Source organism: Canis lupus, chromosome 34 (genome assembly GCF_048164855.1).
Source record: "Canis lupus baileyi chromosome 34, mCanLup2.hap1, whole genome shotgun sequence".
NCBI classification, from domain to species: Eukaryota; Metazoa; Chordata; class Mammalia; order Carnivora; family Canidae; genus Canis; species Canis lupus.
This window is the reverse complement of record NC_132871.1, coordinates 16,362,343-16,939,058: the sequence shown is the minus strand read 5'-3', so window position 1 is coordinate 16,939,058 and position 576,716 is coordinate 16,362,343. Positions and strand designations below refer to the sequence as shown.

At 38.2% G+C, this 576,716-nt stretch overlaps 10 protein-coding genes, 2 long non-coding RNA genes, 1 other non-coding gene and 3 pseudogenes across 52 annotated transcripts in view; 10 read left to right on the top strand and 6 right to left on the bottom strand.

Annotated features, from left to right (window-relative positions):
- LRP2 (LDL receptor related protein 2) overlaps window positions 1-183,487 on the bottom strand; it is a 196,265-nt gene extending 12,778 nt beyond the window's left edge. Inside the window, exons 1-71 of the mRNA XM_072811537.1 lie at window positions 183,367-183,487; window positions 147,177-147,284; window positions 145,079-145,201; window positions 138,419-138,535; window positions 125,637-125,747; window positions 125,192-125,305; window positions 123,831-123,947; window positions 122,705-122,857; window positions 121,545-121,664; window positions 115,076-115,204; window positions 113,247-113,416; window positions 111,829-112,046; window positions 110,518-110,724; window positions 108,140-108,342; window positions 105,739-105,879; window positions 104,072-104,275; window positions 97,637-97,829; window positions 95,286-95,411; window positions 94,340-94,470; window positions 91,493-91,630; window positions 90,822-91,103; window positions 89,384-89,623; window positions 88,157-88,276; window positions 87,936-88,052; window positions 85,870-86,247; window positions 84,434-84,682; window positions 83,209-83,420; window positions 82,256-82,440; window positions 80,973-81,201; window positions 78,952-79,129; window positions 76,407-76,535; window positions 70,695-70,861; window positions 69,813-69,956; window positions 66,138-66,247; window positions 64,202-64,379; window positions 61,613-61,826; window positions 60,047-60,280; window positions 58,301-58,489; window positions 54,471-55,391; window positions 54,171-54,336; window positions 53,639-53,797; window positions 52,244-52,533; window positions 51,292-51,495; window positions 50,155-50,397; window positions 47,154-47,279; window positions 45,775-45,894; window positions 42,802-42,933; window positions 41,242-41,443; window positions 37,419-37,714; window positions 35,849-36,365; window positions 34,551-34,703; window positions 33,859-34,029; window positions 32,188-32,411; window positions 29,889-30,066; window positions 27,700-27,896; window positions 26,771-27,016; window positions 25,936-26,058; window positions 24,822-24,941; window positions 23,417-23,533; window positions 22,566-22,682; window positions 21,567-21,704; window positions 19,940-20,062; window positions 16,083-16,211; window positions 11,449-11,580; window positions 10,195-10,326; window positions 8,230-8,373; window positions 6,663-6,828; window positions 4,875-5,003; window positions 3,433-3,653; window positions 2,451-2,627; window positions 1-21 (exon numbers count right to left, since the gene is read on the bottom strand). The exon at window positions 1-21 is cut by the window's left edge and continues 99 nt beyond it. Coding sequence (XP_072667638.1) covers window positions 1-21; window positions 2,451-2,627; window positions 3,433-3,653; window positions 4,875-5,003; window positions 6,663-6,828; window positions 8,230-8,373; window positions 10,195-10,326; window positions 11,449-11,580; window positions 16,083-16,211; window positions 19,940-20,062; window positions 21,567-21,704; window positions 22,566-22,682; window positions 23,417-23,533; window positions 24,822-24,941; window positions 25,936-26,058; window positions 26,771-27,016; window positions 27,700-27,896; window positions 29,889-30,066; window positions 32,188-32,411; window positions 33,859-34,029; window positions 34,551-34,703; window positions 35,849-36,365; window positions 37,419-37,714; window positions 41,242-41,443; window positions 42,802-42,933; window positions 45,775-45,894; window positions 47,154-47,279; window positions 50,155-50,397; window positions 51,292-51,495; window positions 52,244-52,533; window positions 53,639-53,797; window positions 54,171-54,336; window positions 54,471-55,391; window positions 58,301-58,489; window positions 60,047-60,280; window positions 61,613-61,826; window positions 64,202-64,379; window positions 66,138-66,247; window positions 69,813-69,956; window positions 70,695-70,861; window positions 76,407-76,535; window positions 78,952-79,129; window positions 80,973-81,201; window positions 82,256-82,440; window positions 83,209-83,420; window positions 84,434-84,682; window positions 85,870-86,247; window positions 87,936-88,052; window positions 88,157-88,276; window positions 89,384-89,623; window positions 90,822-91,103; window positions 91,493-91,630; window positions 94,340-94,470; window positions 95,286-95,411; window positions 97,637-97,829; window positions 104,072-104,275; window positions 105,739-105,879; window positions 108,140-108,342; window positions 110,518-110,724; window positions 111,829-112,046; window positions 113,247-113,416; window positions 115,076-115,204; window positions 121,545-121,664; window positions 122,705-122,857; window positions 123,831-123,947; window positions 125,192-125,305; window positions 125,637-125,747; window positions 138,419-138,535; window positions 145,079-145,201; window positions 147,177-147,284; window positions 183,367-183,445 — 12,991 coding nt within the window. The 5' untranslated portion in view covers window positions 183,446-183,487. The remainder of the gene's footprint in view (window positions 22-2,450; window positions 2,628-3,432; window positions 3,654-4,874; window positions 5,004-6,662; window positions 6,829-8,229; window positions 8,374-10,194; window positions 10,327-11,448; window positions 11,581-16,082; window positions 16,212-19,939; window positions 20,063-21,566; window positions 21,705-22,565; window positions 22,683-23,416; window positions 23,534-24,821; window positions 24,942-25,935; window positions 26,059-26,770; window positions 27,017-27,699; window positions 27,897-29,888; window positions 30,067-32,187; window positions 32,412-33,858; window positions 34,030-34,550; window positions 34,704-35,848; window positions 36,366-37,418; window positions 37,715-41,241; window positions 41,444-42,801; window positions 42,934-45,774; window positions 45,895-47,153; window positions 47,280-50,154; window positions 50,398-51,291; window positions 51,496-52,243; window positions 52,534-53,638; window positions 53,798-54,170; window positions 54,337-54,470; window positions 55,392-58,300; window positions 58,490-60,046; window positions 60,281-61,612; window positions 61,827-64,201; window positions 64,380-66,137; window positions 66,248-69,812; window positions 69,957-70,694; window positions 70,862-76,406; window positions 76,536-78,951; window positions 79,130-80,972; window positions 81,202-82,255; window positions 82,441-83,208; window positions 83,421-84,433; window positions 84,683-85,869; window positions 86,248-87,935; window positions 88,053-88,156; window positions 88,277-89,383; window positions 89,624-90,821; window positions 91,104-91,492; window positions 91,631-94,339; window positions 94,471-95,285; window positions 95,412-97,636; window positions 97,830-104,071; window positions 104,276-105,738; window positions 105,880-108,139; window positions 108,343-110,517; window positions 110,725-111,828; window positions 112,047-113,246; window positions 113,417-115,075; window positions 115,205-121,544; window positions 121,665-122,704; window positions 122,858-123,830; window positions 123,948-125,191; window positions 125,306-125,636; window positions 125,748-138,418; window positions 138,536-145,078; window positions 145,202-147,176; window positions 147,285-183,366) is intronic.
- Window positions 183,488-249,166: 65,679 nt separating this feature from the next.
- LOC140624094 (sal-like protein 4 pseudogene) lies at window positions 249,167-250,447 on the top strand (annotated as a pseudogene).
- A 2,332-nt stretch (window positions 250,448-252,779) lies between these two features.
- Window positions 252,780-253,464, top strand: LOC140624141 (protein PBDC1 pseudogene; annotated as a pseudogene).
- A 26,161-nt stretch (window positions 253,465-279,625) lies between these two features.
- Window positions 279,626-283,535, bottom strand: LOC140624463 (uncharacterized). Its single transcript, XR_012023936.1, has 2 exons — window positions 283,269-283,535; window positions 279,626-280,424 (listed from the first exon to the last, which is right to left on the bottom strand). It is a non-coding gene; the product is annotated as an uncharacterized lncRNA (long non-coding RNA).
- BBS5 (Bardet-Biedl syndrome 5) lies at window positions 283,298-309,852 on the top strand. 3 transcript variants are annotated; one of them, XM_072811342.1, is made up of 12 exons: window positions 283,299-283,455; window positions 286,624-286,706; window positions 290,721-290,786; window positions 291,662-291,711; window positions 291,843-291,970; window positions 295,634-295,769; window positions 298,941-299,036; window positions 302,165-302,227; window positions 303,668-303,802; window positions 307,927-308,010; window positions 308,932-308,955; window positions 309,108-309,852. In XM_072811342.1, the coding sequence occupies exons 1-12, from the start codon at window positions 283,397-283,399 to the stop codon at window positions 309,207-309,209; spliced, it is 1,026 nt and encodes a 341-aa protein (XP_072667443.1). In that variant the 5' UTR covers window positions 283,299-283,396; the 3' UTR covers window positions 309,210-309,852. The 3 variants fall into 3 exon arrangements, with proteins under 3 accessions (XP_072667444.1, XP_072667445.1, XP_072667443.1); XM_072811343.1 differs by lacking the exon at window positions 302,165-302,227 and having other exon boundaries at window positions 283,298-283,455; XM_072811344.1 differs by lacking the exons at window positions 307,927-308,010; window positions 308,932-308,955; window positions 309,108-309,852 and adding an exon at window positions 303,928-304,083 and having other exon boundaries at window positions 283,298-283,455.
- On the bottom strand, window positions 292,858-292,961 carry LOC140624625 (U6 spliceosomal RNA). Its single transcript, XR_012024084.1, has one exon. It is a non-coding gene; the product is annotated as a U6 spliceosomal RNA (small nuclear RNA).
- A 430-nt stretch (window positions 309,853-310,282) lies between the features above and the next one.
- KLHL41 (kelch like family member 41) lies at window positions 310,283-327,719 on the top strand. The gene is made up of 6 exons (XM_072811334.1): window positions 310,283-313,175; window positions 316,775-316,932; window positions 317,052-317,159; window positions 321,508-321,693; window positions 323,908-324,054; window positions 327,060-327,719. The coding sequence occupies exons 1-6, from the start codon at window positions 312,066-312,068 to the stop codon at window positions 327,169-327,171; spliced, it is 1,821 nt and encodes a 606-aa protein (XP_072667435.1). The 5' UTR covers window positions 310,283-312,065; the 3' UTR covers window positions 327,172-327,719.
- On the bottom strand, window positions 327,060-383,219 carry FASTKD1 (FAST kinase domains 1). 12 transcript variants are annotated; one of them, XR_012023932.1, is made up of 18 exons: window positions 375,154-375,284; window positions 371,619-372,134; window positions 369,795-369,863; window positions 355,998-356,123; window positions 353,635-354,033; window positions 350,539-350,649; window positions 349,518-349,649; window positions 344,630-345,116; window positions 343,271-343,385; window positions 341,249-341,368; window positions 340,953-341,081; window positions 340,017-340,148; window positions 339,544-339,657; window positions 334,300-334,438; window positions 333,562-333,676; window positions 332,311-332,517; window positions 330,186-330,266; window positions 327,060-329,028 (listed from the first exon to the last, which is right to left on the bottom strand). XR_012023932.1 is itself a non-coding variant. In XM_072811311.1 (17 exons), exons 3-17 carry the CDS (start codon window positions 371,951-371,953, stop codon window positions 332,422-332,424), a joined length of 2,619 nt encoding a protein of 872 aa, XP_072667412.1. In that variant the 5' UTR covers window positions 371,954-372,134; window positions 375,294-375,467; window positions 383,091-383,192; the 3' UTR covers window positions 332,269-332,421. The 12 variants fall into 12 exon arrangements, 9 of the variants coding, with proteins under 9 accessions (XP_072667412.1, XP_072667413.1, XP_072667410.1 ...); XR_012023931.1 differs by having other exon boundaries at window positions 327,060-330,266; XM_072811311.1 differs by lacking the exons at window positions 327,060-329,028; window positions 330,186-330,266; window positions 375,154-375,284 and adding exons at window positions 375,294-375,467; window positions 383,091-383,192 and having other exon boundaries at window positions 332,269-332,517.
- On the top strand, window positions 382,938-447,114 carry PPIG (peptidylprolyl isomerase G). Of its 15 annotated transcripts, XM_072811319.1 has the most exons (17): window positions 383,176-383,468; window positions 400,196-400,243; window positions 400,741-400,818; window positions 400,910-400,984; window positions 401,760-401,867; window positions 402,284-402,328; window positions 403,387-403,474; window positions 409,252-409,281; window positions 409,372-409,511; window positions 421,792-422,005; window positions 422,810-422,977; window positions 425,457-425,544; window positions 428,307-428,443; window positions 428,662-437,575; window positions 442,174-442,373; window positions 443,845-443,927; window positions 444,264-447,114. In XM_072811319.1, exons 3-14 carry the CDS (start codon window positions 400,758-400,760, stop codon window positions 429,767-429,769), a joined length of 2,262 nt encoding a protein of 753 aa, XP_072667420.1. In that variant the 5' UTR covers window positions 383,176-383,468; window positions 400,196-400,243; window positions 400,741-400,757; the 3' UTR covers window positions 429,770-437,575; window positions 442,174-442,373; window positions 443,845-443,927; window positions 444,264-447,114. The 15 variants fall into 15 exon arrangements, with proteins under 15 accessions (XP_072667429.1, XP_072667420.1, XP_072667419.1 ...); XM_072811322.1 differs by adding an exon at window positions 385,973-386,130 and having other exon boundaries at window positions 383,181-383,468; window positions 442,174-447,114; XM_072811333.1 differs by adding an exon at window positions 385,973-386,130 and having other exon boundaries at window positions 383,207-383,333; window positions 409,191-409,281; window positions 442,174-447,114.
- Window positions 435,903-474,348, bottom strand: CFAP210 (cilia and flagella associated protein 210). Of its 4 annotated transcripts, XM_072811335.1 has the most exons (10): window positions 474,189-474,348; window positions 463,169-463,395; window positions 459,225-459,398; window positions 458,931-459,124; window positions 456,792-456,887; window positions 452,164-452,320; window positions 446,975-447,114; window positions 444,357-444,549; window positions 443,507-443,671; window positions 435,903-436,352 (listed from the first exon to the last, which is right to left on the bottom strand). In XM_072811335.1, the coding sequence occupies exons 1-10, from the start codon at window positions 474,244-474,246 to the stop codon at window positions 436,008-436,010; spliced, it is 1,749 nt and encodes a 582-aa protein (XP_072667436.1). In that variant the 5' UTR covers window positions 474,247-474,348; the 3' UTR covers window positions 435,903-436,007. The 4 variants fall into 4 exon arrangements, with proteins under 4 accessions (XP_072667436.1, XP_072667437.1, XP_072667438.1 ...); XM_072811336.1 differs by lacking the exon at window positions 456,792-456,887; XM_072811337.1 differs by lacking the exon at window positions 463,169-463,395 and having other exon boundaries at window positions 474,189-474,341.
- LOC140624464 (uncharacterized) lies at window positions 452,151-465,921 on the top strand. The gene is made up of 5 exons (XR_012023937.1): window positions 452,151-453,614; window positions 454,738-454,884; window positions 455,518-455,681; window positions 458,841-458,911; window positions 464,654-465,921. It is a non-coding gene; the product is annotated as an uncharacterized lncRNA (long non-coding RNA).
- A 2,856-nt stretch (window positions 474,349-477,204) lies between the features above and the next one.
- PHOSPHO2 (phosphatase, orphan 2) lies at window positions 477,205-480,430 on the top strand. Its single transcript, XM_072811345.1, has 2 exons — window positions 477,205-477,346; window positions 479,668-480,430. The coding sequence occupies exon 2, from the start codon at window positions 479,694-479,696 to the stop codon at window positions 480,417-480,419; it is 726 nt and encodes a 241-aa protein (XP_072667446.1). The 5' UTR covers window positions 477,205-477,346; window positions 479,668-479,693; the 3' UTR covers window positions 480,420-480,430.
- KLHL23 (kelch like family member 23) lies at window positions 477,207-512,402 on the top strand. 3 transcript variants are annotated; one of them, XM_072811340.1, is made up of 4 exons: window positions 477,207-477,346; window positions 498,129-499,343; window positions 503,307-503,459; window positions 510,340-512,402. In XM_072811340.1, the coding sequence occupies exons 2-4, from the start codon at window positions 498,131-498,133 to the stop codon at window positions 510,648-510,650; spliced, it is 1,677 nt and encodes a 558-aa protein (XP_072667441.1). In that variant the 5' UTR covers window positions 477,207-477,346; window positions 498,129-498,130; the 3' UTR covers window positions 510,651-512,402. The 3 variants fall into 3 exon arrangements, with proteins under 3 accessions (XP_072667441.1, XP_072667440.1, XP_072667442.1); XM_072811339.1 differs by lacking the exon at window positions 477,207-477,346 and adding an exon at window positions 497,179-497,372 and having other exon boundaries at window positions 497,998-499,343; XM_072811341.1 differs by lacking the exon at window positions 477,207-477,346 and adding an exon at window positions 497,180-497,372.
- Window positions 512,403-525,848: 13,446 nt separating this feature from the next.
- Window positions 525,849-528,042, top strand: LOC140624612 (RNA-binding protein EWS pseudogene; annotated as a pseudogene).
- Window positions 528,043-543,223: 15,181 nt separating this feature from the next.
- SSB (small RNA binding exonuclease protection factor La) lies at window positions 543,224-556,015 on the top strand. Of its 2 annotated transcripts, none has more exons than XM_072811300.1 (12): window positions 543,224-543,423; window positions 545,295-545,369; window positions 549,222-549,325; window positions 549,526-549,700; window positions 550,570-550,677; window positions 550,762-550,862; window positions 552,057-552,128; window positions 552,650-552,692; window positions 553,102-553,242; window positions 553,612-553,798; window positions 553,913-554,044; window positions 554,373-556,015. In XM_072811300.1, exons 2-12 carry the CDS (start codon window positions 545,304-545,306, stop codon window positions 554,462-554,464), a joined length of 1,221 nt encoding a protein of 406 aa, XP_072667401.1. In that variant the 5' UTR covers window positions 543,224-543,423; window positions 545,295-545,303; the 3' UTR covers window positions 554,465-556,015. The 2 variants fall into 2 exon arrangements, with proteins under 2 accessions (XP_072667401.1, XP_072667402.1); XM_072811301.1 differs by lacking the exon at window positions 543,224-543,423 and adding an exon at window positions 544,036-544,059.
- On the bottom strand, window positions 554,465-561,566 carry METTL5 (methyltransferase 5, N6-adenosine). 7 transcript variants are annotated; one of them, XR_012023930.1, is made up of 9 exons: window positions 561,306-561,566; window positions 561,034-561,184; window positions 558,783-558,897; window positions 558,247-558,428; window positions 557,440-557,522; window positions 556,470-556,521; window positions 556,333-556,380; window positions 554,968-555,017; window positions 554,465-554,567 (listed from the first exon to the last, which is right to left on the bottom strand). XR_012023930.1 is itself a non-coding variant. In XM_072811304.1 (8 exons), exons 2-8 carry the CDS (start codon window positions 561,140-561,142, stop codon window positions 554,529-554,531), a joined length of 630 nt encoding a protein of 209 aa, XP_072667405.1. In that variant the 5' UTR covers window positions 561,143-561,184; window positions 561,306-561,566; the 3' UTR covers window positions 554,465-554,528. The 7 variants fall into 7 exon arrangements, 6 of the variants coding, with proteins under 6 accessions (XP_072667405.1, XP_072667406.1, XP_072667408.1 ...); XM_072811304.1 differs by lacking the exon at window positions 556,333-556,380; XM_072811305.1 differs by lacking the exon at window positions 556,333-556,380 and having other exon boundaries at window positions 561,034-561,205; window positions 561,306-561,487.
- Between the last annotated feature and the right edge of the window lie 15,150 nt (window positions 561,567-576,716).

Below are 576,716 nucleotides of genomic sequence, written 5' to 3'. Positions count from 1 at the left end.
CATTTTTACAGCGGTTGGGCACTGGAAAGCACATGAGAACAGTGGTTAGGGTCTGAGGAGGGAATGAGTATCCCAACCAAGGATATGCCCATCAACTGAGTTGTGGCCCTGCCAGGTGAGATCAGAGCCCAGGCAGTGTCCCAGCCCCTGGAAGCCACATGCCACTCACCTCAGTTACACTGCCATCTCCCGGCCTCCCCACCAAAGTGGCACAGTCCCTCCATCCTAATCCTGTATCACTCACATATTCTATGGCATTACTTATCTCCTCCCTTGTCCTGGCAGGTTTGGAAGGTAGGTGTTTAGTCCACTGCATGACCTCAAAAACTAATTAATGCAAAGCACTTTGAGATAGTTCAAAAGACCAGTAAGACCCTATTATTATACCAAGATTTGTCATTACCATAGATCATAACGTATCCAAATCATATATTAGATATGATTTCCACCCCCCCTTGTAAGAGGACTTTCTTCTGGACTTTGGTTCTCCTACTTGCAGGACAAGGGAATTTAAAGCTGCAATTTCCAGAATCACCTGGGAACGATTCACAACTATTGATGCCTAGTCACAGAAATTCAGATTTAAATTGGTCTAGGATGCAACTCAAGTGTTACCACGAAAAGCTTCTCAGGTAATTCTGGAGTCTTCCGAATTCTACCTTAGCTTATGTTATGATATCTCCAAGGTATAGACGATCTCTAAATTCCTTCTCAGACTAACATTCTGTCAGAATGGTTAATGGGCTGATTCTCTGTCACCCAATATGTAACCACAGACATAGCAAGGCTATAATATAATAAACCATATTCCAAAGTCGCACTCAACATCTGCCCATCTTCTTCAGCAATCTAGAGCAAAACTTTTCAAACTTGAATGTAATACAAATCACCTAGGAAATCTGATTCAGAAAGGGTGGGTAGGGCCTGAATGTCTTGCATTTGCCACCAATTCCCATAAGATACCAGGGCTACCAGTCCATGGCCCACACTTGAGTAGGGCCTTAACCAGTAACATCAGCATCAGTTGGGAAGTTGTTAGAAATGCAAATTTTTAGGCCACTCAGGCATATTAAATCAGAAACTCCTTAGGTGGGGCCCAGCAATATACATTCAACGAGCTCTCTAGATAATTCTGACACATGCTAAAATGTGAAAACTATTGGTCCAGAGTAAAAGCTAATCTGGCACAGCTGGGCTAGGTCTCTGGCCTACACAGTAATCAGTACTCTCTTATGGGGGCCCAGCTGACTCCAGATATTCCTCTAACTCCTAGGTAGCCTTCTCTACAAGGGCCAGAGAGCGGCTCATGATAGGTACTGTGTTCCCCCTCCTGTCTTTAGAACTGCCCAGCACAAGGGACCCAAGAACATGGAAGACATAAGAGCTATTTTATCAGTGGGGTTTCCTGTATGTTAGATGAAAATAAAACCTCTTTATACAGTTTTGCAGATTAATTGAAGTAACAGATGTCTGAGTGAACAGTTGAAGGGAGGATTGGACTTACAGAGCTTAATAAAAGTCTATTTCCTTTCCTCACTTCAAGAATTTCTCTTCCCTTTTACCTGACTCCATTTGATGGTGAAGGATGAATTAGAACACGGAGACCTGATGAAGCGTGACCCGCAACTAAGAAAATGGGACAGTGGGGAGGAGGTAGAAATGCATATAACTGACAGGTTTTTAAAAAATATATTCTTATTTACTCATGAGCGACACAGAGAGAGAGGCAGAGACACAAGCAGGCTCCATGCAGGGAGCCCAATGTGAGACTCGATCCCAGGTCTCCAGGATCAGGCCCTGGGCTGAAGGCGGCGCTAAACCACCAAGCTACCCGGGCTGCGCGTGACTAACAGTTTTAACCTGAGGCTCATGTAGCTCAGGATAACCTGACTAGCCTAGCCTTGGAATTAAAAGAGTATGTAGGGATCCCTGGGTGGCGCAGCGGTTTGGCGCCTGCCTTTGGCCCAGGGCGCGATCCTGGAGACCCGGGATCGAGTCCCACATCGGGCTCCCGGTGCATGGAGCCTGCTTCTCCCTCTGCCTGTGTCTCTGCCTCTCTCTCTCTCTCTGTGACTATCATAAATAAATAAAAATTTAAAAAAAAATAAATAAAAGTGTATGTAACACCGATGATGTGGATGAAACCCGTTGTAACCCACCTACACCTAGCAGGGGGTGGATGCCTACTGGATTCTGTGGTCCAGAAGTATATACCTGTAACTCCAACGAGGACTGAAATATTTTTACTTCATATCTGCTGGTGATGTACATAATTACATCTGACCTCCAATTTTATCTTTCTGTGGTCAAAATGGTTAAAACACACACACCTTTCATGCACCAAGAGATCAGACTATTATAATCCACTACCACTTTCCAATAATACAGCCATTAATTTGAAATAAGGTTTCCAGATAATAAGGAACATCTTATTCCAAGGTTGGGGTTACCTGATCGATCATATCTATGTTGATGGAAGATTCGAACTTGAGTGAGCCATGGGTTCACCATCAGCATTTTCTCTTTCTCATCTTGCCCAAATTTATCTTGCTTCCATACTTCTCCCTTATCCTTAGATATCCAGTAAAACTGGCCTTCAAAGATGTCCAGACTATATGGGTTCATTGCTGCTTAACCACAGAGGGAAACCAAAAAAACAAAAAACAAAAAACAAAACCCAAATTATTGAATAGAAAGTTCCCTACCTCTCTTTTATATCAGGTGTCATTATGCTTGAATTAAACCCTAATACAATGCCTTGATATTCCAGGAACATTCAGGCAGACCTTCTATACATGTGACCACAACAGTGTGCTATTTGGGAGATCAAGATGACAGACATTAAACTAGATTAATGCCTGCTGGTTTATGGCAATTATAGAGAACCTGCTCACTTTCGAGTTGCTGATCTAATTTTATTTCTGGACAATAATTTGAATGGCAGAGATTCTGGGTCTTTTTCTTTGAACATAAGACAGCACTTGTCGGATAAAGCTGATAGATAATGGATTGCTGCAATTCTGCAGAAATCTGGATAAGAAAACAGAATGTTTCTTTCCTTCTAGATGTTTCCAGTTGTACATAATAAACAACTGAGCATAATAAAAACAAATGGGTCTAGAAGTGGTTAGACATGGATTTCCATTGGTACGCATGAAATGCCACTTAGGGCACTCAGGGCAACTTAACAGGAAACTAGGTTATTTCAATTATCTGTTAGTAAGAACACCTTTTAAAAATTATGTTAAAAGGACCAAAGAAACCTTAATTATTGCTAATAGATTCATTTGCATCTAAATCAGCAGCTGCGGGTTGGAGGGAGTGGTATCTAAGAAACTGTATCCAATGAAGATCACATTGCTTCTGGAGAAAATGGGCAGATACTAGAAATATACTTCGTGGTTATATATTAAATTCTAACCCATTTCTAACCTGCATTTGCAACAATTCTCCTATCAGTCCCATCATGTTTTATAGTTTCAATATTGTTCTCCTTGAAGTCACTCCAGTAGATCCGGTCATTGTTCAAATAATCAATGGCAAGGCCAGTTGGCCAACCAAGGTTCTCTTGAACCAGGGTTTTCCGATGCTGTCCATCCATCCAGGCAGACTCGATTTTAGGTTCTCTGCCCCAGTCAGTCCAGTACATAAGCCTGCAACAGAAGGTTTTCTCCTTTTAAGATTTCATCTAGTGAGGCGTCTCCACTGAAGCAGAGCATAAACTTCCAACAGGGAAATCAACTGTTTTTCATAGAGGTCTGGGTGCTAAGTGATGCTGTTTTTACACTTTACTTTTTAGAAGATGGGGTGAGAAGAAGAGGAGCCAGTGCATCTGTGGTCTATCCTTCCTTAAAACTTTCTCAATAGAAATTGCCCAGCCCTGTTCAAGTATATATATTCAGACACTTTAAAATGTATAATTACAAAAACTGTTCATTCTTCATAAAATATTTATTGAATGCCTATGTGTTAGCAGCGCTATCTTGCATTTGAGATGCATCAGTGAATAAAATAAGGATTCCAATTTTAAAATGGATTATTTTGCATCCAATTAATAATTATAGGAGAATTGCATAGGCCAGGGATTACATCACTTCAAATACCCGGAAAGGACCAGGCAGGCAATATAAATGAGCGGAGCACAGCAGTTATGAATATCAAGTGATTGTGAGAGCAAGGCCTTGTCTAAAAGTTCCAGGCAATACTGCATCAAAAAAGGTATCCCTACTGGGGAACCCAAGTGGCTCAGTTGGCTAAGAGTCCAACTATTGACTTAAGCTTAAGTCATAATATCAGGGTTGTGAGATCAAGCCCTGCATCAAGCTCCAAGCTGGGCGTGAAACCTCTCCTTATCCCTTCCCCTCTCCCCACCTCTCTAAAAAAAAAAAAAGAAAGAAAAGAAAAAGAAAGGCATACCTACTTAGTATTATCAGTTCTGATTTTTCAAGCCAAAAATACAGCATATTTTTTAACATTTTTTAATGTTAGTAACTAAGTTTTCAAAACCTTAAAGCTCTGTTTAGTCCAATATAGCCATATTTAGCCTACCAGCCACCACTTTGCAGCCTCTAGTCTACACCAATCATCAGGTAGAGACCAATTCTTCAATTCTATTGAGAAATGCATGGATTTTAGACCAACTGGGCTATGCAAAACGTGTGGCCAGAGGCCTTCCCCTTACACAGTATCAGTCTGAAGCTTGGCTAGTTCTAAATGATCCTTAGGGCATACTATAATTCTTTAAATTAGTCACAGATACCATTCCAAAAAGTCCAAGGACAATTTTAGTACCATTAGGAAAAAAATAAAGACATAAATTTTTAAAAATCCACAGGAAAATATCTAGAACATGAAAGACTCCTTCAAGTACCTACCCTAGTTTGGGATTCACAACCACTGCAGCTGGTTGATCCAGTCCAGTGGAAATCAGCCACTTTCTGTACCTCCCATCAAGTTTAGCCACCTGGATCCTTTTGCTTTTGGCATCTGACCAGTAAATATGCCTAAATTCAAAGGGACAAAGTTAAATATCTATAAAGTGTAGACTGGTCCCTTCTGAGGGACAGGTTTGAAGATGAGAGCATTCAGTTTGGAAGCTGGGGCCAGTAAGACAACTACTTAGATACCAATGAGCAGATGGGAGTCGCCCTCTCTCAGGAATGCCCCAATCTTCAGCCAAGGGTTTTTGTAGTTACAAGTGGAAGAGTAAGGGATAGAGGAGGACTCCTGCCTCATCAGCCATGATCAGTGATGACGGTGTGTCTCACATCTGGCATTGCTATAAGACATGTACTTCCAGGTGGGAAGTCGTAAGGCACTGTTTAGCTGGCCCTTTAATTCCAACTATGAATCTGTTTCTGCTCAGTCAAGAGCCTCACTGGAATCAACTACAATCAGGCATCAGCTCTAAGGATGAGTGGAAATTGCCTTTCCAAAAAAAGAAAAAAAAAAAACTTAGCAAGGCCATCCTGCCTTATTCCACTACTAGGGTGGCGCATCTCAGTCTCTTATGAGAAGGAAGATTTCTATCAGCTTCTTCACTCACTCGTTCATGAAGGCTGAGAAAGGAGTAAAAACTTCAAACATGAAGACAGATCTCCTATTGCCTGGCTAATTTTCAGAAGGCAGTGCTAAAGTCTATAGAGTTTCAAGTTACTGACTCTCCGAGGCCTTGATTCCGGATAGAAAATGCTGAAATGAGTGCCCTGATAGCCTGTGGGCACAGCAGGGACCTAATTAACTTCTTCAGAGATGTTCAAGTCTTCCAGGAGCGCTAGACAAGTTGTTAAAAGGTGAAAATTAATTTATGCTGCTAATGACTCTCCAGTCTCCCAGAGGGCAACAAGCCCCTGAGCCTTCCCTCTCAAACATTTTTTTATTATTCATTCATTTTCAAGGAGATGGGGAATTCTATGAATGTTTGAGCTCTGATCCTAACATAATTGCTTTTCCATAAATGTCACTTACGATGCAAGGCTCTTCCTTGAAGAAGTGGCTTATGAACTTTTCCACATTGGTTTGCATTTCCTGCGTCTACCTGATAATAAACCTACTTAAGGTTCATATTTAGGGATCATACAAAATGTCTGGCTCTGGTCCCTGAGGTTCTAGAAAATCTAAAAGAGCAGAACAAAGCTGACACCACTATTAAACCAAACCCAAAGATTAAACAGGAAAGTCAAATTTCCAATCTGTTCAGACAGTACAGCGTGCTGAAAACACAAGATGTGTATTCCTGCTCCTCCAAATAATTACCATAGAGAAAAATGTTTCATCTCAACTGCCTTGCTGGAAGAATTGGGAAGCTGTTCCATTTCTTCACAAAATGAATAGTGCTACCATACTGAAAGTTATAATTTTGGAATCCAAAACTCTGTTGGATAAGAATGCTTTCCCGCATATAAAATCTTGACCTTGGTGCTTTCCCAAACTTTTTCATGGAATACACAGAACATAGGAAATGAGAAGATTTATATGACACCTCAGGGTAAGCAGAGGTGGTTACTGGGGCTAGAGCAAGCCCAGGCATCACCCAGCTGCACCAGTGCCATGTGCTACCCATAGTTGGACCAGCTTAACTCACATGCCATGGCAAGCAGTAGGGAGGTCTGGCCAGGAAAACAGAATAGACAAGAGGGGAATGAGGCTATGGCTAAACTTACCTTCCAACCCAGTCCACTGCTAATCCATCTGGTTGCATTATGTATTTCAGGTTCAGGTTAACTTTTGACACGAGATTATTAGTACCAGATTCAAAGTTGGGGATGTAGGCACGTTTGATAGCACCAAAATCAGAGCCATGCCCTAGCACAGTATAATATACAACACCTGCAAGGCAAGACACACAGTTGAGTTCCATGTTAAAAACATCAAGTAAGGGTGGAACCAGGGTCTAATTAGGTGAACTACCGTTCATTTATTGACATCTCTACTTCCTATAAGAGTAATAATTCAATTACACTGATTTGATCAAACCTCAAGACATCATACTTGAGCTACTAGCTACAAATACTTTCAACTGATAGCTTATTGATACTGACTTAGCTGTCTCTATTTCAAGGTAACTTGCTAAAATATATTTCAGCCAAGGGGCTACATATTCTCATTAGGATCAAGTTCTAGTTTCCCAAACAAAATGTATAGATAAACCAGGGGCAGGCTATTCAATAACCTGTAGTAAAGGAGCTATGTAGATGAGGAGTCCTATTTTCTGTATAGACTAAAGGAGAGTAGACAGCAAACAACTTAAAAAGCACAGGAAGACTGTGAAGGTCTTTGCCATTCTTGAAGAGTTTATTGTATTGAGTAAGTGTGTAAACACAGCCATAATAAATCTTACATAGCATAGTTACTGATAGTTTGCAAAGCACTTTCACATCTGTTTTCTCATTTCATCTTCAAAGAACTCTCAGAGGTAGGCAGGCAGACAAGATTACTGTCCTTACTTTACAGATAAGAAATGGAGAATGAGATAATTGTTACAATTATTTAAGGTTATAAAGCTTAAGAGATGAGGGTAATAGGCATAGAAGATGAGTTTTCTGATTCCTGCCTCATTACCATCTCCCACACACCCCACAGAGTCATGAAAGACTCAACAATAAACATTTTTCATATTTTCATCCATTGAACTAAATTTCTAAAGCAACCATTGCATACACTGTACTAGATGTTGGGTCAGATGCTAGGCTTGCAGAGTTGAATTAGATTCAATCCTGTCTCCAAAGAGCTCATGGTTAAAATTCAGGGAGAAAATTATGTGGAGAGCTGTAACTCAGTGTAACGTGCTTTAGTAAAAGCACATATAAAACACTATATAGGCTCATGAGTGAGCAATTATGGAACTGTGCCCAGGAAGGATTATAGAAGATGTCAGAGGAGATGACATTTGAACTGAGTCTTTGAAGTTTGAATAGAAATTTTGAAGGGTACAGTGACAGGGAAGAACAGTCCCTGCATGAGCAAAGACAAAGAGATATTAAATAAAGGGATGAGGTGGTCCTAAAAGGATAATCCCCAGAGATGGGAGAAGGTTTGGTTAAAAGTTGAGAAAGCTTTGCTGGAACACATGGCCACACTATGCCCACACTCCAGAGCATGCTGGATTAGGAGGAGCTTCCTCTTCCACTCATGCAATAAAATTCACTCATTAAAAAACAGATTCTCCAAAGACCTTACAATTTAATAATTCAATTAATATCGATGACAGATGCCAAAGGTCATACTCACTGAGACCTATGTCTTCAGGATCCCAATCATAATCAATAGCCTGAATACGTTCTTCGCCTTCAAGATAATCTGAGAACTTCTCAGATGAGAGATTATATTTTCGAATCCGGACATTTTCGGGCAGTAGCAACAAAGGAGGGTTACCTGTAAAAAAAGACAAGGGCTGCTTTATCTGTTTGCATTCTATCTGAATTCTTTTTTATAGAAAGTAGATATAAAATAGCATTTGTTTGGTTTGGTTTTTTATTTAAATTCAATTAATTAACATATAATGTATTATTGGTTTCAGGGGTAGAGATCAGTAATTCGTCAGTCTCATATAAAATCCAGCACTCATTACATCGCATGCCTTCCTTAAGGCACCCAGTTACCCCATAAGTTTTTATAGGAATCTGACTACCTTTGCTAATTAATAGAACTAACTATCCAACTGGGGTGGAAAATCTGTGACTATGGACATTCTTGTCTCCATTTTCAGGTGGAAAGCTAATATTTCTGTTAGGGATGTTGTTCTTTACTCTTTGTCCTCTGTGGGTAAAGGTTTAAAGCAAGACAAGACTGAGACCCCTAGATAGTGTCCTCTTTTCCACTGATGTTTTTCTTTACTCACTGACAATAAAATAGACAAGATTATAGACAATCTCACAGAAGAAATACATGTACAGTCCTACTAAAAGTTTACCAGGATGTCCTCATTCCTTACTCTTTACAGACAGATTTTATGATTTTTTAGCAGGTAATCAGCTCCATGACTCAATTCATCTTCCAGCTAATGACAAAAACAGCTTGTTCTTGTTCTTACCCAAAGCAGCTATTTCAATGGTGACTCATCCTGAGGTGCATTGTCTAGAATTTTTAAATTTAATTTACTTTCATAATGTCAATCGAATCTCATTTGAGTAACTTTTGAAAGTTCACTTTATATATTTCCTCTGTCTTGACATTGTGTTTTATATGACTATGAGCATTTATTTCAGTCATCTCCTTAGTTAAAGACTTAAATAGTTTTTAATTTGCTGCCTAATTACCAGACCAACTGCTCAAATGCCTTTACCCTAGTTTTCATTTAGTGTCAAAAATGTTTGGGGGGTAAAATATTTAAGTATGCTAATCAGATGCATGCTTTAAAAGCCCAATTTGTATGAAGAAATTGAACAGCCATTTTACCCTTAATTTGCAAAGTAAAATGTTATTTCCTTATCAAATTCTTTAAACTCTAGCACAAATTTCAAATTCAAATCTATAAGACTTGTAAAGACCTATAACCCTTGAGGGGATAAGCTGATTTAGATCAGACCCTTGGAAATTTGAACTATATAATACTTCTGCCACACAGTCTTTCTCTTTTGTCCTTTCTATTTAGTACTTATTACTGCTTTCTATGAGGCCCAACTCTCAGATACCAGCATTAACCTAAGATGTAGAACTAACAATTGAAGTTATAAATGAGCCAGACTTTATCTGTGATCGGCAGCCCATGAACAGTAAAGAAGATTTATCAACAGAATGGCCTTGATTTGCCCCAAGTGAATATGACTGTTTTTTGTGATCCATTTTGAATCATAGGGCCTCAGACCTTGATCTTGTAGTGAGAACTGGAGGGCTTCATTAATCTGTCGACCATCATTGGACAACAAAAGCAAGCTTTTGTTGTCTTAATATTCTGGAAGGCAACATCTTATCCAGTTTTTGAAGTTTTACCAAGGTGGACAAGAGGCTCAGCCCAGAATAATAAATAACGCTGACTCCTATTTTAATTCCTATGTATTTGCGTGGGATTGTAGTTATTGTTTTCATCTGGCAAGAGAGAGGAGAGAAGAGGCTGGATGGGCATTGGAAAAGAAGTAGCTGGTGAATTAACAATAAGACTCTGAGAGTGTAAAGTTTATTTTCTGGTATACTGTAATCATCAAAATTTATTTCTCTGAAAGTCAACTGATTAATCCCAACACAAACCCATCATACCATCAGCAGCGCATCGTTTTCCATACTGGTCACTCACAGACCTGAAGCCTTCGGCACAGGAACACTCATAACTTCCTTTGGTGTTCTGGCAGTTCTGGGGACAAACCCCAAACTGCTCACATTCATTGATGTCTGCAGATAAAATAAAAGCAAATATGCAACATCTGCTCCCAAACATTCCTTTGAGGCCTCGTTCCTGTTTAAATCCATAGTCATAAGCAATGAAGCCTGAGGAGGCTGCAGATGAAGATAAGCCATGTTGCCATCATTTGTGGAGCACTTATTAAGCTTCAGATATTGTTTCACATGCTTTTCAAGCTTGTGCCTCATTTAATTCTCCAAAATGACTGCAATATGGACAATTCTTAAACCCAAAGTCCCAAAGAGAGTAGGCAATGAAGACAGGGTTCGACTGCAACAGAGTGACTATGTGAAATAGCAGAACAAAAGTTCCACTTTTGGAGAGCAGCTGTGTGTTGGTGTTGCATGGTACCACCTCCCTTGGCCTAACTAGTTTCAGGAAAGGGACTTGTTCATTTGGTTTCTTCATTGAGTTCTTAAGTTTCAGCTTCCAAAGAACAAAAGAATGGTCTCAATCATCTGAGTATGACATGACACATCATGAGTTAGAAACAGCCAATTCAAATAATGAAAGACACTTAAAATGATACTCATTCCTTACCATCTTGATAAGGTACCTTCCAATTTCATACATTAGATCTCACTTATGTCTAGCATAAGTAGGTGTGTAATAAATATGTGTTGTTGGACTTTGAGGAAGAAAGTAAAACTTGTGTTTATTTATTTTTTTAATTTTGATCTCCCACACTGATACAATAAGCAGTCATCATTTCCAAAGCCTTAGGAAATCTTACCAATTCCACAGACATTACTAAGAATGAGCTATCTGCCTAACCATCTGCTAGGGACTGGCAAGAGAGCATGGAAAAAAAGTAATTGGCATTCCCAAATGTTGTGGATTTTTTGTTCATGACCCAAGAAATTAGTGAGCAAAACCTTAACATTTGTCATCATTGCTTATATACATCATGAAAGTACAGCTTACAGTCTCAATCAGAACTGATCATCACCCTCTAACAGTATAATTATTGGTGCACTTAAGTATTTTAATGAACTAGAACCAAGAGTTTAGTTCTATTAAGGGAATTAAACAGTGGTTAATAAAAGAGAATGAATGGAGAACCTAAAAAGTATGAGGATCTCCTAATGGGAATTGTAGGAAATATACTCTACCGTCACAGGAGTTTCTGTCCAAAATACTGGCTTTGAACCCAGGTCTACAGGAACAGATAAAGCCTCCTTCATTTAACTGTGTACAATTTTGTTCACATAGATTCTCTGCACATGATCTTTCTTTTCCTGTATCTGGAGAAACAATCTTAGCATTACAAATGAAAGACATAAACCTATTTATCCCACCTATCAAACCCACCTGACATGTGTATTATATGACATCTCAAGATAACCTCTTTCTGTAAGTCTTTGTAGAGGACCGAAGGCCTTTGTATTCAGATATCTGGTAATGGACTGGATGTCATTTATACAATTGTATATAATGTTAGATCCTTGAGGCAATCTTCCCTATATTCAGCACTGCTAGGCTTCCCAGGGCATCTAATTCCAGAGTCCAGAACCATGAAGTCAGGGGCTCTTTAAAACTGTAACTATCTGCTCCATAAACATATATATATATATATATAGTATATAATATAAAAATAATACACGTAATATATATCCTATTAGATGTGTAATAAAGGACACTGATACAGTTTAGAACAACATAACAAATAGGAAATTATAAATTTATAAGAAGACCAGTTGAGATATGTGTATACATATATATCAAGTGTTAGGGCACAGTAAAATGCATATAGTTATAAATCATACAACTACTCTAAGAACCATGGGTGGCATACATGGAAAGAAATTTTGCAGTAACATGTATGAACCAAGGACTTTAAAAATATTCATACTCTGTTATCCAGTTATTCCATGTTAATAAATTTTCCTTCAAAAAGAAAAAATGTGCAGTATGATTTATATGTAAGGATTATAAATTGTTGATAAAATTTTGAAAACAATTTGAACAATTATGGTTTACTCTATTTTATCAAATCTAAGTAAGACACCATTAGACTCTATTGATGCACCATTTTATGTAATGCTAAAATAGAAAAACTGTGGGACTTACACTATGGCAAATTATCAATTGAAGAATGATCCTTGTTTCAGAGACATTTAAATGTGAAAATAAACACGCATCTTACAATCAATGAATTATGATTATCTACATGAGGGACTGCTAGGCAATCATTCAAATTCATGATTTCAAATGATACTTTTTTTTTAAGATTTTATTTATTTACTTATGAGAGACACAGAGAGAGAGAGGCAGATATAGGCAGAGGGAGAAGCAGGCTCCCTGCAGGGAACCTGATGAGGGACTCCATCCCAGGACCCTGGGATCACAACCTGAGCCAAAGGCAGACACTCAACCACTGAGCCACCCAGGACCCCTCAAATGATACTTTGACATGGAAAATGTCTATAACAAAAACGGAGGATAAGTCTTTTATGCTAAAGATCGAATATATCTTAAATTTTTTAAATATTAAATGATTTTTGCACATCTATGCACAAAAAAGACAACCAAGGTACATCAAACTTAAGACTAGTTATCTTTTAGTTTATGGGATTCAAGTGATTTTACTTTTAATATTAATATGTTTTCTGGACTTTATAGCTTTCATAATCTAAAAAAAATTCAACAATAGTTGAATATGAATAGTACGAATAACCTTTGTTATCCCTGCTGTTCTGGGGTCCAGATACTCCAGGGCAGACTTTTAACAGCTCAGATTTCATCCTCATACTTGATTGCTCATCAGTGCCCTGAGTCCTTATCTCTGTCAATATCTGTCAAAGCCATGTTTTAGCCCAGGAGACTGTAGTATCTCCTGGTTCAATTCTTCCAAAGCAAAATAGATTTATATCTATCGGTCTCCTACAGTAGGAAATGAGAGTCCCTTAAGGGTATGATGACCACTTAAGTATATGTGGTTTAAACAGACTAAAAACATTGAGTTTCAAAAAAGAAAAATAACCACAAAATTAGCACAATAGCATTCAGTGAAATGCTGCCTCTGGAGTTTATACTTCAAAGCTATATACATGAAAGCCTTAGTTTAGCTCTTAAGAACTACACATTACTAAATAAGTCTATTCAGATTTTTTATTTCTTCCAGGTCAGTTTCATTGTTTTCTGTCTAAGAATTTGACCATTTCACCTAAGTTGTCCAATTTATTGACATAAAGTTTCTCATAGTGTTCCCTTATTATCTTTTAAATTTCTGTAAGGCTGGTAGTGATGTCTCCTCTACAATATTAATAAATGTGACGTGTTTTTATTAATTTGGATAGTCTTAACCAGTTACATAATCTCTTTCAGTCTCGTGTATAATTAGACTCTATAATCTCCTCCTACGTATAAAATCTATAACATGACTAAAAGGTCCAGAAGGTAAACATTTCTGGACCAACTGCTCCCCTGAGTGACTTACACTCTTACGAAGCAAGAGTCCTTCAAACAAGAGCAGAAGCCTTATAACACTTTAAGATTCTTCCTCAAGTGAGGAACTTATAACTTCTTTCAATAATGATCACCATCTTAATCCACAAACAACAGATATATCCAAACATATGACACTCTAAAAATAGTAGTCTCTCCTTTCCTGATCTTAAAATACTCTTTAAAAGCAAACATATGCCCTGAACACTCGATCCTGTTTAAAATGAAAAGAAGAGAAGGGCAAGAAAAGAAGAGAAAAGAAAAGGCAGTGGATTAGTAGCACCCAAGAGCTGGTATTTGACTAATTTGAGAGAAATCAAAAGAGAGCACAAACAGAGCAGAGGGGCAGAAGGAGAGGGAGAAACAGGCTCCCTTCTTGAAGTAGACTCCCAGCTGAGCAGGAAGACTGATGTGAGACTTGATCCTAAAACCCTGGGACTATGACCTGAGCTGAAGGCAGATGTTTAACCAACGGAGCCACCCAAGCACCCAAGAACTGGAATTTTGAATAAGAATTCTAGTCTCAAATTCTTGACCCACAGCAGTAAGACTGATTTGCTATCACATACTCACTTAATACCCAAAAAGAAATGCTCCTTCTATACCTAAATTAATATCTATGCCATTTATTTTCTTTAAATAAACCCAGCTTTTAATCAAATGTCATTTGAATTAAAAGCACTGTAGCCAATTGTAAGCTTTTTAAATATCAACTAAAAAAGGAACTAATATTTGACCCAAGCCCAACTAGAAAATACTCCAAACTCCTGGAACAGTTCACTTATCAGCCTCAGCACCAGAACTCAAATCTAACACCCAGTTTTGCAAACCCTGTCATGTTCATGCTTTTTAAAATATTTAACCAAGTCACATTACTATGTCAAAAATTCTAGGCCCCACTAGGAAAGTGTGTGAAATAAAGGGCAAATCAATGCATTTATGACCAGTTATCTTCCTTTGCAACTCACACAGGAGAAAAGCTGCCAAGAAATCCTTGGAATGTCTCAAGAAATAAGCGATTAAAGCCCAAGAAGTGGAAAATGTGTGAAGCTAACTAAGATGACTAAGTCACGGGCTCCTAGAGTTTGAAGAACTTTTTTATCCTATGAAGAAACTGAGGCCAGGAGAGGTCAGTTGATGCCCAAAAAGGCACAGCTAATGGCAGAGGAAACTAGAGGCCAGCTCTCCTCATCTGGAGTCACAAGACTATTTAAATTCTGCCTCTGCCACTCTGTATGACCTCAAGCAACTTCCTTAAGTTCTCTGAGATGTATTATACAGATAGACATAATAATAGCAACCCAATGGGGTTTGCTTGAGTGACAAATTAGATAATATATGTGCAAGGATTTCATAAGAACTCTGAAAGACTAAAAAGGTGTGAATTATTAACATGTAATTCTGACATTTCCATCATAATATTGAACTAGAAGCACCTCTTGATTGTGTTCATCATTCTTTTCCTACACAAAGTCCTCCTTCTGCTTTAAAAATAAAAATAAATGTTTCTCCCGAGGTACCCTGTGACATCCTCATCTTTATTAATTCCCCTTAGAAGCTTTTCCCCTAAGTGCCAAAGGATACTGCATTTGGCTTAAGGTGAAAAAATATACAGACAAAAACAAAATACATAGCTTTAAGATGCTGGGAGGCACCTAGTTAACTGGGAGGAGGTACTCTGGAGTTAAGTAGATCAGAGTTAAAAAAAAAAAAAAAAGTAGATCAGAGTTCAAATCCTTACTCAGCCTCTGGATGGCAAAAAGACATGCAATTTTTTCACACCTGTAAGACAGTTTCCTTATTAAAAAAGAAACTTAGGGGTCCCGGGGTGGTGCAGTCTGACTCTTGGTTTCAGCTCAGGCCATGATCTCAGGATAATAAGATCGAGCCCCATGTCAGGCTCTGCACTCAGCATGGAGTCTGCTTGGGTTACTCTCTTCCTCTCCCTCTGTCCTTCCTTCTCTGTGTGCTCTCTTTCTCTCTCTAATGAATAAGAAATCTTTTATTTTTTATGAATTAGAAATCTTAAAAAAATTGAGAGAGAAAATAATACCCAGCTCATAGGATTGTTACAAGGATAAAATGAGATGATTCATGCTCAGCACATATTCAGTGGTTAGCACAATGTCTGGTGTAGAGAAAATGCTCAATAACAGGTAGCTATAGGCTTGACTGCAGTTCAGAGCACAAAGTAAATTAAAGAGAAATACATGGTTATCATCTACTTGATGTTATTACATGCTTTTATTAGGTACACCTGAGTTACTACAATGAAATACAAAAATAAATATTTACTTACTGCAACCCGTTTCATCAAAATGGTCACCACAGTCATCGACATCATCGCATACAAGATTCTGTGAAATGCAATGTCCATTGCTACACTTAAATTCATTTTCTGTACAAGGTCTAGAGGTCGAAGCTAAACCTGTAATTTAAGAACAAAAGTTAAAGTCAAAGTCAAAACTTTCTTTTCTGTGGAACAAGATGCTTCCCTCTGTGGCAGACAATTAACTGCTCACAAATAAGCTTGTGCTTTCCCACATTTCCCAGTCTCCTTTGCAGTTTTTTGGGGATCATGTGACTAGTTCTGGCCGATGGGTGATGAGTAGGAAGCCATATATGTCGTCTCTGGACTGAAGCAATTAAAGCCCCTGTGTCTCCCTGCTTTGGCAACTTTGGAACCCATGTGTTTCGGGTGGCCTAGTTATAAGATGGAGAGGCTGGGCAACCTGCACTGGCCTTTACCAGGGTGAGAGTCTTCATTAGGTTCCACCACTGAGAGTTTGAAATGTGATGGGAGCAGAGTTAGTATTATAGTTCTGAAGAGTATAATAGTATACTATTCATTATACTATACTGAATAATTATTCTGAATAGTATATAGTATATATGTAAGGTACTTCCGTAATAAAAACCTAAATTATTTGGCACTGCCTTCACAGTCAGGAGGCAAGCAATGAGGAAAGGCATATTGGAGACAGGAGAGATGGAGACCCATACTATGCAAAGGCAATGCATTAGGTAAAAGTGTCACTTTGGAAAAATTGGAATGCAGACCACACTTGCTTATTGAACACGTCAATAAGGGAAAACAGGTGAGAAAACAGAATGTTAGTAGTGTGCACTGCTTCCCATTACCTGAGTTTGGCAAGGTAGTATAAGACAGAGGAAAACTCAGGGTAGAACCAGTTAATTTATAAGCAGAAATGAAATAAAAGAAAGTCCAGAAATTTGATGTGTGGGAGAAGCTGACTGCATTTAGATGCCAAACAGTAAGATTCTATTTCTGAATTTAGAAGGCTTTGAGATACAAATACCCAGTGAAACCTCTGAGTTGGATGAAATGACTACCCATCTATATTTCTAGGTGGCCTGAATTTAACTGATGATTGGTTGAGATAAAGATGCAAGGAAAACAAAGCAAAGAAATAAAGCAGGTTCAAAAATTGTCACAAAAGAAACACTAGGTGAGGTTATTGACTTTTAGAACTGACTGGAATCAAATGCATGAAAAGTCTGCTCAATTTCAACAGAAACATATGACCAAATGAATCAAAATACTGTGACTAGAATTCTAAAAAAGCCTTGGGCCCCCAACCTTTCATAAGCAGGGACTGGTTGAAAGCTGTGCAGCTCTTAAAAAGGGCTTACTTAAAAAAAATAATAATAATAAAAATAAATAAAAAATTTTTAAAAAGGGCTTAATTCTCCTGCCCTGTCTTCAGTTAAAGAGTAAAAAAAAAGACAAGGAAACACTCCCAAAGGGTGGAGTCAGAGACAAGTAGGGCCAATAGACAGAGTCACTCCTCCAGAACGGAGTCATGACCTCTTCAGTGAATCTCCTCCACTCCCCACTGTAGTGGTCTTCACAATGTCCGCATAAGGTAACCATATAGTTTACTCTCCACCTTGATTTGCTTTTGAGAGTAAAAGGGCACCGGTAATAATTCCACCAGGGCAACAGGCATAAATCAGACCTGTCCGACGCCTGTGGCACCTTTGCCCCTTGGTACCTCAGAACTGCTACAGATTGGTGAATTCCATGAGTCTTTAATTCTTTCTTGCCCAATGGGAATCTTTCTTTTTTTTTTTTAAGATTTTATTTATTTATTCATGAGAGACACACAGAGAGAGGAAGAGACATAGGCAGAGGGAGAAGCAGACTCCCAGCAAGGGACCCAATGTGGGACTTGATCCCAGACCCCAGGATCACGCCCTGAGCCAAAGGCAGATGCTCAATTGCTGAGCCACCCGGGCATCCTGAAATCTTTATTTCCATTATGCTTTCCCCGATCCACCACAATCTATTGGGGGCAGAGGGGCATAAATAAAACTTGTTTATTAGTTTATGTTTCTTCAGACCAAGAGGAACCCAATCTGCAATTGACAGCAGGACTACAGCCTATCATCCAGAGCTCCTGGATTTCAGTTACTGAATGGATCTCAGTCGTGTCCCCTATAGACAGGTTCAGGGTGTTCTATGCATGGAAAGAAAATTGTGAACGGATTTTTAGTGACACAAGGGTAATTGTGGTAGAAACCACTGGTATTCATTAAACATCCATGTACTTCTCTACAGTCTCCCTTGCAGTTAGACTGGGGCCATGTGGCCAGTTCCAACCAAAGGACCACAGGCACAAGCGAGATCTAGCACTTCCATGCCCAGGAAATTAAGAACCTGTGTGCCTCCTTCTGCCTCAGCAACCTCAAAGACTATGTGTTGCAGTTGGCATCATTATAGGACAAAGGAGAATTGCCTCATCCTCAAACTTTAAATCAGCCTCTGCTACCGGGGCGCCTGGGTGGCTCAGATGGTTGGGCATCTAACTCTTGGTTTCAGCTCAGGTCATGACCTCAGGGTTGTGAGATCGAGCCCCACATTGGGCTCTGTGCTGAGCACCGTATCTGCTGGGGTTTCTATCTCCCTCTGCCTCTCTCTGCCTTGTGCTCTCTCTCAAATAAATAAATCTTGAAAAAAAATTCAATCCCTGCTACCTCAAGCCATTTAAATGCTGTGGTTTGTCTGTTGTGAAGGTAAGTAATGATTCCTTTGAGTAGCATCCTACTCTTTGGGAAGAGTAAGTTTATCACCCCTTTTAGCCACTGTCAGATTTGACCACATGCAATAATTGTCTGGCTCCATAAAAAAAATGGCAACAGTAATAAAGGAAATGGAAAGAGAAGGGGAGAAGGGGAAACCTGCTCAAAATTCTAAAAATGTTTTTATTTCTGGGTTTTCATCCTTTTGTGTTATGCCTCAAGTAAACATAGGAACAATGTTATAACCATAGGTTCACCTCTGCCCAAAAACCAAAAAAACCTTAAAACAGTTCCTTCTAGTAGGAGAACTGGTAGTGAGCATTCTAAGGTCACATCAATACAAAGGATAGAAATGAGAAATATTAGCCATTTGTCTAAATTTTCCCAAATAGTATCCTTTTAGAGAATAAAGTAATTGGAGTCAAGGGAAATCATTTTCCTCACGACTTTTCTCTAGGTAAATTACCCAAAAAATTAATCAACTCTCCCCTTCAATGGATAGATCTTAAAACATTCTCACAGTGGGAAAGCACAGGTTTTTTTCAATATCTGAAACATTAAATGCAACCAGTTTGAAACTCCTATCTTAAAATAATCCATTATTTTTCTCTTCTGGGAAATTAATTTCCATTTTAAAGATGCATGTAAGACAAGCTCTGTTAACACCAGTGCTGTCTTATTTAATGTGATCTTTTCAGCTGGGCATTAAGAAGTTCATATGCCTAGATTAACAATTAGTATCTCTAGGCTGAAAAGTGACCAAACCTCGTTTTTGAAAATAAATAAACCATTAATTTGTGAAGCGTGAGGCAACTAGTATTTAGTGTTTGTCCTCAATTTTCTCCAAAAATCCTTTTTGAATACTTAAACAGAGACTAAAAAATTAGGGGACTTGCTCAACTGAAACAGTTTTTCAATAAATAAGCAGGGGAGAGATGCATTGGAGTAACATTGTGTGTTTATGCGGTCTGTAAACAGTTGTCAACAGAGATCTGCCATCATAGATACAGTTCAAGCCTCTACAGAAAAAACTGAAATCCCAGAGGTACATTTTGCAAGCTGCAGACAACTCTGGGGGCCCTTAGTTTTTCCTTCTTTTTCACTTTTGCTTACACTGCTCCTCTTTCTCATCGCTCCCATCTCCACAGTCATCCACATGGTTGCACAGCTCATGCTTATAAATACAGCGATTATTGTCACATCGGAACCGGTTTGGAGACTCACAGGACACATCCACTGAAAGTAAAGATGGAAAAACAAAAGTACAAGTTAAGAGTAGAACATAAGGTATCTAAAATGCTCCCATGCCAGCATTAGGTTGGCTCCATTCATCCATTCATATGTTCATGCAATTAACCAATCGACAAATACATCCTGAGTATCAAGCACACACCACAGCACTGTGCTAGGAACCAGTACAATGCAGAACAAGAAAGGCATAGTCATTGTCCTCATAGAACTTTCATTTTATCAGAGAAACAGACTCTGCAAATTAACTGTTCAATGGCAACTGTGAAAAGAGCCACAAACTGGACCTGCTATGATAGCATCCATTGGGGAGACCGGATATAGATCAAGGGAAGAAGGGATCAGAAAAGGCTTCACTTGGGAAGTGAGTCAGGAAGGAGCATAGCAGGTTTTGGACCTGAATCAAAGTCTCTGTAGCCAGAGCATGGAATGAGAGGGACGATGACAAGCTATGAGACTGGAGAGGCTGGCAGGACCAAACATGAACTCTTATCCTAATAGTAAGGAGGCCACTGTTTGCTCCTCTGACTACAATTGTCACTGACCCTCCAGAGTATGAAGTTTCACACCATGACAGACTTTCCTTCCCGAATTCCCTCACCTCTTACGTTTAAAGTCACTATTTCACAATCAAACCCTGACTCATCTTGTTGTCCAGAGATAAACTTCTAGCTGATGCTTCTGCACCTATGAGGCACCTAAAGGTAGAACCCAGGTCCCTTACTTGTTTGGTACCAGCGCACAGCCCTCTGTGCACATACCAGGAATTGCATGAACTCGACACACATGTGTGTTCTTCCACATGGAAAAGTTTGGCTGCTTGATTTTCCTTCTGCTTTTGCACCATACACAGGAGCAAAAGGAGAAACTTGTGATAAGGTCAATTGAGGGAAAAAAATCAGATCCAAGAGCTGATTCTTAGAAGTATTGTTAATAGAACTGTTGCAAGAATACTTTTCTGTGAAAGATGTGCAACATTATAAACCAGTGCTGGTCACTTTTCATTGTGGCTGTGTCTCTGCCTCCACTTTTCAATGTGGCTGTAGGCACAAACTCCTCCCAAAGAGGCAGCAACTTCCTAAGGACTTCTCTGAACATTACACAGGCTTAAGATATCTTTCAAGACCCGTCAAGCAAAGCAAAACATGGTTAGTTCCTACCAAGAAAAGAAGTGGCTAGAAAAATGTGGAGATACCACTGTGAAAATATAATGTACCCTAATTAATGTTATCTGTAGAGAAGGAAATACTGACACGGGATTTTTGTCAAATCCTTGGGCTAAAAAGGAACAGGGAGGAATGTTTACCTAACAGCCCATGTTCCAAATAGCAAACTGGGGAAGAAGACCAAGTAAAATCACACTGATGATGCTCATACATCCAGTATTCAGAAATTGTCCAACTGCCCGCCGGCATCACATGCTCCATACAAGAAATGTTGAGATTTCGCCAGATGACACCACTCCCATACCCGCCCTTTGTCTCCCTCTTACAGCACAGGTGAAGTTCTTCATCAGAACCGTCGCCACAGTCATCGTCACCATCACATTTCCAAGATGACCTGACACAAACGTGATTTTTACATTCGAACATAGTAGCTGAGCAATATGCACCATTGGGGAAGCGAGTGGCTGTTGGTGGAGAGAAAACATATTCAAATGATTAGAAAAAGCTACTTGTTCTGGAAAGTTAGCCTGCTATTTGTCCGTTAGCTCTTTCCATTCTAGCCTGCCCTTCCTTATTCAAGATGTACTGTTGCCTTACACTGTCTGAAATTATGATGAAATACTTCTTAACAACAGTTGTCCAATCCCAGTTTTCAAAGACATCAGTCATTCCATGGATAGTGCTGGACTTTCTCTTTTTAGGCAAGGGCACTCTTCAGCTGTGTCAGCACTGGCTTTACCCACCATCCATTTATATAATTTCTTCGAAAATAGGTTTTAAGATGTGGCAACCACATCATTAATAACATCCATCATAGATAATAACAGTTAATATTTATTTATTTATTTAGTGATTCATAAAGACTAAAATGTGAATGATCATATTGACCTTCATTTTTAAACTTTTTTTAATGCCATCACACAATTTGGAAAAATGTTAATGCTATAAACTCAGTATGTTCTAATACCCATTTCAAGTTCTTGATACCTCTTTATACATTGCTTGAATATACTTGTTTACCTGTGGGGTTTTTTTTCAATGAATGATTTGTATGATAGGCAATAATATGTAAGTATTTTTGTTAGCACAGATATTTAATATATTCTCTCCTTAAAATATTGAGAATGAAACGCACTTGAATGACTGAGGAACTCTCTGTGTGTGGCAACTCAGACCCAGGGGAACTGATAATTACCAATGAACACTACGTGGAAAATCCCTAGAGCCTTTTCATCTAAAAGGTGGTGGCTGATGGAGAGGTGGGGTCTAAAAGGCCATGTCCACATATTTCAAATAAACAGTACCATGGGTGCCTAGAAACTTACGACAGGTGGCTTCATCGGAGGCATCCAGACAGTCAGCAGTTCCATCACATTTCACTTGCTCAGACACACAGTGTCCACTCTGACACTGAAAATATCCAGGTTGGCAGGTCTTCATCTCTGAAGAGAAAAGACTGTCATTCCAGCAGACCTTCTCATTCTCAGGCCCATGAAATATAGTAAGTACTTCATCACATTTTTATCCACATCCTGTGACTGGCTTACCACAAATGCACAACTTGTGGTTAGCAAATGAGTAAAGTCCCCCCATTCAACACATGGAGATGGAAGTACTTATCTCTCCTCTATTAAATAATCTCCTCTATTAAATAATCTCTATTAAATATTAAAAGAAATAAGCTTTTTCTCAGAAATCTGGATTTCCAGACCGAACCCTTCATGAGTAAAGAGCTATAAAAATCACTTGGGGTTTATGATTTCTATTTTAATGCCCTGACCTCTACACCAGGGAGCCATGGTGATATATCCCTCAGGGCCACTTTCTGGGGAACAGTAGGAAAAATGAATGTTTTTGTTGTTGTTACTTATAAGAACACAGATTAAAGTATGCTCCTAGGAAATATTTAAGTTAAAATGAGATTTTTAAAAATCTCTTGCCATTTTCTTCTATTATTAATCAAGACGGCTATAAGTTAAGAATAAAGCATAGAAACTACAGAGCAGAGGGTACTGTGTCATGCTAAGGTTTATATATTACATAAATGACACAGAAATTGTTTTACTCTTTAAAAAAAAAACATATGAACTCTCACATGAAGTCCTTTCTCCCGTCAAATACGCTGACGCTAGTACTACACCCCACGCTAAGCCTCTAAAGGAGTTCTGACAGTTACCACAGTCCCGCTCATCTGAGTTGTCGCCGCAGTCATTGGTATGGTCACAGACCCATCGAGAGGGAATGCAGCTTTGATCATCACATCGAAACTCACTTTCTGAGCACTCCCGGGGGACTGCAAAGGAAAGCCACAAAGCCATCAGGGGGAACGAGGAATCAGACACAGAAGACAGACTCGTGAGTTGGCCTGAGTACCCTCAGGGTGCCATGCATCCTGTGTCCCAAGTCCTAACAATTTGCTTAGGTGGGCAGACCACCTGTCCTTCAAAACTAGATCTTCTACCTCAATTTTAAGAATGTAATGAATGGCCTTTATTACGAGTTTTGTCCAGAGGTGATTTAATCTTAATATGATTGCTGATTTCATGATAGACTAGATAACCTTCTATAGGATTAAACATGAACTTTCTCAAATCTAAAATTCCACTGGATCACACTTTTGTGTTGTGCCAATTGATATTTGCAGGTGTAATCATCATCCTGAGTCTCTCAATTGCATATGGAAAATGGCAATCACTTCTTACTTCCAAAAAGTGACTAAAGTTAGATTGTGTTCCATATTACAAGGCACCTGGCTGGCCCAGGTGGTACAGCATGAAACTCTTGATCTTGGGGTTGTGAGCTCAAGCTTCACAATGGGTGTGGAGCCTACTTAAAAGAAGAACGTATTCCATATTAGTCTATCAAAAATTGACATATATCAAAATCAATGACATATGCTCAGGGCAGGGTCTCATTAAAGTTGTTTTCAAAATACATCTAGTTATTCAGAACGGAGTATCCAGTTTGACATGATCCAAAACTTTGGTTTCCTTTCCTTGACCTCGCTGTCCAATTCCTTGTAGTCGGCACCTTCACCTTCACTGGGAGAGAGGAACTAAAACCTGACCTGTCATTTAACCACTAGCCCTCCTAAAATAGTCAGCTATTCCAGAGGGAGACGACAATCCTAAATACAAGATCTCTTTCCTCGGCTATTAATACCATTTTGGGGCAAGCACCTAAGAAGCAAGGTCTTTGGGTTAGCACCTTTCCCTCCTCAACTTCTCTTGGTACTAATTTTTTCTTTCTATTCTTTATCTTATTATATTTGTCCTCTATTACAAGTCACCTCAGATCCTTTTTAGAAAAAAAAAGTTAAATATAAACAAATGCGATAAACCAAACATATTCTTGGGTAAACACCCTTCTCCCAAAACTTCATTATAAGCATCGTAAAGGGAGATGCTTCTGTTTTAATCAAAGAAAAGATAGAAATGTGCCAGTCAGCAGAATGCAAGAGTGACCAGGTCCTTGTCATCCTACCCCTGGAGGATGAATGGCACAGACAACTGAATTTTGCACAAATAACAGACATCACAGGTCTGGTAACATGTTAAAGTGGTAGAACCCTGAACACTCACCACAGTTTTCTTCATCTGAGTGATCTCCACAGTCGTTGTGCCCATCACACCTCCAGCGAAGAGGGATGCAGCGGTGATTATTACAGCGAAATTCCCCTGAAGGTTTGCACGTCCTCTCCTCTACAAAGCACAGTCATTGCAAAGACTTCAGAAGCCAGAGGTCAAGAAATGCCAAGGTAGCACTGGCTTTCTCGTGAGACAATTTGAGAATTATGCTACCATATTCTCAAAGCTCCCAGAGAGAGGAATGTCAGGAGCATTTGCTGTCAATCTTCCTCTGTTGGATAACCTGAATCTATTCTAGTTAAACCTTAAACTGCTAGATTCATTCTTTTTTGTAGAAACTGCTCAAAAAATGAATTGACACCTGGCTTCTAATTTGCAACAGAGACCTGGAAAGGAAGATTAAGTGATGCCAACAGCAAATAGAACATTTCCATCCCGTTACCTTTAGCTAATTAAATTCAGTTTTACTAAATTCAGTGTTAAAATAATCCATTATCATCCTTACTCTCTTCCAACTAAACTTAACACATACACTCACAGACCTTCGGGTTTCAAGTTAAAATATATGGCTAATCCTGACAGATTCTATTAATTCATTTAGCCTTTTGTCCCTAAGTTATTTGTATGTTGCCAAAGTAACTTACAGCTTTCTAATAGATGATATAGACAAAGGGACATTCAGAATATGAAAATCTCCAAATACAAAAGATTCTGATTTTGAATTATTCTTTTGAGACATAGATATCAAATCTTTTCTCTGCCCCCTTCCATCAATTTCAATCTATAAAATTTGAGAATTTAAATTTGTCAAGTGGGAATAAGGATTCTACATTTAGGAGAAATTTATTGAGTTCCTAATACCTTAATAACATCTTCCTCAATGACAACATCCTTTGGGAGGGGATTTCATTTAGATGATATAAATTAAACTCCCCCAATAGTCCTCTAAATGCTACAAAAATGTAACACGTTACTAGAAAAATCAATAGTTGATGCTTTTTCAGAGGTCAGCAGAAGAAGGAGAACATGGGAAACACTCTCATCTCCTAGATGGCACCTGCACTTCTGTGTCCTTGCCCCTGCCCCACTCCCCTGCAGCCCTTCCTACCACAGCCTTGCTCATCACTGTTGTCCCTGCAGTCATCAAAACCATTGCACACAGACCACTGTGGGATACAGCGGTAGTTCGTCCTACAGCTGAATTCTGTATGGTTGTCACAGCGGTGGCTCACTGGAAAGAGAGGAAAAAGCAAAGTCAGAACTGAATTCTCAGTCCAAAAGACATCTTCCCTTTGTCGTATTAAGGACATGGTGCTCAAGAGTAACAATTATCACCAATTATCACCATGTTACCAACTGGATTGATTCTGGCAACATGGGTCTGTTTAAAGTCTGATCTATTTATCAAGAGCAGAGAATCTTAAAGTTTCCACCCTATTCAGTATTATGCATTTGTGTTACAGGATGACCATGGTCGGGGGTGGGGCAGGGGAGGAGGAGGACTGGACTGGAACCAAAAAATACCTGGGTGTCAGCTCTACCTCTAAATAGAAATGTGACCAACTACTTAATGTAAGCCTTGGTTTTTTTTAATCTGGAAAATGGGAATTGGTAGCATGGGTAGTAGGGACTGCCCAGTGATTCCCTGAGGCTCAAATGAGAAAGTGTGAGCCATACAAAATACAAGTTCTTATTATCATGTATTTTTGAGAATTGGATATCCAGGGTATTGCGAGGAGGAATCAGCTCCTTTTGAAACAGGGTTGGGTCGAATCTGCAAACCTACACAGCTATTTCTTTGTTTTGTAGTGCCAGACTTAGCAGGGAGAGCCGAGAGGCAGTATGCCATGGGGCTGAAGCAGGGGCTTCCATGTCCTCTCTCAACCCACACAAGTTCTCCCTGTTGCCTTCTGCTCCTGCACGTCCCTCCCATAGGAACTTACTGCATTCGGGCATGGGCTCATCCGAGTAGTCTCCACAGTCATTGTCCACATCACACTTCCAGTCCTGAGGGATGCAGTGGTTATTGGCACACTTAAAATAGCCCGGCTGGCAGATCCTGCTGGCACAGTTGTAAACATCTTCGTCTGAGTTATCACCACAATCGTTCTCCGAGTCACACCGCCAGGCTTCAGGGATGCAACGTTTGTTGGCACACTGCCATTCATTGGACTCGCAGCGGTGATGCTCTGCAAATAGGGGCATTTGGTTGCAAGGTGTTAGGGACAGAAGCTCCTAACACACTCTGATGGATCTTGGAGAGCCTGATCATAATTCCCTTTTAGAGGACTTATGTCCTACTGCACTTATTATCAACCAGTACAACTACATGGTCAGTTATTCTTTTTGACTATTATTGTCTCCTAAATTCTTAAATATCTTTTTCTTGCAGGCAGAATTGGGAGTTAAAGACTGACTCACTGATGGCTTAGTAAATTCACCTTCTCCTGTCCCTATTCTCCCAATGGACAATGTTTTTCAAACTTTGTGTTTGTTGTTAATAATGTGTTGTTTTTGAGTTTAGAGGGTTTTTTCTTGGCTTTTTAAAAATGAAAACACAAATAAATATCACCATGAGAATTCTTAAAATGAGAGTAGGAAGCCCTCATTTAGCCCTCGAAGAGGGCTATGTGTAGCACGTGGTAAAGAATCACCAACACAGACAACATACCTTCTACCTCAACCATTTGACTCATAGAGACCTTAGTATATCTTAAGAATTTTATAAAAATAGGACGGACTATTCACTGTTCTCCTAGGACTTTGGACAAGTTTAAGGGTTATGACATGCAGAAAATCTCCTCAGATTCACACTTGTATACAATCTACTACGGAAGTGGGCAAAAGAAGGTATTAAAGCAATTCAACACACCACAAAGAATCTGGTCTTCATCAGACCCATCAGGGCAATCTTGGTGAGCATTGCACAGGAAGTGTGAGCTGGTGCAGTTGCCATCCTTGCATTGGAATTGGCCTAATCGGCAGTAGCGCTGTGGGCAAAGAACTGGTTCATCAGAGCCATCCGAGCAGTCTCTCTGTCCATCACATTTCCACCAAATAGGAATACACCTGCACACAGAAAATACAGCACTTCTCTTAGCAAAGCACTAGGTGGTAGAGGCTACCTGGAAAGAAGATGTCAAAACTGAATTCCAAGTAATAATAGGCCTAAGTTCCTTTAATGCAGCATATTTTCAGAGAAAACATAACTAGACGAGATGGAACACATTTGTTAAGACTCAAATACATGCTGAAAAAATGCTTTGATCTAATGATTAAATTCCTGCCACAGAAAACAGTGGGAGTGTGTGTTTAGGGCTATGGTTCTGGTAGCAAGAACTGGTTGGGAATATCTGTTGGGGTGACATAACAGACATATGGGTATTGGTTGCAAAGGCAGAGGGCACTTACATTTATTGGCAGCCTAGGTCAAGATAGATATATGCTAGATTCTTCATTGGAGATATTTTATTTAATCATCAAAATAATCTGCCATTGAATCTTAAATGCTATGATTTGTATTAATGTCTCCCCCTGACTTCACTTTCTGACTCACTCCCCCTAGACATCAATGGCCTATGACCATTGCTAGGGAAATCATCTGTGGCCATGTTTTGTAACAGATACAAATAATCAAAAATGGATTTAAATGTGTAATTCCTGGATCCTCTGGCAGAGTTAATTAAGAAGGTAGGTCACCATATGACTGGGAAGGACAAAGAAATTCAACCTTTTTTTTCCTTTTTATTTTTTTTTAATTTTTAATTTAAATTCTAGTTAATTAACATATAGCGTACTATTGGTTTCAGGAGTAGAATTTAGTGATTCATCACTTACATATAACAGACCATGCTCAACACAAGAGCCCTCTTTAATCCCCATCACCCATTAAGCCCATCCCCCACCTCCCACCCCTCCAGCAACCCTCAGTTTGTTCTCTACAGTAAAGAGTCTGTTATGTTTTGTTTCCCTCTCTTTTTTCTCTTCCTATATGTTCATCTGTTTTGCTTTCTTAAATTCCTCATATGAGTGAAATCATACGGTATTTGTCTTTCTCTGACTTATTTTGCTTAGCATGATACCCTCTAGATCCTGCCACATAGTTGCCAATGGCAAAATTTTCATTCTTTTTGATGGCTGAGTAATATTACATTATATATATCAACAATAGCCAGATTAGTGAAAGAGCTCAAATGTCCATTGACTGATGAATAAAGAAAATGTAGCATATATATATGAGCCCCTATTGTTGATAATGCTGCTATAAACATCAGGGTGCATGTGTCCCTTCAAATCAGTATTTTTGTATCTTTTGGGTAAATACCTAGTAGTGTAATTTCTGGGTCAGAAGGTAGTTCTAATTTTAACTTTCTGAAGAACCTCCACACAGTTTTCCACAGTGGCTGCACCAGTTAGCATTCTCACCAACAGTGCAAGAGGATTCCCCTTTCTCTGCATCCTCACCAACATCTGTTATTTCCTGTTGTTGTTAATTTTAGCCATTCTTGACAGGTGTGAGGTGGTATGTCATCATGGCTTTGGTTTGTATTTCCCTGATGATGAGTGATGTTAGGCATCTTTTCATATGTCTATTAGCCATTTGGACGTCTTTATAAAAATGTCTATAAATGTCTTCTGCCCATTTTTTAACTGGATTACTTGTTTTTTGGATATTCAGTTTTATAAATTCTTTATAGATTTTGGATACTGTCCCTTTTTCAGAGAAATTCTACCACTATTGAGGGTTATTTTTCAGTGTACATATATACAGCCTTGGTCCTGACACCTAGGACAATTTATTAGAAACAGAAACACATAGTTTCTAGTTTCTTCTCTACAGAGATAGATAGTTGCATACATTGGTTAATAAATTGTTTCTGTTCATGGAAGAAATTATTTGAGATTGTAGACTGAGAGTCGTGGTGCGCTCCAAATGGACCACATTAATTCCCCAAAATATTAATTTATTAGGAAATTCCCATCCCCTGGACCCTCAAAGTTCAATGTGTGTCTGTCCAAGGGGGTAGAAAGACAGAAGGGTGAGGGAAGAGAGAGCCTTACTTTTCACTGTTGGCACACAGGAATTGGGTGCTGGAGCACCTGGGCAGGCAGATGTTCATGTCACCCATACGGAGGGTATGGAAGTCATCTGGACACTCACAGGTGAATCCATTTCCTCCTGCTTTGATGAGGCAGAGGTGCGAACAGCCACCATTGTTGGTACCACAGGGGTTGTTCACTAGGAAAAGGAAAATACACATTCACTTAGAATACCAAGCACAGGTGAACTCATTGCTCACCTCATTAAATTAGTCACCTCTCAGTAAGAAAAATCAGGGATGCCTGGGTGGTTCAGTGGTTGAGTGCCTGTCTTCAGCTCAGGATATGATCCCAGAGTCCTGGGATCAAGTCCCGCATCAGGCTCCCCCAGGGGAGCCTGCTTCCCTCTCTACCTATGTCTCTGCCTCTTTCTGTGTCTCTCATGAATGAATAAATACAATCTTAAAAAAATCTATCCAAGTTTAATGCTTTTCACAAAAATTCATAAATAGGACAGATGCTAGAACTGTATAAGCAATGCTGTGCTTTGAGAAAACTGATCTATGTGCTACCAGAAGTGAGGTATACCCACTGGTGTTTTGGGCTAGAAAAGGTGTGTTTCTCAAAGTCTTTGGAGGGCAGGTCGGAAACTTATTTTACATTCATGTGCCCAGAACCAGTTTTAATTTCTAGAAGATTCTGTATTCTTTCATTCTAATAAGTATGGACAAGAATAAGATGGACACGTAAACTATGTGGTATCTTTACTAATTTTCTCTGTCACCATTTGGAGGTGAAGATTAATTTGAACTTTTATATATAGATACATATATTTATGTGTGTCTGTATATATATATATATATATATATATCTCTGTGTGTGTGTATTTTTTTAAATTAAGCAAACACTACACCCAACATGGGGCTCAAACTCACGATCCCAAGATCCAAGAGTCACATGCTTTACCAACTGAACCAACCAGGTGCCCCTAACTGGAAATTTTGCTAAAATAATATCACAAATATTAGCTTTCTAGAGGGAAAAAAAACCCTGAATGTCTTTCTTCTGCTAATTCTCATTTTTCTTACTTCCAAGTTTATCATGTTTTTAACAAAACACAACAAAGCAGACCCACAAAATCCATTCTATCCCCAAAGTAAATTCCAGACCTTTGCTAGATTATGTATAAATCATGAAATGGCTTTAACTACATGAAGAGTATAAGTTCACATAAGGAAAAAAACATATTATGAGACATTGTGTTGCTCTTAACATTATTACCTTCCAGATGACAAGTATAACGTATGTTTAACACGCAAAATGTCATATGCAAAGACATTTAACGTGATGTTTTATAATTATTGTAATTTTCTTTTAAACATTTCTTTAAAGCAGTCATTTTAACAGATTGATCTTGGTATTAAGGAATGATTATTAATCTCTTAAGTGTTATAATTTATTGTGGTTACATAGGAAATGTCCTGATTTTCAAAGGTGCTTTCTTAAATATTCAGCGGTGAAATGTCACAGTATTTTTAACCCACTTTATTTTTTTAAAATTCAATTTAATTAACATAGTATATTATTAGTTTCAGAGGTAGAATTTAGTGCTTCATCAGTCATATATAACATCCAGTGCTCATTACATCATGTGCCCTCTTTAATGCCCATCATCCAGTTACCCAATGTTTACAGCAGTAAAGTCCACAATAGCCAAATTATGGAAAGAGCCCAGATGTGCATTGACAGACGAATGGATAAAAAAGCCATCAAGAAGAATGAAACTTTACCATTTGTAATGATGTGGATGGAACTAAAGGGTATTATGCTAAGCGAAACAAGTCAGAGAAAGACATATACCATATGATTTCACTCACATGTGGAATTTAAGAAACATGAAGATAGGGGAAGGGAAGGGAAAATAAAATAAGATGAAAACAGAAAGGGAGGCAAACCACAAGAGACTCTTAACTATAGGAATAAACTGAGGGTCGCTGGAGGGGGATGGGGTAACTGGGTGATGGGCACTTGATGTTATGAGCACTGGGTGTTAAATGCAACTGATGAATAACTAAATTCTACCCCTGAGACTAATAATATACTATATGTTAACTAAATTGAATTCAAATTTTAAAAACAAAGAATAAACCAGGTGTTAAAGGGGGAAAAAGTTATTAGCAGGTTTTCCCATGTTTTGTAGAAAACATTAACAAGTAACAATCATTCTCTTTATAAACCATGGAGTTTATACTTAAAGAAATAAGAATGGCATGCAGAGAACCTAAATCAATTGGGCTAAACTTCTAACTCACATACTCACCAAATGGCTGCCTGTATGGATGATACACATGGATGTCAAATGGTTTATGTGTTGTGTTCACCAGTATAATCCTATCTGATCCATCATATTTGTTTCCCTTTTCAACTGTCCTTGTATTCCAATCTGTCCAATAAATAGTGTCTTCAAAAATGGTAATAGCAAAGGGGTGAGGCAGTGTTCTGTCGTATACCGTGTGCCGATGGCGGCCCTCCAAATCAGAGTACCTGGGATAGAAGGAAGAGTCACTCAATCAAGCTAACTCCTTTCTTCCAATGACTTTAAGGATAGATGAACGGACAAATCAATTTATAAAATTCTACCCTCTAGAGGTAACTGAAGTCAGATCTCCCCCAAACTCCTAGACTCTAATTAAAACAAACACTAAATTTAAAACGTATTTTAACTGAACCATAGTAGCAAAAATTGAAAAAGTCATGCTTAAAAAATAGGAATGGCCACAGGAGTTCAACAATACCTAATTCCTAACCATGACTGCTTTCCTACAGATACAGCTGGTTCAGCTCTTTATAGGCTTATAGCCTCTCACATTAATGTTCTCCATTCCATATCCTTGGGACACCATTTTTGTTTCCTAAGTCATTGCAAAAATCAGAGAATAGCAATATAAAGCTGGAATTTTGCCTCTTCATGAACATTTCTGAGGATAAGCTATTCTTAGGAAATACCTAGATTCTCAGTGTCACCTACTGATATGGTATAGGCCTTCAGGCTTCCCTCTGCTTAACCTGGCAGCACATTTACTATGAACCATGTCCTAGGCACTACTGATGAATACTTTTCCAGACAAATAAAATTCCAGGGGAGGTTTTGTGATTTCAAGATATCACAGAACATCCACAGCCAGATTTCCAGTCCTTCCGGTTCCAATGTCTTGCTCACTCATAACTATGAGTCTATGGCAAAATACTAATATTTTAATATTTTACAATTTTAGAGTAGATCCTAAAACTCAAACAGGAGGCAGAGTGAGTTAGCAGCTACGAAATTTGATGTTAGCCATACAATATTAAAAATACTCTCCAAAATATGACTTATAACTTATAGAAGCCATAGGAAAACTTCAAGACCTTTTTGGCCAATGTTATAGGTCAATTATATCTCAATTTTAAAAATAAAAGTTTTGGGGATCCCTGGGTGGCTCAGTGGTTGAGCATCTGCCTTCGGCTCAGAGCATGATCCCGGGGGTCCTGGGATCGAGTCCCACATCAGGCTCCCTGGAGGGAGCCTGCTTCTCCCTCTGCTTATGTCTCTGCCTTTCTTTCTGTGTCTCTCATGAATAAATAAATAAAATCTTTAAAATAAATAAATAATAAAAACAAAAAGGTTTTAAAAGGGATAAGGAAATTAAGATATCTATATAAGGAGATAGATTACTATCTCTATTTTCTAGATGGAGAAAAAAAAAAAAAGTGAAAGCACCAGGACAAAAGCCTGATATATCTGGCTTCAGTTTTCATACTCTTTCTACTCTACCATAACCACAAAGTTCAGTGGATTGCTTATAGGCAGTTGTAGTTAGAAATGACTTCAGAGTGACTTCTCACACACAGGCCAGTTAGAAGCTACCTGGGAATAACACGCAACAACACAAGGCCTGGTGTTTAGGATAAACAGTTGCCCAGTTTACTTTATCCTGTTTTATGTACGTACTCAATGTAACCCAGGTGGGCATCTGCCCAGTAGAGTAGATCATTGGTGTAATCAATGGTGATGCCATTGGGCCACTCAATCTTGGTAGAGATAATCACAGACTTATTTGTTCCATCCATGCCTATTCTTCCAATGTATGCTTGGTAAGCCCAGTCTGCCCAGTAGACATACCTATTGGAAGCAACACAAAGGGTCAGTCCCTGAAGCCAAAAGAAGTCAGTAGCCAAAAGACATAGCTCTTCTCCAATTAGAGAAATAGAGTCTACAGAGTCTCTTAGAAAGGAAAGAAAACTAACAGAAAATAATCTAAAAAGGGATGACATATAGGAAATGCTCAAGAATGAACATGATTAACTGGGGAGTTCAGTGAATTTGACATGGAGAGTCCAGTATAGGTGGGGTGTTTTGTTGTTTTTTTTTTCTTAACCACAATTTTCTCTGCATGCAGCCAAAATAGGTGACTTGAAAAGTGAAATGGTATGTCATGGCAAAGAAAACAGAACAGCTGATGAATGTCATTTAAGTACGCCATGCTTCTATTCATTATAACTAAACCATTTACCAGTTAGGAAAAGCAGAAGACAAATCCCAGCAAGATATTGGCCTTGAGATAACTATGTGAACAGCCTTTTTGGTGACAGAGGCAGAATATGGGCATGAGAGAAGAGCCCAAGATTACAGGGAGACAATACCCATATCGAGGGTGAAGGGCAATTCCTCTGGGATGATCAAAGCAGAAAGTATTGTTGACATCCACACAGTGCTCAGCCAACTTGCGGCGGTATCGACCATCAAGGTCAGAGACAGAGAGGCAATGCAGGTAGGCATCCAACCAATAGAGCTTTCTGAAATGGAGAGCCACGAGTTACCGATACAGACATTATGCTTATGAAACAGCGACCGAATTTCCTATCCAAGCTACAGTGGAATCACAAAGACAGCTATTAGAAGGCACTTTGCCCCAAGAAATGAGGGGCAAGGGGAAACAGGAAATTGTCCTTCCTGTAATGAGGCAACAGAAGATTCAAGAGCGAGCTATAATTCCCACACCTCGCAGAGATTCTGGTTTTACTTTCTTAATGCAGTATAAGCTTCCCTCCCGGGCAATGGAAAGGCTTAGAGGAACAGGGATGCAGAAGGGAGAGCAATTAGTGTCATGAACTACAGTTTAAATGGTAGAGCCAAGGAAACAGACTTGTCTGAGGGAATTATTGAGAAAAGGAACTCTGAATTGTGACAACCTTAAGATACAGAGAAAACCTTACCCCTCCCTGACCCTGTCTGACTTGACTGGCAACATGAGTTGCTTCTTCTGTGCCATCTTACTTAATCAAACTTAAGAACCTTTAGAAACTTATTAGAATCTTTTGGAAACTTCTACCTTAAGGATATTTCAGTTCTAAATCTACTGCTATTCAATAAAATCTGTCCATTTTCCATAAGGCAGGAATTCTTAATCTGTGGTCCTTAATCTTTCATCACGGTAGGTGAGGCTTTGGGAGAATCTATGAACCCTCTAAAACTGATGAAAAATTGTGTGAGTGTAAACATTCTACATGCTTTTATCCAGCATGGGGTTCATGGCTTTCAGCAGAGTCCCAAAGCAAAGGATTCAACGCCCCTAGAATGAGTGTCATTTAAGATCTGTTAGTCAATTCCACCTAGAAGGAGAGTGATTTCCCTTCTAGAAGGCCTGGGGAGCCCTACTCCAACCAAGCTGGATGTCAGACTATTACAGTGTTGGCACAGCAACATCCTGTTAACGAGGATGAGAGAATGAGTGAGTATGCATAAATCTACAAGCCTTGCCCGTTAATTCACTTGGGTAAATCCTGATGAATGAGACAGTCACAAGCCTGGATTCAAATCTCTATTAAGGTGAAAAAAGGTTATAGTATTTTTTAAAAATCATATTTAAAAAATAGTTTTTAAAATATTTAAAATTTTTAATAATTTTTAGCTTTTAGAAAGCTCCTCTGTGTTTTCTTACCTGGCAACCCAATCTACAGCCAAACTTTCTGCTGCTGGTAGTTTGTGGTTAATGACTGTCTCCCTGTTTGTCTTATTCAGAAACATTCTCTCAATGACTTTATTCTCTGCATCAATCCAATACAATCTCTTTTCTACTCGGTCAAAATCCAGAGCCACAGCATTGCCCAGTCCTTGTAAAATGAGGGAGTAATAATGGCCATCTGTAGTTAGATTCCTCAAATAATAACGGTTGCTAAAAATGAGATAGGGTTCGATGTTACTGTTCTGCCGGCAGCTCTTTCCATCTGGTTCTCGGATGTAGCCTGGGGCACACTTACAGATGTAGGAGCCCATTACATTTTCACACATCTGACTACAGACAAAGGGCGTCTCCTTGCATTCATCAATATCATCACAACTCCGTTTGTCAGACATAAGCTTGTAACCAGGACGACAAGAACAATAAAAACTGGTGAGGGTGTCTGTGCAGTTTTGGTCACAGCTGCTGAGCAAAGGGTCATTGCACTCATTAACACCTGTAAGTAAGTAAAAGACAGGTATTAGAGAAGCTAAAACGTTGTACAACAGACCCACCACAATGGTCCAAAGATCAACCTTCTCACTGGACAGCCTAATTCTTGATCAATCATGTTAAAAGAGGACAGACAATAAGGGTTTTCTGAAGGCCAGAGATATTCAATAGTCACTATTTTTCAATATCCTCCTCAACTTAATCCTTCACCAGTGGTTTCAACAACTAATATAATAAACAAACCTATGTTTGACTTCTAATCCCATACCTGCCAATCTCCTTGTAACCAATAAGTAAAATGACAGAGGAGAGGAGAAAGAAGAGCAAAAGAAAAGAGCCTGGTCAGTGGTGTGCTGATAAAATAGTTCTTGGGGGTGGGGGGAGGATGCTGTGATTCATAGCATCCTCCATTTCAGTGGTGTGACTCTCATACCATGGCCAATTTCAGGACCAGGGTGACATCACCAGACATGGAGCTGGGAAGAGATGCATACATTTGGCTCTCTCAATATAGGATGAGCCTCCCAGCAGTCCACCAGGTGTAATTCTGCTTGGTCCTGTGACACATGGCCAAGCTCACCCAGAAACTGCCTCCACAAGGAAGAGAACATGCTCCTATTAATTCTATATTTTATAAATGCTCAACTGGTTTACCCATGGAGGTCGGAATAAGAGGGAGTTTAAAACTCTCCTCTTCAATCACCTAAGGATGAAAACGAACAAAGGAATCCTAGCAGAGGGACAGCTCAGACAACAAGTCATTTTAAGGGCTCAAAGGGTTTGTCCTGTTTAACAATGGTGTTAGCTACAAATAGTATGAATTTGCTCATCTTCTATTCTCTGTAATGACTGCCTACGTGATGAATTTGCCTAAAAATGTTTATGTACTAACCTTATATACCAAGAAATGCTTACCTTTTGATAGACAAGCTATAGGAATTTTCTGGTAGTAATCTATTTAGAGGACAGACTAGAAAGTCCCAGTGGGTCATAAAGGGTTGAAAATCCACATGAAGTCTCACTGTTTTCCTTTTCCCAAATTTTCTGTTATACTCACCACATCCTTTCTCATCACTGTTGTCTGAACAGTCATCTAGGTGGTTGCAGACTTTTGCCATATCAATGCAGTTCCCATTGTCACACTTGAACTGATGAGGGGGGCATGTGGTTTCTGGAGTGTGGCATAGGTGCTCCAGCTCATCAGACCCATCTCTACAGTCATTTTCCCCATCACAGACATCCTGCTTATAAATGCACAGCCCATTCTGACAGGTAAACTGGTTCTCACTGCAGGTGGAGTAGGAGCAGTTCCTCTCATCACTGTAGTCCCCACAGTCATTGCGCCGGTCACACCTGTATAATGAGACCCAGTACCACTCTTGGAAAGGTTGACAAGCCTCAACTATCACCCATTTGAGCCTTTGCTACTTCCCCTGTCTACCTGAATGTCAGGCCAGCTATTTCAGTAACAAGATCACCCATGTCCTTAGTTCCCTCTCTCCCAGAATCTTTATTTACCTCACCAATCTCCAGCTATAGAAGAATCTAATATTAACATTCCATATGATTTCCCCAGGTACTGGTTGATACCATTAGAAAAAATAACTGCATTCATTTTTAAGCAACTGAAAAATTAATTAAACACAAATTTATAGTTTTGGTGTTTGTTCGAACTATTCATCAGACAATGTGATGACTTATGGGCACAGGCAATATCCTGGGCAGCCATATGATAGACGCGCCCATACCCAAGTGAACATATATCATACATAAGATCATTATGTGTCCTCCACGAACACCTATCTTCCAATTGGAGTAATGTTTGCATTGCCCTGTTCCTTCCATCTTTAATCATAATACCCTGCCACCTAAATGAGATTCAAGTAGTCATAGTGTTGGGAAAGAGGGAAAACTAGTAGAATAGCATGGGCTGTTGGCAAAGGAACAAGACATTTCCTAGTCCTATTTGGGGACCTAACATTCCCAGGCATCACAAGGACAATATAACTCCCTGAAATTCTATAAGCCAGGCTGGTGCTGGTCTTTCTTCTCCACATTATTCCAAAATCCCCTGAAAGTCATGATTACTCAAGGGGTCCTGTTGACAGTAACAAAACATAAGCATATAGGAATCATGGAATTCATAATAAAGGAATTAATAAGTATGAAGGAATCCTGGATAAGGATTCACAAAGCTAATGTTTGACAATTCATGAAAGGATTTACTATGGAGGGCACAGGTGCTGGAGGCACAGCAGTAAAAGATGTTAAGATACCAAAGCTGAATATGGTCAGGTCACTAATCAGCAATGCCATCCACAAACCTAGGGTGCTGGCAAAGTGATTTATAACAAAATGTGTGCATGTAACTGGAAAGAAAGTTGTGATCAGAGCAAGCTGGTTCAGCCCCATTTGGTCTTCTGGGAGCTATTAAACTCATTTCCAAATGATTTGAAACACCAATGCTTTCTTTCCTCTAGATCCAACTCAAAAGGAAAAAAAAAAAAGTCAGTTAGAAAAGCAAATCAGAAGATATCTGGACATAATTGAATGTCAATATTCCAGCAAGCTGCTCAAAACTCAGTCTTATCCAGGTTCTTCAGCTGCATCAGTAATGAGCCAAGAGGAAAAAAGTCAATAGGAAAAATGATCCCCTGTACCACCATACCAAATGGGGGAACATGCAAAAGCAATTCAGAAAGCTCAGTCAAAACAAAACAAAACAAAACCAGAGTGAGAGAAAGGGGTGGGGGGGGAGGAAGGAAGGGAGGAAAGAAGGAACAAAGAAAGGAAAAGATGAAATCAATAAGTCTGGTAGGACAGGGGTAAGTCACAAGTAATCACAAGATCACAAGTAATCACAAGATCACAAGTAATCGCAAGATCACAGTAATAATGGAATCATGAAAAAGGAGCTCAGAAAGTTCAGGAAGGAAGTAGAGGTAACCTAGAATCTGATAAAAATTAAGACCAGATACATATCTCTTCTGTAGATACCAAGGCTGGGTCTCCAGAAAATATCTCAGACTGATGGTACTAAATATTTACAGAATTTAGAAGAACATATAGCAGTACAGCATAATAAAACTCTTTAGCAAGTCGGGAGAAAATACAGATAAGGATTTATTCACTTTCATTACAAAAAATTAAAATCTACAGAACACATCCACATCAGTTAAATATGGACAAAAAATAGTGAAATATGATTTCACTACAAAAGAAGACAGCTCTGTCTTCTGAGTGTCTTCGGGGTCAATACAACCACCGCTCAGCAGTGTCTACTTGGGCTTCATCATTACCATTTTTTGGTCATAATGCCAAGCCCCTGTGCCTTTTGCAGCACTCACAGGACATGACTTGACCTTCTCTGGCCTCCTTAGGACTACCCTCACGAATACACAGCTCTGCACCACACTGGATTTCAAGGCCTGTTGAGGGACTGCCTGCCCCTAAGCCCATGGTTCCAGAAGCTCAGCTGCTCCGACCTTGTGCCAGCTTTTTATGTTTTCCATCTCCTTTCTTAGCAGGTGATGAGCTGACAGTTCTTGTTGCTGACGGCATGCGTGTATGTCCTTTCACCGTCATAGGCACGTGCAATATCTTTCCTTCACTCCAGTTCTATGTGTCCAAATGCCTAATATATATTGTCACCCCAGGAAATCCCACTACATCAAACTCACTATCTACCTGGAGCAAACTCCCTCCTGGGCTCTTCTACTTTTCTTAATGTTCTTACTATTCCCCTAGTCCATCAGGGTTACACATCATTTTTCTTCTCAATTTCCCTATACATCCAAAAATTTGCCAAGTGGGGATAGTGAGAAGGCAGGGCACCAAAGAAAAAGTATAAATCTTTGTAATGGCCCATTTAGAGAAGGTGATAAGAAATCAAGCAACAGGATATTATAGGAGAGGTCCACAAAACTGGCAGGCAGTGCGCTGAAACTATTTTGACCTGTAGTACTCTAAGAATTTTACATTTTGTTTCCAGCATTTAAAATCAGAGTATTTAGGGGCACCTGGATGGCTCAGTCAGTTAACCATTCCACTCTTGATTTCGATCCAGGTCATAACCTCAAAGTCATGAGATCCAGCCTCATATCAGGCTTCCTGCTAAGCATGGAACCTGCTTAAGATTCTTTCTCTCTGCCCATTTCTACACCCTCCCCCACCCTTTCCCCCTCCCCCTCTGCCCCTCCTCCATCTCCCTCAAAAAATAAATAAGTAAAATCAGAGTATTTAATATGAAAATCCAGATTTCCCTTTCTCTCAAAATAGAACAGCACTTCTGTGCAATGCTAAACAGCATTTGTATCTCTTAGCTGGAACGTGCAATCTCAGCTCACCTCACCTGCCTCTTCCCATTGTTTCATTGCCTCTAAGCCTAAGTGCCAAGCTCCATATGATCATGCTTGTACTGTTAGTTTCCTTATAGCAAAGGGAAAAATAAAATATTTCTTGTATCCATGCCTCTACTCCCATGCCTCTACACCAAGTGGAAAACCAAGAGTGTCACCTGCTTCAAGAAAGAATTTTCTTATATCAAGCCCACTTCATTCACCGGCCTGGCCCTCTGGACAAGTTACATTATGCCTTTCATGAACCGTAAGCCCTTTTACCATCATGAGCCCCTTCCTCCATGAACATATTAAAAATTGTATTTAATGGTCACATTGGTATAAAGGCAAATATATTAATATTATGTATTAAAATACTCTCGTTGATCTAAACGTTCTCTTTTTTCTTTTGATTTTAAATTAAATCCAAACATTTTCATAGGCCACTAAAAGTACATTACGGCCATGATGCCTAATGGATAAATTAGCCCTGCCCCTGTGGACATTTGAGGTTACTGGGAAATTTTCTAAGCCCCAATTCACCTGTATGAGTGTGGGACACACAATCCATTACTACAGGTGAAATCATTTCCAGAGCAAGATCTCCTTGTGCAATTCTGATGCTCATCATAGCCATCGGTACAATCCGCATCGCCATCACAGACCCAGGATTTAGGAATGCACTTCCTGGATGGAGGCACATTGTTTGCACAGAGAAACTCAGAACTTGAGCAGTTGTGACTCTCTGAAACCAAAGCACACAAGAAAAAGAAACCACATGAAGATTCATGGTAGTAGTCAAATCCATTCTGAACCATTTTGCTTGCTTTATATTATTTAGTAGTCTGAGGGATGAGGCGAAATTAGAGTAAAACAGGTAGACAAGTCACATTACTATCCTAATAACAGATTATAATAAAAATACCTTTAAATTCCATTTTAACTGCTCTGGACCTTGAATTTTTTTTTCAGAAGTAAGAAATAAACATAATAAAACATCTCATTTAGTTTTCCATAAAATTAATGTAAAATCCTATTTTTCCCTTACAGCTTCAGAAAACTATTCCCATTTGTTATTTGTATAACCAAAAATGACTTATACTTAGTAAAAAAATTTTTGGTTAACAAAGTGTAATCACAAAAACACAAAGTGAGATAGGTATTTTTATGCCAGTTCTACAGATGAAAATTGGAGCTCAAACTAGATGGCTCCAAGTCATAAAACTTTCTAAAGACCTAGGGCTTCAAATATGGTCTTTTTTCTCCAAATTAAGGGTTTTTCCACTACATTACAGTTACCTCCCAAGTAGAATGACGGTATATAGGAGGATAGGAGGAGAATATGTCAATAAGAGTCGTCAGAAACCATGACACTGTTCAGAAAAGGATGAGATGCTAAAATGTAATTTAAAAACCTGGCATTTTATCCAATCTCATTGTGGATGAATGGGAGACATAAGAGGGGGAGGTGGGAAAAGTACATGCTAGTCTATGTTTGTGCAGCTGCCAACTACCCATTTCAATGGATAGAGTACATATAGACAGCCACCAGTCAATGACATATGGGGTTACAATGAAATGCAAACATCAGGGAGCCACTGTACAATGGCTATACAATGGAAAGACACTCTTCTAAGACATCGTAGCTGAGTTCCATGCACTGTTGGTAATGGAAAATGGTGTTTCATGGTCCGTTCCACAAACCACTCAAAAGGAATAATGCTCCTTCCACCCACTCCTTGAAATAACCACAGCAAGGTAATAGATGAAACTGGAGGCACAGTTAATTGCTATACTGTTTAAAGCTGCTAATAAGATTGGCCAATTGAGTTCTCTTTACCTGCTCCAGAAGTATGGGACATTATTTCTGTTAGCTACATGTAAGAGAAAGATAATCAACATTAAAATCATGTTTTTAACATTTTAAAGCATCTAAGTGGATGCTATCAAACAACTTCAGAGTGTAAAAATAAGGGTAACATTTTATCAGCATGCAATCAATTAAAGAGGCATCTGACTGTCATACTCTCCAATGACACAAAAATAAATCTCCCAATTCCAGTTTCCCTTGCATCTCTGCAGAGGAATGAAGGTTTCACTTACCACAGTGGTGTCTTTCATCTTCATCACTCATGTCCCCACAGTCATTATCCCCATCACAGATCCATTCCTCTCGAATGCACCTCCCACTGTCACACTTGAACTCACTACTTAAGCATGTTGCTTCAAGGTACTCTGAGGAAAGATAAAAAAAACACTGTCAGGGAAAAAAGTGGTTTGCAGTCTTAGAAGAAGCCTGCTATCACATGGGCTGTCTAAAAAACCTGACAGAGCATTATCTAGCTATGTACAGCTATGTAGGCCCTCTAAGGAGCCTGGTACCAGTGACCAGTACTCTAAGACTGAAGTAGTCAAATGAGGGTGCAAAGCCTCATTATTTTTTGTTACTAGGATGTGATTTGATATTTCCTTACAGGTATGATAGAGATATAATAGTCTTTTCCCAAGAGACTATAAATTACTATTTCACACATTTCATTTTTAAGTCTACTTTTCATCCCAAAACATTTTGTTTGATCCCAACCATCCTCCCAGCATGCCTGATCCCCATCTTCCGGTGTGCACTCTCTCTTTTTATTTTTTATTATGTATTATTTTATTTATTTATTTATTTATTTATTTATTTATTTATTTATTTATTTATTTTGCTTTTCTCCATAGCACTTGCTACCTTTCAACATGCTATACAATTTACCTGTTTTGTTGCTTGGGTCCCTTCACTAGAACATAAGCACCATGTGGGCAGGGATCTTTGACTTATTCACAGATATAGCCCCAAAGTGCCTAGAACATAAGTGCTCAATAAATATTTGTTGAATTAAACTGATAAGATAACTTTATGCTTTAAATTAGACATCAGTGACTCAAATTCTTTCATCATAACCCCACATATCCTTATCAACTATTTGTCATAGGCCCATACACACAGGGTCCCCTCAAAATTAGTCTAAGGCAAAAGTAAATTAAATTTTAACTATAAAAAATATATCATAATGATAACAGTAAGGAGAAACAGGACCTTTCATAAGCTGCTAAGAAAGGAATGTACATCACCACAGCCTTTTTGAGAGTCAGAGACCCCTTGGCACAAAAAAACACCCCTAGAAATCTAGAAATCTAGCCTATAAGCATCTTTCCATTGTAAGGTCTCTATTTGTGTTTTAAAAATTATATATTAGCATATACAGAAAAGGATAAGGAGAATTCAACACTCACCGGTAGTAGTGATTCTAACTGGAGAGTGAGAAGGCTGAGAAATTGGAAATTTTGCTTTTTTGTATACATCTTATGATTTCTTTAAAACAATACTCCTGCATATTATGAGAATGCATCCATAAATAGGATAGGCAGTTGGTACCACTTACTGACTTTGGTTCCCAGGGAGAAGTTTGGAAATGATACTTACTCTTCTTTGAACCAATCATTCTTATATCTAAGCCAATCTCTAATACTATTCCATTCACCCAATAGTTATGTATTTCCATTATAGATCCTTAAAATTCTACATGTCCTTTCCTTTCTACAAAACTATCAGTGTTGGGGAAAAAGGACTTGGCAAAGAGCTTCAAATACTACTCTCCTGAGAGAATAGAAATGGAAGATAGTCTGATTCAGCTGTAAAACTATGAAAATGGTACCAAGAAAATAATATCAAATAAAAATTTTATATATAATTATTGTATTGCAGATAACTGTATTACAATAGGGGAAAGATAAAAGCCATCTAAATGCTTGGAAACAGTTAATGCAAAGATAATACAACCACTCGATGGAATATTATACTGCCATGAAAAGGAGCATGACGGGCAGCCCTGGTGGCTCAGCAGTTTAGCGCTGCCTTCAGCCCAGGGCCTGATCCTGGAGGCCCAGGATCGAATCCTGTGTCGGGCTCCCTGCATGGAGCCTGCTTCTCCCTCTGCCTATGTCTCTGCCTCTCTTTCTCTCATGAATAAATAAATAAATAAAATCTTAAAAAAAAGGAGCATGAAGACTATGTAAACAAGGGTCAGCAAACTTTCTCATAACCAGGTAGCAAATATTTTAGGCTTAGAACATATGTTCTTTGCCACACCTACCTGACACTGCTATTGTAGCACAATAGCAGCCATAGACAATAAGTTGCTACAATCTAATAAAATTTCATAAAGATAGGCAGCTGGACATGGTCATAGTTTGCAGAGTGATTCATTGACAGATAAAAAAGCAATGACAGTTATGTTAAAAAAAATGGGCATGGACATAGATTAGAACTTGGAAAGGTTAATAGCAGCCTTCAAATACAAATAGGCAAAAGTGCCTCCAGGAATACAACCAAAGGCTCCCAGAACTTCTTAGTAAACTCAGATGGCCATGGGACCTTACCTCATAAGCTGGCACACAGAACAGGAGGAGGATGTGTGTATCTAATATGGCCCTGCCCCGTATATATAATTCCAATCACTCTTGCATCCTCCCACAGCCTTTGGGCCAGAACTCAACCAAACTCCGAAATTCCAATTCACAGTCAATTAAAGTTAGTTGAGCTCTATAAGCCAGGCACAATATTAGGTGCATCACCAACATAATCTCACTTCATGAACATCAGTCAGCAGCCTCCATACCCTGATCAGCTCCCCACATGGCACCCTACACTAACAGGTTTTTTTTATTTTTATTTATTTTTTTTTCAATTTATTTATTTATGATAGTCACAGAGAGAGAGAGAGAGGCAGAGACACAGGCAGAGGGAGAAGCAGGCTCCATGCACCGGGAGCCCGATGTAGGATTCGATCCCAGGTCTCCAGGATCGCGCCCTGGGCCAAAGGCAGGCACCAAACCGCTGCGCCACCCAGGGCTCCCAACAGGTTTTTTTTTTAATGCCTGTCTGCTGAGGCTGAGTGGTTTTATCGTCTTAGCTGAGAGGAGAGGCACAGAATGTAAACATTTGACAGCTGTGATCCTAGTCTGTACTTGGAAGTAATGGAAGAGTTTCTCTAGCTGCATCATAATGCTTGTCTCGCTTGCTTACTCTCTTACCACAAGTGGCAGGTTCATCAGAGCCATCAGGACAATCTCCCTCTTCATCACAGTACCAGTGTTTAGGGATACAACGTCCAGACGTACAGGGAAACTCATCACTGCTGCACGTGTGAGAAGCTGAGGACAGAGGTAAAACCCAGGAGTAAGACACAGGCTTGTTCCCATTAGTCTTAACCATTTGCCCATATATCTGAAATAGGTGCCAGGGAAAGAAGACTGAGGCCTGGGCAGAGTTTTAAATAAGCTTTCGGGGGGTGGGGGAAGGGGAAGGCAGGGAGAGAGAAGGCAAGCAATACTGCTCAACTTTTCTTTCTAGATTCTAGAAACCCAACAGAAAATTGTATTTGTTAGAAACATCAAAGAAATATCTTTTTGATATATGAAACAAGTTACATATAAGGAGACTTGGTTCTATGTTTTCTGCTGTGACCTAAAAGTAAATAACTTCTATGGAGACAATATTAAAAGCAGAAATGACCCTATCTGAGCTCAGCCCACATGGTTTTAAAAAGACAGTTGTATTCTTATTCATCCTTGTTATATGGGATCTTTACTTGCAAAAATGGCTTTACCTATTCTTGTCTTGAGTAATCTTAGGTAGCTCTGGTCAGATGTACTTTCTAAATTGTTTTGTGGGTACAAACTAAAATCAAGTCTTACATTCTTCTGGTCTACAAGGCCCTTTGCTTTGGACCTTGGTATCTGATGATTCACAGGGGTAAAATTGATAAGGAAGCAGGTCTCTGATAGGTCATACTATCTCTAATCTACATGTCCCTCTCTGATGGCTACATCTTGAATTCTGCTTTGTCCTGTTCTTACTGCAACTGACGCCTATTCTATGACTGTACCCTGGTCTGGTGATAATTACTAAATTCTTAAATTATGCATCTATTTATGCTGATAGCCTCAAAGTTATCAAGCTTAAGAAAGGCCTTTTAATTCAATGTATAAATACAGGGAAATGCTTGACTGAACCAAATTGCTAAATACAAAACAAAGGTTTCTGAAATTCAAGCATATTTAAAAGAAAAGTTCTTTCAGTTACTAATGGTAACTTTAATCATATTTAGAGTAAATATAAGAGCTTGACATCCATATTCTGTTGTGGGCAGTGATTCCTGAAAACAAGAGGCCCTGGACTCTGGGAGAAATGGCTCCACAATTGTAAAAGGTCAGGTATCAAAGCAGGACTCTGGAACAAGTATTTGGAGTAGAAATCCATTCAAAGACAACAGAGAGAGAGGTTGCTTATGCTCCTCTAACCATATCCTAAAGTAACTGCCTGAGGTGACAAATAGCCCCAACACTTAGGCTATTATTAGCTCCAGACATGCACCTCTGGAATCACAGAAAGAGCAGCAGGTTTCTCTTACCACAGAAAACAGGGCTTTCATCACTCATGTCTCCACAGTCATTATCTTCATCACACAAGTAAAAATGAGGAATGCAAATGTTGGTCGTCTGACATTTTACATATCCAGGCTGGCAGGTGCGATCAGCTTGGAAAAGACAGCCAGATAAATATTTGGAACAGATTCATCACATAGATATAGCATTAAAAATGTCCATGCTAACTAACAGAGCTACTGGACTCAAAACACCAGAAGAGAGATATGTTTAAACCTCTCACAGAGGCATCAACCATGACAGTTATTTTTCACAATTGCTTCTAGAGTAAAAAGAAATTATTTCCAGCTAATGGGGGTGGGGGGTGAGGAGAGAGCATGGTTAGTTACTTTGTCCTTTAAATCATCTGTTTTAATTATTTAATAGCACCAACAAGAGTCTCAACTCTTAGTTAAATAAACTATGGTATATCCACACAGTGGAGTAATATGTAACTGTAAAAAGGAATGAAAAAGATCTCTGTACATTAATAAAGAATGACAGTACAAATCTCCAGCATACCTTGTTAACAGAAATAAAGCACGATTAAAAGCCAATAATGAATCTCTCCTCTAGCTATCCAAGATATTGAAAGGAAAGAAGGCTAAGGTGAAGAAGGTGGATACCCTTTGGATAGATTGAGAAGATAAGAAGGAAAGACCGCTGTGAATATACCGATCATATAATTTTGACCATGGAACCATGTATATTACTTTGTATAAATAACAATGAAATAAAAATGGAAAAAGGAAACCAATTCTTAAAATTTGGAAATGGTAATAGAAGCAAATGCTACATCAAGTTAATAGCATAATCATTCAGAGAATAAATTATTCAAGTGACTTTAAAACCATTATTCTGTCTACATCGCAGGACATAATCTAAGAACAAAAAGGACCTAAAAATCTTAAATCATGATTAGTAGATTTATTAGTAATAGTATTACTCGTGTGGTTATTTTGAAATTATAGGCATTTCAAAATTATGGTAGAATAAAGCAAATAAGTAAATATCCTAATGTCATCAGAAACCAATATTTTAAGCATAAAAGAGACAGAATTATAAAATCTAAATTAAAAAATTATAATCTTAAATTAAAATAGGAAAGACTAATATACACTTTTTTTCTTAAAAAATTGTATTTCCTACCTCTGTATACTGAAAAGCCCTGAAATGAGAGCCAAATAGGAACCAGCAACTCAACACTGTGGTAATCTCTAAATCAACAGAAGGAATGAGGTCTCTTTCCAGGTCTTAGTTAGGAAATGGACAGGAATGCGCCATGTCAAAATAACAGAGGACCCAACTTAGCAGAGCTCCCACTGGCCTAAGATAGTGAAGTTGAGTGCCAAAAAGACTAAATGACTTTACTGCACTAAAATTCAAATATGTAAAAATCCATTAGTCTAATACTAAAAACAGGACAAAAACTAGTACTCATCGGTCACCAACTCATTACTCCAAAAACTGACGAAGGGAAAGAATCGAGAATTTATCTCGCAGAATTATACTTCAGAGTAACAAAATAGCTGATAAGGAAAATTTCTTCTTTATGGAACTTTACCTAATATATGTAGAAGGAATAACAGAATTTTAAACACTTACTTTGTAACTCTTAAAGAAATAATGGATTTCTAAAATATGTTCATGTATGCTAAAACCACTGGGTAACAGGTTAATGGAAAGTTCTTAAGGGATGATTCAAGCTGACTCCTAAATCCACTAATTAATTTTATCATTACTTAATGTGGAACAACCAAGTATTATGTGTTTCATGATGTGATGCAACAGGAAATATACAGTTCCACCTATGGAGAATTCTTACTCAAAGAATTGAACCTAATGTAATCAGACCTCTAGGTACAAATTCCAGTTAGTAGGAAATCAGGACAAAATAAATGGCTCAATTAAGCAATTAGTCAAATCCAGAATGTGGGAGATCCACAGGATAACTCAATGGCTTTTAAAAAAATAAAGCCACTGCTAAGGTATAAAAGAGATTTAAGAGCCATAATCATCAAAATCCATGTGTAGACCTTGTCTGAATGGTAATATAACAGAGCAACTGCATAAAGACATTTTGGGAATAATGATTACACTCAAATTTGGATTGAGTAGTCAAGAAGTATTGTCAGTTTTGCCAGGCATCATAATGGCCTGGTAGTTGGTTTTCAAAATATCTTCATAAGTGACATGCATGTCTGAGAGTTGCTTTATAACACTCAGGAAAAAAAAAATCAGGGGAAATGGATGAAACAAATAGATCAATTGTTGATAAATGTTGAAGTTGAGTAATGGATGCCTGCATTTTACTATTCTTTCTACTTCGGTACATGTTTGAAATTTTCCATAAGAAGGAGTTCTTTTAAAAGGCATATCCAAATAAATATTGTATGTAACTCTCCCTATAAAAGCAGCAGAGCATGGAGATATATCCAAATTGAAAATGTATTCAAATTTATGCACTGCTCTCTGATTTTCCCTGGATGCTGAGGTGCAAATCCCAGAAATTTCAGAGAAATAAATGAAACAATTTACCAAAAAATGAAAGAAAGAAATCATGACAGTCAACACTACACTGTATAGTTTTGTGCATAACAGACATTAACCACAACACATTTAGGCAATAGTATTTGTCAGTAACTATTGATACTTTTAAAACAAAAAAAATTTTGTCAAGTGAATTTTTAGTGTGGCAGATATGTAAACTAAAGATAAAATATTTGAGGATAAAATACTTAATGGTCATATGGGTCCATAAATTTAGGTGAATAATTCACATTAGAGCTGTTTTTAAAAACCATTTAGCAGAATATATTAAAATGAAATCGATGTTCTAGATACTTTTTTTTTTCAGAAAGCCTTTGTTCCTACATAAAAATGATCTCCCATGAGGGTGAAAGAGACTCAAGAAATCAAAACACACACACACACACACACACAAAAGATTTCAGACCCCAAAGCACAATAAATACTTGTTGAACTTACAGCAATTTTTCTCATCTGAGGTATCATTATCATGGCAGTTGTTAATGCCGTTGCAGACAAACTGAAGAGGAATGCACCTTCTGTTACTGCAAGTAAACTCCACAGTGGCATTACATTCCCTGAACAGGCACCCTGCCTCATCACTATTGTCACCACAGTCATTGTAGTGGTCACAACGGTAATGATACTGGACGCATCGCCCATTGGCGCAGGTGAAGGCTGTCGGCTGGCACGTATGAAATGCTAAGAAGAAGAAAGAATATCAATTAAAGCATCATCCTAGTTCCTAAAAAAAGAAAAAAAAATACAATCAAATGAAAGGGATACTTTGAGTTTACCTTCTAAAGCAAAAATGGCTGCAAAAACGGACTGCGTGCAAAGTGAGATAAACTTTCAATTAGATTAAACAAAATAGGTTGTATACTTTTTTTTGAGCAAATTAGATATTTTAAGCAAATGTCAGAGTTACTTCATTTCTCTCTCATCTCAATTTAAAATTTTATCCCAATCACAGAAAAGCATACAAACACAATTTCCTAGGGGAAAATAAAACTCTTAGCCCCTACACAGTCTATTGGAAAAATGTAGCTAACTTCTAGTATTTTACCCACCCCATCCGGATGGAAGCTGAACACTGATTTCAATAAATTTTTAGGGATCCTTCTGCTATGAAAATTAATAAAATGATAACAATCACCTATTAGAGCTCTTAGTTCCATGCTAAGCCATGCTTAACACGCACCAAGGCCCATGCTATGTTTTTCATATATTTCTCTCACTCCTCACAGAAATTTTAGTAATAGATCCATCTTACAGATGAGGTGTCTGAGGCTCAGATAGGGAACTTTCCAATGACTACACACGTTATAAATGGCATAACAAAGATTTCAATCCAGCATCTTTGCTCTAAACCACTACAGAGGTGCTTCCTAATAAAGCATCATACACTATTCCCTGGCATGTGTATCAGCTTATATGTGATTTAACAGTCTGAATTCTTGGACTAAATGTTTTCAATTCTAACAGGACACATAGATACAAAATTCAAACCTATTCACATACAGCAGGATTCTGTACCAAACACTTGGCATAAAGACAAGTTTACCTCCTAATGAAAGCTCCAAGAGTCCAACTCACCACAGACGCTTTCCAGCTCATCACTGCCATCACCACAGTCATTATCGTTGTCGCATTTCCATTGCTCCAAGATGCAGTGCCCATTGAGGCAGGTGAACTTGGAACTATCACATCGTGTACCATTGTCCACAATGCAGTGTTTTTTGTTGTTGGCCAGATACCAGTGGCCCTCATGTGGACATTGGCACTCAGCACCATTTGGACCTGAATAAAAGTTGGCCCAAAAAGCAAAAATTTGTGTAGCAATCATTCATATTTTCTCTTCCAGAATAGCAGTGGCAATATTTCTATATTAAAGGCACTAGAAGACATACCATAGAAACTCTTCCCATCAGCTTCTCAACTATATTGAGTGTTTTACTCAGAATGAAAAAAAAACCCCACCAATTCTAATAAACATGGCTAAGTCACCCTAATCTTTAACAACTAGCTCTTCCCTACACTGAAACATAGAAATGATTCTCACTCCTTAGCAAAATCTATAAAGCAATAGTATCAAAAGATGCATCTTCCTATGAATCAGTTGCCATCTATAAAATACACAATGAATCATATAATGCCACACTTTAAAATATCATCAGAAATATTTCAAACTATAAATAGTACCTCCTAAGTGGAAGAACTAGATCCTTTCATAAGGGAGGTAAGCTCATTGTTGGGAATTTTTATGAGTCATGAAGTTTGGCAGCCAAAGACCCCATCTTTCATTTTTTTTCCACCAAGCTTGAGTTAAAATTGCCTTCATAAGAGGGCTCCATATCAAATAGAAAAGAAACCTGTTAAAGTCTTCCTCTAAACATATAAACCCCCAAATCTATTTTACGAATTACTCTGAAATCAAGGAGAATCTGGAATTTTTTTGCCCTGTTAGAGCTGAATATCCCTCAGCCTTCCCTACCAAGCATCATCATTATTATTCTACACGATTCATTCTTTGTGGGCAATGCCTTACCTGGTGCACAAATATGACTGCAGCCTCCATTAAACTCGCTGCAAGGATTGCTACATTGCTGCTGTTGGTTCTTCACGACAACACGAATACCATTAGGCCGGAAGGGAAAACTCGTGGTCATTGCCGTCTGACCTGACCCATCATATTTGTTAGCTCGGTAAATTCTTTTTGTGTTCCAGTCAGTCCAATAAATATACTGGCCATAGAGAGTCAAGCTAAAAGGATGAAAGGCTGTGTTGACAATGACCTCACGCTGCGTGCCTGTTAGAGTGCTACGTTCAATCTTCTGCCTAAAATGAAGTAAAAAACAAAATGTTGGAATCCAGAAAGACTAAGTCTTTCAAATGGCAGCCCACTGCCTGGGCCTAACCATTCCTTTACGCAAGACCCCAATTTTCTTTTCAGGAGCAGCGTATGGCAGGAAGAAAAGTTTCATCTGATGATGGGAGTCTTCATTTGCATATCAAACAATGGCCTACAAATTCATTGATTTCCAAATATTAATCTAACCTTTAAGTAATCCTACAAAGGGAGCCAAGCTGAAATTTAAAATAGGAGAAAATTATGAAATAATACATACAATGCATGGAACTCGGTGTTTAGCAATAATAGTCACTCAATAAAATATGAATTACATTTTCCTTCCCACTCCCTTAAGGACTTTCTCGATTTGTCATTTACCTAGTACCCAGAGGTATTTACCTATAATGATCCAAATTTAGACACTAAACATCATTGCTTGCTTCAAATGAGAAGATGAAGAAAAGATGAGATTGTTAGGTGCTTAGTGTCACAGCAGAAGACCAAAATCTTAAGAAAATAAGCAAAGTTAAGATTCCTGACATGTAGACACCAGCAATAATAAAAGAAATCATCTCATCTTTTCAACTATTCCATTAGGATGATTGGAATATGAGTGATTTCAGGGCTACTTGAAGAAGTTACATATAAAATTAGAGTTAGAAAGGAAAACACTATGAAATTGGCTGAGATGACCATAGTTAAAGACTAAAGGAAAATGTTTTTAACTGAAGGCTAAAGCCCAGAGGACACTTAATAACAATGTGCATTTAAAAGATATTCTATTTTATGATAGTTACATGGGGCTTGGAGATTATAAATTGAGTGATTACATTTGTAATTATAATTGAAATTAACTCATCTAGTAATGTATCTTTAGATGCCTTCTAGTTCATAATTATTCAATCTCATGATAGATCAATTTTCACAAGTACATTCACCAAGCTAGAATATGGTTCATAAAACTGTGATTCTACATTTTGGCCATATCTATTTGGCATATTATATTTTCATCGCATTATGCAAATCCCTCCTCTGAAAGTGGAAGCAAGAACTCTTCTTATCAACACCCACAAAAATAATGAAAGAACGTACAGACTGGCATCTGCCCAGTAAAGAAGATCATTTTCGTAGTCCAGAGTGAGCCCATTGGGCCATACCAGGCTGCTGTTCACAATAGGTACCCGGAAATTTCCTCCCAGTGTGGCTCTCTCAATTTTGGCATTAGTACCCCAGTCAGTCCAGTACATGTACCTAGTCATCAAAAAGGAGTCATAATTAGTTGACCACCAGGAACCCCATACCTTTTAGTTAAAAAAAAGAACGGCAGCCTTCTTTAACTGCAAATTTCACATTAATATAGCAAATGAAACCCACTCCATCATCACTCACAAAACTTCCTAAAACTTACTGAGTAAGAGTAGTAATTCCTATTACATAGCCAACCTTTCTAGCAACAACAGGAATTACTTCCCAAAGTTACTCATGTTCTTTCACCCTTGAATATATAGCTACAGAGTTTCAAGTCCATAAAATGTTGGCTGTCTATGAACATAACCTAATTTCAGGCCCCACTCCCTCCAGAAATAAGCATATAGAAAGTATGAAAAATAAGACTGTGGCATACCCTCGGCAAGGATCCAATACAATTGCTCTTGGTTTTGAAACGTGGGCTATCACAGTGCGCTGAGACCCGTCCTCCGCCATGGAGTTAATTGTCTGGTTGGTGTAGTCACTGTAATATATTCTTCTATTGATCCAGTCAAAGGCAATGCCATCAAGATTCCCTTTACCTGGACATACACCAACAAACACACACAAAGGCATTAAGAATCCTGAAAAGCATTTTAGAACCCCTGGGGTCATCCACATGTTTTGATTACATTGCGTCAACTTCCAAGATAAGCTGCTCCTGGAGTGCCCTTACCTGAAATAACAGCAGTGGGTGATCTGGTCCCTGAATTTAGACTGACGTATGAAATCCGACTGTTTCCAGATTCTAACGATTGTGTGAAGTAGATTCTGTTACTTAGGCCATCATAGGCTAGGTCTACAGCAACTCTATCCACACTTATTGCTTGGAAAGGTGGGCTATGAACCTCAGGGTCCAAATGTAAGCTTCTCAAGGTGTTTTCCAAGGCAAAGATGAGGAAATTTTCTGATGGCATGGCACAGCTCTTGCCATTACCTTCTAGAGTTCCAAAAGCACAGCCACATTTTGCAGTGTCCAATCCAGGCAGAGCAAAGCAGAAATGGGTGCATCCACCATTATTTTCCAAGCAAGGGTTGTTGTTGACCTCAGCTGGTGATCGGGGCTGAACACTCTGGTCGAAGATGGTCACATCTCTTAGCCAATTGAGATTGTCCCTTATCACTGTTGGTGGCTCACTGCTATTTGGTTCCTTGCTAGCTTGGAAGATTTTTTTTAAATTCCTGTCTACCCATATGATAGAATTTCCAAAAACAGTGATGGCATAAGGAGTTGGGTAACGACTGCCATAACGAATCACTTCAGTTTCCTCTGCCTCAATACCAATCCTTGCAATTATATCTAAAGAATCATCAACCCAGTAAATGTAGCCATTGCTATGGTCTACTGCCAAGCCCCGTGGTGTGACAATGCCTTCTGATACAAGCACAGTTCGATTGGTACAATCAAGAAAAGAACGTTCAATCTTTGGGCTTTGCCCATAGTCAGCCCAGAAGAGATACCTGTTCTTGGGGTCTACAACAATATCCCTGGGCCTATCTGCTGTGGCTTTAAGGAGAATACGACGGTAAGTGGTATTGATCCGCAGAACTTCTATCAGTGTTTCAGACACGAAAGCATTGGTGAAATAAAGATTTCCTGCAGAAAATGGAAGAACGTGCTGATAAATGCAAAACCAAGAAGGAAAAAGAGGGAATCTTTCCAAATTCAGAACAAAATATATAAGGCTGAGGTTTTGTCAGTAAATGTTATCTTTTACAAGATAATAAATGACTCAGTTTAGACTTGGAAAAATTTCTCTTAGGAACTAAAATTGTTTCGGGCTGCCTGGGTGGCTCGGCTCAGTCGGTTGACTGTCCAACTCTTGGTTTCAGCTCAGGTCATGGTCTCAGGGTCATGAGATTGAGCCCTGCCTCAAGACCCACATGGGTGAATGAGTCTGCTTGAGAGTCTCTCCCTGCCCCCTGCCCTTCCCCTACTCCCACACACTGTCTCTCTCTCAAATAAATAAACCTTTAAAAAAATTTCTCCTTCAAATTTAAAGAGAAAGTGACTATCTTCAGCTTCTAAAGCAGATTAGAATTCATAGGAAGCATCATAACCCACTTTCAACTGAAAATTTTTTTCCCAGAATGTCTTTCCTCGGGCAGCCTAGGTAGCTCAGCAGTTTAGCGCCGTCTTCAGCCCAGACCATGATCCTGGGGACCTGGGATCGAGTCCCACATCAGGCTCCCTGCATGGAGCCTGTTTCTCCCTCTGCCTGTGTCTCTGCCTCCCTCTCTCTCTCTCTCTCTCTCATGAATAAATAAAATCTTTAAAAAATTTTAAAGAACGAATGTCCTTAAAAAAAAAAAAAAAAAGAATATCCTTCCTCTCCCACCTGAATGTTTAACACTTAAATCTCCAGAGATTCTCATACACGTTTTTATGGCATAAATTATACTCCAAACATGATGAAAGGAACAAAGAGGGAAAGCTAGCAGCTTCTCCGCCTATTAGTGGTGTCAAGTGCCTCTGTGCTTAGTATTAACATAAGTTAATAGGCTAGTCTGACTAGTGTAGCTGTTTTCATCATATGAACCCTCTGAGCCACCAAAGCAAAAGCCCATTTGTCTTTGGACATTACACAGTGATGCAAATGCTAGAATAAAAACACAATGGTATGAAGACAATAGAATGAGTAGAGTGATCCCATACTGATTCCACGTAGTCAAAAGCCTATTGTTGAATGGTCAATTCTGCTACCAGGGAACATTTATTTTTGTCTGAGTCAAAATTACTCTGGAGATATCAGGCCAATATGCAATATGCTACTGATCTACCCTTTATATATTCAAATCCTTTCATCCAGGTTTGGCAAACTTTTTCTGTAAAGGGCCAGATAGTAAATATTTTAGGCTTCATAGAGCATATGGTTTCTTTCACAAGTACTCAGGTCTGCCATTGTAAACATGAAAAGCAGCCATAGACAAATAGGCACAGCTGTGTTCTAGTAAAACCTTCCTCACAAAAATAGGCATGGTCCAAAAGTACAAATCTCTAATTATAAAAAAATAAGTACAACATAATGACTATAGTTAACATTGATGGATAGCATATTTGAAAGTGGTTAAGAAAGTAAATCCTAAGAGTTTTCATTACAAGAAAAAAATTTTTTTTCTTTTCTTCTTTCTTTCCTTTCTATTGTATCCATATGAGACAATGGATGTTAGTTGTACCTATTGTGCTAACCATTTAACAATATATGTAAATCAAACCATGATGCTGTATGCCTTAAATTTACACAGTGATATGTGTCAATTATTTCTTAATAAAACTGTTGGTGAAAAAACAGCCAGTGGGCTTCATTTGGTCCATAGGCCATAGACTCCTGCTTTAGCTATATTCTCAGAAGTGATAAAGGAATTTGTAATCAGAAATGGGATTTAGGAATCCAGTTAAAGCCTTATCTAACCATACTATGATATTTATTATTTAGAATAAACCCTTATTATAGTTCCTAGATTTTCATAATATATTAATATTTCTAAGTGATATCTACTTACCAAACCTGATTAACACACAATGATACCTATTTTTATAGAATAGGATCATAACTATAATACATTTACTACATTTGATTCTTAGTGTGTCATTCATAAAACTAATATTACACTGTATGTTAACTAATTGGAATTTAATTAAAAATTTTAAAATATTAAAAACTAAAATTAAAAAACAGCAGGTGATTTTGCTATGCAAGAGTAGGAACATATCAAGCCATATGTGAGGATAATTACCAACCAATTCAATGTCTTTGCACATCAAAGGAGATTCAGGGGTTATAATCACACAGAGTTTGTGGGAGCTTCAACAATGGTTAATGAGGGAATAAGTCAGTGATAGGGGGTCCTGTTACCTCCTGGAGATCATATTTGTATTCCTAGAGTTGTTTAGAATATTAATAAATAGATGCTATGTATGTCATTATTAAAAAATAGAAATAAAATTAACAAAATTAAGTACATGAATCAAAACAACTAAGTTAATGTAATACTGGGTCGGGCATTTCAATACAATTACAATAAAGGAAATGATTAATGATCAAAGAGTTTTTATATATGAACAAGATGAAGCAATTAAGAATTTGTTAACTAAAATTGCTGAGCTTTAAAATAAATGATTGTCATTTCATGGTTCACTTATTGTAATATCCCTTTCTACTTGAAAATTTAGACATTTTTAATTTAGAAATTAGGTGCTACTCTAAATGTGAAAAAAATCAACATAATTTTTCTAGCCATTTTGCCTACTTTTGATTATGTTAACAGAAGGAAATGAATTAGCTATTATGAATCTGTCCACTGAAACACCTGATCATTAACTTAATAGACATACACCTTGGTCTAAAAGCATAATTCAATTTATCTTAATACCAATAATTATCTAGAAAAATAGATTTGTAGTATACATAGTATCAGATTAAACTGATTATACTTTTTTCAAGTATAAAATAAAATGCAAACACAAAAAGACTTTTCAATAAAATCACTATACAGCTTACCCACCTGCTACCCAATCCACTGCAATACCCCGAACTCCATTTTCTCCTATCCCATGTGTAACAATGTTTGTAAAACCAGACCCGTTGGGTTTGATTCTACGGATTGCATTACGAGATGTCATAGAACTGCTAAAATCACACCAATAAATAAAGCCAGAAGATACATCAACATCCACATGCAGCGCATTTCGTCCTGAAACATTTAAGAAAAGATCATTAAACAATGCTCTAACTGGAACTAGAACTTTTTCTTCCCTTCCTCTCATACCATCATCCCCAACCCCTTGCTCTGACCATGCCCTCATTATAAAATAAAACTATTTCTCATTTGCAATGAGCATACCTAGCACCCAGATCTTGGTTTCTAAAAGCCATTTCTCAAAATAAGGAGAACTGGTTCCTGGGAGAAACAGCTGACTATAAGCTTGGGAGGGGAAGGTACAAGGTGCCTAGAAGACCTTCTTATGCCCAGAAGCAAGGAAGCACTCAAACATTAATGGGATCATGTCAAAAAATACAGGTAGTCATTTCAAAAGATTCTATCTGGCCAAAATGAATCCAAAGGAGCGTCAAGAGTGATTGTGGTAAATGTAACACACTGAATTTAAAAAAAATGAATAAAAAGTCCACATTATACTGTACACTTGAAACTAGTAACACTAAATGTATGTATATGTATGTGCAAGTACACACACACACACACTCATACTGAGAGTTCAAATATGTTGAAATATTAACAATTTTTTTATCTAAATGAAGGGTATAAGGATATTCAGTGTACCTTTCTTTCAACTTCTCTGATTTAAAATTTTTGAAAATGAAAAATTGGGAGAAAAATATAATTGATTTTATACCTTTATAAGATGGTAACTTAGATCCATAACTTTTAAGATACAGGAAAACAAAGATGAGTCTTGAGTATTTGTAAATATAATCATTAGTCAGGAGCATGTGTGGTGCCAAACACTCCCTGACTCCTTTCACCATATGTGTTGTCACCTCTTCTGACCATCTCTCTCATTCCTCCATTCCCTTCACCTTTTTTCTTCCCTTTCTTTCTTTTATTTCTATCAATATCCTGTGACATACTCTTTGTGGTGTGAGTAAACACTTGGTTCTCCTTGTGGTAACACACATCTAGAAATCTCTTGGTTCATCTAAGAAGCAAGTGATCATTTTCTATGTTCACAGTATACAAACATAAAACACTGTCAAAAATACAACTGTATTTTCTAAGTATTAGAAATCTAAGGAGATTCTAATACTGCCAACTCATTTATTTCAACTCATCAAATACATATTAAGAAACCAGATTATGGTCTACTTCCTTACTGTTCTAAATAGTATAACCCGGATCCCAAATCTCCATTAGCTGTTACTCTAAAAACATGAACTCCGCATACTACTTGCAAACTCATGTTACATTCTGTCTTGCTCTAGGCCTGTCATTCTCAGTATGGTCCATGAACCAGCAACATCACCATGCCCTGGGAATTTGTTAGGAATGCAAATTCTCTAGCCCTATCCCAGACTACTACATGAGAAAATTTGCAGATGGGACCAAGATCTGGGTTTCCATTCTGGTGTACACTAATGGTTAAGAACAATTCAAGGCAGAACCAGTTTATCTCAAGGGAAAGACAAGCTTCATTACATGCTGAATCCAAATGTGGAGAAATGCTTTATGGAATCGAGAATTCAACATGGCACCAGACAGAGTGAAATCTTACTTCTGTTGGAGTTGACATACCTTGGCCCGCCACTGGCACCATGGCTTCTGAGTGATCTGAAAATTCCAAGCTAAAGCCTCTGATTATGGAGAGCATTGAAACAACAAGAAAAGAGCTATATGGAGAACAGGTCCGATTATCAGGATTCAGTTTCATTCCACTGGCACAGGCACATGAGAATAAGCCTCCTGGTATAGGCAGGCAAAGCTGCTGACAGGCATTCACATTGTTGCTACAGCCATTGGAGGATGCATCTAAATGAAAGCAAAATTAATTTATAACTTTTGACCTCACATACTTGACATGCTCTCTCAAATATCTTATATTGGGTCACCACATAATTCATTATAAAAATCAATAGCAAAATACAATACCTGTGTTAACAACACAAAAACAGCATAGAAGAGAGTATAGCTTCTACAACAACACATAAAGGTACCAGAATTATTATATGGTAGTTAGAGAATGGAACACCAATTGTTTTTCTTCCACAAATCATACAGGAATCGTTTTTAAAAATATTGTATTTATTTATTTGAGAGACAAAGAGGGAGAGAATGCATGAGTAGGAAGAGAGGGAGAGGGAGAGGGAGAAGTAGACTCCCTGTTGAATGAGCAGCCTGATGCAGGGCTCAATCCCGTGGACTCTGGGATCATGATGTTAGCCAAAGACATACACTTAACCCACTGAGCCACCCAGGTGCCCCACAAATCTATATAGGAATTAGAAGAATTAGGGAGGTTAGTATGGAAATTCTAATTTTTCTAACCCTTTTGATTTATGTACTGGCATTTAAAATGTCATAAGTTTAATTATATGATCAACAATGTGATAGGCATTTGACTTAAAATATTAACAAATAATAACATTTAAAGGTTTTTTTCACATGCAATAAAAACAAATGCCAACTAAAAAATCTAGGTTATAGACAGCAAACAAATTGTTTAGTAAGCTTTGGTTAGAGACTAAAAGCTATAAAATATGTCAAAACTCTAAAAAATAATCTCTAAGTCATAATGGTAATTTAAGGGGGAAATCAAAAGTTAGATTATCTATGAAAAAAATGTTGAAGACGGCAAGTATTCCTTTTAAGATTAAAAATTCTATCCTGTTACCATTTTTCCAGCAGATATCCAACAAATGTTTACTGACAACCTTCAATGTGCCAGAAACTCATCTAGTTACTGGATATACAGCAAGAAACAAGATAGACAAAAATGCCTGTCCTTAAGGAGGTTACATTCTCATGAGAAACACAAATAAACTGATAGATAATATATCAGGGACTGCTATGAAGAAAAAGCGAAGTAAGGAATTTTAAATGATGGGGAAAGAATGGGAATAAGCTTACTCTGAAGTCAACCTGGCCTTTCAGATGCCAGATTAGTCTTTGACACTTAAACAAGCTTATGATAGGGTTATCATTTTTAAAATATTTGGCGTAATTTCAATTTGCATGCAGGTGTATACACATGGGTCTGTATGTGGGCATGTGTGTGTGTGTGTATATATATATATAAAGTGTGTAGATGTGTAAATATACATTGTACATTCATGAATGCATGTTTCAGTGACAAATACTTACCATGTCTGTGATAAACTCGAAGACCCCTCAAATTTGGAATATTCTCTCTCAAGACTACTTTGTTGTCCCCAGTGGCCTTGTCAACTCTTTCAATGACCTCATAGTGTTCATCAGTATAATAAAGGAAGGAATCATAGACAGCAATTCCCCAGGGGTGGGAAAGATGGTTTACCAGAATCATTCGATTTGTACCATCCACGTTTCCTCTTTCAATCTAGAAGATCAGAATTCTCATTATTGATTGATTCACGGTGAAATGAGAGAAACATTTAAAACTAACATTCTCTCCCTTTCTTTCTTTCTTTCTTTCTTTCTTTCTTTCTTTCTTTCTTTCTTTCTTTCATTTCTCTTTCTTAATTTAAATTCAATTAGCCAATATATAGTACATCATTAGTTTCAGATGTAGGATTCAGTAATTCATTGGGGGCATATAACACCCAGCACTCATCACATGATATGCCCTTTTTAATGCCAATTACCCAGTTATCCCATGCCCCACCCACCTGTCCTCCAGCAAACTAACATTTTCTTAATAATACATCACATCTATACAGAACTCTATCCTTGAGAGAGATTTTTCATATCTGTTTTCTAATTTGATAATCACAATTATATGTCATTATGCCCATTTCACTGATAATGAAGTTGCACCTCAAGGAAGTCAACCAACTTTCTCAAACGGCATGGTGAAGAAAAGGGAACTAAACCTCTTTAGTCCCTGCATGTGATATTCCTGACAAGGAAACACATTTACTGTCTAACTAAAGACTATTACTGAGGAGCTGACTGACCCTGATTTAACATCCTCACCAACAATTCCTGCAATGGGACTATGAAACATGTTTTAATTCAATGACCAGATACCAAGATTGAATGGAGCAAAAGGTGGTGCTGTTATATTAGAACAGGTAACAAGTCTTAGTCAAAATGACTCTGATTAACTGGATAAAGAACTCACAAAAAAAATGAAGTTCCTAATGGGAAATGACAAGTTTGCTTCTAGATGAAAAATAAGCTATAGACAGAGGTGGTTTGATTTCATTCCAGAAACCTGTATCAAGTGCCTCCTCTGTGCTAGAATCTCAGCTGAGCACTGGTGAGAAAGATAAACGAGATTTGGCTCACCACCTCACCGGACAAGGCAATCCAACAGTTATAAGAGCAGGTTATGCCCTAGAAACGGACAGAAGTTCCAGAAAGCTAGAGCACAGGGAAGATAAGCTTAGGAGGGGGTTTAGAGGTAGTGATCAGGACCAGATTAGCTGGCCAACCTCAGCTTAAGTGTTTGGAGCTATTTCTCTAGGCTGAGCAGTGATCAAACCTATTTTTCATGGATTTATAGAGACAACATGTCTCCATCACATAACTAAGGTTTATTACTGACAGCCATCATCTGATCATGGCTCAAGAGAAGTGGCTTAGTATGGAGGAGGTGGCAGAGAAAGGCTGGACCTGAGAAAAGAGGCACAGGACAGATTGCCAGTATTTTGTGATAATTAAAGAAGGACATGGTTATTAGAGTGAGGGGAAAGATGAGGGTTCTAACCTAGGAGACAAGATGGAGAGTCACACCATCAACAAGCTCACACACATCTGGAAAAGCAGAGCAGATGCAGAAATAGGAAGGGAGAGGAGTGGTGGGCACTGTCTGGGACGTGCTAAGTTGTATACAGAAATCACACCATGTGACAAAGCCCTTTCATCATTGTATACAGGCATCAAAGTGCTTTCACACGTCACTACTTTTTTGATCCTTAAAGTTTGTCACCATTATATGTACGTATTAGGAGTGAAATTAGCACCGTTGAACTGATAACAAACTGAAAAATCAAACCTACTGTGCAATGTTACGGAGAGTATCAATGTGGAAAACATATCTGCAATCACTATTTAAAAAGCAGGGGAGAGACTGGCACACGTTCAGTACAACATCCATTGCAATATTTTAACTGACCAATAGTTATAACTGAGCATCTTCTAATGTGCCTTGTCCCAGTTTAATTGCATAAGCATGGAAGTGATGATCAAACATTATTTCTGTGAATGGATTAAATTCTATAGTTTCTGCTTCTTCTTGCAGAAAATAATGAACTCAACCTTGGAGTTAAAATTACCACTAAAGCGAGTTTTCCCATATGCATCAACCATGTCAAGACCTTAGAGACAGCATGTAGCTAGGACGGGATGCCATGTTCAAATCAAAAGCTTGGTAGTTTCATTTTTTTCCCTTATTCTTTACAACTGGAGAGCCTGGAGAACTTTCCAAGAAAAGCACTGAAAACACTAAAACTTGAATGGTTCTTAAAGGACAAAGAAGAAATGAGAAATGGAAATATTTTATCTTACAGAAAAGCAAAGGATGAGGGAAAAGGCAATGAACATTATTCTATAAGGAACTAGGGATATACTAGAAAAAAGGCACTTCAACTAGGGCAATATTTGCTCTAGGGAAAAAGGTTATTACAAGAAAGGGCAATAAAACACTGGCCCAAGTGGCCAAGTGAGATTGTTCAGGAACCACAGCCAGACAAGGAACAATCAGTATCAGCTACACAAGCTCAGCAGTAAAGACCAACAGGGTGTGCATACCACTCCTGTGCTGGTGACAGCCCAGTAGAGTTTCTGCTCCTTGATATCAAGGGTGATAAACTCCAGGTGTTCAAGGTTCCCAGTGAAGAGAACTTTTGGGAATGTGCCATCCATGTTAGCACTTGCAATCTTGGCAGGAACACCACTGTCTGTTCCTTGGTCCGACCAGTATAGTTTCCTATAACCATGAAAAACACAGGCATTTCATAAAACAGACAGTTTCATTCAATATATAAATGGAAAAAATAAGTGCATTTATCATCCTCAAAATGTGCACAATTCAATGGAGGAAGTCTGAAATGCTAATATCTTGAGACATGCAAAGTGGAGGGAGTATTTAGCTGGCATTCTGTCGATGTCTATATATTTCCTAGCTATTATTGGGGAAGAGGGCATTTAAATGGTATCTAAAATAGGATGCTAGCATCCTACATTAGTGAGGGAAACTTTACCTGGGTTGGATGGGTTGGAAGCTTATGACTAAGAAAAAGCCTACACCAATGGTCAATAATCCCTTTTAAAGAATCACACACTGTGCACTGTGAAGGACAAAGCGGATGTAAGAGTTGTCAAAAGTCCCTCCCTGCTCACCTCTCAGGCCAGTTATTTAATCCTTCTCCAAATTATCATCTAGTACAAGCCCAGCTACTTTCTTTTCTGATTTCTGTGATGAAAATGCAGTATTACCCACAAACCCTAATTGTCACACAGAGTTCCCAAATCCATAATTTGTTAAAACTTCACTAAAATATATGAAGGGTTGTTTTCCATGTCATTTGTGGGCATACCTTCTATATTTGAATCCAAGTGTCCATTCCTTTCTATCTCATCTGCTGCCATAGCCTAGGGAGACAATCCTTTTATCTCTTTTAATCCTCTTTCCCCTGCAAACCCCTTCGTTCCATCCCAGAAATCTCATCTTCAAGTCTAAACTTCCCTGCTTCTCAGTTTTCAAACTCTTGACATTCTCTGCTTTGACCAAACTCTCCCATCTCTTCCCTGCTCCTATTTTATTTCTTCCATTGAGCCTGTTCTTCACTCTTAAAACTCGCCTGCACTTCCAAACCTTCAGTCCCTCTCTGCCTGGACCTAATGCATAACTATTTTAGCAACATCCTTATTTATTTTCTTGATCTCCCATTGTGCTTATCTTGCTAATCTCTGGCCCTGAGTTCCTGTCATAATTTTCTTTCTCCTCTCAAATTCCAGGCTACCAAAAGTTTGCTGGACGAGGTCACAAAACTTCAGAGTTCACTAAAAATTTAAGCTACCTGACATTAGCTGAGAAACCTTCTCCCTAGCTGAACACTTTCTCCTAACTGGTCTCCCTGCCTCTGGCCTCTTCCACTCTGATCCTGACCCATCTTTCTGAAATACAAATTTGATTCTATCATTCCCTTCCTCCAAATTCCCAGATGGCTCCTTATTTCTCAAAAGAACAAAGTGCAACTCCTTAGCATGGTGACTTCAAAGTCCTTCCAGGATTTGTGCCCAGATGCCTTTAGTTTCCATCTTGTCAACCACCCCTAACTTGAACTCTGGTTTCAGACCTCCATGCCCTCATGCGAAACGCTGAAATGCTTCTGCACCTTCACTGCTCACTTGACCTCAAGAAACACTCCCCAATTCCAACCTATTCTCTACTTAGGGGAAGCCTTCTAATCCTTCAAGTTCTTTTTTTTTCTTCAAGTTCTCTTTCAAATGTTATCTAGTCCAGCGTTGCTAATTTAAAGAACATAGAGCAAAACACAAATTACAGCCTTCATGCTAAATATGACTCAGAGCTATTTCTCTTTCTCATCCAGATCTGTATTTTTCAAAAGGTTGGCATATGAAACCAGAAAAGGTCCTAACTTTGAAATCTTCCATTTTATCAGGCATAATATTAACAAGAATGGTGCTGCATGGAAAACATGTGTCATTTATGAACACTCACCCATTAACAGGATCAACAGTTATGCCAACTGGACTACCAACTCCAAGAGCTGTCCCATCATTGGTAATCAGTGTTTTTCTGTATCTGACATCTCCCTGGAGTTTCAAGACCTGTAGCACAAAATCATTCATTAGAACTGAGTTTCATAAGGGGAAACAAAGAAAGCTGAGATGAAGGAGACCTTACACACACAACAAATTCCAAAGCGCGATTAGAAATGAATGGGAGGGTTTGTGTGAGATTCAGATAATCCCTAATTGCATTTCAGGGCTATGAGGAAATCAGCTCAATAGAAAGTGAGTATGAAAAGCAAAATCAGCCCTAAAATTCCTATTTCAATTCACCTCAAGTTTCAGGAGAGGGAATTTATATAGATAAAAGAAGGATTCAAATGAGTAAACATACAGATTCATTGCCTGAGAGAAACCACAAAAATGTCTTCAGAAAAAGATACAGGAAAACACCGGAAAGCAAATGGGAGCCCCACAGCTCTCTGGCATCCCAATGATGGCCATGGCACCCAGTGGCCCATCACTGTAAACACAGTTGACCAAACAGTCCGAATTTACTCAAAGTGAATTCTGTACCAGGTTAACAGCCAGAGTTACAATGCAAGAGTTCAAATCCCTGATCTTCTAGATGTGACTGAGGCAGGAAATTCACTTCTCTGATCTTAGTTTCTTTATTAGTAAGATGTGGATGATAATGGCACATTTTGCACGGAGCTATGAGATAATACATGTAAGGAGCTTAACACAGTGCCCAGTGTTGTGTTTCCTATCTTTTTTTTATTGGGCACTTATCATTATGTAACAGGCATTATATTAAGCATTGTTGGATCAAATCCCCACAATACGTCTGTGAGATAGATGCCCATATTACACAGGATGAAAGAGGCCTGGGGACATTTACTTAAGTTCTCAGGGTTACCTATTTTTAATTATTATTGCTGTACTTGTTTAAACTAATGTTAATAGAAAACTATGGGTTACTAGAATAAAAGCAGGTTTTTATAGGAATAAGGCTATTCTAATATGCACTTAAGAGAGTCTGAGAGGAGAAGCAGCTAGTAAGAAATTATAAGATGTATGTTGATTGCTGATTTGCACGAAGGTTTTTCTATAAAGTTGTTTTTTAGATTATTTGTGCATCAGTGTTTACTTTTCTATCTTTGCCCTCTTTCTGTCTCTATATGTATTTTTTCCTCCCTCCTTCTCTTACACACACACACACACACACACACACACACCTCTTTAATCCGTCACTCTTTTCTCTAAATTTTTGTCTCTCCTGTGTGGTATCTTTCTCTCTTTTTAATTTGCCTCTTTATGTCAAAATTTCTCTCCTTTTCCAGGGCCTAAGGATCTTTTTAGTTCAAAGGAAAGCTCTTTTGCTTGTTTTTTGGAATATATCAAATTCTCTCTCCCACAACATTCTGTACGCCTCTCTTTTCAGCTACAAAATTATATTTAGTGAATGGGCACACAGCTACCCCTAGTGGAAAACAATTTATTCAGTATTTCTTTCATTCTCAAATTTGAATTAAATATGAGTTACTCTTATGCTGGGGGGGGGGGATATTGTTCACGTTAAACAGTAAGTGATCACTCTGTGCCCTCACACAATCTAACATTCACCTGGGTCACCACTGATATCACCAAAGGAGAAAAATCAGTAAAAAACACTAAAAGGGCAATTTACCTTTGCATCGTTATTCTCATAGGTCCTCGGTGACTATTCTAAATATATTGGTGGTTTGAGGAAAACAAGGACTCTATATTGACAGGATTCCTTAGTGTCAAGAAGTACTTTTAGTTACTGACACCCCATTTTACAGATATGAAAGCAGAGGATCAGATAAGATAAGTAAATTGTCCAAGGTCAAATACTTGTGAATGGAGGAAATACTGTGCTGTCCCCAGTCACAAAATGCATTTTTATATCTGAGTCTTTATCAAGTGTTTTTCTCTGTCTGGGAGGCCTATTCTCTACTTCTTCAGTTGGCAGAAATGGTCATCTTCCAGGATGCAGTTCACAAGTAACTGGTTCTCCTGTCATTTCTCCTCTGCCCCTTACCCATATACACATTCGCATGTACACACACAAATTCACACACTCACTCCACAGTTATTCCATTACCCAGTGCCTTTTCATTGTACCTAATACTGATGGAGGAAACATGTTCCCAGCTTTTGGAAAACTATCAATTTAAAAGGGAAGCTCCCCATTTACAAAGCAAGAGACCAAAAAACAAGGGTAGGAACATATTAATTGTCATTCAGAATGAAGATGTACTAAGCAGATGTACACTTGGAATTAAGGGTTTGAAGCAGTCAACTGTGCCAATGTTTTGATGGGAGAGAGATATTTTTACTTGAGGTTATGAAAAAACACCTCTTGTCACTGTCAAGGGGGGTTACAGCAGGCGGGACTCCTGAAGTTCTCATTTATAACAAGGCAAAGTCAGAACACTGCCTGGGAATCAGGGCAGTGAAGCTGACCGTTGAAGCCAATTTCTTGAATTATGTAAAATTCAGGTTCTTATCTGAACAACAAAGGGCTCGAACCAGATGAGCCTCCAAGAGTCTGTTCATGTTAAGAGCTGACGATTCTATCTGGCTTGAGATATTTCAGAGGTTAGCAATTGTAGGGATTGCAAAATGTCCCCCTCGTTGTGAATGTTTACTACCGTTGCCTCCCCTCGGGAATGTTATGAAAATTTAATGAGACCCTGTTTATGGAAAGACCTTTGTAAACTGGAAGCACTGTTCTGACCATCAGAGAAGCACTTCCCCTGTCCAATCTGCTCTAACTCAGCCACTTGACTATATGCGCCTTCCTCACCTTCATTCAGCATCTGTCTTTCTGATTACTCCACAGAGAACCAGTTGAGCAGCAGGTGCCTCTGCCAGAGCAGTGAACTGTCACTCTCCAGAGCCTTGCTAATGAACTGCCCCACTCGCAAGACTACCACCCCCCCATCCTTCTTTAGAAATTTTCACTTTCAAAATTAGGAATTAATAGTCCCTTACATGTTTTAACTTTTTCCTAGAATGGAGCAAACCAATACTAGTTGAGTTACCTCTGATTTACTTCATGTGATTGCATACAGGTACCTCATCTAGAATTTCTTCTGGGAATTGAAGTAAAAAGAACACTTATCGCGACGAGAAAAGTATCAAAGGAATTAGAATCAAGTTTCGACTTTCTGTTTCACTGTTAGAAAAACTGTATGGAGCCATAGAAAGATTTCCATCTTAGAACAGAGGTAACCTATAAACTTGGTTTGGACTGAAATAGCGTTACAGACTTGATGAGGAAAGATAGGAAAAATTTCCTACCTACCATATTCTTCCATACTTAATGCTGAATTCCTTACGAGATTTTTCAATTATCTTTTTATATATTTTTACAGACTTCTAAAGTCCTTTTATATGAACAAGTTAGTATTGATGCCTAGGAGGAAAATAAAATAGAGGAGTACAAAGTTCCAATAATTTATTTCTAAGGTGGATTTACTCCTCTACTTCTAAGACTTACAGTTCATACAGATAGCTCCTCCCATTTGCTTCCTGCAGAAAAATAATTTCAAAATCTAGGAGAGCATATCCTGAGAATAGCTGTTACATGCATCAAAAACCAGTGTTTGTAGGAATAGTATTACGGAATCATTACCTCAATTGATGGAGTTCCAGGATTGGTGTAATAAAAGTTTCTTGATATCCAATCTAAGGCCAGGCTCATGGAAGACCCCAACCTCGATAGAGAAACTAATACTGTCCTGTTGGTGCCATCTGTCTTTACTCTGTGAATTTCACCCTGGAGAGAAAGACAAGGAGAGGTGAGCTATTTCATGGCCACAGCTTCTACATGGAAGCGCTTTCTTCTCTGCCAGCTGCTATGTTTCTCATTTGTAAGAGAGGGATAAATTCTCTTTGCCCCTTCCCCATCCTCACAGCTTTCTCCTCCAAAGGGTGAGCTCCGATAGAAAGGGAACCGAAGGAGTGCTCTCTTTATCCTGGAGGCAAAGATGCTGATGAAGACCCCAGCAGCCACATCAAATGCTTTCCTGGAACTCCCTCAGAGAACTACTGCTTTTTGTCTTGAGTTATGATCATTTTTATGTTCATCCAATATCTTCTACTAGCCTAAAGCTCCTTAAGAGCAAGTTTTGTTACTGCTTCTTCTTGGTATGTATTCTACAGCAGAGGTCATTAATTCAGCGCAGAGCAAATAGTAGGCACTTAATAAATACTTGCTGGCTGAATAAAGAAATAATATTCAATAGCTTAAATGTGCTTATTATCTGATCTTTGCTCTAGGCCAGCCTCTTATATTCACCCTTCACTGAGTCAAAAAAAACTTAGTGGTACTATATGTTAATTAACTGAATTTAAAAATAATTAAATTAAAAAAAAACTTAGTGGTAAATTAATTTATTTCTGGATCATTTCCCTTTTATCCACCCAGCAAAAGTTTGCTTATAAAGAAGGCATTGGTACAGGTAGGTTCTTTTGAAGAACAAGTTATATACTTTGAATGTTACTCAAAACTTACTGGATTCTCAACCCAATAGATGAACTGCTCCGAGTCATCAAATTCAACATCATAACCGTTCATCACCCCTGCTATGGGGACCATAGCATCGTTGCTCTTCACCTCAGGATTAAGGGAGATTCCAAAAATTATACTGTGTCTTACGGTTATTAAGAAAGGTTGATCATCTGTGAAAATAGAAGAATATCAGTCAAAATTATATCCCATTATTCCCAGACATGTAGAGTAATGGAAGGCAGTGGATTGTTATCTCATAGGATGAGATGACCTTGCAGCTTTGCAGCAATAAATATCATAGATGGTACATATTTCGTCAAACAATCTAGGGCCTTGGATCAAGTTTCAGAGGGCTGTCAGGGCATCAGGCCTCCAACTCTACATACAATGTTCCTGGACTTCCTTCTGCTCCCGGCAGACGAGTATTTACCTTATTCTTCGTGAATTCCTTGCTTATGTTAAAAAAGCATCTGTTTGTTAAGCATCACAATTTGCACATAGATAAACCTCACTAGTACCCAATAATTCATGAAAAAGAGACTTGGATTTGGGGGGAAAATGTGAAAGAAAACATATGGACTATTCTTGGTGAATGGAAATTTATTAGTTTTAATATTATCAAGTGGGGCCTAGTGTTTATTACACACTTTAACTACTAAATAAATCCCATTTATAATCTCCCCAATTGTTGTTTGACCAACGGCTATCTTCTGCACTTGATTCTAACTCCCAAAGGGCAGTAACTATGTCTGATTTATTATCATATCCTCAAACCTGACATGTAATAGTTGCCAATAAATATTTGCTAACTAAATGAATGACCACATAAATGAATAAATGGATGCATAAATGAATATGCAAAATTCTCTAAATTCTCTGTCTGTCTTCTAAAATTCTCAAGAGTGGGACGTGTAGGTGGCTTTGGTCAGTTGGGTGTCTACCTTCAGCTTGGGTCATGATCCCAGGGTCCTGGCATTGAGCCCTGCATCGGGCTCCCACCCTCAGCAGAAAGTCTGCTTCTCCCTCTTCTCTCTGTGCTCTCTCACTATCTCTGTTTCCTTCTCTCAAATAAAATTTAAAAAACTAAAGTATATAAACAAACAAAAAGTTCTCAAAAGTATCTCTACCTTGCAACTTAAACATCCTGATAATTTCTTATTCAAACTATCAGTTCACTTAACCTCCTTAACAAGAAATAAGATCCTTTTTCAAAGATAATCTTTATCCTAGCTATAGTCTCTTTATCAAAAAATCTAAATTGATGAAACTCATGAGTGGGGTTTTATTTATACTTATCTCTAAAAAGGAAAACTGGAATGAGAGTTTTGTGGTATGAAGACATCTACATAAAATATATCACAATTAAGCAAAATTAAAATGATTAATCATTGCATAATTTTCATCTGCTAAAAATGATGTTTTCATTACTTTAATAATCTGGAAAGCTTAAGATCTTCAAAGGGATTACTTTGGTTCTTTACTTATTTTAACACCTTATTAGCTTTTCCTTGTTCCTGGTGTTTCTATTACTAAAAATAATTTAGAATTTATTAACCTACTAAACATTTAGAGTAAATATTGCCAACAATTAATGCTGCATATTTTACAAGTCCTACAATATACAGCATTAAGTCTTTTCCAATAAATCTGCAAAGTTGTCTTCTACTGAGGCCAAAGCAGCTTGCAGGGGCTATGTGAGAGTTTAACTCACAAGTCTGTTCTCTCTCAACTGCTCCACATTGTCTCTCTTCTGAACAAATGCAATAGCCATAAATAATCACCCCTATTTATTGTGAATATGTGCCACATAGTATGCACTAAATATTATCTCATTTGATTTATCTCCCTAAAGCTTCATAATCCTGTTTGTTAGGTCATTATCTATCTCCACCCACCAAACTTTCAAATAAGGCACAAAGAAATTAAGCAATTTAACCGAGGTCACAAGGCCAGGTCCTCAGATTCCAAAACTTATGTTCTTTTTTTTTTAAGATTTTATTTATTTAAAATAAATAATAATCAATTATACGAGGATGACTTGGAGAGAGACAGAGAGACAGAGAGAGACAGAGACACAGGCAGAGGGAGAAGTAGGCTCCATGCAGGGTGCCTGACATGGGACTAGATTCCAGGTCTCCAGGATCACACCCTGGGCTGAAGGAGGTGCTAAACCTCTGAGCCACCAGCTGCCCCAAAACTTATGTTCTTAATCACTACTCTGCAAAAAGTGCAGGCCAAGTACCAGTTATCGAATATCAAATTACCGCTCATTCCATTTCATTTAACTGCAGTAATATACTATGAAAACTATTAGGAGTTTGGATGTACCTTGAAATTATATCAATTATATTAAGATATTTAATTATTTATTCATTTTTTATTTTAATTATTTATTTTCCTTTTGCTGAAGTCTCAACCAAAGCTCTGTTTAGGGCCTATAAAACTATATCCATCAAACATGGGCCTTCTGGATTTGTCCAAGAAGCTCTTCTCTCAAGCTCTTTGGCCAGTATTCCTTTGTAAAAGGGCTGTGTCTCGGGCCCTTGATCTGATTACTGCTGGTGTATTTGAGAGGGCTGCCCACTAATGACCATTTATGGGCAATCAACCAGAGGGTGGGGTGTCATTTAGTGCTGTGCTGACAAAAGGTGTGAGAGAGCCAAGGTCAAAAATGATGCCAGGGTAGCGCTATATAAAGCTGACCGTTGAGACAAGTGGCATAAAGGAGGGTACACTTTGTGGGAAACAAAAAAGGAGTGATTTTATGATACTATACAGCAATAAAGGAGCAAATGGCTGAAAAACACAGCACTGAAGATGGAGCAAAAAAGGTTATTGGAGGTATCTTGCAAGAAGTTACTATGGCCGAGTTGGGTGACGGGCACTGGGTGTTATTCTGTATGTTAGTAAATTGAACACCAATAAAAAAAAAAAAAAAGAAAAAAAAAAAAAAGGTTATTGGAGGGCTTGTCATTCACTCAAAAATCACTCCGTGCTACTGCATGCTACAGGCAGTGAACACCTATGAACAAATCAGGTGAAGGTTTAATCTTCAAGGAACTTAGAGTCTACAGAACAAGGCAAAGTATATAGACCCTTAGGATCTCCAATCATAATGGCCTCAAAGGAAGATGCACAGAAGTACCTGGGGTTGGTAGGATTTCAGGAGGAAGTGACTTTTAAGCCATCATAGGACAGCATGGCTCTCACTCTTTTGAAATAAAAATCATTTCTTCATTTTCATTCTTTATGTCATGATCCCATTCAGATTAGTGTTACAGAGCACAAAAGTACAGAGACAGCAGTCAGGAATGGGAAATTGGTGATGTAATTGAAGAGCACCATTTATTACTCCCTAACAAGGTCCTCCGTAATTCAGACCTTGCACTAACTGACCAGTGCCTCAACCTTTCCACCAGTGTGCAAACAATGTTTTCTTCTTTCATTGTCACATAGTCACTGAAACAATTGCCTTGTGTCCCTCAGACAGTTAGAAACCTGTTTTGGATTTCAGGTTGTTTATTGTAGAGGATGCTGGGGAGATGTTTTGGTTTGCTTCTTGTTTATGTATTTGTTTTTTGGCATTGTGGAGAACATATTTTCTAAAGAATAAAAAGCTAGTTCATACAGAGAAAGTTCTGTTTTAAATTTTATAACATGAAATTAGGGAAAAAAATAGCTCATAATTCCATTACCCAACTATAACCACTATTTGTGCTCATATGCATTGTTTTCCAGATCTTTCTATTCTTATTTTTTTTTTTTAAGATTTTACTTACTTATTTAGAGAAAGAAAGAGCGTATGAGGTGGAGGAGGGGCAGAAGGAAAGGGAGAGAGAGAATCTCAAACAGACTTTGTGCTGAGCACAGAGCCCATCTCGGGGCTTCATCCCACGACGCTGAGATCCAGACCTGGGTCGACATCCAAAGTCAGACGCTCAACCCACTGAGCCACCCAGGCACCCCTTTCAGACCTTTTTAATGCATATTTTTCCATGGCCAATACTAAACAGTATCTGCTTTTTCACTTAACCTTATCACATAAGCACTTCCAAAGATATTCCAGACACTTGGTAAACAATATTTTAAAAGCTATTTAACTCGTAAATCAAGTAAAATGTTTTCATCCATAAATGTTAACAAGTCTTTTAAAGCTTCTTATTGAAAAAAATGTGCAACTTTGTTTTTAGTTAACATATATTGGCATTAAGTTACCCAACTGGTACTCAGAAATCAGTTGAGAAATGCTAAGAAAGTTTCACTTCAGTAAAGTCAGCCATGGAAAACCACTAGTGGAATTATTTGAGAAACAACAAAAGCTACTATTTAGATATCAATCACCATCAGATAGTAATATTGATTACACCAATCCTCAATGCACAGTTCAATGATCTTTGTGTGGTGAAAGAATGCTTTGTATCCAAAATGTCTATAGCCCAGTTTAATCTTCTGCTGAAAGACTCAGAGGACACACTAAATTAAACAATGTCAACAAGGATTAGGTGCATAATAAGTCTCTGAAGAAAAACAGCAAATGCCAATCCCTTTGTAAGCATTACCAATAATTAAAATCTTTCATCATGAAAGTATCATTGCAAAATATTATATCTTGGTGGAATTCGATTTTCAGTAAACCTACATCTGCAAAATCTGTAAACACCATTAATTTCCTGGATTCAGCATAAATTTTCCACTTGAAAACTAACTTTCCCTCTAGACTAGGATACAATTTTCTCTTAGCTTAAGAATTTTTATCATTAAATATTTAATTTTAACTTCTCTGCAATCATTTTTGTCAGTACCAAACCACATTCACTCCACTGAGAAATGAAAAGAACTTGTATTTAGAAAAACTTTTCAGATTTTCAAGCAAAAGGTGAATGACTTTTAAAAAGACTTTATTATGTATCTAGTACATACTCTGGCAGAAATATCTTTTGCGGATTAACTGTATCTTTCCCTTTTGTTCTTACTCCCTAAAGTACTTTAGTATAATTCTCTGCATACATTTCTATCAACCTAGTAAAATATCTAGGGTGAGATGAAGATTAAATTGCTCCAATAGTCACTTACATTTTTCACACAAAGAAAACTCATTTTTAAACTACCAGAAGACCTATGCTAGAACATTCATCATTGACTACGATAACAATAAAAACGAGATAAGGAACCTGGAAAATAAAGCCATATACAAGTGTCAAGAAGTTTTACTTCTTAAGTACAGAATTTGGAACTTCCTATTATCATAGCTTGTCTAAGTATAACCAGGTAAGAGAAAATGTGAGGTTAAAGATTATTGAATCAGGGATCCCTGGGTGGCGCAGCCGTTTAGCGCCTGCCTTTGGCCCAGGGCGCGATCCTGGAGACCCGGGATTGAATCCCATGTCAGGCTCCGGGTGCATGGAGCCTGCTTCTCCCTCTGCCTATGTCTCTGCCTCTCTCTCTCTCACTGTGTGCCTATCATAAATAAAAATTAAAAAAAATAAAAAAAAAGATTATTGAATCACATGCACACATAATATGGGCTTCACATACAGAAACTATGTTACAGCTGAGATGTTCACTTCAATCACCGCAGAGAGCATATACTCCAGATACTCGCTGAATCAAAGGGAACACAGCACACATTCCATTAGCAAGTGGCTTGAGATGACACTGCTTTGCTAAACTATGGAGAATTCCACTTTCAGGGCACACATAAAGGACATACTGTACCTTTCAAGCAAGTCACAGAATCATGAGAAAGACTCCATCCCGAAGGACAAGCACAGGAATAAAGGTGTGGCCTCTGTGAGGAAAGTAAGCATAGATGGCTGCAGGAGGAAGAAGCACATGAATTTTCACCTGTAATAGAAAAAGAAAAGAAGAAAACATTAGTGAATGGAAGACTTCCGACATTAAAGTGTACAAAATGATCTGATCAAGAAAATGTGGTATATGCACTATAATATCATTCAGCCATAAAAAAGAAGAATATCTTGCCATTTGCAACAGCATGGATGGACCTTCAAGGCGCTTACACTAAGTGAAATAAGTCAGAAAGAGAAAGACAAATAGTACATGATCTCACTCATATGTGAAATCTAAGAAAAACCAAATTCATGGAGAGAACAAATTGGCAGTTGCCAGATGCATGGAGTAGATGGTAGGCAAAATGGATAAAGGTGGTCAAAAGGTAAAAACTTCCAATTATAAGATAAATTATCCTAGGATGTGATTTACAGTATGATGACTATAGTTAACAATACTGTATTATATATTTTTAAAGTAGTTAAGAGAGTAGATCTTAAAAATTCTCATCATACACAAACTTTGTAACTTCATATAATGGTGGATATTCACTAAACTCATTGTCTTGGTCACTTCATAATATATACATATATATTAAGTCATTATCTTGTATACCTAAAAATACAATGTTATATGTCAAATTTCTCCCAACACAAATAAATAAATAAATTTTTAAATGTGCAGTCATGCTGTTATTGTCCTCCTAAAGACCCCCAGTTGAGACACAAGTACATTAAGGTACCTCTGTTGGTTTGGTTTCTTGTTTTTCCTAAACTGCTCTACTCATCATGCCTTCAACACAAGATTCATAAGAGGAACAAAAGAGAAATGACTTGCCCAAGGTCACAGACCAATCCTGTCTATAACCAGATTATGAACAAATAGCCACTGAGTAACTCGGAGCTTAGTAATAGAAATATGATGCCAAATAATATGTGTCTCCTTGCCTGATCTAAGGGATCTTTTTACAGTAACTGAAATCAATGTGCATATTCCCTTTGTGACCTTGACATTTTACCCACTGTTGTCTAAGTTTTGGACAGTAATCTTTAGGTAGTAATCTTTTATTTTTCTATTGATGACATCTTTGTGTGTCTCTGCTTTTTAAAATAAGGGATCCTAGGATGCCTGGGTGGCTCAGTGGTTGAGTGTCTGCCTTCAGTTCAGGGCATGATCCTGGGGTCCTGGGACTGAATCCTGCATTGGGTTCCCCACAGAGATCCTCCTTTTCCCTCTGCCTATGTCTCTGCCCCTCTTTGTGACTATCATGAATAAGTAAATAAAATCTTTTCTAAAAAAAATAATGTAAGGGGGTAGCCCCGGTGGCACAGAAGCTTAGCGCCACCTACAGCCCAGGGCGTGATCCTAGAATACCAGGGATTGAGTCCCACGTCAGGCTCTCTGCATGGGGCCTGCTTCTCCCTCTGCTTGTGTCTCTGCCCCTCTCTCTCTCTCTCTGTGTCTCTATGAATAAATAAATTTTAAAAAAATAATAATAATATAAGGGAACCTGTGTACATCCCAAGCTCACAGGATGTTCTCTAGATAGATCTTTTATGTTCTTACTACACATGTTGCATTAGATTCATTAATTCATTCATTCACTCAAATAATGTTCACTATGTACCAAACACCATTCTAAGCAGTGACAATACTGTAAACATGGGGCAGATATTCTAAGAAAGGGAGACAGAATTAAACTCATAAATTATGTGATTTTAAGATGTGAAGGTAATGAGCCAAAGAATTACGAGAGGGGTAAGCTATTTTAGATAGGGTAGTCAAGGGCCACCGAAGAACATTTGAGAGAATCCTAAATGACATTGAAGAGGCAACTCAAGCAGAAATCTGGAGGAGGGGTGTTCCAGGTAGTAGAAAGGACTGGTGCAAAAATTCAGAAGTAGGAAGTAGCCTGGTATGCTTCTGGACCAAAATGAAGTCCAGCGTGGCAACAGTAAATGGAGAAGAGACAAAGAAAAAAGGCCATCATTCTGAAGAATGATGAGAAAGCACTGCAGGGGTTGGGGAGAGTAGTTGTTTGTTTTTTAAGAGTGAATATTAAATGAAGATTCATCAACTCATCCCTCTTCCCACCAGAAAGAACACTACCAATGCCAAATTTTTAAATGACTTTGCCACACACACCATACATTTAGGATGACTTGGAGTGGCTGCATCACAGCACCTACAGGGCACTGGTGCCATAATAAATGAGTCCTGAGACTATCACAGAGACAGTAGCCAGTTGCTGAATAAAACGACACAATTTATATCTACTGTTGTTACACACAAGATTTTAGTTTACTGAGGTGAAAAAAAGTAATGGAAATGTTAGGACTGGGGTGGTTGGAAAAGAAAGGAAAGAAAATGTACTGCCCAAACAAATAGGTCTGCAACACTGTACATTCAGCATTCCCAGAACAAGTGTTTTCCAAGCTAATTCCCAGGCAGATGTCTCTGTATTACTTACCATCTGGTTGTTTCACAGGATGAACTGCAACAACCCCAAGGGGCTGAGGAACATTACGAATTATGACTGACTGGTTCCCACCATGCCACTTATTGGCTTGAACAACCTGATAAGTAGAGCGGTCTGTCCAGTACACAGAATCTTCAAAGAGAGTTAGGGCATAGGGATGTCGCAGAATCTGTGAAGCCAAAGAGAACAATGAGACTTTGCCCAGAAATAAAAACCAAAGTGAACAATGTAGGAAAGGACATCTGCCCAAGAAGATGGGTTCCTCTTTAGCATTTAATTATTTAATAAGGACATGGGGAAGTCATTGTTCGAGAGACAAAAAATGCACTGCTTAACCTATATATATATCCCATTATACCACTCTAAATTCTTTCACCTATGTGTGTCATTTAGTCTTTCTTTTTACTCTGGTAATTATACTGGGCGTCCATTTTTCAAATGAAAGCAACATTGAAGTGCAGAAATTAAGGTCACTCATCGGGATCCATTATTTCCAAGCCTTAGTCCCCATCCCATTATCACTACTCTTTATCCAGTGCAATTTCTGCCACTCATAGATTCATATGAACCCTTGAAGGTAGGGAGACCCTGGCAAGTTCCCTTAAAGCCACATAATTATAAACAATGACAATTTTATTATTTTTTAGATTTATTTATTTTAGAGAGAGAGCATGAGCAGGGGGAGGGGCAGGGCCAGAGACAGAGAAGACTCCCTGCTGAGCACAGAGCTCAATGAGGGGCTTGATCTCAGGCCCTGAGCCACCCTGGCACCCCAACAATGACAATTTAATTTTTTTAAGATTTTATTTATTTATTCATGAAAGACACACAGAGAGAGGCAAACACATAGGCAGAGGGAGAAGCAGGATCCGTGTGGGGAGCCTGATGCAGGTCTTGATCCCAGGACCCCAGGATTATGACTTGAGCCAAAGACAGACGCTCAACCACTGAGCCATCCAGGTGCCACAATGACAATTTTAAACTTAAGTCAGTGGGCAGCCCGGGTGGCACAGCAGTTTAGCGCACCCTTCAGCCCAAGGCCCGATCCTGGAGTCCTGGGATCAAGTCCGGTGTCAGGCTCCCTGCATGGAGCCTGCTTCTCCCTCTGCCTGTGTCTCTGCCTCTCTCTCTCTCTTTCTCTCTCCCTCTCCCCCTGTCTCTCATGAATAAATAAATAAAAATATTTTTTTTAAAAAATTAAATAAATAAATAAATAAAGGTCAGTAACAGCTTTTGAGAATACATTATTTTCTGTTTTCCCATTTAACTTGTGAAAATAAATTCACCAGAATTTTCTGCATAAAAATTAACATATAGAATTGTTGAATCAGCTTCTCCCTCTATGTCTCTGCCTCTTTCTGTGTGTCTTTCATGAATAAATAAATAAAATCTTTAAAAAAAGAAAAATTGTTGAATCAACGTTGAATACCTAAAACCAATTAGAGTTGTATATCAATTATACTCCAGGGCAGCCCCGGTGGCGCAGCAGTTTGGCACCGCCTGCAGCCTGGGGTGTGATCCTGGAGACCCGGAATCGAGTCCCACATCGGGCTCCCTGCATGGAGCCTGCTTCTCCCTCTGTCTGTGTCTCTGCCTCTCTCTGTGTGTGTGTCTATGAATAAATAAATAAAATCCAAAAAAATTATACCCCAATAAAAATATGAAATATATAACAAGCTATGATTTAATTGAGAAATCCAAATATAAATTATTAATTTTTGCTCTACACTTTTTTAAGGTGTAGAAGCAACAGAATAGCATCTACAAATCCACTAAATCACACAAACTATTCATCTTTCCTGGACATACACAATCTGACCATGAACTAGATTAAAAATATTTATTTTCTGTTAGTATGAAAAGATGGATTGGCCCTCATTCCTGTTGATATTTCCTAGATTGACCTTGTAATGTCTAAGACACAATAATTTCTTACTTTTCTTGTTACTCCATATGATTTCAACTAAGCCGCTCTTGTGGGCTCAGTTTAGTTTTCCTCAACACTAACTTACCAAATCACTGGCTATCACTTGTCTCCGATGCTGTCCATCATAATCACAATAGTCTATGTAATCAAGATAGGAATCTAAGAAGTAGAGCAGTCTGTTGGGGTAGTCAATAGTAATGCCACTGGGCCAGAAAATCTTGTCCTGAACAATAACAGTGCGCAGACTGCCATCCATGCTGGCTCTCTCAATACGAGGGTGATGGCCCCAGTCAGACCAGAACATCAAATGGTCACTGTGAAAAGAAATTAGTTACCAGTTGGAAAGGATATATTTCAATATGGAAAATAACCACCATTTTAATACAACATCATCTTTATGTTCTGTTTAAAATAAATCATCTCCAGTTCAGAAAATCTGTACAGAGTTTATTTCCTCTGAGTGTCACAAAGTAAAACTGTAATCATAATGCAGTCATAAGCCATCTGGGTGTTTCTAAAATGTTCATAAAACATGCAGTACATTATGACAATGAAATGTCTCAATGTCTATTCATGTTTCTGTACAATCCACGAATACTTGATCTGGAAAAATCCATCTGGCCTTGTTTATCTACCCTGTCATTTTTTAAGATAAGAGTCAATTTATTCATCATCAGAGATTTATCATAAATTTCATAATACTTTACAACATCTAGGAAGTCTACGTTGCATCAAGCATAATTTGCCTAACTCACAATCCTAGAGAAAAGAATCTAAGTTAGAGAATCTTAATTCAAGGAAAGAAACAATCCAAGGTTTTGTCTTAATTCAAGGAAAGAAACAATCCAAGGTTTTGTCTTAATTCAAGGAAAGAAACAATCCAAGGTTTTGAAACACATAGAATGTCTCCTTCCCTTTAGGACCAGCAGGCAAACATTTTTCTTCCCTATATGACATAAAAAGGAACTCTAATAAACAACATGAAACTAGGGCAGACAAATCTTGCTTTTTTGGTTGTTATTTAACCATGATGTATCAAAGCTACAAACTGGCCCATCTACGGAATACTATTGTGTGCATTCATTAGAGGCCTAATGATATAATTCTACAAAAATCAGTTCAATAATTGTATTACCAAGCTAATAAATCAATGTGTTCTTAAAGTGAACAACCAATTGTTCTTATGTACTTTATGAGGAAACAGATAAAGGAAGGATACCAATAACTCCTGGATGGTTACCATTTCTATAGAGATGTTCAAACAAGATTTCATTTAAAATTTTGAGATACGCCTATCAGCACATCATGTTACTGTCATTTTTCCCCTCATAACCATGCCAAGGCAATATCATTTAAAAAAATTCTTACCTAATTCTGGGGTCTAATGCTAGACCCCTTGGATTTGATATATTCTTACTAATCAGCACAGTCCTGTGGCTACCATCCAGTTTTGATACTTCGATTGTTTCCAGTGCATAGTCTGTCCAGTAAAGATTGCGACCTACCCAATCTACCACAATACTTTCCGTCATAGTGACACCACTGTTAAGTATCTAAAGATAAAAGTGAACAAAAAGTGAATTCTAAAGACAGTTAATAAATGCAAATCTTGAAATTATATGAAAATCTAAAATAAGACAACTAAACTTGTCCTATGATTGCTTGTGAGCCTTAGAAAATTTTGTCTTCCATGTAGCTAATCACCAAATCAACAGTGGGGCAATATACTATATTTTGTAGAATTGAATACTCTAGGATACCTCTACTGTTGGGTTCGTGTATAGTTTCATTTGGTATCAAAGTTTTTGCATTTAAACAAAAGTTCCATCCGTTCACTAAATTGACAATTCTGTGAAACTTTATAATGTTCACATGCCAAAATAATATCTTTATTAATTAAATGCCAACAATTACAAAATAAAATCCTAAGGGTCAGAAGAAACAGAAGCATCAAGGGGCAAGAAACTGAAACTGTGGGAGATGGACTGAGATACATAACTAAATTAGAGCTAAGAAAAAGCAATCCTTTAACTCCATTGCATTTTCCTATGCTCTCATCTACTATAGAAAAAAAAATTGTGAAGTCTCGTATCATGTGACCAGGAATTCAGAATCGTGGATCCTTCAGAGGCCACATTCTTATCTAAAACACCCATATATTGGGAGTTATGAATGTCCAGGCCACCTGGGTGCAACATGGCCCAGAGGGGAATACGTGAGCTACCCAGGATGAGGTAGGACCTGCTCTCACTGGTGAGTAAGAGTAACAGACGCAAGACAGGGAGACTAGTCAAGCCAAAGATCAGGAGAAATGTACTTACGACTCTTCTGTCTGTTCCATTTTGAAAAGCACTCCAGATTTTACCCTGACTTCCATCAGACCAAAAGACACGACCACTGATTGAATCAAAATCAAGAGCTACAATGTGAGAACCATTCCGGACAACTGAATAGATATTGTGAACCTGGGAGGTGATATTGTCAGCAACGATCTGGTTCTGACTTGCCACAAGTAGCAAAAGACTTTCAGATGCTGTTCAAGGACAAAATGCAAAAATGTCAATGAATCTGGGAGAAACCACAATTAAGACATCTCTTAAGTATTTGATACAATACTTTTGATAATAGAAGGAAGATGTAACTCCAAGCTCTAGTCATAGGGAAAACAAACAAAAGTCCTTATAAAAATTACTTATTCATTTCATGTTTATCTTAATAGCTGATTTTCATGAGTATTTAAAATGTGCTTTTTCCAAAATATCTTCCTTCTTTGAATTATACTCCAGTGTTTTTGTCAATATCTGGAGCAAAACCACTTCCATATTTCAAGTTACTACCTGTAGTTTTTGTACTTTTGAATTTTGCTTATCTTCCTTCCTAGAATTTTGCTTATCTTGTTTCCTAATAGAAGGAATTAAGTCTTAGATATTTTTGTTTTGTCTGAGGCATGGAGCTGTGGCAGAGACTTCTATTTCTCTATCCATATTTCCCCTTCACTTCCATTTTAGTAATAATTGATGCCAAGCTTTAGCATGGCACACAGCCTTTATCCCCAATTTTATCCCTTGGGCTATCTACCATCCAGACTCTGACTTGATAAAATAAAAAGTTTGTGTTACCTTTCTTTATTTGGTCACTTTGAAGTAGCTAAATCAATATCTTAATGCACAGTATAATCACTTTCACATCATAGAAAACGAATATTGGTTGAATTGAATTGATTAAGCACTATATAAAGATGCTTAAATATGATATAGAAATGATTTTTAAATAAAACACAAACCATTGATATTATTTTCAATAATATAAAATCATTTACCTATTTATGCTTTAACCTCTATTTTCCAAAATATGCCCAGATCTTTATGGGTATTAACCTATTTAATCCACATAATACACTGAGGTTAAGAAGGTTACATAACCCATCCAGGATTCAAGTCCATTTGACTCTAACATTGTCAAATGCTGCATGCAACATTTGATCTTAAACCCTGGTGTGTGCTATTAACACTGGCTGGAGTAGTTCACTTCAAGTTCAGCCATTACCTGTAACTTTGCAAGTCCTTCTGTCAGCATCTAATGTGTATTCTTTATCACACCAGCACCGGAAAGAACCTCTCATATTATAACAATGCTGGCTACAAAAGCCTGGAACATCACATTCATCTATGTCTTCACAGGTCTTAGAATCATTGGCAAGGAGGTATCCTGATGGACACAGGCATTGAGCTCCAAAGGGCCCCTGAACACACTGGTGAGTACAACCACCATTGGAATCTGAGCAGCTATCCTGGTCTAGAAGAAAGAAAACCACAGAGAAGGAAAGTCAAGATCTTTGAGTTTTTGGTTCACTCTGTTATAATAATATTCTCAAACAGTCTAATGCCATCTTCAATGTACTACCCAGGTAAGAGCTAAGAGCAGCATTCACTTGGATGAGCTCCAGGGCCTAGTCATTGTCCGCTCTAATTTGCTTAAGGATTTACTACTGTCCTTCACAATCACTGGACTTAAACCACTTTCTTCACTAAAACCCTCTATTATAACACCATTTAGTGCAGTGAGAGAAACTTGGGGAAATCTTGCCGGCACCAAGACACAATTGTCATTTATAAAGCATGCAAAGAGACCTAAATCACTTCCCACTTGCTTCCCGACATTCTTTTACCTATACAGAAATGGGACATAAGACTTCGACATTCAAGAGCAAGGGCTAGAAGATCTATGAAAGTGAATAAATGGAAAGGGAAAGGCAATTGGAACATTAGAAGGCACAGATCCACCAGCATGCCACCATTCCTTCCTCAGGGCCTCAGTAGCAATACCTGAAGCCACTCAAAGTCCATGCATATGCCTGGGATGCAAATGGCTTCTATTGCCATGTATACTCTTAACTTATTTTTCAGAGTCATGATATGAAATATCTCCAGAGGGGGAAGTAAGTCAAAATGATTAGAATATTTTCAGCCCAAACATAACCCATATAAAATCATAAGAATCTAAAACATTTTGCAATCATACCTGGCTGGGGTTCATCTGAGAGTGAGCATTGATTAAAGAGGAAAGAAAGAAAGGACAGCAATTAGGATTACATGCCAATCACAGGATTTTAATCACAGCAAACATAAATCCCCGGACTTCATTTGTTTTGTGGCAAGTTCTGATTGAAATTAGAAAATATTAAAGTTAGAAAAACTTAGGACCACAATAAAAAAAATTAACTTGATAAGCTAATGGCCTCATTTAGTCTCACTTTTCTAAAAAATAAGCAAATACACAGAACCAAGTGCAAAGGATTTAATGAGAAATATTAAGTGGTGATTTATTTGAATTCCATGATGCTTATCCCTACACAGGTTTTAACTCACAGAGGAACCAAAACCCTTTTTTAAAGCTACATAACTGTGACAATGGTGATGCACAGCAGGCCACTGTGTCTCAGAATGAATTTATGGCCATTAAACTGTGGTCAGGAAACTTACTGCAAAGTGGGGATTCATCTGTCCCATTGGGGCAGTCAGAGATGCCATCACACACTGCACTCAGATTCACACAGATGCTATAGCCGGGGCAAAGCCATTGCCAACTGGGACAGTGAAAGGCCTGAGTAGGGCAGTCCTTCTCATCACTCATATCCCTGCAGTCATTGTCCCCATCACAGAGCCAATCTCTGTAGATGCAGTTTCCATTGTCACATAGGAAGTGAGATGGAGGGCAGGTCCTAGGGGCACAGCCATGATGCTCATCAGATCCCAAGATGCAGTCTTGGTGCCCATCACACTCCCAGCTCTTCGGGATGCAAACACCATCTGCTTGGCACTGAAATTCATCTGGGTGGCACATACCAGGAGGCCTAGTTGCTAAGAGAAATGCATAGAGGAGATGGGCTTGTGAATGCAATTCATAATCCCTTTTATATAATTCCTATATTCAGAGGAAATTATTTTGGATCAAGGTTTATGAGAATGGTTATGACAAATTTAATATGAAATCTAAAATGAGATAGGGTTCTCAGAACATGTGGTAAACAGAAATCTTTATATGTGTCTGATAAGTCTCTGAATCCAAAAAAAATTCTGTTTCCTGTGTTCTTAATGTTCATTTAACTACGGGTTAAATAAAATTTATCTACCTCTTTATGAAATAATTACCAGTGCATTTCAAGAGAGCCAAACAGCCATTAATTTTTACTTTGAAATCATGTGTTTGATATCATATATTTGGATGTTATTAATTTTCCCTCAAGCAAACTATATCCAATGAAACCAGCACACATTAAGTAAACAATTGGTGACAGTATATCCTTTCTTCTTCTATTCATCGAGCAATCCTTGAGAGATAAGAGTTGCTTCCCTATCTCACAAGAGTAAACCCAAGCCTCCTCCCAGGACCTTGTAAGGCAACAGCAAGTCAGTGGCAATTGGCAGTTTAACCATAAATCATCACAGAATTTCATGTTTTCAATGTGAAACAGGAAAATCAGTGATTAAGAATTTCTGGATGTTGTACACATCTAAAAATATTGAGCATTTTATTTAACTTTTCTTTTTATCCATAGATTTAAACACTTTCTGATGGAGGAGGAAAATTAATAAAAACCTACTTATTATGGTCCAAAACACCATTATTCTAACAAATGATCAACTTTCTGACAATTCTTTACAAGTCTAAAATCCATTTAACACAAAAAGTGAGCAATAAGAGATCCTGTCCACTATTGGTCTCCAGCCCATGGAGATCATAGATTCATCAGATTTATATTCCATGAAGTCCTCCTTGAATCCTGTGACTAAAATGAATTTCTTTTCTGTAAACCTCAACTGAATTTTATCTATATCATTTCTAAAGCCCTTGTAACTGTGTTCTTTACTTCAGTTATCTCTTATATAATTTCTCCTACCCTAATTTTAGGCACATCTTAGCAGATATTCAACAAATAGCTAAAAATGAATTCATTCAAGTCAGTATCAAATACCACTTCACACCATATCTATAACATGATTTGATCTATTGAGATTTAAAAGAAACCATTATGATATTTTTATGTATAGGAAACCTCAAAAACTTGAAACCTACTAATTTGGGATGTCCTAGGAAAAATTAATAGTGAAAACAAAAATATCTAAGAAATATTTAACCTACCTAAGGGACAACCACTTGATTTACAAATTATAAGTCATTATTTGGAAATACCTACTTAACATAACTCTATGTTCAATACCTCATTCCTTTGATAATAGTTTGTAATTCAGGCTATCATCCCTCTAGTTGATCTGAATTAGAGAAAACGGTGGTAATGTCAATGCTGGTAAAACTGAAATATGCAGGGGCACCTGGGTGGCACAGTCAGTCATCGGACTCTTGATTTCAGCTCAGGTCAAGGTCTCAGGTTCCTGAGATCCAGCCCCTGCCACAGGCTCCTTGCTCAGTGGGGAGTATGCTTCTCCCTCTGCCCCGCCCACTGCTTGTGCTCTCTCCCTCTCTCTCTCTAAAATAAATAAATAAAACCTTCTAAGAAAAATGAAACATGCAAATATATGGTACTTACAACAGTCTATCTCATCAGATTGATCACTGCAGTCAAAAACACCATCACAATGATATATGCTACTAATACACCGATCCTCACTGGCACATTTGAATTGAGAAGCAGTGCAATTAATTACTAAGAATGAAAAAAAAAGCATTACAAATTAGCTCAAGGAGAAAACTACTAAACACTGAGATTATTTTTAAACACCATCAATAAAAATAAGGCAATCCACTTACCACAACCAGCTTCATCAGATCCATCAACACAGTCCTTGTCCCCATCACAGACAAAAGATAGGTCAATACATCGATGATCAGGACAACGAAATTGACTAGGTAGGCATGTCTCTGTAAATTCTAATATCATTCAAAAATAAAACCAAGTAACAATTTATTTCTTGTTCATTGTGTACAAGAGCCAAACTGCAAAACACTAAGGAGATACACAAGTTATCTCATTTGTACATGCATGCAAAATTCCTTCAAATCAGTCACATTGCCAAAGTCAGCCCAGCAAGAGCACACAAAGCCAGGACAGTTTTTGGAAAGAGGAATAAAAAGATACAGGTCAGAGTCAGAATCTGCGATTATACTTTGAAAACCAGACTACACTTTCAAAGTAAGCATTATGAGCTTGGACTGGACTACACCTCATGAATACTACTGAGTCTGTGACTCAACACCGAAGCCCAGCAATGGAGCCCAACTAGGCAGCATGGTTGGCGTGACCCACATGCCTAGCAGCAGCTATATACAGACAGATCATAACTGCATTTAATCCAAAGTCTCAGCAGAACAATTAATTCTAGAAACCAGGGTCCCACCTTGTTGAAGAAACATAGCCTTAGAGTCAGATGTGCTGGTCGCTCCATCCACAACATGAAGCTGTATTAAATATAGACTCACAGAATGTGAAGGCTAAAGGAGGTCTTAAAGTCCATCTGCTACAGAGGAAAGTGACTTTCCTACTCATGCAACAAAGATGAGACCTTAATCCAGGGAACTCCACCTTAAACTATTATTGCAGACATAGAAACAAACAATAACCTAAAGGAAATCAGAACTAGGAGGATGAAAAGCAGGCAGACAAGACACTACTAGTGAAATTTAAATTTTCTGTGCCTCTGTATTTTATTCCCTTTTCACCTCTATGAAACGAAAAAGAAAAACCAATAGACAAATGCCTGGATCGTTTATATGATTTAGAAAAAAAGGAATTTGCCTTAAATATACGAAAAGCTAGTGGAGGAGACAGTGCTTAAAGAACTCCGTGCTCAAGCAGACTCTAAGCTTCTTACATCTTTGCTCTCACGGCCTATCGATTCAGATATTGACAGATGGAATGGATGTGACTACGATATAACGAAAGTTGTGTGAGCCTTCAAGGAAAGTGTACAAGGCCTACTAATTGTTCAACTCCATTCACTAGGCTGACCAGCCAAGAGAAATCCATTCCAAACTTACGGCAGTTCTTTTCATCAGATCCATCCGCACAATCATTATCTGTGTCGCAGAGCCAGCTCCTTGGGATACACAGATGATTATCACAGGTGAAGAAGGATGCAGGGCAGGAAGTGGGTGCTTGGGAGGGACAGTTCTGCTCATCGCTGCCATCCACACAGTCAGACTGCTTGTCACATTTCCAGTGTGCAGGGATGCACTCTCCGTGGCCACAGGTGAACGCTGAAGGTGCACAGGTATTATCTACAACAGAAATAAACTGGTCATGAAGACAGTTGCTTTTACAGCCTGTTAAATGAGTCCTGACCTTGGGAAGCCCCTGTTCTTCTTTTTCAAGGGAAGCAATATACAAAATAAGAAGAAATGTGCAAGTCATTCTCATTATCACTCTCATCATTACTAGTGGACATTTCTTCAGCAATTATCAGATACCAGGCATTTTTCTAAGTGCTTCACATATTTTTTTCTCAATCCTCACAAGAATATTTTGAAGTATGTAGAATTATCTGCATTTTACAGATGAGGAATCTGAGGCTTTGAGACTTCAGGAATCTGCCCCATATTCAATCTCCAGTTGGTGTGATCTGAGGCCCATTCCTTACTTCTAAGCTACTTCTTTTAATCACAATTTCACACTTAAACAGAAACCTTGAATAATGTGTCATTTGAAAAATGCAAATTGATAAAATATTCAGGCAAAAATGTGTAGTTTAGAAATAGGAAGATAATAGGCAAAGAAAATTTTTTAAATTTCAGAAAAGTACAAGTGGGCACTTTTATTTTCAAATCTGACACTCTTCTTTCTCTCCAAAAAGACAGGTTATTATTACTATTGGTCTCACCTTGATAGAGATTTCTTAGATTTCAATTGTCCTTTACCTATTTTTTCTATGTTAATGGAATCTTTTTGTTTTCTGTAATAGCATTCATTAGGCCCCAGACTTTATAGACTAGATTACCATTGAAAGAAAAATGTAAATATTAAGACCACCATTTCACCCCTATTTTACTCCAAAGTGGGGGAAAGGGATCATAGCAAATGGATTTTCAAATGCAATTATTCCAAGTACCTATCCTGAAATACTATTCTCTCAGATACTAAAGATTATAACCTATTTGACTTTTTTTTTTTTCCTATTTGACTTTTTTGAGGTGCTTGCCAAGAAGTAATGATTGCATTGATGATCAAAATAGCCAATGTCAGGGAAAAAACATTGTTAGTGAATATAGTCCAAATCAATGGTAGAAATCATTTGTAATGTTATCTATTAATGATATTTATTATCTAGCTTCCTAAAGCTTTGGGTTACATATTAAAAATCTGAAATTCTGAAAGAATTTTTCCCATAGAGATAACCCAGCCTTAAAAAAAAAAAAAAAAGGCTTATCTCTCTCTGTTGTACTCATTGCAGAAAGTATCTCCTGTGTATAAGCTACTTACTCATTTTGCCACATAGGTGCTCATCACTGTTATCATGACAGTCATCTACTCCATCACAGCGGTAGTTACTTGGCACACATCTGCCGTTGCTACAAGGAAAAGAAAGGGAGCCACACTGCTCCATGGGTGGTTCATGGGATGGGTCTTCCTGGCATGTCAAGTGATTAGAAGTCAAATTCATTCCATAGGGGCAACCACACACACGCTGGAAATTTGGCACTGGGAAGCAAAAGTGGCTGCAGTCACCGTTTGGATGTGTGGGTCGATTACAGTAGTTAGAACCTGAAAAAGCAATACCCAGAGCTAGTGAGTTATGAACATTTCCACTGGTTTGATCACAGATTTAGTTTGCCAAGGAAAACAAATAGGAAAGAACAATGTTCAGACCCAATGCTACAAAATGGCTTCTTTCTTAAAATCAACATGCTAAATATAACATTCAGTTTAAACACAGAAAAAGTCCTAAGATGTGTTTTTCTCAACCATACTTTTAGGATTAACAGAGTTGAGCAGAGAAAAATATATTAAGTTTTATATTATTTAACTCTCTGGGTTGTAGAAATATATAACAATCAGGAGCTATACTAATCTTAAGTACTAAAGAGAAAAGAAAAGAAGCCACCATGTTAAATAAATATAAACATATGATAGAACGTGTCAATCCCACTTACCAATCTGAGTGTTGGCATCATATGACTTAACATGCATTATATTAGTGATACCACTTCGAATAACCCTCATGTCTCCACCATCCGTTTTCCTGACTCGAACAATAGCACCCAGTCTCCAGTCAGTAAAAAACACATGGTCTAAGAAGAAACACCAGTGATTAGTATTTTCATCATAGTTCACTTGTGAATTACTTTGGGAAATGCGATAGACTTGTAACACTTCTCGCAAATGTGAGAAGACTCTCCCATAAATATCTGTAATACGTTTCTGTAATCATTTTCTGTGACTTGTTACTCTCTAGGAATGACTCTTTACAAGGCTATATATTTAATGATACCAGGGTTCCAGTTCAGGCAGGTGTGTATGGAGGATTGTGATGGTATTTGATAGCAATTACATTTAGACTTCCACAGGTAAAAATAAAATTTTGGATTATTCAATAGAGCATTAGATGTACCTCATATGACTGACTCCTTGTCTCAAAAGGACTAAACTTCTGAGTGCTTACAGGCAAATACTTAACTGTGAGAGGGCTCTTTTTTGGGTAAAATTAAGGAAATAGACTAAATCTTTAAGCTCCCTTCCAGATCAATCATTCTATATATCCTATGTCTTAACTGAGGACACTAATTTTTTTTTAACACTCAACTTTATTTTTTAAAAAGATTTATTTATTTATTCATTCATTCATTCATTCATTCATTCATTCACAAGAAACACAGAGAGAGGCAGAGACACTGGCAGAGGGAGAAGCAGGCTCCCTGCCAGGAGCCGACATGGGACTCGATCCCAGGTCTCCAGGATGACACCCTGGGCTGAAGGCAGTGCTAAATCGCTGAGCCACCAGGGCTGCCCACACTCAACTTTAATAGGAAGCTGTTGAGAAGGGAAAGTACAGATCTAATGCAAGAAGGAATTTTCACTGTAGCTGTGGGAATCAAAAAATCATCCACAGAAGTATGCCTATCCCTACACCTGTAGTTATATTCCATGAAGTTCAAAATAGTAAGATAGAGAGGCATTGTAAGATTCTAAACCTCAAAAACTTAGTCATGCTCACTTTAGCTACTGAAGCAGGGAAGTAAACATACACATTTTAAATAGAATCAGTGAATTTTTCTCTTAAAGGACATTTTAACTAAAATCCTCAGCTAACCAAAAAATGCCTAAAATGCCACAAATTTTATCATTAGACCAGTTTTCCTTATCTGTGACCTAATCAATGACTAATGAGTCACTGACTTACTAAATCTTATCTAGCCTGAGTCCCACCACTCACGAAGGTATCTTACTATACTTAAATAGATAAGAAGTTCAATAAACCTTTCACTCCCATGTGGTGCACAGATAGCCAAGCAGATCTAGTCTTTCATTGAAAAGAATGATGATTTTTATGTTGTTATGCAATCAGAGAATTTTCCATAAGAAATTCACTTTGAGGGGAGTGCTGGGAGAAACTTATTATTTGTGGAACATTGTGTTGCTCTCATGAGTATGCACTAAACTTTTTTTCATACTGACAAAAAAAAAGGTATTGAAACTGCATTTTTATTCAATCTCAAAGCATTTCTTCAAGAAAAGTGAAAATTTAACGTTCTTATAATATTCTGATATAACAGCAAATGGTTGTCTGACATCATTAATGAAAAGGGAGTGAATAAATGGGAAGGCATACAGAGGAAGGGATGAGTATTTATAATTGATTCATCTCATCAAAAATCTTACTCTTTCAAGAGCATTTTTTAAATATTTTTAAATACCATGCACTCCACCATAGATAAACAGACAGCAGGATAGAACATGCATATTTACTAGCTATTCATTCCACACTATATGTGGGGGAGAAAGTCTTTGATTTACCGTCAGTATCTAGTCTTTAAAAGCACCTGGCTTTTAGAAAGTAGAAAGTTTCAGCCAGGGACACAACTGGCATATGGGCAGGGCCTTTGGGGAATCACAAAAATGGCATTTCTCTAACAGGAATAATCATGGTTTGTCAAACAGAACCAGGACAGACTTTGTCTCTCACACCCTCTTGGCCTGGCACTTCTGTGCTATGCACAAGCTACACCATCATTCACAGAAACCTTAATTTCAAGACAAAACTAACCATCTATTTCACAGTGCCAAGCTACATTCTTATTCCCAGCAATTCAACTCAAAATACCACGCCTGCACTCAAGACAGGACCTGATACATGTGATCACTATGGCTGTAGTTTCCCAAAAGTCCATGCCCCCAGCAATGCTACTAATACTAGTAGCATTAAACTATTGGAAAGGCTGATGAAGAAAAACAAGTACATCTTGCTATTTTTCACAAGCCAGATTCTAACATTTCTATATAACAATGTGTCAGTTACCCAACATGTGTCTAAAAAGCTTCAGAGCTATTCAGTGACTATGCAGTTGATAAATATGTGTAATAGCTTTTCCACAAGGATTTTGAGGAGGTTCTTATAGAGAGCAGCAAAACAGTACAACTTACCACGAATGCTCTTGTTGTTTTATTCTTAAAAATGACAAAAGCAGTAGTTTACTATTTCTTTGTGGGATATTTATGTAATAGAGTACTTGGGGAGTTATATTTTATAATACATGTAATCTATAAAATGCTATATCTATAAGTTGTCAATTATTATCAAAGAGCATCTAAAAATTTACTCTAAAAATGAAATGTTCAGTCAAAAAAATTAAATGTTTCATCTATTAGCACCATTTTCCTTTTTTGTATCCTTAAGTAACCAACTTTTCTGGAAGTGTGAGATTGCCAAATGAGGATGAGTCTACTGTTAACAATTTGCGAAGTATAAAAACAACACACACGTTCATTGCTTCAAAGCATACCTTCAAAGACAGTAAGTCCAAATGGATGTGTCATCTGTTGTATATGGCCCAGGTTTCTTCTGTCTAAACCATCAAAGGTGCTGTGCTCAATTTTATCAAAAAAGGCATCTATCCAGTACAACCGTAAAGCCCTAAAATGATAAAACACTTAGTTATCTGTTATCTAGAAACTAGTAATGTACCCTTTACACTGAGAGCATTCATAAATGGTATGTTCATTTGAAACATTTATTGAACAAAATTTTTTAAAATTAAATTATATTCATTGAAAATGTAGTAGTTTTATGTTCACCCCCAAAGATACAGTACTTTCATGAAACGATTTCTAATTAATTATCTTAGAAAACTTAAAATGTTATCTTCAAGTTAGATATTTTATTTTTCTCCTGGTTAAGTCCACAAGTTAAGAAAATCACGTTCAAAAGGCAAAATACACTTCTTTCATCTCTCCTATAAACTGCATTTCACGTCTGTAAGCCTTTTTATCCTATTACTTTTTCTTATGTTCCAAGATAGATCATTAATTTCCTGAGAACTCTATGTTATACACTTTAAAATTCTCCCAGAATGTATATATGCAAATATGCATTTGTTGATTAATTGACACTAAAGATTTCCTATCCTTAAGATGCCCTCTATGAAAATTACACATGACCTGAACTTCATCAAATTCCTATCCTACTTCTAATGGGATTTGGGTCTGCCTTCTACCTCCTCTATCAATTTCCACAGAATATTCATGAATGCATTAGTTTTCATCCAGGCAGAAGTTGGCGAACTATGTTTGTGCTTTTTGTGTTCTTGTATCATTCTATATCTTTCTCCCAGATATAGGGAAATAAAATATCTTAGTGCAAGTAGTACCAGTTTCCTTATTCCATCATAATGTTTCATAAGTGTTCCATAGTAAGCGGGAACTCAGTAATTTGGGATGATTCCTACTTACCCCCAATCAATGGCCAACCCATTGGGCCACCCAAGAGTAGTGTTTACTATAGGCAAAAGGTTAGACCCATCACTCCACGCTCTCATAATTTTAGCAGGACGGAACCAATCAGTGAAGAATATGTACCTAAAAAAAGAAAAAAGAGGTAATAAATCAAACATGTTAACACTAGAACAAATTAGATGACTTGGAGAGATTTAGCACAAACTCAGGTTCTCCAGAGACTTGCTACAACTAATTTCATTTTCTGTATATGTTATTTGGCTTATACAATTACAGATAAAATCTGCTTAATAAGCAGATTGAGAGGGATCCCTGGGTGGCTTAGCAGTTTAGTGCCTGCCTTCGGCCCAGGGCGTGATCCTGGAGTCCCGGGATCGAGTCCCACATTGGGCTCCCTGCATGGAGCCTGCTTCTCCCTCTGCCTGTGTCTCTGCCTCTGTGTGTGTGTGTGTGTGTCTCTCATGAATAAATAAATAAATAAAATCTTTAAAAAAATAAGCAGATTGAGTATACAACTGATCTAACTCTTGTTTTGTTTTATCTAAATTTTAATTAAAAGTTTAGTTATCAACATATAATCAAACGCACAAATACAAATGGCATTAAAATGGGCATCCAGGAGAGAACCACTATCCTAGACTGAGGACCTAAAGCTACTGTCACCAAGTAGATTCTTTAGAAAGGCATAATTCAGGTTTCAAGATTTTATTTCCTAAGTAATACTTATACCCAACATGGGGCTCAAAGCTACAATCCCGAGATCAAGTCACACACTCCACCAACTGACCCAGCCAAGCACCTCTGTGTTACATTTTAAATACTCCAGGGATGCCTGGGTGGCTCAGTGGTTGAGTGTGTGCCTTCAGCTCTAGGTGTGATCACAGGATCTGGGATCAAGTTCCGCATCAGGCTCTCTGCAGGGAGCCTGCCTCTCCCTGCCTATGTCTGTGTGTGTGTGTGTGTGTCTCATGAATAAATAAATAAATCTTTAAAAAAATACTCCAAATACTCCAAAGTTATTCAAATGAAATAATAATAATATACTATGGGCAAGAAAACAGATTTTAATCTCTCTTTCCTCTCTGGATTGAACATCTCAGATACATTAGAAAGTTCTTTAGTCATCTTCCACCAGGAACTGATAAATTTGCAGGAAAGCATTTCATCTCTGATGAAGAAAGCACCCAACTCAACATAACTCTTATACAATCTCTACCCAAGGCAATGTTGTATGGTTTTTTTTGTTTGTTTGTTTTATTCTGAGGAGTGATAAAAAGAAAAAACTAGGGAAAAAAATTTTTTTCTTTCTTGTGAGCCTTAGAAATTAAAATTGGTCTTTTCCAAATCATGACTTTCTGAAACGCGACTTCAATTATTTTAAATGAAAGAGTCAGTAGGAAAGGAATCTTAAGAGCTTTTCAAAACCAAATGCCAATGATTTAGTTTAAGATAAATCCATTAGAAAATCAACTCTCTACAGGGCAGTAATATTTATTAATAGTTATCACCAGTTTTTAAATGTTTCTTACATTATTTCACAGGGAGCAAATTTAAATCCAAATAAACGCTGTCTAGAGGCAGCATACAGTGTTCTTAGACACAAAGCCTTTTAGTCACATAGGCCTGGAATTTGAATCCTAACTGTTGCTTAACAGATATTCTATCTACCTGGCTCGCAGACCAGATTTTGAATTAGACAAGATTATGTAAAGTGTTTACTATGTGCCCTCCATGAATGAGGCTTTCGTGAATTACCACTCATTTTTATTAAAATTCCACTTAAATACAACTTCTCAGCTCAGACTTGTTCCAAACAAACATATTAGCTATTAGTCATATTTAAATAAGAAAGGTAAGAACCTAAAAGGAATAGTATAAACTGTTCTGTCTTTCTTGTCTGACACCACCAATCATGGAATAGTTAAACACGAAACTTAGTCTGTAGTCTGAAAGACTTTTTATTCTGAAAACTACTGAATGATTAAGCAAGTTTTGCTAAGCTTTATATCAATACATTAAAGCAGGGAAAGAATTTGAGCCTTTCCTGATAATTCCCCTGCACATTCAACTCTTTTCTACTGAACCTGTATCACATTGTTGGTCCTCTTCAATTGTGAAAAAAAACCACACTTCAGTGAAGACTGGGAAAGCTGAAACTAAGGCGAAAGTGTTTTCAAGGAGATAAAGTGATTACCTGATCTTATGCTAAAGGGATAAAATTTAAGGTGATTTCAATTTATATAGTTCAATCTTATATTTGCTGAACTTGCCAAATAACCGTAGCATCACTTTTCAGTAACTTTAAAAGACATAGTTTCAAGCTCTTCAGAAAACATGAACACACTTACCCAGCAATAGGATGAACTACAATTGATCGGGGGTTATTTAAATTCTGGATTATTGCACGTCTTGATTTATCAGCTAGCCTCATGACACTGATACTCCGGTAAGAAGCATCTGTCCAATAAAGATTCTTTGAAATCCAGTCGAAAGTCAGACTTTCAACACTTTCCACCCTGTTGGCAGTGAGAATTTCTCTTCCTGTAAGTTGAAATATGGACAAGGTTTAAACTAAGCATACTACTGTATATTTAAATTGTGTCAGAGTTACAGCATATTTCAGTAACCCATATGGAATTCTTAAAAAAAAAAAAAAAAAAAAACACTAAACTGCTGAGCAACAACAGGAGATAAACCTAGAATCTATCCATTCCCAAAAGTTTGGATCTCAAAGAACAGATACGATTCTGATAAACAGAACCAGAAGCGGTATGCCTTGCATTTACTCCCTTGTTCAAGTTTCCAGAAAAAAATTTCTCATTGCAGAACATCTGAAGACAAGATACCTGAGTTCACATATTCACAAACACCACCCATAGACAGCTTTGATAAGCTGACACCACCAGGTACGACTGATGGGGGAATCTCTGCGGCGTGATGGCCCAACCTTCTCAGCAGTCTTTCAAAACTTGAAAGTTGTGACGTTTTGAAAAGACCAGCAAAGATACCAAAAGAAAATCAGAACTGGGTACAGGAGAAAAAAAGACCACTTTCCTCTTTGTGAATTTTTATGTCTTTTTCCCCCTCTCTTTTTTCGCTATAGAAAATCTGAGTCACAGTAAAAAATAACACTTTTCTTAAAGTAGGAAAAACAATATTAGTGCTTCTTCCATTCATTTACTTAGTGAATTATAAAAATAAACTCCTCTGTGTGCTAGACACCATGAGATACTTAGGAAACATAATGTTGCTAATAGTATTAATAATAATAGCTTATATTGAATACTTATTACGAGCCAGAAACTGGTCCAAGAACTTTACATGGATTCACCCATCTTTACGGTAGTTCAATCAAGTGGGTATTATTAATATCCCTATTTTGCATCTGAGGAAATTAAGTCATAGAAAAGTGAAGCATCTTGAAAGAATGTAGACACTACCTTCAAGGGATTTATAATGAAGTGGGAAAGAGGAGGCAATTAGGCCAAGGGGCAAAAGTGAAACAGTAATGGGTGTTATGATAGAGAGATGCACAAAATGGTATAAAACACAGACTCCAAATGAAGCATATGGCAAGGCAGAGGTGAAGAAAAGTTTCTCAAAGAAAGTGGTGAATCGGGTGCTATAGGAAAGCAAAGACTTAGAAGTGAGAGACAGACTGAGAACTCCATGTTTCAGGAGTTAATGAGTTAATGATAGAGGCTAAAAGAAAGGGAGAAGTTTAGGTAACCACCAGATCCTGGGAGGAATTGGGGAAGGGGGAAGGAAGGGAAGGGAGTGTGGTCATGATCTTCACTAAGGCAGGAGGTCTGTGAGAAATAGGGTACAGATATCCACTTAGACCTATTGGTTTTGAGGTAGTTATGGGTTATATGGTGAGATATCCAAAGGCAGTTGGCATTTTGGGTCTGAACCTTTGAGAGCTTGGATGGAGATTTCTGTTATCACCTGAAAAAGCCTTCCCTGATCTTTCCCTCATTCCCCAGGTTAGGAAGAAAATCATTCAGTAAATGTCCTATCATAACTCTCCCTACACTGATTTATAAATCACTACATAAATGGTAATCTAAGACACAGAAGGCACAAAGTTATGCAGAAGATGACAAAGAAGAAGAGAACCAATGTTGAACCAAGAGAACATGGTTGTTTAGGAAACAGGCAAAAGAAGGAAACACCTGTAAAGAAGACCAGAAAGAATAGCAAAGAAAGAGAAGGAAACGAGATTGGAAGTGATCGAGATGAGACAGGTTTCAACTGACAGGAGATTGGGATGGAATGAAGAATAAGTGAGAAGTACAAATGTGGAATTGAGAGCAGGAACATGCAGACCAATCTTTCAAGAAGTCCAATCATGAAATGAGAGATAGAGCTGTAACTAGAGAGAAACGTGGACTGGACGGGGGGTTGTATGTTTAGGAGGAAAGATCTGATCATATCTGAGTTCTCTGAGAGCTTCATTCAGCTGATCTTGACTTTAATCAGATTTCTGATAACTCATTTTCTACATGTGTACCCATGTACACCTATTCCTCTCCCTGGAAAACAGCAATGTATCCCTCACCAAAGCACAGAAAGTTTAACCACTGACTATAGAGTATTTTAAAAGGTAACTTGCTCAACATGTAGACTTGAGATTGGCAAAAAGCATCATGAGCATTCCAGTTTGACAAAGCAGAAGGGGGATGACCTGTATGACGCCTGTAGGAGACTGAGCCTACATGGGGCTCAGAAACCCAAGACTATTTTTTGGTGAGAGTTAATATTGACTGGGGTTCTCCAAGCTCAATGGACTTAACTCTAGTCCCCAGAAAAGTTGCACTCTAGTTCAAAATAGGAGACTGACCACACACGTTTTCTCCTCTTCCTTCCAAAGTCTATCAAAATGACAGTCCAGGGACAATGGATATGAGATTTCCGTGGTTTGGAAGACAAAGTGATTGGACAGGTATTAACTCACTAAGTAGGAGGAGAAAGCTACAAACTCAGTGCCAGCAGAGGGAAGCCCCTCCCCTCAACACACATACAGAAGCCTCAGCATATTGGCTCTCAGAGATGCCAGGCAAAACACAGAGGCAAGGAATTAAGGGGTGGTTAAAGGTTTGTGAACTAAGGGGTGATTAAAGGTTTGTATCAGGAACAATAAATCCACCAGGCCCTTCCCAGATACTAACCATCTATGCCACTCCCCTCCATCTACCTCCTCTAACAGAGATGTTCTTCTCTGGAGGAACTGATGCAGAGACGCTGTGGGCTCAAGGACACCACAATGCACACGGGAAAGCTGGGATGGAACAGAAGTGAATATAGGGGGATTGTGCGACTCAAGAACTGAAGGGTCCTCAGCCCCTATCCTCTGAACTTCTCCTGGAACACAGACAGCAAGCTATCCTCACCACCTCTTACTCCCCAAACCAAGGAGAATGGAGATATCAACTAAGGACAAATGGCTATCTCTAGAAAAAGATTTACTAATATCAATGTTTGGGAGCTCTCCAACAGAAAGGCTGCCTCATCACCTGAAGTTCACTAGTTGATGAGGCTCATACCTATAGACAGACCTTCTGGTAGCTTTTATAGCCTTGCCCTTAATAGTAAACAAGAATCACAGAAATTTGAAGAAAGCTTCCATCATGAAAAAGGTTGAAACAAAAAAGGAAAAAAGAATCCAAAGAAAAGGGAAATGAAAGATGGATTTTTTTTTTATTTTAAATCCAGCATAGTCAACATACAGTGTTGTATTTGTTTCACATGTACAATATAGTGATTCAACAATTTTATTACTCAGTGCTCATCTAGATAAGGGTACTCTTAATCCCTCCACCCATCTCCCCTTTGGTAACCATAAATTTGTTTTCTATACTTAAAGAGTCTCTTTTCTACTTTGTCTCTTTCTTTTTTCCTTTGTTCATTTGTTTCTTAAATTCCACATCAGCAAATCATAAGGTATTTGTCTTTCTCTGACTGGCTTATTTCATCTAGCAGTACACTCTCTAGCTCTAACCATGTTGTTGCAAATCACATGATGCCATTCTTATTTATGGCTGAATATTATTCTACTGTATATATATATATACCACATCATCTTTATCCATTCACTTGGCCTGCTTCCATAATGTGACTATTGTAAATAAGGCTGCAACAAATAGAGGTGCATTTATCTTTTCAAAAAAGTGTTTTCATTTTCTTTAGGCAAAATCAGTAGTGGAATTACTGGATCATACAGTATTTCTATTTTTAACCTTTTGAGGAAATTCAAACTATTTTCCACATTGGCTACACTAATTTACATTCCTACCAATAGAGCATCTAGATTCCCTTTCCTCCACATCCTCATCAACACTTGTTATTTCTTGTCTTTTTTGCTATTAGCCATTCTGACTGGTATCAGGTGATATCTTATTGTAGTTTTGATTTGCATTTCCCTAATGATTAGTGATGTTGAGCATCTTTTCATGCATCTGTAGGTCAATTTGATGTCCTTTTGAGAAAATGTCTATTTGGCTCTTCTGTCCACTTTTTAATTAGATTTTTGTTGTTGTCGTTGTTGTTGCTGTTGAGCTAGACTGAGTTCTTTATATATTTTGGATATTAAACCCCTAATTCAATATGTAGTTTGCAAATATCTTTTCTCATTCTGTAGGTTTTTTCATTTTGTTGTTTATTTTGCTGTGCAGAAGCTTTGGAGTTTGATGTAGTTCCATTTGTTGATTTTTGTTGTTGTTTGTACTTGACCTCATGCACAAAAATTTATTTCTAAGACCAACTTTGATGAACTTTTTCCCAACATTTTTTTCTGGGAGTTTTATGGTATCAGGTATCAGTTTTTAAGTCTTTGCTCTATTTTGGTTCATTTTTTTGTGACTTATGTGAAATAGGGGTCCAATTTCATTTAATTACATGGGTTTCTCCAGTGTTCCCAACACCATTTGTTGAAGAAACTATCCTTTTACGATTGTTTATTCTTGGATCTCCCCTCAAATATTAGTTGACTATATATGCTGGGGTCTATTTTCAGGCTATTTTGTCCCACTGTTCCACAATCTGTCTATTTTTGTGCCCATATCATACTATTATTATTACCCTGGCTTTGTAGTATAGTTTGAAATCTGGAAGTGTGATATCTCTTACCTTGTTCTGTTTCTTCAGGATTGGTTTGGCTATTCAGGGTCTTTTGTGGTTCCATACAAATTTTAGGATTGTTTCTTCTATTTCCATGAGAAATGCCTTTGGTAATTTGATGGGGATTGCACTAAATCTGCAGACAACTTTGGGTAGTATGACCATTTTAACAATATTAATTCTTTCAGTCCATGAACATAGGCTGTATTTCCATTTGTTTGTGTCTTCTTCAATTTCTTTCATCTAAATTTTGTGGTTTTCATTGTACAGATCTTCCACTTCATCGATTAAAGTTATTTCTAAGTATTTTATTGTTTTTGATGCTATTGTGAATGGAATGGTTTTCATCAGTGTAAATGGTTTTTCATCAGTGTAAAAGAAGGCAACTGAATTCTGTATATGTTGATTGTGTCCTGCCACTTTACTGAAATTATTAATTCCAACAGTTTTTGACTGATTCTTTGGGATTTTCTATATATATAGGATCATATCATCAGCAAATAACTACCTTTTTATTTCTTCTTTTCTGATTTGGATGCCTTTTACGTCTTTGTCTTGGTTAATCACTCAAACTAGGACTTCCAATACTATACTGAATAAGAGTGGTGACAAAGGGTTCTTGATCTTAGCGGACTTGCCTTCAATTTCTCTCCATTAAGTATGTTAGCTGTCTGTCGTTTCTACATGGCCTTTTTGTACATGAGATATGTTTCTTCTATACCCACTCCATTAAGACTTTTTATGAAAGTATGTTTTATTTTGTCAAATGCTTTTCCTGCATCTACTGAGATGATCACGTGATTTTATCTTTCATTTTACTGATGTGATGTATTACATTTATTGATTTTCATATATTGAACCACCCTAACATCCCAGGGATAAATCCCACTTGGTCATAGTGTATAATGCTTTTAATGTGTTCTTGAATTCTGTTTGCGATATTTTGGTGAGAATTCTTGCATCAATATTTATCAGAGGCATTGGTGTATAGTTTCCTTTTCTCATGGTATCCTTATCTGGTTTTGGTATCAAAGTACTGTTGGCTACATAGAATGACTTTGGAAGTATTCCTCCCTCCTCAATATTTTGGAAGGGTTTGAAAAGGATGAGTATTAATTCTTCTTTCAATGTTTGGTAGAATTCTCCAGTGAGTTATAAAATGAAAATACTGAGTTATGCCATCATCCAATAAAGTACCCAGCAGTAAAGTGTGACTGGCCGTAATTTATCTTTCTGTGTTGATTATGAAGATTTAACAGAATCCCAATCAACTGAAAACTTATAGTAAATCCATATTTCCATATAATTCATGGTTTTTTTTATTATTATTATTTCAAGCCCAGCCCCCCTCAAGAGAGGTCATCTGGCTGCTTGTATATCAGGAACAGCCTCTAGCCAATCAACCCCTCACTGACTTTCATATACCTGACTTTCCTTTTATGAAATGTCAACTTCTTTTATGTCAACATTTCTCATTGTTAAAAATACACTCTTAAAGAAAGGAAGTGTTTGTTATAACTTAAGTCATGAGAAGAGTAATAGATTTCTTTTCCTGAACTAAAAGCATTTAGTAAGCTAAGTAAGTTCTACTGAGCAAATTATTAGTATTATTAGTAAAAGATGGACAACATGTGCAAAAGAGATCTTTTTTAATGTATTCTCACCTGTGCCATTGATATTTTGTTTAAAGATCATGTCTTTTGATGTATCTGAAAAAAAGATAGTGTTCTCCTTCGCATCAAAATCAATCCCAACAAAGAAAGAAGGATTTCCTGTCACTGGAACTATGACATCTTCCTGGGTAGACAGGTTGAATGGGATGCCACGAACAGCGACTTCAGATGAAAAGATCAGGAATTGCTTAACAGCTGTAGGAAGAAAAACACAGCACCGTTGGCCACAGCCTGGTTCTTGTTCTCTCTCAATTCCAGAGAAACTATTTATACATCCATAAAGCACATTTTATAATTCTGAAATAAACATAAAAAACAGATCTGTGGAAAACATAATTGGAAATAACAAGAAGAGAGGAAAAAAAGATAAGCAGCTATGAGGGTGATACAACTATTAGAATCTTACTTCTCAAGTAATTTATCCTTAAGATTTATTTATATAAAACATGGTCCCTATGCTGAATTCTAAAGTACTATTAACTGAACTGCATAGTAATTCCATCACAGTTCTTGATTTGGATTAACTTTTGTATGGATATCTAACCAAGAATCCCACTGCAGTTTTTAAGGTATTAAGACCAGTGACCAGGTAAATTCTTTAGAAATAAATAAAGGAGGGAAAAATGGGAGGGGAGAGGGAAAACAGAGGAAACAGAAAAAAAAAAGAGTGATTTTAAAATCAAAGGAGACAGTAACAGGACATCAGAAAATTAGAAGAGAGAAATGGACGAGGTATACCGAAGACAAAGATAAAAATTGCAGTAGTTTAAGAGCAATATAGTGTCAATACTATAATAGAAACACATTGTTTTTCAAATGAGGGTGATTTTTACCTGAATTTAGGATTACCTACAAAGTTAACAAATTTGTTTCAGTTAGAATTAGAGAATTTACATACTATGCCCAAAGCAGTACCATCTGGGGAGCCAGAATTTGTCAAAGGCATTAAAAAAGGAGAGTTTTCAAGGGGAAGAAAGAAGAATCAAATATTGCAGGAGTGTGCATTGCCTCATAAGCTGAGGCGTGGCAATAGCCTACTTATAGATTAGGAGGCAGCCAAAGAGGAAGAAAAGTGTTTGAGAGAATCATTGAATCCCAGAGCACAGGGAAATATAAAGAGAAAATCTGAACTGAAAAGTGAAAAGCTAGATGAGGAAATGAGCCACCCCAACAAAGTTTGCTTTGGGACACAGCAATAAAGCCAAGTGGGATGGAGGGACAACCACCCCCCTCAAGGGGCCAAGGCAGCGGTCTAGGACAGGGCAACAGACGTGGTGGAAAGTACTTCCCAATAAAGTTAACATTAACATCTAAAGTGGCAAAGGTATACAGAGCAGAGAAAAGAACTCAAAATTAAATTGTATGGAATTTCAAAAGCATAATTTTATAGAGACAAAAGATTTCAGGAAGAAAAGGGGAAAGGGAACCCAAGGAAACCCTAGATGTGCAATTAAAGGAAAGATCAAAGAACAGAAATTGACACCTTCAAACTCAAGCAGTTCTGTGTGTAAAGGGAGGGGTGCCTACTGAGAAAGATGCTGCATAGCTACCAAATGCTTATTCACCATGGAGGAGGAGGACAGGAAGCTGGCACAGTCCAAAAGCGGCACATACCCCTAAGCTGCCTGCCAGAAAGACATCCCAAAGCAATTTCTTACCAACGCAGTGGCGGTTATCCACATCCAGGCTGAAGCCGAGTGTGCACCTGCAGCGGTAACCCAAACCATCATTATCTGTCCTGTGGCTGAGGACACAGACATGTTCACAGCCCCCATTGTTATCTCTGCATGGATTGCTAACTAGAGGAAAAAATACACAGGGTTAAAGCTCAATTAGAAATATATGATTATCCAAGAATGTGAAACCACTTTGAGCCATCTAAGTGAAACAAAATAATGGGCTTGGAACTCAGAAAAACCACTGCTGGTTGATGCTGTATACACCCACATTTAGCTGCTCTTACTCTCCTACCTACCCTCCAACAGGTAGTGGCAACACAGTATTCCTGCAGCTACATAAATTCTCCCCAAGTTAACTATGTCTGCTAGCCTCAGGGACTATAAAATAACTGCCTCCCCCTAAAAAACTTGAGTGTTTAAAAAAAAAAACTTGAGTGTTTTAGTTAAGTGTTAGTTTATTCATAAGATATAACAGTAACTATAACTCACAGGATGCATGCTTTTTAAGTAAGCCAACTTAGAATCAAGAGCTAATTATTATTATCCCAATTTTATAAAAGAGGAAATCAAGCTCCAGAAGGTTAACTCAACTTGCCCAAGATTATTCAGCAGCTAAACGAGAAGCCAAGCTTGCAGTACAAACCAGACTATACTTCCAAAACCCATTCTCAAAGCTGATACTCAAAACATCACTGTGCACAAGCCTGTCACAGCCAAAAAGGTCATATCTGCTTTGAAAATTATCTTCTTAGCTTTTGAATTATTCTTTAAAATCGTCTCTTTACAAAAAATAAATAAATAAAAAATTGTCTCTTTACCTTCTCAGGGGGATTGATTTGGGGAAACAACAAAAAAAATAATAATTTGGATGATAAAATTGGATATTATTTTCAGTCAAAGGCCAATAGGAAGTTGGTAGCTCATGAATTGATTATTCCAATCAGAGATTTCCAAAATGTTTTCAGATGTAGTACAGATTTTCAGCTTCGGTATATGTTATCCCAGGATGACTACATTGAAGGATATTCATATGAATGTATCAGTTCTAGTGGCTGGTTTTTTGTTTAAAAAAAAAATCGCGGCACCTGGGTGGCTCAGCTGGTTAAGCATCTGCCTTCAGCTCATATCATGATCTCAGGGTCCTGGGATCAAGCCCTGGGTCAGGCTCCCTACTCAGCAGGGAGTCTGCTTCTGCCCTCTCCCTGTATTGCTCCCCCTGTTTGTGCTTTTTCTCTCTCTCAAATAAATAAAATCTTTTTTAAAAATTGAAATAGGGCAGCCCGGGTGGCTCAGCGGTTTAGCGCCGCCTTCAGCCCAGGGCATGATCCTGGAGTCCTGGGATCGAGTCCCACCTCGGGCTCCTACATGGAGCCTGCTTCTCCCTCTGCCTGTGTCTGTGCCCCCCCCCCTCTCTCTTTCTCTCTCTCATTAATTAAAAAATCTTTAAAAAAACAAAAATAAAAACTGAAATATTCTCTCTCCCTCTTCTCCCCACTTGTGCTAGCTCTCTCTCTAAAAATAAATAAATAATCAACCTGATTTTTTTATAGTCTTTCTCCATCCTAAAGTCAGACCCACCACTTAATGTGGGAGTTTAAGTAAAATCTGCTTTTCCTTGAATTACTGTTCACTGATATTAAACTTTCTATCAATACAGTTCATCATATTTCTTTCCTTTTTTCACAAGCAAATACAGAAAGGAGCCATATACAGTCACAATATTCCTGACAATTTAAAACCTTGAAACACAAACACTACTTACTATAATATAACAGAAGACTAAGTGGTGTCTAAGTCAAAATATTTCTTTTCTTTGATAAGTGACCAGCCCATGAGACACCAGACCCCATTGGCCTATGACAGACCCAAAACAAACCAAATAACAGGTGTCATACATGTACAACGGAGAAGAAAAGGAAATTGGCTCTGACACTATCTTAAAATCTCAAGTCAACACTTAGGCATGTTAGTTTCTTCTTCTAGGCCTCAGTTTTCTCAACTTTAATATTAAAGGATTGAATATAAGTTTTCTCTTAGGAGAATGAGGATATATATTTTGGTTTTGTTTGTTTGTGGTTTCTTAATCTCAACATTTAGATAGGATCTGGCACATTGCAGGTGCCATTAAATATATCTGTAACATACATCTCTTAAGTTCCTTGTAGATTTGGCATTTTAACTCTGAAATACATCAATTTTTTCAGAAGGCCCCATGATCCACAGAGCAGTTTCAGAGCATTTAACTCTCTAGATAATCCATCATATATTTGAAACTGCCACCCAAATCTCATGAGATCACAAGTCATTAACTTCCATAGCATTGAGAAAATCTTTCTACCAAGGCCAAACTGAGCAGGGTTTCCATTGTTCTGGGGCATACCATAGGGCTGCCTGAGGGAATGGTAAACAGTCACTCCAAAGGGCCTCAGAGAAGTCTGGTGGTACTCTTGTGGATTGGTCTCTGTGAACTTGTTTGCCTTCATTACAGCCATCTTTGTCCAATCAGTAAAGAATACACGATCTTCAAACAAGCTTATTCCAAAGGGATGAGGAATGAGTGAGCCTCCATGGATTACTGTCTTCCTGTTATAAAAGATGTGTATTAAAATTTTTGTTTGCCTTCATTTTGATTAAAGGTGAAATTAGTTTGAGTAAATGCCTGAAAAGCTAAGTAATTTCTTGTTTACAAAAATGAAATATATAGAAAAACACATTTTAAGATGTGGGTATAATTCGACCTACATTTGATAGAAGGATTTTCATTTGTCTCTTGAGAAAGAACCTTGAAAATAAAATTCCAGTCCCAGCCCCAGTTTGTTCTGGATTTTTTGAAAAATTACTGTTTTCTTACATGCTTCTCAATTCTATTAAGTTTGCCCCATAAAAAAAAAAGGGCTAAGATGTGAAGTACCATTTCATAATGCATAGGTGAAAGAGTGTAACACGGGAATGCAAATATGGTAGCAGATACCTTAAACCTACTTCACACTGCACCATTATCTTTTTCTCAACAATCAGGGAGCAGGATAGTGAGAACAATTCAACCACTAGCAAACATACAGACCTATTTCACTTTGGGAAATCAAAAAGTAGTGCTACCACTACTATACCTCTGCTTCATAAAACTGTCTGCTCATCATACTTGTAAGTGGAGGCACGGGGCGGTCAGAGCTGCTTAAATGGAAGAAAAAGAAGTAAAAGGTGCCAAGCAAGGGAAAGAAATCAACAGTGTCTGCCATAGCTACTTCTACGTAAATGATCATCCACACACGTCACACAAAGAAAGTGAGGTAGAGGAGGAGGGAAAACTCATTTTTTTTTCCTCTTTGCAAAACAGGAAAACTTTAAAGAAAAATCTTAAAAACACTGAAAACTAAAAAGCACAACAGTACTCTAAAAAAAGAACTGAAGATACTAAGGCTGGGAAATACACCAAAAATGGGGGGAAGGGGAAAGAAACCTAAGGTGGCAAGTTAGTGCAAACTTTACACACTCAATAATGACATGGTACATTAAAATTAGAGAATGGTTTTTCTTTTTCAGTTAGCAAATTCCAGAACCTTGAATGCCACCTGCTGGCAAAGCAATAGGAATGACTTTATGATTTCAGCTGTACTCATGAGCTTTTTAATAGCTCTTTGATGTTTCTTCACAGCCTGCAAAGCACTCAAAGATTTCTGAAACTCCATTGATTTTTATGTTTTTATACTTTAATCTTAGCATAAAAATATTTAGACTAATGTAATGTCAAAACACCTATGAAAAAAAATTCAGGCAATTTCTCAATCGTTTTTGAATGACTTATTGGGTTGATTAAGATTTTTTCATTAAAGTAATTCATCATATTCTCATTATGGGAATCAGTATAAATGATGAGAAATTATAGTCTTAATACTTAATCATTTCATTTAACTAAGTAGAGATTGTTCTAAGAATATGAAATCCAGTGGCAAACTGATACTGTCCTTACAAAATCCTCTACAAAATAGGGATAAAGGAGAAAACAAAACTATAATAGTCCTTCATCGAGAAAACAAAGTCAAGTCATTTGGAATAATTAAATCAGCCAGCTTATTTGCTGAATCCACAAAGAGCAGTTTTGACAAATTTAAAACCGTATCTTAACCAATTTTTGAAAACTTCAAAAGCAGAGAAACTAAAATAGTTAACAATTTAACTTAGAGTTAACTGTCATCAGACTAAGAAGATGAAATAAAAAGTATGCCATATTTTATGTTCAAATATTCTGAGTATCTTTGAAATATATCAGGTAAAAATACAAGTCAGAATTTCTCTTTGAAATTTGAACTACATAGAGGTAGAGTGAAGTCCAATTAATTCCCACAAGATAATGTTAAATAAATAATAAAACTTATTTATTCACTGAGGGAAAATTAGTAAGGTAAAAGATAAAGTAATCTTTGGAAACAAACCATAAGGGACCCAGAAAAATAAACAGACTCAAAAATTAATGAAATAATGTGCTTCATCTAGGAGTTGCGGAGCAGTTATAGAGGAGAAATCAAAGAACAAATGCTCTAAGTAATATATAATGAGTATTATCAGGGAATTCAAGAAAAGTTTAAAACAACCCCCTCAAAAAAAAATGTCACTTCACACAAAAATCAACACAAAAGACATTCAAGATGTAATGTCAACCAACAAAGCAGTATTTTAATTCTGGTCCCTCTGAATCCTGCTCCAAAAATTTTATGTACTTTCCCCCGAACTTATGAAGCCATAAAAAACACTTCTTACCTTTGAATTCCATCGTAAGTTACAGTCTCAATGTAATCAAAACGGCAGTCAACCCAGTAAACACGCTTTGATACTATATCCAGAGTTATCCCAGCAGGCCATCCCAGTTTTGTTTTTACCAAGTCTTTACGGTTGGTGCCATCCATGAAAGCCCTTTCCAGCTTCGGTTCCCCAGAAAGGCTCTCCCAATCTGAGAAAAATAAATAACTACAGAAGACAAACAAAAGATGAAAGTCAGTTATTTTACAAGTTTGTCTGGAAAATATATTTTTAGGTTGTGTGTTTGGATCAATGGAAATTTCCTCTAGCTGATTAGAGAAGCACAGGAGTATAAAACAACAAAGAAAAACATCAGAGAATATGAGGGCCAATCGGGAGAGGCAACAACTCCAAATAGCAACTATTAAAATGCACCAATAGGGCAGCCTCAAAATTCATATCCATCTTCTTAACTTTCTTCCCTGATCCCTGGCTCTGCCTTTTACTTCTCTTTTTTACCCTCAGGAAAACTTACAAATACATTTTGAAATAAGCTATCAAACCATTTCCCTCCTTAATTCTCCATTCTAGGGCATAGTCCAGAGAATATATCCATTATTTTCAAGGAAAGACACCAAGATATCATGAAGTAGAAATGAATGATCACCATTCACCAACCCTTCAGCAGCCTAAAGTTCATACAACCATTTTAAGACTCAACTTTGAAAATCTAGGAGAAAGTCAAGTCTCTCATAACTGCACTCAAATGTGGACATGGGGAAAATTTAAATTTACACCTGGAGACAGGTGAGCATTATCAATCTTGGTGGGGTAATTAACACTGAACAACTTGTAAAGAGGTATTAGCATTGTCATCTTAATCCCAGTTTATAACAAATGAGTGCTAAAAAAGGATAGCTCCGATCTTCTTTCCCCTTTTTTTTCTTTTTCTCTTTTTTTTCTTTTCCCTTTTTAAAAAAATTTGCACCTAATTCATGTTAGAATGATAATGGTGAATCAAAAGTAATGTTCAGTTGTAACAACATTATTAGACTGAATCAGAACACAGTGTCCAGTCTCTCAGCCAGGCAAATGTGGCAAACACTAAAAATAAAATTCACACCCCCAAAACTCACATATTCATATAGTACACCAATAGATATATGCTTTAAAGCTTATATGAATGGAGACATAAAATACATAAAATGTTCTAGTGTACAGACCCTATAAGAAATCAGAATGAGCCTTTACTTAACCCAGTGGATGCTTTACCTTTAGGGAGAAATAAAGCTTCAGAAATACTAAAATCAGTATTTTTTTCACATTACTTACCCAACAGTTGGGTCCACAGCAATTCCTCTAGGATGCCCCAAGTTTCCAGTTATAAGGATAATCCGATGGCTTCCATCCAAATTTACCATATCTATGCGGTTGACCTTGGTCTCTACCAAATAAAGTTTATTGTTAATCCAGTCCACAGCTAGATTCTCTGGATCATCAAGAGAAATGACTTCTTGGATGTTGAAACCACTAATGTCAACTGAAAAAACCTGAAAGAAAACCCAAAATTACACTTAAACATAACCGTGGGCACTGTTTTCCTATATTCATTCAGTATATCTATGTTGTAAAAACCAGTCATCAAGATTAAAAAAAGAAAAAACCATAAGATGCCTAGGTGGCTCAGCGGTTAAGTGTCTGCCTTTGGCTCAGGGCATGATCCTGGGGTCCTGAGATCGAGTTCTGCATCAGGCTCCCCGCATGGAGCCTGCTTCTCCTTCTGCCCATGTCTCTGCCTCTTTCTCTCTCTCTCTCTCTCTCTGTCTGTCTTTCATGAATAAATAAATAAAATCTTTAAAAAAAAAGAAAAGAAAAAATGAGACTTGTAAAAAATTCTGGGTTACTGGGGAGAAAAAGGGTTTCTTTAAAAGTATATGTAAGGCAAATATAAAAAGTTGGATTTCTTTAATCTTGCATTTCTAATTCTTGGTAGCTATCAAAAGTTTAATGAATGTAGAATTTTTTTGTGGAGGAGATGGTGATGGTTTGTTTTCATTTTTAGCTGTAATCAAATCAGAATTTTTAATAATCCAAATTCTCAGTTTTTAGAAATTTTATGCAAGTTACCACTTAATTGTATTAAAATTTTGTTAACAGTACATGGAAATGCAAGAAGAAATAAAATTCCATAACTCTTTAGAAGTCTCCAAAATTTATGTTTTGAAAATCTCCGTTGCATCACTCAGAGTTGAAATTAAATCTATCACACTTTCCAAATAAGACAGCATAATGAAATTTTGGCTGTTAAACAAAATGCTGTCAATATTTGTTACCCAATCTTCAATTACAGTTCCATTTAGAAGATGCAGGTAAAATCTGATTTTTATCATCCAAAGAAGCAGAGTACTTTTTACATTTTCAATGATCAAGTTTCAAAAATTACTACCAAATATCTATCCAGTTTTGAAAGAATGTCTACTATTTCTTTTAATTAGGCTTTTGGACTCCATTTCGAATAAAATTAAAAGTTGCTCAAGGCTAATCCATATAATAGACTGCTTTGTTTAATAGGTCACATGTAATAGTATAGCATGGAAAAGGTGCTGATTAACATAAAATATCTCAAGGGCCTTTTTTGTTAGAAAACAAAAGAACTTTCCCTTCCACTCCCCCAAAAATGAAAAACTATCAACACTTTGTGCTTGGGGTTCTATCAGCTCCCAAGCTACACTCCTGAAATTTCTATTTACCTTATCTTGCACGGTGTCAGTCCAAAAGACTCTCTGTAGGTGATAGTGAAAATCCACACCCACAGCCACTCCATGATTTTGAGACTCTACCAGTATCGAAAAGGTCCTTCCATGAATATCACCAATTAGCAAATCCCGACCATTGGAGAAGATAACGGAGGCTTGCTCAGCTAAATGTGAAGAAGGAAGGCATTATCACTCTTTCAAGTGAACAAACATACGCCAATCACCCTTTCAGGCAAACTTACAACTGATTTGCTTCCTGCCTTTCAAATACTTCTTCTATGTTATCTTATTTGATTTTAAAATAAACTTCTGAGGCAGGCATATTGGTGTCGTTCTACTCAGTTTACAGATAAGCAAACTGAGGCACAAAGATGCTTGATGAATTGTCCAAAATCACAGTAAGTTTGGAGCAGAGTCTACCAAGAAGCCGAGTGTTCTGACTGCTAGTCCAATGAACTTTCAGTGACACTGCGAGGAATGCATCAGATATTTTCAAGAATCCTCTATGATATGGGCACCTCACCAAGCAACTGCAGATTGGGTAAAGCACGGAACATATTTTATGGATTACTGGGAAATTCACTCTGAAAAACATGGCAGTGATGGATTTAAATCTGTTTTACCTACATATTCACAAGCATGCAAAATGATACATGAATATCAAGGTTTTCATCACAGTCTTGTTTGCAATAGCAAAGGATAAAAAAAAAATGACATAAAGCCCATGAGTGGGGCATCAGTTAAATAAATAATATGCATCCAAAAATTGATTATTATGCCACCAGAAAAAAACAAAAAGAATGAGGAAGAGGACTCTTTAAAGATACACATTGATAGCAAAATGCAGCTGTACATATAGTTTACTCCCATGATCTGCAAAACCAGAATTAGATACCTATATTTATACATTCTTATTTATGTATTTAACAATCTCTAGAATTAAAATAAACAATAATTATCCATGGGACAGGGAATTGGAGACGGGGCAGAGAGGAACTGACATGGAGAAAGACATTTTTATAATTTAAAATTTTTGAACACATTACTTTATTATCCTTTCAAAAATAAATACAATTGTTAATAATCAGCTGTACCAAAGTTAGTAAACAGCAAATCAGATATTTCTACAAAAAAATAACTTGGAAATGGGCAATTCATCAATTCTACGAGCAGATAAATTTCAGAAGGCCAAAGGAACTTCCAGACTACGTTTGAAAAAAAAAACAATTGGGGAAAAAAAAAAAACAAAGATCTTATTCAGAAATGCATGGTGACAAAATGGAGGGGAGGGGGGCATCATCTTTTAACAGATTTTTCCCAATCTGTACTACAGTACTTAGACTTAGATTGACTCCAACAAAATGCCCAGAATGAGGGCATTCCCCAAAATTCCAATACAAATTTCATAGGTCCATTTTGAATCACTCTTAAATTTTTCATAAACAATGCCAAAATCATTTTTATAGGTACTTGTCACCCACATTTGTGGTAGGTAGATTAAAATTTAAATGTCCAAGTAATCCAAAAAAATACATTCCACAATTAAATGTCGTAGATAACACAAAAGCTCAGACAAAAAGTAAACAAACTGCCAATTTAAAAAAATGACTAATGGTCATAATTAATAAATTTGTCCCTAATAAGCAAAATACAAAATTAATGTGGACCCATTCTTCTGGCAGCAAGGCCGCTCCTAAATTGTGATGATAAAACCCTACTATCCACATAAATTCTGGTATTTCTTATGTCATCTACTATGGAAGGAGGATATTAGCTGTAAGTTTCTAGTTCAGGAATAGAGCAAGTACCCTTAATTTACTTACAGGAAGTATTAGCTTTACAATGCCGCTGATGCTCCAAGACATATCCTTCCGCACAGCGGCACTGATGGTGGCCAATTCGGTCTTCACACATCTGATCACAAACTCCCCATATCTGGCAATCATTAAAATCTGTCACATAGGAAATAAACATTTGTAATCATGTTTACCAGTATTTTTTGAGCACACTCTGACAAAAATCTTGGAACAGCTACACAAGAATGTGGTGATACCTAAATAAGCACTGTCGAGGTAGCATAGATTCTAGGCATACAATAAAAAAATAGGAATTCAAAACAGGCATCTTCATACTATGGAAGATCCAAACGCATTTAATCAGCTTTTTAAAAAATCTACACAAAGAATAATTTTACAGAAGATGCACAGCGCTACTTAGATCCACAGCCCCGTGGTATTGCATTTAATTTATTACTGTTGGTTTACAAAATACCTGAATTTTGGTGTAAATCCTTCCCTTCAAAACTATGCTTTCCGATTTGGAAAGCCACTAGACAACTATGGCTTCTTAAATTTATATTTAGATTAATTAAAATGAAATAAAATTAATAATTCCATTTCTTAGTCTCACCACATTTCAAGTGATCAATAGCTTTATACAGTCGGTGGTTACCATATCAGAAAGTATAGATATAACAGCACATTTCTACCACTGCAGAAAGTTCTACTGGACAGTGCTACATCACAATAAAGTAAGGCCTACCTTGTATCCAACCCCTCAAGAAGACACAGAACTGTTACTGCAAAAAAGTACCTGGAAATATCCATTTACCCAGCTGCCTTTCCTCTGATATCAAAAATTATAACCAAAATTAAATTTAAATTAGTTTTAAATTTTAGTTTAAAATTAGTTTATTTTTCTTAATAACTTATTATTAATTAATAAGTGCTCACTGAAAGTCCATTACACGACAGAGCTGTTCACTGTCACAGAAGTCCTAGTCCTACTGTGTAAAAGGAGATTCAATAAAGTTGACACATAAACAATACAACATGGGAGGAAGGGTACAGGTGGAACAATCCAAGATACAAAGTCTTCTCAAAGACTATACAGCTTAGGGATGGAGAAAATTGTCCCATCTTGGTCGCCTGGTGCCAAATATTTCATTGACCCTCCAAGCTCACATCCACTCTTCACCTTCCCTCACCCTGTGCTCTTCCCTGGGAGGAAAACCATCACAGCCTACACCAAGAGGTTCTCAGTAAATTATAATTTCTGAAAGCGTTTATCCTCGGGTCTAGAATTCTCCACATTTCTAGGATCTGATTACACTTGCAGCAAATGTCAGAGTTGTGAACTCGGTTCTATCTTACCTATTGGATGGCCTACCACCTCACAACCCCCCAATTACAAAGCTTGAGAAAGTCCTGGGATCAAGCTAATGTTTCCAATTTTCCCTCAAGACCAAATAAAACAACATGGGCCTGCATTATCTTTCTTCCCAAGGACTGTGACTAACCAGAGGAAAAAAATTAATCCAACTTGGACATGACAAGGTGAAAGGCGTGTGGGTATAAATGAAAGGCCCTTCGTGATTTATCTCTTCTGTGCCCTCACCTCAGCCCTGAGAAAGCACCACCTGAGGCTTCGCCTCAGTAGAAATGAAAGTACAGAATATGCGCCCTCTAATTCCCAGAATGTCATGACCTCATTTTGAATGCAAGACCGATGAGAATATGCCTAAGGGTCTGGAGTCACCCAGGGAGCAGGAGTTCTGATGTAAAACAGAAGAAAACCAAAGGTGAAGAAGTCATAACTAGGAATTCTTGGGTGCTGGATCCCTGGGTGGCTCGGTGGTTTGGGTCCTGCCTTCGGCTCAGGGCGTGATCCTAGAGACCCGGGATCAAATCCCATGTCAGGGTCCCTGCATGGAGCCTGCTTCTCCCTCTGCCTGTGTCTCTCCCTCTCTGTGTGTGTCTCTCATGAATAAATAAATAAAATCTTTAAAAAAAAAGGAATTCTTGGGTGCAAATGCCCTATCACCTGGGCTACAAGTACTTTAAAGGTTTGAACAAGTGTATAAAATCTCTGTCACTTTTAATGGCTGAATAAGATTATATTCTCCATTATGGAAGAAAATGAAGGCTAATTAATATCCACGATCAGCCAAAGCGGAAACAAAACAAAATGAAAGTAGACTTGAGGCTTTTCATGAGAATAGAAAAGTAGTGAAAACTGTATAAAATTCTAAAACACTACTTTATAATACACCTCCCACCCCATTACCTTTATCTATTTTTCTTTCCTTTTCACTCTTTGTCGCCTCGTACCAACAGATACCGCTTTGAAAATAATTCAAAAACCCCTTTTTAGCCTAGACCTCCTTGGACTCCCTCTGAACCATCTGGCTGTCTGAAATCCCACCATGCTGAATGACCTCCCTGCCCTAACTCTGCGCCACGATGTCATTCCGTCAACAAACAGCATGTCCTGTCAATCAGAAACAATAACCCCGGTAAACTGCTTCAGCACGCCTCAGAGGCTCCACAGCCAGGTCAAGACTACCAGGGGCAGATGAATGGTAGAAGGACACAAGATTTTGTGTCAGGATTACTCAATTTTATTCTTGATTACCACTGAGGCATTCAGTGGGGAGCCATGTCGAAGATGGCAGATGCTGCATAGGTTTCCAACACCTGAAGCCATGCAGAATATTACAGCCATACAGAGTGTTTGTTGAATTGAAATGCTTGAAAGAACAAGCTTGAAAGAACAAACAAAAACAATTTCCCTAAAAGCTCAGCTGAAACAAGTGTAACCGGTTTTATAATGTCACATATTAAAATTAAGGAGTTCTCTTTACAAAGAGAGCAAAGTGTAATCTTCCTTGAGATAAATGTGAAATAAACGTTAACCCAGCTTCAAAACTCAGGGGCAAAGAACACATCCTTGAAAAACAGGGAAGATCACAGAAAAGGTCTCTATAGATGGCAAGGGCCCTAACACAAAAGCCCTCAATTGCAGACTTTTGAGCTTATCTCCAAATGAAGTTATCTGTTCTAAAGTCCCAGGCACATACCACCGAGATTAAAAGATGTCATCATAGAAAGTTAAAACTAGTGCCACAGTATCAGATCACACTAACTTCCAGTATGAACTGGGTGTGTTCCATGAATCCTGAAATTATCTTGTGCCAGAGCATAACATTGGAATTTTCTATAGTACATTCATTGATAGGTGAAATGTAAAAAATCTTGTTATGACCATTTTTCATTTATTTCAGACTACAAAACAGAGAGGCTCAGACCTCTGACACACATGTGGCCCTAGACACTTAGAAATACAACCCAAAGCTCATCATAAACTTAGATATTGGGGGGAAAGTACTGGAAATGTGCTACCTAGACTCAAATGTGCCCCCCAAAAGGTGGGGGGCTGCAGGGGCTAAGAACAAGTGTAGGGCATCACAAGATTAAACTAGGGATTCTGAAAGAGCAATCACTTTTACTGAAAAGACTTCACGGCCTATCAAGTTCCGAATGCAAGGCAGCCCAGCCCCACCATCTCCTCTTTGGGGGTTGAGAAAGGAAAGAAAGAGAAGCTGACGGAATACTGAGAATGTGGCTTCTGGTATTTCTATTGGAATTCCTTTTCTACTAAGAGAAAGGAGAAATGCCTAGAGAACTAAAAGACTGGAAATCAAATTGGCAGCTGGGTGGCAATAAGGGGCGGGGGGTGCAGAGTGGAGGAGCCTGACATTTGCCAAAGACAAAGGAGCAACCTCACACCCACGGATGAGCACCACCCCGGGGGAAAGGGGGTGCTGGCTTCGCAGCAATGCCAGGCAGCACAAGCAGGGGTTCCAAAGTCAGAAAACCACCTAATAATTGAGGTGAAAAATATGAAAATGTGAAAAATATTCATAAATGACTTGAATGCATCTCCAATGTGATGCATTGTGATGGTGATAATGACGATGTTGGTAATAATAAAACACAAAAAAAAAAACCCTGATTTCATTTAATGCCTGCTGCAGATCACAATTTTTTATTTATAAAATGTTTTCAAATGATTAAAAATTTGAGGGCTTAAGTAATTCAGAATTGTCTCTGAGTCTTCAGAATCTCTTAGGGTGATTTGCATAAAGCACAAGTCGTGTCTTATGTTCATGTATTATCTTGTAATATGTTTTATATTCAACAAGAAACTATACTGTAACTTAAAAGGAACAATCAGATCGTGGGCAAACTTTGGAGCATGGTCCAGATACCAGAAACCTAAAATTACCTCCGTTGAACACCAAAAGGACAACTTCACTTGGATTGTTTAACTGGATAGAAAAATCTCATTTTTCTTGGCATATGACACATAAAGAGGCCCATTATTATGGTTCTCAAAAATCCTGGGGAATAGACTTCCTCAAAAGTTCCAAATGTGTAAACCGAAGTTAATTTGTGGCATTAATTTTTTTCTGGCTGTGAGTAGTTATTAAGATCAATCATATTTCATAAAGTATAATCACAAGCTGAGACTAAAGACTGAATATGTTCATCAGGTTTATCCAAATTCAGTATTGTTGACAAAATTATATTATATTTGGAAATTACTTCAGGAGGAGCACTTTTGTAAAAGTATTTATGTATGCTATGTCTGTTTTTATTCAGAAAGAAAGCCCTGAAGAATCTTATATTTTTTTTAAAGATTTCATTTATTTATTTGAGAGAGAGGAGGGAGAGAGAGACAGAGAGAGAAAGAGTGCACAACCAGGGGGAGGAGTAGAGGGAGAAACAGACCCCGCCAAGCAGGGAGGCCAACAGAATCCCAGGATCATGAACTAAGCCAAAAGCAGAGGCACCCAGGTTCCCAAGAATCTCCTATTTCTAAGAACTATAAAAAGAACACAAATATCTTGGGAAGATCTGAATCATCTATCTTTTGGAAATCCATAGATGGCTACCAAACTTATTTTTTTTTTTAAGATTGATTGATTTTAGAAAGAGAAAGCACAAGCAGGGGTGGGGGGAGAGAGAGAATTTCAAGCAGGGGTGGGGGGAGAGAGAGAATTTCAAGTAGACTCCACACTGAGCATGGAGCCAGATACTTGGGGTTTGATCCCATGACCCAGAGATCATGACCTGAGCTGAAACCAAGAGTCCACCACTTACCAAACTACACCACGACAGGCACCCCTACCAAATTTAAGTTTAATGAATAATGATTATACAGTTGCCTTCCAGGTGCCTTTTTACCAATACCAATTAAAAGAAAGATTTTTTTAAAGATTTTATTTATTTATTTGAGTGAGAGAGTGAGTGAGAGAAGGGGTGAGAAGGAAAGGGAGAAGCAGACTCCCCACTGAGAAGGGAGCCTGACGCTGGGCTCAATCCCAGGACCCTGGGATCACGACCTGAGCCAAAGGCAGACGCTGAACCAACTGAGCCACTCAGGAACCCCCCCCTTTTTTTTTTTAAACCCCTTTGGACACTTTCTGTAAAAGGTTTATTGTTTACATATCAAAAATCAGAAAGAAGGAGGGGCACCTGGGTGACTCAGTTGGGTAAGTGTCCGACTTTTGACTTTGGCTCAGGTCATGATCTCAGGGTCGTAAGAGCAAGCCCCATGCTTGCCCTGGACATGAAGCCTGCTTCAGATTCTCTCTTGCTGTCCCTCCCCCACCTTTAAAAAAAGTTAGAAAGAAGGAAAAGAAATCAGAGTATTAAAAATCCATTGTTCAAATCCTAAAAAAATTAAAAACTGATACTTGGCCATAGTAATTCTCCCATCATGAGACCCCCATCCTCATCACAGAAGGATGCAAAGCTAGCTCACATCAGAATCAGAACTTTCCTAGAGGGAGAAATCCTTCTTTAATTCATATAAGAGAGATGCAAGAAATATTTGGTGCACCAGCATCTAGTTTAATGCCAGCCAAATGAAGGGAAATGATAGCATTTGTTCTTGAACAAAGCTTCAAGAAGCTTCAAGAAGAGGTGAAAATCAATTAAATTAACCACCAGCATGGCATGGGTACTGACTGGCCACTGTCGTCAGCATAGCAGCGAGCTGATGATTCACTGCTGTTAAGTGACCACTCTTGTTGCTGGGTCCTGAGGAGATTGGAGTTTCCTGGAGAAGAGGCCAAAGGAGCAGGCAAGGGTACTTGATAGGTTCAGGCAGCAGCTGTTTACCAACCACAGAGATGTATTAATACAACCAATATGGCCATGCCAACCCTGCTTCCAAAGACTTCTTCCTTCATCAGGCTGTAGACCGGTATCCACGTAGCTAGTCAATTCACTCAGAAGAACCACGCTTTTGTCTTGTGCACCTCAAAAAGTTTCTCCAAGTTAAAACTTCACATTGTCCAGGTTTACTATGGAGACTGTGTTACTCTTGGTTATAAAGATCACCACGCCTACCCACAAGCACAAACACCTTGATGTTGGAGATCATAGAAGCCATTGATGCCGCAGCACTGTGACGAAACACTGGACACTCCCATCTGTCACTTACCGACACAGTTGTGGGTATTATTTTGGTCAACGATAAAACCTGGTGGACAATAACACATCCCTCCACTGGGTGACATGTGGCACTGGTACTCACAGCTCAATACAGAACACAAATTCACATCTAAACAGAGAAAAACACTTTGTTAAGTGAATTGTGACCTCTGGGCAAGACTGGGTACTATAAAGTAAACGTTTCTTTTAATGAACCTAAAAACTAAGTAAACATGTAGCAGAGGCACAGAAATTACTAGCATTCAAGCTTTACTACAATATTATGCAATAAAAGTTCAATTCATATTTTTAAAAAATAACTCCTTTTAAAGTTATAACTATGTGCAAGTATACATCATCGTAAGTGTCATTTACAGAAAAATCAGGTCATGAGTCTTTTTTTCTACATAATAGAAAAAGTCAAGAATTCTCAAGTGACTGATTGAGAATAATATTCAACATGTTAACCATGGCGACTTCTAAATTACTACTAGATAATTTATAGAGTACACTATTGTCAAAATAAAAGGTATAAATTGTATTCCCTTACAGGACCATTAATTATCCACACAACTGATGGAGTAATGGTGGGGGGGGATATTCTACAGCCACGGGGGGTGGTGGGGGGTTAGAAAACTAATAATTCAAGATGTATTCCAGGGACCAGAAGCTTCTTTTTTTGAGTATAGCCAAATAAGACTTTTCCATAAGTATAAGCCAGGGAATAAATTCTCCAGAACACCTTTAGAATCACCAAAATTGCCATTAAAATAATTCTGCCTGGGTAAGGAAAAAACACCACATATATTTTGAATCTGGGCTTGGACAAATTATTTGTTTTGGCCAATAACACATTCAGCAAACATGACCTAAGAAAAGTTTAAAAGAGCTTGCATGGTAGGGTTCACCTTTTCTATTACCACAAGGAAAGATACTAGCCTGAGCTTTTATTGCAACATCCTCGACATGTGAGTGAGCTGCTCTAGGCCCCAAGAACTTCCTAGCCAACCCACAGAACTATGAGGAATATTAAATGTTTGTTTGTTTCAGCCAGGAAGTCTTAGGATAGTTACGTAAATAATGATACTCTCTGTATTTGGGGATTTATCTATTACAGAAAACCAGAAACATCTTTATCTGAAAGCTACCCACATAAATTTCCATACTCACCACAATATCGCCCTTTGGTGCTATTGTTTTCGTCTTCTCCTTCTGGACAATCTAAAGTCCCATCACAAACATTTGCAATTGGGATGCATTTTCCAGACTCTGGACAAGCCCATTCACCTGGGTAACATTCATGAATACGGTGTGTACTGCTTTCTGCAGGGGGAGGAATAAAAGAGTCACAGGCCACATTAGAGGTGGAGCCAGCTCTTTTTAATCCATAAGTAAGAGAGAATATACATCAGTGGGCAAAAGAAGTCGACAAGTGCCTAAACTAGTAATTTCTAACTCGACTACTGGTCTTTTATTGGGATTCTAAGAAGTGGCAAATGGAATTATTTGAGTTCTCTTCTTTTTGATTTTTTTCTCTTTAGTGGAATGTCAACAGTGTAAGAAAACCTATGACTAAACTGTAGGAAGACTACTTCTTGGAACACCAAAACCAAAGGATCTTCCCCGTGCATCACTCTTATGATACTTGCTTTATGGTGTGGGTGTTAGTAACTTCTGAACTACTGGAGGTACACCTTGTGAAGGCGGTGAATATCATTGGAATTTCCCTCTCAAAGAATCTTGAAACAATTCTCTGGGTAGTAGCCTTTCCTGCAACTACCACTCCGTAGTGCTTTCTCACGTATTCCCCAGGTGGCCTCTCTTCTACCAGGGGATGTCTGTGACTCATATGGTTAAAAATCTGAATTTGAGAACAAAAAACTGAACTGTTACCAAGGTGCAAAGTCATTTTTAAAGGTTATAAGGTCAAGGAAAATCACATTTCCCTCTCTTTTCCTTCCTTCCCCAAATACAACATGTTGTATTTCTTTTATACAAATATACCTAGTTAAAATAAGCAGTCTCCAAAGGAAAAAGTCAGCATGTTATAGAAGGGGGACAGACTGCCTCATCTATTTTGCTTTAATGATAAGAGGGAAGAGATTATAATTATAAATTATAATGTGAATTCATTGTCTTTTCAAGAAAAGCTAGTGGAGTCTCTCCTTCTTCCCCACCTACTAAGTTACTTAAATCACAGCCAATCCTGAGACTTGCTTGTCACACAGATAGTTTCTAACCAGAGAAGTAAGAATACAAGTGCTGGAAAAACAGTCAGACTCTGTTCTCCTCTTACCACATCCATTTTCATCTCCATTATCTTGACAGTCATTCTCTCCATCACAGACCATATTTTGACTAATGCAGTAGCCGCTGGCACAAGTGAACTGGTTGCCTCTGCAGGTCTCATAGGCTGGAAGGAAACAACAGCTGCACTCCAAAGACACAAATCATTTGGGAAAAATCAAAGAGTTCACCTCACTGCTTAAACTTCTGCCAAGTATCTTGACAAAAAAAAAAAAAAAAAAAAAAATACCGGAAAGAAAAGGAGGAAGAGATAGAAAAAGAAGGGGAAAAAAGGAAGAAAACATTACAGCAGCTTTGGGTCAAGGAAATGAACTCAGGTGCCAGTCTACATTTCTCAAGATTACAAACAAGGCAGAAGGCAGTGTGCTGTAGGCTGACACAGAGCTAAGAATGCAGATTGATAAAGGTGCTACAGGCATAGCGATGTCCACTGTGCCCAGACTTTGTCACAAGCACTGAGACTGCTCTCCAGGACCAGATAATTCTGAGTCACCCATTCCATGTTGTCACATACTGTTTAATACAGTCTCTGAAATAAACCCATGAGCCAAGAGGGAAATCATGTATGACTCCTAAAAGGTTAGTGAATATTGAATAGTGAATATTGAAAATATTTAACAAGGGGTAGGTGCCAACCAGTCAAAACAGGTGTTGTGACAAATCATAACATTCTGGTAAATAAATAACTACAGAAAGGTGCCAACTAATTTTATGAAACTAGTAAAACTCTCTCACAGAGACTTCAGACTACATATTCCAATAAAATGAGTCCAGAGTTGGCAACAATGAGAGGTGGTTTGCATTGCAGGCAGTGACACATGGGGAAAAAAAAAGTAGGGTCAGAGTTAAGAAGCAGAGGGAATGAAAGCCATCTGCACCACACTGCAACTTTCCTATCCTTGCAATTTCAATGTGGTTAAGAATTTCAAAGTAACGAGGAGAGCTAGGACCACTGCTCTTAGGGAACTTCCCTCTCTTCAAAGTCCTTCTCTCATTCTCCTATCAAAGTTATCAAAACCATTGCTGAAGTATGGGTAATTTGAGAGCCAAGTGACATAATTCACCCCACACCCTTGTAGCCTAAGAGAAAAAATGCACACTGTCCATCAGCAATCCTTCAACTCTACACAGATCCTTGGAAGATAAATGAGCCCAGGTCTAGCTACGCTACTGAAGCTTATGCCATGGGCTCTAAATGATATTCTGGCTCCATCTGCCATCAGACATAGTGACCCTTTTGTTTGAAAAGCGTGGTGCATTCGTAAAAACACAAACAAACAAACAAACAGAAAGAGAACAAAGACAACAACACTCCTAGCAACCTGACCCAGCAAAAGGAAATCACCGTACTGCAAGAAAGTTCATCACTGCCGTCTTCGCAATCGAGGTAATGGTCGCAGACGTAGGCACGAGGGATGCACACCCCGCTGTCACACTGGAACTCGTGGTGTGAACAGACCTTAGCTGCGACACAAGGGTAACAAGGGAAAGCAGAAAGGGAAGCTCAGTTCCACTGTAGCCATTTAATTTCACAAGAAGATTCTGTCTCAAGTTTGAAAAGAGATTTTTTATTATGCAGCAGCATGCTGGTAAATGTTTAACAACCAATTCTCCAGGAACAAAAAGGCCCTGACTTGTAGTGTTTGCCAATTTCCATGGTGCAAATACTCCCACCGTGGCTGACTTTAAGCTACCAACATGGATTCACTGAACACATATTCAAGAAGAGATTGTGTAATCGGCCAGTATAAATGAGCCTCAGCATACCACCGCACGTCTTGTACACATTACTTACTGCAATTGTTTTCATCAGAGAAGTCTCTGCAGTCAACTTTCCCATCACATTTCTGACTGCTGTTATAGCAGGCTCCATTGGCACAAGTAAGCTGTTCACACGTTGGGTAGTCTAAAAGAATGGAAATAGCACACAAATCTTAAATTAAGACATTCCCTCTGCAAACACTTCTTAAGTGACCGCTACATGCTAGACATTAAATGCTGAGCATATATTGACCAGGTCTCTTCTGTAAATCACAAACTGGGTTGTATGTTAATGTGGAAAAGACAGAGTTCTGTGGGAATATATTGTAGGGGAAGTCTGGAGCTTAGGGAAGTCTCCCCTAAAGAAGTGACCTCTGAGCTCAAAACTGAAGAATAAGAAGGAATTTAATTTATTTCAAAATGGAACCTTCTTTTACGTAATGCAGATAACAGCCCAGGAAGCCAGTGTACCACAAGTGCTTTGAGAAATGAAGCACTGTATCTTTCGCTAGAGGGCTAGAGAAAAGTCAGGAGGGCTGGGACCTAGGGCACCACTCAGTAGCTATTTACTCTTACTCAAGCTGCTAACCCTCTTGGTTACCACTTCATTATCCCTTCATTTGGATAATTCACTTCACAGGATAGAGGGACCTCAAAAGACCATTTCTACCAAAGCACTATGAAAAGCATAATGTGCTCTACAAGCACAGACAACTGTTACCATGTTATACACATATGCTGTCAATCAGATGCTTAACTCTGGTTCTCCAGGCTGCAGTGGAAAAATCAGGATGCCCCTGCAGGAATAACGGGCTGTGGGTCGCTCCCCTGTGTGCACCCAGACTTGAAATGCGTGTCTTTCATGATCCCCAAAGGTTTCACTCCTTATGTCCTTATGTGGTTGGTTGTTTCCCCCATCCTCTAAGATCTAGGATCCTGTCTTACCCATTTTAGAATCCCCAACCGTTAGTGCAGAGACTGGATCACTACTCAGGATACTCAAGAAATGCTAGGTATTGCTATTAACTTGTCACAGATGAACTTTTTTGTTTAAGAGCTTCCAAAAATATTTTGAATTTCTGTCTTTTATGGTGTTTATTATCTTCCTTTTCATAAATTGATACCTTGGTCTGATTTGTGGGTTTTTGGTTTTTTTTGTTTTTTTGTTTTTTTGTTTTTTTGTTTTTTCAGAAAGATCAGTCTCATAACAAGTCTCATAACAAGATAATAATCTTCAAATTCCTTTTTAACTAAGGAAAAAGTATATCTTAGATAAGATCTCAAAGAGTAGACAGTGGAGTCCCACTTTGAGGCTCAATTTTGCATTGAAGAACCTACTTTGAGGTTTTATAGACATGGACAGAAAATTCCTTAGATAGTCACAAAGTCTCCTCCAAGCAGGAGCAGTGCATAAAATTCTGTGCTGAAACTATATTAAACATACCCTGTCTTAACAGTTCACTTTAATAAAAGATGGACTCTCAAATGATACCTTTCCATTTTTTGTATAGTATACTTTCATCTCTAAGGTTCAAAACTGGACTATAAGTGACTTTAAATACCTAAATTTCCAGTTATGTTTGGCCAATCATATATTAAAACGGAAGGCCTTTTAAAATAGCTGATTCAGATTTTAATTTTTTCTGAATTTTTATTTTTTAAAAGTCCATGAATCAGCTAATACTTAGGGTTATCGCTGTCTTTTCATCACTGAGATAGTATGCATTATAAATTTACCTTCAAAGTGTCACACAACTCTGTTTATTAATTCTCACTTTGAGAGATGCAAGAGGCCAGTTGAGTCTGCCAGCAATTCACCTCCCGCATGAGCCAAATAGCTCCTACAGTCAGTATGTTGTCTAGCCTTTCAAGAGCAGCAGCAAGCAAGAGAGAGATCTCAGAAAACCCTGTCTTTGCAGTAGATAAGATATCTGTTTGGAGGAAAATTTATTTGAGCTTGGATGGTGACTACCTCACTTAGGGTGATTATGGCAGATATGAAGGATCTGGGACAAATATACACTGAGCGGATCACTTGTCCTCCCCATCCTGGTTTTTGAAAGCCAATGCCATAAAATTGAGAAGGAAAGAACCACAACAGTATCCACTGGCAGGGCTCATAGTTTACTGACATGCCTCATTCCCTCCAAAAACAACAAGGCCAGCTTGATGTCTTCAGGGAGAGTATTGTTATGGTCAGAGGTCAGCAGTTAGACACTCAGAATGAGGAACAAACAGCTTTCTTGTCTCCATCCATGCTGATAAAGAATCTCTTCTCAATCAGCAAGGACCCGCCTCAAATCCTACAAGGCTTCTGGTCTCTTCCGTGCATAGTTAACTGAGGTATCTCCCCACAGGAAAGAATCCAAGGAGCAACCGGACTCTATCCACTAAATACTGAAAATATTTGGAAATCTCCAAAGGGAACCCTTGGAGAACCACACAGAGGAAACGGTTCCAAATTGTTCATCATGAGCAAAATAAAAAATGAACAGATTCTACTGCCCTTAAAGATTTCTATTATCAAAAATGTTAATGAGTTTCGATCTATCCCAGGAAATTGGAAGTCACAATACTTTGGGATTGGGAGATATCTAAAATCTTTTACGGTTTATTTGCTAAGCAGGTCAGAGTCTAACCTGGTAAACTTTTTTCCATACAACAAATCCATCATGTAGGTGAAATGTCCTGCAAGATTTTAAGTAAAGAAAAAGTATAAGAATAGATAATACACACCAAAAAAAAAAAAAAAAAAAAAAACAGAAGGACTCACCCTTCTAACTTCTGTCTTAATGGAAAGATTGACAAGTAACTATTAATTAGCCCAGAGCTCTAAAGTTTATCTAACCCAAAAATTCAAGAACACACTTGCTCACACCACATCCTCAATCCCTTCCTTACTTTCTCCACATTCCAAATGTACATGTTTGTTCCCTCAGAATTGGGAACGTCCCCCAAATATACATATAAGATTGGTGCTTTGAAGATTTTTAAAATTTTTTCTCTGCTAAGGACTTTATTTGGAGCAAGAACGTTCTATGCCATACTTTTATTTAGATAATCAAGGATGAAGTGGCTTGAAAATCTCGTGGACCTCAACCTCCCAGAATGGAAATCATTCACAGCACAGCAAGATACAAATATTAACACTACTCTTTATTACCTTGACAGGAAGGCTATAAATACATTCTATTCTCAGAATTTGGCAAAATAGCCAAAAAGGCACATAGAAAAAGAAGACAAACTGACTACAAAGAAAGAGGCATCTTAAAGGTAGATTATGAAACTTAAGCTAAGATTTAAAGGAAGACAAGAAATTACTGATTAAAGTCCTGCCCAAGATACCTGAGACCTTTCAAGGTCCTAGCGTTATCCTTTTAAGTTACTCTGAGTCAAAGGAAGGCTAATCCAATCAAATCCAATGATTTGTCAGAAAAAGTTTACCAGTTTGGCCATCAGCACTTAGTTGTACGTACTACTCACAAAATTAAATAAACAATGACTAGTACAGTCATCAATAACATATATTGCAAACCATGTACCAGAAACTTGTCTAAGTACTCAGTGTGTATGAACTCAATCCCTCTTTATAACCCTATGAGGTAGATACTATTACTCATTTTAAGGATTTTATATATGTGTCTTTCTGAGGCTAAGTAATTTGAAAAAGGTCATACGACCAGTAAATTGGAGAAGTAGAATTCAAATCCAGGCAATCTGGTTCCACAATGCATGTCCCTAGCACTACAATAGATGGAGTTAGTGCTTACAGGCTTCAGAGTAAGTAGTAGGAAGAAGCAAAAAATTACAGAAACAAAATGAAATTGAATGAAAGGAAATGGAAACTCTTAAAAAGGAAGAGAAATAACCTATGAGAAAAACCAAGGTTTCCCTTCTATGCAGTTTCCCATTCCATTTTTGGGAGTCTGAAGAAGTGAAGCCAACTCTAGATTTATGACATATTCTACTAAAGACTTCAATCTGGTATGATCTAGGAATTCCAGAAAACTCTATGCTGGGAAACCAAGCATTCCAGGAGTATACCAGAACAAACAAGAGAATCAGTACCAAAAAAACAACAAAAAACAGACCACAAAATAGCAGAGGATCCACTCTACCCCCCACCCCCACTCCAGTCAAATTCAAGTCCCTAGTCATCATGGACTAGCACCAAGGAGGTACAATACTATACAAGAGAATAAGGGAAAAGCATTTTCTGCCTCTTTTCAAAAATAATTTCAAATGGCTTGTTCAATAAAAGGAAGATTATAAAATGGAAATAGCAATTCAGCATTGAAAAGAAAGCAAAGACAGTCATCTCAAGGGCTAGTAGAACTGGACTAACAAGTGTAAGCTAAGCAGCTTTCAAGAAACTGAAGCCAAAAAGGGAAACACATTAAGTTATCTAGTTTTCCTTACCCTGTTCTCTTTGAACTACTGGGTGGTAAGCCCCAAATCCCTATCTGGTCTCCATCCATGGTGACCTGATCTTACACCTAAATTGGAAATGTGCCTGAGAGGCCCACTGCAAAGATTTTGGATCTACAGTACGCCTTTCTTCCCAACCACAGAACTACCACCCAAATCTGCAAAGGAAATAAAGACTGATGAAGTTCTAAATTCTTAAAAATTAATAAAAGTCTCACATGAGCCCCAATGTAGGAGTGACTAAGCAGCAAGATGGAAAATTGTGTATCAGATGCTCCAAGGGCTAGAGCAAAGAAGTAAGATGGTTTCTCTTGGGTGAACAAAAGTTTATAATGTGCATCAGATTTAGTGGTACTGGCTCTACAAAGGAGTTATGGAGTTATGGGTTTTCATTCAGGGTACACTGCACCTATTTCTTCCTTACGGCTGTCCCCGGTGACTCATCTGGGCAGAACAAACAGGCAAATTTTAAATGAAGAAACTACCTACACCACAGAATCATAAGAGTGGCCACTTTCAAACCATAACTAGAAATGGTGTGGCTCAGGTGTCCTCTGGGAACCTGGCTCCAGATAACTGAGGACTCATCAACCAATCATTGCTGGATGAATGCCATTATGCTAAAAGCCAGTTATTCTACAGAGTGCTAATTTCCTTTTTCGTCAGAATTTCATTCTATCCAACCTATATTTATTGAAGTCTATCTTCCTCAATACTTTGCCAAGAACTGGATAAAGAGATAAAATTACAGGTGAAGTAGAAATTCCCACAGCTGTTTTTGTTTTGTTTTATTTATTTATTTTTTGTTATTGATCAGAGACACAGAGAGAGAGGCAGAGACACAGGCAGAGGGAGAAGCAGGCTCCATGCAGGGAGCCCGACATGGGACTTGATCCCAGGACCCCGGGATCACTATGTGAGCCGAAGGTAGATGCTCAATCACTGAGCCAGGTGTCTCTCCCACAGCTTTTTAAAAATGTTTTACTTAACAAATAAATTAGTGTACAACTATAGGAGTACGAGGTACTAGAGAAGTAACAAATTTCACAAAATCCCTGCTCTCATGGAATTTAAGTTTTCTTTGGAAGAGTGGAAGGACAGACATTAAAGTAAGTGTCCTATGGAGAAAAGTGTTAGGGAAATACAAAATACAGCGGGGCAGAATGATAGGAGTGATGCAGGGGGGCAGGGGGGAGCAGGTCTCTGATAAGGTGGTGATTGAACAGGAACCACCAAGACTCGTTAAAAGAAGGTCATTGGTGGCAATGACAAGAGCACTTTCAGGAGACTGGCAGGGAAGGGCAGTTTTCAGTGAGGTCAAGAAAGAAAAAAGAGAGGGACACCTGGGTGACTCAGTGGTTGAGTGTCTGCCTTTAGCTCAGGTCATGATTTTGAGGTCCTGGGATTGAGTCCCACATCGGGCTCCCCATGGGAAGCATGCTTCTCCCTCTGCCTGTGTCTCTACCTTTCTGCGTCTCTCATGAATAAATAAATAAAATCTTTTTAAAAAAAAGGAGAGTAAATGGAGGCAGGGATATTAAAGACAACTCCATGTAACTTTGTTATGCAAGAAGGCAAAGAAACTGGGCAACAGCTGAGAAGGGTCTCAGGGTCTTTGACTAAATACAATGTGCTTGTATGACAATGATTGAAACAAGAAATTTTTATTTCCCGAAGGTTTCTCAGGGCTCTGAATTCTATCTCAACTGTAAGAACACTAAAAAGGTGTGCAGGGGAAGTGATATGATAGATAAGATGGGGTCAATCTCTCTGTTTCTGTTTTCTTCCCCGGAGTACAGAGAGGACAGTAGGAACAAGGTTTACTGGGCAGCATAAATGTGCAACTGAGTTTGAGGAAAAGCATGTACTTTATGAGCCATCACAGTCCACAGAGAGACTTGAATCAATCTCTTTTTCCCCTCCTTTCCCAGCTGGAGTTTCAACCATTAGATATAGAAAGGAAAATGTTTGAATTCTAAAGAACAGAAAGTCAATAGAAATAAAACTTCATGGACAAAGCAGCCCCAGTTGCAGGCAGACCAAATGCTGCTGATTACGAGCAAGAAAGCCCTCATTGTAACAGGGATTTTATTTACCCTTTCTTTGGCATTCCTAAGTATCAAAAGAGAAGGACTGCAAACCAGTGATAATTAGCAATAGTTTTATTCACACCCAAATCGCTCTAATATGGTACTTGATAAAAGCAAAATAATCTCTTCACCTAACTGGGAAAAACTGTACTATTTTTGAACAACCAAAAGTCATTCCAATATATTAACTGAATGACCCATAATTGCTGCAATGTTCTGATGTTTATCTTAACTCTGCATGAGCGGCTTTTCCTTGATGCTAATCCCATTAGAAGTAAAATGGACTGCAGTTTTGAATCTCTTGTTCCTTGGGGGAAAAAAATTGACAAGCTATTTAATAACAGGTGCCATTTTATAGATGGCCAGACTGAAGAATAAAATAACTTGGGGAAAATGAACTTTGATCTGTTTCACAGCTTTTTATAATATATATGCACACACACACATATACACACACACATATCCAGAAATACTTCTCAAACAGGAGAATAATCAAAAATACCTTATGCATATAGGAACACAGCAGACAAAAAGACCAAACACAATAAGCTTTCATACTACACACAATTTATCTCAAGGATAATCTTTTTAGTGGGAGTGCTTTCCCTCCTCACCATCTCACTCATTCTCCTCCCTCCCTTCCCCCTGCCACTTACACACTCTTCCTTGTTTTGTAAAAGGAATGCCTGGAATAGACACAAGGTGCTCTATGTTGGAGCTCAATGTCTTGATCTTAGAAGCTTGAAAGGGTAGGAACCATAACCTAGCAGCCTAATCTGACAGGCAGGACTATGAACTACAGGGTCAAATTTCCTGATCCTTTCAAATATTTGGGGAAAAGAATTAAGTCCTTCTTTGGAGCTTTTCCAACATCATTACTATATTTAAGTGGTTTCTAGGTACCTAACATACTTAGACTCCTTCCTATAGACAACCTTATTTCTGAGAAATAGAAAAATAAGAGTCACACTCATAGGCTGATCCTGTGTTTGTCCACAAGTAATGATTCCCATGCATCATGACTAGAGAAATAGAATAAAGTGTGATGCTTCACAAAAATGATTTCTGGGCAATACTTGCTTAATCCTTTATCATGTTGTAACATTCCAGTTTAAATAAAACAACTAGTAAACAGTTACTATATATCTGAAATGACATTTAAAATAGCTAAGTATCGGGATCCCTGGGTGGCGCAGCGGTTTGGCGCCTGCCTTTGGCCCAGGGCGCGATCCTGGAGACCCGGGATCGAATCCCACGTCGGGCTCCCGGTGCATGGAGCCTGCTTCTCTCTCTGCCTGTGTCTCTGCCTCTCTCTCTCTCTCTCTCTGTGTGACTATCATAAATAAAAAAAAAATTTTTAATAAAAAAAATAAAAATAATAAATAAATAAAATAAAATAAAATAGCTAAGTATCTCTATGATTAAATGGATCTCACCAACAATCATCAATGGCCTACAGTTAGACATTGTGTGCCTCCCAATGGAAATATATACTTTTACATTCAAAGTATTGTTGCCCCTCCGCACACGCGTACACATACACACACGTCCTTGAATCTCTCAAGGCTCTAGACTAATGTTATTCTTAACTAGAGCAGAGAAGAAATATTTTTTTTAAGATTTGATTTATTTATTCATTAAAGACACACAGAGAGAGGCAGAGACATAAGCAGAGGCAGAAGCAGACTCCCCACAGGGAGCCCGATGGGGGACTCGATTCCAGGGTCCCAGGATCACACCCTAAGCTGAAGGCAGATGCTCAACCACTGAGCCACCCAGGTGTCCCAGAGAAGGAAGATTTTGCTCCCAAAGGGCCCTTAGCATTGTCTGGAGACATTTTTGGTTGTCACAAATGGGAAGTGCTGCTGGTTTCTAGTGGATACGGGCCAGGGATACTGTTAGACATTCTACAATGCATAAGACCGCTCACTTCAATAAAAAATTAACTGTACCAAGGTTGTCATCTGTACCAAGGTTGAGAAAACTTGCTCTAGATCTGGCAACCAATTTCCAAAAGATATAAGGGACAGATGAACATGTTAAAGGACATCAGAGGACGCAATGATCAATGATCAATACCCAGACTCTGGGAAACTCAAAGTCAAGTCATTTGGTTTTTTCCAAGAAATACATTGCAACGGGAAAAAACAGAAATGGAAGGAAAATTTTCAAATCAAAAGACAGTAACTAACTCCAATGTATAAATTTTATTTGGACTTTGATTTAAAGGACACTGTAAAAAGATAATAAGTCATTGGGATAATTTTAAGAACTGATTATTTTAAAGAACAGTTGTTAACTTTTAGGTATGGTCATGATATTGTTATGTTATGCTAGCTTTTAGTCCTTATATTTTAGACACAATTACTGAATCATTTAAAGATAAAATTATATGACTTCTGGGCACCCCAGGTGGCTCAGCGGTTTAGTGCCACCTTCAATCCAGGGCCTGATCCTGGAGACCCGGGATCGAGTCCTGCATCCCTGCATCAGGCTCCCTGCATGGAGCCTGCTTCTCCCTCTGCCTGTGTCTTTGCCTCTCTCTCTCTCTCTCTCTCTCTCTCTCTTTCTGTGTGTGTGTGTGTGCGTGTGTGTGTGCGTCTCATGGATAAATGAATAAAATCTTTAAAAAAATAATATGGCTTCTGAGAAGTGCTTCAAAATAATGGGTAGAAGAATAAAGAGCTATAGGTAAGACAAAATTAACTATGAGTTGGTAACTGATAATTTGAGTGATGAGTACAAAGGAGTTGTACTCCTCCACACTTGATTCTTGACAATCTTTATAATTTCCATAAAGAGGAGATAGTTATCACATCCACCTTGTGGTGTGAATGTAAAAATTGCATAAGATAGTGATCAGTGCCCAGCAAATGGCAGTTCCCTTTCCCACTTTCCACAAGTGTTCCAAACAAAGAGCGAAAACAAAATGAGGCCAATCTGTCTCTCTATATTAGCACTTTCTAAAGACTTTGATCCAGGCCATTCATTTCTTTCTTGTACAAATCTGGCTGTGGCCAGGAGATCAAAGCATAAAGAAATATGAAGATTCTTAATTTCCTTATTTGGATTTTTTATATACTCCTCCATAAATAGCACATGGTAATAAATAAACAAAGCAAAGAGAAATAGGAAAGAATACTTCATTATAAAACCCATTTACGTGTGTCAGATTCATCTTAGAGCCATGAACCCTGAAGAATTCATGACTTGTATGATTCTAGGAGCAATTAACTATCATATAAATCTGGCTCTCTTTCCCTAACAAATCCTTATTTCACCTATTCCTTGTACTTAAAAAATAATAAAAAATAAAAAAAATAAAAGCTGGTTAAAAATTCTGGCTCAGGTATTTTATAAAGCTCACTCACTTCCTTTCCTTCATTCCCTTCTATAAGCAATTAACTATCATATAAATCTGGCTCTCTTTCCCTAACAAATCCTTATTTCACCTATTCCTTGTACTTAAAAAAAATAAAAAATAAAAAAAAAATAAAAGCTTGATTAAAAATTCTGGCTCAGATATTTTATAAAGCTCACTCACTTCCTTTCCTTCATTCCCTTCTGTAACAGTGGCTTGCATGCTCGTACCCTGCCAGCTTTTTTCCGGAAGGTCTATTGGCAAAGTCGTGAGGCAGTTGTACTGGTGACTTTAGAGTTGGCTGCAGGGTGTTCACATGGAATAAATCCAAACAGTCTGTTTCAGCTGCCTTTTATTTTCCCTAAAGTAGCATTTCCCTCATTCCCATTGCATTTCCAATAAAGCACTCATTTTTATCCACTTGTAAATTAGGGATAAAAACAACAGACTGTTGGCTGGTGGCACAGCCTCTAGTTCTCTCTTAAATTTGCACAAGGTAGGACTTTCTCCTTCTGTAAATAAAGTCCTTCATGAAAAGCAATCAACAGACTTGGAACTAGAAGATGGATTTAGCCCTAGCACTGCCACATATTGTACAACCTTGAACAAGCCACTCTACTCTTTGCAGTCTCAGTTTCTTTATTTATGAGAGTATACTACAACCTGCCCTATTCTCATTGAGGAGCCTAATTAAGAATAACAACCAAAATATATATAACACTTAGTAGTTTACAAAATACTATAAAATAAATGACCCATCACTAGTATTAATCAAAAATATTTTCTTCTCTTGCCACAATGAAGGACCTATTATTTGCTTTACAAAGTACTAAGAGACCTTGACTCATAGACTTGCTATTTTGTGGCATGCAGACAGACACTACCATCTGTATAATTGCCAGTACTAAGCCTAAACTTCCAAGTGAAAAGAGACCCAAATTAGAAGCAACATAATCTCTTTCCAAGGGAACATTTAAGTTGGGTTGGAAATTATACGACAACACAACTATACCAGCAATTCTGCTAGGAAATGGAGATACAAAGACAAATAGCATAGCATCCTCTCAAAGAAAAATATACCCAAGGAAAGAAAGCATTGGAGAAGTAGAGGTGTTTTTTTAAAATGCACTGTGTTGGGGCACCTGGGTAACTCAGTTGGTTAAGTGGCTGCCTTCAGCTCAGGTCATGACCCTAGTTGCGGATCATGGAGCCCCATATTGGGCTTCCTGTTCAGTGAGGAGTCTGCTTCTTCCTCTCCCTTTCTCTCTGCCTCTCCCACCACTCACACGTCCATTCTCTCTTTCAAATAAATAAATAAAATCTTTAAAAAATAAAATGCACTGTGTGATGGTGTCGATGCAACATGAATCTGGACCTGTTTAGACCCAGATCTCTCCTTTTCACATATACAAGTATTTCTTCCACGAAGAGTACAATTTGAACGATACAGTGAAATAGGAATAATTTGCTCATAACCAATTCATGTTAGCTCCCACCCAAGGCATATAGTACCATATCGGGAAATGTACCAAAATATACAGAAGATGGTTCACTCATCAAGAAGCATAAGATATACCATTTGAACCAAAGGAAGAAATTTAGAATAGTCCAGATAACTAAATTAAATCAAAATGATCAAACAATGAAGGAGGTGTCCCACAGGAATAGACTAAAACTTAAATGTCAGTTGGAGATATGATAACCAAGAAGTGTATGGTCAAGTGTTCTAGCAAGTTTTCTAAGGTACACAAAATCTATCCACTGACTATTGGAATACTGGAATATTAAAACAACTCCTTATAAAAATGAAGGAAAACAAGAAAAAAATTTTACAAAACCAACTCCCTAAAGTTTGTAGCATAATTTAAGAACAAAAATAAGAAAGTAACTTTACTCAGCTCATAGTAAACTTATGAAATGCAGTCTATCAAGAAATTCAAGGGGGAAAAAAAGCATAAAAATTCAAGGAAGTTCTGAATAAAAACATAAATGATATGCTTACAAGGGCTTTTAAGAGAAACTGGGTATGCCTGAAGATAAAGACACAGATGGACCACAGGACTGACACAGTAGAATAATTCCTATATTCTTGTAATCTAACAATTGCATATAAACCTCAAGAGAGGCAGATTACTCCTTACTTATTTGTAAGAAGTACACGATGCACCATGATTGCACTCTCTTATTCTGGTTAGGGTAATATATTAATATAGAATACTATTATTTCTATGCCTTATCTTCTGGTAATCAGTTACAAGGAACTGATCTGCCATTGGAGAAAGCCATTTTCAAAATGTAACCCTTTTCCAAACTGGAAAATATTGAGTCCATAAGAGCAGAAAAATTAATGAGACATTTGACTAGAAACTTACCATCATAATTCAATAAAACCCAAAATTGACCAAAATGGATTTTGTATTCAATGTATTCAATGACCTTTCAAGATTCTACGTTACTGTTTAAAGCCTTACTTCAGGGGCACCTGAGTGGCTCAGTGTTGGAGTGTCTGCCTTCGGCTCAGGTCATGATCCCAACGTTCTGGGATTGAGTGCCACATCAGGTTCCCTGCAGGGAGCCTGCTTCTCCCTCTGCCTATGTCTCTGCCTCTCTCTGTGTGTTTCTCATGAATAAATAAATAAATAAACTCTTAAAAACAAAAAGGTCCCCTACTTCAAAAAAAAATACAGAAATGTAAGTGGGGGACATACTTAAAAACTTAAAAAGTCCTACTAAAAATAGTCTCATATCAGAATATCACCTCTAATCCATAAAAGAATTTGCCATGAAATTTCAATAGCAAGAGGCATATTGCTATGATTGATTACCCATCAACAAATGGGTCCCTCAACAAATCTAAAACAAATCTAAAAAATTGATTAAAATGCCAAAGGGACAAAGGTGAAAGCAAATACATTGCAAAGACTGAAAGGGACTCACGGCAGTCTTTCTCATCAGTTCCATCTGAGCAGTCTCTGACGCGGTCACACCTGTATTCGTTTGGTATACATTCACCATCAGAGCATGTAATCTGTTGGCTTGAGCATGTTCTCCCAGCTGTGAAGGGGAAAAAGATATTACTTTATAATTACTGCCAATGACAGACCAATCCATTGACATTTACCAAAGATGAGCGAGGAAATTTGAAAGCAAAGGCAAGAGAGTATATTGAACATAGAGCTCATAGGCTCAGAAAGTAGGTTATCCAGCTACACCAAGGTAGACACCTCACAATGCAAAAGCAAAGGTATTATCATCAGGATACTATCAAAATGCTCACAGAATCAGGGCACCTGGGTGGCTCAGTAGGGGAGCATCTAACTCTTGGTTTCTGCCAGGTCATGATCTCAGGCCCTTGAGATTGAGTCCTGCTACCAGGCTCCACACTTAGTGGGGAGTCTGCTTCTCTTCCTCTCCCTCTGCCTCTTCCCCCGACCCCCAACAGCCCCCCACTCAGGTGTGCACATGCTTGCTCTCCTGTCTCTCCCCTAATAAAATCTTTTAAAAATGCTCAAAGAATCATAACAACACTCAAGCATGTTAGTGTAGACAATTATATTATCAACATGTGTTGAGAATACAATATAGATTGAAATCTATATGGTAAAAAGGATGAATGAAATCAAAATTTTGCAGATATAGGTAGTAGCGAGAGATCAGTAAGGTCCCCCTCTTGAAATAATACTTGTTTAAAGATGAGGATATATGTATGCCAAAGGGTTATAACAGTAGTTATTTCTGAGTGATTAAAAAAACGGGTGATTTTTTCTTTAGATTTTTCAATACTATATGACTTTCTATATTGAACGTGTGTCAGTTTTATAAACAATTTAAACTACCTTGTTTTTATCCTATGTTGATTACAGTAGGTAAAAGCAATGCATCCGTAGTTTATCAAATTTGCCTCTGGATAAAACAGATCAAATCAAAGGAATTGATGCTGCAAGCATCATGTGAAAGCTATTCTATAAGCCTAGGGGCAGGAACTATCATGGGATTTTTCAATTGTCCACATAAAAAGAGAAGCATTTGAGGAACGGGGAAAATGTGACCCACTGAAAAAAATTATATCATCAAATGGAAGAAAAAAGTTTTCCCCTGAATTTGCATAGTTTCCTAGACTTCTATATAGTAAAGATACTTAGGTTCAGCAAAATTTGGTTTTCTGATGAAATTTCATCTCTCTTAAGCATTGTGCCATACACCTACACTTAAGAAAAACCTTTTGAAAAGACAAATGGGTAATCAATCGCAGCTTTAGAGTTGACACTTGAAGATTCAAACATATAAAGGTTACCACATGATAAGTAAGACATTAAAAACTATCCATAATTACCACTCTTTTCCATGCTTAATTGATTATAACCTTTCATGTCATCTTGTTACTTCTTTCTAGTAAAATTATTTCATTATGAATGTGTTATGTAATTCTTGAATAGCAAACAAGATTTTTCCAGTCAGTCTACTTCTGACACTTTGACAGTATGATTTCCTATTTTCTCCCAGTACCTTATATTAATAAAATTAGAACAGAACTTGTCTAGAAATCACTTAAATGTCTGAATTCTGCCCAAAGCAGACACAATTTTATCTGAGTAAGGCTAAAAAGGTTAATACTTTCTCATTAAATTCCCCTATAATTTACTTAAGTATATATTGCCAATTTCCACATAAAATTAAAGAACTTTTTTTATTCCCAAAAAGGCAAGTCATGAGTATTCTCAAGCAAAATAGGAAGAAAAACAAAATCAAGTGCCAATATTATTTTAAGTATCTTGGCTTTCTTCCTAATCTGAAGCCCAAAGCAATTCTATATTTTGTGCTTAAGATTTCAAAAGGGTTTATGAGGAAGCAATTAAAAGCTCATTCAAATAGAGAAATGATAAATTCAAATTATATGGATCCATCAACCAGTCTGATGCTAACTTTTTCACTAGTTACACTACTGAGGGCCTAGTCCATGCCACAAAGTATACCAACAATGGGAACATAGTGATGAATGAGGAACAGTCCCCACCCTCAAGGAACTCATGGTTTTCTAGGAAATACTTCAAGAATTAATTAGAAAACAATGATGAAAGTGAATAGTAGGCCCACAAGGAATTATAGAAGCATCAAGGAGGGATGCCTAATTCACTCTGAGGTAAGACTGTGAACAGAGACAGCTTCCTTTAAGAGCCAGCACCCCTGGGGAATCCCTGGATAGCTCAGCAGTTTAGCACCTGCCTTCAGCCCAGGGTGTGATCCTGGGGTCCTGGGATCGGGTCCCATGTCGGGTTCCCTGCATGGAGTCTGCTTCTTCCTCTGCCTGTGTCTCTGCCTCAATCTCTCTCTCTCTCTCTTTCTCTCTCTCTCATGAATAAATAAGTAAAATCTTTAAAAAAGGAAGAAGAAGAAGAAGAAGAAGAAGAAGAAGAAGAAGAAGAAGAAGAAGAAGAAGAAGGAGAAGAAGAAGAGGAGAAGAAGAAGAAGAGGAGGAGCTAGCACCCCATCTGGGTCTTATAGGAGAAGTGGATACGTTAGGTCAAAAGGAAAGGACTGTCTAGCAACATACACTCAGGTAGCATGCACAGAGGTCAAAGAGGGATTTGGCATGATATGCCCAAGGGAACTACAAGCACTGCTGTGGACCCCACATTGAAATTTCAAGGCAGGAATGACAAGTGATAGACATGGAAAAATAAGCACCAGCCGCATCTTAGAAGCCACTATAAACCACTGTTAAGGGGCAGCCCGGGTGGCTCAGCGGTTTAGCACTGCCTTCAGCCCAGAGTGTGATCCTGTGTCTCTGCCTCTCTCTCTCTCTCTCTCTCTCGTTGTCTCTCATGAAAATAAATAAATAAAATCTTTTTAAAAAATGCAATTAAGGAGTTGGAGCTTTCTTCTTAAGGTGATATACACCAAAGGGTTTTCGGGTTTTAGTTAAAGCTTTCTGGTATCAGCATCAGGGAGAATCAGAGAAGACACAGAAGTAGAGGCAGGGAGACCAATCCAGAAACTGTTGAAGTCACCCAGATAGGAGATGCTAGCAGTAATGACATAAATGGGAAAGAGGTGTACTTTAGAGGTGTTAGGACACGGTTGGTGACTAAATGTGGGCAGAAGAGTCAAGAATAATCCCAAATTTCTAGCTTGAGTGCCAAAGGGACTATGATACCCTTTCCATGCTAACTGATTACATCTTTAATGTCACTTACAGCCATCATTATATTTCCTCTAATAGAAGGCCTTCGTTGTGAAATAAATTTCATAACATTCTAGATTAACAAAGAAAATGGCCTCAATCTGCCTATTTCTAATAGCTTGAGACTGACATTATATTTTCTGTTAGTACCTTATAGTGAGTTAATTTTATTTCTATGAAAAGATGATTCATGTAGACCAGCAATTATAGAAGGAAAAATAAGTTCAGGGGAGATTATTAACTCCACTTGGAACATCTTGAATTTGAGGCATCCTGGAGATCTCCAACAGGCAGTTGAATCTACAAGACTGAAGTATGAGCAAGAAATCTGGGTCATAAGTGTAGATTTGGGTATTAGCCTATCCAGGGTTACTGAAATATCATAAAGTTGGTTGAAATTATCCTGGAAAAGTGTAGAGTAATAAGAGGAGTTGCTAAGTGCAGGGCTCTGAGCAACAGCCATACTCACAGGCTGGGCAGAAGGGGAAAACAAAATGGAATGATCAAAGAAGTTCAGAAAAGAATCAGGTCAGTGAGTAGTCATGGCAGCCAAGGCAGTAGCGTCTGGAAGGAGGAGTGATTGCCAGAGTCAACTGCAATAGAAAAGTCCATCCAATGATGAGAAAGGAAAAGAGTCCACTCTACTTGACAATCAGGAGTTCTCTGGCAACCTTAGTAAATATAATGGTGGCATATTCGGTAGCTAAAGGAGGTCTAATAACAAATTTTGTGTCATTAAAAATGCAAGAATTACCTTATGAAGAAATCCATAGTCATTTAAAATGTCATGTAACATTGCTTATATATTACTGCTATAAAGTTTTCTCCAGTCTCTTTTCCTAAGCAGTTGTCCTTAGGAGTTTGCATCCCCTCTGTAATTTATTATTATTAGCAAAGGGTCCTGCACTACATTGTATCACAATCTTCAGCTCAGCTTTCTTCCTACTTTGTGTGGAAAATGGAACCAAAATGATATATCTCAAGCCAAAAGATAACTAAGATAACTAACTAACTCATCATTCATTAATTCATCCAGTACCCATTTATCAAGACTTTACTATCTACTAGACAAAATTACAAGCTCTAGGGATACCAGCAAAATAAAGCATAGTCACTGCTCTCCAGGGATTCGCAATCCAGCCCCATCCTGTTCTGAGTACTCACTGTCTACAGGTCTTCCCTTCCTTCCCCTAATACCTTTGAGGGGTTACCCAGAAAATAGTATTGGTCCAGACAGATTTCCTACAAAAAATTTTTTCCTGCCCTACTATACCTGGCACTTTTAGTTCCTTCCTTCTGAAATTCTGAACTATCACCCCGTCATCTCCCTCTTTCAGATCTGGTCGTCCCCCTTTGCCACTCCACCTCACATCCTAACACACCTCATCTGATGTGCCATGCCCCTGTCTGGCCTTGAATTGCTCCTGTCCATGCCTTCTCCTAGATTGTCATTTATCACCACCACTACCCTCCACAACCTTACATAGTTCACTAGTTTCCCCTTAATCACTTTGTCCCAAATATCACCATCCCTTTGTGGGAAGACCCCATGACCAACACTGACAAGCCCTAACAGGTTGTTTAATCATACAGTCTTCATTTTAGGTTTAAACCAAAGTTGAAGTCATGGGTATTTTAGAATTTCTATTCTCTTCCTCAAAACACCATTGGCCCAAATGAAAAGAGTTTGCTCTCAATGTTATACTCAAGGGATACCTGGGTGGCTCAGGGGTTCAGCATCTGTCTTTGGTTCAAGGCATGATCCCAAAGTCCGGATCAAGTCCCACATAGGGCTCCCTGCATGGAGCCGGTTTCTCCTCCTCCCTCTGCCCATGTCTCTGCCTCTTTCTCTCTGTGTCTCTCATGAATAAATAAGTAAAAAAAAATTTTTTTTAAATGCTGAACTCAAAAGTCCTGGGGTAAATGCCAAGCTTTTATAAATGTATCCAGGACCTACTGTAGGCTGTGGCATCTCCACTGCTAGTCAAACAATGACTAAACAACTTCTCACATGAAGTAGTCATCAAAAACATCTGTTTCTTCTTTGATTTCTGTGGACAATGACTGTAAAAATGCCAACAGGATCTTGGCTGACATCTTAAAATTAACACAAAGTGATGATTTGTGGGATGTGCATTTAATGAAACAGAATGTATATATGGGAGGCTTAAAGGTGAACGCCACACTGTGATCAGAGCTAGACTCTTCTATAAGACAATTGGGGTTAAGAAGCTGAAGTGGTTCCTCACAGTCTGATATCTTCTCTCCAATTTCCACCTCAGTCCAACTTAGACTTCTAAAAGGTCTTCGATTTTTTTATTGGAGGGGGGTTGTTTTTTGGTGGTGGTGGGGGTGTCATAAAAAAAAACACAAGGGAAGGATATTATCTTCTCTCTTCTAGATGTTGAAATTAGACTTATAGGGATATGAAATCCAGGACTTCTACAGCTTTCAAGCAATAGCAAAAAGCCAACATGCTTAAGATGGGAGAGCAGAAAAGTGGGAGAAAATTGGGTGACGTTTGTTACTGAACTGGGAATTAATCAACCCTGGAACATTACATTTAGGCTTCTTATTGTGTAAGATAATAAAGTTCCCTTTTGCTTGCCTTTTTTGAGTTGCGTTTTTCGTTTTTTGCAGCCAAAAACATCCTCATCAATACAGGAATAATTTTAAATTATACAAATATCCCTAATGGATGAAGCAAAAGAATGATACAGATGGCATATCTCTCATATGCTGCCATCTTATATTTAGCCAAGATTATTCTCTCTTCTAAAATTATTTAAGCCCACTAAAAACCCTTTTCCAGTTTGATCCCAAATAAATTATAATTTAAGAGTTTCTTCCAGGTTAGTGTCCTGAATCCCCTCAGGTATGCAGCAGCTGGCAAGGTGCCCCTGATTGCTACCATTTTCCTTCCTGTTGCAACTCATTCTATGCAGGCTGTGCCAGCAGTCACTGGAGCAACAACAACACTTCCCACATCTAATTACTAGCTCCATTTTCACTTAATCAGAAAGAAGATAGTTTACTAATTCTGAGGCAGAAGGGGTAGAGGGTCTGCATAGTGCACTGCAGGAGCAAAAGGACCCATCCAATTGCCAACCACACAAATAAAGACCCCATCGATAGATACCAATAAATGTTTTGTTTCTTTGAGTGTAACACAATCTTAATTAAATACTGGGAACCGATCTTATTTCCAAATAGCTGGGGTATATTTACAATTCTTCAGAGCACATTCAGACTCTCAATATCATCTAATTCTGAGTGAGACTGCCAGCATAGGTTCCCCTGTTGTTTAAGTTCCAACTCAGCATTTATAAAGAACCATCCCATTGTTATTGCATTTGTAACAAATGAGATTTTAGGTGTCCAGGAGGCCAAAACAAAACTCCTCTATAAACACTTACGACAATGCTGATGTTCATCAGAGCCATCCTCACAGTCCCGTTCACCATCACATTCCCAGGAGTTAGGGATGCATTGACCTTCACCATGACACAGGAATTGGTTCACCTTGCAAGAAGGAGGAGCTAAAATAAACCAGAAAAGGACTCATTATGTCAAACATCCACTCTATTATACCATAAGCGATGCTTATTTCAAAAGAATCTATCTCAACTCCTGCTTAATATAATTGATGGCAAATAGTAAACAATCCTATACAAGGGCCTGTGGACTCTAATCAGCATTCAATGCCAAATAATCTCAGCAATGGCCTCACGACAAACTGATGATCCAAAGCAACAGAAAATACAAAGAATAAAACTAATAGCCAAAACACACCCATACAAAGACATGACAAAAAATATTAATTACATTTTAAATCTAAATAAAAATTGACCATGACTTATTGTTAAATTATTCGAATTGTTTTGAAATAACTAATAGTAAAGGGTCATGATGAACTGAAAAAACGAGATTTGGAAAAGAAGACCCAGAATTGAATAATTATTATTTCTACAATTTTCTTGCTTTAGGATCTTTGGCAGGTTCTCTGAGCTTTAATATATGCACCATAAAAATTGGGACTATATTTATCTCATAGTTTGCTATAAAAAAATCCATTAAATAACATATGTGCAAGTACAGTATAATATTAGTTGCTATCTCTATTTTCATTGGTACTCTGCTATATTGTTATAGAACATTATTATTACATTAACAATCTCTAAAGAATTGTTGGTATAACTGTTCATTTATTCCTCTATCCTAGAATATACAATTCTTACTTTTCTGCTCCTAATGTTTAACCTAAAATAAACTCAGGTAGCCCAGAGGAGGTGAATGGATAGCACACAATGGGAGCTTGTTAGAAATGTAGAAGCTCAGGTCCCACTCCAAATATATGAATGCAAAACCTGCACTTTAACAAGCTCCCCAGGTGCTCCATTTGTGCATGAAAGTTTGAGAAGTACCATCTATATAAGACCTATTCCCCATCTTTCTCTCATTTCCAAATGCACCATGATCCAAGCGACACACCAAAATTTGTTCTGTTGTGCCACAGGATGGCCAACAATTCAAAACAAATTAATTTTTCACCTGATTTCTTGGTTTTTGGATGATAACCCTTGTCTTTCACAAATCATAATGAATGAAATTGCAGTAGAGCAACTGATCATATATGACAAGCCAGGAAAGCATTAGATGTTAAGGGTTGGGATTTGTGCAGGAAGGAGGCCTTTCATGGATGATTTAACTTCACTATGCCTGTTTCCTAATCTGAAACCTATCTCAGAATATTGAGAGAACTAAATGAAGAAACATAGGTGAAAATTATTTTATAATTAAAATTTGGGTTTACAATACTACTGTGTTTTTAACTATATTTTTTTAGGTTCTGAATAGTCCAATGGGTTTTATTCTTTTTTTTTATGTAATGTTTTATTCTTTTTTTCATTTACATTCAATTAATATATAGTGTATTATTAGTTTCAGAGGTAGAGTCCAGTGATTCATCTGTTGTATATAACACTCAGTGCTCATTACATTATATGCCTTCCTTAATGCCCATCACCCAGTTACCCCATCCCCACCTCCCCCAGCAACCCTCAGTTTGTTTCCTATGGTTAAGAGAACTATAATCTTTTTAAACATAAAACCATACTAGCCTCTTCTGTGATCTTTTTGTGTAAGTCGCCTAAGTTATACTATGTCTTTTATACAAAACAGATTCCTCCTTGAATTACAAATAACAGTTGGTGCACAAAATTTCCAGAGGGAATAATCTGAAATAGGCTTATAGGCTTCAGAAAACTACTCACAAATTTGTTTCCATATCAAGGTCATGGGATAAGGGTAAGACAGAAAATGATGTGAATTGAACCCCTTCTTCAGAATTATTAATGCCATCAGTTCTCTTCAGCCACAAAGATCTCAAAAGACTTGAGTCCAGTCCCAAATCTATCACTAAAGGCATGGCTCTTTATCTTCGGTACAGCTGAATTCAGCAGGAAGCACTAATGCCACTCACAACAGAGCTTTGCCCAGCCCCTCCTCACTTACGGCAGCCGATTTCATCTGTGTCATCCAAGCAGTCTCTGGTCCCATCACACCTCCAGGATGCAGAGATACATTGCCCATCTTCACAGCGAAAATCCTCACTTCCACATTCTGTAACTCCACAAGCAAAAGAAAACCAGTTTAAAAACCTATCCATAAAAAATAAAATAATAAAATAAAATAAAATAAAGTAAAATAAAATAAAAATAAAAACCTATCCATGCAGATATTTAACCAAAGAAATACAATTTTTTATAAAAATGAAAAATTATGCAGTGAATTAGTAATCAAAGGAGTATGACTTACAAAATTAGGAAAACATTTTTATAATGATTATTGTATTTTCTGTTTCAGGGTATTCAAGAAGAGGTCATTTCTGCACACGGCTGACTAGAGTGTGCCTTGATATAACCAGTCCAGAAAGAAATTTGACAACATGTATTTTGTTTTTTAAAAGTGCTTATTCTTAGTTCTTTTATTTTTAGGTGTTTTTCCCCCCTAAGGAACTAATCAGAGAATTAGACAAAGATTTACATATGGAGATTTTTTTTAATTTATTTTTTATTGGTGTTCAATTTACTAACCTATAGAATAACCCCCAGTGCCCGTCACCCATTCACTCCCACCCCCCGCCCTTCTCCCCTTCCACCACCCCTAGTTCGTTTCCCAGAGTTAGCAGTCTTTACGTTCTGTCTCCCTTTCTGATATTTCCCACACATTTCTTCTCCCTTCCCTTATATTCCCTTTCACTATTACTCATATGGAGATTTTAATCACAATATTACTTACAATAATTTGCAAACTATCTAGATGTTTGATAATAAGAAAAGGATAAAGTTTTCTTATAGCTTTATTTTGACATATTAAGAACTCATTAAAATGGTTATGTAGAACTTCTAAATGATTTAGATAAATATTTATAATATGTAACAAAGATGAGGATGTAAAATTTCACCTATAACAGAGTTATATATGGAGAAATAAAAGTGTAGAAAAAGGCCAGAATATTAATGGTGATTATCTCTGATTGATACCATGAGTAACTTCATTTGCTTGACTGTGCTTTTTTCTTTTTTCAAGTTCCCTGCTCTTTATTTTTTTTAAGTGCCCTTTTATTACCAAATCATAGATAGCAATTTATGGTCCTTCATTCTTAGATTCAGACCAATATTTTGGCTTTTTGTTTAACAACTTTGTAAGATCCCAGCTCTGTCAGTTCATCTTCCCAAACAAAAAATTTTTAAGTCAAAAAAAAGAAAAACCTACCAAAGAAAAATCTCTGCACCCAACCAGAGTGCTCAAATTTGACCCCCAAAGTTACTACATTCCCAAGTGGCAGTGATTTCCTCTAGTAATAGCAGAAAGAGAACATAGCTTAAATACATTTATTTCATTCAACCACTATATCCAGCAATTTTCCCAGGTCTCCCCAGGGGACTAATTTGGCAGTTGGAAACCTTCTGAGTTTCCCCAAATATCCGACCAGTGACTTCCCCACGTATTATGTGCCAAGTAGGAAATTTTTTTAAAGAGATCAGCCAACATCAGCCTAACTTGGTTGGAGTAGACTCAAAATTATTCTTTCACAAGCCCAAAGTGGTAGGAGTAATTTCGAAGTTTGGAAGAATACAACTATTTTCCTCATGTATTTAAGCAATCATGCTAAATTACCTATTTCAGTTATTGGCTAATTAACCCAAAATTAGGTAAATATACAGATCAATTATCTACTCCTAAAATAAATAAACAATCTGCTATCCTGACTTGTGTAAATGCAGGCATATCAACAGCATGACATAAACATAGTTAAGTGATCTATTCCTAGGGGATATAGGCTACTTTGTTCATGGAATGTTCAAATCTGATTGTCTGGTAGTGACATCCTGATTTATAATGTATGCTGCAAATGGTCAGAAACTTCCCTTGGCTAAATGGTGGTACCGAGTGGTACAGGAATACGTACACCCAAATACCTTCTATAGACTAATGCACGATGGTGGTTGGTGGTGCAGGTCTGGGGTTGGTGGTGCAGGTCTCTTATCAACTACCTTTAAAACACAACAACCTCCCTTGCAAAAATGCCCCTAAGGAATGTACAAATTCACTCTGGAATCCCAGAACTTCTCATTGGATTTTGTTCTACAAAGCAATATTTCCATGGGAGATTAGTGGCTTTGGAGGTTTAGCTATTAACACAACATATATTAAATCACTTTTATCAATTAGGTCTATTGTTAGTAATCCAACATAACACATTTGTAAGTTCAGTACATTTGTCTCCTTTAGTATCTAATAATTTCTGGTTGAAAAATTATAGCAATCTAAAGGTCAGTCTACTTACAAAGAGTTTCATATTGCTATGAAAAAAAGAAAAGCATAAACTTAGAAACTGAGTATAGAGAAGAAAATAAATTCTTAAAACAATTTATAGCCTGTTATAAAATACATAATTCTTAAGCAATTTTTATTACAAGTCAGATTTTCTTTTATTTTTGCAAAAATATGAAGTTAAACACATCATTAAAAGGACACAAAATATATACCCAAAAGTCATTTTTAAATTACTTCAAAGCCAGTTACATAAAATATATTAAAAAATGAAATTGATAGGGGAAATTTTGCAATTAACTCTTTTCTAGTCAGTGTTTTTTCACGTTTGATCTCCCAAATACTCAGTTATCTGCAGTAATATATCAAAATCAATTTACTTAATTTACCAACAGATCCATGATAATTCATCTGTCAAGTTCACCTTTTCAATATTACCTTCCTTGCCTGTTACAACTCCCAAATGACTATTGTTTGGAAATACCTCTCCAGAAAAAACAAACTGATCCTTTATCATTGCTGGGTGGCCTCCCAGGGATCAACCAAGATGCTCCACTGGTGTCAGAAGCCTGTCATTCATTTTATTATAAAGGAAGTATGTGCTATTTAAAAGCAAACTACTAGTGAAAAGCTCTGATAACAATTGCAGGTGCCCCTGATTTCAACTGATCTGTAAGCACTGCATTTGTTCTCTTTTGTTTTAAACAAGTAGCCTTTACTCTCCACTCCACCAAAGGTATCTACATCTTATTGTTTAATAATTTAAAGTCCAAAAAAGCAGGGAGAGGGATTTCATACACTGGAGCTAAATATTTGTGGAGAAAAAAAAAATCTAAAAACAGCAAAATTAAATTTTTTTTCAAATAGTCTCTAAACATCCATAACTATTAATCCAGTTTTAACCTAGAGGCAATTTTACAAACAGTAACTTTCATAACTTTAAAATATTTTCCCTCTAATAAGAGCCAAGAAGGTATATTTGATAATCCACACTGAAATAAAAAAATCTTTGTTAAAGGGCTCCTGGGTGGCTCAGTTGGTTAAGTGTCCAACTCTTGATTTCAGCTCAGGTCATGATCTTAGGGTTGTGAGATCGAGCCCTGCATCAAGCTCCTTGCTCTCTCTCTCAATCTCTCTCTAAAAAATAAATGAATAAATAAATAAATAAATAAATAAATAAATAAATAAATAATAACCTTTTGTTAAGAACCAGGCACAGCCATTGACAAGAAGCCATTAGGACTAAATGAACATCCTACTTCCCCAGCACCATCCCTGGCCTTTTCCAATAATCAAAATAGATTGATGCAAAGATGAAAAATACTCGTGTGGCACGTAAATGGCATGCATCATTCTAAACACTTTGCCAACTTCAAGTCATTTAACTTCCATAACAACCCTAAAAGATAGATGTGATTATTATGAACATTTCACAAATAAAGAACTTGAGGCACAGAGCAGTTCAGTAACTTGCCCAAGATCAAACAGCAAGCAAGTGCAAAGCAAAGATTTGGACCTGACAGTTCTAGTTCTGGCATCTGTGCTATATTGACCACTGCTCTGTGTTCCCTTATACCAAAAAAGGAAAAACGGAAAGCAAAAAGGAAAAGAAAAAAGTTATTTCACCAAGCTCAAGAAAGAATGTAAAAATTTGACTTTTTTCCAAAGTTGCTATCCACATTAGCTGAATTCGTGAATTGGGCTAGTGTGGAATCCATACCACACCATATGCTCATATAATTCAGTTGGAGAAGAGTAGTCTATCTGGCAACAAACACTGCACATAAAAATTCTTTGGCTTAGGAAAATTTGCTACAATCAAAAACAAGCCAGGGACATCAAAAAAAGAGGTTCAATCTCTTCAAAAAAAACATTAAATTAGACTAAGGATAAATTTGTTTTCCAATCTTATAAAACCCCAAACTGTAGAAAAACAAGTGATCCTTAAATAACCATATCCCAAGCTTCCCGGGCTAAGTGTTGGACTAAGAAAGTGTTAAGATATTAGAGAAACAGTTAATGCCTCAAGGAAGAAAGAAGTCATTTGTTTTTCAAGTGCAGGGAAAGTACACCACTTCTGTATTCTTTACAGCCTCTAAGCGCAGTGCTAGGCACTTGGGGATAGTCAAGGCATACTTATCAGGTAATGAAAATTCCTCTTCATAAAATTCAGCCTCTTGGTATCATTATATATATAAAGCCATTATATATATATATATAAAACCATCAAGACATACAATAACACTTTATAGGAGTTTGTTTGTTATCTTAAATCCTCAGAAAGGAAAATGAAATCTGGAATAATTTGCAATTCCTTGAAAGAGGAATGCCCAGAAATTTTAAAGAGAAAAATACTGAGTCACATTAAAAGGTTTGATTCTTTTACCCTTGCTTAGTGAGAGTTTCTTTTTTTTTTTCTCATAAATTCTTTTCTCAAAAGAGAAAGGCAAGTCGTAGTCAATGGAACATTGTCCAAAATTAACAGAGTAAGGTAATTTCTATGGCAAATCCTATTTTCCTGTTAGATCCTCTTAACATGTGCTGGGCCTTCCAGACACTTGGGTCTACCTGAGGAGGTGTATGAGCTCTTTTTAAAGATATGTCATGTAAAAGTACATGACAGAGGCTCCTGGGTGGCTCAGTCGGTTAAGCATCTACCTTCAGCTCAGGTCATGATCTCAAGGTCCTGGGATCAAGCCCCATGTCAGGCTCCCTGCTCAGCAGGGAGTCTGCTTCTCCCTCTCCTCCCTACTCCTGCTCTGTCTCTGTCTCTCAAATAAATAAATAAAATCTTTATTTTTTTAAAAAAAGTGTAAGAGGCAATTCCTTAATTCAATCATAATTCTTGCTTCACTTTTCCTGTACTTTTTTATTTTGACATATTTTTGATGTTTATAAATTGGGCAAGAATTCCCTACAACTCTCACACCTTATCCACACCAACAAGGCCTGTTCCCTTCAAAGACTGAGAGTCACTTGTTTATTTCCAAAACTTTACACTGCAGTCATGACAGCCAAGCATAACAAATTATGTGGAAGATCCTACTCTGCCTAATATCAACTGGTGGAATAGTCCATGTTCAACTGATGAACTACTCTCTTCCTGTGCAACATTCTAGCTGCCTGGTTTCCCTAATAGGTTGTCAAATAAGAGGCCGGAGTTCTTTTTGCTTTTTAATCCAGTTTACAAACTACTGAGTCGACTGTTTTTTTCCAAATTATTGTTTCAGAGCCCTGATGGCTGATTACGTCAAAACACCATTAAGAAGACATTTCAAGAATTCAAGGACTTTGAAGCAAAACCCACAAAGCCACTTGATGAGTGATCACGTACACATCTCACTCACGTAAGTGCAGTCAAAAAAAAAAAAAAAAGAACCAGAAGTATATGATATCAGATTCACTAAAGCCACAAAAAAATTTATACCTACTATGTACAAGACATGGCTCTAGGGCTTGTGGAAGAAACAAAGAAAGTTAAAATATGGTCCTTTTTTCAATAGAGCTTATAAATTTATCGGGGACAAGAGTTATATGATATAAATTAGCCATGTATTTTAAGTGTTTTCTGTAGATTATCTCACTTATCATCACAACAATCCCATGAAACAGTATTAATAGTCCCGTTTTATAGATGAGGAGACTGAGGCTTGACCAAATCTCACAACTAACTAGTAAGTAAAGGAACAGGGATTCAGACCTATGTAGTCCAGCTCCAAAGCTGTGTCATATGACTGTAGGTGATTTGGTTCTGAATAAGCAGCACAGACAATAAAAATCAAAGGGTCTCAGGCAGCCCCAGTGGCACAGTGGTTTCACGCCGCCTTCAGCCAGGGTGTGATCCTGGAGACCCGGGATCGAGTCCCACATCAGGCTCCCTACATGGAGCCTGTTTCTCCCTCTGCCTGTGTCTCTGCCTCTCTCTCTCTGTCTCTCTCTCTGTCTCTCATGAATAAATGAATAAAATCTTTAAAAAAAATCAAAGGGTCTCAAGGAGGAAAAAACTAATACCACAAGCTGGAGTAATTAGAGAAGGCTTCATGAAGGAGAGTAAGACTGCATGGGCCATTGTGGATGGGTAGGATTAGCAAAGAGAAGGGACCAGCACTTTGTATAAGGTTCAAACAATTTGAGAGAAGCCCAACATAGGTGAGAGCTTAATGGGGAGGCCTCTGTGAGACAAGTGCAGGGAACCTCTTGTGAGGGCAGGACAAGGTTGGGGAGATGGAGAATAAAGTACCATAAATGTCAAGCAAACAAGTGACCTGACAAATGGGTTGACTGCAGGAAAGTCTAGAGATCATTAGTGCCAGTAACTATGTTAAAACTAAAAGTGGCTCTGCATAGATGTAATCCTGGACAGGGATACAGACTTTGGTCATGAAAAGGGCTCAGGGCTCCACTTCATACCCCAGAAACTGAGCCACAGTGTGAATGAGCTTGGTGAGTAAGCTAGTCAGTGATCCATCAAAAGGCTGCTAGGAGATGGGGCACCTGGGTGACTCAGTTGGTTAAGCCTTTGACTCGATTTTGGTTCCCATCATGATCTCAGGGTTGTGAAATCGAGCCCTTTGTCAAGCCCCATGACTGGCTCCATGCTCAGCAGGGAGTCTGTTTTAGATTCTCTTCCTCTCCTTCTGCCCCTACCCCTGCTCACATGCACTCTCTCTGTGTGTGTCTAAAATAATAAATAAATCTTAAGGAAAAAAAGAGGCTTCTGGCAAAGATGGGTCTTATCTTGCAGCTCCTCCACTTGGCCCAGGCCTGGTCCCCTTGCATGACAAATGACCAGCAGATTCTACAGGTGCACCAAAGGGTAGCTTAGTGTCCTTTCCCTGCTGGCCTCTTGAAGCTGAATGTTTCTCACCATCCAGCCTACAGAATTCAGTCAGCCCTTTGGATAATTGATCTCAAAGATTGCTTAAATATTTGCTTCATAATTTTTTAAAAGTGCCTTTTCAATGACCAAAAAGCCAGCAGGATAATGTGATGCACTATCAACGTAGCCTCTCAATCTGAGAAGTGGGAAATTGTTTCCACTTTTTCTACCTGAGCAATTCCTCATATTCATTTATATGCTAGCTACCTGTCTTCTTCCTCTTCCCCCTAGTCTTTTGCATTCTACTTATATTTCATTGAGCACCCCTTAATCTTGACAACCAGACTATCAACCTGCACTGCAGAGCATTATAAATAAAACCGCACTTCTCAGGGGTTCTGAAGAGGACACAATTGGCATTTGGAGTGGGACAATTATTTAATTGCCTGGGGCAAAGCTGGATATATAGCATCTCTGGGCCTCTTATGTGGAATGCCAGTAGTGCCCTTCCCTGGAATCACTGTGACAACAAAGAACACCCTATACATGTCCAAACATCCCTTGAGAGTGGTGGTACCACCCTCAAAACAACTTAGAATCTGTAAGCAGCTTGTAGATTCAAAGCTCAAAACATCTTAACCCACATGAAAGAGATCTTCTAAGAAAACCCCTATAATAAATTCTTTCCTTCTGAAGATAATAAAATTTCTTAAACAGCAATCCCACTCCCTCCCACCCAGCAATAAGAGAGCCTGGGATTGGGCAATATCATGCTGCAGCTCCTCGTACCAGCAACTTGAAATGAACTCCCCTGGGAGTGTGATAAAGAATCTAAGTTCCAGGGAGGTCTGCTTCACCCTGGAATGTTCCACGGTGCGTCCGCAGGCTTACCCATTCAGGGGTGAGGGGAGTCACAGAAAAAAAAAAAAAAAACAAGCCAGGAATCTGAAATCCTCAAGCAATTCTTCATTAACGTAAAAGGGTCAATATTAGGAAAAATAAAGTCATAGACACACCTGCTTCATGGAACGAACTTTTCCTCCCAGTGTAAGTATCATAACAAAAAATAAGTTCTTCAAATGTCCTCTCCTAATCCCTGACACATACACTTAAAAAAAAAATTTAATAAAATATAAATTGGTAATCACATGCGTGCCTAAAACATTCAAAAGAATCTCCAAATTCTTACCAAGAACACTCAGCAATGAAAACCTTTTGTCAGCCAGTACCAAAACACGGACAGTTTCTGTTAAGTCTTTTCTGCACTCCCCCAAATAATTCATGAAGAACTTTCTCTATCAGCTAAGTCACTGAGCTTCCTGTGGATGGACTCCTCCTCCACTTGAAAGAAGTCTAAGACCCTCATCCCCACTCCCTTCCAAGGGACTAACTGGTTATCTACCTCTTTATTGGCCAAAGAGCTACGCTTACAGAATGCTATAAAGAACACTACCCGGGATCCCTGGGTGGCGCAGAGGTTCGGCGCCTGCCTTTGGCCCAGGGCGCGATCGGGGAGACCCGGGATCGAATCCCACGTCGGGCTCCCGGTGCATGGAGCCTGCTTCTCCCTCTGCCTATGTCTCTACCTCTCTCTCTCTGTGTGACTATCATAAATAAATAAAAATTAAAAAAAAAAGAACACTACCCAAATAGAAGAAAATTTAAAATAGTCACCTGCTTGGGTAAAGAAGGAACTAATGAATCAACCTATATATACGAAAAGAGTAAAACACCCTTCAGCACTTAATAATTTAACAGGCCTTGTACAAAACTTTGAATCACCCTGATTTAAGTGCTGATTTCCAACCCCAATTCCCCAAAGTATTCCTATACGGCTTCATGACTAGCAAATGTAAATTACTGGAAAATGGCTGAATGGAATCAAACATGAAAAAAGAAAATAGGTACTTGTGAGAAATAAGGGACTACATACATCTGCAGTCAGGCAGCTTTTCTGCCTAAGGCTTATATATGATGCAATAGACTCACTCTCAACCCAAACACCACTTTATAGACACCATCACACCAGGGAACCAGGGTTTTTCTGATTCATTAGCCCAAGTGTTGAACCATAAATCAAATTGCTACAGATGTGTTAAAGCTGATAGCATCAATGCTAATTTGATCGTCTTAACACACAGATGAGATCACCAGGTTATCAAATGAACAATGACTTGATACTGAAAATTGTAACAATAGCAGCAGAAGGAGAAATTAATTCCCAATTGGTGGATTTGGTGATTCTCTATAGTCACAGATTGAATCACCTGTGACTGCCACATAGATCTTGAGTGAATCATACAAACACCTTGCTGTATTCCTTCTCCCTTATTCCATGTTATTTAGGAACACCAAGGGGAGGTGTTAAAGTTAGCAATCAGTGTCCAGACACTGAATTTAATAGGACTTAGCATCTTGCATCCTCTTCTCAATTTAGTTCAAAATGGTAACTTATTTAGCTATGGCCCAAACCCAGATTGGACCAGTACATAATTGTTAAGTGGGCTTATAGGTCACAAATCTCATGCTAGGAACTAAATAACCTCTCATTCTAAATGTGTACATTTTCGGAAAGTAGAGATCAATTTATATAAAATTTACTCTGAAGCAACCAATGCCTCCATGTCAATAAGAAAGTGTGATGACAACTCTGGATCAGGAATGTTGATGCTTATTATAGAGCTCATTATCTTGTTATTTACACAAACACTGACTCTTATCATAGTTCACTTGTTAGAAGACCAGTTGGGGTACACACACATATGATTCAACCTTGATGATTTAGCTATGGACTTGTATAGTTTCCGCCAGCAAATAATTTTCTTAAACTCTTAAATATTGTGCAGCAAGAATGTGAAAATAATTCTACCAATAAGTTTAAAAGTCTGTTCTTGGGCAATAAGTACTGATAATCAATCATCTGGTAAACTGAAATCACTGTCTGAAATTAAAATGTATCATCACTCTTTTTTAAAAATTGGTTTTGTTGATGTTTTACACAGTATTTTTGTATTTTTTCCCTTCTAGTGAAAAGTTAGAGCTCACAAAGAATTTTATAGGCAGAAGGTCAAAATTCTCCCATTATGACCTGACAGATGAAAACTAAAGAACAGGAGAAGTAGATGAGATTAAGTGATCAAAAGAAGAGTGATAGCAAGGTGGCAGGATTCGATTAAGAATCCTATCAACAGAGCCCTTATTCTAAACTGAGTTCCTAATGGCAGGAATAAATACCTCTGTAATCCTAGTGCCCAGTGCAGTCCTGCTAGTACCCAGATGATGCTCAATAAATAAACCATATATGATGCATTAGAATACACAGGTAAAGCCAAGATGATTTCCAAAAAACTGATAAAATCTTGAAATCTTGATGATTTGTAGACTTTAATGATGGATCCTGCTGTTTAGAGTCACTGATTCTTCTGATCTAATTAACAAATCAACAATCATCTTCCATACTGACCTGGCATGAGAGATCAGAAAGACTTGAAGAAGTCGACCCCAAATCCTTGGGAGCCTATGTATATGTTCGAGGCATTCTCTGCTTATTCAGTAAAGGATAGGACTCGGTGTTATACAAAACATTATATCCAGGACTCCTCTGGAGTAGACAAAGTACTCTGCACCACAACCCCCTCGCAAAAGGCTGCAAGAATATCTGATTCCACAAATCAAATTTGTAATTTGAATTATAAGTAATTTGCAAACATAACAGAATCATGATTTTATTCTCCCTACACAGAGTCAAAGGTAGGGCCGACATTGTTAACTTGGAAATCTATAAAATAGGATCTCTTATATTTGCAAAGACTTTCATGTTTCAGTGAACTTGAACTAAATTTCCTGTCTATTCTGCTATATTGATCTTAACAGATTGAGCGAAAAGAACTTTAGGACATGCCTCACCAGCAGGTTATCTGTTATACTAGCAGTCCCTTGGCCCTGGTTTGTTATGCCTGGGCTCACAGAGCATTTATAGGTCTCCAAATCACTTCCAGGCTCTATAAATGTCATCACTTTGTGCTATTATCTGATTACGATGACTTGAAACAAAATAGCTTATTGACATAGAATCAACATTATTATATTGTCTCCCACTGATACCTGTACATAATAAAATGGTGTCTGGCTTTCTGACTACAAATGGTGAATTTATAATGTCCTAATATTAAAAGCAGTGTAAATAAAATTATAAGTCCATCTGCAGTGGTTGTCAGAAGCAGGAAAAACAGTGTGGAGTATATTTCCTAAGATTTTACCTAATCTGTACTATAAATATCATAAGTAATGACAGTAAACAACCTACTGTCATTTTTAACTATGCATTAAAATAAAATCTTAGAATTTTAATGCTGGAAAAAAGTAGTAGTTCCAGTAATAAACTAGGTATGTAGAAAGTATATACAATAAAAGTTTTACTAACATACAAGTAATTAAAACCATCACCTATTGGAATTTTGTCTATATTACACTTTTTAAAAAGGCAATCACAAAAAATAAACTGATACTAGGGATTTGATCAAAAACAAGAGTTTTTAGTTGGCTGTTTCAATTCTAGAAACTGGATATGTACGGTTATAGTCCTGTGACAATAAATGAATGAGCCAATATTCAGAATGAGTCCTTAGATACTGTGATAATTTAAAAATATTTCAATTAAATTTGGTAAAAAAATTCAGATTTTACCAAAAAGAACTAAAATAATATCTTAATGGAGAAAATACTAGAGTTAAGAGACAAGAGACATATAAACATTGGGTTCAAGCCTTGTAATAGCACTAGCAGTCCCCACATCATTCTTTTTCTCCTCCCCCACTTCACATCATCCTAAGTTCCGTGAGGGCAGGAACTATGTCTTATTGACTATTGACTCTTCACTCAATAAATATTTGTTGCTTAACTGGCTTAGCTTGGTGGACTTGGATTTAAAATCTCTGCTACACAGGATCCTTACCTGCAAAATTTCTGACCTGCAAATCAGGTTTTGGTGAGGACTAAAGAGTCCTTACAAACCACCAGCATAATGTTAGAAGTACAGCAGTCCTTCCATGAAGGCTGGTTCCCTCACGGGTACTCCTACACATCATCCAACTGGAGCATTCTAACAGTCCAAGCAATAAAATATTCAGAAATCAATACCTCCACCAGATAACAGCTGTTTGTTATGATCAAGAGAGATCTTCCAAACTCTGACCCACCTTGCTTGCTTGAAGCTCAGCGTTGAGAGCAAGGATGGATGGTGGTTGCCTTGCCTCCTACCCAAGAACAAATTATCAATTGACCTAGTCTGGAGTCAAGGACAAGACTGAAAATCAAGATTTATTCTAGGAAACAAAAGTCAAGCTGGACCCAAAACCAAGCCTGCCACTGGTTTTCTTTATGCATTTTTCTATTTTCCTACAGTGAGTTGTTTTTATTATTATTAATAATAATAATAATTAGTAGTAGTAGTATTATTTCTATTTTAAAATCACTGTTTCAGGGGCACATGGGTGGCTCAGTGGTTGAGCAGCTGCCTTTGGCTCAGGTCATGATCCTGGGGTCCTGGGATAGAGTCCTACATCAGGCTCCCTGCAGGGAGCCCTCTCCCTCTGCCTGTGTCTCTGCCTCTGTCTCTCTCTCTGTCTCTCATGGATAAATAAAATCTTTTTTAAAAAAATCACTCTGTTTCAGGTGATCCTCTGGAGCGTGTACGTGGAATACTATTAAGTGTATAATTTCAGCAGGCACACACATACAGACTTGATAATAAATATAAAGGCTTTCCCAGAGTGGACCTTGAATCATTATACTACACATCAAACTACCTTTTTACAGTTGTACAAGCTCTCCTATTGACTTCAGTTTATGCCTCTATCTTTGTACATAAAGAAACAGGGAGAATATAAAGAAATTCAGGATTTTAATCAACTGAAACTAAGCTAAACAAAGCTTTCCATTTAGAAAATTCAGAAATTTTCCAGTTCCTAGTTTCAAAAGAATGATATTTCAAATTCTTCCTAAAAGTATTAACATATTCAGTATCCTAGTTCTCTAAAACTTTCTCCTATATAATAGAAAAATGCTACAAAATGCAAACATACTCTTTGACAGGCATAATTTGTGATCATGCCTTTACAGTACATTCAAAGGAAAGCTTAAGATGATAAAGTTGTTACTTTCAAATCAAATGAAAAAGGTTTTATATAAATCCTTCCAAAAAGAAGAATAAAAACAACATCCCAGTGTCATGACCCCAGCCTTAGGCTTCCCTGGGACCTTACCACCTTCCAAAGTATTCTCCACCTTACAGAACAGAGACTCCAAATTCAATTCAATCTAACAAACATGTTCCTGAATCTCTGGCGGACCATTAATCTGCATGCTCTTAAGGAGGCAAAATAACAACTGTCTGGACACCGTAACGACAAGTCAAACACCAATTTGGCTCTCTGCAAGCAAACCCATACAACCACCCCATCTCCTGCCAGAAACTAAGTGAAGCTGGTTCTTCCCTGAGCTGGTTCTCACTGTTTACTGAGAGCATGCAACACTTCACATTAAGTTCGGGAAGCAAAGTTACAAAGAAGGAAAAGCAACTGAAACCTGAAAGGCTCTGATAGTCCAGGAATGAAGCAATGAGGGCCTTATCTAGCTCAATGGTCCTACTTCTGCTTCATTTCCCAACTCTTGTCTACAAACCCTTTCCTTCTTTGTCCCTTGGATCCCCATAATGGGTCTAGAGTTTTCCATGGGTCTCGACCCTAACCCCCCAAATCTGCTTCCAGTGACTTATCAACAGCAAAGTTTAAGTGATTTTTAAAGCCCTCCTGTGGGTATTTGCACTCTCAGCAGAAAGTAGGAAGCCCTCCAAGGAATGAATGTTCTAATTGTGGCATTTTAAGTATTCTCTAATGTGCAAATGCCTTCCTCACCAGCTTGGTGGAGCAGATTTTTGGAGGATAAATTATCTTATCGGGGCTCCTAATATCGTACCACACAGGTGGTGGTACATGTACAAGGCCATCTTTGCTGGTGCCAAAAATCTCATTTGCACTGAGACAGCATTTTTCCATAAATGCACAGGCCAGTTAAAATACAGTCAAAAGCTTCCCAGGAGAATTTGGTGACATCTCTGCATCAGTGAATGTGTCCTAGACTATTCCAGGCTGAAGAAAAAGGCCTTAAAGAAATATTACAAAGGCAATGACTCCAAAGGCCTAGAGAGGCTCAAATAACAAATGAGCATGATTTATTGAAATACCGTTGTTTGGGTTCTTTTATGAACTGAAACCCCTTACTCTGCTATTTGTAACTCAAAGACCTCCTATTGGAAACATAAGATTTACCAATTCCACCCAATGTGAAATGTATGTGTACATATGTATATACACGTACATACACACAAGGAGGTCCAGTGTTACAAAACTGGCTGATGAAGGAGTCAAATCTAAGAGTGTATATTTCCCTTCTTCCATTCAGCCTGGTGTGTCTAAAAACCAACAGCTTTTCCATAGAAGATTAAGAGGCAAAGTGTAAATAACTAGATGGCTGTGTACTTGATACAGCACTCTAAAAAAGGAGGGAGGTTGGCCCCCTGGGTGGCTCAGTTGGTTAAGTGTCTGTCTTCAGCACAGGTGATGATCTCAGAGTCCTGGGATGGAGCCCCATGTCCAGCTCCCTGCTCAGTGGGGAGTCTGCTTCTCCTTCTCCATCTGACCCTACCCTGCTCATTCTCTCTCTCAATCTCTCTCTCTCTCCCAAATATAAAAATCTGTGCCTCAGTCTCCTCATCTAAAAACAGGATAATAAGAGCTCTTATTCATAAGGTTAATATAATATGAAGATAGAAAAAGGAGTATGAGCCCAGCATGTTACTAAGTATTCAACAAATGTTTGTTATTGTTACTATTTTTAGGCAAGTGTTTTCTGATCTTTTAAATTCTACATATTGTCTCCCTTGGAATTTTATAGTTTCTGCTTCATACACATGCTTATACTCCAGCATTGCCATATTCATAATTGCAACCCAGTTTGAGAATCTTTTTAAACTAGCTCAATTATGATAAATTTTCCCCCCCAAAAAAGCTGATTTAATACAGAAACTTGAATATTATCTTACTAAGTTATCACTTTTATCTTAAATTATTTTTCTTTCTCCTGGGTTGTCTGGGTGGCTTAGTCAGTTCTTAGCTTCGCTGAGATCATGATCTCAGAGTCCTGAGATCACGCCCTGCATCGGGTTTCCCACTGCATGTGAAACCTGCTTAAGATTCTCCTTCTCCCTCTCCCTCTGTCCTCTCACTACGGTGCACTCTCCTTCTCTCTCTCTCTCAAAAAAAAAAAAAATTATACTCTCCCCTTAACTATTTCTTATACAAGAAGAGAAAAACATATCTGTATTCAAAATGAATGTGGCCTAGAGAAACAAAACTTAATTCACAAAGACAGGCAAGTTTTCGGGCACACATCTATTCCATGCACTTTCAAAAATACATGACTACTTAGTGAAAAAAAATTAACTCCCTTCTCTGAAAGCTTATTTATCTGGTGATAATAACTGTTTGAGACATTTCAGCAGCTATATTTTAGGGGTATTTAAAATGTTTGGTAATAATAAAAGAATTCCTGTTTAACTAAATAACATTAATCACCTGCCTAATACAGATATCTCAGTCCAAAGAAGTTGACAGTGACAATATTTCTTGAATTACTGAGTTAGGCGTTATGGAATTACTAAACCCTCATATTGAGTGTCTACAATCTAAGAATTCTGACTTCACCCTACTTATGGGAATCATTTCTGACTCAATGACATTTTGAAAAAAGCCAAGCATGAAGGACACAGAGGTCACATCTAACAAGAGAAAAAGTCCTGAGCTTTTCACAATGTTTATTGCTGACCACCATTACAACCATTAAAAGGGGGAGGGGGATTCTGATGTAAAGAAACCAAAGAACAAGCAATATTTCTAACCTCAAAATGATGCATATACATGGTAATACATCTCTATTACGTAAGGTTGAAGGTTTAGAAAAGACCTTAATGTCAATTCCAACATCCTGTTGGTGCATGCTATGTGCCTACAATTTCCTTGCTATTCCTTAGAATCATTTGAAATAGGTTTATCCTTCTTCCACATAATGGTCCTTCAAATATTTGGAGAGAGCTAGCCATTGTACCTTTGATTCTTCTCCTCTCCAAAAGAAACAGCCTCAGTTTTTCCATTACTCCTCCTATAACACAGCTTCCAGTTCTCTCATCATCCTTGTTTCTCTCCTCTAAATTCAGTTCAAATTGTCTTTGTCCCTCCCAAATTGTGATCTAAAAGCTGAACAAATACTCAGTGTCACCTGACAATCTATGGCCAGTGGCCTACCCCAATATTCATTCCCCCTTCCTTTTCAGAAAGAGAATCGCAATTTTATTCAGGTGAACAAGATCTTTAGCTGAAAGGCTACATTTCCCAGACCTCTGCTAAGTGCAGTCATGGGACTAAGTCTTAATCAATGAGATGAAATGCAAGGAATAGTATTGTACAGGACTTCTGGGAAGTCTCTTTTAACAGAAGGCACAACCTTCCTTTTCCTCCTCCATTTCCACTATCTACCATAGAGTTAGGATGGCTGTGGCTACAGCAGTTGTTTTGGACAATGAGGTGAACTTAGAGATGGATGCCACCACCAGAGGATGGTGGAGCAGGAAGACAGGTACCACAGCAGGAGTACCAAACCAGCCTTCTTCTGCTGGGTAGGCATGAGAGAAACAACTGTTTACCTTGTTCGAGCCAAACAAAATCTTCTTTGCAACAGCAGTCCTATAACCTCCCCTAAGTGATGGAGTTGCTCTACTATGCTCAGTGATTCTTTTAACTTTCCACTAAACCAAAGATTTCTTGAGTTCCTGCTTCCATATGGCTGTGCCAGACACAGGATACCAGAGGGGGCAGACATAACTCAGCATTAGTGGTCCTATTCTATAAGAAGCGTTAAAAAACATACATAAATAATTATAATTCATGGTACGATGATAAGCGCTTTAAGAGAGGTTTTGATAACATTCAGTGGAGACTGAGAAAGGCCCTGTGAAGGAAGGAGCATAGAAGCTACAATATTTGGGTCTGAGGGGAGGGAATGCCTGGCAGATGAAACAAGCTGGAACTGCCACAGAGGCCAGAAAGTGTAAAGCCTGTCCAAGAAAGATACACATTCTTCATCCTATATCACTGACACATGCCTTCATATTGCAAAGATCTTAAGTGCTTGAGAAAGATTCCCTTTTATGTGAAGTAAAAAACGAATTTGCAAGATCATAGCACCCTCTAAACCCACTTAGAGTCAGTTCAATTCACAAGACATCTATTCAGCACCAACTGCTTTGCCATCAAGTAAGAGTTACTCATAGTTTTCTCCTAATCCATAAATGTGATCAAAAATTTTCCATATTTTAAAAAACACTTGGAGGTGATACTTTGCCAGTATTCTAAATTAGATGAAATGTTTCCAAGAGATGCATTCTGAGACTTAATGAACTATAAGTACACAATATATTTCTCCCTTCTTTTATAATTGATTGATTGATTTTACTAAATTGAATATGTGTTCAATAAGTCACAGAATCAAGAGAGTAAAGCATATGGGAATAATAGAGTACTAGAGTTAAGCATGCAGGATCCAGAGCCAATCCTCCTAGTCTGCCTCAGTTTGCTCATTTGTAAAATGGGGATAGAACCTTCTTGGACTGATGTGAGGATTAAACACTATGGCTATGATGACTATGTGACAGGCTATATGACAGACTATATGGTAGGTTTCAGTAAATGTCAGCTATTACTAGTAGTATTACTCCTCCCTTTACTCCTTGTCAACCAAGATGGACCCTCAACACAGACACCATTGGCATTTAGGGCTAGACAGTTCCTAGTCACATGGAACTGTCCTATATATAACAGTTGGTTTACCATCCCTGTCCTCTATCCTCTAAATGCTAACAATGACACTGAGGCATTACGACAAAAATAAAAATAAAAATAAATTTTAAAAAGCCTACACATTTCCATTCCTCCACCCCAACTTGGAATCAATACGCTAAATTAGAAAAGACATCACACATCATACCCAGATGGTCAATAAGCTAGAACTGTTTAAGACAAGGGGATTCAAGAAAATACTATCAAGTAGTTATGAATGTATGTAACATGCATGTACATGGAAAAGACATGTCTAATATTCCCATAGATAAAGCATATCAACTTATAAAAACAAATAATAGGAATTATCAAAAAGAGCCACAAATAAAAGCTTTCTTTATATTCCATGATGGCTCTCTACCCTTCTCATCACCTCTTGGCCCATATGTATATGTTTAGTTCTACCCTCATCATCTGTCCTCTAACTTAACTGGTTGATCTGCTTTCCCTCTTGCAGCAAGCATTATCTTTACAAAACAGAAGTCTGATCATTGCACTTGGCACATTACATTTCTTCAAAAGCACCAAACTTCTTGACATACAAAGTCCTCCACAGTCTCATCAGACTCCACTCTTTCAACTCCATCTCTTGCTGACACACCCTCCTGAAGACCCAGCTCAAATAGTAATCTTCGTGGTCCTCCTTGGCTCTCGGCACCCTCAGGCCTACTTGACTTCATTGCTCCTTTCCTGTGCTCCCAAACTTCTACTATAGCACCTCTCACTGCCATTTAGCACAATTGTTTATTTACATGCTTTCTCCCATCTGTGACTCCACTTCTAGGTCCAATAGGATCTCAATAAATCTGTATAGGACTAAATATATTAATGATAATATTCACTGATTATTAATCAAATCTGAATGGACTAACAGCTTTCTCACTCCCTTGAACTTCTCACTGACCTTGTTCTAGTTTCATGCAGTAAAAACTATTATAAAAGAAATAATACATCATTGATTGTGATCCTTACACATTCTGCCCAAAACATCACGAGCCAAGTGTTCACCTTCAGATATACTCTTCCCCCTAGAAATCCTTCTCCTTGACCAGAGGACACACCTGACTCTACTTAGCCTCTTGGTTCCATCATTTTTATTCTCAAAATAATAAGACCTTATCAGTAAATCCTGCATGAGACCAGGTTTGCAGGAAACATACACAGAACATATGAAATGGAAGTATTGGATTCATTCAGAGTTTGAAATTTTCTGCAATATGACATTTTAGCTTTGTGCTTTCAAGACCTGAGAAGTAAAGAACCAAAGGTTCTTGGGGTAGAGAGGCAGGTTATAGGGCCTATCTTCTAATGCTTCCTTGTTTGATAGTTTCACCCCCTTAAAAAATAAAATAAAATAAAAGCTATATTTTTCCCCAGCAAGTTCTATGGATAGACTATTTGACAAGTGACTCCTTTATTTCAAAAGACCACAGCATGATGGCTGTTCTGCTGCATGACCTAACCAAGAGCTGGTCAACTATGAATGATTTCACACGAGGTTCCCTGTGGGGCCAAATGTTTCCTGAATGCTTACCAAGTGCCAAGACCTTACATGTTAAAAATGTCCTTTAAATATTCTCAGGGGCCTGCAGGGGTAGAAATTACTAACACCCATTTTATAGTCCAAGGAAACTGAAGCTCAGAGAGATCAAATGGCCCAGGGGTACACATCTGGAAAGTAACCGACCTAAATCTCCAAATTCCAACATCAGGCAATGTCCCAGCCCCAGAAAGGATGTGGCCACAAGTTAACAGTGTCCAGCGTTTTTCCTTGAGATCCTTGGGCTGATGGGGAAGGGGTACTGGGGGCATGACCAAAAAGCTTCTATAGTAGTAGGAAAAGCCCAAAGTTTTACTAAGCAGACAGAGATTTAAGTTTATGTCACGGGCTTCAGTTCATTCCCACCATTTAGGCCACATTCTGTACCTTCAAGGAAATTCTAAGAATCTTCTCTTTATAAAATGTGGGTGATTTTAGCACAGAATCTTTGCAAATATGTGCTAATTCCTCAGAAGTTATTCAAGATGCCAAATATTCCTTTTTGAAGCAATCCTAAACAAGCTTAAATCATCTGTCCTACAATGCAAATCCCCAGAATATTCAATGCCTCTCAGAAAATGCAATGGCATATTTAAGGGGTTGGGGGATCATTTTTTAATGTTTCAGCTGTTTCGTTGTCCAAGACAACAAAATCATGTACGTGGAGAAGAGAATTTTCAATTGTAAAGATTCTAAAAACATTCAGTTGTATATTTCTATGATATTTTAGAACTGCAATCAACCTTTACAGACTAGTACAATCAATAAGTACCAAGATTTTTATAAATTTCCTTTAAATAGAGCATAGATATCCGTTATCGGTTCCTTCTAGCTAAAAGCCAAATTCTGTTTCATATTATATCTATCATTTAGTTTTAACTTAGAAAAAGGAAAGAAAGGGACACCAGGGTGGCTCAGTGGTTGAACGTCTGCCTTTGGCTCAGGTCATGATCCCGGAGTCCTGGGATCAAGTCCCACATCGAGCTCGCCACAGGGAGCCTCCTTCTCCTTCTGCCTATGTCTCTTCCTCTCTCTCTCTCTCTCGCTCTCTCTCACTCTCACTCCCTCTCTCTCTGTCTCTCATGAATAAAAAAATAAAATCTTAAAAAAAGAAATAAAGAAAAAGGAAAGAAAATAAAATATTAAGGAACTTAAAAGTAAGAGCTTATCCTAAAGTGAGTTTGATTATTTGCTATTCGCATTCTCCCTTAATGTTATTATGTACACACTTTTTAAGTTCCATTTCCCTAAATGATTCTTTCAAAATCTGCTAAGATGAGGGAGCAAAGGTGTCTGTCCTTCAGTCTGACTTTTCTTTAAAGCTATATATTAAAAGTTACCCTGGTGTGCTCCTCTCAAACTATACTACCTTGAGAGTTCTCATTTGTAAAAGTAAGGTTGGCAGGGAGGAAACAAGATGAAAAGGAGAAAATCTCTAATTTGTCATCAATAAAATAAATCAGGAAATAGCCTTTAATCTCAAGAGCACAATTTACTGATTTAGTCATTTATTTACAAAATTGATGGAAATTGTTAACAAGGAGTTAATTGATTTAAGTCACCTGATTACCACAGTTAATTAACCACACTGACTTAATCTTCTTTGAAAACATCAACTAATCATTTCCCAGGTGTCAAGGGGTAAATTGTTAAATAAAAAATAAACCTCCGTCCCCCTCATCAAGGGAGATTTTTTGAGCATGTTTTCTTTGCAGATTCCAATCTAGCAACAAGCCAAGTTTGTTTTTTTTCCCTTATATAGCTTATACTGAAAGAGCTGCCATCTTTCCAGTTTTTTCCTCTTTTATAATTAAGAAAAAGCAGCCTTGCGACCTTACCATCCATGTCATTTTGAGTTACTTCAAAAATGAACTAGGATCCCTCTTTGAATAAAAATGAACAAATCAAAGGCAATTGAGACTTTCATATGAGAAAGTGAGTTTTCAAAAAGATAACTTCAAAACTTATTTGGAAGGTGTGACTACAAAGAAACAGTGTGAGGGAATGGAGAGGGGGACATGGTACTACTGAGCTGTTCTGATCTTGATTGTGGTGGTGGTTACACAAATACATACATGTATTAAAATTGATTGAACTGTATGCTACACAAAGTCTGTTTCAGCCTTTTTAAGTAACTTAAATGTTACTTAAAATGTTAACTTTTGAAGTAAAATAAAACAAAGCACTTCATAATGCCAATACTCAAGCCCTCTTCTGTGAAATGTGTGAAACCTTACTCCCTTGTTTACAGATAGAAAAAAGATCAGAAAGAAGAAAAAAAGAAAAATTCACATCAACCACTTGCTCCCCCCCACCTCAATAAAAAGGGAGGAGTCTAAGAAAACCAACACTGTTAGAGAAGATTAGAAAAAATACATCCCACACACATGTCTCGTGGCTATCGAGTTCTCAATTAGTTAGATCCATGGCTTCTCTGGGGGGAAAAAAAAGCCAACTGTCTTTGATCTGCCAATGCACTCATAGTGCAAGAGGGCTCTGGGGGGGACCAAAGTCCCAGGTCACTGTGACAAATCACGCATGGCCTTGCTAAAGAAAAAGAGTGTGAGGGCTTTCATAGAACACTGTTCCCCTTCCCTCACTTTCTCATCCCTTCCATCACTGTAAAGTGTTTGAAAAACAAATATGGATCACAGTAGGATTTTGTTGCACATATTCACAATCAGCAACAACTATTAAAGAGCTCTTTGATTTTCCCTTCCAAGGAAGTGAAAGTGCTCAATACAAGATGCACCCTGCTTAGCTCAAGCCCCATGGGTTTCTCTTGTCTGCACTGCTGGGTTTAATTATTTACAGCGAGAATCATCTAACTTTCACTCTCTTCCAGGGGTTACGTTCAATTTTTAAACCATGCATTTTGTTTTTCACTAGGATCTCAGCTTCCAATGATTACTTTGCAAATTCTTTCAACACCTCACTGCACTAAATATTAGGGAAGAGGTAAATGTTTATGGCAGAAGTGAACTAGAAAAAAATTCAGTTTTGGTACATAAAAATTAACCATTTAGCAATTGACTTGAGAAAATATGTGTATTTTACCTTATTCATTTGCCAAATCCTTTTATTAATTACATACCAAGAACAAAACTAGAATTTCCTATCAGTAGTCATCATTATGGTCTAGAAGAAGTATAACTACCATATACATTAGACCCAAAGCCTCCTCTCCATTTTACCCAGCACTGATGAATCCAATGCTGAGAGAATCTTACAGTTTGGTGGCTTTTAGGGTCAACCCCTCCTTTTTTTTCTAACAATCCTACTTCAACTAGAGCTAACTTGAGAAAGGAGAGCCATCATAGGAGGTAAGAAGTTCTATTTTTGAAGTCCATGACAGATTCACAGCAAAAATTGCCCATAAAATCATCCTAAGAAAAGGCACAAGCAAGAATACATTGTTATTCTAGAAAAGCTGATTTAGGCAACCCAATGAAGAGATGAAGTTGACTCCCTTTCAAGACTATCTCTCATCTTCTGGCAGCTTCTTCCCTTCTTTGGTCCCCCCTCAAAACATACCAGCTTTGAGTCTTGTTCTCACTGAACCTTGCTCTAGCAAACTTTTACTGTGCATTGCTATCTCAATTAAGTCCTTTATCATTACAGGAATAAACATTTCTACATTTTAAACAGAGTTTTGGGGAGAAACAATGTCTTACTCTAAAGGACTGGTCCTAATGGTGACAAAGCAGACACCTTGGCCAGGGTGAGAGATGCTTGGGGGCCAAGAGACTTTCAGCACCTCTAGCCCTTCTGCATCTCTACATGAGCAGCCTCCTCAGATATAAAGAGACTCCATTCTCATTGGTTGTTCATTACTTTCTCCGAGGATTTTGAATAAGAGAACTTAGTAAGAATTTTTCCTTACATACTAAAAAATAACTTTTAAAAATCTGTACTTCACTGCCATCCCTAAAAAGAAGTTAGAATAGAACTCTCTAATTGGGTGTCATCTTTTGAGTTAAAAGGCAAGTAATTATAGAGAAGAGAATATTGCCAGATAGGGAATGGTAGCAGAGCAGGAAACCAGCAGGTAAGAATCACTGGGTACCTAAAGAGTATAGAGGGAAAAGTAGGTTAAAATAGAAAAGTACTCTTCTGAACAGTAAGATCCTTTGGACAGGCCTCTCTCATAGGAATCTCTCCATATTTTTTAAGAGAGAAAGAGTGAGCAGGAGGCAGGCGCAGAGGGAGAGAGAGAGCAAGAATCTTAAGCAGGCTGCATGTCCAGTGCAGAGCCCCACATGGGGCTCAGTCTCATGACCCTGAGATCATGACCTAAGCCAAAATCAAGAACCAGACACTTAAGTGACCGAGACACCCAGGTACCCCTCTCTTTCCTTTAATATAACTAATTACATCACACCTGGAGCATAAGGTCTTGATCAGCATGTATTGAATGAATGACTGCCAGAGTAGCAAAGGTACCAGCATCTGAAATGAAGTCATCTTAACATAATATGAATTATTAAATGTGTACAGAGGCACTATCTGCCACTTGCTCCTACTTATCCACAGTGACAATATGTAAGAATAAGGGTTCAAATCTTAGTTCCACCACTTAGTAATTTGATGGTTTTAGGCAAATCATCACACCTGTCTTTGCCTTGGTCTTTTATCCATAAATTCAGATTGTTAATGAAGAAGTAGATAAATTAATGCCTGTAAAAAATTTAGGACAATGTCAGATAGGTAAGCACTCCAAAATATTTATAATTGTTTTTAGCTCATTCCTGCAACTTCACTACCCATTTGCACATGTAACTGAGCCATTCCTCTGCTTCTAACTTATTTGGTCATGGTTGCATGTGGAGTCATCAAAAGAATGGGATCTGGAATGAGAAAGATTGTGCCCACAGGACAAGTAGCCATGGGCATTTTTCAGCAGTCTGAGCCTTCTTTGGTTGAGCCCATTTTTCCTTCATTCATCAGGAACAAGACCCATGAATGTCCTGGCTTGACGTGTGATGTTCTTTCCACCATAGTCCATGCCGCCTCCCTGAGTTGGGAAACCACTCCCCTCTTCAAAGAGGCCCTTTTGTCTGTTTTCACTGTGCTGTGGTCTCAGACAGCTTTCTTTTGTGTTGTTTAAACACAGAATGACAGTCCACTCACATAGTGTCTAAAAACTTTGCCTTATCTTTGTATAAAAGCTACTGTACCAAATCTGTCCTAATAAAATAGCAGAATGACCCATTCTGTAGGTACAGAGGATTCTCACAGGGTTACCAAGTGTCTAAGTTAAAGTCAGAAAAGTTAGAGAGACTGATGCAGAATCAGCTACTCTCAAACGCATTGGGAATCATCAGTAGTTGGGGTCAGCGAGGCGGAGGAAAGGAGAGAGTCAAATGGAAAGAAACAGCGTTGCTAAGCCACTTGTTTTGATAGAGATAGCAATTTTTTTTCTCCATTGGGTCTTTGATGGGGCCCCCAGGGGCCTGGGGTAATTAAGGGCTGGCAATACCAAGGACATGGCAAGGAGCTGAGGATGCCCCTTCTTAGCTTTAGAGTTAGTTCATGATGGCATTTATTCATTTGTTCAACTTATACTTATTTTTTTACTCCTATTCTGGATACTAGGAATAAAGCAATGAACAAGAGATAAAAATCCCTGCCCTCATGAAATTGAGATATTAGAGAAGGGAGGACAGTATTAAATAAATAAATAAATAAATAAATAAATAAATAAATAAATAAATAAATAACATACGTTTTGTCAGATGGTGAGAAGTGCAATGAAGAGAGTTAATCAGGAAAGAATCGGAGAAGGTGACCTATAAGCAAAGACCTTTAGGAGGCAAGGAGCAAGTTATGCACAATTGGAGGCAAGAGCGTTCAGGAAGAGAGAAAGCTAGTAGAGAAGCTGTAAAGTACTCACTATGTGGGGGGTGGGGGGTAGGAGGGAAGCAAGAATTGTCACCATGCCTAGAGCACTGTGAGTGGGAGAGAGGAGAAAGAGGTGAGGTCAATGAAGTGATGTGAAGGCCAGATGGTTAGGGAACTGTAGGCCACTGTAAGGATTTGGACTCTCTTTACGAGATGGAAAAAGATGGTAGACCTAGAACTGGATCATCACATGTCCCCTCCAAGGACTTTTTACATTCACTCAGCTCCTTTGGGGTCCACCTCAGTTATAAAAGGGCACCTTGCCCAAGGTCATGTCCTTTGTGGGGCAGGCCACATTCAGTACGTGCAGAAGGCCATTTCAGCCTGACACAGAACACCCACAGCCAACTCTTGCTCCAGAGAGTCCCCACTAAGTTGACTGAGGCCTTCTCACAGTTGTGTGTTTTTTTAAGATTTTATTTATTTATCTGAGAAAGAGAGAGAGGGCACAAACAGGGTGATAGGCAGAGAGAGAAGCAGACTCCCTGTGGAGCAGGGAGCCCTGAGCTCTGGGATCATGACCTGAGCTGAAGGCAGACACTTAACTGATTGAGCCACCCAGGTGCCCCCTTCTCACAGTTTAACTTCTTCCTCTGCTATTCCTGCTCCTTCCTTTCTCTTCAAAGACAGTGATCTTAATAGACACCTTTCACTCCAAACTCCATCTCAGTGTCCGCTTCTGGACAACCCAACTTGTGTGTGACCGAAGCCACTGGAGCTTTTGAGCAGAGGAGTAACACATTCTGACTGATGTTCTAAACAGGTGCTGAGAGTAGACAGAAGAGGGACAGAAGGGAAGTGAGGTGATCAGTAAGGAAGCTATTGCAATAATCTTAAGAGCTGACTGTGACTTGGACCAGGGTGGTAGCAATAAACATGGTGAAAAGTGGATTTCAGATACAATTTGAAGGTTAAAACAGTGGGATTTTCTGAAGGATAGGATGTGAAGTATAAAAGAAAAAGAGGAGTCAAATCAGAGCCCAAGGTTTGGAATCTGAGCAAGGATGGACCAGCCATTTACAAAGATGGAAAAGTCTAGCAGAAAGCAGGTTTGGGCATTATTGAAGATCAGAGTTCAGTTTTGAACATAAGTCTAAGAGGACTATTAGACAGCCAGACAGGTATGTCAAATAAGCAGTTAGATATACGAGTCTGGAGTTTAGGGTATTGGTCTGGATTAGATTCATAAATTTGGAAGTTGTCAACATAGAGAGCCATGAGACAGGATGAGTTTCCAAAGAAGTAGTATATAGATAGAGATGAAAAGTAGTCTCCAAAGATGGACAGGAACGAGAGGGAGATATCAAAAAGACAGCAAGCAGAGGCCAGCGAGGAAAGATGAAAATCAAGAAAATGAGATTTCTTAAAAGCCAAATTATGTGTTTCATGGAGGAAGGCAGGATACACTGTGTCCGATGCTGTTGCCCAGTTAAATAAAACAACTGAGAATGGATTATTGGATTTAACAGCATGGTGTTACTAGTGACCATGGCAAAAGATGTATCTCTTAAAGGTGGGAGCAAAAATTTGAATGGCACGGATTTGAGAAAAATTGGGGGAAGGAAATTGTAGTGAATGTAGACAAGTCTGGGAAGGAATTTTGCCATAAAGAGGGACAGAGAAATAGGGTGACAGAAAGGAATGTGGGGCAAAGAGAGCAGTTAGTGAGAGATGAGAGAGAAATCAATCTAGAACATGAATGAACTGCTTGAACTTAAGAGCCTGGAAACTTCATTTAAAGTAACAGGAGGGGAGATAAATAGACAGAATAAATGTGGGTGATGATGGCTGAGTTATGGGGGTTTGTGGAGCTCTCTTCTGATTGCTTCTATTTTCACATTTATAAGAAGCAATGTCAGGGCGCCTGGGTGGCTCAGTCGGTTAAGCATCTGCCTTCAGCTCAGGTCATGATCTCAGGGGCCTGAGATGAAGCCAAGCTTCCAGCTCCCTGCTCAGTGGGAAGTTGTGTCTCCCTCCCACTCTCCTGTGCTCACTCTCTGTCTCTTAAACAAATAAATAAAAACTTAAAAGAAGAAGGAGGAGGAGGAGGAGGAGGAGGGGAAGCAATGTCATCTGAGATAAGGGGGTTTTGGCAGTTTGAAAAAAGAGGAGATGTAAGGAAATAGGAAAGCAAATGGCCTAGCCAGGAAGCAGGTCTGAGGTTGAGATTAGTTTCATAATTTTTTTTAAGATTTTTATTTATTCATGAGAGACACGCAGAGAGAGGCAGAGACATAGACAGAGGGAGAAGCAGGCTCCCCATGGGGAGCCTGATTGGGGACTGGATCCCAGGACCCCAGGATCACGCCCTAAGACAAAGGCAGACGTTCAATCACTGAGCCACCCAGGTGTCCCTAGTTTCATAAATGTACAATTAGACCAGGCAACATAGTTTTGTGTGTGTTTTTCTCCTGCCACATTTAATATAATTAAGACACAAACAGTGGCCCTAGGGAGATGCTGTCATGTTGGCCAGGAAAGGAGATGGCCAGGAATGGAGGTAGTACTAGATGTGAAAGAGTAGTTTTCCTTTCCTGTAGCTACTTTGTAATATCCTCACACAAAACAAAGTATGGATTTAACCAAGTATACTTAACTGCCACTGGAAGGGATTTACAGTGGCATGTCAGTATACCTTTAGTTACAAGACTCAAAAATGAGACGGCTATCTAGATCAGTTGTTCCAAAATTGTCTGGCCGTCAGAATCAACTGGAAACTCTGTAAAACCAGATGCCCGTACTCCTGATTTAGTAAGTATGGGTTTTAACCTAAGAATCCACCTGCTTTTAAAGCTCCCTAGGTGATTTTGATGATATACCAAATTGGGAGAGCTGGCTGACTTCTATTTAGGGTCCCTAGAAATTATAGCATTCTGTAAGCCGTGGTGAAATAATGCTTGAGAACATAACCAAAATCTCACAGTTGAATTGCTCCTAGATATGATCAAGAAAACATGTAGCCCCATTTGCTCTGGCAGCTATAATGTAACAATAGGGGAAGCTGGACTGAAAACAAAGCTGAAACCTAGAAGAGAGTAGAGTCAAGAAAAACACAAAGAAAGAGAACTGGAGCCCTGACTGCACCTCACCTGAACCCCACTCTGCCTCAGAATTTTCTACTTACATGAGCCAATAAATACCCCTTATTGTTTAAGTCGGTTTGAGGTGGGTGTTTGGTTTCTGGTTTCTTGCAACAAAAAGTATCCTCCACACCTTTCTCCACATCAAAATTAAACCAGTGTGGAAGCACATGCTGACATTTTCTCCTCTCCGTTAGTGAGATTAAAATGTGTCTAAGACTGACACACTGATTCCAGATTTTAAAAACTTCATTCTTAAATTCAACTTTGAGAATTTTCTTATGAAATAAGTGATTCTGATTTTTCAGCCTTTACTCAGAAAAGCTTCTCCTTGTTAATGAGATAAAAACCAAAAATTGGGACCAAGGTGACAAGCAAACCTGACATGATAAGACAGGATGTTTCAATATGGAAATTCAAGAAAGTCTAACATAACAGAATTGTAGCTACTGTCTTCTTCCCCTTTTCCACATTTCCTTAACACCTGCTGGACCATCAAAAGTAGGTATGTTGTTACTTAATGCCAATCAGTACATCAGTGAGTAAAGGCTTATTGTCAAAGTTACTAAGAAAGAATCTTCGGTGTTATTGACTGATAGGACATAAACTTAAAGGAGACCTCTGGGATTGCTTACAAACTTGCATCTCAAGATCTGGACAATAAACAAGCCATTGTATCCATGGTAACAGTGGCTTAACTTTTCAATGCACAGAATGGTAATTACATTTCCTCCTTTCATTCATTTCTCCCTTTTCCCAATAACCTTGGGGGTCAGGCATGACCTGAGGGCTAATGACTAAAAGCATAGAGCTTTCAACATGAAACTTCACATCGTCTAACCTGACACCTTCTAACCTGACACCTTCTCGGAAAGACTTACTTCCTTGCATTGTGTTTTGGCCCTGTCCTAAGTCAGAAGTACCCATCTTACTTTTGGAATTACAACGTTTCTAGTTTCTCGACACATGCTATCAGAAATCAGACTTAAGGACCAGCAAAATAACCATCGGCATAGAGTGCATATAGTTGGCATTTCTGAATTATTCCAGGCAGGTGTGAAAGACACCTGGTCTACCATTTACAGGAGCAGTCCTTAGGTTAGATGCTAAGGACTCTTGGATTTGCACCAAGATGCACTCTGCCTCCACCGAAGCATTTTAATATGTTTCCAGAGCCTCCTCTCTTTTTTCTTTCCACCCCATTCTCAGATCCAAGGCCTCCTGCCTGGAAAAGGGACAAAGTCGTAAGAATATAAACAAGAGAGCAGAGTTAGTTGGGAAAGGAAATAGAGCCTAGGATTCAAGGAAAAATGAAATCATACAATGGACTCAAGAGCTCCTGTATTCTGCTCTTTCAGCTCATTTTCCAGAACTTTCCTGTTCATCACAAAGGTCTGCTCCAAATAAGAATTTTTTTTTTAAGTTTTTATGTATTTATTCATGAGAGACACAGAGAGAGAGAGAGAGAGGCAGAGACACAGGCAGAGGGAGAAGCAGGCTCCATGCAGGGAGCCTGACGTGGGACTCAATCCCGGGTCTCCAGGATCAGGCCCCAGGCAGAAGGCGGCGGTAAACCGCTGGGCCATCAGGGCTGCCCTAAATAAGAATTTTTTAGGCCACAAGTAAACCTTCTAGAAGTCCTTCTTTCTCCTGTTCTCCTAAACTTAAAGTTGCAACGTGATCACATGAACACAGAGCTTCACGTCTTTTCCCTTAATATTTCCAATACTTTTGCCCCTTCAATTCATTGAGCTATCCCAGGACTGCCTGCTCTTGAGAAATTTCTAATCCTTGTCAGTCTTTCTGCATGTATAAAATAAGATAACATCAGTTGGTTTTACCTGATAAGGTGTCCTAGATACGTGTTGTTTTTGCAGCCCAGCTTCTGACCATCTGGTAGCCCTACCCCAAATTCCCTCTGCAGTCCAACCTTAGTCCATGACTTCAGGGACCAAGCATATGATCCAAGCCTAAGCCATGGGCACACTTCATACTATGGATACAATGATTCGTTCTCCATTTGAGTTTGACCTAGGCAGAGCCCAAGATGCAACTGAGACTTTTCCTGGGAACAATTAAGACAAAAACTCTTGCTCTTTCCCAATGGACATGACATGAAAGGATATGGGCCCAGGAGCCACTGACAGCCATCTTAGAACATTAAAGATAACACTTGAGAACACAGTCATCTCAGAGTCAGGAGATAGAGAAACCATATCATCCTGACATAGGCTGAGCCCCCATTTTATATTAGATTGAGCCAAAAGAAACTGCCAATATTTGGCTGTCTAGAAAAACAGCAATCCCACTTGGTTCAACCTAATAGCTGTATATTTTCAATTGTGTCTTTCAATAAATGTCCTTCATGGTTCCAGACAGTTTAGATTTTGGTCATTTACAAACATAAGAGTCTAGACTAATATATAAAGTTGTAGCCACTAAAATGATATACCAGCATGCATGGATGCAAAAGACCACTTGTGTAAAAAAAAAAAAAAAAAAAAGGAAAAGAAAAGAATGGGACACCTGGGTGGCTCAGTGGTTGAGCATCTGCCTTCAGCTCAGGGTGTGATCCTGGGATTGAGTCCCTCATCGGACTCCCCAGGGGGAGCCTGCTTCTCCCTCTGCCTATGTCTCTGTCTCTCTCTGTGTCTCTCATGAATAAATAAATAAAATCTTGAAGAAAAGGAAATCAAGATAATATAATATCTTCTTCTTGAGTTCAAAAAAAAATTAAGTTCTTGGGGGCACCTGGGTGGCTCAGTGGTTGAGCGTCCACCTTCAGCTCAGGTCGTGATGCCAGGGTTCTGGAATCGAGTCCTGCATCAGGCTCCCCGCAAGGAGTCTCCTTCTGCCTATGTCTCTGCCTCTGTGTGTCTCTCATGAATAAATAAATAAAATCTTTTAAAAAATTAAGTTCTTAAAGAGATTAATAAAGATGGATTGAATTATATGTGAGACCTCACAACCTAGAAAACATTTCACACTCTTCTCATTTAATTGGCATAACTACCCTGTCAAGATTTAAACCCAGATCCTGTAACTCTAAAATTTCACTCTTCCCACTTCATTTCACAATGCTGAGATTATTTAAAAAAAAAAAATCACTTAGGAAACATTTGCATGGACCCCAAGAGAACACATGAAGCATCAAAGAAATGTCTCTGATAATTCAATACAACAACCAATCTGATCATGTTAAAGAAACAGCCCAAAACTCAGACTTATGTCAAATCTTTCTAACATTGCTGAGATTTTAGCCAGGGTTCCTAGAAACTAGGCTCTCAATATCAGTATTTTTAAATGACGATTAAAAATTTTTTTAACTAAACACTTTTTATTTAGTAGAATAAAACCTGTCAGTGTTCTTGGAGTGCCTGCTTAGACAGCATGGACAATGATTAACGATGACCTAGCAATTACTTTGAATTAAGACTAGAAACCTATTCACGTAGCAGTCTGTACTATGAAACCCGGAGACCTTAGGAATGTGCTTTGATGGCCCAAGATTTTGAAAAACAGATCCAGAAGTATGATCTTTGAAAATTGGAGCACTGATATGGCATAAATTCTGGACCAAACTGAAAGCACATGGTACATGGCTGTATTAACCTATCCTCTTAAACTTGAGATTCTTCTTAAACCTGAGACATGTGACCTATCCAATTTTTTAAGAGGATTGGCCAAGGTGATCTTTTCATCATAGTTGGCCTCATATGACAGGTCAGGATCAACAGAAAAACTATCTAGAGGCCTCCTCAACCAACCAGGCTGAGGACATTCTAAGTAAGTGTATCTTAAAATGATCAATTAGAAAGACACAAAGAGGAGATGGGGTTTAGATCTTAGCTCTAACCTCTGGCCACATGACCTTAGGAAAAGGGCTTCACCTCCCCCCTTTCACTCCTTTCAATCCCCTCTCCTCTCCTCCAGGGTTTAGTTGCTTATCTATAAAATAATGCAAGTAGACCAGCTGATAGCTAAGATTGCCTCCATCTGTAAGAGCCTAAGTTTCCATTAAAACAGAATAGGCACAAGATTGAAAGGAGTTTGAGCAAAAGCCCTACAAAAAACTGGCTAGGAAGAACTTCAAGCAGAGAAAAAGAAGCCAACTGCTGTGAAATAAGACCAGCAGGGGCAGTATCAGAGTGTAATAGGACCAAAATGTTGCATGCTTGTTACTGGCCCCATCATCCTTTTTTTTTTTTTTTAAGATTTTATTTATTTATTCATGAGAAACAGAGAGAGAGAGAGAGAGAGAGAGAGAGGCAGAGACACAGGCAGAGGGAGAAGCAGGCTCCATGCAGGGAGCCCGACATGGGACTCAATCCTGGGTTTCCAGGATCACGCCCTGGGCTGAAGGCGGCGCTAAACCACTGAGCCACCCAGGCTGCCCCCCATCATCCTTTTAAATATATAAACTTTACCTGAAGATGTAATTGTCATAAAGCTGACACTACGAAAGGCATAACCAAGCTTCTATTGGAGGACAGACTAGAACTTTGTTTAAATCGATACCATTCTCTCAAAAAAACTTCCAGTCATATTCTGGGATCTGGGAATTCCTCAAAGAAATGTTAGTGAAAAATGCCTAAGACTTCTTTATGTGCACTTAGAAATTAGAAATATGAATAGTAAGCAAAAAAAAAAAAAAAAAACAGTGTTACCTTCAGTGTCGGTCAATGTAATAGTTGCTGCCATTTATGATCACTGTCTAGAGGCCTTACATGTTAAGCACTTTTATCTCTATGTTTTAATAAAATGCCATGGAACAAATTCTCCGGTTATCACATCAATTTTGCAGATAACCAATCTGAGCCATGAAAGTTTAGTGACTTCCCCAGGGTGACACAGCTGGAAAGTGGTAAAGTCATTGCTGGAACCCTGACCGCTTGACTCCAGAGTTCAGGCTCTCCCAATTTTTCTTAAAAGCATTATACAAAATATGAAGAAAATACAAATAATTTTAGCTATGGATATGCTATAATTTTTTTTAAGACTAACCATAAAATACCCAGAGCTCTGTTCCAATTTCTAATGATGCAAACTCTGCAGGAAGATCTTACCTAAAACGTATGCTAAAATAAGGACAGTGTCCTCACACTTTACAACAGGATAAGTCAATACAACAAGAATCTAGAAATCTCCTTAACCTTCCAGGCTGAGGCTATCCAGGGGACAAGTAGGAAGACTGAGAGTGAGGATACTTGGGGTCAGGTGATAGATACTTGGGGTCAGGTGACAGAAACCTGAAAAGAATTTCTGAAAAAAAAAAAAAAAATATCCAGAGTTATGGCCCAGCAGGTAGATTTTTACCTTTTGTGGCAAAGATTGTAAAATGCCACTCAGCTTCTTTAGTAACCTCATGCATGGGTAGTAACCCAGGGAGCGTGACATTTTTAGTACAAAAGAAAAAAGACGGGCAGATAGAGGAGCGAGTCACCTACCAGGGCGGTTAAATTATAGCCTCTGGACTCAGAATCCCTTGGATTAGCCTCCCAGCTTTGCCATTTTCTAGCAGTATGACCCAGGGCACATTACTTCCCATCAGTAAAATGCGGAGAGTAAGAACACTTACCATCAAAGTGGTATTATAAAGACTAGTAAGTATAAAGCACTTAAAACAGCACCTGCCGCAAACAGAAGTGTCTGATAAGCACCTCTTACCGCACATATTATTATTACATATTATTATAGAAGACGGAAGAGTGAGTGCAGTTTATTTGGTGACTAAACCACCAATCCAGGGGAGAAAATGTCAGTTTTCATTCTATGGGGACAATCCAGATGTATCCCAGATGAATGCGGACAAGATTTCCCCTTGCCAGGCACTGACAGGAACATATAGTAAATCCTATGGCTATATTTAGGACGTAGGATGTAGATCACCCGAAGCGCGGCGGCAAAGCCTCCGCAGTAATAATAAATCCTCTCTCTGTGTTACCAACACTGAGAAAAAAAAGGTGTTCAAAGCAAGAATTAACGGTCTCCCCCTGCCTCCCCTCCCTTTCCAAAGATCTTTTTTTTTTTTTTTTTTACAAGACCAGTGGGGTTTGTTGGCGTTTCCAAACTTCTTCCCAGGAAGTCTGAAATGGGTACTGCTAGGAGTTGCTGTATAATTACTTAGTTGATTCCCTCTAAGGAGCTTACGCTAAGAATTGAGGAAAGAAAGCAGATTAACCATCTGAATACAAGCCACGGCCCATCCACAGGCTTTCCCCTCTCTCCGCCGTAGATGGGGGGGTGGGGGGGGCGGGTTCTACAGTCCCCACCCATCAACCCCAATATGTGATCCAGGGAAATCAATTTATTGCTTGGGCTAATCCTACCACAATAGGGGTTTCATTTTCATTGTAGGGCAATTAAGTTGTCGGACGGGAAGGAAGGAGCAGGAGGGGGGACGGGGTGGGGGGAGAGCGCTCCCATCCGCACAGACAGATTAGCCCCCGCGCAGGCAGCGGCGTCCGCTCTGTCTGTCTGGTGGTCGGTCACACGCAGCTCGGGGCCGCTACCTAGCAACGCGAAGCCCGCAGCCAGCTCGCCGCCCCCGCCGCCTCCGCGCGCTTCCCATTCATCCCGGGCCGCCGCCGCCCCCGCCCCCGCCCCCCAGGAGCGCGCCGCCCTGCCGCTCCCGTCCCCTCTCCCGGCTCGCTCCTACTCCTCTTCTCTCTCCCCCTTTACTCCCTTTTACCCCCTCCACGTCTTCCTCCCTTTCTTTGCTCGGCCCGTTCCTGTAGACTCGTAAACCTCTGACAACTTGAGAGGCTTTCTCAAGGGCTTCCTACCAGAAACTTCCTCCATTCGAGCCCTGAAAACTCCGGGCGCGCAGACGCGGCCTCATTCAGCAACACAAAAGCCCCCCCACCCCCGGCCCCCCCACCCCCGGCTGAAAAGGGAAACCCCTCCAGAAAACGCCCCAGCGGCGGTGCGGCTCTCGGCGCCAATCCCGCCTCCCGGCCTCATCTGGGCTCGTAAAGCATCTGTAAGGAGACGCGCTCCCCGGAGGGTGGCCGCGGGACCTCGCCTCGCCTCGCCTCGCCTCGCCGGGGAGGGGGGCTGCTCCCGCGGGGGAGCGCGGCAGGTGGCGGGGGGCGCGCCGGGCAGCGCCGCGGGGGTCGGGACCCCCCGCCCCGCGCCCCCCGCCGGGAGCCTCCGCGCTCGCCCAGCCCACTGCGCGCCGGCCGGGGGGACCCCAGCCCCCGGGCTCCAGCTGCACAGGGGCTCCCGACACGGTCGGGGGCAAAGTCCCGCCGGAACAAAGACGGGGTCCCCGCGGGGTGCGCTGTCACCGAAACCGGCCGGGCTACTTTCTCAGGTTTGCGGCCGCTCGGATGCCGGGCGGGCGGGCGGGCGGAGGAGGGCTGCTCCCGCTGGCCCCGGGCGGAGCAACCTGAGCGCCCCGGCGGGAGCCGCCCGGGGGCCGCCGCCCTGCCCCTGCCCCGGCCCCCGCCCCCGCCCCCGCCCGGCCGCGGTCCCCGCAAGTGCGCTCGCGGACCCGGGCCGCCGCCGCCGCCGCCGCCGCCGCCGCCGGGGTGGTGCCGGGCTGTGCGCGGAACTCGGGCGGGCAGGCGCTTACCTTGGCCACGGGCCGGCGCCAGGCAGGCGGCTAGGGCCAGCAGCAGCGTGCACGCCACGGCCCGCGCCCCGCGCTCCATCCCCGCGCCGTCCGGGCCCGGCCTCGCCGTTCCTTCCCCGGGAGGTGGGCGCGCGGAGCCCGCCGCAGCCGCAGCCGCAGCCGCCGCGCCTCTGCCCGCGAGCGCTCCCGGAGGCCTGCGCCTCGGCCGGCTCCTAGCGGCGGAAAGCCGGGCCCGGCGCCCGGGGCATCCCGTTTTCTACCCGCGCCAGTCCCCACCCTCCGGACCGCGCAGAAAGCCCCGGAGACCCGGCCGCCCCGGAACTAGCATGCGGGAATCCGGCGGGGCAGGCCCCCTGCCGCCCGGCCCGCCCCCTGCGCTTCGCGGCGCCGGCAGCGCGAGGGACTCGAACACACGTGCGCTCACACTCGCACACGTCCTCACACAGCGTCACACACACAGTCGCGCACTCCCCTCACGGTCACGCCACCTGCCAGTCCCTCTCGCACGCCCGCTGGCGTGCCGGCACGCACATTCCGAGGCCACACACACACGCGCGCGCGTGCGCGCATCCCACACTCACACAAACACCGACACGTGCACGCACACTTCAGTTGCGCTCGCAGCGTCTGCACACCCCTCGCAGTCTCACGCTCACGGGCGAGCGGCGCCCCAGCCTCCCCGCGAAGGGGTCCGCGAGGCAGCCCGTAAAAGGAAGAAAAATAAGAGGAGGAGGGGGGGGGGCGGAATTAGAGGGACTAAGAGCCTGCGGGGCGGGGGGGGACTTGTGACCATTCTCTAGCCTGAAATCCCTAGGCTTCGTGGACACCCCGGTCCCCCCCCCATAGAGTGGAGACCCCGAGATGGGGTGTTCACTGTTTCTTACAGAGAGGCGTAAATCGACGTTGGGGGGAGGGTGGGATCCTTGTTTCGTTGTCTTAAGCAGAAGAGACACACGTGTCGCCGCCAGATCGCGTTTCTTACAAATCTCTGGCATTTGGAGCAAAATTGCAAAGAAGGAACGTCTTGCGATCGTACTGGCGCCTCTTTATACGAGGGCGTTGAGAAAGCCCTGCCGCTCCTTCCTAGAAGGCAGCGTTGGACACAGCCCGGGGGCTCCGGCCCCCAAGAGCCCTCGGAGCGAACCTCACCGTCGGAGCCTCGTCCTCGCGCGGGGCGTGACACCAGGGCCGACAGGGGAAAAGGGGGAGGCCACTGACTCCCTGGCCCGGGGATCCCTGTCTGTGGGAAGGGGCCGGGGCGCGCCCCACCCCCCAGTGCTGGGCTCTGCATTAGCCCGGCGGCGGGGCCCCAGGAGCCCGGTCCCTCCACCCGGGGCCCCGCGCTGACTTAGAGACCCGGGCAGGGCGCCGCCGCCTCGCCTCTCCGGGGCCGAGAGCCTGCCGGCGTCAGCCACCCCGGTCCCCGGAGCCCCGGCGTCTGGGCTCTGCTGGCCCCTGGCAGCACGGACCGCGCACCTCCCTGGGCTCCGGCGACTGCTGCACTTTGCAGGGAAGACGGAGGGGGAACCGAGGTGTTACTTTAGAAAGACAAAAAGGGGGACAAACAGACGCGGAGAGAGGAAACCCGGACCGAGGGAGAGCAGGGCTGCGGCAGCCGCTCGCGCTCTCTCTCCGAGATGCCGGGACTGGGCAACCCAGAGGTCCCTGCTCTGCCCCGAGTCACCGGAACGATACTTGGCTCCGCGCCGAGGAGGACGCAGGACTGGGGGCCCGGGGGGCGCGGGGGTCCGGGAGGGGAGGAGGATGCGGCGGGCGGCACTTGGTCTCCGCGGGTGATTTATGCCGGTTCCGGGCGCCCGGGGCGGTGGTACGAGACCGCCGGGGTCAGGCGGCCCCGACGCCCGCCCGGGCCGCGCTGCAGTCCCTGAGCGTCCCCGCACCGCGAGCCACGGAGAGCTGCGGCGGGCGCCAGGGGCTGGGGGCGCCCAGGGCGCGCGTGGGCGTGTGGGGGGCGGGAGGGCGCGCGTGCATGCGAGTGCATGTGTGAGTGTGTGAGTGTGTGTCCTTTCACTGCGGCCGCCAGGGCTCCGAACATTCCTTTCTGCACTGAAGGGTTTTCCCCATTGTTACTGTCTTTGTGCTCCAGTGTTGCCAACTTGCTGGAATTCCTGACGTGGTTGCACAGCAGGGCTCGGGCTGACCGTAGGAGCCAGCTGCGCCTGTGTCTGAGGCCGACCCCGCCGTTAATCCCAGAATAACGCGGGTGGGGGGGGGGGCGCAGAGAATGGAGCGAGAACGCGAGGGAGGGGAGCAGAGAGAGGGCGGGGATGGGAATGCGGGGCCACTGACCGAGCACGGTCCACCAAGTGGATGCAAATTCACACATCCACGCTCTTTTCCACCAGAAGGTCTCATTTTCTCAATGCAACCCCAAACTCATGCAGTTTGGGGGCGGCGGGGGGGGGGAGCATCTTTTGTGCCTCTTTATCTGCAGTATCTATACCTGAGCACACTCGCTTGCTAGATTTGGAGGATTAAATCTAAGCACCCGCATCTGGGAGAGCCCAAGTCAGCACAGTTGTGATTTAAGACAGCCTTGTTTCTATATAATGCAAAAGAGTAATTTCCTTGTCACCTTTCTCTCTGCGTAGATGCGTATAAGACTTTACAGTTAACCAGAGACAAAGAGGATAGTGCTGAAAAGTAGTAATTTATCCTGGTAGATGTATGTTAATTGACCTCCTTGATACATTTCTGACTTGTGTATATTATTTTACTTATGCATCTCAGTAACAAACTACTAAAAATACTTTCAGAGAGTTTATTCCTATCTTGAACCAACTTCTGCTTCCTGCTGTGGGCATGAAGTTGTAAAATCTCCTTGAGTAAAATTCAGCTTCAGTTGACTATTAATCCAACCCAAATTTGCTTCTTAAATGCCACAGAGCCAACTGCCCACTGAACAGCTCCAACCCCAATGTCCTTAATACCTCAAACTCAACACGGGGGGTGGGGGGACGGGGGCTGAACCATAAACCTTCAGTGTTCCTTATCTCAGAAAGGGGTATAACCATCCAGCCCAGATGCCAAGGCCTGAATTGTCACTCTAGACCCCGCTCTCTCTTCTTTACTCCTGCATCCAATCAGTCATGACATTCTGTAACTTCAATTCCTCAATCCACTTTCTTTTCTCTTAAATCCACCCATTTCTCTCTACCTCACTGCCAGTCACCACCTAGACTCTCTCACCTGAATTATGGCATGAGCCTTTACAAAGTTCTTTGTTCTAAGTTTTGCCCCAGCCATCTGTCCATCTCTTTTCCATTCTGCAATCAGATGATCCAAAGTGATATTTGCATTAGACTAGTGCTTTCAAACAAAGTAATTTCAAACAGACTGATTAGAGTGTATGAAATTAATTTAGTAGTTCAGACAAGAATTATTTTCAAATTAAATAAAATAGAACAGAAACTTTCATGTGGAAAGGATATGTACCACTTCACAAAACTCCTGATTCGTGTGTGTGTGTGTGTGTGTGTGTGTGGTGTGTGTGCTGTGTGCTGTGTTATCTTATAGATCTCAGCCAAAAAAGCTTGAAGTATCTCTCCATGAATTACTTCTTACTTAAAAAGAGAAAATAGAGACATGCGGAAACCTAACAGCTATCTTAATAGGTTTTATTATTATTTAGGTATAGTAAGGTCAATATATCAGCAGATGACTGCCATTGGAGAGATAATTTATAATATTTACAGTCCCTGAGAGAGAGAGAATAGAGGTCACACCACTGGGGGGCCACAGAGGGGAACACAAGAGTGAGCACTCCCAGAGAAGAGGGGGAAATGTACACAATCACCTTGTCTATGGTTCCCAGGGAAGGAACAGGCAGACAGGGTAAACAGGCTTAGGATTGGCCAGTTTGTATTTGAAAAGCATTCCCTTGGGCCAACTCTCAGAACAGGGAGGGAATGAGGAAGGCAGGAGAGAGGTCAAGGCAAGGTGAATGGGTCATATTATCGGGTTGTCCAGAACAAGGTGTGTCCAGCATATGCCTACTGGGCAGATGTTAAAGCATTTTAAGATTACAGAAGCTAGAAACACAGTAAATATGGCAGATGCCTCATGGTCTTACTGACAAAAATGTGTAACCTAACCATGAGAAAGCATCAGACAAACCCAAATGGAGGGACATTCTATAAAATAACCAACTTGTATTCTTCAAAAATGGCATGGCCATAAAAGACAAAGAAAGGCTGGGGAACTTTTTAGAGATACGACAATTAAATGCAACACACAGCCTTGGGTTGGACTTGCATTGGGGAGAAATAGCTCTGAAGGACATTATTGGGGAAAGCAGAGGCATTTCAATATGGACTATAGATAGGATAATAGTGTACTGTTACATTAAATTTTCTGACATTGGTTAGGAAAGAGAATGTTCTTGTTCTCAGGAAATGTGTCCTAGAGTATTAAGGGGTGCAGAAACATGATTTTGTAACTTATTCTCAATTCAGGAAAAAATAAATGTGCATATATGCATATGTGTGTTAGGTAAAGAGAGAGAGAGAGCAAATGGGCCAAAGTTATGTGGGACTTTTCTGCACTAATCTTGCAAATTTTGAGTGAGTAACTTTTGTTAAGCTTGAGAAACTGGGAAATCATAAGTTCCACATCAACAGTTCCTCTCTTATCTCCCTGTGTTTATTCCTATTATTCCCTGTGTCTAGAACATTCTTTCCCTCCCAATCCATCCCTCCATCTGATTAATTCCTAATCAACTTTCCAATCTCATCTAAAAGATCTCTTCTTCCATAAAGCCTTCCAAAACCCCTCATAATGACTCAGGAGTCCCTTCTGTATGTCCTCATAGCTCTCTATTTCTCTCAGCTCAGCTCTCGTCACACTTGTATTCCTGTGACTGCCTCAAAGCTTCCCCATCTGCAACCAGAATAATATTTTGCAGACATGCTGATCATATACATCACTTGGTTATAACACTTCGGTCGTTTTCACATTATTCTGGAATAAAATTCAAAATTTCTAGCATAATCTACAAGCCTTTGCATGATCTGGCCGCTGGCAATCTCTTGACTCTCATATGACAGTCTAGACACATTGGCCTCCTCTTGGTTCCTCAAACACATTATCTGCTTTCCCAGCCTTGAGGGTGAGATTAAGAGGCCTAGGAGAGAGATAGGCAGAGGTTCATGGAGCTGCCTACATTCCTGACTCCACTCCAGGTCTAGCTCCTAACCTAGTATATCCTTACAATAATCCTCCTTTTGCTTAAGCAACTTGAGTGGCTGTCTGCCACATGCAAGACAGGGCCAGAGTTTAACCATCAAAAAGTGCCAAAAAGACATCTTAGGGTAGCTCACCTACCAGTATGCTTCTGATGTAATAACAACTGCAATCCAAAAAGGAAGTACACTACGGCCATACCACCCTGAACGTGCCCAATCTCGTCAAAAGGGAAGTACACTGACCCTTCCCCCCACCTTTTTGTAAACAACCTTTGACTTGCCAGCCTCAGGACCAGGTCCTCAGCCATACATCTGCCTATGAGTAGCCAGGGCCAGAAAAGCCACAGCAAGAACTAAAGGGACACCCAGGGGCACCTGGGCGGCTCAGTTGGTTGAGTGTCCGCCTTTGGCTCAGGCCCTGATTCCAGGATCCTGGAATGGAGCCCCACATTCAGCAAGGAGTCTATTTCCCCCCCCTCCCTCTGCATGCTTGCTCTCTCTGTCTCTCTCTCTGTCTCTCTCTCTCTCAAATAAATCTTTAAAAAAATAAATAAGTAAAGGGACAACCAGTGCAGCAGCCATGGCATCCAAAACAAACATGGAGACACCGGATATAATATGACAGAAGAATCCTTCTGATTTGCAAATAGAGCCATACGTAGAGTGTTGGCACAGGTTTAAAGAAACAAGGAATCTAGCAGGTCTCACTGATTAAAAACAGGTTCAATAAAATTAGGACTTTGCTGAAGATTTTAGGTCTTAAAGCCTTGATGGCATGTCACCTGGGAGTCAGGTAAGCCTAAGGCAGGCATAAAAGTTCTGATCAAGCCAGTACTGCAAGCACCAGAGCTAAGAACCTGTGCAGGGGTACTTTATAATGCCTCATGAGGAAGGCTAGGAATACGGTAGCAGGGTCAAAGTGGTTAGCCTCACTGCTTTTAAATTCCTCTCTCTTAGAGGCAATTCCTGCAGGTAAAGGTCAGTGCAAACATCTGCCTGGATAATGACTCTTGAGAGCCAGAAACCCAATACAATTCCATCAGTCCCACAGTCCATCTCTTATCTCAGCGATTGTGAAAGGGCTGGAGGTTGTAGAAAGATACATGATAAGAAGCAGTATATGCATGAAGAAAAGGCCTATATAAAGTTAGGACTCAGTATCACCGTTACATGTAAATCCAGTCTTCAATGTATGGAAGTATGGGGACTGCACCAGAACTCAGCCAGGCTCCCGGTTAAAGGAGCTGGATTTGTATTGCTCACCACCAAATCCCCAGAACCTAGAACCATTGGACCTGATATATCACAGGTCCTCAAAACATGTTTGGTGAATGAATGAATGGAATAAAACAGCATAAATTCTGTATTTGGCTTCTGGAATCTTGTTCAAATGAGACCTTACAAGATGCAACTTATTCTTTAGATCTCATACACTACAGGAAGCGTCCTCAGGGGTTTCAGAGTTTTAACTTCTCCAAACACTTGTCTTTAGAGTGTACAATTAATTTTCGAAATCTGAGGGGTGTTTTTTTTTTTAAAAAAAAAAAAAAGATTTATTTAGGGACGCCTGAGTGGCTCAGTGGTTGAGCATCTGCCTTTGGCTCAGGTTGTGATCCCAGGGTCCTGGGATCGAGTCCCACACCAAGCTCCCTGCATGGAGCCTGCTTCTCCCTCTGCCTATGTCTCTGCCTCTCTGTGTGTCTCTCATGAATAAATAAATAAAATCTTATAGATGTGTGTGAGAGACACTCCACTCCTTTCCCCCAGTTTCATTCTGTACTCTCTAGAAGAAAGTCAATATGCACAGCCCACAGTATAGGAGTGGCGAATTCCATCTCCTCAAGGGCAAAGTGAGGGAATTTCTTCTGCATGGATAGATTTATCCATTCATCCCTAATTATGTATTTATTCAACATTTTATTTATATCAATATAGAATTATGGATATTTTATAGTTTGGGTTATAATTCTAATACTGCACTATTTTATTGCTCTAGTTAATCTAGCTTTGGTCTTTGGGAGCTCTTTCAGTTGACTCATATGTCCCTTTGACATAGTCGCATTATCGTGGGTGTTTTTGCTCTTTATTTTGAGCACTTTCTTACCTTCTGGCAGTACGAGATGCTCCATCTCATCTTGCTTATTCCCTGCCCTAGCCCTAGAACCAGTCAAGATATTTTTAGTCTTTGTTTTATAGAGAATGTAAGTATAATTAAATCTTACTGATGGGGCACCTGAGTGGCACAGTCAGTTAAGCCTTCAATTCTTGGTTTCAGTTCAGGTTGTGATCTCAAGGTTAAGATCTCAGGGTCATGGGGTCAAGCCCCCAGTTTGGCTCTGTGTTCAGCAGGGAGTCTGCTGAAGTTTCTTCCTCTCCCTCTGCCCCCTCCCTAATGCACTTGAGCGCATGCTCCCTCTCTCTAAAATAAATAAATAAATCTTTAAAAAGTAAAAAGAAAATTTACCGAATACTCATTGTGGGCCAGATTTGAGCTGAGAATCTTACCAACATTAAGTAAAACTCCAGATAACTAGTAGGCAACTACTGATACACTTTGTTTTTAACGAATTGCCTGGGGAAATTATTTTTTTTACATTTTATTTTCATAATCTTGGGATGGGAAAGCCTGCCTAAATAAGGCACAGAAGCCTAAATCCAGAATGGAAAGAATTGATAGTTGGTTGACATACAATATTGTTAGTTTCAGGTGTAGACTATAATGATTCAAAATTTACATACAATAGGAAGTGATCGCCACAATAAATCTAGCTACCATCTGTCACCATACAAACTGGTTACAATATTATTAACTATATTCCCTATGTTGTACATTGCATTACTCTGTCTTACTTATTTTATAACCAGAAATTTGTACCTTTTAAGGATTGATAGTTGTCTATATAAAAATCAAATGATTTTATAAGGCAAAAAACACAAACGATTTTGAAAGACAAATTGGAAAATACTTTTTACATCTATGACTTAAAAAACTAATATAGAAAAGTTTTTAGAAACTAAAAAAAGGTTGAGTACCCCACTAGAAAAATTATCTGCCAACAAAAGAATAACTAACATATTTGTAGCGCTTTATTATGTGCTAGATGTAGTACAAAGTGCTTAATGAATATCAACTTATTTTTTTAAGATTGTTTTTATTTGTCTTAGAGAGAGAACGCATTCAAGTACTCTCCAGTAGGGGAGGAGCAGAGGGAGAGGATCTCAAGTAGACTCCACGCTGAGCATAGAACCCAATGTGGGGCTTGATCCCAGGACCCCAAGATCATGACCAGAGCCAAAACCAAGAGTCTGACACCCAACCAGCTGAGCCACCCTGGTGCCCCTCAACTTATTTAATTTTCACAGCAATACTTTGAAATAAGTACTATAATCACTCCTATTTTACAGATATGGAAAGTGAGCCTAGAGAAGTTAAGTGATTTTCCCAAGGTCACACAGCTAGTTAGTAACAGACCTGGAATTTGAACACAGTCTGCTCCAGAGTATCTAAGCTTGTACTTTCCCCAGAAACAGAACCCTGAAATTAAGATTGGAATACATGTAATTTACTAGAGAAATAGCTCCAGGAAGAAATACTGAGGCACCAGATAGAGTGAGATAGGGAAGGAGGAAAAACTATATGGGTGTGCTATATCAATATCACCATTGTGGTATTGGCATTTGGTTCTCCCAGGACCCTCTAAAGAGAATTTAGAATGAGTTTTAGAATTATTCACCTGGATCAACCAAGGGAAGTATTCATCCTTCAGCTCCCATCTTCTGTTGGTTAAGAGTTATGGGCACCTGGGTGGTTCAGTCAGTTAAGTGTCTTACTCTTGATTTCAGCTCAGGTCATGATGTCAGAGTCCTGAGATGGCACTGGGCATGGAGCTAGCTTGAGATTCTCTCTTCCTCTCCCTCTGTCCCTCTCCCCCTATGCATGTGCTCATGTTCTCTCTCTCTCTTTCTCCTGCCCTTTCTCTCTCTCTCAAAAAAAAAAAAAAGAGTTATCATCAGGGGCATTACCATCCCTCTCGCTTGGGGTATGCATGTGCGCTTGCTGAACCCATCAGTGTCTACCACAATGGAGAAGCTCCATGGCAAAAAGTAAAAGACCAAGACACCTGAAACATAATGATTCTAGTATAAGGTAAGATGAAGCCTGTGTAAGGAACCAAGTGACCAAGCAGATGTCATTCCCTAACGTTCTGTGGTACTTTTATTGTGTCCCCTAGTGGAATCATTCTGTCTAGGAATCAGCATCTCCAATCCAGCAGAACCTAAATGGCATTCTTGTCATTTAACAAATTCTTAAGGTGATGATGAGAGGCACGAATCTTCCTTCCACTCCATGGGGACAAAGCATCATATATCTGCCACATACTACATCCTAGAAGATAATATCCCAACCCCACAGTTTTGTCCTTGAGCTGGTAATTTAAATGAAAATGTAATAGGCCATTCTATTGTACTATTAGGGTAGCTTCTTCTGAGTTATGAGGTATACATATCTTCTTCAACTTATCAGGACGTTATGACCTCCTGATAAACACATCAGAAGTTGAAATATCGTAAGTCAAAAATGCATTTAATACACCTTACCTACTGAACATCATAGCTTAGCCTAGCCTACCTTAAACATGCTCAGAACACCTACATTAACCTAGAGTTGGGCAAATCATCTAACACAAAATCCATTTTAAAATAAAGTATTGAGTAATTACTTATGTAACTTATTGAGTACAGTACTGAAAGTGAAAAACAGAATTGTTGTTTGGGTACAGAAAGGTTGTAAGTATATCAGCTGTTTACCCTCAGCATTGTGCGGCTGACTGGGAGCTGAAGCTGCCACTGCCCAGCATCACAAGAGAGAATCATTTCACATACCACTACCTCAGGAAAAAATCAAAATTTGAAATATGGTTTCTTTTTTTAAAGATTTTATTTTATTTATTAATGAGAGACACAGAGAGAGAGAGAGAGAGGCAGAGACACAGGCAGAGGGAGAAGCAGGCTCCATGCAGGGAGCCTGATGTGGGACTCGATTCCAGGTCTCCAGGATCACACCCCAGGATGAGGGTGGCACTAAACCGCTGAGCCACCGGGGCTGCCCTGAAATATGGTTTCTACTGAATGCATTTCTATTTTCTACCATCATAAAATTGAAAAATCATAAGTCAAATCATCCTAAATCAGGGACAATTTACATAATAAAACTAAAGCATTCCAAGGTCAAATACCCAGTGTTAAACCTCCTGCACTTAGAGTTGCTTGTTCTGAAGGCATCACTATTCAAGATTCCATGTTAATAAATCAGCATTTCATAAGCAAATGATGGTGCTGACAGAGGCACTATGAGAAAGAAAGCAAAACCCACTTTCAGGGTACCCCGTGGACTCTAGAAAGAACAAATCATTTCTCCCACCATATATACAGGGTCCACCAAGGGACTGACTTCTCTATTTTTTCTATGTCAGCATAGGCAATTTTGCTTTTCTAGGAATTTTTCCATTTTGTCCATATTTTCAAATACATTGGCATAAATTAGTTTATCATATCCTCTTATCTTTTTGGAATCTGCATGATTTGTAGTATTATCTCTTCCTTTTTATTACTGTATTGTTTCCTTACTTCTCTCTTTCTTCTTTGTTTGTATTGCCAATTTTGTTGCTCTTTTCAAAGAACCAATTTTGAGTTTGTTTTTAAATCAATTACATTTTTGTTTTTATTTTTTTATTTTTATTTTTTTAAAGATTTTATTTATTTATTCATGATAGACACAGAGAGACAGGCAGAGACACAGGCAGAGGGAGAAGCAGGCTCCTTGCAGGGAGCCCGATGTGGGACTCAATCCCAGAACTCCAGGATCACGACCTGGGCGGAAGGCAAGCGCTCAACCCCTGAGCCGCCCAGTCATCCCTATATTTTTGTTTTGAATTTCAACTGATATCTTTGCTTTTCTTTACTATTTCCCTCTTCCTACTAACTTTGGGTTTTATATACTGTTGAACTCATTTATTACATTTTTTATTTCCATTATATTTTCAGTGCCAGAATTTCCATTCAAATCTTTTTTCAATACCCCCATTCTTACATGAAATAGTCCATCTCATCATCTCCAATATATGTATTATATCTTTTGAAATTGTCAATTGTTTATTTTTTTATGTTTTTCAGTCATTTCATCCTAGCTCCTGGTATGCCTAGCAAACTTTAATTGAATACTTTATGTGAGTATAACAAGTTGTGTAAGCTATAGATGATGCTATCTCCCCCAAAGAAAATTTATGTTCCTTCAAGTAGGCATTTAGAATAGGGGTAAATCTTTGATCCAAGTAGAATGAGGTATCTCAAGACTGGATTTCAGTCCTACTACTAGCATGTAGCCCTTTAAATATCTCAATTGAAAATGTGGATCATTTTCCAGAACACTTCTCCTTAGTCGCCAGCATTTATCTCAGCAGCACCATGATACTAAGAGCTCTGATTAAACTCTTAATATGTTAGCATCCACTTTATATTAGACTTTTTAGATCAGTGCAGCTTACAAATTAGAAATGCTGTAAGGAAAAAAGTAGCAGAAAATTGCCAGTTTTCCTAAGTGTTTCCCTTTTTCTTAGATCTTGGTCTCTCAAATACTCAATGTGCTGTTATTCTCCAATGCCTCTAAACAGTTATTTCATATTTTAAATTTTTAAATATATTTTTCATATAACTGTGACTATTTTCTGATACTACACCAAAACTCAACAAGTTGTTCCTAAGAATTAATTACAAAAAGGAGTTTGAAACCATATCAATGAACTTTCCATCCTCAATTATATTAAAACCCATTGGTCTTTAACTTTGAACGGATTTTGTAACATTATGCCCTAGTCATTTGAAAAATATTAGTTCACTGTTATGTAGCTTTTCAAAATGTTGATATATTTCATTATAGGATATGTTTTAAATCACACTGGTTAATATTACCACAAAACTCATCACAAAAAAAAAAAAAGGTGTTTGAGCACAATTAAGCTCTCATGTTCCCAACGGCAGATACAGTTTTCTAAAATTCTAATTTTTCAATTCAAAGCATAAGATGTCTTGCTTAATAATTGCAGTATACCTTGTTCCTGTTTTAACGGGAACCACTTTACTAAGAAATATGTCACAAAAATAAAAATTCACTATATTTGAATATATATTGTCAGACAACATTTGGATGAAGTATCATAAAAGATATAAATAAAAATGTACTTATACTCCAGAATTTGTACATTCTGTCATCATAAAGGTGATAACTTTAAAATAATATTTAGGTCTGGAAATACTTCAAACCGAAAGGAAAATTAGGCTAAGAAAAAAATTTTAAATTATAGTAAAAGTATAGCAATTATATACAGTGTTTTTAAAATCTTATGAAAGGCCATTTACTTTTCCCCATATCCATTATAAATTACACTGTGATTGGTTATATTTGAAGTCCACTTGAATTCTGTGACACAGAAGCAGGTATCTGATGGGAGAAACAAGTTGGAAAGTAATACATTGCAATGAACCTTGTTTACCCATCCTCAAAATCAGCTGAATATCCCTAACTTGAAAATAATAATAATAAAACTAAAACCTACCATTAATAATGCTTGGGAGGGTGAGTGAGTAGCAGAAGGACATTGACCCTGCTATCATCTGATTCCACTGATCTTGGTAATTGTGGGTAAATCAACAGAAAACTTTTTGACTAAATAGCTCCAAGAATTATTGTTTAAAACTGATTTGCTACTTACACGACTATAACAAAAATCCTTACTATTACTCAAATGGGAAAATTGGAAGTGGTTTGTAATGTAGGTTTTAGAAGAGAGAACTACAAATTCTTTTCTTCCAACACATCCCCTTCCAGTGGACAGATAAAGAGAAAGCTATTTTCCATACCTGAGTGCCTTTGCCTCTGCTGCCTCAGAGTTGGCTGGTTTTCATCCAGGATCCTGTCTTCACTCATCAGTCAAGGAAAGGCTTCTCTCTACTGTACCTTTTTTATTTATTTTTAATTTATTTATTTATTTGAGGGAGGGAGGGGCAGAGGGAGAAGGAGAGGAATCCTAAGTAGCCTGCACGCTGAGTGCAAAGTGTTAGCAGGGCCTAATCTCATGACCCTGAGATCATGACCATCATGAAAACAAGAGTCAGACTGAGCCACCTTCTTTTTCATATAATTATTTCAACCAACAATTAGATAATTGCCTCACTTACAACAAAAGAGAAAGGGTATTATAAATAGGACCTTACAAATTAAAATTAATAAAACAAGTTTATTTGCATTTCATAAAACCACTTACTTGTATATTGACTCTAATTAGCATATCATTTCCATTATTAGAAATTTAAAGGATTTGCTTATTTTAAATGTTAAACATTATTTTTATTTTCATAAAAATGTTTAAGAAATCAGTTTGCAGAGTAACCTATTTTGTTAAGCTGCATAGGCTTGTGGAGTACGGGGTGTAGAAAGAATAGAAAGATGCCTGAGATCAAGACCAAGATTGAATTCTACTCTGAAAGAATGATCACTGAAGCAGTACTAGTCTTTAGCTCCAAATGGTGGGATTTGGGATGATCCTTTTTAACTTTTCTATGTTGTTTAAATTATCAATAATGAACACATGTCATCTTTATGAAAAGAGGAAATAAAACAACTTCGATAGAAGCACAAAGGGGTGGGACACCTGGGTGGCTCAGTGGGTGAGCGTCTGCCGTTGGCTCAGGTCACGATCCAGAGGTCCTCAAATAGAGTCTGTATGGGGCTCCCCGCAGGGAGTTTGCTACTCCCTCTGCCTATGTCTCTGCCGCCTCTCTCTGTCTCTCATGAATAAATAAATAAAATCTTAAAAAAAAAAAAAAGAAGCACAAAGAGGGGCACCCAACTCTTCTTAGAGAGAGAAAAATAAAGGTCAGAGAATAAAATTATCTATAATCTGAATATTGAGTGATAAGTAATTCATATAGCTGAAATAAGGAAGAAGGAATATAATAAAACCCTTTAATTGATTCATTATAGTTCCCAACAACCTTATATGACAGGTATTTTTATCCATCCAGGATCTCCTTTCCATTAGTTACATCCAAGTTACTAACTTGGTATGTTTCTGAAGAGCAAAATTATGAATTCCCTCATAAAAATTCTTTCATTGATAAAGTATATACTGGACACTTAACATACCCTAAAAGATTAAGTGCCTTTGAAATTGGTAGCTCAGAAAAAGGGCAATCTAAAAATATCCTAAATATACAGTAGGCTTGTTACTTAGACAAAAACTTATCTATCTGTCTACCTATTCAAGAGATATTAAAACATTATTGAAAAATTTGAAGATTTCTAAAGATTTTATATATCATAGTCATTTTAGTTTCTAGCTGAATTTGTGAGATTTCCTTAGACCTAGAAAAAACAAATTGCAATGAATAAAATGGACAAATTTGAAAGGCACATAAATTATCAAAACTGACTCAAGAAGAAAGAGAAAATCTGAATAGACTTAAAACAAGTAAAGAAATTGAATCAGTAATCAAAAACTTCCCAACAAAGAAAAGCCCAGAACCAGATGACTTCACTTATGAATTCTACCAAATATTTAAAGAAAAATTAACACCAATCATTTTCAAACTCTCCCAAAAATGTTGAATAAGAGGAAACATTTCCTAACTAATTCTATAAGGCTAGAATTACCCTGATACCAAAACCAGACAAAGATACTCTAAGAAAGGAAAATTATAGACCAATATCCATTATAAATATGGATGTAGAAATCCTCAACAAAATACTAGCAAACTAAAGTCAGCAATATAGTAAAAGAATTATACACATGACCAAGTGGGAATTATCCTTAGAATGCAAGGGTGGCTTACAATATAATAATCAATTAATGTAATAGATCACATTAATGAAGGTTAAAAACCACATGATCATTGCAGTTGGTGCAGAAAAAGTGTGGCAAAATCCAACAACTTTTCTTTTTTTTTTTTTAAGATTTTATTTATTTATTCATGAGAGACACACAGAGAGATAGGCAGAGACATAGGTAGAGGGAGAAGCTCCCTCCATCCAGGGAGCCTGATGTGGGACTCGATCCTGGGATTCCAGGATCAGGCCCTGAGCTGAAGGCAGAGACGCTCAACACTGAGCCACCCAGGCGTCCCCAACAACTTTTCATGATAGAAAAAAAGTACTCAATAAACCAGGAGTAGGAGAAAATTTCCTCAACATGATAAAGATCATACATGAAAAATCCACAGCCAATATACTCAGTGGTGAAAAAAGTGAAAGCTTTTCCCCTAAGACCAGGAACAAGACAAAGATGCCCATCCTCACCATTTCTATTTAACATAGTACTGGAAGTTCTAACTAAAACAATTAGGTAAGAAAAAGAAATAAGCATCCAAATTGGAAAAGAAGATGTAAAATTATTTCTTTTCAAAGATGACATCATTTTGTATGTAGAAAATCCTAAAGAAACACACACACACACACACACACACAGAGCTAATCAATGATTTCAACAAAGTTACAGGCTACAAAATCAACACATAAAAATCACTTGTATTTTTATACACTAGCAATAAACAATCAAAAAAAGAAAAAAATGATATTTATAATAGCATCTCAAGAATAAAATACATAAGACTAAACTTAACCAGGAGGGAAAATACATTTGTATGTTGAAAACTACAGGGGTGCCTGGGTGGCTCAGTTGGTTAAATGTCCAACTCTTGATTTCAGTTCAAGTCATGATCTCAGGGTCATGGGTTTGAGCCTCACCTCAGTCTCCGAGCTCAGTCTGCTTGAGATTCTCTCTTTCCCTCTACCCTTGCCACTCCCCCTGCTTTTTTTTTTTATTATAAATAAAAATCTCCAATCTTTTTTTTAAGATTTATTTATTTATTTATTCATGAGAGAGAGGGGCGGGGGCAGACACACAGGCAGAGGGAGAAGCAGGCTCCATGCTGGGAGCCCAACGCAGGACTCGATCCTGGGAACTCCAGGATCACGCCCTGGGCCAAAGGCAGGCGCCAAACCGCTGAGCCACCCAGGGATCCCCAATAAATAAATCTTTACATAAAAAAAAAAAAGGAAGAAAACTTCAAAACACTGCTGAAACAAAATTTGTTTTAAAGATTTAATTTATCTATTTGAGACAGAGAGAGCATGAGTGGTATAGAGGAACAGAGGGAGAGGTAGAAGCAGACTTCCTGCTGAGCAAGGAGTCTGAATGGGGCTCGATTCCAGGACCCTGAGATCATGACGTGAGCCAAAAGCATATGCTTAACCAACTTAACCACCCAGGTGCCCCTGCTGAAACAAATTTTAAAAGCAGGAATAAATGAAAAGACATCCTGTGTTCATGGATTGGAGGACTTAATATTGCTAAAATGGCAACACTCCTCAAAATAATCCTCAGATTCCATGTAATTATACCAAAATCTCATTGACATTTTTTGCAGAAATGGAAAAGTCAACCCAAACGTACATATGGAATTGCAAAGGGATCTCAAATACCAAAGCAATCTTGAAAAAAGTTAGATAACTTAAATCAAATTAGACAACTCCCACTTCATAATTTTAAGACTTACACAAAGCTGGAGGAATGAAAACAATGCATTATTGGCAGAAGTGGAGACATACAGATACATGGAAAAGAACTGACAGTTCAGAAATAAACCCATACATCTATGGTCAATTGGTTTTTGACAAGGGTGCCATAACCTATTCAATGAGGAAAAAAATAGTCTTTTCAACAAGTAGTACTGGGACCACAGTAAATCTAGAGGCAAAAGAATGAAGCTGGATCCCCACCTTGCCCCATAAACAAAAATTGACTCTAAATGGATCAAAAACTTAAGATAAAACTATTAAACTCTTGGGAAAAAAACATAAGGGCGAATGACTTGGATTGGCAATGCTTTCTTTTTTTTAAAATAATTTTACCTTTTTAAAAATTTATTTTAGAATGAGAGAGAAGACGGAGGGGCAGAAGGAGAGGGAAATAAGCAGACTCCCCACTGAGCAAGAAGCCCAATGCAGGGCTCAATCCCAAGACTCTGAGATCATACCTGAGCTAAAATCAAGAGTCAGATGCTCAACCAACTGAGCCACTCAGGCACCCACCCCAGCAATGCTTTCTAAAATATAACACCAAAGTGTCTGGCTGGCTCAGTCAGTAGAGCATGTGACTCTTGATCTTGAGGTCATGAGTTCAAGCCTCATGCTGGGCATAGAGATTGCTTTAAAAAATCTACTACTACTTAATAAAAGTGCTTTACAACCTGGATCTGTAAAAAATAATAAAATAAAATATGACACCAAGAGCACAAGCAACAAAAGAAAAAATAGACAAATTGAACTTCATCTTTCTTCAGTCTCATTGTTAGTGTATAGAAATGCCACTGACTTCTGGGCATTGATTTTGTATCCTGCCACGCTACCGAATTGCTGTATGAGTTCTAGCAATCTTGGGGTGGAGACTTTTGGGTTTTCTATGTAGAGTATCATGTCATCGGCGAAGAGGGAGAGTTTGACTTCTTCTTTGCCAATTTGAATGCCTTTAATGTCTTTTTGTTGTCTGATTGCTGAGGCTAGGACTTCCAGTACTATGTTGAACAGCAGTGGTGAGAGTGGACATCCCTGTCTTGTTCCTGATCTTAGGGGAAAGGCTCCCAGTGCTTCCCCATTGAGAATGATATTTGCTGTGGGCTTTTCATATATGGCTTTTAAGATGTCGAGGAATGTTCCCTCTATCCCTACACTCTGAAGAGTTTTGATCAGGAATGGATGCTGTATTTTGTCAAATGCTTTCTCTGCATCCAATGAGAGGATCATATGGTTCTTGGTTCTTCTCTTGCTGATATGATGAATCACATTGATTGTTTTACGGGTGTTGAACCAGCCTTGTGTCCCAGGGATAAATCCTACTTGGTCATGGTGAATAATTTTTTTAATGTACTGTTGGATCCTATTGGCCAGTATCTTGTTGAGAATTTTTGCATCCATGTTCATCAGGGATATTGGTCTGTAATTCTCCTTTTTGGTGGGGTCTTTCTCTGGTTTTGGAATTAAGGTGATGCTGGCCTCATAGAACGAATTTGGAAGTACTCCATCTCTTTCTATCTTTCCAAACAGCTTTAGGAGAATAGGTATGGTTTCTTCTTTAAACGTTTGATAAAATTCCCCTGGGAAGCCATCTGGCCCTGGACTCTTGTGTCTTGGGAGGTTTTTGATGACTGCCATCAGGGAAATACAAATCAAAACTACAATGAGATACCACCTCACACCAGTGAGAATGGGGAAAATTAACAAGGCAGGAAACAACAAATGTTGGAGAGGATGCGGAGAAAAGGGAACCCTCTTACACTGTTGGTGGGAATGTGAACTGGTGGAGGTTCCTCAAACAGTTAAAAATAGACCTGCCCTACGACCCAGCAATTGCACTGTTGGGGATTTACCCCAAAGATACAAATGCAATGAAACGCCGGGACACCTGCACCCCGATGTTTATAGCAGCAATGGCCACGATAGCCAAACTGTGGAAGGAGCCTCGGTGTCCAACGAAAGATGAATGGATAAAGAAGATGTGGTTTATGTATACAATGGAATATTACTCAGCTATTAGAAATGACAAATACCCACCATTTGCTTCAACGTGGATGGAACTGAAGGGTTTATGCTGAGTGAAGTAAGTCAGTCGGAGAAGGACAAACATTATATGTTCTCATTCATTTGGGGAATATAAATAATAGTGAAAGGGAATAGAAGGGAAGGGAGAAGAAATGTGTGGGAAATATCAGAAAGGGAGACAGAACGTAAAGACTGCTAACTCTGGGAAACGAACTAGGGGTGGTAGAAGGGGAGGAGGGCGGGGGGTGGGAGTGAATGGGTGACGGGCACTGGGTGTTATTCTGTATGTTAGTAAATTGAACACCAATAAAAAATAAATTAAAAATAAAATAAAATAAAACATGAAAAAAAATTGAACTTCATCAAAAATTTTGAAATTTCTTACTTATTTTATAACAGTAAATAGTCATGAGGATCAAAAATACAGAATAGGGAATCTAGTCAATAATATTGTAATAATGCATGGTAACAGATGGTAATTACGCTTATGTGGTGAACATAGAACTGTTTGAATCATTATGTTGTATTCCTGAAACTAATATAACATAGGTCAACTAGCCTTCAATTAAAAAAATTTTTTAACTTATGTACATCAAAGAACACACTCAAAAGAGTAAACAAAACGCAGAACAGGAGAAAGTATTTGCAAATCACATATGTGATAAATATCTAGTACCGAGAATGAATAAAGAACTCCTATGACTCAGGATGTCTGGATGGCCTAGTGGTTGAGAGTCTGCCTTCGGCTCCAGGAGTGATTCTAGTTCCCGGATAAAGTCCTGCATCGGGCTCCCTGTGAGGAGCCTGCTTCTCTCTCTGCCTCTCTCTTTGTGTCTCATGAATAAATAAAGAGAATCAGAAAGGAAAGAAAGAAAGAAAGAAAGAAAGAAAGAAAGAAAGAAAGAAAGAAAGGAAGGAAGGAAGGAAGGAAGGAAGGAAGGAAGGAAGGAAGGAAGGAAGGAAGGAAAGAAAAGAAAAGAAAAGAAAAATGAGGAGAAATCAGAATTTTTGTGCATTGATGGCAAGAATGAGAGACAAAAAAAAAAAAAAAAAAAAAGAATGAGAGACAACATAGGCACCATGGAAAATAGTTTGGTGTTTGTCAAAATGGTAAACATAAAACTATAATACAACCCAGCAATTCTATTACTGGGTATATGACCAAAAACATTGAAAACAGGGACTCAAAGAAATGCTTGCATGCCAATGTTCACCTCTGTATTATTTACAATATCCAAAAGATGGAAATAATCCAAGGGTCCATCAACAGATGAATGAAAAAACAAAATGTGATATATACATATGATAGAATATTATTCAGCCACAAAAAGGAATTTAGTGTGTTTTTTTTTTTAAGATTTATTTATTTGTTTTAGGGGGAAGCAGAGAGAGAGTCTCAAGCAGACTCCAAGCTAAGTGCAGAGCCTGATGTGGGACTTGATCTCATGTCCATGAGATTCACTACCTGAGCTGAATTAAGAGGCCACCTAACCAACTGCATCACCCAGGCACCCCAAAAGGAATGTGGTTTCAATACATGCTACAATATAGATGAACCTTAAAAACATTATGCTTAGTGAAATAAGTCAACACAAAAGGACAAATACTATGTGACTCCACATTTATGAAATATGTACAAACAGTAGTCAGATTCACAGAGGCATAAAACAGAATGGTGGTTATTAGGGTCTGTGCAGAGAGGAAAATGGCAGTTACTGCTTCATAGGTATAGAGTTTCTGTTCGGGTTGATGATAATTTCTAGCAATGGATAGTGGTAATGGTTGTATAACATTGTGAATGTACTTAATGTCACTGAATTTAATGTTGCTTAATGTCATTTAAATTAAATGACATTATTAAAACAGTAAATTTTATATTAAGTATATTTTACTATAATCAGAAAAGAATTTGACAATCAACACAGACTGAATTTTCCATGTTTTTGTCCTTAATTTAATTTTTTTAAGTAACCTCTATGTCTAACATGGGGCTTGAACTCATGACCCCAAGATCAAAAGTCACACACATGCTTTACCAACTAAGCCAGTCACACACTCCTGAGTTTCTGTCCTTCTGAAGGGCCTTACTAAGCATAAGGTTTTCAAGAGCATTTCTTGCTGATACAAGTCCTCCACACCCATTTTTCAAAAGCAAGTGTATAATTTAAAACATTTATACTCTAAATGAACTCAGGGTTGCTTCTTTTTTTAATAAACCTTAGGGTGATTGCCACATTACCCATTGGGATCCTTACGTATTATATTTCAGTGGTTGACTCTGCTTCTGTCAAGTTGCATGAGCAAAATCAATTGCTTTTTTTGTTTCTCCAAATTTCCTTGTAGCTGAGAGAATAAGAAAATAAATGAAATGGTCATAAAACCATTCAAGTTTTCTGATTTTTGTCAATGATGTAGATATGCCTTCTTTTTATCCCACATTAATTCCACAAATAACATAGACTTGGCTATTGAAAGGTTTTGTGGCAGGCGTTGTACGAGATAAAAAGAAAGTTATCTAATGTAGTTCTTGCCTTCCAGGGACTAACAATCTTGAACAAAGTTCAAACTGCAGGCCAAATCTACCAGACACCTATTTTTGTATAGCACAGAAGGAGAGTTTTTACAATTTTCCATGGTTGAAAAAAATCAAAAGGAAAACAGCATTCCATGGTATGTGAAAAGTATGCGAAATTCAAATATCAGTGTTCAAAAATTAAGCTTATTAGAACACTAGTTCATTTACATACTACCTATGACTATTTCTACTCTACAACACCAGAGTTGAATAGCTCTGACAGAGACCACAGAGCACACACAGACTAAAATATTTACTATTTGGCCATTTACAGAAAGAGTTTGTGAACACCTGCTCTAGAAGGTGGCATGAAAGGCATATAAAAATAACAGCAAATTCAGGCAAATTGGGGTAAACACCATGTGAGTGACACCCACCGGGTGCTGGGTGCTGATTGCTGGCAGTTTGCAAAGGAGAGCGGGACGATCAAAGAAGACATCAGGACAGAGACAGCTCTAAAACTGGTCCTTGAAGGATAGCAAGGGTTTCCATAAATGATTATTCAGGAAAGAAAATTCTAAACAAAGGGAAGGGTATGCACAGAGACAGGAGAAGCAAAAGTGTAAGCCAAGAAAGGCTTAGGGGATAAGACACCCCAACTCTATAATCAAAAGGAATTACTGGGAATGAAGAATGTGAACAGCCTAGTGGTTGCTCCCTCTTTATTACATGCTACAAATCACTAGCAATCACAAACATCGAATTTTAAATATAGTAGCCCTTTAACTCTTACTGTAAACTCTTCTCTAGAATTCAGTGTATTGCACGAACTATTAGAGCAAAGTGTACTAAAAATTTGTATATTCTAAGAGATAGGAAGCATTTAGATTGGATTAGTCAATAGCCACAGCACTCGTGATTTGAACAAAATAGACGTGAACTTGCATGATTTTGTTCTTCCAATGTGTCAATGTATACACAGAAATGCCCCAGAATTCTATAACTGTTTTTTAATATGTCAAGTCTACAACTACACATCTGGTGGCTCAAAAGACAGTTAATAAAAATGTGCTAGTCCTTAGAAATCCTGTATGACTGCCAAAGTAGATGATCTATGTCAGTAATCCAAAGGTCCTGAGCCCCCTGGATTGATGGTCACTAAGTAGTCAATTTTTTACCCCTTTGCCAAGGTGTCTGCTTAGTTAAGAATCTTCTCAGAGAATCATCTCTTAGGAAAAAGCAAGGTTCCAACCTTTGGAACTTGAGATGATTAAGGTAACTGTTTTACTTGATAAACAATGGGGGAGGTTAGAGAAAGAAATGTTTAGCTCTTGCTGCTGCCTTCGTACACAGAGTGTAAGGGGCCTCATGGGCAAGCTTTGCTAGGCACTACACTGCCAGCATCCGGGCTGGCAGCACTTCACTTGAAAACCTTGTTGGCATCACAGAAAGACACTATTTTCAGCAAGCTCCCCCAGATCCTCCCAACAACAATGCCGATGAGCCTATCATAGGTGACCATCACAATGAAGAGCTACACTGCCTGGGTTCAAATCCCACCTCTACTCAGTTATGATTAATGACTCTCATATTTGAGTTCTCTATAGAATCAACAAACTCACTCTTTTCTTCCTCTCAAAGAGTCCTCAGTCTTTCCCAGGGTTCATTCTATTGATGGCCCTAAGTTTTTCACCATATAGTATAAACTTCCATTTCTGTGCATTTTCTTTTCTTACCACCATTCCTCAGACTCCACTGAGGTCCTTTATGAGATGTTATCAACATCAGCCTCAGAAAAGGCCTGCCCTTTTAATTTGAAAGAAGGATAAACAGGCTAGGATTGTTATTAGAGGTCTCTATTACTGCATAGTCAAGCTACAGACCATCTGAATTATATTATATTTATAGCTGAGGTTCCATACTTGAGAATAGGGATACCTACCTAAAAATAGGGAATACCTCAGTCTTCCAAGGGTCCCCAAAGATTTGTAAGCCCTTTTTGACTAAAGATATTCATTCCTCTGGCTCAAAAATTAGATTTGTGACTATTAGAATAAGAATCAATGACAAGGGATCCCTGGGTGGCGCAGCGGTTTGGCGCCTGCCTTTGGCCCAGGGCGCGATCCTGGAGACCTGGGATCGAATCCCATGTCGGGCTCCCTGCATGGAGCCTGCTTCTCCCTCTGCCTGTGTCTCTGCCTCTCTCTCTCTCTCTCTCTCTCTATCATGAATAAATAAATAAAATCTTTAAAAAAAATCAATGACAAAGGCCACCAACTTTCAGGGCTTAAGAAACCTCATAAAACTAAGCTAAATGGGGAGGAGAGTGGGGACTGGGAGGGAGGGTGGTTGTTATAGAAGAATTATCTGTGAAAAGTCAGCTTTTCTAAAGAGCTTCATTAAACATTGAAGTAGTGTTATCTTTACTTATCAAAGACCTAATGCAGTGTCTAATTTCAAATATCTTCACCAAGATCTTTTTTTTTTTTTTTTTCCTCATGAAATGTCAAGATTCTTTAGGGTCAACAGATTAATTCTGATGAAAAGAGAAGCACCCAAAAAAGCCGTCTCACTTGTTTTGGAAGTTTTCTAGTACTGCACCAGTGTGAATTATAAATCATTCATTTGTGTCTTTTGGACTGCTATGAATTCATCAACATAAAGAAAAAAAATGCTATTTTCCCTTTTTCTATTCTAGAAACACAGCCGAGTCTTTGTGTTTGAGTTTAGGGTCCTTTGCCCCAGGAGGGATAACAGTGTCTTGTGTGTTTCCTAAGCTTTCTGTTGGGAAAGCTTGGCCCATACAAGGAAATGATACTAAGGCTTCTCTGCTTCCAAGGAAAGGAGAAGGTTTGCTTGGACTCCCAAGTACTTGATCCTTGCAAGACTGGGAGAGGGATTGGGGTTCTATGAGGAAGAGAAACCTTCACCAGCTTCCCCAAAGCACTCTAGCTATTGAAGGAGGCGGATGGGTACAGGGATGCCTGTGGAAGACAAGAGCCTTGGAAATAGCAGTGGGGATGTCCATGGCCAAGTCTGCAGAAATTAGGAACTCAGAAAGATTGTACTGTGGTCTACCTGGAGCCAGTGAAAGACCAGGTTGTGACAGAGGTGTCAGGTAGCAGAAAAGTGGATTTTTTAAAAAGATTTTATTTATTTATTTGAGAAAGAGCATGAGCAGAGAGAAGAAGGAGAAGCAGGCTCTTTGCTGAGTAGGGAGCCCGATGTGGGGCTCCATCCCAAGATTCTGGGACCATGACCTAAGCCAAAGGCAGATGCTTAACGAGCTGAGCCATCCAGGCACCTCAGAAAAAGCAGGCGGATAATGGTGACCACTATAGTCCAAAGACACAGCACTCTCCATCATGTCCATAAGGTCAGAGCTCTTGTGCAAACCAATGGCGGCTGAGTTTTTATCCTGAATTGTTTATTGACCTTGGTAAACAGGAATTCAGAAATAGATTCAATATTATTTTAAATATCAAAACAATGTGATAAGTTGTTATGAAAAAACTGATACCTGTTTTAGGTTCCTTTACTAATTCATAAAGTGGGAATAATAATAACATCCATCTCAGAGATATTTGTTATAACCAAATGAGATATACTATGTAAAGTATGAAGGGCATTTCAAATGTTTTTCATACTATTGTAGATGCTCTCAGCCATGTTTATGATAGACTTGCTGGAGTGTTGACTAACCACTTCCCTTGCTGGAGTGTTGACTAACCACTTGCCCCAATGTCAACTCTCTCTCTTCACCTAAATAAGTGAAGGCTCAGTTCATTGCAGCCAGCAAGAATAATTCTATGAATCTTAGAAATAATAAGTTTCTTTTGTAAAATATGAACCTATGAAAGGGTTTTTTTCTAGGTTAAGTCTATTATTCTAGTCCAGGGAAATTGATTTAACCCTTTTCTGCATGCACACACACAAAAAAATGATCTTAATCTCTCCCTATGGGTTTGTTTGGGGGGGGGGGTTTGTTTTGTTTTGTTTTTAACATTTCTCTTATTATCCATTCTAGGAATGACCTTTGAAGTTACAATGACTTTTAAACATGGCTATTGTGAATGCAGAAATCTAGCCAAACAATGCAGGAAACTATTCAGCCTAAAAGCCATCACTATGACTCTCTGGAAAGAATTATATTGTAGGCAAGGGGAATAGTTTAAAATTCTAACTTGGAGGAGTACCTGGCTGACTCAGTCAATAGAGTATGTGACTTTTGATCTCAGGGTTGTAAGTCTGAGTCCCACAGTGGGTGTAGAGATTAGTTTTTTTAAAAATCTTTTTTAAAAATAAAATAAAATTCTAACTTGGAGACTAAGAGAGATAATCAGATAACAGATAACATTTTGATGAGCGTCTAAAATATGCAAATGTACCACCCTTCTCAGAATTAGTAAATGGTCTGTAAACAATTTTTTAAAAATAACTAGGGGTCGGCAGCCCAGGTGGCTCACCAGGTTTAGCACCGCCTTCAGCCTAGGGCGTGATCCTGGAGACCTGGGATCGAGTCCCACATCCGGCTCCCTGCATGGAGCCTGCTTCTCCCTCTGCCTGTGTCTCTGCCTCTCTCTCTCACTCTGTCTGTCTGTCTGTCTGTCTCTCTCTCATAAATAAATAAATAAAAATTTAAAAAAATAACTAGGGGATTTCTTGATTCGCCAAACTTTTTATCCTGGAAATAATCACTCTCTAATATGCCTCACAAGAACCTTAGGAGGGAGATATTATTTGCTCCATTTGCACAAGAGAAAGGAGCTTAGGAATATTTAAGTAATTTTCTCCAAGTTCTAAGATGTAGGTAATGGCAAGGGTTAGGCCCCAAATCCATTTGAACCACAGTCTAGACTCAGTAGCAAAGCTCTAGGGTCATTCTTGCTTTCTGAACAGCAGCACTAAAAATCCTCTGCACCCTTTAAACTCTTATCTAACCTAACCCAATGCCTCCCTCAAACAGGAGTCTCAAACAAAGTCTACAGGGTCCAGGAAGGTAACACAAATGAGTTAATATGGGTCATATTTAAGAAAAAAGCCACGTTGTTCCACAGTATATAACCTGGCTATTATTCAGCTTCAGTCAATCATTGTCCTGAGAGAAGTTATTCTTAGTATTACCAGCCTCTAATTTTGTAACAGAAGCCAGAAATCTGGATTGTTGTGGAAGACACTCCAATTTTCAAATGTTGCCAATAAATGTATTGTTTTTGAAGAACATGACATGAAGAAATAAAAAAAACTTTTTAATTAAAAAAAACACTTCATGGGACAACATGCACAGGCTAACCTATGTGGACCATTAAACTATGCGCACCATGATTCAGGGGAAAAAAGGAAGACTTGTTCAATTTTCTTACTTTTTTGATTACTGACAGACATTAGTTGACTTAGGTATAAGTAAATTACTTTTTTTTAAAGACTTTATTTATTTACTGGACAGAAAGAGCAAGTGAGCACAAGCAAGGGGAGTGGCGGGGGGAGAGGGAGAAGCAGGCTCCCTGCTGAGCAAGGACGATTTCGGGCTCCATCCCCAGGACATTGGGGTCATGTCCCAAGCCAAAGGCAAACACTTAACCAAACGAGCCACCCAGGTGCCCCAATAAATGACTTTCTAAACAACACAGTAAGAGAAAGGAGTAAGGCCCACAAGTACATGGTAGGAGACAAACAGCTCATTAATTGATGAGGAGTCTCATTTATATACATACCATGAAAATAACCTTTAGTGATCTTAAATCAGATTTTATTCCTTGACAACAGGGTAAACATTAAAAATGTTGTGTACCAATTACTGGAAACATAGAAATTATATTAAATTTATCCATATCTCCTTCAACAACAAATTTACTGGAATAATGTTAAGTCAAATCAAAATCAACTCATTCGTTTATGGCAAAAACTCTTATCTGCAGCCAGCCAAGAAAGTATTATCAGGTTTGGTAGTAGGTTTTTGTTTTCCCCCAGGAATGAAAACTTAAATGAAAAGCTCTCAGGCTGAATTATAACAAAAAAGAGAAAAAAATCCTATTTTCAAAAATCTCTCTTTGACTCTCAGATCTCTGAACTAGAGATAGGGCTGGAATGTGGGATGTAGATGGGAGTAGTAGTTCCAGAATCTTTTCAATGGATGTGCTTCTGAGCACAAAATTGTTTGAAGAAGTTTCCCAATATCATTCAATGGAAAAAAAATTTAATCTCTGGGCCTCAAAATAAGTACTGAGATAATACTTGTGTCACCATTTCATTTACATCAAGCATTCACTATAACTATAATATTTTCATTCGTCTCTTCTGGTTTTCCCCTCTCAACTCACATAATTTTTAAAATAGTGGCTGTGTTTGAAGCTTTGTAATTTAAATTACCATGGATGCATCATTGCATTTGTGAAGACATGGCTTTCAGAAAACATGTACTGAAAGACTAAAATATCAAAACAGTAAAAGTGCAGAACGAAATTGGTTTCAGAGACCCATTTTCTCTTTGGGTTCATATCTAATACAATCACTTCATTCTCAAGTTAAGAAAGAATCACCTCCTTCTATACAAATGCAACTCTGAAAGTCATTATTTTGTGTAATGCCCAACATGGAGCTTGATACATAATGAGTAGACCAGAAATGGAATTGCTGAACTATGGTGCCAACTATATAGCAAGTATTTTGTAAAACCCGAATTTTAAACAGCATTAGGTCAAAATGTTTACTCTTTGAACTTCTGTCTTTTTATTTACTTATAAGTATCTTTGATCTGGCTTGAGACACACAGAGCTGAGACCTTAAAGGAGTTTTAGCACACATTGAATAGGGAGTCAAACAGTATGCTAAGTGAAATAAGCCAGACAGAGAAAGACAAATACCGCATGGAAGCACTTATATGTGGAATCCAAATAAGAGTCAAACTCATTAAAACAGAGCAGAGAAGTGGGTGTCAGGGGTTGGGGTGTAACAGAAGTAGGGAGAAGTTGGTAAAAGATATTTGCATTTTTTAAGATTTTATTTATTTATTCATGAGAGACAGAGAGAGGCAGAGACATAGGCAGAGGGAGAAGCAGGCTCCCTGTGAGGAGACTCCCCATTGAGCAGGGAGCCTGATGTGGGACTCAATCCTACGACCCCGGGATCATGCCCAGAGCCAAAGGCAAATACTCAACCACTGAGCCACCAAGGTGCCCCGAGGTTGGTAAAAGAATATGAACTTTCAGTTATAAGATGAATAAGATCTGAGGATCTAATGATCCAATGTATTACATGATCACTTTAGTTGGTAACACTGTATTGTATAACTGAAATTTGCTGAGACTATAATTTAAATGTTATCATCAAAAAAATTAATATGTGAGGTGAGGAATGTACTAATTAAACCCATGGAGGGAATACTTTCAAAATGTACATGTATATCAAATCATCACATCACAGTTTAAATATCTTACAAATTTACTCATCAGTTATACTGTAATAAAGCTGAAAAAAAAAAATACGGAGCCAAAGGCAGTAAATGATTATATGAATTAAGTCAAAATGTGGATAAGGGTCTTACTATTTCTAAATGCTTCAAACTATGTTAGGAGAACATTTTTCTTTTTCTTTTTCTTTTTTTTTTTTTGAGAACATTTTTCATTGCTAAAATTGGCATATATAATTTTTTAAATTAATGTTTTTCTTATTTTAACCAGAAAAGGGAGAGTGAAATCAAAGGAATTTGCACTTCAAAAGAATTTTTTAGCGACTTTGGAGGCAAAGAAAAAGAGCAGCTTCATATGATGAGTTGTCATATTAAAAAAAGAAATAGTAGCTAATGAATGGGAATACAGAACCTTGGGACAACTATCACTATATTCGTAGAAAGCTGTTAGCTATTTTAAATATAAAATGGCACATGTTTTCTATAATTAATTTAGGGATTTTAAAAACCATAAAATTGCAAGAGCTGTATTGGCTCTGGTGAGCCTATAAGAATGCCGTATTTCCATGGCAAAGCCTTAAATAACACTTCGAAAGGTGAAAATCATGGCAAAAGATCAAAGAATGAGAAATAGGTGGCAGGCTATAGTCAGTTTTACATCAATGGCATTCAGCCGCCTCCTCCTCCTATGTCTTGATAAAAACCCATTAATTCCCACTCCCTTCTGTGCTAACATTCAAGAAAAATATTCTTGGACCTGCCTTGAACAGAGAGGAGCAGAAGTGTAGAAACATGCTGAACATCTGAAATAGCTGTGAACAACTCATAGCTGTGCATCTGTCACCCGCCTCCATCCCTGTACAAGGTCCTTGCAGAGCCCAAAGGAAAAATGATCATCCCCTCTACTGCCTGCGGTGGAAAGAACATCAGATAAGGGCACATAAAAAGGTTATACGGTGACCAAACAGCAGACAGGCATTTCTAACCCTGGGCTCGTGGCAATAATCATAAACCTACAAGCCCCTGTATTTTTCCATATAATTTGGACAATACCCACAGGGTAGATGTTTATCTGTGACATTTCTTAAATAAATTTGCTTATTTTGGAAAAACCAGCAAAGTACGAAAGGACAAAGCTGGAGGATTAAATATGACCATGTAAAAATGTAAACCTCTGCCCTACCACTACCTGTTTCAACTTTTACCTTAATATCCGTAAAACATAGCACTTCAGGGCCTTATATATAGATGGCACCTAGCCAATCGACATCCTTCCAAGTAAACTTTTTAAATTAAAGAGTAAGGGGCACCTGGGAGGCTCAGTGGTTGAGCACCTGCCTTTGGCTCAGGACATGATCCTGGGGTCCTGGGATACAGTTCTGCATCAGGCTCCCAGTGGGGAGCCTGCTTCTGCCTCCGCCTATGTCTCTGCCTCTCTCTGTGTGTCTTCATAAATAAATAAATAAACAAACAAACAAACAAACAAATAAATAATCTTAAATGAAGTAATTAATTAAAGAATAAAATATATACACAAATCACTAAATATACAGTTAGATGAAGAGTCAGAATATTATCAACTTCCCAGAAGCTTCCCTCATGACCCCTTTGGTTACTCTCTTCCCCCAAGGGTAACCACTGTTCTGGTTTCTAATCACATAGGTTTATTTTAAAAAGTATATATTTTAATAAACTTAAATTACATCTTTGAGTACTTGGCTCCAGATATAAACTGCAAATATGTTTTGAGCCAATCTAGCTATCTCAGGCATTCATTGACCACTCAGTTACACTGAATACTATACAGTGAATACCATTTTGGAAGTCCCCAGATTTCATCCCTGCTCTGCCACTAATTATTTGTGAGATCTAAAGGGAGTGACTTTTCCACTTTGGCTTTTAAATTCCTCTTTGTAGGGACACCTGGGTGGCTCAGTGGTTGAGCATCTACCTTTGGCTCAGGTAATGATCCCAGGGTTCTGGGATTGAGTCCCGCATCGGGCTCCGTGCACAGAGTCTGCTTCTCCCTCTGCCTGTGTTTCTGCCTCTCTCTCTGGTCTCTCATGAATAAATAAGATCTTTAAAAAAAAAATCCTCTTTGTAAAGTAACTACATTTAACTAGAAAAGGTACAAGGTCTCTTCTGAAAGAACAGACTCATCAGAATGGAAATATGGATATATACTTTCAACTACACACCACTTTCATATATATATATTCAAATACAACATTCATATCCATTCAATTGAATGTATATTCAATTATACATAACTATATATAAATATGTAATTTAATTCCATTGTACATAATTATATATATAATTTGTAACTTTATAGAGAGATTTATAAAATATTGTGCCTATTTACCTTACTTCAAAGACAAATATTTTTGATGGCACTATGGCAGTATACATGGATAATAAGAGCATAGAAAGGGTCCCTGTTGTCATGCTGTTTCTAGTCTTACTCTAACTTAAGCAAAGAAATTAATGAGTAGGGACGCCTGGGTGGCCTCAGCGGTTGAGCATCTGCCTTTGGGATCCCCAGGTTGTAATCCCGGAGTTCTGGGATTGAGTCCCACATCGGGCTCCCTACAGGGAGCCTGCTTCTCCCTCAGCCTAGGTCTCTGCCTCTCTGTGTGTCTCTCATGAATAAATAAATAAAATCTTTTAAAAAATAAAATCTTAAAATTTAAAAAAAAGAAATTAATGAGTGATTAATAATGTAGAAAAGGAACATGGCACTGAATATATAATGGGTCATTTTTTCCCAAAGAGACACAGAATTCAAAGAAATAAGAGAGCTCTACATAGAACTTCAAGGTAGAGAAAAATTACCTATAGTGCCCCGAGCCTTGATAATCTTTGCTTTTTCCCTATTCAGTGAAAATTTCTCTCCCCCAAAGTGCTCAGTGCCCTTATTTCTCTAACAAAACCTGTTATTAAGATTAATTTATTCTCATTAATGTGTTAATGGTTGCCAAGCCTGAATATTTTTTCTCACAAAAGTGTTTATACTGACCAAGACATTTTGATTTTAAGGAGTGAATTTCTGGTTACAGAATTTCACATATCAGAGAGTCAGGAGGGCAGGACATCTTGTAGACAAGAAACAACTAAAATCACCCTATTCAGGTAGCCACTAAAGCAACCTTCTCTCCTAATATTAGTGGCCACTCTTTATTGAGTGCTTACACTCAGCCAACATTGTACCAAGCTCTTTACATACATCATCTTATTTACTTCCACGGGCACTATTATCATTTTATTTCACAGATGAAAACCCTGTTAGTGTGCTCAGGGGCACACAAGAAATGGTACTAAATCCCACATTTGCCTTTCTGAAAGGCCAGCCTGACCCTGGGTTTGGCAGCAGTTGCCAGCCAAAGGCAAAAGTAAAGGCCAAAGTTCCCTAGAGCAGTACCAGGAAGAGAACTCACTCTTCTGGATCATTGGTGGTGAAGGGCTGAGAGGCAAGAAAATACAGCCACTCTTTTTTGTGCTGCTGGTGGCTCTGGCCTCCCTCCTTTGTACTAGACCCTTTCAGAAGCTGCATTAATGTTTTGAAGGCCCTGATAAGCTAAAGAGCCACAAGATTCTAAAGGTGCATTGAAATACTGTTCCCAAAGGTCTACACAGATCAACCTGCTGGGCAGCCCCAACTTATAAAGTCATTCCCAGCCAACATGCCATAGAAGCTTCTGAGAATAATAGGGCTTCAGCTACAAATCAAGAGCAGCCTCCAAACATCCTTAACAGCGTATAAAACTTCCAACACTCCCCCACTGAACACAAGCACCTGACCGTGTCTCCCAATTCTTAGAAGGAAATACCGCAGACACTCCAAAGAGCCTGTTTTATACTGCTGGTAGAACTGGAAAGCCCTGAGGCTTTTCACAGGGCCATTTACTAAGCAAGGGTTCTAAGTACTATGCTGAGAAAGAGAACATAGCTTGGTAACAAGCAACCCCCAGCACTTAGCACCCAGGCATCTCTAATGCCTAATGATTCCAAAGGATATGAAGGAACATTCTAAAAGTGCTCAAAACCAAATGAATTTGAAGCCTGGGTACAGCTCCCACAGTGCTTGGGATGGGAGGGGATGCTGAACCCTGCAGCAGAATGCAGCAACTCTAAAAAGTTTGGGATCATTGGCTACTCATTGAAGCTGTATCTCAACATGTGATGATTGCACTGGTGTCAGAAAGATTACTGACATTTTGTCCAGAATGGTATCAGTGTCAGTCCAACATAATGGAAGGGTAAATTTGGGGCCACAGAAACCCACAATAATTATACAGATTCATTTGAGGCACTTCTGTTTATAGTATGACAAAATTAAGTCTAAAATTAAATTCAAACAAATGAAAATATGTACATTCCAAGTCAGGAGCTCAGAAATGAATGAAATCAAGCTGCATTGTTTTAATCCAAACGAGGTTTTCAAAATGTTATTCACAAATATCCAGTTTTATCTATTTTATGGTATATTTTATTCTGGGCCATAACATTGCTATGGTTTGCCTTAGGGGCCATGATATGGCTGTGGCTTGGCTTAAGTGAACCACCAGCTTCCAAGGAGATTTATCAGGGAGTGAAAGATAAACAGAAGTCAGTGGTATGTTCAGGGTTGTTGGACAGGTTTTGAAGGAGGAGGAGAAGGGGCATCAAAGACTTGCTCACCATCAGAGGTGAGGACGCCCAACTTCTCTGCGTTCCATTTCCTCTAATCTGGATTGGCATGTCTGACCAAATTCCTGCTTTCAGTGCCACTTTTAAAATCCTAAGAGATGAGAACATCAGCACACTATCTATTATATTTTTAAAGGATGGTCTTAATTAAAAATGAAGCAGATCTATATTGACAGATACAAAGCAACTGCCAAGATACATTATTAAACATTAAAACAATGAAAGTTACAGAATGTCATGTATCCTGTGCCATTTGTGTATTTTTTCTTTAAAGGAAGAGGAAGGTATACATAAACACTTTTGTATGCACACATATGTCTAGATTCTAGAAAGATACATTGGAAAGAGGTATAGATAAGGGAATTGTGGGACTGAGATATCCATCTACACTATATGCCTTTTGTAGTTTTATCTTTTTTCTGGTTGGAAAAGGAAATCATGAAATAAAATGCAACATTTAATTGAGAGCTATATTTTCCAGACTAGTATTCGACCAATAGGATTTTGAAATTTTACACAAAGTACTGTGCAGAAACAAAGTCACCCAATGATGTCTTACATAGCTAATCAAGCTCAGCCCAAGAAGATTTTAAAGGTGCAAATGTCAGGCCATTTTCAATAAACCTGCTTCTTTTGCTTTTTTAGTCTTCATTTTCTCCTTCGATTTTCTAAAGATTAAAATCTTCAAGGTAGTGAAAGAGTAAGCGTGTTATTGTGTTAGTTATTAAATATAATTGTTCCCCTCACTCTCTGGAGAGAAAATTACAAAGAAAATCTGAAGTCATTTAAGATTTATTTCTCTTTCCCTAACTGGTTGTGAATACGGATCAAGATTGACACCCAGTGGCCAAATTTAATCCTTTCTTTTTTTCCACTGAAGTTCTCTTTCTGTGTAATTAGCCATTTTCTTTTTTTTTTTTTTTTTTAATTAGCCATTTTCTAAAAATCTCCCTTTATCTGTTTTCAACTGAAACTGTTATTGAAGGGAGACAAACCCTAAGAGACTCTTAATCCTAGGGTTGCTGGAGGGAAGGGAGGTGGGGGGATGGGGTAACTGGGTGATGGACATTAAGGAGGGCAGGTGATGTGATGAGCACTGGGTGTTATACAAGACTGATAAATCAGTGAACTATACCTTTGAAACTAATAATACACTATATGTTAATTAACTGAATTTAAATAAATATTTTAAATGTTATCAAAATCTACAATCTAGTGTATTGTAGCTTATAAAACCAGATTAAATTAGTCTTATATCACACATAATTAATAGACTTATTTCTGTATCCTCTTTTTTTGTCGTTGAATTTTTTTACCCAACATTAAAAACCAAATGGGGGAGGGATGCCTGGGTGGGCTCAGTGGTGGAGCATCTTTCCGCTCAGGGAGGGATCCAGGGCTCAGGGTGGGATCAAGTCCCACATCCGACTCTCTGTAGGGAGTCTGCTCCTCCCTCTGCCTATGTCTTTGATTCTCTCTGTGTGTCTCTCACGAATAAATAGATCTTTAAAAAAAAAAAAAAAAGAAGAAGAAGAAGAAGCAAATGGGGGCTCAGGTGAAGGGATAAGCAAAATGAGTGAAGGAGAATGGGAAATACACCTTTCCAGTATGAATAAGTCACAGGGATGAAAGGCACAGCATAGGGAACATAGCCAATGGTATTTTAATAGCCTTGTATGGTGATTGGTAGCAACACTTGTGGTGAGCACAGTATAGACTTATCCAATAACTAAATTGTACACCTGAAACCATATAACATTGTGTTTCAACTATACTTCAAATGAAAAAAAAAAAAAAAAAAGCAATTTGCCCTCACTTGACAAAACAATGTATTCAATTTTTAGTAGAAACTAATGGAACAAAATAGAATTATATAGCAAACCTAATTAGAGGACAAGATAATTTATATCCTTAACTTTTCCTGTAACAAATAGCAAAATTACCTATTCTGATTGGTAAATTACTTATAAATAATTAAACATTAGTTATTTTAATTTTGAAATACTGAGGGTGACATAATTGTCCAAAAATATTAGGAAGCCCTATCAGAACTGAATTGTACTTCTATTTAAAGAGGAGAAAAAAACGTATAAGATATATAATTTTGTTGTGTGATCTCTTACATGAGCACTCTGGAAGCTTTGTGATATGGTTAGATAAAATGTGTATTGTAGCATCCATTTTAATTGTTCTAAAAAATAGAAAAAAATCCTTGATTTTTATGAAGTTAATATTTTAGTAAAGACATATGACATGTTCAATACAGATTACCAAACAGGGAAGTTGGGAATTTAAGAATCAGAAAGATCAAAGTCCAAATTCTGGCAAGGCAATCTGGGCAAGTCTCAGCATTTTATTAACTTCAAATCCCTTCTATAAAATAGAGCTATTAATCCTGCCTCACAGAACTGTGGTGAGGATTAAATGAGATACAATTTAAAATGTTTATCATGTTCCTGGCACATAAATATATAACAGTATCTATTATTATTATGAGAATAGCAGAAACAGCAAGATAACTAAAGTCAAATCCACATGAAGTAGATATCTCTTGAATCAATTTTCCATCTACCTGCTTCGATACAGGTGAATAGTGGTCTCAGATAATCTGAAAGTATAAATAATCCAAAAGATCAAATCCAAATAAAATCATTTTCAAGTTGGTTTCTATTATACAATATTTTTATGGCCTATTTATACCTTCATGATCATTTTTTAAATAAAAAATCTAAATTAGATTTAAAAATGGGGGCTCTCCAAACTTTTCTCCTTTCAGGAAAAAGCAAGAATAGTGCATATTCTATAAAGCTCCATATATAATATATGTAAATTACTTATAAATCATAAAGACATACTATTGACTATGTACATTATAAAATATGCCCAAAATAAAAATGTTTAAAGTATGAGATAAATATAAATCAAAGTGGAGACACTCTTTTCTATCTCACAATGGAGTATTTTGCACCCACCTGGGAGGTGGAGGCCTCTGGAGGCCATTACCCTAACAGTTCTCTGACTTCTCACCAATATAAAGTGTACAGAAACTGATTAGTGAGCTGGCACAGTTGAACAAGCGAAGGATTTGAGGACCCCAATCCTTTCCCTCACTGGAGACTGCTCTTCTGTTTAGGTCTGGGGCGGCCTTGGCAAGTCTCTTCATCTCTTTGAGCCTCCGGGCCCTCTTCTATCAAAGAGAGGTGATTATACCCACAAATGATACTATCCATAAAACACAGTGCTTGGAGCAGAGTATCATTATTACCAAGAGGTGAAAGAAGCTTTCAAAGGTCACTTAGGACACTACAGCTAGGATGACACAGTCCACCAGACTTTAAGTCTGGGAGACTTGCCAAAAGCCACACAACTAGCTACAGACAAATCCAGAACCATCCTGTTCTCTTTACTGAGCTCTTAACTACCTCAAAAAGTGTGCTGTCAGGCAAGTTTTCCCTGGGATTAGGAATTTAAATTCTGCCATAAAATCTCCCATAAATTTTACCCATCTGTAATCTACATGGAGGTACAATTAAAGGTACAATTACCAATATACTCATTATATGGCCAAAAAAAAAAAAAAATCCCACAAGTCACAGAGGAAATTGTGCCCTAGTTACAACGCCAAAAGTCCCTTCAAAACATTTTATTTTTGAATCTACACAAGTGGAGGGGCACCTGGATGGCTCAGTGGTTGAGCCTCTGCCTTTGGCTCAGGTTGTTAACCCCAGGGTCCTGGGATTGAGCAGTGAATCAGGCTCCACGAAGGGATCCTGCTTCTCCTGCCTGTGTCTCTGCCTCTCTCTGCATCTCTCATGAATAAATAAATAAAATCTTTTTTAAAAATCTACACAAGGGGAAAAACTCTGGTCTAGAAGAAATGCTACATAGATTCTAGTTCCAATTGTGATGTGAACAAATCACTTGATCACTCTATATTTTCCTAATGTATTAAGCAGAAATGATAATATATTTATGGCAAGGATAGCATACAATAAACAATAATATAGGTTAGTGAAAGGATTCTATGAATAACAATCATTATTGCTAATGCCCTCTCTTCCTGAAACAGTAAAATTGCAACACACACACACATATTTGAGAATTCAGTATCTTCCCAGACCAAAAGAAAGATCTGGTCCCTTTAGAGATATAGACCATAGACTACTCCACTAGGCCACAGGTTTCACCAACAAAAGCATTGGCATTTTTGCCTTCTCTGATCACTCTTTTTGTCCTCTGACCGCTATAGGGGCTGGCCTCTGAGTTAGGCCCATTCTGAGATATTCTTTATCGGCAGCCCCAGGCCTTCCAGCCTGTAACAAGATGTGTGGTTTGCTAGGAATGAGCCTTGGAATCCCACATAGCCAGGTCACAGTATTTCCTACCTGACTTCTCCCTGACCAAGTCATCTCAGTCCTTCAGACTGAGCATCTGCCTTGATTCAACTGTTTGGAGCTCTCATCCTTTACTAGGACCAATGTCTTAACCAATTAAGAATGGATGCCATATTGTGGGTCTACTACTATGCTGGATATTTTACATATAGCATTTCCAATCCTTATAACAATCTGTGAGGTAATGATTATTATTCTACTTTACTGTTATAGAAATTGAGACTCAGAGAGATTAAGAAACTTATTAAAGTCACACAGGTAAGATGGGAAAATGCCCAGAAAATCGTTTCAGTCTGGCTCCAAATCACATGCTCTTTCTAAAATATTTCACATCCTGATTCCCTGCCTAGTTCCTGCCTAATCTATCCTCAGGATCTGGATCCTGTTTATTATAATCTTGTAGGGGTCCTGCCAGGAACTACTGGACTGGCATACACAAAACAATTTTCTGCTTCTGGACTTACCTACTAAGTAGAGCACATATTAGAGCCCGCAGAAGCACTCTCCTAAACATGTATGTACCTCAGTTCACTAACTGCCTGACAAGCTCATATTGCTACACCCTTTAGACACAAAGTGTTGTGTTGCATGGCCTCCCCACCTGTACACTTTCATTTCTGTCTCATCTCAATCCCAGCTTCCTTCTGCTTCAGGCCAGCCCATGTACCTGAGGTTCCAGCATGTTTCACATTTAAGCCTGCCTTAGTTGCATGCAACACACCCAGCACCTTATTCTCTCCCTAAAATAACAACTTAAGGAACTAACAAATTATTCACTACCTTGGAAAATACTATATTTCATTGGGATGGATAATTGTGCATATGCTTTATTTAAAAAAAGGACCTCTATGTCCAACATGGGGCTTGAACTCATGACCCCAAGATCAAGAGTCATATGCTCTACTAAATGAGCCAGCTAAGCACCCTTTGAATGGAGAACTGTGATTCACCATTAAGGGGGGGGGGGGGGGAAGCCCGGCAGATATTTAGGCTATCTTTTTAAACGACGACAAAACAGTCATTTGAATTGAAAACATCTGTATCAAGAAAGCAAAAATCTTTTTAATCTCTATAGATACACAGGGGTCAGAATGGGATGGTGCCCCCTCCCAAGCTTTGTAAAATTCAGAGACACTGAGCCTCAATAGAGGGCAATAATCCACATGAAATTTTAATATGCTTCCTCTAATTCTCCAAGTTCAGAGAAATAAAAAAAGCACCACAATCACATTTTTACAGGCATTTTAAAAAGATATATAGAAAGCATAAATTATGATATTGTAAGAGTTAACCTTGCAGATCTTACAGAATAGGAATCACACCATACATTTGGTACAGGTCACTTTACTGTAGCTTTAAAGACCTGGTTTAAAAGAAACATCTTATACTCTCATGCTCTAGTGAACAAAGCTATCCCCAAAGTTGGATAGCTATGATCCCAACAATATAAATTTAGGAAACAGTTTAACAAAATTCAGACCCATAGCAGAAGGTAAGCACAAGACTCTTGCAAAGTGGCTTCTACTCTTAAATTAAAAAATAAAATGTGAATGTGTTTCATCTGAGGCACTTGTGCAGCAATTATTTATACAACTATTAACGAAGTTAGATGGGAATAACTCTGTTCCCATCACCAAAAAAAAGTGTCCAGAGAAATGTTCCAGCCCCATATGACACCTTTGCTCTAATTAGACTTTATGGTGATCACACATACTTTTTCTGTTCCTGTCTAGTGACTTGACCAAGTATCAAATATCAAAAATGGAGTTTGTCTGAGGCAGGATGATTCTGTGAGACCAGGTAGATGGGGAAAACATACTGCCTTAGAATATGTTTTTACTTCAACAAGTGACAGTGTTTAACTTTGGTTGGCATGGTCTCTTCTGTGTCAGACACTTAGAGTCAAATACGCTACCCTATTTGTGAAGACCAGTAGAACACGCCTCCGGCAGCACTTGTACAGCAGCCAAATTGCTAAGAGAATCTTAAAGGGTAGAGATCAGAACTAATCAGCATCAGGGACCTAGCAAAGCAGCTAGAGTCTACTCAAAACTTCAGACTTCAAAGAAGACAAAAGTTGGTTTCCACACAAGTTCCCATCAATGTTGACAAGGTCATGGTTGTCAACCTGTATCAGGCCTTTTTCATGACTTGCTACTATAATAATATTGTGTGTTTAGAGAAGATTTTCATGCCAAGGAACCACTCTGATTCTTTTTAATTTGCCATCAAAAAACATCAGAAGTCTTCTAGTTAAATATAGAAACTGCCCTTTACATTTTCCTAAGCCTCTAGGAGATGATCTCTATTGACGTTATCAGAAGGGAAGTCATTCTGGATGTCCTGGAGCACAGGGAGTACAGGTGCCCTTGACCTCTTATAATTTGGTGTTGATATTTTCGTTCTTTTATGCTCCTGTTGTCCTCTGGTTCAGTAATGGGAGAGTGAGCAGAGGAAATGTCAAGGGATCCCACAGTAGTTTTGCATTCATAGGAATTCTCTTGCCTTAAACCTGCACATTCTTTGCCCTGTAGCCCATAAATAATAGGCTGCACAGCAGCATCACCGAAGCCACTGATTTTCAAAGACAAATAACCAATAAATTTTGATTAAAAATTCATAGTTCCGTATCAAACCTCTGCTACAATAATCACAGCGTCACATCATTGGTTAGCAACACGTGGATTACCAGATACTAATATTTTGACAATTCACTGTTGAAAGATAATTTTCAAAGAAACGTAAAACCATGACTCTCATACAGATACAAAAATGAATGTGTATTAAGGATTTTATTTAATTCAATGAGGAAACTGAGGTTTTGCAACCAATTCAAAGCAGAAGTCAAAAAATGCCCAAATTTACTTGGAGTAAAGAAATAAGAAATGAATGTGCAAATGAAGGCAAAACTAGCTTCTTCCACAGTGGAGGAGGGTGGTCGGTGGAACCTCTACTAGATAAGACAAAATTTACGTGTCTATAGACAAGAATTTTGTTTACAGGACTATAAGTTATCTACAATTTATAGAATTGTAAAAAGAAGCAGATAACATAAAAGGATGTCCCCTACACAGTGCATAGTTTTTCACTGAAGCACAAAATTGTTCCTACGTCTGCATTTATACCAACTTGAAATTAAGGAAGTGATGGATAAGTAACTGTTGTCCAAATAAACAGCCTGAAAGAATGGCACAAATTATCAAAGATCTTTCAAGGATCCTGATCAATAAGACTTCTCCAGTTTCATACCATTAAAATGTCACTCCGTGTTCAACAATAGTAGTAAATACTATTATGTGATTAATGATACAAATAATTAGTTCCAGAATGCTGGCTAAACCATTGTATTCCATGTTCCTTAAGGAGCTACTGCCCAAAACTGTTGGAGACATTGCTCTATCTGCACCTAAACTTCACTCTTGTTTTTTCTTTTTAACCACAAAAGTAAGATCTGTAGAACTGAATAAAAAAGAGCTCCTGGCTCTTGGAAGCATAACTGAGATAAGGACTCTTATGTACAATGTTCCAAGTTCAAAAGAGTGTTTAGAACTGCCATATCGATTGACAATAAGTTCTTCCTCCAGCATCTCCTCTAGTGCCATTTGGCTTTGGTTTTCCTCACTTTTATCCTATTCTATTCAGTTCCACCAACTAAGATCTCACAACACCACAAAGCGAAGGAAAGAATAATTCCTCTCTAGTCATAATTGCTGACATGGAGTCAGCTGACATTTCTACACTTCTTTGTATAGCTCAGAGACAGCCTTATAAATGTCATGACCTTCCTTGACATTATGAGCCAAATGAAGACCAGTGGAAATATTTGCCGTGCACCTGCCTAACGTTGACAAGTGGCAGGATCATATTTTTAAAATATTAAACGTATCCAGTTTTGGTCTCATAACATTTAGTAATTCCTAGTTTCCCTTAGGCTTCCTACCTATAGCCTAGAACACAGTGGCCAACTGAGTTGCTTCATCAGCTCTCAGAAGACACAAACCACTTCAAAGCAAAAGCAAAGGACTAAGGGGAAGCAACTTCCAGGGTATCTTGGGCAAAGGCACAGCAGGACCACCCTCCCCTCGGGACAGTAGGAGACAGAAACTCTCACACCACTTGCCTGCGGTATGGGCCAGGTCTAGGCCTTCAGGGAGCAGACGAAGACAGCTGCCCTGGAAGCCCGATTCACTGCCCCAGGACCTACTCTGGCTCCTACTCTGGCTCCTACTCCAAGTCCCTGTGGGGTCTCAGCCGTCATTGGGCTACTCCCCAGAGTAGCCACATACCCTTCCCCAGGGTTCTCCAAGGACCTATACCATTTGGCTCAGGGCCTGGTGGAGAAAAAAGAATATGTAATGAGTTGCTTCAAGACCCTTGGGCTGACCTTGAACCAGTATCTGTAGTATTAACCAACAGTACAGCAATACTCAAACATTCACAGACAACAAAGGAAGATACTTTTGTTAACATTTCTGAAATTCGCCTGAAGCTTCATGTGTCAGGAACATCTTGGACACAACTTTTACTTGTGTAATTGAGTTGAACCTTAAGATGGTGACTTTGAATTATTTGGATTTTCTTGGTATTTTTCATCATATCAAGTATTGTTGATATTAGAGAAGACATACGATAGAATAATTTGCAATATTTAGCTCCAGGAATGCCTACCACATTTTAGAAGATTTATAGTTTCCAAATATTTATATAATGGACATTTTTGTCTTTCAGTAGTTTTCCGTTTTAAAATAAAACATTTTGTCTTTCTAGAAAAAATTTAAAAGGAAAAGAAACTAAGTCACAAGTGCTTGATAAGGTACAGTGATGGTTTTGTTTTGAATTGCAATAAGGTTTGACTTGCAAGATATCAACCAAAGCCCAAAAGATTAAGCAAAGAGTTTTATATTAGCCATAGCGACAGTGCCATATAAAAAGTAAGGGCAGATTAGTACCCCTACAAGGAGGATTAAAGATCTAAGTTGGGGAAAGGAGGAAAGTTCAAATGCAAGTGAAAAGTCTGCACTTTGGTTCCTTCCTTTTATCCTGGATGAAATTCAGGCAGTCTCAGACTTTTCTGGTCATTTTCAGATAATAAAAAGCCCAAATGTTTACATCAAGTTGCAAACCAAGTCTCAATTCAGGAAATGAAAGTGTGCAATCTCAAGTAATTACCAATTTTACAGTTCAATTTCTCCCCTCTTTCAACTGAGGTCTTTGTAAGTGGACTCAAAGCATGGAACATGATGCTATTTCCCCACCATAGGCTTCTACGCCATCTTGCTGTCTTGCAAGGTGTGTTTTCTGGCTCATCAAGGGTCAAAGCAGGAGAAAGAGAAAAGGGAAAGGGGAACCAGGAGGGGGAAGAGGAAAGCTAGTATTTGATCAGGACTGTCAATGGTCTTTGCCCTCTGGTCTGACAGATGTCTAAGGCTGGCTCTAATTTATAATCCCTTTTATGAGCCTCTTCAAAAATCTGCACTGGGAATATTCAGTTTTATTTCTAGTCTTGATGGATGCATTTTTCTCTGCCTAGCCACAGTCCATTCTCTCCCTTGGGTTCCCATCAGGTTTAGACAAGATTTAAAAGAGCCATAGGTCTGTTCTTTCTCCCAATGACTATATCTGATGGAGTAAACACACACTTGCATCCTTTGCTCCCACCTTGCATCAGCTATCCAGTCCACATTCCTGCCTTTCACATTTTTCAGTCAGAAGTCACACACCAGTCCACACTGCCACCCTCCTCCTCACAAAACTGCTTGACTCACGTATCAAGATTTCTAAGGAACTCTTCTCACCAGGTTTGAGGTGAGGGAAAACAAGGCAGGAAGAGCTTACAACAGAGCTCTCTTCAAAGACATCCTCTATCCAATCCTCTCTTCCCATTTCCAAAGCTATCCTTTAGAACTTCAATAGGGGAAAGGTTTAGAAATTTCCTTTGAAATTTTACAAATTCTACTCTGTGATCTCACAATCCACTCTGCCATCTGGCATTTGTCATTTTAGGATCCCAGCTTAAACTTCCATTTATAGATCCTATTACAAGTGTTTTCTACTATTAGAGGAAACAAGGATTCATGAACAACCATAGCTTCAGGTATAGAAAAGAAAAAAAAAAGAAAGTTAAATTTTAACACATTTAAGTTATGACTAAAACCTTAATTCTTAGTTACCTTCAGTATAATACATGCATATAATATGAGAGTCCCACAAAACAGGAGTCCACAAAAAAAAAAAAAAACTCAATGGAAACATAAAGCAACTTTCTGGAGAAAAAGCAATAGAATGAAGGGGTAAGCAAGTTGGCAACCATCTGCTAGAAGGTCAGGTGTCCTCTCCCCCATCAACATCGGAATAGTTTATGTACCCATAGTTCTGCAACCCCAGAAAGATGAATGGAGAATAATTATGGAGAATAATAAGTTGATGCCTACTGCTCCATCTGTATCTTCAATGGAAGCAAGAGATAAAAATGTTCACAGCCAAAAAAAAAAAACAAAACCAATAAACAAAAAACAAAAACAAAACAAAACCCAAGACAGCCACGTCAGGAGCAACAGGAAAGAGAAATGATGGTTCAAATGGAGTGAACTTGGTGTGCCTGGCTGGCTCAGTTGGAAGAGCATACGACCCTAGATCTCTAGAGCTCAGACTCGTGAGTTTGAGCCATACATTGGGTGTAGAGATTACTTAAATAAACTTAAAAAAAAAAAAACTTTTAAAAAATGGAGTGAACTTGAAAGAAAATTCTGATTTATAAGATTTATGGTTCGCTGGTCATCTCAGGATATGCTGGGTGACACCAAGGACTGAGTGTGCCTATAAGCTTAAATACCTGCCTTTATTTGGAGTTAAGGGTATTATTTGCAAATTAGACAAGTGAGTTGTGCCGCTTGGAGTCCCATAAATTTTGTGTGAACTTAGACCCCTAATGTTTGATATGGTTCCATTTATTAATCTTCTTAACATAACAGTATTAAAAACACTGTTTCAGGGCACCTGGGTGGCTCAATTGGTGAAGCATCTGCCTTCATCTAGGTCATGAGACCAAGATCCTGGAATCAAGCCCTACATCAGGCTCCCTGCTCATTGGGAAGCCTGCTTTTCCTTATTCCACTCTCCCACTTGTGCGCTCTCGTGCTCTCTCTCTCTCTCATAAATAAATCTTAAAAAAAAAAAAAAAAAAAAAAAAACACTATTTTATATGTCACCAAGGGCACTAGGTAAGGGGACCTATGCCACTCAGCAATATTCCATGAAAGCTGGAGAAGCTCATGAAAAACTGGACAGAATAAGAGAACATTAGTATTCTAATTCTTTTGCATTCTTATGGTTCCTGTTAAAGCAATATACACGGAGGAGAGTTCTCAGAGTGGTATCAGAACGATTAAGAACCACCACACAAAGCCTTGCTCATGGCTTATCTGTGTGTTTAGAAATTTTGCTTCCACTCTGTGGTACTCTCTCAACCCAGCTTTCTTCCCCTGGAATCCAATGAATCTACTCTCTTTGATCCCTTCTATTTTATTTACTCTTGTCACGCAGCAAATTACTCCAAAATTTAGCAATTTAAAACAACCATTTTACTATGCTCATGAATCCCGTGGACCAGGAATTTCAACAGAGCACAGTGAAAGACTTGCCTCCACTTCCATGATATTTGAGATCTCAGATGGGAAGACTCAACAGCTAGGATTGACTCTGGCAGAGGAGAGAAAGAAGTTCTGGAATTAGCTGGAGGTATATTCAGTCATATGTCTGGCTGGTGATGCTGCCTGTCAGACCTTAGCTGGTGCTGAGCACCTACACATGGCCTCTTGTGTGGCCTGGATCTTCTCCCAGCATGGTGGCATAGGAACTTACATGATGGCTCAGGGTTCCAAAAGCTGAATGTACATCACCCTTTTGGCCTAGCTTCAGAAGTTACACAGCATCACTTCTGCTGCATCTATTGGTCAAATGAGTCACAAGCCAGCTGAGATTCAAAGGGAAGGGATACATACCCTCTTGATAGGAGGGGTAGCAAAAAAAAAAAAAAATGCAGCCAATTTTTTAAAATCGCCATACCTTCCTTGTCTGAATACATTCAAGATTATCCCAAGTGCACAATTATTTTTATTTTTGCTATCATTTCCCTATTTTGAGTTATCAGTCAGAGGAAGGTAAGGCTTCTCTAAGATCAAGCACTCTGCTTTCCTCTCCTTTTATCACCTCCACCTAGCCAAGTGGACATACAAGTACATAAACATACATACTTAAACACCAATTTTCAGGGAACTAATTAAGCAAAGGAACATTAAGATTCAGGAAAACTATCAGAGTTGATTTTCTTTTTTTTTTCTTCCTACTGCAAAGGAAAGCAAATCTTAAACTGTTCACCATCAAAAAAATAACCTTTCACATTTTTCATCTTTCAGAAAATCTTAGCAAGCTTTCTATCAACTCTTTTACATTACTTGATTCAATTTTTTAAAACATCATCATTTTCACACGAGCCATTGTTTCATGATACATAATTATACAAACAATGTTTCCAAGGTAAATGTTCACTAGTCCATAACAGAGAAGTTAAGTATTTAATCTATTAGTACTGAAAGCATTCTTATCTTTAAAATATATATAGGGCAGCGCAGCCCCCGTGGCTCAGCGGTTTAGCGCCACCTTCAGTCCAGGGCGTGATCCTGGAGACCCGGGATTGAGTCCCACATCGGGCTTCCTGCATGGAGCCTGCTTCTCCCTCTGCCTGTGTCTACGCCCCTCTCTCTCACTCTCTGTGTCTCTAATAAATAAAATCTTTTTTAAAAAAATAATAAATAAAAAATATATACAAATATATTTTTTATTTCTTATTTAAAAAAAATATATATATATATATTCTTGAGGAACCTGGGTGGTTCAGTCGGTTAAGTGCCTGTCTTCGGCTCAGGTCATAATCCTGGGGTCCTGGGATCCAGCCCTGTGTCGGGCTCCCTGATCAATAGGGAGCCTGCTTCTCCCTCTCCCTCTGTCTCTCCCGCTGCTGGTGCTCACTCTCCCTCTCTCTCTCTCAAATAAATAAAATCTTAAAAAAATAAAAATATATATATATTTTTAATAACCAAGTGAACAATGACTATTGCTTAGGAAGTTAAGACAAATGTATTCATTTTGAAACATTTTTTCTTTAATCAAAACTGTTGCTAGAAAGCACTATATTGCTTAGAAACTCTTCATCATTCTTCAAAGAAACACTTTTTCTGATCATATTTTTGTTTTGAGTTGAGAGGCATGTATTATACACCACAGTTTGATACAAACACGCCAGTTTTTAGCAAGCCCTCTTTTGTGGCTTCTTGGAGTATCATTTGCTGCTCCCTGATTCTTAGCAAACCCAATGACTTAAAGGATAATGACCCTGACCACAGATCAATGAAAATACAAAAAGAAAATACCTATAGCTTCTACTTAGTGAATTTACCAAAGTATTCTATTCTTGGCTTTACCAGATTATGCAAAGATAATCCAGGAATTTCAACCATGTTCCTGAATGGACAGTGATAAACAACACTGACAGCGAAATGGAAGAAACACAAAATGCTCCAGGGTTATCCAGCCTCAGCTGAAGTCTTTACCCCAGGGGATTGAATCCATATCTCATAGGAGAGTTTACATTTATAAGGCTAGTTTAGAGGAAGCTGATGTAAAGCAGAATGTGAATGTCATAGAAGAGATTCAGAGCGCTTTGGGGATTAAAAGGATAAAAACACATAGGTTAGAGGAATCATGAAAGACCTCATAGAAGAAGTGCCCAGCCGACTGCTTAGGGCTTCATCCTTAAATATAATGAATGCTCAAGATTTATCAGATAATTCTGAACAACAACAACATGGAAGAGAGAGACCTAAACAAACAAACAATATGAAAAGACAGGGAGAAAGAAAATGTAAAAATGTTGAGGAGTGGGAAGGAAAGGAGGACACAATACAGAGAAGAGATAAAAACTTTCAAACAAAGAATAGCGTCAGAGAAATAAGAGGTGTATCCTGAAAAAAAGAATAGGTGCAAAGAAAACAGATAATCCAAGAACAGGAAAGAGCTCTTGGAATTTAAAAATCTATACACTAAATTTTTTTTAATTAAATAGAAGGGTTGAAAAATAAAGTCTTCTCAGAGTAGAGAGAGAAAAAAAAAGCAGGGGAATAGAAGAAAAATACAAAAGATAAGAAAATTGGATAATCAACCCTGGCCATGGAACATCCAATAGTTCTGGGTACCAGGAAGAGAAAAAGACAAAATGAAACAGTGAAAATTTAAGAAGTAATTCAAGACAACTAGTAGCACTGAGAACATAAGTCTGTAGCCTGAAAGGACTTGCCAAGTGACCAGCATGATTAATTTCAAAATCTCATTGCAAAGACCACATCACACAATTAGTGACTACTGGGGATAAGCTGAAAATCCCTTAAGTCTTCAGAAGAGAGAAAAAAAGATCATATACAAATGAACAGAAATGAGAATGGCCTTGAACTTTTCAGTAATGCTCCTAAAAGACAGAAGACAAAAGATCAGAAGTCTTAAAATTGTTGAAAAATGACTTTCAACCTAGAACTTCTATGTGGCTAGGCTTTAGAGTGAACACATAAAGGTTAAATAAATGTACTCCCTTTCTTGGAAAATTAATATGTGTCCAGTAAAATAAGTAAAAATCAAGAAAAAAAGAAATCATGGATTCCCAAAAACTAGGGTGTTTAATTCAGGAATGAATCAAAGAAGAGCTGCAGGATCATAGCTGACCTAGAGAACAACCAGTTCAGAGTCGCTGGGAGGAAAGTTCCCAGAAAAACAAAGTTAATAAATTATTTGACTTGCTTAGCATTTGGGAAATTATTGAGAGGAGTTTGACAAATCTTATGGGAAAAATTAAAGATAAATCCTGAAAGGTATATAAGTAAAACAAATGTTACAATCATCAACTCCAGGAAAAACAGCACAAGAACTATAAAAGTAGGGGCACCTGAGTCGCCAGTGGTAGAGTGTCTGCCTTTGGCTAAGGTCATGATCCCAGGGTCCTGGGATGGAGTTCCGCATCGCATCGGGCTCCCTACAGGGAGCCTGCTTCTCCCTCTGCCTATATCTCTGCCTCTCTCTGTGTGTCTCCCATGAATAAATAAATAAAATCTTTTAAAAAACCTGTAAAAGCAAGGAAGTTAAATCATAATACATTCTTTGGTTCAGGAATAAACAATATTCATATGGTATGATGTTATCCATGACTACCTTTGAACCAAAAATTATAAATATATTAAGATAATGGAGTGTTGCTCTTTACCCAATATTCCTTCCCTCCCTGACCCACCTTCTTCCACCTAGGTTTTGTTTAGATAGCTACCATTTTCTGTCTGGCAACATGCTTTAGGAGAGGCTAATCCCAATACCAGCGCCAAAAGGTAAACCTAATTAGTCCCACTCATGATAATCCCATCCATTCCTTCAATTGTGATAATTTTAGGAAGAGGCATAGGTCCAACTCTGTTGAAGGGCTTCTTAAACAGAATTGCAAGGAAGAGTCAATCTCCTCTTCCTTCTGTGGATATATGTCAAAGACAACTAAATTTACTGCCTTCATCCAGCAATCAGGAGGCCAACCTAAAGACAAAGTCAACACCCCAAGGATAGGAAAGCAAAGATCAGAAGTACTCAGGTTTTGATGATGTCACTGAATTATGCAACCTTGAGAGATACTACCTCTAGATTTCTGTTAAATGGAAATAATAAATGTCCTTATTAAGTTAGTAGAGTCAAAGTTTTCTGTAATGCTCACTGGAAGGCATTCTAATTGTTCTGGGTTTTTTTAGCAGGAGGGGGAGGAGGAGGGAGCAGAGGGAGAAGGGTGCAGCCTGATAGAGTACTAAATTTTAAATCCACATCTACCATAACAGGACATATAGAATATACTATCTAAAATTATTAAACCACACCGGGGTGCCTGGGTGGCTCAGTTGAATAAGTATCTGCCTTCAGCTCAGGTCATGATCCTAGAGTCCTGGGATCAAGCCTGCTTCTCCCTCTCCCTCTGCCTGCTGGTCATCCTGTTTGTGTGCTATTTCTCTCTCTCTGTCTCTCTCTATCTCTCTCTCTCTTTCTCTCTCTCTCTCAAATAAAGAAAATCTTTTAAAAAATAAAAGAATAAAATAAAATAAAATAATTAAACCAAGAGTAGAGCAGTATAAATTCCACATTTAGAAACACAGAGGCAAATACTTGGGAAAACAGTTAAAATAGTAGATAGTTTGGGCAGCCTGGGTGGCTCAGTTGGTTAAGTGTCTGATTCTTGATTTCAGCTCAGGTCATGATCTCAGGGTTGTGAGACTGAGTCCTACATCAGGTTTCACACACAGCAAGGAGTCTGCTTGAGATTCCCCCTCTCCCTCTGCACCTCCCCCTGAGCTCGCTCACTTGTTCTCTCTCTCTCTCTCTCAAAATAAATAAATAAATCTTTTTTAAAAAATAAAAAATAGAATAAAATAGTAGATAGTGGGTAGTTTTTAGGAGTAGGAATAAGAGTTGCAGAGATATGAGGTAATACTGTTTAATTATGTGGATGATTACTTTGATAAAAATAAAGTCATCACAATAAATAAATAAATAAATAAATAAATAAATAAATAAATAAATGAATAAAAACACAAATTGTGATTTTCCAAGGTAACTGTACAGAAAGATTGAGCACCTCATTGAACCATCAAAGAAGTTACTGACATCCCCCAAAAGCCAAGCCAGCTGGTCTTGAAGGAGCTAATGTATTAGTCATAACCACATGGATCTCACAGTGCGAGGTACCAATGGCTCATAGTGTGGAGCAACCTGAATCTTTTTAATTACATAATGCAATACTCAGATCATTTCAGACAAGATTAGAACAAGAGTATATAATTACAAGGTGACATGATGAGGGCTAGGTTGAGGTCAACCAATATTCTTTCCCCAAATTACTTGCTGACAGCCAATTTCATTCTTTTTTTTTTCTTTTAAGATTTTATTTATTTATTTGACAGAGAGAGAGAGAGTGGCAGGCAGAGAGAGAGGGAGAAGGGTCCCCCAGAGCAGGGAGCCCAACACAGGACTTGATCCCACAACCCTGGGATCATGACCTGAGCTGAAGGCAGATACTTAACTGACTGAGCCACTCAGGTACCCCCCTTTTTTTAATTAAAAAAAAATGTCTTCCAGCTCTCATTTCTCTATAATTCAGATATGAAATTTTACTCTCAAAGCCTCAACATTTTAAAGGACTATAACTGAAGAAAGATCTTTTCAGCAAACTTCCAAGATCTTACAACTGTTAGGTAACATTAAGGTTAGGTTAAGGTATCTGATTTTTGATAGTCAAAGAAAACAGAAAGGTAAACTTTTGGAGCAAGGACAAACTTGTCATTCTATCAAATAGAACTCAATTTATTTACCTCTTGATCTTTGGCAAATTAACAAATAGGATATTAAAATTGACATATATGTTAAAATAAAATCTTGTCACTGATTTCAGCCACTTGGCCACCAAACGTTTCACCACATCAAATAATGAAAGTGGGTCAGATTTGCTTTCCCATCTTGTTCCCTGAGCACCTCTTGGTGAGGTGGGCCTGAGTCTGCTATAGAAAGGAAATACAGACATTCCCTAAGATCTGGGAGAGTTAGGGAAGTGGGGACCAAGGCACTGAGATGTTGCTATTAGGATCCTGTTAACTCCAGTCGGCCTTCAGGTACCAGTTTACCTCTCCAGGAAGTCTCTTTATCCTCTAAGACTAGAATAGGCCCCCTGTTCCGTCATGCCCTCTTATAACACCTACCCTTATCACAACAGTAATTAAATCATTGTTTCTGTGATGATGAATTGTTTCTTGTCTGCCTCCCCCAGTAGACAGTAAGTTCCATGAATCACAGGTTGTGTGTATTTGGTTCAGTTTTATATTACCTAGTACAATGCATGGCACATTATACATGGTCAATAAACATTTGATGAATAATTGAAAGGGTGAAACAGATGGTTTTTATGCGTATTAAAATACGTTCAGCCTTATTCATAGAAAAAGAAATACTATTCATGAAAACATCGATGAAATACTATTTTCCACTTATCAAATTGAAGAGTTCAAAAAATTGATAATACACTGTTTGTTGGCAAGAGTGAAGTGTGAAAGGTGGCTCCTATTGGGGATGCTACAGGTTGGCAGTCTCTTTGAAAGAAAGTTAGCAAATTATTTCAAAACTTGAATACATATATCCTTTCACCCAACAGTTTCACATCTAAAATTTTATTCTACCATTATGCTCTCATTTCTGTTCAAATTCACCTCTACAAAGATGTACTAAACAGCCGTAAAATAATTATATATTTATATACTGATTAAAAATAATAATCAAGACATGTAAATAAGAAAATAAAGTGCAAAACAATGTTCATATTATATTTCCCTTTATTGTTGTGGTTTTTAAAGGAGATATACATACATATAAGATATACTGGGACTATATGAGAAACTGTAATAGAAGTTGCTTCTGGTGCAAGAAGGCTGGAAAATTGGAATCCAGAACAGAAGAAAGACTTTCTTTTCACTCTGCCTTTTGAACTGTTCGAATTTTTAGCACGTACCTCAATACATTTTTAAATATTACAGCTTGCTTAAAAATCTAATTCTTTTTTTTTTTTTTATTTGACACAGAGAGACAGAGAGAGAAAGCACAAGCAGGGGGAGCCCCTAAAGATTTAATTCTTGAAAGAATATCTTTTAGACCAGATAGTCTTTCCACTTCGATCGTTTAATCAGTTTACAATTATAAATACACAAGATGAAAATAATTAAAATAAATAAATACACAAGATGACTGAATTTTGATTTATATTATTTTGAAGATGCTCTCCTGGGGGCACCTGAGTGGCCCAGTCAGTTAAGTGTCTGCCTTCAGCTCAGGTCATGATCCCAGGGTCCTGGGGTCAAGCCCCACATTGGGCTCCCTGCTCAGCGAGAAACCTGCTTCTCCCTCTCCTGCTCCCCCTCCTTGTGCTCACACTCTCTCTCTCAAATAAATAAATAAAATATTTTTTAAAGTCTCATTTTATATCACTAATGATTTTTTCTAAACAGAGACGTAATAAATATCTGCTAAGGAGAGTCTCTAAAGTAGCTAAAAGCTAATCATCTTCAGTTTAATATAGAATGTACATTTCTTTTTTGAAGTGGGAGCCATATTAATTAATTCATTCATAATAATGATAAATCTAATTTAATTTCTATGGCCATGCATTTTATAAGAATTACACAATTCTTATTTATTTTATGAAGTAATTCCAATGAGTATTAAATGTTATTTAAAATAAATGTAAATTAAATGCTATTAAGAAATCTTATTTATTAACATTAAATGTTAATTAAGAAAAATAAGACTTGGGATGCCTGGGTGGCTCAGCGGTTGAGCGTCTGCCTTTGGCTCAGGGTGTGATCCTGGAGTCCCAGTATCCTGGAGTCCCGGAATCAAGTCCCACGTTGGGCTCCCTGCATGGAGCCCACTTCTCCCTCTATGTCTCTGCCTCTGTGTGTGTATGTGTGTGTGTGTTTCTTGTGAATAAATATTTTTTTTAATCTTTAAAAAAAACAGAAAAAGAAGACTTATCTGAGACAGTTACAACTGTTGGCTAATTGATGCACTATCATAGCTGAAGATATGGTTTTATCATGGAAGAGAATATCTCATATGCCTGGAATCCTAGTGAGAGAACTGCCAAGCGCCATATGCATTCAGCTAAACTCCTGCCAAATTGAATGAGGCTTTCAGAATGTAAGCACACCTGAGCCACAGAACTGTCAAAAGAATATAGAAACTTGTTACCAAAATAACATAATCTGGCATCAATAATTTACTATTGAGAAGAAAATATCAACTCATCAAGACATTTCTAGCTACGTCCACTTAAAGTCTTTAATTTTCTTTTTTTAAAATGATTTTATTTATTCATGAGAGACACAGAGAGAGAGGCAGAAACACAGGCAGAGGGAGAAGCAGGCTCCCTGCGGGGACCTGATGTGGAGCTCTATCCCAGGACCCCAGGATCATGCCCTGAGCTGAAGGGATGCTCAACCACTGAGCCACCCAGATGTCCCAAAGTCATTAACTTTCTAAAAGAAGTTAAAAGGTGAGCAGTCAGCTTAATAAGATCACTAATTTTGCAGGAAGAATGCTCTACTTAGTTTGATTAATGGGTAAGGTACTGTAGCACTTTATTTTTTGGTTGCAATATATCACTTAAATAATCTTAACATTATAGTTTCTATATAAATGGACCTGTTGACCTATTGAAAACTTTATTTTTTTAAGATTTATTTATATATTTATTTTAGAGAGAGAGAGCGTGTGTCAGAGTGAGTGGGATAAGCAGCAGAGTGAAAGAATCCATCAGACTCCGCTCAACCTCACAGCTCACTACCTCACAACTCACGAGATTACGACATGAGCTGAAACCATGAGTCAGAGGCCCAACCGACTGAGCCACCCATGCACCCCATTAATGACAAAATATAGACATTAGTTGTAAAAAAATATTTTTTAACTTTTTTTAAATGTTGAGAAATTAGAAAGTTTTTGACCAGGCTCAAGAGGCACCGAGCAAAGGTTGATTCTGGTATACTATCAGTCTACTCCAAGTCAAGGCAGTAGCCTTGACTTAAAATGCCCTTAGGGAGTAAAGGAATAAGATCAATATTTAAGGGTACAGGCTTGTAATGAATAGTAAATAAGACACATAGAGATCTAATGCACAGTATAATGAATGTAGACAACAACACTGTACTACAATCATCAAACTTGCTGAACGACTGAACGTCATTATCCCATCCACTAAAAGGAAAGGATAATACGTAATCTGACAAAGGTGCTAAATATCACTGCACCAATAATCACATTACAGTATATAAATACATCAAATTAATACGTTGTATGCCTTAAATTTACGTGTTATAAGTCAAATATACTCAATAAGAGCTTTTTTAATGATTCAGAACTTAAAAAAATAAATACAATGCTAGATCATTTCACAATATATACAGACCCATTTTTGAAGTCTTACTATGTCTAAAGTTAACCCACTTTAGACAACAGATTTTTAAATTTATTTTTATTTAAATTCAATTAATTCACATATAATGTATTATTGGTTTCAGAGGTAGAGGTCAGTGATTCATCAGTCTTATATAACACCCAGTGCTCATTACATCATGTGCCCTCCTTAATGTCCATCACCCAGTTACCTTACCCTCCAACCCCCTTCCTCTCCAGTAACCCTCAGTTGGTTTCCTATGATTAAAGTCTCTTTTGGTTTGTCTCCCTCTCTAATTTCATCTTGTTTTATTTTGTCCTCCTTCCCCTATGATCCTCTGTTTTGTTTCTTAAATTCCACATATGAGTGAAATCATATGATAATTCTTTCTCTGATTTACTTATTCGGTTTAGCATATCCTCTAGTTCCATCCACATCATTGCAAATGGCAAGATCTCATTTTTTTATGGCTGATTGGTATTCCATTATATGGAATACACATCTTTGTCCATTCATCTATTGATGGACACCTGGGCTTTTTCAGTAGTCTGGCTATTGTGGACATTGCAGCAATAGACATTGGGTTGGAGGTGCCCCTTTGGCTCACCACATTTGTATCTTGGGGTAAATACTCAATAATGCAATTGCTGGGTCATAAGGTAGCTCTATTTTCAACCTTTTGAGGAACGTCCATACCGTTTTCCAGAATGGCCGCACCAGCTTGCATTTCCACCAACACCATACAAGGGTTCCCCTTTCTCCACATCCTCACCAACATGTCATTTCTTGATTTGTTTATTTTAGCCATTCTGACTGTTGTGAGGTGGTATCTCATTGTGGCTTTGGTTTATATTTCTCTGATGCCAAGTGATGTTGAGCATTTTTTCATATGTCTGTTGGCCATTTGTACAGATAACAGATTTTTTAAGTGGAACTGAAACAACGACATTAATGAGCAAGGGGCACATGCACCCTGATACTAATAGCAGCAATGTCAACAATCGCTGAACTATGGAAAAGGCCCAAATGTCCATTGACTGATGAGTAAATAAAGAAAATGTGGCATGTGTGTGTGTGTACACACATAACAGAATATGACTCAGCCATCAAAAAGAATGAAATCTTTCCACTTGCAATGATGTGGATGGAGCTAGAGGGTATAATGCTAAGCAAAGTCAGTCAGAGAAAGACAAATATCATATGATCTCACTCATATATGGAATTTAAGAGAAAAAACAAATGGTCATTGGGGAAGGGGAATAAAAGAGAGGGAAACAAACCATAAGAGACTCTTAACTATAGAGAAAAAACTGAAGGTTGATTAAAAGGAGGTGGGCAGGGGATGGGCTAGATGGGTAATGAGTATTAAGGAGGATACCTGTTGTGTTGAACACTGGGTGCTATATGTAAGTGATGAATCACCAAATTCTACTCCTGAAACCAATATTACACTGTATGTTAATTGACTAGAATTTAATAAAAATTTAAGAAAAAACTCAGATCAAATGCCATTTTGGCCATGTAATCCCACCATATCCCCATTTCTGAGGATTCCTTTCTTAGTCTGCCACCTGACTACCCCATAGGCCCGGGGTGTCTCCCCAACTCTGCCACTCCCAGGTTTCTCCCTCCAGAAGGGCAGGGTTTGCTGAAGGGGTTAGCAGAACCTCCAGGTCTGCAGGCTGGCCCTGGACCCCCCACTCTAAGGCTAGAGAAAGTTGTTCTGAGGGAAACTATGGAAACCTGGGAAAGTTGGGGGACATCTTCCAGGCCACCATGGCATGGTGAAGCATGGGAGTGTATGGGAGGACTGTAAGAGAAAGCTGGAGGAAACCCAGAGGGAAGGGAAAAAGGCTTTAAGAAAGGAAAGGCAAGGAGAATTTCTCCTAAAAGGAACTGGGGTGCCAGAGGATAGTCCTGAAGCTGGAGGTAGAGACCCTAGGAGATCCCAGCCAAGGTTTCTCAGGTTCCTGGATCCTTATCCCTAGACATCCTTCTGTACCTGCTGGGTCAATGCTAGGGGTTCTAGGCTATGCATGTGGGGCTTTTCTCTCCCAGGAGAAAGTCCTAAGTTCTATGCTTTCTTAATGCACTGAGGAATCCCTCCCTGTTAGCTTTATGTGTGAGGTACAGAATAAATTTGGTTTTCAGGGATGTCTGTAATAGCATTCTCCTTCTCCAGAAAAGTTGCTTATCCTGTCATATATGCTGCAGTGAGCCTTTGAGTCTGGAAAAACTAGGCTATCCTTCTCTTAGCAATGAGTTTATAACCTTTTCAACACTACAAGCCAGTGAGTTGGAATAGATGCTGGGGACTGGTTAGAGAGGGATGTGGCTGCAGGATGGGAGGAAGAGGATCTTTGCAGAGATGGTGTTATACATGAACAGAAACACCAGGGTACAGCTAATGAGAATCCTCATGAGGGCCAAGGGAATGAGTTTACCACAACCTAATATTCTTCCTAGGGTCCAGGAGAATGTCTGCATACTGAGAATCTTATTGAATTCTCAGGGATACAACCATATGAAAGACACTTCCAAACACTAAATCTAATGGGATTATCAGTCAACAAAGTCTGATTAACATGTTAGACATGGAATTCCTTATTTTAAGGTGCATTCCTGTCCAAAATAAATTTGAAGAAATGTGTTTGAATTTAGCAAGAAAGGTGGGTATAGCCATCAACTGACTTTCTTTATGAAAAAACAACTACTAGGGGTACCTAGGTGGCTCAGTTGGTTAAGAGTCTGCCTTTGGCTCAGGTCATGTTCCTGGGGTCCTGGTATCAAGCCCCACATCATGCTTCCTGCTCAACAGAGAGCCAGCTTCTCCTTCTCCCTCTGCCAACCACTCCCCGCCCCTGCTCATGCTCTGTCTCTCACAAATAAAATATTTTTTAAAAAAACAACTACTGACCAAAAGCTAGAGGCTTAGCTTAGTTCAGCAAAAGCTAAATTAGAATCTTGAAATAGAATTGGACAGTAACTTAACAAATTTAAGCAAGTTAAAGTAACTTAACAAACCAGTCAGGAAACCAGAAACCACACCAGTTGTTTCCATAGAAAGAATTTAATATATGGAATTGGTTAAACGGATATCGGAAAACTGAAAAAGCACACAGGGATGTCTGAGGTAATATAGACTGTAACTGTATCAGGAAGCAGCTATCACCCCAAAAGCTGGGTGAAACAAAAGGAGGATGGAGGTATTAAAACTCAAAAACTCAGAGGAGGAACTTCAAGATCTGGCCCTGCCTAGTGGGTGCTAGTATCTTTGAAGCTGGAACCAACTGCTATTCTTGGTATAAAAATTCCAAATAATATACCAGTTATGGTTGGACTGGTCAATTCACCATAAGAAAGGATTCAGAGGCAGTATGTGCAAGTGGACCAACCTTTTTTGCACAAAAGTAAAGCCTGCAAAAATGGCAGAAGACTTAAAACTCAAGAATACAGAGACAACCCAACAACAACAAAAAAGTAACCTAAGGATTAAAATAGATATTCTGGGATCCCTGGGTGGCGCAGCGGTTTGGTGCCTGCCTTTGGCCCAGGGCGCGATCCTGGAGACCTGGGATCAAATCCCACGTCGGGCTCCCAGTGCATGGAGCCTGCTTCTCCCTCTGCCTGTGTCTCTGCTTCTCTCTCTCTCTCTGTGTGTGTGTGTGTGTGACTATAATAAATAAATTTTAAAAATTAAAAAAAATTTTAAAATAGATGTTCTTTGAAAGAAGATATACAAATAGCCAATAAGCAGGTAAAAAAAAGATGCCTAATATCACTGCCATCAAGGAAATACATATATAAACCACAATGACATACTACCATACCCATTAGAATGGCTATAATACAATATTATTTTTTATTTGTTCATGAGAGAGAGAGAGGGAGAGACACAGGCAGAGGGAGAAGCAGGCTCCATGCAGGGAGCCCAAAGTGGGACTCAATCCCGGGACTCCAGGATCACACCCTGAGCAGAAGGCAGGCTCTAAACCGCTGAGCCACCCAGGGATCCCCAAAATATTTTTTAAAGAGAGAGAAAGAACAGTAGCAAGCATTGGTAAAAATGTGGAGGCATTAAAACCTTCATACACCGCCAGCAGAAATGTAAAATAGTGCAGTTGCTGTGAAAAACAGGCAGTTCCTCAATAAGTTAGACACAGAGTTATGACCCAACCATTGTATTCAGAAAATGCTCTGGAATTAGTGTGATCTTTATAAAACTCTGTGAATATACTAAAAGTCACTAAATTGTGTACTTTAAGAGGGTGAATTTTACAATATACTGTGAATTGTATGATGTGAATGATAAAGTTAATTATATCTCAAGTTTTTTTCAATAATAGGAGAGAGGGGGCAGCCTGGGTGGCTAAGCAGTTTAGCGCCGCCTTCCACCCAGGGCCTGATCCTGGAAATCCGGGATCGGGTCCCACGTCGGGCTCCCTGTATGGAGCCTGCTTCTTCCTCTGCCTGTGTCTGTGCCTCTCTCTCTCTCCCTCTGTGTGTGTGTGTGTCTCTCATAAATAAATAAATAAAATATTTTAAAAAGAAATAAAATAAAATAATAGGAGAGGGGACAAAAAAAATAGGGACAGTGTTTTGAATAAGATAATATTAGACCAAGCATATAAATTTCTCTCTTTTTTCTGGAACATCCTATTCAATATCTTCCCACATCAAAGTGCATTTTGACTTTGTTATCTACTATTCAAAATCTGACTGATTAATCAAGCCCTCAAAATACTAAAAAGAGTACATAGAGTGCTTTCATGATTAACGTCTGGTTCACCCATCCAAGAATGCAAGGACAGAAACCTATAAAGCATTGTGTCCCATCATTATCTACTCTTCAGTCCTGGCTCCTGTGATCTGTGGCCCCTGCTGGTTAGGATAGGGTATCCCTATCTTTTTATCAGACTCCTGACCCCCACTTGGCACTTCACCAACCTTGGACTCCTACAAAACTCCCACCAACCCCAGGACAGGCACCAGTAGTAGATGAATTAGTAAGATGACAGACCAGGAAGCCATCTATTCACTACCTTACTTGGTGTCCCCATTTTCCTACCATCACCCCATAGAACTCTCATCACACATCCTCCCTTGGCTAGAAGAGGGCCAGAAACCCAAAGTAGGAACATCTCAGCTATAGACCTGGCATATTTTAACACCAATTACAGGCAGCCCGGGTGGCTCAGTGGCTTAGCGCCACCTTCAGCTCAGGTGGGATCCTGGAGACCCGGAATCAAGTCCCATGTCAGGCGCCCTGCTTGGAGCCTACTTCTCCCTCTGCCGGTGTCTCTGCCTCTCTCTGTGTCTCTCATGAATAAATAAATAAAATCTTTAAAGAAAAAAATTACTCTTGCTCATGCTTTCTTCTCAGGATTTTCTTCCATCCCTTTTCTTTTACCACTGCTTCTTCTTGGTTTATGCCTGCATTGCTATAATCATCTCTAGTTTTCTGCTTACAGTCTCCCCTTTCTCATTATCCTATACACAGATATCAAATAACATTCCTCAAACATTTTGTCTTTTTCATTTCTCTGAAATCCTTCAATGCCTCTTCAGTGTCAGTTGAATGTTAAAATTTAATTTCTGAATCTGGTTTCAGAGCCCTCTATGATCTAGTTTCAACCTCTCTCCAGATTTACACAAACTCTCAATTTGATTACATACAATACTTTATCCCTTACCCCAAGATTGCCTATTTCTGTGCCTTTATATATGTCTTCTTCCCCAGTTCCTAATTGTCTCTTCATCACAGCCTATCAAAACCCTTCCAGAAAAAAAAAATTCTTCCAGGTCTTCAAGACCTATTCTTTAAGGCCTAGATTAAGTTTTTAGCTTTTCCAAGAAGTCGTGATTATCCCAGCTAAGTTTAAACTCTCTCCTTGAAATCATCACTAGTTTCTCTCCCATTTGGCCTTCATCATCTACTACTTGGTAGTGGAATCACTTCTGGCCTCATCAGCTCTCCTCTAAACTCTAGGACAGTGGAGCTTTGGATGTCCTGAAGTGCTAGTCAAATTCAACCTGCAGATCCATTCTGCACAGTGATTTTACAACTTTCAAACAGTTGTCATCAACATTTAAAAGTTGGGAGATCTCTCACAAAAAGCTGGTTTTCTGCTTCTCTGAGAATTTTGTTCACACTGGGCTGAATTCAATTCACACTGGACCTGTACTCTTGCTTAGAAGATGCTAAGAAGACTGAGTAGCGGCCACCTCTTTAAGATGGGGCCTGTGCCTTCCAGTTTACCCAAATTCCCATCTTCATAGTCTTTAAACCTCATTCATGCCCCAAAGGGGTCTCTGCTTCTAATATCTCTACAATGTAAGGGATGGATGGATGGATGGATGGATGGATGGATGGATGGATGATGGATAGATGGATGGAAGGAAAAAAAGGATAAATGAGCAAACTAACCTAGCAGATGGCAAAACTCACTTCCTCCACATGTCTCCTGCTGTCCAGGAAGCTTAACAGCTGAATTCTCTTAACTGCCAGATTCTCCCACTCTATTCTTTACTTGTCCTGAGTCACATCCAGAAAAATTCTGGCCCAAGCTTGAGTGGAGAAAAGACATTTCTTTTTAATAAGCACTTCCCATTTTCCCTCTCAGAACTCTTAATGAGTGTGAGATGACAGTCAAGATTTTTAAAAAATCATTCCTGTGCCTCTGTCTGAAACTGGGAAAGTAAAAACTCAAAAGGGATCCATGCAAGTCACAGCCTTGCTTTGATGTGCCCCCTGATGACCCATACTGAGGCAACACATGGCTGTTGGTTCCCATTGTCAGAGTAAATGTGACCTTTCTTACACAAGGGGATTGTGGTTTTGATCGATTGAAAGGACCCCGTGGGCAGCCAGGGATCAGCATAAAGGGTGAAAAGGTGAATAATAAATATGCCAGTGCATCAACACAATTAGGTTTATAAAAAAGGCACTGAAGCAAAATGGAACATCGAGAGTTTACAAAAGCAGCTGACGGGTTCTGTGTTTTAGAGATGGATTTATGGCTAATTAACTGTCCAGAACCATTCTAACTCCTGTACATAGGAAAACATGAGCTGAGACAAAGAGTGATTGATTTTAGTGGGAAAGTCTTGTATTGTGAAATGAGAGAGAAAGGAAGGACAGTATAAGGCAATTATTTGGAAGTATAGTTTGCATAGCATACATGTGGAATCAGGGTTTTGCAAGAGACTGAGTCATTGCTGCACTGTTGTTTTTATTGCTGTTGTTTGCGTTATTTTAAAGTGTCTTAAGTAAGGTAATAGTTATATCTGTCACAGAAAGGTGGCTGGATCACAAGATTTACCAGCGCCTTTTGAAGTTACTAGCACTGGAATTCAACAATAAGTATTAATCAACTCTCGATGCATGGAAATTATCATGCTATCATTACAAGAGAGGAAAGAGAAGATTTTGGTTTTAATAGTAATGACTCTTTTCATACTTAGAGTTTTATCTGGATTTCAGGGGCACTGAGAAAGTGCCCATAAGAGGAACAGGCACTGCCATACCTAGAAAATATAAATACTTTCTATTTAACTCATTTTGTCCTGAAGTAAATCCTTTCTGCCAACAGTTCCATATGCAACCACTCTCCTAGCCTTGAAACACAGTCAAACCAAGAGAGTGTATATACAACTAATGAATATTGGTCTTGGGATGCCTGGGTGGCTCAGCGGTTAAGCGTCTGCCTTCAGCTCAGGTCATGATCCCAGATCCCAGGATCGAGTCCCACATCGGGCTCCCTGCATGGAGCCTGCTTCTCCCTCTGCCTGTGTCTCTGCCACTCTCTCTGTGTCTCTTATGAATAAATGAATAAAAATCTTAAAAACATTTAAAAAAATGAATATTGGTCTAATACCAAACATCTATATTCAAAGTAAAACCTAAGCACATATAATAGCAATGTGATTCATCTTTGTGGTTCTCTTTCTAAAGATCAATTGCTCTGATTGTGGTTATCCACTTCCTCCCTCTAGAGAAGCTTCCAAGAGAGATAAGTGGGAATATAACCAGAGAAAACGAAGGTAAAGTCTAAAAACAGAGCAGAAATGGACAATAGAAGATAAGAGGGAGGTCTACCAAGACGGAAAATGGGTTGGATACAGTTCAAGTTGGCAGAGAGTAGTTAAAATTAAAGATAAATAGCTTGCCTTTTTGAAAGGGAAAGACTGGATTCTAGATTCTGAGGATTTGCTGGTATCAGGCTTTAGAAAATGTAAAGTGGCTTAAACATAGAGTTGGTTAGCATTTAGAAAAGAAACTAGAGATAACTCAGAGCAATTAACCTCTTTTTCTTTTCTAATAAGATATCTACATTGGTAGAGCAGGATCACTGATATGAGTTAGGGATTTCAGAAAGTCACGACAAAGTTTCTTTCATGATAGCCTGGTAGGCAAAATGTAGCAACCAAAACAAGATGATAGTACAGATAAGACTGACAACTTTATGATGACAGGGACTGTCATTGACTTGTTCAATGCTGTACCTTCTCTATGCATCACAGATCCTGACCCAGGCTCAAAATATTTGTGTTGATTTAGTAAAGTTAGGTGCATTCTGATGACTGAAGAGCAATACCCAAAGTACATTGTTTTCTGGATCTCTGTCAACAGATTTAATTTTATTCGCCTTAATATCCCCAGGAGATTAGAAAATACCTGGCATACAGTAGGCACTTAATAAAATGTGATGAATGAATGAATTAATCTATAGGTCTTTTATAACAGTCTTACAAGGTTTTTTTTCTTACTCTTAATCTAGTCAATGTTTTAATCAGTGGCTTGGTTGAAGATATATTAAAACAAGGGATTATCAGTTACTGCAATTATACACATTGAAATAATGAATAGATTAAATGCAATGGGTGAAAAGGACATATGTCAATATTAATATGGCAAAATTTAATATCACTAAATCTATATTCAAAAAATGCACAAGGCCAAAAAAGAAGCACAAGGCATATGATCCAGCAATTCTACTTCTGGGCACAGGCATATCTCAGAGATACTGCGGATTCAGTTCCAGACCACTGCAATAAAGCAAATATCACGATAAAGCAAGTCAAGTGAATTTTTTTGTTTCCTTATGGATACGAGTTGTTTACACTATGCTACAGTCTATTAAGTGTGAAATAGCATTATGTCTAAAAAAATTAATGTCAGAATCAATTTTAAAATACTTTATTGTGGAGTGCCTGGATGACATCGTTGGTTGGGCAACCAGCTCTTGGTTTCGGCTCAGGTCACTATATTAGAGTTGGGAGATTGAGCCCTGAGTGGGGCTCTACACTCAGCAGGGAGTCTGCCTGAGATTTCTCTCCCTCTCCCTCTATCCTTCCACCCCTTGTATGCACACACTAGCTCTCTCTAACATAAACAAATAATTTTTTTAAGAAGAAGAAGAAAGAACATATACTGGCTCATAAAATTATCTGTATCAAGCATAAAAGAATTTAAATCATACAAAGTTATCTGACCACAAAGGGATTAAGTTAAAAATCAAAAACAGCAAAAAAAAAAAAAAAAAAAAAAAAAAAGCTTCAAACATATGGAAACTTAAAAGCACACTTAAATAATCCATAAATCAAACAGGAATTTTCAAGGGAAGTCAGAAAATACTTTAAACTGAATGAAAATAAAAATATAACATACAAAAAGGTGTGATATGTAGCTAAAGCAGTGTTTATGCAGTAATCATCTCATTACATACTAATATTAGGAAAGAAGACAGTCTCAGATCCATAAGCTAAATTTCCATCTTAAAAAAAGTATAATAAACAAAAATATCACAAAAGGGAAGAATTAGTAAAGATAAAAGCAGAAATCAATGAGATTAAAACTAACTAAATAAAAAAAAAAGAGGGGTGGGGCACAAGAGAAAACAAAACCAAAAGGTGGTTTTTTGAAAAGATCATTAAAATTGAAAACCTCTAGCAAGACCAACAAGAAAATAGGAGAAAAGACACACTTACCAATTATCAGGAAAGAAAGAAGGAATCACTACAAATCTCACAGATGTTAAAAGAATGATAAACGAATACTACTACACAGAATTCAATGCACATAAATAGAACCACTAAGATGAATCAGACCAATTCCTTAAAAACTTTGAAATATTAGGGAAACAAAAGCAAAAATAAACTATCAGGACTTCATCAAAATAAAAAGCTTCTGCACAGTGAAGGAAGGAAACAATCAACAAAACTAAAAGACAACCTATAGAATGGAAGAAGATATTTGCAAATGACATCTGATAAAGGGTAAGTATCTAAAATCTATAAAGATTCAACACCCAGTAAATAAATAATAAATAATCCAGTTTAATAATGGACAGAAAGGGTGGGATCCCTGGGTGGTGCCGCGGTTTGGTGCCTGCCTTTGGCCCAGGGCGCGGTCCTGGAGACCCAAGATCGAATCCCACATCGGGCTCCCGGTGCATGGAGCCTGCTTCTCCCTCTGCCTGTGTCTCTGTCTCTCTCTCTGTCTATCATGAATAAATAAACAAAGTCTTTAAGAAAAAAAAAGAAAGGGTGCCTGGATAGCTCAGTCAATTAAGTGTCTGCCTTTGGCTCAGGTCATAATCTCAGAGTCATGAGATTGAGCCCTACATCAGGCTCCCTGCTCACCGAGGAATCTGCTTTTTCCTCTCTCCCTGCCCCTACCCCCACTCATGTGCTCGCTCTTGCTCTCTCTCTCTCTCTCTCTCCCCCAAATAAATAAATAAATAAAATATTTTTTTTAAATGGGAAGACATGATAGACATCATTCCAAAGAACACATCCAGATGGCTAAGAGACACATGAAAAGATGCTCAACATCACTCATCATCAAAGAAATACAAATCAAAACTATAACGATGTATCACTTCACCAGTAGAATGTCTAAAATTAACAACACAGGGTATGACACTTATTGGCAAGGATACAGAGAAAGGGAACCCTCTTACACTGTTGGTGGGAATGTGAACTGGTGCAGCCACTCTGGAAAACCGTATGGAGGTTCCTCAAAAAGTTGAAAATAGGGAGTGGGCAAATAACCGCGGCTCTCCAGGCGGCCCGATGCTCGCACCGCGTCGAGGCGCAAGCAGGCGAAACCCCAGCACATCAACTCGGAGGAGGACCAGGGCGAGCAGCCCCCGCAGCAGCGGGCCCCGGAGTTTGCAGATGCGGCTGCAGCGCTGCGGGCCGCGGGGGAGCCGGGGGCTCCAGTGAACCACCCGGGGACCGGCAGTGAAGCCAACAGGGATGGAATGACTGCAAAGAGGACTCGTCGGGAGGAGGCTCACATCTGTGAGAAATGCTGTGCAGAGTTCTTCAGCTTCTCGGAGTTCTTAGAACATAAGAAAAATTGCACTAAAGCCCCACCGGTGCTCATGATGAACGACAGCGAGGGGCCGGTGCCTCGGGAGGAGCTCCCCGGGGGCTGGCCACGCGCCGCACAGCCCCGGCGGCCGAGCAGCCTGCCATCAACATTTATCCGAGCCCAGCCAACCTATGTCAAAGTCGAAGTCCCTGGTGCGTTTGTTGGACCTGCTACCCTGTCCCCAGGCACGACACCTTTGCTAACGGCCCAGCCACGCCGACAGGCCAAACAACACGGCTGCACACGGTGTGGGAAGAATTTCTCCTGGGCGAGCGCTCTTCAAATTCACGAGCGGCCACCCTCACTGGGGAGAAGCCTTTCGTGTGTGACATATGTGGGTGAGCTTTTACCACCAAAGGCAACTTGAAGGTCCACTGTATGACGCATGGGGCCAACAATAGCTGGGCACGCCGTGGGAGGAAGCTGGCCATCGAGAACACCATGGCTCTGTTAGGAACTGATGGGAAGAGAGTCCCTGAGATGTTTCCAAAGGAAATCTTGGCCCCTTCGGTGAACATGGAAGCAGTACACCACCGTGCTCAATGGAGGTCTGGCCATGAAGACCAATGAGATCTCTGTGATCCAGAGTGGGGGGATTCCTACCCTCCCAGTCTCCCTGGGGGCCAGCTCTATTGTGAACACCACCACTATCTCCGAGATGGATGGCTCCCAGGCTGCCATCAGTGCTGAAGTGGAAAAACCAGGTGCTGCCAACAGCGTCCCCAAACACCAATTCCCTCACTTCCTCGAAGAAAATAAGATTGCAGTCAGCTAAGCTCTTTGTCAAGGGAGAAATGCAGGCAGAATGACCTCTAGAACTCTACTTTTTTTTTTTCCTTGTTAAAAGAACCCATCTCCTCCTGTTTTTCTTACTGATGTGCAAATGATGTTTACAGTTGTGATCACAACCTCAGGCAAGTCCTACAATCAGATGTTGTTATGCTGCTTTGCAAAAAAAAAAAAAAAAAAAAATTGAAAAAATTGAAAAAATTGAAAAAATCGAAAAAAATCAAGAAAGAGAAAAGAAATTGAAAAAAGAAAAAAATTGAAAAAGAAAAAAACAAAAAATACTAAAACATATACAGACTAGAATTTCTTTTTCTTTAATTTTGGAAAGAAGCGGGTCCTGCAAAGTAGCGTTGTTACTTGCGACAAACTGTATACATAAAACCTTTGTACAACCAAGAGTAACAATTTACAAAGACTATCCTCCTATTTCAAGTTGGAACTTACTGAACTACAATGGACAAGACAACTGTTAGCCTAATTGGGGGAGGGTAGGTATTGTATACTTCCCTGGTGACTGTATGCGGGTACATGGACAAGATCTGGCATCTGTTTAGGGACCTGTTTCATATGACACCCCCCCCCATCCCTGTACCCATCCTTCCTTTTTTTTTTTTTTTTTTTGTTCCTGAATGTACTTTTTTTTTTTTTCTTTAAGGTTGTAGAATTACAAAATTCCTTCAACCTTGGGACCTTAGGTAGGATACCCTCAAATGGACTGGTTTAGTCCTTAGGGAGTCAATGTGTGTTGCTGCTTATTTAAATAGAGTTCATTCGGAGCCCCAAGAGTGCCAATGTACTCCCTACACTTTCCAGATGCCTCCTTCCTGAGCTACCAGGAGGGCTAGGCACCTAAGCAGGGACCCTCAGGTGACTTAATTTGGTTCGCCAGTGCCTACTCGATCAAAGACCTGGGTTTTCCTTCTTGAAGAAACTCACAGAAAGGGCATATTTCTTACAGGTTCACATACTACTTTGTACAAAAAAATGTCCTTGGTGCAGCTTATGCCAAGTTAGTATGAAGATTGTTCTTGAGTATTGCATGAAGGCTATGATGTTCGAACAGGCAAGTCATGGGTGTGAAAGCTTTAATTTATCTACCTCATTTATTTTTTATTTTTGTAGCCATAGTGTCTATTTTCCTATTTTATGACCGCTGAAGTGTTCTGACACCCTGTCTTAAACCTGAGTTGACATGTGGTGGGAGCAGCTGGACGTTGACGATACTTTCATGATTCTTTTTTTCTTTTAACTCTCACCCCCCCCCCTTTTTTTGTATATGTAATGATGAAACATGCTCTGATGGTTGAACAAGGAAGGAGAAAGAAAGACCTTAATTTCCAAGTGGAGAATCTCCTTCTTTGTGGAAAAGTAGATCAAGACTGTTAACAAAAGTTGGTCTGTGTTATTGCACCTGACTTTAGGATCCAAAAATTTTTTTGCCACGTTGTGCCTTTCCTTCTGGAATTGTAAGTTGAGAACACAATGCTAGTACCTGTTTACACTGTGAAGTGGATATTGTTACAGAGAACACGCCAGAGCCTTTCTCCCTGTTAAGCAAATCATGCCCGTGTGAATGTATAATCTGTGGAGAAACCCCTGTAGTTTTTACCTGCTGATGCTGTCTGTCTTGTTGGAGAATAAATTTTGGATGTTTCTTTTTTCTCCCCCCCCCAAAAAAAAAAGTTAAAAATAGAGCTCCCCTACAATTCAGCAATTGTACTACTAGGTTTTTACCCAAAGGATACTAAAATACTGATTCAAAAGTATACATGCACCCCCATGTTTATAGCAGCATTATCAATAATAGCTAAATTATGGAAAGAGACCAAATGTCCATCCACAGATAAGTGGATAAAGAAGAAGTGGTATATGTATACAATGAAATATCACTCAGCCATAAAGAAGAATGAAATCTTGAATGATGTGGATAGAGCTAGGGAGTATTATGCTAAGCAAAATAAGTCAGTCAGAGGACAAATACCATTTGATCTCACTCATATGTGGAATTTAAGAAACAAAATAGATGAACATGGAGGGGAGGAGAGAGGCAAACCAGAAAACAGACTCTTAACTATAGAAGAAAAACTGAGGGAGGGTTAGAGGAGGGGAGGTGGGCAGAGGAATGTGTTAAATAGGTGATGGGTATTAAAGAGGACACTTGTGATGAGCACTGGATGTTGGATGGAAGTGATGAATCACTAAGTTCTACACTGAAACTAATATTACATTGTATGTTAACTAACTGGAATTTAAATAAAAATTTGCACTTTTCCAACGGGCTACATACACTGCATGCAAATTAGTCATTTCCAGGAAACGGGTGCTGGCTTTGTAGGCTTCAACATGGAGACAACTAGGGGAACTGCTGAGCCGGTTCCTGGGGAACTGGTGTCTGTGGCACATGCTCTTTCTCTCCCAGCCGAGTCTTATGGCAATGATCCTGATATCAAGATGGCTTGGGCCACGAAAGCAATGCAGCATGCTGAAGTCTACTACAAGCTGATTTCATCAGTTGACCCACAGTTCCTGAAACTCACCAAAGTGGATGACCAAATCTATTCTGAGTTTCGGAAAACTTTTGAGAAACTCAGGATAAATGTGTTGGATCCAGAAGAACTCAAATTAGAGTCCACTAAAGAGAAGTGGAGACCATTCTGCTTGAAGTTTGACGGGGTTGTAAAAGACTTCAACTGTGGTACTTTGCTGCGACTGGACTGTTCTCAGGGCTACAATGAGGAAAATACCATCTTTGCCCCAGGATACAATTTCTTGCTATTGAAATTGCTCAGAACCGGGAAGGCTATAACAAAGCAGTTTACACCAGTGTTCATGACAAAGAAGAGAAAGAAGGCAACCATGGAAGAGAGAAAGGAGCTGACAGTGGACAAGCAGAAGAGAAAGGAGCCAACAGAGAAAGAGAAAAAGCAAAAACCAACAAAGGAGAAGAAAAAGAGAAAGAAGCCAACAAAGAAATCAGCAAGACTGGTGAAACAGCTATGTTAGGGATACAGGGAATAGCACTCTGGAAGCTGTGACTCAGCTAAGTCTACAGATTCCATGATGCCACTTGCACAGACCCCTGTGGTTAAATGTATGTCCAGGGCACCCGGGTGGCTCAGTAGTTGAGTGTCTACCTTTGGCTCAGGGTGTGATCCCAGAGTTCCAGGATTGAGTCCCACATCCGGCTCCTGCAGGGAGCCTGCTTCTCCCTCAGCCTACGTCTCTGTCTCTCTCTGTGTGTCTCTCATGAATAAATAAATAAAATATTAAAAAAAAAACTTGCAGAGTAAAATAAAATAATAAAAAATAATTTTTTTAATTTTTAACTTCAAAATATCAAAATTCATGAAAATTGCCTTAAATAACCCAAATTGCCTTATAACTAATGAAAGAGTTGAATCTATAGTCAAAATCTTCTGAAAAGAGATTTCCAGGTCCAGATGGTTTCACTGGAGAATTCGGCCAAACATTTAAAAAAGATATTACATCGGATCCCTGGGTGGCTCAGTGGTTTAGTGCTGCCTTTGGCCCAGGGCCTGATCCTGGGGTCCCTGGATCGAGTCCCACATCGGGCTCCCGGGTGGAGCCTGCTTCTCCCTCTGCCTGTGTCTCGCCTCTCTCTCTCTCTCCCTGTGTCTGTCATGAATAAATAAATAAAATCTTAAAAAAAAAAGATATTACACAAATTCTACACAGTCTCGTCCAGAAAATAGAAGAGGAGGGAACACTTCTCAACTAATTTTATGAAGTTAGCATGACCTTGATGACAAAACCAAAGACAGTACAAGAAAACTATAGACTAACATCCTTCATGAACAAAGATGCAAAAATCCTCAACAAAATATCACCAAATCTAATCCAGTAATATAAAAAATACACCATGACTAGGTGGAAAAAGAAACCTCATTCAACGTCTTAAAAATTAATCAATGTGGGGCACCTGGGTGACTCAGTGGTTGAGCATCTGTGGCTCAGATGGTGATCCCAGAGTCCTGGGATCAAGTCCCATATCAGGCTCCCGGTAGAGAGCCTGCTTCTCCCTCTGCCTCTCTCAATAAATCTTTTAAAAAATTAAATTAAAAAAATCTTCAGCAAACTAGGAATAGATGAGATCTTTCTCAATGTATTGAGAAAAGGCATTCTCAAAAAAAAAACCTACAGCTAACATATACTTACATGAAACAGTGAATGCTTTCCTTCTAAGGCCAGGAACTTGACAAAGATGTCTACTCTCAAGACTCCAACTCAATATTACTAGAATTCCAAAGAAATAAAGTGAAATAAAGTAAGAAATAAAGCAAAAAATAAAATAAAATGCATACAGATTAGAACAGTTTCACAATGTGTAGAAAAGCCAAGAAATCTACTTTTAAAACTTCCTAGAGCTAATAAATGTATTTAACGAGATTGAAGGCTACACAGCCAACACAAACACCGATCATATTTTCATACGGCAGCAATAAGCAATTGGATACCAAAATTTAAAACACAATACCACTTAAAATAGCTCCAAAAAATGAAATATCAAGGTATACATCTAAGGAAACTTTTACAGGAACTGTATACCATAAACCTCAAAACACTGATTTTAAAATAGATGTGAATAAATGAAGAGACATATTATGATCAAGGACTGGAAGACTCAACAGAGTAAAGATGTCATTTGATCTATAGGTTTAATGGAATTGCAATCATAATCTCAGCGATATTCTTGGCAATATAGGCAATCTAATTCATATATTTATATGGAAAAGCAAAGAGACTAGAGCAGCCACAATAAATTTGAAAAAAAAAAAAGTTGGAGCAATCACACTACTCTATTTTAAGATTTACTACAAAGCTGCAATGACCAAGAGTATATTATTAGTGGAGAAATAGATACAAAGCAATGGAAAAGAAAAGAACCTAGAAATAAAATCACAATACATTAATTTTTACCTTGATGCAAAGGCATTTCAATGAAGATAGGGTAGTTTTTTTAAACAAATGATGTTGGAACAATTGGGCATCCGTATGGGGAAAAAAACCTCAACCCATACCTGTACCATACACAAAAATTAGCTCAAAATGAGTTATAAATATAAATGTAAAGTGTAAAACTATATAATGGTTAGAAGAAGAAATATAAAAAGATTCATGGCCTGGGATTAGGCAAAGTTTTGGGACATGACACCAAAGACACAATCTATAAAAGAAAAATTTGTACTTAATCCAAATTAAAAGCTTTTACTCTATAAATGATACTGCTAAGATAATGAAAGACAAGCTAGAGACTGAGACAAGTTATTTGCAAATCATATGTCTGATAGAGGACTTGTATTCAGCATATATATGTATTTTTTTTTAATTCTCAAAACTCAATAATGAGACAGCAACTCAACTAAAAGATGAGAAAAAAAAACTTGAAAAAAACTTTCACTGAAGAGGATATTCAGAAGGCAAATTGGTGTAGTCTAACACCAATTTCAGTCAGCAGGGAAATGCAAATTAAAACCAGGATGAAATATTACCCAACACCTATTAAAATGGTAAAAATGAAAAATAATTGACAATACCAGGTGCTGACAAGTATGCAGAACAACTGTAACTCTCAAATACTGCTGATAGAAATGCAAAATGGCACAGCTACTCTGTAAAGTCATTTGGGAGTTTTTTTTAATAAAATTAGATGTATCTGATAATTCTACTCCAAAATATTTAGGAGAAAGAAGTCCATGTTCACAAAAAAATTGACACATGGGAGGTTACAGTAGCTCTAACAAAACTGCCAAAAATTAGAGAAAATCAAATGTCCTTAAATTGGTGAATGAATAAGCAAATTTGGTGTACCTTTACAATAGACTACTACTTGGCAATAGAAAAGAATGCACTATTGATACATGCAACAACTTAAATAAATCAAAAAGGCACTAAATGGAGTGAAAAAAATCTAATCTCAAAAAGTTACATATAGAATGATTCCATTTATGTAACATTCTTGAAAAAATAAAACTATATGATGGAAGAAGACTAGTAGTTTCCAGGGCCTAGGAGTCAGAGGAGGGTGTGATACAAAGATAGAATAGGAGGGAACTTCAGGCAGATGATGAAACTATTCTATATCCTGAGTGTGGTTGTGGTTACACAAATATATACAAGTATTAAGACTCATAGAACTGTCCACTAAAAAAAATGATAATTTAAGTGTATGTTAACTGTTTATAAACATTTTTAAAGTAAGATAGGACAGTTTTTGTTGGCCACAGCTCAATACATGCCAAAAGTGTGATTTGATTACTAAGAAAACCCCCATAAACAGCAAAAGCAAAACCGTCTTAGGCTGCATTAATGGAAGAATTAAATCCAAATCAAAGAAAGTATTGGATCTTATACTGATCAGACCACACTTACAGTTTTCTATTCTCTTTAGACATTGATAAAATCAACTATCTAGAGGAAGGAGACCAGAATGAATAGAGAATGGTGGAAAGAAGATATTTAGCCTGGAAAAGAGAAGGAATGACACGGCAATTCTCTTACTCTATTAGAAAAATTGCTCAATTGTTTACTAAGTCTTATTTTGTATCACTCCTCACGAAAGAATTGGCTCCCTGGGAAATAGTCACAAGAAGGCAGACCTCAGATTACTATAAAGAAAAGCTTTCTGATAATTCAAGTCATGAATAAGTACAATGACCTGCCTAGAGAAGCAGTGAGCTTCTCATCGTTGGAAATCATTGGACATGTTTAAGCAGATGTTAAATAACCATCTGTCAAGGTTATCCTCAAAGGGATTACTTACTTCACTGAGTAGGAGACTGATCTCTTTAACCTCTCGAGTCTCTTCAAACTCCATCTCCTGTATTCTAAATTATAAAGGTTGTTATAAATCATCCCCCACCCCTGCTGAGTGTATCTCCAAGTCTCTACAATTCATTGGATTGTACATTAGGTACAGAGTGCTCACAAAATCCCTTCGGATTCATCCTAAAACTGATGGTCCCAGAACAGCCTTCGAGGGGCTGTTTTAATGATTTCCAACCTGCAACAGTAAAGATATGCAGAGGAACATGTGAAAAAATCAAACTTGTGCAAAGAATGGATAACTTCTAATAAGAATGTATAGGGAATATTTGATTCTGCTCTATTAATGCTTGATGAGTTATTGTATCTTCCCAAAAATGAACTAAAATGAGGTTTGAGATTGTTTTTGACTTCCCTGACCTTGTCATTGCTCTAGTCTAGAAAAGGAAACTGGAAATTTCCAGGTCTTAAAATTTACCAAAGGGCAAAAAGAAATACCCCTATTCTTTCCCGTTCGTCTCAATTATTTGAATCTCACTCTTTATATTTTACTCTCTAGTCTTCTCAGCAAGAATTATCTCAGTCTAAACATTCCAAAAGTCTGGCAGTAAGTAAGGAGCAAGAGTGCCTAGTTAAGGTTATCATGGGCAGCATCAAGGCAGGTTCAGCAGTCATCAGGCTGACAGGAATTGGGACAAGGGGAAGGCTATGGAGATTAGTTTCATCCAGCAGGACATGAATCAAGCCAAGTGATCACTATTGATATATCTGAGGTTGGAAGTACAAGATTTAAAACAGTAGATCTAGGCATGACTTAGATAAGACTTCAATTAGACATCGTGTGGCACTCCAATGATTCCAAGAGAGCCAAGTTGTGTGCCCAAGTCCAAGGCTGTAATGATGCCTTCCCACATCAGAGTCCGCAGGCCTACCTGGCCTCATCCTCTTAGTAGAACTCTCATTCTGAATTATTTACTAAAGTCTTTTTGACTCTTTTTGGGGTGTTCCTGGGGGTACAGCTGTTCCCTTTGCAAGTCCATTATAGAATTAAAAGTCTGTTTGGCAGACAAAAATAATCTATAGTATGAGAAGATCACTCATTGTGGTAGGTAATCACTGGAAGGGAGCATAGTTGGGGGTTCTGGGGTTCTGGTAAGGTTTCTTGATCTAGGTGTATTCAGATTGAAAATCCTAGTTGTATACTTATGATCTCCATACTTTTCTGTATCTATGTTATCATAATATAAATATAAAATTAAAATGTTCCCAAGATAAGGGAAAAGCCCTGAGCAGCAGCTTCACAAGGCCACTCTGGCTACTGGGCGGCCAGGAGTACAATCACTTAGCCAGAGCGCTAGACTCTCAGTCCTCTTCCTTTCTTTCCCTGTGTGTGTGGCTGCTCACACATGCTCACTCATACGTGTGCACACACCCAAACACAAACAAGATGAGGCACCAGAGGCAGCAAGCACAGTCCAGAGGAGGGCTTTTTGCCTTATCTTCCCAACCCTGACCATAACTCCAGGACTTGGCTCATGTCCTTCTAAGGACCAAGATTTGAAATTCTACTCCTCAGTGTTGGAAAAGGGGTCCTCCTTCTCTTGGTAGAAATCCAGACTTCTGAGATGAAGAAAATAAGATAACTTTAAGCATCAGTAAACTAATGACACCATATATGTAGAGTTATGTATATTTAGCAAAAAAAAACAAAAACAAAAAAAAAACAAAAAAAAAGAAGTACATCAAAATGTTAACGGTTTTTATTTCTGAGACATGGGATGAGTTGCATCTTTTTCTTTGTCTTTTTCTCTCATTTTTATATTTTCTATAATGATTGAATACTACTTTATAATAAGAAAATACATGCTATAAATAAAAATTTATGTTTATATATTACATTAGCACTTCCAACTCTACAAGCATAAGTTTTCTCAGTGGGTTCTCTGTCTAGTTTTGATACAAGTCCTTTATTGGACAGGAGTTCGGCAAATTTTTTTTTCTTTTCTTTTCTTTTTTATTTTTTTATTTTTTAGATTTTATTTTTTTAAGAGGCAGAGAGAGTGAGAGAGAGAGGCAGAGGGAGAAACAGACTCCCCACTAAGCAAAGAACCTGATGTAGGGCTCTTGATCCCAGGACTGGAAGATCATGACCTGAGCCAAAGACAGATGCTTAACTGACTGAGCCACCCAGGCACCCCTCGGTAAATATTTTCTTTCAGTCCATGGTTTGTCTTTTAACAGTCTGTTTTAAAACAAGCAGACTGGGATCCCTGAGTGGCGCAGCGGTTTGGCGCCTGCCTTTGGCCCAGGGCGCGATCCTGGAGACCCGGGATCGAATCCCACGTCGGGCTCCCGGTGCATGGAGCCTGCTTCTCCCTCTTCCTGTGTGTCTCTGCCTCTCTCTCTGTGTGACTATCATAAATAAGTTAAAATTAAAAAAATAAAATAAAACAAACAGACTCTCTTAACAGTCTGTTTTGCAGAGCAGAGGTCTTAGATTTAAATAAAGTCCAACTTACCACTTTTTTTGTTTCATGGATTATTCTTTTGGTTGTATCTAAAAACTCATCACCATTTATTGATTCTTACAATAATTCTCTGATATTATTACCTCCATTTTGCAAATGAGGAAACCAAACCTCAAAGGTGAACTTGACTAAGCTCATGTGAGCAAAACTAATGGATTTGGGACTGATATATTCCAATACTCATTCCACTATGCAATGTTGTAATGCTATCTAACTCTGTTCTTCTTTTTGTTTTCTTTGCCTTTCTTTCCTCTTTTCTTGGAAGCTTATTTTTTAAGTTTGTTTTTTTTTTTTTTAAACCTAGGGAAAACATGTCTTGCCAGAAGACATGACAACTTCCAGAGAATAAGAGATTGATGAAGCTGGTCCAAAGGTTATCACAATGGCATTGATAGAAACATGCTCTAAGGTGCAGTGTCAAGTGTTGTGGAAGCTAAGGGCTCATTTCTCTAGAAACACACATACTCACATTTTGCATACAATTTTAGGTGTTCTGGATGCCATTGCTGCTTTATAATTAGTTTAGCACCTGGCCGTCTGGGATACATATGAAATAATATAAAGAAATAACATCTATGAAAGCACTAGCATAGCTCCTGTGTAGAGGAGGCACTCAATAAATTCTCATTTAATCTGAAGTCTGATTAATTTGATTAATAGTACTTTTTGCCTTCAAGCAAGGAATCTATACCCACTGGGTTTAATATAGTCTGGTTACAAGAATTCGCCACAGGGTGTCACTATTGTTCTAGAGAAAAAATTAACAGCATTAAACCATCCCCCTCCTTCCCCCCGCCCCCCACTTCACCCCGCCGCCCACTCCACCCCACCCCTTTAATTTAAAAAACAAAGTGATGACTGTGTGGTGAGGGGGGATGAGGAAGGGCATTACTTTTGTATTCTAATAGCTTTTTAAATTTTTAATATTAACACAATTCATTGCTTTTGAATGTCATAAAAATGTTGCATCAACATATTTTGGGTTACTGAGCAGTTGTCCAGGGTGTAAAAAAAAAATTAAAAAGCACTGTTTGGGTTCAGAAAGTTTACTTCACTCCAGAGGATCCATGGGGAGTCTCAGTGACTCATTTACTCATTCATCAAAGATTTGTTGCCTGCTGTGTGCTATGCATTATGTAAATCATAGTATATCCAGAGGTTTGGCATATCTAGTCACTTTCACAATGGCTCTGAGTGATTAGACTCCTGCTTAGAGTAGCAATAGGATAGGGATTTGGTTCAGGATTCCTACAGAGAATTGTTCACCCCAAACAGCCTCTCATAGTTATTCGACCTGATAAATGTCATAATAGTCCTACATCCTAGCATGCTGCCTGGGGTAATATCCATCCATCACTACTAAAATGAGCAGCAGTCACCTGTAAAATATCCATCTGGCATGTGCCTTCCTCCTTCTGGGCACCACTGATGGCACAGATAAAGGGACAAAGACAACAACATTCAGATGAGCAGTTTTGTTTTGTTTGTTTTTTAAGTAGGCTCCACACACAGGGTAGGGCTCAAACTCAGGATCCTAAGAAGGAGAGTCATTTGCTCTATTCACTGAGCCGGCCAGGTGCCCCCAACAGTTTTGTTCTTCAACAGCATTTTTGGGATATTTACATACTGTAAAATTCACCCATGTGAAAATGTACAAGTAGTGGGATTTAGCATATTCAGAGAGTTGTGGAATCGTCCCCATTACCTAATTCCACAACATTTTCGTTAGCCCAAAAGAAAACCACACACCCACTAGCAGTCACTCCCACCCTTTCCCCAGGCTCTGGCAACCACTTATCTACTTTACGTCTTGCTGGATTCACTTACACTGGACATTTCATATAAATGGAGTCATAATACATGAACGGTTTGTAAATAGCAAAAGAAAGCAATTCTTTCATCTCTACTCCAACTACCATACTTTGGGTAGATTCCTGCTTTCAGAAAAGTGCTTTTAGAAAAGTGCCCAATATGTAATCTATAAATTCCTATAATAGTCATCATGAACTCCTTTGGGGGAATTTTTTTTACCTCAACAGCACATCCAAATGGGAGTGAAATTGGTTTCACTCAGGACAAAAGTGGCTGAAATCAGTCATCTTCTGAAATCGTTACTTTCTAAGCATGGCCTGTGAGAATGTGGGCTGTTTGGGCCCAAGACTTACACCTATTATCTTATACTCTTAAGTAGGAGACAAGAAAAACTAAATATAAAGCTCTGCTCTCTCTCTTCATTAATCATTAAATAAATACCCAAGTCCTCCCCCATGGCCCACAGCATAGAAAATTCTATGAGCCAACAGTAACCTGCCTGGTGGTGAAGAAGGGCATCCACAGAGAGAAATCCATGCTAGGCATTGTGCTGGCATTCCTCCCCCAATTCTGTAAGTACTATAAGAATGAGAAAATGAGGGCAGCCTAGGTGGCTCAGCGGTTTAGTGCTGCCTTCAGCCAGGGGCCTGATCCTGGACACCTGGGATTGAGTCCCCAGTCGGGCTCCCTGCAGGGAACCTGCTTCCCCCTCTGCCTGTGTCTCTGCCTCTCTCTCTCTCTCTCTCTCTCTCTCTGTTTCTCTCATAAATAAATAAAATATTTTTTTAAAAAAAAAGAGAAAATGAGACTTAGTGAGATTCAATAACTTACCCAAGCAAGGCTACATGCCTAGTACGTGGAAGTGTTTAGTAAAGGATAAAAGCACAGAATCAGAAGCCAAGCTTTCTGGGTTTAAATCCTGAATTCTACAGCACACTACCTGTGTGAACTTCAGCAAGTTCTTTTAGCTCTCCGTGCTTCAGACGGCCTCTGTAAGGAAGGGATCCTAATAACACGGACCTTATGGGGAGGCTGTAAGTAAGGTTCAAGTAAGTTAGTACCGAAAGCACTTATAGCAATGCCTGGCATATGAAAAGCCCTATAAAAGTATTGACTGTAAATATTATCAGAATCCAGATTTGCCTGGATTTAAAGTTCTTGCCCCTAATGCAAAACCATGCCTCTCCATGCTTACCCTATATTCTCGAAGAATTAGGAGATCTGTGGCCTGAGCTGAACTGACAGTGCTGTGGCATGTGATGTCTCAATTAATGTGTGAGCCTGCTACAGTGAGCACATTGGTGGTACCGCCCTGTTCACACTGCAGACAATGTCCACTGCATCTTATTTCCACCCCCCACACAAACACTCTATGTAAATACCACAGCTCTGGCCTGAATTGCAATAGTGCGCATTATAAGGATGAAAGAGAAGGGTGTGAGAGCAGTTGCCTCCTGCAACAACTCTTTTACATCACTGTAGAAGCAGAATAATAAAACTTCACTGTCACTTTCAAGAAAAAGAGAAGCAAAACCAGGCTAACGAATTGATAACCTGAACTAATGACCAGGAAGGTATTTTCCTGCCCACATCCCAAAGCAAAGGAACCATTAAGACATTAAGATGATTTACAGCAACAGGGGGTTACTGTTACTGGTTTTGACAGCAATTGTCTTTAAGAGGATGGGTCCTGCAGTCCTACAAGTCTACTTAGATTTCCAGAAGGAGAGAACTCTAAGAAAAAAAAAAAAAAAAAGCTGTTTCCTAAAGCATAAAGAGGGCAAACGTGTATCTTAAGTTTTCTTTTTAATTTTTTTTTTTGTTAAGCAATCTCTATGCCTAATGTGGGGCTTAACTCATAACCCCAAGATCAAGAGTCACATGGTCTACTGACTGAGCCAGCCAGGCACCCTGAATTTTAAGTTTTCCTAATAAAATGTATTATCTCTGTATCTGTACAACTATCTGCTTGCCTCTCTGGAATCATTTTAGTGAAGAATTAATAGGCAGTAAATAAACAAATCCGGCCAGCCCGGGTGGCTCAGCGGTTTAGCGCCGCCTTCAGTCCAGGGTATGATCCTGGAGACCCGGGCTCGAGTCCCAGGTCGGGCTCCCTGCATGGGGCTTACTTCTCCCTCTGCCTGTGTCTTTGTCTCTCTCTCTCTCTCTCTCGAATAAATAAATAAAATCTTTAAAAACAAAAGATTTTCATTATTCTGCAAATGCCTACAGTATCTCTCTTTACAGAAGGAATTCTCAAACTTGGCTATACACTGTAGTCACATGAAGATGCAGGGGCTGTGCCCACAGAGATCTCTGACTCCATGGATCCAGGATACAGCACGGGTATCAGGAATTTCATAGGCTCCCAAGTTAGGAGTAGCCACATTTTTAAAACTCAGTTGGCAGTGCTCAGTTGGCAGTCACATGTCCTCTGGTCCTGTGTCAGTTTCAGCTATCCTGGAGGACAGGCCTCCCTAGAGATTCCTCCACTACTAAGTGGGTTTTAAGTTTTTATATGTTCCATGATCTACTGATTATCTCTGACCATCCCAAACCAAGCCTTCAGAGCAGTTGTCCTAAATGGGCACGAATTAGGGAGAGTTCTTACAATCTCAACTAAAATGAACCTGGTAGGGACCCCTGGGTGGCTCAGTTGGTTAAGCGTCTGCCTTCAGCTCAGGTCATGATCCTGCAGTCCTAGGATGGAGCCCTGCATAGGGCTCCCTGCTTCTCTCTCTGCCCCTCAACCCGCTCATGCTCGCACACATGCTCTCTCTCTCAAATAAATAAATAAAATCTTTTTTAAAAAGGAGAGAGGGGGATCCCTGGGTGGCTCAGTGGTTTAACGCCTGCCTTCAGCCAGGGTGTGATCCTGGAGACGCGGGATCGAGTCCCACATCAGGCTCCCTGCATGGAGCCTGCTTCTCTCTCTGCCTGTGTCTCTGCCTCTGTGTGTGTGTGTGTGTCTCTCATGAATGAATAAATAAAATCTTTTAAAAAATAAAATAAAAAATAAAAAGAGAGAGAAAAGAAAAAAATTATTTGAGATTATAATTGGTGCTATTTACCAGAGATCTTTGGTTGCCTTGTATGCCTTGCATCTTTCAAGACGGTCAATGAAGAAAATAGCATAAACATCTACACTGCTGGATGCACAAATCATGCAAAGAAAAATAAAATAAAATGAACCTGGTATTTACTCAAGTCCAGAGATGAGCTGAAGAAAGAAGTTGACTGTAAACTACCAGAATCTTAGCTCTGGTAATGAGTATAGACTGTTTAAAAATTATATTCATATGTTCAATTCTGTTGCTTTTCTCTCTTATAAGCTAGAATTATATTACTTCAGCAGAGGTCCTTTTTTTTTTTTTAGATTTTATTTATTTATTCATGAGAGACACACACACAGGGAGAGGCAAAGGAGAGAAGCAGGCTCCATGCAGGGAGCCCAACATGGGACTCGATCCCTGGTCTCCAGGATCATACCCTGGGCTGAAGGCAGGCGCTAAACCGCTGAGCCACCCAGCCATCCAGCAGAGGTCCTACATAAAGATATATCAGGATGAAAATTTGCATTTAACTATAAAGCAGTGTGTTTCCTTTCTTGCTATCATAGAAAGATGGAAATCAAATGGAAACTACCAAGCAAAACCAGAACATGACTGAGCCAGTGAGAGTGAATACTGAATTATTTTCACAGACATGTATAAAGCATCCGCTAAGTGGTTGGTACTGTGCTAGGTACTCGAGATTCAGAAATGTCCCTCCTGAGGCTAACCACCTAGTGAGGAAACCGATAATTTCAATGTATTGTGGGCAACACTGTCCTAGAAAGGAAGAACAGGAAGGAGACTTGAACTCAAAGAGGGGATATGTGGGTGGGGGCAGGGAAGCCCTCAGATAGACGTGATGCTTTTGATAAGTTTTTTTTTTTTTTTTTTGCTTTTGATAAGTTTTAAAAGATATGTGCTATCCTGGGGTGCCTGGGTGGTACAGTCCGTTAAGCAACTGACTCTTGGTTTGGGCTCAGGTGGTGATCTCGGGATTGTGAGATTGAGCCCTGTGTCAGGCTCCGTGCTCAGAGCAGTCTGCTTAAGATTCTCTCTCCTTCTCCCTCTGCCCTTCTCCCCTGCAGACACAGTCTCTCTAAAATAAATAGATCTTAAAAATAAAAAATAAAAAGATGTGCAGGCACCTGGGTGGCTTAGTCAGTTAAGTGTCTGCCTTTGGCTCAGGTCGTGATCCCAGGGTCCTGGGATCAAGTCCTATGTCAGACTCTCTGCTCAGCCAGGAGCCTGCCTCTCCCTCTCCCTCTACCCCTCTCCCCTGCTCATGATCTCTCTCTCACACACTCACTGTCTCTCTCAAATAAATAAAATCTTTTTTTAAAAAAAAAAAGATGTGCTATCCAAGTAAAGTGAACAATTGAGGTTTAGTGAGGAGGGCCGTATTTAATCATATTCTATCTCCCATATGTTCTGAACCAAATGAGAAATTGGCCCATGGGTCAACTAAGATAAAAAATTTCAACTTTATTATTGCTACTTTCACATTACTCTAAGAATGACCATGACTTTACCAGAGGGAGCGTAGGAAACAGTGATAGAGCATCCTGTGATTTTCAGCTGCTTATCACAGTGAAGCTTCTAGTCACATTTCCTAGAATCTAGGGTTATGTAAAAAGGACAGTTTGCTAAATATGTTCAAATTATTCCTTAGCATTCTGTGAGCAAAGCACCTTCATCAGAGTCCATAGAAACCCATGAGGAAAACATGCCTTTATTTCCCACAAATTATGGTTGGAAAAAATTATTCTTTGTTTCTATTTAAACTCATCCCAGAGTCAATTCTAAACTGTATAGTCTATTTGGCGCACATTGATTTATGGACACTCACAACTTATCAAACCTAGTCCTAAAAGCTAAACGGGAAAATTCAAAACCAGCTTTTTTATTTTTTTAAGGTTTTATTTATTAGTTCATGAGAGACATAGAGAGAGAGGCAGAGACACAGGCAGAGGGAGAAGCAGGCTCCATGCAAGGAGCCCGACGTGGGACTCGTTCCCGAGGCTCCAGGATCACGCCCTGGGCTGAAAACGGGGCTAAACCACTGAGCCACCCGGGCGACCCATGACCACCATCTTATAGAGCCCAGAGGCCTCACAAATGTGTGATAAAATTTTAGGAACTGTTGCTGCAGCATTGTTTTAAACTTTTTAATTAAAAATACATTTATTAAATTTAATTTTTAAATTTCTTTACTTAGATATATGCATGTGTATGTATGTATCTGTGTGTGTAAGGCAAAATCAGATCCAAAGTGATCAAAATCACAGTAAAGCCACTCTACTGGAGAAGGTAAAATTAGGCAGTTTGTTTAGGAAATCTAATTTTTTTGCCTATATTTTTCAACCTTCCTATCCTTTTTTTTCTGCTGCTCTATTTTCATCCTACCTAAGATAAATTTTATGGTTGCCCTCTAACCCAAAATGATAGTAGAGTTATATAAAATATAAGACTTCACTTAATTTGTAAAATTTTTAATTAATTTTTAATATTAACATTGCTCAACAATACGATTAAATAACGACTGTATTTAAAGCTCTCTATTAAAAAGTAATAAATAAAGCTCTCTATTGTGAATGCAACTGTTGTCTGAAGTACATTCTGACACATGGATTCAGTTACAAATATAGTTTTGAAAAGCAATGAAAAAATCTCAGTTGAAAAAATGAGATCCTGAAACCCCATTTTTTTTTTTACCTAAGATAAACTTGTACATTGGTAGCTCAAAAAAGATATATATATATATATATATATATATATATATATATATATAATTTGGTGATCTAAAAATTGATCAAGGCCTATGGTGATCAAATGATAAAATTTGCTTTCTTTTAAAAAATGTTTATAATAGAAATTATAATTAACCTAATTAAAGAAATGTGTGGGTTTTTTTCTTTTTTTAGATTTATTTATTTATTCATGATAGGCATAGAGACACAGAGACAGAGACAGAGACACAGGCTGAGGGAGAAGCAGGCTCCATGTAGGGAGTCCGACATGGGACTTGATCCCGGGTCTCCAGGATTGTGCCCTGGGCCAAAGGCAGGCGCCAAACCATTGTGCCACCCAGGGATCCCCAATGTGTGGGTTTTTAAAAATAAAACTTGCAGATTCTTTTTTAGTCAATTCAACTTATTTTTCACTTTCATCCAAACTGGTAAAATAATTTAGCTCACTTGTTACTTGTAGTCCTTTAGAGGGGAAGCTTTTATAAACTAGTTACCAGTTTATTCTGGGAATCTGGTTAAGTTGTTTCTGGGACTTTTGATCAGGAATGGACAATATTGAAGAGTCAAAAAATCACTGATATTATCTATAATAGGTGTTTGGTGTGGGCTGGTGAGGTGCATATAGAGCTCCAACTACTTACCCCAATTCCACCTCCACTGAGCTTAGACTGTACCTCATATACTGCTCATCATCCACCTGACTCTCATTTCATCAAAAGGCTGACATTATAAAACAGTGACTCAGTGAGAGAGGAATGAGTAAGAAGCCAAAAACATAAATAGAATCCTATTATGCTTGCTCCTCTTTCACATGTGCCTTTGGAGTACACGAGTGAGTGAGTGAGTGAGTGAGTTAAAAGGCATCTGAATTTGAGTAACAAAATAAAGATAGTATTGTATTATAACTCAAAGAATAAGTTAAATATCCATGAGTTCATACTGAAATGAATAAATGACTGAAAAATTTTAAAAAAAGAAAAAATAAATATATGGAAGAAAAGGGAAAATCTTATAGAATTCCAAATAATAAATGTAGATATTTCCTCTTCCAGGATATGGGGCCTAATCTTCCTCCCCTTAAATGTAGGCTGGACTTAGTGACTTCCAAAAAGTAGAGCATGGAAAGAGAAAATAGTAACTTTACTGTGGAGAAACCTGGTGCAGACACCACTTTAACCAGGTAATCAAGGTTGGCATTATCAGTAATAAATCAGGTTGATATCATCTACCCCTGATTTGATACCTATATCACAGAATTATCTAAATTTATAAAGAAGTTTAATTTTAAAAATATATGAAAAAAAATCTCTCTTATTTCTTTACACACTTGCCTCAATTTAAAGATATGTATGTTTGTGAGTACATTCAAGAATATACAGAAGAGGTTTGAGAAGAAATAGACCAAATTTAACAAGGGTTACTTCCACGGGGAATGTGCACTTGCAGGGAAGGGGACAGATGAAGGGGTAGTTTCACTGTTTATTCTACATATTTCTGCATGGTTTTAAAATTTGCAGTAATTACTTTTCTAATTTTATTAATTTTTAAAAATAGAAATGGTCTTAAAGAGAGCTCTGTGGAGAAATTTGCAACTTTACACTCCATTCGCTCTGGTCTCCTTCCAAACATGAAGAAGTGCTTTCATAAAGCATCTTTTGAAGATCTTTTCTGATTTATCATGCTCTACTTTCATTTATTTTCAAAATACTTGACTCACAATAATATAATTTAATGCTACTCTTAAATTTGAATTCTCCTTTCTCATCTCAAAACTTTAGTGTCTCTTCCAGCAAGAATGTTAAGGCTTAGTTAGATAGTGAGTGCCAATATGTCTCAATTATTCCACAGTCCTCTCTTGGTAAATTCAGGATGAAGTATTGATATATATCAAACACTGGAGTACCTAGGATATCTAAAATATGTCAAGTGAAATATAAATGAAACATCAGCATATGTGATTATTTAACACCAAATTCTGTTAGTGTGGAAATGGTTATATGTAAATTTATGTTCTCCCTTGATATCATGTAGATATAATCTTTGACTTTCTTGATAACCATGAATATATATTTGTTAATTAACTGAATAATAATATCCCACTAAGTACAATTTAGTGTTATGTGCCTAATGTAATTGGAAAAGACAAAGAGTAGCTCCAAGAATGAAAACTGATATATCCACTCTGGAGAACTATATGGAGGTTCCTCAAAATGTTAAAAATAGAACTACCAGAGAGAGGTACCTGGGTGGTACAGTCAGTTAAGCACCCAACTCTTGGTTTCAGCTCAGATCATGATCTCAGGGTTGTGAGATCAAGTCCTGTATCAAGCTCCAGGCTGAGTGTAGAATCTGCTTAAAACTCTCTCTCCTCCTTCTGCCCCTCCCTCATGCATGCTCTTTCTCTCTCTCTCTCAAATAAATAAATAAATCTTCAAAAAAAATTAGAACTACTCTACAATCCAGCAATTGCACTACTAAGTATTTACCCAAAAGACAAAAATACAGATTCCAAGAGATGCTTGCACCCCAATGTTTGTAGCAGCATTATCAACAACAGTCAAACTATGGAGAGAGCCCAAATGTCCATTAACTGATGAATGGATAAAGATGTGGTATACATATACAATGGAATATTATTCAACCATAAAAAAGAATGAAATCCTGCCATTTGTAATGACATGGATGGGGCTAGTATATTATGCTAAGTGAAATTAAGTCAGTCAGAGAAAGACAAATACCATATTTCCACTCATATGTAGAATTTAAGAAACAAAACAGATAAAATATGGGAAGAGGGAAAAGAAAAAAAAGGAGTGAGGGAAACAAGCCATAAGAGACTCTTAATGATGGAGAACAAACTGAGGATTGATGGAGGGAGGTGGGAGGGGGATGAGCTCGATGGGTGATGGGGATTTACGAAGAGCATTGGGTGTTGTATGTAAATGATGAATCATTGAATTCTACTCCAGAAATCAATATTGCACAGTATGTTAACTACCTAAAATTTAAATTAAAAGAAAAAAGAATAGCTTCCAGGGGGCTACTAATCTTTGCCTATCCCCAGCTAAGGCAAGTGGCAAGAGTATGAATAAGAGAATACATGTCTTATACACCAAAGAATCATTGGAGTTAGAATATGAAGCCTATTAAGATGACTATAAGGAGGGGAAAGAACATTACATCTTCACTGAATCCCCAAAATATCATTATTTTCATATGTGAAAACAGATATTAATCTACATAAACCTCAGATGTCAGCATTATCACCTTGCCTCTAACAATAAGATTGGCTAAAATATCCAGTTTCTATACAATACCCCATAATGTCCCAGGATGTCTGAGATATCTCAGGGTTTGTCTTCTCATAGTTACCTACAACTCCAAGTTTTGACTTCTGAATTAACTGATTAAGGTTATGGATGTCCCCTGCTTCACAAACCCCTTGTCCCTTTCTGAGCCATGAAATTTGGCATCACTTTGTGTTTTAAGGTTTTGTAAGATGAATGGGGTTTACATCACAATTCTACAGATAACTTAAAATCCAGAGTTAGATGTCCATGCCTTTCAAATGACCTTCTGCCATTATGTTGAAATTGCAATTTCTACTTCAGTCTCCCTCTAGGCTTCTCATTTTTCCTCTCCCCCATTCCTCACAATGTGAGTATCCTAAAGGTATGTAAGCCGACAGCCTTCTGGAAAGCATTTTTTTCATATTGTTTACTTTTTTTATTAGTACAGATAATAGTATAGCTTACTAAATGGATTTTTCTAAGCTTTACTAGTTGTTACAATCAGCAGATAATAGAAATTCTAAGAAATAGGCAATAACTTTTTTTTTCTAAAACCTCTTTAATCTTTAAAATTAACCTGATGGTTAATGTACTGTAAATAGCTCCAACGTCATCAGATTGTTTTTGTGTTTTGGATTTGCATGAAAGAACAGTAACGATTAAATCCATTCCATTCATAACGTTGATGTTTAATGCTGTGAGAAACTGCTATTTTATCAGCCCATTGAGCACTGAAGCTCAATTTGAGTGTACAAATCATATTGTAAAACAAAATAATAACCTTCTAAATGTGTTGCTATATATTATTAATAGCATGCTATTAAAATAACTTTGGGTACCATAGTAAATCTACCTTGGAGGAGTGAGTTTAAAAAGTTTGTGAAATGTTTTGTAAAAATGATTAATAATGAAATATAAATAATTACAGATATTTTCCTTGTTCTTTTACATAAAGAAAATATACAGGAATTATGATGTAGATCAACTTAGATCAAGGCCATTGTATGTGTGTAATACAACTGTACAACAGTATGTATATAAATGACTATACTTAAGTTTTGGTAAGGTGGGTGCCATAGAATGTCTATCATTTTGGCAACAATGATAAATATATAGCGTTTTGCCCAGTTTTTAGTGAAGCTTGTGGGAATATAAACATGAATTTTGAAGCATAACTTGATAGTCTGATAGGTTTAGATTGGGGAGGATGGTGTAGTCAGGGAACAGCACAAAGAACAGCACAGGTACATACCAGGAATTAGTTCAGCGGTTCAAGATTCCTGGCCATTGGTAAATAGGGAGATGTAATGCTAGAATTTTGGGGTAATCTGGCTTGATAACAACAATGATAAAGAGCATTCACTCTTTTAAAGTTCAGGGAAGACACACTAAAGTATGGTGAATGGAATTAGGGTGATTCACTTTGGAGTCACTGGTTTGTTTCTAATTTGACCAGATCAACGGGGCTGTTAACTTTGGAAAGTGAAGAGGCCTGATACCTCTTATTACTAGTAGCATCAAAACAGGGAGGCTGTAGCTATTACCATGAGAACTAGGTAGGAAGACATGAGGTGAGGAGTACATACCCTTCCTCTCTTCCCTATGCTACTCTTTGCTGTCCCGTTAAAGCTGAGATCTCCTCTTCTACATAATCCACTGTCAACCCTGAACAAGAGTACATCGACTCTGGATGTGGTATGTTAAGAAAATGAACACGTTTTTAAGCATGGCATACTTTTCTTGACAGCATATATTAATTGCTGATGAATAGTCATAAATTGAGAATTTCCATGTTTCGCCCAGTTGCTAAGCGGTACATTCCTTTTCAGTGATAAAAGGAAACATCATTTCTTAATGCATCCTCTATGATGTTTAGGAATGCATCCCATAGAAAAATCTTATAAATAAACCATAATGTTTCATTTTATTTTGCATAAACTTAAATTCCTTCAATGGATTCCACAACTTCTTTATAGAAAGAAAATCTTTGTTCAACAAAAGAACAAAGGATGTCATAAATTCAACATTTCAGTATACAGATTAATTCAAAATAAAAATTTTTATAGGAGCATTAAAACCATCTAGTAGCTCTTTTACATTCTAGAATAGCTTATAATAAATGCTATGCAGGAACTTATGACATCTATTTAATGATTGTCTTCACATAGAAGCTAAGGAATAGATCAGAGTTAAGGAACAGATCAAATACTTGGGAAAGCACAAATAAAATTCCTCTAAAGGCTTTTTGCTTAGCATCCATTTTCTAGTAGTTGGACTTGGAAAGTTGTTTCTAAGTGCAATAATTTTATTTTAAGATAGAAATATATTTCAATCAATATTGATTATCATCTAATTGAAGAGAGTAAAATATTTGCACTAATACATATTTTATGTTATATAAATTCTAGATTTTAGATTTTTAAAATTCAAATGTTATAAAATATATTTTGGCTTACTGAATAGACATTCAGTAAGATGTGTCTTCTTGGCAAAAAGAATACCAACCACTGGGGTATTCAACATATTATTAAGAAGAAATAAAAAGTAGAAGCTGACATCATGGAGGAAAGATTATCATTACTGATAAACTCTCAAGATTAATAAAGGTGATCATTTTTTTAAAAAGATTTTGTTTATTTATTTATGAGAGACACAGAGAGAGAAAGAGAGAGGCAGAGACATAGGCAGAGGCAGAGGGAGAAGCAGGCTCCATGCAGAGAGCCCGATGCAGGACTTGATCCTGAGTCTCCAGGATCACACCCTGGGCTGAAGGCAGACGCTTAACCACTATCCAGCTTGGGGTGCCAGCTACCCAGGCACCCCAAGGGGATCATTTTAAAAAGGAGATGAGTGAAGTAGAGGGAAGAAGAAATAACTCAGTGATATAAAGGGAACAACTAGTTTTTATTCTTGTTTGACTTCACTCTGCTTCTTTGTTACCCAAGCTATGTACTGTCTTTTACTGGGCTCTAAGGTCACCCTACATCTCCCCCCTCAAGCCCTTAATTTTGCTTTTATTCATTCATTCATTCATTTATAGATTTTTATTTATTCATGAGAGATGTAGAGAGACAGAGACAGAGAGGCAGAGACACAGGCAGAGGGAGAAGCAGGTTCCATGCAGAGAGCCCAATGTAGGCCTCAATCCGGGTCTCCAGGATCACACCCTGGCTGAAGGCGGCGCTAAATTGCTGAGCCACCCAGGCCACCCAACTTTGCTTTTAGAAATAAATATAAATAGGTATTCTTTTTAAATGAAAGAATATTATTTTATTCTTATGATATTATTTATTATGTAAAAATTAACCTAAATCAGATCATTAACTTAAATGAAAATCCAAAAGTATAAAAATTCTAGAAGAAAACAAGAAAATCTCTGTGATCTTGGGCTGGGCACAATTTGTCTGAGAGGATACAAAAAACATTAAATAGAAAAGAAAAATGTGATAAATAGGAAAGAAAAACGTGATAAATTTAAAAACTAAAAAGTTGGCAGCCCGGGTGGCTCAGCAGTTTAGTGCCGCCTTCAGCCCAGGGCCGGATCCTGGACACCCAGGATCACGTCCCATGTCGGGCTCCCTGCATGGAGCCCGCTTCCTCCTCTGCCTGTGTCTCTGCCTGTCTCTCTCCCTCTTTGTGTGTCTGTCATGAATAGAGAAAAAATCTTAAAAAAAAAAAAAAACTAAAAAGTTCTGTTCTTTGAAAGACAAACATTAAGAAATGAAAAGGCTCCAACAAGAAGACCTAACAATTATGAATATTTATGCCTCTAATGTGCGAGCAACCAATATCAATCAAGTAATAACCAAAGTAAAGGGCAGCCCAGATGGCTCAGCGGTTTAGCGCCGCCTTCAGCCCAGGGCCGGATCCTGGAAACCTGGGATCAAGTCCCACCTCAGGCTCCCTGCATGGAGCCTGCTTCTCCCTCTGCCTGTATCTCTGCCTCTCTCTCTCTCTCTCTCTCTGTGTGTCTCTCATGAATAAATAAATAAAAATCTTTAAAAAAAATAACCAAAGTAAAAAGATACATAGATAATAACATATTAGTAGGAGACTTCAACACAGCACTCTCAGCAAAAGACAGATATTCTAAGCAGAACATCACCAAAGAAACAAGGGCCTTGAATGATACACTGGACCAAATGGATTTCACAGATATACACAGAACATTCCATCCTAATGCAACTGAATACACATTCTTCTCAAGTGCACATGGAATTTTCTCCAGAATAGATCACATACTGGGTCACAAATCAGGTCTCAACCAATACCTAAAGATTGGGATTGTCCTCTGCGTATTTTCAGACCACCATGCTTTGAAACTAGAATTCAAAGAGGAAATTTGGGATTGCCTCCTGCATATTTTCAGACCACAATGCTTTGAAACAAAGAAACTCAAACACTTGGAGGTTAAAAAGCATCCTACTGAAAGATGGATGGATCAAGCAGGAAATTAGAGAAGAATCAAAAAGAGTCATGGAAACTAATGAAAATGAAAATACAACTGTTCAAAATCTTTGGGATACAGCAAAAGAAGTCCTAAGAGGGAAATACACTGCAATACAAGCCTCCTCAAAAAATTGGACAAAACTCAAAATACACAAGCTAACCTTGCACCTAAAGGAACTGGAGATAGAACAGTAAATAAAGCCTAAGCCAAGCAGAAGAAGAGAGATAACAAAGATTAGAGCAGAACTCAATGAAATAGAGACCAGAAGAACTGTGGAACAGATCAATGAAACCAGGAGCTGGTTCTTTGAAAGAATTACTAAGATAGATAAACCCCTAGCCAGTCTTATTAAAAAGAAAAAAGACTCAAATTAATAAAATCATGAACAAAAGAGGAGAGATCACAGCCAATACCAAGGAAATACAAATGACTTTAAAAATGTACTATGAGCAGCTACATGCCAACAAATTAGGCAATCTGGAAGAAATGGATGCATTTCTGGAAACCTACAAATTACCAAAACTGGAACAGAAAGAAGTAGAAAACCTGAACAGGCTAATAACCAGCGAGGAAATTGAAGCAGTCACCAAAAACCTCCCAAGACACAAAAGTCCAGGGCCAGATGGCTTCCCAGGGAAATTCTACCAAACATTTAAAAAAGAAATACTACCTATTCTACTAAAGCTGTTTCAAAGGATAGAAATGGAGGGAATACTTCCAAACTCACTCTGTGATGCCAGCATTACCTTGATCCCAAAACCAGACAAAGACCTCACCAAAAAAGGAGAATTACAGACCAATATCCCTGATGAACATGGATGCAAAAATTCTCACCAAGATACTAACCAATAGGATACAACAGTACATTAAGAGGATTATTCACCACGACCAACTGGGATTTATCCCCAGGAGGCAAGGGTGGTTCAACATTCGTAAAACAATCTATGTTGATAGATCACATGAATAAAAGAAAAGACAAAAACTGTATGATCCTCTCAATAGATGCAGAAAAAACATTTGACAAAATACAGCATCCATTCCTGATTAAAACTCTTCAAAGGGTAGGGATAGAGGAAAAATTCCTCAATATCATAAAAGTCATTTTGAAAAGCCCACAGTGAATATTATTCTCAATGGGGAAAAACTGAGAGCCTTTCCCCCAAGGTAAGGAACACAAAAGGGATGTCCACTCTCGCCATTGTTATTCAACATAGTACTAGAAGTCTTAGCCTCAGCAATCAGACAACAAAAAGAAATAAAAGGCATTCAAACTGGCAAAGAAGAGGTCAAACTCTCCCTCTTCAGAGATGATATGATACTGTATATAGAAAACCCAAAAGACTCCACCCAAAGCTTGCTAGAACTCCTAGAGCATTTCAGCAATGTGGCAGGATACAAAATCAATGCACAGAAATCAGTAGCATTTTTACACATTAACAATGAGACTGAAGAAAGAGACATTAAGGAATCAATCTCATTTACAATTGCACCCAAATCCATAAGATATCTAGGAACAAACCTAACCAAAGAGGTAAAAGAATTATACTCTAAAAACTACAGAACACTTATGAAAGAAATCGAGGAAGATGTAAAGTGACAGAAAAACATTCCATGCTCTTGGATTAGAAAAATAAATATTGTGAAAATATCTATGCAACCCAGAGCAATTTACACATTCAATGCAATCCCTATCAAAATACCATGGACTTTCTTCAGAGAGTTGGAACAGATCATCTTAAGATGTGTATGGAACCAGATAGCCAGAAGAATTTTGAAAAAGAAAGCCAAAGCTGGGGGCATCACAATGCTGACTTCAAGCTGTATTACAAAGCTGTGATCATCAAGGCAGTATGGTACTGGTACAAAAACAGACACATAGATCAATGGAACATAATAGAGAACCCAGAAATGGCCCCTCAACTCTCTGGTCAACTCATTTTTGACACTGCAGGAAAGAATATCCTCTGGAAAAAGGACAGTCTCTTCCATAAATGGTGTTGGGAAAATTGGACAGCCACATGCAGAAGAATGAAACTGGACCATTCTCTTACACCAGACACAAAGAAAACTCAAAATGGTTGAAACATCTAAATGTGAGACAAGAACTCATCAAAATATTAGAGGAGAACACAGGTAGCAACTTTTTTGAACTTGGGCGCACCAACTTCTTGCAAGACACATCTATGAAGGCAAGGGAAACAAAAGCAAAAAGTGAACTATTGGGACTTCATCAAAATAAAAAGTTTCTGCACAGCAAAGGAAACAATCAACAAAACTAAAAGACAACCTACAGAATGGGAGAAGACATTCACAAGTGAAATATCAGATAAAGGGTTAATAGCCAAGATTTATAAAGAACTTATCAAACTCAACACCCAAGAAACAAACAATCCAATCATGAAATGGGCAGAAGACATGAACAGACATTTCTTCAAAGAAGATATACACATGGCCAATAAGCACATGAAAAAATGTTCCACATCACTTGCCATCAGGGAAATACAAATCAAAACCACAATGAGATATCTGCTTACACTGACTGGTAAGAATGGTGAAAATTAACAAGACAGGAAACAACGAATGTTGGTGAAGATGTGGAGAAAGAGGAAATTCTTGCACTGTTGGTGGGAAGGCAAACTGGTACAGCCACTCTGGAAAACAGTGTGGAGATTCCTCAAGAAGTTAAAAATAGAGCTACCCTACGACCCAGCAATTGCACTACTGAGTATTTACCCCAAAGATACAGATGTAGTGAAACACCGGGACACCTGCACCCCAATGTTCAGAGCAGCAATGTCCCTAATACCCAAACTTTGGAAGGAGCCATGATGTCCTTCGACAGATGAATGAATAAGGAAGATGTGGTATAGGGATGCTTGGGTGGCTCAGCGGTTGAGCACCTGCCTTCAGCCCAGGGTGTGAACCTGGAGTCCCAGGATGGAGTCCCACGTTGGGCTCCCTGCATGGGGCCTGCTTCTCTCTCTGCCTATGTCTCTGCCTCTCTCTATGTGTGTCTCTCATGAATAAATAAGTAAAATCAGCAATCAGAGGACAATCATCATATGGTTTCATTCATATGTAGAATATAAGAAATAGTGAAAGGGACTTTAAGGGAAAGGAGGGGAACTGAGTGGGGAAAATTTAAAGAGGAAGACAAACCATGAGAGACTCCTAACTCTGGGAAACAAAGGGTTGTGGGATGAGAGTGGGGGAATGGGGTGACTGGGCGATGGCCACTAAGGAGGGCACTTGATGGGATCAGCACTGGGTGTTATACTATATGTTGGCAATTTGAACTTAAAATTTTAATAAAGGGAAAAAATAAGTTAAAAAATAAAATTAAGGAAAAAGAAAGAAGAAAAGAAAGAAAGAAAGAAAGAAAGAAAGAAAGAAAGAAAGAAAGAAAGAAAGGAAAGAAAGAAAGAAAGAAAGAAAGAAAGAAAGAAAGAAAGAAAAAAGAAAGAAAGAAAGAAAGAAAGAAAGAAAGAAAGAAAGAAAGAAAGAAAGAAAGAAAGAAAGAAAGAAAGAAAGAAAAGGCAAGCCAGAGACCGAAAGAAAATATTCACAACACACATATGTAACACAGGGCTTTACTCCTACAAAATTCAATTATAAGAAAACAAACAACCTCATAAAAAATGTGAAGTGACATAAACAGCCACTTTATAAAAAATATTTACAAGTGGTTGGGAAGCACATGAAAAGATTCTCAACACCATTAATCATCAGAGAAATACAAGTTAAAACCATAATCACATACAACATACCCACTAAAATGGCTAAAACAGATCGACAAGTAAGAGAGATGGATTGTTGGTGGGAATGCAAATGGTTTAACTGTTTTGGAAAATAGCTGGCAGTTTTTAAAAAACTTTTTAAAAAGTTAAATATACACCTATCATATTATCCAGCAATTCCACTCCTGGGTATATTTATTCAAAAGAAATGAAAACTTACATCCACACAGACTTGTGCATTAATGTTCTTGGCAATTTTATTAATGACAAAAACTGAAATGACCCACATGTCCAACAGGTGAAACGAAGTACAGCATATCTAAAAAATGCAAAACAAAACAGTAACAGAAAAAAACGAACTATTGATACATGTAATAATATGGATGAACCTCAGGATGCCTGGGTGTCTCAGTCCGTTAAGCATCCAAATCTTGGTTTTGGCTCAGGTCATGATCTCAGGGCAGTGAGATTGAGCCCAACATCAGGCTCCATGCTCAGCACAGTCTGCTTAAGATTCTCTCTCCCCTTATTCTCTTGCCCCTCTCCCCTTCAAATAAATAAATCAATCTTTTTTAAAAATGGATGAACCTCAAAACATTATGCCAAATACTGGGTGTTGTATGTAAGTGATGAACCACTAAATTCTATATCTAAAACTAATATTACATTGCATGTTAACTAACTGGAGTTTAAATAAAAACAAAAAAGAAAAAAAATTATGCCAAATAAAAGATGCCAGATACAAAAGAATACATATACCAGTCTTACATAGTATATATATGTGATTTATTATACCATTTATATAAAATTCTAGAACATTCAAAATTAGTTTACAGTATGGCAAATTTTACATAATTATTTTACATAATAAAATAATGACAAAGAAAAACAATCTATAGTAATAGAAAGCAAGCAAGTGATTTCCCAGGATCTGGAGTTGACTGCAAAGGGGCACAAGGAAACTTTTCAGAGTGACAGAAATGTTCTGTAGCTTCATTATGGGAGTGATTACATGGATGCACACACTTGTCAAAATTCACTGAAGAGCACACCTAAATAAAATAGATATATTTTTTGTATGTAAATTATACTTCAGAAAAAAAATTATTTAAAAAGTAAACACACACACATGCACACAAAACTTTCTCTACAAAAGCAGGAGAAAAAGAAGGTCTGGAAAACAAAATATATGAAGTTCCAGCACATTGAAAAGTAGGTCTTCATTTCAGTCTTCATTATAAAAGTCCTTCTGTGATTTGAAATAATTATTGATGCACAATAAATTGACACAATCTTAGAAATTTAAAACAACACAAATTTATTGTCTCACAGTTTCTGCAGGTCAGGAGTCTGGGCTGGGTCATTGCTTAGGGTCTCACCTGATCAAGGTGTCAGCAGGACGTGATCTCATCTGAGGCTTGGGGTTCCATTCCAGGCTCATTTCAGTTAGCAGAATTCAGTTCCTCATGGTTAGATGGCTGGAGTTTGTTTTCTTGCCGGTTCTCCGAGCTCCTAGAGGCTGTCCTGTGCTCCTAGCCATGAGGCTTTCTCACAGCTTGGCCGCTATTTCAACAAATCCAGCAGAAAAATCTCCTTTAAGGTTTCACCTGATAAGGCCAGGCTCACGACAGATAGCCTCCCTCTTGGATAAATTCAAAGGACATTAATCATATCTGCAAAATCTCATCTTTGCCAAGTAACAGAATCTCATGACAGGGTTGATATCCTATTATATTCATAGGCTCTTCCTCGCTCCAGGGACGGGGATTAGATACAGCATGCATATAAGGAGGACAGGAATCTTAGGGGCCGTTCAGAATTCTGCCTCCCACAGCCTGTCCTCTGGCACACAACCACCCATGCCCCTCCCAAAGGAAAAAAAATTAGCTCCCTCCCCAGGTTCCTTCTCATCCTATTATACCATCTGCTCAAAATCCATGATCTCATCATCTAAATCGTCTATACCTGCTGCAAATAATGCTCCTGGGTCTAACCCACTAAGCACACTCCCCTGAAGCACAACTCCTCCTGGCAGACCTGGGAAACCAAGAAGATCACTTGTCTGTCCCCAACACTCCCATCATACAATGGTGGGCCCAGTATAGAAGAACAGTTCAGAGATATTTCGGTTTAAAACTTCCATCCTTGCCTTTTCATGAAAGGCAGCACATACTTGTAGGTGAAGAATTTGATCAGCCTGCTTCCTAAGAGAATTTAGCTGGGTCCTAGCCCCTGTGATTTGTTAGAGTAGCACCATCCCTGATTCTACAACCCGTGTTAGTACTCTGTTGTCGCATATAACAAATGACCACCAACTCGGCAGCTTAAAATAACAGACATTTATTGTCCCCCTGTTTCTGTAGATCAGAACTGCAAGCATGGCTTATCTAGGTTTTCTGCTTATGGTCATGCCAGGCTGCAATCCAGATATTTCCTGGAGCAAAGAGCTTATCAGAAGTTCTACTGCAGTAAGATCTGCTTCCACGCTCATTTAGGTTGTTGACAAATTCCCATTCCTTGCACTTATATAACTGAGGTTGCTGGCCCTAAAGGCTGTATCATAGCAGCTGGCTTCTTCAAGGCAAGCAGGAGAGTCCTGCTCCAGGCAGCTAAGATCAAGTCTTACATAACAAAATAATCGTGGGAATGATACCCCATTGCTTGTACATCCCATCACCTTTGCCATATTCTGTTGGCTAGGAGCAAGTCACAGGTTCTGTCCAAACCTGAGGAGGGAGGATTATACAAGAGCATGGCTCAGTGGGGGGCCGCCTTATATGTTCCTTTGTCTCCATTATTTTCTTCAACCTGAGAAAAATTCCTATGATCTTTCACATTTCCAGGATTTGGCACAGAGCCTAACACAGAGGAGCTCTAGATAGTTTAAAGCTGTAGTTATCAAACCTTTGATTTCAGGACTCCTTTATACCCTTAAAAACATTATTGAGGACCTGAAAGATCTTTTGTTTATATCATTTCTATATATTGATTTTTTTTAAGATTTTATTTATATATTCATGAGAGGCACAGAGAGAGAGAGGCAGAGAGAGAAGCAGGCTCCGTGCAGGGAGCCCACGTGGGACTTGATCCCGGGCCTCCAGGATCATGACCCGGGCCGAAGGTAGGCACTAAACCACTGAGCCATCCAGGGATCCCCTATCTATTGATGTTTGATAAGACATTTAAAACTTCATTTGGGGCAGCCCGGGTGCCTTGGTGGTTTAGCGCTGCCTTCAGCCCAGGGCCTGACCCTGGAGACTCAGGATAGAGGCCCGTGTAGGGCTCTCTGCATGGATCCTGCTTCTCCCTCTGCCTGTGTCTCTGCCTTTCTCTCTCTCTCTGTGTGTCTCTCATGAATAAATAAATAAATTCAAAAAATAAAATAAAACTTCATTTATTGATTCATTAAAAAGTAAAAAACTCATTATACGTTAACATACATAACATTTTTTAAAATGATATTGTCCCCCCAAAATGTGGGAAGAGTACCATCGTTTTACAGTGTTGCAGATCTTTTTCGTGTCTGGCTTAATGGAAGACAGCTAGATTCTCAGACCTGCTTCCACATACAATTACACATCATATGGCCTCTGGGAAACGCCACTGTACATCCAACGAATAAATAAGTTATGAAGGCAAAGAATGTCTTCATGCTCTTGTGCATATATTTTGACGCTGTAGGCGTCCGGAAAGGATCCTAAGGAACTCCAGGGATCCCTAGATCATACTTTAAAGAACTGTCATAAGCTGAGGGAAGGGGGGCACCTGGGTGGCTCAGTGGTTGAGCATCAGCCTTTGGCTCAGGTCCTGACCCTGGGGTCCTGGGTTCGAGTCCTGCGTGGGTTCCCGTGGGGAGCCTGCTTCTCCGCCTCTCTCTCTCTCTGCGTGTCTCTCATGAAAAAATAAATAAAATTCTTCAAAAAAAATAATAAGGTGAGGGAAGGAAGGCGTTTTAATTCGTTCGAAAAGTTTCTGAGTGCCAGCTCCTGTGGAAAGCGAGCTGGAGTATCGGGCCCTGTCCTGGGGGTGCTCAGGTACGGTGACCGCAAGGTCGGGGACCGCCTCGGTTGACATCGGAGTTGCCACAGAGGTCAGGCCACGCAGAGACCTGGGGAAAGAGTTGCAGGCAGGGAAAGGGGACCCTGCGTCGCAGGAATGAAGGCAGGAGATGGGCAGGACCTGATGGCGTTGTGGGGGGGGGGGGGGGTAAGAATTAAGAGTTTAAGTCTATATTTCTTGACTATAGCAAAATGGGGGAAGAGGGTGGAAGGGCTTAAGGATGTGTGTTTGAAGGCTGGGAAAGTCACTCAGCGCCCAAGCACGCCGCTGGGCCGGGGCCAGCCGGGCTTCCCGGAGCCTCAAATCCGCTTAGGGACGCGACAGGGCCCGGGAAAGCGCGCGCCGTACCTCAGGAAGCTTGGATCTCGGCGCCCGCCGTAGACGGCGCGACAGAGGCGGCCCGTTGCCTGGGAGCCGGTGAGACGCCCCTCGGCCTCCGCCGCGGCGGTCACGGCCGGCGTCGGGCCTCGGTCGTCATGTCGGTGTTGGACGCGCTTTGGGAGGACCGGGACGTCCGGTTCGACGTCTCCTCGCAGTGAGTCGCTCCCGGGGCCTGCAGGGGGCGCCGCAGCGCGGTTACGGGAGGAGCCTGCGCCCCCACAGCTCACGGCGCTCGCGAGAGCGGGAGGAGGTGGCTGTCGGCTCGGCGGGGGGCCCGGCCGCTGAGGGGATGCCCCTGGGTCGCGGCGAGCCCGGCCTCGCTCCTGTCGGGAGGCTGAGGCCCTGCGCCCGGGGCCATCTCGTAGGGCTGCGGGTGCCAGCTCCGGGGGCGGAGGAGCGCTCGGCGGGGCCTCCGCACCCCGGTTCTGAAGAGCGACGTACACGTGGGCCCTCAGGCTTCGCCAATCCCCCCCCCCCTTTTTTTTAAGGTTTTATTTATTAATTCATGAGAGACATAGAGAGGCAGAGACACAGGCAGGGGGAGAAGCAGGCTCCACACAGGGAGCCCGACGCCGGACTCGATCCCGGGTCCCCAGGGTCACTCACGCCCTGGGCCGAAGGCGGCGCTAAACCGCTGCACACGCACAGGCACACACAGGCCTCGCCGTTCTTAAGCTTGAGCCGCTTTGTCTGTAAAACTAGGGAGGTGGGAATAAGCGTTTTCCAAATTTCCTCACCATAAACTTCATTTCGGTCACCGGTAGGGAGAAGGAGCTACTACCTTTTGAAGCCTCTTCAACAGAAATCCTAGGATGGTTTTTTGTTTTTGTTTTGTTTTCCTTAATTTCATGCTTTAAAGAGAGACTACTTAAAATACCCCTACTCAAAGACCAGGGGATTCCCGCCCATTGAGATTTGTTTGTTTATTTATTTATTTATTTATTTATTTATTTATTCATTCATTCATTCATTCATGAGGGAGGGAGACACAGGCAGAGGGGGAAGCAGGCTCCATACAGGGAGCCCGACCTGGGACTCGATCCCGGGTCTCCAGGATCAGGCCCTGGGCTGAAGGCGGCGCTAAACCCCTGAGCCACCCCCATTGAGATATTAACTGTTGGAAAACAGTGAAGCTAAGGTTCTTCAGGTTAATGGTATAAAGCTTCTTGCCCGCTTCTTATGATTCCTTATAATAACCCAAACCTTAGAAAATGAAATAATTTATCAGGCTTAGTTGTGGCTAGATGATGTAATACTAACATGGTCTTAGACCCTTTAAGAAGTTGTGAGAGAAGGGAATTTATAAAATTATACACGATGCTTACATATTGCACACATCCTAGGACTTTTTCTATTATTCTTGGAGGGTTCGTAATCCAAGCAAAGGCCCATTTCATGAACATTTCCATTTTGTTGAATACTTATCAAGTGCTTACTATGTGCTAGTTACTGTGCTGATATCTAGAGATACAAAAAATGATAGTTGTTACCTACCCGCCCCCCCCCCCACACACACCCACATTTTAGTGCAGGAGATATATATAGACAGCTATTTTTAAATGTGGTAAATACCATCCTGAAAAAAATGAACAGAAAGCTAGGGTATTATAGAAACAGAATAGTTCATTCTGCCTGGGAAAGGCCTTAAAGAAGAAATAATATTTGAGTTCAACCCTGATAATTGGGCAGGGCCTTGTCAGGAGAGTATTCCAGGAAAACAACAACATTAGGAGCGAGTCTTGGAAGTATAAATGTCATTGGCTAGAAGGGAGGGTTGACAGGTAGAGGATGGAGGAACAAACAGGTAGAGCAACAATATTACCGATATAATTAGTACCCCTGAATTGTATACTTTAAGATGGTTAAAATAGCAACTTTTATTTTATATATTGTACCACAAGGAAAACAATTTTAAAAACTAGTTTAAACGGAGATGCCTGGGTGGCTCAGTAGGCTGTGTCTGCCTTCATCTCAAGTCATGATCTCAGGGTCTTGGGATCCAGCCCCACCATAGGCTTCCTGCTCAGTGGGGAATCTGTCCCTCCTCCTCACTGACCCTGCTCCTGTTAGCTCTCTCTCAAATAAATAAATAAAATCTTTAAAAAAAAAAAAACAAAAAAACAAAAAAAAACAGCCAAACTATAAAAAGTTTGGCTGACCCCCCCCCAAAAAAAAAGGTAGAGCAGCCAAACTATAAAATCTTTGGCTGAGGATTCTACACTTCATTTTATTTATTTATTTTTTTTAAAGATTTTATGGGGATCCCTGGGTGGCTCAGCGGTTCAGCCCCTGCCTTCCGCCCAGGGTGTGGTCCCAGGGTCCCAAGATCGAGTCCTGCATCGGGCCCAGTCATGGAGCCTGCTTCTCCCTCTGCCTCCCTCTCTCTCTGTCTCTCATGAACAAATGAATAAAATCTTAAAAAAAATAAATATATATATAAGATTTTATTTATTCATTCATGAGAGACACAGAAAGAGAGGCAGGCTTCATGCAGGGAGCCCGATGTGGGACTCGATCTGGGGACTCCAGGATCATGCCCTGGACTGAAGGCAGACGCTCAATCGCTGAGCCACCCAGGTGTACCTGCACTTCATTCTCTAGGTAGTGGGATGACATGGGAGACTCTTAAGCAGGGAAGGTGTATTATGATTATCTCTGTATTTTCAATAAGTAATGAGTCAGCTCTATGGAGAATGTCTTTAAAAGCTCTACCACATATTGTACTAGGTTTTTGTTTGTTTGGGGGTTTTGTTTGTTTGGAATGCATTCTATCAGACCACAAACTCTTCTTCACTCTTTATTTTGTTTTACTCCTTGTATCTAATTGTTTACCAAGTCCTGACAATGCTTTTGCTTTAACTTCTTCCTTCCATAACTGCCCAACCTCCTTTCTTCTACTCAGAAGCTCTGAGGGTTCTCCACTGTCCACGGGACAAGGCCCATACCTGTCCAACTGGCTTTCAGAGGTAGTGGCATATATTTCTCACTACCTCTTAACATTGCTTTTCTTCCCTAGCCAGGACCATCTTCCCACATTTGCTTATCATTTCTTTTTTCTGGTCTTTAATCATGGACTTTCCTCCCTCTCTCTTATTTCTCCAAATCCTACCTCTCCTAATTTTAACTTCTCTATATGTCCCTGGTCACTTCAGGTTCCACTAGGATTCTTGAAGTTCTCAAGATCTTATTTTCAGATGCATGAACATTTGGTACTGTATCATCTATTACTGCTGGCTGTTTTATATGCAAATGTCTCTTCTCTCCCTAACTAGACTGTAAGTGGATATAGTTGTAGCTATTAAAGCCTTGGTATTTATTTTAGACAAATGAAAACAAGACCTGGAGAAGTCCTTATTGATTGTTTAGATTCAATTGAAGACACCAAAGGAAATAATGGGGATAGAGGTGAGTATATTTCCTAATATGTTTTATATTTCTTGTTTGATTTACAAATGTTAAATCATATTACCTGGAGAATAAGCTATGAAACAGCAGCATATGTAAATGTAATTGTGACAGTGAAAGAGCTGAATCCACATAACACTTTTCTCAGATTTAAACAGGAGAAAGGGTAGGTATTAAACCCATAGCCAGGGAATACAGGTTCTTCCTAAGAACTTTGGTCCTTCAGGAAGTCCCAGTTTTGACATCAGCTTTCTCCAATTTAACTGTTAAAACTCCAGGATCCCTGTTTGTAAGGGATCTGTCTTTTGAATCTGCCTCCCCCCAGAAAGAATATGAGGTAGTGGAACATAAGTTAGGTCATAGCTCTGCTACCTGGACCCGTACTTCCTTTTAAGAAATCCAAGAGTAATTCACAATCCACCAGTACTGATACCTGGAGATGGACATGTAGAGAACAAATTTAGTGCTGTACTGTGACGTCTGTTTGTAGCACTGAAAAGTCCTAGGAGACATCTGTATATGTCACTGAGCAGAAGCCAGAGTTGGACTCTAGAGTCCTCTCAAACCAAATTTCCCAAAGGCTAGAGCTTTGGAAAGAGTTCAGGCTGCATACAGCGGCTGCACATGGAGCCAATGTCCAGTGACCAGGTCTTGTCAGCATCCCTAATGTCGTTTTTGGAAAAACATAGGGGATGAGTGTGCAGCCTCATATATCTGAAGAGGTATTTTTTAGGGGAAAGGTCATAAACCTCTTAAATTGAAGAGAAGAGTAAGTGAGTGGAAAGGAGCAGACTTCTTTCAGGTAAGAAGGATCAGTGAATCCTAGAGACTGCGCAATAACACTTATTGGGAAAACATGCTCACTGCGGCCTTTCAAATGGCCACTTGGTCTCTGGGTCTTTCTCCTGGTCTCCTCTGGGGTGTTGCGTGAGCAGCAGGTTTAGTTGTGGGCCTCTCATCCCTGTGAAGGGAAACTATCATCACCACTAGCTAAGGCAGATCCTGTCAATGGCAAGGGCCCATCCTTAGAGCATGGTTAGATCACACTTACAAAATGCTTCCTAGTGTCGGCCAGGCCCAGGCGAGAGTGAGGTATGAAGGTTTAGCAGCAAACAAGAATCTTAGTTTGGGCCTTTGAGGGTGGAATAATAATCTCTAGATGGCTGGATCTTGACAAACCTGAATTTAAGGAAGCCAAGGGAAAATTTGGTTGTTCTCATATACAGACTGACAGAAATGCTTATGTGACAGTCCATCCACCAGTCCAGACAAAGACAATGGGTAATAGAACATCTTTCACTTCATCAGCTATCACTGAGTACAGAATCTTATATTAGCACTTTGAGCAAATCACCTCCCTGGCCCCAAGTATCCATTACAGTGGGTACCTGAAGTCTTCCTATTCATAAAAATAACTGTATGTGTACTCACCTCAGAAGCAATTCCCAGAAAATGGAATTTTACAGGAGTGTGCAGAGCTTCTGATTAATAAGAAGGTAGGGGAAAAAAAAAAAAAAAGAGGAGGAGGAGGAGGAAGAGATGAGAAGGGCAGTCCTGCCTTCTAGTCCTCTTTCTCCTTCCCTTTCCAACAGTTTGAAAATGACCAAATTAAGGCATTAAGTTCAGGAGACGCATGTTAAAACTGTAAATACCCCCAAAGATTAGCACATTTAATCCATTTCAACTATAAGTACCCTGACATGAAATTACCAGATTAGCTTTGTACATTGAAGCTGTATAGGAATGAAACTGCCATATTTCAGTATTCGAGATTAGGAAAAACAGGGACAATTTATATTTTGGTGGTTAGTAAGACGGAGAGAAAGTCCATGCCTAGGACACTGGGTTTATAGCAATAGGATGGAGCCTTTCAGCAAGAAAGAGGCAACGTGAGAATGCTAGAGATTTGTAGGACCAAGAACAGAAAAACAGGTAATCAGAATTGGTCAGTGGCTTTACTTACCACTCCATAATTTTTCCTGAAATGCTCTAATAGACAAATACCAAAAAGAATCAAAAGGTGTCCTGGGCTTATAGCCCAGTTATGGAGACATAATGTTACTTACATGAAATAGTGTAATCAAAACATAAACCAGTGTATCTATAATAAAATAAATCATAAAAATTGGTTTGTAAAGAATTCAAATATTGAAAAAATAGTTAACATTTTGAATGTTTACTCTTTGCCAGTCACTGTTCTGAATCTTTTACATAATATGTGTCTGAATCTTTTATATGATATGTGTAATATCATTTGATAATAATAAAATCAATAGTAAAAAATGAAGCAGATGCTGTTACCTTTTTCTTAATAACGAAACTGAGGAACAGAGAGGTTAATTAAGTTTTGCAAAGTCACATAGCTACTACGTAATGAAATAAACAGTCTACATTGCTTTCCAAACTGCTATGATCACATTATTCTCTTCTCAGAAATTTTCAGTTCTCTCCAATTCCAATTCTAAATCCCAACTCCACATCCACTGTTAACAGATTTAAGTCTGAATTTCTTCTTTTTTTTAAGTTTTTATTTTAATTCCAGTTAGTTAACAGTGTTATATTAGTTTCGGGTGTACAATATGATGATTCAACAATTCCATACATCACCCAGTACGCATCACGAGTGCAATGCCTTAATCCTCATCACCTGTTTCACCCTACCCCTCCCTGTGCCCTTGGTAACCATCAGTTTGTTCTCTATAATTAGGAGCTTATTTCTTGGTTTCTCTCTCTATATTTTTTTTTCTTTGCTTGTTTTGTTTCTTCCACATCAGTGAAATCATATAGTATTTGTCTTTTTCTGACTTATTTTGCTCAGCATTATATTCTCTAGATCGTTCGTGTCATTGCAAATAACAACATTTCATTGTCTTTTTTTTATGGCTGAATAATATCCCATTGTGTGTGTGTATATATATGTATATATACTACATCTTTTTTATCCATTTATCAGTAAATGGACACTATATCTTGGCTACTGTAAATAATGTTGCTATAAACATAGAGGTGCATGTATCCCTTTGAATTAGTGTTTTTGTACTCTTTGGGTAAATACCTAGTAGTGTGATTTCTGGATTGTAAGATAGTTCTATTTGTAACTTTTTGAGGAACCTTCATACTGTTTTCCACAATGGATGCACTAAATTTTCATTCCCACCAATAGTGCACAAAGGTTCCTTTTTCTCCACATCCTCGCCAACATATGCTGTTTCTTGTGTTGTTGATTTTAGCCATTCTGATGGGTGTGAGGTGATGTCTCATTGTAGTTTTGATTTGCATTTCCCTGATGGTAAGGATGAACATCTTTTCATGTGTCTGTTGGTCATCTGAATGTCTTCTTTGGAGAAATGTCTGTTCATGTCTTCTGCCCATTTTTTAATTGGATTATTGGGTTTTGGGTGTTGAGTTTTACAAGTTCTTTATAGATTTTGGATACTAACCCTTTAATGGATATATCATTTGCATATATCTTCTCCCATCCCATAGATTCCTTTTAATTTTGTTGATTGTTTCCTTTGCTGTGAAGAAGCTTTTTGTTTTTATTTAGTCAGTAGTTTATTTTTGCCACCCAGGCGCTCCAGGAGAGCACTGCTGTGGCAGAGATTAGTGTATATATGAAAGTCTTTTGAGAAATGTGATTTTACTAAATGGCTTTGTAGTTATATTGTCCCCAGCTTTTTCTCAGTTGACCTGCTAGGACTCCCAGAACAACTTCCACCAAGACAAAAATCCAGTACCCAGTTTTCTCTGTTAATTTGAGTCAAACCAAGCTGTTGGCGTTGAATACCTGTATCCCTTCCGTAACAGATTTTGTTTCTCTGGGATTCTGAATCATGCGTTGTATACCTTACACAGGATAGATATAAGCAATAAACATATTCAGTGGATAATGTATGAAAATATCTGTGGGGATTATTGCTGTTACTGGCCAGAATTTCCACGTATACCTTTTTCTTTACTGCAAACATGGGTCCTTACTTTAGGTAACCTATTTTTTTGCTTGTTTGCTTTTAGGTAGACTCTTAGTAACAAATTTACGAATTATCTGGCATTCTTTGGCATTACCCAGAGTCAATCTCTGTAAGTATCTTTTTTAGATAACACTAAAGAGAAAAAAAATGCTTTGTCAGGTGAACTTGCACAGTGGCTTTTGATAACCAAAAAAGCCATATCATGAAATACATGGAAAACTTAAATTGATAAAAACTTTAGCAATCCTAGACTAACCACAGACTGTACCATTATGCAAAAGAAATGTTTCTCAGTCTGTCCATTTTGTCTGTTGGACATACATGAGATTATAGTGTTTTTACACTGAATGGTTTTTGTTCTTTGCTTATCTTTGACAACTTGCTGTGACCTGTTTCAACTAATTTCAAAGAAGGGAGATCTAAATTCTAATAAAACTGCAACCTTTCCATTGTTAAATTTTGTTTTACTTATTTTTTAAAACTATTTGAGATTATCCAGCTAAGCTAAACTTTTTCTCTTGAGGTAATAGTGCTAAGATGTTCAGTAAATATATAGATTTTAGAGAAGCAAACTTCCTTTCACACTGTGAATGTTATTTGTCCAAAGAGGCAGAATTGACTTTCTACTTCTTTTAATTATTTAACTTAACTTTGGAGTAATTTCATAAAATGTTTTTTTTTTTTTTAAGATTTTATTTATTTATTCATGAGGGACACAGAAGGAGAGGCAGAGAGACACAGGCAGAGGGAGAAGCAGGCTCCACGCAGGGAGCCCGATGTGGGACTCGATCCCTGGTCTCCAGGATCAGGCCCTGGGCTGAAGGCGGCACTAAACCGCTGAGCCACCCAGGCTGCCCACATAAAATGTTTTAAAGTTGTAATTTATATTTAATTTTTAAAACATAAGGTTCTGTATACAGAGGGGTTTTTTTCCTCTCAGTTTATTATGTCCTGTTCTTGAAATTCTTTGCTTTTGAATTTTAGCTATCGGTTACAACTGCATATTGAACATTACAACAAGGACTGCTAACTCTGTAAGTCTGAAAAATCTTATTAAAATATATATAGTGAAGAAACATTAAATATTTGATATTAGACTTTGTTTTCACTGTAAATAAGAAATTGCTCTTGAAATCTGAACTTCTAAATAAATTTTTCCTTACAGAAATTACGAGGCCAAACTGAAGCTCTTTATATACTAACAAAATGTAACAGTACCCGTTTTGAGTTTATATTTACAAATTTGGTTCCTGGAAGTCCTAGACTTTTTACTTCTGTGATTGCAGTACACAGGTATGGTAATACTTTATGGATTATTGAATAATTTTAATATGATTTTTTATCATATCAATTCTATGATTTAGAGGTTCAGAGGATAAAGTGTATAAGTGTGGTACTATCTTCTTCCAAGCTCAGGAAATTGCAACATCCTGAAGATATATAGAAGAACATATTGCATTATCGTTTAATAAGTACTTTGAAAGTATTTATAAAATACATAAGACTACTGAAGATTCGTAAAAATTTCTACTGAGGATTCTATTAAATTAACTACCAAGGTAGTTACAGTGAAATAGAGAATTCATTCAGTGTAGATAACCAAGTTGGATAATTCAATTAATGAATTAAAAAAGATCATTTTAGTGGCACCTACGTGACTCAGTTGGTTAAGTAAACCTCCAACTTTCGGTTTTGGCTCAGGTCGTGATCTCAGGGTCATGAGATTGAGCGCCACGTCAGGCTCTGTGCTCAGTGCAGTCTGCTTGAGTTTCTCACACTTTCCCTCCTCCTTACTCTCTCTCTCTCTTTCTCTAAGATAAATAAATCTTTAAAAAAAAAAAAGAAAGGATGATTTTACTAGCAGTAGGAGACGTACCCACGTATTTTCCCTAAAGAGTTCTGTTGTTCTCTTTGCTAAATTCTTTTCATTACTTTCGCCCCCCTCCCCCTTTTTTTTAATTCTATAAGGAAATGCAGGTTGACATTTTCTCATTTCTAAGATATGTAGAAATGACATATTTGCACATAAATATTCAGACTTATTCACATGTTTTAAATTGCTTTGCAGAAATATTTTTCTAATGAAATACCACAATTACATTACTCAGTTCTGCACATTGTGCTCATATTATTTCCTCCGAGTTAATCCACAAAGGGTGGTAGTTTGCTGGGGAACTGCAGAAAATATGAAACACTTCACAGATTTGCATGTCATCCTCACACAGGGGATGCTAATCTTCTCTGTATCATTCCAGTTTTAGTATATGTGTTGCCCAATGAACACCTTAGCTCTTTATTTTAATCAGCCTTAAGTACTATGATTTTTTAAAAGCTTGGCTAAGATGACAGGCTTATTATACATATATACAAATTTATACTCACAAAGAGAAATACATATACTGTTTTAATTTGCATTTCTTTATTACTAGTGATGTAGAAATTTTTCTCCTTTTTTTGGCTATTTATAGTTTTCTATTATAAATTTCTAAATTGGGATGCCTGGGTGGCTCAGCGGTTGGGCATCTGCCTTCGGCTCAGGGCATGATCCCAGGATCTGGGATTGGGTCCCACATTGGGCTCCCTGTGAGGAACCTGCTTCTCCTTCCTATGTCTCTCCCTTTCTCTCTCTGAGCCTCTCATAAATAAATAAATAAATCTTAAAAGATAAATTTCTAAGTTATACTCTTATCTGTCATATATGTTGCAAATTTATTTCTCAGTTTTCTAGTTTGTTATTTGATTTTGCATTTTGTTGATTTTTTCTTTTTTTTTTTTTAAGATTTTTATTTATTTATTCATGAGAGACACAGAGAGAGTAGCAGAGACACAGGCAGAGTGAGAAGCAGGCCCCATGCAGGGAGCCCGACGTGGGACTAGATCCCGGGTCTCCAGGATCACGCCCTGGGCCACAGGTGGCGCTAAACCACTGAGCCACCCGGGCTGCCCTTGTTGATGATTTTCAAATATACATAACGGTTTACATTTTTTGAGATATAATTCATGTAACAAAATTTTAAAGTTTAAAGTTTGATAATTTCAGTATCTTACAAGATTGTGCAGCTATTATCACTACCCAATTGTGGAATATTTCTATCACCCTATAAACAAACTCGTATAGCCCTATAGTCTCTATAGTCCCTCCCTATTCTCTCCTCTTCATAACCCTTGGCAACCACTGATTTACTTTCTTTCTCTCTAAGGATTCCCCTATTTGGGACACTTAATATAAATGGAAGCATACAACATAGTGGCCTTTAATATCTGACTTATTTTACATGCATAATGTTTTCAGTGATCATCTATGTTGTAGCATGTATCAGTGCTTCATTCCTACTTATAGCTAAATAGTTTTACATTGTATGAAGATATTTTTTTACTTACTAATCATTGATAAACATTTATATTGTTTCCACTTTTTAGCTACTATGAATATTTTTCAGTTCTGTTGGACATATATCTAAACTCTAGCTCTTTATTTCACTTTACTTAGAGATGTAATATAAAGAGGAGTATGAAGGGAGCATAGAAGCTGCTTTTCTTCAATAGTATAAAAATAAGTGTTCCCCCAGAAATAACTCTTATCACATTAGTAGTTTCTATTTTGTCTGCTGGTTAAACATTGATGATTACAGCACTAAAAGAAATTAAGATTTATAGACAAATGTTCAAATCCTCCTCTTTCACAATTTATATATTAGGTTAATTAAAGTAAAAATCACAAATTTAACAATATTATGATGTATATAAATGACTTCTGAAGTTATTCAGGCTAAGAAAATCCTTTAGTTTTATTAAATTGGTAAATTAGCCTGTAATTTTGTGGGGTAATATGATAATTAATAAAATGTTATAATAAAACTCATCCAAAAATTGTAGTAAAACTAAATGGGGGCACTTGGGTGGCTCAGTTAAGCATCTTGATTTTGGCTCTGGCCATAATCTCAGGGTTGTGAGATTGAACTCCACAATGGGGCTCCATGCTCAGTGGAGAGGGTGCTTGAGATTCTTTCTGTTCCTCTCCTCCCTCTTGCTCTGCCCACCCCCCATTTGTGTTCTCTTTCTCTTGTTCTCTCTCAAATGAATAAATCTTTAAAAAAACTAATTAACATAATAACAAATACACAATTTTCTTTTGTATTATTTATCAGTAGGAAGGCATGGAGAGAAAACATATTTGTGTGTGTGTGTGTGTGTGTGTGTGTTGCACACAGATACACACTGTCCTAGGGTTCCTTTTGGAGTTGGTACAGATTTATTCCAATTTTCTGTATAGAGTGTAATGCTTTCAGTTGCAATGAGAAAAGTAATTGACTCCCAATTGTGCCTTTGACAAAGGGTGTCTTTGACTAAAACAGAAACGGAAGGAAGCATTGTGATAGGAAACATAATTTCCATGTCTATTATATGCAAGCATTTGCATGTTTTTCATGCAATAAAATGTTTTTCTCTCTAAGCTGTTTTTCAGCTTAGAAAGAAAATCTTTCTTTTCATTTGTGCTGTATGATACATGTCTTAAAAATTAGATTTCTAGGGACACCTGGGTGGCTCAGCGATTGAGCGTCTGCCTTCGGCTCAGGGTGTGATCCTGGATTCGGGATCGGGTCCCATATCAGGCTCCTTGCAGAGAGCCTGCTTCTCCCTCTGCCCGTGTCTCTGCCTCTGTGTGTGTGTGTGTGTGTGTGTCTCTCTCTAATGAATAAATAAATAAAATCTTAAAAAAAAAAGACTTCTAAACATAGGTTACTGAGATAAACCATGTAAATACTACACTAAAATGATAAAGTCTTTAAAGACTGTGACACCAAAATTTATTGAAAAGCAAATTTTTAAATTTATTGTGATAATTATTTGAGTGACTCACCTATGTATTAACAACTGTATATTTTGGTAGATAAGTAATCATAACCTAGGAAAACCACATTTTCAGTTTAGATTGGTCTTTCTTCTTTTTTATAGAGCATATGAGACTTCTAAAATGTATCGTGATTTTAAATTGAGAAGTGCACTAATTCAAAATAAGCAACTAAGATTATTACCACAAGAACATGTATATGATAAAATCAATGGAGTATGGAATTTATCCAGTGATCAGGTATTGTACAAAAAGCTAATGAACCTTTTGGGCCCATCATTTTTCCATTTATCATTGAGTTTTGTATATTCACTTAACTGTTAAAATTAACATTATATCTCTTGATAAATTAGCATTATAGCTCTTGATATAAGATAATATTCTGATTTTCATATTTTTATGGTTTTGTGTTCTTTTTAGCAACATTTATTATAGAATTTACAGCTGGAGTGGTCCTTAGAGATTATCTAGTTCAGTCTTCATTCACTTACAGGTTAAAAAGTTAGGCCCCAAAGAATTAAGTGACTTCATACATCTGGTTTATCTGAGAACTATGTTCTTCCCCACATGCTGCGCATACCCTACCCTCCACATCTTGATAACTTATGCTGATGGAAGAGAACCATGGGGTGGACAGTCATGGAAGCTTTCCAATCTGGTCTTTATGGGAGTGGCTGGCCAACTCAGTCAGAAGAGCATGCTACTCTTGATCAAGGTTGTGAGTTCAAGCCACATGTTGGGTATAGAGATTACTTAAAATATTTTTAAAAAAGAAAGTCTGGTCTTTATGGAATTAAACATACAATTCATTTGGTGATTCCTACATTCATTATCATAACTTCTCATTTGGTCTTGAAGCTATAACCAGCTGAAACATATAAGTGGGAATAAGTAACACATCAATTTCTAAAGAAAAATTTTCTCTTACCTAAGTAGTTTTCAGGCTTTGTGTATATTACAACCTATGTTAGACTGATAACCACGGAGGTAAAGCTGTAGCATTTGAATGAAGAGCTTCTTGCTAAATATTGAATCATAAACTTAAATTGTAATTAAATTCTGCTCATTTGAGAAGTTCTAGTGTTAAACTCTGATAATGGTTCTAAAGTATATAGACAGCTCTACATCTAAATAGTCCTCGTCAGGAATCAGTAAGCTTTTTACTTGAAAGGGCCAGATGGTAAATATTTTAGGCTTTGTAGGTCATGCCATTTCTGTCATAACTTCTCAGACTTGCATTGTAGTGTGAAACTAGCCATAGCAACAAGTGAGCATGGCTATATTTCAATAAAACTTGACAATGAACACTGAAATTTGAATTTCATACAATATCCATGTTTCGTGAATTACTATTCTCTTGACTTTTTTCCAGCCATTTAAAAATGTAAAACTTATTCTTGGTTTCTGGGCCATACAAAATGAGGCAGCAGGCCGGATTTATCCCATTGACCATAGTTTACAGATCCCTTGATATGATATGACCTTAGGTCATAGCTTAGATGTCACTTTTTGTAAGGTTCCTTCTGTGTGTTGCTTACAATCTGTACTTAATTACCACTTCAAATTATTCCTGCTCTGGGAGTGCCTGTGTAGCTTGTGAGTGACTGCCTTTGTCTCAGGTCAGATGGGGGTCCTGGGATCAGTCCTACATCAGGCTTCCTGCAGGGAGCCTGCTTCTCCCTCTGCCTATGTCTCTGTGTCTCTAATGAATAAATAAATAAAACCTTAAAAAAATTATTCCTGCTCTAAAATGCAGAGCTTGCCTGTACCCACATTAGATTGTAGGCTTTATAAGGGTAGGGGTGGAATTATTCTGTTCATAGTTAGATCCTTACCATCTAGCACCACACCTCACAGTTTAAATTAATTAAGATTGGATTATCAGAAGTATTTTACTGAAAATAGAGATGTTATTGTCAACCTAACATGTTTCCTGAAAATAAAATATGCCCTCTTAATCTTTTAAAAAGATCCTTGAGAGTTTTGCGGGTTGCTGTCTTCTTTTAAAATAAGAGAAAAGAAGTGGTGACATAAATAATGATTGCTTATAAAGTTAGACTTAGTATTATGTAATGGGACGTGGGCCAGGAATAAGGGAGTTAAAATTTTTGTATAACAAATTTTTGCAAGATGAGAATAGAGGAGGGAAACATACACTTACACGTGTGTTTATTAACTTAATTATAATTAAGAAATAGGTGGTCTTGGGACACCTGGGTGGCTCAGCAGTTGAGCATCTGCTTTCAGCTCAGGGCATGATGCTGGAGTCCTGGGATCAAGTCCCACATCGGGCTCCCTGCATGGAGCCTGCTTCTCCTTCTGCCTATGTATCTGTCTTTCTCTTTCTGTGTCTCTCATGAATAAATAAATAAAATCTTTATAAAATAAAACAAAATAAAAAAATAAAATAAAAAAGAGGGGGCTCCTGGGTGGCTCAGTTCGTTAAACATCTGCCTTCAGCTTAGGTCGTGATTTTGGGGTCCTGGAATCGAGCCCACTTTGGGCTCCCTGCTCAGCGGGGAGTCTGCTTCTCCTTCTGCTCCCCTACTCACTCTCTCTCTCTCTCTCTCTGTCTCTAAATAAAATAAATAAATAAATAAAATCTTATAAAAATAAATCTTAAAAAAAAAAAAATAGGTGGTCTTTTCTGATGTTTCACACCTGGCCATCCCAGAAGAAAGCTTTTCAGGTTTGGGGTTTGTAAGTTAATGTTTTATACCCAATCTCAAAGTATAAAATAAATTCCTCTGGCAGTATATGGTAAGAAGGAGGTGGAGGTAAAGGTAGATAATGATAGAGATAAAAGGTAGAGGTGGCTAATTTTGGTACCATGTATTATTAGGTCCTAAAGATTTTTTAGACCATTTAGCTATCACACTGGAGTAATTTTGAGTAGATGTTTAGGGGCCATATAATTGGAAAACAGTTTTGATTTATAGTCAGTGTTAAAGAGCCATAAAAATCTCTTGTGAACTAATGGGGGTTATCATATGTTTTGTCTTTCTCTTACCACAACTCCCTTGTCTTATGCCAGGTTTGGAACAATAGTTGTAATAAGATCTAACACTTGCAGAATGCTTACTATGTGCCAGACACTGTGATAAGGGCTTTATTTATGGGGGTTATTTAATCAAATCTCCATTTTACATGGGACACAGTGCACCAAGAACAAATTTTCCCATGGTCAGAAAACTGGTAAGTATTGATGGTATAAATTTTTAGAATCTAACTTCAGAATCCAGGCTTTCAGTCATCTAATTGTTCTTCCGTCCAGTGAATAATGAAGTCATTAATACTCCGTGCTACTCAATTCTAGTATTCTCTGCTACCATGATAATCAGAACTATTCTGGTGTTTAGAAAATAAAGAGTATTCAAACAAATGGTCATTGATATATCTCATATTTTCCAGGGAAATTTAGGAACCTTTTTTATTACCAATGTGAGAATTGTGTGGCATGCAAATATGAATGACAGTTTTAACGTCAGTATACCATATCTACAAATTGTAAGTACATGTATTTTGCTGACTTTATTTCAATGTAGAATGAATAATTTATGTTCAGTAATTACTACAATTTGGGCAGCCCCAGTGGCGCAGCGGTTTGGCGCCGCCTGCAGCCTGGGGTGTGATCCTGGAGACCTGGGATCGAGTCCCACGTTGGGCTCCCTGTGTGGAGCCTGCTTCTCCCTCTGCCTGTGTCTCTGCCTTTCTCTGTGTCTATGAATAAATAAATAAATTCTTTAAAAAAAATAAATAAATAAATAAATAAATAAATAAATAAATACTACAATTTTCAGGATTAAATGAATTCTTTCTCCCTTTTTAAGTGGCAGCAGTGTTGCTGAGAGCAGACTTTTAAAATGTTGATAATTTGGGACACCTGGGTGGCTCAGCGGTTGAGCATCTGCCTTCGGCTCAGGGTGTGATCCCGGGATTTGGGATCGAGTCCCACATCGGGCTCCTTGCATGGAGCCTGCTTCTCCCTCTGCCTGTGTCTCTGTCTCTCTCTCATTGTCTCTCATGAATAAATAAATAAAATCTTTTAAAAAAATAAAATTAAAAAAATAAAATGTTGATAATTTATAATTTCAACATAGAAAAGACCCAGTTGTACTTACATTCAAGGGAAATCCAACCATTATCAATTTACTATTAAGAGAGAAATATACTGTATTTTAGGGGCACCTGGGTGGCTCAGTGGGTTAAGCATCTGCCTTCAGCTCAGGTCATGATCCCAGGGTCCTGGGATTGAGCCCTGCATCGGGGCTCCCTACTGCTTCTCACTCTTACCGCCCCCCCCCGCCACCTTCAAATAAATAAAATTTTGAGAAAAAAAGAAATATACTGGATTTTAAAGTTTTTAATAGTCACCATGCAGATTAAGATGTGTCAGTTTTTTTGTTTTGTTTTGTTTTGTTTTAAGATATGTCCTTCTTAGATTCCAGTCAGAAGGCATTAGCTACTAAGGTTTTCCATAACCTTTTTATGAAGCAGGTATATATAGTGGTTCTTTGCATGGCTTTGGCACACAGATCACACACATTGTTTTGACTCTGTTGACACTTTCTGCCTTTTTTTTTTTTTTTTTTTTTATCATGAGAGAGAGAGGCAGAGACATAAGCAGAGGGAGAAGCAGGTTCCATACAGGGAGCCCGATGTGGGACTCGATCCTGGGACTCCAGGATCATGCCCTGAGCTGAAGGCAGATGCTCAATCACTGAGCCACTAGGCATCCCAACACTTTCTGCCTTTAAAGCCAAAATGAAGGGGTGCCTGGGTGGCTTCAGTTAAGTGTCCAACTCTTGGGTCTCAGCTCAGGTCATGATCTCATGTCTGTGGGGTCAAGCCCTGCGTTGGGCGCTGTGCTCAGTGCAAAATTGGCTTCAGATTCTCTCTCCGTCTCCCTGTTTCACTCATTGTCTCAAATAAATAATTAAAATCTTTAAAAATAAAATAAAGCCAGAATGAATTCTTCAATTCTGTGAATGAAAAAAAAAATTCTGTGAATGAGCTGTTTTCACTATATTCAAATACAGCACGTAATACAAGCTGGATTTATACAACAGGTTTGGTGAAAGGAATCAAGATAGGTTTTAGTGATAATGATTTTAGCGTAAGTTCAATTAAAGCTGTTAAAATCCAGAGTAAGAACTAACTACGTCTGAGACTGATTTGTTTTGAGAGTAAAGGTGGTTCTTTTTGCTGTTGCTACTACTATAAGTATGTGATTCAGTGAAACAAATAGTAAACTCTAATAAACTGAAGAATTTCATTTTACATAAGGAAATTACGTATAGGAAATAGTGCAAGTTAGATGAAACATAGAAATAGCCAATGAAGGGAATCCCTGGGTGGCTTAGCGGTTTGGTGCTCGCCTTTGGCCCAGGCCGTGATCCTGGGGACCTAGGATCGGGTCCCGCATCGGGCTCCCTGTGGGGAGCCTGCTTCTTCCTCTGCCTGGGTCTCTGCCTCTCTCTCAAACTGTGTCTCTCATGAATAAATAAAATCTTTAAAAAAAAAAAAGAAAGAAAGAAATAGCCAATGAAAATCCTGTGTCGTTTTTCTATGATAATTGCCCATATTGTGGGATATAAGTAGTCTTAACACTAAGCAGTTTCATTAACAAAAATTTATTGAGTAGACACAATGTATGTGATGGCTGGAAAATGTCCTTTTTTAAAAGACCTTTTAGTTTACAAGAAGGATGATTCTTTGCAAACTATTCCCAAGCCTATCTTTGGCTAAATTGTTTGATATCTGAGTTACTTGAAAATCCAGATCATTCCTTTGCCAAATATTTATCACCTACTCTGCTAGGTGCTAGCGATATAGACATGAAGATCATTAACAAGTACACAGTTCCTGTCAAAAAGGAGTTTTCAGTCTGGTAGAATTAAGCAGGAAATCCTAGAATCTGATAGGAAGAAAATGGTTTCTGGCCATCTAAAGAAAAGGAGGAATATATAACCGTGGCTGGGAAGATGAGACTGAGGCTACATAGGTATTTGATAAACTGCTGTCTGTATTGTTCATTGCTGTTTTGTATGATTTACATACATTGCCTGACATATTATACTAAAAAAAAATTTACAGAGTAGTAAACAACCTTGTGCTTTTTGTTCTTCAAATAGGACGCTTTTTGTTATTTAAGAATACAGTTACCAACCATGGCCCCTGGAATGAATCCAGCCTGGTCCAAACAACTTGCAACCTGATATCATCACAGTCTGTCACTAGGACAGTCATATTCATGTGACTTTTAAAAACTAACTCAGCCTTGGGAACCACAAAAGACACTGGCTCTCCAGTACTAAAAGATTGCTGGCCTCTGGTTTAAAATACTCAGAAAAGTTTTAGACTCCCTGATTGTGGGGGATATGTGAGTCATAACTTTGTGCGTATTTCAGAGATGTCTTCTTTGCATTACCTTACAAGTTTGCTGCCTACTTCTAGTATGAACATTTTCATTTATTTGATCTCTATGGGAATATAATGAAGGAAAGAGGGAGAATTCTGTCCTTTAGATTATGTACACAGTTACTGTGTACAAGTTGAAAACTTGTTTGTGCTGTAGAATCACTACTATCAGATCATAAAAGCATGCATTTTCTTCTTTTTCATTTTACATCTAGCGTTCAATCAAGATTAGAGATTCAAAATTTGGTTTAGCTCTTGTCATAGAAAGCTCTCAGCAGGTAAGATATTTTATAATTGTATTAATCTTTAATAGATTTTTTAAACTATGACAGTCTCTATTTTTAGTTTTATTTATATAGTAAAGCAGTTTATATCTAAGAAGATTGTTAGTTGTGACATGAAGTTAAATAAAGAGTTTAAAGTCATATATAGTAATTGTCCACACAGGAAGAATCTTGCTTATGTTTCTTTGTTGGGTATACATAACCATTATTATCATTATGATCATTTTTAATGACAAAGTCACTGTACTTTTCATGCATTATCTCAGTCTTTACACACCCTATGATACAGTTACTATTTCTCCCCATTTTATATTCAAAGGAAACTGAAGCCTAGAGAAGTTAGGAACCTTGCCTACAGTCTCACAACTAGTAAGTGGTGAGGATAGGTTTTGATTCAGGTCTGACTGATTCACAAGAATGTCATTGAATAGCACAGTCATATACAAATATACACACACATGCCACTGGGATTTTATACCCTCATATGCAGATTATACTGTATCTAATTATAGTTGCTGTGTCTCATTAGGCCAGATCTTTGCAGAAATACATTTAAATAAAACATTTACTTATTTGTAAAATCACTGCTCTTCTAAACTCTAAATGTAAATATGAATGTCTATTCCTTTCCCCTTGCCTGCAGATTTGTAGCTTCCATTTACTGAGTGCTTACTGTGTTCCAGGAACTGTATCAAATGTCATATATACATTATTTTATTTAATACAACAATTTGGTAACTGTTTTATGGTTAGAAAATTGAGGCTTAAAAGATTAAGGAAAGTATATTTCTCAGCATCATGTAGTTAGTAAATTTGTAAATTTCTAGTTGTAAAACTAGAATTTGAACTCGAAAGTATATGCTCTCAACCTAAAGCATATGGTCTCACCTTTCACAGTATGCGATTTAATTTTTTAACACTCTTTAACAACAACCTGTCATGGTCAAGTTTCTTTCCGAATTCTTCAAGGAATTAGCCTCAGCTGGGCCATTCCCTTTCTTCTTTTACGATATGGTCTACTCCTTTTCAAGGTCTAGCTCAAAAAAAACTTAGTTCCATTGGCCTTCACAATCTACAGTATTTTTTTATCTTAAAATATCACCTTTGATAGTTACAGATGAAATGATAGGATATCTGGATATGCTTCAAAATAATCCTGAGTAGGCAAGGGGAGGAGATTTGGGAAAACTGCAGGCTAAAAAGTTGACTATATATTTCTACTTGTTGAAGCTGGAAGATAACTACATGGATACTTATTGTGCTCTTTTTTTCTATTTTTGTGTATGCTTTACGTGTTTCATCACAAAAATCTTAATTAAAAAACCAGCTTACCTGTGGTGCTCTGAAATAAGGACATTAGAGCTAGTTTATCCTATACTGTGAATACCATTCCTCAGGCTTGTTTTTTGTTTTTTCATTATTTTTTTCTTACAGAGTGGAGGATATGTTCTTGGCTTTAAAATAGATCCTGTGGAAAAACTACAAGAATCAGTTAAGGAAATCAACTCACTTCACAAGGTCTATTCTGCTAGTCCGATATTTGGAGTGGATTATGAGATGGAAGAAAAGGTAGTTTGTTCCGTATGTAAAACACAGGGTTTGCTGAATTGCTTTTACACAATCTATGAAATTCAGATATAAACACACTGCCTACAGTTTCATTCTGAACCGTGTTTAAAATGATTCATATACAGACTGTGTTCAGTGAGCGTGACCTCTTGGCCATCCGCAGTCGGCGCCACCTGTCTGCTCGCTGGTTGCTTCGTCATTCGTTCCCACCCTTCTGGGTGAGCAGTTTACCCAGAGACAGGTATCCATGTGCAAGACTCCGCTGATGTGGACAAATGTCAGTCTCTCACTCTGCTTTACTTTTATTCCACTTCTGCCTCCCACTTGCATTTGGACAAACCTTACAGGCCTCACAGGCACCAGGCTTTTCCCACAGAGCCCCACAGTACAGCAGCTCCAGGAGTCTGCTCTCTCCGTGTGCCTGGTCCACCCCCTATTCGTCAGTGCCTGTGCCATACCAATTATGAAATATTTTGAATATCACACCCACGTGTCTGCTCTTTACCTTCCTCATGACTGCCAGATTGGTTATAAAATATGTTTAATATCATGTTCATATTTCTGCTCTTTGCTTTCCTTGTGATCTCTGGGTTTTCCCAAACCCACCCCACTCTCCAGGCACATCATCCCTCCTTTGACTTTACTCTTTAGCCTCTCCAGAGGGGACCCTTGTCATCTGGTCTGTCACTGGTGTCCTCACCAGCCACTGCATTAGAGGGATGTCCTCACTATCGGCTCTATCAGTGGTACTCCTGCTAGAGGTTCTGTCTCTGGTGCCCTCACTGACCACTCTTATCACAGGTTCCCTTGCTGTCTATTCTTTTGCAGGCACCCTCACTATTATGGTGCCCTTGCCACCCACTCTTTCAGCAGCATCGCTGCTGGTACTCAGCATGTGGAGCCCTATCACCCATATTATCTGTATCTCTTCTCTTGGACTGCAACGTGTGACCAGAGAAGATCAGGAAATACGCTGGGCAGCTAAGTTCAAATTCACACCCTCTGACTTCAAACAGACCCTTTTTGCCCAGTAGCACTGCTTGATAGTGTTTTCTCTCCCTGTAATATTCTCTATATATTCATTCCCCTTCCCTTCCAGCTGAAACTTCTCTCTGGGTTGCTGTGCTGTGTTATACATACACTCATGTTTTCCATGTCTTAATCATCCTTTTATGTTTTCCTCCCACCCTGTGCTGCTTTCACCACTCTCCCTTTCACTCTGCCTTCTTTGTGTATTCCTTTGCAGTATCACCCCTCCTTCAGTTTCTTCAACCTATACTGCTATAGATGACTCCCATATCTTTTATTCTGGTCTTGACACATTCTCTCAGATCAGTATGGTTCTAAATATTCTTGAGTATATTCACATAAATGAGCATTCCAAATAACCTAAATTGAATTTTCTCATTTAAAAGTTTATCCTGGGGATCCCTGGGTGGCTCAGCGGTTTGGCCCCTGCCTTTGGCCCAGGGTGCAATCCTGGAGTCCCGGGATCGAGTCTCAAGCCTGCTTCTCCCTCTGCCTCTCTCTCTGTGTCTATCATAAATGAATGAATGAATGAATGAATCTATCTATCTATCTATCTATCTATCTATCTATCTATCTTTAAAAAATAAAGTAAAAGTTTATCCTAGGGGTGCCTGGGTGGCTTAGTCGGTAGGGCGGCTGCCTTTGGCTCAGGTCATGATCCGAGGGTCCTGGGATTGAGCCTCATGTCAGGCCTCCTGCAGGAGCCTCCCCTCTTCTCTGCTTGTGCTCTCTCACGCTCTCTCAAATAAAGTCTTTTTAAAAAAAAAAAGTTTATCCTAGTAATTTAATTAGGTAAATAATTTTCCAAGTCTATAAGATACACTGACACTTGAGTATCTCAAACTTGGCATACCTAAAATGCTATCATTTTTCTCAAAAGCACCATCCTGCTGATACATCAGGATGTACATAATTTACTTATTTTCCATTTATTTATATTTAGCATTAGTAAAGTCAGCTGTGCTCAAAACCTCAGAGATTTCATTTTTATGTTCCTGATTATTTTATTTTATACATTCAATCATCCAGTCTACTCCCTTTTTCTATTCCTTTCTTTTCATTCTAACTACAGTTATTATTATTACTTTTGCTTCCATAATAATATTGTAGAACATGCATGGTCCTTGGAACCTGGCAAGCCTGACTGTAGTCCCAAATTCACCATTAATTTGTAATTCAAGGCAGATTTGAGCTTCAGTTTTCTCATTCTAAAATTAAGATAATCGTCACGAAGTTATTGATCATATCCATGAAATACCAGGCACATGAGTGCCTCTACCTTTCATTTCTTCTCTTCTTTACTGGCCCCCAGTACATAATAATAACCAGCATGATAACTCACTCTGTCATCTCATGTAAGCCCTTACTCCAAAGCTACCTCTTCAGGGAGGTCTTCCCTGACTACCATCTAAAACAGCAGCCTCCATCATTTTTTTGTTCCTTATCTTTGCTTGCTTGCTTGCTTGCTTGCTTTATTTTTAGTAACACTCATCAGTTTTCTCCACTATAAATAATCTCCATGAAGTCAGGGATTTTCATCTATTTTCTTTAACCACTATATCTCTAGCAATCAGAACTAGCACATAATAGGGCTTAGTGAATATTCATAGATGTTGAAAGACTGCTTTGAACACCCTACTATTCCCATTCACTGCTCTAAGAACTTTATATGCATCGTTTCATTTAATCCTCCCAACAGTACTATGAAGTATAGTATTATTATTATCTTTATCTCACAGTTACAGAGATGAGGCTTAGCTAGGTTAGGTTACTTGTTCACAGTCACACAACTCAACGTGGTTGAAACATTGAGGCTATCTTCAGATGAGGGGATCAGATCACTCTTGTCAAGCAATACACTTCTACTCTACATACCCTCCCACAAATTAACTATAGATAAAGTCTGAATTCTTTGGGCTGGTATTAAGGAATTTCAGTAGACACCAGCCTACATCACAGCCACCATGTCTGTTTATGGAGGCTGCACACTGCCCAACTATAAGAACATAGTACACATAGACTACTGTGAATGATGCTTGTTGGGATTTTTCAGTATGATAGCCCTGCATAGCTGCTTCTGTCTCATTGGACTCTTTTATTCTGACCACACTGGATTATTCATCATTCTTCAACCACATTCTGTGGTTTCTCAGTTTTGTTGATGCTGGTTCCCTCTGCCAGAAATACCTTTTTCCCTAATCCTACCTATGGAAGTCACTGTCATCCTAAAAGACGTAGATTACGTACCAGTCTTTTCTTCATAAAAGTTTCTGGGATTCACAAGCCAGAAGTTGTGCTGTCTCTAAACTTTTTATTATAATAGATATTGCATTTGTTACAACTACTTTTCAAGGGTTGAACCTACTTTTCATAGGTTGAACCATGATATTATTAATATTTGACCATTTCTGACTCACAAAAATGATAATTTCATGTTTCAACCTAATATTTAGTTACTCATAATTGTGTTTTATCCTTTGCTCCACTCCCCCTGCCCTAGATTACAAACCTCTCATGAGTAGGGCAGGGACTTTTTACCCATGTTAGTGTTAGCATAGTGCCTAACATACCAAGATACTAAAACATTTGAAAAATAATGAATTAATATCAGCACCATATTTTACTCTGCTTTACCATTGGGATAGTCCATCTAAATCTTAGTTCTTTTACTTTTCACAAATTCTATTTAATGACTATTTTGAGTAAAATGAAATTGAAAATTTGCTATTATCCAAACTTAGTTTTTTAAAAAACATGTGAAAGAAAATAAGATAAAGTTCACTGAGAGTTTCTTCTCTAAGGATATCTCTATCATATTAAGATTAGTAAATTTGTCATTTTAATACTTCTGATGATATTGACTTCAGATTTAAAAGCTTAGGTTTAACTGATTTATTACTAAAGTTAGTTTTAATAGAATATAAATGTGATTTTTCTAAGACTTGAGTAGTTTTCAATTGTTTTATACTTTTATAAGTATTTACAATTCTCACAGCATATTTTACTAAAATTATTTGTTTAATTAATATTGTCTCCTTGATGCATTTTATTTATTTATTTTTCCTTGATACATTTTAACGTCTGCTGATTTTTAGCCTCAGCCCCTTGAAGCTCTGACGGTTGAACAGATTCAAGATGATGTAGAAATTGACTCTGATGATCATACAGACGCTTTTGTGGTGAGCATGACAAAAAACTACTAAATTTATTATGATTATTTTATCTGAGTCAGATTTAATTAAGTAATGGCTTAAGTGTGTAAAACACCATGGAACTTGCAACTTTTGAGAGTTATCTTAAACATGAGTTGGAAAGTAATTTTTTTTAAGTTAAGGATTTTTTCTTTGTGTGAAATTACTTTTAAATTACCAAACTAGGAACTAGTTTGAGAACAAAATAATTCAAAGGATTTCAGATCTGTGAAAAAATTTTCATACCTTAGAATAATAGAACAGGTTAAATAGTTAAGTTAATTTAAAATCTATAGTTTTCATAATTAATCTTTATAAGATGGACTTCCTTTCAATTTATTGGTATATGATCTTAAAAAGAATATTTGAACAATGAGCTTTCCTGTTTCCAAATTTGTATTATTTTATAGCAAAAATAATGTCAATGCTTTCTATGTAGTGTAGTGTATAAATCTGACCAATATACCTCTCTGGAAATAAATATTTTTAAGCAAGTCTGAAATTAGTGTAAAATATTTAATTATAAACTACAGCATTTGCTGACACATTGAAGTACTGATTGCTTTTTGTTTTGCCAGCACCTTCTTCTGAACAAAAGTAGAGATGACATTTTATAGCTTCTAGATCATTCTTTTTATCTCCTTTCAAGTTAACAATCCAAATTGTATACTTATTACAAAACAAATATTTTGGAGCTCAAAGCATAACTCTTGTAATCATTACTAATGACTGACAGAAGAAGTGAAATCTGCTACTAGCATAGTAAAGATTAAGTGCTAAGACCATTAGAAAAACTGTAACAATGTAAAATACACTTAGTTACATAATTGTCCTGTAAATTACCTGTTCCTTAGTTCACTAACCTATTATATGTCAAGTATGTGAAATATAATTTTCTTTGTCTTATAGGCATATTTTGCTGATGGCAATAAGGTAAGGACATTTTATCTATAGTATATGAAAAAAACTTTCTATATTCCAACAATTTAGTATTCACAAAACTTATGTGAAACCTATTTTTTGTTTTTTTCTTCTTCCTTGCCCACCTTCTATATTCCCATCTCATCCTCTTACCTCCCAAAAAGCAACAAGATCGTGAACCTGTATTTTCAGAAGAACTGGGGCTTGCAATAGAGAAATTGAAGGATGGATTCACCCTACAGGGACTTTGGGAAGTAATGAGTTGATCTTGAGTTGAACTGGATTTCTATTTAAAGATATCTCAAGATTAAAGATACTAGTCGCCTGCCATAAGGCACGGAATAGTTTTTACATTTACAGAAAAATCTTTTAAGAAAGAATTTTTTAATGATTAAGGAAAAACTCATTTATCTAAGATTTTATTGCCACTTTTCTAAAAATTATATTTAAAATTGTAATCAAAATGTATCTGGTTTGTAAATATGTTTATTTTGTACCTAATGCTTGTAAATTAGTGCAGATATTAAATGAGTGTATCATGTTGGCTTTAATAAAGAATTTATGCAGCACCATTTAATGTTTTGAAAGTATTATTTAAAAGAATAAGATTCTATTATGGAATAATAAAATACTGTCTTTTTAGTTATAAAAATCTGGTTTAAAAAATTATCAAATAGCTCCAAATGTAAGTCAACTCTCATAAATTACAACCCTTAAACTTGTCATGTTTAAGTGATCATTTCTGTAAAACCTAAAAATTACATTAACTCTGGAGTATATCAATCACTATGTAATAAGTGTTTTGGGCACTATTTTATAAATAATTGCAATATAGTTTTGGGAAGAATACATTTATTTTGTAAAGAAATAGTTTTAAATAGTTTGTAAATAAATAGTTCTTTTATTGACTTTCTCCGTGTATGTACTCATTGAAACTTCCTTGAAGTTTTCAAAAATAGGATTTTCTCTGATTTCTTGGTTAGCTACAATTTGGAAACTTCTCTGGCTTCTGTTTTTTGCCACTGCTTTGGTATAAAACATTATAAGGAACCTTTGTCAAATCATTGAAATTATCCAAAGGAGCCCTCTTTCTCTAGAGGGAAAGGAATGAGTGTGTAAAAACATAAAATAAGATGCAACACTATGTACAACCATAAACACATAGTATAACCAAGTGCTAACCTGAGTTTAATTAAAATCAATGAATAAAAGCTATACATTGGTTTCTTTATTTAAAAAGGAAGGGATTTGTACGTTTTTAAGAGATGGTGTTATAATAAATAACCTACATTAAGGGGAAGAAAAAGTTTACACAGATCACAAAATACTGCCAGGAATATGTTTAAGTAGCTTTTGAAGCAAAACAGACTTTATAGTTGCTGACTAGTAAGGAATCTCAAATGTCATATCGTGGTGTTTGCATCTGACTCATTAATCTTTTCAAATGTTAGTTGAAAGCTACGAGTAGAGAGAAATGAGTCATTTATTGTTTAAACAAGGGAGCAGCTGTTAGTTTTTTCTAGTGTGTTAAAACCTTTAGTGACATCTATAAATGGAAAAAAGAGTCAATGAGCTCTTCTTTCAGCTGTTGTTTTAGCAGCTGACAGTAGCATTGACTTCACTGTGATGTAAAATAAGAGGAAAAAACCTTTACTCATAGACAGAGGCCTTGAAATTTAAAAACACACAATTCACTGATCTGGGGGCATTTATTCATTTGACAAAATATTTGTGGAGGACACAAGGTCCTGTGGCTATAACACTGAACAAAGCAAACCAAAAAAAAAATTCCTGTCTTCATGGAGCTTATATTCTTTTGAGCAGGTTTAAGAGTACCAAACTTTGAAAGTACACAGTATTTCTGCAGCCCCTCTGAGTTCAGAAAATGTGACTGTATAATTTTATAATAAAATAGGTCATGAAGAGGTATGCAATATCATCTACACCTAAACAAAAGATCAATTTTTTTTCAAATCATGACTTCTATATTCTGTAATTAATAGGGTGTTCTATTATTATCAACTACCTAAATTATTATTTCAGTTATATTTTTTTCCCTTGAATAGGCTTGTTTTCCAAGTTGTGCAGGTGACATAGCATTTCTTCCTGATTTTGCTGTGTTCTGTTGATAACATCATTTTCATGGAGTTACATTTGTATTTTAACTTTTTTTTTAATGAGAAAGATTATCTTCAACGTGTAAAATCACAGAATATCTTTAGTAATCATGTGAGTTTTTTCTTTCCCTAATGTTGATTTTTAACTATTAATGTTGATTTTTAACTATTTCTGTTTCTTTCTGGACTTGATCCATTTTAACCTTTTGCCTTTATTTCACTTGTTTTATAATTGTTTGCCACATCACATCCTTTGTAGAGAAAGGCAGAGTATGAATAACCTAAATAACTTTATAAGGTAACTCAGTACTAATTCTAGTTTTTCGAAGGTCTTAGAAAATTAGTTTCTCTGCATTTATTATTTCAATTATGATGGGGTATTGTTATTAAAGGTTTTCTTTAAATTATAATGATACATAAGCAGAAGTCTTCAAGTTTCCCACTTCGAAAAGAAAATTGTAAATACCACTGTTTTAAGTAGAAAATAAATGTTTGTATGTAACAGTAATTGGAAAAGGGATTTTGCTTATGATATTCAGATGAACTCACCTCATATTCTTGACCTTTGCATCATTAATTCAGACAGCCAAGGAGTTTGCCATTAGACCATTTTTAGCGGACTGACTCATTTTTATGATTCAGTTTTCTGTTACCTCAATAAACACTTTCTTTAAACGTGCCTTTATTGGCATATGTTCTAATGCTTTATGTATCTTAAAGCTTCCCACTTCATTTAAATCTCTTGTTTTAGTTGTTTCCTTAGTGATTAAAAGTTCCAGTTGTTCCCTTCAATCTATAACAGCTGCAAGAACAACTCTTCTTTCCAAACTAGCTCTCCTGAATTCCCGTTGTTAGAGTTGGTATCTATATTTAGCTGGTGGGATTAAATTGCAAAGGCTTCAAGCTGGGCAAAGCACACTGATCTGCCTTTTTTACAGCTAGACCTGTGTGCTGCGAGGAGCTAAGGCCTTCAGTGTCCCCTTCCTTACCCAGGTTACTCACAAAATGGATTCCCAGCGGGAACTCACAGAGGAACTGCGGCTTTACCAATCCACCCTTCTTCAGGATGGTCTAAAAGATCTCCTGGATGAAAAAAAATTCATCGATTGCACCCTAAAAGCAGGTGACAAAAGTCTTCCTTGCCACAGATTGATTTTGTCAGCTTGTAGTCCTTACTTCCGTGAGTATTTTTTATCTGAAATTGATGAGGGGAAAAAAAAGGAGGTAGTATTAGATAATGTGGATCCTGCTGTCCTGGATTTAATCATCAAGTACCTGTACTCCGCCAGTATAGATCTCAACGATGGAAATGTGCAAGATATTTTTGCCCTGGCCAGCCGCTTTCAGATCCCCTCGGTGTTCACTGTCTGTGTTTCTTATCTTCAGAAAAGACTTGCTCCTGGTAACTGTCTAGCCATCTTAAGATTAGGACTTCTTCTTGACTGCCCAAGACTTGCCATCTCTGCACGTGAATTTGTGTCTGATCGCTTTGTACAGATTTGTAAAGAAGAGGACTTTATGCAATTATCTCCACAGGAACTGATCTCCGTCATTTCAAATGACAGCCTAAATGTAGAAAAGGAAGAAGCAGTATTCGAGGCAGTGATGAAATGGGTGCGAACAGACAAAGAAAACAGGGTTAAAAACCTTAGCGAAGTGTTTGACTGTATCCGTTTTCGCCTTATGACAGAAAAATATTTTAAAGATCATGTTGAGAAAGATGATATCATTAAAAGCAACCCAGAACTCCAGAAAAAAATCAAAGTTCTCAAAGACGCCTTCGCAGGCAAACTCCCAGAACCTAGCAAAAATGCAGAGAAGGCTGGGGCCGGTGAGGTGAACGGTGATGTTGGTGATGAAGATTTACTTCCTGGTTACCTGAATGACATTCCCAGGCATGGAATGTTTGTCAAAGACCTCATCCTCCTGGTTAACGACACAGCTGCCGTGGCTTATGATCCCACAGAAAACGAGTGCTACCTTACTGCACTGGCTGAGCAGATCCCCAGAAATCATTCTAGCATTGTTACCCAACAGAATCAGGTGTATGTGGTAGGAGGACTCTATGTGGATGAAGAAAATAAAGATCAGCCTCTACAGTCCTACTTCTTCCAGGTAAGAAGGGCTATTTTTTTTACAAAAGTAGAAGCATAAAGGAAAGGCTGTTATTTGCTGTCCCATTAGCTGATGTGTGAATTATTCAGTCTGCTTGCGTTTTATTCTACTTGCTGTCCTATTCCAGTCCCTTGCCCTTTGCTACACTTCGAGAACTGACAAATATTTAAGTCTGTTAATGGCTTATTAATATTTAATAAAAGGTTTGGTGAAGAATGAGGTTCTAATTAACGTATGATGATTCAAGATTTTCTTTATACTCTTTTACGCAAAATATCAAGTTTATAGGTGAGGGGGACTATAATCTTTCTAACACCAGTGTTTTAGTAAAACCTAAATTTAATCTTGTATCCACTTTTCTGAAAAATAGGTTAATGTATTTCCCTAAATCATAGTACTTTACACATTACAAAAATAATTGATCAGATTTTCAGCCTTTTTTCCAGGTTTTCTTGAACTGAAGTTCTTAAAGGTAGCATTTTATCTGTTATTTATGCTTACTGCCTAAAACTATATTTTAGTTTTGTTGAAAATGAAGAGAACCTATGTACTTAATTTACACACATTGAGTACCTTGTGGGAAAAAGTATCTACATCAGTGTCACTAATTTGAATTCATTAATTATATTTAGAAATTTTTACTCTTAATGATTTATTTTTTAAGTTTTCCACGCCCAGAGTGGATCCCAATCCTGGGCTTGAACTCATGTCTCTGAGATCCTGAGCTGAGATCAAGTCAGATGCTTAACCCACTGAGCCCCACAGGCATCCCATGATTTTTTATTTATGACAAGTGACCACATGTATTTGGATCAAAGTTGTACCTAGACATTATTACAATTTAATCTGTTTTGTGAAACCACAGAAGTGTCCAAGAAAACAAATCCTTCAAGCTAATAGATTCTTTGTGCTTTATTTAAAGGAAGTTTGCTTCCTATTATCAATATACTACATTTTATGAGTTTGTGAAGGAATCAGCCAGTGGCTTAACCTTTATCGTTAGTAATGCCAATACCAGTACTTTGTAGCTTACAGCTAGCTCGGAAAGAGTTTGTTTAGGTCATAGCTACTTGTGGCCTGAGGTTTATGGGCACTTGAATTGGAAAGGCCAAAGATAAGTGTAGAATGTCATAGCACAGTCACTGTGTGCTCTCAGAGTGTGTGACATGCTGTGCATCTTGAAAAATGTAATAATACATGTTAATCTTCATTCTTAATTTTCAAAGTTCCGTTGAAGACTGTTAACTATGAAATAGAAAAATAAAATAGAAGCTGCAATCATAAGTATTTGAATGCATGCCAGAAAATTTCCTGAGTCCTAATTTTAAATTTGGGTGAAATTTCAGGAAAGCCAAATTCAGTTTAAAAGGCAATAATTAGGGGCATCTGGGTGGCTCAGTGGTTGAGCGTCTGCCTTTGGGTTGGGTTGTGATCCCACGGTCCTGGAATCGAGTCCCACATCGGGCTCCCTACAGGGAGCCTGCTTCTCCTTCTGCCATGTCTCTACCTCTCTCTGTGTCTCTCATGAACTTATTAATTAATTAAAAATAAAAGGCTATAATTATATCTAGGAAGCAAAAATGACATCAAAACACAGACAAAAGCAAAAAAATAATTACAGATGGACAGTTATCTAGAAATCATAGACCCAAGAAATACTCATAGTCATCTTTACTCTCCTCTATCCTGTTACTACTCTTATTGGCACAGCTTCTCATTTGTTTCAAGAAACTTGTGTGATGTTCCTTATAGCTACAAAAACAGTTATACAAAGTTGGTAAGACCAACTTCCTGTCCTTACCCGTGCCTTGCTCCTTTTAAAAGGCACACATAATGCAACAAGATGCCAGGAGAAAAACACTTGACTGTAAAAAGGGTTATTTATGACTTGCAATAAAATATATGTATCAGGTATTATATTGTATTTTTCTGCTTGGTCACTTCTGTTTAAAATGTATTAAGTTAGAAGTAATATGATCTTTGTATACTATAAATAGATCATGAAAATTTTTTATCTTGGTAAGAGTTTTTTTTTTTTTTCATAGAATTAATAGATGCATCAGATTTTTGAACAGCACCCCATCTTAAAGTAATCTAGGTTCAAAACTTGATTTTAAGGATGAGGAAACTGGAGCCAGAGAGGTTAAATAGCTTGACCACTCATCTATAAAAGAGTCTGGTAGGCAGTCTACTGTTACATTTGCTGAAGTAAATGCCCTAACTGGGGATTGTGTGGGGATGTGGGCAGTACCATCCAGTGTGGGTAGTACACCCTCCAGTCTGGGATCACGATGGCTACTGTTCCCATTTTTAAAAAGGCAAACAGTGGATTTAGATAGCCTCTATTTTATATCGCTTAAAAGCTCTGTGAGCATTTAGTACAAAGCCTGTCACAGAGCCAAGACTTATAAATGTTCATTATTTCTACTGGAGTACACACCACTTTCTTGATTAAAGGATTTGTTTTCAAAAATGAAAACATTAAAGGTCACAATCTAGGTGTTAAAATTTGTGAATGCAGAGCTAACAATGCATATGTGAGGATTAAACTGTTCATCTTATCAAGTCTTAGTGCTTTGCTTTGACTGAAGTTATGAAGTGAGATATATGCATGCTCCTACAGAGATCCCTCCCTTGACCTCAGCCTTTAATATCTGCACCTACTCTTGGTGTCCAGTTATTTGGGGGTTTATTCCATTTTCTCCTGCTGCACCAAAGTGGCACTGAAAGAAGAGCAAATCTGTAACTGCCCTCCCTCATGAAGTGGTTTTCTCATGCCTTGGTGTCCTAAAATGCAAAGTAGAAGATCTTAAAATGACCAACAGTAAGTGCTGAAATTGATGACAGCCATACCAAAATGACCTGCTAAGAGCAGGAACACTTAGCTGTCTTGGGCTTGAAGTAAGAAGTAAGAAGTGGCAGAGCAAAAATAAGCAAGTTGCTTCCTTATATACTTTTTTTAATATATATATACTTTTTTTTTTTAAAGATAAAGACTAAGGTATTTCAAACGACTTCCAACAAACGGCTAGGAGGTTATAGCTGTTAACACCTGCCTATGTCAGAAGTTATAAAGCAAAACAGAGAGAACCTAAACAATTTTTAAGAAAAGAAAAAAGATATTGCCTAACCTCCCAGTTGTCGGTGGACTGAGCGACAGGTCCAGCTGTCCTGGGTGCCGGCTTGGGGAGCGTGTTAAATATAGAATTCGGGGGTCACTCACGTACTGTGGCCCTCCCTACAGTGACAACCTCTCTTTCCCCAATGCTCTGAAAGTGTTACGGACTTTTTTTGAACCTGAAGAAGGTAACATGGGAAGAAACTTTGACAAGGAACCTCACAAGTTCTACCTGACCTCCAGTGACTCTAGTCTCTCCTACCTTTTTTGCAGATTTTGGCACTTTCAGTAAGCCAAGTAAATTTTCTCATTTTTCTTGGTAGTCCAGAGGTAAAACATGATACTTTCAGATTTCAGTTTTATTTTACATCTTTGACTATCTCAGTGCATTCTACACACTACATAAAATATAGCATCTTTCTTGGTACAACTGTAACTTTTTCTAACAAGCTCCATAATTCCTCATATATTTTTCTTTCAGCTTGATAACATAGCATCCGAGTGGGTTGGACTTCCACCTCTGCCTTCAGCCAGGTGTCTCTTTGGTCTGGGGGAGGTAGATGACAAAATCTATGTAGTTGCTGGCAAAGATCTTCAAACAGAGGCTTCGCTGGATTCAGTATTATGCTATGATCCCGTGTAAGTTGGCATGACATTCCTATTTCCTAAGCATTTGGGTAAGAGTGCCTGTTACATGTTCATAGTTTTAGACCGGAATTAACTGAAAGCATAGAAACTCTATCATCTTCTTATTGCAGGGCTGCAAAGTGGAATGAAGTTAAAAAACTGCCTATCAAAGTCTATGGCCACAGTGTGATTTCACATAAGGGGATGATATATTGTCTGGGAGGAAAGACAGATGACAAGTAAGTACCCTAAAAATCTCCTTATGGTTTACATCCAAATGATTTTTTTTAACTTTTTTTTTTTTTCATAAACTCTACCCTCAATGTGGGGCTTGAACTCACAACCCTGAGATCAAGAGTTGCATGCTCTATTGACTGAGCCATCCCAGCACCTTTCCCAATGATTTTTTATTGTGAGAGTTCTTTCCTCCTTTCATTTGAATCTACATCCTGAAAATGAGACTTGGTTCTTACCTGTAGTATTTTGGAAGTTTAAATTTCAAAATAAAACTTTGAAAAGCTATTGGAGGATATTATAAATGATATCTGAAGGGAAACTTAAGGGAAATTTAAATAAAACTTAAAAGTTGCTAACATGGGGCACCTGAGAAGCTCAGTCGATTAAGCGTCTGACTCTTGATTTTGGCTCAGGTCATGATCTCAGGGTCGTGGGATCAAGACCCCCCTCAGGTTACACATTCGGCACAGAGTCTGCTTGAGATTCTGACTCTCCCTCTGCTCCTGCTCCCGCCCTATTTCTCTAAAATAAATAAATAAAATACTTAAAAAAGAATAGTTGCTAAAGTGAATTTGTAGATTCCAGAATATTGCTAGGAACTAGCATGATAGCTCCCTCATAAGCATTCTTAAAGTGGAAAAGCAGCATTTAGGAGCATAATCAAGTCTTTCATTGGGCTAATTTTTAATTATATTTCACTACATTAAAACCAGTGGGCTTTTGGGACACCTGAGTGGCACAGTAGGTTACCCCTCAGACTCTTGGTTTTGGCTCACGTCACGATCTCAGGGTCCTGAGATCAAGCCCCTAGTGTGGCGCCCCTAGTCAAGCTTCCCGCACAGTGTGGGGTCTGCTTGAGATTTTCTCTGCCTCTCCCTCTGCCTCTCTCACACTCTCTCTGCCTCTAAAATAAATTAATAAATCTTAAAAAGAAAAAAAGTGAGCTTTCTTATTTTTTGGTCATAACTAAATAAAAATTAGGTGTACCTCTGTAATATAATATTTAAAATATAACTGCTAAATCAGTAGTAGATAAAAAATATTATGGATTTGTACTTCACATTCATAAGAGAGAATTTAATGAGTTTGAAACTGAAAAGCATGGGAACTGAAAAGAGGGCATTTATCTCCTAAATAACTGTTCACTGACTTGCTTCTGGACAGAGGTGATATTTCAAATATTTAACAAATGGGTGCCTGGGTGGCTCAATTGGTTAAGCATCTGCCTTCAGCTCAGGTCATGATCCCAAGACCTTGGGATCGAGTCCTGGTTCAAGCTCCCTGCTCAGCAGGGAGCCTGCTTCTCCCTCTGCCAATGTCTCTGCCTCTCTCTGTGTGTCTCTCATGAATAAATAAATAAAATATTTTTTTAAAATTAAAAAACAGGGCAGCCCCGGTGGTGCAGTGGTTTGGCGCCGCCTGCAGCCCAGGGTGTGATCCTGGAGACCTGGGATCGAGTCCCACGTCGGGCTCCCTGTGTGGAGCCTGATTCTCCCTCTGCCTGTGTCTCTGCCTCTCTCTCTGTGTCTATGAATAAATAAAGTCTTAAAAAATTAAATTAAATTAAATTAAAAAACAAACCAGTAGAGGCACCTGGGTTAAGCATCTGCCTTCAGCTCAGATCATGATAAGGGGTCCTGGGATCAAGCCGCACATCAGGCTCCTGGCTCTGGGGGGAGTCTGCTTCTCCCTCTGACCCTCCCACCCTGCTCTGGCGCCCTTTTTCTCTCAGATGAGTAAAAATAAGTAAAAAAAAAAAAAAAAAACAGTAGCCCATCTGGTAAAATGAAGATTTTTCAGTTTAAATAGTGAGAATTAACTTCCTACCCCTGAAAACTCTGCCTAATTTGTCTGGTCCTCATTTGCTCAGGTTGCTTAATAAATAAAGATGTCAATCCTGGAAATGGAACCAGAATTAAGAATTACTTGGGCAAAGCAGGAAAAGAGAATAAAATATGGAAATGTGCTAGAAATAACTCTATATTCTGAATTAATAATTAATAGTCATTATTAAATTAAAATGACAAATTGCAGAAGAAACATGATTTTAAAAAGCAATGGGAACCTAAAAAACAAACAAAAAATGAAAAAAAAACAGACATAGACTCATCATGGATACAGGAAACAAACTGGTGGTTACTAGAGTGGGGAAGGGTTGGGGATGGGCAAGATAATATGATAACTTTATATGGTAACTAGACTTACTGTGGGTGATCATTTTATAATATGTAAAAATATCAAATTACCATGATATACACCTAAACTAATAGGATATGGTATGTCAGTTATACTTCTTTTAAAAAAATAAAAATAAATGACTAATTGTTTAAAAAATAATGGGTTTTCATATAGTCTATCCATATTCAAAGATAACATTCTGAAATTTTGATATTTTCCTTAATCCTAGCTATTCTTATCAAGTAAATATTTAAAGGAAGGCCATATTAGGAACTTAACTCAGTGCAAAATCTTATTTGGGGTATTTTTCCTGAGTAAATGGAATGGAAAATGTGTATTAAGGATTGTTCTGACTTTGGAAATGTAGTGACCCTGCCAAATGATTTAAATTGTTTCCTTCAAGTGGTATTAGTAACTAGGAAATGGATATGTCAGTAAGAAGCACACAGGTCTTGTCAGTAAGAATATATTAATCTTGAGAATATGATTAACCAAGACAACATTGCTTTATGAATGCCAAAGTCAAGAACTTTGACATGAGTCATTATCTAAAAGTAAGCACATTGAATTGCACTAGTTAACACCACTGAATTTGAAGAACATGATTTTGTATCATGTCCTTGTCAAGAAGTTTTAAAGTTATTAACTTATAGTCAAATATTAGAGGAAATGCTTCTACTCCAAATCTCTGATCTTTCATAACATTAAAGAAAAAAGTTATCCTTACCAAAAGTTGGGATTTTTGTTTGTTTGCTTTTTTTGCTTTACTAAATACATTTAGGGGTGCCTGGCTGGCTCAGTTGGTAGAGCATACGATTTTTTTTTTAAGATTTTATTTATTTATTTATTCATGAGAGACACACAGAGAGAGGCAGAGACACAGGCAGAGGGAGAAGCAGGCTCCCCGCAGGGAGCCCAATGCGAGACTCTGTCCCCAGAACCCCAGGATCAACCACTGAGCCACCAGGCGTCTGGAGCATGTGATTTTTGATTTTGGGATTATAAATTCAAGCCCCATGTAGTGTAGAGCTTACTTTAAAAAAAAAAAAAAAAAAGCAAAAACAGGGGTGCCTGGGTGGCTCAGATGGTTAAGCATCTGCCTTTGGCTCAGCTCATGATCCCAGGGTCCTGGGATTTTGTCCTACTACAGGGGGATCCCTGCTCAGGGGGAGATTTCAGAGCGAGGGATCTCTCCTCCTTCCCCCTCCCCACCCCAAGCTCTCACTCTGGTGAGTATTCTTTCTCTCTCTCTCTCTCTCAAATGAATAAAATCTTTAAAGGAAAAAAAAAGCAAACCCCCCCAAATATATTCAGTTAATCAATTATTATTTAGCATTTTAACTCCCATAAGTATATTATGGATAACTTTAAGGAATCATAAGGGACATACCAAGAATAATTCAGAAGAGTACAGGTTTTCCTGGTAGCATTTAGCATATAAAACTGTTTTTTTGTTTGTTTTAAAGATTTTATTTATTCATGAGAGATAGAGAGAGAGAGAGAGATTGGCAGGGACACAGGCTCCCTGTATGGAGCCTGATGTGGGACTTGATCCCGGGTCTCCAGGATCACGCCCAGCGCTGAAGGCAGACGCTAAACGGCTGAGCCACCCAGGGATCCCCCTATAAAACTGTTCTTATTACTCATCTACTCAGATGACTACTTGTCTAATCTATAGTCCCAGATTTCGTAAAATGTATTGATATATTAGTGGTATACTAAAATGAAATGAGCCATCAGATTACATAGTTACATTTAAAATAGGTACTTTCATATCTAATTATTTTTTAAAATTAGCTGACTCATTACTAAGAGATTCAAATAATAAGATAAACTTAACATTTTTGTTACTTGGCATAATAAAGGGCTTATATATTTTTAAAACTCTATTAATGTCTTCCGTTGAATTTAACACAACATAGGATTAAAATCTACTCTGCCTGGGCAGTTGCCAAAAGGAAAGTTCCCCTACCTTTCAGTAGGGGAATTAAGTTCCCCACATTTGGAATTTTCCTTCACTTATGTCATATGTTCAGATTAAGAATACTTTTGAGTTTTTCTAATTGTTTTATGTATTTCAGATGGGAAACAAAGCTAAATGATTAGTGAAATTGCTTCCTTCAGAAAAGGAAGGTTCTAAAAGGACCATTTTGTTGTCTTCTATGTTTACAGGAAGTGTACAAACAGAGTGTTTATCTACAACCCAAAAAAAGGAGACTGGAAGGATCTGGCTCCAATGAAAACCCCTCGTTCCATGTTTGGAGTGGCGGTGCATAAAGGCAAAATCGTGATTGCAGGAGGTGTCACTGAAGATGGTCTTTCAGCTTCAGTGGAAGCTTTTGACCTCATAACCAATAAGTGAGTTGTTATATCTTATGGATCACTCTACTTTCTAACTTTGGATGAAAATTAAGTTTTCTAGTTAGGACATGGGGAAAGGAGGGCAGAGAAGCAAGGATTAAGAGGAAGTATATAGGGACGCCTGGGTGGCTCAGTGGTTGGGCGTCTGCCTCCAGCTCAGGGCATGATCCCGGGATCCGGGATTGGGTTGTGTTGGGCTCCTTGTGGGGACCCTGCTTCTCCCTCTCCCTCTGCCTATGTCTCTGCCTCTCTCTCTGCCTCTCATGAATAAATAACATCCTTTTTTTAAAAAAAAAAAAAGAGGAAGTATATGGACTTGGGTTTCTTCTGCTGTTACTAGGTGTGAAATGCCTAACATTATGATGATGCATTATGTGTGCTTGCAACTCGGGACACATCAACCCTCAAGTTAATGCCAGAGAGTTCAATTTATCCTTGTAATTAACTTTGTGAATTTAGTCACACAAAAGTAATACTTCTGAATAATTATGTGCATGTGGATGAATATACATGTCTCTATACGGTTATTTGATTTGAAATATATAGTTTGTTTAAGGGTTGAAAAGACCTCCACTTAGCTTGTGATATTTGTAAAGCATGAATGCTTCGGAAATTTTATTCTTTTATGTTCTTTATAATTCTCTTAAATTTTTCATATATAAGATTTTATTGGCTTAAAGTTAATGTGAAAAGATATTTGACAGATATTCTTTATGTAAAATTAGTTTTTTTCAAATTTTTGAGCTCACTCATCTGGGTAAGTCTATAGTTTTTAGACTCCTACTTTAGCAATGAAGAAAAAATTAGAGCACTGTCATTACTTTTTTAAGGAACCATTTAATGCCTGATTACAAAACAGACTTTAGTATCTGAAAATCACCAAGGAATTTTTATGGGAGATGATTTAAATGATCATTTTAAAAAGTCATCTTTTTGTAAACACTCAGAAGTTAAAAAGGAGCACACAGAATTGTAAATACTCTATGCTCTTAGTTTTTTCATATGTATAGATGTTTAAATTTGTATGCTTCTTGAGAAATAACACAATTACACTAAAATGTTCCTTATGATTATTCTGGAGGGGATGATCATGGGTGATATTTGTTTTCTTCTATACCTTTCTGTATTTCCAGATTTTCTACAATGCACATATACTATTTTTATAGTTATTTTTATAGTTAGAAAAACAGATATGTTTAAAGAAAGGTCTGCTTTTAATGCCAGAGTAATAGAGTTGCCAAAATGATTAACTCATTGTAGACTCTTGATCCTTCCAACTAATTTGATAGGATTTTATCATTAGTTGTCCTATTTCATGTGGCTGTTAATATTAAAAAGTTCCCTTAGGGATCCCTGGGTGGCGCAGCGGTTTAGCGCCTGCCTTTGGCCCAGGGCGTGATCCTGGAGACCCGGGATCGAATCCCACGTCGGGCTCCCGGTGCATGGAGCCTGCTTCTCCCTATGTCTCTGCTTCTCTCTCTCTCTCTCTCTCTCTCTGTGACTATCATAAATAAAAATTTAAAAAAAAGTTCCCTTAAATTAAAAAGATGAAATACGTCATTAAAAAGCAAATTACCAACCCTAGTATCTTTTTAAAAAAGATTTTATTTATTTATTTCTTCATGAGAGACACAGAGAGAGGCAGAGACATAGGCAGAGGGAGAAGCAGGCTCCCTAGAGGGAGCCCGACGTGGAATTCGATCCCAGGACCCTGGGATCGCCACCCGAGTCGAAGCTAGATGCTCAACCACTGAGTCACCCAGGTGCCCTCACCAACCCTAGTTTCTAAACTAGGATAATGTAAGGTCAATCACATGCCTTTATTGTGAAGAATTAAAGATTTCTTGAGAAATGATGAAAATCAGAGTTACTAAAAATTTGTATTAACATTCAAATGAAATCCAACACAGGAGGACCTAGGAGCCCTAGAACAACCATAAAGCCCGCACTATTTATGGCACCATTGCAGAACATGCTAACTGATGAAGGTGAAATATTCTGGGATTGACGTATTGAGAGCTTTATGTTTAATCTGGTTACATCTTTCAAATAAACAACTATTTAGGTATTTTTCAGTAACAAACCTAATCTTCTAATTTTAGATGGCTTTGCTACTTGAATTTTTAAATTAAAATTTTATATAACTGTTCAGTAAGTATATTTAGCATTTCCTTAGGTTTTTACATTGATTGTATTTTCAATAATTCCTAGATGGGAAGTAATGACAGAGTTTCCCCAAGAAAGAAGTTCCATCAGTTTGGTCAGCCTGGCTGGATCCCTGTATGCCATCGGTGGTTTTGCCATGATTCAACTGGAGTCTAAAGAATTTGCACCCACTGAAGTCAATGACATATGGAAGTAAGTTTTTTTACTCCAATTTTCTGGACCAAATATTAAATCAAATAACTGATAGCTGATAAACAATTTTACAGTAAAGAATAAGCCAGCCTTTCCCAACATGTATGCTTCTTCTAGGTAGTAGACTAAACACTTTTCAAACCTCACTGGACTTCTGGACTTGCCACTTACCTGATGATCAAGTACTGCTTCTAGTTGTGCCCAGGAAAGACTTTTCTGGGCCTGTAAATCAGTAAAATGACAGTTGGCACTGCTGATCTTTTAAGCTCCTTTCCAGCTCTAAAAGTGTCACACTCTAGACAACTGGTAGAACAAAAGCTACTTCCAAACCTTTCTGACAGTACTTTATTTTCTAGGAAAACAGAGTTCTGAAGAAACACTTGAGTTTCCCATGAATTCATTGATTCTATTTTGAATCTAATTTGTTTTCCAGTTTTTAAGGATTGTTACAAAACTTTTTTAAAAAGAAAAAAGTGAAAAGTAGCAATCCATTTTACCTCTCAGGTGCTGGGCTGATGTCCTAAGTATGACACTTGGACTTGTTAATCAGATGACTATTTTAAAGTTAGGCTTAGAATAAATGTAGTATTTATACAGTGTGTTGGGGGGGTGGTGAATTTTACCGTAGTTTCTAATGCTATGAATATCCTCTGGAGAGCAGGGTATATACAGGAAGTCTGGGGAGCAGAAGTATAAATTGTGTCCTGGAGAGTCACATAGTTGCGCAGGGCATACAGTATGCAGATGTCTGGTTACCACTAGGGTACCGCACGTGTCTACCAAATGGTGCCTGCTGCCTTCAGCCCAGGAAATGTGGTTGTTGATAAAAATTTATAGGAGGTAGATCTCAGTTGCCTGAGGGGAATGTTAGTGGGTTCATACTGTACACTTATGCAAAAATTGCCAAACTCATGCCTTCCCTCTCAGCCAGCCCCAACTCTCAAGGATGGATGCCCTTATCTGGTCTGTCGATAGATTGTCCAGAACCTTGGACATAAAGTATGGTCTATTGACCAAAAATGGTGATGTCTCTCGAGAGCTTCCTAGAAATGCAGAATCACAGGGCCCACCTCAAACAATCAAAACTTCATTTTAACAAGGGGTGCCTGGGTGGCTCAGTCGGTTAAACTTCTCCCTTCGGCTCAGGTCATGATCTCTGGGTCCTGGGATCAAGCCCCAAGTTGGGCTCCCTGCTTAGCAGGGAGTCTGCTTCTCCCTCTCCCTCTGTTCCTCACACTCCCTCTGCCCCTCCCCCAACTCATTCTCTCTCTCTCTCTCTCTCTCTCTCTCTCTCTCTCTCATAAAATCTTTAAAGGAAAAATATAAAAGATTCCCAGGAGATTAGCATACACATTTAAATATGTAGGTACAGTTTTAGAAGAGTGATCAGTGAAGGCACACCACCAAGGCTGAGAGTGGAAAGGAGATACTATTAGTTCTATACCGGACACAGCACATGCGTTATTACCTGGTGAACCAGAAGGTCCTTTCCAAGCAATTATTTTCTGCATCAAACATCATTTCCTTGTGTTGTTGAAATAGTAACTAGCTGTGTAGAGGGCAAGAAAAAAAGTGGCTATAAAGGGAAATTAGCTATTACTCATCCCCCCCTAAAAAGAAAGAGGAGGAGGAAGAAAAAGAAAGTGGAGATTTCCAGGGAAGAATGAGGCTAGAAGTGGAGATGGAAAATAGCTGGAAGCAGTAGAAAAAAAAAAGAATGAAATAATGGAGGGCTGAGAAGGTCAGTGTTTTTGGAAAACAGGGATAAATACCAACAGTGAATAGGCTGCGATTCTTAACCCTGGCTGCACATTAAAATCACCTGCGGTGCTTTTAAAAATACACCAGCTCCCAGACCTTAATGCAGGCCAATTAAGTCAGGCTTTCTGGGATTCCTGAGTGGCTCAGCAGTTGAGCTTCTGCTTTCGGCTCAGGGTGTGATCCCAATCTGGGTATCAAGTCCCGCGTCAGGCTCCCTGTGAGGAGCCTGCTTCTCTCTCTGCCTGTGTCTCTACCTCTCTCTCTGTCTCTCACAAATAAATAAATAAATAAAAATTATTAGTTTAAATCTTATTCACCATCTTCACAGAATGATTTGGGAATTTCCTGTATGCCAACTATTGATAGCTTCTGGAAGAGGGAGGATACTTAGGTGAATAAGATATATTATTTGCCCTCAAGTACCCTTGAGCTTGTTGAGGACATAAATATCAGGGAAAAATTAAAAGAATGATAATTGCTATAATAGATACTATATAAAGGACAATGTGACAAATGAAAGGAAAGCTACAAACTCTGCTTGATGAAGGTGAGAAAGGCTTCAGAGAGAAGGTAACATTTAGGAATTCCTCATGCAGAGAGGGCATTCCAGGCACCAGCACAGAAGTACACATATTTCAAAGCAATTCAAGTCGCCTGTATCTTTATAATGGACTCTTCCCCCAAAGGAACAACCTAACATGTTTGTCATTAGTTCTTACCTAACATCAAGTGCAAAATCTAAGAGTAGTACTCACACGGGACATTAAAGGGGGAGGGGAACGGATTCTTCTGAAATGATCACTATTGAGTGTCACTGGCCACAAGTGTATTGGAACAATTGGAATTATCATCAAGGTGACTAGTCCCTGTTCTTCCCAGGTCTTACTCTTAAGGTAGAGTCTGCTGACCTGACTCATAGAGACCAGTCATTGTTATTGGTCCAAAGGTGAATAATTGCTTAACTAACTACTCTTCATCTCTGAACAGTCTGATTCCCAGAGAAGTCTCAACTGCCTAAGCGTCCAGATTAAATAGCATGGCAGGAATTCAGACTAGGCTCATTCCGAGAAAGCATACTTGGGGAGGAATTCAAATGTTATTCTACAGGTCAGGTGTATCCCCTCTGGACAAGAGCCAGTAGGGTTTTCTCGGAGACCCATATGTGTATATCTAATACAAGGAAACCTACACAGCTATCTATTTAAAAACTGCTTATTGATTACTTTTTTTTTTTCCTCCATCAGGTATGAAGATGATAAAAAAGAATGGGCTGGGATGTTGAAGGAAATACGTTATGCTTCAGGAGCTAGTTGCCTAGCAACACGTTTAAACCTCTTCAAACTATCTAAACTATAAACAGGGAGGTGAAAAAACAATAGAATGGGATGTGTTTGGTTTGGATAACAGGGCTTTAATTTATTCTGTTTTTCAAAAGCCTATGCAGAGATTCATGTAGAAATTATTCACTAAATTACTATCCATGAGGTTAGCAGTGGGCGTCAAAACCTCAGTCATTGAATCTTCAGTATAATGATCATTATTTAAAACTATTTTCTAGTAAGAAATTAAATATTAAGTTGAGTGGATTATTTCTTTTGTTAATCTGTCTCAATCAATTGTAAACGTTTCTAAATTTGAGTTATTTACTGTTTCTTTCATTTGCATTGTTATGGTAACTTTACAGTCATTTTCTATTAAAAATGAAATTGGAGAATGAAATATATACATATACATTTTTTAATGTTTAAAATATCAAATATCACTTTCCCTTGTGCTTCAAGATATGACAAGAATCCTATGCCTTATATTAAAGATTATATGCCATAAGAAGACTTTGGAAATGCTATTTAAGAAGTATAATAAATGGGTCTCATTTGAAGGGGAAAAACCTCTAAGTAGTCAAATTCAAGTGGTCCTTCTTTTTTCTCCATTCCTTTGGTGATACTGCTCTATTGTTTGTGATTTAAATCAAATTTAATTTTTTTTTTAATTTAAAACCAGTCTTTAAGGTCTTAACTACAATCTCTGTGGTAGAAGGGTTGAGGATTGTTCTTAGGAAATGAACTGATTCTTTAAATTGCTGGGCGTTAGTTGGGGCCAGTGAGTGTACAGTGAGTGTACTGGAAGATGTATTTGTTGGTTTAAGTTTTATCTATACTCTCCAGGAAAGAGCTACCTATTTGCAAATTTCTGATAGGAAAGAAAGGTGACTGTATTATTGCATTTTCTGGATGTGAAACACTATATTCAAGATGTTTGTTCTTAGTGTACACACTAATTTGACACCTCAATCTGTCTACAACCATCACATTCAACTCTGTAAGTTATCAACTAATCATCACTCACAGATTTTACATGATCTCCGAGACATGTTTGATTTCTATCCTTACATCTCTTATTTTCTGAGAAACCTAACTTGGAACTAATTTGGAGTATTTCATTATTACTTGTCAAGTAATTGCATAAAGAACAGAGGAGTGTTCATACAGCTTTATTGTCTCTACCATAAATATGGAAACATCCAACAAAAAACAGTTTTACTTTGGATTTCTGAAGTAGAATCCTGGGTACTTTTCTGTAAGGACAATACTCCTCTAGTTTATACCATGATTATACAATCAACAAATCCTGAGGGTGGAAAACTCCACAGGTTGTTGAGCAGATAAACTGGAAGAGAAAGGGGTGGTGGGAAATGCTTACAGACTGACACACTTAAAAAGGGGAAAGGTGCAAATTATGGGGTCTAGAAATGCAAACCTGGATAAAACTGTAGGAAGTGCTTACTATAAAAGCAAGATGGTGATTACTTTGGGGAGAGCTAATCTACATAAACATGAGATTAAACTATAAAAACAATACTTTGGGATGATGAAAATGTTCTGGAATTAAGTGGCGGTAATGGTTGCATAAACTTGTGAATATCTTAGAAACCACTGCATCGTATACTTTAAAAGGGTAGATTTTATGGTATGTGAATTATATTTCAATGAAAAGAAGAATGCTTTAAAAAATGCTTTTGTTTACAACAACTCCAGTTATTTAAATAGAAAAGTCATCAAACAGGGGTACCTGGGTGGCTCAGTTGTTGGAGTGTCTGCCTTTGCCTCAGGTCATGATTTCCAGGTCCTGGGATGGAGCTCTGCAACGGGCTCCCTGCTGAGCGGAGAGCCTGCTTCTCCCTCTCCTGTTCCCCTTATTCATCTCTCTATCTCTCTGTGTGTCAAATAAATAAAACCTTTAAAAACATATATAAGAATATATATATAAAGAAAACTATCGGGATGCCTGGGTGGCTTAGCAGTTAAGCTCCTGCCTTTGGCCCAGGGCGTGATCCTGGAGACCCGGGATCGAGTCCCACATCGGGCTCCCTGCATGGAGCCTGCTTCTCTCTCTGCCTGTGTCTCTGCCTCTCTGTGTGTGTGTCTCTCATGAATAAATAAACAAAATTTAAAAAAAAAAAGAAAACTATCTGCCAGGTAACCTGGAGAAAGAACAGTGAGAGATGTGGTACATGAGAAGTCAGAGTATGTGTAATAGTAAGTGAAAAGTACATCAGGGTCATTTAATCAAGATTTCCATGTATTTAAAGTATACAATAACTGGGTTTTCACTTTTATTGAAAGGAAACAATTTATAATCCTCAGCGGTGTAGTCATTTTATTCTAAAAGTTGCTGAGTAAAATATTTTAAACTATTCAGGGTTCATTTCTCTTAATAATTTGGGAAATAGAACACATTCATGAATACAGAAGATAAACACTCAGAACTTAGCACTTCAGCTAATACAAATGAATATCATGAGGAAATTTAAAATGAGGGAGACTGGTTACAAGGAGACATCTCAGGGCACCTGGGTGGCTCAGTTGGTTGTCTGCCTAGAGTTTAGGTCATGATCCCAGAGTCCTGGGATCAAACTCCACATCATCACATCATCACATCATCAGGGTCTCTGCTCAGTGGGGAGTCTGCTTGTCTCTCTGTCTCTCCCCTGACTCCCGCTCACTGGCTCTCACTAGCTTGCTCTCCCTCTCGTGGCTCTCTCTCTCAAATAAATAAAAATCTTAAAAAAAAAAAAAAAAAAAGACATCTTTCATTTGCTTACTGTTTTGATCTTGTTTTTCACAAAAGGTTCTGTGAACTTTACATGTTACAAACCATTATGTATTGGATTTCACATTATGCAAAGTAAAGATAAGTTAAACAAGTACTTTAAACCCAAATCAAATATCAACAGACCTAAATCTATACATGACACATGTTTTGTAGCTATACTGAAGACTCAAGGCACTCTGGTGACCAACTTATTTTGGGACAGAATGAACTTACAGGGTCATGAAGTCAGAGGATAGCAAGTTTCAGACGCTAGTTACCTGCACTCCCACCGGGTGGCCTGAGGTTAGTTACAACATGGCTTTCTGCCCAGCACAAATATATCACTCTTGGAAGCAGGGCTACGGATTAAATCACATAGTAGTACCTTAATAACTATTTTATTGAATAAATGTAAGACAAGAGAAAATCATTTTCCTCCATCATATGGAGGATCAGACCAGATCAAGATTGGTCCATTTCCAACTCCATCCCTTTGCTTCAATTTATTTATTTGTTTACATTTATTTTTGTATTTTTTTTAAAGATTTATTTATTCATGAGAGACACAGACAGAGACAGAGAGCCAGAGACACAGGCAGAGGTAGAAGCAGGGAGCCCAATGCAGAACTCAATCCCGAATCCTGGGATCATGACCTGAGCCGAAGGCAGGCGCCCAACCACTGAGCCACTCAGGCATCCCTCTTCCATTTACATACATACATACATACATACATACATACATACATACGATCAATCCTGTCTCCTCCCACTTTCTATTAAAACAGGCTTTCAGATCTACCACTTCCTCAAAACTCCTCTCTTCAAGGTCACCAAGGATTTTCAGGTTTCTTAACTTAATGTACATCGCCCACTCCTCATTTTACTTGAGCCATCAGCCGCATCTGATACAACTGCTCACCTCTTCCTCCTTGAAATGCTTTCTCTATTTGGCTTCTAAGAAGGATAGTAATACTACAGTCATACCTATGATTTCCCCTCCTACTTCATTGGCTGCCCTTGCCCAGCCTTCTTTGCTTGTTCCTCTTCTTGACCTCATGTTGGGGCACGCAGACTCAGTCCTCAGCTTTTTCTCTGCTCACCCTCTCCTCTCATCACACTTTAGTGATTTCATCTACTTTCATCACATTAAATACTGCTGACAACTTCCAAATTTACATCTGGCACCTGGATCTCTGCCTTCACCTCCAAACTCATGCCTATCTAATATCTCCACTTAGATGTTTAAAAGGCATCACAAACTCAACATGTCTAAACCAAACTCATGATCCTCCCACCCACTGCACCCGCTACTTCTTCCTCCCATAGACCTTCCCATCTCAAACAATAGCAATAATAGCTTTTAGTTGCTCAGGACAAAAACTTAAAGTGTTCTTGACTCCTTTCTCTCATACCTCATTTCCAATCAGTGAGCATATGTTGTTGCCTCTGCCTTCAAAATTTAGCAAAACATCTGAGCACTTCTCATTACTTCCACTGCTGTTACTATAAACCAACCATCTAATTTTTTTTTTTTTAAATAGGCTCCACACCCAATGTGGGGCTTGAACTCACAATCCTGAGACCAAGAGTCACATGTTCTACTGACTGAGCCAGTCAGGTGCCCCCTCCCCCACAACCATCTATTTTTTTTGTCTGGATAATTGCAATGATGTTCTAATGGGTTTCCCTGTTTATACACCCGCCTCTCTGTAGTCTTTTCCCATCTCAACAGAGTAGCCCAAATTGATTCAGTTAAAATGTGAGTTCATATCATTCCTTTATAGAAACTCTCCAATGGCTGCTTATTCACTCACAGCAGCCATGAGGTCAGATCATATGTATTTGATGCTTATCTATCTTACCTTTTCTCTTATTATACTTCTACCCTCAACCTCCCACTTATTCTGGTCCACCACAGAGGATTCCTTGTTATTCTCAAATATGCCAGGCATATTCCTACCTCAGGATCTTTGTATCTATTGGTCCCTCTGCCTAGAATACTCTACTGCCAGTTAGCCTCACCTCCTTCAGTCTTTACTCAAATACCACTTTAGTGAGTCCTTCTCAGATCACTCTATTTAAAATTATACCTACCCAAAATATTCCTATCCCCTTTCCCCTGAAGTTTTTTCCATAGCACTTAATAGCATCTATGGTATACTGTATTTTATTCACTTATTTTGATACCTCCACCCATGGCAGATATGCTAAATTCACTGCTGTGAATTCCAGCATCTAAAACAGTTCCTGGCACTTACTAGGCACTCAAAGAATGAACTGTAAACTATTTAATTTGATTAAAATTTATAAGTCTCTTATATCAAGAATTTTATACAATTTCACAACCAGATGGTAAAGAAGTATTGGAGAAAGTGTCTTTATTTTAATAGGTATTCAACTGACCTTGAAATCAGTCAATTCTGTACTATTATTTTTTCATTGAGTCAGATCACTTAATTACAATAAGTTCAGATGTGACACACCATCATCACTAATTTTAAATAAAAACTACAATCATGATTTGCCTTCTCCAAATATCCGTTCTCTCAGGTAGTCCATCCGTGCTTCCTTTGTTGACAATGCCATAGAGTTCCATTCAAAATGAGGGATCTGTAAAATATGTCACATCACTGGAATGAAAGTTTTAAAGCAACAACAACAATAAAAACATCAGGGAAGACTTAAAAGCACCACTGAGTCAAGCCGTAGGAACCTGTGAAATTAGTTTACATATGCATAAACCATTTTTAGAAGCTAAGTTGGTCCTTCTTCCTGATAAAGCCCAGAGACTTACTTCTTCCTCACAGCTCCTTTTATCTTATCCTCCTATTCCTACAAATACCAATAGTGGACATTTTTTTCTTATGTACCTTCCCTATATATATATACACTAGCCTTTTCCTCTGTATCTCTACCCATCTCCACAGTGCCTCTCTCTCGTAAGATACATTAAAAAACCAATGGATATTCTAAAGACAATAAAATAAATGAATCTTATTTACTGTTCAAGAAAAAGAGAGGATGTTCTGTTTCAGAGATATTCTAATATTACTTTTTTATGTTAAAAAATGTTTTAAAAATTAATGTTTTTTAATGTTAAAAAAAAAGGAATAGTAGAACTTTCACAAAGAAAGGGAACACATACTGGATGGACCTAGAGGGTATAATGCTAAGTTAAATAAGTCAGACACAGAAAACAAATACCATATGACTTCATTCATATGTGATTAAGAAACAAATGAACAAAGAAAAAGGGAGACAAAAAAAAAACAAAAAAAAAACCAGACTCTTAAATAGAGATCAGACAGCTGGTTGTCAGAGAGGAGGTGGGGATGTCAGGGAGGGATGGGTGAAATAGATAAAGGGGATTAAGAGGTACAAATGTCCACTTGCAAAATAAGTAAGTCATGGAGATGAAAAGTCGAGCATATGGAATATGATGTATAAGACTGAAAAAATGTTTGGTGACAGATGATCACTACACTTAATCATGGTAAGCACTGAGTAATGTAGAGAATTGCTGATCCATTATGTTGTATATCTGAAATGAATATAACACTGTATGTTAATTATACTACAATTTTTAAAAAAGGAAACACACGTATAGCCAGTTCTCCAGGGTTTTAGAGACTGAATTACATGAGTATTTCATACCTGAATTATGTGATAGCCCAAAATTTCCAAATGTCGTTTTTTCATAGCAGATTTTCCTTTTAAGTGAGGGATGTTTCTACAAAAAGCTCTTGAATCCAAAAATTGCAGAGCAATCCTATGTAAGATAAAAAAAAAATTTACTTCTGAAATCAAAACGAGACACTGAATAATTGCAAGCCTTTCAGGAACAAAGTTGCATCTTTATAAATTAACAGGAGCCAAATGAATATAAATGAGTGTGTTATTTTTCTACTTAAATTAGTAATTGGTGACAAGTAAGCCTATTCATTAGAGTTTACACCAAATTATAATAAAAATCTCCATGCTGTCATTTGTTTCCTTGTCCAATATATATTTATTATGTGACTACCATATGGAAGGCACTGTTAGGGATACAAACATAAAGAAACATAGCCTATAGTCTAACAGAACATGTGATACATATTAGGTTAATTATAATACAACTCAGATATCTTCCAGATATATTTCTTCCAGAGAAGATATTATTTACTTCCACTGAGGACAATGAGAAGGTTAGCACTTTAGTTAGAGACTGCTAGGCTTTGAATAGCAAAGGACAGACAAAGGTGGAAGGTACAGGAAAAGCAGACAGAGGCAGAATGCAGAAGATAAATGAGGAGAAGATTCTCCTACAATCACTCCTTAATAACTGAATTCATTAAATTATGCTACACTTAACGTCTAATTAACAAAATCTCAAACTAAGAAAGAAGCTACCTCTCAGCTCCTGGTGGCAGTCTTGATCCAGTTATTTGGGTGTTTGATTCCCAGTGCATTTCTGGCAGTTTTCCCAAAGTTATATTATGGCTTCCATACGGAAGAGGTTTTTTCTTTTTGTCCAAGACACACTCAAAATCTATAAGGAAGTACAGGAATCAACAGTATGAATTAAGTAAATTCTTACAGGTAGAAGTCTAAGACATAGTTTAAATACAAATACATATAGAGACATATATGTATATACACACACATATATGAAAGAACGATGTACACCTCCCTAATTATCCAACTTGTTTTTTTTAAGATCTGGTCCAATGGTACCTCACTTTGAAAATCGATCAATAAAAATCAACGAGGAAGTATTATTAAACTATACTTAGCACAGTTATATTTAGTGTTGGTGTAGGCCAAATAACATTAAGAGTTTTATTTTAATCCTCTTAAATCATTTGTAGCATTTGGAGGAAGCTAAACCCACTCACTGGAAACTAGTAAAGACAAAGATTCAAACATGTCTGTCCTGTATGAACTGTACATAAGAATAACTAATTGATATGGGGAAATTCTTTTTAGATAAATTCTGGCTAATGCAAAAAAATAATGATAGATGTAGAATATCACTACTTTACCACCCCTAATGAATGATGGATTTAGACAATAATTTCAATGACTGATAAAATCTATAGATGAAAAACTGATAGGAGAACTTTCTAATGGATGAGCTGATGAATCCATAATATAATAAAAACAAGACAACCAGCACTGTGTCTTCTGATATGATGCAAGAAGTATATACCACCTACAAAATAGTCTGGGTAAACAAACAAAAAAATCCAACCTGGATCTAACTTGAATCTAATCAAACCTCTAGATCTAAGGGGTGGCTTACAGGAAAACAAGTGATGCAGGAGCATGTTAAAAGATACAAGAGGACTCAAAAGTCTAGGATGTGGAGGGGGGGATTTGTTTTCAATAAATAAATTGTAAGGGGAAAAGTGATACGTAGAACTTAAAAGGACATGTCAACCAAATGTAATGTCTAGATCTCAATTTTAACAACAAAAAAAAACCCCAGTAAAATAAAACATATAAAAGACAATTGAGACATTCAAGCATTGACAAGCTACATAATACTAAGAAATTATTATGAACAATGGTGAGGTGATAATGACAGGACTGTGGTTATGTACCTTTTCAGATAAACATTTTAAGAGGATATGTGTGATTTGCTAGAAAAAGATCAGGTGTGAGTCTGGTGAGTGAGTTTTGGTAACTGTTGATGCTGGATGGGGGTTCATCATACTATGCTATTTTTTTTTTTTTTTTTTTGGAAATTGTTCTGTAATAAAAACAATTGTGAAAGTATTTAAACCAAGAGAAAAAGAAAGGACAAATGAGAAAAGAAACAATGAATGAAAAGGAAAGAGTATATGTCTTTTATACATAAGGGAAACTGGGGCACTGAAGCAACTTCGAGCTAACTATCAAATGTGAAATATAGTTCTCTTATTGAGAATGAATTCTGGAGCTAGAATGCCTAGGTCAAATACTGGCTCCATCATTTGCCAACTATATGACCTTGGGCAAACAATAATGTCTTGGCCTCAATTTCCTAATCTAGAGTAATTTATGTACCTGGTAGGGGCATAATAAAGTCTATTATACATCAAACACTTAATACAGTGTTTAACATATAATAAACAATATATAGGCATATCAATTACTACTGCTGTTGTTTTATAAAACTGCAGCATTGTCTGACAGATGCATGTACCAACAAAAAGTCCTAAGGATTAAATAAGCTATCATATACTCAATACAATGAAATATGGATGCAGTCACTAAAAATAATGTATACTTCTGGGCACAGAAGAATATTTGCAATATATAAACATAGCTACAAACATTATAGAATAAACCATTTTTTGGTTTTAAGCAAGTCAGTTACAAAAATAGACAGCAAAAGTAAACAATGGTTATATCACGGTTATTTCTCTTTTTTGTTATTTGTCCTTTCTGGTTTTTCTATAAGTAGTATCCTGTGATTTTTTTTAAGTGAGTGTTTTTTTTAAAACCTTAAGCAATGCTCCTAATCCATAGTTATTAATCATACTATTACATTGTCTTAATTATGCTATATCTATATACATAAATAATACCAATTAAATCTTATTTTTGATTCATATACATTTTCACATAAAAATAATGCCTCTTGACATGAGAAAGTACAAATATGAATTGGAAATACAATAATCTTGAGACAGACTAATCCTACTTTCAGTACTAATTACATGTTATGCACGATTAGTTACGTGTGATTTTTTTCTTTTCTGTATTTTCCAAATGTTTTACACAGATATGACTATTTATAGTTTGAAAGAAACATTAACAAAAACAAAACAAAAAGAATAAAACGAAATAACCAGTCACAGTGCCTGACACAAAGTTGGTGATCAATAATTTTAAGTTATGAGATGGAATTACAGATCATTTTCATGTTTTAGTGTATTTCCTTCCAAGAGCATTATTTTTACAGGAGTATATTTTAAAATATAAACATATTTTAAATAGTATAGATTAACAGTATACAGTCTCCAACCTATGATTTTCCAACTTTACAATGGTATAAAAGTGTTATGCATTCAATAGAAACCATATTTCAGATTTTGAACTCGGATCTCTTTTGATGCTGGGCAGCAGTAGTGAAGATAAACAACGGATAGACTTAGAACCATCCTGTTTTTCATTTACAGGACAGTTTTCAACAAATTACATGAGATATTCAATACCTTATTGTAAAACAAGCTTTGTGGTAGATGATTTTGCCCAACTGTGGGCTAATGTAAATGTTCTGGGTACATTTAATGTAGGCTAGCCCAACTTATGAAGTTTGGCATGTTAGGTGTATGCCATGTTAGGTAAAATGCCTTTTTGGGGGGCCCCTAAGTGGCTCAGTTGGTTAAGCGTCTGCCTTTGGCTCAAGTATCGGTCCCAGGGTCCTGGGATCAAGCCCCACGTCAGAGTCCTTGCTCCTCGGGAGCCTGCTTTTCCCTCTCCCTCTGCCTGTCGCTCCCCCTGCATGTGCTCTCTCTCTGTCAAATAAATAAAATCTTTAAAATTAATAAATGTTTTGTTTTGTTTTTTAAGAGAGAGCATGTGTGCAAGAGCAGGTGCAAGCAAGGGATGGGAGCAGGAGGCAGAATGAGGGTCAAAGAGGCAGTTTCCATGCCCAGCACAGAACCCCATGTGGAGCTTGATCTCACAATCCTGAGATGACGACCTGAGCTGACATCAAAAGTCGTACACTTAACCAACTGAACCACCTAGGCACCCATAAATGCATTTGACTTGCAATATTTTCAACTTATAATGGGCTTATCAAGATATAATCCCATGGTAAATCAAGGAAGATCTATATCAATCTTTTAAAACAACCCTCTCCTAGAGAGTGCAAGTTATTCCCCAATACCTAATACTTGCTTTCATTTTTAATAGAATCCCTAAATCTTAGCTAGGTACCCAGAATAAAAACATTTTCTAAACTCATCCATAGCCAAGGGTGGCCACAGAGTATTCATTAAAAATGGCATGTGCAACTTCAAGGAACTATTCTTAAAGGGAAATCCTTCCTTTTCCTTCTCTCCTCCTCCTGCTTAGATTGTAGATGTGTTGGCTAAAGGACAAGGAGACATTCTGGGCCATAAAGTGGAAGCTACATGTTAAGGTTGTAGATTATAATAAAATAAAAAGATCTTGATCTTTAATGTTTGTGGTGCTGGCATCCCAGACCTGGATACCCTAAGAGTATGGGAGAAGGAAATAAACTTTGTTAAGTTCTTGTTATTTGTGGATTTGTTACTAATGTAATCCTAAGGTAAAACCAAACAACTGAGAAGATGTGTTCTGTAGTGTAAAGATAAGAGTATAAATGACTATTTGGTTCAGCCTTCTGAACACACAATCTGGTCATTCAGCTTCTGCCCAAACATTTCTTTACAAACATTTCTTCTTTCATTTTTTGATACATCTTTCCTAAAATTTTCCTTACATTGACTTAAAATATTTAATCTTTACCATATTTTTATCCTTGAAATAGATAAATTTCCCTTTCACATAACAGTCTGTCAACATATTTTCCTTGCATAATATATTATGCATATACTAAAGATTTATTTATTTATTCATGAGAGACACAGAGAGTGAGGCAGAGACACAGGCAGAGGGAGAAGCAGGCTCCATGCAGGGAATCCGATGTGGGACCTGATCCCAGGACCCTGGGATCACAACCTGAGCCAAAGGCAGACACTCAACTGCTGAGCCACCCAGGCATACCTAGCTTTTTTTTTTTTTTTAAATCATATGTTGTCCAATTTATCCACTAGCCCACTAACTTTATGTCACAATGGAATCAGAATGCCTTCTACAGCTAGACCACTGAGAAACAAGGTTAACCAGGTTGGAGCTAAGTGCATACCTACAGAAATCTTCATCTGAGTGGTTAATCCAAGTCAGTTTGTTTGTTTGTTTGTTTGTTTGTTTTTTAAAGATTTATTTATTCAGAGAGACAGAGGCAGAGACAGGCTGAGGGAGAAGCAGGCTCCATGCAGGAAGCCCGACGCGGGACTCGATCCCGGGTCTCCAGGATCACACTGGCTGCAGGCGGCACTAAACCCCTGTGTCACCGGGGCTGCCCAATCCAAGTTAGTTTTTGACATGAACTTCAAATAATGAAATGGGGGGGATCCCTGGGTGGCTTAGTGGTTTAACGCCTGCCTTCGACCCAGGGCATGATCCTGGAGACCTGGGATCGAGTACCGTGTTGGGCTCCTGCTTGGAGCCTGCTTCTCCCTCTGCCTGTGTCTCTGCCTCTCTCTCTCTCTCTCTGTTTCTCTCATGAATAAATAAATAAAATCTTTAAAAAAAAAAAAAAACAAATAATGAAATGGTGCTAAATCATTTCCCTGACTTTGGGGTACTTCATGGAGAGGAAAAAAACTTTTGGGGATCTAGAAATATTCAGTGAATCTGAACCTGGGTTTTACTTAGAATTGATGAAAGATTTGTAAAAAATTTTTTTGAAAAACAACAAAATGCTGATGGTTCTCAGGCTGGACTATGGAAACTTGAATCATTGTATTCTTTTTTCTATTTTGGTCTGTTTAGAAATTCCATTTGATGAGATGATTCTACTTTAATTAGTTTAGTTTTCTGAAAGTACCTAGTAACCTACCAAAGACTTACCTATTCGGTGGTAATAAGGGGTAAGAACCGAGGCTTTTACACAATTGGTTCCTCCTAGCACCTCTGCTAACATTTTATAAATCTGCTTTTGTGCTCCATTCATGCTGCCAATATCTTTATGAAAATAAAAATAATTAGTTCACATAAAAGAAGTTCATCAGTTTCAAATAAGAACCCAGTTCTACAGACTGAAAAATAAAGATTAATATTTTCAACAAAAGCTTCAATATAATACCATACTCAATGATATTAAATTCAGAACAATATAAGTTCTGTGCTCTCTACCAAAGAGTAATTAGTGTCCTAAATATTAAGGAGTTCTTATAACACAAATCCCCACCTATAAAATGGTTCTATCAAACAGGTCATGGCATCCTCAGTAACTCTGGTGTCATGGTTGGGCATAACAAGGTACTAACTAATAATTCCCTTTAGAATTAAATTTTGCTGTCTAACCCAAAGAAAACTCAAACCTTTGTTATACTGTTGTTGACAGAAGCGGTCATGAAACCATGGAATCTGATACTCAGGGCACTCCAAGCAGACTGCTCTATTTAATTCCATAAGACGAAACTGGACTCTCCTATTTAGAGATGAACATAAAACTGAAATCAAAAATAAAATATTAACGGATTTCGATGGGTTGGACATAAAAAAGACAATCAATTTTTTTCACATTCATTTATCCCTATTATTTGTTAGTACTGTCATTCTCATAAAACCATTTGATTTGCACACACATGCTTTATATTAAGTTACTCAGTGGCATGATTAGGACCAACTCTTATGTTGTTTTCACTAATCATGAATATTAGAACTATATTTTTAAAAATACTACCAAAGAATTTTCATTGACTTAATATTCCACATTTAGGTATCTATCCTAAAGAAACAAAGGTGCGGTCAATGATTCATGTATAAAAATCATTATTTATAATGAAGAATTGGAAACAACTTACATGATAACAAATGCTATTACATTCATATCATAGATTATATAGACACTAAAATAATCATGATATCAAAAAATATTTAATGGCTGTTCAAAATATAGCTTGATGACAAAAGGCAACATATAAAAGTGAATATGCTAATAATCCAAAATTTATGTTAGAATACATCTAGGCATATAAACATACACATAAGAATAAGAGAGAGATAGAAAAGAAAGATATGCTCCAAAATATGACTGAAAGGGTAGTTTCACTTGGTGGTAAAATTATGAATAATCTTTTAATTTCTGTTTTATACTTTTCTTTCTATGTTTTCCAAATTTTCTACAAGAAGCAGGAAATACTTTCATAAACAAATAAAAATAAATATATATATATTAACATTTAAATGCTTCAGTATAGGTGAGTTGAAACTTGAATAAAAAGTGTAAGTAATAATTTAGTGTAGATACATACGTTCAAGTTGAGAATCCATTTTGGACAAGAATTTGATATTAAAAATTGCCTTCAGCAGATCTTCCGGAAAATATCCAAGTGCAGCCAAAGAGAAACCAAGAAACACTAACATGGGAGGCTCCAATCCACCTAAAACAAAATTAAGATTAAAAAAAATTATAACATACAGCCACCTCAGATGTACATAACCACACACGTTATTCAGGTCAAACCAGGTTTGAAAAAAACCATACAAACATAGCCTTGACAAAACTAATCTATACTGTTACAAGTCAGAAGAGTGGTGAAGTGCTTACCTTTGGGTGAGAGTAGAGTAGGAAAGGGGGACAGGAGAGGAGGACACTGTGGTAATACTGTCTCTTCACATGAGTACTGATTCCTTGGGTGATTCTCTTTATATAAATTCATACTATGTGCTAAGGATATGTGAATATTCCTGTATTATTATTTTACTTCCATAAAAAGTTTTAAAAATTGCTTTGAAAAGATAAAGAATTCGAAACAAAAGGTCAGTAGTATATGTAATAAGTGGTCCTAGTCTCTGTATTGATGATAACAATATAATAGAGCTCAGGTGTGTTAGGTATCATTCTAAGCATTTACATATATTAACTCATTGAAATCTCATCTCAGTATACAGTAGGAACAATTATTATCTCTGCTTTGAAAATAAGTATACAGAGGCACAGAGAAGTTAAATGACTTGCCTGAAGTCACACAGTTAGCAAGTGGACAGTGAGGTTTAACCCAGAGACCCCAGCTCCAGAGCCTGGACTACTACTCTGTGCTGCTGTGTAGGGATCTCAAATATCCAGGCTGAGTGTAGACACACATATGAAGCTCAGGTTTCAAATAGCACCTTCTCCCTACCCGTCACCCAACAGCAGGCACATGTCCCAGAGTACAAGATTGAGGTTATTTAGCTAATTTGCCTCGTCTAAGAGATAGTTCCGATGAGAAGGAAGGGGTCCCTACTGGTAGCAATATTCTTAGAAAGGACAAAAAAAAATGTTAAATCTTTCCTTTTGGATTTTTTGCAGAGTTATTTAATAAATCAAGATCAAGTCATAAATGAGTTTAACAGTGGCCTGTCAAAACTAATACTTAATCAAAATAAAGAAAAATATTATGCCATTATTTAAAATTTTACTTATAAAGGTCTCCAAGAATTTTCCAAACATTCTCTTAGTAAGTCTTAAAAAAAATCAAAGCTGCATTGCTCAATCTTTCTTCTCTTAAACTCTATTTTTTTTAAAAAAAAGGACATATTTTCATTTCCTTCTGGTTGTTGACACAAGACTGAACAAGCAGGAAAGCACACTCTTTTTTTTCTTTTTTAGGATTTTATTTATTTATGAGAGAGAGAGAGAGAGAGGCAGAGACACAGGCAGAGGGAGAAGCAGGCTCCATGCAGGGAGCCTGACATGGGACTCGATCTCAGGTCTCCAGGATCACGCCCTGGGCTGAAGGCGGCGCTAAACGGTTGAGCCACCCAGGCTATCTAGGAAAGCACAGTCTTAAGTCTGTTTCAAGTCTTCTCTTTCTGCATATTGTTATGTTACTAAAAAAGTATATATATAAGGCCACACATGCATAAGCCCCACTCACGACTAAGTGTAAACATACCACAGCAGCCTGTTTTACTTGTCTGTTCCCAAAGTAGTATCAGACATGGTTATAATATTATGGTATCAGTCAATGGCAGGGAAAAGTAAAAAAAAAACAAAAAACCCAACAGACTATCAGAGACTAAGGAGGTATCAACCTAATACAATGAGTGGGTGCTGGGTTCAAAATAAACACTCTAGAAGGTATTTTTGAGACTAATGAGGGAGATTTAAACCTGGACTGTATATTAGGTATTATGAGTACTAATTTTCTTAGGTATGACAACAGTACTGTGGTGATATAAGAGGTCATTATTCTTAGGAGTTGCATGCATAACCAATACACCTACAGTCACGATGCCTACAACTTACTGTGAAGTGGCTCTGAAAAAAATAAGAGAGCAAGAGAAACAAACAGCAAAGCAAACACAACAAAATGTCAACAATTACTGAGTTTTCCTGGTGAGTATGTTGGTGCTCTTTGATTTTTTTTTTCCATTTTTTCTTTAAGCTTGATATTTTTCATAATAAAAATGTTCCAAAAATGGGTATAAACTTTTTTTAGGTCTAGAACTCATGGCCATTATCATTATCCCTTAAACAAGAGATATCTCTTAACACAGTGACAATGAAAAAAAAAAAAAAAAAGCCACAGTGACAATGGTATCTTCCAACCTGCTTATTCAATATATTACCAAACAATATACCTACTTAAGTAAGAATTCAGGTGTTGAATGCAAATCCTGAAAAATTCATCATTTTGAGGTGGATCATAGTTCAAGGCGCTAAATGGAAGAATAATACCAAGAATCTCAAAAGGGTGGATCTGTATAAACACAACAAAATGTTATAGTTTAAACTTTAGTAAAATAGAACAAAAATTTACCTAATTATTATTTTGAGTAGAAATCTTTTTCTAACATGCCTAGAGTAAAATGATAAATGCATCACTACCGATTACTTCTCCCACCCTGCTGTAATCTACTTAGTCCCACCACTAGCTCCTAGTAACTCTAAGTATCAATGCAGAAAAAAATTAACCAGAAAATCTGCAAATCAGTTTTATTAGGTGTAAAATCCTGTTCCAGAATTCATTAGTCATTAAAATTAATAGGAAATAGTATTACTAATTTCCACATCAGTGCATTTTATAGAGTCATCATATAATCAAGTTAGTTTATAATATCAGGATATTTCTTTCATTCATTCATTTTTTAAAATTTCACTATTCACTCATTTGTCTAAAACTTAATGATTGCCAGGTACTACACTAAGCAAATAAGACAGATTTTTATTTTAATTTGGGAAATATACTGTCTTCTAAGTAAAAGCCTTATCCTGATATAGATTTTATAAGTGAGCTTCTTCTCACATAATAGAAAAAGTATTTTACAAGTAAGTTACAGAAATACATTTGTAAGAAGACACATTGACAATTTAAGAATACAGAAGTCAGTGTACACCTTTTTTCCTTCATTTTTCACATTTATCTCACACTTTTAAATGTAGTCGTTCCTAGATAGTAAAAGTAATATCACAGGATTATAGAAAAGAAAAAAAAATCATGCATACTCCATTTCCTTAATACAATCAAGTATATCCTTCTAAACAATGAATTTTGACTACAGATCTTAAAAATATTATAATAAACCAAAAGATGACTGCTATACTCCCCAGACCTACACTGCTGGAGGAAAAAACTTTAGAGGAGGAACAAACTGTTGAATCAGACACCAGAACTTAATTTTTAAAATTCAAATTCCAGGAGCACCTGGGTGGTTCAATCAGTTAAGCATTTGCCTTCACAGCTCAGGTCATGAACCCAGGGTCCTGGGATCCAGCCCAACGCTGGACTCTCTACTCAGTGGGGAGTCTGATTCTCCCTCTTCCTCTGCCCCTCACCCCCACCCCTGCTGAGGCTTGCATGCATGCTCTCTCTCTCTCTCCCCCCCAAATAAAATATTTGAAATAATAAAGAATAATAAAATTCAAATTCCAATTAATTCTCAAAGTACTTTGATAAACATTTATGCTTTTAGAAGTTGACAAGTATATAAAATTTAATTTTACCTTTTCAATCTGCTGAACAACCACTGAGGCTATCCTATCAAGTAGCAAAGTATTGAGGTAGTTTGTTCTAGAAATAAAAGATGCAATCTCTGCAACATTTTTGGAATTAATTTCATCCATCAAACGCAGTAAAGTAGCAACTGTTTCTTCAAGAAGTGACTCAGTAAACCAGTCTCCTTTTAAAGATTTAAGTTCTTTCCATAACAGATTCAAACTGTTGCTATTTCGTAGTCTCTGAAGTCCATAGTGATCTAGTTTTTGAAGCAGTTTCAGTTGTTTCCCAGTGGTACTATCCAGATATTTGCGATCATAATGAATCCATCTTAAAACAGATGTGGCAAAACCATTCAGGTCATTTAGGTCACACTGCGGTAAAACTGCTTCAATTTGAGATATCTCCACTTCACATAGGTTAGAAGATGGAAGAATGGAAAGAGCATAGACCAGGATGGCAATCTCACTAGGTATAACACTAATTTTCAAGTACCTAAAAAGGGGAAAAAAAGAAAAGAACAAAATTAATAAATCAGCAAAAAACCCCAAATATAATAAATCAGCAACAAAACAAAAAATAAAGTCTGAATAATAACCATTATTGTAATTAGCAGGTATAGTAGGTTTAAAATACAAGTTAGTTTAAGAAGAGTTATATTCAAAGATTACTGTTCCACAAAGGGTTACTAAAACAAGTCTGGAGATTTTCTAAGGCACATCTCAAATATTTTATGCAAAAATGAAACCACAGGGACATCTGGGTAGCACAGTGGTTGAGCGTCTGCCTTTGGCTCAGGGTGTGATCCTGGGGTCCTGGGATTGAGACCAGCATCAGGCTCTCTGTAGGGAGCCTGCTTATCCCTCTGCCTCTGTCTCTGCCTCTCTCATGAATAAATACATAAAATCCTAAAAATAATTAAAAAAAAGAATTCTATAAAAAAAAAATACAAAAACCAAAACCAAAAATGAAACCACAGTCAGGGTAACCAAAGCAAAGATCAGGGTCAGAACAATATTTCCAGTGCTTTTGCTGGAGACAGATTTTGGGCTGTTTGCTATGACCAGTTAGGAGCTGGTTTGACATAGTACAGGCCCTGCCATACAGCGATCACTGAGTAACACTTCTCATTCCTCTTTCCCAAATTCTCATGGTAACAGTCCCATCCCCAAAGTAAGAGTCTGGCCACCAGGACAGCAGTTGTTAAATTACAAATAAAAAACTGGAAGCTTTTAAAGAATCTTTTGGTTTAGAAGTACCAGGAGAAAAAAATCAAATCTATATTAAAACAAAGTTGTTGAGTTACTTTTTAAAATATTACATTAGCATATTAAAACAATCATAATAGACAATGTGAGCAAAAACTTAAAAAGTAGGGATCCCTGGGTGGTGGAGTGGTTTGGCGCCTGCCTTTGGCCCAGGGCGCGATCCTGGAGACCCGGGATCGAATCCCACATCGGGCTCCCGGTGCATGGAGCCTGCTTCTCCCTCTGCCTGTGTCTCTGCCTCTCTCTCTCTCTCTCTCTGTGACTCTCATAAATAAATAAAAATTAAAAAAAAAAAAAAAAAGAGTTTATGTTTAAAAAAAAAAAACTTAAAAAGTAATTACTTCATTTGATATGGTCAATTCCTGTCTAGGAAACTAGACTAAGAAGATAATCTAAAATGTGAGCAAATGGCAACTATACTTTAATTACAAAAATTTAAAAAAAAATACATAGTATTACAAAGAAAAATAAAATGCTAACAAAGATCTGTGTTATGTATCATATATTTTTACATGGCTAAAATTTGAAAACTAAGGGATCCGTGGGTGGCACAGCAGTTTAGCGCCTGCCTTTGGCCCAAGGCATGATCCTGGAGACTCGGGATCGAATCACACATCGGGCTCCCGGTGCATGGAGTCTGCTTCTCCCTCTGCCTATGTCTCTGCCTCTCTCTCTCTCTCTCCCTCTGTGTGTGACTATCATAAATAAATAAAAAATTTTTTTAAAAATTGAAAACTAAATGTTCAATTAGGAAACACTTAAATGAATTATGGTACAGTTATATGGGTATTATCTAGTTATTAAAAAGATTTACAAATGTTCTAAATGATGTGCGAAAATGCTAAGTGGGTAAGGGTAAGTGGGGAAAAAAGCTACAAAACTGTATTCTCAACTAGGAGAGAAAAAAACATTTATGCACACACGTGTAAGTTAAGAATATATCACAAGTAAATAAACCAAACCACTGCCAGTGGATGAATGAGTTTAGGAATGATTTTTATTTTCTTTTTTATACTTTCTTTTTTTATTCTCCAAAATTTTCAAAATGATTTTTATATAATATTTGGTCCACTGCCTGAGACAAAGTAGGTACCCAATTAGGACTAAATGCATATTTTACTCTTATAACCACAAAAAGATAAATATAGATTTTTATATAAAGAAAGCCCCGTTGGGATTCCTGGGTGGCTCAGCAGTTGAGCGCCTGCCTTTGGCCCTGGGCATGATTCCGGAGTCCCGGGATCGAGTCCCACGTCAGGCTCCCTGCATGGATCCTGCTTCTCTCTCTGCCTGTGTCTCTGCCTCTCTCTCTCTCTGTGTCTCTCATGAATGAATAAATAAAATCTTAAAAAAAAAAAAGAAAAAAAGAAAAAGCCCCCAAAGCTGCATCTATTTGCAGAACTGATCTAGGGGATAGAACTCTCAATATTTGCCAACCTTGCCATACTTGTCTAAAAATAAACCCCCAACGGTACAATCTCTCCAACCTCCACTTGATGTTTTTCCTAGAAACACTTCCTCAAATTCTAAAACTTACATGTGCATGTGTCTTTACTTACAATAGCACCACAGTATGGCTAAATTTAGAAAATAAAAATATGTGAAGTGTTGGCGGGGATACGGAGCAACTGGAATGCTCAGCCCACATTCTGCTGCTGGGAATATAACCTGGTACAACCCCTCTAGAAAACCGTTGTTGTTTTTTTTTTTCTTTTTAAAGTACTGGTTCAGTCAGATTTAATTTTTAAAATGGAACATATCTTACATAAGGATCTTTTTAGAAATGCTATACCTATGTAGTCACTACAGGAGATGCACAGATCTATAACTCATGGGGTAAAAAGTATATAGACAATTTTGTAAGGATTTGAAAAACAATTCAAAAATAGTTTACAAAGAGAATCAGGAGGCAGAAGATGCTTCAAGAGGCATGATACTCAGAAATTGTTATGGAATGCTGGTTCACTTGTATCAATGTAATGTTCCTGGTCAAGATCTACTGATTATGAACATATGTATAACCTATGAACCAACAATTATACTCCTTGGTAAATATCTACAGAAATGCATACATATATTTATTAAAAGACATGTATGAGGATATTCAGAACACAACTACTCATAGTAGCCAAAAACTAGAAATAAGTAAAATATCCATCAACAATAGAGTGAATAAAAGTATTTTTGTTATATCCTTACAAAGAGAATACAATACAGCAAAAATATGGATAAATCTCATGAATGTAACCGTTGAGCAAAAGAAGTCACACACAAAACAGACAAAACTAATCCATGCAGTTGGAACTAGGCCTGGTAGTTAACCTGGGGGATGAGGAGGTAGGTGTATTTTGTGTAGATTACATTTCAAAATGGTAAAATATTAATAATAATAATAAGCCCACATTATTCTAGTATATGAATTCTCTGTTCCCTGGATGGTTTCAAGAGCTACTCATAGGAATAGTTATGTGAATAGTTTAATTAGACCGTGTTCCTTCTAAAGTCTACTTGAGGGCAGCCCTGGTGGCGCAGCGGTTTGGCGCTGCCTGCGGCCTGGGTGTGATCCTGGGGACTCTGGATCGAGTCCTGCGTCGGGCTCCCTGCATGGAGCCTGCTTCTGCCTATGCCTATGCCCCCCGTGTCTCTATGAATAAATAAATAAAATCTTTAAAAAAATAAATAAATAAAGTCTACTTGAGGAGATCCCTGGGTGGCTCAGTAGTTTAGCACCTGCCTTCAGCCCAGGGCCTGATCCTGGAGTCCCGGGATTGAGTCCCACATCGGGCTTCCTGCATGGAGTCTGCTTCTCCCTCTGCCTGTGTCTCTGTCTCTCTCTCTCTATGTCTCTCATGAATAAATAAATAAAATCTCTAAAAAAAAATATGAATGTTATATCCACAGAAAAACAGAAAACGTTAAATTACATAGATAAAATACTTTTTCAATAACATTACCCTTAGATATCTTATTTTAAAAATTACAAATTGGGATCCCTGGGTGGCGCAGCGGTTTGGCGCCTGCCTTTGGCCCAGGGCGCGATCCTGGAGACCCGGGATCGAATCCCACATCGGGCTCCCGGTGCATGGAGCCTGCTTCTCCCTCTGCCTGTGTCTCTGCCTCTCTCTCTCTCACTGTGTGCCTATCATAAATAAATAAAAAAAAATAAATAAATAAAAAAAAAATAAAAATTACAAATTAAAAAATGTAATCTGCTTTGAAACTATCTACATGCTTTAAAACAGGTAAGTAAAAACAAAACAAAACAAAACAAAAAAAACAGGCAAGTAAGCAGACTGAAGGCCCCTAAGTATGAGTGCTCCCAAACAGAGTTTTGTCTTGCTGGGCAGCTCCAATCTTTTCATAGTTATTGTGTTTCTGCAGGAAAGGAAAATGCCTTGGCTTTTACTGTTATTCATGCCCTGGGGAACTCATTACCCTACTAGCTTCATTTCAGAATGTACCAGGCCTGAACACTGACAGAATGGGCACGGGGAGAGATAAATGTGTTAACATTTTAAATAATAAGCCACTTAATTCTGCCTCCAAAAGTTCCAACAACTCTCTATATAATCAAACAAAACAATCATTGAGTTCAGATTATAAAATAAACACTTTGATTTAATCTTACCTAAGCAGTAATTCTCTGAGTTTCACAAAAAGCTCTTTACTTTGAAAATGTAGAAAAGTCAATGTTTGAGTTATCTTCAATAACTCGAATGGTTTATAGTCATCCAAATGTTTATGCAGAATTGAAGCGATTCTAAAAAGGATAAAACATGTATTATAATCAATTCATTCATTCATTTATTAAATATTTACTGAGGAGCTCTTTCATGCCAGACATGTTCTGTGTTGGAGAAACAGCAATGAATGAAATAGGATTTTCTGTTTTTGAAGAGCCATTTCAAGATGGTGATAGAAATGTAAACAATTAAGATAGAATGGTAGAAGAGCTATCTATCAATGAAGTGTGAATGAAATAATATTTAATTATTAATAGTAAGAGGAGAGAAAAGCATAGTTTCACTTTTCTAAATAAAAAAACTCACAGAACAGCCATCAAATTCCATATCTACCATACAAAGAAATCTTTACCAAGAGTTATTAACAATTAGCAAAACTGATTTAATTTTCTTCCTTAATACACTGGCCCTTTAATGGAACTGATTAAAAGCAATAAGAAATGCTAAGAGGGAGTACATTGGAAGAAACAGGGTGGAAGGAATACTTTAAAAAGGAACATACAATAAAAAAAAAAAAAGGAACATACAATAAAACATTAAATATATATAATCTGAACTACGCATTTTTTTCTTCCTAAACTTCATATTAAAAAAGACAATATATGGCAGTATGATTTCAAGTAATAACTGTGGTGTGAAACAGTTCAAGTTCATATAGATGCTCTCCATTTTCCTAGCATCATAATGCTCTACTTGAAAATAACAAAAGCAGCAAATGAAACAAAAAATGCTATAAACAATTTAAAAATCTCTATTTAAAAAAAAACTATTTAGATAATAAACAATGCCTTAAGTGTTAATTCCTTATTTCTTCAAAACTGATTATAGAAAAAAATAATGTATCCTCAATGAAGTTACTTATGAATGACAACTAAATGTAACACCATGAATTTCAGGAAAGACTACTTTTTAATCAGATGTGAATTTCTGCTTTCCATCTCTTCCATTGCACTCATCACTGCCAGGGCTTGCTGGCTGGTTAGCTCCTCTGACATCAATAATATAGTTGATTTAAGTCTAGAAGTAAAGAAAAATATTCTTATGTTGAAAAACATAATGATTAGCTTATAAACAGTTTTTTATTTTTAAATAACAGTTATTAGGTAATTAATAGAAAAGAAATACAAACAAAAACTGAATTCAATATGCAGTATAAATTTTCTCCCCATATAATAGGGGAAAATATAAATATGATTGAACAAAGAAAATATATTGTTTTCATCAAAGGAATTAAGTCTTCACTACAATCAAATCTTAAATTGTCTCTTAAAAAATATAGACAAATGTTTTTTAATTGATGTTCAAATAAGATAAAGTTCTAATATTTATAAAATACAATGATTTAGTGAAATTATTCAGTACTACAGAGTTAAAGAACTAAAAACTGACAGTCAAACAATATTCCAATTATCCTAAAATGATTAAGATCTAATCAGGAAGCCAATATATCTCCATATTAACAAACCTTATCTACTAAATACTTGCTGAAACACTATAAATTTACAAAGATGATCCATTTTGAAACCATCCAAAGTAGTACACTAATACAGGTATCTTATATAACTGTATCTTCTAGAATGATTTATTTTTTAAAAAGATTTTATTTGAGAGAGAGAGAGCACACAAGCAGGGGAAACAGCAGAGAGGGAGAAACAGGCTTCCTGCAGAGCAGGAGTTCGATCCCAGGACCCCAGGATCATGACCTCAGCCAAAGGCAGATGCTTAAATGGCCATCCAGGTGCCCCCTTAGAATAATTTAGAAGGCTAGCCCAAAACATGAAATCTGAAGGTAACAGGATAAATTAATTCTCTATTCATACTGGATATTTCTACACCATCCTTTTCATCAACCTTATCAAACATTTCAAACTCAGCTTCTGCTCAAAGCTTTTCCTAGCCATTTATGTTCACATTTTTCTCTCCTTTTCCTACTGTCTCTATCACTAATTTGAGTACTTATGCATAATGTATTCCAACGTCATGGTATTTAAACATTTTAATTATATATACATTTCTATCCTCCCAATTGGAATTTAAATTCCATAAAGGCAAGGACTCAGTGAAATTCAACTTTTGTACTGCTTTAGCACATGAGATTTCAGTAGTACTTGGTGACCAAAAAAAACAAAAAACAAAAAAACAAAAAAACAAAACTCCAATAAAAGCTTTTTAAGTAATTATCTTGTCTCCAACTTATTATTTTTTAAGATTTTATTTATTCATGACAGACAGTGAGAGAGAGAGAGAAAGAGAGAGGCAGAGACACAGGCAGAGGGAGAAGCAGGCTCCATGCAGGGAGCCTGACATGGGACTCGATCCTGGGACTCCAGGATCACGCCCTGGGCTGAAGGCAGCGCTACACCGCTGAGCCACCCGAGCTGCCCTCTTGTTCCCATCTTGATAGTCTCTTAAAACATATCCTTAAATGTCTTCATATAATTCAAAGGACCCTTAAAAATAAAACTCTCCACGAATCTTTTGCTAACAGAGTAATGATGTAGATACCTCTATTATCCAATTCCTGGAACCCCTGCATAACTGAATCCACTATCATAATTATCTCTTTGCTCATACCTAGTAATCATGTATTAATTTAATCTTTTCCCAGAAGACACGAACAGATATTTCACCAAGGAAGACTACACATGGCCAACAGGCACATGACAAAATGCTCTGCACCACTTGCCATCAGGGAAATACAAATCAAAACCACAGTGAGATACCACTTCACACCAGTGAGAATGGCGAAAATTAACAAGACAGGAAACAATAAATGTTGGAGAGGATGTGGAGAAGGGGGAACCCTCTTACACTGTTGGTGGAAATGCAAGCTGGTTCAGCCACTCTGGAAAACAGTGTGGAGGTTCCTCAAGAAGTTAAAAATAGAACTACCCTAGACCCAGGAATTGCACTACTGGGTATTTACCCCAAAGATACAGATGCAGTGAAACGATGGAACACCTGCACCCCAATGTTCATAGCAGCAATGTCCACAGCAGCCAAACTGTGGAAGGAGCCACGATGACCTTCGATAGATGAATGGATAAAGAAGATGTGGTCTATGTACATAATGGAATATTACTCAGCTATCAGAAAAGTCGAATACCCACCATTTGCTTCGATGTGGGTGGAACTGGAGGGTATTATGCTGAGTGAAGTAAGTCAATCAGAGTAGGACAATCATCATATGGTTTCACTCATATGGGGAATATAAGAAATAGTGAAAGGGATTTTAAGGGAAAGGAGGGGAACTGAGTGGGAAAAATTAGAGAGGGAAACAAACCACAAGAGACTCCTAACTCTGGGAAATGAACAAAGGGTTGCAGAAGGGGAGGTGGGCAGGGGGTTGGGGTAACTGGGTGACGGGCACTGAGGAGGGCACTTGATGAGATGAGCACTGGGTGTTATATTGTATGTTGGCAAATCGAATTTAAGTAAAAACAAATGAAAAAAAAATTAATGTTTGGCCATATTTATATCCCAAACAGTTCTATCTATATCAATATCTGGAAAAACTGGAAATTTTTAAAAGATGAAATTCACTCCAACCTGACAAGAACACATTTACTAAAATACTTAAGAAATGCCTTTGATAACAAACTTGCGGACAACACAGGATAGAATGGTCCATTGTTAGGACTATTATAATTCTAAATATTCTATACCCTCTAACTGGGGGTGGGAAAGTCTTATATCTATGTGTAGAGTCAATCATATGGCCCAGCAGGAAGAGAGAATAGAAACACACACTTGGGTATTCTCCAGAGAAAATCCATCTGCCTCATCCTTTCTTGTGTTGGCCACCACCATGGAGTTATTGGCTTTTTCTGAGAATTTAACAGCAGACCAAGCATTTGAGATGTAAATGATAACAATCAGAGAAATAATCAAGGAGCAGACATAAGAGATTATTCTCTCCTCCAGGGCTACATGGGGTGATATTTGTGCCTTCCAGAAAATAAGAAAAGAATAAGAAAAGTAAAGCATTTTTAGCTAACTTACTGTTTCTTTTCTTCAGGTCCTGCCATGGGTCCCAATGCTACAAAAAGTTTTACAAAGCCATCAGGGTGATCAAACAGAGGAATCATTTCAGTTAGCCTCTTTTTAGCCATTTTAACAAATTCAAAACTATGAAACTGCAGAGAGTGGTACAGACTAAGTATTTTACTGATGCAGTCCAAATCAAGGTGGTTCATATTGCTTAAAAACACTTTATTGCACCTTTCTAATAGTGGGTAATAACTATATTTAATATTTCGAAGAAACTGTACTATTCTTCTTGCAACGTTAACCTGGGAAGAATCTATGGTATCAAAAAGATGTTCTGTTTTGTTCACTAACTGTTGTTGAAATCGTTGTGATGTTAAAGAAGATATGCTGACCATCAATACAGACAAGGATCTACAAAGGAAAAAGATGCAAAGATTTTCACATTATTTAAGAATAAAGAACAATTCTAAGACTAAATGATTAAATATGTAAAAGAACTAGTTAAAATATTATGGGCCTTATACCACAAAAATTTTCCCTAAATATTCTTACTGGACTTGAATGCAGATCTCCTAGTAATCAAATACCTTTAGACTAAAAAAAATTATAATAATATCTTTTATTAAGTATGTATAATATATCATTCTATAGATAACTGCCTTGAACAAAAAAATTAGAGTGACATTCATTCAGAAATCACTTTGGACCAATAGCCCATGAATGCAATATTAAAAGTCTCACTTCATATTTTTGGCAGTAGACTGCACTTTGTTACTCCTTTCTCTGTACATCTGTAACTTACTAATAAAAATCTTGGCAAACTATTTCTCATTAATAAATGACTTCATACTTTTTAATGTCTCATGCTAGTAATATATGACAGTACTGAACATAAGGTAGCATTAATATTTCTTCACTAAAAAAAAACTTTTAAGGAACATAAATCACTCTTCCAAGCATTGAGGGAGACATCAAAATTACAAGGGTGAGGTCCCTGCTTTCAAAAAACAGGTCTTACATAATACAAAAATCAGAAAACTACAAATACAAGAATGCACCCATAATGAATAAGGAATGCAAAATGGAAAAGACATATAACAAATGTTCATGGATGATAATTATAAAACATCTACAGAAAAGATGTAAAAATGTAAATATAAAACTATCACATCCATTAGGATAGAGACTGCATTTATTTTTGTTTCCAAATTTGTTCAATCTCTCCAATAAAATAAATATATTTTAAAAACCCAGTCGTACAATATTTTGATTTCTCTGCTCAAATATTTCATGTTAATATTAAGCAGGATTAATTAGTAACTTAACATTGCTATTTCATGTAACCATAAACCACCCTGAAATGTTTTTTTTTTTTTTTAGTTGTATGTATATTTTTAATTGCAGTTTAGAGTAGGGGAATGTCCGAAGATTTTATTAGATTCTCAAAGGGTCTATAATTTTTTAAAGTTAAAAAAATTTACACTGATCTTTATTATCTCTGCTTTTCCAAGGTACTTTGCCGTTATTTATGTAAAAATATATATAACATAGAATTTACCATTTTAAACATTTTTAAGTGTACAGTTCAGTGGCATTAAGTATATTCACATTATTGTGCAAAGGTCATCACTATCCACCTGCAAATCTTTCCCATCCTCTCAAACTAAAACTTCTTACCCATTTAAACATTTAACCCTCAATTCTTCACCCTATCAGCCCCTAGCAATAACCATTCTACTTTCTGTTTTCATGAATTTGACTACTCTGGGAAGTCATTTAAGTGGAATCATACAGTATTTGTCCTTTTGTGTTTAGTTTATTTCACTTGGCATAATGTCATCTATGTTGTAGCATGTGTCAGAATTGCCTTCTATTTTAATGCTGAATAATATCCCATTGTAGGCATATACCACATTTTGATTGTCCATTCATCTTTCAATGGACATTTAGGTTATTTCTACCTTTTTACTCTTATGACTAATGCTGCTATGAACACTGATGTCTGGTACAGACTGAAATGTGTCCCCGCTAAACTCCATATATTAAAGTCCTAGTCTTCAATATGACTGTATTTGGAGATGGGGTATTTAAGAAGGTAATTAAAGTTAAATAAGGTCATTGGGGGCAGGAAACTTACTACCTTGCAAGTAAAGTAAAATCTCAAATATTCCACAGATCTCAACAACGTCATGTTCTACTTTATATACTTTCTAATTCCCACAGCAACATTGCGAAGTAGATTCCATAGTACTATTTTATAGATAAGGACACTGAAGTTTCAAGAGATTAAAGCTACATAGGAAGTGGCAAATCTAAGTGTGTGTGCATCCAAAGCCCAGAATCTCTCTATCATATATTTACCTAAATACATTTACCTTAAATCGTCTATGGTTTCCAGGTTCCTATGTACAATATCAGCTATTTTTCCCATTAATGGACTGTAATATAAAAGTTGATTTGCTAGGCAAGAGGAAAATTTTGACAGCACATTAATATCAAACCTATTAAAGGAAATATACAAAGGAGATTATTATTATTTACTTTCACTTAAAACACAATAAACAGTTATAAAATAAAAAGCAATAAAAATATTAATACACTGCTAATATATTACTAATTTTTTTAAAATATTTTATTTATTTATTCATGAGAGAGAGAGAGAGAGAGAGAGGCAGAGACACAGGCAGAGAGAGAAGCAGGCTCCATGCAGGGAGCCCGACGTGGGACTTGATCCCCGGTCTTCAGGATCACAGCCCGGGCTGAAGATGGCACTAAACCGCTGAGCCACCAGGACTGCCCATATTACTGACTTAAAAGGAATGTCTCTAAAATGTTGATTTTTTTATTGTTATAAAAGTAACTTATGCTATCAATTATAAAGTCAGATGCTACTAAGATTTTTTAAAGGGAAAAATCACTTGAAATTATTTAAATCATTTATCAGTTTTTTGAGGTGACAGATAAATTTCAACAGAAGGTTATACATTAACAAAACAATCAACTACTACAACTAGTCTGTGAAAAACTCCAGAATTTTTCTGTAGGAAAAACGATCCCATTTCTTCAACAAGTAAATGACAAGACAAAGAGAGGGAAGGAGAATTGTCATAGATTTTAAGACTCTTGGGGTGAGGAATTGCATGAAATCTGTTGATTACTTTCTCTGAATTCACTAAGACAAGCAAAAGGAAGTTATGCACAGCACAGTAAGTTAATGGCAAAAAACTGCAAACAACCTAAATATCTATCAAAAGTACATTGGATAGGGGTGCCTGCGTGGATCACTCAGTTAAGCATCTGCCTTTGATTCTGGTCATGATCTCTGGGTCATATGCTGTTTTAATGAACATTTTTAAAAATTTGAGCTATTGTCAACAATGACCAAATTTAACCCAAAAGCCCAGTAGTTTGGACTGCTCACAAAAGAAATATGATTATTCTCCTTATTTTCAATAAAAGATAGTTAAAGAGAATGCAAAAAATGGAAAAGATGAAAAGACAGATGGGTTGAGGTCATGAGACTTGTGAAATCACAACTTAGTAAATGAATGTAGACTTTCTCAGCCCATAGAACTTGTTGATCCTGTTTAATTTAATCCAGCCCATATAACAAAGGCCCACAGAGCTTGCCCACATATAACTAAAATTTTAAGAATTTAACATGGTTTATGCTTTAATCAGTATCCTAAAAGGGCATAAGATGGGATAATAATTACCAGTGATGAGTCTGCTCCTGTCTACAGATAAATATCCTGTGGCTTCTTCTGTATGTTAAGTCAATCCTTTCCTTTCTTACCCTAGGTTTCTACTTGGTTTAGGAGAGCTGTTCTGTGTTTTTTTGGCAGGGGGCGGAGGGGAGGCACTTGTCACTGCATTTAGCATTATACTCTCTAGCTCCATCCATGTTGTTACAAGTGGTAAGATCTCATTATTTTTTTTATAACTGCATAATATTCCATTGCATAAATTTACTATATCTTCTTTAGCCATTCATCTGTTGATGGACACTTGGCTACTTCCATAGTTTGGCTATTATTAAATAATGCTGCTATAAATATCAGAGTGCACATATCCCTTTGAATTAATGTTTTTGTATTCTGGGGGTTAATACCCAGTGGTGCCATTACTGGATCACAGAGTGGTTCTATTTTTAACTTTTTGAGGAACCTTCATACTGTTTTCCACAGTGGCTGCACCAGTTTACATTTCCACCAACAGCGCAAGAGGGTTCCTTTTCCTGCACATCCTCACCAACATTTATTGTTTTTTGTGTTGTTGATTTCAGCCATTTCAACAGGTAGTTTTCATTGCATTCATTGTAGTTTTACTTGCATTTCCCTGATGATTTCCATGTGTCTGCTGGCCATCTGGATGTCTTCTTTGGAGAAATGTCTGTTCATGTCTTCTACCCATTTTTAATTAGATTATTTGTTTTGGAGTGTTCAGTTATTTCAATTTTTATCTATGTTGGATACTAACCCTTTATCGGAAAGGTCATTTAAAAATATCTTCTCCCATTCAGTAAGTTGCCTTTTAGTTTTGTTGATTGTTTCCTTTGCTATGCAGAAGCTTTTTATTCTGATGTAGTCCCAAATAGTTTATTTTTGCTTTGATATCCCTTGCCTCAGGAGCTGTATCTAGAAAAATGTTGCTACAGGTAATGTCAGATAAAGTACTGCCTGTGCTCCTTCAAAGATTTATATGGTTTCAGGTCTCACGTTTTGGTCTTTAATCCATTTTGAGTTTACTTTGGTATATGGTGAAAGAAAAAGAAAGTGGTCCAATTTCATTCTTTTGCATTTAAAACTCCACTTGCAAAAAAAAAAAAATAAAATAATAAAATAAAAAAAAATAAAACTCCACTTGCAGGGATCCCTGGGTGGCGCAGCGGTTTGGCGCCTGCCTTTGGCCCAGGGCGTGATCCTGGAGACCCGGGATCGAATCCCACGTCGGGCTCCCGGTGCATGGAGCCTGCTTCTCCCTCTGCCTGTGTCTCTGCCTCTCTCTCTCTCTCTCTGTGTGACTATCATAAATAAATAAAAATTTATAAAAAAAAAAAAAATAAATAAAACTCCACTTGTTGAAGAAACTGTCTTTTGCCCATTTGATATTCATTCCTCCTTCCTCAAAGATTAATTGACCATATAATTGGTGGGTTTATTTTTGGGTTTTCTGTTCTATTCCATTGACCTAAGCATCTAGTTTTATGCCAGTACCACAGTTTTAATTGCCATTGCTTTATAATATAACTTGAAATCTGAAATCGGGATAACTCCAGTTTTGTTTTCCTTTTTCAAGATTGCTTTAGCTATCAGAGGTCTTTTGTAGGTCCATACAAATTTTAGGATTGTTTGTTCCAGTTCTGTGAAAAATGCTGTTGGTTTTGATAGGAATTGCATGAAATCTGTTGATTACTTTAGGTAGAATAGACATTTTAATAATATTCATTCTTCCAACCCATGAGCATGGAATGTGTTTCTTTCCATCATCTTGAATTTCCTTCATCAGTGTTTTGTAGTTTTCTCAGAGTACAAGTCTTTCACCTCTTTTAATTTTATTCCTTGATATTTTATTGGTTTTGGTGCAATTGTAAATGGGATTTTTTTTAAGATTTTATTTATTTATTCATGAGAGACAGAGAGGCAGAGACACAAGCAGAGGAGAAGCAGGTTCCCCATGGGGAGCCCGATATGGGAACCAATCCCAGGACTCTGGGACCAATACCTGAACCAAAGGCGGACACTCAACCACCGAGCCACCCAGGTGCAAATGGGGTTGTTTTCTTAATTTTACTTGCAAGTGCTTTATTATTCGTGTATAGGAAGGCAATAGGTTTCTGCACATTGATTTTGTATCCTGCAACTTTATTTGATTCATTTATCAGTTCTAGTAGTTTTTTGGTGGAGTCTTTAAGGTTTTCTATACATAGTATCATGTTATCTGCAAATTCTGAGAGTTTGCCTTGTTCCTTACAATTTGCATGTCTTTTATTTCTTTATGTTGTCTAATTGCTGTGTCTCAAACTTCTAGTACTATGTTGAGTAAAAGCAGTATTGTCTTATTCATGACCTTAAGGGCAAAGGTCTGTTTTTCACCACTAAGTATGATGTGGACTGCGGGTTTTTGATATAAGGTCTCTGTTATGTTAGACTATGTTCCCTCTAGGCCTAATTTGCAGAGGGTTTTTATCATGACTGGATGTTGTACTTTGTCAAATGCTTTTTCTGCCTTTAATGAAATGATTATTTGGCTTTTATCCTTTCTTTTATTTATTTATTTTTTATAGTGATATCCTTTCTTTTATTGATGTGATGTATCACACTGATTATTTTGTGAATATTAAATCACCCTTGCATCCCAGGAATAAATTCCACTTGATCGTGATGTATGATTTTTTTAATGTATTGTTGAATTTGGTATGCAAATATTTCACTGAGAATTTCCGCATCTATACACATGAGAGATATTGGCCTGTGGTTCTTTTTTTGTGGGGTCTTTATCTGATTTGGTATCAAAGCGATATTGGCCTAAGAGAATGAATTTGGAAGTTTTCCTTCCTCTTCTATTTTTTTGGAAGAGTTTGAGAAAAATAGATATTAATTCTTCTTTAAATGTTTGGTAGAATCCACCTATGAAGCCATTTGGTCCTGGACTCTGATTTTTAGGAGTTTTGTGATTACTGATTCAGTTTCATTTCTGGTAATCAGTCTGTTCAAATTTTCTATTCCCTCCTGCTTTAGTTTTGGTAGGCTATATGTTTCTAAGAATTTATCCACGTCTTCTAAGTTGTCTAATTGGTTGGCGTGTAGGTTTTCATAATCTCGTTAAAATTGTTTCTATTTCTGTGGTGTTGGTTGTTCTTTTAAAGATTTTATTTATTTTAGAGAGAGTATGAGCAGGGCAGGGGAGAAGGAGAGAAAGAATCCTAAACAGACTTCCTACTAAGTGTGGAGTCTGATGCAGGGCTCAATCCCAGAACCTCAGATTATGACCTGAGCCGAAATCAAGAGTAGAACATTTAAGAGATTGAGCCACCCAGGAGCCCCCTGTGCTATTGGTTATTTCTTCTCTTTCATTAGTAATTTTGTTTATCTAGGTTCTCTCCCTCTCTCTCTGATAAGTCTGAGTAGAGGTTTATTAATTTTGTTGATCTTTTCAAAGAACCAGCTCCTGGTTTCATTGGTATGTTCTATTGCATATTTTTAGTTTCTATATCATTTATTTCTACTCTAATCTTCATTATTTCCTTCCTTTTGTTCCATTTACATTTTGTTTGTTCTTTTTAGAGCTCCTTCAGGTGTAAGGTTAGGTTGTTTATCTGAGATTTTTCTTATTTCTTGATGTAGCCTTGTATTACTATAAACTTCCCTCTTAGAATCACTTTTGCTGCACCTCAAAGATTTTGGCAACTTGGTTTTTTTTAATTTTCATTTGTTTACATGTGATTTTTGATTTCTTGTTTGACTTCTTGGTTCACCCATTCATTATTTAGTATCATGTTATTTAACCTCCATGACTTTGTTCTCTTTGTGTTCCATGGTTTTTATTTTATTTTTTATTAAAGTATAATTGGCATATAACATTACATTAGTTTCAGGTATGCAAAATGATGAATTGATATTTATATAGACTGTGAAATGATTACCCCAGTAAGTCTAGTTTCCTCCTGTCACCATATAAAGCTACATAATACGTAACATAATATCGACTATGGTCATGATGCTATTACATTACAACCCCAACTTAAATTTATTTTGTGACTGGAAGTTCATATCTCCTGCCCACCTTCTCCCATTTTGCCTATCCTCCAATTCCCCTCCCCTCTGGCAACCACCAATCTATTCTCTACATTTATGTTTTGTTGTTTGCTCATTTGTTTTTAGAGTCCCATATACAAATGATATCATGTATTTGTCTTTGTCTGATTCATTTCACTCGGCCTAATATCTACAAGGTCTATCCATGTGTTTACAAATAGCAAGATTTCATTCTTTTGGCGGGCTAATATTCATATATATATATTTCTCCCACATCTTCTTTATCCATTCATCCATCAGTGGACACTTTGGCTGTTTCCATGTCTTAAATATTGTAAATAATGCTGCAATGAACATAAAGGTGCATATATCCTTTGATTGGTATTATTATTTTCTCTAGATAAACACCCAGAAGTGGACTTCTTGGATCATATGGTGGTTCTATTTTTATTATGGAAGCTCCATGTTTTCCATAACAGTGTACTAATTTACATTCCCACTAACAGTGCAAGAGGGTTCCCTTTTCCCCAAATCCTCACCAACACTTGCTACTTCTTGTCCTTTTGATAATTGCCCTTCTGACAGTAGTGAGATGATAACTCATAGTGGTTTTGATTTGCATTTCTGATTATTAGTGATGTTGAGCATGTTTTCATGTCCCATTGGCCATCTGTATGTCTTCTTTGGAAAAATATTTATTCAAGTCCCCTACTCATATTTTAATCAGATTGTTATTGTTGTTATTTAGCTGTAGGTGTTCTCTATATATTTTGGATTATTAACTTCTATTCAGATACATGATTTGCAAACATCTTCTCCCATTCAGTAGGTTGCTTTTATTTTGGTGATGATTTTCTTCACTGTTCAAAATGTTTTTAGTTTAATGTAGTCTCCTTGGTTTACTTTGTTTTTGTTGCCATTGATTGCCCTTGGAGTCAGATCCAAAGAAAATATCACTACAAGTAATTTCAAGTTTACTGCCTATGTTTTCTTTTAGGAGTTTTATGCCTTCTGGTCTTATGTTCAAGTGGTTTACTCCACTTGAGTGGAGTTTACTTTTGTGTATGGTGTAAGATAGTGGTCCAGTTTCATTCTTTTGCATGTGGCTAATTCAGTTTTCCCAGCACTATTTACTGAAGAGACTGTTCTTTCCCCATTGTATATTCTTGCCACCTTTGTCATAAATTAATTGACCATATGTTTACAAGTTTATTTGTGGGCTTTCTACGCTGCTCCATTGATCTGTGTTTTTTTGTTTTCTTTTGTTTTTTAAGAAATTCTTTTTCTTTTTAAAGATTTTATTTACTTATTTGAGAGAGAGGCAGAGACACAGGCAGAGGGAGAAGCAGGCTCCATGCAGGGAGCCCGATGTGGGACTCAATCCTGGGACTCTGGGATCATCTCCTGAGCCAAAGGCAGACACTCAACTGCTGAGCCATTCAGGCGTCCTTCTGTGTTTGTTTTTAATGCCAATAACATACTGTTCTAATTACTATAGCCTTCTAATATGCTTTGAAATTAGGGAGCTTGATGCTTTCTCTGTTCTCGAGACTGTGTTGGCTATTAGAGACTTTCTGTGGTGCCATACAAGTATTAGGATTGTTCTATTTCTGTGAAAAACCCCACTGGAATTTTGATAGAGTTGCACTGAATCTATAGGTTGCTTTGGGTAATATGGACATTTTAATAATATAAATTCTTCCAATCCATGGCCATGAATATTTTTCAATTTGTTTGTGTCCTCTTTGATTTCTTTCACCAATGTCTTAGTTTTCAGTGTCTTTCACTTCATTGTTTAAATTTATTCCTAGATATTTAATTCTTTTCAAAGCAATTATAAATGGGACTGTCCTCTTACTATGGGATTGTCCTATTCCTTCTAATTGTTTATTCTTAGTGTATAAAAGCACAACAGATTTTTAATATATTGACTTTGTATCCTGTAATTTCACTGAATTAGTTTATTAGTTCTCACAGGTTTTTGGTGGAGTCTTTAGGGTTTTCTATATATAAAAATCATGTCATCTGCAAATGGTGAGTTTTACTTCTTTACTTCTTCCTTTTCATTTTGGATGTCTTTTATTTCTTCTTTGCCTAATTGCTCTGGCTAGGACTGTATTTTTTTAAGATTTTATTTATTCACTTATTTGAGAGAAATTGAGAAGAAGGGAGGGAGAAAGAGAGAGAGAGCATATACACATGAGTTCACAAGACTGGATAGCAATCAAGGGAGAGGAAGAAGCAGGCTAACCACTAAGCAGGGAGCCCAATTCAGGGCTCAATCCCAGGACACTACAATCATAGACCTAAGCCAAACACAGACACTTAACTGACTGAGGCACCCAGGTGCTGCATAGGACTTTTAACACTATACTGAAAAAAAGTGGTAAGAGTGGGCATCTTTGTCTTACTCATCACCTTGAGGAAAAATTTTCAACTTTCCACCACTGAATACAATCTTAGCTGTGGGTATGTCATTTATGGACTTTATTATGATGAGGGACACTCTATACTTACTTTGTTGACAGTTTTTTTTTATCATAAATGGATGTTGAATTCCATCAAATGTTTTTTCTGCATCTATTAAGATTATGATATAATTTTTATCCTCCATTTTGTTAACGTGCTGTATCACATTAATTTGTGGATGTTGAACCATCCTTGCATCTTTGGAATAAATCCCCTTGACAATGGTATATGATCTTTTTAATGTATTATTGAATTTGGCTTGCTAATTTTTTAAGGATTTTTATATCTATGTTCATCAGATATACGGACTTGTAATTTTCTTTTTCTATGGTGTCCTTGTCTGCTTTTGGTTTCAGACTAATGCTAGCCTCTAAAATGAGTTTGGAAGTGTTCTCTCCTCTTCCATTTTTTGGGAGAGTTTGAGAAAAATAGGTATTAAGTCTTAAAAGAAGACTTTAATAAAATTCACCACTGAAAGCTGCTGTCTGTTCCTGGACTTTTGTTTGTTGGGAGTTTTTTAAATTACTGATTCAATCTCCTTGCTAGTAATTGGTCTATTGAGACCTTCTATTTTTTCATGATCAGGCTTGGAAGACTGTCTATTTTTAGGAATTTATCCATTTCTTCTAAGTTGTCCAATTTGTTGGTATATAATTGTCCACCACAGCCAAGATCTTATTAGCTTTTGTATCATTTTGTTATCAGGTATGATGTTCCCTCATTCATTTCTGATTTCATTTTTTAAAAAGATTTTATTTATTTATTCATGAGAGACACAGAAAGAGACAGATATAGCCAGAGGGAGAAGTAGGCTCCCTATGGAGAGCCTGTGTAGAACTCAGTCCCAAGACCATGGAATCACGGGCTGAGCCAAAGGCAGACACTCAACCACTGAGCCACCTGGGTGGTTCCGATTTCATTTATTCAAGATCTCTTTCTTAGTAAATAGCTAAAAGTTTATCAATTTTGTTTATTTTTTTCAAAGAACCAGCTTAATTTCATTGATCTTTTCTTTTTTTAATATTTTATTTATTTGAGACAGAAAGTACAAGCAGGCAGGGAGGGACAGGAGGAGAGGGAGAAACAGTCCCTACTGAATAGGGAGCCCAATGAGGGGCTCGAGCCCCAAGATGACTTGCCCCGAAGGCAGATGCTTAACCAACTGAACCAACAAGCCACACCTCATTGATCTTTTCTATTATCTCCTTAGTCTCGTTTTCTTTTTTTAATTTGAGAAAGAGAGAAAGTACAAGTGGGGAGGAGGGGCAGAAGAGGAGAGAGAGGGAAAGAATCTCAAGCAGATTCCGTGTTGAGAACAGAGCCCAACTTAGGGGCTCAAATTCACCACCCTCAAATCACAACCTGAGCTAAAATCAAGAATTGGACACTTAACCAACTGATCTACCCAGGTGACCCTCTCTAGTCTCTTTGTCATTTACTTTTTCTCTGACCTTTGTTATGACCTTCTTTCTACTAATTTTGGGCTTCCATTTGCTCTTTGCTTTCTAGTTCCTTTAGAAATAAAGTTAGATTATTTATTTCAGATTTTACTTATTTCTTGAAGTAGATCTGTATCACTATGAACTTCCCTGTTAAAACTGCTTTTGCTGCATCCCACAGATTTTGGAAAGCTATATTTTCATTTATCTGAGGAAAATTTGATTTTTTTTACTTTTCCTTCAATTTCTTAATTGGCCCATTGGTTGTCTGGTGGTATGTTGTTAAATCTCCACATATTTGTAATTTTTCCAACTTTTTGTGATTAATTTATACTGTCGTACCATTGCAGTCTGAAAAGATGCTTGATAGGGTTTCAATCTTCTAAAATTTCTTGAGACTTGTTCTCCCCAAACTGGTAGTCACTACAGCTGTCATCGGCTCTCCATCTGAGCCACCACCCTGCTGTGCAGCCTCCAGATACCAAAAACAAGCATACTGAGGCCACAAGAGTCAGAAGTTGGCATTAGTCCATTTATATTTAAAATAATTATAGATGGGTATGTACTCATGGTCATTTTAACTGTTTCCTGGCTGTTTTGTTGTTCTTCTCTGCTGATTTTCCCTCTTGCTCTCTTCCCTTATGATTTAATGCCTTTCTGTGGTGTTAGGATTCCAGTTTCATGATCCTTTGTATATCTACCATATGTTTTTGCTTTGTGATTTCCATTTGGCTTACATATATCAGCCTATATATAGATATACCAGTCTATTTTAAGTTGATAGGAATTTAAGTCTGAATACATTCTAAAACTCTACATTTTTACTCCCCTTACCACATTTTATGTTTTTGATGTCACATTTCTTATCTTTTTATTTAGTATATCCCTTAACTGTTATCATTATACTTAATTTTACTACTTTTGCCTTCTAACCTTCACAGTCCACTACTCTTTATATTTACCTTTAGCAGAGAGATTTTTACTTTATATGTTTTCTTGTTACCAATTGGCCTTTCTTTTCAGCGTAAAGAAGTACCTTTCATGTATCTTTTAACTCTAGTAGTGGTAAACCTGTTCAGTTTTTGCTTGTCTAGAAAACTTCCTCTCCTTCAATTCTGAACGATAATCTTCTCAGGTAGGGTATTCTTGGTTGGAAGTGTTTTGCTTTTGGCACTTTGAATATATCATGCCACTCCCTTCTGGCCTGCAAAGTTTACATTGAAAAATCTGGGAAGAGTCTTAGGGGGTTACCTTGTACATAAAAAGTTGTTTTTCTCTTGCTGCTTTTAAGACTCTCTTTTTAACTTTTGATGTTTTAATTATAATGTGTCTTGATATAAATTTCTGGGTTCATCTTATTTGGAACTCTCTGGGATTCCTAGATCTAAATATCTGTTTCCTTCCCCAGATTAGTGCAATTTTTAGATATTTTTTCTTCAAATAAGTGTTCTGTTCCTTTTTCTCTCTCTTCTCCTTCTGGAACATCTATTAGGAGAACACTGTTCCACTTAATGTAGTCCCATAGCCCTCATATAGTATCTTTACTTTTTTTTTTTTTTTTTTTCTTGCTGCACTGTTTGAGTGAGTTCCACTTTACCCTGGTTCCAGTCACTAGTTCTTCTGGTTCACCTAGTCTGCTGCTGAACCTCTGCAGTGTGTCTTTCAGTTCAGTTATTATATTCTTCAGTTCCAAGTCTTCTGTTTGTACTTTCTTATGTTTTCCATCTCTTTGTTGAAGTTTTATGTCCATCCATTCTTCTCCTGAGATCTCTGTTTCATTATGGTTTTTTCAGGGGTTTTATCTTCTCTCATTTAAAATATAGCCCATTGTTTTCTCACTTTTCTTTGACTTTCAATGTCTGTTCTTATACATTAGGCAACATAGCTATCTTTTCAATCTTGAAGGAATCACAGGAAGACCAGGGTACTTCAGTCTGCTATCTGTGTGGTGCTTTGGGCATATCTGCCTGTCAAGAAGTCTCTGATTGGTCCAGTCCCATGGGTCTCAGAAACACAAAACTCCCTGGACACCAGAGGCAGGTGTTCAAAGGGCGCTCCCTCTGTGGACTGCCATATATGCCAGATTTGGCAGGGCCAAGGAGGAGTACCAGGCCGAGGCAAAGCTGCCTACCAGCTTTAGCAGTGTGGGGCTGTGGGGGATACTGGGTAAGGGCAAGCTGGCCCAATGGTTTGGTGGGGCAGAGCCACAGAAGTACACAAAAGCAGGGTAAACAACTTTTACAAGGTAGGAGACCACTAAAATGGTACCTGCCAGTGTTGGTGTGAGCAAGGTAGAAGAGTACAAAAATGGTGCCCACCAGTGCCTCTGGCAACAAGAGTTCCAATGGACCCTGTCCCTCTGGCAGGCACTTTAAGCTTACCCTGTAAATCCCCTTCACATATGGCTTAGGCACTTCCAAACTGCTACTTTTGTGCTGGGTTCCAAGACAAGTAAGCCTGCATGTGAACATTTTAAGAGCAGAGTCCCAGGTTCCTACAACACTTGGGTCTCCTTGATGCAAGCCCCAGTAGTTTTGTTTGTTTATTTGTTTTAAAGATTTTATTTATTTATTCATGAGAGACACACAGAGAAAGAGAGGCAGAGACACAGGCAGAGGGAGAAGCAGGCTCCATGCAGGGAGCCCAAGGTAGACTCGATCCTGGGACTCCAGGATCACGCCCTGAGCCAAAGGCAGACACTCAACTTCTGAGCCACCCAGCCATCCCATCTCCAGTAGTTTCCAAAGCCACACATTTATGAGCTCATTTCTCTGGTACAGGTCCCAAGAGCTGGGGTTCTTGATGTGGGGCTCAACCTCCTCACTCCTCAGGGATAGGCTTTATATTTGTTAGATCCCTCCCTTTGTGGGTCACTGAGTCAGGAGTGCGGACCTCAAGAGCATGTCTCTGCCTCTCCCACCTATCTCCAGGTGGCCTTGCCATGATATCTTGTGGAGTTGTTTTTCAGCTAGTCCTCGGGTCTTTTTTCAGAGACAGTTGTTTTATAGGTAGCTGTATATTTGGTGTGTCTTTGGTAGAATGTGTAGGGTCTTCCTATGTTTCCATCTTGAACCGCCTTTCTGTTCTGTGGTTTTCAAATGTTCCTTTCTTTTTCCCACTTTGATTTTCCCTTTCTTCACTAACATTTGTTTTACCCCATTAATAATGGATGTAGGCTATGCTGGGACAGCCTTTTTAACATAGGATCTATGTTAAAAAGTTCGAAATTTTCAGAAATAGCTAAAGATTTTCCAAAATAAGGTCTGTTGCTATCTCCCCTTTTTTATAAGTGGAGTTTCTCATATTCTTATATAGTATGAATAATATAGTTTTGTATAGAATAGACTTCTTATAAGAACATGCTGAACAAATTTTACATTTTTCTAGATGATTACTGACTATGCCAACATACTGCAAATATAGTTGTGTACAGGAAAGAGATGTGAATTAATCCTGTTCACAGCAGCATACCTGAAAACTTCTAAGTCACATATGATTATATTCATTGCCTCTCCATAAAAAAGTGATGAACAACTACTTACAAATGCTGCTAAACAATGTTAAAAAGTTTTCCTTTCTAATAAACTGGTGTCTTCTTTTCTCCCCTATCATTCAGAGAATCTTTTTCTTTCTTTTTTTAATTTATTAAGTGAACTTTACCCCCAATATAGGCTCAAACTCGTAACTCCAAGATCAAGAATCTCATGCTCCACCAATTGAGTCAGCCAAGCACCTTGAATCTTTTCTTTCTGAAGTACAATCCTCCAGAAAAGAAGATTCAAAGAGCCAAATAGGGATGCCTGGGTGGCTCAGTTGTTGAGCATCTGCCTTTGGGTCAGGGCGTGATACCAGGTCCAGGGATGGAGTCCCACATCAGGCTCCCTGTGAGGAGCCTGCTTCTTCTCCCTCTGCCTATGTCTCTGCCTCTCTCTCTCTCTCTGTGTCTCTCATGAATAAATAAAATGTTTTCACAAAAAAAAACAAAAAGCCAAATAGCTGTTACTGCACCTTAGTTATATTTTAATTAATTATATATGTGGAAAAGCACACTGTTCCCACTGTTAATTTATTTATTTTTTTTATTTTTTTTTTTTTAAAGATTTTATTTATTTATTCATGAAAGACTGAGAGACAGAGCCAGAAACAAAGGCAGAGGGAGAAGCAGGCTCCATGCACCGGGAGCCCGATGTGGGATTCGATCCCAGGTCTCCAGGATCGCGCCCTGGGCCAAAGGCAGGCGCCAAACCGCTGCGCCACCCAGGGATCCCCCCACTGTTAATTTAAAGAGCAAATATTAGAGTTTTCTTTCTCTCTTAGGGAAAATATAAATTCCTCATTATTTTCCTTTACACAATCAAAAAACCCTCAACCCAAATGAGTTTACATTTTTTTTCAGTGAAGCTTAATTAGGTAGGCAGCAGCTCCCCATTCTTTCTCTACAAGATTTCACTGAGCTAACTTTGAATAAGATAACTGTGCTCTTAAATGATGAACCCAGAGTACTTGCCTTTCTAGTCTTCTCCATGATTCTATAACTAGTGCTTCAACCAGAAGGTCATGGGCCTCAGGAGCACACCTCAAGAAAACCAAGAGAAAATAATCTGTCATACATGAATGCTTTTAAATTACTAAAAACAATTATGCAAGTAAGAGTTATATTGCAAAAGTGAACCTCAAATTATTGTACTCTTACACAGACCTTATCTCTGGTCTATTCCCATTTCAGTATTTTGTTTTCTTGATACAATATAAAAACATCAACATTTTATTCCATGTCTCTCTCATTCTTTTATCTGTTCAATGCCTTCCACTGAACAATGAAAATGTTCAATGATACATGTTATGCTAAAAGTACACATAACGTAGGTTACTTTGCTCTGATTACAAAAATATTTTTATAGGAGAGAGTTTGTAAAATACAGAAAAACTTAAATAGGATACTAAAAATGATTTACAGGTCTGTACTCATAAATTGCCACCATCATTAATTTGGAGCATATCATTCGAGTTATCTTTTCTACACACATATGAAATACACATATTTCTTTTACATGCTTATATCCTACCCTTTTCAGTAAGTTAACATTATATTTTGGACATTTGCCCATGACACTATACATTGTTCACAACAATTTTTAAACATTGTATATTATTCCATTATGTGAATATAATATCACTTAAACACTCACCTACTTTTAGAATTTTAGTTTTTCAGCATTATAAATAACGTTGGGCTGAATATCAATGTACAATAACCTTTATATGTATCTCAGATTATTTTCTTTGGATAAATCTTAGAAGCAACCTTTTTTAGATTCAAGGGTATTTTTATAGTTTTTGATACATTCTGTACCACCAGAGCATATAAGAGTCCCACTTCTAGTATATCTTCATTAACAATGAATACTTTCTATATAACTAAACCACATAGACTATATTTTGTAGGTATAAAAATCTCTTTTAACCAATCTTAGTATCTTTATAATGTTAAGACTCTAGTTGTCTCCTAAAAATCAAAGACTTTCAGGTTGAGTCATGAAGCAAAACTGAACTACATGCTGCTTTTAAAACTTGAAAACAAAATTATATTTTACTCTTAAAATCCTTTCAGTATTAAAATATTACTTAGGAGGGAAACATAGAAATATAGTTTTTAGACAAATCCTCACCAAATAGCATTTCTCCATCTGCCTAAACAGACATGAGTCTTGTGAGGTGTTTAACCCAATGTTTTGTGGTTAAATAAATTTGGAAACTGCTTGCTTAGCTACCCATTATATACATTAACATATAAGGGCTGTGAAGAGTCCTGCAAAAAAGACTTGTTTAATTTTGTCTTATTCATCATTTTCCAAGTTAACATGAACACTGAGGAAGTAAATCTATACCGATATAGGAGTTGGATAATCATGTGAGAAAACTGCTATTTTTCCATGAATGAGACTAAGAAATAGATTACAACTTCTGTGTGTTACTTTTCTCTTATATGTCTGCTAAATACTTTCTTTAGACAATCCAGTTTTTCTGAAGGCTGGATTCCCTTGCAAACCATGAAAAATATCTTTGCTTTTTTAATGTTTTCCCAGCTCTACTGAATTATGATTAAACAAAATTGTATATAATTGTATATATTCAGGTTACACAACAGGACATTTGATATACATATACATTGTTACCATAAAGACTATCCTCTAACCATCTTAAAAGTATTAAATGATCAGGAATACTGTTTACAGAAAAAGAGTTTTCCATTTTAAAGAGATTTTTAGAAAATTAAAATATAAAAATAAACTACAATGATGTCTATAAAATCTAAAAGTATATTACTTACTGCTGTATGAAGTACAACACATTCACCAGGGTATCATCATCCATGAATTCTATTTGACTTGTAGCTAAATTATGAAGAGTAAGAAAGTGGGGATAGTCTCTGATACAGTCAACATTTTTTAAAAAGCTGGTCCTTTGCTGTTGAAACTGCCAAAGTATATTAAATGCACATTCCACTTGCTTTTCTGAAAATGTGGCTTTGTTTTTCTTAATAAGATCAAATACTTGCTCTTCATCTGTACACTTAATCATCTGGCTAATTAGTGGTTTACAACTGCAGGTTCGAAATTGAAACACTCTCCAGGAGCATGGATAAATGGCTCTTAGGCGAAGCATATTTACAAGTAATGAGTCTAAAAGAAAGGTAATTTTTCATTCACATCACAAATTTTCTTAGCTAAAGAAAACCATTTGCAACTAGTAGTCAGATGCAATATGCTGGAAAACAGGTAACTTTTTCCTTCACGTATTTTGCTTCCATTATGGTAACTCCAAATCCCATTCCAACATGCAGCTTCTGTAAAAAGATTGGTTTAACATGGTTATGCTAATATTATTAATACCAAATCAGATTCAAAATTCAAATTAGGGCAGCCTGGATGGCTCAGTGGTTTGGTGCCTGCCTTCAGCCCAGAGCGTGATCCCAAGGTCCCAGGATCGAGTCCCACATCAGGCTCCCTGCGTGGAGTCTGCTTCTCCCTCTGCCTGTGTCTTTGCCTCTGTCTCTGTGTCTCTCATGAATAGATAAATAAAATCTTAAAAAAAATTTTGTTTCAGATTAAAGTAACAAGTTTTTTTCTGCATTAACTTCAGACCTTGTTCTTAGTCTGAAGCAAACAGCAGAACTTGGTCCAAAACTAAGTGTCCAGGAAAAGGGACTTCTTTCTGCACTCCATTAAAAAAATTTTTTTAGGGACACCTGGGTGGCTCAGTGGTTGAACATCTTCTGCCTTTGGCTCAGAGCGTGATCCTGGAGTTCCGGGATCGAGTCCCACATTGAGCTCCCTACATGGAGCCTGCTTCTCCCTCTGCCTATGTCTCTGCCTCTCTGTGTGTGTGTCTTTCATGAATAAATAAATAAAATCTTTTAAAAAAATAAAAATGTAAAAATAAATAAATAAATAATAAAATAAAATAAAAAATGTTTGTTAAATTTTACACATATACAAATACATATATTCAAATTCGACCATAAAAGCAGAAGGGAAAAAAAAAAATCCTAAACTCAGAACCATCATTTTAAACAAAAGAGTCAAACTGTTTGCAATAAATAAATATATCATCTTGGGATCCCTGGGTGGCGCAGCGGTTTGGCGCCTGCCTTTGGCCCAGGGCGCGATCCTGGAGACCCGGGATCGAATCCCACGTCGGGCTCCCGGTGCATGGAGCCTGCTTCTCCCTCTGCCTGTGTCTCTGCCTCTCTCTCTCTCTGTATGACTATCATAAATAAATAAAAAATATATTTAAAAAAAAATAAAAAAATAAATATATCATCTTAACATTTTTACAAGAAACAGTCATAATTCAGAGCCATAGTTTCTTTTTTTTTCCTCAGGATGGTGGGATCCAGTCCAGCATGGGGCTCACCCAGTCTGCTGGAGATTCTTTTCCCTCTCCCTCTCTCCCCCTCTGCTCCTCCTTCCATTTGTGTGCATGCTCTCTCTCAAATAAATAAAATATTTTTTTAAAAAATTGTTTTCAGAAAGGTAGTTTCTAGTATATCTACTTTCGAGATAATTTCTTGTTTCTTCTGGTACTCTAAAAGAATTCAAATGATTTGGTCACTACTGACCTTTGGTCAGTTTAAACCAATAAGCAAGACGATTAAAGCACCAATCAGGAAATATAAAGAAATCAAGAAATGTATCAAGACATGGTGAAGCAATTTAAGAACCAAAGATAATTATGAAAAAGGAGAATTTATTTTAAAACTATATTATAGGGCAGCCCGGGTGGCCCAGCAGTTTAGCGCTGCCTTCGGCCCAGGGCGTGACCCTGGAGACCCGGGGTCGAGTCCCACGTCGGGCTCCCGGCACGGAGCCTGCTTCTCCCTCTGCCTGTGTCTCTCTGCCTCTCTCTCTCTCTCTCTCTGTGTGTCTCTCATGAATAAATAAATAAATAATCTTAAAAAAAAACACATATTATAAATGTTTATATTTCTAATTGAGAAACAACAGAAAAGCTGCGACTAAAATCACAATACCTAACATTTCTGCGACATTTCACAAAGGACTTTTTTTTTTTTTTTTTTTTTTTATGATAGTCACAGAGAGAGAGAGAGAGGCAGAGACACAGGCAGAGGGAGAAGCAGGCTCCATGCACCGGGAGCCCGATGTGGGATTCGATCCCGGGTCTCCAGGATCGCGCCCTGGGCCAAAGGCAGGCGCCAAACCGCTGCGCCACCTAGGGATCCCTCACAAAGGACTTTTAAAATAGATCATCTCATTAAATTCTCTCAACTAACCTATCAGGCAGATATTGCCATTTGCATTTTACAGATAAGAAAAGCTATTTTCAAAAAGGACTAAAAAAGGGCAGCCCGGGTGGCTCGGATGGCTCAGCAGTTTAGCGCCGCCTTCAGCCCAGGGCGTGATCCTGGAGACCCAGGATCGAGTCCCACGTCGGGCTCCCTGCATGGAGCCTGCTTCTCCCTCTGCCTGTGTCTCTGCCTCTCTCTCTCTCTCTCTCTGTGTCTCTCATGAATAAATAAATAAAATCTTTATTAAAAAAAAGGTCTAAAAAAAACTACTTTAGTACTTGTGAACTGAGACAAGCACTCAGTTATTTCTATTCTTTCAACTTGAACACCTCCTTACATCAGCAAAACCAACACTAAAAGATTGCCTCAGACTCTATGGTTATGCTGAGCTGTTTACAAGGAAAGAAAAGCAAAACGAGACAGTATTGGTACTTTGTGGCAATCAGCACAGTGCAGACGGCGTCCTGACCTCGGCCGACCTGGGTCTCACACACACAAACCCTGCCCGCAGCGAGGGTATCAAGGTTCCTCCGTCTACGATAGAAAACAGGAGCCGCTCACGGGCTGGGAGACCAAGGTGTTAGGTCTCCAGCTACGTCCCAGACAAACGGCCTTTGGAAAGTCACTTGACCAAAGGAGGGCCCTTGGGGCTGAGTGCTGGGTGCACGGTGGCACCGGATGTGAACCACGAGCATCCCCCACGCTGGGCGCACAGCCGCCCTGGACGAACCAAAGCGGCCGCCCTCGTCCCGCTCACCGCGGGCTCAGCCCGGCCCGCCCCCGAGCACCCGGGAAAATCCAATACCCGGGAGGCGGCCTCCGTTCTCGGCCAAACCCTGCACCTCGGGGCCGGAAACGTGCTGGGCGGAAGACGACCTGCCGCCCCTCCTCGGCCCTGGCTTGCAGGTGACACTCTCCCCTCAACGACCTCCAGCTCTTCTGGAGGATGCCGGGGAAGGCTGGTTAAGATGGCTCTTTCTGGTCCCCAAGAAGGGACAGAACCCCCCATCCCCCCCCCCCAGCTCATAGCTTGCAGCCTTTCCTCCAGAGACATCACCTCTCCGATGAAGATCCAGTCCCCAAAGCAGGTTTAAAAAAAAAAAAAATGCCTGGACTGCACAGCGTGCTCAGCTTAAGGCACGTACTACACGCCCCAGAGGACGTAGCGGCGAGGCCAACGGAATGGACGTCGCTTACGCATTCGCGGGGCATTCTGGGCATTGTAGTTCCACTTTGAGAGACTTCGGGCCGACCCCTTTTAAACTGCTGCAGTTCTAAGTCCTTTAGGTCATTGTTTCCCAATCATCTTGGGCTTTTCTCCCAGTCCATGGAAAACTGATTTTTTGATAGTATGTAATAAAACATGGACACCTAGAAAATGAAATTTGAAAAGGTAAACATGGAAAAAACACCTGTGGATTTTTGTTTCTTGTACTATTCAGCATATATGAAATGACCATCAACTGGCTATAAAAGTAAAGTCTTACTCTCAGTTTCTGCCCTTGTGTCATGGTGAGGCCAGTCTTTGGAACCATACTTTTTTTTTTTTTAAACAGATTTATTGAGAAATAATTTACACACAGCATCATTTACCCATTCACATTGTACAATTCAATGCTTTTCCTAGTTTAGAGTTCTGGAGCATCACCACAATTCATTTTAGAACTTTTTAAAAGATTCATTTATTTATTCATGAGAGAATACAGAGACATAGGCAGAGGGAAAAGCAGGCTGCATGCAAGGAGCCTGATGTGGGACTCAATCCCAGAACCCCAGGATCATGCCCTGAGCCAAAGGTAGACACTCAACCACTGAGCCACCCAGGTGCCCCTAGAATATTTTTATAAGTCCAAAAAGAAATCAGCTAACCAACAGCAGTCACTTCCCCTACTTCACCCCCAACACTATAGTTAATCACTAATGGGAGAGCACAATTTGAGTAGCATTGATTTAGATTGTTTGGAACCATGTCAACTGATTACCTTGAAGACTGAGGTTGGCCTTAATGCACAGAATAGTTTCAGAAAAAACATCAGAAAAAGCATAGGGATGAAACTAGGCACTGTGTCACTATTCTTCAGTCAAAGACCTATAGTTAAAATTGGGATTACTGACCAATTGTAATGAAGAACACACTCTAAGGAATGTCAAATTAAGAAAGTGTTAGAAAGAACTTATTACGGTATTCAGTCCTGTGTTAAGTGATTTGGGGGAGGTTTAAGGGGCTTTCTCTTGAAAATTCCACTATTGAGTATCTTAATAAACTTTATATATAGTGCAGGAGAAATAAAGTGAGGTTAAAGCTGTGTTTAATAAAGAGGAAGCGATCACTCATAATAGCCAGAATAGGTACCTGTTTGATCATTTTTTTGTGATTTGAACAATGTTCTTGTTTTGGTCTCAATTCTGTATGATTATGCAATGGTCTTGTCTTGGCCTTGTCTCATGTTTGTGTTCTGTGCAATTAATTGTTCAACAGAATACCAATGCTGGGCTATGAGTGCCAGACCAGCTCCAGCAACAGTAGGACCTAAGTGATAGTGTCAGGACAGTTTCTTCACTGTTGTGCCTGTTTATCTCCTTCTTACCAGTTTGTGTAATGTAAGGAGACTGACCTAAGAAACACATACCAGAGGCCTGCCTTCCTCTGGAATCTTGCTTATGTAAGAAAAGGAAATCCTTTTTGTTTAGTCACTGTTTGCATCTTTTTTCTTTACTTGCAGTCTAGGGCATTTATAAGATATATATATTTATATATAAATCATATCTGAGAACAAAATTAAGGTAATAACTTAAGTCCATAGCCATAAAATTGTGTTGGCTAGTGATTTAAGTCCTGAAGAAGTATCTTTTACAAGACCTAACAAGTAGTTAACAAAGTGTGGCTCTTAATTTCCTCCTAGCAAATGTCAATGCCCTTCAGCCAAAAATCACAAGAAGCCTGCAGTTGAGGTTTATTACTATTACTTGTTACAGCTAGGGAAAATGCACAGTGCAAGGAATCCTTTAGCTGGTCAATAAAAGAGTATTAGAAAGAACCTATTAGAGGATGTGGGCTTTGGTTGGGTAATTTTGGGGAGCGTCTAAGGAAGAAAGGGTTTGCTCTATTTTTGGGTGCTAGGAAGCAGGGCAATCCTAGGATTGGGCATCTAATACATCTTAATTATAAGGAAAGCAGATTAACACAGGGATAAAGCTGAAATTGGTAAAGAAGTAGCATTCACTCATTTAATGAGAGGGGAATCTTTAGTATTTTGTGTGGCATGGTGATCTTGTCTGAGTCAATGTTCTGTGAGATTTTTTTTTTAAGATTTTATTTATATATTCATGAGAGACAGAGAGAGAGAGAGAGAGAGGCAGAGACACAGGCAGAGGGAGAAGCAGGCTCCATGCTGGAAGCCCTACATGGGACTCAATCCTGGGACTCCAGGATCACGCCCTGGGCCAAAGGCAGGCACTGAACCGCTGAGCCACCCAGGGATCCCCTGTGAGAACAGGAGGACAATATGCTTTAAACATTGTCAGATAAGTCTGAAATAGTATTGAGTCTTAACAATGAACACACACACACACACAAAACCAATGAACACCAAGCCAGTTTTTCCAATATCAAGAGACTGTTCTTTTTTCTCCTCACAAATCTACTTGAATGTTTTTTCTCCTGGAGTAATTCTGCCAGTAAACAATGTATTTGTTGTATATAACACCAACTGCATAGGCAAGAAGAGAAAAAACAAAGTAACTTGGACTTCATCAAATTTAAAACTTTCATGCATCAAAGAACACTCTCAACTGAAAAGGCAACCCACAGAATGGGAGAAGATATTTGTAAATTATAAATCTGATAAGAAATTAATATCCAGAATATATGAAGAACTCTACAAATCAGTGACAAAATTTTTCAATGCACAAAGGGCGTGAACAGACTCTCCATGGTTACCGGCACATGAAAAAATGTTCAAAATAACTAATCATTAGGGAAATGCAAATTAAAGTACAATGAGAGACCACCTCATACCCAATAGGTGGCTATTTCCAAAAAATCAGAAACTACCAAGTGTTGGCAAGGATATGGAGAAACTAGAACCCTTGTGTATTACTGGTGGGAATGTAAAATGGTGCAGCTGCTGTGGGAAAAACAGTATAGTGGTTCTTCAAAAAAATTAAACAGAATTATCATGTAATCTAACAATTCTATTTCTGGATACTCAAAAGAATTAAAAGCAGGAACTTGAACAAATATTTGTACAGCAATGTTCATAGCAGCATTATTTACAATAGCCAAAATGTGGAAGCAACCCAATTGTCCACTGACAGATAAATGGATAAATAAAATGTCATATATACATATAATACAATTTTTTTCAGGCTTAAAAAGAAAGGAAATTCTGACACATGCTACAACATAGGTGAACCTCGATGACACTATGCTAAATGAAATAAGTCAGACACAAAAGAATAAATGTTGTATGATTCCATCCACCTAGAGTAGTCAAATTCATAGAAACAGAAATTAGAATAGTGGTTGCTAGGGGTTCAGGGGAAAGGACAATGGGGAGTTGTTCAGTGGGTATAAAGCTACAGTTTTGCAAGACAAAAAGTTCTTAAGATTTGTTGCACAATGTAAATATGCTTAATGCTACTGAACAATACACTTAAAATAGTTAAGATTATGTATTTAACTACAATTTTTAAAAAGGTATTCAATTAAAAAAAAAAGGCAACCTTACTGGTAACCAGGAAATTACAAAATAAGATGGAACCATTCTTTTCACCCATTAAATTAGCAAAAACTAAAAAGATTGAAAACAACCTTCATGAAGGATAAGAATCACTTTTATACAATCTTAAAGTGCTTCAACCGCTCAATACTAATCTGGTACCATATGTCACATTGAAAAGTGTACATATTCTGAAATGCATTAATCTCTCTTCTGGCTATCTTGCGGATTTATAGGCATCAATATATAAGGATATATGTAAAAGTATGTTTATTACAGTATTGTTTGTATTAACCAAAACTTGAAACAACTGAAATGTCCAAGAGAATGGCTGAATAAATTATAGCATATCTATACTATGGAATGGTATATAAATAGCAAAAAATGCTCATAATATTTTTCATGCAAACAAAAGAAATTTAAGAATAATATGTGTGATGGGATCTTATTTTGTTGAAGGAAGGGAGAGAAAGTTTTTAATATTAGTACAGGAATATAAAAGAATATTATTGGAAACCTGAAGGGGAAAAAATTGGAAAAGATTAGGGGGCAATTATTTTTAAACTTTTATAGAATCTTCAAATTTTTATAATAGTTTATATTACTGTAAAAGATATGTGACAACAAGCATGAGTCTTTAAAAAGGTTAACACTTTTTATATTATTGGTTATATAGAAAAAAATAAGAACAAACAACAGGGATGCCTGGGTGGCTCAGCGGTTGAGCATCTGCCTTCAGCTCAGGGCGTGATCCTGGAAACCCGGGATCGAGTCCCACATCTGGCTCCCTGCATGGAGCCTGCTTCTCCCTCTGTCTATGTCTCTGCCTCTCTCTCTACGTCTCTCATGAATAAATAAATACAATCTTAAAAAAAAACAAAACTTTAAGAACAAGCAATTTGCTGTTTTTCTGTGAGTAGAAACAAAATTTTTTATTCTTTTAAAAAGGTTGGGGCTGGCTCAATTAGTAGAGACTGTGGTTCATGATCTCAGCTTTGTGAGTACAAGCCCCATGTTGGGCATCGAGACATTTAAAAATAAAATCTTTAAAAAAATAAATTGGGGCTCTGAGTGGCTCAGTCAGCTGAGCAACAGACTTTTGGTTTTGGCTCAGGACATGATCTTGGGATCCTGAGGTCAAGCCCCAAGTAGGGTCTGCACAGGATTCTCTCTCTTCCTCTCTCTCTGTTGCCTCCCCCCTTCTATTTCTTCCTAAAATAAATACACAAATCTTTAAAAAAATAAATAATAATGTTAATAGTAGTTCAGCCCACCAGCTTCCCTTGTTTTGGTATCAGACTCCATGCTTCACACTATAAAAACTGAAATGACCTAAGCTAGGCCAAATCTATTACTTCAGGCTCATAGCCTGTTAGATGGGTAATACTATCTGCTATGATAAATAAAGCCAAAATGTCAGTGGTTTAACCAACATAATTTGATTTCACTTCACATCAAAATGTGGATATCTCTGGTCAGTGGAAGACCTTTATCTATATGGAGATTCAGGAAACTACCCTTCTTTTTTTTTTAATTTTTTATTTATTTATGATAGGCACACAGAGAGAGAGAGAGAGAGAGAGAGAGAGAGGCAGAGACACAGGCAGAGGGAGAAGCAGGATCCATGCATCAGGAGCCCGACGTGGGATTCGATCCCAGGTCTCCAGGATCGCGCCCTGGGCCAAAGGCAGGCGCCAAACCGCTGCGCCACCCAGGGATCCCACCCTTCTTTTATAATCCCCCAGGGTCTTAAATCTCTCTGGATCCAGCTAACAAAATAAGAAGAATGGACACAGAGAAGACATAGCGCTTTGTAACATCTTGGCCTGGATGCAATATACATAATTTTCACTTATTTTCTACTGATAAGAAATATTCACATATCCTCACTTGGATGCCAAGGGGACAGCTAAGAAAATGTAGGCATGTCAGATACTTCCCCGCAACACCCTTCACTATGTAAGTGGGAGCACAAATTTTGGGGCTTTCACTACAAGGCTAATCAAAGACTTTTCTGGAACTTTATAATTGGAGCTGCCAGGGACTTAGATTTATTAAGATGTCAGGTAACCTCTTCAGTCTAGAGAACGAAGCCAAAATACAAATAGGTCAAATTAGACGAGAGACAAGTTCTATGATATTCTATCTATTCTCTTCTGTGTTACTTATCCACTGCTATTGTAATAAATCTTCCCAAGCCTCAGCAACTTAAAACAACATTTATCATCCCGCAGTTTCTGTGGGCCAGAATTTCAGAAGTAGCTTAGCTGAGCAGTTTCGGCTCACAGTTTCTCATGATTGAAGTCAGATATCAACAAGGACTATAGTCATCTGAAGCCTTGACTAAGGTTAGAGGATTGCTTCCAAACGGCTCACTCACATGGCTGTTGGCAGGAGGACTCAGTTCCTCTCTGACTTTTGCCAAGAAGCCTGTTTCTTGTCACATGGGCCTCTCCATAGTCTGCTTGAGCATCTTCTTGACATGGCAGTTGATTTCCCCTTGAGTGAGTGATCCAAGAGACACAGCAAGGAAGAAATCAAAATGCCTCTTCAGAATCACACTGTCATTCTGCCTTTTACTATTTTTACTGCCTTTTACTATTAAAAGAAAGTCACAGTAGAGAATTTATAGACATTTTATTTTATTTTTAAGATTTTATTTACTTATTCATGACAGACAGAGAGAGAGAGAGAGGCAGAGACACAGGCAGAGGAAGAAGCAGGTTCCGTGCAGGGAGCCCTATGTGAGACTCGATCCTGGGTCTCCAGGATCAGGACCTGGGCTGAAGGCAGCGCTAAACTGCTGAGCCACCCGGGCTGCCCTTTATAGACATTTTAAAGCCACCACACTGTGAAACAGTTTTGTTCCGTGAAGCAATACATTCCCAACTTTACTTGAACTAGCTCAAACTAGCTTTCTTTTATTTGCAAACGAGAGCTCTCACCTATAGTGGAATTAACAAGGCATATACAGTAAGAATATTGTACAACGACTTCAGGAAACTCTTTGGCAGGATCTACTAAAACTGATCCCACCCATGCCCTAAGATCTAGCAATTCCATTCCCAGGTATATTCTCAACATGTATGTGAAATTTACGTGCTCCAATACACCAGATACAAGAATATTCATTGAAGCTTTATTCCATAAGAGCTAAAACTCAAAAAGAAAACAAATATCCATCTAAAGTAGAACAGATAGGTTGTGCAATGCCCATTGTTATGGGTAATTTTGTGTCGACTTGACTGGGCCAAGGGCTACCTAGATTAAACGTTTATTTACGGGTGTGCCTTTTAGGAGGTTTCTGGGTGAAATTAGCATTTGAATTGGTGTGCCCCTGCTCTCCTGTAATAAAGGCAATGCCACAAGGGAGGATGGAGACGCGGACAGAGATTGTCCTTTCAGTGTTACAGCTATTAAAGTTGGTTGAGAGTCTTACATGTGCCACATGCCCGACTATTGTCGATAATTAATCTACCTAACCTCAATGTGTGAAAAATTTAAATGATCATAACTTACCGATCTTGCTATACAACAACAAAATCAAAGCCCCCCTTAGCTAGTTCCTTTAAAACGCACTCCCCCTACGTCCCCGCAAGGATTGTTGCCAGTCCTCCCTCCAAACAGCACAGGCATTTATTTTTAATCTCACCTGGGGACGTTGGCCTCTTAAAACAATTAAATGACAATAGATGTCCAATTTTTCCCTAGAGAGCCCTGGGTTTGGAGTCACAGATTTGCTTCGGTAATTTAGGAATAATGTATTCGGGGGGAAGGGGGAAGGCAGTTATCCTCCCTGAGCCTCTATCTCCTTATCTGTAAGACAAGCATCAGTAACCCGAATCACCGGGCTGCGGTGAGAATTTTCAGAGAGCGTCAAAGTCCCGCGTAATTTTCTCCTTTTTTCTCAACTAGCGCTTCGTTTCTGTTTTTTTTTTTTTTAAGATTTTATTTATTTATTCATGAGAGACACAGGCAGAGGGAGTCCCGACTCCCGACGCGGGACTCGATCTCAGGTCTCCAGGGTCACGCCCCGGGCCGAAGGCGGCGCTAACCGCTGAGCCACCCGGGCCGCCCCGTTTCCGTTTTTTAAAACTTGTGTCATAGCGTTAACCGGAAGCTGACCTGGAAGCTCCTTAAAGGAAGGGCTTCCTTCCCAATCCTCCGGCAGAGGACGAATAAAAGTGTAGTAGCCGGAGCGCCCCACAAAGAATCTGGCATTCCGACGGTTCCACGCGTTCCCAGTCACGTCCCACAAGAAGCGTTAAGCTACCTGAGAGCTCGGTACTTGGGAGGCCCCAGCTCCTCGGCCTCCCGGGAGGCCCGGGTGACGCAAGCGGAGGGCCCCGGGCCGCGGCGGAGCGCTGGCGTACTTCCGGCGCGACGCTTTCCCTCCACGCCGGGCTGGGTGGCGGGGGAGGGAGGCGGTTAGGGGGCTTTAGCGCCTTTTCTGGCGGCGGTAGATTTGAAGCGCTTTAAAGGACCGGACCCCGGGAAGAGAGGGCTGCCGGAGCAGGTGGGCGGCGCGAAGCCCGAGTCGTTTCGGTGGCGACCTTTGCAGCCGTCCCGGGGAACGAGAGCGGGAAGAGCCCGAGGAGAGGGGCGGAGCCGCCGCGTTAGGCCCGGCGGAGTCAACCGTCTTCGCCTCGAGGTATCCGGGCTGCTCGGTGCCCGCACAAGCCCGTCCCGGGGGGGCCGTGGCGCTGGCCTTGCAGCTGCGGCCGCTGCCCGAGCCTCCCGGGCCGGGGAGACGGTCCTCCCCCTCCGGCCCCCGCCCTCTGCACTTGGGCGCACGCCTCCCTCCCTGACGCATTTTGCCGCACAAGCTGTAACATGGCGGCAGCGACGGCGGCCTGAACTCTAGGGAGCAAGGGTGATTTTCTTTTTGATGCTTCGAAATCGTAAGACTCATGGCTAACGCGGGGTAGGCGGGAGGATTGGTGGAGAAGGGGTGACCTGATGTCCCGGCGGGTGCGGGGTTGGAGAGCGGCAGGCGAGGAGCCTGGATCACAGGCTTTCCTCCTTCTCCTCCTCCTCCGACCTTTTCCTCTCGCGGACCGCGGCTGTCGTACCCAGTTTCGTGATACAGGCCTTTTAAACCGAAACTGCAACCCGGGCCCTTGCCTTTTCGTCCCAGCGCTGTCTCAAAGTTCACCCCACGTTTCCGAGGAGCCGTGAGCAGCGCAGGCCTTTTAGGCGAAGATAATTACTCTTCCGGAGGAGGGCGAGGGCTCCGGGGCTCCGTGTGCCCTGGGGGAAGCGTGCGAATTTGGCTCCTCTTTAGTCTTTTAAGGAGCTAAGTCGGGGTCTGCGGGAAGGCAGAACTGCCATTCGTTTTGGAGATGTTATGAAAAGCACCATTTTGTGCATTGGTGTAATCTGTTCCCACAACAGTACTTTCCGTTCAGGACCAAGCTTTCGCAGTAGTGGTGACATATAACGTCCAGGAACAATTAAATGTCCTGGGCGTTTGGGGCTCCGTTAACTTTTCAGGAGCTAAAACCAGATGGAAGGGGTGTGTGTGTGTGGGGGGGGGGATATTCGTAAAATATTCGAAAAGATGATAGCTGAGGAGGTGTGTGAACATTTTCGAAATAGGGCCGTAAAATCCAGAAAAGGTACGGTCATCTAGAATGGCTACTTATCAAGTCCTTTTTTTTTTTTTTTTTTTAGATACCTGAAAATGTACTCGTTTTAGCATTTCTCCTTTTTGTTTTAACCGTTTTAGACAGAATTATAATTATTTCTATAATAAATTACTTCTGGCTCCACTAGAGTTCATTTTACATCGCTTAAGGTTTTCTTTACTCAGGATTATAGGTGCCCTAAAATCCCAGTGGGTCTTGTAATAGGATTCTGTGCTTTTTAGGGAGGAGGGGGGCAGGATATTGTGTTTGCTTTTTAAGGTTTTTGCCTTAAAAACCTTGCCTTCCCCTGCAGTCAGCAGTGTACAAGTATGCAAGCTTCCTAGTTTAGAAATTTGGATTTGTTTCTGGCTCAGCCATCTTTCTGAACCTCAGTTTCTTCATCATAAAATATTTTGATTTCAGGCTATCATAAGGTGTGGGCTTCAAAAATAATCAAATTTGTTAAAATTCTGTGTAAAATTGGCTTTCAGTAAGAAGTCAGTGGTTCTTCTGTGAGATAGAAAACATACTTTTTTTTAAAGAAATATTTTATTTATTTATTCATGAGAGACACAGAGACAGAGAGAGAGAGGGGCAGAGACCCAGGCAGAGGGAGAAGCAGGCTCCATGCAGGGAGCCTGATGTGAGGCTGGATCCCAGGACTCCAGGATCACGCCCTGGGCCAAAGGTGGCGCTAAACCACTGAGCCACCCAGGCTACCCGGAGAACATACATTTTTTATAACCTATTAAAGACCTTTCATTTTTGTTGCTATTATTGTGGTCTTGCAGTATCAGTGACCTCTGATTTATATTTTCTGTCAGGCAACATCTATTCTGCATGCAAAGGAAAATTCGTAGCCATTCATGATAGTATGAACTAGTCATCAATATGAAACAATAGCAATTAATTCTTCCAGTGTTACTCTTTTAAGAAACAGATGTTGATGTTATTTGTTTGTTTATTTATTTACTTTTACTAATAGGGTATTTTAGTAGAACTATAACGTATTACCTAGTTTTGCTATTCTGATATACTAAGATGTTTAACTTGCCACATGTATTAGGAGTCCATAGATAATTAATTGAAGTGATTTGAAGAGTTTGTTGCAGATTTCTGCTACATTGTTTTACTACACTTTTTTGGACTTTAATATTAGCCCCAAGCTTCAGTTTTTATTTAACGATCTATGGTTTTGCCATGGTTTAATGCATATACTGTCTCTATAAGAACTCTGTATTTTTATTTCGGTGGGGCAAATGTTGCATCTTGAAATTTACTACAGGCAGTATTGTGTAAATACTTAGAGAAAACTTCTGTAACTGGGACTTTGTACTTTTAGTACCACACAGGAAATCCTTTGCACTTTTAAAAGGTGTCTTAAGATTATCACCAAACTCTTCTTGAAATGTTACTACCTCATACTTACCTATAACTATAGGCTTCAATATTTTTAAATATTAAAATGGTTGTTTTTAAAACATGAGTGATTCCTTCAGTCATTGTTTTTCTTTTCTTTTTTTTTAAGATTTTATTTATTTATTCGTGAGAGACACAGAGAAAGGCAGAGACACAGGCAGAGGGAGAAGCAGGCTCCCTGCGGGGAACCCGATGTGGGACTCGATCCCAGGACCCCGGGATCATGACCTGAGCCAAAGGCAGACGCTCAACCACTGAGCCACCCAGGTGCCCCAAGTCATTGATTTTCTAAAATGAATGAAGCCTCTTTATATATTAAGTTACTATGAATTATATATAAACTTTAGCTTAAGGTTTATATCATTACACTATGGTCATAATGTAGAAAGTAAAATTGAATAAGCCATTATCTGGAATATTTGCGAATAAGCTGTTTTCTAGAGCGAAGCTGTTAAAGTACTTAACCAGAAAAATCTTGCTTTTTTAAGTTATGACTTTGTGCCAGTCACTTCAGCTCTCTAGTCCAATTGTCAAATCTATAAAATTAGAAGACTGGACCATTATTAAGTTTCCTTCAAACTTCAGAAATCTGTAATTTATGTAGGAATTACCACGTTGGCTAACATGTTGCTATTATATGACATAGGTATATGTCTGGAGAGAGTGTTGTACGTTTATCATTGTAAGAACTTAAATAATTGCAGGTATAAGATTTAAAATGTTAACAGGGATTTCCCAGTTAGTATATGCTTTTTGAGTTTGGTACTAACAAAGCATAGTTTTATGCTTCCAGATTGTATGTTTAGAAGGTATATGATACACTATTTAACACTGAACTTGGCAACATTACAGCTTTTCTCTTTTTATGTTTTCTAAAGGATTTAAGAATTTAGGAAGTGCCTAGACACTGTTAATCATGTTTCTATCAGCACAGAGGTTTGTGATTATCAGAGACACTAAGTGAGGAGGCACCGTATGGAAGAGCATAGTTGCCTTTTCTGATGCCTCAAAATGTTAACTTGTTTGTACTTAATTAGCAATAGGATATTCATAAATGTATTAGAATGCTTATAAAACAGTCTATTTTCATTTCTCATTTGATCTCTGTGAACTACATTGTGGGTAGGGTCAGTAAAGAAGCCGAGGGAATGTCAGATTGCCTTCTTTTTTCTTTTTTAAAGATTTTATTCATGAGAGACAGAGAGAGGCAGAGACACAGGCAGAGGGAGAAGCAGGCTTCATGCAGGAAGCCCGATGCGAGACTCGATCTCGGGTCTCCAGGATCATGCCCTGGGCGGAAGGCAGGCACTAAACCGCTGAGCCATCCAGGGATCCCCTCAGATTGCCTTCTTTGAAAGTAATCTTCAAGTCTGGTCTAGTTCTGATTAGTTTAATATAAAGTGCTTGCACTTAAAGGTGGAAATTTTGTATGAAAATTGTTACCTGTTTATTTAAACTTAAGCAGATGAGAACTTTCCATCTATTTCTTAGTCCTAAAGATGCTCCCTCTAGTAGTGGATTCTGTTTATTAAAAAAGAAAAGAAACATTTTGTTAGTAAAATACAACTCAATTAAGCAGAGCTAGGAAATAGGTTCTTTTTCAATTATGGGAATAGACTCAGGATGGTTACTGACTGGTAGGCTTTGGGACAATTTACAGACTACAGATACAAATTAACAGTACTTCATGTGAGTAGTGGTACATTTAAGGGGAAGGCACTGAATTTTAAGCAGAATCTAGTTTTGCTCATGCCTTGATTAACTAGTATTATTTCCATTTGATAATGTTGTCTTGGGCCAGGCCCTATGCCTGGTGTTGAAGATAAAAGGGTTCTGAGTTTGAGGAGTTTACAGACAAGTTTATGATAATGAAAATAAGATTCATTAAAGGAGAATCATTTAAGATTTAGAGTCAGGGTGACGTTCCTGGAGAGTGTATTCTATTTGAGTCTTTAAGGACACAGAGGAATTAGCCAAAGGAATCAGAAAGGGCAGAGACCTGCTAATCTTAATAGTTTAAAAGATTTAATGTCTATTTTTTGAAGACTCAGTACTTTACTGACTTTCTCATACTGTGTAAAACTTCTGAGTAATTCTTTGAGTGTCATAAATCACTGCATTATTTATTGCCTTATTACAAATACCGTGTCCTTTTCCATATATTTTAGTAATTAGTTGCCTATGTCCTTGTCCTGCCCCCATTCCCTTCCTTCATGTTACTTTAGGATGAATATCAGTTATTTTAGTTATGAAACTATAAAATGAAACTTTTTACAAATGAATTTGTTACCTCTGATATTTTTATGAAATATATTTGTTGCAGAAGTTTACATATCCTAGCATCATTTTGTATTTTAAAATACTGTTTACATTATGAAACTATGAAAACTGTTAGTAAACATTGAAAACCACTGTAATTCTGTCTGCTTAGAAAAAATATATATAAACATTTTAAAAGTTATAGCTAAGCATCAGGATTTTATGCATTTTTATATGATCTAACCTTTTTTAGTGACTTTGTTAGCTTTATTATTTAAAAGAATTTTCATGGGACACCTGGGTTGAGCTGCTGCCTTCAGTTCAGGTCATGATCCCAGGATGCTGAGATCAGCCTCCATTGGGCTCCCTCCCTGCTCAGTGGGAGAGGGCTTATCCCTCTTCCTCTGCCTGCAGCTCCCCTTGCTTGTGCTCTGTGTCAAATAAATAAAAATAAAATCTTTAAAAAAATAAATCTTTTAAAAGTTAAAATAAATGAAAAGTATATTCATTATGAAATAAGGTTTAATAAATAAATAAATAAATAAATAAATAAATAAATAAATGAGGTTAAGTATTACTCAAATTCCTGAAGTAGGCAAGTGAAGTGAGTTCGTGAGGTCAAGTAGATAATAAAAGGTAATAGCTAATAGGTTATAGTTGGAGGCAGACCATGTTGATTGCTGTACAGGAATGGGGCACATTATTTTTGTTTGTTTTTCAAGAAAAATTAATACCTGGATTTTATGGAAATAGTTGCAACTCATTCAGGTTAAACAGATTTGCAACAAAGCATGCTACTATTCTGAAAGCTTTCATTATATACTCTTAGGAAATTCATGAGTCATTTTACTGAAAATTGCATATATATTATTTTTCCCTGAATTATTGTATCCTTGATATCCCTCAGTAATATTTTCCGTTTACTTTTTCTTGAGAATGTGAAAAACTGATCAGATGTTTATCTCCTGTTTGTTTTTTTCTTTTTAAAAAGATTTTATTTATTTATTCATGAGAGACACAGAGAGAGAGAGGCAGGGACATAGGCAGAGAGAGAGAAGCAGGCTCCATGCAGGGAGCCAGCCCCATGTGGGACTCAATCCTGGGACTCCAGGATCACGCCCTGAGCCCAAGGCAGACACCCAACCACTGAGCCACCCAGGTGTCCCTATCTCATGTTTGATTTTAGGTATTATTGAGTAATACCAGGAAATCATAATTATAAAGATGTACTACTATTTCTGATCAGGTAAAATCTGATTTCAGTGATGTTAGACACATAGTGCTGAGCCATCTTTTTTGTCATCATTGATCTTTATTAGCTATGACAAGAACATTTACATACTTGAGGTTTCTTCAGTGCTTCTATTTTATTTAAGATTTTATTTATTCATGAGAGAGACAGAGACATAGGCAGAGGCAGAAGCAGGCTTCCTGCAAGAAGCCTGATGTGGGATTCGATCTCAGATCCTGGGATCACGCCCTGAGCTGAAGGCAGACGCTCAACCACTGAGCCACAGAAGTGTCCCAATCTTTAGTGCTTTTAATAATGATTTGCTGTCTCTCATCTTTCTTGAATTTAAGACATTTAATTCATTACGTCAGGAAAACTAATTTTAATCTATTTCTGTGAATAGTATCCTTATATGGTGTAACCTAAATATATATCATAATCACTGACAGACCTGTACATTATACTCTGAGATTATATATACATATTTATTATGAGTTTTTTCTTTAACATACCAATTATATTCATTAAAGAAAAGTGGAATGAACTACAGTGAGGCAAAAACTCTTGGTCTTACAATGAAACACAATAATGACTTTTCTTTCAATTTTTTTCTTTTTATAAATCTTTAAATTTGAAATTTATGAGTAGTTGATTATAATACTTTCACATATAATACTTTCACCATTTTATATCATTTTTTAAAACAAAATTTTTTGAGCTTTTATCTATTCTTGAGAGACAGAGAGAGAGGCAGAGACATAGAGGGAGAAATCGGCTCCCTCTGGGGAGCCTGATACAGGACTCAATCCCAAGACCCCAGGATCACGACGTGAGCCAAAGGCAGACACTCAACCATTGAGCCACCCAGGCACACTATTTTTAAACAAATTATAAGCATTTTCTAGATTACTTACTACTGTTTATAAGCATTGCTTTAACAACTATGATATTTTGTTCAACTAGAGACCATGATTTAGCCATTTTTTGTAATACTGACTAGGTTGCTTCTGATTATATGTTCCTAAAAAGAGTACTAAGATAGTAACTTTATACATGAAGACTTTCTCAATTTTGGGTAGTTTCTTAGAAGAGATTCCTAGTGGGTGAATTTTACTGGGTGAAAACCAGTTTAAGATAAAAATACTTTTTTCCCACATAGTATTTCCAGAGGAGCTGCATACTATTTTGGGAATTAGTCTTAAAAGATCTTTACTCTTTTGATAAGCAAAACATCTCATTTTATTAGTGTTTCTTCTACATGTCTGTTGAAGACAATTTTCAAAACCAATACATAAAAATTACCCCTAAATTCATGGCTTAAATATAATCAATGTTAATACTTTGGTGTAAATCTTTGGGGGTGGCTTTTATTTATTCAATTTGGGGGGATATAATTGGTACTATATTAGTTTCAGATACAGCATGATGATTTGATATTTGCATATATTGCAAAATGACCACTACATTTTTTTTTGGATATTTTTTTATTGGAGTTCAATTTGCCAACATATAGCATAACACCCAAAGCTCATCCCATCAAGTGCCCCCCCTCAGTGCCTGTCACCCAGTCACCTCAACCCCCCGCCCACCTCCCCTTCCACTACCCCTTGTTCGTTTCTCAGAGTTAGAAGTCTCTCATGTTCTGTCTCCCTGATATTTTCACTCATTTTCTCTCCTTTCCCCTTTATTCCCTTTCACTATTTTTTATATTCCCAAATGAATGAGACCATATAATATTTGTCTTTCTCCGATTGGCTTACTTCACTCAGCATAATACCCTCCAGTTATATTCACATTGAAGCAAATGGTGGTATTTGTCCATATTTCTCATGGCTGAGTAATATCCCATTGTATACATAGACCACACCTTCTTTATCCATTCCTCTGTCAAAGGACACCGAGACCCCTTCCACAGTGTGGCTATTGTGGACATTGCTGCTATAAACATTGGGGTGTAGGTGTCCTGCCATTTCCCTGCATCTGTATCTTTGGGGTAAATCCCCAGTGGTGCAATTGCTGGGTCGTAGGGCAGTTCTATTTTTAACTGTTTGAGGAACCTCCACACAGTTTTCTACAATGGCTATACCAGTTCACATTCCCACCAACAGTGCAAGAGGGTTCCCCTTTCTCCACATCCTCTCCTACATTTGTTGTTTCCTGTTTTGTTAATTTTCACCATTCTCCCTGGTGTGAGGTGGTATCTCATTGATGGCCAGTACATTTAATCTAGTTAGTCATCTATCACCTCACAGTTACCAAAAATTTATTATGATGAAAACTTTAAAGATCTCTCTCAACAACTTTCAAATATGTAGTATAGTGCTGTTAACAATAGTCATCATGCTCTACATTACATCCCCAGACCTAAAATGAATTAGGGTTTGTTTTTTTAAGATTGTACATATAAGTGAGATCATAAGGTATTTGTCTTTTTCTAACTTATTTCACTTAGCATCGTGTCCCAAAGGTCCATACATGTCGCAAGTGATAGGATGTCCTCCTCTTTTTTTTTTTTTTTTTAAGATTTTATTTGTGGGGGGAAGAATGTGCGTGAGCAGAGGGAAGGGCATGGGGAGAGGAAAAGAATCTAAAGAGAGTAGAGCCCAATTTGGGGCACCATCTCATGACCCTGAGACCATAACCTGAGACAAAACCAAGAGTGTGACACCCAACTGACTGAGCCACCAGGCACACCAGAATTTCCTTGTTTTCTTGTGGCCGAATGATACTCCTATGTGTGTGTGTTCACATATCACATTTTCTTTATTCATTCATTCATCCATCAGTGGACACTTAGGTTGTTTCCATGTCTTGGCTATTGTAAATAATGCTGCATAATTTATAATCCGTGTCAATATTTTGGTGTAAATCGTATCTTTTCTTTCAGTTACATTGAGTTGCAATTGACATATTGCACAGTAGAACTTTAAAGTATATATAGCATATGACCTAACACATATTAGAAAATGATTAACACAAGAAGTTTTGTTAACATCCATCATCTGAGATGGATACAAGGAAGAAAATGTTTCTTTTGATGAGAATTTTAAGGATTTATTCTCTTAGCAGCTTTCTGATATAGCATAGCATATAGCAGTTAACTCTAGCCATCATAGCGTTCATTACATCCTCAGTACTTAACACTAGAAGTTTGTATCTTTTGATAGTTTTCACTCAGTTCCCCTACTCTCTACCCCCAGCTCTGGGAACTACAGATCTGATTTCTTTTTCCATGAGTTTGGGCAGGGTGTGTGTGTATGCATATATTTTTAGATTTACCTTTTTTTTTTTTTTTAAGATTTTATTTATTTATTCAAGAGACATACACAGAGAGAGAGAGGCAGAGACACAGGCAGAGGGAGAGGCAGGCTCCATGCAGGAAGCCTGATGTGGGACTCTATCCCAGGACTCCAGGATCACACCTTAGGCCGAAGGCAGGCGCTAAACTACTGAGCCACCCAGGGATCCCCTATATTTACCTTTTTTTTTTTAGATTCTACATATAAGTGAGACCATACAATATTTGTCTTTCTCTTTCTGACTGACTTCACTCAGCTTAATGCCCTTCAGGTCCATCCATGTTGTTGCAGATTGCAAGATTTCCTTGTTTATTTCGCTTGTTTTTATGGCTGAATAGTATTCATTGCATATGTAAATATACCACATTTTCTTAATCCATTCATCTGTTAATGAACATGTAGGCTGTCTATATGTCTTGACTATTGTAAATAATGCTGCAAAAAAAAAAATAATGCTGCATTCAACATAGTGGTACATATAAGTCTTTGGCATAATGGTTTCATTTCCTTTTCTTTCTTTTTTTTTTTAAGATTTTATTTATTTATTCATAGAGACACAGAGAGAGAGGCAGAGACACAGGCAGAGGGAGAAGCAGGCTCCACGCAGGGAGCCTGACATGGGACTTGATCCCAGGTCCTCAGGATCATACCCCGGGCTGCCGGCAGCGCTAAACCGCTGCACCACCAGGGCTGCCCTCATTTCCTTTTCTTAATGTACATTTTTTTTTTTTAAGATTTATTTATTTATTCATGAGAGACACAGATTGAGAGGAGAGGCAGAGACATAGGCAGAGGGAGAAGCAGGCTCCTCGTAGGGAGCCAGATGCGGGACTCGATCCCAGACCTGGGGATCACTACCTGAGCCAAAGGCAGGCGCCCAACCGCTGAGCCACCCAGGTGTCCCTTAATGTACATTTCTTATGTGTAAAATTGGGAATTCTTAGTAACTTGCTTTTTTTTTTTCACTTATTTTTGAATATCCTCATCTCCATGAATAGTCTTTGGTTAAGATTTCTTTTCCATTTTGTTTTTTGTAGTAACTTTTAATAATAATATGTTCATGTGGTATAAAACTGAAAGGTATAGAAGGTTGGTTATATAGTAAAGAAACAAAAAAATCTTCTTACCCATATTCCCTAGCCATACATTTCCTTTCCCACCAGCTGCCTTTGTACTAGACAAGCAAATATATATACTTACATTTTTTTACTTCTTTGAAAAATATACAAGGAAAGCATGGCCATACACATCTGTACCTTTTTAAGTTTTTTTTTTTTTTTTAACTTTAAACCAGTACATAAACTGCTTTCTCATTCCTTTTTATAGCCTTGTACATTGTATGGATGTAATAGGATTTATGTAATCTACCCTTCTCTATGGACACTTATTTACAGCCTTTTAACCACAGAATCTGGTGCCTTGAATAACCTTGTACATACTTTACTTTGAAAATGTGAGGGATATGTATAAAATTTCTAAAGTGAGTTATTGAGTCAAAGGGTATTAATAATGCACTTGTAGTATTGAATGTTATCAAATTGGCAAAGGATTGTATCAGTTTATCCCTTTATTATTGGTAACATGTATAAGGAAGTCAGTATTGTTTATTTTTGTTAGGTAGGTGAAAAATGTTACCTCTAATTTTACCATGTAAAAGTATGATTTCCAACAGCCTAGATAAGTACCATCCATTTTATGGGAGAATGATTTATTTAACTGGTTTCTATTACTGTACAGCTGATTTGTTTATTATTATAAAAAGTACTTCAGTGACTGCATATGAATTTTTTTAAGGCAAAGGGTAGATTTGAGGGATTTTTTTTTAAGGTTTTTGTTTGTTTTTAGTAATCCAACATGAGGCTGGAACTCATGACCTGGAGATCCAAGAGTCACATGGTCTTCTGACTGAGCCAGCCAGGTGCCCCACATTATTTATATTTAAAATCCTTATAATCATATAATGTTAGTATCTTTTTTCATTTAATTTTTTTTAATTTTATTTATTTATTTATTTATTTATTTATTTATTTATTTATTTATGATAGTCACACAGAGAGAGAGAGAGAGAGAGGCAGAGACACAGGCAGAGGGAGAAGCAGGCTCCATGCACCGGGAGCCCAATGTGGGATTCGATCCATGGCCTCCAGGATCGCGCCCTGGACCAAAGGCAGGCGCCAAACTGCTGCGCCACCCAGGGATCCCTTAATTTTTTTCCATATTTTTAAAAATTGCATTTTCATAGGCAGTGTAATAGCTCATCATAGGAATATTGATTTACCTAATTGTTACATTGGATATTTAGGTTGTTTCTAATTACTATTAAACCAAAATGTAAGAATATTTCATTTAAAATGATTGCCTTTAGAGAGATTCCAAGATACTGAGTTACTAAAATGATAAGGTTAGAATGAATATGAATATATTCAAAGTTGTTGGTCTGTAATGCCAAGTTACTTAGCAAAATCCTTCGTGTGGTTTTTATTTTTAATTTCGTTTTTTGTTAGTTGTTCATGTTTCCTTGGTGATTTTTGTGCTTTTAATGTTTGGTGCACGGACCCTATGGTATTGGATTTCAAAGGTAGGGGCAAAAGGACATTGAGAGGTTTTTTTGGTGTCTGATGTGTTGATACTTAAATAGGGCCACTGGTGATTAATATTCTGTGGTGAGTTAGGATGGTCCTAGTCAGTGAAGAATTGTCCTAGTGCCTCATTCCTAAGCACTGTTCTACAGTAAAAAATTAACATAGGACATTTGTTGAAAATACATTCCCGTTTTTTACTTATTTCTTAGTGTGTGTGCATGTGTGAGTGCATGCACAAGAGAAGGGGCAGAGGAAGAAGGAGAAAGGGAAATTCAAGATTGACTCTCCACTGAGCACAGAGCCCCTTATGGGTCTTGATCTCACAACCCTGAGATCACCACCTGAGCCAAAACTAAGAGTAGGAGACTTAAACAACTGAGCCGCCCTGTTTTGTACTTTCTGATTTCCTTCTGACAAATAGGAATAATAAATTTTTTCATAAGGTCAGATCTGTTTATTTCCATTATTTCTTTATTCATGAACCTGAAAAATTATTTAATATCCAGAGTTTGGATAAATATTCACATCTGCTCTTCCTAGTTTCCACTAGGGGAGTAGTATGCAGTTTTATGAAAAAGAAAAATAATTTCCTAAGGTCTTCTAGATTTAAATGTTAAACAACAGTAATAATCATGAAAGTGAGACACTTAAAAAATACATTAATACTTGACTGGTCTTTTGAAGAGTTACTTTTACAGGACTGTAGAAAAAGTCTATAAAACTTGAGAAATGAGAAATTTAAAAAATCCCATATGACTCTTTCATATAGATATAGGCTCTTGGTATTATCATGTATTTCCTACATTTTATGTTATTATGTAGATATATCCTTAAATTGTATTAATTTTAAATTGGGAAACATGCATGAATATATTCTCATTGCAAAAATTTGAACCTTATATTTAAAGACTCCCATTGACTTCCATCCCTATTCCTGGTCCCCTCTGCAGAGTATTGTTAGTTTTGCTATGTAACTCTTTATCTGTAGAAATAGATAGAGTATTATTATTTTAGAGTATAAACAAAATACTGGGGCAGCCTGGGTGCCTCAGCAGTTTAACGCCACCTTCAGTTCTGGGCGTGATCCTGGAGACCTGGGATCGAGTCCCACACCAGGCTCCCTGCATGGAGCCTGCTTCTCTCTCTGCCTGTGTGTCTCTCTCTCTCTCTTTCTGTGTCTCTCACGAATAAATAAAATCTTTAAAAAAAATACTTATGTGCAAATTGCTTTTTTTCCCTTTTCAACTAAGTAGTAGGATTTTTGGATAGAGTAAACTTTGTAAACTGCTGTTTAATATTAAATAGCATGTATATATTAGGATTTATTCAGGTCTTCTCTCATTTGGGATATTTTGGATGTTTCCATTTTGTTGTTGTTAAGTGTTGCAAAACTGCATTTTCACACATGCCTAATCTTTCATGTATATTCATGTATTTATTAAATACTGATTTTTTGCCATAGCCAAGCACTGTTTGAGGCACAAGAAATTAAGAGGAGAGCAAAACTGGAAAGGTTTATCACACCATGGAGCTTATGTTCTAGTAAGAAGAATAGATATAAAAACTTAAATTTATAATAATATATCAAATGCTGGGAAGAAAAATAAGGCAAGTAAGGGGATGTAAAGCGTTGGAGGGCAGAGGCTGGTCCTTTGAATACACTGGTCAAGGTTGGTTTCTGTGTGGAGGGGTACTTGAGCAAGGATTTAAATTAAATGAGGGAATGAACCAAGTGAAGATCTGGGCTAAGAGCATCCCATGTGGAGAAAACAAAGATGAGAGAGACCTGATGAAGGACTAGGCCTTGGGATGTTTGAACAACAGCTGGAACATGTCAAAGCAAAATTGAGAAGAATGTTAGATAAAGTTGTAGAGGTTAATAGAGGCTAAAATATTGAGAGATGTGCTGTCCACACACAGGTATGAGCCACATGCAGTTATTGAGCACTTGAAACATGGCTATTTTGAATTGATAAACACTGGATTTCTAAGATTCAGTACTCAAAAAAGAATGTGAAATATCTCATCACATTTTTATGTTGATTATATTTTGAAATAATATTTTGAACATACTGAGTTAAATAAAACATTGTTAACCTGTTTATTTTTACTTTTATTTATTTTTTTAGATTTTATTTATTTATTCATGAGAGACACAGAGAGAGAGAGGCAGAGACACAGGTAGAGGGAGAAACAGGCTCCATGCAGGGAGCCCGATGGGGGCCTTGATCCCAGAACTCCAGGATCACGCCCTGAGCCGAAGGTCGATCATGCTCAACTACTGAGCCACCCAGGCATCCCTCTTTTTACTTTTTAAAATGTGGCTATTAAAAATTTTTAAAGTATATGTGGCTCATATTTCTATTGGACAGTGCTGGTTTAGGTTCTCAAAATCCATGGAAAGACATTCTGATTAAATGTGATAGATGTTAGAAAATATTAGGCAGAGAAATGAAGCGGTAAATTGTGCTTTTTAAAAAAGATCTTATTTATTTATTTATTTATTTATTTATTTATTTATTTACTGACTGACTGACAGAGATCCATCCTGAGTGAGGGGGGGAGTAGCAAGGGGGAGAAGGAGAAGAGGCTCACTGCTGAGCAGGGAGCCCGATGTGGGGATTGAGTCTACAATCTACAATCATGACTTGAGCTGAAGGCAGACGCTTAACCAATTGAGCCACCTAGGTGCCTAATAAATTGTACTTTTAAAGGATCACCCTTCACTAAGGCTATCCTATGGAGAATAGGTAATAGAGGACTAAGTAAAAGCAGGGAAACCAGTTAAGAGGCTGTTGTAGTATTCCAAATGAGAAATGATAATGGTAAAGATGGTGAGTGCATTTTTGAAGCTAAAATTAAATCAACCTAAGATGATTCCAAGTTTCATGTTTAGCAGCTGATTTGTACAGTGATAATATTTACTGAGTTTTGAGAGAAATAGGGATAGAGAAGTAAAGTTTATTTTAGATTTATTGTTTTTAATAAACTTTTTCTTGAAGTATGATATAGTGTACCAAAATCTACATAAAATCAGAGTGTAGCTCAGAGTTTTCCCAAAGTGAACTCACTCAGGTAAGCAGCTCTCAGATTAAAAAAACAAAATGAAACAAACACTATCCTGGTAGCTCCCCCTTGTGCTCCATAATTCTATAAATGAGTAGTGGTATTCATTGCAGTTTCAAAGTCCCAGAGCTATAAAATTCTTTACATTGTGTCCTAGAACTGAGAAACTCGGGCAGTTATCAAAGATCGTGTCTAAAAGGTTAAGGGTAATTAGGCATTTTCCTGACCTCTCATAAATTATGCCTGGTTTTAAAATTGTTTTCAAGAACACAGTACTGTATGTAGAAAATTAACTATAATAATAAACAATTTGGCGTATTTGGGACAGTATTATCTGAATTATCTATGTTACAGTACTCATTGTAAGAATAGTGTAGTATAAAAAAAAAGAATAGTGTAGTATATTGTACTCATGTAAGAATAGAAATCTCCACCTGAGGTACTGTGATTAAATAAGTAGCCAAGTAGCTATAGAAGTTTTATTGGAGGAAAATAAATCATTAAACTCTCTTCTTCTCTATCCCTAAAAGTAGAGAATTTAAGAAGGCCTACAAGAATTATTTAGAAGATAAAGGATAGTCAGGTACTAAGTAGTATTTAAAATAATTTCCTGAGATTTATGGATTCAACATATTCTCAATTTCACATGTGCAGGAATTGAGATTCTATACAAGTAAAAACAGTGCAACAAACTTGGCAAGATAATAAAATTGCTAAGTTTTTTTGTTGTTTTCAGGAAGTCTAGGCCACTGGAGGATGGAAAGTTTAGCTTTTTTGTGTGTGTTTTGTGAAACATTTAGTATCCATTATATTTATTAGAAATAATGAAGTCATGAGAAAATGATACTTTCTCCCCTTTCTCATACACTAATGCCAAACGTGAACATACCAACACTTAGGCTGAATTTGAATGCAATATAATCTTTTACATAATTTAATCCCTAATTTACATAATCAACATTAAATGAATGAGTATATATCTGCATTTTTCAAATTGCTGGTGATTTGGGAAAAGTTGAGTATTCTGACTTATGGTTTGTGGGTTGTGTAAAATTGATAAGGGATGGTGATATATAAACCTACATGTGTGATGAAATTGTGTAGAACTAAATAATTATACAAGCACACAGATAAGTACCAGTTTTACTAAACCAGAAAATGTGAATGGGATAAAGGATTGTATCAACATTGTTGTGCTTTTATGCTACAGTTGTGCTATTATATAACAGTTTTCTAAAATGTTATCATTGGGGGGAATCTGGGTAAAGTACACACTGTATCCAGTGAATCTACAGATATCTCTACAAATGGGTAGAGAGGAATCTCTTTAATATGGAGAATATAGATTTTTCACAGCTTCACTGGACCTAAAATATCACACTGCTTGCAAAGCTACCAGCTTAGATATGATAATTTTCAGAAAAGCATATGCATTTCAGTCTCTGTTCTGAGCAGATGAAATTTTCATTTTTATAGTCCATTTTTTTGGTTGCTATTTAAACTAAGTAACTTTGTTTCTTCTGCTCTTTACCTTACCCTGTCATTCCCCACCAGATATCATGATTGAAAGCACACAAGTCCTTCAAATAAATGCCTTACCAAAAGAATGTTCAGTAATAGCTATGTGCTATTTATTAGATGAAAGTGTTTATAGAGTATCTCACCTGTTGGTACTTTTTGTGTCTACACTAGCATATCAGTAAAGGCTCTTGCTCATGATCAGAAAATAGCCTCATATGTAATGTGATTTTACTCAGAATGCAAACCTACCATTTATTACTATTGTAAAAAGATCCCACTTTCTTCCTCGATTTTTGGGTGGTATTTTTCAAGAATTTTAATGTTTTTCTTTTTAAAACATTATTCTAATTAAAACTTTCCTTTTCGTTTTCAAGGCGTGAAAGGATTGGATTAGTCTGCCCTTGATTTTTCTCTATTTAAAGGTAATCTGCTTGTTGAGTTAACTAATCATACAGACTTAATATAATTTTCTGTTTGGGTGACAATCTATATTTGGTGGTTAAAATAAAATATTATATTATGGCTAAGGTTTTTTGTCTTTTCTGTTTCACAAAATGCAATTTAATCCCTCCCCCCAAAAATCCATGTTGTTTATGTCATTGAAGTAAATATCAAAAGAAGTTCAAATTATATTTCTAGTTTATGGTGTTTTTTTTTTTTAAGAATTTATTTATTTATTCATGAGAGACACAGAGAGGCAGAGACACAGGCAGAGGGAGAAGCAGGTTCCATGCAGGAAGCCCAATGTAGGACTCGATCTCGGGACTCCAGGATCACGCCCTGAGCCAAAGGCAGACGCTCAACCACTGAGCCACCCAGGCATCCCTCTAGTTCATGATATAGAATTTTTTCCTCCAGAAATTTATAAAAAGTTTCTGCTGTTTTGGCCTGTTTGCCTGAAACTGTATTTTATTCATAGGTTGAAATACTGAAGCCATGGGAATAAAGGTTCAGCGTCCTCGATGTTTTTTTGACATTGCCATTAATAATCAACCTGGTAAGAAAATTAATGTTCCTTTGTAACATTTATAAATGAATATTTAGTATTTTAAGTTAGTAAAGTATAAACTTGCTTTCTTCTTTTTCAGCTGGAAGAGTTGTCTTTGAATTATTTTCTGATGTGTGCCCCAAAACATGCGAGAACTTTCGTTGTCTTTGTACAGGTTTGTTGACATTTTTAGTTGGCCTAATAGTAGCCCCTTTTGACTGGTTTTAATTTTTTAATTTAACATTTTAATTTTCCTCATGCAGATTATGTACCATTGACCAAGTTGTGAAAGTAATATTTATTTATTTGGAGCACAAGCAGGGATGGGGGGCAGGGGGAGAGAATCTTTATTTTATTTATTTTATTTTACTTATTTTATTTTATTATTTATTCATGAGAGACAGAGAGGTAGAGAGGCAGAGATACAGGCAGAGGGAGAAGCAGGCTCCATGCAGGGAGCCTGATGTGGGACTCTATCCCGAATCTTCAGGATCAGGCCCTGGGCTGAAGGCAGTGCTAAACCGCTGAGTCACCCGGGCTGCCCCGAGGGGGGGGGAGAGAGAGAGAGAGAGAGAGAGAGCGAGCGCCCAATGTGGGGTTCGATCCCATGACCCTGAAGTCACGCCCTGAGCTGAAGCCAAGAGTCGGGTGCTTAACTGACTGAGCCACCTAGGCACCCCATGGGGTGGAAGTAATTTTTAGAAATATTGCTTGTATTGGGCTTTTATCTGAGATTGGTTTCTACATTTCTGTACTCTCCAGAAAAACATTAATGATTTTTAAATGGATTTTAAAAAAATTCCTGAGGGGAGTGAAAATTTATAAAGGTGTCTACATAATTTAAGAGATGTGTATTTTACAGAGATAAGCTTCTGTCATTAATTTTGCTTTAATACTGCTTCCTTGATTTCCTTTCTACTAAATGGCCTACTAATTTTTCTTCTCTGTAGGTGAAAAGGGGACAGGGAAATCAACTCAGAAGCCATTACATTATAAGAGTTGTCTTTTTCACAGAGTTGTCAAGGATTTTATGGTTCAAGGTGGTGACTTCAGTGAAGGTAAGACTTTGATTCCCACGAAAGAAAATCATGCATGCTTTGTTAAAGATAATAGATCTTAAAGTTAGATATGTTTTTATCTATACTTTCAAATTATAAAACAAACTATTTTTAAAGACACTGAAAAAATCTAGTCTTTGTTCAGAGACCTACATAATTATTAGAAACTGAATGTTCTTTTTTCCATGTATCTTAGGTTTTGCCACATTTTTACTGTTGTATCATAGGGAAAAGAAACTAATTTGGGATCTTGACAATATTGACTTTAAATTAATCTTATGATTTGTTTTGAACCTTTGAGTATTTTTGATTTGAAGTCATTTGAGCATCTACTTTTTAAGTATTTTGTTTAGGGGGGTACCTTCGAAGAGATTATTGTCTTAAGAGTTCAAGAGTCCCATGTTTTTCATTCTTAGGAAATGGACGAGGAGGGGAATCTATTTATGGTGGATTTTTTGAAGGTAAAAAATTTTTTTATTTAAATTGTGTTTTTAATGTTTTTTTTTCTGTTATTTTTCTCTATTGAATCAATAAGATTCATTATACTAATATCCAGCTACATTCAGTGAATCTGAAAGTTAATTTTCTTGTGAAAAATTTTACGTGATAGACTTTTAGTAGAGGTAGGATTTTTTTGTGTGCTAAGGACATTAATACATCATATTATTTGAAGGATTGCAATGGTCTAGAATTAAACTCTTAAAAATATAGTGCTAGGATAGGAACTTCCATAGCTTAATCTTAATTTTTATTAAAAGAAATTTAACAGTATTTCATAGTAAAAATATCCACATGTTCAGTGGGTCCATTAAATCTCTTTAATATAATGTTTTTCTCAACTGTAAGTTTTCTCTTTGGAATTTTTTATTTCTGTGAAGATCATTTGAAAGACTACAAGCAAAAAAAAAAAAAAGAATACAAACATGTGAATGTGGAAATAATTTCATATTTCCCATCTTTCACGTTAGGGATTAAGTGAAATTTTATTTCACATTCCAGTTGTGTTGTTCTTATAGTCTAATCCAAAATTGGAAGGCAAGCTACTCTCTACAATAAATGATGCTGTGGCAGAGATTAAGTTAATGAGTCCTTTTCTCTGCTTAAAATAGTAGATGTGCCTTTTTGTGCTTAGAAATGAAACAGATCAACTGTAAAAGAATCCTGTTTGGTTTCTTTCTCTTGCTTTTTAAGGAACATTTTGTTTTTTGTCTGAGTAATCAAAGACAGTTGTGTTGTTTTTTACCCCCACCCCCCAAAAAACAAAAGACAAATGCAGAAGGAAAGAAAGGGGTTTGATAATAGTATTTGGATTTATAGCAAGGGATTGAAAATTAGAAATACTTTAATCTAAAAAAATGGGAGAGGGAATTGGTTAATATTTAATTCTTTCTTCTTTTAACCTGACTAAATTTTGTCTGCTGCTAAAGAATACATATGAACAAAGGAGGTAACAAAGTGAATATGAAATTTTGGGGGAGGTTATTCCTATAACATAACTGAAAACTTTGCTTTTCTGTAGATGAGAGTTTTGCTGTTAAACACAACAAAGAATTTCTCTTGTCTATGGCCAACAGAGGGAAGGATACAAATGGTTCACAGTTCTTCATGTAAGTATCTGTGCTGTGATCATTTAAAATATCTCTTTTTTGGTGCATCATTTCTCATTGATTGCTAATAAATAGATCCATAATGGGGAAAATTTTTGAAGGAAGGAGGACAATGAATTTTTGAAGGGGGGAAAATTGTTGAAAGGGAAATTGAACCGTACTGCTAAACTATCAAAATGATGAGTACTTGTCAAAAGGACACAGGAGCCAGCCTGAAGGGGTGAGGTTCCCCTGGCCAGATTAGGACAACTTGAGCATCAAAATAAATAATGATAGTATTAGATTAGCAAATAAAATAGAAATCCAAGAGCCTATACACATATAAATAATAAATGAATAAATAACAAGGGAGAAGAAAAACCTATTTTTAATAGAACATAGCTAATAAATAGAAGAAGAATGATAGAAAAGTCACCATTTTTCAGTCATCTCAGTAGTGATTGAGGAAAGAACTATCTATTTTGAGGGAAAATTTAATAATTAACATATTTACAGAGTATCTCTATAAATTACTCGATTACAAAGAATAAAATACAATTGATCCTCATTATTCAAAGATTCTGTATTTGTGAATTCATGTACTCACTAAAATTTGTTTCTAGTTGCAAAGTCATTACTCTTAATGCTTTCCAATTATGACACCAAAAAATTTTGATCAGAGCTCTTGTCAACTATGCATTTTTTATCATGTCCTGTGGATACTCCTCAATAGCCTTAAACTCTTACTCTCAGAAGAACATAATCTGTAAGCACCATATGGATTTTTCCAGTGTTTTACTATTCCACATTTGTAACTCCCTTCTTCAACAGTGAGAAACTTGACTCTCATTATCTTCCAAATTTCTGCCCATTTGCTGAATTCTAGAATAAAAAATCACCGTTCTATGCTACTGTGAAAAATAACCTTACTAGAGTTACTGTTTATTTATAGTTATTTTTGTTTTAGATTGAGGGTATATAGTTAAAACAACTGTTTAAAAGTGAGTTGGATTAGTACATTTTGGTGTGAATTTTTTGTGGTTTTGTGACTCAAAATATGTTAGGTTCATTTGTTTATATTTTATTGTCTCACCTTGTTTTGATTTGTTGTTTTTGTTTATCAAACATTATATGAGTCAAAAAGAATACCTTACTCCCACCTAATTCTTTATCCCATTGCCAATCCCATTTTTTCATCCTTTCCCACCCATCCATTTTAGTTTCCCACCTCATTAGTTTCTGGTTTATCTTCCTGTATTTCTTTTTATAAAAATGAGCACAAATACATATATATTTTCTTTTTTTCCTTTCTTTCTTATACAGTAGATAGCATATAATGTATACAGTGTTTTGTTCTTTTCACTTAGCAGTATATCCTAGAAATCACTCCAAATCAGTTCATGTAGACCCTGTTCATTTGTTTTTGCTGCTGCATATTACTTTATTGTGAGTATACTCTAGTTCATTCAACCAATGGCTATGTAGGGGTCTTTCTGATTTTTTTTTTTTTTTCAAGGTTTTTACTTATTTATTCATGAGAGCCGGGGAGGCGGGGTGGGGAGAGACACAGGCAGGGGGAGAAGCAGGCTCCATGTAAGGAGCCTGATGTGGGACTCGATCCTGGATCCCAGGATCATGCCCTGATCAAAGGCAGATGCTCACCTGCTGAGCCACCCAGACGTCCCAGGTCATTCTGATTTTTAAAATAAAAACCATTTGTATCATGTTAGTTATAGAAAAAAATAGAACACAGATAAAAAGAAGAAAAACATTCCCATCCCCAGAGCATCTTTCTCTGCAATAAAAATGTAACCTAAATACTGTATATACCCCCCTAATCAACTTTTGGATACAGTATAATTCTTGGCACGGGATCCCTGGGTGGCGCAGCGGTTTGGCGCCTGCCTTTGGCCCAGGGCGCGATCCTGGAGACCCGGGATCAAATCCCACGTCGGGCTCCCGGTGCTTGGAGCCTGCTTCTCCCTCTGCCTATGTCTCTGCCTCTCTCTCTCTCTCTCTGTGACTATCATAAATAATAAATAAAAAAAGAAAAAAAAATTCTTGGCACATTTTAATAACTATATGTAAATTCATTGAATGTACTATGCCTTATTTTAAATAAGTTGCTAGGAGTTTACTTAGTGAAATGTTTACACATTTTTTTTTTTAAATTTTTATTTATTTATGATAGTTACACAGAGAAAGCGAGAGAGGCAGAGACACAGGCAAAGGGAGAAGGAGGCTCCATGCAGCGGGAGCCCGACGTGGGATTCGATCCCAGGTCTCCAGGATCGCGCCCTGGGCCAAAGGCAGGCGCCAAACCGCTGCGCCACCCAGGGATCCCTGTTTACACATTTTTTAGAAAGATTTTATTTATTTTTGAGAGAGAACGCAAGCAGGGAGGAGGAGCAGAAGGAAAGGGAGAAGCAGAACCACCCTCCCCACACCCACATGCTGAGCAGGGAGCCAGACACAGGGCTTGATCCCAGGACCCTGGGATAATGACTAAGCTGAAGGCTGACCCTTAACTGACTGAGCCACCCAGGCATCCCTATTATACATTTTTAAGCCTTTCCGTGTATATTGCTATTGTGATATCAGCAGTATGCAAAATACCAGTGTTACCAGATTCTCAACAACACTTAGTATTATCATTTATTTTCCTTTTTTTAAAAGCAAAATCCTTCCTGTGCTAAAACTTCTCCATTAAGTTGATGTAATCCTTCATGTATATTTTCAGAATCTTCCCTCTGTATGTTGATTTTTCCTTATTTCTCTTAATTTCTAGGTAACCTTTCCTTAATTTCTGTGTTTCATTATTTTTAAAGGAGAAAACTTGGGACACCTGGGTGGCTCAGCAGTTAGGCGTCTACCTTTGGCTCAGGACATGATCCTGGGATCCAGGATCAGGTCCCTGCATCGGGCTCCCTGCATCTCCCTGCTCTCCCTCTGCCTGTGTCTCTGCCTCTCTCTGTGTCTCCCATGAATAAATAAATAAATCTTTAAAAAAAAAAATAAAGGAGAAAACTTCAGTTTTTAATCTTAAAATGTTTTTAATTGTGGCAATATATATGATACAGAATTTTCCAGTAACCATTTTTAAGTGTATGACTTAATGGTATTGATTATATTCAGAATACAGTGTAGCTGCTATCACTGTATCCAAAACTATTTCATTGTCCCAGAAACTAACTCATTTTTTTTTACCCTCAGCCCCGGTAACCTCTTTTATTTTGTCTTTATAAATTTGCCTTATAGATATATAAGCAGAATCATACAATATTCTCTGTCAAGCTTATTTCATTTAGCATGTTTTCAAGGTTCAGCCATGTTTGTTGTAGCATATATCAGGACTTCATTCCTTTTTATGGCTGAATATCACTCCATTATATGTACATACCACATTTAGTTTATCCATATACATCTGCTGGTAGACATTTGCATTTCCACCTTTTGGCTATTATGAATAATGCTATAGTAAACATTGGCATATCCATATTTGGTTGAGTTCCTTCTCAATTTTAGGTATATACCAAAGAGTGGAATTGCTAGATCAAATGGTAATTCTATAGTTAGTTCTGTGAGGAAGCACTGAACTGTTTTTCCACAGTGATTGTATCATTTTACACTCCTACCAGCACTGTACAAGAGTTCATCAATACCTTTTTTTTACCAATCTGAGAATGACCATGGAAACAGGGGTTATAAATAAATTCTAGTGAGCAGTGTAGCCCAGTGGCTCAGCAGTTTAGCGCTGCCTTTGGCCCAGGGCAGGATCCTGGAGACTCAGGATCAAGTCCCTCGTCAGGCTCCCTGCATGGAGCCTGCTTCTCCCTCTGCCTGTGTCTCTCATGAATAATTAAATAAAATCTTTAAAAAAATAAATAAATAAAATAAATAAATTCTAGTGAGCAAGTGAACTTGGCAAATACAGTATCTGTGAAGTGAGGAATGACTAAATCTAGATGCAAATTATACATATACGTTGAATAACATGTAATATAAATACATATATGGTATACACAAAGGTTTTTACATCTCTAGATGGTTTAAGCAAGTTCACATGAGCATAGCTGCAGTCAGAAAACAACAATAGGTTAGTTTTAAAAACTTATAAATTTTAAAAACTTATAAAATTACATGTACATGTTTGCATTCTTTTCATTAGTATTGTGTGGGCTTTAACCAAGGGTTAGCTTAAATTGTGTTCCTTCCTCCAAATTTCTAACACCTTTTTGGTAAGTTCTTTAAAATAATAAATGATACGCAATGCCGATCTTCAGTTTGTTATGCCAGTATGTCTTCATAGCTACTCAAATAGCAGTCTTCTTAACTACATAGCTTTAAGGTTGCTGTGGAGTGGCAAGATAGAATTTTTTAAAATTACATAATTTGTGGGACTTTTTGCTTATTTTGAGTTTTGTCTAAAGTTTTAATCCAGATCTTTGCTTCATTGTGTAGTTTGTTTACTGGGGTAAAAAGCTCAAAGTCTTTAGGTCTTAGGCAAGTAACAAGCAAAAAAGCTGTTGGGACCAGAATCTAAACTATTATTATTATTATTATTTTTAAACTATTATTAATTGTTGTATTAAAAAGACAAAGATAATCAACCTGACCCATTCTTGCCGTGTGCCCACCTTCCAGCTTTCCATAAAGGTCTGAAATCTGGATTTTTATGTGAAAGTATCCAAAATTTTGAATATTGGCAGCTAATTGAAAATTTTATAAACACTATAAGGACCATTTCTGTTCTGGTCTACCAAAACATGTCTGAGGGCCATCTGAACATTATCCATAGGGGGTACATTTCAGGATCACACCCCCTCCCTCCACTGTGGATGCCGGAAACTGCAGATAATACTGAACTCTATATATATTACGTTTTTTCATATATATATATATATATATATATATATATATATACACACACATACATACATACATACATACATACACACACAGATACGTTTCTAGGTAAAAGTTTAATTTATAAATTAGGGATAGTAAGAGATGAACAATAGTCATTAAATACAACAATTATAATAATACACTGTAATAAAAGTTACATGAATGTGGTCTCTATCCAAATATCTTACTGTACTGTTCTCATCCTTGTGATGATGTGAAATGGTAAAATGCTTACCTGATAAAGTGAGGTAAATAACAGGTTTTGTGATGTAGTATTAGCTATTATTGAACTGACAGTATGTGAGCTGGAGGATTGTGTGCTTCTGGACTGTAATTGACTGCTGTTTTGACTGTGGATCACTGAAATGGTGGAAAGCAAAACATTGGATAAGGGGTTGACCGATGCTTTTAACTGTTTAAAATGTTAAGATTGAAAAGCCCTATTGTTACACCCTTAAACTGGTGGAATCTTTTGATAAATTTTGGTCTGTCCATACAATAGAACATTATACAACCATAAAACTTTTATACACCTATGAATATTCAATAAAAGCCCAGTCACATGCAAGAGACAGATGGATAGAAATAACACCAAAATGTCAACTTTATTTTTTTTTTCAACTTTAATTATACGTTATTTTTCAACAATGATTAGGTATTACCTTTATGATCAGAATAAGTTTTTGAAACTATATTATGTAGAAAGCATCTAGCATTATTTCTGTTCTACTTAAGGTTAATATATTAAGATTCTATTATGTTAAAATAGCATATGCTTTCTTTGTTTGCAGCTTTGTTTCCAATGCAGTTATTTTCTTTTCCTTTTTAGAGATGCTAACTTTGTTTTTCTCTGACTTTGTTTTTATTCTTCTATCTGATGACTTCCAAAGAACAACGAAGCCAACGCCTCATTTAGATGGGTAAAGATTATTTAAATTTATTTTATGACCACTTTAAATTAATGTTAAAATTAAAAGCTTTTATTTGATCATCTTTAATTGACTTTCTAGGCATCATGTTGTTTTTGGGCAAGTGATATCTGGTCAAGAAGTTGTGAGAGAAATAGAAAACCAGAAAACAGATGCAGCTAGCAAACCATTTGCTGAGGTGCGGATACTCAGTTGTGGAGAGCTAATTCCCAAATCTAAAGGTAAGAACAAGTGCATATTTCTGATAAAACTTATGCATACAAAACAAACAAATAGTTGGCATGAAATTTATACTAATGTGAATATAAATATGAGGCATTTGTGTTTTTAAATGTGTTTTATCTTCACACTTTTCATTTACCATGAAATCACTGAATTGTTATTTGCTGTAATTTATCCTTCTTCCACTTTATTTTTTGTTTTTTTTTTTTAATGGTAGTTGTCTAAATAGCATGGTAAAGAAATACTCTTCTAGAGAAAGACACGGTGAGGGGGGAGGGTGACAATTTAAAAGAATGACATAGACTAAGAAACTTAATGGAATAAATTATTTTCCCTTCATGCTCTACTGAGATTCAGAAGCATCTGGCATATTTGAGAAACTTCTTTACTTAGACCAGAATATTTTAAGTTAACATGACCAGTAGTTTGATATGATATTATATGAATGGTAAGAACTTTGTTTTAAGTGATTGTTTTGTTTATATCGTCTATGTGAAATATGTAACTGTTATCATTTATTACAGATACTGGGTCTGTTACTGTAAAAGTAATAGGATGAGATTACCTGTGGAGAAAACAAAAATAATAAATGGACTCTATTCTTCCCCTTCTTACTAGTCTAGAGAATAATAATACCAATATTTAGTTTTTCATGTCTGACAAATGTGAGAGTCATCTGTAATCTTTTCTGATCCTCAATAACCCTGTAGTATTTCCCCCATTTTACAGATGAAGGTATTCAAGAAGATTAAGTTATTTACCACATCAGGAAGCTAAGTTTCAAACTGAAGCTTGTTGGCTCCAGATCTAGAGCTTTTTCTATTATGTATTGCTAACTCATTAAAGTCTTTAACATTCCTTTCAAAATTGTCCTAAGTAGAACATTCTGTTCTCAAGTTTCAGGTATACTCATTTCTTTCTATCATTTAGAAATATGCACATTTGTTTTAATTTTAAAAGACCTAAGATATCCTAGAGAAAGCTATTCTTAATTTTCTGTTTCTGTATTCCACTTTGATTCTGATGATTTCATTTTCTTTTCTGTCATATCGAATATATACCTTGTAAATATATACCTCGAATATATACCTATATACCTTGTAAACCATTGCAGGAATATGCTGCAGCATAATGGGAGTGTTTATGTAACTTCTTTGTGTTCATGAGCCGGGCTATCTATCTTTATATACAAACAACAGGTATAGTGTATGCTTTATGTTTGTGAGGATCCAGTAAAGAATGAGGTGTTACTGAATAACTTATATTAAAAAAAAGAAAAAAACTAAACTAAAAAGCAATCTGTATTGATGTTTACAAGTTTTAGACCCTGATACCTGATAGTTAATTCTTCAGAGTATTGTTAGTACAATTGGAATATTTTCATTTAAGGCATTATTTCTTCCCTCATCATCTAGGAAATCTTTATCTTTTATTCTCTACTAAAAATCAGGGTTTTTTCCTTATATTTTGTAGGCTATAAGATCTCTTATGTTAGGATCTACTCTGCTTATAAAAGTTGAGGATATTGTGGTTTATATATTTAGAAAGAAATTAGTTTAATAAAAAATATACATTTTAAGCCATAAGCAGTTATCATAGATTCTCTAATAAATTTTGGTAATAAAAGGTCAGTGTTTGAATATTTGCTTGAAAGAATGAAAAAGTGAATGAGTGTCACTCTTTATATGTTGTTTATGTTTTTATAATGTATTTCCAGTTGTAGAGATAAATGCTAATTTTGCCAATGCCATTATGGCTAGGAAGTTGTGCTGAAAGTTGATGTAGCAACTTTTAGTGTGTGTTCCTCAGACTCTTCTAAGGAAGCACATCTTGCCCTTACCTGTTTCAGCAGTTGAGGGGGAACATTTGGCCCTTTATTAGTGTCTGCCCAGGAGTTCCTGAAAAGGTCAGATTTGTTTTGAGCCTCAGCTTCCATGTCTACTCTGTTCTGGACCATACTGTCAAAATAAGAAAAGATCTTTATATTTGAGGTCACATAGTTTGGAACCTGTTACCCTACAGTCCTTTACCATTCAGGACATTGGTGAGAATGGATTTTGTCATGTATCTATATAGTCTTTTCTTAGGCAGAGTTGTGTCTCACATCCAATTTATATTTGTTGGCCTCCTTATAGTTTTAAGTTAAAAACAAAATTTTGGGCAACACTGTGGTGTTCATCATCATTATATTTAAAACCTTGTTTGAGAGATTTACACCCCAGTTTAAAAAGAAATAAATACAGAATCTTTCTTTTCTTTTTCTAACTTCCTGAACGAAAACAAAAAGACTTCTGAAGAATTCTGACTGTCTGGGCCCACCTGTATATGGTCTTGGTGAGTCTGGGCAATCTTGGGCCTTTTTCCTTTTGCTGTTGCAAGTTTGGAAGTTCTGCCTTTTGTAACTATTTGAATATGTCTGAGAAGGTTCACAGTCAAGAAGAAGAACCTTCCAACAGATGCAGAAATGGAACACTGGAGGCTAGTAAAAAATGCATTTCTGTAGAGGCTGTCATGGGGTAGAGTGGAGGATAGAACACAGACCACCAGATAATGAAACCACTACCTTCCTTGGTCAAGGTACTTACTGGTTTTTCAGGAGTTGGCATGACCTCAGGTCATTCTGGTCTCTTCAGAGTTTGCTAGAGTTGTTAAAATAGAGGTCTGTATACCTTGCAACAAGAGACAGGGCTACTGCTGCTATATTACAGAAACACAAGTGCTGAGTTGTGGCAACACGACAACAAATAGTTATATGAGCAGAAATTTTGCATACGTGTAGTTGGAAACCTTGCCTGGCAATACACAAAGAACAGAGTTCGGGAAGCAGCTAGGGAATCTTACACACTCAGGAGACTGTAAAGAACACCAGAGACTCATGTATATGGCAACAGAATCCCATTCATTGCCCTTAACCTGGAATGAAGAGCAGAGGTGTTGGCACTTTTACTGGAAAGTGGTGGGATATTAAACTTAGAAATGTTTAGAAGATGAGACCAGTAATATGAAATGGAAAATATCTAATGGAGACCTATTTTGGGAGTAGTTGTGTTCTTTATTTCAGATCTTATTTGATGATTCCCTAGAAAGTTCCATTAATATAAAGGTTTCACATGAAATTCATTGGTGTAAAATCTATAGATATCAAATAAAAATGAATAAGGGAGCATTTTTTTACCTGAGATTTTTACAAGAAAAATGTTCTGGAGCTTGTTTTTTTACCTTCATATTCATACTGGTAGAGGCAATGCCTAATTAATGAGATTACACCCTACCCCAACCCCCCAAAAAAGTCCATGAATAGGTTTGGGAAATTCTTTTACCTGATGGTAAGCAAACTACATAATCTAAAAAATAATTATCCAGAAATGGCCCTGAAGTTGAAAGTGTAACTCTTTGTAATTTCTTTTCATCCATTATGATTTTCAACTTGCTTTGTGGTTTTGCTTTTAGTAGTGTTTGATTTTATCATAAGGATACTTAAATGTTACAGATACTTTGGAACAAATTTTGTGTCAGTAGTTATGCAATATAGGAGTTTTTTTTTTTTTATGAAAAACATTATTGCCGTACTTGGAAGTTTTAAAATATCTACAAATTTTTTTTTTGTAAGATTTTATTTATTTGAGAGAGAGCTTGAGTGAAGGTGAGGGGCAAAGGGAGAAGGAAAAGCAGGTTCCCCACTGAGCAGGAGCCAGGCGGAGGCTTGATCCCAACTGAGTCACCCAGGCACCCCAGTATCTACAGTTTTTAAAATTTAATATATTCATTTGGTTTGACATTGAGAGGCCTCAAAGGGTCATTAATGAAAAGGCTCTTTTCCAGTCTGCCCATCAGTTTTCATTCCTACATTTTGTGTATCATTCAAAACGTATGGAATTTTGGTCAGATTCTTAAAATGGAATTAATAGATTAAAATGCATTTGTAATTTTGGTAGACCCTGCCATGGAATATAAAAAAATAAATTCCCCTTATATACTTTGCAGAGCCATCTATTGTTAAACTCTTTAATCTCTGCCAGCCTAATACTAAGTGGGGGTTTTTCCCAGCTAGTTTTAATCAACATTTCTCTAAGATGTCTGATGTTAGTATCTTTTTTTTAAGATTTATTAATTTTAGAGCATGAGAGTTGGGGGGGGTGGGGGCAGAAGGAGAGAATCTTCAAGCATATTCTAGGGTCTATCTCACGACCCTGGGATCATGACCTGAGCCCAAACCAAGAATTGGACACTTAGCCAAGTGAGCCACCCAGGCATCCCTGTATATAAACTGATTTTATTCCTTTATCCCTTATCTTTTACCCATTCTATTGGTTTTTTTCTTCCTGAAATTCCAAGCCACCTTCTATTATTGCCTTTCTCTTTGGAGAAATTCCTTTAGCCATTTGATTGATTTTAATTCCAGTGTAATTGACATACAATATCCTGTTAGTTTCAGATGTACACTGTAGTGATTTAATAACTCTATACATTACTCAGTGCTCATCATGATAAGTGTTCCAATCCCTTTCACCCATCCCACCTCCCCAATGTGGTAACCATCAGTTTGTCCTCTATAGTTAAAAGGGGGGATTTTTTTGGTTTGTCTGTTTTTCTTTGTCCATTTATTTTGTTTCTTAAATTCTACATGAGTGGAATCATATGATCTTTGTCTTTCACGGACTTTTTTCACCTAGGATTATACCCTATAGATACATCTGTGTTGCAGATGACAAGATTTCATTCTTTCTTACGGCTGGGTAATAGTCCATTGCATATATGCCACATCTTTATCCATTCATCTATCAATGGACACTTGGGCTACTTCCATAATTTCACTATTTTAAGTAATACTGCGACAAACGGGTACATATATCTTTTCGAATCAGTGTTTTTGTGTTTGGGGGATAAATACACAGTACTGTATTTATCCAGAAATACTGGATCATGTCATAATTCCATTTTTAAGTTTTAAACCTTTTTTAAAATTTAAATTCAGCTAATTAACATACAATGTATTATTGGTTTCAGAGGTAGAGGTCAGTGATTCGCATTATATAATACCCAGTGCTCATCACATGCCCTTCTTAACGTCTGTCATCCAGTTACCCCATTTCTCCACCGTCTTCCCCTCCAGCAACCCCCAGTTTGTTTCCTAAGATTAAAAATCTCTTATGGTTTGTCTCCCTGATTTTGTCTCATTTTATTTTTTTCCTATCTTCCCCTGTGATTTTCTGTTTTATATCTGAAATTCTACAAATGAGTGAGATCCTATGATAATTGTCTTTATCTTTTTTTTTTGATAATTGTCTTTATCTGATTGACTTCTTTTGCTTAACATAATATCATCTAGTTCCATCCACGTTGTTGCAAATGCAAGATTTTTTTTTAATGGCTGAGTAGTAGTAGTACATTTATGTGTGTTGTGTACATGTGTATATACATATATATACACACACATATATATGTGTAGACACACACCTTTTTTATCCATTCTATCCATTCTTCATCCATTTATCTTTTTTATCCATTCATCTGTCTGTCAGTGGGTATCTGGGCTCTTACCATAGTTTGGCAATTGTGGACATTACTTCTATGAACATTGGGGTGCAGGTGCTCCTTTGGATGACTACATTTGTATCTTTGGGGTCAATACTCAGTAGTGCAATTGCTGGGTCATAGGGTGGCTCTGTTTTCAACTTTTTCAGGAACCTCATACTGTTTTCCAGAGTGGCTACAACAATTTGCATTCTCCCCAGCAGTGCGTGAGGGTTCTTTTTTCTCCATATGCTCACCAACACTTGTTTCTTGTGGTTTTGATTTTAGTCATTGTAACAGGTCTGAAATGATAGCTCATTGTGATTTTGATTTGCATTACCCTGGTGATAAATGATGTTGAGTATCTTTTCATGTGTTTATTTGCCATCTGGATGCCTTCTTTGGAGACCTGTTGCTGTCTTCTGCCCAATTTTAATTGGATTATTTGGGGGTTTTTTGGTGCTGAGTTGTATAAGTTCTTTTATATATTTTGGGAACTAACCCTTTATAAGATATGTTATTTGCAAATATCTTCTCCCATTCAGTGGGTTGCCTTTTAGTTTTGTTGATTGTTTCCTTTGTTGTACAGAAGCTTTATATTTTGAGGGAATCCCAATAGTTTATTTTTGCTTTTGTTTCCCTTGCCTCTGGAGACATATCTAGAAAAATGATGCTGCAGCTGTCAGAGAAATTACTACTTGTCCTCTTTTCTGGGATTTTTATGGTTTCAGAACTCATATTTAGATCCTTAATCTGAGCTTACTTTTGTGTATGGTGTTAGAAAGTTGTAGGTTTCATTCTTTTACGTGTAGCTGTCCAGTTTTCCCAGTGCCATTTGTTGAAGAGACTTTTTCCTGTTACATATTCTTGCCTCCTTCATCATAGGTTAATTGACCATATAATCGTGGGTTTATTTCTGAACTATTTCTGTTCCATTGATCTCTATGTCTATTTGGAAGCCAGTACCACACTGTTTTGATTACTTATATCTCGAAGTTTGAGATTGTGATACCTTCTACTCTGTCCTTTTTTCAAGATTGCTTTGACTGTTGAGGGTCTTCTGCGGTTCCATACCAATTTTAAGATCGTTTGTTCCAGCTCTTTGAGAAATGTTCTTGGTATTTCAATAGGATTTGCATTAAATTTGTAGATTGCTTTGGGTAGTATGGACATTTTAACAATAACTGGTTGTTTTTTTTTTTCAAGATTTTATTTATTTATTCATGAGAGATACACAGAGAGAGAGGCAGAGATATAGGCAGAGGGAGAAGCAGGTTCCATGCAGAAAGCCCAGTGTGGGACTCGATCCTGGGACCCTAGGATCACACCCTGAGCCAAAGGCAGATGCTCAACTTCTGAGCCACCCAGGCATCCCAACAATATCTGTTCATCCAAACTATGAGCATTGAAATATCTTTCCATTTGTTTGTGTCATCTTCAATTTCTTTAATCAGTGTTTTATAGTTTCAGAGTACAGGTCTTTTACTTCCTTGGTTACAACCTACTGATTTTTTTTTTAATTGGAGTTCAATTTGCCAACATATAACACCCAGTGCTCATCCCGTCAAGTGCCCCTCTCAGTGTCTGTCCCCCAGTCACCCCATCGACCTGCCCATCTCCCCTTCCACTACCCCTTGTTCGTTTCCCAGAGTTAGGAGTCTCTCATGTTTTGTCACCCTCTCTAATTTTTCCCACTCATTTTCTCTCCTTTCCCCTATAATCCTTTTCACTATTTTTTATATTCCCTATATCAGTGAAACCATATAATGATTGTCTTTCTCTGATTGACTTACTTTACTCAGCATAATACCCTCTAGTTCCATCCACGTTGAAGCAAATGGTAGGTATTCGTCGTTTCTAATGGCTGAGTAATAGACCACATCTTTATCCATTCATCTTTCGACGGACACCAAGGCTTCTTCCACAGTTTGGCTATTGTGGACATTGCTGCTGTAAACATTGGGGTGCAGGTGCCTCGGCTTTTCACTGCATCTGTATCTTTGGGGTAAATCCCCAGTAGTGCAATCGCTGGGTCGTAGGGTAGCTCTATTTTTAACTCTGAGGAACCTCCACACAGTTTTCTAGAATGGCTGTACCAGTTCACATTCCCACCAACAGTGCACAACCTACTCATTCTTAAATTACACCTATAAAGGGACTTTGTTCAGTTCTTATTAGCAATTTGTAAGTACAGATCTTACTCCCCACTTTACTACCCCTATGAAATCTTAATTTAGTCAGTTTTGCTATACTGTTTGTTTTGAAAACACACTTTTGTTTTATTCAATTGGTATATTAGAAAACAATTTGTAACACCTTTTTTACCTTTGCTTATGCATGATCTTGTTTAGGAGAAACCGTGAATGCAGAAAATTATAACCTCCAGGTGAACAGCTTCACAGGAATGCATAAAAATTACACACACCTTAAACGTCAACTAAACTATCACAGTTAATCACTGGTGTTATGAGTCACATCAGAGCACAATCTACTGCTAAGACCTTCCATCTGATTTTAGATCACCTTCCTTCCACTACTTTATACAAATTCACAAGTTATAGCCCCCTGATATTCATTGCCACAAGCAAACCCCAGGTTTTTTCCAAAGTAAAGTGCCACATTTATTGTTGTATTTATGTATTAACCACATAACATGTAAAAATATGCTGCCATTTTTATTAGTTTCCTATCCTTTTTTCATGTCATTGATGAAGTTTTTGAGTTTTGCACCCCTTCCCTCATTTTTCCTATAAGCCATGTAGTTTTTATTGTGTAATTTTTTTATACACAGCATAGCGATTTACAGGAATACATATGTTGTGTAACATTGGAACTGACTTTACTTCTTGAAAGCCTTTCTACTACTCTTGTGTTTATTGACCATACTCACTTCTAAATCCATATATAATTTATAGTCAGAGTTCCTAGAAAATTTACTACGTAAGTGTATATTTTCTGATGTTCTTTGCTATTCAGTGCACACTTGTTGGTTTTTTTTTCCAAATAGATTCTGAATTCTGTGAAGGAAGGTACATGTCTTAGAAATTTACTATCGAACATCCCCATACTCTACATACAGTTCTTTATCTTTGTATCCTGGCATCATGTTGCATACATATCTATATACTATTCAATTAAACATACTGAACCACACGAGTTTGAACTGCTTGAGTCCACTTGTACATGGATTTTTAAAATATATAAACAGTACAGTACTATAAATGTATTTTTCTTCCTTATGATTTTCTTAATATTTTTTCTCTAGTTTATTTTAAGAATACAGTATATGGAGACACCTGAGTGGCTCAATTGGCTAAGCATCTGACTCTTGATTTCAACTCAGATCATGATCTCAGGTTTGAGGGATCCAGCCCCACATTGGGCTTCATGCTGGGCATGGAGCCTGCTTGAATTTTTCTCCTTCTGCCCTTCCAACTCCCTTCTCTCTGTCTCTTCTCCACCTCTCTCTAAAGAAAAATGCAGTATATAATCTATATAACCTACAAAATATGTGTTGCTTGACTTTTATTTTTGGTAAGGTTTCTGGTCAACAGTAGCAGTTAAGTTTCTCTGGAGTCAGAAATTACCTGTGGATTTTTAACTGTACAGGGGTTTGGTCATTTGTATTTGTTTATCTGAGAAGGATAAAATTTCAGTTGGATTCATAATATGCCTAAATCCTATTTTTAAATTTAGTTTAACACAGATTTTGAGGCTCAGGATACATCATTCTATTAGAACGAATACTGATTTCATTATGTCTCTGCTTTTGCCTTATACTCTTCTGTACTTTAACTGCCATTTCTTTCTCATTTTCTCTCTTTTTTTCCCGAGCAGATCATAGGAAAAGGACATGCATGTAAACTTAAATGTTACTTTTAAAATAATATTGACAAACATCAGAAGAGGAAACTTTTTTAACCTTAGAACTTTCTAAGCTCCCTTCCAAGGCATTTTTCCTAAAACACAGTTTATTTTCCTTTTATAGTTGGATGTCATCTAATATTTAGATTATATATATTACCATAAGAAGTAGTTATAAATCTCTCTCTGGCATTTCATATTGTTGTGATATCTTGTTTCACCCAAATGTTTTCTTGAAAAGTGATGTGTGACTAAAAGGTCATTTGAAATATATTTAATACATTTGACACCTTTGATGTAAATTTGATGGGGAGTAAATTAGGCTTATTTGTTAAAGAAACCAATTGCAATGTATTTCTCATGGAAAAGAATCTCCGTGCAAAAAAGTACAAGTTGAAACTGGTAAATAAAGCTTTGTTAATCTGGTAAATCATGGTAATCAAGTAAAGCATTACTGTGTTTATGAAAAATATTTTTATTTTGCTTGCCTGTTATGTGATCTCATATTTAGAGTTATTCATTATTAATTTACTCTTTTAATTTAAGTTTGATTATCTCCTACCCACCCACCCATCTCTCAGGTTTGTAGTATATATAAGTAGATGTTTCAGTTTATGTTTACATACCCATTCTGTGCCTCAACCAACAATAGTGGTCTTGGGTTCACATTAACAGCTGGACTCATGAGACAAAATAGACTTCACTCAATACTGAGGTTATTTTCCTTTAAGAAGGGATACAGGACGGAAACAGTACAGTTTGTACAGCAGCAACATAGAGAGATCTCATGATATTCAGGTGGAGTTTACATATGTCCCAGGCATCTCACACTTGTTATGTTCATGATCTTGAGGAACATGACTGTGTGATGAAGCCCTTACCTCGAGTCTCTTCACCCACCCCCCTCCCCACCTCTGCCCCTTCATGTTTTATACCTTATTCCCATTCTCTAGATGAGATCATCGGTACTAGAAAAACAATCTTGGCAGTGAACTGCAAGTCCCGGGTAAAATACATAGTAACTTCAGCCACATTGTCATTTATCTTATAATTAGCACACTCTTATTTATAACTTCGGAGTTAAGAGTTTCAAGAATGATTTGGCCAAGTGCCATATCCTCAGGTGCTCCTGAGGCTAAAGGAAAGGTTATAAAACCAACTGTTAACCCTTTCAGTTAAGGTCTGTAAACAACCAACAGTCAGTTCAAAGTTGTATTTTCTTTGTCCTCTGATTTTTTTTTTTTTTTAAATCATAGAAAATAATAACATATACAGAAGTGGTTTAAATAGTATAAGCAAACAAATGTTCATTCCTGCTTCAATAATTAAGTCATGGCCAGTCTCATTTTACCTATACCCTGGCCAGTTCTCCCTTCTTGTTATTTTGAAGCAAATTCTAGGCATAACATTTAATTGATAAATATTTCATTTTGGGTCCCTTGAAAATGGTTCTATTAAAAAAACCAATATTGTAATCATATGTACACACACACTTGTATTCCTGAATATTCCTGTCAGTGTTCAGATTTCTGTTTAATGTTACTTTTTTAATGTTTTAATTTGAATCCAAGGTTCAGACATTGGGGTTGTAAGATTTTTTTAATTTTGTTTTAAAGAGATTTCCACTGCCATGTCTTTTGTATTCTTGAGACTCATTTGTTGAACAAGCTAGGTCATTTATCCTGTACTGTTTCCCACTATTGCACACATTGAATTACCCTGATTGCATCTTTGTTATGTAATGTGTTCTTTTTAACTTCTATTCATATGACTTGTAGTTAGATCTAGAATGTTGATCAGATGCTGTTGGGATTGATTTCTTGATGGGAGCAAGAGTCACATACCAAAGGTAGTTTTTGTGCTGTGTAGCAGCTCTTGGTGTCAGTGCCTCATTATGAGTTGCAAAATGATGATATCCTGACTGTATAATTTCTGCTTCATTTATTCCTGGAATACTTTTGATAAAGAGCATCTTCCTTTCATCCACTGTTTGGTTAGCCTGTGGTACAGTTTGTATAAGGAAAAGCAGGTAAATTCTTTAAATTTTACTTACCAATAACATTATGAACTGATGGATTCTAATATATTTGATGTGTTCCAGTCTATTACAGTTATCCATATGTCAATGTTGTCCTATTTCTGCTCTGATTTCACTTAAAGTCCACCATAGTTTGAATTAGAATACCTTTTGATGAGTCAAGCTCTATTCAGTTTGTCTTCTCGTTGCCTAATTCCTGTATCATACTTCATTTATTTATATTAGTTGCCTAGTCCTTAAAGCATTTGAGTTTTGGGATCCCTTTAAAAATTATTACCTAATTAACCTAACATAAAATTTTAATTTGAAGTAACTTGTTTGTAGCAAAGTTATTAACCATTGGCAAATGACTACCTCTGTGGTAACAGTGCTCTTCAATGAAGTGAAATTTCTTAATCATTAGAAGAATGCTCAGGTATGAAAATAAGCCAATGCCAGTGGAGTCATGTTTCTTATTTTCCACATTCATGTAAATAATTTTTTGTGTGTTATTTCTCTCCTACAGTTCTGCTTCTATTCTTGATAATAAGAAAAAGTTGAAAACCACAAGAAGATTTGAATCTGGGAGTCCTAAAATTCTGTGCTTTTTAGATAATGTCATTTAAGTGTTTTCTAAAATCAACTTAGACTTACCTGTTACTTTTCCAAAATTATTTGGCAAAGTAGATACAACTTTGATCCATGAAGCCAGAGATCTAGATTCTAATCCTAAGTCTTGACTCCTTTCCTGTACCCCTCAGTTCAAATAGGTGGATGAGCTAAGTGTTAAATATTGGACTTAGAATCTGCAGCAAATTTAAATTTCCACTTAAAAGTTTATCTAAAAAATGCTGACCAAAACCTTTTTTTATTTTTTATTAAAGCTAAGAAAGAAGAAAAGAAAAGACATAAGTCATCCTCCTCCTCCTCCTCTTCATCCAGTGACTCAGATAGCTCAAGTGATTCTCAGTCCTCTTCTGATTCTTCTGATTCAGAAAGTGCTTCTGAAGAGAAATCAAAAAAAAGAAAAAAGAAACATAGGAAAAATTCCCGAAAACACAAGAAAGAAAAGAAGAAGCGAAAGAAAAGCAAGAAAAGGTCTTAATTTTACTTTTATAGTACTAGCTTTATATTTGAATTGTCTTCAGTTTATAAGTAAATCTATTGAGATTTTGGATCAATTGTATAGCAATATTAAAAAAGTGAGAAATACTTTCTAGCATGAAGTATAAGACCATTTTTATTCTATAGTCTATATTAGGTACATTTCATTTCCTTTTTTTTTCATTTCCATTTTCAACAAAACTATTCATTTTAGTTTGTCTGAACTCAGTGAAATGATGCTTTTGGTTTTATAGGTTTGTGTTTCATAGGAGATAAATATTTAGCATTAACGAGAATTACAGGAAAACGGTTATTTATTTTCCTTATGTTTTATAGCAGTCTTTCTTGCTTTTTTTTTGTCCTTTATTTCCTTTGTTGCTATGCAAGCACAAGGGTAAAAGCAAATAATGACAGTATATTTTTCTGTTTTGTCTGAATCTTTTTATACTAAAACTTGTCATTATATGCCTATTGCCTTTAAAGCAACTAATTTATTTGCCTACATTTTAAGTATTTTATCAGTGCATGGCTTATGGAGTTCCATATTTTAAACTCATTTTATTAGAAAATTCTGAGAATGTAATAACAGAAATCATTGATTTTGGTTTTGGGTTGGTTAGCTGGTTTGTCAGAGGAATGAAGGAGGATTTTCCCTATGTTATTGCATCTTTGTGGGGGAGTAGGCAGGATGGCATATATATTGTAATATCTTATAAAGGAAAGAAATACCAACAAATGGAAATTTGGGATAGATACGTAATAATGAAATGGAATTTGTTTTGTGTGTTTTCTGTTAAGTGCATCTAGTGAAAGTGAGACTGAAAATCTTGAAGCACAACCCCAGTCTACTGTCCGTCCAGAAGAGATCCCTCCTATACCTGAAAATAGATTCCTAATGAGAAAAAGTCCTCCTAAAGCTGATGAAAAAGAGAGGAAAAACAGAGAAAGAGAGAGAGAGAGAGAGTGGTATGTTAATGTGTCTGTCTTGTAGAGTGTTCTACATTCTTTTAAGTCTTCACTTACTTTAAACAAGATTTAACTGATGACTTTGTCTTAAGATTGAAATCTTTTTTTATAAGCTAATGTTAGCAAAGCTCCTTTTTGTTAACCACGTAGCTTAAAAGAAGAACTGAATTCAAACAGATTTTGAGTAAAAGTTACTTTTTTGAAAAATAAGCACCACAAAATGCCTTTGTTGGCATTTTGGCAATTTCAGACCAATTCCATTTAAAACAAGCTAAGTATCTTACTGTGTAATTTGTATATATTAAACTTATAAGTAAGTAAGAACCTTTATTTTCCAATTTGTCTAATAGGCAAAAATGCTGTTTTTCATGCCTGATTTATAGTATTGTGGTAATGAAAATTGATACCATATTCAAGTTCTTTGAAAATTTTGTACATAAATTCACATTATTAGTATTAGTAGGCCTGTTCTTTATAAATCATTTTAATAATTATATCCAACAGTAGAAAAAAGGTTGAAATCATTTTATTATTAGAAATGTGTTGTTATAAAAAAAAAAAAAAAAAAAAAAAAAAAAAAAAGAAATGTGTTGTTATAGCATAAAAGTAATAAAATTTTGAGTTTTCCCCTATACTTACACAATATAGTAAAAATATAAAAATAAATCTTAGCTTAAAAAAACTGATTTGAGGGACACCTGGATGGCTCAGTGGTTGAGCATCTAATCTGCCTTTGGCTCAGGGCATGATCCTGGAGTTCAGGATCGAGTCTTGCATCAGGTTCCCCACAAGGAGCCTGCCTCTCCCTCTGCCTGTGTCTCTGCCTCTCTCTGTGTGTCTCTTATGAATAAATAATATCTTAAAACAAAAAACAAAAACCCAAAACTTATTCAAACGGGGTAATTTTGATGGATTGGATTGAGTTAATTTTTCCTTAAGTATTAGGAAAGGATATATTTTTTTTTTTTAAGAAAGGATATTTTTAAGGAAATAGATTATTGCAGAGAGAATGTTTGAACTACTTAAAAATGAACTTTTCGAACATAACTTACATGAATATTGTTGGTACTAATTAAATATTAACTCATTATTTTTTGAAAACCTTTTCCTTTTTTGGTGTAAACCAGGATATAAACATTTTGCTAATTCACATCAGCTTGTGTCTGCTTATTTCTCAGTACCTACCCTTTTCTGTAGTTTTTTGTTTGTTTTTTTTTTTCCCTTAAGATTTTATTCATTCATTCATGAGAAACAGAGAGAGAGAGTCAGAGACACAGGCAGAGGGAGAAGCAGGCTCCATGCAGGGAGCCCAACGTGGGACTCGATCCCGGGTCTCCAGGATCACACCCCAGGCTGCAGGCAGCACTAAACCACTGGGCCATCAGGGCTGCCCTTCTATAGTTCTTTTAACAGTGAACAGTTGCTTATAGGATTATAAACTACTTTGGAATAAGACGGTAGGGGGTTGTTTTGTTTTTTAAATATTTTATTTATTTGTTTTAGAGAGTGTGTGTGCACCAGTGGGAAGAGGGGCAGAGGGAAAGAATCTCAAGTAGATTCCTTGCAGATCTCAATATGGGCTCAGTCCCAGGCCCCTGAGATCACGACCTGTGCTGAAATCAAGAGTTGGATGCTCAACTGACTAAGCCACACAGGCCACCTCAAATAAGATACTTTTAAAATTATTCTTAGTGTCATACAGCCTGTGGTGAGCTATGGTGATTTTCCTTAACACTGTCAGCTCTTCTATGATGATTTTCCTTAACACTGTCAAGTTAATTTCACCTTTAGAAAGGTTATTTTTAACAGTGTTTCTCAGCACACAGCTGGCATTTTGGGGCAGAATAGTTCTTCATCCTCGTGCATTATAAGATTTTAGCATTCTTAACTTGTGGCAATAAGTACCAGTAGCACTCTCTAGTCCTTGGCAGTCGAAAAATGCTCCCATACTTTTCCAAATACTACCTACTAGGAATTGATAACATTGAAAACCACTGATTGTGTATAAGATTTTAAATTTATTAGTTTAGATCAGTAAAGCTATATTCTCCAGATTCATTTTATATTATGTTTTGATATTTTAATTTAAATCTAATTAGTATCTTATTAGTTTCAGAGGTATAGTGATTTATCAGTTGCATGCAACACCCAACGCTCATTACATCAAGCACCGCCCTCCTCAGTGCCCATTACCAAGTTACCCCATCCCTTTAGCAACCCTCCATTTATTTCCCATTAAGAGTCTTATAGTTTGTCTCCCTTTCTGATTTCATCTGATTTTATTCTTTCCTCCCTTCACCTATGATCCTTTGTCTTAACTTCCACATATAAGTGAAATCATGATAACTCTTTCTCTGACTTACAGCATTATTCCCTCTAGTTCTACTCACATTATTGCAAATGGTAAGATTGCATTTTTTTTGTTGGCTGAGTAATACTGAATTGTGTATATTTTAATTTTCCCTTTGCTTCCTTCTAGTAATCCACCTAACTCCCAGCCTGCTTCATATCAGAGGCGACTTTTAGTTACTAGGTCTGGCAGGAAAATTAAAGGAAGAGGACCAAGGGTAGGTGATTCTTTTTCCCAGAAATCTTAATAATATTGCATTTATCGTAAATAATTTGATTGTTTCTTATATATTCTTTTATACATAAGTAACTAAAATTTAGATAGGGGTATTGAATTATATGTTCTCTTTTTATAGTAACTTCTTTCTGTTGGTACTTCCAGACTGAAAATACATGGGATGTAATAGATTTTACATCTACATGGTAAAAATGAGATGAGTATCTTTCTTGTGCCTCCTTGTTACTTCCTGATCACTGTATCTCTAATCTTTTTAAAAATTAATAAAAATTAACCCCGTGCTTATATTTCATCCTCTTTATTGGATCAGAATTTGAATATCTTTCTTGTGTTTTCAAGATTTCTTAGGAATGTGGCTATACTTGGTATATTATTTTTTCACTACTTATTTCTAAACCATTTCAATTTGTCTTCTACCATTCTGCTGAAAATAGCACTTGATACACAGTTGGCTACATGTCACAAAATCCAATAGGTCCTTCCAGCCTTTGTCTTACTTAATCTCCCTCCTTGTAATACTCTTTCCACTTGCTTCCATCCTATCTTCTTTCTGTCTCTTGGCCAGTCTATTTTAAATGTCCAATGCTACTATAACTGGCCCTTAATATAGTAGTACCTCAGGGTTCCAACTCTTATCCTTTTGATCCTTGGGCAGTCTTATCACTCACAGTTTCAGTGGCTACCTATATGTTGATAATTGCCAAATGTTCATTTGCTATTCTGGTACCAAGACTTATTTGACAGTCAGCTAATTATTTAACAAACCCCTCAAACTCAGTCTAGATAATGTTGAGTATAAACACTTCTTCTTCAGACCAGGTGATCCTCCTTTAGGTTCCTACTTTCAGTTTTAGACACCACCATCTGTGCAGTTACTTATAGCCCAAAAATCATTTTATTTCTCTCCTTTACTACCTTGTATATCTTACTTATCACCAAATCATGTTTTCATTTCAACCTGTTCTAAATACTTTGAAATCCATCTGTTTCTCTCAGACTCCACTCCCACCATCTTAATTCAGTTTCCCTTTGTATATTTTCTGAAGTAGAAATGTCCTTCTAACTGTTCTCATGGCAGTTCTCAAACATTTTTGTCTTAGAATCTCTTTTTTACACTTTTACACTTTTTTTTTTTTTTTAATTTTTATTTTTTTATGATAGTCACAGAGAGAGAGAGAGGCAGAGACACAGGCAGAGGGAGAAGCAGGCTCCATGCATCGGGAGCCTGATGTGGGATTCGATCCCGGGTCTCCAGGATCGTGCCCTGGGCCAAAGGCAGGCGCTAAACCGCTGCGCCACCCAGGGATCCCTACACTTTTTTTTTTTTTTAATGCAGAGCTTGAACTTACAACCTTGAGATCAACACCTGAGCTGAAATCAGGAGTTGGACACTTAACTGACTGAACCACCCAGGTGTTCCAGAATCTCTTTACACTCTTAAAAAATTATTGAGAACCCAAAAGAACTTTTGTGATTTGGGTTATATCTATCGATATTTTACAGTTTTAGAAATTATAACCAAGAACTGTTTAAAATACAAAAATGTATAAGCATACATTCCATTAGCTATGAAAGGAAAGATATTGGAAACATCACGTAGTCTCTGAAAAACTCCACTGTACAATGAGAGTGAAAGAGAAAAAGGCAAATGGCATGATATGATATAAAATCTTGGGATCCCCGACTACATTTTGAGAATCACTGATAGAATTCGTTCTCTAAACAGCATCCAAAATGTTCATTTAAAAATGAAAATGTCACTCCTTTGCCATCAGTCTTAGGCCATGTTAACAATTTTGGATTTATCCAATGAGACCTCATAAACTAGTCCTTGCTTGCCTCATCAGTATTATTTAGTATTACTTTTCCTGGCAGTTTTTGTCTTTAGCCATACTGATCTATCTTATGATCTTTTCTAAAAAAAAATGCAGTGTTTTTTCCCATCACAGGACCTTCAAATATGATTATTTCTTATGTTTCACATGTTCTTCCTTAACCATCCATCCTCACACTTTTACCTTTTCCTTACCCTAGCCTATGTAATTCCTCATGTATGTTTGTTAGTTTTTAGATTTTAATTATCATTTAACTTTCCCTGTACTAGGCCAGATCTCTTTGTTATATATTTTCTGAGCACTTTGTACTTCTTTTATACTGATTCTAATTGTAGCTGAATTAGGCTTGTTAATATTTGTGAATATATATCTGCCTATGGGTTCTCTTAGCCTTGTAGAATTCAATTCCAGAGGGGCAAAATCGAGATATGTCTTGGCTCACTAATGTTTCCTCAATACATAATAGTTGTTGGCCATTCCAAGAGCTGAGTAAATATTGCTTGAATAAATGAACATCTATGCCTTTACTCAATTATTCTCACAATATGGGATATTTGCTTTGAAATATCAAGAATACTTATTTCCAAATTGGAACTTGGCAAGTTGTAAGGGTTCTTGTAACTGTTATGCTCCAGTAGCATAACTAAAATAGGACAGCTCTGTGGAGAGGACAAGGGTGGCTAGAATTTATGTGGTTAATGCTTTTTATTTGGAATTTATAGTAAAGTGAATGTTTAAAGTATTTTTGCTCCACAGGTTTCATTCTTGAAAATTAGGAAATTTCCTTATTTTAAAGGGTATAGAAATATCAGACATTTTATTTGAACCTAGAAATGTATATGCTATAGCTATTGTAATGCTTTTATATTTTTATACATTAAATTTTTTCCCTTTTTATTTTTTTAAGCGTTACCGAACTCCTTCTAGATCCAGATCAAGGGATCGTTTCAGACGTAGTGAGACTCCTCCACATTGGAGGCAAGAGATGCAGAGAGCACAAAGAATGAGGGTATCAAGTGGTGAAAGATGGATCAAAGGGGATAAGTAAGAATTAACTATATTATTTCAAATGTAGTGTGACAAGTTTGGTTTTTTGGGTTTTTTTTTTTTTTTTTTTTACTTTAGTACATAAAGTTTATTTATAGCTATTTAAATTGTTTCTGAATATTTTAAAGGATATAGAGTGCCATTTTGGCTAATAATGGATACCATTGTTTTCCTAATAAAATTTCCAAAAAAACTTTTTTCTCTTTATTTTTTAGGAGTGAGTTAAACGAAATAAAAGAAAATCAAAGAAGCCCAGTTAGAATAAAAGAGAAAAAAGTAATTGATCACAGGCATGTGTCTGAGAGTCCAAACAGAAAAAATGAAAAGGAAAAGAAAGTTAAAGATCACAAATCTAACAGCAAAGAGAGAGACATCAGAAGAAATTCAGAAAAAGATGAGAAGTATAATAAAAACAAAGTGAAGAAAAGGGCCAAATCTAAAAGTAGGAGTAAAAGCAAAGAGAAATCAAAGAGTAAAGAAAGAGATACAAAGCATAATAGACATGAAGAAAAGAGGATGAGGTCAAGGAGTAAAGAAAGAGATCATGAGATTATTAAAGAAAAAGAAAAGTCTGATTCTAAAGGAAAAGATCAGGAAAGGAGTAGAAGTAAAGAGAAGTCTAAACAGTTAGAATCAAAGAGTAATGAGCATGATCATAATAAAAGTAAGGAAAAAGATAGACGTGCACAGTCTAGGAGTAGAGAGCGTGATACAACTAAAGGCAAGCACAGTTACAACAGTAGAACAAGGGAACGGAGCAGAAGTAGGGACAGGAGCAGAAGAGTGCGATCTAGAAGCCATGACCGAGATCGCAGCAGAAGCAAGGATTACCATAGATACAGAGAACAGGAATACAGGAGAAGAGGAAGGTCTCGAAGCCGAGAGAGAAGAGCAACACCAGGAAGATCGAGAAGTAAAGATAGGAGAAGGAGAAGGAGAGATTCACGGAGCTCAGAGAGGGAAGAAAGTCAAAGTAGAAACAAGGAAAAATACAGAAACCAAGAAAGTAAGAGTTCACACAGAAAAGAAAATTCTGAGGGTGAGAAGAGAATGTACTCTAAAAATCGTGATCATAATAGCTCAAATAACAGGGAAAAAAAGGCTGAGAGAGATCAAAGTCCATTCTCAAAAATAAAACAAAGTAGTCAGGACAATGAATTAAAGTTCTCCACATTGAAAAATAAGGATGACGAGAAGACCAGATCCTCAGTGGAAAAAGAAAACCAAAAATCAAAGGGTCAAGAAAATGACCACATACATGATAAAAATAAAAAATTTGATCATGAATCAAGCCCTGGAACAGATGAAGACAAAAGTGGATGAGTGAGTTGTGTAAACTTATTTCCATTCTGTCTCAAATTTTAAGTTTTAGAGACTTGCTGATGAATCTCCTTTATGTTGTTTTCCTCTTTTCATTGTTTTTGGGTTTTATGTTTGTCTTTTTTTTTTTTTTTTATGTGGACTTCATTGAGTTGATCTTTTGATAATCTGCAACCTGGATAATTTGTACTGCTAAAGTTTTAATAAACTTGAAATGAGAAAAACACTTTGGTGTAATACTGTGTGCTGTGTTTAACTATTTCATGTATGCATTTTTGTGTTGCAACAATCAGCCAGTAGCAAGTATGCTATTCTACATCCCAGTTTGTGTGATCAGCCAGTTCAAAACAAGCATAACTGATTGTTGGAATACATTGTTACAGAAGCTTGTGTTTCTCATGATTAAAGTATCTTTAGAAGCCACTAGATAGAAGAAATCTTGTATAGATTTTATGGTTGCATTTAAATAGAGGCTTGCAGCAGCTGCAGCTTTTAATTAAACAGAAAAGCAGGATCCTAATAACTTGAGATCTTAGGTCATCACTTTTTATTTTATAGTAATTTGTGCTTTAAAAGTTACTTATATTGCACTTCCTATGTTCTTTATAATTCCACTAATAGCTTGATTCATACTAATATTTTTCCTGACTAGTTTTGTTTCACTTAACTGTCTACAAAAATAATTGAGAACTTTTTTCAGCTGATATAGGATTAAGTTTGATTTGCTGTTATACAGCATCTGACAGGAACTATACCTTGGAAATTCAGATTGTAATTCTCAATTCTATGTTGCTTTTGGTCTCAAAAGATGAAATTTTTGCTTTGGGGAACATTGCGTTATTATTATTCTCATTACCTTTCTCTAAAATGAAGATATTTTTCTCACTAAAACATACCACTTGTGCAGGCCTTTATGTGATATTCTAAAAATTGTTAGTATTGACATACTAACTTCCGAGATTTCTTTTTTGGCCACTGATCTATATAGAGTTGAGTGTTAATTCTGCATGGTACTTGTTTTGTTTTTGTTTATGTTTTGTTTTTTTTTTAACTTAAGCTGGCTTCTCTAACTCATAGTAGTGAGTTTCAAATGGCAAGAAAATGCATCTTTTCTATATATGTATCACAATAGGGTATAGCATGTTTATGACTCTGGTTTCTTTCTATTCAGATGGCTTTATACCATTACTGTTAACATTGTTTTAGCTTGGCATGTGTAACATTGCCACATAGAGTAGAAAGTTGCAAAATTTGATAGCTTACGGAGTTAAACAATAAAAGATACCCAAAGTCCATTTAGAATTTTGTGTGTTGTATATTGCTATTTTTGTGAAGTGTGGCCTTTTTTCCTGTAATTTCTCTTCTAAATAAAAAATAAAATATTGAACATCCAGCAAACAGAAAACCTTCCTCATTTGAGAAGAAATTTCAGAAATTAATAGTAGCCTTTAGAGTGTTTTGTACTTTAATATTTGTCAATGTAGTGTCAACTCTTTTACCAGGGTAGCTTCTTGGTAAATCCAGTAATTAGACTCAGTGCTGTTTGTACTGAGCAAAGCAGTGCTTAACATATTTCCCATTATTGATTAATACACTAATGACACATTTGGCATTGTGGTAGTTGTTTCCATAATGAATAATAGGTAATGATTATAAGATTGTTTGGAATATCTTGAAGCAAATATCCACAATGAAGTCTTTTCTAAATTTTTTTTCCTGATGATAAAAGTGATAGATGTTTATGATAATCTGGGATGATTGATTTCTTAGAGACTGACCACAAACCTACCTTAGGGATGATTGAACCTTGAGTTCCCAAGCTGTATATTCTGTTACATATCTTAAATTAGTTATTGTCTTAAATTCAGTAAATTGCATTTTAAAAATCTCGTTATAAACTATTTGAGCTTTAAGAAAGGTGCTATTTAAGAAAGGATTTCTAATAACAACAGGAAAAACCCATGCTAAGTAAAAATACTTATTACATGTTATCTGATTGCAAAGCTTTACTAAGAATTATAGACAAGTAACCATAGGGGAAAAGTAATTTCTATAAGTAGTATTCTGTTGTGGTTTTCAAAAGAGCAACTCCATTCTAAGCATTTATAGACATTTAAAAACTTAGTTTTTACAGTAGAACAGATATAGTGAAGAAATTGAAAGATGACAATCAGGTAGATTTTATTTTCAGAATACAAAAAACATTTAGAAAATAATTAAACAGCATTAACTCTGTCGTCTGCCTTTGCATCAGAATAGCACATAGCTCAAACAGTCCTTTTATTACATTTTTTTTTTAGTTTTACTACATTTTTAATAGTTGTGTCACCTTTAGCTTTTATTTTGAATATCCTCTTTCCAGAAAGACGGCTCTTTCTTTCCTGTCAAATTGATTTTATAGTTCTGTCTGAGCTTATGGTTTACCTCAAACTATCTTTGACTTGATATCCTCTAAAGATATTTAATAGGTTTATTCTATTGTTTGGCAAGTTCTGAGAATTTTTTTCATGATTATTTCATTCTTTTTGGGGGGTAAACCATCTGCCACAGAAATTGACACTACAGAGAGATTAATGTTCAGTAGAGAATCTGCTGGATTGCTTTAAAATATTTTTAAATCACAGTTAATGAGTTCATAGAGCATTGTAGTTTCTAATAGAGTACCTTAAAGCCCTCACAGAAGTTTCAAAGAATGTGTCTGATAAATCTTTGTACAAGTATGATACTGATTCATATTGGCTTTGCTGAATGGCCTTTGATTCTTGTACCCGGTAGAAGGTATTAAACTGAAAAGTGAACATTTCTTAATAATGTAGAAAGGAACACATTGGGTTTCGGTATTTTGAGTAGTGATGTTAAAGGACAATTCTAATTTGTTTTCACGTTAGTATATGGAACAAGTTAGTATGGGTTTTTTTAGTATCTCACTGTGCTTTACTCCAGGTAGCAATTTTTTTTCATCACAATTTGAATCTTTTATAGTAAATTCCCATAGTAACTTGTTCCCTTTACCTTCACCAGAAGGTACTTTAAATATACATGATATATAGTTGATTGTTATAAAAGTACATAAAATGGGTAATTTCCTGTCTTCTGGTTATGCTTATTGTAATTATTCAGTTTAGTATTCATACATTTACAGATGAATAAACTCCAAGGATTATAGATTTATAACCTGTTTATTGTGAAAAGTTTTGTTGCAATAGTTAAAAATTAAACTCTAGGAAGTGCAGCATTGACTGACACCTACCCATAGTGGGTTTCCCAGCTACCTTTAAAGGCTTCAGACATGCAAACTCTGGCCTGTGGTATGATACAAGAAGTAAATATTAAAAGAAAAATCACATAAATAAAAGTCCATCAGCAAGGTTGGAGAAGGGATTGTTGAGGGGTTTTGTCTTCAGGTATAGGAGGAGTTGTGGGGTTAAGTTGTGTTTCTGCCTTTTTTTTTTTTTTAAAGCAAAGTCCTGTGTTACCAAAAGCCCATGCTGTGTATTTTGTTTTTTGTGTGTTTCTAGTACTTTGAAGGATTGATAAATGAATTGGATATTTGTATGTGGGGATGTTAAAAGTTGTGGCTGCTCTCTTTGTGGAAGGGATAAATTCAAATGAAGTTAATGCACTTCTTTTCCTAGCTCAAAAGTCACTGTGATGTATATTTTTTTAATGAAATTTAGGAATAAAGTTGTTGTCACAATTATATAATTAGTTTCAAAATGCTGCTTCTTTTATCATTAGTCTAGTAACTGTTAAAACTGTTTTCTGCAAACTGCATTTTACAGAATTTAAACTCTGAAACTATCAACTTTTATAGTTAAACATTAAATAAACTATAACAGTTTGTTTTGTATTTTTAAAATTACTGTTGTATTAGTTATTCAACCTTTATTTTTGTTAAAAGCTAAATAATGAAGATAAATCAACTAAAATATACTTTTATTTTACCCATGGGGATATAGAATTTGTATTAGGAAAAACTGAGCAAAGAGTTTTAACAATACTGAGCTGCTTTAAGAATTTAGTCAGCAGTGATGATTTCCAGAAGGTTTGGAGATAAAATTCTAATGTAAATGTTTAATCATAATGCTTCAGATTACAATGTGTCTTTTGCCTCAGCAAACTTAAGGTTAGATTTGGAATTTGCATTATTGTCTACTGGAATGCTACCATTTGCTTTTTAATTCCTCCAAATTTCTCAGCATTGGGAACACTGTATTATATCCTGTGCTTGCCAGTTTTAATATAACACTTAACATTGTAAAGCCATATCGATGTTAATTGACTTGTAAAAGATTGTCTAGTTTTGGTTTCTTGTTTGGTTTCATTTTTATTTAAATTAGATATATTTAGGGAAAATGCACCAACTTGAAAGTTAGTCACTGAAAGTAATATATGGTTAGATAAAAATGTTCTGACCATTCAGTGGTTTGTATGTGTTAACAGGTAATACTAAATTCTCGAATTTTGGAGTGTTTTTAAATGCTTTATTTAGCCAGGAGAATATGTAAAATGTGAGTGCTTCATATGAACTGTGTAAATTACTTGTGTATTAAAATACTTTTAGTATCAATTTGCTTTTTCCATTTTCATTGCTTTCTAGGTTTCCTTCTCAAACATCTTTCCCAACCTAATACCAGTATTTTTTTCTCTTTAAGTGCTGTTTGATAATTTTTACATGGTTTCCCCCTCCATACCAAAATACCTTAGCCACACATTTTAGCTATGGATTTCTTATATTGGAAAATTACAGCAGTTCTGTTTCCACTGTTCTGAGTGCTCTGCACTCAGTTCTTTACACGCAGTTGTTTTGTGATTAATTTTGAAACTTTGGATAGCCCTTTTGTTTTTAAAGTGCTTACTTCCAGTAGAAAGACCAGCCCAATTAAAGGTAATCAATCAAACTGCTTACATTGGAAGAAGACTAGTAATGTCTTTAATTTTTGTTTGTCACTCTGATAAGTTGGTTATAAACATTTATGAAATGAACCATTTTGTAGAAACATATTTCCTGTTTTGTAATGTGAAGATAGCTTCATCCAAAACTAGTAATCACCCCTAAATAATGTACAGTACTTTCTAAAAAAATTTAAAGAAAAAAATCTATGGCGGAGGTTTCCTGGCTTATATTATTAGTTCATCGAGCCTTTGCATCCAGTAATTTTTACTTTATTCATTTGAGAAAAGGAGAGAAAGACAGGGCAGGAGCAGAGAGAGAAGGACAAGCAGACTCCTCACTGAGCAGGGAGCCAGACATGGGGTTCAATCCCAGGACCCTGAGAGCATGACCTGAGCCAAAGTCAAGGGTTGACACTTAACTGACCAAGCCACCCAGGCACCCCAGCATCTGGGTAATTTTTAACATGGTGGCAAAAGAATTACCTAACAATTTAGTAGCCCTGTGAAAAAGGAAAAGAACTTTTATTTCACTATTAAACACAGTTACCAATGGGATATGTGAAAATTATTGTACAACTCAAAACTTTGAGTCCTACTGGCTGCCATCACCCTCACAGTCACCTGTGTATCAAACTGCTCATATAACTATTTGTAGAGAAATTACTTCAGGTAACTTAAAAACTAATTTGCACATGTCTAGCAAGTTACACTCTACAAAATAAACTTTAAAAAGTTATAAATTCTGTAATCCTGTTAGTAATAATATTGGTAATGTTTGAAACTAAAAGTTAAGTACTGAAGGGTAATTATGTACATTTCTGCTGAAGAGAGAACTTCTTCCAATGGAATATTACTCAACTATAAAAAGGAACAAAGTACTGATAATGGTACAACATGGATGAAACCTGAAAATAATTGAAAAAGGCCAGACACAAAAGGCCACAGTATGATTCCATATAATTATATGAAGTATCCAAAATAGGCAAATCCATAGAGACAGAGCCAATTAGTGGTTGCCAGAGGCTATGGAGAGAGAAGTAGGAAGTGACTGCTTAGGTTCAGGGTTTGCATTTGGAGCAGTGAAACATTCTGGAACTGGATCTGGTAATGGTTAATATTGTGACTAAATGCTACTGAAAACTTTTTTAAAGGCTAAAATTGCACTATGTTGTGTATGTTATCAATAAAGGAATTCAAATTATTAAACTTTGGTAGTGAAGAATCCATTAGATATACATAATTGCACTTAAAAGCAGATTTATTAAATTATAAGCATAAAATTGACTTAATTGTAGCTCATATTAGCTACAACTTAGTCCTCTCAATCTTAAAAATAAACTTTTTTCTACCATGTAAAACCTAGTCTTCCCTTAGACTTTTGAAAATTACTGTATTTTGATCCCTGAGAGTTATAAAAAGGAAGCTGGACTCCAGTGGTATCATTTGCCTGGTAACTGGGTCTTAATCCACCTCTGTCCACAAAAACTGGTCCACGGCCACCTCCGTGTCCTTCCTGTACAGCTTTTACAAGAGGATAAATATATTTATTTGTTGATTCAGACTCAAGTTCAATTACTTCTCTGGCATAATCTTGGAATTCCTTCTCCTTTTCAGCCACAAGTGCTTCAGCAAGTCTGTAATACTCTAATTCTGCTTGTTTTTCTTGCTTTGCATTAAATTTATTTTTGGCCTGTTTGGGAAAGAAAGAAAATGCAAGGTCATGGTGGTGAGATCAATTTTCTAAATATACATAGCATTTGAAGTTGCAGACATAATTTTCTAAACCTACTAGTAGGTGACAAGTTCTGACTTAACTACACTTGGCCCTTGAACAACATGGGGGTTAGGGATGCTAGCACCTGGTACAGTAAAGAATTCCTATATAATTTTTGACTTACCAAAACTTCTAAAAGCTTACTGCTGACCAGAAGCCTCACTGATAACATAAAGTTGACACAATTTGTATGCATATATGTGTTATATGCTGCATATACCTTTTTTTTTTTTTTAAATTTGGTGGGGCATATTTCTAGGCTCTGGTTGGCTCATCTGCAAGGTTTTCAAATGGTAGCAAATCTCCAGAAAACTTTCCAGTGTATGTGTGTAAAAAGAATCCATGTGTAAGTGGACTACCACAGTTCAAACCTGTGTTGTTCATGGGGCACCTGTATATACTATAATTTCAGAAATTCTCCCATGCTTCTCAGTCCTATGCTCAAAGCAGTGGCTCAGTGGCTATATTGCATATAGCCTTATGCAATGACATATCTTCAAACAATATAGCAGTGTAGTGAAAAGCATGAACTTTAGGTAAAAATCAACTGAATTTAGAATCCTGTTTCTAGGGGAACTTGGGTAGCTCAGGTAGGTTAAAGGGTCTGCCTTTGGCTCAGGTCATGATCCCACATCCTGGGATCAAGCCCCATGTTGTTGGGCTCCTTACTCAGTGGGGAGTCTGCTTCTCCCTCTCCTGCTCCCTCTGCTTGTGCTCTCTCTGTGTCAAATAAAATCTTAAAGAAGAATTCTGTTTCTACCATTTATACAAAGGTGTACTTTGGCAGGTATAGAAGACCTACTGATCACTGTCTCCAACCCATCCACTATTTTTTTTTTTTTAAAGTACTTTCCACACTCAGTGTGGGGCTTGAACTCCTATGACCCTGAGATCAAGAGTGGCATGTTGTTCCAATTGAGCCAGTCAGGTGGCCTCCCCCGTCCCCAATTCTGAAGGAACGTACTCAAATCCACTGTTCTACGACAGTCCAATATACCATGTGATCCAGCCACATAAGATTAAGTTAGCAGTGAATATCTGAACTAAATTAAACCAATTGCATTTTCTTTTTCCAGGAATTTGAAGTTGTAGTAAGCGACATTTATCAATGTAGGCTGGTTGATCTGGAACTGGGTGGAGTAAGTACTCTTAAGCAATTTACCAAAAGCCAATTTACATCTCACAATTTTCTCTTATAACTCTATATTTGCAAAAACATTGTTTGTTTAACTAATTAGATAAGGTGATTTTAATGAAATCCAACTGACAACTTTTTGTCTTAGCATTTTAAGAAATGCTGTTTGTCAAAAATTGAGTGATTCTACTTATGAATCGATTTAATATTCATGAAAATATTTTCCTAAATCAGTAACCAACACATAAAATGGTAGCCCAAACCTGATAACTACCATACGTTGAAATTTATAAATAGAACAACCATAACAATATGAAATACCGTATTTTTATTAGTGCTACAATTCATAATTAAGGTTTTGAGAGACAGCAGGCATGAGTGGGGGGTGGGTATAGAGGGAGAGGGGAAAGCAGACTCACTGCTGAGCAGGAAGCCCTATGGGGGACTGGATTTCAGGACCCTGGGATCATGACCTGAGCTGAAGGCAAGATGTTTAAATGAGCCACCCAGGTGCCCCAAAGTTAAGGTTTATGTGCTTAAAAAAAAAACAAAAAACAAAGGCTATGTGCTATTTGTTGAATTGGTAATACAGTATCAGGAGTTAGAAAAAGTAGAAAATGACCTTCAAAAAGACTGAAAAAAAAGAAAAAGCTAAAACCACTCTCATAAAAGGTAAAATGCAGGAATTTGGGAACTTACAGAACAATTGGAATACGTCTGTTTGGTAGCAATTTGTGTAAGATATAAGGAAACAAGGGGAAACATTTGAAGTACAGAAAGGAAGTGACAGTGGAAGGGATGGATCACATAATGCCTCAATTTTGATATGCATTAAGCATAAATAGATTTATAAAGGAACTTCTCTTTTTTTCTCAGCAGAGAAATTTTTAGAGTTTTAAAAAGTTTTTATTCAAATTTAATTAACATGTATTATTGGCTTAAGAGGTAGAGGTCAGTGATTCATCAGTCTTATATAACACCCAGTGCTCATTACACCACATGCCCTCAATGTCCATCACCCAGTTACCCACCCCCCACCCCCTCCTCTCCAGCAACCCCTAGTTTGTTTCCTATGATTAAGAGTCTCTTATGGTGTGTCTTCCTCTCTTGATTTCATCTTGTTTTATCTTTTCCCCTCTTCTCCTATGATCCTCTATTTTGTTTCTTAAATTCCACAAATGAGTGAGATCTTATGATAATTGTCTTTCTCTGATTGACTTCTTTTGCTTAGCATAATATCTCTAGTGCATTCACATTGTTGCAAATGGCAAGATTTCATTTTTTGATGGCTGAGTAGTATTCCATTGTGTGTGTTATTCCGTTGTGTATGTATGTGTATATATATATATACATATATATATATTCCACATCTTTATCCATACATCTGTTGATGGACATCAACATACCCAGTAATGCAACTGCTAGGTCATAGGGTAGCTCTGTTTTCAACTTTTTGAGGAGTCTCCATACTGTTTTCTAGAGTGGCTGCACCAGCTTGTATTGCCACCAACAGTGTAAGAGGGTTCCCCTTTCTCTGCATTCTTGCCGACATCTGTCGTTTCTTGACTTGTTAATTTTAGCCATTCTGACTATTGTGGTATCTCACTGTGGTTTTGATTTGTATTTCTCTGATGCCGAGTGATCTTGAGCACTTTCTCATGTGTCTGTTGGCCATTTGTATATTTTCTTTGGAGAAATGTCTGTTTATGTATAAAGAAACTTTTAAAGTACTGTTTTAAATTCCTAAAAATTGTAACAGATGGGGGTAAAGTAATAAGCATCTTTAGAAGATTCTAGAGAGCTAATTATTTTGAATATTGGAAAATAAAAGGAAAGAATCAACTATTCTGTCTTTTCTTTAAAAGCTGAACCTAAAAAAAAAAAAAAAAAAAAAAAACTGAACCTCAAGGAAACCAAACTGGATTTTTTTTAAATTTTTATTTATTTATGATAGTCACACACACACAGAGAGAGAGAGAGGCAGAGGCATAGGCAGAGGGAGAAGCAGGCTCCATGCACCGGGAGCCCGACGTGGGATTCGATCCCGGGTCTCCAGGATTGCGCCCTAGGCCAAAGGCAAGCACTAAACCGCTGCGCCACCCAGGAATCCCCAAAACCAAACTGTTGATCATGAAAAGTTCTTTGAAGACTTCAAATGAATATAAGAAGAAATGAGAGATTATCAATATCTTGTCACCTCATGAACCAAGAGATCTAAACAATAATCAAAGGCTGTTCATGTCACAGAAAGTGACAAGTCATTATGTGCCTTCTGATGCGAGTATACACCACCACATACGAGGAATTTTAACCAAAAAATTTGAATCTGTTTCTGACCTCAACTGGATTTTACCTGAAATGCAGGAAACATAATAAACTATACCACAAGGATTCAACCATAAAAGTCCAGACTATAGTAATTCCAAAAACAAGCAACCCTATAAGCCATTAAATCCCCAGCTCAAGTGGTGAAAACTTACAGGTCTGCTGGACAATGATGTTAGAATCCATTTAGATTGGGTAGCAAAGTAGCTAGAAATTTAAGGGGAGATTCTGGGAGTGAGATGGGCATAGAAGGGCTGAAATCATAAACTCTATGGACATCTTTGACTCACATTGATAAACTACACATTCACACAGGAGACCCCAGGGAGCTTAGCAAAAATTAAAAGTCTGGAGGAGATTGTGAATTTGATGTTCTTAGGAATAACATCTTCACCAATAAAAAAAAAAAAAAAAAAAAGGAATAACATCTTCAACCCACACACAGCTTGTGTAGCAGGGGTAAAAGTATTATTGGCTTAACATCACTGAATTAAACTTAAACTCCACCCACATTATTGGTTGACTGTCAAACTATCAATCTGCTGAAAGCCACAAATAAAGAGAAATTTTTGAAACCAGCAAGAGGAAAATAATAGATTTAGGGGACCAAAAATATGATTAACAGCAGATTTCTAATTATAAACAATGAAAGTTAGAAGACCATAGAACAATATATTAAGAGGGCTGGGGAAAAATGGTATCCAGTAATTTTATACCCAATTAAATGAAGACAAAGACATTTCCACAAACACATAAAAAACGGAAATAATGTGGGATGCCTGGGTAGCTCAGTGGTTGAGTGTCTGCCTTTGGTTTAGGTCATGATCCCGGACACCCGGGATCGAGTCCCACATTGGGCTTCCTAAATGGAGCGTGCTTCTCCCTCTGCCTGTGTCTCTGCCTCTCTCTGTCTCTCATGAATAAATAAATAAAATGTTTTTTAAAAATGGAAATAATTTATTGCTAGCCCACCTATGCTATAATACATGCTAAAGGAGTCTTCAGATTGAATAGACATGGCCAATAAACATGAAAAGATGCTCAACATCACTAATTATTAGGGAAATACAAATGAAAACCACAAGAGAAATCCTCTTCAAGCCTATTGCTATGGCTATTATAAATAAACAACAAAACCATTAACGACAAATCTAGAACACAACAAATGTTGAGAATTTGGAAAAATTGGAACCTTAAATATTACTGTTTGGGATGTTAAATGACAGAGTGTTCAAGAGAAAACAGTATGGTTATTTAAGGGGGCACCTGGGTGGCTTGGTTAAGCATCTGACTCTTGATTTCAGCTCAGGTCATGATCTCAGGATCCTGGGATCCAACCCTGGATAGGGCTCTGTACTTAGTGCCTCCTGACCCTTCCCCCACTTGCACACTCTCTGTCCTGCCCCCTGCTTCCTCTTTCTCACTCTCAAAATAAGCTAAAATCTGGGGCAGCTGGGTGGCCCAGTTAAGTATCTGCCTTTGGCTCAGGTCATGATCCCAGGGTCCTGGGATCGAACCTAGCTTCAGGCTCCCTGCTCAGTGGGGAGTCTGCTTCTCTCTCCCTCTGCCTCTGCCTGCTGCTCCCTCTGCTTGTGTGCTCGCTCGCTCTCTCAAATAAATAAGTAAAATGTTAAATAAATAAATAATAAATAAATAAATAAATAAATAAATAAATAAATAAATAAATAAATAAAATCTTTTAAAAAGAATAGTTCAGTGGTTCTTTAAAAAGTTAAACCTAGGGGATCCCTGGGTGGCTCAGCAGTTTGGCACCTGCCTTCAGCCCAGGGCATGATCCTGGAGTCCCGGGATCGAGTCCCACATCGGGCTCCCTTCGTGAAGCCTGCTTCTTCCTCTGCCTGTGTTTCTGCCTCTCTCTATCTGTGTCTCTCATGAATAAATAAATAAAATCTTAAAAAAAAAGTTAAAACTTAGAATTACCATATGATCTGGCATTCTATTTCTGTGTATATAGACAAAAGAACTGAAAGCAGGACTCAACAGATATTTGTATACCAATATCCACAGAAGCATTATTGCCAAAAGATGGAAACAACCCAAATGTCCACTGATGGATGTGTGTATAAACAAATGTGGTATATACATACAATAGAATATTATTCAGCCTTAATAAAAAAAAAAGGAAACTCTGACATACACTGCAACAGAGATGAATCTTGAAGATATTATGCTAAGTAAAATAATATAGATACAAAAGGACAAATATATGATTCCATTAATATGAGGTACCTGGAATATTCTTTTTTTTTTTTAAAGGTTTTTATTTATTTAATCGAGAGAGAGAGACAGAGACAGAGACAGAAGCAGAGACACAGGCAGAGGGAGAAGCAGGCTCCATGCAGGGAGCCCGACGTGGGACTTGATCCAGGGTCTCCAGGATCACGCCCTGGGCTGTTGGCTGCGCTAAACTGCTGAGCCACCCGGGCTGCCCTGGAATATTCAAATTCATAGAGACAGTAAGTAGAATATGATCAGGGGCTGGGAGAAAGGGGGAAGGAATGAAAAGGAACAGAATTTCAGTGTACATGATTAAAAAGGTTTGGAGATGGGTAGTGGTAATAGTAAATGCACTTAATGGCCCTGAAGTGGTACCGTGAAAAACGGTAAATTTTATGTTACATATATTCCACCACGTTGAAACACAATAATAAGAAAACAACCCAGGGGCGCCTGGGTGGTTCAGTCAGTTAAGTGTCTTAGGAGCCTAAGTCAGTTAAGTCAGTTAAGTGTCTTAGGAACCTTAGGCTCCTGTCAGGATTCTAGGATCCTGGGATCAAGGACCAAGTTGGGCTCCCTGCTCAAGGGGGGGCCTGCTTCTCCTCTCCCTCTGCTGCTCCCTCTGCTTGTGCTCTCTCCCACTCGTCTCTCAAATAAATAAAATCTTAAAAAAAAAAAAACTCAGTTGAATAATTGGCAAAAGATTTGAATACATATCTCCTAAAAGAAGGCACACAAATATCAATAAAGGACATGAAAGGACATATCGTTAGTCATTAGGAAAATGCAAAACAATACAAGAAATCACTACACTAGAAATAGTTAAAAGATCACAAACACAAGGATGATGAGGATGTGGAACAACTTGTCCTCGCATACGTTGCTGCTAGGAATGGAAAATGGTATAGCCATTTTGGAAAAATAGTTTTAAGTCATAAATGATTGCACACCAGGTCCTCTATACATGTTCTAAAATCTCTGGCACCCCTATTCACCCCAACTCTGAAACCTATGAGATCCTAATCAACATTATCTCTGGGCTATAGTTATAAAGAGGGGGAAAAGTAAAAGGAAGAAGGTAAGCATCATGGCCTACCATATGCATTTGCATTTTTTTTAATATTTACTAAAGCCTAATAGACACTGAAAAAGGATAAATATTTGTGCAAAAGACATAAACCTAGTATTGGAACTTCATACAGATAAAAAGATAAATGAACTCTTCATATTTTTAATATATTTTATTGTGTCATAACTATAACGATCATCTGATCTGATTTGACAAAGGAAACCACCTGGGAAACAAAACCAGCATAAACTCTACATTACATATTTATTGTTAAAATAAGTATAAATATTTAAGAATAATTACCATTTGCTGAATATGGGCATCTCGAACTTCTCGATGTTCTTTATCAGCTTTGCGTTTTTTCTCCTTTTCATGCTCCTGGAAAATCTGATCTGCTTTCATGATAGCCAGCAATTGTTCTTTAGCCTCTAGTTTTCTCTGTCTTTCTTCTTCCTCTTTATTTTTCATCTAGGTGTTAAAGGGCAAAGGGAAAAAAAATTTTTTTATCAACCACTGCTCTCTAATAAAGCATAGTTAGAAAGCTCCAAGCAGAAAGCCAGGAGCAATGCAAAGCAGAAAATTACATACCCCTGGGCTGATTCCCACATGTCCAGTTTACTTTGGTTTTGTTTTATTTCTAGACCAACAGGTAACATACAATGAAACCTGAGTGATACTGGTTTAAAAAATAAATATAGGAGCAGAATAGCAGGATCTTTCCAAGGTAAAAAATGAATTGCGACAATGTTTATAAACTATCTAACTTAAATGTTATGATGGCCAATTATGTAGGATGTAAGGATTATCTGAAGGATTAAGAAATAAGGAAATGCAATGGGGTAATTTTTATTTGATTGGTCTTAAAAAACATTGAAATGTATACTAAGTGAATAACAATTTTTGCATTTTAGATGGCTCTGAAACAGAAGAGATTATTATTTTGCATCTATCAATATCTTACTTATAATTGACTATCATGTGATCTGCTAGAAAGTAAACATGGTCTAGTTTCAAGAATATAGGAAGATAATTCATACGTTGTTTCCCAAATCTTTTCTAGGTTTTTATCCAGCAGAGGGAGTGGAAACTACAATGGAAAGGACTTAAATTTGTTTTTTTTTTTATTTTTATTCATCATAATTGAATTGCTTACCACAACAGCTCTATATTCTGCAATTGCTTTTAATTCTGCTTTGTTTTTTTCATATTTTTCCTTTTCTCTTTTTTCCCATTCAGCCTCAGCCTCTGCAATATCTCTAGCAATAATCAAATCTTCATTGTCAAGTTTCTCTTTTATTAGCTCACTCAGGAAGTTATTTATTCTTTCTCTCCTTTCTTCCATTAGCCTATAACAAAATAACCATCACTTGTTAAATCTTCATGAATAGATTTATTTTGGAGCGAATATAATTTCATTAGAAATTGGATCTTTTATACTCTTTTACAAGACTAAAAGGAGCCCCACTGCTCTTTCTATGTACTGATTAAGTGGAAACTATTTTTAATACTTTGTTTAGAATAAAGTATCTTTTAAAAATCCAAAGGGAGTAATGCATATAATATCTTCTGTATGTATGTGCACATGTGCACGTGTATGTGAAGAAATAAAGTATTAAAATTCTCACAGTGAAAAAATTTTCAAAGTACTTTGTCAGATACCCTCCTTACTCTATCATTGGAGGCTTAGGTTATAAAATAAATCAAAGGCCTTTCTTTCAATGAAATCTCAAAATATCAAGTAAAAGTTATCAAAATCCTGAATAAATCCATCCTCTTACTATATAGCCTGTTTACAACTTATTAATAGCACTTTATTGACTTCATCTATTTATATGAAGGTAGACAACTATGTTTTTACACTATGAGATTCCTGAGGTCAGAGAATGGGTAAGTCCTCTCTCTAGTTCAGAGCCAAGCATGGTGCCTGACACATAACAATAACTAGGTTATTTGTTAAAAGAATAGGGGCATTTTCGTTTAGAGTAGGGCAAAAAATACTTTTAAATTTAGATGCGACAGATTCATTAATTTATTGAGTGAATTTGTAAAGCAATGTGGGAGAAACGATAAGAAAGGACACAGTGCATATACCAAGGAAATCACAGTCTAAAGTGGAGAAGAGACATTTATGCAAATAGCTATAAACACCAAAGGGTGATATATGCCATGAGAAAGCTAGAAAGTGATATAGGCAGATGAGAAAAAAGGAAAGCTTCATGGGAAAGGTGACATTGCATCTAGACTTTCAACAATATTCCTAAACACTTTACTGATTGCCAGCTATGTTCCAGACACTATTCCAGGTGCTGGGGACACAACAGTAAACAAAAACATTAAAGATCTGTTCTTCTAGAACACTCTAGCTGGGGTACAGTGATAGTGAACAAAATAAATAGTTAAAATAGTGCTATCTCTCGAAATGAGGAAAAAGAAAGCAATTAAGTGGATAAGCAATGTGGGGGCGGGGGGTGGAGCTGTAATTTTAATTAAGGTAGTCAGTGAAAACCTGAATGAGAAGACAACATCTGAGTAATGATCCTTTTGAAAGAGTTTAGGGAAGTCAGCATTCCCCAGAGAGGATCCAGTGTGAGTGATGAAGAGGCAAAGGAAAGAATAGTACAAGATGAAGTCTCAGAGGTGAGGCTGGGGTCAGCTGGCAATTAGGATGGTGGAGAGCCTTATGGGCCTTAGTATATACTCTACATGTGATATAAAGCCATTGGAATGTTCTGCACAAGGAAAAAGTAGGATCTAGACAGAAACACAATGTGCTGCAATTGGCCCCCTCTCCTCTCCTACCTCATCCCAAACTTCTAAGGTAAGAAATGACCTCCATATCTGATGGACATTTCATTTTTAAAATCTCACTTATGGGTGCCTGGGTTGTGCAATTGGTTGAGTGTCTGACTCCTGGTTTCCACTCCGGTTATGATCTCAGGGTTGTGAGATCGAGCCTCCCGTTGGGATCCATGCTCAGTGCAGAGTCTGCTTAAGACTCACTCTCCCTCTGTCCTCCCCCTCCCACTCTCTGTCTCTAAAATAAATAATAAATAAATCCTTAAAAAATAAAATTTCATTTAATCCCTCTATTGATGTAATACCAATGACTGCTCTCTTCTTATTGAGACTCTCCTTTCTTGTTTCTCTGATTTTCTTCCAATTTCTGGAAACTATTCTTTGATCTTCACATGATCTTTTCTCCATTTGACCCTTAAATATGGGCTTCCCAAGGGACTATGCCACTTTCATTTCTTACCTACTCACCATAGGTGAGGTCACCTGTGTCCACTGTTCTAACTACCTACCATCTATATATCGATGGCTCACAAAGGCATCTCCAGCTCATATCCCTCTCCTATAGCAGAGATTTCACTATTTCCAACCATCAACCAGATAGACGTTCTTGATATTCCAAGGGAACCCTAACTTTGAAGTCACATCACTAATTGCCGAGTTATATATAATGACTTTTTCTTAAAAAACTATTCTCATATCACTTCTGATTTATAATAATTTCAAATAGTACTTTATTAATTACATCAATTTTTTTAAATATTTATTTATTTATTTATTTATGACAGTCACACACAGAGAGAGAGAGAGAGAGAGGCAGAGACACAGGCAGAGGGAGAAGCAGGCTCCATGCACCGGGAGCCTGACATGGGTCTCGATCCCGGGTCTCCAGGATCGCGCCCTGGGCCAAAGGCAGGCGCCAAACCGCTGCACCACCCAGGGATCCCCTAATTACATCAATTATTTTTAAAAGGTTACCTGTGTGTTTCAGCTTCTTTTTCTTTCCCCATTTGTATAAGACGCTTTTTTGCTTTGATAAATTTCCTAATCTTTTCATCTTCCTCCTCTTGCTGCTGCAGTTCTACGGCTTTGATGATATTCTTATCATTCATATGTTCCTTGGGGGGAAAATTATGTATTATCCTATTACAAAGAAAAATATCTTTTGACATACGAGTATCTAACAAGAACCTGTCAAATGGTCATAGCTTCTGACTCAGTTATTTCTCTCTTGGGAATTTATACCAAAGAAACAATCAGAGATACACATTAAGCTTTATGTACCATGTACTTTATCTCAAAGTTATTTATTAGAGTGAAAAAATGGAAACAACCTCTAAATCTCTAATAATGAAGAAACAGTTAAATTATACTCTCAATGATATGGGAAGATACAAATAATATAATGGGGAAGTGGGGGTGGAAGGAGAATATAAAACACTACATAATAGCATATTTCAGTTTTGCAAACATATAGGGACAAGTTTATAATGTATATACTACTAGAAGAAATGTATCAAATGTTAACAGTTATCTCTAGGGTATGAGATTATATATGTGACTTTTCATCTTAATGCTTTCCTGTATTTCAAATATTTCATTTCTTTAAAAAATGTAATTAAAAATAATTCTAGGGGGAACGTTGGTGGATCAGTTAGGCAGCCAACTCTTGGTTTCAGCTGGGGTCATGATCTCAGGGTCCTGGGATGCAGCTCCAGGTTGGGCTCCCTGCTCAGCAGGGAGTCTGTTTCTCCCTCTGCCCCTCCATTCTCTCTCTCTCTCTCTCTGTTTCATAAATAAATAAAATCTTTAAAAATAAACAAATCTTAAAAAATACTATAATCATAAAAAATACATTAAGTGTTTTCATTGATTTTCATTTACTGTTTAATTAATATAGTTATATGGTACACAGTATAAAATGTCCTTCCTTCCCCCATCCAATGTCTGCCTATATTCCTAATTCCCCCACCAGACTTGATCACTGTGAATCAAGTTTCTCGTCTAGACTTTCTTTTCCCACATACACAAAAAAAGATATAGATACATATTCTAACAGAAAATTTTAATATGGTTCATTATTTTTCAAGACAAAAAATAAAAATTTGTTCATATCAGCATATATCCACGTCCCCATTCTGAATTTGTTATCATAAAAATAGGTGCCTTTGAACACAATAGGCTGGATATATAGATATATTAGTGTATTCAGTTACTAGAAGTAGAAACCAATTCAAGGTGAAAGATGCAATGTTTAATCTTCCCATATATTTATAACTCAGGGTTTACTATTGCCTAGCATTCTTAAATACTCTCCTATTTTATGTCTATTACTTTGAAAAGCCCATAATCTGGTTAAGAGAAACATTAGTCAACACGAAAACCTAATGCCAATGTCAAACTGTTAAAAGTGACTAATTTTGGATGATTTCTTTTCCTGATTTTTTCTACGTTTATTGTAATATTTATACAGATTTGTTTTTGTTTTTGTTTTTTTTTTAATTTTTTTTATTTACTTATTTATGATAGAGAGAGAGAGAGAGAGAGGCAGAGACACAGGCAGAGAGAGAAGCAGGCTCCATGCACCGGGAGCCCAATGTGGGATTTGATCCCGGGTCTCCAGGATCGCGCCCTGGACCAAAGGCAGGCACTAAACCGCTGCGCCACCCAGGGATCCCCAGATTTGTTTTATAATAGGAAAGAACAGACTTAATTAACACAAAGTCAATTCTCATCTTTAGAAGTTGAAAGCCTCAGCTCAAGGTTACATAGCTAGTTAGTGGCAGAGTTAGCATTCAAAGGTCTGTCCCATTCCAAAGTGTCTTGGAGAGACAAAAATATTGCATCCATGAAATAAGAATAAGATTTTAGGCTAAAAGGAACAATAACATTACAGGTAAAACTCTTACAAATTAAGACTTTTTTGGTAGCTAAATTTATTTTTTTAAGATTTATTTATTTATTTGAGAGATTGTGAGTGAGGGGAGGGGGGGAGGAGCAGAGGGAGAGGAAGAGAGAAAATCTCAAGCAGACTGCACTGACTTGGGGTTCAATCCCATGACCCTGAGATCACGACCTGAGCTGAAATCAAGAGCCATATGTTTAACCGACTGAGCCTCCCAGGTACCCCTTGGTAGCTAAATTTAAAATTCAATACAAAGTTTAAAAGACAAAGTTGAGAGTAACTCTCAAAGTCAAATAAAACCCCAAAATGGCAGGAACAATTAATTGCCTACCCAAGATTCTTTCTTCTTTTCTGCATTAGTAACAAGACCTAGATTTTGTTCACAGTGGAAACATGCTCATCAAAAAAGACTATATTTCCAAGCTTTCTTTTCAGCTAAGTGTTACTAATTATGACCAACGAGATTAAATTTCTCTTTTAATTTTTATTTATTTTATGATAGTCACAGAGAGAGAGAGAGAGAGAGAGAGAGAGAGGCAGAGACACAGGCAGAGGGAGAAGCAGGCTCCATGCACCAGGAGCCCGACATGGGATTCGATCCCGGGTCTCCAGGATCGTGCCCTGGCCCAAAGGCAGGCGCCAAACTGCTGCGCCACCCAGGGATCCCTGACCAATGAGATTCAGTGGGAAACTTCTGAAATATTCTTTAGAAGGAGAATAGATAGTTGGGCATCCTTTTTTGTCCTTCATCTTTTTTTCCTTCTTGCTGCCTGGAATGTGGATATGAGTGGAGGAGCTCCAACAACCATTCAGGGTCATGGGGCAACTTTGAGGACAGAAGCCATCTACGTTCCAAGAATAGCAAAGCAAAACAAGAAGAGCTGTTTCAGTCCGTATTGATTCTGAAGTTGCCATATCAGCTTTGGAATGACTACTTCTGTGCTTCAAAGTTTTAATTTCTTTAAGGTATTATTATCTTTGAATTTCCCTTAAAATGAGGAAGTTTTTGGTTTTTTTTAAATTACGACATCAATTCAGAAAGTCCAATGTGTATCAGAGGGGTTCTAGAACAGAAGAGACAAAATGGAAGACTATACAAGAAATAAAGTAAGATGGGGCAGCCTGGCTGGCTCAGCCGTTTAGCGCCGCCTTCAGCCCAGGGCCTGATCCTGGAGACCCGGGATCGAGTCCCGTGTTGGGGTCTCTATATGGAGCCTGCTTCTCCCTCTGCCTGTATCTCTGCCTCCCTCCCTCTCTCTCTCTCTCTCTCTCTCTCCCTCTCTCTCTCTCTGTGTCTCTCATTAATAAATAAAATCTTAAAAAAAAAAAAAAAAGAAAGTAAGAAGGGACGCCTGGGTGGCTCAGCAGTTGAGCGTCTGCCTTTGGCTCAGGGCGTGATCTCACGGTGTCAGAATCGAGTCCCACATTGGGCTCCCTGCATGGAGCCTGCTTCTCCCTCTGCCTATGTCTCTCCCTCTCTCTGTGTGTCTCTCATGAATAAATAAATAACATCTTTAAAAAAAAAAAAGTTTCCAGAATGAAAGGAATATACCTCTCCAGATTGAATGCATCAACTGAGTGCTCAGCAAAATAATAAAAAAGAACTATATCAAAGTATGTCATGTAAAATAAAGACCCAGAAATCTTTCATAAAGAGAGGGAAAGAAAAATAAAATACAACAGGTCACATAAGTAGGCTAAAGACCCTAAATGGCAACATATTTCTCAATAGCATTACTGGAAGTCATGAAACTATGAATACAAAATTCTGAATTCTGAACTAGAATTCTGTATCTAGTCAAACCATAAAGCAAATATGACTTTAAATGATAATCTTTTCAAGTAAGAATTTTAAAAGTTAACCTTTACCCCTTCTTAGAAAGTTACTCGAAAGGGTGCCTGGGTGACTCAGTGGGTTAAGCAGCTGCCTTTGGCTCAAGTCATGATCCTGGGGTCCTGGGATGGAGCTGCAAATCAAGTGGGGCTCCATGCTCAGTGGGGAGTCTGCTTCTCCCTTTGCCTCTCCCCCTCCCCTGCTCATGTTCACTCACTCTCTTAAATAAATAAATAAAATCTTTAAAAAAAAGTTACTTAAAGATGTATCTCAGTAAGATGAAGAAGTAAGCCAAGGAAAAGGAAGACATGTGATTCAGGAAATGGGAACTGCAGCCCAGGAAAGTGAGCCAGAGAAGTTTCAGAGTGACATCTGTGCAGGAGGCCTAGAGGATAAGCAGTCCAGAAGTAAGAGAAGGATAGAGGACTTGGATGGAGGAGCTCTAAGAAAACCATTTAATATAGATACTTTAATATTAGATGAATATTCATTGTTTAAGATTATTTATTGAGACAGAGTGCACACACAAGTGAGGTGGAGGGGCAGAGGGAAAAGGAGGATCAAACTCCCTGAAGAATTCCTTAGATGAATATTTGAAAACTAATATCAATATACATTTGACAGAACTTATAGAACATATGGAAAAAAACAGGTATATAAGCATCAAAGCAAATACACAGACAACTATTTTAATCATAAAAAAACACTTATGCAAGCAAAGAAATATAATCATAGTATATGACTTGGCTCTTCAGAGAATATTTATATAATAATAATGATTTAGCTAAAATTGTGACATAATTATTTTAGGGAAAGGGGAGAATGGCCAGATGGACAGAAAATGTCTAAGTTGATAAATCAAGATACGTATCTTTAGAACTTGATATGTATTTTTAAAATATACAGATTATTTAGAATATAATTTCATATCAGAACAAACAGCAAAAAGAACCTGGAAGTGGATGTCCTCATGAAGCTACTCTTCTTTTAAGCCTCTGGCAGTGTTTGATGTTTTAATTCTGTGCATGTATTACTTAAGAATAAAAACTAATCTTAAAGAAAAGAATGTAAAAAATTATAAGATAAAGTGAGTTGCAATAGGCACAAAATAACCATTATGTTTATCAAACACTTAATAACATTGAGGCAGACCCGAACACACATCACCCCATTCATTCCTCGCATCTCTCATTTAAAGGATAAGAAAACATGTTCACTTGAAAATAAAGTCTCATTCTCTTTTCTCGTTCATACATGAGAGCATGCCCACAAAAATTCATAGTAAATACAGTTCTCCCAAGAGTATACTTAGAAACCCAACTTAATAGCAACTTGTTTTCTACTCCACAATATTTTACCAAAAAAATATTAAAAGTTAGTCATTGGATTTTATATATTTTTTGAAGAAGTGCTGTATTTTCAACTTACAAAAAACAGTTTTCTGCTTTCACTTATATCTTCTTTTTTCTTTTCTAGTTTTTTCCTCATTTCTAATTCATATAATGAATTCTGTCGCTTTATTTCTTCAGCATCCTTTTCTTCATGTTTTCTCCTTCTTTCTTCCTCCTCTTCATGTTCCTTGATTCTAAAGCAAAAACATAACTAAAGTTGAAAGCAAAGCAGAAAAATAGATATTTTAAAGAAATGAATTAGATTCTAACCTGGGGTTATTTGAAGCTGTGGGGAAACTTGTGAATTTCTTTGGGCACAAGAAAGATATATAAAGAGCAGTGATTAAAGCCAAATTCAATTTTGGTTAGCCCAGAATTGCCAGTGTTTTCCTTTCTCCAAAATTTGTTTCACTCCTAACCAAAATTAAGTCCTACACTAAATTCAAATGTTCCTTTCCTTTAGAAAGAACTAGCTAACTGAATGACATATAGTGGAATGGGGACATTATTTTACAGAAAAGCCCTTAATCTCTAGTGTTTCTCAATTTCAGCACTACAGATCTAGCCTCTTAGGCAATGGGGTTTCCCTGCCCAACTAACCACTCTGGTTGTCATTCTTTCTCTAGCCAACATTCACCTGCTATTAATGCCATCTGAGTGGTAAGCCATACAGGGCTCATGTGTGAGTTCCTCAGAGATCACTGAGCACCCTCCTTACTGAAGGGCTGTGATCTGGGAGATTTAGCTCCAGCACTTCCTCTTCCACCCACCTTCCCAGCCCCATCACCATCACTACCACGAGCTTCCACCATCAGTACTTTATTGCAAACTCTGAGTGCCCTCCTCTGGCGACCAATCCTATGCATGCTGGCAAGGCAGCTCAGTGTGAGATGCCTACTTGCCTTTGCATCCTTGTCAGCCAATCAAGTGTGCAGACTGTTCCGCTGCTATTCTCAATCTGCTGTCTCTATTTTTTTTCTTCCTGAACAGGTAGACACAGGATAGATCAACAACACACTTAGATAAAAAGACTGTGGTATAAACCTTTCTTTCATATGCATCCAATCCAAAAGAATTTTTTCTTGGAGTCCCATCACTCAGCTTTAGAAGGGAAAATTTCCTTCCTCTGTGCCATGGAGGACTACACAGTTAAGTGAGCCAGGAGGTTCACTTTGGTATTATTAAGCAGGACAAGAGATTCCCAGATGATTCATCCATCTGTACAGAGTAAGCAGCCTTAGAGCCAAAGTCACTTTCTCTAGGAAGAGCTAAGAAAAAAGTCACTATTGGCTATAGCTAAACCAGCTTTATATGATTGCCTGAAAAACACTAGATTTTCAAAAAATGTTTTTGTTTAGTAGGCATTCTTAGAAGCAAAGAAGATTCTTTGAGCTGGTAAGAAACCCACAGATAAAGAATGGGAGAACAAAATTCCAGACAGAGGGAAAAACATGTGAGAAGACCCTGAAGCAAGCAAAGGTTTGACAGGTGTGCAAGACCTGGAAGATAGGTATGATAGAAGTGAAGAGGAGGTAGGAAAGGAGGTTGAGAAGAGGAGGCCAGATCACGCAAGGCTTTGCAGGAGATGGTTGTTTCCATTCTATTTTATTTGCTTATTTATTTTTAAGATTTTATTTATTCAAAACAGACACACACACACACACACAGAGAGAGAGAGAGAGAGAGAGGCAGAGACACAGGCAGAGGGAGAAGCAGGCTCCATGCAGGGAGCCCGACGTGGGACTCGATCCCGGGTCTCCAGGATCAGACCCTGGGCTGAAGGTGGCACCAAACCGCTGGGCCATCGGGGCTGCCCTCCATTCTATTTTATTTTATTTTTTCCTCTATTTTAAATGAATGGAAAGCCACAGAAAAGTTTTAAGTAGGAGAATAATATGATCAATTTTTATTTTAATAAAATCTCTCTGGATGATGAAAGAAAAGGGACTAAAGAAGAGAGAACTGAAGGCCAGTTAAGGTGTTGATGCAATAATCCATGGGAAGTGAGAGTGGACTAAGATGACAGCAGTAACTTTAAGATTCATATTGGAGAAAATGATTAACATCAATTGCTGATAGATTTGATGTGGAAAATAAGGGAACATGATGAATAAAGATGTATTCCTCAGTTTCTGATTTGAACAACCGAGTGGATAAAGATGCCACTAGAAAGTCCACTGTGGGGGTGGAGAATAATAAAAAATGCTAAATGCTTATTTCATCCTAGACATTTTTTTTTAAAGATTTTATTTATTCATGAGAGACACACACAAGGAGAGAGAGAGGCACAGAGACACAGGCAGAGAGAGAAGCAGGCTCCATGCAGGGAGCCCAATGTAGGACTCCCGGGTCTCCTGGACCACGCCATGGGCCAAAGGCGGTGCTAAACTGCTGAGCCACCCGGGATGCCCATGCTAGACATTTTAAATTTGAGATATAGATAAGATAAATGAAGATGTCTTAAAGGCAGTTGGATATGTGAAGCTGGGACTCAAAGGAGTGGTCTGAACTAGAGTTAAAAATGTGAAAGTTACAAGATTTAGGATGGATTTTTAATCATTAGGAATGAAGATCACTTAAGCTTTCATATCTCTCTCTGCTTTTTCTCTAGATGATCATATCCATGGGAAAGTGATGCAAACAATCCTATGATGATTTTTCCTTCTTTTGAGAAGCTGATGAGATTAATAGTAACAGAGTTGTTCTCAAGCAAGGTCTACTGGCCCCTTCCCAGAGAAAGATTTGCCTATCAATAGAAGTAAGTAGAATGATATGCAGTATCTACATAAAAATTAAATTCTGTTAAATTTCTTTTCGATAATTATGTTTAAGGTTCTTGGTCAAAATCCCTCCATTTAGGGATTTTGGTGTCACTAGAGTCCTTTATTGGCCCCATCCTCATTATGCCCAGCCAAAGGCAGATTTTTATGCTGCTCAAAGCCCAACAATGGAATATACTGCCCAGGTCTGCAGTTTAGAGATTGTTTCAAAAATGTGTGAAAAATCTCACTTTCAGGCACAGGGCTAGCAGCTGTATAGTGTGTTTTAGATATCCGTTGCTGAGAAATTACCCCTAAACTTAGTGGATTAAAACAATAAACATTTATTATTTCACACCACTTCTGAGATTCAGGAAGCTGGGAGTAGCTTAGCTGGCTGTTCTCCAGAGGTTGCAGTCAAGATGTTAGCTGGAGTAGTAGATATCTGAAGGCTTGACTAAGGATGGAGAATCCATTTTTACATATCTCTTGGCAGGAGGCCTCAGCTCCTTGACACATGCACCTCTCCATAGAGCTTCCTGAGTGTCCTTACACCATGGCTCCTCAAGATTGAGTGATCCAATATATCAAGGAGGAAGCTACAATGCCTTTTATATCCTAATCTCTTTCAGGAGATCATACACCATCACTCCTATTTATTCTCTTCACTGGAAATGAGTTCCTCTGTATAGCTTCACAATCAAGGGAAGAAGGAATTAGATTCCACCTAAGGAGTATCAAGGAATGTGTAGAGGAGTATCAAAGAATGTGTGGCCATATTTTAAATCACCACCAGGTAATACCTGAATAGCACTTGGTAATATATTTAAGGGCATGCAAAAGACTCTTGCCTCTTGGCATCCTCCAATTTCCATTTCTTTGTGTTTAAGAGAATTAAAATATGGTCTTTGCTCAAAGCAGAAACTTATTCCAAATTTTGGCACACCTTAGACACATGGCCTATAATAAGGCACATCATGACCTGGCCCTTGTCTCTCTCTTTCCAATCTCATCTTTAACATTGCCCTCTTAGTCATCTTGACTACTTGTAATTACCCAAATCCACCATAATCTAACTCACTTTGGGTCTTCACCCATGCTAATTCCTCTCTTTAAAATACTCCTACATCCCCACTATTTGCATGACTTATTCCTACTCAGTTTTGATACTTTGGTGATGGAACTGATCTTTTCTAAAAATTAGCCTTCTCTAGACTAGATCAGATGTCCATTTTATATGCTTCCACATATCTTGTGCATCTATTTGCCAAAATATCTACTGTCAAACCCTAATTATTTGTTCCATATTTATAGCTTCCTTCCCAGATTGTGAACTTCTTAAAGAAAAAAGACAATTGTATTCATTTTCATATTCTTATACTAGATTAGTGGCCAGCAAATGGAGATTGTCCAATAAATGTTTGTAACAATGAATGGATGATTGGATAAATGAATTTATTCACAAATGAATAAACAGCCTATTTAAAATTGTCCCCTGAATAGACTCTTATTTAAATTTTTTCCTCTTTTTTAGTTTTATTTTTTTAAGATTTTATTTATTTATTAATGACACACATACACACACACACATACACACACACACACACACAAACACTGAGTCCATAATGAGTCCATAAAAAGCCTCTTTAAGCCAACAATAGAATTGGAATACTAACTTGAGCAGATAAAGAGAGCAGATACAGATGTGGTAGAAAAGAGAGAAGAGTTTTTTTCCCTATTTCTTGAATAATAAGAATCCATTCAGGGGCACCTGGCTATCTCAGTTGGTAGAGCATGTGACTCTTGATCTCAAGGTCAAGAGTTCGAGCCCACATTGGATGTGAAGCCTATTTAAAACTAAAAAAAAGAAAGGGATCCCTGGGTGGCGCAGCGGTTTGGCGCCTACCTTTGGCCCAGGGCGCGGTCCTGGAGACCCGGGATCGAATCCCACGTCGGGCTCCCGGTGCATGGAGCCTGCTTCTCTCTCTGCCTCTCTCTGTGACTATCATAAAAAAAAAAAAAAAAAAAAAAAAAAAAAAACTAAAAAAGAGGAGCAGCCCAGGTGGTGCAGCGGTTTAGCACTGCCTGCAGCCCACGGCGTGATCCTGGAGACCCAGGATCGAGTCCCACGTCGGACTCTCTGTGTGGAGCCTGCTTCTCCCTCTGCCTGTTGTGTCTCTGCCTCTCTCTCTCTCTCTCTCTCTCTATGTATATGATGAATAAATAAAATCTTAAAAAAAATCTTTAAAAAGAAAATACTAAAACTCTTCAAAAAGATGACAAAAATCTGCAATATGTCTATAAAGGTTAATATCCAACATATATAAAAACTGCTTATTAATCAGTTTTTAATCAATAACAGACATACATATCAGTATGAAACAACTTACACAACAATGGAGTAACCAATTTATGATAACAAAAACCAAAACTGAGGAATATTTACACATGAAAAAGAGAAATATAAATTAAAATATACAAGCTCCATGCAGGGAGCCCGATGTGGGACTCGATCCCGGGATTCCAGGATCACGACCTGACCTGAAGGCAGACGCTTAATTGCTGAGCCACCCAGGCATCCCAAAAGTAGAATATTGTTTAAAATGTCTTGATAATTTACACAATTTATGCACACTTAAACTACAGTGTAAAAAAACTGATAGGTCTCACATTGGAGAAACAAGGTGGCCGGTAGACAAGGCAGAGACTTTTTACTGAATCCCTTTTGTGACTTTTCCTATTTGCATATATCACTTATTTAGAAAAGTAAGTAAAATTATACACAAATACAATCCCCACTCCTGATACACATATGTCAGGAGTAGCTACTTCTTAAAAAAAATTTGTTTGATTTCTATTTACTGACATAGCAAGACCTCATGATATACTGGTAAGTGAAAAAATACACAATGATACGGGCAGCCCTGGTGGCTCAGCGGTTTAGCGCCGCCTTCAGCCCAGGGTGGGATCCTGGAGACCCCGGACAGAGTCCCATGTCAGGCTCCCTGCATGGAGTGGAGCCTGCTTCTCCCTCTGCCTGTGTCTCTGCCTCTCTCTCTCTATGTCTCTCATGCATAAATAAATAAAATCTTAAAGAAAAAAAAAAGAACTCAGCTTCCCATTTAAAAATATATATATAAAATGATACTATTGATCCAATATCATTTTATAAAATATAAGTACATGCTTAGGGAAAAAGTCTGTATTAGTGGCTCAATGATTGTCAGGGACTGAGAGGACAAAGGGGCATGAGGGAACTTTTGGGGTGAAGAAGTATTCTAAATCCTGATTTAGAGGTGGTTATATACAGCGATATGCTATTTAAAAGATGAATTTTATTAATAAATCTAAATTATAGCTCAATGAATCCGACCCCCTCCACCACCACCACTGCCAAAAAAATGTCTATACTGATATACCAAAACAGTAACAGATTGTTATAGATTAGATTATTGCTCAAAAAGATTCACTCTCTTTCCCATTTCCACGGGAGTTTATTTCTCTGTCCCATGGTTAGACCTGGCCATATGATTTATTTTAGACTTATGGTAGATCAAGTGTATTTCCTTGACTTTTGCCCTTGACTTAGCCACATTGTTGTAAGCTTGGTCTCATTCTCTTGCATCTCTGTCAATACCATGAGAAAAGTTTCCCCAAGTGTCTGCTGTCCCTTCATCCTGGACCTCAAAAATGAATATACATGGATGGAGCAGATCAGAGTCCTCTCCACAGCAACCAGCAAACACAAATAGTCCTGCAGTTTGAAGAAAAGCTGTGCAGCCAAGCTCAAACAACCCACAGATGCATCAGATATAAATGATATTGTTGAATGACACTAGATTGTGTGGTTGCTTGTTATGCAGCATTATTGTGACAATAGTAACTAATATATTATTTCTGGGTAAGAGAGTAATAGAGAATTTTAACCTTTCTTTGTATTTTTTCTACTTACTAGATATTTCAGCATGTATTACTTTTATAATCTGAAAAAAAAAGCTTTTGTGAGAAAAAGAAAGTGCAAAAAAGGTAATTTATAAATACATACTGTTTTAAATGATCATTGGCAAGAGCCACTCTGTTTCTGCGTCGTTTTTCTGCTTTTTCTTGTTCTTCTTTAAAAGCTTTTTCAATGTTGAGTTTCAATTGTTCTTCCCATTTTTTATCTGATTTTATTTTATTCTTTTGGTATTCAATCTGTGCATCACGCTCTTTCATTACTCTACTAAGAAGAAGTCCTGACTACAAAAAAAAAAAAAAAATTGTGGCATTAAAAAAAAAAGCTTAATTATGTATAGATATGTTAAATATATACAGAAATGCAAGAAAACCCAAGTAGTACATGAAAGTTTTTCACTCTTTCTGTCTGGTAAAACTGATATTGCTTTGCATATTCAATAGCCTTTTTTCTTTCTCCTTGTTTGTATATTTCTTCCTCCACATCAAGAATTTGTCTTTCTGCCTCTATTTCTTCATCACGCTTCTTTTTGGCTTCAAGTTTCTGTTCTTTCATCCCCTGAAAAAAGAAAAAAGCAGTCTTCTGTTTTCATTTTTCAATTTAATTTCAAAATTGAATTTTCATTATGAGTTTTTATTGTATCTGCATATATCATTAATAAATAAGACAGGTTACACTTACAAGCTAATATTTTAATTGAATTTTTTTGGTAGGTAACATGTTCACATGGTTAAAAATCCCAAAATATTATAAAGGTATACAGTGAAGCTCTCCCTCTAATCCTAACTTCCATCAACAATCTCTAAGATAACCGCTATTATTAGTTTCTTATATTTTCTTCCAAAGTTCCTTGCCATATTTACATTAAAAAACATATGTATTACTACTTTTATTCCTTTAAAAAATCAACAGCAGCATACTTACATGCTCTTCTAAACCTATAAGGAGTCTAATGTGTCATATTGGATGAAATCTCTCTTCTTTATGGGTCATACTTTCCATGTCTTAAGAAAACTTTACCCTAAAATCCTGAAGATGTTCTATGATTTATTTTAAATTTCTACTGTTGTACTTTTCACATCTGGGTCTTTCATTCAGCTGAAGTTCATTTTTGTATATTCTATATCCTAAGGATATAATTTCAACTCTCCATATGCCAATTAACTCAGTATTAGTGATAGGATTCCCAATCCTTTCCCTTCTGACTTGAATGACATTTCTATCATATGTCAAGTTACTATAACATGGATAGTTTCTAGGCTCTCAATTCTGATCTATGACTTTGTCAATCTTTGTGTCCATAAAACAGTTCTTAATACTACATTGCTACCACATTTACTATATTTCTTCTTATTCTTTTACAACCATGGAGATATAAAGTGTTATGTATAGTATGCTACTTCTGTCTATATATATGGTATATTCCACTCCTCCATGTCTTTATGGACCAGTGACTTGTCTAAAGTAAATTTTAAAGTGTAATTTACATACCTCCTTTTTAGTGTACAGTTTTACAAATGCATAATTGCTTATAGAACAGTTCCATCCTCTCCAAAAATATTCTCATTCCCTGATAAACCAACCACTCCCCCCATCTGCAGTCCCTGGCAACCACTGATCTGTTTTCTTTCCCTATACTTTTGCCTTTTTCAGAATGTGATATATGTAACATATGATATTAGTTACAATATAATTTATCCCTCTTCTAGGGACACCTGGGTGGCTCAGTGGTTGAGCATCTGCCTTCAGTTCAGGGCATGATCCCAGGGTCCTAAAATCAAGTCCCACATCGGGCTCCCTGAGAGGAGCCTGCTTCTCCCTCTATGTATCTGCCTCTCTCTGTGTATCTCTTATTAATAAATAAATAAAGTCTTAAAAAAATTTATCCCTCCTCTAGAAAAAAGAATAAATTATGAATACTGTTTCTAAAGCAAGGTAGTACAAGCTTTTTGTGTCCCTTCCCACAACTAGGAAAAAATATTTTTGAATCTAATATCTAATAAAGGACTTGTATTCAGATATATATATATATATAGATAGATAGATATATATAGATATATATTTAAAGATTTATTTATATATTTATTCATGAGAGACAGAGAGAGAGAGGCAGAGACACAGGCAGAGGGAGAAACAGGCTCCCGGCAGGGAAGGGAGCCTGACATGGGACTCGATCCAGGGTCTCCAGGATCACTCCCTGGGCCAAAGGCGGCGCTAAATCGCTGAGCCACCCGGGCTGCCCCTTCAGAATATATTTTTAAAATTCTGGGGCACTTGGGTGACAGTTGGCTAAGCCTCTACCTTCGGCTCAGGTCAGGATCTTGAGGTCCTGGGACTGAGTCCCATATTCATCTCCCTTCTCAGCAGGGAGTCTGCTTCACTCTCTCCCCCTGCTCCTCCCCCGTGCTCCAGCTCTCTCTCTCTCTCAAACAAATAATAAGAAATCTTTATAAAAAGCATATATTTTAAAAATTCCCTAAACTCAATAATAAGAAAACAAATCCCATTTATTTTTTGAAAGATTTAATTATTTATATTAGTGAAAGAGACACAGAGCCAAGGGGAGGCAGAGGGAGAGAGAGAATCTCAAGCTGACTCTGAACTGAGCATGGAGCCTGACTTGGAGCTTGCTTCTACAACCCTGAGATCACAACCTGAGCTGAAACCAAGAATCAAACACTCAACTGACTGAGCCACCGAGGTGCACTAAAACAAACCCCATTTAAACATGGGCAAAGGGATCCCTGGGTGGCTCAGCAGTTTAGTAGCTGCCTTTGGCCCAGGGTATGATCCTGGAGTCCCGGGATGGAGTCCCACATCGGGCTCCCTGCATGGAGCCTGCTTCTCCCTCTGTCTGTGTCTTTACCTCTCTCTCTCTGTCCCTCTCATGAATAAATAAATAAAATCTTTTAAAAAAATGGGCAAAAGATTTGAATAAACACTTCACCAAAGAAGATATACAACAGAAAATAAGTTCATGAAAAGATATTCAGAATCATTGTAATTAGTGAAATTTCAATTAAAACTATAGTTTGATACTATTTTACACCTATTAGAACGTCTATAATTAAAAAGACTGACCATAGCAAGTTGGCAAGAATGTGGAGAGAACCGAACATTTACACACTTCTTATGGGAGTGTAAAATTACAACTACTTTTGAAAACAGTTGGGAAGTTTCTAAAATTAAATATGCAACCATTATATTATTCAGCCATTCTACCAAGATACTTACCCAAGAGAAGTGAAAGCATATGTCCACCAATAGACTCATACATGAATGTTATATGCAGCTTTTATTTATAATAGCCAAAACCTGGAAACAGCTCATATATTAACTTTTGGTTGATGCCAAAACCATCAACAATTGAACTGATAAACTGTGGTAGGTCCATACAATGGAATACTTCTACTCAGCAATAAAAATGAACGAACACCTCCAGACACGTCCCTGTGGGGCCCTGCACAGGCTGGGGGGTCAGGGGTGCGCTTGGGGAGCAGAGTCACCCCCATCACCTGCCGCCCTAAGTAAAGTGATGACGCACCAGAAAAAAAAAATGAATGAACAATTGCTACACCCAACAACATGAAGGAATTTCAAAATAATTGTGTTGAATGAAATTTACAATAGAAAGCAGATGAGGGCAGGGGCACCTGGGTGGCTCAGGCAGTTAAGTGACAGACTCTTGATTTCAGCTCAGGTCATGATCTCAGGGTTGTGAGATTGAGCCTTGAATCTGGCTCTGTGCTCAGCAGTGAGTCTGCTTGAGATTCTCTCTCCTCTTCCTCTGTCCTTCCCCCTACTTATGTGTGCACAAGTGCATTCTCTTTCTCTCTCTCAAATAAATAAACTTAAAAAAAAAAAAAAAACAAAGAAAGCAACCAGATCAGGGCACCTTGCTGGCTCAGTTAATGGAGCATACAAATGGGGTTATGAGTTTGAGCCCCAAGTGTAGGTGTAGAGATTACTTAAAAATAAAATCTTGAACACAAAAAGAAAGAAAGCAGATCAATTGCCTGGAGACAGGCAAAGAGTGGGGAAGAGTGAGAAGGAGTAAATCAAGTAAGAGGAAACTTTGGGTGATGAGAATGTTCATTATATGAACATTATAATGATGGTTTCAGGGATGTGTAAATATGTCAAAACTTACCAAATTGTATACTTTAAATATGTCTTACTGTATGTCATTTCTCTTAAATAAAGCTGTTAAAAATGTGTTTCAAAGCATTTTTATGATATTTTACATGCAAAAAAATATTTATAAAGGGGTACTAAGAAACAAGAGTGAGTCTTTGGTGCATGTGTACTCCTGGGTGATTAATACTTACTGCATATGTATTAGTCCAATGTTTTACTACTTCTTGGGATCGGAAATGCATTTCTTTCTTTGCCTTTCTCTCTGCACGAAGACATGCTGCTTTTCTTGTCAAATTGTCAAGGCTATCTCGAATCCTTTTCCACTCATTGTGTGGAATTATGGTAACCTGCCGGAGATCTACCGTGCTAGGCAGAAGAGGTGGGTGGAGAGTCTGATCTTCTTCAGAGTTCTTTATTTCTAATAAATTTTAAAAAATGACTATTAAAGACTTTCAAGAGTTTAACATTTTTTCTCAGACATTTCTATAGTATCATGATATCTGGAAATTGTTTTATTTTTTTTTTAAGATTTTATTTATTCAGGAGAGACAGAGAGAGAGAGAGACAGAGAGATAGAGAGGCGCAGAGACACAGGAAGAGGGAGAAGCAGGCTCCATGCAGGGAGCCTGACGAGGGACTCGATCCAAGGTCTCCAGGATCAGGCCCTGGGCTGAAGGCGGCACTAAACCACTGAGCCACACAGGCTTCCCCTGGAAATTGTTTTAAATAATAATTTTATTCTTGCTATTTTAAGAACATTAAGATTAAATGGAAAGTATATAAGAACTTGAAATCAAAAGATAGTCATTCCTTGGTACTTAGGCAAGTCATTCAACTTTTTGGAAACTCAATATCAACATCTTTAAAGTTGAGATCAATAATACCTACCCCAACAAGTTGTTATTAAAGCTTTTTTTCAAAATTGACCAAGTAGTAGTCTATAAATGGATAATTTGGGGGATGTTCATCTATTTAAGTTGTAGACATCATGACTAACTCTATTCAACTCTTTCCTGAGTAACAGCAATGTAATCTGGACAACTAACTACAGTCTCAAGTGGGCCTCATTAGTTTAAGAATAATTGCATCTCCCTTGCCAATAATTATTTCTGTAATATGCAAATAAAAGGAAAAGAGATTTATTTGAGACTTTTAGAAAAGTTCCTTCTTGTTCTTCTGGGAGAGACGTCTGAGAGTGACTCTTTAACTAGATATGAACAGGAAGCATGAAGAACAGAAAGGCAACCATCCTATGACCACAAAAGGAAATAGCCTTACAATGAAATTTATTACTGTGAACCACAAAGGGAAAACAAAGGAGGACGGAGGGGAATGAGGATCTCATTGTGATGCTAAATCAATCAGACCTGAAGCCTGGAGTTCCTGTTATATGAGCAGATAAATTTCCTTATTTTTAAACATGATTGAGTTGGGTATTCTATAGGAATTAAAAAGCATCCTAAATGAACATACCATATATGAACTATGTAAATCTAGGCAAAACTATTTAACTCTCTAATTCCTTAATTGCAAAATGGAGATACTAATAGGACCTACTTTATGTGGTTGGTGTGAGAATTAAATGAAGTTATGTTTGTAAAAAACTTAGAATAGGGGTGGCACACAGTATATTCTCAATAAATATCAGCTATTATTATGTTTACTATTTTTATTAGATTAATGAAACTGCAGTACAGAGAAAAGCAGAAGCAAGAAATCACATGGCACCAGAAAGAGATAAAGATACCAAGAAAAAAGCTGCCACAATCAACTAGTGTCTTCTTGGGGTTTGCATTAAGGTTGATGGGATTGAGAAATTGGTTGCTAAAGTAAAGTAAGAGTTTAGAACCACAGGTACCATCTTGTCTATCACATATCAAGTCTCTGCCTACAGAATAAAGCTAAACAAACCTGGGAAGAAGTTAGAATAGTGTTCTGGATCAAGTTATACCTAAATTCCAAGCTCTATGAGCCAAAATACTCCCCTCTTGTTTTAACTATTATGAGTTTGATTAGTCACTTGTAACCAAAGAGTCCTGACAAATAAATACATCCTTGTAACAAGTTTCCTTTGTTTTGCCTAAATTGCTATGAAAGGCTAACTAAACAAAGGCTACTAGGTTAAACCATTTACCTTTTGATTAACATATTGTTAAGCATATTGATATCTTTTTCTTGTGACAAAAACTTTTAAGATCTACTCCCTTAGCAAGTTTCAATCATGCAATACAGTACTATTAACTATAGTTACCACACTGTACATCACATCCTCAGGACTTATTTTATAACTGCAAATCTGTACCTTTCGACCCCCTCTTCATCATTTCTCCCACTGCCCACTTCCTGCCATCCATCTGTTCTCTGTATCTACGAGCTTGTTTTTTGGGAGAGTTTTGTGGAGTTTTTGTTTTTGTTTTACATTCTGCATATAAGTGACTTCATACTGTATTTGTCTTTCTCTGTCGGACATTTCTCTCAGCATATTGCCCTCAAAGTCCATGTTATTGCAAATAGCAAGATTTTATTCTTTTTTGTGTCTAAATAATATTCTATTATATATATAAACCATATTTTCTTTATCCATTCGTCCATCAATAGACACTTAGGTTATTCCCATATCCTGACTTGTAAATAATGCTGCGTAAATACCACTTCAAATTACTGTCTTCATTTTCTTTGGGTAAGTACCCAGAAGTGGAACTCCTGGGTCAGATGATAATTCTATTCATAATTTTTTGAGGAACCTCCATACTGTTTTCAATAGTGGCTGCACAAATTTACATTCCCCAAAACAAGGAGGACAAGGCTTCCCTTTTTCCAACATCCTCATGAACATTTATTTCTTATCTTTTTGAGAATAGCCATTCTAACAACCATTCTAATAGCCACCATTTATTGTGGTTTGACCCAGTTTTTTAAAATCTAAAAGAATTTAGTTTCTTCATATTTGTGAATTCTCCAAATTTCTATTATTGATTTCTAATATCATTCCACTGGCTTTGAAGAATACATTTGGTATGATTTCCATCCTTTTAAGTGTATAAAGGCATGTTTTATGGCCTGTCATGTGGCTTATCCTGAAGAATGTTTCATGTACATTTGAAAGAATAGATATTCTGCTCTTGTTGGGTGTAATGTTCTATTGATATGTTAGACCTTGTTGGTTTATCACAGTAAGTCATCTATTTCCTCTTCGGTCTCCTGTGTAGTAATTCTGTACCTAATTGAAATGCGGTATTGATGTCTCCAACTATTATTGTGCTAATTCTCCCTTCAATTCTGTCAGTTTTTGCTTCATGTGTTTTGGGGCTCTGATGACAGATGCATATATGTTTATAATTATTATATCTTCTTGATGAATTGATCAATAATCAATCAGTATAAAATGTTCTTTATCTCTAAATTTTTATCTTAAAGTCTATTCTGATATTATTACAGCCCCTCCAGCTCTCTTTTTTGAATACTGTTTGCATGATGTATCTTTATTCATCTTTTTAACTTCAATCTATTTATGTCTTTGAATCTACAGTGAGTCTCTTGTAGACAACAGACAGTTGAATAATGATTTCTTAAATCTGGTCTGCCAGTCCGTATTTTCACTGAAGTGTTGAACTGACTTATATTTAATGTAACTACTAGTAAGGTAAAATTTATGCCTACCATTTTGATATTTGTTTTCTATACATCTTTTTTTTTAAGATTTATTTATTTATTTATGACAGACATAGAGAGAGAGAGAGAGGCAGAGACACAGGAGGATGGAGAAGCAGGCTCCATGCTGGGAGCCCGACGTGGGACTCGATCCCGGGACTCCAGAATCGCACCCTGGGCCAAAGGCAGGCGCTAAACCGCTGAGCCACCCAGGGATTCCCTGTTTTCTATACATCTTATGGCTTTTTTGTTCCTTTATGCTTTCAAAAGAGCCTTTTTCTGTTAAATATTTTCCACTGTACCATTTTAATTACCTTGTCCATTTTTTACTGTAATTTTTGTGGTTTTCTTATAGTGGTTACCTTGGGAATTATGATAACACCTTAGTTTATCATAATCTAGTTCAGATCAATACCACATTTTCAATGGTTCCCAAAAACTCTTTTCATATACAGTTCCAGTTTCTCACCTCCCCTTTGTGCTACTGTAATACATTATACGCCCATAAACACAGAATTATAATTATTTCTTTTGCAATTGTCTTTTAAATCAGAAGAAAAAAATTACAAATACACTCATGCGGTCTTTTATATTTACTTATGTAGTTACCTTAATTGGTAACTTCATGTGAATTTGAATTAGTCTAACTCTTCTTTCATTTCACACTGAAATGTGAAAGGGCTCCTTTTTTGTAGGGTAGGTCTACTAGCAATAAATTTGTTGTTTTTATTTACCTGGAAATACTTTAAAAGTTGTCTTAGATATAAAATTCTCTAAGTCTTTTTCTCTCAATACCTTGAATAGGTCAACCTGCTGCCTTCTGGCCTCCATAGTTTCTTTTTCTTTAAAGATTATTTATTTATTTATTTATTTATTTGACAGAGAGAGGGAGAGAAAGCACAAGCAAGGGGAGCGGCAGAGAGAGAGAGGGAGAAAGCAGGCTCCCTGTGCAGGGAGCTGACAGGGGGCTCAATCAATCCCAGGACCCTGGGACCTGAGCCAAAGGCAGATGCTTAACTGACTAAGCCACCCAGGCACCCCTGGTCTCCATAGTTTTCTTTTTTTCTTTTTTTAAGATTTTATTTATTTATTTATGAGAGACACACACAGACAGAGGCAGAGACACAGGCAGAGGAAGAAGCAGGCTCCATGTGGGGAGCCTGACGTGGGACTCGATCCCAGGTCTCAGGATCAGGCCCTGGGCTGAAGGCGGCGCTAAACCGCTGAACCACACGGGCTGCCCCTCTCCATAGCTTTCTTAGGAGAAACCAGCTAGTAATCTTATTGAGGCCTGTTTGTATGTGTTGCAGTGTTTCTCTCTTGCTTCTTTCAAGATTATCTTTGCTTTTTGTCTTTTTACAGCTTGATCATGAGATTTCTAGTTCTGGATCTTTTTGAGTTTATCCTAGTTAGGGGATCAATGAGCTCTTTAATATGTAGATTAAAGTTTTTCATCAAATATGTGAAGTTTACAATCATTATTTCTTCAAATATTTTCTACTTCTTTCTCTCCTCTTCTTCTAAGACTCAAATTATATGTATGTCGGTATACTTGTTGGTGCCCTACATTTCTCTGAGGATCTGCTCATTTTTATTTTTTTAAAGATTTATTTATTCAGAGAGAGAGAGAGAGAGAGAGAGAGACTGAGAGGCAGAGACACAGGCAGAGGGAGAGAAGCAGGCTCCAAGCAGGGAGCCCGATGTGGGACTCGATCCCGAAACTCCAGGATCACATCTTGGGCTGAAGGCGGCGCCAAACCACTGCGCCACCGGGGCTGCCCGGATCCGCTCATTTTTATTCATTCTTTTTTCTTCCTATCCCTTAGACTGGACAATCTCAATCAACATTTCATGGAATTTGGGCAGCCCCAGTGGCTCAACGGTTTGGCGCCGCCTTCAGCCCAAGGTGTGATCCTGGAGACTCGGGATCGAATCCCACGTCGGGCTCCCTGCATGGAGCCTGCTTCTCCCTCTGCCTGTGTCTCTGCCTCTGTGTGTCTCTCATGAATAAATAAATAAATAAAGTTAAAAAAAACATTTCATGGAATTTTTCCTCTGCAAGCTCAAATCTGCTATTGAGACCCTTTAGTGAATTTTTCATTTAAACTATTGTGCTTTCAACTCAAAAATTTCTATTTGGTTTCTGTTTATAACTTCTTTTCTTTTTCTTTTTTTATAATAAAGATATCACCTATTTATTTGAGAGAGAGAATGAGCTGGGGAGAGTAGGAGAGGGAGAAGGAGAGGCCGATTCCCTGCCAAGCAGAGAGCTGGACTCCGCTCCATCCTAGAACCCTGAGATCATCACCTGAGCTGAAGGCAGAAACTTAACAGACTGAGCCACCCAGGTGTCCCTCTGTTTATAATTTCTCTCTATTGAAATGCTCTATTTTGTGAGACAGCATCCTTAATACTTTCCTGTAGTTCCTTGACAGTTCTTTGAACATATTTGCAATACCTATAAATTTACACAAGAAAATTGTTTAGGAAGTCTAATATCTGACTTCCTCAAGAACAGTTCCTATTAAAACTTTTTTTCCTTTTTGGACCATAATTTCCTATTTCTTTGCATGCCTCATCATTTTAAATAATATGTGGCAAGTCCAAATGTCAGATTCCCCCTACACTCAAAGTTTGTTTTGTTTGGGGGTTTTTTGGTGGTGTGTTGTTGTTTTGTTTTGTTTTGTTTTTGGCAGTTGTGGTTTGTTTAGTGTTTTTCCTGAACTAAATCTGTAAAGTTTGTATTCTTTTTCTACTTGCCTATTGGAATTTCAGCTTGGTTAGTTTAATTGTCAGCTAATAATTAGATAGTTTCCTTAAATTAAATTAAATTTCCTTAAATAAATCTCCCAGACTTTGCCAAGAAAGTCTCTGTGACGGGTGGAACGTGACTTCAATGCTTAGGCAAGTAGTTTACAACTCTGTCTTAGTCTTTACTTTTTTTCTTGCATAGAGCCTCAAATTCAGCCAGAGATGAAAGCTTCATTCTCAGGTATTTCCTGGGCACGTGTATAGCACTCTGCACGCATTTGTCCTTCGGGATTCCCAGGAATAAGTAGGGAGCTTCTACCTTCTATAAACATCTCAGTTCCCAGGTAGTTTTTTTTTTTTTTTTTTTTTAAGTGAAAACACTAAAGCTTGTTGGCTTGTACCCAATACTTACCACTGTATCAGTCATCTGTGATGTTAAAAAAAAAAAATTGCTACTGACCATTTTAACAAACATACCCCGTGAGCTCTGAGTCAGGTTAAATAAAGTCAAGCCTTGTGAGCAGTATTTTCCAGAGAACTCTGAGACAGATCAAGTGACAGTTATCTTAAAAAAGGGCTTTGGAGAGGATCCAATCTTGTTCCACCCCCTCCACAGGTTACTAAGCCAATAGATTTCACTGTAGTTTCAGTGGTTTTCTAGACTTCCATAGGACTAGGAGAAAAGTACAATATTAAAGCAAGTTAAAATGCCAAAAAACCTTATTGTTGTTACCAAGATTCAGCTATTTTTTCTGATAAACAGTCCTCAATTGTTGTAAGCCTTTGGTTAATTTCCTGATTTCTCAACGAAAAGTTGATTCTGACAATTTTTTGTCAGTGTTCTTTTTGATGAGGATTTTTGGAGATTCTTAATTCACCTTTCTGGCTGATGTCACTCCACTAAATCTTTAGATATTTTACAGATAGCTGTCTACATATCTGAACCTCTCTCCTACTTTTCACCCTCTTCTAAATGGAGATTACAGTTTAGCAGTGAGGCTCAGATGGTAACTTTTTAAAAATGTTTATTTATTTATAATCTCTACACCCAACTTGGGGCTCAAACTCATGACCTGGAGATCAAGAGTCACATGCTCAAGCTACTGAACCAGTCAGGTATCCTTCAGATGGTAACTTTTAGACTGAATGATGCAAAACATTATTTAACACCTATTAGATAAATCAGTCTTTTATTGTAGTACTGTGTATGTAAGAAAGTGAGTATGTGAGGTTCCTTGATAGTTCAGTTGGTTAAGTATCTGCCTTCGGCTCAGGTCATGATCCCAGGGTCCTAGGATTAAGCCCCACATCTGACTCCCTGCTCAGCAGAGAGCATGCTTCTCTCTCTCCCTCTGATTCTCACCTTGCTTGTGCTCTGTCAAATTAATAATCTTTTTTTTAAAAAAAGAGAAAGTGAGTATGTGACAGTAATTGTGTTTTTTCAATACATGTCCCAGGGATACGTCCTCCAACCTGTCAGAACCTTCCATGGCTACTTCATGAGTCCTTCATTATATAAATACCAGTAGAGTCCCCTGGTGGGATAGCAGCTGGCCCTCACTCTGCATCTGGCATAAAGAGGCTCCACTGCTACAGAAGCTCAGGCAATGACATGAAGACAGTCCAAATTCCCAAAGTTCAAGCGGTCACTATGACAACATTAATTGGGAATTTAAAGACTTAAAAAAACAAAATCACTGTAATTGCTAAAGAGTTCTTTAGATGTCCCCTTAGGCTACTTCTATTCAAAAATCAAAATTTTATAGAAGGTCATCTAGGTTACAATACCTAAGTAGCATTATTTTTTATACTCCTTCACTTTAGAGATGAGGAAATTGAGACATTTCCCAACCAAAAAAAAAAAAAAAAGAAAAAAGCAAGAAAGAAAGAAAGAAACACTCATAAAACAATCAATGTGATTCATCATATCAGCAAGAGAAAAACCAAGAACCATATGATCCTCTCATTAGATGCAGAGAAAGCATTTGACAAAATACAGCATCCATTCCTGATCAAAACTCTTCAGAGTGTAGGGATAGAGGGAACATTCCTCGACATCTTAAAAGCCATCTACGAAAAGCCCACAGCAAATATCATTCTCAATGGGGAAGCACTGGGAGCCTTTCCCCTAAGATCAGGAACAAGACAGGGATGTCCACTCTCACCACTGCTATTCAACATAGTACTGGAAGCCCTAGCCTCAGCAATCAGACAACAAAAAGACATTAAAGGCATTCAAATTGGCAAAGAAGAAGTCAAACTCTCCCTCTTCGCCGATGACATGATACGCTACATAGAAAACCCAAAAGTCTCCACCCCAAGATTGCTAGAACTCATACAGCAATTTGGTAGTGTGGCAGGATACAAAATCAATGCCCAGAAATCAGTGGCATTTCTATACACTAACAATGAGACTGAAGAAAGAGAAATTAAGGAGTCAATCCCATTTACAATTGCACCCAAAAGCATAAGATACCTAGGAATAAACCTAACCAAAGAGGGAAAGGATCTATACCCTAAAAACTATAGAACACTTCTGAAAGAAATTGAGGAAGACACAAAGAGATGGAAAAATATTCTATGCTCGTGGATTGGCAGAATTAATATTGTGAAAATGTCAATGTTACCCAGGGCAATTTACACGTTTAATGCAATCCCTATCAAAATACCATGGACTTTCTTCAGAGAGTTAGAACAAATTATTTTAAGATTTGTGTGGAATCAGAAAAGACCCCGAATAGCCAGGGGAATTTTAAAAAAGAAAACCATATCTGGGGGCAGCACAATGCCAGATTTCAGGTTGTACTACAAAGCTGTGGTCATCAAGACAGTGTGGTACTGGCACAAAAACAGACACATAGATCAATGGAACAGAATAGAGAACCCAGAAGTGGACCCTGAACTTTATGGTCAACTAATATTCGATAAAGGAGGAAAGACTATCCACTGGAAGAAAGACAGTCTCTTCAATAAATGGTGCTGGGAAAATTGGACATCCACATGCAGAAGAATGAAACTAGACCACTCTCTTGCACCATACACAAAGATAAACTCAAAATGGATGAAAGATCTAAATGTGAGACAAGATTCCATCAAAATCCTAGAGGAGAACACAGGCAACACCCTTTTTGAACTCAGCCAGTAACTTCTTGCAAGATACATCCACGAAGGCAAAAGAAACAAAAGCAAAAATGAACTATTGGGACTTCATCAAGATAAGAAGCTTTTGCACAGCAAAGGATACAGTCAACAAAACTCAAAGACAACCTACAGAATGGGAGAAGATATTTGCAAATGATGTATCAGATAAAGGGCTAGTTTCCAAGATCTATAAAGAACTTCTTGAACTCAACACCAAAGAAACAAACAATCCAATCGTGAAATGGGCAAAAGACATGAAGAGAAATTTCACAGAGGAAGACATAGACATGGCCAACATGCACATGAGAAAATGCTCTGCATCACTTGCCATCAGGGAAATACAAATCAAAACCACAATGAGATACCATTGTGAGACACCAGTGAGAATGAGGAAAATTAACAAGGCAGGAAACCACAAATGTTGGAGAGGATGTGGAGAAAGGGGAACCCTCTTGCACTGTTGGTGGGAATGTGAACTGGTGCAGCCACTCTGGAAAACTGTGTGGAGGTTCCTCAAAGAGTTAAAAATAGACCTGCCCTACGACCCAGCAATTGCACTGTTGGGGATTTACCCCAAAGATTCAGATGCAATGAAACGCCGGGACACCTGCACCCCGATGTTTCTAGCAGCAATGGCCACAATAGCCAAACTGGAAGGAGCCTCGGTGTCCATCGAAAGATGAACGGATAAAGATGTGGTCTATGTATACAATGGAATATTCCTCAGCCATTAGAAACGACAAATATCCACCATTTGCTTCAACGTGGATGGAACTGGAGGGTATTATGCTCAGTGAAGTCAGTCAATCGGAGAAGGACAAACATTATATGTTCTCATTCATTTGGGGAATATTAATAATAGTGAAAGGGAATATAAGGGAAGGGAGAAGAAATGTGTGGGAAATATCAAAAAGGGAGACAGAACATAGAGACTCCTAACTCTGGGAAACGAACTAGGGGTGGTAGAAGGGAAGGAGGGCGGGGGGTGGGGGTGAATGGGTGACAGGCACTGAGGGGGACACTTGAGGGGATGAGCACTGGGTGTTATGCTGTATGTTGGCAAAGTGAACACGAATAAAAAATAAATTTATTATAAAAAAGAAGAAAGAAAGAAAGAAAGAAAGAAAGAAAGAAAGAAAGAAAAAAGAAAGAAAGAAAGAAAGAAAGAAAAAAGAAAGAAAGAAGAAAGAAAGAAAGAAAGAAAGAAAGAAAGAAAAAGAAAGAAAGAAAGAAAGAAAGAAAGAAAGAAAGAAAGAAAGAAAGATTTCCATTAGAGACGTTCCTAAGGGCACAGTAGGTTCTCAGCACAGACAAGACTCTAGTGAAGTCCTTGATATTTCCAAAAGATATTCCAAGTCACTCACGAATAACAAAAGCTTAAGGGAATTCAGTGAACACAACACTCTTGGAGCTGCCACTGCACACCTCGAGGCTGGTCACCTAGAAGTCTCTGACTCATCTTTTCTCCCCTCCTATTTGTGTGAACGTTTCCCACCTGCCCATTCATCTGAAGCCAAACCTGTGCATTTACTCAGAGCCCAACGATGCCCATGGGGCTGCTTTCGAGTTGGTGGAGCCCTTCTCAGAGAGTAACCAGAACTCCCATTCGGCCCCCCTGCCTCTTACCCACCCCCCCGCCCCGGGCCTGGATCGGCCAGGTCAGCTCACCTGTGTTTTCCCTCGCCCTCCCTACACCTCCACAGCGCCTTCCAACCCGCGCCAGCATCTCTGACGAGGCGTCGGGCACTCTGAGACTCGGCAAGGCGACGCCGACGCCGGGCGAGCAGGAATGTTTGCCGAAGCGCGCAGTCGCTTAGCAACGCCGCCGGAAGTGACGGCAGCCGCCGCCGAGGAACGGCGAACGCGCCGCAGCGGGGCCGTCGGGCTGGGAAAGCGGGACTGCGCCTGCGCGGGAAGTCGTGCGCCGGCGCGCGTGTCGGGTGCCCCTCAGGGGCAGGCTCCGGAACGAGGTCGGAGGGCAGAGCCTGCGGGAGCGGCCCCGGGTCCAGGACGGCTGCCGACGCGTGGTCCGGGTCCGTGAGGAGCCCTGGGGGCCCGGCCCGGCGCTCCGGTCCTCGTCCACTGGGCTCCTCACGGGGGATGACCCCCAGCGAGGTGCCTGCGCCTACGTCCGGGGCGGACCCTGCAGGTGTGTGGGAGAGCGAGGCCTGACTCGGTGTGTGCGGCCCACGGACCTGCTCGCGGGGGGGAGCTGGAGGGCAGAGGCCCCCCTTCCGTGGAAACGCCGAGGTTAATGGACAGAGAAATCGGTTTTTAAATACTTTGGTTTCGAAACCATGATCCAGGCTAGATGAAGCTTATATTAAAAAAGAAAATAAACAAACAAACAAAAAAACAAAAAAAAAAACTTGGATATTGTCCCAGAACATTCATGTTAGGACCCTTAAGACGTTTTAAATTGCTTTGTAAATGCAGTATAGTAAAATGAAGGTATTTGTGGGACAAGTCAGACCACTGAGAACACAAAAATCTGTTAAAAGTGGATGCAGTCTTGGTTTCAAAAGACCCCCCCCCCTTTCTGACACATCGAAGTACAATTTTTTTTTTTTTTTTTTATCAGTTAGTTGGCTAGGGCACCTATACATTAGGCACCAAACTAGAGTAGAGTCGCTCAAATGAAAGGAGGTAACGATTTTTAATCACTAAAGTTCTAACACATAGTTGTGCTATTTTTCTTCAGGTTTTCTATCTGATGTTCCACCGTAATAATGCTGGTAAGTATGAAAGGACTAACAAAATATTTGTTGACGTAAGTTAGCTTATGCACATTGGTGAGGTTTGTTTTTTTTTTTTTTTTTGAAGCATAGTTTTATTTTTATTTTATTCTTAGAAATTATTTTTTTAAAGATTTTTATTTATTTATTCCTGAGAGAGAGAGGCAGAGACACACGCAGAGGGAGAAGCAGGCTCCACGCTGTGAGCCCGACGTGGGACTCGATTCCGGGTCTCCAGGCTCGCGCCCTGGGCTGAAGGCAGGCGCTAAACCGTTGAGCCACTGGGGCTGCCCAGAAGCATAGTTTTAAAAGTGTCAAGAGCTCGGGAAGGGCCAGAGAGATTTTATACTATTTGCACACTAACAATTTAGCTTGCCACAGTTTTGTGGAAGACGCAGAAATAAATGACATAGAGCCATGACACTGGACAAAATCTCAGCAGTTTTGCCCCGCTTGCCACCTGGTGATGAAACGATCAGAAGTCACCTGCACGCGAGTGTGTTGCAATACTGCACAGGAACCTTGAGCTTAGGGAACCTTAATCTATTCTACTAGACAATAAGCATGCCTTTCGGGGTTTTTCACTACACGTAGGTTGAGACAATAGCCCAGAGCATAGAGCAGTGAATGGCTTGCCTGTAAAGCATGAAGAACCAATAGAGACCATGGAGAATTACCTCCCAACAAAAATTCACTGGAATTTTAACTAACTAGGTTACAGAAAGTATTGAATCATATAAAATTCAGTCTCAGTAATTTGCCAATTTGTCTGATATCATTCGACTTCCAACACCCAGTTCAACTAACCCATGGATGCTTACAGCTAAGTCTAGGTAGAGCTAGTTACTTCTCTCTCTGACTCCACTCCTTTGTTTTATTTTGTTGTGAAGTTAAGGTAGCATTTGCATTTTGATCTGAAACAAGAGTTTAAATTATTCTTTGGAAAAAATTATTACAAAATCAGTGTAGAAAAAGAATGCACGGCAGTTGAAGCACCCATGGTCCTACCACCGTACACAGACATTTTTTAAAACAAAAATGGGATTATACTGTACACACTGTTTAGTGATTTACTTGTATAAGTTGTACTAAAGATCTTAGCTTTTATTGTCTAAATAAATATTCCATTACCCGGCTATCACATATCTTATTTAACCAGTCCCCAGTTCTTGGATGTCTGTGCAGTTTCCAGTTTTCCTTATTGTAAAAAACACAGGTTATGTTTATATATATAAATGTTATGTTTATAGATATATAAAAACATTGCAGAGATGGCAAATATATACTGCTCATGCTTTTGGAGAGAATAATTAATAACTGCTTTTGGAATTTTAAACTGGATTCAAAATAGATTCACTTTTTTTTTTTTAGATTCACATTCTTTAAACTTTTGTGCACATCCTTAAGTTTTGGAGACATTTTTATTAAAGTATAGCACTAGGGGGGATCCCTGGGTGGCGCAGCGGTTTGGCGCTTGCCTTTGGCCCAGGGCGCGATCCTGGAGACCCGGGATCGAATCCCACATCGGGCTCCCGGTGCATGGAGCCTGCTTCTCCTTCTGCCTGTGTCTCTGCCTCTTTCTCTCTCTCTCTCTCTCTCTGTGTGACTATCATAAATAAATAAAAAATAAAAAAAAATAAAGTATAGCACTAATCTTTAAAAGTTTATTGACAATAGAATGTAGTACTTATCTATTATTTAACAAGTAAAAAGGAAAAATGGAACCTGGAAATCTTAACATAATCAGCCTAACACTTGTGACTTTATCCACTGGATTAAAATGTATATTCATTGTAATCTTTGTTTAATCAAGATTTTGTTTCTCCCATTGCCAATAAGTGCCTTTCTAATGTAAGAGAAAACAGCGTAATTAGAAAACATAAATTTAAAAATATCTTAAATACTTTTAATTTTAGGAGTTAAGAAGTCTCCGTTTCTTTGCTCCAAACCGGAAGACTTTGTTTCCTGCATATAGAGTAGGAGTAATGTTGGTTAGAAACTGGCTGGTGTTTAAAGGTGAAGATTGTCTTGACTGTTTAACCTAAGCCCTATTCTGAAGTAAAAATAACTGTCTTGGAAATACTAAGTTGGGTAAGTTGGTTTTTTTTTTTTTTTTGGGTTTTTTTTTTTTTTTTGGTAAGTATTTTTAATAAAGGTTTATGTTGAATGGTGATAAAAAACTACTAGAAAAAGATCTGAAATGTTAAAAAGTATATTTTCAGATAGAAATACTCAACAGCAGAACTATGTTAATTTCAGGTTTATGATCTATCTTATTATTTTGAGGTTAATAAATAGTTTAGGAATTTGGGCAACTTTTGGCTCATTAAGTATCAGCCTGAGACAGTTTTCAACCAGCGAGTTACATTTAAATTTTTTTTTAAATTTTGTATAAATTCAGAATACTTGAAAAGCATGTGTAATTTAAAGTGTGCCTAGAGTGCAATACTAATGTGTTTGTCAACTATGCCTTATTGCTATTTGTTACATTGTTTTTAGGACAGTGAATTCTGCACTTAAATTTCTAGGAGCCAGTTAGAGAGAATAGCTGGATTAGATAGTTAGAGTACAAGGATCCAGAGTATCAGAGTATTATGTACTGTGTCTCTAAATTCACAAAACAAGAGATACCCTTCTAGGTTAATCTCCAGATAGTCTAAATTGAGAGACATAGAATACTAACTCTTGTATGAGTCAACAAGCTCTATTCTCCATTTCACCTCCTAGATATCTACTCACCTACTGGATAAACCAACTGACTGAGCCACCCAGATCCCCCTTCCTAGTATTTATTTTAAACTGATTAATAGGGACGCCTGGGTGGCTCAGTGGTTAGGATCTGCCTCTGGCTCAGGGCATGATCCCTGGGTCCTGGGATCGAGTCCCACATCAGACTGCCTATTAGGAGCCTGCATCTCCCTCTGCCTGTGCCTCTCTCTGTGTATCTCTCATGAATAAATGAAATCTATTCTAAATTTAAAAATCTTAAGAAAACAAATAAACTGATTAATAAGTGGGACACCTGGCTGGCTCATTTGGAGGAGCATGAGACTCTTGATTTCAGAGTTGTGAGTTTGAGCCCCATGTTGGGTGTTGAGATTACAAAAAAATAAATAAACTTAAAAAAAATAAAGTGATTAATAAACTTTAAATGTTTTATTTCTTAGACACTAGAGTATGGTACTTTAAGCCTGAACTTTGGAGTCAAGTGTACCGGAGTCCAAACTCCAGCTTTTCCATTTAACTAATACTTAACCAACTTAACTCATACTTAAGCTTTGGCTTATGTATCTTTAAGATGATAGTAATACTTTCTACTTGATAGGGTTATGAAGTTAAGTGAGATGATGAAATTGTAAAGTTCTTAGTCTAGTGCCTGGTATATTATGATATCTTTAAAAGTGTTAGTTACTCTTTAAAAAAATATTTTTTTGTTGTTTACACACAGTAATTATAGCTTCTCTTGGGTTTCTTTATAACTGTGTTTTTTTACAGATGGATAATTTTTATTCATAGCATCTGTTGACCAGTTTAGTTTTTCTTTTTCTCAAGGAAAACTAAGGTCATTTATAAGAGGGTCACTTATATTTAATGACCTTCATTATCATTTAATGAAAACAAAGAATTAAGTGTCATATAAGCAATGTGACTTTTCACACATACCCAGATTATTTGGTACTCCAGACTGAACTATCTTAGAAAATAAAAATAAATTTGAAAATTGTTAACAAAAGTTACTTATAGTCTGGAAGGATGGAACTGGTGCCAAGTTTAAGTAATTTGTTTAGAATTTCAAATACACCATAAGCAACCATTTAGTTGTAACACTGGCATTAATGATTTCAAGCTAAATACCTTTTTAGGAAGATTATTCAAATTTTGTAAGATTTCATAGTATTAAATTTGGTAGAATTTAGGTCAGTATACAGAGGATTTATTTTATATTATACATAGCCTGTTAGTTTATATATGGATTATTGTAAATATTTTAAACTAATAAATTTGTGATTGATAATTTAAAGAAAATAAGAATGATTAGCCAGGCTACTTTTTTCTGTCATGTTTTATAATTTTTCTAAATTAGACTGTAAGGGAATAATTATTTCACTACTCTCATTGGCTTAATCTGTAGTTTAATTCTGAGTGCTCAAAAAATCATCCTCACAGGAACACAGTAATACTGTGAATATCCTTTTGGATATTCTATTTCCATTTATTTAAAATACTCAAATATGAACTTTGCTTCTTAGGAAAAAGTAATTAAATGGTGGTCTTAAATGCTTAATCGTTTTAACTTTTTTATATTAGGCCTTTATTTTAGCAGATTAACACTCAGCAATGTTTGTTAAATAAGTGTAATAGCTAGATATGTAAAACAGTATGTTTAGGAAACAATATTTCTTCTTTTTCAGGGTAACCCAGATTTGCTTTTGGAACCATGAAAATTTTGCTCGTTTTTGACTTTGACAATACAATCATAGATGATAATAGTGACACCTGGATTATACAGTGTGCTCCAGAGAAAAAGCTTCCTATTGAACTACAAAATTCTTATAAGAAAGGATTTTGGACAGAATTTATGGGCAGAGTCTTTAAGTATTTGGGAGATAGAGGTGTAAGAGAAGATGAAATGAAAAGAGCAGTGACATCAATGCCTTTCACTCTAGGGATGGTGGAACTTTTGAACTTTATAAGAAGGAACAAGGATAAATTTGACTGCATCATTATTTCAGATTCAAATTCAGTCTTCATAGATTGGGTTTTAGAAGCTACCAGTTTTCATGATGTGTTTGATAAAGTGTTTACAAATCCTGCAGCTTTTGATAGTAATGGTCATCTCACTGTGGAAAATTATCATGCTCATTCTTGCAACAGGTGCCCAAAAAACCTTTGCAAAAATGTAGTTTTGGTAGAATTTGTAGATAAGCAGTTACAACAGGGAATAGATTATACACGAATTGTTTATATAGGTGATGGTGGAAATGATGTCTGCCCAGTAACTTTTTTGAAGAAGAATGATGTTGCCATGCCACGGAAAGGTTATACTTTACAGAAAACTCTTTCCAGAATGTCTCAAAATCTTGAACCTATGGAATCTTCTGTTATAGTTTGGTCCTCAGGTGTTGAAATAATTTCTTATTTACAATTTCTAATAAATGAGTAACATGCCAACAAGGAGTAATATGGTGTGTATCGGTTAAGGTTAGGTACAGCAACATAAAACTAAAACCCCAAATGCCAGTGGATTTTTTTTAAAAAGTGTTTTTTTTTTCCCCCTCTCACTTAAAAGAATTTCAGAGGTAAGTAACACAAGGCTGCTGTGGTGCTCTAGCAACCTCAGCACTTGGCTTCTATCTCACATTCCAAGATTGCTGCTCAAGCTCTTTCCCTTACATCAACACTAGCCAGCAAAGGAGAGGGCAGTAAGTAAGTGAGAAGTTTGCACCCTCACTTAATTTTCTTTGGCCAAGGCTTAGTCATGGTCACCCCATCTAATGGTGAGGAAGGATGAAAAATACAGCTTTTATTCCAGATGATCAGATGCCTGGGGAAAAATTGAGGGGAAAAAGAGTACTGGATTGAGGTGGGTGCAATTAGTGCCTCTGCCAAATGTGGTTGATAGATTGTATTTTTGAATTTATTCCCAGAGAGAGTAGTCCTATATTATACTTTCTTAGATGCTTATTTCAAAAGCGTATCTAGTAGTTACAGATCTTAAAAACAAACCTGATACTTTATTCACATAAGAATAAAAAATTCCCAAATATATATAATCTCCTATTTTCAAATAGGTATTTTTTTTAAAGATTTATTTATATTTATTTGAGAGAGGGCATGAACAGGGGAAGGACAGAGAAAGAATCCTTGAGCAGATTACCCACTTAGTGCCAATCAGGACCCTGACATCATGATCTGAGCCAAAACCAAGAGTCAGTCACTCAACCAACTGAGCCACCCAGGCACCCCCTAAGTCAGGATTTTATAGATAGGGATGAAGTATCTATCTCTGAAGTTTTTGCAAATTTCAGATTTTCCTTTTTGAAATGAGGTAACAGCATTCTTCAAATATTTTAAATTTATGTCAGCATCACAGACTATAATCCCAGTATCCTAGTTTAGTCAGTATGTTATTTCTGTTTAGCAACATAGGGCTTGAACTCACAACTCTAAGATTGAGAGCTGATCTCAGCGATCAAGAGTCAGAGCTTAACTGAGCCAAACAGGAGCCCCATTTTGTTGTTGTTTTTCTTTTTATTCAATTGAAGTTTAGTTGATACTGGGTTACATTAGTTTCGGGTGTACAACATAGTGATTGGACAAGTTTATATGTTACGTGTTTATACATCATGCTGTGTTCACCACAAGTGTAACCCATCTGTCACCATGCAAGGCTGTTACAGTACTGTTGACTATGTTCCCTATGTTGTACCTCTCATCCTGTGACTTAACTCATTCCATTACTGGAAGCCTGTATCTCCCACTCCTCTTCACCCGTTTCCCTTTCCCTCCACCCTCCACCCCTCTGGCAACCATGGGTTTATTCTCTATATGGGTGTCTTTCTGCTTTCTTTGTTTTATTTTTCAGACTACACATATAAGTGAAATCATATGTTATATGTCTTTCCCTGACTTATTTCACTTAGCTTAATGTCCTCTAGATCCACCCATGTTGTTGCGCATGGCAAGCTCCCATTCTTTTTTTGTGGCTGAGTAATATTCCAGTGTGTGTGTGTACACATCATATCTTCTTTATCCATTCATCCATGATAGACACTTAGGTTGCTTCTGTCTTCTGGCTATTATAAATAATACTGCAATAAACACTGGGATGCATATATCTTTTTGAATTAGTGTTTCTGTTTTCTTTTGGTAAATACCCCATAGTGGAATTACTAGATCATATAGTATTTGTATTTTTTTTAATTGAATCTCCATACTGTTTTCCATGGTGGCTGTGCCAATTTACATTCCCACCACCAGTACATGAGGGTTCCTTTTTCCTCATATTCTTGCCAACACTTATTATTTATCTTTTTGTTACTAGCCATTCTGACAGGTGTAAGGTAGTATCTCATTGTGCTTTTGATTTGCATTTCCCTGATAATTAGTGGTGTTCAGCATCTTTTCATGTGTCTCTAAGCCATCTATATATCTTTTTTGGAAAAATGTTGATTCAGATCCTCTGCACATTTTTTTTTTTTTGCCCATTTTTTAAATTAGATCTTTCCTTTGGTGTTGACTTGTAAAAGTTCCTTATATATGTTGGATATTAACCCCTTATTGGATATATCATTTGTAAATATCTTTTCCCATTTATAGTAGTTTGACTTTTTGTTTTGTTGATGGTTCTCTTTGCTGTGCAAAAACTTTTTAAAATTTTGATGTAGTCCTAATAGTTTTTGTTTTTGTCTCCTTTGCCTAAGGAGATATATCAGGAAAAATGTTTCTAAGACCAATGTCAAAGAGATTACTGCCCATGTTTTCTTCTAGGGCTTTTATGGGTTCAAGTCTCACATTTAGGTCTTTAATCCATTTGAATTTATTTTTGTGTATGGTGTAAGAGTCTGGTTTTATTCTATTGCACATAGCTGTCCAGTTTTCCCAGCACCATTTTAAAAATTATTTTTAGCTATGAGCCATTTTATTTTTTGCTTTTTTCTTCCTTCTTCCTTCCTTCCTTCTTTCTTTCTTTCTTTCCTTCTTTCTTTCTTTCTTTCGAGAGAGAGAGAGAAGGAGTGGGGAGGGGCAGAGGGAGAGGGAGTCCCAAGCAGCCTCCACACCTGGAGTGGTTCTCAGTGTGGAACTGAATCTCATGATCATGATCTGAGCCAAAATCAAGAGTCAGACACTTAACTGACTCAGCCACCCAGGCACCCCTTCCTAGCACCATTTATTAAAGAGACTCTTTCTCATTGTATGTTTGCCTCTTTTATTGTAGGTTAATTGGGCACATAAACGTAGGTTTATTTCTGCACTCTGTTATGTTCCATTGATCTGTGTGTCTATTTTTGTGCCAGTACCATACTGTTTTGATTATTATAGCTTTATAGTATATCCTGAAATCTGGGATTGTGATACTTTTACCTTTGTTCTTTCTCAAGATTAGCAATGCAGACTTGAGTGATACAATATATAACAGTAGGAATACTCAACATTTACAAGACTATTTCATATGAGGATATTGTAAAACATGTTTCATACATAAAACATCAACTGCTCTGAAAATTTTATAATTCTATGCTAATTTCTAGGCTCTCATTTTTTAGGCATGAATTTCCATTATGTATTGATAGAATTTTCTTTTCATTACAGAAAGCACTAAAAACAGATTTTCCATATAATTTAGTGGGAAAAATTGGTACCATCTATTTTTTTAGGCTAAAAAAGTAAATCTTTGTTTAAATCTTTGTTTCACTGTAATTAATAAATTAGATGACATTGAAAGACATTTATTTTTAGGTATTGAGTAAGGGAATGAAATGAGATTATCTGGGCTATTTAGAGCTCCCAGGTGCTTGGCAGAAGAAGTAGGTCTAATTTTCCTCAAGAGGAAATTAATATCCTGAGTGTGGAGGACAGACTCTAAGGTGGCCCCCATCATGATCCCTATATTCTGGTATTCTGTGTGTGTAGGGGGTGACCTATGATTTGCTTCTAATCAATGGAATACCACAAAGATCAATGGAATACCACAAAGATGATGGGATGTATGTGATAAGGTGACATGATTACATTACATCAGATTGTAATGCTCATCTTGTTAAGGAATTCTCTCCTTTTATTTCTTAAAGATTTATTTATTTATTTGAGAGACAGAGCATGTGCACAAGAGGGGGAAGGAACAGAGAGAATCGCAAACACTACATATTGAGCCTGGAGCCCAACGTGGGACTCAATCTCATGACCCTGAGATCCTGATCTGAGCCAAAGCCAAGAGTCTAAGGTTTAACTAACTGAGCCACTTGGGTACCACTATTTTTTAATTATTATTTTTTAATTCTCTCACTCTTGACTTAAGCAAGCTGCTGTGTTGTGAACAGGACTTCAGAGAGGGCCACATGGCAAGCAGTTGAGAGTGGCCTCTGGCTAACAGCAAAAAGTAGGCCCATAGTTCAATAGTCCTTACGGAACTGCATGCTACAACTATGTGATCTTGAAAATGGATCCCTTCCTACTGGAACCTCAGCTGAGATTATAGCTCTGGATGACACCTTGATTGGCTTTGTGAGATCCTGGAACAGAAGACCAGTGGAGCTGTGTTTGGACTCATGACCCACAGAGCCTATGAGATAATAAATGTTTGTTGTTTTGAGGTGCTAAATTTGTGGTAATTCTGTTATACAGCCATAGAAAATTAATGCAGTAAGCCTCAAATCTATAAATAATTTTGCAAGTACCTTGTAGGGCATACAATAAAAAGTAGCCACACCAAAAGACATGAATGATAACCAGCAGAAGCTTCCGTTTAAATAGATCTGCAGGATCACTAGATATTATTTTCATACATACACTAAACTTTTGAGAATTTTGACAGAACTGAAAATTACATAAACAATATGGAAATACTAGAGCTGAAAATTAACATGACCGAAATTAGAATCTTGGTGAATGGATTTGACAGCAGAACAGGCACAGCTGAAGAGAGAAAACATCTGGAATGATGTGGAGAAAGACAAAACTATGAAAATACAGAAGAGAAGTTAAGAAACATGGAAGATAAAGTCTAACAGGAAATTGGTGTCCCAGAAGAAGAGGAGAAAGAACATGAAACATACAGTGTTCTAAAAGATAATGATGGAGAACTTTACAAAATTGATAAACAGCATCGAAACAAATTCAAGAGTCTTTACGAACCCCAAACAGGATAGATAAAAAGAAAAACCACTTGAAATCACACCACTGTAGAACTACTGATTACCAAAGACAGAAAAAGCGTAAAATAATCAGAGGAAAAAAAAGACATTGAAAGGAGCAACAATTATGCTAAAAGCTGGCATTATTTCTTTCTTAAATGTTTGATACAATTCAACAGTGAAACCATCCAGGCCTGGAATTTTCTTTGTTGGCAAGTCTTTAACTACTTACCCAATTTCTTTCATAGATGCGCAACTATTCAGGTTGTGTCATTTTTCTTGAGTAAATTTTTTTTAAAGATTTTATTTATTCATGAGACACAGGCAGAGGGAGAAGCAGGCTCCATGCAGGGAGCCCAAGGTCTCCAGGATCTCCAGCCCAAGCCCGGGTCTCCAGGATCACGCCCTGGATTGAAGGCGGCGCTAAACCACTAAGCCACCCAGGATCCCTTTCTTGAGTAAATTTGGTCATCTGTTGACTATATCTATTGCTGCATAGCAAATTATGTCAGAATTTAATAGCTTAAAAGTAAGCATTATCTCACAGTTTCTGTGGGTCAGGAATTCAGGAGCACTTAACTGGGTTGTTCAGGATCTTTAATGGGTCAAGATGTCAGCTAGAGTTGTAGTCATGAAAGTTCCACTATGGCTGGAGGACCTGCCTTCAAGGTGGCTTGCTCACATGGCTTTTGGCAGGAGGCTGCAGTCCTCACTGGTTGTTATCAGGAAGTCTCAATTTATTGCTGGTTGTTGGCAAAAGGCCTCAATTTCCAACCACTTGGACCTTTCCAAAGAACTGCTTGAGTGTCCCAAAGACTTGGTTTTCTGCCAAGTGAGTGATCCAAGAGAGAGGGCAGAAAGGAAACCACTATGCCTTTGTGACCTAGTCTCAGAAGCCAAACACTATCAATTCTATTTATTAAAACAGAACACTAAGTTAAGCCCACATTCACAGGGAGGGGAATTAGACTCCACCTTTGGAGAGGGAGTTAAAGAATGTTGGGTATACTTTAAAACCACAGTAGTTTTTCTCAAGGGCTTTACTTCTTGTAATTTGTGAAACTCAGGGACAAATAGTTTTTTGTAATGTTCCCTTATTAACCTTTTAATTTTTAAAAAAAGATTTTATTTATTCATGAGAGAGAGAGAGAGAGAGGCAGAGGAAGAAGCAGGCTCCATGCAGGGAGCCTGATATGGGACTCGATCCCAGGACTCCAGGATCACACCCTGGGCCGAAGGCAGGTGCTAAACTGCTGAGCCACCCGGGAATCCCTAACCTTTTAATTTTAAAGTGAACATATGTGTACCTATTATTTAGATTTTACCATTAACATTTAATTCTGCTTGTTTTTTTTTTACATATCTATACATCCCTCTATCTAGCCCTTTTTTTTCTTTTGCCTTTTTAACATAAGCACCATTCTTCCCTTTGATTTTTTTGTTCCCCAATATATCAAACCCAGTGCTTATGTGGATCTGACTGGAATTCAAACAATATTCACTAGATGCCTGTGGCACCTCTCTCACCAGATTGTGACCCCAAAATGTCTCTAAATATTGCCAAATGTCTCCCGGAGAATAAAGTGATTCTGGCTGAAGAACTACTTACTTAATGCTTAAAAGTCGGTATCTTTTATTTGTGGATTAAGTGAGGATATAACAATTGTACAAGCTAAATATTGCTACTCTTAAAGCCACAGATCCAAAATATTTTCCCCATATAAAAATTTCTTCATCACCAAGTTCATAGCCTTGTGACAGCACATCCACCACCATCTAAGTGTTTAATAATTTTCTTTTTTTACCTAAGCTTCATGTCCAATGTAGAGCCCAATGAGGGGCTTGAACACACGATCCTAAGATAAAGACCTGAGATCAAGAGTCGGATGCTCAACTGACTAAGGTATCCAGGCACCCCTAATAAATATTTTTGATGCCTAATTCAGTCACTTCCTTAGTATGTTAAATATATATTGGACTTCTTTTCTTTTGGGGGGGGGAGATTTCTTTTCCTACCCAAGTATTATATGTATTATGGCACATGTCTATTAGTTTAAATCTGCTTTTGTAGTACAAGTGTAGTCTTTTGTAGTGCAAGTTATAATTACATCTTTATTCTACCTTCTTTATGTTTCTCTGATATGCCTACATATTTTTCACAATTTTTTAAAGATTTTTTCTTTTTCTTTAAAAATTTTATTCATTTACTCATGAGAGACAGAAAAGCAGAGACACAGGTGAGGGAGAAGCAGGCTCCATGCAAGGAGCCTGATGTGGGATTCGATCCCGGGACTCCAGGATCATGCCCTGGGCCGAAGGCAGGGGCTAAACTACTGAGCCACCCAAGGATCCCTTTAAGATTTATTTTCTTAGATAGAGAGGGAGAGGTGAGCAGATTCCCCCCTTGAGCAGGGAGCCCAATGTAGGACTCGATCCCAGGACACTGAGATCATGACCTGAGCCAAAACCAAGAGTCAGAAGCTCAACCATCTGAGCCACCCAGGCGCCCCTGATATACCTATTGATATGCTTTTACAGCATTTTAATTTTTAGCTCCTGATTTATACTACCCCTGCAAATAGTTGGAAAAGATTTTTTTACAGTCTCATAAGCTGCTTCCAGGGACAGCTGATATATCAGTAAGGCAACTGCATGGAGGCACCAGATGGGGTGGAGTAGCTCTGATAATAGTGTGGGATTAGAATGTATAGCCACTTCTTACCCCTATAGTCAGATATGCTCTTTTACAGAAGAGTCCTCTACTGATACAATAACCACACAACACATCTTCAGATGAGACTAATTGTGGGAAATGTATAAACAATAATTGACTAAATTCTTTTACCTAATAACCTATCATTTTGTGCACTCTATTTGATTTCTTTTTTTAGGTGGACAGTGTGATAGTCCTGTTGTAGACAGATTTTTCGATGTGCTCTGTAAGGGCTCATGGAATAATCTAGGGCAAAAGCTAAATCTAGCCTACTTGTTTATGTCATACAAACTGATGTCTGTATGATGACTGTTCAAATGGAAACAAAATATTAACATAGATGTTTCGTAACACAAATTCTTAGTCCCATTGTTTATGGAAAATATTTCTTAGTAAAAAATTAGTTTGTCTTATGTATTTAAATAATAAAATGTCATTTGTGTATCTAAACTAGTAAATAATATTTACAATTAAACTAAATATTGTTTACCTCATAAGATTTTTATAATCAGTGCAAAATGGAAACCTTGGTCATTCACATTTTTTTAAAGATTTTATTTATTTATTCATGAGAGATACACACAGAGAGAGAGAGAGAGAGAGAGAGAGGCAGAGGGAGAAGCAGGCTCCATGCTGGGAACCTGACAACCGACTCGATCCTAGGTCTCCAGGATCATGCCCTGGGCTGAAGGTGGCGCTAAACCGCTGAGTCACCCCCGGCTACCCGATCATTCACATTTTTAAAAAATTATTTATTTTAGAAAGAAAGAGAGCACAAGCGGGGGAGAGGGGGCAGAAAGAAAGGGAGAGAGGAAGAGAAGAGCACAGAGCCCAATGTGGGCCTTGATCTCATGACCCTGAGATCATGACCTGAGCCAAAATCAAGAGTTGGACTCTTAACCACCCAGTCGCCCCTCGTTCACATTTTTCCAACTATTTAGTAATTTTCTGGATTATATCATATACAAAAATCACAATTCTTTTCACAAGTTGATCCAAAAATATTTTCTTCTCCTCGGTTCAAGGTGAAAGTATGTTCCTTCAGGGATCTATTAACAACCTAGCCCTTGTCACACTTAAATCTAGAAAATCCTATTGCACAAGTTTGGAAGCTAAAAATACTTCACTCAACAAATTTTTTTGGCACCTACTATGTCCAAACAAAACAAAAACCTGTGGAAGTATAGGACTATCTCTTACAGAGAATGATACCCTTCCAAGAATTTACAATTTTGTTGTAATGTACAATACCAAAGTATGCTTCATAATGCATCTTAGTAATTAGCATAAACTGAAAGTATTTAGATTAAGGAATGACTAAATGACCATATAGCACAGTGTTTTACACTCCATCAATTGATTAATTTTGATGGAAGCTTTATGAAGGCAGTAGACTGTGATCCACACCTTAAAAAATGGAAAGAAGGAGCACCTGGCTGGCTCCGTTGGTAGAGCATATGGCCCTTGATCTTGGGGTCATGTGTTCAAGCCCAGGTTGGACATAAAGATTACTTTTAAAACATAGAAAGGGGGCAGCCCCGATGGCGCAGCGGTTTAGCGCCGCCTGCAGCCTAGGGCGTGATCCTGGAGACCCTGGATCGAGTCCCACATCAGGCTCTCTGCATGGAGCCTGCTTCTCCCTCTGCCTGTGTCTCTGCCTCTCTCTCTCTGTGTGTGTCTCTATGAATAAATAAATAAATAAATAAATAAATAAATAAATAAATAAATAAATAATCTTTAAAAAAAAAACATAGAAAGGATTTGGAGAGATGGAAAGGATAGAGTTTCCCAGATGAAGGGAATAACTTGAACCAAGATGGGAGTGAGCATAGCATATTCACAAGGCAGTGATGAAGTAGCTGGCCTAATAGTTAAAAGTTTAAACTGGGGAGTAGTGGAATCAATTTTGTAAGTGGGATTTGGCCAATTTATGGAAGGCTTGAAAGCTAACCACTGGAATTTGAATTTTTTTCTGTGAGGCTCTCAAGAGTAAGCAAAGGGAAGTGGTGTTTGGGGAGGATGAAAGGTCTTGTACAGCTTGGGAGGAAACGGGAGAGATGACACAGGCAAGTCTTGCTGTAAACTAAGTGAGAAATGACAACAACCTGATAGAATTAAAATGAAGGTATAAATCAGATGCTTTGAATTTGAAAATAAAAAAAGGTCAAACCTTTTAGACCATATGCTAATCCCCACTACTGCGGATTAAGTCACTTATGTAATTTCCTAGAGAACTATGGGCCCTTGAGCCAAGTTTTATTATTTTTTTAAAGATTTTAATTTATTTATTCATGAGAGACACACAGAGAGAGGCAGAGACACAGGCAGAGGGAGAAGCAGGCTCCATGCAGGGAACCCGATGTGGGACTCGGTCCCAGATCCCCAGGACCACGTCCTGGGCTGAAGGCGGTGCTAAACTGCTGAGCCACCCGGGCTGCCCAGAGCCAAGTTTTAAAACAAAACTCTGAAAGTCTTCCTTTAAATCCATCCATGTTTTCATTTATAGGACAAATATTTATCGAGCACCTGTTACATGCAGACATTATTCTAAAACTACAGAAATGAATTAGAGATAACCATGAACAGACAAAAATCAGTGCTTTCATGGACCTTCCATTCTAGTGTGAGAAATCACACATTAATCTGATAAATTAGCAAATACAGGGCACCTGGGTGGCTCAGTGGTTAAGCATCTGCCTTTGGCCCAGGTCAGACTCCCAGAGTCCTTGGGTCAAGCCTTGCATGGGGCTGCTTGCTCAGTAGAGAGCCTGCTTCTCCTTTTCCCTCTGCTGCTCCCCCCTGCTTGTGCTCTCTGTTACTCTCTCTCTGTAAAATAAATTTTTAAAAAATAAGCAAATATATATAATTTTATAGATGGTAATAAGCACTATGGTTTAAAATAAAGCCAGCAAAGGGGATAGGGAATAGCAGGTGAAGTAGAAGACAATTTTAAATAGGTTGGTAGATGAAGGCCTCACTTGAGAAGTTGATATTTGGGTAAAAACCTGATGGAGGTAAGTGAGCAGAACATGTAGCAGTAGCTAGGAAAAGCAGCTGTAGGCAAAAGAGCGAGCTAGTAGTGAGGACAGAAGCAATGCTGTTCCTAGTGAAGGCAGAAAGCAGAGTTGGGTGTGGGGTCCAGAAGGCCATTATAAGTAATTTGGCTTTTACTAAATGAGGCTGTCATTGGAGAGCTTTAATCTCTGATTTATTTAAGAGTATCAGTTTGTCTTGGTTTATTTGAGCCAATGCTCTTTTTTTTCCTAGTTACAGAATTGGGTTTCTGTTGCGTGTAATTGGAAAAGTTTCTAGTTTATTATACTCTATCGTCTATTAATTTTATCTGGAATTTACCTTTAACGGTGGCACCAAAAACATATTCCCAATAAACTGCTTTTAAGTGACCCTCCACCACAAAGTGGTAGACTAGTTCCTGTTTTGAGTCTTTCATAAGTTTTTTTGAACAAGTACCCCCAAACAACTGAAAAATTAAGTACTCACTTCCACATTTTCAGACTGATTTTGAAAACTTTTCATCATAAGTTTAAACAAAAAAAATAAGTTTAAACATTTGCTAAGCTTGTGATTTCTTTTTTTTTTTTTTTTAAGATTTTATTTATTTATTTTGAGAGAGAGTGTGCGAGCAGGGGGAGGGGCAGATGGAGAGAAAATCTGACTCCACTAGGAGTGCAGAGCCTAACACAGGGCTGGATCCCATGACCCCAAAATCACCACCTGAGTCAAAATCGTGTTGGCCATTCAACCAACTGAGCCACCTAAGCACTCCCCAAGGCTGTGATTTCTAATATAAAGAATGACTTTTTAAAATTTTTATTTTTAAGTAATCTCTATACCCAACAGGGGCCTGGAACCCACACCCTGAGCTCGAGTCACACACTCCACTGGCTGAGCCAGCCAGGTGCTCCATGAATGACTTTTTAATAGGAGTTTAAATAACTTTTAAATCTATTTAGTGAAAGCTATCTATAGTAATTTGAAACCTACCATCATTCATTTAAAAATACATAAACAAGGGGTGCCTGGCTGGCTCAGTCAGCGGAGCATGCAACTCTTGATCTCGGGATTGTGGGTTTGAACTCCAGGCTGGCTATAGAAATTACTTAAAAATAAAATCGTAAAAAAAATATATAAATAAGTTCTTTAACTGTGATTTTTACCTTTTTTATTGAAGTATAGTTGACATACAATGTTACATTAGTTTCAGGTATACAACATAGGGATTGGACAAGTTTATACAATCTCATACATTGTGCCATGCTTAGCACAAATGTAGCTACCATCTGTCAACATACAACCCTATTACAATACCATTGACTATATTCCCTTGCTGTAACTTTTATTCAATAGCAGACAATTTTCAAGCTTGTTCTTTTTTCTTCTGGAGCCCATATTTCTGTTCTACTTCTCCCAGAAAATGTCCTACTGAAAATACAGGCAGTCTTCATTTTACACAGTGTTACAGGAACATAAAAATGACTATGCAAGATTACTGTGCAAAGGAATGTTAATAATTAGTGGGAAATATTTTAATTTCTTGTCACTTTTAAAATGTTGGGGTTGTTTGTTTGTTTGTTTGTTAAGATTTTATTTATTTGACACAAAAAGAGAGAGTGCAAGTTAGGGGAGCGGCAGCCTGAGGGAGAGGGAGAAGCAGTCTCCCCACCAAGCAAGGAGCCCAATGCCAGGCTCAATCTCAGGACCCTGGGATCATGACTAGAGCTGAAGGCAGATGCTTAACCGACTGAGCCACTCAGGGGCCCCGACATTTTTTTTTTTTTTTAAATTCATGAGAGACACAGAGAGAGGTAGAGACACAGGCAGAGGGTGCAGAAGCAGACTCCATGCAAGGAGCCCTATGTGGGACTCGATCTGGGGAATCCAGGATCACACCCTGAGCCAAAAGCAGACACTCAACCTCTGAGCCACCCAGACATCCCTGGGGCCCCAACATTTAAGTTTTTTATAAGAACATTAAAAACTGTCTTACTGTCAGTTACAAATGTATAGAAAAATGAAAAAATAGTAAGATCAGTATTTCCTTAGTATACTGCAATTAGAAACATTGAGGATGAAAGCATTTCTTTGTAAAAAAGTTTTGCTGAGTAGTTTGAACAGTTCTTGCTTTCTTTTTCCCGTATTACTTACAATACAGGGAGACCAGAATCTTTCTATGCCCTAGTGAACTGTCAAACTTTTTTCTAAGTTTGGATTAGCTTGCAACATTTTATCCTTTGCATTCTCTTTTTCTTTTTTTAAGATTTTATTCATTTATTTGAGAGGTAGAGATTGAGAGAAAATGAGAGAAAGCACAAGCAGGAGGGAGAAGCAGACTCCCACTGAGCAGGGAGCCCCACGTGAGGCTCAATCCCAGGGGACTGATGACCTGACTGAAGGCAGATACTTAACCTACTGAGCCACCCAGGAGCCCCTATCCTTTGCATTTTCAGTGTTGTGAAGAGTCTCATGAGTTTTGTGGATTCTTTCCAAGATATTTGTCAAAAATGCTCTTTGACTTTTGCTAAAAACAAGGATTTGAAAACTTCTGACTTAAAAAACTACTTGTTACCCAGTCATTAGAATGTTCATTTTCTTATTTTCCAGAAAGCATACCAAAAAGGCTTTGCCACATATATCAGCTCCACAGCAGCTATTATACACCTGTGCTTGTTGTATACTGTACAACTCCTAAGGACAGTGTTCACATTGCAGTGTACTTGAGGGGAATGAGCTGGAATTGGGCAGTGCACAACATACAGAGTTGTATGTGGTAGCCTTATAAATTATACCTACTATTTTATACTTAGCAGCAACTTATTTAATCCAGTATGTAAATGAAGTATACAAAAGCTCCTGTATATATCTGTCATTTACACACACTGATAATGATATCACAATCAGCATATCAAACACTTAATGACATAGCAATGCTGAGTGTAAAGATGTACTAATATGGTAAAAACAATAAATAAAATTGTTATTTTTAGGAACCAAGAAAGGGTCTTTTGAAAAGCAAAGTGTGGTGTCAAAAGCCGTCTAATTCCATGCCAAGCTCAATATCTGCCAAGAGTCATTTATATCTCATCTCCATGGTGGCTCTTTATTTCCTTAAGACTTGAATTCACAGATGGCACATGTGTTTTCTTGAACAGTGTCATTAATGTATTTAACTTATGAATGCTAATTATATGTTTCCGTGTGCATCCAATCTATCAGCATTTGCAGTGACAAAGCACGTGGTAAAGAGAAGCTCCGCTGGCAGTACCTTCCAGGACCTGCTCTTCCCTTGGCAAGTTGAGGCAGTCTAATATATACTCCTAGACACTTTTTTTGGCCTTAAAAAAAATTGAGATACAATTGACATGCAACATATACACTTTAAAAGCAATAATTCACACCAGGGAACATAAGGCAATGGAAGCAAAAGTTTTTTTTTTTTAATTTATTTATTTATGATAGAGAGAGAGAGAGAGAGAGAGAGAAAGAGAGGGGCAGAGACACAGGAGGAGGAAGAAGCAGGCTCCATGCCGGGAGCCTGATGTGGGACTCGATCCCGGGACTCCAGGATCACGCCCTGGGCCAAAGGCAGGCGCTAAACCACTGAGCCACCCAGGGATCCCCCAGAAGCAAAAGTTTTAATTGGTCTATACAGCAATCTGAAATAATTGCACCAATGACAATATAGTGAATTGTATTATTTGATAACAATTTATCGCATGCCATCTTGATTCTAGAAGCCCCTACTCCTGGTTAGGTGGAGTCTATAATATTTTCTTTTTTTTTTTTTATGATAGTCACGGAGAGAGAGAGAGAGAGAGAGAGAGGCAGAGACACAGGCAGAGGGAGAAGCAGGCTCCATGCACCGGGAGCCCGACGTGGGATTCGATCCCGGGTCTCCAGGATTGCGCCCTGGGCCAAAGGCAGGCGCCAAACCGCTGCGCCACTCAGGGATCCCTCTATAATATTTTCTATGCATTAAACTTGGTGTCATAGCCACAAACAGCCATCTGTGATAATTCAGTGACAAACATGGAAAGAATGCCCTATCTTCAATCGTGGCCTTGAATGATAGCACCAACAATAACATTATCAGTTATGAAGAACAAGCTATCTATCTATAATCACAATTAACTACAAAGTTCATAGTTTTTTGAAGACAGGCTTAAAAATACTAATTTCCGAATTGAGGTTGTGTGGAGAATTAAGTGTAAATATCCTTTCATATATAACATTTATGTTATATAACATACAATAGCTTTCATACATAACATTTATATGCCAAATTCTGCGCACTCTCACATTCATAATTTATGGTCTTTCTGATAACCTTATGTGTGTTTTTTTTTAAGATTTTATTTATTTATTCATGAGAGAGAGAGAGACAGAGAGAGAAAGAGGCAGAGACACAGGCAGAGGGAGAAGCAGGCTCCATGCAGGAGTCTGATGTGGAACTCGATCCTGGGACTCCAGGATCATGCCCTAGGCTGAAGGCAGGCACTAAACCGCTGAGCCACCCAGGAATCCCCTGATAACTTATGTTAAGCTGAGAATATAGTGGTATTTTCTGTTTTACATATCAGAAAATTAAGAGTCAGAGAAATTTAGTAACTTGCTTAAGGCTATGTTACAGAAGTGGCAGAGATGAACCTCAAGCCTGAAACAAAATCTCCTACACATTTCTTCTCACTAAACTGTTTACCAGATGTTGAGATACAGAACCTTTTGTTTTTCTTCCATTTGGGATCCAACATTCATTCTTCTAACTGTGCAAAAGAATCGCTCGATGCTCTTAAATAGAATACAGATTCCTAGGTCTCCACCCAGAGAAGTCTGGATGGTTGTGGTGTTTGTGGGGTACTGCATTGCTAGAATTCCACATAATTCAATTGAGATTGACATGTAGAAATTAAACTAAATCACCCAAATGAAAACAACCAGATGCTACTTATTTAGATCTTGGTATAGCAAGAGTCAGCCACCATCACTGGCCTTTGGCAGAGGCTCAAAGGCAGGCAGAGGAGTGGGAAAGCTCTATAAACCTGAAGAAAGGGGGGGGATCCTTGGGTGGCTCAGCGGTTTGGTGCCTGCCTTCAGCCTAGGGCATGATCCTGGAGTCCCAGGATTGAGTCTCGGGATCGAGTCCCACATTGGGCCCCCTGCATGGAGCCTGCTTTTCCCTCTGCCTGTGTCTCTGCCTCTCTCTGTGTGTCTCTCATGAAAAATGAATAAAATCCTTAAAAAAAAAAAAAAAACTGAAGGTCTCTGGTATGTTATGATTGCAGGCTGTTGGCCCGGGAAAGCTGGAGGCGGGCTACTGGAACGGGGTAGTAATTTATGTGATTGGTTTGGGGAGCATGTTGGCTTTCCCTGGTTGGTCCTGAGTTGGAAGTCCAGAAGTAGGGAAGTTGGCAGTCCTTGAAGGTGTCCTGACTGTTCTGGTCCAGCTGCAGAGGTTATGGTTTGCTTCCTGCGCTTCTTACGTAGTTCAGAGTTCCCCTTTTGTCTATTCCGTCTCTCAGACCATACGTGGAGAAACACACTGGGCCCTGGTGTTCTTTTCATCCTGGTCTCCTCCCTTAACATGGCTAGACCGCAGCTCCACAAGAGCTCTAAGTGCCAGCGCCTAGCCCTATCAGACACTCAGTAAAAACTTGCAAATGAATGGATGAATGATAAATAACAAGATTCAATACTGGCTTTTGCTGGGAGAAGAAAAGGAACCTTCTGGTGTAGTACATGGACATGTTTGACTGGACGTGCTGTCCACCAGAAAGGTTCCTCCAGCTACTCTGCTCTACATACCTTCATCTTTGGCTGCTCTCACTTTTTCATGAAGCTTCCAGGTTAATCCAAAGTGTGCAAATCGGCCCCAGGGCTCCCTCCTGAGCGCTCTGCTGGGGAGCAGGACGGTGCCGGCGGGAAAGCGGCGGCTACCTCTGGCGTTCGGAAGGCAACCCCGACCCCAGACCCTTGAGGTTCGCGGCGTTCCGCCCACGCGGCGCCTCCGCCTGTCCCTGCGGGCCTGCGCGGTGAGGGCTACGGGAGGGGGAGAGGGCATCCCCCTCGCAGCCCCGTGCGTGGTCTACATTCGGGACTCGGCGAGTCCGTGTGGAGCGAGGGCGCCCGGGGCGCGTGCTGCGTGGAAGCCGCGGAGCCGAGGAGAGGCGGGGAGCGGCGGGCGCAGGCGGGCCCTCGGCGGCCTCCCACCTGCTGCGGGCCCGCTCCGCCGGGAAGGGGCCGCCGCGCGCGCCCGCCCGCCCCGCCCCGCCCCGCCCCGCCCCGCCCCTGCTCGCCGCGGCCCCGCCCCCGGAGTTCCCGGAGCGGCCCCGCGCCCAGGCCGCGCGGGGGGCTGCTCGGCTGGAGGCGGGGAGCCGCCGGGCGCCAGAAGGGGAGCCGCGTGTGGGCTGGCGCTGCGCGGGCAGGCTCCCTCCGCCGCGCCTCTTCCAAAGATGGTCAGAGGGTCCGGAGGCGCCCCCGCCCCCGCTCGCCGCTAGCCGGTCGGCCAGCACCGCGACCCGGAGCGCCGCCGGAGGTGGGTGCCCGCGCCCCGGGGTCGGGGGCCGAGCGGGGCCGCGGGGGGCAGCGAGGCCGCGCCGCAGACGCGCGGGGACAATGGTCGCGGGGGCCTCCCGCACCTGTGCGGCGCCCCGGGGCGGGGGACGCGGGCGCCCGGGGCGGGGCGCTCTCCGGGCGGGAAGGCGGCCCGGGCCCAGGCGCGCGGCGCGCGGAAGCCCCTGCGGCGGCCGCGGGGGGGGCCTGGGGGAGGCGCGGGGGGGCTCGGCAGGGCTCGGGCCGCCGCCCCCGCGTGGTCCTTTCGCTCCTTTCTCGGGCCGAGCGGGACAGGGCTCCCCTTTCCCGAGATTTCCTCCCTCCGGTGATCTTGGCCGTGCCCCTCTCGGCGGCCCCGCGCGGCTCGCAGGGCAGGAGCTAGCGGAGAGGTGGAGCTGGGGCCGGGCCGCGGCGGCAAGCCGGGCTCGGTGGGGCGACCCCGCGCGGGGCTGGCCGGACGCTGGGTGAACGGGCCGCAAACCGGGGTTTCTTCAAAAGGTCGCTAAAAACCCGGGGGCCTCGTTTCAGGCTCCAAGCTGCCCCGGATTTGAATTGACCATCCCATAAATTACAAATGAGTCTGTCCACGTTTTGCGTTTGTTCCTTAGAATGCAGCGCTTGGGCTGCCTTTGGAGTCTCTTCGATGCTGACCCCTCACCCTCAGGATTGACATATTTAGCATTGGCTACTTGTGGTCATCTGCAAAATTGAAAACACGTTTATTTCATGTTTGTTACAGCCATGGCTCTAAAAGGACAAGAAGATTATATTTACCTTTTCAAGGATACAGCGCATCCAGTGGATTTTCTGGATGCATTCAGAACATTTTACTTGGATGGATTATTTACTGATATTACCCTTCAGTGCCCTTCAGGCATAATCTTCCATTGCCACCGAGCTGTTCTAGCTGCTTGCAGCAATTATTTTAAGGCAATGTTCACAGCTGACATGAAAGAGAAATTTAAAAATAAAATAAAAATCTCGGGCATCCACCATGATATTTTGGAAGGCCTTGTGAATTATGCATACACTTCCCAAATTGAGATAACTAAACGAAATGTTCAAAGCCTGCTTGAAGCAGCAGATCTGCTACAGTTCCTCTCAGTAAAGAAAGCTTGTGAGCAGTTTTTGGTAAGGCACTTGGATATTGATAATTGTATTGGAATGCACTCCTTTGCAGAATTTCACGTATGTCCAGAACTAGAGAAGGAATCTCGAAGAATTCTGTGTTCAAGGTTTAAGGAAGTATGGCAACAAGAAGAATTTCTGGAAATCAGCCTTGAAAAGTTTCTCTTTATATTGTCCAGAAAGAATCTCAGTGTTTGGAAGGAAGAAGCTATCATAGAGCCTGTTATTAAGTGGACTGCTCACGATGTAGAAAATCGAATTGAATGCCTGTATAACCTACTGAGCTATGTAAACATAGATATAGATCCAGTCTACTTAAAAACAGCTTTAGGTCTTCAGAGAAGCTGCTTACTAACCGAAAATAAGATACGGTCTCTAATATACAATGCTCTGAATCCCCTTCATAAAGAGATTTCCCAGAGGTCCACAGCCACAATGTATATCATTGGAGGCTACTACTGGCATCCTTTATCGGAGGTCCACATATGGGATCCTCTGACAAATGTTTGGATTCAGGGAGCGGAAATACCAGACTATACCAGGGAGAGCTATGGTGTTACATGTTTGGGCCCCAACATTTACGTAACTGGGGGTTACAGGACAGATAATATAGAAGCTCTTGACACAGTGTGGATCTATAACAGTGAAAGTGATGAATGGACGGAAGGTTTGCCGATGCTCAATGCCAGGTACTACCACTGTGCAGTCACCTTGGGTGGCTGTGTCTATGCTCTAGGCGGTTACAGAAAAGGGGCTCCTGCAGAAGAGGCTGAGTTCTATGATCCATTAAAAGAGAAATGGATTCCTATTGCAAACATGATTAAAGGTAAGTACGATTATATTTATTCTGTATTTCTTAGGTGTTTGAGGTTAGGCCATTGGTCCAAATTCTCTTGCAAAGAACTTTCAAAACAATGTATCATTTTGGAATGCTATCTCCCTACTATAATAGAGTATACAAACAATAGTGGACAGAGTGTTCTGAGTGAAAGCATAGTACAGCAGTCCCCAACTTGTCTGAGGTTACATGATTAGAGTATGCTCCTCAGACTACAAGATATTGTTTATATAAGAAAACAGTATAATTCATTCTACTTACTCCGCAACCTGTTTCAAGCCTAGATCTTGCCTCAGGTCTTAAGAATTTATTTTTTTAATTTTTTAAAAAGATTTTTATTTATTTATTCATGACAGACAACAGAGAGGGAGAGAGAGAAGCAGAGACACAGGCAGAGGGAGAAGCAGGCTCCACGCAGGGAGCCCGACGTGGGACTTGAACCTGGCTCTCCAGGATCAGGCCCTGGGCTGAAGGCGGCGCTAAACTGCTGAGCCACCTGGGCTGCCCAAGTCTTAAGAATTTATATTTAAAAAGTCAAAGGTTAAGCAAAAAGAGAAAGTTGGGTGGTTTTATTAGTTCATATTTATATATGCATTTTTGCTTGCTCTTGAAATTGAACCCTGTTCAATTCTGCTTTTAAATATTCAGCTCTTTCCCTCTCATTATCTGATCATCGCTCTTTTAAAAGGTCTTTCAAAATAAATAAATAAATAAATAAATAAATAAATAAAGAAAGAAATGGTCTTTCATTAAAACTTTGAAAGGTTCGGTCCCTGTAGAGTGTAGTGAATTACATTCTCTCAAAAACTAGAGACAGGTAGCCCCTGCTTTTTGTGATTCAAATCTTGTTTCATAGGGTAAAAAAGATAGGGGCAGATCCCATCTCCTCCCTCATGAGGTCCACACAGCCAGCACACTATTGGGTTTCAATGTCTGTCTGATAAACACTGTATTTTCTGCTGTGCCCTGGTACTAGCCTTGCTCTCTTTCCCTCCACTGGCAAAAAAGTTAAGCTGGAATGTTAATTACATTTATTCATTTGTGCTGGGAGTTGCACAAAAACAACTGGTAGGTTGTTACTAAATTTGTGTCATTTTATCCCAAATGTTCCTTCCCAGGCCTTTCTGTTTCTTTTTTAACACTAGTGAGGGTGTGGGAATCTGACCTGGTCTGGGAATCTGACCCAGTGTGATCGTGGGATGACAAGCAGGAAGCCTGAGAGGCAGAATGATCTTGTGATCAGACACATTGCTACTGAAGCCAAACTGCTTGGGTCCAAATCCTGCCTCTCCATTTACTTGCTGGTGTGCTCAGGCAAATTGCTTAATCTCCCTGTGCCCCGGTTTTATGGTCTGTACAATGGGGCTGACGACATTATGTAGCTCGTGGTTTGAGAGGATTAAATGAATTTATGCATGTGAGGTGTGTAGAGTAAGCACTCAGTGAGTGTAAGGTGTTATTGTCATAGGTATTATTGTCATTATTCATTGTTCATTATTGCCATAATGAGAGTTGTTATAAAGGAACATGTCAGGGGCACCTGGGTGGCTCAGTCGGTTAGGCCTCTGCCTTTGGCTCAAGTCATGATCCCCAGGTCCTGGGATCGAGCCCCACATCCCGCCTGCTGCTCAGCAGGGAGCCTGCTTCTCCCCTCTCCCTCTGCTCATGTTCTTTCTTTCTCTCTCAAATAAATGAATAAAAATCTTTTGAAAAATAAAAGGACTTGTCAACTTTGACAGAGCAAAAATGTCTTCCACACGAAGTCATGCTCTCTCTCCTGAGTGCCCAAAGATTTAGTCATAGTTGGTAGTTGGTCGAGAAGAGAAGGGGACTTAAAGCCCACTGCTGCTGCTGCTCTGGTTTTGGACTCTACTGAACTTGACAGCCGATTCCTGGTCTCCTCCCCAGGATGGTCTTCAGAGTCCTCCTGACCCCTGTACTGGTAAAGAAACGAGGGTTCAAATACTGTAGCAGCTGTTGTCTACCTAGATACATATCATCCTCTCTTTCTTAATGATAGGATAACAGCCTGGTCTCATGGTTAAGAGTATATTTCCATCAGGATGAAAGTTTATGACTTTATTGCAATTTCTAAAAATCCTATTTGAAACATGCTTGCTGAAAAGAAATGCTTCCCTGGTGGGTCCACTGTTAAATCCATATGTATTCTTGCCTTTTCCTTGAGTGGAATGGGAGACCCTCATACACCCAGGTACACCTCTCCGCCCACACATATCAGCTGGATCTGAAATTCCAACATTTTATTTCTACTTTCACCTTGAAGTTTGATTCCTGATTATAACAAATCCTCCCTGGGAAGGGTAACACTGCATCACTTCTACCCAGCTTTGGCCTGTACTGGTTTTGAGCTTTAAGTTTCTCATTTTTCTGTTGCGAGGGTAACATTACTGTTACTGGTTTGTTTTATTTTGTAGTCATGAAGTGAACTAGAAGCTTCCCGTGGTAATCGGAACTTAAATTGGGTAGAGTCAAATTTCAAATTCATTTCCTTTTTTGGTTTAGGGATATACAGAGGAGAAATAAATCCTTGGCTGTTTAGGAGCTCCCGACTTTTTTTTTCCTTCCTCATCACAACTGCCTGGCTTATAAACTCACATTTCTGTTGGGATAAAAATGCACAAGGAGGTTGAACTGCACCCAGCAGGTATCCGTGGTAAACAAGAGGTGGTTGAAAGACTAAACCAACGTGTGTTCAACTAAAATGACCCTCATCTTACTTCCAATCTTCTTTCCCTGCCGACCTCATTTCTTCCTCCCCACTTTCCTAGAGTATCAGCACTTCCAAGCTTAGGACCTCACAGTCAGTTTTGTTTGTTCCTGACAAGGTCAATCATCAAGGCTTATTTGTTTAGCTGTATCTCCTGCCTCCCTGCCCTTCCCCGCATACCCAAAGCCCCTTCTAAATCAGGCCCTCAGTACTTCTTATCTGAGCCAATACCTGGATTTTTCTGACTCTTTTTGTCCTTCTGCTTTTGTAGTCTCTCCCTTCCTCTGTTTACAAATATTTTTTAAAATACTTTATTTGTTCATAAGAGACAGAGAGAGAGAGAGAGAGAGAGAGGCAGAGACACACACAGGCAGAGGGAGAAGCTGGCTCAATGCAGGGAGCCTGATGTGGGACTGGATCCCAGATCTCCAGGATCAGGCCCTGGGCTGAAGGTGGTGCTAAACCACTGAGCCACCTGAACTGCCCTATTTACAAATCTTTAAAGTCCCACTGAATGAAGTCTTCTTTTCTTAGGTGGGTGCCAGGATCCTTTGCGATGTGCCTTCACTTGGCCACGTCAGCTTTAATTCCCATAGGACAACTCCAGGTGTGCCACCTGCCCTTGCATGTGCTGGCCCTGAACTGGGTGACTCGACATTGCCCACTGAGCCTTTGCACTTGCCTTTCCCTCTGCTTAGGAGGGCTTCCTCTCACCTCCACCTGCCAAAGTCCCACCTACTGAGATGCAGGTCAAATTCTGCTGCCTCCAGCCATGATTTACCTGCTCACAGCAATGTACCCTTGCTCTGTATCCTGTGTTCTAATTATTTGTGTCCGTGTCTCACCCTCTTTTAAAATACTGCAAGGAGCCGTTTTTTATTTTTTTAAGATTTTATTTATTCATGAGAGACACAGAGAGAAAGGCAGAGACACAGGCAGAGGGAGAAGCAGGCTTCATGCAAGGAGCCTGATGTGGGACTCGATCCTGGGAACCTGGGATCACGATCTGAGCCAAAGGCAGGTGCTCAACCACTGAGCCACACAGGCGTCCCGCGAGGAGCCTTTCTGGTTCATTCTTCTATCCCTCGTAGCACCTAGCTACCTAGCACAGGGTCTTGCATCCACTACCTATAATAACAGAAACAATAATAAACTTAGCTCAATATTCATTGTAAAACACAACGATAGATCAATCTGAAGATGTCATTTTAATCAACACACAGGCGTGGGAAACGCGACCGCTTGCGTCTTACATGAAGTTATCTACGTTATCGGTGGCCACTGTGGCTACAGAGGAAGCTGCACCTACGACAAGGTCCAGAGCTACAACTCAGATATCAATGAGTGGAGCCTCATCACCTCCAGTCCACATCCAGGTAATAAAATACTGTTTCAAATAGTACATGTTGTAATACAGTTAAGTGGTGTAAGAGAGCTACACATGACTCAGAAATAGAAAATGCTAGATTTATAGCAGACTACCCATGGGAGTCATTAGAAGGCTCAAAATATTCATATGCCCATCTAACAATAATCATAGGCTATCCTGATTAGATCCCATCTACAAACACTTTCCCTGATGTCTTTACGGGACACATTTTAAGCCTGTGTGGTTAAAAGGGCAGTTTCTTGTTACATTTTTTCACCTAGATTCTTTTGTTGTGTTTCTCATTCCTCTGTTGTGTGCTTTCTTTCATTTAGATGGGTTTTATGAAACAGTTCTTACAGGCAATTAAATCGCACTAGCCTATCCAACAGTCGGGAGGAGAGCCCACTGACTGAGTTCCACTGGAGATGGAGTCTTCTTTTAGAAGCATGTTCCTTCTGGGTTTCAAGAACAATTAAGCACTCACTCCTGTGATGTGCAGAACCCTATGTTAGCCCTACTTTAACAACCATGAAGGGGACATGTGGTCTCCCCACAAGGAATGGCTGGCCTTCTGCCTTCTATGCCTCTGTTTGACTTGTCTCTTTGTGAAGAGCTTCAGGGGAAGTATGAGCCTGTTATAGCGATGATGTATGTTTAAGATTTTTGATTAGGAAAGATTTTTGATTAGGAAAGATATATATCACCATATATCTATGTCTACATATCTATATATAGAGAGAGATAGAGATATACTACTTCGAATCATTTTCCATATAAATAAGGCTTCTTTCTATGTGAGTCACTGGCAAGCAAATTGAGACTCAGGAGCTTGAACCCTCTGAGAGTGATAGTAACAATTAACCTTCTTGAGAACTTTCTATAGGTCAGGTACTGACTAAGCACTCCACATGTAATATTATTCTTAAATTCGCTCTTCAATCTTGTGAATAAGTATTGTTTACCCCATTTTACATATTTAGAAATGGAGGCAAGAAAGGATAAGGCCACACAGTTTGGAAGTGGTGGATCAGGATTCATTTCCTCAGTCGGATTGTATAATCTGTGCTGTGGCCACTAAGCAACCTGCCTCTCCTTCAGGGAACGGGCTGTCCTGCTGTTGACCAGTGCAGCTATATCCACCTGTGCCACACACATTTCATCTGACAGTTCAGGGGAAGCACACTGCACCTGGTGCTGCGTCTCCATATGCCCTGGATTTTGCATAACTAGAGACTTTAGCCACAGGCTGTCCTGGCTCTAGACATCGTGGAACAGATAGCCTTCTATCTCCTGGTAGCCCAGATGTATTATCCCAGACTCTCCGCCACTTTTTGTTATGACCAATGAAGTTATAATAATAGAAAGTAATAGGGATCCCTGGGTGGCTTAGCAGTTTAGCGCCTGCCTTTGGGCCGGGGTGTGATCCTGGAGACCCGGGATTGAGTCCCACGTCAGGCTCCCAGCATGGAGCCTGCTTCTCCCTCTGCCTGTGTCTCTGCTTCTCTCTCTCTCCCTCTCCTTCTCTCTCTCTCTCTCTCTGTTGTCTCTCATGAATAAATAAATAAAATCTTAAAAAAAAATAGTAATAATAACAGCTCATATTGAATGATAGCTAACATTTATTTAGTAAATATGAGCCAGACGCTAACTATTCCAGTAATTTTCTATGTCTTAATCTATTTAAGCCTCATAGCAATCCTGTGAGCTAGGTACTACTGTTATCTCCTGTTGCAGGTCACCGAGGCACAGAGACAGTAAATAAATTGCCCAAGGTCAGCTAGTTAGTGCTTGTTAGAGGTGAGGTTCAAATCTAGGTAATCTGGGGGATCCCTGGATGGCTCAGCAGTTTAGCGCTGCCTTTGGCCCAGGGTGTGATCCTGGAGTCCTGGGATCAGGTCCCGCATCAGGCTCCCTGCATGGAACCTGCTTCTCCCTCTGTCTGCGTCTCTGCCTCTCTCTCTGTGTCTGTCTGTCTGTCTGTCTCTCTCTCTCTGTGTCTTTCATGAATAAATAAATGAAATCTAAAAAAACAAAAAACCAAACACAAATCTAGGTAATCTGGCTGGGCGGCCATGTTTTCCACAACTGCACTGTTCTCTCCTTTGATCCTCCTTATTAGCCTTATCAGTTAGATATTATTTTAGCATCTTTACAAAGAAAATCCAACATGTGAAAAGCCAGATTAACAAATTAGAGGGCAGTAATTTATATAAATTTATATATATTTCATATAAGAGTTCCTTTAAAAATGAACATCTTGCTGAGTGAAGTAAGTCAGTTGGAGAAGGACAAACATTATATGTTCTCATTCATTTGGGGAATATAAATAATAGTGAAAGGGAATATAAGGGAAGGGAGAAGAAATGTGTGGGAAATATCAGAAAGGGAGACAGAACGTAAAGACTGCTAACTCTGGGAAACGAACTAGGGGTGGTAGAAGGGGAGGAGGGCGGGGGGTGGGAGTGAATGGGTGACGGGCACTGGGGGTTATTCTGTATGTTGGTAAATTGAACACCAATAAAAAATAAATAAAAAAAAGAACATCTTATAACATATTTAAATTGCATTAACTTGTTAACTGCTTAAAAGGCGGTCTAAAAGGCAATGAAAAATAACAACAAAAGGCAATGAGTTGTAAGCCAAAGCATGAAAATCTGTGGCCAACTGAAAAATCAATCAGAAATAAATATTAAAGTATAAATCAATGGGAACATATAATTGTTTGTCAAGTTTTGCTCTCCTTTGGACTTTTTCCTGATATAATGTAAGAAAGAATTGGAAATTGGCACCCTACACGGCCTGTTCTTTTTGGCTTTCAGTGTTTAAAATATTTTTAACTAAAAAAAAAAAAAGAAGAAAAAATATTTTTAACTGGCTTTAAAATTCAGGAGATTTCAAATAAAAATCATGATTTCTGGCCTTAGGAAAATTATAGCAACCTTGGACCACATTCCTTTCTGGCAGCAATCCCTGGAGCCCGTAGTTTCCTTTTAGATGGCACTCATATGCGCCATTTCACTAGTCTTTCCCATTCTTAACACACCATAGACCCAGGGGCCTGTGCTGTTACTTCTCCTACTCCTATCCTGCTGAATGAAGTCTACATTTCTTAGCTGGGTGCCAGGATCCTTTGCGACGTGGCTTCACCTTACCATGTTAACTACTTAGCCAGCTAGCCTGTTAGCTCCTTAGCCCTTGAAGGCATTTGGATCTGCATCTTCTAAACTGTAGCAAGGTGTGCTTCTCATGCACTTTCGGAGCACCTCCTGAGGAATGTAAAGTGCCAGTCTTGAGTCTGCCTTACAAATATATAGCTTAGACTACAAAGAAATCATGACTACTGTTATTTTTAAAAGGTAATATAAATGTTATCTTTTTTCCTTAATACCTTTAATTAACTATGGTAGTTTTGTATAGTTTAAAAAACAGAGGACTCTAATTCTATTAAATTCTAATTCTAATAAATTCAACATTTATTGAGACCTTACCCTGGGAAAGATACCATTCTAGTTATTATTTAAGACACAAAGATGATTAAGAGTCTCTACTGCTATAGGAACTCAGTATCTAGTAGCAAATATACATACATAACAGGAATAAAGACAGTCATACAAATTAGTACTTTTGGGGCGCCTGGTTGGCTCCATTAGTTAAGCGTCTGCCTTAAGTCATGCATCAGCTCAGGTCATGACTACTGTTATTTTTAAAAGGTAATATATAAAAAAAAAAGGTAATATAAATGTTATCTTTTTTCCTTAATGCCTTTAACTTTAGCTGAGCAGGGAGCCTGCTTCTTCCTCTCCCTCTGCCCCTCCCCCTGCTTCCACTCTCTCTCTCTCTCTCTCAAATTAAAAAAATTTGTTTAGATCTTAAAAAACACCACATAAATGCTATTGAAATTGAGGGTAGAAAGTGTTTGAGTCTAATTTAAGGGAAATCTGGAAATCTTAGAAAGCTTCCAGGAGTATGTTGTTTTGATTTAGGCCTTAAAGAATGAACACAATTAAGGTATTTTTTTGAAGAAAGATTTTCTGGCAAAAAAGCCAATGATGGGAGGCAGAAAGGCAAGTTCCAGGTTTATTCCCGGTACTTGAGGATGGATGTGTATGAGATGTGAGAGAGTAGAATGAGAGATTGGATAGGAGAGTTCATTTGAGGATCATTTCATGCAGGGCTTTGAATGGCAGTCAGGAGAATTTTAAAAATGGAGAACTACCAAAGGTTTTAGTCTTTTAGAATAGATCAGGAGAAAGACAACAGGGAAATCTGTTAAAACTGTTGTAACACACCAGGTAAGAAATGCTGAAAGCCTGAAGCGCAGTAGTAGGTGAAAACGGGTTGATGTGAAGAATATTATGAATTCAACATGGGGAGAGTTGAAGGATGAGCTGGTGGGAAGGGAAGAAAGGAGCTCAGTTGGAGCTCAGTTTTGTAGTCAACCATGGAGGACTAGTTGGATCACTCACAAGAGCTGTCCAGCAAGCAATGGGAAATGTGGATCTGCATCTCAGGGGGAAAAGTGCAGCCAGATTTAGAGATCTGGGTGTCATTTGCTTGGAGGTAATGACCGTGGGTGTGGAGATGGTTGAGGTGCCTTGGGAGGGTAGGACTAAGAGTACAGCCATGGACAGAGTCTGGGGAAACAGCACTAGTTAAGGAATGAGCAAGGAAGGAAGACTGAGCAAAGAACAAGGAAGAGGTGGTAAAGGGGAAAAACCTATGGAGAGTTGCGTCAAGTGGGGAGAGAGTTCTCTCTGGCTCCGCCATTTATTCACATGGCTAATCTTGGGCAGCGGCTTAATCTTGGATCTTACTTTCTAGTATAGTGTAGAAGTTAGGTTAGATAAGCTTTACAGGTCTTTCAGTAAGAATAATCTTAGGAGAAAATTCTAAACCATTTCAAGGGACATTGAATACCTGAAAATATTATGGTTGTCTCTGAATCCCTGCATGGCTTTATTCATATCAGTCATGGAACACTGAGTGCAGACTGCTGTGTATTTATAGTGAATATTTGTGTGTAAACTTTTTGAGCCGTGCCAGATGGTACCATTCTCATACTTAGTTTGAAATTGTTCATTCCTTCATTTGTCCGACTGAGGTTTGCTGAGTGTTTCCCACCTGTGATGTACAGCACTAGGAGCTCAGTAAACAAGGCACAGTCACTTAAGCTCAGTAGCTTTGTAGAGTGGCCAACAGGAAAAAGGCAGTCACAGCTGTGGAAGAAAATGTTTCCATCAACAATAACAGAAGGTTATATTGTATTTGAGTAAGAGGAAAAAAATAATCAGGAATCACCTTATTTTAAACATTTTTCCTGCTATAGAAAGATTGAGATACTTTTCTTAATATAAGAACCACAAATTGAGGATTTTTTGTAAACTTTTTGAGAAAAGCCTAGCGAACTCGTTGCTGAATCACTAATACCAACTGATAAAATTTGGAATCATCATTAATATTCACAACCATTTTTTTAAGATTTTATTTATTTTTATTTTTTTAAGATTTTGTTTATTAATGAGAGGCAGAGAGAGAGAGGGGCAGAGACACAGGCAGAAGGAGAAGCAGGCTCCATGCAGGGAGCCCGACGTGGGACTCGATCCCGGGTCTCCAGGATCACGCCCTGGACTGAAGGCGGCGCTAAGCCGCTGAGCCTCACAGGCTGCCCTATTCACAACTGTTTGATAGAATGATTCATATAATTTATATAAACAATGTTTCACAAGTACTTAAACAACTGAATTCTATAAAAATTCTGCATGGATAATAATTGGAAACCCATGTAAAATAAGTAGGATTTTCAGAGGGGAAGAATTCTTAATTTCCTGGATGTCAGGTCCTTGAGAACAATAGTATGTGGACTCAAAGCAAAAATGCCCATCTTCTGAGTTTTTCCCTTAGCCTTCAAAACCTATATAGCAAGAACTTTACTGATAGAATGTGCTTGCGTTCTTAAAGGAGAGATCACATTTTTTATTATACATTCTCTCTTTCTAATGGGGAGGGTTTTAAGCCCCCTTCCCCCCCCAAATAATAGGAGTACATATTTGGGTACAGAGGGTACAAGGCCCAATTCATTCATTGATCCAACACATTTTCTTGAGCTCTTACAATGTTCTAGACACTTGCCATTCTCCAGTAAGGATGGAGAATGGGCACAGGTCCTACACTTTTGGAGGGGAGAGGAATGGTAACCAAGAAATGTCAGATAGTGAGAAGTGCTGTGGAGAACATTAAAACACGCTATTGTGGTGGGGATGCCTGACTGGCCACTTCAGGTTGGATGGCCAGGGGAGGGCCCTCTGAGGAGATGACCGCAAGATGAGACCTGGGTGACAAGAAGGAGATGGCTGTGCAAAGTCCTGGGAAGAGAAGTTTCTAGGCAGAAGGAACCCCTCAGCCCTGGCAAGCTGAGTCTTCATTTATTAGCATAACATTAGTGCCCCTGAAGGTGCTGCTCTTCCTTCAGGCCTATAGCTGGAAGTGTTTAATCCTGTGGTTGTTTAATCCTGTAATCCTGTGGTTGATATTCCCAGAGGACGAAGTCATAGGCCCGTAGCGGCGCTAGAAATGAAGATGTGGAAGAAACATATCTGGGACCAGGGTGAGGCAAGAGAGATCCTCGAGGCACAGAATGGGAGTCCCTCAGAGAAGGAGAGCAGCCTTGTGTTTTGCTTGCCTCCCCCTCGGGACAGCCCTGGGTTGGGGGAGGAAGTGAAGTTGCAATTTTAAGATGGATTTTAAGGCTCAGTGTCATGGTAGAGGAATCAAAATGCCAAGACTGTTCTATTTCTGCATGCTACATTGGAAGGGTTATTACATCACCAACCTAAGGTATCTCTTTTGTTTGTTATCCTAATAAAAATTTGCTTTTTTCTTTTTAATAGAATATGGATTGTGTTCAGTTCCATTTGAAAATAAGCTCTATCTAGTTGGTGGACAAACTACAATCACGGAATGCTATGACCCTGAACAAAATGAATGGAGAGAAATAGCACCCATGATGGAAAGGAGGATGGAGTGTGGTGCCGTCATCATGAATGGATGTATTTATGTCACTGGGGGATATTCCTACTCTAAGGGAACGTATCTTCAGAGCATTGAGAAATATGATCCAGATCTTAATAAGTGGGAGATAGTGGGCAATCTTCCAAGTGCCATGCGGTCTCATGGGTGTGTTTGTGTGTATAATGTCTGATTGAATCCATAGAATGATCCAGTAATCACTGTTTCAGGGTGTAGTTTAAAAAAAAGATAATTTGAGGCTTGGAGTCCCTTACTTATTGTTGTGGCCTGGCACGTAATGGGTGAATTCCCACGCCTAACTCCCACTCTTCCCCTTAACGCAGTGATGATTGATCCAGAAAAATCCTGTGTGTATTTACAGTTGAATCAATAGGGTTAACACCCCATAACCTCTGCTTTTCAAAGGTAACATGGAATGTTGGACATTTGGTTAAAAGTGAAATACCTTTGTAGCGAATTTTTCTCCTGGTAGCATCAACACTGGGTGCAGGTCAGAATCATTCTGTGGAAAGAAATGTCTCTTTTGAATCTGTAACGTACTAGTGTATATTAAGGTTCCATTCAGCTAGCAAGGAATTTGAAATTTAAGGAGGGAATCTTCTCTACCTCTACAAAACAACATTTTAAAACAGCTTTTTTTCACCATTAGATGTATTCAGAATATGGACTTACTTTGTCTTTTTTCTTTGTAGTGTGTATAATTTATTGTTTTTATTTACTGACTGCCAGAGGTATACAAGATACTGTACAAAAGATTATTACTGTTCAGAGTTTACAAACTAAATTTCAAAGAATGGCAAATCTGAAAAACTACAGAGAAAATAGTTAAATACTTGCTAATGCTAAGAGCTATTTTTAATTTTCAGCTTTGATGTAAATTGCTAGTTTAGGTGTCCTTAGTTCAAGCATGTTAGAAAATCCTCTTTATTCATAAGTATAGATACATATCTGCATGCAAAATTGAATTTTAGAGCCAGAAAGCATGTAGAACAGTTGTGACATAGTAGAAAATACATTGATGAGAAGAAATTTGCATTTATTTCCCAGCTGTGCCACTAACCAGATTTTTGTAACTTGAATCACTTAACGTCTCCTCGATTAGACCTATGCACTTTGGGTCATCGATGTGCCTACATGTGGGTCTCCATCACCCCTGGGGGAGCCAGAGGTAGCCTGGGTGACTGGTGCTTCTGGGCAGAAACACCTTTGTCCACTTTCCCCAGAGTGCCTGCAGTATTGCTTTGGGTGTGTGCCAAAACTTAAAAGTTGGGAAGCATTGTTTAAGTTAGCTGAACTTTTAGTGATCTGTTAGACCATCTATCCACACTCTTCGTTTTTTAAGAAATAGTAATTATTTTTAACTTTAAATATGGAGGTTGAAAACTACCTAATGCTTCTGATTTTTTTTTTTTTTAGAAAGAAACTGTTTAATGCATTCATTTCATATGGCATTTTAAATAGATACATCCCTTTGGGAATGCAAAATGGTACTACACAGAAGGAACCCCCCAAATGACCATATCTTTGCCCCACAAATCCTACTAGATTTGTAACCTAGAGAATACTATAAAAACAAAACAAAGGTAAATGCATGAGGATGTTTATGTCTGCATTATTTATAATAGCAAAAAAATTGGAAATAGTCTACACGTCCAAGAAGAAAGTGGACTAATGAAATAATGAAGTACTATCCTGCCATTAAAATAATTATTTGGAAGATTGTAAAATCATGGACGTGTCTGTGATATGGTAAGTAAAATAAGCACAATATAAAGGAGTATGTGCACTATGATCTTGCATGTGGAAGGTAATATGCAAAGCTGAAATCCATTGTGTTAGTGTAGCGGGATGTGGAATGATTTTTAATTTATTTAAATGTTTTTCTTTAATATTTGTGTTTTCAATAAAAATAAGTAAATCACTATATGTGTGGTGATACTTCAATTTGCCCTGAGTCAAAGGTTAGTCAGAATTAGTGAAACCACTTAGTTATAAACTATTTCAATCTATTATTGAATTGCAGGCTATTTCATTGCTTTCTAGAACACTTAGCAATTAATGCTGGAGCAGTTATGTGATGCCCAGTAGTGTTTTAGAGATCTGTTTTATGGAATAGATGAAAACAATTGGAATCACCTTCCTTTGCTTCTAGCTTATCTAGGTCCTATAAAATCCTGACTCGAGTCCAACCTCTGGGAATTCTTTCCTGACTGCTTAGCCACAGTAAAACTCCCATTGTCACATTTAAAGGATATATCATTATATATGTGTAGTATATATAATTTTGAGTTCATAAATCATATCTTAGTTTTTTTCAAGGCCTAACAATTTTTTTTTCCTAACAATTTTTTTTAAGATTTTATGTATTTATTCATGAAAGTCAGAGAGAGGGAAGCAGACACTTAACCAACTGAGCCACCCAGGCGCCCCAAGGCCTAACATCTTTCTATATTCAGTATACGTTTTTTTTTTTTTTTAGGGTTTTACTTACTTATTTGAGAGAGAGAACACAAATGATGGAGAGGGAGAAGCAGGCTGCCCATCGAGCAGGGAGCCCAAAGCGGGGCTCTATCCCAGGACACTGGGATCATGACCTGAGCCAAAGGCAGATGCTTAACTGACTGAGCCACCCAGGTGCCCTCCAGTGTACTTTTTAAAGAAAGATGATGGTATCAGTTATTTTTACAGAAAAGCATTCCACAGGTGCTGGAAAGATCTTGAAAATAGTTTGTGGTCTAAGTCACTTAATTTACTACTCCTATTTTCGGTAAAATTGTTTTTACTATTGTTTTGTGCACACAAGAACATACTAAAGAAGGTAAGGCAAACATTTCTGTCAGAATTATCCCACGTTACAAATCACTGTAGTATGAGTGAAAACTATTTTACTATGTTAAATACAAGCCATTGCTATGGGAGGGCTGGCACTATTTTGCAAAATAATTAAAATTGCAGAGATGACTATAAGTATGATTGATTTAAGAGGACTCTATCCAAGTTTTAAAGTTACTGTTTCTCTGGGTGCCTGGGTGGCTCAGTCGGTTACATGTGCGACTCTTGATTTCAGCTCAGGACATGATCTCAGGGTTGTGAGATTGAGCTCTCTGGGTGTGGAGCCTGTTTGAGATTCTCTCTCTTCCCCTCTCCCTTTACCCTTCACCCCCATCCTCTCTCTTTCTCCCTCTCTAAAAAATAAATACATAAAATAAATAAAATTACTATTTCTCACAAGTCATGTTTTTAATTTTGAGCTCCAACCATAACAGGGTCAACATCTAGAGCACTTGCTTCGAGGCACATTATTAGCCTTTGTTTACATTCATGAAAATGTATGCTTGTGTTATGGACTGAATGTTTGTGTCCCCCGAAATTCATAGCCTGAAGCCCTTATCCCCAGAGTGACTGTACCCGATAGGGCCTTATGGAAGTAATTAAGGTTAACTGAGGTTATAAGGGTAGTCTCTGAGACAGGATTAATGTCTCTGTAAGAGACACCCAAGAACTTTCTCTCCCTGCCTGTGTGAAGACACAGTGAGAAAGCAGCATCCACAAGCCAAGAAGAGTTCTCCCCAGAACCCAATCTGATCTCAGATTTCCAGCCTCCAGAACTATAAGAAAAATTTCTATTGTTTCAGCCATCCAATCTGTGGTGCTTTGTTGTGGCAGCCTGAGCTGACTAATAGAGCCTGCAAAGGAGAGAGTGCTTTATATGATGCAGTTTAGGTGCTGAATCAGCGGGTAGTAGACAGTCTGTTACCTAGACAATCCCCCTACCTTCCCTCCGCCCCCTCCCACACAAAGCAACCAGAAACACCTGCATTATTGGTTGGAAAATATCAGAAACTCTATAAATACAACTTAATTTTTCCTAGATGATAATAGATATAGCTGGGCATTTCTGCCTGCCAAGTTCTTGCCAAGACTGTGTGTGTACTGATGCCCTAACTCCCTCCCTACAGGGACACCTACACATTTTGAAATTGTGAGTCATAAACTTAACTCCTTATTTTATTTTATTTTATTTTATTTTATTTTATTTTATTTTATTTTATTATTTTATTTTTATATTTTTTTTAGAGAGAGAGTGCGAACAGGGAGTGGGGAGGGCAGAGGGAGAGGGAGAAGGAATCTCAAACAGGCTCCGTGCTCAGGGTGGGGCTCGATCCCAGGACCACAAGATCATGACCCTGGTGGAAACCAAGAGTTAGTTGCTTAACTGAGCCACTCAGGTACCTCTCTGATTAACTCTTTAACTCTTTAGCCCTCTGATTTATTTTTTTGAAGATTAATAAGGAGAGGGAGAGAGATTACGTGTGAGCATGGGAGGGGCAGAGAGAGAATCTCAAGCAGACACCACACTAAGCATGGAGCCCTGACTCAGAGTTCGATCTCAGGACCCTGAGATCACGACCTGAGCCAAAATCAAGAGTCAGAGGCTTAACCGACTGAGCCACCCAGCTGTCCTAGCTCTCTATAACTCCCTTTGGTGCTTCACTGAAGTGGTATTGAGCATCTTGCTCAAACCCTCTATGAATATTCTAGATTATATACAATTAGCCACAATTTAGGGGTGTTCTAGGCTAGTTTAGGAAGAATCCGTGTAAATTGTGTCCAGTTGTATACATAAGATTACGAATATTTTAACTTTAACCTTTAAAATTCAAACCACACCACAAACTCTTACCTCTGTACACCTACAAGTGCCTATAGAGGTTCTTGTTGGGGGATCTGAAATACCAGTGCTGTGTACTTCAGCCTTAATAGGGAGAGATGGAGTCACTTGTTCCCTGTCACCCCTCCCCCCAAAAAAGGCCCCACATACCTTACCACCTTTGCTTACCAACAAAAGATTGTGAGCACATGTAATCTGTGAACACTGTTAGCAATGCCTGCTTGAAACTTGCTAAATACCCCTTTCGGTATACGTGCAGGTGGATACACAAAGCGGCACTTGGATTTTCCAGGTGTGCACCTCTGCAGCCCTCACCCTTTAGCTCTTGCCTCCTCACGCCTGCCTCACTGAGGAGGAAATGAGGCAAGCCTTCTCCCAGTCAAGAGAGTATAGGCCCTTGTGCACAGGCAGCCATGGAGATAAGAGTTTCATTAGTTTATGTGTGATTTCTTAGACCTTTTTTTTAACTATTAAATATAAGACAACTACAGAAACAGATGAACAGTTTAGCAAACCCTCTTGTAACTGGCATCCATGTCAGGAGAGAGGACTGGCCAACCACTCCACACACTCTCCAGAGGCACCTTCCAAACACAGCCCCCCACTCCCATGAATAACCTCTGTCCTTACCATGGGGGTTATTTTATTTCTCTTGCTGGGTATTAGCACCTGCATCGTTCATTTGGCTGCTATTAAAGAATTATCACAAACTCAGTGGCTTAAGACAACAGTAATTTATTCCCTCAAAGTTCTGGAGGCCACAGGTCCAAAATAAGGGTTCTGCAGGGCTACTGCGTCTCTGGACTCTCTAGGGGGAGGGGAGGATCATTTGGTTCCAGCTCCTGGTGGCCGCAAGCATTCCATAACTTGCAGCCACAACTATCCAATCTCTGCCTTCCTGGTCGGATTGTCTCCTTCTCTTCTGATGGTATCAAATCTCCTTCTGCTTGACTTTTACAAGGACACTTGTGATTTGATTTAGGGCCACCTGGATAATCCAAGATGATTTATTCTTTTCAAAATCCTTAATGGAATTATATCTGCAATGACCCTTTTTCCAATAAGGTAACATTGACTGGTTCCAGAGAGTAGGATGTGGACTATTCTCGTTTGCCTTTGTTTTGTCCTTTAGGTTTCTTAACCTATAGGTTCCCCATCCACCTCCTCCTCCTCCTCCTTCTTTCTTCTTTCTTCTTCTTCTTTTAATACCTTGTACTTTATTTGTTGAAGAAGATAGATCACTTATTTTGCTTTCCCAAAGCTAAGGTTGTACTCTTTGCTTTCTTCTTGTGTAGTTTAGCATATTCCTCTGTCCTCTGTGTTTCCTATAATCTGGTAGTTTAATCAGATTCAGGTTTCATTTTTTTGATCAAAACTACTTTGTAGGTGATGGTGCATTTGTCAAAAGACACAGAATTGTTTCTTTTGGATGTTAGCAGCCGTAGATACTGTGAGGAGAAAACTGCTATCTGGAGTTGCTGCCTAGGCACTTTGTGGTATGACAACCCTGTTCACACCCAGAGTCTGGATATTTGTTTATGGAATTTTTTTATTGAAGCATAGTTGACATACAATACCCTGTTAGTTTCAGGTGTACATCATAGTGATTTGATATTTTTATGCATCAGAAGATAATCCTGCAAGAAGTCTAGTTACCGTCCATCACCATATAATGTTATTACAATATTATTGACTATATTCCCTATGCTGTACATTGCATGTCAGAATTTGGAAATTTAGATAAGGACCTGAGCTTAGGATTCCTGCCCAGGTTCCTGCTTTTCTCTTCTTTTTTTAATTAAATATTTTATTTCTTTATGCATGAGAGGCAGAGAGAGAGAGAGAGAGGCAGAGGGAAAAGCAGGCCCATGCAGGGAGCCCGACGTGGGACTCGATCCCAGGACCCCAGGATCACGCCCTGGGGTGAAGGCAGCGCTAAACCGCTGAGCTATCCAGGCTGCCCACCTGCTTTGCTTTTCTCTGGGCACCTTTTAAAATAACCACTTAGAGTGGAGCTGGGGGAAAAAAGTTAGTGACTTCTGCCCTAACCACCTAACAAGTAGTAAGTGCTTGCTACCCTGCTCCCTATCTCCGGATCCCTCCTGAGAGGGAGGAAGATAGCCTTTGTTCAGGCTCCTTGTGCTTCCCCCACTCCCCCAACTCCCAGCTTCTGGCATTTGTAATAAACCATGTGACTTTACTTCCTTCGTGTGAAAGTATGGAAACTGCAGCTTTATCAAAATGGCCTTAGGGTTTCACTTCGCAAAGTGGGAGCTCTGATGCTGAGGGAGCTGCTGACCCCTGTGGGCGGCTGATGCCTTCTCCTTCAGCAGGACATCATCTGCATACTCTTAATTTAATACACCCACTAAGGGCCCTCAACACAGATACCCAATACCTAGATCTGTGATTCATCAGAGACTGCCAGCTGGTGATTTCTAATGTTATCATCTTTTTCAGATGTATTTTTTTAATACATCTCTTTAAAGAGAAACTTTTCTTCATCTACTAGTTGTTTACCCAGAGGTATAGGAAAGGTAGGATAGATGCTTGATTCTTACTTTATGTACCAGTTTGCAAACTAAACAGCACCCTTCAAAAGTAATTTATTAGATTTAATGAGTTGTTTTAATCACTATGAACTTATGGATTTAAATGTATTTGTCATATTTCAGTCCATTGTCGTTACTCTTACTGAAGCTTGAATTATTCCATCTTAAGCCAACAGAACGATCTGCAGATTATTTTCCAGTTCCTTTGGCACAGCCCTGATAGTTTTTTATAGCTTCTTTGCTAACTGACATGACCGTATACTTCTGGCTCCTCTTGTACATCTCCTGCCTCAAACCTGGAATCTGAGATTTCTCCAAGAAGTCCTGGTTTCTTTTACTGAAAGATGGTATTTCAAGACCATAACGTGGACACTAGGGATGTTTCCTGCTACTAGATTGTTCATTGTTTCCAGGTCTAAAGTTGAAATACATAATAACAACACAAAAGACAGGAGATGGGTAACTAGAGTTAAAATTTTCTAAGGTCCTAGCATTGTCAGGCTAAAGACAATGTACGATGTTTACCTAACCTCTTCTTTTTTTCTTTCTTTTTTTAAAATTTTATTCATTTATTCATGAGAGACACACAGAGAGAGACAGGCAGACACAGGCAGAGGGAGAAGCAGGCCCCATGCAGGGAGCCCGACGTGAGACTCAATCCCGGGTCTCCAGGATCATGCCCTGGGCTGAAGGCAGTGCTAAACCGCTGAGCCACCAGGCTGCCCTATTTTTAAAGATTTATTTATTTATTCATGAGAGACACACAGAGAGAGAGAGAGAGAGAGAGAGAGAGGCAGAGACACAGGCAGAGGGAGAAGCAGGCTCCACGCAGGGAGCCTGATATGGGACTTGATCCCGGGTCTCCAGGATCACACCCTGGGCTGAAGTCGGTGCTAAACCGCTGAGCCACCCAAGGATCCCTACCTAACCTTTTCTATCCTAGTATCTGTAGCCCCATTTTCCCACAAAAAGTGTTCTCAGAGTCACTTGGAATAATAGAGTAATAGAACATTATATTTCATTTATTTTCTGCTACATCTTACACACACACCCCCGTTCTCAGAATAACAGTACTAACCTGAGGCTTGGATAGACATTTTCAGTAATTTGGGGCCTCTTCAAAATGCCAAACAGAAAGCAGATGCAGAGGTCAGGTTGAAACTGGCTCACTACCACCTGGGACTTGGGGTTTTAGTTAGAAGGAAAGGATGGTAAGGAATTCCAGCCAGGAACTCTAAACATATGTAAAAAGTAGGAACATTTTAGAGGATCTCATTCTTCACAATTAAAAATTTTTTTAAGTAATCTATACACCCAACATGGGGCTTGAACCTATAACTCTGAGAGTAAGAGTCACATGCTCCACTGACTGGGCCAGCCAGGCACTCCAACTTTTTTTTTTTTTTTAAGATTTTTTATTTATTTATTCATGAGAGACACAGAGAGAGGCAGAGACACAGGCAGAGGGAGAAGCAGGCTCCTCGCAGGGAGCCCGATGTGGGACTCGATCCAGCAACTCCAGAGGCAAAGGCAGATGCTTAACCACTGAGCCACCCAGGCATCTCCACTCCAAGTTCTTTATAATTTTTGAAGGTCTTTGAAACAGCCTTTGTTAGACCTTGCTTCTGTTTTTCCATCCTCCAGTTTCTAACAAAAGGCTTGGGGGCTCAGCCAAGAACTCATGAGAGGGCTCCTCCAGAAAACAATTCTCCCTTGTCAACATGTCAGGAAGTCTAATGAACACAAAGACACATAAAATTCTATTCAACTGTTTTTAAGAAAATACAGAAACCTGAAGTTATTGGTTTAAAAATTACTGATTCTTGGGGCACCTCGGTGGCTCAGTGATTGAGCATCGGCCTTCAGCTCAGGTCGTGACCCCAGGGTCCTGGGACCGAGTCCCACGGTCGGGCTCCCTGCATGGAGCCTGCTTCTCCTTCTGCCTGTGTCTCTGCCTCTCTCTTTGTCTCTCATGAATAAAGAAATCTTTTTAAAAAATTACCTATTCTCTTTGTTACCTCTGCTTCTAAAATAAGTAAGGAAGGCAAAGTAAAGGAGTCCATACCTTTTTCTCCCTGAAAAAGAAGAAGCTTCTTGAAGAAGATTTGGATCAGGAATTAGACAGTTTAGAAGCCCCCTGTATCCAAGCATTTATGCAGCCACACCCATATCATAGCACATGCCTGGTTATGAAATTATTGGAAAGTCTAAACCAAAATTGCACCCAGTGTAAACTGTCATCATTCTCTTGGCTGAACACAACTTCAGTCTTCAGGTGCATTTTGTGACTTTGTATTTCCTATTTGAGTTTGTTGTCTTGTGTACCTGTAATATTTTGGACAATAGTTCTTTTTTTTTAAGATTTTAAAATTTTATTTATTCATGAGAGACACAAGAGAGAGAGAGGCAGAGACACAAACAGAGGGAGAAGCAGGCTCCACACAGGGAGCCTGATGTTGGACTCGATCCTGGGTCTCCAGGATCAGGCCCTGGGATGAAGGCAGGCACTAAACCGCTGAGCCACCCAGGGATCCCCATGGACAGTGGTTCTAACGGGGGATCCCTCCATAGTGGCATTCACCTTCTGTGAACCTCTATGTTTTTATTCTGTAAGTTATAAATAAAGATGTTCTTGGCCATTGCGGTGGATGAGCTGAAGCTTTGAAATGTTATTTCAATGAGGAAGCTCAGAGTTTTATGAGAAAACATAACAAAACATCTGTGGAAGTAGCACAGCATCCTGTCTCATAAATCCAGTGTTGGAAACTTTCTCATCAGGTTCTTTTCTTTTCCTTCCCCTCCCTGTCTATAAAAGTGAAACATTTAGAAGAGTTTAAGGTGAAGTTAAGGAGAGCCACCCAACCCAGTTCTCCAGTGGTACATTTCTGAGGGCAACCAAGAAAAATGTATCAAAATTACAAGTGAAAAATCCTTTTGAATCAGAAGAGAACTTTATTAGTGTGGGAACACTTTTCATCTCTTGAGGTCCATGCAGAAGCAGCTCTGCTAGTTTAACATCATTAGCTTCTCTTGCTTCCCCCTAGGAAAAGAGGGATGGCTTTCCTAATTATTAAATTTAAAAAGAATAAACCAAGAAGCCACCACTCAACCCTTCTTCTTCCTCAGACTTGCACAAGGAGGCCTATAATTGAGCAACATTGCCTTCGATTAAGTGCTAAGAGATTGAGAATTAAGTCACATTCTTCAACATCAGCTTTTATCAGTAATAAAGATAATATTTCAATCACCTCTCTGCCTAATTTTTTGTCTTATTTCCCAAGTGGCTCAAAAGTTGGATGAGGATGAGGAGTGTTATTTTTTTTTTCTAGGATCCAAATACACATCTAAGAATTTATTCTACAGATACATTTATGTATGTGTGAAATGACACATGCATAAGATTATTCATTATGGCCTGTTTGTAACAGCACAAGACTGAAACCAATCTGGATGTCCTGTAGAATTATTTAAATAAATTAAGACACTGCTGTCCAATAGAGTACTATATAGTCATAAAATTTATGGACGCTCCAAAGAGAGATTAAGGAAAATGCACACACAAAAAAACAAAAACAAGGTACAGAACTGTGAATAAAGTGTACTGTCAGCTGTGTAAGAAAAGGAAAATTGCATAAATATTTGCTAATGCATTCATAGGATATTTTGAGAATGATATACAAGAAACTAATGATTTTTTTAGTTATGTTGCCTTGGGGAAAAAAAAACATGTAGCTAGATGCATTTTACATTTGTTGCTCCTTATAGTCACAGAAATAATGGGTGAGTGAAAACTCAAAGCAGAAATCATATGTCTCAAAGTCTTATTAAGTAGGTAAATCTCTTTGAAATTGTATTTGCTAGTAGATGGATTATAAATTAATCAGTCATTCACTCAATCAAAATGCATTCACACTTCTTTACTCTTGTAAACTGAGGTGATTATTATATTTTGACCTCTTAAAGAAATTTAATTCACCTTTGAATAAATCTGCATATAATTGAATACCTAAATTAAATTCTCAAATAAATAGAATAAGAACATAGGTACATGAATAGTTACACTATATGGCAAGTTTCACCATGAAAAGTCATTTGCTTATTCTCGCATATTCAGAAACTACTCCTTGAGAGCCTCCTCTGTGCCACACCCTGCCCTAAATTCAGAAAACAGAGTGGAGCAAGACACTGTCCCTGTTCTTCTTCTTTTTAAAGAATTTATTCATTTGAGAGAGAGCACATGAGCAGGGGGTGGGAGGAGAGGCAGAGAGAGAGGGAGAAGAAGACTCCCCGCTGAGCAGGGAGCCGCATGGACCCTGGGATCATGACCTGAGCCTGAAGAGAGACACGTAAGGGACTGAGCCACCCAGGGGCCCCATCCCTGTTCTTAGAATTTCCACTAACAGTGTATACAGACAATAAACAAATAAACAAGCAAATAATTTAAAAAAGTGATAGTCCTAGAACCACACTTATAAATAAAGCAAACTGGTGTTTATCAGAGGGAAGGGAAGATAGGGGGAAACCTGGTGCACTGTTGGTGGGATTATAAATTGGTATAGCCATTGTGGAAAACAATATGGAAGGCCCTCAAAAAAATGAAAATAGGGATCCCTGGGTGGCTCAGTGGTTTAGTGCCTGCCTTTGGCCCAGGGCCTGATCCTGGAGACCCAGGATCGAGTCCCACGTTGGGCTCCCTGCAGGGAGCCTGCTTCTCCCTCTGCCTGTGTCTCTGCCTCTCTCTCTGTGTCTCTCATGAATAAATAAATAAAATGTTTTTAAAAAATGAAAATAAAACTATAGCAATCCCACTTCAAATCCCAAAGGAAATGAAAATGCTACATCAAAGACCTATCAGCGCTCCAATGTTCATAGCTGCGTTGTTCACAATAGCCAAGACTAGAAACAAACTAAGTGCTCATCAAGAGATGAAAGGATTAAAAATGGTATATATAAATGGTATATATATATATTATTCAGCCATAAAAAAGAAGGAAAGTCTACCATTTGCAAAAATGGATAGATCTTGAAGGCATTATACTAAGTGAAACAAGTCAGAGAAAAACAAATACTGTGTGATCTCACTTATATGTGAAATCTAAAGAAAAAAAAAGAAAAAGAAAAAAGGTGACCAACCCCCCCCCCCCAAAAAAAAAAACCCAAACTCCTAGAAAAAGAGATCAGATTTGTGATTACCAGGGGCAGGGGGCAGGAGTGGTTGGAGGGTTGGATGAAGATGATCAAAATGTACAAACCTCCAGTTATAAGTAAGTACGAAGAATGAAGTACAACATGATGACTGTGTTAACATTGCTGGATGATATGTAGGAAAGTTGCCAAGAGAGTAAATAGTAAGAATTCTTACCACAAGGGAGAAAAAATGTTTTCTTTTGCATCTGTATGAGATGATGGGTGTCTTAATTAAACTTATATGGTAAGTTTCATGATATATATAAGTCAAATCATTATGCTATGTACCTTAAACTTATACATACAGTCCCGTATGTCAATTCTGTCTCAATAAAACAGGAAACAAAGCTATCAGGTGGTGATCAATGTTATGTTAAAAAAGGGAGGATAAGGGCAGCCCCGGTGGCTCAGCGGTTTAACGCCGCCTTCGGCCCAGGGCGTGATCCTGGTGACCCGGGATCGAGTCCCACGTCCCTTGTCAAGTCCCACGTCGAGTCCCAGGTGGGGCTCCCTGCATGGAGCCTGCTTCTCCCTCTGCCTGTGCCTGTGCCTCTCTCTCTCTCTCTCTCTTTCTGTGTCTTTCGTGATTAAATAAATAAAATCTTAAGAAAAGAATGAAGTCTTCTTACAAAAAAAAAAAAAGTGAGGATAAAGTAGGTGGAGTGGGGTCATTGTGAGGGAATACTGTTTACATAGGGTGGTTAGCAAAGGTCTCTGATAAGATGATATTTGTGCTGAGGGAAAGACCAGAACCTTGGAAACAGCAAGTGCAAGGGCCCTGAAGCACCTGTACTGTGAGATCTTCTGTGTATTTGTTATCCAAAAGGATTTATCCTCGGCTTAGTTAATTCTTGTAGAATATTTTACATATACAGAATTAAGGAGCAATTATATTAATAAATGCATACACTCATTAAGCAATCAATTCATAAGAAATGCAGAGGGTGAATTTTCATGAAAACAAGTTCATTTTGCAAATGAATCTGCAATTTAGGATTTTACAAAGCCTACAGGCTGACTCACGTGTCTATACTTGGTCCACAACAATACTCCTAAAATCCTAAAATGATTGATTAAATTCTCTATATTTCTCTCAGTGACTCTTTCTAGTGCTCTAAGAACCAGAACAAACTCTTTACATCTCCTGTGAGTCTCCCAAAGTTTACTTTATCCAGAGACAAAGGAGGAAGAATCCTTCAAGTTGGTAACTCTTAGCTCTGTTTTTAGAGTAAACATAACCATTTAATGAAAACAGACAATGTGCGTGCGCTGAGTGTTATTTTAAGGGAATCAACAGAGGAGGGAGAGAAGGGGGGAAACCAGAAGAGATCAAAAGGTTATTAAACAACCTGGAATTAATAATAATAAGCTTTTGAAAAAGCTTCAAGCCAGTGTATCCTGTTTTTTTCCTGTCTACCTTCAATAAAGAAGTGGTCATTAGAGCTATGATTTAACTAAACTCCAAGCTTTCCTGAGGCAGAAGACAGAGGCTGTTTTGTTTACTTTTGTGTCTTCAGGGACAAGCACATGGAAGGCTCACTATGTATATTTGTGGAATTAATTATTAATGTTAAACTCTGCGGTAGCAACCATAATTTTTCTACACTGCCTGGAGACACTTGGGTTCAATCTTGCATACAGGTTTCTTATTATTTTTCCAAAGCCAGCCCACAAAAAAAACCCAAAGAAGATGAAATGGAGAATTTCAGGCCCCGCCCTGTAGTCACAGAAAATGGGACACTGCCTGCTGTGGGCATCACAAGAATTTCAAGGTCCAGGACATGGAAGTTAAACCCAGATGGCTTAGCTCCCCGAGCCTTGGAATGATCACCTTACATGGTAGTCTAAGTTGCTTCTGAGCCGCTGGGACTGTAGAAAGCAGGGAGTCTCACTGTATGTCCCTTTGATTTGGGGGATAACCTGTTCTGCAGATTTGCCAAGAGATGCAAACTTTGGGTGCACCCCGAGAAATGCAAGGGAGGCAATGGGAAGCCACATTCACCCTCTTGCATCTGAATCTCATTTATATCTTTGCTCTGCTTGTGAGCTCATTCAAAACTAACTCAAAATAATATCAACTTGAATTAAAGCCAACTATTTATTCTCTCCATTCCCGAAGCCTAGGCCAAATCCCATGATCGACTTGAGCTCTAGCTCTGTGTTTACAGTGAACATATTTTAATAAAAGATGACAAGTAGTGCACAGTAAGTATTTTTAGAGTAGCTAGAAGAACATGCTACAGCCCTCAAAGAGATGGCTTTCTAATAAGGGAGACAAGAAAGTATAAAAACTATTCCCATCAAAAGCAATGCAAAGCTATAGGGTCTAAGACCTGTAATGAGCCACAGGATATTCAATTTTATGTAATAGTGTGGAAGTCTGCCTTTTCAAATTACTTATTTTTTATAGAATTTTGAAATATAGTAAAAGATTATCCAGTATGGAATTTTTTAATCTATTTAAACTAGATCTTCTGTATGAATATAGCACAATATCGGACACTTCTACCCCTAACTCCAATATTTCTCTAGAGTTGGGGTAGAAGTCCACAGTACTAAACCTCTCAGTGGGGCAGCCCCGGTGGCGAAGCGGTTTAGCGCCGCCTGCAGCCCAGGGCGTGATCCTGGAGACCCTGGATCGAGTCCCACGTCGGGCTCCCGGTGCATGGGGCCTGCTTCTCCCTCTGCCTGTGTCTCTGCCTCATTCTCTCTCTCTCTCTGTGACTATCACAAATAAATAAAAATTTAAAAAAAATTTAAAAACAAAAGGAGATGATCCTTTACTTCTGAGAATGGTACATTACATAATAAAAAAGTGAGAAATTGATGACCCATGAATGGGGACAATTGCAAGAATGATGTCCTTGAGAAAAAGACATCCAGAGCATGAGGGGACTAGCCTTTGATAGAGCAATAGCACTTGTATTGTAACAAGTGGGAAAATAGAAAATATTGAGAACGAGAGGGAAGGAGAGAAAATGGTGTCCACGGATTACAGTACCTACAGCCAAGCTGCAGCCCAGCAGGGCTACAGTGCATACACCGCCCAACCAACTCAAGGATATGCACAGACCACCCAGGCATATGGGCAGCAGAGTTATGGAACCTATGGACAGCCCACTGATGTCAGCTATACCCAGGCTCAGACCACTGCGACCTATGGGCAGACCGCCTATGCAACTTCTTATGGACAGCCTCCCGCTGGTTATACTACTCCAACTGCCCCCCAGGCATACAGTCAGCCTGTCCAGGGGTACGGCACTGGTGCTTATGATACCACCACTGCTACGGTCACTACCACCCAGGCCTCCTATGCAGCTCAGTCTGCATATGGCACTCAGCCTGCTTACCCAGCCTATGGGCAGCAGCCAGCAGCCACCGCACCTGCAAGACCACAGGATGGTAACAAACCCGCTGAGACTAGTCAACCTCAATCTAGCACAGGGGGTTACAACCAGCCCAGCCTAGGATATGGACAGAGTAACTACAGTTATCCCCAGGTACCTGGGAGCTACCCCATGCAGCCAGTCACAGCACCACCATCTTATCCTCCTACCAGCTACTCCTCTCCACAGCCGACTAGTTATGATCAGAGCAGTTACTCTCAGCAGAACACCTATGGGCAGCCGAGCAGCTATGGACAGCAGAGTAGCTATGGTCAACAAAGCAGCTATGGGCAGCAGCCGCCCACTAGTTATCCCCCCCAAACTGGATCCTACAGCCAGGCTCCAAGTCAATATAGCCAACAGAGCAGCAGCTACGGGCAGCAGAGTTCATTCCGACAGGACCACCCCAGTAGCATGGGTGTTTATGGGCAGGAGTCTGGAGGATTTTCCGGACCAGGAGAGAACCAGAGCATGAGTGGCCCTGATAACCTGGGCAGGGGAAGAGGGGGATTTGATCGTGGAGGCATGAGCAGAGGTGGGCGGGGAGGAGGACGCGGTGGAATGGGCAGCGCTGGAGAGCGAGGTGGCTTCAATAAGCCTGGTGGACCCATGGATGAAGGACCAGATCTTGATCTAGGCCCACCTGTAGATCCAGATGAAGACTCTGACAACAGTGCAATTTATGTGCAAGGCCTAAATGACAATGTGACTCTAGATGATCTGGCTGACTTCTTTAAGCAGTGTGGAGTTGTTAAGATGAACAAGAGAACCGGACAACCCATGATCCATATCTACTTGGACAAGGAAACAGGAAAGCCCAAAGGTGATGCTACAGTATCCTATGAAGACCCACCAACTGCCAAGGCTGCTGTGGAGTGGTTTGATGGGAAAGATTTTCAAGGAAGCAAACTTAAGGTTTCTCTTGCTCGGAAGAAACCTCCAATGAACAGCATGCGGGGTGGTATGCCTCCCCGTGAGGGCAGAGGGATGCCACCCCCACTCCGTGGAGGTCCAGGGGGCCCAGGAGGTCCTGGGGGCCCCATGGGTCGCATGGGAGGCCGTGGAGGAGACAGAGGTGGCTTTCCCCCAAGAGGACCCCGGGGTTCCCGAGGGAACCCATCTGGAGGAGGAAACGTCCAGCACCGAGCTGGGGACTGGCAGTGCCCCAATCCGGGGTGTGGAAACCAGAACTTGGCCTGGAGAACAGAATGCAACCAGTGTAAGGCCCCGAAGCCTGAAGGCTTCCTTCCACCACCCTTCCCGCCCCCGGGCGGTGACCGTGGCAGAGGCGGCCCTGGGGGCCTGCGGGGTGGACGAGGTGGCCTCATGGACCGCGGTGGTCCCGGTGGGATGTTCAGAGGTGGCCGCGGTGGAGACAGAGGGGGCTTCCGTGGTGGCCGGGGCGTGGACCGAGGTGGCTTTGGCGGAGGAAGACGAGGCGGTCCTGGTGGGCCCCCGGGACCTTTGATGGAACAGATGGGAGGAAGAAGAGGCGGGCGTGGAGGACCTGGAAAAATGGATAAAGGCGAGCACCGTCAGGAGCGCAGAGACCGGCCCTACTAGACGCAGAGACCCCGCAGAGCTGCATTGACTACCAGATTTATTTTTTAAACCAGAAAATGTTTTAAATTTATAATTCCATATTTATAATGTTGGCCACAACATTATGATTATTCCTTGTCTGTACTTTAGTATTTTTCACCATTTGTGAAGAAACATTAAAACAAGTTAAATGGTAAAAAAAAAAAAAAAAAGAAAGAAAGAAAATATTGATAAAGATACTGAAAGAGTTGGTGGTTAGAGTCCCTGTTTAGTTGCTACATTTTATTCAGTAAAGTATGTGATAGATCATACTAGTTAGGTATGTGATAGTTAGGGAGGGTTAAAATTTCTTTCTTTTTTTAGAGATTTTATGTATGTATATATGTATTTATATTGAGAGTGCCCCCACTGCGAGCAGGGGGAAGGCACAGTGGGACAGGGAGAGAGAGAATGTCAAGCAGACTCTGCACTGAGCACAAAGCCCAACATAGGGCCCAATCTCACATCCTTGAGCCAAAATCAAGAGGCAGCCACTTAACCGACTGAGCCACCCAGGTACTCTAGGGAGAGTTGGAATTTCCAACAGAAAAAAAGAAAAAGAAAATATAAAACAGTTGATGACTGAGAGAGTGAAATGTTGACCTTACTAGGTAGATGTTACACAGTTATTGAGCAAATGCTGAATGCTTCTTTCAACTTTCTGATCGTAAATTTAATCCACAACAGCTCCAGTATTCAGCTACTCTGATGCAGGCCTACTAAAAGTCTGGAATTATACTCAGCAGGGGAGGTAAGTATAAAAGAAGTAGAGTTGGGGGTGCCTTGGTGGCTCAGTCAGTTAAGCATCTGACTCTTCTTTTTTTTTTTTTAAATTTTTTATTTATTTATGATAGTCACACACACCCAGAGAGAGAGGCAGAGACATAGGCAGAGAGAGAAGCAGGCTCCATGCACCAGGAGCCTGATGTGGGATTCGATCCCGGGTCTCCAGGATCGCGCCCTGGGCCAAAGGCAGGTGCCAAACCGCTGCGCCACCCAGGGATCCCAGCATCTGACTCTTGATTTCAGCTCAGGTCTTGGGGTTGTGAGATCGAGCCCCAAGTCAGGCTCCACTCTTAGCGTGGAGTCTGCTTGGGATTTTCTCTCTCTCTCTTTCCCTCTGCCCCTTCTACCCCCCACTCTCTCTAGGGTAAATAAATAAGATCTTTAAAAAATCTACTTTTTAACCTAAGTTGCTTTTCTTAATGAGGGACCAAGGAATCAAAGATAGACAAGGGGGAGAGCAAGACAAGACAGGTTGATGGACAGTTAACAAACAATGGACAGTTAACAATGGACAGGTAAAAAACAGTAGTGGGGTCAGTGGATTGGAGAACCCAGGGTATTGGACACATAAAAATGGTAAGAGTAGGGATGAAGAGGAAGACATTGAGCCAGATGTCAAGTCTTCAGTGAAGGAGTGGGCATGATTGGGAGATCATTCAACCATAGAATAAGGAGCTGAGGCTTTTGAAGAAAGAAGGAAGAACAGGTTGAGTGGAAATGGGTGACAAAGAGAAAAAAAACAAGTATCTCTTATTCTGGCTTGGAGGTATACAGAATGTGAGAGGAATACTTACTTCATTTAAAAAGACTGTAGAGGAGCCGATGAACTCAGGAGATAAAAAAATCACACATAGTAAGGTCAAGGAGTCAGAGGAAATGTTGATGAAAGAGGTTAAGAGTATAGGTGAGCATGTTTATCACACATCTGCAAGTCAAGGGTTCTAGAAGGCACATGGAAAGAGTTTTGGAGGGTCAGATGGGTGGGGGATTTGGTCGGATTTAGAGCTGTGCTTAACAAAGTGAGAGGAGGTGATCGGAAGGGCTTGAGCTTCCAGGAACTGTGGAAAAGAGGGAGGTGAGGCATGATTGGTGGGAAAACAAATCAAGTCAGTCATTTGCTGGTCTTAGTTCAGACACTATTTCTTGGGGGAAGTCGTCCCTCTTCTACACTGCATAGTTCCCACACTTCCCCAATTATAGCACTTCTTGTTTTTGTATGTGAATTAAGACTCTATGTCTTTCTTCTGGCCTTTGTACTTTACCAGAATCAACACGTAAGTGTTTCTGACGTCTCTTGAAGGATGCTACATCATATCTAGGACCAACACACTAGAGTTTGCTCAGTATAAACCTCTGAGCTTTTGTAGCTTGATGATACTTGTTCCCACTGCAGAGTGCACACTATCTCCAGGATCTCCAGGTCTCCAGGATCGCGCCCTGGGCCAAAGGCAGGCGCCAAACCGCTGCGCCACCCAGGGATCCCTTTTTTTTTTTTTTTTAAAGATTTTGTTTATTTATTCATGAGAGACACAGAGAGAGTGGCAGAGACATAGGCAGATGGATTAGCAGACTTTGATGCGGGACTTGATCCCAGGACCCCAGGATCATGACCTGAGCCAAAGGCAGACACTCAACCACTGAGCCACACAGGTGCCCAAGGATCATCTTTTTTAAAAAAACCCTTGTTATAAAAAGTCCTCATTTGACCCTAGAACTCTTTTTTGGGAGCAACTCATCTCTTAGTTCCCCTTATAACAAAAGTTCTCAGAGTGGTCATTCCTTCTCTTTTTCCAGTTGTTCACCTCCCGTTCACTGTTACAACCCATTCCCACCATATCACTGAAACTACTATTATCAAGGTACCTATAACTTTCCTGTTGCCAAATTCAATAGACACTTCCCTGTCCTCATTTTACCTGAGGCTTTGTACAAACCGGTCAGTTCAGCAGGCTTAGGGGCCGGTTACCGTCTCAGGCGGTGCTATTTAGTCCCATCCTCAGCACTGTTGGACTTGCTTTGGGGAACCTAACCTCAAAACTTGAAGCCAAAGTAAATGGTTACTCTTGAAGAATTTCAAGAAACCAACTCATTATTCTGAAAATTGGTGAAAAGAAGAAAAATCAAGCATATATCCTGCATTTCCTGTATGAGCTCTACATCAAGGAAACCAAAACGTGAATGTGGTAAACTTTTTTTTTCCTACTAGAGGAATTCCCACTAATGAATACAGAAGGAATGATAATCACCATTTTGTCATCTTAAGGAAATAATGGATCTGGTCAATGATCATTGACAGCTGCTAAAATCATTTAGCAGGTGAGAAGCTGATGGAGAACTTTATGATGATAGAGCAGGCTGACAATACTTGAGCCGGGTGATTAATTTTAATATTCCAAAAAGGAGACTAACAGACTGTGTACATGCATCCCGATGCGATGCGGTAAGAGCACAGCAATCACCAGCAAAATTTCTATCCAGAATCTCATCAAGCCTCTAGACCTAATTTTCAGTTTATAGGAAATACAGAGAACAGAGGAAAATTTTAAGTAACACTCCAGGATACAATCAGCCAAATCTAGAATATAACAAATTCTATGGGGAAATGACTTGATTTCATCAACCAATGAATGGTACAGAAAACAAAAGAAAACCTATAAAGGTGAGCCTGGGTGGCCCAAGTCAGTTGAGCGTGGGACACTTGATATTGGCTGCGGTTGTGATCTCAGGGGTGGTGGGAAAGAGCCCCATGTTGGGATCCATGCTGAGCAGAAGCCTTCTGAGGTTTCTCTCTCCCTCTCCCTCTGCCACTTCCCCCAACCCCACGCCCCCTTCCCCTGCTGACACACACTCACGTGTACTCTCCCTTTTCTCTCTCTTTCTCTCTCAAATAAATGAATCTTTTTTAAAAAGAACCTATAGATTAAAAGAAATTTAAGAGGCATATCAACAATGCAATAGGTGGATCAGATTTGGATCCTGATTTGAATAAAGGAGCTGAAAATATATTTATGAGACAATCAAGGAAATTTGAATACAGACTGTGTATTGATGATAGTAAGTAATTTTTGTTAAATTTTATGTTTTGAGTATGATAATGGTAAAGACAGTTATTTTTAAGTCCTTATCCTTGGGGCTCCTGGGTGGCTCAGGGGTTGAGAGTCTTCCGTCGGCTCAGGTAGTGATCCTGGGGTTCTGGAATCAAGCCCGGGGTTGGACTCCACACAGGGAGTCTGCTTCTCCATCTACCTATGTCTCTGCCTCTCTCTGTGTTTCTCTGATGAATAAATAAAATAAAATCTAAAAGAAAAATAAACTGTTTTTTAAAGTCCTTATACTAATGCAAGACTTTTTTGGATGAAATCATGATGTTTGCCATTTGGCCTAAAATAGTCTGCTGAGGGCTTTGGGGAAGTGGGCAGCATAAAGATAAAGCAAACTTGATCATATGGTGATAAATGTAGAAACTGGATGATGGGTATTTGGGGAGTTACTATACTATTCTTTCTAATTCTATAGTGTTCTTGAAGATTTCTATGGTAAAAATGAAAACAAGCCAAAACCAAAAACAGAAAACAAAAAACTTGCAGCCCTCTTAGCTCTCTTCTTGAGAATTCTTTTCAAAGGCGACGAATGGTTTATTAGTAACACCTTTACAATACAATAGTTCATCTGATTTCCCTTGATTGTCTCAAAATTCCCCTTAGTTCTTTTGAGTTAATTTGTGACTTCATGTCTGTTTTTGAATGAGTAGGCTCGCGCCCTTTCCCTTGCTAATTGCACATTTCTGCTCTTTCCCTTGCTAATTGCACATTTCCTGCTAATTGCACATTTACGCTCTCTTCCCCAGCGAGTGGATTAGAGCAGTCCGCCCAGTAGGAGGCGCTGCCCTCAAAGTAGGATTTCACCGTGTGTGTTTAGAGAAGGTCCATCAGATCTTCCAATGCTGCTCCAGGCTCCGCAAAGCTTTCCGGAGAGACCTCTGCCTCATAGGGAATTTCTTAGAGTAGCTTTGCTTCTGGAATGATTTTCTATCACTTGGCTGCCAAAGTTGCGTTTCCTCCACACTGCAACTGACCCATCTCAGCTAGTATTGTTGTTACCCTCTCCTTCTTTAATCAGGTTCCTAGGCTCTTTTATTTTTTAAGATTTTTTAAAAAATATTTTATTTATTTATTCATGAGAGACACACACGGAGAGAGAAGTAAGGACACAGGCAGAGGGAGAAGCAGGCCCCATGCCGGGAGCCCAACGTGGGACTCTATCCCGGGTCTCCAGGATCAGGCCCTGGGCCAAACGCAGGCGCCAAACCGCTGAGCGGTGCACCCAGGGACCCCCTATTTCTTAAGATTTTATTTGTTTGAGAGAGAGCAAGAGCAGGGGCAGAGGCAGAGGGCGAGGGAGAAGCAGACTCCCCCACCCCACCCCCCGCGCAGGGGGCCAGATGCGGGGCTCCCTTCCAGGTCCCCGGGATCATGACCTGAGCCCAAGGCAGACGCTTGACCAACTGAGCCGCCCAGGGGCCCCGTAGGCTCTTTGCGTGCCTGCCATCCAACCTGGGAGAGGGCTTCATACTCTAATGCAATTGCTGCTGTTGCTATTGTTGCAGTGACCTTACTTACCAGCTCCTTTTTGTGTGTATTTTGAGCAGAGTCATATCAGAACTTGTGGGGCATGATGCTAAATGCAATTTGGAGGGACCCACTTTAGGAAAAAGAATTATCAGGGACGCCTGGGTGGCTCAGCAGTTGAGTGTCTGCTTTTGCCTCTGGAATTCCGGGATCAAGTCCCGCACCAGGATCCTGCAGGGAGCCTGCTTCTCCTCCCTCTGCCTGTGTCTCTGCCTCTCTCAGTGTCTCTCATGAATAAATAAATAAATAAAATTTTTTAAAAAGGAAAAAGAATATCAAATTAAGTAGGAAAATGAGTTTCTCTTTAAAATAGGTAAATCAGGGCAGCCCTGGGTGGCTCAGCGGTTTAGCGCCGCCTTCAGCCCGAGGTGTGATCCTGGAGACCCAGGATGGAGTCCCACGTCCGACTCCCTGCATGGGGCCTGCTTCTCCCTCTGCCTGTGTCTCTGCCTCTATCTCTCTCTCTGTGTCTCTCGTGAATAAATAAATAAAATCTTTGAAAAAAATAGGTAAATCACAATAAAGACAAATACCACAAAATACAGAAAAAAATTAACATTTTAAATTAGTTAACTGCCAGGAACATTTCTAGAATACTTTTTTTCCCTACATTTTTGGCTGCATAGGTTCTGATCACTCTTCATATAACAATAATCTTGTAATATTTTCCACAGAAAGGGTATTTTCTGCAGAAATGGTTAACAGTAATTCAGTCTTTCCTCTAGGATAGTTACAATTTCTCTAGGATGCTTTATATTATTGGGTGCTTAGAAAGGCGTTGTTATTAGTGATGCCTTATAAATATTTAAGAGTATCATCAAATTTAGGAAAACTTTTATCACATATGGACTGTCAGATTTGAGGGGGTATAAATATCACTTGATGGCACTCATTATAACGGTGTGTTTTGATTTTGGGTTGTGTTTGTTGTCATTTTTAAGCCATCAAAAATTTAACTTTTTTACGATTCATTCTTATGATTTTCTCCTCTTTGTTAATTGGATTATAAATAATCCAAGAAGCTTATTCCTTTCTTTTTTGGAATTTATCTCTTCTACTTAATAATTTGCTACTATTGGCATGATCTAAAATGTTTTTGGTATAATTTGCTTCTTGAAGTCAGAATAATTTCTATGGACTCTGTCATTCCTTTATCACTTAGGTTCATATTCCATTATTTTTATCTGAATTTTTCCCAATTATTTAAGAAACAACTCAGAAGCCTGTAATTTCCTCACATGTTTTATTGGAATGTTCTAAAATGTCTGTTTAAATTATGGACATAATGGCTTATTCTCAATTCAATGTCTTCTTAAACAGATAACAAAAATGCCCATATCACTTCAGTACTACCAGGCATGAGGCAAAATGGGATGGTAGGAAATTTGAAATGGAGAGAACACCAGAAGGGACGTCTGAGTGGCTCAGTAGTTGAGCATCTGCCTTCGGCTCCGGTCGTGATCCTGGGGTCCTGGAATCGAGTCCTGTATCAGGTTCCCTGCAGGAAGCCTGCTTCTCCTTCTGCCTATGTCTCTGCCTCTCTCTATGTGTCTCTCATGGATAAATAAAATCTTAAAAAAAAAAAAAAGGAAAGAATGCCAGTTTTAATGATTTGACTAAAATATCTGACTTTTGCAAATTTAACAAAAACATGATCTTGAGAATGTGTGACTAGGGTTCTTCCCAGGGCCTTGGGAGAAGCCCATGCAGCTGAGAGGCTCTAAAGCTTAAACCTCATTAGCTTCCCTGTAAATCCACCTCTGGTCTTGAGTGATCGGCGCAAATCTCCTCTTCCTCCTCTTGGACAAAGTGTGTTCCTGTATTTTGTGCACTGGTTCTTCTGTTTGCCCCTCCAGATCCACGCTCCACCCAGAAGAACGATCCATTCATTCAGTTGGGTCTAACTGAAGGAGAGCCCTGATGAAGAGATTGGAAGAGGAGCAAGATGCTCTGACCTTTCTTCCCTTGGCTGCATCTCTACAGGGTTGGTGTGAGTTGGATGCCTCTTGTGATGGCCTCTCCATACAGTCCTCTGTCACCGGTGACCACTTCCTTGTATTACTCAGCCAGCCCTTTGCAGGCTAATAGAGCCCTCCATATGACTAGCCCTGGGACACTGCTCTATCCCCCAGAGTTTATTTTTTTTTATTGTTTATTTTTTTAATTTTTATTTATTTATGATAGTCACACACACACAGAGAGAGAGAGAGGCAGAGACACAGGCAGAGGGAGAAGCAGGCTCCATGTACCGGGAACCCGACGTGGGATTCGATCCCGGGTCTCCAGGATTGCGCCCTGGGCCAAAGGCAGGCGCTAAACCGCTGGGCCACCCAGGGATCCCTATCCCCCAGAGTTTAGTTATGCCCTGCCCACACCTTTATAGAAGGTGGTTTATGAAGCTCTCAAATTACCCAGTTTGAGTATATATATCACTTCTTCCAGCTGGGACTTGATATGGTTTGTAACATCGGAGGCAACAAACTCTTCACTCTACACTTAACTTCTCTAAAACCACTCTGTACAGATGTCTTTATTTTCAGGGAATCAGCAAAGTCATACTCACTTCTTTTAGCTGCTTATAGCCTGGGTGTTTTTTTTTTTTTTTTTCTTTTCTTTTCTTTCTTCTTTTTCTTTTTTTAATTGGGGTAGAATACATATTACATACAATTTACCACTGTTAAAGATAAAAGCACAGGCCCAAAATGGAGTCACTGTGTTAAGGCCCCAAGTCAGCCAACCAAGAATTAATACATAATTTGATGGTGCTTTCAACCTCCCTACCCCTGGGAATTTAAGATTTAACTAGTCAATATGGAATATCCTGGTCAGTACTAGAAAGTTTACTGATAAGCTCCTTTCTGTTCCCCTTAGGAGGGTAACCTTGCCTGAAACAAGATGTTCTTGGCTAATTTTTTTTTGTTTTCTCCCCCTCTCCCTTTAAAAACCTTTCCTTTACTGCAGTGTGACATAACTCTTCTCTGTCTGCTAGATGGGGTGCTGCCTAATTCATGAACCCTTTAATAAAGCCAATTTGATCTCTTAAATTACTTGGTTGAATTTTTGGTGCTTAATATTATCTTAACTAATTTTTTTTAAAGATTTTATTTATTTATTCATGAGAGACACAGAGGAGACACACACAGAGAGAGAGAGAGAGAGAGAGAGAGAGAGAGAGGCAGAGACACAGGCAGAGGGAGAAGCAGGCTCCATGCAGGGAGCCCAGTGTGGGACTCCAGGATCCCAGGTTTCCAGGATCACGCCCTGGGCCGAAGGCGGCGCTAAATCACTGAGCCATTGGGGCTGCCCAATCTTAGCCACTTTTAACTGTACAGTTCAATGACATTAAACACATCCAGGTTGTTGTGAAACCATCACCACCATCTATCTCCATAATTCTGTCATCTTAAAAACTGAAACTCTACATCCATTCAGTAACCCCTCATTCTCCTCTCCTCCAGCCCCTGGCAACCACCATTATATTTCTTGTCTTTATGATTGTGACTACTCTAAGTACCTCATATAAATGGAATCCTGTATAATATTTGTGTTTTTGTGATCAGCTTCTTTTTCTTAGGATAATGGCCTTGGGGTTCATGTATGCCATACCATACTGCCAAATTTCCTACCTTTTTTAAGGCTGAATTCCTTTGTATGTGTTGAATTCTACTGTAAGTACTGAATTTAATTCCACTGTTAACATTTTACCACATTTTACTTATCCACCCATCAGGCAATAGTTATTTGGGTTGCTTCCTCCTTTTAGCTATTATGAATAATGCTGCTATGAACATGAATGTACTACCTGGGTTTTTTAAGTGGCTATTTTCACTTCTTTTTAAAAACATTTCTTTCTAAATGTGGATAACTATTCTAGAGCTAGCCATGGTAGCAATCTTTTCAATAAATGGTGCTAAACCACTTGATTTTTTTAATCCATGTAGGAAAAAACCCCAAAACCAAAAAACTTTGTCATCTACCTTAAACTATATCCCCAAATTAATTTGAGATGAATCATAGAATTTTTTTTTTATTGAATCACAGAATTAAATGTCAGAAAAAAAACAATGAATCTTCTAAAAGAGAATATTTTGTGACTTTGGGGTGGGCAGTGATTTCTTAAACATAATATAAAATGCAGTAATCATCCAAAAACACTAATAGGAAAGTGAAAAAAAGCAAGCCATGGCCTGGGGGAAGATATACACAATACATATATCTGACACAGGATTTGTATCTGGGTTATATAAACAAACTCTTAAACACCCATTTTTTTTAAAAAAGGACATAACATAATTTAAAAAATGGCCAAAACAGGGGGGATCCCTGTGTAGCTCAGCAGTTTGGCGCCTGCCTTTGGCCCAGGGCGCAATCATGGAGTCCCGGAATCGAGTCCCGAGTAGGGCTCCAAGCGTGGAGCCTGCTTCTCCCTCTGCCTGTGTCTCTGCCTCTCTCTCTCTCTCTCTCATGAATAAAATAAAATAAAATAAAATAAAATAAAATAAAATAAAATAAATCTTTAAAAGAAGTGGACAAAACGGTTGGATAGATGTTTCACAAAGGATGATGTTCAAAGGGAAAGTAGCACATAAAAAGGTACTGAATGTTGTAAATCACCAAGGAAATGCAAATTAAAGGCACAGTGAGATACCACACCACCGTTAGAATGGCCAAAATTAAAAATAATGACAACGTGCTGCCCAGGATGTTTAGCAGACATGTTGTTGGTTCTTGTGAAAATGATATGACCACATTGGAAAACTGGAAAGCTATTTAGCAGTGCATATCAAAGCTAAACACACACCTGCCCTGTGACCCAGGTTTTTCACTCTTAGCTATACACCTGACAGAAATGGGTGCATACATCTACCCAAAGACATGAACAAGAGTGTTCTGCGCAATTTAATTCATAATAACCAAATGTCAGGGGTAACTTGGGGGGCCCAGTTGATTAAGTGTCTGCCTTTGCTCAGGTCATGATCCCAGGGTTCTGGGATCAAACCCTGCATTGGGTTCCCTGCTCAACAGAAACTCTGCCCCTCCCCTCCACGTATGCTTGCGCTCTCTCTCTCTCTCTGAAATAAGTAAATAGAATCTTTAAAAAAATAATAGACCAACGTCCATCAACAGAAGAATGGATAGATTGTGGCATATTCATATACCACATATACTGTATATATACAACATGATTCTAATTATATTGCCTTCTTCAATAAGCAAAACTAATCTATGATAGATACTTTTAAGAGGGTATTGACTGGAAGGAGAGCATGAAGAAACATTCTGGAGCGCTAAAAATGTTCTATGTTTCAAGGGTGGGTAGTGGTTACAAGGTATTATTTATTTCTGAAGCTTCATTAAATCATACACTTGAAAGTCATGCACTTTACTGTTTGAGTGTTATAATTTAATTTTTAGAAAGTTTACCACACAAAATGGCCCCTTCATATGTCACAAATACTTTATTTTAGACAAAGTTTTAGTAAAGAATCTGTATTGTTTTATCAACTTCCATATGTTGTCTCTTATAGAAGACCTGCCAATAATTTGTTATGTTACCTGTTCACTGCATCAAATGCAGCAAATAGACTCAAGAAAATTTGGTTGTTCACAGTTTATTAGACAACTTTGGGGGATATTGGAGATCTTGGGGCAAGTTCCAGGTATACCTCCAACAACCTCACTCTCTGTTATCTCTGTGATCTGTTACTCTGAAGGCAGTTTTCATAGATGAGACCTATTCTGTCACAGGTTTAAACATCTATTAGCAAGAAGACCAAAAAAACCACTCTTACAGAAGGCACTAGACTTCTGGCCTTTGGGCGCTCTGACATTCATCTTGCACACAAAAAATAGAAAAATCAAGCTCCAGGCTGTCAGGGACTTGACATCCTTCTATTGCTGCTTTCCCATAGCTGTGCTGTTGCCTTTTATCGCTTAGCCCAATTGTGCACATCCACACCCAGCTAGTGGGAAGAGAACAATTCATTATCTTTAAGAATGACCTAGAAGTTGGGGCACCTGGATGGCTCAGTCGGTTAAGCATCTGCCTTTGGCTCAAGTCATGATCCTGGGGTCCTGGGATCGAGCCCGAAGTTGGGCTCTATACTTAGCAGAGAGTCTGATTCTCCCTCTCCCTCTTGCCCCCACTTATGCTTGCTTGCTTTCTCTCTCTCAAATAAATAAATAAAATCTTAAAAAAAAAAAGAATGACATGGAAGTTGCACACATCACTTTCACATCTCATTAGCCAGATATGGTCTTACTTAATTGCAAGGGAGGCTAGAAAAATGTAGCTTTTATTTATTAAAATTTTTTTAAATTGTTTTTTAAAATTCAAGTATAATTAATATACAGTGTTATATTCATTTCAGGTGTACAATATGATGATTGAACAATTCTATACATCACTCTTTGCTCATCACGGTACTTTTCTTAAAAGATTTTTTTTTTTTTTCTTAAAAGATTTTTTAAAAGATTTTATTTATTTATTCATGAGACACACACACACACACACACACACACACAGAGGCAGAGACACAGGCAGAGGGAGAAGCAGGCTCAATGCAGGGAGCCCAACATGGGACTCGATCCCAGGTCTCCAGGATCACGCCCTGGACTGAGCCACCACTGAGCCACCCAGGCTGCCCTCTTAAAAGATTTTTATTTAATCTCTACACCCAACATGGGCCTCAAACTCACATCCACAAGGTCAAGAGTTGCATGCTCTCCTGACTGAGCCATCCAGATGTCAGAAAGAGAGAGAGGGCACACTAGAGTGTGCACGAGTGGGGTTGAGGGGCAGTGGAGGAGTGGAGGGAGAGAATCCCAAGCAGACTCCCTGCTGAGTGTAGAGCCCAAGCTGAGGCTTAATACCATGTCCCTGAGGTCATGACCTGAGATCATGAACCAAGTGCCCCTATAGCTTTTATTTCTGATTAGCCATGCACTGGGGTAAAAATCAGGGGTGATTTTATTATTATCGAGCAAAGGGGGATGCAATATTGGGGGATAAATAATAGTTTCTGCCATAATGACAAAAGTGGTCAGGCTACAGCCCTTCTCAGCAGAATTTGTTCAGTTAATTACTCCTCCTTGTAACAATCTCCCCTTTTGGCTGCTATAGCACCATATTTTTCTAGAATATCCTAGGCTGTGCTTATTCTAGCTCCTGTGCAGGCTTCTCTTCCTTTATCCAATATAAAAAAGAAATGATTGCTAGAGCTTCAGTCTTGGACCCTCTTATCTTCACTGTCTATACTCTTTCTGGGAGAGCTCATCTAATGCAGTGACTTTATTTTATTTTTAAAGATTTTATTTATCTATTCATGATAGTCACACAGAGAGAGACAGAGACACAGGCAGAGGGAGAAGCAAGCTCCACACAGGGAGCCCGACATGGGATTTGATCCCGGGTCTCCAGGATCCTGCCCCGGGCCAAAGGCAGGTGCCAAACCGCTTTGCCACCCAGGGATCCCTAATGCAGTGACTTTAAATGTCTTCTATTTGCTAGTAAGTCCAAAATTTGTATCTCTAACCCTCATTTTTCCCCTAAGTTCCAAATGCATTTACCAATTGTCTACTTGACATCTCTACTTGGAGGTCTAATAATTCCAAATAGAACAAGTCTAAAAGTTCAAAATAGAATAATAGCATTATCCTAGATTAATGGTTCCTAAAATGGGGGGAGGAACACAGGAGGAGCAGCATTAGAAGGAGCACCTTCTAATGTTTAGAAATGTGGGTGGGATTTTTCATTGCCACAATGGCTGGGGATGCTACTTATATTTCTTTTAAAAGTTTTATTTTTTTAACTCAGCATTATGTTTGTGAATTTCATCAATGTCAATGCATGTACATATAGCTTATTTTTATCACTGTATAGTTTATTATTTCTATAATTACAGCACAATTTAGTTACCCATTCTTTTTTGGTGCAGATTTAGTTGATTTCCAGTTCTTTGCATTTATATACCATTCAGCTATGAATATTCTTGCACATGCTTTATTGTACACAGATATGAAAATTTCCCTAGAATATATCTTTAGGCGTGGACTTTGCAGCCATTAGTTACACACATCATATACTTTAGTGGGTATTACCAAGTTGCTCTCTAAAGTGATTATACTAAATTTATGTCCAGAGAAATGGTCTTTTGGTATGTTACCCTATAAAGTTAAGCTATGAAAGAGATGGGTATCAGCCTGAGAGAAAGTCTTCTTGGTGCTTTATCTGAAAAAATAAAGCTTCCTGGTGTGTAGCCAGGAATCCATTTTCCCCAAAGGGTGGTTGGTGGCTGCAGGGAGCTTCGCCTGTAGTAGAGAGAGGGGAGGGGGACAGAGACAGGGAGGGGAGGGATAGAGAAGGGATACAGGAGGGTAGGGATGAGGGAGGGGGAGGGGAGGGGAGGAAAAGGAGAGCAAGGAGAAGGGAGGAGGTGGGGAAGGAGGAGGAGTGAAAGGAGAAGGGAGTGGAAAGGAAAGAGAGGGGGAGGAAGAGAGGAGGGAAAGGGAGAGGGAGGGAACACCAAATAAATGTTCTGCAGTAAGTGTGGCTTCTGGTAGTAGACTGTATATATCCGCAGTTGTACCGACATTGTAGGGCATAGATGAGCAGTTACATTTGCTTAGGTGCCACCGTCTCTAGGCAGAGTCTTCTTTTTTCCCCGAGGCTAAGCTCCATACCAGGACAGTATGGAGGTTAGGTAATAAACAGTTTGCTGAATGGATTAGTGGGAGTACTCTAACATAAACTGGATGTTTTATGTTTAAGATTTTATTTATTTATTCAAGAGAGACACACAGGGAGAGGCAGAGACACAGGCAGAGGGAGAAGCAGGTTCCACGCAGGGAGCCCGATGTGGCACTTGATCCCGGGTCTCCAGGGTCACACCCTGGGCCTAAGGCAGACGCCCAACCACTGAGCCACCCACGTGCCCCACATTTGATGTGTTTTGTTAAATACTCATATTCCCGCTGACTTGATCAAAAAGAAAATTAGCTTTTTAATTAAGTCTGGCAGAAAATAGACATAAGCATTTGTGAGTGGATAAAAGAACCTGATTAATTTGAACTTAAACTACTTGAGTATAACAATTTTTTCTCATCAGCTTGATGCAATGTCTGGATCGAATCAAACCTGCATTTTTCCCCCAAATAAATACATTTGATCTATTTTGGGACTGCCAAAAAGCCCTGAGAACACTTCAAAGGCTATTTCACCAATGTCACTTCAAATTTTCAAGAAAACTGAGGGGAAATGGAAGATTCGCTCACTACAAGAAAATAATCCTCTAGGTGAAAGTATCGTGCTTCTTGCATGCTAATAGGAAAGGGCCCTAGTACAGGTAATAGATTTCTGCACCAGATGCATTTTGGTCTTCTGAAATCACGTTTTTTGTTTATTTTAAATTAACATCATCTGCTCCTCCTGCTATCTGTAGCTCCCAGCAAGGAGTATGCACCACTTTTAAGGCTCACAACTGCAGGACAGTAGGTGGTGGTTACCACCGGCCCCCCTTACACCGAGGAACGGAGAAGTTCATTAACTTGCGCTACGTCATAGCCTGCAAATGGGTGAGCCGTTCCTTCAGCAGAGCGGGTCGGATCCCAGATCCCAGCTCTTACACGCTCTGCTCTATTGTTTTTTTCAACTCTAAGATTCCTGAACCTCTGATTTAAAAAAAAAATTTCACTAGCCCTTTTTTTTTTTTTTTTTTTTGAGAACTATCACAACGCGATGTAGTTTACATATACGTACGGATCATCAGAACAGTTCTTTGGAAAAGTCTCATGTGAAAAATAGCCACATACGTCATACGCAAGACTAGCCCGGGTTTGTACCGGAGACTCGCTGGGTCAGAGGCGCCCCGCCCCCGGCGCCAGCCCGGGGCTCCGCGGCGTCAGGGGGCGGGGCTCCGCGGCGTCAGGGGGCGGGGCTCCGCGGGCCGTGGGAGTCCGCAGCCGGCGCGCAGGCTCCGAGCGGCGCGCAGCCTCCGGCTCCCCGAAGCCCCGCCCACGCGGGCCGCGAGGGCTGCCGGGACGGCCCCCATCTTCCTCACGCGGGGTAGGCCGGCCGGCGGCGCTGGGAAGTCGGGACGCTGTTGTCGCTGTTGGTGTTGGTACGGCGTGGCTTTGTGGGACCGGGACCTCAAAGGTGAGCAGCGGTCGGTGGCCGAAGAGAAGAAGCGCGAAATGGTGTGCTGTGCGGGGCGGCGGCGCACGCCCCTTCCCTGTGGCCTCGCGCCGGTGCGTCCGCTCCTCGCGGTCCGCATGCTCCGGGCGAGCGCCGCGTGGGCCGCAGCCTGAGGCGGCGCGCTGGGCTGGGAGCGGAGCGGCGCGGGCCGGGGCGAGGCGCGGACGCGGTGCCTGACCGGAGTGCAGGAGCCGGGGTTTCCCCGCACGGGGCTGGGGCCCAGGCGAGCCGGTGGCTGCTTTGGGGCCCCACTCTGGCGGGTTCCTTGGACGGAGGCTGCCCGCATCCGCCCCGCGTCCTTAAGACTTTCCACCTCCACTGCCCTGTGGCGTCGCCGGGGGCCGACGTTTCGGGGCACTGGTGGCTTCTGAGGCGGTTGGCCGTGGCTAATTGCCAGAGGCTTCCTCGGGTCCTGTGGGACGAGCTGGAGGTCGCGGAGTGGTGGGGCCGCAGGTGTTCCTCTGGCGTCACTCTCTGGGGGTTTTAGTGTCACTCACGTCCAGGAGCCTGCGAAGTGAGAAAGTGTGGGTCGTACTTCACTTCTAGTCGTACACTCTGGAGAAGGAGCTCCAGGAACCGAGTACCTACCAGAATTGGGTAGGCCGAAGAAGTCTTGTACGGACTAAGCAGTTCTCTTACTTCACTCACCCTTTGCTTTGGAAGGGGCTCCGAGGTCATGGTAGTAAGTTAGGAACTTGGGTAGTGGTCCACTAATAATGCATAAGATTGAGTAAATTTTGTACTTGGATGGCGTCGTGCAAGTAAGTCCCTGTTACAAGAGTTTCCAGTGTGCATCCAGGTTATTGCAGAACCATTAAAGTTTGTAAAGCGATACTTCCAGGAGTACCCAAGACGGCTCACTAGTGTCAACTAATGGCAGGTACCCTGATGAGGTCTTATGAATACACTTCTGTAAATGTGGATAACTGGGTGGTTTCGTAGAGCACTGGAGGCAAGACTTGGTTCGTGATGCCGAGCAGTCTCACAACCTTTCTCCTGCAGCACTAGTGTCAGGGGTGTGAAACAAACTGGCTCTAAGGTTAACCAATATATTGGCGAATTAGGAGACAGACCTTCAGCTTAACATTATTCTAGTGTTCCCAGACTCTTATTATTTTTTTAAAGATTTTATTTATTTATGAGAGATACACAGAGAGAGGCAGAGATACACACAGGCAGAGGGAGAAGCAGGCCCCATGCAGGGAGCCCGATGTGAGACTCGATCCAGGGTCTCCAGGATCAGGCCCTGGGCTGAAGGCGGCGCTAAACCGCTGAGCCACTCAGGCTGCCCCAAACTCTTATTTTCATATGTTCTCTAACATACAGCATCTAATCTAATCCTGACGGTTATATTTGATTTTTTTTTTCATCCTGAAGTTATGACACTTAGTCTTTGCTGGTAAGTTTTTGATAAGGTAGCTGTGACTGACTAAAAGAAATGCAACCTGCACCAAACAAATAGGACTGAGATGCAGGTGGTAATTTCCTTAAAGCTGGAAATGGTTGGTAAGTTTTTTGGAAATGGTTGAAAGGAGTTTTTTGCTAAAAGCTTTCTTGATGAGTTAAGTGAAGATGACCACTTGCTTTGTTATAGAGATGGAACAGTGATTTACTGAAAGGGTTGCAGATTATGTATAGCTTTTCAGTTTTCCATTACTTATTCCAACATTTTCTTTTGTTGAAATTTGAGAATTGAGTAGAGAAATTGAACCCATGAAATTAAAAATTCTTGGTATTTAAGAAAACAATGTGATACTGATAACTTAAAAACATTCTTCTAATCTTGAGTGTTATGTAAAAATAATACTAACCTCTTTATGGGAAATTTACAGATAGCCATAATGGCCGAAAATGGTGATAATGAAAAAATGGCTGCTCTCGAGGCTAAAATCTGTCATCAGATTGAGGTATGGTTCTTATGCTAGTAGACTGCAAAAATATGTTCCTTGAAATGTAGAGCCTAAAAACAAATACAGAAAGAACATTAATTTCCTATATTGACCTACTAAAACATTTCGTGTAAATATTAAATATCTGGTTTGTTTTTGATTCTTAGAATTAGATGAACCTACAATATTGTAGGTTCTACTAATTTGTATTAGTGGAGCCCATTTATGACAGCCAAGATCTACAAACATTTCAAAACTTAACACCATAGACTAGTGTTACTTTTTGCTTCAGTTTCCTAGTCTGTAATAGTAGTACTCATAAGTTTGTTGTGAAGTTTACATTAGTTAATAAAATGTAAAACATTCAGAAGAGTTCCTGGCACATAATAAGAGAACATAAAAATTCTTTGTAAAGTACCTTTCCTGTATTTGAAGGTCCTAGTACATTTTTCTACCTAATTAAACTGAGTTCTTGGCTATTAGAACTTCGTTAACAAAGTATCTGTTTTTGTAGTCATCTTAGCCTTTTTTTCTTTTTTTAACCTTAGGTATTGTATTTAAATTGAAGCTTTACAGTATCAATAATGGCTGCACAGGAAATTTTTGCTTAATGTTTTCTGTTCTTACTGATTAACTTCAGTAAGAAGCTGTTTTTTGGTGGTTTTTGCAGTTATCAGAACTTTTTAATTTGTACTTCTTGGCCATTTAAAATGTTCTGTGCTATACCTTTTGTACTAATTTCATTATAATTGCAAAGAAAAATTGCAAACTATTTAGTTAAATACTTAGAACAGTACAAAGTTTATATAGACCAAGTTAATAATGTCCCTTCCATAATCTGCCACCTCTCAAATTCTACTGTCTTAAGTAATTAAAGTTAAAAATACTCTTTCATGCTTTGTGGTCAGTGCTCACAGTAACATGATTTTTATTTCCTTCCCTTTCCCCTATCAAACATAGGTTGCATTTTAGGGAAGTAAAGTTTTATGTCATCAGTAATTTACCCAATTCCCTATTTGATGTGTAGGATATTTCTAATTTTTTTAGCTGTAACAGTTCCATGATGAGTTTGTTTGCTTTAAAAATCAGCAAATTTCTATTTTTACTGGCATGTTTCACTACTTTGGCCTTAAGATTAGCTTAACACAGAAAAGTTTAATTCATTATCCAATTTTATATTAGCATTTTCTTCTTCATTTTTTAAAAAATTAATTTTAAATTCAATTAACATACAGTATTAGTTTGAGGTAGTTCATTTATTTATCAGTTGTATGTAACACGCAGTGCAATTTACATCACGTGCCCTCCTTAATGTCCATCACTGTTATCCCATCCCCCTACTCCCCTCTCCTCCAGCAACCCTCAGTTTTGTTTCCTATGATTTTTTTTTATTTTTTATTTATTTATTTATTTATTTATTTATTTATTTATTTATTTATTTATTTTTATTTTTTTTTTTTAAAATTTTTATTTATTTATGATAGTCACAGAGAGAGAGAGAGAGAGAGAGGGAGGGGCAGAGACACAGGCAGAGGGAGAAGCAGGCTCCATGCACCGGGAGCCTGATGTGGGATTCGATCCCGGGTCTCCAGGATCGCACCCTGGGCTAAAGGCAGGCACCAAACCGCTGCGCCACCCAGGGATCCCTGATTTTTTTTTTTAAAGATTTATTTATTCATGAGAGAGAGAGAGGCAGAGGCCCAGGCAGAGGAGAAGCAGGCTCCCTGCAGGGAGCCCAATGTGGGGCTCAATGCCTGGAACCCTGGATCATGCCCTGAGCCAAAGGCATTCGGTCAGCCAGGCACCCTATTTCCTATGATTAAAAGTCTCTTATGGTTTGTCTTCCTCTTTGATTACATCTTTTTTTTATTTTCCCCTCCCTCTATGCTCCTCTGTTTTATCAGATGCCAAATATGAGTGAAATCATATGATGATTGTCTTTCTCTGATTAGCTCATTTCGCTTAACATAACACCCTCAAGTTCTATCCATGTCACTGGAAATGGCAATGATTTTTTCCATGGCTGAGTAGTAGTACATTTTGTGTGTGTGTGTGTGTGTGTGTGTGTGTGTACACATCATATCTTCTTAAGCTATTCATCTATCAGTGGACATCTGGGCTCTTTCCATAGTTTGGCTATTGGGGACATTGCTGCTATAAACACTGGGGTGCAGTTGCCACTTTGGATCACAACATTTGTATATTTGGGGCAAATAGCTAGTAGTGCAATTGCTGGGTTGTAGGGTAGCTCTATTTGCAACTTTTTGAGGAACCTCCATACTGTACCAGCTTACCTTCCTACCAATAGTGTAAGAGGGTACCCTTTATCAGCAGCCTCACCAACATCTGTCATTTCCTGACTTGTTAATTTTAGCCTTCTGACCTGTGTCAGGTGGTTTTGATTTCATTTTCCTTGATGCTGAGTGATGTTAAACATTTTTTACGTGTCTGTTGGTCATTTGTATGTCTTCTCTGGAGAAATGTCTGTTCATGTTTTCTGCCCATTTCTTGATTGGATTATTTGTTCTTTGGGTGTTGTTTGATAAGTTCTTTATAGATTTTGGATACTAGCCCTTTATCTGTCACTTGCAGATATCTTCTCCCATTCTGTCAGTTGTCATGGTTTTGTTGATTGTTTCCTTTGCTGTGCAAAAGCTTTTTACCTGGATGAAGTCCCAGTAGTTCATTTTTGCCTTTCGTTTCCCTTGCCTTTGGAGATGTGCTTAGGAAGAAGTTGCTGCTTGTGGTCTCTAGATTTTGATGGATTCCTGTCTCACATTGAGGTCTTTCATCCATTTTGAGTCTGTTTTTGTGTATGGTGTAAGAAAATGGTTCAGTTTCATTCTTCTACATGTGGCTATCCAATTCATGATGAATATCTTTATATATAAATCTTAGTAAAGATTTATATATTTTTACTGTTTACTATGTTTACTGATTTAAGATAAAATTCTTTAGAAAAAGATGTACTGGCTCAAGGGTTATGCACATTTTTAAAGACCTTTGATATTTATTAACATCTCTGCCTACACAACCATTTCTCTGTGTTCAGGCCAATACTAGGTATTGTTTTATTGGCCAGTTGGGTGAAGATGCTATTTTGCTTTAAATTGGATTTTTCATTAATGAAGTTGAACTTTTTGTTTATTTATTTATTTATTTATTTTTTTTTTTTCCATGCAAACACACGAGGGTTTAAAACTTTTTGTTTATATTACATTCTTATTTTAGTAATTCTTTTGATGTCCTTTACCCATTTTTCTGTTAGGGCTTTCAGGATTTTTTTCTTCTCCCTTGATTTATAAGAATTATTTACAGGCTCCTTTGTTATTTGTCTTTTACTTTTTATACTCTTGGCAATTCAAGTAGTCATACCTGTGTCTTTTCATGTATAGTTTTTATTTTTGTCTTTTTTGCTTTTTATACTGAAAAAGAGTACCTTTATGCTTAAATTAGATAAATGCTTGCCTATTTTTTAATTTGTAAAAATAAGCATGATTAATCAGTATATTCCAGTTCTTTTTATTAGACACACTGTTTAATAAGAAGTCTGTTTAATAAAACACTGATTTGAAACGAGAAGCCTCTCACATACTAAAGTCCTTAACTATGTTTTTATTTAAGACTTGATAGTCTGTTGAGGTATCTGCTAATTACATTGTTTCAGTAATCAATTTTTAGTTTTATCTTTCTGCTAATTCATGTTATAAATGTTTCACTATCACATATTTAGGAGAAAATGTTTATTGCTCCTTAAGTTATGACATGTATTTTTAAAGAATAGAGTGTAGTGATGTAATGGCAATTTAAAACTCCAGGATTGAAGTCAGTATTGTACAGTGCTCTGAAATATAATTAATTATCTTGCAGTATTATTTTGGTGACTTCAACTTGCCACGAGACAAATTTTTAAAGGAACAGATCAAACTGGATGAAGGCTGGGTGCCTTTGGAGATAATGATAAAATTCAATAGGTAAAAATCTTTTTTATTATTTTATTTATTATTATTTTTAAAGTAGGCTCTATACCCAGTGTGGAGTCCAATACAGGGCTTGAACTCATGACCTTGAGGATCAGCCACCCAGGCACCCAGTAAAAACCATTTCAAACCGTCTTTAGATTTTTTTGTTAACAAGTGCTACAACTAAGTTTTATAATGCTTTTATTCTTCAGGTTAAACCGTCTAACAACAGACTTTAATGTAATAGTAGAAGCACTGAGCAAATCAAAGGCTGAACTCATGGAAATAAGTGAAGATAAAACTAAAATTAGAAGATCTCCAAGCAAACCCCTCCCTGAAGTGACTGATGAATATAAGAATGATGTAAAAAACAGATCTGTTTATATTGTAAGTGGGCCTTTCACACATTTAATTATATATTAAATATCTTATTTAGAAAAAAAAAAGAGTGGATAAGAATAAGGACTCCGGAATCGTAGTTTTTACCATTTACTGTGTGTTCTTGGGCAGTGTTGTTTTTTGTTTTTTAAGATTTTATTTATTTGAGAGAGCGAACACAAGCAGGGGGAGGAGCAGAGGGAGAGTGAGAGGAAGAAGCAGACTCCCCACTGAGCAGGGAAGCCTAACATGGGGCTCAATCCCAGGACCCTGAGATCATGACCAGAGCCGAAGGCAGGCACTTAACCAACTGAGCTACCCAGGCGCCCCATTGGGCAGTGTTCTTAACTTGCCTAAGCATTATCTTCATAAATGGGGATAATATTTTTTACTTTATAGAACTATTGTGAGAATTAGAATTAATGAAAAAATCCATATAACACTGTACAAAATGTTGGGCATATTGTAAGCACCCAGTAAGCCTATCAATTTCTTATTTATCTAGAGCTAAACTTGATAGTAATTTTCTTTAGCATATGAATTTTTAAAGTAGATTCTTTTTATTCTGGAAAATTTAATACCTACAAAGATGGGTTGACTATATAATGTACTATTATCCAACTTCAGCAGTTATTAACATGTGATTAATTTTGTTTTATCTCTGCCCCAATGGATTATTTTGAAACATATTCCAGTTCAGTCACTTTTACTGCACTAGAGAACAGTGGCTCTTAACCAGAACTGTTAAACATTTAAGAGACAGAGAAATATATAGTTAGATATGTATATCCTGGCTTGACTTCAAGACAAAATGACTCAATTTCTGATAAATTGTTTACCTGAGAAGTCATTTGTACATTTCTTTCTACTCTTCACAGAAAGGCTTCCCAACTGATGCAACCCTTGATGACATAAAAGAATGGTTAGAAGATAAAGGTCAAGTACTAAATATTCAGATGAGAAGAACATTACACAAAGCATTTAAGGTATGGTTGTATGATGTTACAACTTTTTCTAGCTGAAAAATATATGGGATATTTTTAAAAAGAGTTTTCTTCCCCTTTTAATAGGGATCAATATTTGCTGTGTTTGATAGTATTGAATCTGCTAGGAAGTTTGTCGACACCCCTGACCAGAAATATAAAGACACAGACCTGCTAATACTTTTCAAGTAAGTCTTTATGCTGATACTTCTTTTGGCCACTTTAGTTATATGGAATTGACACACTGGGATACAGAATATGGAATAACATCCCGTGTAAGGACAATATTTTTTAGTATCCTTGGGCATTCTTTGATAAACACTTAAAATTTGCTCAGTGGAAACTACTAGTCCTCTGAGACCACAAGGAAGTGATTTTTTAACAGTAAAAAATAGTTTTAGTACTTTCTTTGCATCTAAAACATAAGCTAGATAGTAGAATCTGTGTGGTTAGAGAATCAATCTCTGTCCAATTTCCAGTCTGTTCTTACTTCTCATAGTCTGTGTATACCTATATAGTACAAAGGATTATTTAATACATATTTGGACCACATTCTTTAATGTGTGTGTATGTGTTAACAATTTAGACACACCAGAGCATTTTTGTGATACAGTTAGGCCATTGTTCCCTATTTTCACATTATGTAATCTTAAATGCCATGTACTAAACCTGATGGACTTAAGAGATGCACTGTGGTGCATCGTGCAATTAGTGTTAACTTTTTAAAAAGTATTTTTTAACATGATTTTCTTTCCCTTTTTTTTTTTTCTTAAGATTTTACATATTTATTCATGAAAGAGAGAGAGACAGACAGACATAGGCAGAGAGAGAAGCAGGTTTCCTACAGGGAGCCTGATGCAGGACTCGATTCCAGGATCCTGGGATCACAATGTGAGCCGAAGGCAGATGCTCAACCACTGAGCCACCCAGGCGTCCCTAACTTGATTTTCATAATTGCTCTTGCTCTTGGGTTTCAGAGGTTGTAGAATTTTCTCCTACTGTAAAGTACCACTGTAGAAAATTCTATGAACTTATTTCCACAAATTCTGGTTTACCTTTTTTTCCATACATGAATGGTAAAATCAATACAAGATTGGAATGGACATCAGGTTTCTTTTTGTTCTGAAATTATTACTGATGGTTGTGCAATTCTGAATATACTAAAGACCGCTGAAGTGTACACTTTTAAAAGGTGTACATTTTATGGAATTTGACTTTTTTCGTAAAGCTGTTATTAAAATAACTTCCTTGGCATCTTTTGAATTTTTAGGTAATTATGTTTCTAGAAAGTGTAATATTCCTTCTTGTGTTTAATTCATTCAAAATAATTTAGTCTTATTTTTGTTCTCATGAACTCAGTCCCTGTATTTTGTCTTCTTTAGGGAAGATTACTTTGCCAAAAAAAATGAAGAAAGAAAGCAAAATAAAGTAGAAGCTAAATTACGAGCTAAACAGTAAGTACGTTGAGCCAGTCATTTTAATTTCTTAAAGCTTTGACAGAGATAGTGGTTCTAGGAAGTGGAGCTTGATGATGAGTTCTGAAATGAGTAGCAGTAGGCTTTTGTTTTGCTAGTGAAACATTAAGATCTTAAGCTGCCTTAATAATCTGGGGGCCACAGTGTTGCACTCTAGCCAGGAGCAATCAGAAAGCCTAGTGACTGCCTTTGATTATTAAGCAATGTGTGATTATGATCAAGGTTAACTTTATCAGGGGATCCCTGGGTGGCGCAGCGGTTTGGCGCCTGCCTTTGGCCCAGGGCGTGATCCTGGAGACCCGGGATTGAATCCCACATCGGGCTCCCAGTGCATGGAGCCTGCTTCTCCCTCTGCCTATGTCTCTGCCTCTCTCTCTCTCTCTCTGTGACTATCATAAATAAATAAAAATTAAAAAAAAAAAAAAAAAAGGTTAACTTTATCAGGATTTAATTTTCTCATACAGTTAATGGAAAGATTCTAATTACCATTTCTTTTGTAGAGAGCAAGAGGAAAAACAAAAGTTAGCAGAAAGTGCTGAAATAGTAAGTCTGTATTTTTGGTATCTAAGCTATAATTCAAATTTATGAGAATAAAAAGTGAGAACTTTTTGAAGCAAGTATGTGAACAAGTCTGTAGTTTTCATTGTACTAAAGTCATAGCCCAATAATACTGCCTAAAATCATTACCCAGAGAAAGAACTTGTAACTACATTTTTTAAATAACCAATATATCCAGCTAGGTAAATATTATATTGTTAAAGAAATAAAATTTTAAGTTACCATCAGAAGCCACTGTATAATAAGGGATGCCACAGGAAAATGCACTATTAAACTACTTTAAAACAGCATTTTAGTTTCTAGCTTTTCCCATGTATTAGGTATAGAGTGGTTTAAGCCATATCTGGTTTGTGGTTGCTTTTAAAAAACTTTAATGCTTTGTATGTCTTTACAGAAATCTCTAGAAGAAAAGATTGGCTGCTTGCTGAAATTTTCAGGAGACTTAGATGATCAGACCTGTAGAGAAGATTTGCACATCCTTTTCTCAAGTCATGGTGAAATAAAATGGATAGACTTTGTCAGAGGAGCAAAAGAGGTTTGGAAACATTCATAGGCTTTTTAGCAATCAGTTTAAAAATCCATAGAAACTTAACTTTTAGAAGATAACATTACTAGCGACAAAATTATTTAATAATGTGTTCATGAAATAGTTTTTGGTCTTTTACTTTCCATTTTGTTATTGCCATCACTGGACGTGATGTCTCATACTTTTTGAGTTAGGCTATAAATAACTTGGTATTTGTGACTGCAAGTTTTATGATAACTCTCTAAAGTTCAGTTAAAATTCATTGAAACTGATAATGGCGGAGAAGATTTGCAGGGCAGGAAAAAGTTTTGAGCAATGGAATTAGCTATGGTACTAAAAAAAACCTTAAGGGTGTGGCTTTTACTGTCTTTGGTATAGGGGATAATTCTATTTAAAGAAAAAGCTAAGGAAGCACTGGATAAAGCCAAAGATGCAAATAATGGAAACCTACAATTAAGGAACAAAGAAGTGACGTGGGAAGTACTAGAAGGAGATGTGGAAAAGGAAGCACTGAAAAAAATCATAGAAGATCAACAAGAATCTCTAAACAAATGGAAATCAAAAGGTCATTAGTTCTGATTTGTCTTGGACTATTTGGTTATTTTAACTCATTTGCTTGTTCGGAGACCGTGACAAAGGACTTAAGACTTTTATGGATTTATCAATTATGTTTTTATAGGTCGCAGATTTAAAGGAAAAGGAAAGGGGAATAAAGCTGCCCAGACTGGGTCTGCTAAAGGAAAAGTACAGTTTCAGGGCAAGAAAACTAAATTTGATAGTGATGAAGAACACGATCAGAATGGTGCATCTGGTAAGTTTTTCTAAGTCCTTTGGTTCTTTGATGAAAAATTATTTGTTATTTCAAAATTATTTGAAAGGACAGCAGTGTGGTTTTTCACCTTTGGTATAAGTGACTTTTGGATTGTGATTTACCCAAGTTATCCTGTTTTACAAGTGGAAAAAAAAAAGATGTTTGGAAGATAAGTTTAGAGAGAAGATCTGTACCAAAGGAAAAAGCCTTATTGTTGGTGTTGGGAAGTTGTTGCTTTTCAAACAATTATTTTGTTAATTATGCTCACTATTAAAAGAGTAATGCTTACATAGTGAACTTAACAAAAATTCTTTATTGAATTGTATAGGACCAGTAAAAAGAGCAAGAGAGGAAACAGACAAAGAAGAACAACCTACACCAAAACAACAGAAAACAGAAAATGGTGCTGGAGACCAGTAATTTAGTAAAAAAATTTTTTATTCATCTTAATTAGGTTTTAAGCTGCTTTTGTCTTTAGAGGCTTTTAAAAAGAAAACCGAATTAGGTCCACTTCAATATCAACCTGTAAGAAAGGAAAATTTTTGTTGTTGTTTAACTTGTCTTTTTTTGTTATCCAAATGAAGACATTTTTTTTAATGTATAGTTCTGTTTGTGTTATTTCAAATATCAAAAGAAAGATTCTTCCATTAAATTGCCTTTGTAATATGAAAATGTATTAGTACAAACTAATAAAATATGTACTATATAAAAAGAGCAAAAACTTAGTTTTTTATTTTTGTGCCTAAAGCATTTGAGAAAGAATATCTTGAACCAGGATATTGGCTGTTATCACATCGATAATTATTCTGTCTCCTTGGCTAGCTTTCTGTATTTACTCAGGCAAGTTGATAACATTGTAAATAGTTACTTATTGAAAAGTTCTTCAGTACTGAATGCAGATAAGCCAGAATCCAGAGACTTACGGATTTCTTTTTATGAAATTTGTATGATGCTGGCAGGTCGTATCGTAGCTCTAGAAAACAAAAGTCATCTAAGAATAAAAATTCATTTGTCAACCCTGACAATACATATATTACATATGTAAATTCTTAAAAATTAAGGAAGTATTTAACCCTGGTAAGCAGAACATTTCAGACCTGTCACTTTAACTTACCCAGAGACTGACTTGATATATTCTCAAGTCAGCCCATGGCTAACTGAGGTTGGCATTTCTATTTGGTCATTGATGCCAAAATTAGAGGTTATGGGGAAGAATTTGAAAGGATAACAATTGGACAGAAGATGATCATACCTTTCTATTTTTAATTTCATAATCTATAGCAGTAATAATCATGCTTATTTTTAAAATTTGTCTGGATTTTAATACTGGTAGTATTTTCCTACTGAGCTTTCAAGTGATGATAATCCATTTTTCTTACTCTAAGAAATACTAGGTTCTCCAAAATTACTCCTCAGTTTAGAGGGATGGCAGTACACTCCTATCATTCATATTTTGCAGCATAAATTCTCTATAGGTTACAGCTCTCAAATTTTACTGTGCAATCAAATCACCTTCAAATCTTTTTTAAAATGCATATTGTAATTCAGTAAGTCTGTGTGGAGCCTGAAGTTTTGCAAGTCTTCTACGGGATGTCAATACTGATGTTCTGAGGACCACATCTGGAGTAGCAAGGTCCTGGCTTGGTATACTTGGAATGGTTCTGAGGTGCTCCAGGCTGCAAGTTCTAATACCTTAAACTAGGTAAGGAATGACAATACTGGATAAATAGGACCGACAGACTTTTTCCACATTACATTACTAATTATGAATAGGACTGGTTATATGGTTAACACTACAGTGCTAATCCTAGTCAGTTTATTACTAAGTAAAGAATATTTTCCTCATGTTGTACTCTTATTTCAGGCCTCTAGAATTATTTGGACCATAGTTGGCTTCTAGTTATATGTTTTTCCCATTTTGATGTTTGTGAATATTACCCAATTTACTAATAAAAATGTATCAAATATTTACTTATAGTGTGGATGATTATATCCTATCCCCCGTTAAAAGAAAAAAGCTTCATGTTCTCTGACTCTAGGGACGATTAGAAAATTGAAATGGAAAAGGTAATCAGGCATGATCTGGTGGTATTTTCCATGAATGGGTTTTAAACAGATCTGACCCCTCCAGGCCCAAGCTCTTACATCACGACAAGTATACTGTCTGAGCCTGGAGTGGCCAAATAGTTGAGTGCTAATTAGGAATTTTCCATAAAATGCATAAATTGGGACACTCTTAGGCAAACACTGACACTTGGCCTTTACTTCATTTCCAACCCATTACCAACCTTTCACATTTTGCCAGGCTGAAAACACGTTCTATGGCATCTTAGCACCTATAAAATTTTGGATGGGCTAATGTATTACTGGCCCTAAATAATTAGGGTTTAGATTTATTTTGTAAGAAACTTAAAAATTGTCTTACCTGCAATAATATCTATCTTGATTTTCCATTCTGTAGCTTTCTTTTGAATATGCTAAAGATAATACGTTAATGTGAGCTGATTTTTAAAATAATTTGAGAATTGTTTTGCTAATACTTCATATTTTTTAAGCCTTTAAAATTTCATTAGAATTTAGACTTTAAAAAGAAAATTATTTATTTGACAGCATAAGCAGGGGGAGCAGCAGACGATGTAGGGCTCAATCCCAGGACCCCCAGAATCATCACCTGAGCTGAAGGCAGATGTTGAACCAACTGAGCTACCCAAGTGTCCCAGAATTTAGACTCTTAAAAAATTTTCAAGTGAACTGGTAGTATTTTGAAAATAACCCAAGCCATTTTAATACTATAAGAGTACAGCTAAGTAATGGTATAGGTTATGAAGCTGAACTCAAATACCTTGACCAAGATAACACAGGGAACTGGTAGTTTGGATTTGAACGTAGGCAGTCTGGCTCTACAGTCTGTGTCCTTGATCATTATGTTATATTGACCAAAAATACACCAAATTTTCTGTTTTCTTCTATACCCCCATGTGTTACATAGGTGGCAAGAAGAATAATGGAACAGGGAGATTCTGAACTCAGCTCACTTTAGCTCCAGGCTCAGTGTTCTTAAAAATCAGGTCTTACTGCCTCCATTATGCACAAAACCACAAAGGGACAATGGGATTACTAGGATTTAGGCAAACTAGGATATACTATAACCCTAGCTATACCACACTTCTCTACTGAAGTTCATGTAATCTCTTGGTAAAAGTTCCTGCCAGAGCAAATCTTTGACAGAAGTCATATAGGCTGGAAGAAAACTAATGCTAGCTAGTCACAGGGAAAATTCAGTTTCTAAGTGCCAGATGTTTAAAGAATTTAGAAGAGATACCCTGGTAATTAGCATTCACAGCAAACCCATAAAACGCTGTCATGAATTTTGAAGTAAAATGATTTGAACTTACATCTCTAGTAGAGGATTTGTGTAAAGAGTATACTGCTGTTCTTGCCATTTCCAAAGCAGTCTTCAGAAATGCCATATCTGTCCCTGTTAAAAGTAGAAAAAGCTCATATTTACTTTATATACCTGTTATCAAAATAGTGGATTAAATGAATACCAGGTATTTAAAAACTTTTTCCCAAAACCAAAATAGACACTTCAAATTCTTCCTGCAAAAAGACAAGATGCAAAAAAGTAGAACATGTATCTTTTAAGATTGATAGAATAAAACCATTATACTATCTTGTTTAAATAAGACTAAAATGAAAATTTTAATATTCCAAGTTAACTCTCAAGGGAGGCAAGAATAGGTAGTATAGTAATCAGAATCAGGCAGCGGCTGAAGGGAGAACTCTTCATGTCTTTTCTTACCAACTTTCTACCCTCCTAGCCCATAGCATACACAGAATAAATAGCCACAGTTACTGATAGACACGTGTTGAACTCTCGGTGTGTTAAGGCATTAAAGAGAGGTTCTAAAAGTATAAAATCCTTTACAGAATTATTAGAGTTCGGTAAATCATTCTTGAAAGCAAAGTATAAATAGTAAATGAATAAAAAGACTATTCTCTTAGTACAAATAGGTGAAAACAAAGATTGAAAAAATTCAATTTCCTAGACATGTTAAACAAATTGAAACTGTAGTAATTATACAGGTAACAGATTGTTTAATTAAGAGCGATACAATCATTTAACCCAAACAATAAGAAAATGACTTTTAAAACTTGTTTTCCTACAAATATATCTGTATCTTTGAAGTTTTTTTACTAACCTTTATTATTTTTGGTCCCAAAGGGAGGATTCATAATTACTGTATCAAATGACTTTGACATTCTGTTAGATAATGAGCGCACATCACATTGAACCATGTCAACATTTGTTAACTCAAACTCTTCCACATTCCTATTAAATACTTCCAATGCATCTTCATCTATGTCAAATCCAACACACAATCTATAAATACAGAACACACACAAAGAGTGACTAGCTCCTGAATCAAAACAACAAAATTAAAACCATATGCCTTTTTTTAACCCAACTGGCAAAGTAAGAGTATTGCCTTTCGACAGCATGATTTCCCAACCTGGCAGGGGTTGGAAACTCAGGTGTGTATAAAAGGGAGGCATGTGATAGCCACTATTACTGTTTTGTTTTACTGTTTTGCTCATTGAAAATGTACTCAGTATCAGATTCTTGCTCCCCTCATCTCATACTGTAGAGTCCCATAAATATAATTCAGTTAATTCTATTTATGTTTCTTATTTAAGGCCACCCTATACCCAAATGTTAATATACAGGATCACCTACCCTGCTCCTAACATTGCAGTTCCGATGCTAAGAACTCCACAACCACATCCTAGATCTGCAACCACTTTATTTTCAATGTCATCATATGTATTATGGATTGTATAGAGCATACATGCTAAAAGATCAAAAAACATATTAGGGAATAAGAGCAAGTTGATGACCAAAATCTAAGTCATGTAAATGACGAGTGCAATTTCTTGTCTTCCAATTATCCTCCCCCAAATGCTGTTCCAGATTATTAAAAAAAAAAGAAAAAAAAAAAAAAGGTATTCTGTCTCAGTATGTAGTAAGAGGCCCCACAAAGAACAATAACACACACCAGTGGTTCCCGAAAACTACTCTGGTGACAAGCCAAGAATGACAAAACTTTAAATAAAATGAGAAAAATACAGTTAAAATGTTTTTTCCTCAGCTTGTTCAAACCATTGTCACACACGCATATACATCAGTTCTTTGATGTTGAAATATTTTTGCAAGGATAGTAAGAGGAAATGGGTTTTAAAAATACCTTTCCTTGTCAAAATATAAACTTGGCAACCCTGTATCAGTCTCCCAAAATTGTTTTGAAATTTTACGGATCTGTGAAATCTGGGAACCACTAATGTTGAACAAGCATTAACATTAAAATGGCCCAGAACTTTTTGGCAACAAGTTTGTCACCACAACACGGGTACCCTAAGTGCAAGCTAAAATGGGAAAAGAAAAGTCCTATATCCACAAAGAGCCTTTAGATACATACGCTTGATCCATCGACACATAAAATCTAATGAGAACTGATAAGAGAACTGAGGAGCAGAGAAGAAACTGCTGAGATGAGAAAGGAATCTTTCAAATACACAAAGGTTAAGCATGAGTAAAACCACTGATCTCTCCCTGTGGATATGTGAACCAGCCAGAACTACGGGCCATCAAAAACATAATCAGGGGTGCCTGGCTGGCTGTTGGTGAGAATGGGACTCTCCATCTCAGAGTTGTGAGTTTGGGCCCCACGTTGGGTCTAGAGATTACTTAAAAATAGTCTTTTAAAAAAAACCACACACTTAGAGGGCTATCTCTGACTGCTGTCCTAATTACTGCAGCAGGTGTTAGCGACTCTGAAGCTGGTATCTCAAAAAATCAGCACATCCATGGGCATGTTACATCCTGGCTATGAACAATGATTGTTTTTTTTTTTTTTTTTTAAATTAGACTTCACTAAGAAACCCTACAGCCAGAATACACTAAAGAAGTCATCTAAACTAAGAAAACAGGACTTAACCCAGACACAGTTTTGTGCCAATTTTTGGTTGGAATTATGACAATATGTTGTTTAGTGCAGGTTTATGTGTATTTTCCTTGATTTCCATTGGCTGCTTAGAAATAGTTGAAGCTGGGCAGCCCGGGTGGCTCAGCGGTTTAGCGCCACCTTTGGTCCAGGGCATGATCCTGGGGACCTGGGACTGAGTCCCACATCGGGCTCCCGGCATGGGGCCTGCTTCTCCCTCTGCCTGTGTCTCTCCCCCCACCCCCCCACCCCGCGCTGTGTGTCTCCATGAATAAATAAATAAATCTTGAAAAAAAATTGTATTAAGAAATAGTTGAAGCCAGGACGGATCCCAAATTCATTGTCCTAAGACTCCCCAACGACTTAGGTAATACGTTTACGAGCTATGAAGGGTTTTTCCTGTGTTGTCTCCTGTACTTCCAGTATCAGTTTCTTGCATCAAGCAACACTGATGATTCTCAGATCATTAAAAACTGAAACGCATTGGTTAAACGCGGTCCTTTGGCTACCAACTCTAGTTAATTCATGCTGGGGGCGGGGCGGGGTGGGGTGGGGTGGAGAATAGCATAGGAAGCCTTGCCCTGGCAATTCGTTGCAATGGAAAATTGATCTGTATTTAGCAAACCAATACTGAGCTCCTAACTGGTAGCAGGAACTCTTCTGGACAAGATGGAATTGTGTCAACACCACCAACAAATTCTTCTGCTCTCAAGGAGTTGATAGTGCAACGAGAGAAACAAACATTAAAACGCTGACAGCGTTAAGAGGGATGCAGAAAACCGAGCAGTGGAATAACAAAGTGGGGGAGGGGATGCTGTCTTTAGCGGCGGTGTCGAGGAGGTCCTCTCCGACGTCATAGGTCATCTCAGAGCAGAATTCCTCCAGACGTTCTTTGTATTCAAATAACTGTTTTATTTTCATTACGGAGTAAGCAGACAGGACGAACCCGGGGGAGCAAAGACGGGGTGGGGTCCCCAGCCGCCCTACCTGCAATGTGCGGCCTGGTTGGATACTGTTCTAGAAGCAGCTTGGGCTTTTCGAATCCATCCACTTGTTGCAGGCGACTTTCTAGTTCCTTAAGCTTTAATTTCTTCATTGTTTTTAAAGTGTGAGTTCGCAGGGCTTAATGGCACTGGATCTGCAGAGAAACCCAATGAACCTGCATCTGGCATTTTCTGCACCGCCCCCCACCCCGCACCCCTACCCCCCACCCTCACCCCCTCTTTCCCGGCTGGGGAGGCAACGAGCCGACGGCACACCTAGCCCAGGCGGGTGCCTGCTTTCCTTCCAGCTCCGGCAGCAGGCGGAGTCCCCCGCCAGCCTCCGACCCGCCTCCAGGGTCCCCCGCGCCGACCTCGCGCTTCCCCGATGCCCGCACAGGCGCCCGGCCGGGGCCGGGAGATCGACGCACGACTCCTCGCGCAGCGCCCGGGCTCGGTAGGACGCCGCCCGCGCCAGGAGCGGGGCCGGAAGCGCTGCCACGCACGCGCACCCCTGTCCGCGCGCAGCAGCCCCGCGCCGAGCTGCAACCGCGGCCCCGCGCTCGGGTTCCGCCGGCGTCCGCGGAGCGTCATCCACCCTGGTCGCCGCCGCGTCTGCGCGACCGGTGGCCCCTCCCTTGTAGCAGCGACGGAACCGGCCCGCCCTGCGGGTCACAGGGCCCAGACCCGCTAGCACCTGCAGGCCCTGGAAGGATGGGGGAAGAAAAGAGGTGACAACGAGGGTAAAAGTCGCGGCCACTTGAGGTGAACGGCTGGTGCGGCCCTTTCTGTGTCCGGCCTCACGAGGCCCCTCTCAGGGAGTGACCATCTCCTCTCACCGTCGTCAAGAAACACTTCTACTACCCCATCTTCTAAACCCAATTCAAATGGCTTTTTAAAAATTTTTAAAAAGATTTATTTATTCATGACAGACAGAGAGGCAGAGACACAGGCAGAGGGAGAAGCAGGCTCCACGCAGGGAGCCCGAGGTGGGACTCGATCCCGGGTCTCCGGGGTCACGCCCTGGGCCAAAGGCGGCGTTAAACCGCTGCGCCACCCATAGGCAGACGTCTAAGTTACAAGAAAGCTAGGGGTGTCTAGGTGGCTCAGTCTGTTAGGCGTGTGTCTCCTGGTCTCTGCTCAGGTCATGATTTCAGAGTCCTGGGATCGGCCCCCCAGGGCAGGCTCCACGGTCAGTGGGGAGTCTGCTTGAGATTCTCTCCCCCTCCCCCGGCCCCCCTCCTCCCCTACGCAGGGACGTGCCCAAGTTCTCTCTCTATAATAAAATCCCTTTAAAAAATAAATAAAATACAAGGAGGATATTGGAAGGAGTTAGGATCCTGTGCCTAAGTGAAAAGATTGCCTTTAATCTGGAGAATGGATGTTTTCCATTCTTACAGGAAGAAAACAAGGAATGATGGGACAAGGATCAACTACAAAAAGCAGTGTCTGAAATCCAAAATTATCTGTTATGAAGATTAAATGAGTTAATGCATATAAAGGTCTTACTGCATAGAGCACATAATGTTGTCACATAACAAATGCCCAACAAATGTTAGTTGTTGTTGGTGGTGGTAGTGGTCGCTGTTGAGGAGGAGGTGGCTGGAGTAAGGAGATGGAGCCAAATGGACGATGGAAACTAGCCAGGTTTACTGAAGGATAGTGAATTCGTCTGAAGTTGAAGGCAATTTTTTTTCTATCTTTTTTAAGATAAAGATTTATTTAGAGATAATTATAAATTCGTATGTAACTATAAAAAAATAGTGTATCTTTTCCCCAATTTCCCCCAATAATTGCATTCTGCAAAACTCTAGTATAATATCACACCTAGAATATTGACACTGATACAGGGAAGATAAGCATTTCCATCACCACGAATATCCATGATATTACACTTTTGTAGCCACACCTACCTAGTTCATTCTAGCCCTGACTCCCTCCATAACCTCCATCAGCTACTAATCTGTTCTCCATTTCTAGAATCTTATCATTTCAAGAACTTCATATAAATGGAGGCATACAGTATGTAAACTTTTGGGAATGGCTTTTTTTTCACTCACCATAATTTTCTGGACATCCTTCTAAGTTGTGTATATTAACAATCTGTTCCTTTTTATTGCTGTGGCATGGATGTGCTAGATTTATTTGAACATTCACCCACTGAAGAACATCTGGGTTGCTTCAAATTTTTGTCTATTACAAATTAAGCATGTACAGTTTTTGTATGAACATAAGTTTTAATTTCTCTGGGATAATTTAATTGCCCAGAAGCACAATACCTGGGTCATATGGTAAATCTATGTTTAGTTTTTCTTTTTTTAAGATTTTATTTATTCATTCACGAGAGACACACACACACACACACACAGAGGCAGAGACACAGGGAGAGGGAGAAGCAGGATCCATGCAGGGAGCCTGATGTGGGACTCGATCCCGGGACCCCAGGATCATGGCCTGGGCTGAAGACGGCGCTAAACCGCTGAGCCACCTGGGCTGCCCTAGTCAGTTTTTTGTTTGTTTGTTTGTTTGTTTTTTTAAAGAAACTCCAAGCTTGTCCAGAGTGGCTATACTGTTTTCTTTCTTTCTTTTCTTTTTTTTTTTGCTACAGTTTTCAATTCCCATCAGTCACATATGAGTGACCCAGTTTCTCTGTACCTGGTGAACATTTAGTGTTGCCACAATTTTTCATTTTAGCTATTCAGATAGGTGTGTAGATGGCTCATTGAAGTTTTTATTTGCATATCCTTGATGGCTAATGATGTTAAACACTTTTTCATGTGCTTATTTGCCATCTGTATATCCTTTTTGCTGAAATATCTGTTCATTTCTTTTGCCTATTTTCTAATTGAATTTTTTTACTGTTGAGTTTTTGAGATATCTTAATATATTCTAATTACTAGTCATCAGATATGTGGTTTCCAAATATTTTCTCTCAGTCTGCAGCTTGTCTTTTCATCCTCTTAACCATCTTTTGCAGAATAAGTTTTCAATTTTGATAAAGTCCAGTTTGTCAACTTTTCATAGATCAATCCTTTGACATCAAGTCTAAGAACTCTTTGGCCCTAAAACTCAAAACTATTTGCTCCTATGTTTTCTTTGTAAAGATTTTATAGCTTTCCATTTAATTTTTAATCCGTAAATTCATTTCAAATTGTCGTATAAAATTTGAAGTTTTGGTGGAGTTTTTTTCCCCCTATGAATGCCCAATTTGCTATAGCACCATTCACTGAAAAGGTTATACAGTCTCCATTATTGCTTTTGCACCTTAGTCAAAAATCAGTTGAGTCTGGATCAATTTCTGGATTTTTTACTCTGTTCTATCAGCTTGTATGTCTATACATCCTCCATTACCACACAGTCTTGATTACTGAAGCTATAAAATAAATCTTGAAATTAGGTCCTCCACTTTATTCGTTTTAAAAATGTGTTGGGGTGGGGGTGCCTGGGTGGCTCAGTTGGTTAAGCACCTGACTCTTATCTTAGCTCAGGTCTTGATCTCAGGGTCATGAGTTCAAGCTCCACAGTGGAGCTTACTTAAAAAGAAAAAAAATTGTGTTGGGGTGCCTGGCTGGCTCAGTCAGTAGACCATGTGGCTCTTAATCTTGAGGTCTTGAGTTTGAGCTCCACATTAGGCATAGGAAAAAAAAAAGAAAAAAATCACTTTAATTCCTTGTCAATATTGTAGACATGTTGGGATTTTGATAGGAATTGGGTGAAACCAATATTAGTTTTTGAAGAATTGACATCTTTACAACATTGATTCTTCCAATCCATGAATACAGTGTCTTTCCATTTACTTAGAACTTCTTCTATTTCTTTCATTAGTATTCTGTAGTTTTCTGCATATAATTCCTGTACATAGTTTGTTAGACTTACACTCAAGTATTTAATTTTTATTTTGAGCAAATGTAAGTGGTATTATGGTTTAAATTTCAGTGTCCAAATGTTCATTGATAATGTATAAAAATACAATATATTTATCTTGTATCCTGTAATCTTAATAAACTCACTTGTTAGTTTCAGGAAGTTTTAGTTTGATTTTGTTTGGTAGATTCCTTAGAATTTTTCTATGTAGAAAATCATGTCATCTGAAACTAGGGACAAATTTATTCCTTTCTCATTTGTATGCCTTTTATTTCCTTCATTAGCCTACTGCACTGACTAGAACTTCCCATGATATGTTGAATAAGTGGTAAGAGTGGACATTTTTGCCTTGTTTTCTGTTTTAGGGAGAAAACTTTCATCCTTTCATTCACTGTAAAGTATAGTGTTAGATGTAGGTGTTCTGTAGATGTACCTCATCAAGTTGAGGGGTTCTTCTCTATTCCTAGTTTTCTGAGAGTTTTGAAAATTAGTAGGTGTCAAACTGTGTCAAATGCTTTTTCTATATCAATTCAATGATCAATATGATCATGTGATTTAATTTGATGGGTAACATTGATTGATTTTCAAATATTAAAACAGCCTTGCATTTTGGGATTTTCAAAGATTAAAACAGCCATGCATTCCTGGTCAGGATGTATAAGACCTTTTATACAGTGTTGAATTCTGTTTGTTAATATTTAGTTAAAGGTATTTACCTTTATATTTTTGAGGGATATTTATAAATTCCTTTTGTGTACTCCCTTTGTCTGGTTTTGTTATCAGGGTAATACTAGCTTCATAATTGGAATATGTTCCCTTCTCTTCCATTTTCTGGAAGAGATAATATACAGTTACTGTTAATTCTTTAATGTTTGGTAAAATTCTAGAGTGAAACGATCTGGACCTGGAAAATTTTGAGGGAGTGAGTTTTTAAGTTACAAGTTTAATACTATAAGTTAGAGGGCTATTCAAATTAGTGATCTCATATTGGATGAGTTGTCATAATTTATGTTATTTTTAAAAAGAAATTGGTCATTTTGTCTAAATTGTCAAGTTGTGTGTATAGAATTGTTAGTAGTATTTTCTTATTAATCTTCAGGGTCTGTAATGGCATCTTCTGTTATATCCCTTATTATTGTCAGAAGCGGGTGAAAGTGTGGCTCCCTATGTGGTCTCCACTGATATCTGTGGGTTGGAGGAATGGGGGAGAGCCTTGGTACAACCCGAGGAAGGTAGAAGTCTAGGCTTTGCATTGGGCTTTTGCTAGTGTGGATGTGGATGGGACCACGGTAATTTTTGTGGTGTTTGACTAGAGTAGAGCGGTTATTGTCTAAAAGTTTCCTGTCTTGCTGAGATACTTCTTTCCCTGTGTTTGTGTTCTTCCTTGGATCTTGAGATCCCTAGCTGGTCTGTCTTCTTCTCTGCATCTCCTTATGTTTGTGAGATAGTTAGATATAGATATAGATATAGATATAGATATAGATATAGATATAAATATAGATATAGATATAGATATATAAAGTCCAGGGTTTTCATTTGTACTCCGGGATGAATAGGGAAATGTTCTATTCTACCTCTTTGGCAGCAGAAGGACTATAGGATGTATATAGTTTCATTTGAAAGTATAAAGTTTAGTGATTTTTAAGTACATTTACAGGGTTGTAATGACCAACAGCACTATCCAATTCTAGAACATTTTCATTACTGCATAAAGAAACCTTAAACTTATTAGTAGGAACTTCCCATTCCTCCTCTTCTCCTAGCACCTGACAACCACTAACCTGCTTTCTGTTTGTATGGATTTGCCTAATTGCAAACATTTCCTATAAATGAAATGATGTGTCTTTTTGTATCAGAAGATTCTAAAAAGCACAAGAATACAAAAGGACATATTCATTAATTGTCAGAATGGTGATGTCATCATATATCATGCAGCATCTGGAAAACTCCACTGTGTGCCCCTAAAATAATAAGAGTGAAAAAAGCAAATAATGTTTTAGTATTGTCATGAAAATAATCTTGCCTTTGTAGATATCCTGAAAGGTTCTTGGGTACCTCCTGCCTGAGTTTCTGCAGACATACTTTGAGAATTGATTAATGAATATTCAAATATTGAATGTTTGGAATTTATAAGAGACTGTGTTATGTCCTGGAAAATAATTAAGATATGCTTCCTAGTTCTCAAGAAACTCAGGTTATATTATCAAATAGTATTTGATGAATTGCTCAAGTCAGTGTGATTGAAAAAGGCAGTGAGATTGAACAAGTCAGTGTGAATTGCCCAAATACAGTGCATATGTGCTGGGAGGTCAGGGGGATTCCATCAGGACTCTTGTAGTAGAAAACCTACCTTCCTGACCACTGCCCAAACATCTTTTTACAAATTCTTATTAGGGCCTTGTTCTACATATCTTACTCCCTTTCTCTTTTTACACTAGTCCAGTAATTTGATATTCTTTCCTTTTCTTCTTTTAGGGAACTCTACCTGTTTTCTGTAGCAGGCAAAAAGTACATGTTCGAGTATCTTTATGCATATGTCCTATAGGGAAGCACTGGAGCCGGAAACTCTTTTTGTTTTTGTTTGTTTGTTTGTTTGTTTTTGAAACTCTTTTTGAATTCTCACTCTGACTCTGGATCAATTGTGTTGTTATGAAATGAACTTTAAAGTTTCTCCTTCATGTGTGTGGAAGAAAGGCCGAGTTTCAGTGAAATTTAAGTGTAAACTATTATATTTTTAATATTAGAACATATACTTAAAGCTTATTCTAATATTTCAATTTAAATAAACTCATAATCACATTTGACTTTTAAATTTCAAGGTTTCTTAGTCACTGGTGAAGATTCACTTATTTATTCATAAATTATTAAGTGTAAAGTATATATCTTCCTCACTAATAGTACTAATTTAAAAAAACTTTAGTGATATATAACATATATAAACAAATCATAATTTGTTCATTTATAAATGAACAAGTGAATACAATAAACAAATCTGTAGAAACACCAACCAGGTCAAGAGTAAACACCATCAGCACCCCAAAAGCATCTACCTCAGGCTCCCTTCTGTCACTCCCTGCCCCCATTTCCAAAAGCAATCACTATCCTGACTTAACACTAGAGACTAATTTTGCTGATTCTTTTTAATTTATATAAGTAGAATCATACTATGTCAGATTTCTTTTGTTCAATGTTATGTTTGTTAAGATTCATCCATGTTGCTCATTTTCATTGCTGTATAGTAGTCCATTATATGAATATACTATAATTTATTCTACTATTGATGGATATTTAGTTTGTTTCAGATTTAAAATGAGGATTTAGTTTACATAAAATGCACAAATCTTAACTTACAGTTTGATGAAACATGAATAATATATATCATATAAACATCACCTCAAGTAGCTGATCCTAAAAATTTCCACTATTCATCCTAATAATTTCCCTTCTACTCCTTATGAGTCATCCCACAGGCAACCACTATTCTAATTTTGATCATCATGGCTTACTTCTGCCTCTTACAAACATCATATAAACAGAATTATGTATATGCAATTTTTGGGGGGTTTGCCTTCTTTCATTTACCATAAAGTTTTTCAGATTCATCCTTGATGTATCTTTTTATTGCTTAGTAGTATTTTACTGTATGAATATACCATAATTTGTTTATATATTCATTCGTTAATGGAGATTTGAACTGTTTCTAGTTTTTGGCTGGTATGAATAATGCTACTATGAACATCCTTGTATAAATATTTTTCTGGATACATCTCTTCTTCTTTCTCTTAAATTTAATTTTTGGATTATTAAGTAGGCATATGTTCAACTTCACAAGAAACCACTGAACTCTTTCAGAGTGGCTGAACCATTTTGTATTCCTGCTGGCATTCATTGATAGTTCCAGGTGCTCAGCATCCTCACCAATATTTGGTATTATCAATCTTTTATTTTATTATTTTTAAAATATTTTATTTATTTATTTATTCATGACAGACACAGAGAGAGAGAGGCAGAGACACAGGCAGAGGGAGAAGCAGGCTCCATGCAAGGAGCCCTATGTGGGACTTGATCCCAGGACTCCAGGACCACGAGGTGGCTCAGTGGTTATCAATCTTTTAAATTTTAGCCCTTCTTTTGGGTGTATAGTAGACACTTAATACAACTTTGATTGGTATTTCCCAGATTACTAATGATTACTAATTTCATATGTTTATTTGCTATAATGGATATCTCCTTTATCTCCTTTTATGAAGTATCTGTTGAAGTCTCTTCTCCATTTTTCTATTGGGATGACTGTCATTTCCTTGTTGCTTTGTAGGAATTCTCTATATTCTAGATGCATATCCTTTTTGGGTTAGACGTGTTGCAAATATTCTCTCCAACTCTCCAACTTGCCTGTTTTACTCTTAATGTTATCTTTTTCTTTTATCAGCTTTTTTCAGATTTAATTCATCAATTTAAAGTGTACAATTCAATGGTTTTTGGTATGTTACATTATTAATTTAAAAAATTGTGGTAAAATATATATAATGAAGTTTGCTGTTTTAACCATTTTTTGTTTTAACCATTTTTAAGGGTACAATTCAGTGGCAATAATTATATTCATAATTTTATTCAACCATCATCACTATTTCCAAAACTATTTTATCACTTCAAACCAAAACTTTGTAACTGTTAATGGTGTTTAATGAATAGAAATTTAAAATTTTAAGTTAACCAATTTTGTCAGCGAGTCTTTTCTTTTCTTTTTTTTAAATATTTTATTTATTTATTCATGATAGACATAGAGAGAGAGGCAGAGACACAGACAGAGGGAGGGAGAAGCAGGCTCCATGCCGGGAGCCCGACGTGGGACTCGATCCCGGGACTCCAGGATCATGCCCTGGGCCAAAGGCAGGCGCTAAACCACTGAGCCACCCAGGGATCCCCCAGTCTTTTCTTTTGTGGTTAGTATTTTTTGTGTCCATTAAAAAAATGTTTTCTCACTCCAAGATCAGAAGTAATAATAATTATAGCAATAGTAATAATGTGTTAGATTAGGTTGTAATTTATTGTATAATTTTATCAGTCTGCAAGCTCCTTGTCAGAAGCATTTTATTCTATGTGAATGGTACCTCTGGAGCTATGCTACACCAGGCCATGCCTGTGCTACATAGACTATGTCTGTTTTGTTCACAGTGATATCCTCAGCTGTTGCAGAGAGCAACTGGTAAGGGCTCAACAAATATCGAATTTGTTTTTTGCAGAAAAATGGCAGTGGGTTAAAGTTTTCTGTTCTTCATTGGAGGTGCAGAGAAGGAAATGTTCCTCTGGTTTTTTTTTTTTTTTTTTTTTTTTTTAAGGAGGGGAAGGAAATTAAGACAATGTGTAATGATATTAAATGAGAATGAAAGGGGCGCCTGGGTGGCTCAGTGGTTGAGCATCTGCCTTTGGCTCAGGTGGTGATCCTGGGTCCTGGGATCAAGCCCTTATAACAGGCTGCCCTCGAGGAGCCTGCTTTCTCCTCTGCCATTGTCTCTGCCTCTCTCTCTATGTGTCTCTCATGAACAAATAAAGAAAACCTTAAAAAATGATAATGAAAAATACCCCAGAAGATTGCTAAGTATAACTTTGGGAAAGTTGCAGAGACAAATCTGTAGAGGAGCTAATATAGGTCAAACCCTTAATGCACTGTCATGCTTTTTTCCCAAAAATATTTCTAAAGCATGAGTTGAGAAACTTACTAAAAATGTCCTTCTTCAATATTAAGCAAATGAGAGAATCACAGTAAATATAGTTGCAAGATTTTAAAGGACTCATTTGGGACGCCCAGGTGGCTCAGTGGTTTAGGGCCTGCCTTTGGCCCAGGGTGTAGTCCTGGAGTCCTAGCATCCGGTCCCACATCAGGCTCCCTGCAGGGGGCCTGCTTCTCCCTCTGACTGTGTCTCTGCCTCTCTCTCTCTCTCTCTGTCTCTCATGAATAAATAAACAAAATCTTAAAGAATAATAAAGGACTCAGTTATTAAAGAAAGGAAGAAGGGAGAAAAGGCAGAGGGAGGGAAGGGAAGGCAGAGGGAGAGAGAAAGGAGAGGATGGAGGGAGAGAAGCAAGAAAGGCACATATATGAACAAGAAGTGATTTCTCTTCCAGGGTTTGTTCTTGCGTTTTGACACATGTGAAATAAAGAGTATCATTCTATTTATAAACTGGGGCTAATAATAATTATGTTTCAGGGTTATTGTGAATCTTAAATGGCAGAATTTCTTGGCTATAGTAGAAACAATGTTTTTATGGTATGAATTTTAGCAGTTGTGATTAGATTGGGTGAACTTGCTGTGCACCTAGAGAAAGTCTGGTGTGTATACCTGGAAGCCAGGCAGAAATTTAGAAGTTAATACTGTGGTAGGCATCTTGTATGTTTCCAACAGGTATCTCTTCCTCTTCTGGTACTAAGGGTGGCAGGGGCCACCAGCTAGGTCACTCAGAATTCTTCCTCAGGTTGTTGTTGTGGTTGTTGTTGTTTTTAAATTTTTATTTATTTAAAAAAAAAAAGAGAGAGAGAGTGTGTGTGTTTGAGCATGAGCAGAGGGGAGGCACATAGGGAAGGCAGACTCCCTGTTGAGTCAGGAGCCCGATGAGGGGCTCCATCCCAGGATCTTTATATCATATCTGAGGCGAAGGCAGACACTTAAGCGACTGAGCCACCCAGGTGCCCCCTTCCTCAGGGTTTTAGGTGGATCTGGCAGAGAGAGAGAGACCCCTTTTCTCTATTGTGAAGTTGTGGAGATATGGTCTAGAGCTGGGGTTGTGGAGGCCCCATGCATAGAAGCTTTTGGAGACAATGGAGCCCATCCTGAAAGCAAAGATGAGGATGCATACACATACAGGTTCATCTCTCTCTTCCCTCCATTGTTTATATGACCTAATATTTTCCTTTTCTCAGCTTAAGCTAGTTGAAATTGTTTTGTTTCTTGCAACTAGGAAGTCCTGATAAAAACAAAAGCAACTTTGGAGCGTTTCCATTACATTGTTAGTTCTCTTAAGAGTCTAATTTTGGATACAGTTGTGTTATCTATCATTTATAGCTTGTTACCTTATCTGTGTGGCTTATTTATTTATTTATATGTTTATTTATATATTTATTTATTTATTTTAAAGATTTTATTTATTTATTCATGAGACACACACACACACACACACACACACACACACACAGAGAAAGAGGCAGAGACACAGGCAGAGGGAGAAGCAGGCTCCATTCAGGGAGCCCTACACGGGACTCAATCCCAGGTCTCCGGAGCCTGAAGGCGCTAAACCACTGAGCCACCAGGGCTGCCCCTGTGTGGTTTATTTTAATTTGAAAAGCCAATTTAGAAGTGTCACAAGATTATTTTTCACATTAATTAAGATAGAATACATAAAAATACAGTATTTTAGGTTCTATTTTGTAGCTTTCTATTACAGCACTATGTAGCATTATTTATTCCTCAGTAGAGTAACAGTAACATTTAATGAGGTATATCATTGAAGGAGCACAGAGTTTTCAGCTGAATTTCAATCTGGCTTTCCCTCATGGAAATATGATCCTTGTAGGAATTCCCCGTGACACAGCACAATGATTTGAGAGGTAATTTAGAAGAGTTTTTATAATACACTCATGCATTGAAAGAGAAAAATGTTAGACTTCCTGAATCCAAATGATAGAAGCCCCAGACATTCTAGGAGAAGCAAATATATGAGAGCTTGTCATATTCATTTTTTTTTGTCATATTCATTTTAAAAACTAAAGCAGTAAACTAGTTTGTACCTGGACAGAAACTTGATTATTTCATTTGTCTCAAACAATACCTAATACTACTGATTACTATTAATATATATCTTAAACTATTTTATTGAGGTATAGTTTCATACCATAAAATCCACCTGTTTTTAGAGTTGAATCAATGATTTTTAGCAAATTACATAGTTGTTTAACCATCACCCCAACCAACTTTTTTTTTTAAAGATTGATTGAGGGATCCCTGGGTGGCGTAGCGGTTTGGCGCCTGCCTTTGGCCCAGGGCGCGATCCTGGAGACCCGGGATCGAATCCCACGTCGGGCTCCCGGTGCATGGAGCCTGCTTCTCCCTCTGCCTGTGTCTCTGCCTCTCTCTCTCTCTCTCTCTGTGTGTGTGTGTGACTATCATAAATAAAAAAAAAAAATAAAGATTGATTGATTGATTGATTTATAAGAGAGAGAGAGAGAGAGAGAGAGAGGCAAAGACACAGGAGGAGGGAGAAGCAGGCTTCATGCTGGGAGCCTGACGCAGGACTCCATCCCGGGACTCCAGGATCGCGCCCTGGGCCAAAGGCAGGCGCTAAACCACTGAGCCACCCAGGGATCCCCCACCCCAACCAATTTTAGAACATTTATGTCATCCTAAAAAGATCCCTTGTACCCATTTGCAGTTACTTCTTGTTCTTACCCCAGCTCCAGACAACCACTTTGTCTCCATAGATTTGTCTTTTCTAGACATTTCGTGTAAATGGAGTAATATAATAATCATTTTTTGTTCTGACTTCCTTTATTGACAAAATATTTTTAGTTGATTAATGTCATAGCATGTATCAATACTTCATTCTTTTTTATTGTTAAATGATATATGTTTATATGAACATGCTACAGTTTGTTTTTCCATTTATTAATTCGTAGGTCATTTCCAGTTTTGGGGGACTATTATGAATAATGCTGGTATGAATATTTACCTGTAAGTCTTTGTGTGGATATATGGTGCAGATTCTCTTGCGTAGATTCCTAAGGGTAGAATTTATGTTTAATTTTTATTTTTTTCAAGTAGGCTCCCTGTCCAATGTGGAGCTTGAACTCAGGACCTTGAGATTGGGAGTCACATGTTCCACCAGCTGAGATAGATATATATGTTATTAGTTTGAGTATAGTTGACACACAATGTTACATTAGTTTCAGGTGTACAAATTAGTATTTGATTCTAGTTTATACATTATGCTATGTTCACTACAAGTATAGCTACCATCTGTCCCATGACATCAGTATTACAATATCATTGACTGTATTCCTTATGCTCTGCTTTTATTCCCATGATTTACTCATTCCATAACTGGAGGCCTGTGTCTCCCACTTTCCTTCACCTGTTTTGCCCATCCCTTCACTTCCTCCCCTCTGACAGTCATCACTTTATTCTCTGTAGTTATAGGTCTGATTCTGCTTTTTTTTTTTTTTTTAGGTTTTACTTATGAGTGGAATCATAATGGTATTTGTCTTTCTCAATCTGACATTTCACTTAGTATAATACCATCTAGGTCCATCCATGCTGTCTCAAATGGTATGCTCAACTTTTTGAGTAACTGCCAAACTGTTTTCCTGAGAGACTATACTATTTTACATCCTGATCAGTGCAGTATGAGAGTTGCTGTTTTTACATATTCTTGCCAGCATTTGTTATTGTCTATCTTTTGATGCTTGCCATTCTAGTGGGTAGTATAGTGGTATCTTATAGATGTAAATTTCCTTAATGACTGCTGAGTATCTTTTCTATGTCTATTGGCCATTTATACATCTTCTAAATGTTCACATATTTTGCCCATTTTCCAATTTGTTTACTTATATTCTTATTATTATCAGTTATTTTTAACAGTTCTTTGATTTTTGAACTGGTCTAATATCATCATAACTAGAATAAGTGGGAAATCTGTATGTGTACTGCAGTGTCTATGTAACTGAAGTACAGGGTAGTATTTAAATTTTGTTGTACAGCAAAAAAAAAAAAAAAAAAAAAAGAAGCAATGGTAAGATTTTGTAGACATTTGCAGAAATTTCCCAATGGCCTTGATCCATAGACATTGACTAGTGTTCTACCTTAGTTTGAAATGTTCCTGGAATTTACTTGGTTTATAATTTGGTGATTCATAAAGAGAATTATTGAGCAACTTTTGAATTAATTATCACTGCTTAATGATCATTATGAAATGCTTTGTTAATGTAGAGATCAGAGTATGTGAAATAGTGTGTTTTAATTATGTTCAATTCATTTATAAAACAGGGTTATGGATTAGAAATACTCTTATTCTACTTCCTTGGATTATTTCTCCTACAGTATTTTCATTCTTGGTTGTCCTCTGTCATGTGTTACTAAGTTATAACACAGAGAGCTGTCTGGAAACTTTAGTAAGCTGTAGATTTTTAGTTCTGGAAGGATCAGTAATGATAATCTCCCTCAAGATTCAGATTTTGTTAGGGTAGGATTACCTCTGGAGATTTTTTATTTTTATTTTTTGATAGAGAGCAAGAGAATACAAGTGGGGGGAGTGGTAGAGAGAGGGGGAAGCAGGCTCTCCGCTGAGCAGAGAGTCCAATGTGGGGCTATATTCCAGGACCCTGAGATCTTGACCTGAGCCAAGTGGGCTTGATCTTGACCCAACCAACTGAGCCACCCAGGTACCCCTGCAGTCACAGGCACCCCACCTTTGGAGATTGTGATTCCTTAGGTCTGAGATGGTGCCTGGGAATCTGTTTCGTGAGTAGAACTTCAGGTGATTCTTAGGGATCAGGTGGGTTTGGGAAATATTTTTTTTTTTTTTTGTGTTTGTTTGGGAAATATTGATGTGGTAGTTAGGAGCAGGGTTTTTTAATCAGATGGATCTGGGTTCTAGTCACATTTCATTTAATTGTCAGCTGTGTGTTTTGGGGCACAGAAATCACCTCTTTAAGTTTGTTTCCTCTATTAACAGAATTTACCTCATAGAATTGAGAGGATTAAAAGAAATAACATATATAAAAAACAAGGCCCATAATTAATATGCAACAAACATCATCTAATGTAAGTATTTAATGATAATTCGATAAATATTTGAGCATTTATGGCCAATGATGAAGACTCATTCTTTGCCCTCAGGAAATTGACCAATTAGTAGTGGGGTGGAGATGAGATTTTTATGATAAGACAATAGGTTATATCACCAAGGGGGGCCTGGCTGGCTCAGTTGGTGGAACATGTGACTTTTTTTTAAAGTTTTATTTATTTATGTGTTAATGAGAGACACAGAGAGAGGGACACAGGCAGAGGGAGAAGTAGGCTCCCTGCAAGGAGCCGGATGTGGGACTCCATCCCGGACCCAGGGGTCATGACCTGAGCCAAGGGCAGATGCTCAACCGCTGAGCCCCCCAGGCCTCCCGAGCATGTGACTCTTGGTCTTGGGGTGTTGAGTTCCAGCCCACTTTGGGTGTAGAGTTTAACAAAAAGTATAAAGTAAGTTAAGGGCCATCCTTTTGAAGAAAAGTTACACAGGTAGACTGTTCCAGATTAGGCTGTGGGTGAGCAAGTGGGATGGGGTAGCTGTGGGAACGAGGAACAGTAAAGATAAAGCCTCATGAAACAGTAAACAGTCCCACTGGTCTCTCTCATATGGCAAACTTGGAGTAGTATCAGGAGATAAGGATAGAAAAATAGGTGAGTGTTTGAGAGAAGATTTAAGGAGCTTGTTTTTTTCCACTGAAGATTTTGAACAGGAGAATAATAGAACAGAGTGCACTTTAATAGTCTAAAAAAATGTACTTCAGATTAACTTGGTAATAGTGTGAGGGTAAGAATTAATTCAGGGGGAAAATGAGCTTGCTTCAATAGGAACAGGGATTCGGTGGTCATTGGGGTTCGTAAGGATGGGAATCTACAGCTCAAAACGAGATGCGGATCCTTAGGCTACATCTGGAAGATGCTGTGTGTAAGTCCTATAGTCCAGGCAAATAAAAGTCCATGTTAAAGTTGTCTCTGTCTGTCTGTCTGTCTGTCTATTCTCTGTGTATTTTTCGAGGCGGGCCGCTCCTTCCCGTACTCC

Excerpts from the sequence above, each read along its gene's own strand:
- PHOSPHO2 (XM_072811345.1), top strand. The coding sequence starts at position 479,694 with ATGAAAATTTTGCTCGTTTTTGACTTTGACAATACAATCATAGATGAT.
- KLHL41 (XM_072811334.1), top strand. The coding sequence starts at position 312,066 with ATGGATTCCCAGCGGGAACTCACAGAGGAACTGCGGCTTTACCAATCC. Across the intron at positions 316,933-317,051 it reads GTATTATGCTATGATCCCGT|GGCTGCAAAGTGGAATGAAG; the intron begins GTAAGTTGGCAT and ends TTCTTATTGCAG. Across the intron at positions 321,694-323,907 it reads TTTGACCTCATAACCAATAA|ATGGGAAGTAATGACAGAGT; the intron begins GTGAGTTGTTAT and ends AATAATTCCTAG.
- FASTKD1 (XM_072811312.1), bottom strand. The coding sequence starts at position 371,953 with ATGCTTCGCCTAAGAGCCATTTATCCATGCTCCTGGAGAGTGTTTCAA. Across the intron at positions 340,149-340,952 it reads AATGGATTCTCAACTTGAAC|TTTTATGTTCATCTCTAAAT; the intron begins GTATGTATCTAC and ends TTTTGATTTCAG. Across the intron at positions 334,439-339,543 it reads CCCTTATTACCACCGAATAG|ATTTTGAGTGTGTCTTGGAC; the intron begins GTAAGTCTTTGG and ends ACTTCCTTATAG.
- CFAP210 (XM_072811335.1), bottom strand. The coding sequence starts at position 474,246 with ATGCTGGCGCGGGTTGGAAGGCGCTGTGGAGGTGTAGGGAGGGCGAGG. Across the intron at positions 459,125-459,224 it reads AAAGAGTGAAAAACTTTCAT|TCAGGACTTCTTCTTAGTAG; the intron begins GTACTACTTGGG and ends TTTTTTTTGTAG. Across the intron at positions 452,321-456,791 it reads GACCGCGCCCTGGGCCAAAG|AATCAAGGAACATGAAGAGG; the intron begins GTAGGCGCCAAA and ends TTTTTGCTTTAG.
- METTL5 (XM_072811302.1), bottom strand. The coding sequence starts at position 561,142 with ATGAAGAAATTAAAGCTTAAGGAACTAGAAAGTCGCCTGCAACAAGTG. Across the intron at positions 558,429-558,782 it reads ACTGCAATGTTAGGAGCAGG|ATTGTGTGTTGGATTTGACA; the intron begins GTAGGTGATCCT and ends CTGTATTTATAG. Across the intron at positions 556,522-557,439 it reads ACAAATCCTCTACTAGAGAT|CATATTCAAAAGAAAGCTAC; the intron begins GTAAGTTCAAAT and ends TATTATCTTTAG.
- PPIG (XM_072811328.1), top strand. The coding sequence starts at position 400,758 with ATGGGAATAAAGGTTCAGCGTCCTCGATGTTTTTTTGACATTGCCATT. Across the intron at positions 401,868-402,283 it reads AGGTGGTGACTTCAGTGAAG|GAAATGGACGAGGAGGGGAA; the intron begins GTAAGACTTTGA and ends TTTCATTCTTAG. Across the intron at positions 403,475-409,251 it reads AATGGTTCACAGTTCTTCAT|AACAACGAAGCCAACGCCTC; the intron begins GTAAGTATCTGT and ends TGACTTCCAAAG.
- SSB (XM_072811300.1), top strand. The coding sequence starts at position 545,304 with ATGGCCGAAAATGGTGATAATGAAAAAATGGCTGCTCTCGAGGCTAAA. Across the intron at positions 549,326-549,525 it reads ATAATGATAAAATTCAATAG|GTTAAACCGTCTAACAACAG; the intron begins GTAAAAATCTTT and ends TTTATTCTTCAG. Across the intron at positions 550,863-552,056 it reads GACCTGCTAATACTTTTCAA|GGAAGATTACTTTGCCAAAA; the intron begins GTAAGTCTTTAT and ends TGTCTTCTTTAG.
- KLHL23 (XM_072811339.1), top strand. The coding sequence starts at position 498,116 with ATGTTTGTTACAGCCATGGCTCTAAAAGGACAAGAAGATTATATTTAC. Across the intron at positions 499,344-503,306 it reads TATTGCAAACATGATTAAAG|GCGTGGGAAACGCGACCGCT; the intron begins GTAAGTACGATT and ends ATCAACACACAG. Across the intron at positions 503,460-510,339 it reads CACCTCCAGTCCACATCCAG|AATATGGATTGTGTTCAGTT; the intron begins GTAATAAAATAC and ends TCTTTTTAATAG.
- BBS5 (XM_072811342.1), top strand. The coding sequence starts at position 283,397 with ATGTCGGTGTTGGACGCGCTTTGGGAGGACCGGGACGTCCGGTTCGAC. Across the intron at positions 299,037-302,164 it reads GTATACCATATCTACAAATT|CGTTCAATCAAGATTAGAGA; the intron begins GTAAGTACATGT and ends TTTTACATCTAG. Across the intron at positions 308,956-309,107 it reads ATTTTGCTGATGGCAATAAG|CAACAAGATCGTGAACCTGT; the intron begins GTAAGGACATTT and ends CCTCCCAAAAAG.